Consider the following 477,300-nt stretch of genomic DNA (forward strand, 5'->3'; position numbering starts at 1 on the left):
GTGAGACTTCTCATTATATAAGCATTTTGGTAAATGTTTGGTATTCATAAAGATATTTGTGAATCCAGCATAAATGATATCTAGAATGATAGCTTCATTATCAGTACTGTTACAGTATATTTCTGAAAACTCGAAATCCGTATTAGAATATGTTAGAGCTTCAGAGAAGTGCATAGCCTTTTGATTAGGACCTAGCACGAGATTGCACTAACTGAAAACACTAAAAACTACAAGATGTAACATAAGAAAATGCTGAACGTAACAAGTAGCAGTATGAGCATCTGACAAAAGTTACATGTAGTGCCATGAAGGATAGCACGATCTCACAGGTGGTGAACAGGAAGTTAACCCTCCAGACTCTAGAAGTATCTGGAAGGGAGCACTGGGGACTTTCTAGCAGGTACCATCTTGAAAGACCAACCACACCAGTGCAACTATATCTGTAATAACATATAAAACTTAAATTGCCTGGATAATGATATCAGAAATACCGAATTTGGATAAAGATATATCTCAACTGTGACTAATTGAGAAGAGTAATTAGGGATCGTTTGCTGGGAAGGAGACAAGTGTGGGAAAGAAAGGTACAATGGAGGCCCAAGGAGGTAAAAAAAAAAAAAAAAAAAAAAGGAAAGGGAGAATCAGGTATGCAAATCATGAGAGTGGTACTGCCTGGATTTACCTATCAGGAAGATGTGAGCTTGGTCACTGCAGCTGGAGAAAGACAATAAATCAAGCACACTTCTCTGACTATACCCTGCGAATTAATCCGCTTCCATGTTCAGGAGGACCAAAGAGGTGTTGGTCAGGGTGATTCTCTAGGCCTGCAGCAGAGCACCCAGAAAGATGGATCAAGCATTCATACTACCACATCATTGCTCATTTCAGTTCTTGCAGCATCAGAAATTCTCCACCACCCACAACAGAAAGACTATGTGCAGGTTGCTATTTAAATTACTATAGTTCTCTATATAGGAAAGCCCAAGCAAATGGTGTCAGAGGTAATAGACATATGTCACGTAGAGGAAACAGTAAGAAGCCAAAGCCAAAGATTCACAAAATTAATCTAAAAGGTTTTTTTCTCATTCAATTACTTGCTAAAACAAAACAGGTTGCTTCCTGTAAACTGCATTATTCTACATGTTACTAATTTTCGTATCACTATTATTATTTGTAATGAATATTCAGCTCTAGTTGATTAGCATCTAAGCATTAGAACAGGATTCAGGATAGGCAGAACAGTTTATCTAGTTGCTCAGAGACTTGAACCAGGATCTACTGCAGCAGAGTTTTACTGCAATTCTTACACAAATATAGCTACTTTACTTGAGATTTACATGTCTGTTAAAGGAAGAATATTTTAAACATAATAGTCTAATTTTTATAAGCATAATCTTGTATTTTTCTACTTCAGGATTAAGAACGCATTGAAAACAATATAAAGGAATGGTAAACCCTATATATTTCTAAGGAAGTCTGTCCATACTGTAAAAGGGCATAGTCAATGTTCCTCCCCACAAAGAGGACTGTGTTCTTTCAAACTGTCAACATTCATGGAGGGCCACCATTCACCCCAGCTACGGGAAGCTCTGGTGAAACTGTGTTCTGTGCTGATTGTAATGCAATTGTCTCTCTCTGGAAAAGTAATATGTGACTCTAGTAATAATACCAGGGTAGAGCATCAAGAAAGCAGAAAGAGTAGTAAAAAACTTAGAATGCACTGGAAATTCAGTGTTATTCAGATGCCAGAGAAAGCAATGAGCTCCTGGGAAAAGAAAGTGACTAGTATTGCAAGTCTGCATTCAAACACCTGAGGAAGGCTCCCATTTTCCACCACTCCACCTCTCTCTTTTTCACTCAAATACCACAGTAATGCTTCTTGAGACACTTGACCTTTTTTTTTTTTTTTTTTTTTCCTCAAACACCACCCTTCAGCTTGGAAAGTTGCAGGCAGTGTTACTGAAAAACATGGTCCATATTTAACCTTAAGGTATCACTGTACAGATCTCAAGGGATGGGCTGTAGCAGCAGTAACAACAACAAACAAGAGCTATATTTATGGCTTCCAAAGAGAGAAGCAGTGACAGACTGGATAGAGGAAGGATTGCCATGGCTGGGGCTCTCTGTGCTTGGTAGAATGCAGAAAAACCAAAAAAGGCAGATGCAACAAAGCCCTACCAGCTGTCCACAAAGATGATAATCTGCTAGTACAATATTGTGACAAAAGCAGTTGGAAAGTATGGAGAATTGTTTGACTCCACACCTATAATAATGGTATTGCTTAGCATTTATATAGTACATCTCAGCTGCACAGCTAAAGCTCTTTACAAAAGATAGGGATCATTATCCTAATTTTGCATTTGGGAGATGAATATGTAGAGAGTTTAAGCCAAAATTTTAAGAGCTGGCTCATTTGGGGGTTCTGAAAAAAAAAAAAAAAAACAACAACAAAAAAACCAACAAAAAACAAGGGATCTGATTTTACAGAGGCTCCAAGCATCTGCAACTTCAGTTAGAATGGCTGGTAGCTGCAGGTGCACATCAACAAGAAAATCTTGTTGCAAACACATCAGGTTGAAGACTTCAGACCTCTGTATCCCAAATTAATTGATACTTCTTTGAAAAGTAGACTGGCTGATGTGGCAATTATGACTTGTAATGTTGAACAGGAACAGAATCCAGGTCCCCAGACTCCCATTCTATATAGCACTATAAACTGAACTATAGTGTCTTCACTAAAATAAACTCACTAACATTTTTTTAAAAAATAAAAATAAATTTAGAAGGCTTTACTAAAATAGTAGATTAAATAGCATTTTTTGATTAACTGATAGTATCAAAAGAAAAGATAAAGTGTGAAGCATAAAGGAGACAGAAGTCTTAATTTAGGATGGAATATTTAGTCTACAATTTATAACAGGAAAGATGGTAAACTGTAAGAAAATAGCAATAGCACAGTCAGAATACACAAGCCGAATGACTTAGTATAGCTCTGAAGTGCACAACAGCTACACTAGCAAGCGACTGGCAAGATTTGAAACAGCCTAGCTCAGGTAAAGGACCAAATTAGCGTGGCTATTTTGGCTCCAATACTCAAGCTAGTTTTATAGGAGTTAGATGGGAGTTGGATAAATATCACACATTGTGGCATATAGGTATTGCTTAATGTTTACAGCAATTGCATCACTATCGCCAGACAAAGAGAGAAAGAAAAGGTGACATTTGCCAAAAATTAATGAAGGTGAGTTCAGTAATCCTGTCTTAGATTAGAGACTTCCAAGTATCTAAGGGCTCTGGAAAAAAAAAAAAAAAAAATAGGTGCAATTATTATATAGAAGGCTGGGTCCCAACAAAATTTCCAACCCTATCCCTATAATAATGACTATTAATGCCATTGCTACAGATTGCATCTGTTCCAGTGTGCAACTCACTACAGAAAAAGCTTCCTCTTGAGAACAATCTCATAAGGCAGAAGCAGATGCTCTTGTTCTTCCTCCTCTCCCTCTTCAATTCTTTGGAGTCATGTCACTAAATTGCAAATGATAAGTTTGCTTTATTACTTTAGCTTTCAGTGGAGGTTAGGGACAAGTTGGTAGCAAGTCTTAGACTTCACACTGTAATGCATGAGAGGACAGTCCTGGAGCCAAGGCCCAGCCCTGCTTCCTTCAAACCTTAGAGTTGCTTAACTAATAAAATTAATTTACCTCTTTAAAATTTAAAATAAAGACAAGATGTTTCTATTTTCTCACTAATCTACATTGGCAAAAAGAAAGGGATGTTATTTGTATGCTGATTTGCCTGGTGAAATGCCAAACTGCAGATAGCTTGGCTTGGTGCCAGTCTGAGTTGCTTCATTTCTTCTTTTCCCAAAGCTCAATACAGGCAAGATAGCTACTTTGCACCAGTGACTGGGTCAGAAATTTAAAGAACTGGAAGCATAAGAGAGAAAGTCAATAAAGGACAGACAGAAAAAGAGCCGTCTTGCCATAGTTGCCACACCAGGCCTGACATTAAAGTATATTGTAAACCTCCTATAGTACCAATAATTACCATAATTTTTGTGGTTTTACAACTTCTGATTTTTGCACCTAGAAACAGTTTGTATTTATGTCTGCTACCATTTTTTTTCCAGTTACTTATCAGCAAGAAAAGTGCAGATTTAATAAATCTACATGTCCACAAAATAGCAAATACACAGAACAGATTAATCCTGTAACACACCATCAATACTTAGCTTTACAAATCAGTAACTGGACCAAAAAGCATAGCATCTATGGCAAAAAGTAACACCATAGCTGTAACGTCCTAATCTGATTTTCTAGAAGGTTATGTTAGGGTCTTTTCCACAGAGCTTCAAGGTAGATGTGCCTAGCCAAAGTCTTAAGTGAGCCGCTCAAGAGGTTGAAGGGCTTCAAAGCCACAAAAGAAGGATGTATTTGGATAAAATCTAGAAATTCAATTTTATGAGAAAGATTACAGGAGATGGAAAAGAAAAGTGCTTCTTTCCAGCTCAGTCATTTCAAATTGACACAAGTTCTGCATGATGTCCAGGTTTGTCCTACATCTGCAGTCTCCCTAGAGCCTCCTTGTTGCATTTGGTTGTTTCTCCAGCTCTGTGTTTGAGTTGAGACTTTTAGCTCCTTCTGCAACTTTCTCATTTTCTTTTGTTCATTGAACCCAGTGTTCTGCAAAATCTTCTGTTCCTGAACAGGTTAAATAATTTTTCATGTCAAGACTCCCTGTTTTGCCTTTTATGACTAAGTATCATAACTTAAAAAACAATTAATGCAGGCATTATCCATCCCAAAAAGGCAAACCATGGAGGAGAGATACAAGGCTTAACAGTTTTAGATACAGCCTTTGCCCTTTGGCCACAGAGATTATGTAGGATGTGCTTACATTATTGACTGGTATATAGCACAAGGAGAGAAGGAGTATGATTTGATTTGCTGGATCTGCAGCATTTCCAGAACAGCATATTTAACATAGCCTCTTAACCAGAAGTTAAGTTTGGACCGATATCCTGTCCTTTGTGCACACCATGAAGACATATATGTTAACTGCTGGGGAACCATGTTTCCACATTACAAGTGGGATGTTCTGGGCAGTTCCCTGTCTTCAAGCTTAGTTCCAGCAGGAGAAAAACCGTTTTGATTATACTAAGTGCACTCAGTTGCATAACATAATATAGACAAAAAAGAAAATTTTCACCTAAAAAGATGCATTCTAAAACTAAAATTCACTAGACACAGACATCATCCAAGAGACTAGGCTACAAGATCTCCCTGGTCACAAAAAATGGAAAGAGTGCTGAGTGTGTCATAACCTTGCCTGTTTCTGGACTAGATGGACACCCATCATCAGGAACAAATAGGGTGTATATTGGGTTTGCATGTCAAGGTTTTGGTAGCTGGGGTGCTACAGGGGTGGCTTCTGTGAGAACCTGTTAGAAGTTGGCCCCATGTTCGATAGAGCCAATGCCACCTGGCTCCAAGATGTACTTGCCGGTGGCCAAGGCTGAGCCCATCAATAGCAGTGGTATCACCTCTGTGATAATGTATTTAAGAAGGGAAAAAAAAAAATAAAAACCAAACAAAAAAAACCACAACCAACTGTGCAAGGGCAACTGCATCAAGAGGAGAGGAATGAGAATATGTGAGAGAAACAACTCTACAGACACCAAGGTCAGTGAAGGAGGGGGAAGAGGTGCTCCAGGCACTGGAGTAGAGATTCCACTGCAGCCCATGGTGAAGATTATGGTGAGACAGGCTGTCCACCTGCAGCCCATGATGGTCCATGGCATCTGCCCACCTGCAGCCCTTGGAGGACCTCAAACCCAAGCAAGTGGATGTGTCCAAAGCAGGCTGTGACCCTGTGGGAAGCCCGTGCTGGAGCAGGTTTTCTGACAGGACTTGTGACCCCGTGGGGGACCCATACTGGAGCAGTCTGTTCCTGAAGGACTGCAGCCCATGAAAGGGACCCACACTGGAGCAGTTCATGAAGAACTGCAGCCTGTGGGAAGGACTCATGTTGGAGTTCATAGAGGACTGTCTCCTGTGGGAGAGACCCTATGCTGGAACAAGGGAAGAGCATGAGGAGTCTTTCCCCGAGGAGGAAAAAGTGGCAGAGACATTGTGTAATGAACTGACCACAACCCCCATTCCCCATCCCTCTGCACTGCTGGTGGTAGAGAATTTGGGAATGAAGTTGAGCCTGGGAAGAAGGAAGGGGTCGGGGGGAGGAAATGTTTTAAGATTTTGTTTTATTTCTCATTCTCTTACTCTGATTTTATTTAAAATGAATTTAATTTAGTTTTCCTGAGTCAAGACTGTTTTGCCCATGACAGTAACTACTGAGTGATCTCTCTGTCCTTATCTCAACCCATAAGTCTTTCATTATGTTTCATTATGTCCTGTTGTCCTGGTTTGAGCCCACAGGGAAACTAAACACCACACAGCCATTCAATTATCCCTTCTCCCCCAGTGCTGGGAAGAAGAAAATAAAACAAAAGGCTCAGGCATCAAGATAAGGACAGGGGGGGATGACTCACCCATTGCAGTCATGGACAAAAGACAGGTTCATTAAGGAAAGATGAAGGACTTCGTTTTAATTCAAAACGCTAACAACACCACCACTTAACAAACAGAATGGGACCATAAGAAGTATAACTACATCTTAAAAACACCTTCCCCCACCCCTCCCTTCTTCCTGGGATCAGTTTTGTTCCCAATATCTCTACCTCCATCCCCCCAGCAGTGTGGGGACAGAGAATGGAGGAGTGTTGGTCAGTCTGCTACTCCTTCCTCGAAGGAAGAGGAAAGCACTCTCCTACTTCATGTGGTGTCCATTTCACAGAAGACAGCCCTTCACAAGCTCTCTCTGTCATGAGTCCTCCCCACAGGATGCATTCTTCTTGAGATTCTCCTGCATGCGTCACCCCATCATGCTACAGCAGCGGCTTATTCTTCCTACAGGATTCCAGGAGTCCTCCACAGGCCACAGGTGAATGTCCACTCCTCCAGTGACCTCTCATGGGTGCCGGCAGGGGGTGCCCCTGCCATATCACCATGGGATACAAGGGGGGTGTCTGCTCCGGTGCACCTCCCCACTTCCTCCTCCTTTCTTCCACTTCAGTGTTCTCATAGACCTCCTCTCAACTCTTCCTCATGAGTCCAACTGCCTCTCAGGTTTCCCTTCTTAAACAGATTATCACAAAGTTGCAGCCACCATTGATAAATAGCTCAGCTTTGGCCAGAGGCGGGTCCTACTTGGAGCTGGGAGAGCTTTCAAGTAGCTTCTCACAGAGGGCCACTGCTGTAGCCCCATCCCCCATTACTAAAAACCCCACCACACAAAACCAGCATACCTGTCCAGTTGAGAAGGGGGAGTGATACAGCATCTTGGTGGGCACCTGGTGTCCAGCCAAGGTCAACCCACCACACAGTGTCAAAACAGATCACATTCTTGTTCTTATGTAGTAATGAAAATTATCTGACAGGATGTCCACAAACAAATGTGCTCTTTGTACACCTAAAGATAGATAATAGGCCTTTTTGCTGTGACAGTCGAATCAGATCAGCCCCATTTCCCATCTGCCCATAATTAAAAACCCACACTCAAAAATAAACTTACCAAAACTCTGGTGATTCACTCAAGTATTTGGGTAAAGGTCACCCATTCTCTTTCTTTGCAGGAGAAACAGATCTAAGGCACACACAGTATTCCCCTGAGCTCTTAGAACAGAGCTTCTCAGCAGAATTTCACCCTCAGCATTTCAAGGTCAGAATCTGATTTCCCTGTATAAAACAGAAGATCATTTGCTTGCTCTCTGGAAAGTGGTCAAGCAAGACACATATATTAAACTGTTTTGTCCTAGCAAATCTCAGGGAAGATTTTGAAGAACGAATGGTTCAGCACCCTGTGGAGAGCAACAGATGCTCCGTGGTGCAGCCTCACAAGGGAACAAGGAGATTTCAGCCAGCCATGGATGGAAGTTCAGGGTGGGCAAAATGAGATAACTCAAACACTAAGTAATTAAGAACTTATCCCTCAAGCAGAATTAAGATCTTTAATGTCTACACGTTGCTAAGATACCAGGTCTGGACATAAACTTTCATCCAAAAGGCAACATTTGCAAAAACACATGCCTCGCAAATCCCTGCTGGGTTGGGTGCAATGATACAGATACAGAAGTGGTGTAGTTAAATTGCAGAGACCAGTCAGTCTTTGGAAGCTTTAATACCTAAGCAGCTATTAATTGTGGCCTGGAGCACTATATATGTGTAATGATATGTTTGTTACTATGTAATATAAATCACTTATTTTTTCCTTATGTCTCCTAAGAATTACTTATGATTTACCAAGTAACTGCCACCAATATTTATTAATTTCAATTACAGAACCACATATTTCCAGAGAAAGATGTCATCCATAAATATAAAACTAAATATATTGCTGAGTACAGGAAATGAAGTAGTACATAATTACCAACAATTGCTATAAGTAATTGTCAAGTGCTAGCCACCACTACTACAAATCTCGTGTAAAATGGAAAAATTCATGTGTTGCTGCTAGTAATTTAATTTACTAAAGTTACTCTTTTTCACTCTCCTTAGAAGAGTGAAAATAAATATGACCATTCCTTTACACAATGGAATCTGGGTGAGTGCAATACCTCCAGGCTGCAAAACCAGAATAAATAACACTGCAGCTGAGAATGATAAGTCATATAAAGCTTGAATATGTGCAGTTGAAATCAGAATAGATCTTTGATCAGTTTCACTGATCATTTGAACAGTGAAACTTGTCCTGCAGAAAGCACCGTAAGTTACTACTTAAGGTAACAGTACTAGTTCAACAATTAGTTGAACTATAGTATAGTATATACTATACTAAATATTAGTTCAACAACAAAAATAATATCAGCAAAAATAACAGGAGCAGCCTTTGATTACTTTATGGTACAACATTTCCGTTAGGAGACCAAAAGTCTATGAGTCTATATGAACTTCTTCCTGGTCACCCTGCTGGAGTTTGAAAGCGTACCCCTTTAACTCTGTGAGAAAAGTTTCCATCTACTGTGTTACTAGAAATAATAAATACATACCAAGCTGTGCCACTGATGGGAGAGAAAGTAAATTAATAATAGCCATGTGATTTCACTCAATTTCAAAAGTTCAATTATGTATATTTTCAAAATCTCAGCAGTCAATTACTCCACCAGGTAACACACTACACTTTTATGGGAAGGTCTGTGTTTGCATATCCTCCCAGCCAAACATGCTTTTCATGCATCCATTATGTAATGGACAGAGAAAGCAGATGAAGCTGAGGAGTTAAGGGGAAGACTGTTCACTTTCTTATAAATATTATGACACAAAGGATCTGGAATTTAGGAGAATGCGAAAGACAGGAACCAGACAGAAAGCAATGATGAAATGTAAAGCATTTCTACCTCTACGTCATAGATTCAAAGGCAGACACTCAGTACCAGCGACTCATGAAAGTAAAAGCAATGACTTGTCTTTATTTACAGCATCTCAGGAATGCCACATTCTGAATACCATGACTGGATCCCTCTTGGGAATTTCAAACCTCAAAGGGCTGTGGGAACTATAGGGACCAGACTACTTTACTTCTACAGATAGTTCTTCCAAGCCACCACTGCAGACACCAATCTTGTGATATACATGCATGAACTTTATAGTACATGTTCTTTCACACAAATTTTCCCTCAATGTCCTTATTTACATGATTTTTTAAAGACATTCAAAAAAGCATTTTTCTAGTTATGCTTCTATGGGGTTTTGTGCATCAGCAGATACAGAACATCTGGCTAGATGTTAATGCAAATTCCTTCCACAGAGACAAGGCAGTTTACATAATAGAGTCCGAACTTTGAACTTCATGAACCCAGCAGTCTTATCCGCACCTTTTGAGGTGATAGAATCTACTATGCATATTCAATATCAAATTCCCAAAAATACCCAAACAAATCCAAGCAAAACCAGTTTTCTCTTACACAAGTACAGGAATATCTGCCTCTTTGAGGTGATTTTCATACCAAATTATTGTTTACCAGAATGAACAGCACAGGTGTTTTTAAAGGGAAATAGTCTTCCATAAATTTATATTAAAAATATTTCTTTAGCCTTCTCTTGAATGAAACTGAATGATTAATGATGCTCAGGGGAAAAAAAAAAAATCACCAAGAAGTTAAATAATTGGAAAAAATACCTTACAGGTACAACATTTAAGAAAGAACATAAAAGTGAAACATTGAAATGGAAACATTGTATGGCTGGGGTGTTTTCTGCAGTGAAAGAAATTCAGTTTATGAATAAAGCTCAGTGCCTGCTATGCCTCTCAAAGAGCAACATGTAAATGTCAAACATGTTTCTTTCACTTCCAAGCAAAAGTCACAATACTGTGTTAAACAACACATAATTATTAACAGCATTTGATGTGATGATATAAAATATCCAACCAATTTATGTTCCCTTTTTAAGCCAATCATAGGGCAGTTTTCAGATACAGTGTCCAGGCATGTTTAAGGAAAAGCAAACACAAAACACTTTGTCTCTTTTCTTCTCAGGTGCTGTAAGTTCGAACACTGCAGTCATCTTTCCAGACCTTACATAACCCTTGCTCTCCTCTTGAAGATGAGCAAGAGGGAAGAGTAGTAGGTGATTTCCTAATTTTGGTCAATCACGCTGTATCTTTTTGCTAACACTCTCTTCAACATAAATTCTAAATCCAGAGGCCAATTTCAATTAAAATTTGCAGAAGTAGAGCTCTCAAATATATTAAACCCCTGTGAATTTTATGAAAATAGAATAACTAGAAAGGACAGATACATATATTGCTGTCATCAAAGGACAGAGCACAGAACATTTTTTAACCTTTTTCAACATCAAATAATCTGCCCAGGAGAGCACCACAATGAGTGGTAGCTAGTCTCCAGTGTGCTTGTATCTCATAGCAAACTGACACTCTGGTCAACATAACTGAGGGTTATGACAGGAGCTCAGCTCTCATTAGCCACAGAAGAATCCACAGCAGAGAGCACTGCTGAGCATTTCTTGACTGTGGCAAAATCTTCAGTGATTTCCAGCATTTATCATACCCCAGAGAATATGTGTTCAAGATGTGCTCATGCTGACAGCGTTCATTGTGGTCGAGTCTGTGGCATCTAATAAAGCATCAATGTAGACTGAAGCTCGTTTTCCACAAAGTATTCATAACCTTTCTCTCTCTCATTCTCACAGTCTTTTCCTCCTGTCTTCCAAGTGGAATATCAGATGTTTAATAAAACATCTTGTAATCATGGTATACTTGAGTTAAATTTATCCTTCATATAGAAGAAAAATCCACAAGAATCTTTACCAATTATAGCTGCTTACTCAGGGAAGATGTTTTCAGGGAGCTGAGTATCAAATGTACTCAAATCATTATGTATGAAATAATTTATAACATCCTAACTTTTGTAATGATTGACATGTTACACTCAGAAATCAGAAAGACCTGTGTACAAAATTCCAGTGATTTTACACAAACCCTCCTGAAACTTGTGAAACTGTGAATGGTGGCCAGTCCCAGTTCTTTACAGCACTGGATTTCCTCACAAATGCCAGGTAAGGAGATAAAGAGCTCTTTTGACATAATATAGCAAGGTTTCTGCCAAGTGATTTTTTTTTTTTTTAATATTTTAGACCGAGTTATCAATTTTACTTATTCTGATTTCTGACCTCAAAATCCTTGGTCCTATCATATTTTTTGTTAGCAATATGATGAGTGGCAGAATGAATCCATGAATCATGGTTTCTGCACAAGGACTGTGTAGGAAAGATATGTATTCTTTTCCAAAAAAAAAGGTAATTTCTATGTTAAATGAAGAGCCCAAAATTTCTGAGAAACTGCACTTTCCATCCTTTAAAATATAGCCTGCAAAAAATCCATCCAGTTTATAGGACATTGTTTATTAACTCTATTAATCACTTTTCAGTTGAAGACCTTAGGCAATATGTGGCCTGAATTTCTTCTCACCTCTGTACTCATTTTTATCAGCATAACACCACCAGCAACAATGAAATCACCCAGTCAGAATGAAGGAACAATCAGGTCCATGTGTTCCTAGACTGGTTTGATAGAACACATTATTCATCCACTAATAATCCGATTAACAGTTTGAGATTCCTAAACTTTTTATTGTCAGTTCAGCTGTGTTGACTATAGAGTCATAATGCTTAAGAAACGAAGCCTCATTTTTTTCAGCTGCATATTATGAAATTAATATACATCCTATCAAGGTATGACAAACACTCTCTTGCCAAGCTAACTTTAATTTCTGATAGATATGACAGTACATGCAAAACATTCTGAAACTCTGCCAAAACCTTGAGTTGCAGAGAATGCAACTTTATGCTTTGAAGAATTCCATTAACTTTTGTCTGGCTTGCTTTTTTTCCCATTTGTTTTCAACAGCCACTAATAGCAAAAATTGGAAAACAAAACAGGAAAGACTATTCTCCAAATATGCTTGACATGATTTGCAGCTGGAAAGCACTTTAAATCTTCCAAAACCGCTGAAATTTCCCCAGAAGTCTATGCTTTTATAGAGTAAACCTATAGATAATTCTAAATTGATTTCTGCCTAATTTCAACTGCCATTGGAAAAGCATATATCTTTGCAGAAAAACTGAGAGCAAAAGAGATATTTGAACAATTAGGTGATGCAATTTACAGCTCTTGAAGCAATCTGCAAACTTATGTATTACAAGTTACATCTGTACATCATAACAGGAAAATATTTGCCAAATATGACTTCCACTGTCACTTTTAAAACACACACAGATAAATTGACAGGATAGTGACTTATACTTAGCTTTGTTTCTTCGTTTCTTTCTTGAAGACTGAAATCAAGAGGATAATAAAGATTCACTATGCAGAGTTAGTGGCTGTGGGACAAGTGGTTTGGAATTGGAATTTAAAAACAAAACAAAACAAAAGTAAAATTTAAGGTAAATAGACCAATTGAAATTGCAAATTATTTTCTTAGGTAACACGTTTCCCAAAGGCATTGTTGTGGCACTCCACCACAATACAATGTAGAGGCTCTACTGCCTCCAAGTTGGACTTGATATTTTAGCACAAGTCACAGAAATTCACAACTTAAGACATTCACAGGCTCAGTGTCTGAAAGAAAATTTAGCAGGTATTCTAATTGTGTGTCAGTAGAAGACACTGATTAGTAAACTCTGTACAAATACTAGCCTTGCAAAAGTGCAGGGGTAGGTTTCACAGTGTATCTCTCCTACGTTATTGTAAAACTTAAATGGATTTTAAATCAGAAAGGTTTGTCTTCAATCCTGAGCTGGTAATCCACTGCAGAAGGTAGATCCTAGCACTCTATGCCTTTGTTGTGAAAATGCTTGAGATAAAAACATTTTTGAGTAAGAAGTGTTTCTCTCCTAGAAGAAATTTACTGTATATATCCCCCATAAAAGTACATTGTTTAAAGCTACAGCACTGAACAGTCAACTCTTGTACTGGGCATGACAGCACCAAAGTCAGGGCATAAACCATAAATTCCTACAGGGTGTGTAATCACATGGTAAATATAAGCCCACCCTTCCTACAAACTAAAGGCAATCACCTCACATAAGCAAGGACCCAAGGAGACCCTTTCAGTGTCCTTGATTTGAGGAGGTTTCAGGTATGATTTGTAAACAGCCCAGAACTTAGAAAATGTTCAGAGAAACTCAGGACACATCTATGTAGCATAGTGACCTAACATGAGCTGTTTGTCTGACCCATGCCTTGATCCACTTATGTAATAGGACTTCAGTGGTACCAGGTAGAAGTGCTTTAGAATGTTCTGGACTGCAGTGGAGAGCCCTTCTGCATGGTGGCTCCTGTTATATACTCACCCATGAAAGCAGTAGGGCCAGACCAGGCAAGGAAAACGTATGGACTCCAGCACAAACCTGGTTATCTTTCTGGCCAGGGAAAGGATTAGCCTGATCATCTGGTGTGCCCAAAGAATAACCAGACTGTCACATCATGATGAGGAGCCATATGGGCCAAACAGCTGTCTGTATAGCAATAACAATCCCAAATGTAAAATGTATCACCTCCTGTTCTGAACTAGACTCTTCAGAAGCCTATCTCCTTCCATGTCAAGGAAACCAGCCTTCAGAGTCTGGTGCCCTATGTTACAGAAAAACACACCCACTTCTCATTCAGACAATCCAAATTTGTAGATTACATCCTCTTCCTTTGCCCTTTGTAAAAGACACCACCTACCATAATGCCAAAATTCATACCCAGTTGTATATAAATGCTCCAATTTCTGGAGACTTCCACTCTTTCTTTTTCCTCTGTTTCTGCTTGCAGATGGTATTCTATGCTGACACTGTCTCGAGTTTACACAGCTAGACCTATACAACAATTATATGTATACAAAAGCTCAAGATTAGAAAAGACAGGTTTAACAGTGTTTGCGTGTGAACCATTCAAAACTCTCTCTAGAAAATGAGAATATATATATGTACTTGACAGATTTCTGCCTTTACATCTCATATATGGAAAACGACCAGCTTTTCATTGAAGGCATTCAGAGTGAAACCTGCTAAGGTCTGTTCCATTGATAACAGGATGCATCTTCCTGATAATCTAACTGTACAAATGCTACTCAGTGAAATTTCTTGTTTCCACTGATTCGAGAAAGAATAGGTAGACCTGGATGGTGTAGGACTTTCTAGGAAGAATGTGACTGAATTATTATATGCTGTGATTTTTAAAATCAGTAAGCAAATAAGGAATGATTAACCATGCTGGGAAATCACTATCCTGCATTTAATTTCAGGCAAGTTTTTAATGTCAGATAAAACTAAGGACATGTAAAACCCATGTATCAGAACTGCTGGCATGGCTTTATGAAACCCATATAAACAAGCAAGTTTCTTTTTATATCATTTGAATGTGGATTATAAAAAACAATGAAAAAATGCAAGTCATTAATAAATCTCTTAATGTGTTTCCACAGGGCTAAACGACTCTTTCCAGTATCAAGAACTATCCTCCAAAGGAGAAAAATGGAAAACTGTGTGCAAAACAGATTGTCATAATTCAAATTCAACTATTTTCATACAATTTTTAAAAACAGCTTGACATACCACATAGGGCTTTTCCCACTCTTGTTTGACAGACAATTAAAATCGGCAAATATTCTAGTGAAATAGCAACACAAGACTTTTATTTGACCAGTCTACTCTGCTTGACACTACAGTCAAATCTTAACTGGAAAAAGTAGTCATTTCCATATTTTGCTAAGCTGATATTTACTGATCTTATTTCTGCTGAAAATATTTGATATGGTTAAAACTCATTTAATCTTGCAACATACTCTCTGATGGAAATATTCAAGTTTCAGTCTCTCAGAGCATTTTCTTTTGACATCATAGACTTCCTTTCTTCCCCATGTACTCTGATCCTTGGGATGCATTTTCCAGCAAATAGTTTATATGACAGAAATTAAATCAAGCTTTGAAATCCTATGTGACTTTAGACATCTCCATGGTTTTTTGTGGTTCTAAAATGATAAAAAGAAATTAATTCTGTTCTGAAATGAAAAGGTTTTGGAGAGATTTTTAAAGAAACAACCACAATAACTGATGTAAAATTTTTACTCAGTCTCAAAGAATAGAATATCAGCTATGGCTTTTGTATTTTATAGTCCCCAGATACCTTTTGTGTGTTATTATTAAGTTACCTCGTACCCATATTGTAGTAATAGTAATTGTAATTTATTGTCACACCATGCTTAACATTTTAACAAACTGCAAGCAGTCATTACAGCCCAGTGGTTTTAGAATAGTCTTGAGGGTGTCCTGTATTAACCTGGACAATAGCAAACCCCTGAGCAAGATCAGGAATGAATATAACATTTACTTTTATCCACCTTTATTCCCCATATGTGCTCTGGGTTTGAAGGTGGAAGAATATTGCACCAGAAAATGTGTTTCTGCAGGACTTTAACACATCCCTAGATCTCTTAGCTTATAACAATTCCACTCTAAGTAACTGCCTATGGAAGGATGGACAGAAGCACATTTTACATCAACTGGTAAAGACAAAGCTGGTGTATTTTGCAAAAGCTTTTCATTTTTAATGAGCTATTCAATTTCTGTACTCATTCTATTTAATAGCTTAGCCTTCTAACTCTCTCTTCTCTCTGATAGTGAATTACTTACCAGAAATAATAGGGAATTTTAAGCATCATCATGTTGCTCGTATTGTCACTCGAAAATGTGGGTCGCCATCACCTCATCACCCCATCCTGGTTTGCTCATTAGTGGCACTCTGTATGGAAAACCTCTAAAGATCGTTACCACTGTAGTCTAAAGCCAATGTGCCAGCATAATGAAAAACAATTCAGCAGTTCCCTATGCTCTGTTAGTTGTGTTTGTCATAAATGAGTTGTGGAGATTTGGAGTGAATGATCCATATCATATTGAACTGTCCTTTTTATCGCTGACAATTGAAGGTGACTCAAAAGCTGGGTCAGTGTCAGACTGTATCTAATTGGAAACCTTTCCTCATTAGCGTTCGATGTTGACTTGTATTAGTTGATGAAATTAAGACCACAGCGGAATGGATTTTATTACACAGAACGAGCTAGTTGAGCTCTCTTTCATTTCGATGTTTTTTTAACCCCAACCCTGGCTGCTGAGAAAGGCATCTAGAAGCAATGGAGTTGTGAGTGATGCAGGATTAAGAGGAAATCAAGTAAAAATTTTGGTGCTACTCAGGAAATTGAAACCATGTGCATATTTATGCCACATTTACTTCACAAATCTTTTGTGAAAATACTTCCTCATTGATCATCTGGGGTTATTTTGTGGGTTGTAATCAGAAGTAGAAGAGAGTATTTCCCAGGTAAAAGGGAAATGGCAAACCTGGGGGAAAAAAAAAAAAAAAAAAAAGGTGCTGTTCTTTGAAAAACAGAAATAAGAAAATGTCTTCTCATGGTTCAGATAAGCAGTTTCGTAATAAGAGAAATGTAACATTCTTTTCAAAAGTACCCCTCATCCCGAATAATCCATGTTCTTGTTTATCAGCTGCTATAAGAAGCTGTTAATTGAAGGAAAGCAAGACAAATCTGTAATACTAAAAATGTAAATATAACTGCATAAGCCTACAGAAAATATTCAGGAGTCATGCTATAAAGATAACACACAACGTACTAAATTTTTCATAGACATTTGATGAATTAAAAAAACCCTACAGATTAATTTTAGGAGCAAATTATTGCAGCTAAATTGATCATAGGAGAGTCTGATATAGGATCATGATGCCTATAAACTTTCAGATTGAGGTAAATTGTGTCATGACAGAAGAATAGGGTGGAAAGGATACTTAATACAGTGTCTTGCTATCACAAAAAGTCCATTAAATGATCTTGTCCTCAGATGCACAACTCCTCTTAAATATAGTTTGGAGCTTTATTAATTTCAACAGTAATTAATTAAAATTGAATACACTGGGAATATCATACTCTCAGCCCCTTATAGTGTATCTTAAAGATCATAAGGCATTTCTAATTATGGGCAGAAACACAGAACATACTGAAACTGAGATTTTTAAGATCAGAACAAGGGCTTTCTTTCCAAGCCACTTGTACAAAACGCTCAGAGGTTTTTCACTTCCATCAAACTCATGATTCACTTTTTGTCTCAGAAAGCTTTCCAAAAATCAAAAACATGGAAGTAAACCCAAAATTTCCCTTACTTCTGCATCTCAAAGGCATACCAAAACCACCATGCAAATAGCTTCAAGCCTGTGACCTCAGAAATTCTCATTCCAAACAGTTCCACAAACTTCTTTCAACTCTTAAAAATTGCTCTGTCTCATTCAGACAGGAATCTGAACTGTTTTGTCAATGTCTCCTCTTTCTGGATATAGTCAGACTGACTCATCATCTCTAGGTCTTGCAGCTACACTAATTTGTAATCGTAAACATCGTACTGTAATCAGAGTGCCATATTATAAGAAGATACAGAAAACTGACAGTGTAAATTGAGAAAGAGAGAAATTTATCAATAATAGAGGAATTTCAAAAAATATTTTAATAATGCCACAGTAACAGAGTACTTTGGTATGTTGTTGAAATGTTTATCTTGGTCACATTTTCCTTATATTTATTTTAAAAATGAAGCTGTAAGTTTTGGTACATCTTTGAGTACAGTTATGTTTACATTTTATAAATGTATGGCTTGGGATTTTAGAACGAAACAAAACTTTTATTGGCATTACTGGAGTAAAAGTAATAAGCATTTTTCGTCTGACTCAGCTAAGAAGAAAACCCAGAGACTTGCCCAGTATTGGGAAAAACCCACATTATAAACGAAAAAAACCCTCACTTATTGGAACGACAGTCACATAGGTTATGCCTAGCTACAAGTGGACAGAATAATTTCCACTCATCTTCAATCAAATATATTTTGATTTACATAATACAATCACTTTTAACTCTCTTTTCCTACTCATACATCCTGAGACTTGCTACCATTTACTACTTTGCTTCTAATTCTGATGCTGCTGGGTTTGAATACCTTGTTAGATTTGTATTCTGATGTTCTAAAATTTTCCTCTGATGCTGTAAGAAAGACTTGTCCCAGCTTAGAGAGGACTTCTTTGGCTCAACATAAAAAGACGGAATAAACAATGATACAACTTTAGTCTATACCCCCTAGCAACATCTGGAGAGTGATGAATATCTTACAATATCAAGATAGTGTTTGGAAATAAACCTTGTTACAAAGACATTTTTTAAATCTCTCAACTTCCACAAGATATTTAAAACAATTATGGTGACATTTAAATTCTGATAGAAACAGGCAAAAAAAGGAAGCAGGAGGAAATAAAATAAAAATAAAACCAAATGTAACATGAATGTGTGATGGGAAGATCTGAAATTTCCACAGGTAGGTGAAAAAAAACAACTGGCACAGAAGTAGGAAAGAGAATTTTGTGCTTACAAAATAAGGTGACATCCAAAACAGAAACTCTGGTTTCACTAAGAACACCAATGTTTAATTTACTTATTTAAAAGAATTGCTTTGGAAAACACAGGTACAGACACATCTGTTTTGATTCTTTCTGCCTTTCAAATGATTCCAGCCTTCATTTGGATGGAACTGTGTCTGATGTTTATACACACAGGGTCAGAATGCTTGACTTGCTCAAATCCATTAATAATGTCTCCCTGTTTCACCTCCACTGCATTTATGAACACCAATTACTAAGAAAACATCAGACAGAAACCCAACGATATCCAAACATGGGCAGTTACTGGTTAAACTCATATGGCTTTCTTCCCAAACTGTATTTCAATGACCTTGCTTCTGAGGTTTCAAGTGCTGTTTAAGAAGAGCAGTAGACATTTTGTTGGCACCAGACTTGAAATTCTTAATGGACACATTATTTGGTCACATTATAAAATAGCATCATCCATCTAACAAATGAAAAACTTTTAACGGGTGGACTCTCAATTATAACAATTTGGAAGAGAAAGACATCAGCTGAAACTGAAGTGAGAAGGTCATTCAATGAGATTTCTGACTTTGGAGTCCCTTTTCAAGTTAGTATAGGTAATTGGACTCTATAATGTTAAAGGTCTTTGCCAACCTAAATGATCCTGTGATTCTATGGTTCCAATTCCTACCTACAGTTTCTGTTTTTCTGGGAGGTTATGGCAGATTTTCTTTATTCTGGTATGTAGGCAAAACCAAGAACATGACTAGTTGATGCTTCCCTTGTTTGTTTTTTGGCTTTGTTTGTTGGTTTTTTGTTTTTGGTGTTGGGTTGTTTTTTTTTTTCGGTGGGTTTTTCTTTGTTTGTTTGTAAAAAAAAATATCACGTATCACTTAAAAGTAAAGCATCGCTTGGTCACTAAAGGTCAGGAAAAGGGAGACACACACATGAAAGTTCTACCAATGGATGTTTGCACTTGACCAAACTGGAAGACAGAAAGGATGTGGAGAACGAACAGAAACCAAAATAATTTCAAAGTATCTGTGAGTCAGAAAAACATTTTACATGTGGCTCTACCAGTCTGTTACATTCATAACATCACACAGATTCCAGTAAAGTCACAATAAAATGTGTATTGAACTAATTTATAGCTGTTTTCAGCATAGGGTACACCACTCATTAGTTTTATGAATTTCTCCTGGAGGTACTTTCCTCTTCCTTTTTCTCAGAAAGAAGCTTGGTGCCTTCTTTCTGAGAACCAGTTCTTGCCCAGGGACTGCTACCACCCAAGCTGCTGTGTTCTCCTTCCCCTCTGCAAGAGTTTGTAAGTGGCAAGGCAGGAAACAGCACAAGTATATGTAATAGTTATAAAATATCTGTGCCACACCTGTAGATGTCATAGATAAAACACATAACTGCCAGGGTGGTGAGACACTAACTGCCTTCTGGATTCATTAAGTTACTTGCAGGTCAAACATGTTCAATAGGCTAGACTTCAAGAAAATGGAAACAAATGCACTTACTACCAGAAATTTCTTTATATCAAAGCTGTTGTCACTACCTTTTAAAACATAACTTTGATTAAAGTCTAAGCATAAATCCCATTTTTACCAGGGAGTCTGATCAGCTGTTTGCTCTATGAAAAACAAGATAAATGAATATTCTGTCTCAGCAAAGACAACCTCATAAGATAATAGTACCTTATTACAAGTACATACGTGTGCCCCTAAAATCAAGCTGTCTGTAGGAAAAAGCAGCCCTTTGACACCCAGGAACACCAAAGAACAGTCTGCACAAAGGTGAATGGTGAACAATGTGTATGAGATCAAAACATAATGATAATATGACTGTGACTAAGAAACTACTTGATCAACACAAATAAGTCACCATTTAAACATTAGAGAAAACACTCTGGGTTTCCTGAAGGGTAACATTGTTAACAATATTGGTAACATGTTAACAATAACTTAGCTTTTTACCTTCCTCTTTATGCAGCGCAATTACCTGGAGCATCTTACTGACAAGTTTGAACCACTTTGATGTTGTTACAGTGGCTGATGATTAACTTCAGAAAAATATTACTATAATAACGTTCCTGTGTTGGAAATTGATAAAAATAAATACATAAATAAATAAATAAATAAATAAATAAATTAAAACCCACCCCAAAACCACAAACCATACTGCATTTTTTCTTTGGTTGGTTGTTTTTTCCTTTCTTTAACTGAAATGTTTATTGGACAAACATATGCTGTTGTAGCGATACTGCAATGGAGTGTGGCTTTCTGGTATTTTACTCAGAAATACATACTATGCCCTCACCTGATTGTCCTAATTTTGCAGGAAATGGGACCCTGTCTGTATAGACATTTGTGGCACATAAAGATGCAGCTGCTATAAATCAAAGAAATGGTGACACTACTGAAAAGGGAGAGAGTTGCATGTAGCATTTTTCCTGACCTCTTTGCAAGAGAGTCAAGTTTGGAGTTTAATAAAATTAAATCTCTTTCAGGGGAATCTGAATGAAGCTGCCTCTGGAGCACTGTTCTGGGGAAATTATTTCAGATGGTCTCTGAGAAGATTTACACCTAGGTCTCCAGTGTCAGAAGCTAAGGCATGCTGCATTCACTACCTGGAGACCTTCTTATCACTTCTTATCCTAAAGCCAGGAGCTGCCTCTGAAATTGCTTGGAGTAAAAGTGTTTTAAAGAGAAAAAGATACAAACAAATTAAATAAGAGTCCAAGATCACTATGACTTTCCTATCAATAAAAATGTTATCCTCCCTAGAAATTTCATAACCATAACACAGAAAGAGATTAAAATTGTTATTCACTCAAAAAAGGACCGAAGGATGCAATAAGTTATTTTCTCCTTGTTAATACTACTGATCACTTTTTGAATGAGAACAGTTCTTATACTAGGCAAAACCTTTAGTCAGAAAATTGGTTTTCCTGTAGTAAACTGAGCTAGCAATTGAAATTTGTTTTTCCAATATAGTTTTCCTTATGAACCTGGGAAATTTTCTTCAAACTACTAACTCCATTGTTAAGAGAACAAATTTCAGTAAATAATTTGATTATTATCTAACATCATCCAGTAAAATATTATATTCAAGCTATATTTCTTAATGACTCAACCAACTAAACTACTAAAATTGGAGTTAAAAGGAGTTTTGTATGAATAAACCACTACCCTTTCACCAAGATAAAGAAACAGGTTCTTTCATTACATCTTAACAAATGACAATATTATGCCTAAAATGACAATATTATGCCTAAATTAAATGTTTTGTATTCCGATCTGTTTAATATTAAATAACTGCAACATCACACAGCTGTGTAAACATTTATTTGGTTAGCTGATCTTTAAAAAATCACACATTTTAACTGTGTAATTGAAGCAGGGGGGGGAGGGGGATCAATATTTAGGGTATTCAAGCTTCTGAATACGGTGATTTAAAAGGAAACTACCAAACCTCCTGATCTCTATTAGACAGAATCACCTATTCTTTTGCAGTACTGTAAACGGCCTGAATTCCTCACCAGTGAATACAGGCAGAAAGGTCAACAATTATGCAAAATAAATAATGGGTTTAGAACAATCACCATAACCAGCTGCTGCAAAGTAAGCAGACTCTTAAGTCTGCCTGCCAGGTGCAGGCCTCTTTTCCCCATGGGGATGACCCAGACCTTTCAGAAAATGATGGAGTAAACAATATTGTTAGATGCTTAGGGACAATACCTACCAATATGTTTGAAAACCTAAGGGGCCTAGATGCAGATAATAGAAAAGATGGTTATTTATTTTGGCAGGCCAATTTTATTAACAAACAACTTATTTTTATAAAATACATTTGTATGGATACTACAAAAATTTTAATCCAAAAATAATTACCTGAAAAGTTTCAGGGTTTCTTCTTGTTGGAAGAATGACTCACATTAGGCCCTCGTTTACTATTCAAATGCTCCAGTTTCTTGTCAGTGTTTGCAAGAAGGCAGTTATATAGTTATAAGTACATCTATTAAGAGAATTAAACTCGAACTATGATCACATTAGAAATGTTATTACCCTCTTTGAAGGGGTAAACCTGGTATTGTGTGAATTATGTGTTCAACTTTTTGTATTTTGAGTGATCTTTTTCACAGAAAGCTCTTCATACTGTATCTGCTGCTTTTAAAATTTACCATAAATCTTCATCAAATACTTTTGAACAATATATCCAAAGGAAAATTGGTTCAATTAAGAGTTCATGTAAGCACAAAGTTTTACTAAGTTTATTGGTTAAATTCTATCTCTATAATTTCTGTACAGCAACAGAGCAAACCCTAGAATCTGTACGTACTGTCCCTCCTAATGACTCCCTGAATAATCTTTCCCTCCCTTACTTGATCTTTTTACCTTCCTATACTCAAGACAAATGAGGAACCATGGGCAGAGCCTAACATATGGTACATGAAGCTCTGCCAGTGTTTCTCTTTTCTAATTTGAAATATCCTTCCTGCTGTTTAAATCTTTGGTCAGCTTTAACAGTCCTCAGCAATCCTTAAGAATCAGCTGTAATGCATTAGGAAATGAGTCCTTAAGTACAGTCAAAAGCAGTTTAGACAATCACAATTTACATTATTTTTTATATTTATTTATAGATATCATGAATATAAAGGCAAGAACTAAAAAAGAATAAAGCATACTAAGGCCTTTCTTGAACAAGGAATACAACTTGAGCTGTCTATACTGTTCAAGAGGAACAGAAATACAGCAGCAGGTCTGAAAGGGATGCTTTTGTCTTTCTGAAGCTGCCAAGCATTATTGGGAATGGGAGGTAAAGCTAGAGAAACAGGGAGAATGATGAAAAAATGTTATCCTGATGTTTCATAGCCTCTCCTGTCACTGGGTAAGCAATGAATGAAAGACGAAGAAAGTCAGAACCATGTATCCAAGGTGCTTGAAAATTCAACTTGCTCTGGAATTACGATACTGAGCTCTTACGAGGCAAAAGGAGGAAGACTTAAAGTTGAAATACTGAAGAATACAGATACATAAAAGCCCGAGAAAATCATCCTATTATCATCCTAAAAATTATATTAAAAAAAAAAAAAAAAAAAAAAAAGGAGAAACCACAACAGGCTGAGGCATAAATCTAAGATCTGTTGGATCACCATCTAGATACAAAGAGAAGTAAAAAATTACTTCTAAGCAGAAAGTTACTTAAAATTGTGAAAATGCTATTTAGCCACTGAGAAGTCAGTGCTCTTACATGTTTTGGCTGCATATAAAAGCAAGTTTCTGGTATTGCTTGAGCCTGCTCTGTAAGCACTGGCAATGCACCGGTGTGATAATACGTAGCCTGTCTGAGCCTAGTACAGCAAAAATCAATTTGGCAGGAAATCACTGGAGTGAATTTAGAGGTGCTGAAGGAGTGTAATGAGGACCTCACATGGTTTCTTTGGATGTTAACTGTCTCTGTATTAATCTGTAGCAATTTTTTGTGAACCAAACTCACTGTCACAGTCACTGAAAGTAGTGGTCTGTAGGATTTCCATGAGCCAGGAGGAACGGGCACAAAATTTTCCTGTCATGAAAGACTAATCAAGAGGAACCCTGACTTTTCCCCCTTTAGAGTCAACAAACAATAAAATAAGTCCTAGAAATATAATGGGGGGAAAAAAAACAACCAACCAACCAAACAAACAAACAACAAACAAACCCCTCTCAGATGATATTTTGGCTGTGTGACTTTCCCCTGCTTTCAGCAACAAGTTTAAATCCAGCCAGGTCTATTTTTCCCCTAGCCAGAAAATAAAGGTCCTCAGAGCTAAAATGTCACAATGTTTCTTATTTTCAATTTTCAGGCTGTAGTCAAAAGCTGAGGCTGACATTTTATCTTGAACTCTTGTAGTTGCAAGAACACAAAGGAAAAAAAAAAAAAAAAAAAAAAAAAAGAGGAATTAAGGCCAAAGTATCCCTCAGACATGCTTCCACAGTTTCTGGATTTTGGTTGCTCACGACTACTACTGGGCCTTATGCCACTCAGGTCTTTGGAGTATGTGCTGCCCATGCTGGCTGCAGCCAGCCTCTGCCACAGTGTTTCCCGTGTAAGGAGCACTGCGGGTTCCTGGCCTTTGACCACATGCACAGATGCTTCTAGCTGCTGTGTCAGCTTCTTCTACCACCAAAGTTAGATTTTCTTCTCATCAGAAAGCACTAACACTCTCCTCTAAGTGTCCCCCAGTTATATACTGGGTGTTTCATTAGATTAAATTAAATGCACCTTAGACACTGTGATTATAATAATTTTCACCATCAGTTTTAGAGTATTGCACATGGTGAAGATCCTAATTAAACACTAGTTTGTCTCCCTGAAATAAACAAATACATGTTAAGATTTCTTATAGTTCTGACTTTCTCCCATAGAGACCAATACTAGAGCAAATTTTTTCATAAACAATTACAATTTTGATCAGTACGGGTATTATTTGCCTTTTCTATCCTCAGTAGATTATATTTTGCTCCAGTCTTTAACAGTTCTACCGTTTTGTGACAGTGGAAATGAAGGAGAGAGTTAACTTGTGAATTCAAGCCTCCGGAGCAAGCACAGCGGTAAGTGCCACACTCATGCTGATAATCCAGGAAGTAAGCACAAGCAATTTAGAAAGGGTCAAAGGCATTATTCCTTAATGTTAACAGCCTTCACTTGGAGACTGAGATGAGACATTGTGACAACTATTCCTATTGCTGACTTACACATTTTTGGGGTAAGGATTTTAAACAAGCTGAGATTGCAATAGTACAGATTTATTACTAATTTTACATTTATGTAAATTATTTGCACTTATGTCACTTTTGCTATTTATGCCACTGCAATAGACACCAAAAAAATCTTTGTATGTTTGTAAATGGTTAAGTTCTTCATGTAGTAGCTTTGTACCATTTTTTTGCACAAGATGTCCGTCTGTCCATTAGACACTATTTAGACCCAGTTGATGTTGTATGTTGAATAGGAAATCAAACTATTATGTTAACAGTAGAAGCTTTCTGTCAAATCATTTTCAATACCACTTTATGGGGTTTTTTCGAAAAAATTCTCACTTAAAATACAAAGATTGTAGCTTAGATAGCCAGAGAAACAGGGAAGAAAAAGAAGAGGGAAGCTATTAAAGTTCTGATAAATCAAGATATGAGTGGGCATAAGCAGATAAGCAGACAGATGCAGTGTGCCAGGATATTTGATCATCACTGACCATAAGCTTTTTACAAGGACAATTAACTAGCTGTTACCCATATTGCATGTTCCCAGCCATTTTCCCCCATTTCCCCCCTGCCTCAGTGGTACACACCACATGTGATTTTTCTATTACTCTTCCTCTTTCTTTTCTTTGTTTTTTCTTTTTCCCAATACAGGTTTCAGGATAACATGTAAATCTGACTACTTAACCTTAGAGCAACACAGCACAGAAAACAATGTAGTAAAAGTGATGCATATTTTCTATCATTTGTTTGTCATTGCATTTTGCTATGGAAAAAAGGAGGGTAAAAAGAAGAAATGGAGAAGTGTTGTCAAGGTCATCAGCATTTCTCTGGTGCAGGATTTCCCCAGGTGAAATTATTTTAATTTACAAATTTGCAGAGATAAAAATGGCCCTGCTGTGAAAACCACAATATTCACTGTAGCGTGTGGTGCTGATGAGCTCCACCAGATGATAAAGCAAATTGAAATCTCACATTTCTAAGACCTTTCGTTAGTGGAGGAAGAAAATCATGTGAAGAGTTATAATGTAGTTAATGGTATTGCAGGACTGATCTCACTAATTTTACAATTCTGTTATGTGCATAGGTTATCATACTAATTAGTTTCATCTGGAATATTAGTCATCTTAATAGAGGGCTTTCATGTTTCCTTTTACTTCAGTTCTAAAGCTTGCAGTCTGATGGTTTCAGACTGCAATAAAACTCAAATCTCACAAAATAGATCAAAACTGGATAATTGGATTTTAAACAAACCGTTCTGCAGTAGGCATGCCACCATAGGGAATATAGCACAAGAGAACTATCCAATATTTCTCAATTCTGAGTAAATGGGAGGTACATCCCAAGAATCAGAAGAAAATCTAGCATGTGTCAAACACTCCTTTCCATTTGTTTTTTTCTCAGATTCATCCTGCAGGGTGTTGTGATAACCAGTATCTCTAAACACTTAACCAGATTTGAACTACAGAGGTAGGTTTTACCAAGTCATGCCACCAGCAGTGAGTGCTCTAACAGTAGAACACTAGATTTATTTATTCTCCTCGGTATTAAGACATGCAGGTAGCAACTACTTAACAATGAAAACATGTAACATCTCCACATGTGAAAAACAGATTCCTGAAAAAAATAAAGCACCTACCAAACAACAAAAAAGACCATTTCTCAATTTTTTTAATGACTTTCCTTCTTTTTGGTGGTGTTCCCAGGAATATTCCAGCAGTTCAAAAAAAATCCCACCATTTCAAGAAAAAACTGCAGAATTAACTCTAAAATTCAGGTAGTTTTTATTACTTAAATAAAAAAATATGAATCAGAATCTTATGATATGCTTGAGTACAGCTAGAAGAAATCTGTCTTGAATACCTACACTGATCCATTTGTGGATCATCTGGTTCCAAATCAACTGTGAAAGCAAGAAATGACAGGTCCAGTGAGAAGTTATTCTTTTCTAAACACACTGTCACCACTTAAGAATTCTCTCTTACTTAAGCTTTCATTTGCTCTTAGACCAATGCTTAAAAACTCAAAACCAGAAAGGCAACATTAAATAACAAACACATCATAAATGATGTCGTTACAACTATATAGACTTTAGTGACAGGAAGAATAGTTTAAAAAAAAATTTCTCTACACCAGTGGACAAGATATGTGGTACTTTTTGATAGTCTTTCATTTGACAGAGGACTATCTTTTGTTTTGATGGCTCCATGTTCCATGGGCTCCAAAGAGTTAGAAATGCCTCAACTTCAAGGCAACTTACTTGCTGAGCTATAATATTCATTGAAAAAGAAGTATGAAAATTATTTTGATTTACAGGGTAATCAAAAATGCAACAGAAGCAGTTTTCAGAGCAAGTAGCTTCTAGTTCAGCAGAAGTTTGGAGACAATGTGGAAAATTTTCTTCTGTTTCTATTACTTTATTAATGCCATCATGAGGTATGTTTGAGGGCAAAGGATCCCCAAGGTGTTGTAACCTGAATTATTTTTATGGAAGCAGATATTTTCTGCTAATTATTTTTCCAGGACAAGAGATGGTGATTTTTCAGATCTTTTATATTTTCTTCAGAAGAAGGTGGTGACTTTAGGATCAAATCGACTCTTCCAAATGTGGAATAATTTATATGGGCAAGAAGGCAATACCTTTCTGAAAATATACACTTACTGCTTTAAAATGGTTTAAGAAAGCCTCAGATAGTAACTTTCTGAAAGTTCATGGAAGTTTTTGTAGTTAGTGTCCAGTTTTGTGCAGCTATGTAAATAAGAAAGTAGTCTCTGAGTTAGAGAAAAGACTGAAAGAAACAAAACCTCTGTGATGAATCCCAGTGACCACTCTTTCAGAACTGAAAGGGGCAAATGCCAAATAAGGGCTAAAAAATATTTTCAGCTATATCACTGTAAAATAAAGTATGAGGCAAGGGAAAAATCATAAGCATTTTGATCTTGAGAGTGTTCAAATCCCTAGAAAGGACAGAAAACAGCCAGCCATTTGAAAACAACATTTTCTGGTTGGACCTATGGTATTATTCATTTGTATAAAGGGAAAAGAATCAAAAATAGTGTTGGGTTTGATTTGTCAATGGAGGCTCATAACTGAGCACACTCAGTCTGGAGTATTTGAAGCTCTGATACAGTCAGTAAGACACTATTTCAGTTCACTCATGGGAATCGTTACATTAAAGAAAAGGCCTGCTGTTGTGTTTCATATTCAATGGATATAGCTGTTCTCATCATCACTGGAAATTTTGCATAAAAACATGACTGAAGGACAAAATAATATTTAGCTATGCTACTGTAAAAAGGTGATTTAAGCTTCTTCCAGACTTGGGAGACCATAAACTTAGTATTGTCTTCAGAGTAAGGTATTTGGTCATGTTTATGCCACAAGATGATATATTATTCCTAAAAACAGTGATCTAAAAAAGTGGTTGTAGGAAGTTAATAGTTTCTTCTGAACATACTGTATGCTGTGTAAAGGACTGGTCTTTGTTAGCTGGATTGTTCAAATAAAACTCTGAGTTTTATCCACTAGAAATGGTGTGGAAACAAGACAACAAAAACACAAACAAGGGAGTTAGAATTAAGAACAAGTCAGTGGCAGTTCTCTGTTTAAATGACCTCTGGGTTTTCAGCTATCTATCAATCCCTACTTCAGGAGATTTTGCAGTTTCCTGTGAATAAAATAGAGTGAAGAAAAATGTATAACTCTGACTTTTGGAAGTCCTAGATATTTTTCAGCTCTGTTTAGAGCTGAGAATGCAAAGTTCAGACTTAAAAAGAAAAGAGCTTTAGTTAAGTTAGTAAATCTGTCCCTGTTAAAGTTTGTAAAAGTAGAAATAGGGGACACTGAGGATCCGAATGTTTTTATACAGAGTGGGAAAAGAGAAAATATTTATAAAAGCCAGACAGTTAACCTTTTTTCTCAACCCTGTGAAAGAAGATTCTGTTTGAGTGTGTGAGAGACTGAAATGTCCTATGACTGTCTCAAAGCTGTATTGTGTCTGTGCAAACCTCCAGGAGAAGCTGCTGCAGCCTGTGAACTGGTCTGGGGCTGTCACCCAGGGGAGCGGGAGTGTATTGAAGGATGCACCTCCCCGTTCTGGGCAGTTGCGTTGTCCAGACTCTTTAGACAAGCCTCAAAGGGGCGGAAGTGTGCTGAGCTGGCCCCATGGTGTAGCCATTTGTGGCCCTACTGTGTAGGCCAGACCCCATGCATGCATTGCTAATGAACTCACAAGAGGCAAACGTTCCTGCCCAGAAGTCAGATGCAACAAAACCTGTGGGACCAGAGGAAAAAAACCTAAAGGTGAGTAGATATGCTAATCAGCAGACACTATGAATTTATAAAAGCAGCAGAAAATTATGCTCAGTGTACATCTACCATCGAAGACAGATCTGTGTGCACCCACCACCGAAGAACTGAAGACTGAGGACCAATGGGATGCTGCTGGATCCATGGTGGTGACTATTCTTGCAGCCATATTCAGCATCCTTGCCTTATTTCTGCCTTTTTCCTTCTATTCTGTCCTATCGCTACCCCTCTTCATTTTTTTAATAACGGCATCTTAATATGGCATTGACCTTGTTTGTATCTTAATCTCACTCTTGGGATCGTATCAAAACCTTCCCCAACATTGGATTGGGACAGGGTGCTGGGTAAGATATGCTTTGTATAATCACACTAGTTAAATGTGATCAAGCATAGAAAGATGTCTACCTTTGCAGCAGAAGAGAACTGAAAAATGAGTTTTCTTTTTGTTCAAAAGGCCTAACCTTAAAAGGTACTAAATGTCCTTCGCCCTCAAGGGACTGGCTTAGCACACTGCCGAACCAGCCACTAATTGCTTTGTTAGATTATTTAATTAACCCCGAACAAACTCTCTTAGGGAATGCAGCAAGGGACATTTAACCAATCTCCCTCCGTGTAAAAACCTTGACTGGTGAAAACTGAGAAGAAAAAATAGCCCCACATGAAATTACACTGATGACATACTGCAGAGTGAGACATACTCAACATAGTATTTAATTGGCACAAATGTAATTTCACCCACCTATTTTTAGATGAATTTTAAAAAATTTGGAGTAAAACCTGTTTTCCTTGGGATCCACTTTGGAAAGTGACATTGCTTTCCTGTTCTTACTACCCTGTCTCTTACTACCCCAGTTATTTGTCACATAAATTTCTGTCAGCAAGGAAGGTAACAGCTGAAGGAGAGATGATGCTACATTAACAGGAAATAGATCTGTTTGTTTCAAGTAACTTCTCAGGACAGCAATAGCTGGCATCTTAACTGGCAGAAATCCATTCAGTGATCTCTGAAAATGTGATGCAGCATGAGGTGGTATGACAAAGTGATTCCAGTTCTGACACACAGCAAAGGAAAATAAAGCCCAGTTGAAGTCTATCAAACATAAGGTATTTTCAGGCTGTGTTAAACAACTGCTTTAACTGCAAACATCAACAAACACATCATATACTTAATCACAGTTCAGTTCTGAGTCTTAATATAAACTCCCTCAAAAAAGCTGGTTTAGATTCAAGACTTGGAGAAAAGAAAAAAAACATCCAGGCTAAGAAATGTGGTAGTGTAATTTACCTCATCTGAGCAGCCTCATATTTTGTTGAGGAAAAAGAAAGTGTTCTAAGATTTTCAGTCTAACCTTTGGTGGTTTTGGCAAGGACTTTGGAAACTCTTTCTTACTTTAAGAATGAATAAAATAAATATTATATCATACTACCCATGAAAGCTACTGTAGGATATTTTATTGGACATGGCTAGTCCAGCTGCGGTGAACAGTTACCAAACACTGATGTCCATGCAGGAATGAAGCCCTACGTAATCTGGAAGTTTGCACAGCTGCATCTTTTTGGTAGCTCATGACATATCTGCTAAACTGTAATATCCAGCATAAGGGTCTTATCTGAACATTTTGATTAAGATATTAAGTATACCCACAAGTGGCCAAGGCAACCATGCAATGTGTACTTTGAAATCTTAAGTCCAACACACTGCTTCTTCCTCTGGGTTATCTTTTCTTTCATATTTCACTGCAGAAGCAAAAAAATGACAATATCGCACATATGTGGCATGTACTCGTTGTCATGTGATTTTGAAGGGGATGTGTTCATAATCATATATTTTAAAGACTTTCATAGCACTATGTATAACATCCTCAATGTCTATTAGCCTGAAAACACCTCAAAATTTAGGGATGAAACTCACATTTAGGCAAAAAACTCACAAGAAATATTTCCACAGGTGAATCAACCAACCAATGGCATAGCAAGAAAGCGAGCATTTTGGGCATTACTGAAATATCAGGTCAAGGGCCCTGACCCTAACATCATTTTCTGTTTAAATAGAAAGGGTGACAGCTCAAGGTCCTCAGTTAACCTCAGTTCTTATGACATTTCTCAAAAAAATCTGCTGCTATTAAAACTTAATCACTTCTTTAGGGTTCCAGTGATCAAAATCACTGTCTTAATTGTCTTCCAAAAATATACTGGAAATCAATTTTGATAACTAGATGGAATCCAACAGAGTGATCATACCATCCATTGCGAAATATGTTTATCCTTGCATGAAAATCCTCTTACTGTTGGAGTCAGATGTTGCTGCTCTCCATAAGCATGGAAACAGTTGAATTGTGACTATATGAATCAGTAGGTGGCCAGGCATTGTGATGAATGCCATCCATTCTCTTGTGCATGAAAAAAAGGCAGAAAAAACCCAAAACATGTTATTGAAGCTTTTCTGACGTCCAGCCATGGCTACAGGCTCAAGTAGGCCATGATGAGAACTGTTTGTGAGGAAATCAGATATGTCAGTTCAGCATCAAACCCCTATTTGTATTTTGCCAAGTAGCACAAATTAAAGCATTCTAAAGGTTGCCTTGAATTATACTGGCAGACAAGCTATGGACACAAAGGCCTTTAGGGCCTTTTTATGCTCCCTTTCCCAGCATTCATTTGTGCTTTCCAGCCAAACCCTAGTATCCAACTTATTAAATGTGGAAATGGTGGTGGGTAATGGAAATATTTTTTTGTAATTTGGAATGAGATTTGACAACCTATTCCCTCACTGGAAGATTTCTGGCACACTGCAGTTTATAAGAAAAGTTTGTATTATAAAATAAAATGCTGCTGTGGTAATTGACTGTAGTGTAAATATAATTTCCTAATGTATTCCATGTTTCTGCCAACCTTATTTTTCTAGCTGGTCTTACACTTTATTGGCCATTAGAATAGAATATGGAGAGTGTCCTTTATTACTTCATGCAGAAAGATATTTCAAATTCTGCAGTATAAATCCTATGCTATCCCAGTGCTGTTTCTCTGCTGCAGCTCAGTCATCTGAATAAGAAATAAGCTTATGTCGCTGTTAGGGTTTAACTAGCAATGAATTTCACTTTATTGCAATATTTATGAAAGCTTTTAAAAATGTGGTTAAGCAGAAACCTTCCATGTGGCTTCAGTCAATATTTCTTGAGGAGGAGGACTTTTAAAAGCTGTGGATTTTTACACTCTTTCCTGATACCTCACCTTCCTCTGCCACCTTCTCTGAAGCTATTTCACTCAGTCCTACCTTAGTGTCACAATTGTTACAGAAAGTTGTTTTAGCTCATTCAACAGTTTTTTAGCAAAGATATCTCCATGTTGCATATAAGATAAGCAAGAAGCTTGGAAGCTGAGACCAAGAAGCCCCAGGCACAATTTCTGGGCCATAGGATGTATAAAAATTATTACCAATGGTACAATAGCTGTGAGAGTTGTTATTTGACCTTATACAGTTGCAGCTAAAGCTCTTAAGAACCAGTTTGTAAACAGTTCCTTTGTTGAGGAAAGTTTCCTGGAATTGACAGGAAACTGTGGATCATGAGCAACATTCTCCAAAACACCCCCCTGCCTTTTCACAGGGGGAAATTGAGTGGGAGAAGAGAACAGAAAACATTAGCATGGCAGAAAAATAAACTGTGCTTAATTAATGACTTATAAATGCAGTAGAGGCTGCTGGTTTGGGGCATCTTCTCAGGATTCTTGCACTATCTGAAAACTCCTAAGTATCCAATAAGACTCAAAGGTGTCTTCCAGGGCATGGTCTTTGAAGGTTTAGATTATTTTTGGAGAAGAAAATTTCTAATAATCTAGTATCTGAGGAAAAAAAAAAAAATCTAGTCACGGTCTGGATTAAGTAACTGTTTCCTTTTCCCCCAATAGCTCTCTTCATTGTAGCCCAGTTAGCCCTGAAAAACAAGATGTTTTCCTGATCTCCATCTTCCAAGTGATTTATCCTCATCACTGGATTTTCCATCCTGTTCACTCTTACCTGCTCTCTCTGTGCCCCATATATATTGTACTTCTGCCTGCAGCTGAAGAGATCTGGAAAGCACCAGCCTAGTCTTCCCAGGAGCTGCATGATTAGGAAACTCTCCAGTGAACTATGACCTGTGAATGAGAACCTCTTTGTTCTGAGAAGTATATACAGGATCTCAGTATTTAACCTGTAAAGGGAATAGTTTAGCTGTCTTGTTTATATGCAGGTATGAATTCCTTCCCTAGTTTTGTATGAAAATGAAGTGGCTGTTCTGTTTCATGCTTGACTTGGCAACATCTGCTTTATGAAAGGTGCAGCCTGAAGACAGTTATCATAGCAAGACTGTCAGAGAAGTCCAGTTTAGAGGCTCCTAACACACCAAATCCCAAACAGACTTTGTTGTGACATATTAATCTAGCTTCTGTTGTAAGAAAACTTTAGGTGCCACATAGCTCTAAAAGCTACCCAGACTGCAAGACAGATCACAGGACAAAGTAACCATATCAGCAGGACAGTGTACACCACTAAATGCGCTAATGCAGTCCTTTCAAGGAACAAGCTAGTTCCTTGAAACCACCATTTCAAGGACTGAGATTGCATCGCACTGTACCTTGTAGACTGAACATGCCAGGTCAAATCAGTTTCAGCTCATCTGTGTCTGTACCGCATGTTCCACAGTGTAAGATATACCACAGTTTTATAGGCAGAGTTGCTCTACTTTTTAATCTAGTCTCCTCTAAATACAAGTTCAACAAACTCAATTTCACTTTAGCTCCTTTATCATTAGAAGGCAACTGAAAACCTTGGAAACTATTGTTTTCAGCTAACACACACTTTCACTGTACCATGAATAAACCAAAGAATACTTTACATGCGGCAGTCTGGATGATGGGGAAAAAACTCACAGAATATAGAATTCACTTTGTTTTAGCTTTGTTGCATTTGCAATGTTAATAAAGGTTAAAAGCATGTAGTTGAATGTCATATGTAGGTTTAGATATAACCCTGAACTCATGCTGCTCAGCCAAAGTCTTTGGAGTGCTTTAGAGAATCTAATACATTTCCAAGTGGAAACATAAAGTGATATAAACTGGTAACTGCAGAATATGAAACAGGAAAGAAAAGCAAGAAAGGATCTACAACAACCAGAAACTCTCTTAGAGAAAATAAAAGTTCAAAATAACAGTGATCAAAACAGCTGTAAAATATGAAAACAGCAAGCACAACAGCTAAAGATTTCAGTCATGTTAGGAAAGTGGGGTGTTAGGGCCACTAAGCTTGGAGAAACACTTTGTCTTCTGAATCTTCTCTTCTAAACTCGGTCTTCTCCATAAACATAATCCCAAGGCAGCTGATACTCCACATCAGAGGATTTCACTGCAGGGAATCAGTAATGTCAAGGAAATCTTTGGCAATCTTGTGTAAAAGATACCTGTCCATGTACAGTAAATAATTTTCTGGACTATGAAACAACATAAAACAAATAACAAGAGAGCAGCTACCACCAGCTGATTAGTGAGAGCAGGCACTGAAACTAAAATATTGCATACATGCTTTTCTTCCCTCAGTTCGCTTGGATGCATTGCAGAAAAGTGGGAAAAAAAATGCTTATTGCAATAATATGTTCCCAAAAGAGTAATGATCCTATGTATTTTAAAAGCTATTTCATTCCAAACAATATGTTCCAGTTTTTCCTGCTTTAAGAACACAAGTTAAATATCAGTGACACTTTAAAAAAAAAACATCCAAGGGTTCAGCTTGCTTCCATGGTGCACATTTGTTTTCCGGTTGTTATCAACAGAATTTGGATTGAGCTTTTTCTCGTTTTAAACACTCCTAAATAGGAGAAATACCCTAACTGCAGACAAAGGTGAGGAAAAAACATGTAGTATGTATTTAATTCTATATGCTTCCTAAAATGTTTGGAAAGCAAACAAATAGAAATCTCAACTGAAAGTGCAATAAAATGGAAACAGAGAGATACAGATACATGTTAATGAGCAGTGAAACCATCCAGAATGCCAGTGATGGTTAGAGTATTACAGATAACAGTAAGGAATGAGATAATTGCATAGCTGAAAAGATAGCTGCTATCTCATATCATGAGGATATTATAAAGAGAGCTTCTCTGTGTCTTTTTTTTTTTTTTTTTTTTTTTTTTTTTTTTTCCCCAAAGGAATATGCACAGAAAGTGGAACTCATCCAGTTAAGGACGAAATAATATGCAAGCAAGTACCTTGCCCGACGTTTATAACATCTCCCCCTTGTGGTAATCGTAGTGACTTCACTTTCTAATCCAGTGGGCAATTACCATTATACCAAAACACCACATATTATAACAGAGTCATTGTTAAAGTAATTTTAGTTTAATTCTACAAACGATTCCTAACCATACCCTTGGACCTAGCCTTTAGTAATGTAATCCTTTACAAATATGGCTGCAGCTTAACTGCAATTGATATTCTCCAGTTCCCCTGGTGTGCTTTTCTTTTAATGAATTATACAATTAGTTCATTTCAAAAAAAAAGGCACTAGGTAGACCAAGGCAGGTAGAATGAAATAGTTTGTTATTTAAACACTGCTTTCCAAAAATCTGTGCCTATAGGCACTTGCTGTAACATTACAGTACCCTGAAGCCTAACTGAAGAACACCTGTTGAAGCCATGGGGTCCTTAAAACAATTTATTTCTGTATTCCTAACTAAAACATAATCATAAATACAAGGAGTTTCTGCCTATCATTTAACTAGCCCATAAAGGCACATGCATCCTAGAAGACGAAAGCACCAATGGATCTCAAGCTGTAACAGCATGAAAGCTCCTGGATGAATATGTGTTTGTGCACAAACAGGAAGCGATACTATACATGTGTGACCTACATTAAGAAGAAAAAAGTTTTGTAAGAAAAATATTTGTTGAAATATGGTCTTATAAATGTGGGGGGTGTGTTAAATATCGGGTTTATGGCAAGAAAGTTAGGTACTCAACAGATGTGCTTTGGACAACTAATAAAAAAGTAGAGCAATATCTTACAGAAGTAGATTCTACAATTCAGTAGGCTTAAGAAGGTCTAAAAAAATAATTTTGAAGGGTACAGTGGCTTTCTTTGTGCCTGTTGAAAGTGAGAATGTCATATTTAAATACTGAAAAGACGAAGATGACTTATTGATGAAAGACTATCAGGCGAGACAGTAAAACCAGTATTTAATAAATAAAATTATTATAAAACCATTATTAACTACCTCTCTTATTGAATGGTGGAAGGAGTTAAGCAATTGTGAAAAAATGTTCGAAGCTACATTTAAAACAGCTTCCAAAGCTTATCTTGCCTTAGGTATGTGTGTTTGCAACAAACACAAAAATAGTAGAATGGAAATATAGAGAAGCAGCTGTGATAACAGGACTAGATTGTGAGAAGGGAGCACAATTCTTGTTTGGTGAGCACAGAGTTTCTTAGGTTTTAAAGTGTCTTCTGTTGCAGCTGAGAGGCCCTTATGCACATCCATAGGGTTTTCTTCACAGTATTGTTCATTTGTAAAATACTTTTAACTAGTAAATTCAGTAAAGAGACAAGGGTAAAAATTTCCCTTGAGGACTGGATTAGTTATTCCTACAGCTCAAGAACTGTCTTTTATATTTTCATTTTCTTAGTCTGGGGCCTGGATAAAGAGTGCCAGTGGTGAGAACCTCACTGAAAAAATTGCTTCATTTCAACAAAATAGCACAATTAGTAAATAGTAAGAATGTGTTCTTTGGAAACTCGCCACCTATTTTTTTCATGTGAGTCAAGGAGAATGCGAATCCTCCTTCCTGCTGGCTAAGTCCCTGATTTTTCACTAAGAACAAGTATGCTTGGGCTCCAATGAAGAAGAGAGGCTGCCAGAAAAAGTCTGCGTGGCTTTCTAGATTAGACATAGACTGCAAAAGATAAGTTAAGAAGGGACAGCTTTACCTGAGAGCTGCAGAGGATCAGGTCTCCAGAGCTTTGCTAAACTCTCTCACTGATTCACTCACATCCATGCCCCAGACATGTCATTTCTGCAGCTGACATTCAGGAATGTTGAAAAGGTGCAGTTACCTTCCTCAGATGTCCATCCTCAGAGCATATCCACAGACAAGAGTACTCTGTGTTGCCTAATTAAAGCTTGAGTTGTGCCTTTTAATAGGTTAGAAAAGCAGTCTTAAGCAAACCAAGGAACTTCTCCTTTAGACACCTGTAGTAGAACAGAGCTGTCCATCTCATGAATGTGGATTAACTGGTTTTCATACAGCCTGTTTTATGGTGCACCCTTTTTCTTTTCGAATTCAGAAAATTCCTGCATTTCCTGTAATTTTTCACACATGGATGAAGTACTTTTGTCCCTAATCACAATGTATTTCTAAATGGTAATTTCCAAACAGCAAAATTTCACAGCACACTCTCACTACTTCCTGAATAGCATAATATTGCACTTCAGCTTTCACTTCTAAATACAGAGAGGAACCGATGGAATACCAGTTCTATCTTTGTTCCCATCTAATTCCCCTTTTCAGCTCCTATATTTCACCAGAAAGTTGGAGATGGCTCTCAGTAGTCATCTTCGGTCCTGTTCTGGGTTTACCCAGAGAGATTTGCTACACACCTACGGATGACAAGCACGGAAGCACACACAGATGAGAAACAAAGAACATCTCAAGATCCCTAATGCAAAAAGGAAGATATCACTTCTCTACATTTCTGCCTCAGCATTTAGTAGTTGATTGTCATATATTAGGACCCCCAAAATATCTGTCAGATCTTAAATATTTTCCAGGGATGCAGAAAAAAAGTCTTTTCATCGGCAGTAAAATTTCTTCTTTGGGCAGTGTTTCTTCTGTCATGTAATCCAGTTATTTTGATGTTGTTTTAATTATTAGGGTTGGCAAGCAAATGATCCTGCTAATTATTTAGACAATTATTTAATTTTCTGTTTATTGCTAGTTCTGTTTTTCTGCAAAAATGGAAAAAAAATTCAACCTAATATAGAGCCATTTAGTCTGCACAATAAAGAATGCCTGAAAAACTGAATTATTTAATTGGCTAGAGTGTAAAACAGCAAAATTCACCACTCAGAGCTTATTAGCCTGTTCGTTTAATTAAGATTATGCAAATTCTTTGACAAAAAGTAACATTTTATAATAAAATTGCATTCTCCTATTCAGCCATTCCACTGTTTGAATTGTACTAAAGGATGTTCATTTAGGACAAGCAGCTTTGATCACAAATGTACACTTATTCACGCCCTGCCATGTCTTATTGATTAAACAGGATATTTTCTCTCTTGTTAGAATGAAGTTACAGTTCAAAGGTTTTAGAAAAACATCCACTATAAGAGACTGGAAAAGCGAGTGTGTAGTGCATTTCAACCTCCTGAGAATTGCAGCGTTCCTTCTTCCCAAGCTTCTGTGGGGGTTATTGCTGAAAAACAAGTGTGGGCAATATGTGCTGCAGTTGAAATTTAATAAATATGTGAAATAAAAGTCTGCGAGAAGACAAACATGCATTATGTCAAATACCATGAAATCAGCAGGCAGGTCTCCATCTGTTTATTTATTTAAACATATCGTGATGTATTTCATCCACAACATGCAACTTATAAGTGAAAGCTTTGGCTCATATCTCCTAACAGAACTGTTAACCCTTGCACTATATTAAAGAAAAGCAATCCCAAAAGGTAATAAAAATGACTGAATCCCAGAGACGTGTTACATGAAGTAGGGATCTCTGATGGTTTTTCTGTATAAATTTCAGTAAAGATATCTGTGGGCTTTTTGCAGAAATAATAGAAAAATTTTCTCTGTTTAGATGGAAAGTTTAGGTTATGGGGGGAGCGGGGTCTTTCCACCCCTTCCCCCCGTCCCCCTTTTTTTTATTTTCCTAAAAGGTCTGTGTGATTTAACAGTTCTCTGAAGCACTCAGTAATAATTCCTCTTATGGCAAGTTCTGAAATGGAAGCCAAATGTCTCCTGAGCCTCAGATAGAATGCACTGAATAATAAAACAAGGCTTTGCACTCACACAGCAATCTCTGAGGGTCTCTAAGCATTTCAAAAATAAATTAATTCTCACAGTACCTTAGCAAGGTGACTAGGAACAGGAGATAGTAATGGGATTATTATCCCCATTTTGCTAATATAGATACCAAGATAGGGAAGTTGAATAGCCTGCCAAGATTGTGGTATGTAGTCAAGAGAAAGTAGATCTCCTGACCCCTTATTCTAAATATTTAGGTAGAGCATTGCTAATGGCTAGCCAAAGTTTATTAACTTCCAAACCTTATGAGTTATCTCCTGAGATATTGTATAACAACCAGAAAGCTAGGGCACGATCCAAGATGCATTAATGTTAATGGGAATTTTTCTACTAGAATAAACATACTGAAGTCTGAAGATTTTCCTGAGCTTTAGTCAATCCCAATGCTACAAAACTGAAATAGGTTTTGCTACTTCCTGCCACACTGCCAGGAAGTAATCTAATAACTGTCTCTCTTGCAGGGTTTTGGAATTAGTTTTCTAAGTGTTGGTCGGAGCAAAATAACAGAGTCATCGAGATCATTTCTGTCCTTGTGCCTGGCATGGCCAGCTCAACTCTGGGTACTGTGGGTAAGCAGTTGTTACTCTGAGAGGCTGCAGGCCATGAAAGATGCTTTTTCCTGTATTGTCTTTTAATACAAAGAAGAGCGTTATTCATGTTTTTAATCACAGATGTATTCATATGTTTCACGCTGGCTTCCAACTTATGAAATGGTCACTGAATAACACCTTTCAAAAGAGCTGAGAGTGTCACAATTGAAGAGAAAACCGTAGCTAATTTCAGAATCAGATCAGCACTGCTCTACATCCTTCACTTTTTAATATCTACCTCTTTTTTGTTTGGGCTTTTTTTGTATTCTATCTCTCTGCATAACAATGTTACGTGAATCTAGCTCAGAGGTAAGAGTGCCACCTATTGAGTCCCTGGCAATATTTGTCATCATCTACAAAGGAAACAAAAGCTCACATACTATTTCTTATGATGCATCCACATTTGGCAAAAAACCCACTGTCTTCCCAACTGAACCCGACTATTAAGTATTGAGAGAAAAAAATACACGAGAAAGAAATGATGTCTCCCTCACAAATATATTCTCAAATATTTTTTTTCCTTTAGAAAATAAGGAAAGGGAAAAAATCAAGATACAGAAAAAGGTCAAGTACTTATGATAAAAAACAGTGCTTCTAATAAAAGAGCAGTTTGCTTAAAACAGTTCAGTGATAGTTCAGGGTAAGATTGTCTCCTGACTTGACTCAGCGAGATTTTTTCCCCTCATCATATTGGCTATCATTATACTAATTAAGTACTTTACTAAGCCAGGGTGTGCTAGATGTTACCTTGGAAATGCTTCAAACACTATTGTGTAATATAAAATCTGAATATAAGGCAGCCACATTATGGGGTTATATTACAGAATGAACTAGCTTTTCCTTTTTGGCAGCAAAATTGCAAAGACAGTGCATATTTTTAAAAATTGCTGGAATCTCTAGAAAGTGAGGAAAAACAAAAAGACTTACAAGAACACTGATTACTTTTCCACTTTATTACACTCACATATGAATCTCATTTTCCTGGCATTCTGAGCAATGATGACATATGCGAAACATGTATATTTTTAGAAGAGTGGTATTATTGTTGACTTGGGTGTATATATGGAGTTTAATCAAGAGAAATCCTACCCATATTATATGCTTCACTTAATGGACACTAGCTAGACAAATGAACCATTTCCTGAAATGTGCAGAAAAATAATCAGACAAGAAAACTATCAGAAATTCCAACAGTACATGAACTCTTATCTCCCTATGCCAGGGAATAAATGTATGTACTTCATTTTAACTTTAACTGAAACAGTATTTTGTTCCCTTTCCTTTTCTGAGCCATGGTGCAGTATTACTCTTGCTCCAAAGTAGACTTTGTGGACAGTATGTTGGTGACCTGAGAGAGAGCTCTCATCATTAAGAAATGCAACATGAGGAGAAAAAAACAAATAAATGCATTCAATTTAGCTGCAGAAAAAAATATCTGGAATTAACCATATCCTGACCATTTCTCAGGATCGATCTCTCTCTCAGACCAGTGATGTGTGAGAAATGGCAGAGGGTGAATTCTGGCAGCATTACTGCAGTGTCAGTGTGAGCGTTGCTTCCATGAAACAAATGCAGGAGAGAAAGAAATGCTCTGAGGAAGCGCAGAAGGAGAGATGGAAGCAAATGTACATACAATTATCGCCCCCAAACTACACAGTGATGATTTGAAACCCCCCAAAAAGCAGGCAAACACGAACACCTGTCACAAACTCCAGAATCTGAAATATTATGAGGGGTGGATTCTCCCTCAGTATGCAAATAAGTGCAAGGCAGACAGCTACATTTCCTCAATTCAGGGATGTCTTTTTCTCAATGTTAACTTAAGCTACTCTGCTAGCATTCCTAGGAGATCTGTGAAACTGGCCAGCGAGCTGTGTAGACAAAAATCCCTATACCTTGCCTATGTATGCTTACTTTATTCCCTGACGTTCAGGAGCCAGACTGCCCCAAACTCTCTAGTGGCACAGGGAGATAGCCCTTTCTTGTGCTGTTTTAAAACCAAAGCAGTATTTTTTTCTGTGGATTGATGAGTGAACAAGAAAGTTTAATTCCCTCAGCTTTATTTACTTCTCCGAGAGGTCTGATTGTCCTATACATAGACAAGAAAATCTGACTTCACAGGAATTGCTGAAATCACTCTAAGGAATCTTCATCTACCAGAGGTATGACAACTCCCCACAGCTCCAACTGGAGTGATGTACATAAAGGTTTGAACCCACAGGTATATCCAGGATGGCCAGATCTTGTCTTTCTACACATTTCTAGTTTGTCTTCATCTATCAGCAACATAACTCTGGGAACAAGACATATTTGTCACTTCACACACAACAGAGATTATTCCTAGTCATCCGCACTTCCTGGTCTTCATGCAATTTATAATCTGGACACTGATCTTAACAGGATGGATTGAAGAAAGGTAGGGAATATTTGTTGCACAGGAGAGTAAACTGCCTGTAATGCTACTGAATACCTCCCTTTCCCTTGACTGAGTTTTGAGCTTGGGTTTTGGCATCAATCATGGCAAGGTAAGGATGTAAGGAAAAAAGGAAAGAAAGGGAACATGTCAAGCAAAACATGCTGTTTTAATTTAACACAAAAGTCCTTTTAAGGGCTCAAGGTAAAAATCATACCAAATAAGGATATAAGAAAGAAAAGGGAAGGGAAGGGAAGGGAAGGGAAGGGAAGGGAAGGGAAGGGAAGGGAAGGGAAGGGAAGGGAAGGGAAGGGAAGGGAAGGGAAGGGAAGGGAAGGGAAGGGAAGGGAAGGGAAGGGAAGGGAAGGGAAGGGAAGGGAAGGGAAAAGGAAATATGTCAAACAAAACAGGCTGGTTTATTTTAAAGGAAAGTTCTTTCGAGGGCTCAGAGCCTAAGCGTCTGTTAGGACTGCTACACAGGCTGGATGACTGCCAATATATCAGGTTGCAATAGGCCATTAGAAGGGGCTGAATATGGATAATCTTCCCTAAGGGCTGAGCAGAGTCATACTGCCTTGATTACTTTTTTTAATTTAGATTAAAAATCCCTTTAACAGTTGCAGACTAATTGGAAAAGACTTTAAAAGAGCTTTAGGAAATTAGGTAAGAATAGTTTTTATTATTGTACTGCACAGCAATAGCTGCAAACTTCTTCTTCCTAAAGGATAGGGAGTCAATCACAAGAAATCCTTATCAAAACAAAAAACTAAACCTTTTCCCCTATGGGATTTCATCTTCTGAAAGCTTGTTTTACTGTGACCATTTTATTTCAATTCAACATTTGAGAGCAAAACAATTGTTGTGAAGGCTGGTCTCAGCAGTCTGCACAATTACACAGTGTTGTTAAAAAAACAAGGTAGCTCCACATGTAGGCAACTAGCCTCTGTAATCATGAGCCCAACATTATGATTTGCTGACCTTTGACAGAAAATATATCGGTGTTTCATTTAAAATAGAGAATGTTTCTCATTTAGTTTGAGCATTCTCCCACAGTATTGTAATGCACAGGCCAGCATTCCTAGTTCTTTATCATGCCTGATTAGTGAACCACAGAAATGCTGATTTGTGCTGTGGAACTCAGATGTCAGGTACAGCATTAAAGACCCTGATCATCATCTAATTTCTAGGAAGAAACATAAATATAACAGTCCCATGCAACAGCAGCAACATGTTAATGCACAAAAGTCAAAGTGTGAAACTGAGAAGAATCAAGAGGAAATCTCATCACGAAATATGGTTGAAGGTCCAGGTGTAATCAAAATCCACAGATATAAGAAATAAATCAAACACTGATACAGAAACTGGCTCCCAGCCACTTCTTTCCAAGTAAATTTGCACATGAGTTTTATGACAGCATTGCCTCTGCAATCCCTCTCACTCTCAAGGAGGTACAGGATTTAAGCTCCAACCTACATTGATTTCACATACACACAACCTTAATGAAAGGTTTTCAGAGGGAGTTGCAGCATCCATGTGATTCATTAGATATGCAATCAGATCATTTTGTTCTCAGGGAAATACTATCTGGGGAAACAGATTGATATACTATGATTTGTGTATTCTTAACTTCTAGGGGCAAGTTTTCAAGTGCTCATCCGCCACAGCTGGGGTTACATTTTCAAAAGTTCTGAGTGTTCATTAGCTTTATTGTCATTTCTTTGATCAGATCTTTATATAAATATATATGTATGTATTCTGAATACTAATTATCTTAAGAACCTGGACAGAGCTCTGTATGTTCAGTCTGTGAACCTAAAATTTCTCCATAACTTCCTCTCAACCCGGTATGTTCATTCCATCTTTTTTTTTGTTGTGTCCTGCAAGAGTTTACACCCTTGCATTGCCAAAGAATGTCAAAAGCACTTGGAGCCATATTATAAGAAGAGAGGCTGAAGAAACAGAGAGAGCTCCATGTACGTATCAAGATTGATTCTGAAAAAATGTAAAGGGATTTACTGAGCAAATCAAACTAACAAGGCAAATTCTTTAGACTAACTAGGCTTTCAGAGCAAGTTGGTCCCTGACCCAAGATAGCTATTTACAGTTCTTGGCCCTTGCTGGAGGTGAACGTGTCTCAGCAAATGATGCTCGGTGTCCCCTATAGCTAAGCATCTGGCTCCACTGTAGACTCGTCTACTAACAAATAAACAAATGTTCACAGAACTGGAACACATAATCAAACAGACTCCAGTTAGCTTTAAAATTAAGCAACACTCTCATAATATACACTGCACATATTTGGGAAAATACTGTGTTTCATGACAAATACTGACTATGTCATTTGCCTAAATCCACCAAAGTAGTCTCTTTGTATGTTTTAGGTCACTCTTACATCTCATACCTTATATCAACAAAAATAAATTCACCTATTTGAATAGTAAAATTGCAATCAATTTATAGATTTTTTTTTGAGCTTCTCTGCTGTTAGCTAACTCCTTCACAACAAATACATTTTTAAATTATTATTACTGAATATATAGAATGATAGACAGAAAGATCATCCTGTTTAAATAATGAGTCTTAATACTTAGGGGAGATGTTTTCTAAATAAAATTTTCCATTTCTTTTTCTGTCTTACAGATCAGTCATAACATAAGGAAAAGACTAAGGCTGCAGAAAATTATCAGCACATTTCAGTCTATAATGCCATTATAATGATACAATGGGAGAGGTTACTGAGAAGAGTTGTTTTTTAAACCTATACATTCAAGACAGTCTCCATTAAGTAAAATGAAAGTGCTGCATTTCAGGACTTTTGGCAAGCCAGAAATCTAATTCTCATTTTTATTCTGCTTTGGAAGCATAAAGGACTGTCAAAAAAAAGATATAAATCAGTATGAATTGACACTGGACCCTAGACATTTCTAACCTTTCTGTAGTAGATTTCAATTTTGATGCCTAACCCACAGTTAACTGATTTTAGATATGAAGAGAAAGGTGGATATAACTTAAGAATTAACAAATGTGATTGGAATTTTCTAGAAGTGTAAATGATAGAGAGCTATGAATCATGAAGATTTGTAGTCCAGAATCACTCTCAATTCCTATCCTCCCTGAGAAGTATGGAAGGATTTATACATGGAAAATTTTACTCAAAAGCCAATAACATTCTTCCATGTTTTTATCTATAAATATCTCCTCTAAGAGATCATGTCACAAAGTCTCCAAAAAGGAAACGGTGGAAGGCTTCTACCACTAGCAGTTTTTAAGCTCACTTATTTCTGTGTGCAGATATGAGTTACTGCAAGCAGAAGAATCCAGAAATTCCAGCATATTATGCCCCCCAGTTTCTTTGTCTGCAGTGCTTATTAGGAGGAATGGACTCTCAAGGCAGTCCCATTTCTGAGAGATTTTGATAGTGTCTACAAAGCAGCCTCCAAAGTTGGTTAACTTTACTGCCCCATGGTCTTATGTATTTTGGGCACATTTCTGTCTCCTTCTGTAATCCACTAACATACCACGTAAGTTCTCTCCCCCTTCTTTTCAGTGGTAAAGTAGTTTTCAATATTTTTTTTTTCTTCCTAGTTCCTGCTAGAGGAGGAGTCTGGTTACCTGAGTAACAGAAACACAGAATCAGACATAAAATTTGAATTTGTTAGGCTCCCTGATTAGGCTATTGAAGAACAAGAAATGCCTTGCACATAAACGGGTTTCTGTACAAAAGTCAAGAACTGTGGAATAACATGTGACCAGCTAGCTACATAAATGAAAGCAGAAGAGAATATACAAGTAGTCATGTATCGTCACATCACAGGACATGGTCATACATCCACAGGATAATTCAGACTAGCCTGGATCTCAGGAGGTCTCCTAGCCCTGGTTCAGCTTGCTGCCCACCACAGCCCAGTGCCACCTTCCCAGAGTTGCTCCCCAGTGCCGTTATCCTGTTATCCTAGCCTGCATCCCTGCAGGGCTCTGCCATCCTGGGGCACAGCTTGGCCTCTGCCCATGCTGAATTTTATGGCAACCCTGTCAGACCTTTTCTTCCCTTCTGCATCTCCCCCTGAATGACAGGCCAGCCTTGAGTGAATCAATTAGTCCCCCTTGGTGTCATCTCCCACTCTGATGCATGTATCCTCTATTCTTCTGGATCCTCCTTCTTCTGGATCGCTGATAGAGATGTCAAACAGAACAGCTCCCAGGACAGACCCTGTGGGACCTCAATTGTTACCTACCTCCAGATAGGACATGGCCCATTAACCATGACCCTCTGAGTCCTACCATCTAACTGGGGTTTGTATGGTTTACAGGACAGTATCAACTCTCCAAATGGTGCCAGTTTGGAGGTGGTGCTTAAAGCAAATTATACTGGGGCAAAAATAACACAATACTTCCATCAACATGGTTTCTTAACTTTTCACATCTAGAAACCAAGCAGTTTCCATACTTGAAAGGAGGAGTTCTCCATGGACTTTTATATTTCAAACATTTTCAGTTACTTTCTGAACACACCTCTCCTGATAATAAATCCTATAGTGACATTATGTATTGTGCGGGGGAAAAAAATACCCTGTTTGTTGTAAACATACTGCCAAATAATGTCATTTTCTCCATTCTCATTCTGTTGTGGGAAAGTGTGACTGATCAGTCCCTGTTCACTTTCTCCTCATCATTCTTGGATTTATCTGGTACCTCCAGTCACTTTTCCTCACAGACTAAAGAAGCCTAGTCTGTTTAATCTATCCTCATGTGGAAACAAATGGAACATCATTGTCATCTTTTTCTTTCTCTAGTTTTATTGTGTCCTTTTTGAGATGTTGTAATGAGAGCTGTGTTTAGTATTAATGATATGTGCACATCTTGGTCTTCGGGCATAATAATGTTTTCTGGTTTGTTCTAATTTTCTTTCATAGTAATTCCTAACAGTTGATTTTCCATTTTAACTGTCTCTGGGTATTAAGCTGATGTTTTCATAAAAATAGCCACAATGCCTCTGCAATCTTCCTTCTGAATAGTAATAGTTCATTTAGAGCCTGTCACTGGTTATATATACACAATGTGTACATACAGATAGTGTTTTTTCCCAGATGCATTACTTTCACAGAGTGAAGTTATCTTTCACTTTATTGCCAAGTCACTCAGTATTGTGACATCCTCCTGCAGCACTTTGCAGTCAGCTTTCATTTAACTGATCTGAATAATTTTATATTATCAGCAAACATTTTTACCTCTCTATATATCCATCAGTTTTCTCAGGATTTTGGTGAATATGTGGATGAACACACATCTCAGCACAGACTCTTAATGAAATCCAGTACTGAGGATCATAACACCCTGCAGTTATTTCTTCTTTTTGTTTTTTTTTATGACCGTCCACAATAACTGTGCTTCCTCTTTTGTCCCATGTCAGTTTAGAATCTCTGTGAGTCTGGTAAGAGATCATCAAAAGCACTCTGAAAGCCCAAATATAAAACAACCGCAGGATTTTATTCATCTATATAATCACTGACACCTCAATGGAATTCTAATACATTTTGAGTGCATGACCTCATTTTATAGAAGCCAAACTAAATGTTTCCCACTATGTCATATTTATTAATATATAATACTGTCTCTGTATTATGGCTTATTCCAGTTGGTCCAGTACAGAAATGAAACATACTCACCTGCTGTACCCAGATTTGCTATGAATGCCTTCCTAAGAATCAGTCTCATATCTGCCAGATTTGACCCTTCTGGTATCAGGGTCATTTTAAACAGTAAGTTGTACACCACAGTTCATAAATCAGCGATTTTGTACTGATTGACTTTAGAACTCTTTGTCAAATATAATCTGATGGTGATAATTTTCTGGTTTTCAATATCTTTTCTTGAAATTCTTCCACTGCAGAGCAGTGTCATAGTGGATTTTTAATGTTTCCTTCACTGTGCTTGAAACCTCTTCCATCTTGTTGCCACTGTACCCTTTAGACAAATACTGTCTAGCACATCATCTGCCCTTCAGTTAAAAGCCTGTTGAAAAGAAGAGGCCTACAACCACAACGGATTCCTGATGTACCTCACTTGAAAAGTTTTTCTATATTGATGGGCAGCCATCAGTAACCACTCCCACTATCATAACCATAACTGGGAATCTATAGTCACTTCCTTCAGAAACACAGCCTGTTATCTTCTCTGGTTTTTACTGTTTAAGGATTTGACAATAGCAGTAAAACCTATCCAGAAGGATATAGTATATTTTAGCCTGGCTTCTCTGTTGTGACTCTTAGGCTGCTGTTACTGAAGGGGAAAGAGCTGGAGGAGCAGAGTGCTGCATGTTTGACTGCACTCAGTGACATTTGCTGCATATACACATTTAAGAGAATATCCAGACACAGATTCCCTGCTCTAAATATCTGCCTGTCCTTGTTAGCTCTTCTTTCAGCCTCTGTGGTATTCCTGATGCTCAGTAAATGACTGCCTTCAAATGCCTGCCTTGACAACTAAGCTCTATAAACCAACCACCAGCAGAACTCCAGCTGAATCAAGAGGCTGCTTGAATAATTTATACGAGTGTTACTTTTACAACTTCAACACATTTACAACTAAATCCAATGCACATGAACTATTCTGTAACAGTCTATTCATGGCAAATTGGGCCAGAGAGAGCCTACATGTTCCTGAGATAGATTAAAAAAAAAAAAAAAAAAAAGAAAAATAAAAAAGGGCAGCAACTGAATTCCACTGGAGCTGATTATATATTTTGTACTGATATGTAGCTTCCCACAAAAAATTTAAAAACCACAAATAGTTTATCAAAACAGCAGAAATACAGGTTTGTCCAGGTGCAAGCCTTTAGCTTGCCTCCATTCAGATTTTTTTGCCTGAAATATGCAGTTTACACCCAGAATTACTCAGTTTAAGAACAAGTGTTGACTAAATAACTCTTATATTTGGCCTTTATTAAAGTAGAAATACAAAATATTACGCTTACAGTTCAGCTGGTTCCTGTGAAACCATTCTACCTAAAAGGAGTTAGACACATCATTAGTCTACATATGTAATTTTGTAGTATACACATTCCTTTTAGGGCATCCTAACACAGGAAGGGAAGGGAGGCGAGGGGAGGAAAGAGGGTAGAGGGAAGGGAAGGGAAGGGAAGGGAAGGGAAGGGAAGGGAAGGGAAGGGAAGGGAAGGGAAGGGAAGGGAAGGGAAGGGAAGGGAAGGGAAGGGAAGGGAAGGGAAGGGAAGGGAAGGGAAAGCTGAGATTTTGAAAAAAAAAAAAAAAAAAGCGTTTTGAAAGAAAAGAACAGAATAATGGTATACACACAAACACATCTTAAGTATTCCTCTCTGTCATCTCAACTGTTTTTCTGAAGTTGCTTACAGAGGAAAGCGTATCCTGGGTAGTGACACACAGCTGAGCAGGACATAATATTACCACTTATCTTGAGGGCAGTGTTTTCCTTAATGTAGAATAAATGTCTGAGTGGGGGGCTGTCTTTTTAACCAGGGTTTAAGGTGGTAAGAATTGTGAAAATTGCTAGCTATTTGTGTGATAAAGTGTGGTTAAAGCTGAACCATAACATGTAACTATTCAGTCAAAAGAAAAATTATCTCCTAGTTTTACTGTGTGAGACACTTGCAAAACCTTTGAAGACTCATCTCACTTTAAAACTACTTTCCTTTTCTGGATGAAATGGTGCCATTAATAACACTCACACTACCCCTTACTGGTTATTTTAATTACATCAGTAATATTGCAGTTAAAAGTACAGTTTAGTTTATTATGAAATTTACAGTAACAAAGTCTTACAAGTTTAAGATGAAAGACCCACAATACCTATTTGAGTAGTCACTGTTAAATCACCATAACTCTAACAGTAAGATGTGTTAAGCAATACTCAGACAAACTATTGACTGTATTTCCACATGATCTGGGTGACATGTAGCTTAAGAGTACATCTCAAGTTATGTCTGATGACATACAGACCCAGAGAGCCACAATGTTCATAGGTGCTAGCATGTGAACAGTCACAGAGCCAACCATGACCAACTGTGGGGTATTTTTACTACATGTCTTCACTGTAGTCAGACAATGTGGTTTTCAAAGACGGTACAACACAGAGTGCTTAAACCAGAGGCTTTTTACTACGGGAGTTTGGGAAATGTGTTTTTCTCTTGTCATCTTTGCAAACTTTAAGCAGCTGAAGCATCCAAAAATGTCTCAAATTAAAGAGACTAAAGCAACATAGAAAAGATTTGGGAAAGAAAGGCTTTATTAGTAATTTCTTCAGAATCTAGAAAGAAGCATAACATAGTTCACAAATATTTTCCTAGAATTTAACTGATATCTTTGAAGATAAACACTGTATGTAATAGTGCCACCTGGTGACTGAATGATATTAAACATTTAAATTAATGAAATAACTCTATTAATTTGTTTAACTATTCATAGATAAGGTTCCAGCATCCCCAGAGTAAGTGACATAAGCCCAAACAATAAGCAGTCTATTGTTAATGTGCTATGGTTCAAAGCTTAATTTTAAATTTAACAAATGTCAAATCCAAGCCCTTTCTTAGAGCTGGAAATATATGTAATGCTCAATAACTCAGTGAAGCTGAGGGTACTTAGTGTGTTCAAGATTTGTCACCTAAGTGAGTCAGCAAGATTTTAACTTGATGGGATGCATTTATGACTGAGATGTATGTGTGAAATGTAACTGCTAATATTTGCTCCAGAATAAATTCAGAGTAATTCATTTTTAGATCATAAGCACTGATTTGGACATTTCCATATACTAAGTGACAATCCATCTTGTCTACAGAAGAAACAATCAGACTTTGCTTAGAAGTCTTCAGTAAAAAAAATCAGCTTCTTCCAACTATCTATTCTAAGTATTGTATTTTCAGTTAAGGAGCTTGGAACCAACCATCCACCAAAGTCTTACTAATAATTGTTGCTGATTAACACAAGAACATCAATAAAGAAGAGAATTGAACATTTTTTTTTAATTAAAATAATCAAGTCAAGGAAAACAGTTTATGTGACAGTTTGTGTAAAAATAATTGACTCATTAATCTTAACCATATGAACATGTTCACATTAGCAGGGTCAGCTGCTAGAAAGGATGCAACCATAGCTACATATTCACAGAGGTGTGAAGATGAGGTTAGCCTAATTGCACAGAAACTTTCCTTAGTAACTGAATGGAGGTCTTAGAGAAGATAGTTATTCAGCTTCAAAAACAGAGAAAGTTTCATTGGAACTTTCAAATCATAGCATATGGATTATAAATTATTTAGGCAAAGAAATGTCCTTTCATCATCCTAAATAGAGCAGACAGTACAAAGATGTTTGGATCACTGACTTGGCTCTAACAGTATCGACAAAAATACATCCTTAACCTCCATGGACAGGTTTCTGTTATAACCTTTTGTTGGTGATAAGGCAACTAGACCTTCTAAGCTAAATAGCTTCAGAGCTGAATTGGGTTAATGCAAAAGACTTCACACTTGCAGCAAACATTGATGCCAACACATGAGAATATATGGATATTCAGGAGGAGTTTTCAGCAATGCGGGTATAGTTGAATGAAAATACATTCAGAAATTTATCACTCTGATGATTACACATTATACAGGGTAAATCTTTGTAGCCATGAAACCCCATAATGATGGTGTTGCCACTGCTCATAACAGACCACAGGCTTTGCCTTAAACTGATAATTCAGCACTTATTACCTGAGAAGGTTTGTCTGAATTTCACTTGGCCTCCCTGAAGATTTGTTTTAGTTTGGCAGTAACAGCAATCATCTAATGACCAGGTAACTATTGTTTTATGTTTTGTCCAGTTTTGAAAGTAAATTGTGTTAAAATAGTTATCGCTATTCAGAGGTACACATTTAGTAGCTAAAAGCAGCAATAACAAGTAGTTAATCTATGCAGAATGAGATAGCTGTGACTTAAAACAAATGCAGCGTGGATAAGCAGAGAGCCCAAGCACAGAGCAATACCAGAGACTTTGTGCTACAGGCAGCTAACCAATCACTCCTGTTCACTGAATGAGTGCAACCCTGGGACCCAAAAACAGTCTTAGTGGTAATAAATAGAACAAAGAACAAGTACTCAAACAAGAGCAAAACACACCTTATAGAATGTAACATGGACTTGCAGACCAGTGAAGGAAGAGCAAGGTGCAGAGCATGTTGCTAAGCATAAAATTGGCCACTAGTATATCCTAGGTGTAAATATCAACTTCATCTTTCCCCCCTGCAATGGTTCAGGATACTGGTAACAGACCATACCCCACAGTCCTTGCAGTGAAGCTACTATCCTATCCACCTTAGGGCCCAAGGGGTAGTGCAAGGCTGAACGCCACCAAAGTAAAGGATAGCTTTTAGGAAGTTTGTGTCTATACCTTTTTAACTATGTGTGATTTGATCTGTAAACACCAGTACCACATTATTATCATTGCAACTGGGCTACTAAAATTCTTCAATTAACCTGTTAAGATTTTAATTAGACTAACAATGCATTACTGGCTTTGCACGTAAAGCGTGTGCCTTTTTCCTGTAAAAGGATTTTGAGTGTAACAAGCTGGTAGGAGTTAGAGCAATCTGTTTTGTAACATAGATACTGCAGATGGAAGTACTTTACATTAGTTATGTCATTCAGCACATAGGCTGGCAGAAGAGGATAGTGTGCCTGTCACAAGATGTTGTGGCACGAAGCCTGTACCATTCTGAAGCACCTTTATTCTTTCACTCCTGGTATTTCAGAAGAGAGCACAGAAGTTGCAGCTAGGCAGTTGCAAGTTGCTGCTGACTGGACCCATGTGGGACGTATTTGGTTGTCTCCTATGTTACTTGGCCATGAGATTTCTACACGTGAAAGTCAGCTGCTGTGATTGCACTGTCTGTAATAATGCATTATAATAAAATCATATGCAAATAAGTGCTTGGAGCTCAGCCATCTGCTGTAAATCTCAGCTAAGCTATGAGAACAGCTCCTTGAAACTATCCAGGCTAAAACAATTGATGGCTGTTGAAGATCTGGGTCAGCATGTTACAGAACAAGGAACTGTCTCCACTTTGATTATTTTGAGAATAATTGTGGAGATAAGCTTATTACCTCTGATCTTCTCAAACATCTGCCTTTTCAGTGTCTGTGATTGCCATCTCTTAATTCTCTTTCCATTTTTTAGTTCAGAGAGCATGTTAGCTCATTAAAGCCTACATTATTTTCTTAATATACTGCAGGGTTTCTCTCAGAATCAATATGGGCTATCAGGTAGCATGTCTTTCATTAGAAACTGTAAGTCAAAAGACAACCTTAGCTATCCAAGCACATCTCCTCTAGAACAACATAAATAGCTACTCTTCTCTTTACAGAAGTACAAATAAAATTGGATTGTAGCTTATGTCTTAATCAATGCAAGTTATCAAGTATTTTCATGCCTCCTTGTTAAAAAAATAACATACACATTACAGCTGTGAATAGTGTTTGTATATGACTTTAACCATTTGAAAATAGTATTAATATATTTCTTATTTCTTATTTAGATGAGGTCTTCATAAAAAAATCCATTAAACATGGCTTTTCAGACAGGGTCTTTTAAAATGCTTATTTACATAGACTCCATGCTCCAGGCTCAATGCGAAAACTGCAAAAGTCCAACAGCTTTGGACAGCACAGAATTTAATCACACCAACTGACAACGCTAGATTTCAAAATAATTAACTGGGATCTTTTTTTTTTTTCCTTCCTTCCTTTTCTCATGACCTCCTCCAAATTAAGAAAAGCAATTTACTCCATAATTTTAAACTATCTATAGTTATTAGATAGATTAATTAACCACCTACAACTTTTTATATGAAAATAAATAAAATTAGGGTTTGAGAAATAGATTGAAGGAAAAGCAAATCCACAAAACTAATTTCTGGGGACGATGGGACAGTCACAGTTCAAACACAACCATCAAACACCACAGAAAAAGGAGATTCACTTTTAACTTATATTCAGAAGAAAAAAAAAAAGTTTCCAACTGAGCTTAGAGCAGAAAGAATCACATTTGCCAGTGACTGAGAGATCTGTGGCATGAAGACATCTTATCTGATCCAGAAGGAGGTTTGTAAGGGTTTTTTCACTGTGTTGGGCAGTAACTTAATAGTGCAGCCTTTAACTACAATAATTCTGTAAGAAAGAAATACTGCAAGTATGGGGGAGACATTTTGGTATTTGTCTTGTAAGAAGGCATTAAACAAAGCAAAATAAACAAGAAAAAAATAAAAAACAGAAAAAGAAAGGGCACTTCAATGTGAATTACTAATAGTCTTGTTTATCCAGAATGAAGTATTTTTATTACATTTCAATCACGTACACGTTTTCCTCACTTTTTTCACACATGCTGTAATGAAATTCTTTTTTTTTTGTGTGTGTGTGTGTGTGTGGTGCAGTCATCTTCAGTTTATTCTTTTTCAAATTCACTGATGTCTAAATACAATCAGTGTACTCTTAAAAATAAAACAGTCAGAGCACTAGCTGACAGAGAAGGAACTGTGAGATTCACAGGTGTATTAACCAAACCCGTAGGAAGCTCCCAGAAGACGAAGTTTTACCTTGAAAACTAAATAGAAGGTTAAAACCAAGTATTCAATATATTGTCTTCTGTGAAGATAAGTTGTATCACTAATAAGGTGAACCAAAGTCTGCTGAGGAAGGTCTGAAAAGGGAAAGGGGTGATGGGGGGGTGGGGGGGGTGGGGGTGATGGCAACAGTGTCTAGGCATCTATTTAAAGTTGTCTTTGAGAACTACCCCTAGGATTTCATCCCAAATCTCCAACATTCCCAAATGTAGAGATATTTCCTACAGCTCTTGTAATTTCTTCCAGATTTTTTATAAAAATAAGCATTCCTGAAGCTATTTTTCCACAAAGCTGTCTTTCATTGTTAAGCAAATCGGATTTGCACTCAGCAGAGACAATGCTAAATCTACTTTGACTTCCCAAGATACAAGCCTAGTGACCCTCATCTGCCCTTCCCTGCCCATGGCTCACAGTGGGGTGCCTCACTTCATGGAAGTCTGGAATTGATATGACATCATTTCCTTTTATTCTTGCATCCTCTGAGTTCTGGATGCTGTGGTTGCAGCACAGACTTAAGAAAAAGAAACCTGGAGTTTCAGCTAGTATTCCTAATTTTTCCCCACTAAAAAGAAAGAATAAATTAAAATTCTTTTCCTTGAACCCTCTATGATGTTTGATTTGATCAAATGCCTTCCAGTTCTTAGGTATTTTTACAACAAACCTAGAAAATATAATGTGAACTGTATAAATAAATTCACTCCCTTTTTTCAGGCCGCCCTTTTACTCTTCCTTCCAAAATCTGTGTAATATTGATTCTCGCTAAATTCAGAAGAGATAGTAATGGAAAGCACATATATTTGTGATTAAGTTCTTTTACATTTTGTTTCTGTTACAGTTTTCATGTTCTTTCTCTTACTACCTCTGCTTACTCCTAAAAACTATGTTATCCTCCAGAATAGATAGTTATATCTGGAGTCTGAAGAGAAGAAACAAAAAGAAAGTAAGGAGGGAATGCTCAGTATCTCCTTTCTCTTCTGACTTTTCATGCCACTGCAATATAATTACAAAAAGAAGAACAAAAAAATGAATTCTGAAATTTTTTTATAAACTTTTCAGGCCATCATCAGAGTGATAACAGAAATTGTTTAACAGGACTTCACAGCCAAATAGCTTTGGTGCTCAGAACATTTGATTTGTGTATTCACGTAAATAAAACTTGTGGTGAAGAAGCTACATGGGTCAGGGAAAATCTAAAAGGCAAGTTCCCTAAAATTTTATAAAAATTTAAAAGAAGATCGGTTTTATATAGTTATGTCTCAGAAGTATTTCCTCCTATTTCCTAGCTATTTCATGGCAGTCTTACCTCTTCTTTCAAGTCTGTGAAATCCTCCCTAAACCCATTTAGAAATAAATCATGAGAGGCACTTGATGAAACTAGTAGAAGAACAGGTTAGAACTGGTGAAGAATGCACTTTTCACAACAAACAGTGAACCTCCAGAGCTTGCAACCAAAAAAGGAGGCAGAGACAGGTATAACAACTGTTCGGAGTAATGGCAAACTCATGGACAACAGGTTTAAGAACAGAGTAAAGGGAGGAAGTAAGGAGGTGTCTCACAGCTCTTCTGCTGTAGCTATTGAAGATGCTGGGATAGTACAAGTGACTCAAGTGACTATTGTATGAGGACTAAGTGATTTTATTTAAAACCTTTCTAGGCTCTCTTCTTCCTACTCCAAAGTAAAGAAAACCTAAAAAAAAACAAACAAACAAAACAAAACAAAACAAAACAAAAAACAAACCACCAACTGAAAAAAAAAAAAAAAAAACCAAAAAAAAACACAACCATGCATGCAGAATTTAAAAGGAAAAAATAGTTCAGTCAACAGACCTGCTAATCTGACCTCAAGGAAGGCCAAATGTTTAGATAGTCTTTTGAAAAGTATTTCTATCCATGACAGCGATGAAACAACTCTCCAAAATGCTGGAAAATGTCTACTTAGCTACTTTGAAATGGTTGTTGACAATTTAATGAAGAGGATGATGTAGCAGGTTTACCTACAGTGCCAGAAGGCTGGACCTGATGACCCAGAAAGACACTTTTGACAAGTCTTTCCACTGAAAAAGTTACATTCTGTAATAAAATATCACAAAATCAAACTAGCTGATTTCCCTGTCCTCCTCCTCTCATTTTTCTTCACTGGGGACTCTCCTGCTTTTCTAGAAAAGAAAATAGACATCTGTGTTTGGCAACATGTATGTAACACATTCATCATTGAATAAGTTCTTAGTCCATCTGAAGTCAAGACAACATAAATTCTCAGACAGGCATACGTATTTTCAGGCTCAAGGACACAGTGACTGTTTTTCCCTGTATGCAGCTATGCAAATTTCCCATTCTATTTATGATGTGAGTCCTAAATTACTATCTGAACAACTGTATTAGTAAAAGCACACTAACAGTTTAGTTTGAAAGTCAACACTCCTACACTATTCTGAGATTACTTCAAACCTCTGACTTGCAACAAATGGCAATAAAGGGGAATGAGGGAACTGGTCCTTGTTACTAACACTTGGGGCATAGAAGGACTCTTCCCATCAATGCTCACCCCTAACAGAATCGCTCTTAAAATTAGGGTAGATTACTTCAGAAACAGAGTTACAGAAATCTGGGCTATTATGTGTTGAATCTGTGCTAAACTGAAAGCATAGTTAATGCATAGAAAAAGCAAAGCAAAAAAGAGTTTACTCATTGCAGATTGTTTACAACTGGAGCCTATGCGATCTTATTAATTGGGTAAACAAAATACAGATTTTTTTTTATTCCCCTTTGAGAAAGTTAAAACACAGGCATTTAACAACACATTCTTTATAATGATTCCCTATTGTACCTATGGAGTTAGATGTGGTGATACCTCTAAGAAAAAATAAATAATCTCATTAACAAGCAGACTTCTGCCAAATAGTCTGATGTTTTTTCCTTGAGTAAAGAGTCATCTCAACAGTGGTGGGCCTGCACTGAGCTCTGATAGCAGGGGGAGAATTCAGCTGTAAACTGCCAGGCTGTATCTACGTCACTATATATATATATATATATATATATATATATCTCAACACCCAAGCTGAAGCAGGCAAATTCAAAATGGTTCTTAATCAGAGAGCTTAGGTACTACCTGCTGCACAGCCGTAGCAACACAAACCATGGCACATGCTGCAGAACCCACCTAAGAAGCTGATGAAATGGTGTTTACAAGTCAAATATATCAAACTGATCAGTATACTTTGCTAAGGGTGGCAAGCTCCAAGAAGCAGTAATCCATAAGATCCCTCTCCTCAAAACTGAAGGCAAAGCAGTAGCCTTTACTGCCATCTTTGCTGCTTATTGTTGCATGGAGTGTCAACACTGAGCCAACAAGTATAACCATGCCTTACAAGAAAGTCTGCACATCTGATCTCCTCTTTAGGGGCCAGAAATATACAGCAAAATGCAACATCTTAACTTCGTTATTAGAAGTAAACAGCTCCTGGACACCAACAGTGTTGATATTGTATAATACCTTAAATGAAAACCCCTCATTCAATTTTTCAGACCCAGTACTGGCTTTCTGGAGATGGATGCAGCCTTAAAAATCACATTTATGGTCTGCTGAAGTATCAAATTCAAGGAATAGTTTTAGCTGCCAGTTTTTTATACTATAAGGAATAAATGGTGCCTAGGAGGTTTGTAACTGTTTTTAATTCCAGCAGGTGCTTAGCTATGGTCATATGAAGAAATGCTAGCAGAGAAATCCTTTGACATTGCCTGAGAGTGACTCCTTAAATGCCTAGAAAAGCTTGAAGTTAAAAAACCCTAGTTATGATACCTCATATGCACTTAATTTTATGGGTTAAGATGTGCATGATTAAACCAAAGAAATTGTTATCTTCACTTACATTTGTCACTATAACCTCAAAGTTAAAAAGCAGTCTTCTTTTAAATTACATTGGAATGTTTAATCTCAATCTAATGTTAGGGTTAAAGGGAAATGGGTGCTGGGGGGAGGAATGACTATTACCTAGCAGCTAGTCATTTGAGCAGATTTCATAACTGGTCTCCAAAGAATACCCTCAAAGAGGGAATTACTTGTTTCAGGAATTCAGATGGCGATGAACGCAGTAAGCATTGATACGGATGGTGAATAACAACTAATAGTGCATCTCCATTAGCAACTTAGTTGAAATCAGGAATGCTTTTGTGAAGTGTCTTCAGGTTGTTCTCACTTAGCACACTTCACTTGACATCTCAGAACATCCTCCAAACAAATGAACTAGATTTCTTCTGCATGAAACCCAACTAGAATAGGGACTACTCCATGGTCTCATCTAACATTAATTTTGATTTATTGTCAAGGACATTTTGTTATGATTTAATTTTTATTCATACTTTAATTTTTAAAATTTCATTTTAAAAGTGTATTTTGTTTAATAACACATCAAGCATTTGAAAAATATTGACTAGAAGATTTTTCCTCAAATGTCAGAGTTCCAAACCTACAAAAACCTGAAAGCATAGGAAATCTGTTTCAAATTCACTGAATAAACCAGAAAGCTCTCTCACATAATGCATACCCAGGCCAGGTCACTGTTTCTCAGCTTTTTGCAGGAAAGCTAAATGATATCTTTATTACAGTTTTCAAAGTGTAATGTGAATTTCCTACAGCATTTGAAGGTCTGAGTTGGATAGTACACATCAACCTGAAACTGACCAGCACTTCATAATACATCTACATTTCTTCCTGTTACTGTCTGATCACAGATACCTGGACGTTAATGCTGTCAAGTTATTCTTGTGGTGACCATGTGTTCTGACCTTCTAGCTTGAATAAGGTCAGAATGCTTGAATAGCATGAATAAAATAGCTTGAATAAAACAATGCCTTTCGCAGGGCTGAGGTTTGCTGTTACCTTCGCCCTCTTACTGCTTCTCTACTCTTTATTCATTCCTCCATGGCCACTGCTCTTTTGTCTCCATCCTGAAATACTACAAGGAATGCTTGAAGCCAGTTGGCCCAAGCATGAGACCAAAATCATCTCTTCCTTAAATAGTTAAATTGTTTTTTGATTATTGGAGTACAGACTTCTTAACTAAAGGACCACAGGCTGCAGGACTTCATAGTTTACAGCTCAAAACCCCAGAGACATCCTAGACACAAATCTCCTCAGGGTGGGCTAGCTCAGCTCAATTTAAACATAAGGTAAGTTTAAAGGTAAGATAAACATAAAGTAAACATAGAGGTGGTCTCAGCAGTCAGCCACTTCCATTGATACCAGAAATCAAGAAAAGACTTTGCCAGGATTAAGACAGAATACAGTCCTACCTACAGTCCAATTTCTCTTGTTATGTCTTTCTACCCTTTGCCTTTGCCAGCCCCTGCAGTGCTGCAGAACACACTTCTGTGCCCAGAACCTATCAGCCCACTGTCCTCAGAAGCCCCTATTTCACATATGTCTCTGCTGATCTTGCATGCAACCATTTCAGAAGGGGTCACAGCCATGAGCCCGCTTCTGACGTGCTAAGGAGCTCTGCAACCACCTGAGCCGCCAGCAAGGCTTGAGGTGCAGCTTCAGCAGCAGAGCATGTAAAGGGAGCAGCTGCTTATTCAGCAGCAGCTGCAGAAGCAATAGATATGGAGGAGCCAGTGAAGCTGCAAAAGAAGCTTCTGTTGTTTTAGCAGAAATCTGCAAGTTGATCTTTTCCTGTTTAGTGAGATACATGAGTAGTGATATGGAAAAAGAATATAGACGGAATGGCAAAGAAATCCCTTGAAAAGCTCAAAATGTAGGCTGCTTTCTGTATGTCTGTAATCTAAAACCTCTGATCCTTTTAAAGCTTACTTCTAAATGAAGAACACAGACTGTGTTTCCCATTCTGAATTGAATAAACATAATGCTTTACAGCAAGACTCACACACACTATCCAGAAATATAAGGCAATTTTGAGCATGGTGTCTTCAGACATATTCGTCCTTTTCCTAAACCTAAAGACCCCCAAGTAAATATAAAAATTTAAGTTGCCTGGAGGGTTTACTGATTATCTCTGTAGAACAACTGAAGTACCGTCATCCTTCAATTTCTTAAGACTACATAAATTTCTTTTTAAAAAACACAGAAAAACTCAAACAAAAGCAAACAGCTTGGGGTTACAAGAAAATTTGTCATTCCAAAAGGTGTTGAAGCTTTGTTTCTAGTTTCATTCCACTTTTTTCAGGAAACAAAGTCAAAACCAGATGACTATGGGGGAGGAGATTTTTTTATCACCTGACCTACTGATTTAATTTTTTTTTTTTTTTTAATTAAAAAGATAGAACTTTTTTTCCATGGTCATCCTTACGAACTAACTTCTGTCCATTGAGACAGATTAATGTGTAATCTTTAGGGCTATTTGTAGATTAGACTGTTGTAGAATTTAACTACTGATGAATAATTCAAATCACTATTTTATCCAAACATGCAGTCAAATCAAAATCCACAAATAAATTTTCCTCATTCCTCAGTAGTCTGTGTATTTTATTCTCTCCTTCTTGTTGAGATTATTTTTCTTCAAAGCCAAAAGATATTTATGTATCAGTCATATTACAATGTGTTCAAGTTAGCCAAACAACACAACCTCACATGTCAGTAATTCAGCAGAAAATGAAATCTGCTTGATTCCCAGTGGCAATTCAGATTATAAGGATCTCATCCAAATTTATCACTGTGACTGGGGAAAAAGCAGATGACAAAGCACAGCCAGGATATACCAACGGTGATATTTTCATATCTGGAAGGGCAATTTAATTTGTCTTTCCTTTTTATGAATTGCAAGCATAGATGTATTTGAACAAAAATATGTGGACATCTTAAAGCAATTAATTAAGCATGCAATTTATATGAAAACAATTTATTGTTGGACATTATCTAGGCATCCAAACTGCACATGTGATTTCTGTGCCTTCTAATTTGTGGACATCATTTATTTTGATTGTGCAATTAGGGAAGTAGATTAATTAATTTCTGTCTTACTACAAGAAGCAAGGCAAATTCTGCAGCCAAGATGTCAAAGCTATCAAGAAAAAAAGAAAAAGCAGCACACAGCACTGAAAAGAAAAGCTCCAGGCAAGCAAAGCTTCTACATACCAAAATAGAGAAAATAAGGATCTTGAATTTAGGGAGCAAAAGCTAGGCAAAAATGTGTCACTTAAAGTCTCACTGTGAGAGAAAATACAGTTAATGACAAATCTTAGAAACACGAATGTAAAAATAAAGGAGGAAAGATCATCTAGCTCAGAGCAACCTAATGGTCTCACTGGTTCAGAGATATTTTATGTGGTTCTCATTAGAGCTCACTGGAACATTTACAGCTAAATACATTTTCATTAAAATAAGTATTTCACAGAAGCTGGAACATTTTACAGACGTGTATTGATTTCAATGGAAATCAAAGGAAAGAGCAAGAGACCACAAAAACAAAACCCACAATATTTTCAGTCAAAAGACAAACTTTTCAGCAAAGCACTATATAAGAAAAAAATATTTAAGTCTTGATTTAGCTCCAGTGCATAAATTAAAACTAACTGGAAGCACTAGAAAGTTGCTGAAAACAAAATAATCATCCTTCAACCCACGCTGATCTCCCCTTTGATCCTTTTCCCTGTCATGAAAACCATCTGCATTCCAGTTCGGTTGATGAGACACACACTCATGCCCAGCAACACTGCTGACAATATCTCAGTTGTTATCTTGAACTCGCCTCTATGGCCCTGCTGCAAGGGCTGTGTCAGTCTTATGAATTGTAGGGAAAGACATGTTTGCACGAAGTGCACAGTCAGTTTTGGAAGAATCTATTGCATTGTCCAAAATATGTAGCAGAACAGTGAATGAGTAAAAACTGCATGTCCTCAAGTCCTAAAATATGCAGGTTCTTCAAATAGAAAAGTCTTAGGCACATGCTTTGACAAGGGTATTCACTTTCCCAAGTTCATGCACATATTTTAGTTTACAGTATCCAAACTGTGAACTGTGATAGGTCACAGCTGCTCAGAGCATTCTTAGCTTGTATAGTAAAGATTCAGGTGGAATAACATGATGTTTTGAAACTCCTGAAGATCTTTAAGAAAATATTCTCTATAATGATTCAGTGGGAGTAGATGATCTCTATAGAGACAAGTCCTGTAAGAGCTGCATAGAAAACTTCCCTCCTTCCCTTCCAAGACCTAGTGCCTTTTTGCCAAAGTGGTATTCTTTCACGCTTCCCTGTTAACACTTATGTCAATGCCTCCTGCATGGTAATCCCTCATAGCCTTTGGAGGTTGAATAGCATCCTGTCTTAAACACAAGGATTACTACTTGTGCATGATTGTGTCTGCAGCAGTCCTTAAGATTACCAAGTGATGCCTCTGAGACACATGTCCAATAGTGTATGTTGTTTAAATTATAACATTATAAACTGCTCTATTAATTACATCATTTCTATCTTGAAAATTCTGTGTTGACATGTAAAAAGCACATCTAAACCAGATTTACACTGTTTTTATAAAGGTTGGTCTCTTCAGATGCTTGTTTACTCATGACAGGAACTAAATACATTGCCGTATCTTTTCATTAAAAACCCCATTCAAATTGTCTAAAGAAAAGGTGCCAGCTTCTTACAGTGTGACAAAAAAGCCTAAGACTACAACTGTAAGAAGTTGACTTTCAAAAAATAGATGTTGAACATACAATGTTGGGCTATAAGTCCTCTACTCCAGACTCCTGTACCAAAAACAATCAGTTCATACATCAGAAAAGGAGAAGGTTCAGGTGCCTCAGGTGTTGCTAGAAGATCTGGAAGGAAGGGTCATACTTTCTGACTTTGACCACAGGGTATGGGATCATAAACTATTACATTAGATTCCTAAACAGACTTTTTCTTGTGAATCTCATTTCTGTGCGTTCAGACAGATTGTTAAAGAAGCTATGGTAGTCACTGTATTTTATAGATTTATCATGTTTGGTAGATGCTGTATTTCATGGCTTTTCTTAAACACGAACTGAAAGTGCAACCAACCATGGTACTACCTGAAAGTTTGTGAAAAAGAGTAGATTTCTTTAAAGCACTTTGTATGAGTCTGAAAGGGGTGTTTTGTATGTTTTCAGTGTGGAAAAGTTAGAGACTGACATATTTTCAAAGTGCTTAGCATGAACTTCTGTGCATTTAAGTTTAGATCAAGAGTTCTTACAGTTCAATATGGTGGCCTCAGCACATATAATGACACAATATTATAAAAGGTAATATGAAACAATAAAATGTCATGTCATAATAAAGGGTGCTCTTGTTAGATCTGTTATGCTAAAAAATTTATTTTAAGTGGATAGTTTTGATGTTAAATGACCTAGCATGAAAAAAAATCTTACCACAAGAATAGAATTTTGTTAATTTGTACATCACTATATTTATACTGAAATGTGTGTATCGGTATTAAAAAAAAAAGCTTGCTTATCTATGACTGGTCAAACACCTTGTCTTCATGAGCACTAAGCAGGAGATAAACAGGTAAATAAAGATTTCAGGACCTTTGGAAGTACCTGGGACAGACTTTGGCATATACTGCCTTGGACTGTCTATATAGACTTAGGGTATTTAGGTGTACACAGGAAAATAAAGATGGCTCAAAGATCTTCCCACCCCACCTGGGTTAATCAAATATGAGCCAGCTTGAGTTCAGAAGTTGTTATTCATCCTGTTCTGAGCAGGTCTTATTAGCTGCCAAGCAGAGAACTTCTCTAATATATGGCTTCTATATCAGAGATGTCTGAAGTGGAGCTAATTCAGATCACAAGGAAATGGGTAACGCATTTGTCCTCACCCACCCTCACAAGCACAGCTTTCTATATACTCTTGCAGTTGAAGTGAGACATACAGGTTTTGCTAGTCAGAAGACAGACCTACCTTGGATTTGCTTTAGTACAATCACATCTCTTATTTTTATCATAAATATTATTGTCCTGCAAGGAATCCTGTCAATGTGGCCAGCACTTCAGAAAGACCTAACACCTTAAATTACATAGGCCTAGCACTGGCACTCTCTCTTTTCTATAGGTTTAGGACAGCTCCTTCCTCAGAGCTCACCCTGTATGCTAACTAATGACTGGAAACCTCATTGCTTGGAAAATTTGATCTTTAGAGGAAGATTCAACACCTACAACAGGACATTTAATCCAAAAACCTATAAATTTGACAAGAGAGAGACTTTACAAGGGTTACTTTGCCAACAGCTGTTGGCTGGATCTTGACAGGTATTTAGCAGCATTCAGTAATCCCGTAAATAAAGATACACACAATATCCATATAAAATTAAAGGGGTAACTGACAGGCTGAACAGAGTGATTCAAACTGGCATGTGCCCAGGATAGTGGCTTTGATATTCTTACATTGAATACTGCCAAAGGATAGTTAATGATTGATGATAGGAAGGTTTGGGGTTTGCCCCAAACAGTTAGCACAGTACACAACCTCCCAGTTCCCTACTCCATGACAGGGTTTGAGTTCAGTGCAGACTAAAAGAGAAAGTTGCCAATTACCACATCAAACTGTGAAGTGCTTTGGCAGTAAGTGAGATAATGTTAGCCCTTTAGGACCACAACATGAGTTAATTGTCTCATTTGGAACATTTAGGGCAGGACTGATTCACAGAATCACACTTTTCCTCCAGAAGTATGTGGTCCTCTGAATTGCATCTAGGCCTATCCCAGTGGAAACTATCAACCCAATTGCTCCATTCTCTTCTGTCCTCTTCCTCCCCATCTATCAGCACAATGAAGATGTGGCCCTGCAAAATAAACACAGGACAAATACTCAACACAAAGAAAAAAATCAAATTTTCTCTTCAGCTCCTTTCCAATCTTGCACAGTCTTCCAGGCATTCCGAATACAGAGGTAAGTAAACTGACTCTATTTTCAAGTTAATTCCAGCTCCACTGATTTAATCTTAGTGCTGCTAACAGACCTCAGCTGAACACCTGGCTAACTACTGATACCATTCTTGTGCATCCTGCTGGTGCTATACCACAGCTTTGCTTTTTGGATTAGTTTTTGCAGATGATCCTGATTTATGTCCGACAAAAAGAAGCACAACACTCCTATTTACCATGTGAAACATGTAGTTAGCTCCTTACAGACCTACTTGGAGTCCTCCCATCCACATGCTGAGTGGATGAGAGTCTGACAGACCTAACACTCAGAGTTGGGCAAAGGTGGAAAAATCCAAACTGAAGTAGAGGGAAGAAAGGAATATTTGAGAAAAATATTACCATCTGAACTTCAAAAATTAAATACAATGTATGACATAAATTAAAACATCAAAGTTAGCATTCCAGCTCATACACACAAGTGAGGTAAAAAGATACTATGGAAGTGTTCAACTGTCCTGGTTCAACTACGATAGGGTTAAGTTTCCGCAGCAGAGAGAGAGGGGGAAGGGATCTCCAGCCGGGTTATTAATACCATGCTGACGTCAGGTCCAGGGGCGGGAAACTTTGATTTTACTTTCTCTTTGGCTTTTTGGTGGCAGGACCCCACGCGTCGGCTTTGTTCCCTGACCATTTGTGGTATTTCTCTGTATATCTTTTGCCTTGTTCACTGTTGTTGCTGTTTATTGTTGTTATAATTGCCACTGTTGTTGTTCAGATTGTTTATCACACTGTTGTATTAAATTTCTTCTTATTTTACCCCGGGGTTTGTGCCTCACTTCCAGCCTGACCGGCTGAGAGTGGGGGAGGGACAATGAAAAAGTGCTTTCCAGTCCCAGCAGGGCTTAAACCAGCACAGCCTTAATTGGCGCCCAACGTGGGGCTCGAGGTCTGAAATAAGAATAAAAAGGGACAGAACCTGACCAGAGTGTGATAGAGCAATCTGTTGGGTGTAATTTTTCCGTTTGTATTTGTATTTGTTTGATAAGAAAATGTTTGCAATGCTGGCCCACTTGCTTGCATGGTGGGGCTGGATTAATCCCTATATCCAGTGTATGATCCCTGTGGTGGCATTTATTTTCTGTGGAAAATATATAAATATATCATGTTGTTATACAGGCTATTGAATGCTTACGCTGCCTTTGTATCGCTGTGTGTGGGGGCAGGCCGGTACCTGTTTGCCGTTTGGGGTCTTGTTAGGGGTCTCACCCCATCTGTGGGTGAGCCAGGGGAAGAGATCCTCTCGGCTTTGGGGAGCTTCCGTTATCCTTGGAGCCTGCAGGCCAGAGTGATTGTGGCACAATGCTTTCTGAATGCCTGCCTGATTTCGGTTTTGGCCATGAGGCATTTCTCTAACAATAGCAGTGCCCAGAAACCTGCCCCGAGGTCAGATAATAGTGAGTGGCAAGGGGTGTGGGAAAAGATGGGCAAAGGCCTGAGTCGGTGGGCACCTCCAATGCTTTGGAATTTCACTCCCGAACAAATGCAGAGCCCTGATAAGCTGATGGAGTGCTTAGAAAGGGTGTGTTACCAAGCTGGCAAAACCCGGGAGACACAACTCGCTGCAATGTGTTGGGGACTTGCCCATGCCTACCGTGTCCTCTTTAATACCACCCACTGCCCTCAAGGGGGAGAATAGGATACAGAACCTGAGAGTGAACTCACTGAAACTGCCTGTCCCCCCAGTCCAGATACTGAGCCAGTCTCAGTCGCCTCCACCAGCACAGCGACTGAGCCAGAGAGCCAGCCAGTGCCAGTGTCAGTCACCCCGATACAGAAAACAAAATATACCAGAAAGTCAGTTCGCAAAGTGAGGGATGGGGAAGAGCCAGGCCCAGCACAGGAACAGGAGGAAGAGCCAGAGGTGATCGTCCAATCTCTGTCCCCGACTGAGCTGCGAGATATGCGGAGAGATTTCGGCCACCTGGGAGGCGAGCAGATTTGCACCTGGCTGCTCCGATGCTGGGACAATGGAGCCAGTGCTTTTGAAATAAAGGGGAGAGAAGCCAAGCAGCTGGGATCTTTGGCCAAGGATGCTGGCATTGATAGGGAAATAGGGAAACAGACTCAAACCCTCAGCCTTTGGAAGCGACTCCTGCTCAGTGTAAGGGAGAGGCACCCCTACAAGGATGATATCCTATGTCAGCTAAGCCAATGGACCAGCATTGAGAAAGGCATCCAGAACCTCAGGGAACTGGCTGTGTTTGAGATGATCTATGGTGATCTGAATGATTAGCAGTCACCCGTGGACCCAGATCAGGCCCCTTGCACACACCTGATGTGGCGAAAGTTCCTGAAGAGCGCACCAGAAGCACACTCGAAAGCATTGGCAATAGTGTCCTGGTGGACAGACACCCACACTCTAACAGTGGATGGAGTGGTTGGCAAGCTCCGGCAATAGGAGGGAAATCTCCCTTCATCTCAACATTCCTGGGTCTCAGCTGTGGAGGAACTGTCTCAGAGGGTCCAGAAAGTGGAAGAGGACATGTCCTACATTCCACCTGCACGGGCCAATGTCTCAGCCATTAGAAGTAAACGTTTCCCCACCCAAGAGAAAGGCAGCAGAAGGTGCACACCATGAGGCACCCTGTGGTTTTTCCTCCGTGACCATGGAGAAAACATGAGGAGGTAGGATGGACAGCCCACTGCTGCCCTAGCTGCACGAGTAGAGCAGCTGAAAGGGAAGACCATCAGAAAAGGGGAGTCCTCCAAGAAGAGCACAGCTCCAGTGTCCAGTCAGAGATCCCCCAGGCAGAACAGAATGGTGAACGTTATGTCTGACCCTTTTGAGGGGACCAGTGAATCATTCTTACAAGAAGTGAGTGATGATGAGCAGGATTAGAGGGGCCCTGCCTCCAGCCAGGTGGAGGAAAGGGATAATGGGATTTACTGGACAGTGTGGATCTGATGGCCTGGCACGTCAGACCCACAAGAGTATAAGGCTTTGGTGGACGCTGGCGCACAGTGCACCCTGATGCCATCGAGCTACAGTGGGGTTGAATCCATCTGCATCTCCGGAGTGACAGGGGGATCCCAACAGCTGACCCTACTGGAAGCTGAAGTGAGCCTGACTGGGAAGGACTGGCATAAGCACCCTATTGTGACTGGCCCAGATGCCCCGTGCATCCTGGGCACAGACTATCTCAGGAGAGGGCACTTCAGAGACCCAAAAGGGTACTGGTGGGCTTTTGGTGTAGCTGCCCTGGAGGAGGTTGAACAGTTGCCCACCTTACCCGGCCTCTCAGAGGATCCCTCAGTGGTGGGGCGGCTTAAGGTTGAGGAGCAGCGAGTGCCGATTGCTACCAGGACGGTGCACCAGCGGCAGTACCGCCCCAACTGAGATTCCCTGGTCCCCATCCATCAGCTGATCCGCCAACTAGAAAGCCAGAAGGTGATCAGCAAAACTCACTCACCCTTCAACAGCCCTGTATGGCCAGTGAGAAAGCCTGATGGCGAATGGAGGCTGACTGTGGACTACCGTGGCCTGAATGGAGTTACGCCAGCAATGAGTGCTGCAGTGCCGGACATGCTGGAGCTCCAGTATGAACTGGAGTCGAAGGCAGCCAAGTGGTACGCCACGACTGACATTGCTAACGTGTTCTTCTCCATTCCGATAGCGTCAGAGTGCAGGCCACAGTTTCCGTTCACTTGGAGAGGCATCCAGTACACCTGGAATCGATTGCCCCAGGGGTGGAACCACAGCTCCACCATTTGCCATGGACTGGTCCATACTGCACTGGAGAAAGGTGGGGCTCCAGAACACCTGCAGTACATTGATGACATCATTGTATGGGGGGACACAGCCGAGGAGGTCTTTGAGAAAGGGAAGAAGATAACTGAAATCCTCCTGAAGGCCGGCTTTGCCGTTAAGCAAAAGAAAGTTAAGGGGCCTGCAAGGGAAATTCAATTCCTAGGGATAAAATGGCAAGATGGGCGGCGCCACATCCCAGTGGAGGTGATAAACAAGATAACAGCCATGGCCCCACCAACCTCTAAAAAGGAGACTCAGTCTTTCCTGGGCACTGTGGGGTTCTGGAGGATGCACATCCCGAACTACAGCCTGACTGTGAGCCCTCTCTACCACGTAACCCATAAGAAGAACGATTTTGAATGGGGCCCTGAGCAACAACAATCCTCTGAACAAATTAAGCGGGAGATTGCCCAAGCAGGAGCCCTCGAGCCAGTCCGGGAAGGGCAGGAGGTTAAGAACATGCTCTACACCGTAGCTGGGGAGAATGGCCCTACCTGGAGCCTCTGGCAGAGAGCACCTGGGGAGACCCGAGGCCGACCTCTGGGCTTTTGGAGCCGGGGATACAAAGGCTCTGAAGCTAATTATACACCAACTGAGAAGGAGATACTGGCAGCGTATGAAGGAGTTCGGGCTGCCTCAGAAGTGGTCGGCACTGAAACACAGCTCCTCCTGGCACCCCGACTGCCCGTGCTGGGGTGGATGTTCAAAGGAAAGGCCTCCTCCACACATCATGCAACAGATGCCACGTGGAGTAAATGGGTTGAGTTGATAACACAACGGGCTCGAATAGGGAACCCCAGCCTCCCAGGGATACTAGAGGCGATTACGAACTGGCCGGACAGCAAAGATTCCGGGATGTCACCAGAACAGGAGGTGACACGTGCTAAGGAGGCCCCACCATATAACGAGCTGCCGGATGAGGAGAAGCGATATGCCCTGTTCACTGATGGGTCTTGTCGCATTGTGGGAAAACATCGACAGTGGAAGGCTGCTGTGTGGAGTCCCACATGACGGGTCACTGAAGCTGCTGAGGGACAGGGTGAATCGAGCCAGTTTGCAGAGGTGAAAGCCGTCCAGCTTGCTTAGGATATTGCTGAGCGGGAAAAGTGGCCAAGGATCTACCGCTACACTGACTCGTGGGCAGTGGCGAATACCCTGTGGAAATGGTTGCAGCAATGGAAGCAGAACAACTGGCAACGTAAGGGCAAAACCGTCTGGGCTGCTGAAGTATGGCAGGACATTGCAGCCTGTGTGGAAAACCTCGTTGTGAAGGTGCGTCATGTGGATGCCCATGTACCCAAGAGTCGGGCCACTGATGAACATCGACACAACCAGCAGGCAGACCAAGCTGCTAAGATCAGAGTGGCTCAGGTGGACTTGGACTGGCAGCACAAAGGTGAACTGTTCATAGCCCGGTGGGCCCATGAGACCTCGGGCCACCAAGGTAGGGATGCAACATACAGGTGGGCTCGAGATTGAGGGGTGGACCTTACTATTGACACCATCGCAGAGATCATCCACGGATGTGAGATGTGTGCTGCAATCAAACATGCCAAGTGGGTGAAGCCCCAGCGAAATGGAGAGCGATGGCTGAAATAGAGATATGGGGAGGCCTGGCAGATCGACTACATCACACTGCCACAGACCCGCCACAGGAAGCGCCACATGCTCACAATGGTGGAAGTAACCACTGGATGGCTGGAAGCTTACCCAGTGCCCCACGCCACCGCCCGGAACACCATCCTGGGCCTTGAAACCCAAGTCCTGTGGTGACACGGCACCCCAGAGAGAACTGAGTCAGACAACGGGACCCACTTCCGAAACAACCTCATAAATGCCTGGGCAGAAGAACGCGGCATCGAGGGGGTCTACCATATCCCCTACCACGCACCAGCCTCTGGGAAGATCGAGCGCTACAATGGACTGTTAAAAACCACACTGAAAGCACTGGGAGGTGGGACCTTCAAAGACTGGGACATGCATCTAGCAAAGGCCACCTGGCTAGTCAACACAAGAGGATCTGCCAGTCGAGCTGGCCCAGCTCAGTCAAAACCTCCACGTGCTGTAGATGGGAATAAAGTCCCTGTGGTGTGCATGAGGAATATATTGGGAAAAATGGTCTGGGTTAGTCCTGCGCCAGGCAAAGGTAAAGGCAAACCCATCCACGGGATTGCTTTTGCCCAAGGACCTGGGTGTACCTGGTGGGTGATGCAGGACAATGGAGACGTCTGATGCGTACCACAGGGGGACTTGATTCTGGGTGAGAACATGCCGTAAATTGTGCTGTGCCTTTGTAAATTATTGTTTTGTTATTGTTAACTGCTAAATGGCAGCTGGACATGACACAGATGGTATAGAATAAAGGGGTGGATTATGTCCTGGTTCAGCTAGGATAGGGTTAAGTTTCCGCAGCAGAGAGAGAGGGGGAAGGGATCTCCAGCCGGATTATTAATACCATGCTGACGTCAGGTCCAGGGGCGGGAAACTTTGATTTTACTTTCTCTTTGGCTTTTTGGTGGCAGGACCCCACGCGTTGGCTTTGTTCCCTGACCATTTGTGGTATTTCTCTGTATATCTTTTGTCTTGTTCACTGTTATTGCTGTTTATTGTTGTTATAATTGCCACTGTTGTTGTTCAGATTGTTTATCACACTGTTGTATTAAATTTCTTCTTATTTTACCCCGGGGTTTGTGCCTCACTTCCAGCCCAACCAGCTGAGGGTGGGGGAGTGACAACGGCAATGTGCTCTCTCGTCCCGGCAGGGCTTAAACCAGCACATCAACAAAAGAAAACCACATTCACATATAACCAGAGACAAGTTTGTCAACAAAGAAAGCAAGTTTCAGTGCAGAGAAAAAGTGGACTTGTCTTTCTGGTGAAGAGATAAAGGAGGAGGAGTGGAGGTGAATAATATAAGAAGCAGAAAATTTAGCATAGCATAACCATGAAAATTAATGCTGGAAGCAAAAAGAGGGACAGGAAGGATCTGAAGAAATACTGATAAGGCTCAAGAGGAAGAGTTATAATAGTGTACATGGAGGAGGAGAAAATGAAGGGAAGAGCTATAACAGAGAGAGCTGAACTGGTAAATCTTACAACTTCTGTATGCCACAGGATCTAGGAACAAATCATTTAGGATTCTACCTAACCCTAGAAAAGTAATGTCAAATGACAATCATTATATTTCACCTAAGAGAACACTGACATTAAAAGACACATGTAGACAGAAAAGCAATCTGTAGGAAATTACACGGGTTTTCAACACAAAAGGAATTCTTTGTAGAAGATTTTGTACATAACACAGGGTAATTTCCTAGGGGAAATAAAATTAAGTACAAAAATGGTAACTTGTTCATTTTCTATAAATCTAAGGTTGGTATGGAAGAAGAATGGATTGTGGGCTTGTTCCCCTAGAGTATGTTATCTAAAACCTGAATAATATGGCAAATATTCAGGGCTAACAGAAAGGAAGTATCTTTTCCAAGGCTGCAGAATAACAAGGGAGTGAGACACAGTAGGTTCTTCAGCTCCAGGAAATGGGAAGTGAGATCTAGTTTCTCTACCAGCATGGGACCAGTTTGGCTGGCTAGGGTAATGTAGTGCCAGGTATCCCTGGTGAATAAGAAAGATTTCATACCAAGACTAGACCCCACATTTTCCAAAGTAATGAGATCTCCCTGGTGATTCAAAACTCCCCTGTGTACCATCTGTACCCATACTGAGATTTTTTACTACCAAACAAATTATATATTTGTTACCAAGTTGTTGTGGGGAGACAGGTGAAGTTTTTCTTCTACAAAGTCTAAAAATAATTAATACCTAATGAACTTTATTTATTACTAAGTGTAAGACTGCTGTGTTTAATTATGTTTATAAATACTAGTCCGTTGATTATGAAAGAATGGGTACCACTATGTTCAAAGTCAAAACTATTCTGCAGTTATGAAGATGGATGGTGGTAAGTTATAAATCATAGCCAACTGACTGATGACTCTATGAAGAGTGGAAGTGAGCACTGTCAATCTGGAGTGCTTACACTTCATAGGTATAAAATCTTAAAAGTCATCTATACTCTAACGCAAAAGTGTTATCATCTCAACCGTAAAGACACAGAGTTGAACACTCAGCACACTACCTTGTTTAATTTTAAGGAAGAGAAAAAGATCAGTGGCACACTTTGCAGGTCAGTATTGCATAACCACTACAAAATAGAAGAAAAATCATATGTGCAATAAGGGCACTTTATGCTTGTGACACACTTTTACAGGAAAGTAAAATATGAACGCAGTAGGGCCAAAACCAGAAGATGTGTAGAGTGCATGCTATCTCAGAAAATGGAGCTTCCTAACCTTATGTATTTGTGCAATTTTCTTTCATACTTTTTACTAGACAGGAACAAAAGCCAGTTGCCTCAGATGGACCCATATACAAATTCACTAAACTCATTAAATCCCACTGTATTTTAGGAAAAAAAAAAAAATGTTACTTTATCCTATTATTTTTTTTCCAACAGGGAGTAATAGAAATATTAATAGCATACTCAAAACTACTTAAATTGCTTTTCTACAATAAAGAATATAGTTCATCTTGGATAATTTTAATGAATTTATTTATAATATATTATTATTAGAATTTAGTCATAGGAATTATGGTTTTTGATCAATAACTAGTTAATGGCACATTTCCGTGTTTAAAATTGATAGTACTAGGCACATATATTCAGTTTATAATTGATTCTGCCTACACACATCTTTCTATACAGCCTTTCTTGACTGTTTTTCATCACTCTGCTATTCAGTTTCTTGCATATATTATCATTTGCATGCATGGAAACAGACTCAGCTGCTTAGAAGGCTCCTAAACACAAAAATTTTCAAACTACCTCAAAATGGTAGCATTTTAAGACATTAACAAGATGTCTGAAGAAGAGGCATTTATGTTGTTCTTTATTAAATATGTTTTCTTTGTGTTTTATTATATGGTATCTTAGCGTAGTACTAAAAGGCAGTTATGATGGGCTACAGTAGTTCAGAATATGAGTGACGACAAAATTCTGAAGTCCTTAAAAGTGGATCAAGTGCTCAATTTTTCCATTATGCTCTCATTTTATAGATGGGAATCTGGAGCAGAGACAAAGAAATTACCTTGCCCCAAACCACACAAGAAGTGTGTGGCAGAACCGAGGACCAAGCCCACTGACTGCTCCTTCTTATGCCCCACTGTTATTTTCTTCCTCTATACTGATGTCTCCACTAGAACAAGCCTGGAAATTAGCTGGAAAAGTCTCTGCTACACAGACCAGACTCTGTCTCCTTTCTCACTTTAGGATAAGGTCTTTGATAAAGAAAGTCAGGGATTGGCTCCTCTCTAAGAGATATCTAAGGAACTTCTTTAAAAAGACTCATCAATACTTCAATATTATTTCACTGTTTATATGTTATGGGCTTAAATTCATAAAAACCTATAAAGCCTTTTAATGTGAATAAGGTAGAAACATTGTAACTAGTATTTGTCTTGGGGTTTTGGTTTGTTTTTTTTTTTAACATATCATTAATTCATATATAAAGACTCCAGAATTTTCTCAGTATCAAATTCTAAGCAAATGAGCAAATGTAAAAAAAGCCATTTTCTTGTTTTTTTCATGACAACTCATGACACATCACTTCCCTGGCAATAGTAACCAGAGATTGCTAGAGGGCAAAATTAGGTTACCTTGGTAGATGGCTTAACAGTGAAGCAGACAAGACTAGACCTTCATAGAACTAATCTTAAGATTAAAGGACATAAGTCTAAATCTAAATTGAGATTAAAGTCACACAAAAATGGTTTCCTCCTTTTAAGTTCAATTACAGTAAGTGGCCATGCTATAAACTGCAGTATGACCTTAATTTTCAGACATGGCACACTCAAATAATTAATTGTCTCCTCTTTTTAGGAGAAGACAGTTACCATGCCAGGATATTTGTTTCTCCACCCTTATCAACGAAAAAAATAAGCCATGCTGATCTATTCTAACATACTGCAGTTTATCAACATCACAGCTACATACAGAAAGGTTGTCTTCCCTTACCACACTTGAAACAATTTTAAGGAAATCAGCTGAGAAGAAAACTATAAAGGTTTGTCTTCTTCCTTTGCTTCACCTGAAGGACAATCCTTTCCTGAGTGAGAAGATGAACTTTTGAGCGGAGTGGACTAATTACCTTTTGAGTACACGTTCTGGCGTGAAATACAGATGATGTAAACACATTAAAGGAAGTATCCTAGCTTCAGCGTCCTGCTAGGAAGGCTTGACATGTTTTCTAGGGACATATGAATATTCAGTTTTGACTTCCAAGGTACTTCACAATGGGAAGAAAGGCAGTGGTGGGGAAATAGCAGAGAAGGTCTCTTCAGCATTTCATTTTTCCCTTTTTTTTTTCTTAATTACACAGTTCATAAGGAATACAGAAATTCAGCCTACTTTAGGATGAAAACCATATTTGCAAACCTTTCTTTTTTAGTCAGCCAACTACACACAGAATTGAACTAGTTTGCTGCATTTAGCCTGATGCCAGACTGTAAAAAAAATTTTGATGTTGTCTTTGCCACATGTCAATGTGCTGTTACACTGGCAGACACAGGGAGTACCATTATACTGAATCTGTAAGGGTGATGTTTTTTACTTTAGTTGGTAAGTGAAAAATAGTATTTTGTGCTTTTATTTGTGATGCTTTGCTCTGTTGTAAATTCTTTGCAGGGAAGAACTTTTGCACTAGGAGAGATTGTTCTCTCCCCTCTTATCAGTCATTTTGAGCACAGCAACATCCTTGAAGGGAGACACAAATATTGAGATGAATGCTTTGGAAAGGGCATAATGCTTGTTCACTGCTTTTAGCCACTGTTATCCATAAGCAGGTGAGCATACTGCTGAACAAACAAGGTACTCTAGGAAAATTATCTCTTTTGACAGTATTTTTCCTTTTCCACTCAAGAATTGAGTCTATTTATGCTTCTGAAAGACAAGTAAATTTGTCAATTTGTTTTGTTAGAAAAAAGATTTAATTTCATTCCATAAATATCATCCTGTTCATCTAGAACTCATTGTTGATCCTAAAAATATTTGGAATCCTTTTCCAAGGTGGCAAACAAGAGAGAATGGTGAGGAAATAACTGTTTTGCAGTTTATGCCTGGCCCACAGCAGTAACTAACTAGCTTAAACCCCTACTTGACAGCAGTTGATGTCTTTGAGGTCCTCCATAAAATACGTCTAGAAGATGGTTTCCAATTTCCTTTTATTTGAGTCTGTACGTCAAAAGTTACACCTGAGTGGTTTTTATAATTAAGATCTCTGAAACTCTGATTCATGTTGATCTTTCAGCCCCAGACCCTTCATGCTCCATAATTTCTTTCCTAAAATATGACTCCTAGAATTGAACACGTAGGTTCCAGCTATGTTCCCCCTAATGCTCAGCATTAACCAATTTATAATCCCAGCTCCTCTGAGTCTCTTTTTACTCCTGCCAAAGATTATTCAAATAGCTTTGGTGTATTATTTATGATTAACCCTGTTTCCCAAGGTGATTTTTTTTTTTCCCTACAATTCATGCATTTGTTAGGGTCTTTACTTTCAAGCCTACCAGTGTAACTTTTTGTCTTCAGACAAGTGGATGATCTAATCAGTTCAGATTTACCTTTCTTGCTGTTTTTCCTACCTTTTGCAACTAATGTGACATTCTGGTTAGCATAAAGTACTTTTTTCTTCTTCATTTAGTTATTAGTAAGATTAATTTCCATATTATATATGTTGCATATGTGTATATCAACAATAACACTAGTCAGATTCACTCTGCATAATTTGCAAAAAATATTTGTCAAATAAAAGCTTGGTAAAACTAAAATAAAATATATCTGATGCAGGCTTTCTCTGTTTACACAAGAAAATATTTATACAAGTTAACACTGATAGTTAGCCAATGAGGGATTGGTGGCCAGACATCAAATGAAAATTGATATTCAGAATCTATGAGATTTTGAAAAAAAAAATGAAAGCAGATAAATAGTACTGAAGTTGGGGGACATTATCTCCACAAAACTCCCAAAGAAAGAAAGAGAAGGACATGTTGTTTCAGCAAGATCATGAACTGAAACAGCAGAAATTTCCCCTTAATGTGTCTTTTACAATATAGGATTTGAGACAGAAACCAAATAAAAATATATTTGTCCAGATCTCCACTACATATTTCACACTCAGGCACTAATGCTTTAAAAAAAGGGTGAAACACTTGTGGCTCTTGACCTTAGAAATGGCAAATTGGTATCCAAAGGGATTCCACAAATGCAGACAAAGGTTGGGGTTGAAGTGGGCCTCTGGAGATCATCTCTTCCAAACCCTCCTGTTCAGAGCCAGTCCCCTGGGATTGTGTCCAGGGGACTTTTTAATATCTCCAGGGATGGAGACCACAATCTCTCTGGGAAATCTGTGCCAAGGCTCCATCACTTTCATGGTGAAAAAGTGTTTCTTGATGTTCAGGAGAAACCTCCTGTGTTTCAGTTTGTGCCCAGTGGCAGGACAACAGCTAAGAGTCTGACTCCATCTTCTTTGCACCTCTCACTTCAGGTATTGATATACATTGATAAGATCGCCCCTAAGCCTGCTCTTCTCCAGGCTTACCACTCCCATCTCTCTCAGCCTTTCCTCATGTTACAGATGATTCAGTCTTAGTGGCCCTTCACTGGGCTCTCTCTAGTATGTCTATGTCTCTTTTGTACTGGTGAGTCCAGACCTTGACACAGTACTCCAGATGTGGCCTAGAATAGTCAAAATGATTCAGAAACAAACTTTTCTGAGTATTTAAGCCAGGTGTGCTCTAGTTCATACATGCCTACAACCTATTTGTCTTGGAAATTGTAGGTTTCTAATATCTCTTAAAGCCTTGCTGGCACTTTTAAATAATCTTGACAGAAAACTACATGCTTGCTGTTTCTCTGAATAGATCAAAAGAGCGTATGCTGTGCAATCTTTATCTTAAAATTATTCAGAAGGGAAAATATAATCCTCAATTAAAATCATTAACATGGTCTCTTTTGCTTTATCACAGCTGTGAGATAAAGACCAGATGAGATACAGATTTTGGATACAAAGTTTGGAAAGAAAAAAATAAGTTCAAGAATGTTCAGTTAAGGAGTCAATATGAAATCAGTGTTCAAAGAACATGGAGCCTGGAAAGAAATGAGTGACTGTGTTTCAAAATTTATTCAAGACCCTTCCCTTTTTTTTCTTCATTGAAAGAGATTAAATTATTTTAATAAATTAAAACCTAGTCTCATACCAAAAGTACTCAGGCCATGTAGTCTGAAATTGTTTAATTACAGGTAATACAAGTACAGTTGGGTTTCATTACATTAAGGTCGAAGGCTTTGATTATGCCAATGCATTTCAGACTGCTTCAGGTTTTAGCTATGTGCCTTGGGACAGATAAAAAGAAACCAAGATGCCACTTATACATGATGTGTCTGAAATGGTAGGAAAAACAACAGGTCAAATATGGCTAAGGTTCCTAGCTGGCATAGTTTACATCATAGCAGAAGATGACCGTATACCATGGGTTTGTTACTCTGACTGGGGAAAAGGTCATATCAATGTCTAGCAATCTGTATCTTTAGTGCATATGTCAGACACACTCACCGGGTACCTGGAGAATTGTCTCTGGCACATGACAGCACAAAAACAGAATTCAAGAGATCATCCAGGAGACGCAACTCTGAGAGTGCTCTTGTGTCCTCATAGATAGTCACTTCACCATGAACACTCCTTACAGCTCATCACAAAACAAGCTACAAATGCTCCTGTGTGGGAAAGAGATAGTATCAGACAGCATCAGGTTGAGGTATGTCTGCTTCTTTCCCTCTCTAGAGAGCACTGGTGAGACCACTATTTCAACATTACACTGTTAAGACCAGTTCTCAGCTGCAAGAACAATGTGGAAACCTTTGGGAGAGAACTGTAAGAGAAGGTTAATAACCACAAATAAGCCTTTGAAAGAAACTTGTTCTTTGTGCTGTAAACTGTTGTTTTATTAGTGAGCATTTAAATTAAATGAGTAAATGAGTATATAATAACTGCACTGCATGAAAACATGCCAGTCAGGCACAAAAAAATGTACAAAACTGTAGTCTTCTCCCTTTACAGATTGCATCACTCTGAGATCAAAGTTCCTTCTAGTCTAGAATCCTGTCTTGTTAGGAAATATTTTGAGAAAGGCTACAATAACAGGGGAAGAATACAGTGTGCTTCCCCAGAGTACTTTTCCAGGTGCCAGTGGCTCTATACAACTTCAGACATTTGACTGGCATTTTTCATCTAAAGTAGCAGATGAATAGGCATTGTTCTACAATTTCATAATGATATATCCATGCTATGTCCACTGGGGCATGGACAATACTAATGTATAATCTTAGAGAGAGATTTTTGGTTGAAAGAAGTGTGGGATCTTCATATGATTTATTTAAAAAAAAGTTCTCCTAATTCTGATCTTATAACACCTGAGGAAATAACTAATGTAGATTTTTATATGCATAAACTCAGTTTTAAAGTTTGGCTAGAAGTTGTTGCTTGTTTTTCCCAGCAGAACACAGCTAACAATACCAGTGTTCATCATTTTGTAAATCATATTAACACTTTTTCTGCAGTCCACTTAGAAAATAATACCTCCTTCTTATCAAATAGAGTATTCTTTTTAATTTGAGGAGCAGTCCTGTATACATCTGTTTTGCCAATTATCAGGCCTAGCATAAAGGACACAGCCAGCATAAAAATGAACCAATAACCAAATTGTATTTGATACAAAAGGATCAGTACATGGGTGAGCGCTGGGGGTACAAACAAGTCAGTCAGATTATACATAATCAACATCAATCCCACTGACCCCAACAGCGACACCGCAGGACCAACAAGGGGTGGAATAAATGGTGGAATGCAGTCTCCCATAGAAGGGATGGGAGACAACCGAGTCAACAAGCCAAACACGTAAGACCAAGGAAGCCACACACTGAATCTCTACACAGCCTGCGTTTACAAAGCCAGACCTGACTGGAGCCCAGTCCCAGGGAGGCGGGAGGTCCTTCCCCAACAGGGAACTCTGCACAGGGCATCCCCCTCACAGACAGACACTGCCCTGCCTGCAAGTGGTCCCAGCTTTTATCCCCAAGTGGGACACCGGACCTTTGCTTACTGAATGCAGACACCTGGGGCTCCTTTACCCAATGGCTCTCCCTGCCAGGCCGGCACCACCCTGGAGGGAAGCCTACAGGCAAACTCACCCCCCCTTTGTGAAGGGCTGGGGGAATCACCCCGATGTCAACCTTAATTTGGGGCTTGGGGTTGAAACCCCAGCATTTCAACATCCCATTGTGTCAAACCTCATCATATACCATCATATCCTACGATGTGTACCCAATACTTTGCAACAACCTAAGGCAATCATATTATTTTGGTGCAGCATACATTTGGAGAGAGAAGGGGGGAGGTGATGGGTTTGGTGTGAACTACATGTCAAACGTTTGTTTAAGCAAGCATAAGCTTACATGTTACACAAAAATACAGTTACCAGATGATCTGAAAAATCTCTCTTTTACTGTGACTCATTCAGACCTTTCAATTCCAATTCATATAATGCTCATAAATTAGGAAACTGATACTATAAAATTTGGGAGCTTTCAAGTAAACACTGAATCCAAGTCCAGAATTTTCATTGTATTAATAAATCAGAATTACCTGCTACTGTGTCCAGAGTATCTATCAGAAAAAAATGTTACTCATCTGAGTTTTATTGTAAAAACAGAAATATAATTTTTCCTCAAAAGTGTCTGAAAAAATGCACAATATATACAGCAGTTGTACACACAAAACATGTAGAAACAGAAATCAACTTGTTTTTCCTCAGAGTTGTTAGCTGTTAAGTTTGCAGTCATTAGAATCAATCTCTGTTGTCAGCAGGGGAGTAACATTCATCAAGCTTGTGCCCTCCATGCTGTTAAAAGGGAGTAAACTCCTAAAGCAAAACACCTTTTGCTTGATTCTGGCATCTGCTTCACTGGTACCAACACCAGCACATACGGACAGTTTTCATTTATACTGGTGTACTCCAGAGGAGAACTTGGTGTTCCTGCTTTATGTTTCATTCCCACATAAGAGACAATGAAGACAAAATCTTAAACAGTTTAAATGTAGGTTCCTAGATACAGCACAGTAACTTTCAAAGAGTACACTTACTTCCTGCTGAAGTCAGCTTGCTTTCATCTTTTGCACAGATTTGGCGCCAATATAATACGAATGGCATTACTCTTGAGTCTATTTCATGAATAGAAAGTCATGTTCATTTGTTTTCACCACTAATTCACTTAAAAAATATATTCTAAAAGTGCAGGGTTTTATTTGCATTTTCAAAGACAAAAGAGACAATGAGTACATCAAGCTTGGTAGTTTAATCATGTATTCAGTGAGAGAAGAAAGAAAGGAGAGTAGCAGTAAAGAAAAACTTGATCTAAACACTGAAGTGGCCTCAGGCACTTAATTTGTTCTTCTGGATGAGAGAAAATATCAGCCTGCCTATTGTGCTCTGCTGTTAACACTGAAACTAAATCCCACTGTAAAGCTTTTCCACAGTAACGAATCTCTTGGCTGCAAAGTTATTTTAAGCTTTGTTCACATGACAGATGAATGAATCCCAGTGGAAATACTTTTCTTACATGGTCACTGATATACACATTATTTTCAAAGTGAAGTAAAGCAACACTGTAAAATGAAGCACTAGGAGGTCAGATACCTGTTTGAAGAACAATCTGTAATGTACCTATATAGAATTGTAAAGTTAATCACTTATGTTCTCTCATCTGCTGTTCAAAAAAAAAAAAAGAGGCAAGGAACCACATGTTCAACTACTGATGCCTCTGATGCACTGCTTCCATGAAGCCTTTCAGGCAACTAACTTACTCCTACATTAAAATATTGTGGGTACAGGTTTCCTTGCTGAAGTCTAAAAAGTATCATCCCAAATTCTTTTAAACACTATAGACTTTTGTATAACTTTCTATATCTTTCAACAGACACTGAGAACAAAAGTCTCACTGCATTTTTAACAAGATGCAGGTCTTCAAAATAGGAGGTTTTAATTTGAATGAGTAACTTTGGAAGTAACAGGTAAAAATCATGACAAATTAATTAAAATGTCTTCCTTTGTTTGGGGTGATTAATAATACATAAGGAAACCCAGTTTTACATAATTCATCAATCTGACACAAACTGGCACTCTCCAGTTCCACCAAGTGAAACCCAGCTACTCTGTGACACTTGAAAACAGCTCTGAATTGATGCACTGCATCTTTCTGCCACAGGACTTAAACACATATGGATCCAGCTTGACACATACTAATGAAGTTTCTGGGACTGAGACAATAAGATATAAAAAATTATACTGAATTTAATATAGGGGATTTTTTTTCTTTTTTAAGTGCTAAACTGACAAAACCTAAAGTAACATACTAACATTTAAACATGGAGAAGGACTCAGGTAAGGCAATGTAGCCATACTTTATATGACTGAAGGACTGTTTCCTAAGGAACTTGAAATTTCTAAGTATGTTGTTCACAAGGCAATGTAGCACCAAGTACATCTATATCTATATCTATCTATATATATATATATATATAGAGAGAGAGAGAGAGAGAGATATCTCACAGGGTTCAATCTGAAAGAGCAGGGTGGCAACATTGGGATTGAACCAAAGTGGCATCAGATCCTTCTCCTTTCTGGAGATGCATGGTCATAGCAGGGAGCATTCTCCAGTAAGAAGAGTCAGGCAGCGAAATACTTCCTTAGCAGGATTCCTCTTTCCTGCATAGACAGACCTTGCTGAAGAGTCCAAAAGGAACAAGGAAAATTGTACTGAGCTCCCTTCAGTTCTTAGCTTTGATCAGGCTGTGTTCTTTTACCTTCTTTAATCTTCTTTCATTATGCTCTTGACCCACTGCATGACTTTGTGGCACTTGTAAATCTTTTTGCCCCAATACCTTTCTAAGCACCCTGGCTCCTTCAGTTGTTTCCTCTCTAAAATTTTAATTTATTTGTGATTTGTTTCTACAGTTCATGTTTTTCCTTCTTTTCTCACATCACAACAGAGTATGAGGAAAAGAAGCAGCTTCTAAAAATCTGTCTCCTTTGCTTGATGTGTAATGATAACCTTTCATTTATATCTGTGCACGTTACTGCATCACAATCAAACACGTGTGCCAGGCTCTGCATACCTGAGCTCTGGTACCTGAGGCTGCCTCTAAGCTGTGTGCAGCAACACCAGCACTGTCAGACAACCCCAGCATGCTCAGCTGCCTTTGGTGGTTTTAGGAGTACACATTCTTACTTAGCTTTAAATTTCTGCATCAGGTATCTCTACATAGATACCAAACACTTTTTTTAGTGTTCAGTGAAATCGAGGTATGCAGGCCAAATCGAAGCCTCTGGAGAAATTTCAGATGATTAGCATTATTTTTGAAATAAATATTTGAAAATAAGCATCAAGTTAATTATCAAATGTTTAAATCACGATCAAATTCTTTATTTACAGTGTATATGGAAACCGTATTATATTGATCTTATTTCATTAGCTACCTTAAAGCTCCCAAATCTTTTCTATTGTTGTTCTCTATAAAATATTTGTTACTGAGTGTAATTCAGCTATTGTCTCTGTTGTGATAAATTTAGTACTTATACTGCTGCTCACCTTAGAACATAAATAATTTGATCGACATTTTTGAAGTTAAATGCATAACAATTATTTTTCTTCCAGTTTTCCAACCAGTCATGTTTTGAGTAAAAACATGCCATAGAGTAAACACCGGTAATTAATTTTCTTAACACCTTGCATGTACAGAATTCTTCTATTGGTCTTTCCTTTAAGACAGAGACTTACCTAACATTAATATTTTTTATATTTAAGTATAATATCAAAATCAATGGCAGATTCTATTTGAGTGTGCTTCAATGCACCATCTTTTAAAAGGAGGTTGCTTGCATGAGCACCTCTTCTTCTTCCTTTATTCAATGATAAATTCTCCACATAGCTGTAGCTGGATAATTATTTATGCTTATAAACATTAGTTTCCCGAGTAGTCTTTTATATTTAATTACAGTTTGACCAGCCCTTTTTTTCTTGCAAAAGCCAAATATTCAACACCTCAGCTAATTGAGTCATAAATTTAAGCCTTCTTTTGCTTAATGGATTTTGTTTTTTATTATGTGGTACAACTTTTCTGAATTTTTTCATTTGTAAAATTCTTTCATGCACCCTGTCCTAGTCAATAGCTTTTTTCTGGGATGTAACAAAAGCATTGTTCAGTTTCAAAAACAGTAAAAATTAGGATAACACTTTAAAATACTGCTAAAACACATGCACTATTCTGCTACAGGAGCAGCCATGGACCAGTAGCCAAGACTTAACTGCATATAACCCAATTTATTAGAACTGCTAAAACAAAATACAACATAATGACTGGACAATCCAGAGCTACACTGTTATTACAGTTAATAGCTGTGCAAACCAAATGGAAAGATCCTGGTAACTGTCAGTGAGACACAGATCTATTAGTCAATACTCCTTTTTTTTTTTTTTTCTTTGGGAAATTTGTTTAAAATGGAGAAATACACTTCAAAATCCTGTAGTTATTTTCATCTCACCAAATCACTCCCTGTTTTCCTCCCACAGAAAAAAAAGAATGATTCTATGAACTCTGGACCACATTGCGTAAGTACTTTGCTTTCCAAAGGCCTACTGATCTGTCAAATATCGAAAACACATGGACTACAGCTATTAACAAATAGATTTGAGTTTTGATATCCATCCATATCTTCAATCCTTGAGTCTAACACAGTGTTATGCATCCACCTGACACTGTATTGAAAACATGAAGTAGTTTACAAGTAGACAAGAAAACACAGTGACTTTTTTTTTTTTTTTTTTAAAGATAGCAGTGTTTGTTGCTAGTGTGGTTTAAATTCTAATGTTTATGTTTTTCATGTAGTGCCTTCAGCTTCACTATTAAATAGTGATTTCTGAAGGCATGTTATCAGTCTTTATTTAAGACTTCTTGCAGTAAATAAACAATATTTACCTTAAGGATATCCTACAGAAGTTTTGGAAAAAACAAAGCCTCCTCTCTCAAACAGATGGAGGGTGAAACAAGCTCCCGTGCCACTTAGTTAACCATTACTAGTTTTCCTAATGAAAAAGGAAAAAGCTTTATTGACCTCCATTCATGGTGGAGGGCGGGTTCACGCATGGACTTGAAACATTTATTTTTAATTTTTAAAACAGTTAGAACATTTCCAATTTATTGCTCCTGTCAACTCTCTTCCGGAAAATACAGTATGCCTGTTTGTTAGCCTAAAATTCCTCTGACTTCTAAGAAAAAAAGGTCAGAAATCAAATCAAATTTTGTAAAAATTTAACTCTTTCATTGTCATTGATTTAGCCCCATAATGATGGTGATTTGTCTTTTCTGTAAATCCAAGATTGTAAAGTTGAAAGATTTCCCAGAGTAAAGGCATAACCTGATATACAGAAAGCTTTAGCAACTTCAGCTGACATTTACCAAGGTTGAGAACTTTCTCCCCCGTTCTTTGATTTTAGATCCAATAGACAGCGTCAGAATACAGAATACGAAGTTTATTGCACTTCTCAGATTAGAGTGGCAGAAACTGCTTCCAGTCCTCCATCATCCTCAAATTGACATTGTCAGTGTTGAGTACTGCATGTATCTGCAAACACTGGCGACTGAAAAAGTAATTCCGTCTAATCTAAAATGTAACTGGAACTGCATAGACATTGCTTGCATATTCTCAGAGAAGATACAGAGAATGGGAAATTATTTAAAAATCTATACTTGCTTGAAATAAGGGGATATGTTGGGAGAATTTTTTGCTGTGCTATACATTTCTGAGCAAATATTTTATGTGACAAGGCTAGTATATATATATTTTTTACTATTGTACAGCAGAGATGCGTATTTGTTAAACAAGCGGCATCTGCATATTCAAAGTAAAAAAGATGGGTCCAAGCCAGGACTCTGTATCCAAACAGATGGCAGGTAACAAAAGCTAGTTCAGACAAGAGGGTTGATGGCAAAGAACAAAGGCTTTACTGACAGGATCATACATAAAATACCACCAAGCCTATGCTGAGGTAGTATTACAAACTAAGAGTTTCTGCCTACCATCCTTCCCTTAAACTGCCAAATCCTGCCCCGAGGAGCTATCCATTGCAATACATTATTTTATCAACCCTGAGTTTTCCTGAGTGCTCACAATTTGCAAAAGAACAAAGCACCAAAACCTCTCTGAAAATACCACATATCAGGAAAGCCTTTTAAAGCACAGATTGACAATAAACACCTATCTTCCCAATGTTGAATACATTCATCTTTTAAGAAGTTCCTAAAAAACCTAAACAGTGTTGATCCAGGATTTATTGGATTTAAACTATGCCCCGACTAACAAAACATTGCAAATAACTGGTGCTCCTCTTTTACTAAAAAAGTCAAAATATCCATCAGAAAAAAGGCTTTCACACCCTCCTTCTACATGGCCTGCTGTCACAAGAGAATTTAGAAGTGAGGTAGCTGCAAGAGCAGAGTCACACCAGCCAGAGACACAGTTTTCATTTTCTAAATAACAGGTAATCAGTAGTTGTATCTTTACATTAAGAATGACAAGAAGGCATCAACAGAACAGTTGTTTTGTGAAATTTCTCACTAAAAAAAAAAAAAAAAAAAAAAAAGAGAAAGCTGTCATTGACACTTTTTACCTGTGTTTTCTGCGAGTCTTCGAGGCATTACATGTTTCAGACGGCAACAAATTATGCTAGAGACTTGTCTAGTAATACTGTAATTTGATTATTGAACAAGATGTCTGGTGAAGGAGAAACACCAATAATAAACATTAATAATAATAAATACAGAAAAAAATATGATCTCATGAGTCCCCCTCTGAAAAAGCTATATCTAGGCAATAATATACTCACGGCTCACACTAGTTATCTAGTCAGTAAATAGTCATTGCTGACTGCACACTTGATTTCTAAATTAGAGAAAAGATTCTACAGCACTACAGACTAGTCACGGATTAATTTGCAGACAAGTCTCCTGCACTTCAGAGTCTTGTCAACATATTTAGCACTGGACCAGAGGCAAGTTATGATCTAACCCTTCGTCACTCTCTTAATCTCTCATTGCTTGGCAGTCTTTACATAGACTTTGGAAAAGATAGCAAGGGGTTTCATGGCCGGTTTCAGACTCAGAAAACAGGTGCAGACTGTAAGGTGCATGAGACAGGAACTCTGTCATCTCTGACCTCTGCTTACAATTTATTTACCCATGGCTAGTGATGATCCACAAAGTCATCTGAAATGAGTTAATGGACTGCTTCTCCAATAGCTGCTTGCAGAAATTACATCACAAATGCCACTTCAACATCTAATCTTCAGGAAACTGAAGATCAAAAGAAAAAAGAGACTTTTCTAGGCCTGAGTGAGGAATCCAAATGTCTATATGTCATACTATCTTTGTAGTTCTACTGCCCTTTTAAGTCAGGAAATTATAGGTTTTTTCTTAGTTTGGGGTTTTGGAGACAAAAGAAATCTTAGTGAAAAAAATGGCCTGATCAGAAACAAATACACTGCAGCACATGACCATGCTCTGTATAAGCCAAATGTGCTTTTTAAAAGGAGGGATTTAGGAATAAAGGAGATGGAGATTGTAACTTCACAGGAGTCACCAGGTGATTTTTCACTAGGCAGCAAAACAACTGCTGAAATACTCACACACAAGCAGCAGAACAAACAAGCAAGCAAACAAATAAATGGAAGTCAGGATTTTCTTTTAAATAAACACTAGATTTTGAAAAAATCACATGGATACTGTTCTCCAAATGAACTGAAAAATATATGTTTCTGTTCAACTCTAACTCTAACACATTATTGTTTTAGTGTTTGTCATGGATGAAAGTATTAACATGTTAATGATTTAACATCAAACCAAGATTTATTAATGTCTGGCAGCACTTAATCATTAACCAGTTTAAAGGTTTACAGAATAATTCAGTAAAATATTTTATAATTAAAATAATGACTTAACTACAGACTCAAAGATTATAAGATTCACACCAAGTTACTATGTGATACCTTAAATCAATACATATATACGTGCACAGTCACAAACACAAGGTGTACAAACACACAGACAGAAGTATTTGAATTCAGTGGAGTCAGTATGTACCCACACTCATGAAAATAACTGTGTATACTCAAACGCATCAGTAAGCAGAAAGTGGGTGTAAGAGAAGCTAGCTCAAAGGTAAAATTTCCCTTTTCTCAAGTTGACAGTACTCACCATGCATTGGCTTTTCTCAACTAACAATAATTGAGACTCGAGCAGGTCAGCTTCGCCCTGGCCTCCCATCAAATCTATTGGTGGACAATACCTTGAGGAGTTAACACCTAAGAGGTGTGCCAGCCCATGGAAGATGCTGATCACAGGCTGGCTGTGATCCAGGAATGCTCAAAGGGTCTCACTTGGAGCCACTATTTACAGAGTCCAAGATAACTGAATTTCATTGGGTAATATTCCCTCTGGTCCAGCTTGAACAGTGAGGTACTCTGACGTCTTCCACTAGTTGTACAAAAACTTGATGGATGTGCAGTTCTGGTTTTGGTCTCAGTTGATAGGGAGAGCAGGAGCCAGGCTGCTTGATGCTCTGGTCTATTGTTATCACTGCTTAATTCCTCAGGCTGGTATGTGGCCCAAGATGGGTTTAGAATCAAGCTAATCACTGAACGGCACAGGAGAGGGGGAGGAATTCCACCACCACAGTCTTTTACTCTTGAATAAGATTTGCTTAGACAAAATCTGAAGCGTTAATAGTAGCAAAAATTATAAATAAAGCAAAGAAAAACTATGTTCTAACTCCATCCTTGATGTCATCTCAAAAAGGTTAATGTTTGACTGATTCTTTTACCAAACATGTTTTCTGCTGAAAAACATTTACATTCCACAGTTTTCAGGATACGCATGTAGTTTGCTTTGGCAGTTGCTTCACCTGTTTATTGAGATGTATGGAGATTTTCCAGTTACAAAATTTGTAATACACAAAAGTGGCATGGGGAACCAAAATTAGTAAAGACAAAACTTGTATCATATGTACTGAAAAATAATCACATATAAATGCTCAGAATCACATTCCATAGGAGAGTAGAAAATGTGCAGACAGTACATATAAACATAACATTAATTTGTCATATTGCCATGCTTGAGACTACGCAGATATGAAAAGAAATCTTAGCTACCCAGTTTTTTCTCTATTAAAATGGTATTTAAAAGCTGTGTGAAAAAGATCTCAGCAACACTAAAACAGTCACATGTGCAAAGGTACTTGGTATATAATAAACATAATGTCCTTTGCAATATCAGCTATGGCACTAGCATTTGTTAATCATGGTTTTGTATCATGGCATAAAAGTACATGCTGACAGATATCACTGTTGGGGGAAAAAATGAGTGAATATTTGTCTACTCAGAATCAGTATCTTGATGTGAGATTCCAATTCTCATTCATACTTAATGGATGTTTAAAGACAAAACACCTTTCGGTAGTACCATCAATGAGTTACTGAAAATGGCAATGTAAAAGATGGATTCATGGATCAGAAAGTTCAGAACCTGGACCTCCATGTCTGGAGGTTCTGGAATACCAGTTCATTATTCAAACACGTCTTCAATTTAATTAATCCCATGTCTTTTAACATCAGGGTACTCTGGGGCAAAGTGAAGGATTTCCCAAGTGTTCTCTGGTGAGGACAGAGAAGAAAATGAAAACAATTTTATTTTGAAGTAAAAGCCCAAAAAGAGTTTGCTGAGCCTTTCTGTTTCCCTTTAGATATTTATTTCCTTCTCTGGAAAGAAACTGCTCATACACAAAAAGCATCTCTAAACACTGTGGCAAACAAGCTAATCTGACATTACTTATTCATATGAGCATACCAAGGAATATCACAGAGCAGCATTAGAATATAGTCTTTAATCACATGGGGGGAGTAGTGTGTCGCCTAAGAGAGGAGAAACTCATAGACTTCAAAGAATTATGAACATCTGACCTCCTGCATAGTAGAAAATATGAATGTCATCCAGCAGTTCCTGCATCAACTTCATAATTTCTGCTTCAGTTCCAACATTTGCTTTATGAAGACATACAACTCTTGATTTAGAGATCTCTTGAGCAGTGCCAGAATGCCTGGTAATAGGGACTTAATCAGGACTGAGCGATCAGTCAATAATCATTACTGTCTCAGGGAAGAGCCAAAATAAAATGTCCATGATCTCAAGGAGTACATTTCACCACAGACAAAAGAGAAAAGACTACCCAGTACAGTGACATCTGTTCTTTGGCTGCTTTTAAAGAACACTAGGTACACAAAAGCCTTTGAAATCCAACATACAAGTTCTTTTATGGCAAGTAATAAAGATCTGGTTTTCTTAATCACGGTGTTTAAATTTCTGCCTCTCCTTAGAACAAAGACATCAGAAAGTCCCCCACAATTAGCAGTAACTTAAACTTCTTGGTCTTCCACTGTATCTTGGATTTTATTAAATCATTTCTTAAAAAATTAATGGTCATTCCAACATAGCCTCTATGTTGTTTTAAATATCTCAGCTATCCTCCTCATTAACACTTAACAATGGGAGAAATAACACAATGCATTTAAAAAAGAGTGCCCATACTTTAAGCAAGCCTCAAGATACTTTCCATTGAAGGTCAATACACTGTTAGTGAAAAGACAAATATAATAAGGGAGAGAAAATATCTTTGTTAACTGTTCCCCTCTAGAACCTCTAATCACCAAAATTCCTTCAAAATATGGTGTAGTTCAGTGGCTAATTAATGCCTCAAAAAAGTCAGAACTATAATAGACCTAAGCATGTCTGCTGCTCTAGGTTATATGAAAGTTTCCCCTGTGCTATGAATGTGAGCTATTGGAAGAGACAGCATGGAAAGAATAGTTAAACCAGTGCTTCATCTTCTATAAGACTGATTGAAAACAAGGAAGATAAATTTTAGGAAGAAATGCCTTGTAAAAATCCATAATACTACTGAAGTGCCATGCGAGTTACAGCACAATATAGCTGAAGTGCCACTTCCATTTCAAGATACTGCTCTCAAATCCTTGTAATTTTCATAGAAGGAGGTAGAAAATATGGCTGAAAATTCTATATGTGTTTCAAATTTGTATGCATTTTTTTAAGTCTTCTCTATATTTTCTGGTCTAAGAACATCTATTACAAATTAATCTATAGTTTTAAAGTGCCATAAATGCAGTTCAGAATGCCACAAACATGCTAAGACATACTATATTACAGAAATGTGAGACTATTGTTCAAATAACAACAGGTGGAAATAATACCTCCTTTCTTTCATCCTCTTATAAACTACAATCCTACCAAGTGTCCCTGCTGAGAAGACAGGAGAGAAGAATATCTGTTCTGTGTCATATGCCTCCAGAGTTTTCCTGAAACTGCTTGCAAACTGACCATAGGCAAAGCTTTTGTAACAAAGTGAGGAAAAATTTGCATAGCTCTGGCTTTAATGTTATGATTCCTCAGTGGTCTAAATCCTATTGATCTGAAAAAGTGAATATATGACAGAGGGACAAACAGAATGTTTTTCTTCATGTTTTCAGAAAGATTAGTGGATGTATTGGGTTTATGTGGCAAGGTTTTGGTGATAGGAGGGCTACAGGGGTGACTTCTGTGAGGACATGTCAGATGCTTCCCTCACGTCAGACAGAGCCAGTTCCAGCCATCTCCAAGACAGACACACCACTGTTCAAGACCGACCCCATCAGTGAGAGGGGTAGTGACTCTGTGTTAACATATTTAAGAAGGGGGAAAAGTTGCTTTGCAACAGCAACTGCAGACAGAGATAGGAGTGAGAATATGTGAGAGAAACAACATTGCAGCCACCAAGGTCAGTGAAGAAGAAGGGGCAGGAGGTGCTCCAGGTGCTGGAGCAGAGACTCCACTGCAACCCATGGAGAACCACACTCCAGAGCAGGTAGATGTGCCCAAAGGAGGCCAGAAGCCCACGCTGGAGCAGGCTCCTCTCAGGACCTGTGGACCTATGGATAGAGAAGCCCACACTGGAGCAGGTTTTCTGACAGGACTTGTGGCCCCGTGGGGGACCCGCACTGGAGCAGGTTCCTGAAGGACTGCAGCCCGTGGAAGGGACCCACACTGGAGCAGTTCGTGAAGATCTGCAGACTGTGGGAAGGATTCACGCTGGAGAAGTTTGTGGAGGACTGTCTCCTGTGGGAGGGACCCCATGCTGGAGAGAGGAAATAGTATGAGGAGAGGGGAGCAGAAATAGCACATAATGAGCTGACCACAACCCCCATTCCCCATTCCCCTGCCACTCAGGGGGAGGAGGTAGAGAATTTGGGAGTGAAGTTGAGCCCATGAAGAAGGCAGGTGTGGGGAAACGTGTTTTAAGATTTATTTTCAGTTCTCATTATCCTACTATGACTTTTAATTGGCAATAAATTAAATTAATTTCTCCAAGTCAAGTCTGTTTTGCCCATGATGGTAATTGTCGAGTGATTCCTCTGTCCTTATCTCAACCCGCAGGCCTTTTGTCATGTTTACTCCCCCTGTCCAGTTGAGGAGGGGCAGTGATAGAGAAGCTTGGTGGGCACCTGGTGTCCAGTCGAGGTCAACCCATCACAGAACACTGAAGCACTTTTAAAGGATGACAACCTGTACGGCTTCCATTTAGCAGTCAAAGGCTATAGCTAGTGTTTTCAAGTATATTAATTCAGGACTGGACACCAAACTGCTTGTGTGAGACGTAGCTAGTGCTGTAAAATGGAAAGCACCTGTAGCTTCTGATGCATCTCCTGGCACTGCTGAAGCTCTATACGCCCATCACTGCTAATGGTAATGTTAATCTGGGAGCCTGAGAATTTAACATGCAAGAGCCTGGACTCTGAAGTCACAAAGTAGCTCTTCATACCCGCTTTGAAAACTAGTTTGTACAAACTAAGACTGTACAGTAGGGCTATGAATAATTATCATGTTATAAATCCCTTACACAATTTACTTTACATAAGGTTCTGTAAAGAGGATGTAAATATCTACAAAACACTTTGGTATGTATTTTCCAGACAAGCATGAACAAGTTTTGATCCACCCTAAGCAACACTCCGCAACTGTGGGTGAGGGAATAACAGCATAGCTATTTCACCTGTCTGCATTATCAATGCTTAGTAAAAGTGAAGCTAATGCTCTTAGGTTGTTTAAGAGAAGATAAGTGCAAGTCCCATGCTCCATATTTGTGTTAGCAGAATTCTGTTTTCTACACATACAGGGTAAAACCATTTGAATTTTCACTTCTCTTCCTTCATAAGTCACCCAGTCTATTTTAATTAACATTTTAAGTTACCTGAGCCCTGAAGTAAAGAATTCAAACAGAAATTCAGAGGGAAAGAGCATGCAAGAGGCATGCTGTATTTGTAACTGTACATTCATGAATATAACCAAGTAGGTCACCCACCTTTTTGCATGGCAAGCTAAAAATACACACGTGCTCACAAATCCGAGCAAATAAGGACACAGCTAATGTTACTGCTTCTTCCTTTACCCAAGCACTTGTCAGCATGGCAGTCTACAAACTCTGGTCATGCCAAAAGCAGTCCCAAATTTCTCTGATATCTCTCTCTAGCAATAAAACAGAGATTTATGTGGTTAACCTACAGAAGAAAAAGAAAGAAAATCATCCCAGCTGACTAAATCACAGTTTCTGGTGGGTAGCTTAGTAACTGAACACTTTATCCCCCGAAGAACTACTCAAACCATTAGTTTTCATTTATTTGACATCCTGTCGGTGCAACATAACTGGATGTGCTGCTCTGCTTGCTATTTTCTGGGCTGAAAATGCTGAGGAATCTTAAGAGGTAATGAATAATAAGTTAGAGGAATAGACCCAGTCATGTGATCTCTGAAAAGAACATTTGCTCATAAAACCACTTAAAAACCACAGAAGTCAGTGAAGATCTCAGGAGCTAGACCATTCATGTGGGAGGAAACATATTCATGTTCTCTTTGTGGTCCCTGTGAAAAGATTCAGTTGGTGAAATTTTAGCACTTTTTTGAGGCTAGTGCTTTCAGAAAGAGTGCTTTTTTTCATTCACAGAATAACTGCTCAACTGGTTAATGATTTGCTACTTTTATGTTCTCATTCTCCCTGCATCACCAAAGAGGTGTCATTGTGACAGTATTACAGACCTCAGGAGAAAGCAATAGTATGTGGGACATTGGCAGTGCAGTGGGTTAAAGTATTGCCACCCAGACCTTTCAGTTCAGTCACAGTAAGCTAGAATTTTTGGCTTAAGGAAATAGTGAACACAGGTTCAATGATCTTACCCTAACCTCTAATGGACATTAATCAACATCACAAAACCATCAAACAATTTGTCAGAGTAGTTATACACTTTTTTAAAGACAATCTGAGACTAGTGATTTTTGAGGTTGGTGCTGGACAGGAATGGTTGTTACAGTTCACATGGAGTTTCCACTGTGTTTGATGTCAACACTACTTGCTCCAGACATTGTTATTAGATACCTATTTCATTCACATACCTGTCTGTAAAAATGATAAGAGAATTTTAAAGGGGAATATTGTGAAATTTATGCACATACACAGCAAACTAGGACTTCTTGTATCAACAAGGGCAGACATACAGCCTGTAGCAGCATAACATTAGAGCTACAGTCTCCCAAAGACATTATGAGAATCCTGCTGGAAACAAATTTCTTCTCTGCTTATTTCTTGCTCCCAGAGGATGATAAGTTACTGCTAGCATAAGAATGCTCAATTCCACACTTATACCTTCAACAGTAGTTCTACTACAAGGATCAGAAGAAAAGTGGCTGCACAGAGAGCATTTCCTCATCCATTTTCTAGTCCCTATCCTGGTAAGGGAATAACTGAGTGAAGATCCCAGCTACCTCCAAAGTGACAAGACCAAACAACTTCTCAAAAGATGAAGGGTGGCTATTACATCACATTATGTCTTTGAAAAGAATAAACAGTGCAAAGAAGAATCTAGGATTTAACCTTTTCCTTCTACGTAGTTCTCACTTATGAGAAAAGGACTGGGAAAAAATTATCTTCTTGTTCTCTTCATTTCTAAAAAGTCTGGGTTTTTTGTTTGCTGTCGGTTTTTTTTGTGTTTGTTTGTTTTTTAAAGTACTAAGAGGAAAATGAAAAAAAAAAACAAAGCCAAACTTCTCATACTTATGTTGCTCTCTCAGCACATGAAGTACTACTGTATTTGTCCATCTTTAAAACTCATCACTTCCATGATATCCATAATCTCTTCTACAGCAATTAACTTGCTTTTCACTCTCTGTGTGTGTATTTTATTACTGCCTCTTTCATCCACCTGGTATCATTCACACTACCTGAGGGACAATCCTCTCTTCACATATGTGCTTCAAATATTTCCACCTATTCAGGAGACCTTCTTGGCCTTCCTTGATCACAAATATGAAATAACTATTGTTCAGTCTGGGATTTATGATGAGAACTCGTTATGTAATTGTTCTCAGAGTACTCCACCTACTCATCCTGGAATGCAACAGCAAATACGGTTCAGGAATTACAGAGGATTGTTATAACCTGGTAGGAATGAAGCCATAGCCCATTTCAACAACACAGTTGTGACTGGATTTCTTTTCACATCAAGAAGTTACAAAATATTATGTGTGCGTGTATAAATAAGCACATCCATAGACATTTTTAAGCCCAACTGTGTAAAGTCCCAGTAACCTGAGACTACGCCTGTCTATAGCAATGACCTGTCAGAGTGTGATGGTTTGACTCTGGCTAAATGCCAGGTATCCACCAAGTTGCTCTATCACTTTCCCCCCCCCCCTCCCCCCCCTTTCCCTTTGTTTTCTCAACAGGGTAAAGAGGGGAAAGAAGATAAACTAACCCTTGTTGGTGAAACAAAAGCAGTTTTAATATAAGCAAAGCGAAGCAGAAGTCCGCGCACGGAAGCAAAAGCAAACAGATTTATTCTCTACTTCCCATGGACAGGCGATGTGGGGCCTTCTCAGGAAGCAGGGCTCCAATACGCGCAGTGGTTGCCTCAGAGGACCAAGGGTGACCCCACCCCCTTCCTCCTTTCTCCCAGCTTTATACTGAGCAGACGTCACATGGTTTGGAATATCCCTTTGGTCGGTTCGGGTCAGCTGTCCTGACTGTGTCCCCTCCCAAGATCTTGCCCACCCCGTCCCACTGAGGGGGGAAATGTCAGAAAGAGCCTTGGTGCTGTGTAAGCACTGCTCAGCAGCAGCCACAACACCAGGGTGCTATCAACACCCTGCCAGCTCCCAGCATAAAACACAGCAGCGTGAGGGCTGCTACAGGGGAAAACCGATTCCAGTTCAGCCAGATCCAGTACACAGAGACACAGCAGGGACCCCTGAGAGCACAGGCTGGCAGAGGTCGGAAGGCCCGGGAATGAGATTGTACTAGGAGTCCCAGGGCCAGTCATACAAATGTCCGGTTTCTGACAAACAGCTATTTAACAACCTAAAGAAGCTGCATGTAAATCATAACGCAGGAGGAGCTGCCTTAAAAGTATACGGACTACAACAAAAACAATGAGTTGTGCTGGTGTCACTCTTCAGAAATAAATACGCAGAGCTAATCATCCTAGCACCCTGTACTGCATAGCCAGCTTTGTAAGTATTGTCTTTTCATTGTTCAGGTGAAATCATATTTTAGTATTTCATTTGACATGTTGCTGATTAGCAGGCCTGTCTACCTACCCTTTTGAACCAGTGGTTAAATCTAAATACCACAGGATGCCTCCATCAGGCCATCTGATCTAAAAGAAGCATTATATTTCCAGAAGTACTGTATGTACAACATTGCAAACACTTGCTACAACCATCATTGACAACCAGTGAAGATTAACCCATGTACCTAGTCACGGTTGTCCAATGGGAGGATGCTTGTAGATTTCATATTAGGCACCATAAAGTCTGGTGGGAAAGCCTTAATATCCCGTCATTCATGAGAAAGATAGGGACAGTGGGGGCATCTCTCAGAAAGGCACTTGGATGTCAGACTTGAAAACATGGAATTACTGACACAGACATACCGAAGTACAGGAAGTACTGTCAAGCAGAGAAAGCATCAGTACATCACAAATATTTAAATCAAACCAGACATAGCTGAGGTAGAATATGGACAGCTAGAGGTGCTCTTGTGATTAGTTACTGAGTGGTATCTTCCATGGTTGTGATCTGTAAAGGTCCTAGGATCATAAATTTTAGACTTTCATGACTTCACCAAAAAAAGCTTCCATATTGGTGGATCTGTGCGATACTGGTCAATTAGAGAGTTGAAACGAAGGTAGAATAATTAATCATCAGAAAGGGAAAAGGCCACCAACCTCCTAGAGAAAGAAAAGCAGCAAACTGACCCAAAATTGAATTAGATTGCTTCAGGAATTTATAGGAAATTTTGTTGAAATAAAAATGTGGCAAGTGGAAAAGAGCAGAAGCTCAATGATACACCACTTGGTTGCATACAAGTCTGTGGGACCAGATGGGTTACACCCAAGGGTGCTGAAAGATTTGGCAGATGTGCTTGCCAAGCTGCTTTGCATGATTTTCCTGAAGTCATGGTTTACTGGGGAGGTCCCATTGGACTGGGGGGTGGCAAAGGTGACAGCCATCTACAGGAGAGGCAGGAAGGAGGATCCAGGAAACTATAGACCTGTCAGTCTGACCTTGGTGCCAGGGAAGGTCATGGAGCAGGTCATCTTGAGTGCCATGAAAAGTCATAGAATGGACAACCAGGGGATCAGGCCCAGTCAGCATGGGTTTATGAAAGGCAGGTCCTGCCTGACAAACCTGATCTCCTTCTATGACAGGATGACCTGACTATTGGACAAGGGGAAAAGCTGTGGATATTGTCTACCTGGATTTTCAAAAAGCATTCAACACAGTTCCCCATAGGATTCTCATAGAAAAACTGGCTGCCCATGGCCTGGGTGAGCGAACGGTCTGCTGGGTCAAGCACTGGCTGGATGGATGGACGGTCCCAGAGAGTGGTGGTCAGTGGAGCTAAACCCAGCTGGTGGCTTGTCACAAGTGGTGTTCCTCAGGGCTCGGTGTCGGGACCGTTTCTGTTCAACATCTCTATGATGATCTTGGTAAGGACATAGAGTGTACCATCAGTGAGTTCGCAGATGACACCAAGTTAAGCGGGAGTGTCGATCTGCATGAGGACAGGGAGGCTCTACAGAGAGACTTGGATAGATTGGATCAGTGGGCCAGTGTTAACGGGATGAGCTTCAACAAGGCCAAGTGCCAGTTCCTGCACTTGGGCCACAACAACCCCCTGCATGGCTACAGGCTTGGGGAGGTGTGGCTGGAGCTGTCTGGGAGAGAAGGATCTGGGGGTTCTCATTGACAAGCACCCAAACATGAGCCAGCAGTGTGCCCGGGTGGCCAAGAAAGCCAACAGCATCCTGGCTGGTATCAGAAATAGTGTGACCAGCAGAAGCAGGGAGGTGACAGTCCCCCTGTGCTCTGCACTGGTGAGGCCACACCTGGAGTGTTGTGTCCAGGTTTGGGCACCTCAATACGAGAGAGATCTCGAGGTGCTGGAGCGAGTGCAGAGGAGGGCAACGAAGCTGGTGAAGGGCCTGGAGAACAAATCCTGTGAGGAGCGATTGAAGGAGCTGGAACTGTTCTGTTAGAGAAAGAAAAGGCTGAGGGGAGACCTCATCACTCTCTACAACTACCTGAAAGGACATTGTAGCGAGGCTGGTGCTGGTCTCTTCTCACAGGTAATTAGCAATAGAACAAGAGGGAATGGTTTAAACTGCAACAGGGGAGGTTCAGACTGGACATTAGGAAAAAATTGTTCACAGAAAGGGTGGTCAGGCAGTGGAACAGGTTGCCCAGGGAGGTGGTGTATGTGTTTAAGGGTCGTTTAGATGAGATGTTGGGGGATATGGTGTAGGGGAGAACTTTGTAGAGTCGGGCTGATGGTTGGACTTGATGATCCCAAGGGTCTTTTCCAACCTGAATGATTCTATGATTCTGTGATTCTGTGACAACTCTTTGTTGAAAAATGTCAAGAAGATGTAATTAAGCTCTACATCTTGATGCTTGCAGCACTAGGATTAGCATTAGGATATAACAGAAGCTTGAATTCCTCAGCTTGGGAGGCTCTGTCCCAGGCTTCCCAGATCCTGAGGTCACAGGAACTGTAATGTGTGTATTCATTCAATGGTAGTTTTAACAGGAAAGGCTCTATGCACTAAAGGAGAAGGAATGCTGACCAGTGCACTGATATATCCCAAAGTGTTGTGTGCTTTTTTGATATTGAAGTGGAATATTCAAAACACCACAGGTTTGAGAGATGCCAGGAAAGCAATTTTTCTTCTTATGTTTCATCAAGTTTTTTTTTTCTGACCCTGTTTGGAAACTGCTTGTGGAGGGTTATGGAAACGAAAACTAATATGCAGGCAAAGGGAAATGCTTCATATGTTTTAGAGGGCAAAGAAAGTTTTGCTTCACTTTTTGAGTAATAGTTCGACATGGGTCATATTTTATTCAAATTATGGCATGCCTTCCACTGCAGGTATTACTGGAATGACCCTTGAGTTTGGTGTATTTTAAATATCTCTCTTCCTCTGAAGTAGGACTAGTTATATACATTGTTCCTTTTACTCCCTATGAAAATGTGGCTATTTTCTCCAGCTTTTATCAGTATGGGGCAACACTTCTGCTCTGGTATAATGCTTTAAATTACCAGATCTATTTTGCATTGATTGGCCACTAAATAAACCTAGACAAAAGCCATCTGTACTAGAGCTGGACAATTCAGGACCATTAATCAAAGTGTGTTTTTGTTACCTTTTACTGCCTAACCCTACTATTAACTTGTCACAGCTGGGTTGCTTTTATGTTTTCACACACTGTGATGGATTAAACTAGTTAGCTGGCTAGATAGATTGTATGCATTAACACTTAACAGATTTGCTCAAGCGCTCAGCAAAGCAAAAGGCTTGCCTTATATAAAGCTTTAAAGGATCTGATTTGCTAAGTTTTATTCTGTGTTGATTCTTTTCTCAGGCCATGGCTAAATAATGGAAATAAAGCACTTTTGAACTGAAACACCTGATTGTATATCTCAGGAGGTTTTTATTGAAGTTTAATGGACAGTATCAAAGAATCACAGAATCATTCAGGTTGGAAAAGATCCTTGGGAACATCGAGTCCAACCATCAGCCCGACTCTACAAAGTTCTCCCCTACACCATATCCCCCAACATCTCATCTAAACGACCCTTAAACACATCCAGGGATAGTGACTCCACCACCTCCCTGGGCAGCCTATTCCACTCTCTGACCACTCTTTCTGTGAATAATTTTTTCCTAATGTCCAGTCTGAACCTCCCCTGTTGCAGTTTAAAGCCATTCCCTCTTGTTCTATTGCTAATTACCTGTGAAGAGAGACCAGCACCAACCTCCCTACAATTTCATTTCAGGTAGTTGTAGAGAGTGATGAAGTCTCCCTTTAGCCTTCTTTTCCTCAAACTGAACAGTCCCAGCTCCTTTAATCGCTCCTCACAGGATTTGTTCTCCAGGCCCTTCACCAGCTTCGTTGCCCTCCTCTGCACTCGCTCCAGCACCTCGAGATCTCTCTCGTATTGAGGTGCCCAAAACTGGACACAACACTCCAGGTGTGGCCTCACCAGTGCAGAGCACAGGGGGACTGCCACCTCCCTGCTTCTGCTTGTCACACTATTTCTGATACAAGCCAGGATGCCGTTGGCTTTCTTGGCCACCCGGGCACACTGCTGGCTCATGTTTGGGTGCTTGTCAATGAGAACCCCCAGATCCTTCTCTCCCAGACAGCTCCAGCCACACCTCCCCAAGCCTGTAGCCATGCAGGGGGTTGTTGTGGCCCAAGTGCAGGAACTGGCACTTGGCCTTGTTGAAGCTCATCCCGTTAACACTGGCCCACTGATCCAATCTATCCAAGTCTCTCTGTAGAGCCTCCCTGTCCTCATGCAGATCGACACTCCCGCTTAACTTGGTGTCATCTGCGAACTCACTGATGATACACTCTATGTCCTTATCAAGATCATCATAGAGATGTTGAACAGAAACGGTCCCGACACCGAGCCCTGAGGAACACCACTTGTGACCGGCCGCCAGCTGGATTTAGCTCCACTGACCACCACTCTCTGGGACCGTCCATCCAGCCAGTGCTTGACCCAGCAGACCGTTCGCTCACCCAGGCCATGGGCAGCCAGTTTTTCTATGAGAATCCTATGGGGAACTGTGTTGAATGCTTTTTGAAAATCCAGGTAGACAATATCCACAGCTTTTCCCCTTGTCCAATAGTCAGGTCATCTTGTCATAGAAGGAGATCAGGTTTGTCAGGCAGGACCTGCCTTTCATAAACCCACTCTGACTGGGGCTGATCCTCTGGTTGTCCATTATATGACTTTCCATGGCACTCGAGATGACCTGCTCCATGACCTTCCCTGGCACCAAGGTCAGACTGACAGGTCTATAGTTTCCTGGATCCTCCTTCCTGCCTCTCCTGTAGATGGGTGTCACATTTGCCACCCCCCAGTCCAATGGGACCTCCCCGTAAGCCATGACTTCAGGAAAATCATGCAAAGCAGCTTGGCAAGCACATCTGCCAGCTCTTTCAGCACCCTTGGGTGTAACCCATCCGGTCCCACAGACTTGTGTGCATCCAAGTGATGTAACAGGTTGCTGACCACTTCCTCCAGTGTCCTACCACTCTGCAATATACCTGCAATAGGGTACAGATTATTCCTAATTATGCCTACTGTTGAAACTCTTTGGAAACGTAACTTGTAACTGAACTTGTAACAATGAAAAGTACATTGAAAGATGATAATAAACTACCCCTGAGACACTTTACATTTGCTGAGAAATATGAATGACCCAAGAAAATGTCTTCTACATAGGAGGTAATTTGGAATAAAAACGAGAACCAGCATGGAGAAAGTGAAAACAAATCCTTTTTTATTTTCTCTGCACAGCAAATAACTGCATAGATTCGACTGCTGTATGACAACATAGTGCATGACTTGGTCAAAGCACTTTCCTAGCCTGGAGGATAAACTTAACAGTGAAGTCTGTCTTTCTTGCTTGTGCACATTACCCAGTATAGCAAGCTTTCAATTTGAGGTGTTTGATGATGTGAACCCTTCTCGTCTGCATAGCTGGTCAGGGTGTGGGATTCCACGAATAGGTTGCAGTGGAAAGTGAAAGTGATGAGTGCATCTTAACATTGAGGAGCAATCGCAGTTATCTGCAAGGAACACAACATCCCCTTTCCCTGAACACAGAAGGAATCAAGCAACAGGAGATGGTCACTTCAGTTACAGCTTCAAACTTCCTGCCAGTCATTACACAGCACACCAGGCATTCCCTCTGCTGTAATGCCACTTGCGGTTTCTGTGGGTGTTTATGGCTTACTGCTCATTCTCTCACCCTGCATTGCCACCTTCTCGATTTTCTGTCAGTAAGAATTCATTCTTATCTTTGGTGTAAGTTGTGGTGAAGTGTGCAATGGCTTCATACAAGGAACTTAACACTTCCTAAGCAAGGTGATAGCTAACACTGACTGATGCATGAAACAGTTCAAAACAAGTCTGTAACAAAAGCAAATGCATCAGTGTTTACTTGTGACATCTATTTCACATACATTGTACTAGTCCTACTGCAGTGGCCTGTAACAGGAGTTTCAGGTATATAGACTTGAAACCATAATTTGTTTCTTAACAAATTGTAGATATATGAATTGTTGTTGTTTTGATGATGGCTTTAAGGCAAGCTATTAGCAACAATCTGTAAATAAAAGGTGAAAAATCAAGCTTGGAATATCTGGCAAATTTTTAGCAGAATATCACTACAGCTTAATTGTCAATATAGCAACACAAAACATAGAAAGGCTGTCATGTAAAGTGACAATGTGATATGCCTGTAAGTAGCACAGTACTCCTAAAGAGAACTAAATTGGCCTGTTTAGAGCTATCCATGAGAAACTGCCTGCTGTAGCACTCCTATCAGTAGCAGCTGATACCACAGTATTTCCATCTATCACTTTTGAATGGGAAGCATACCTGTCATCTCATCTAACATAAGGAGACATCTAACTACGTCGAGAAATGAACAGGAGACTTGCTGTGTTAGGAACTGATAGTAAATTGGAGTCAAACATTTTCAAAAAGACTGTGTGAAGGAAGGATATAATTAATACAGTTTTGGATCTACAGAGAAGGGAAGCAATACATCGTCAGTGACTGTTTATAATAGTTGAAAGTTCAAGACTCCTGCTACTTGACAGTGTATTGTGGGCAGCCACATTCAAAGTTACATACTGAGACACCCATGTCCTACAATGTCTAAAGGATAACACTAGCCTACAGCTGCTGCTAATCCTTCAAGAACCTTTTAGAGATAAAAAAGTTCAGCAGGTCAGGCTAACCTAGCCAGCTGTCTCCAAAGGAGACTTAGAAAGTCCTTTGAGATGTGTCAGATTACAAGCAGTGATTTGGAGCATCAACTGCACCAACTGTAAATGCTGCTGGTAATGTCCAAATATATGCTGACACAAACTCACAAAACACCACAAACCTGATTTGATAAATCAGCTTGCAAACCCATATCTCTCAATAGAACATTTCTGAATATTTCCACAAATGAAAACAAGCTCAGACTTCTGGATGTGACCCAGACTGGCTGTTTCTTTACCAGTTTTTAAAAGGTTGGTTTTCTATTTTGGCTGCTATGTGGAGCGGCCAGTCCTCGTGAGAAAAGCACGGTTTCAGTGACTTTCAACAAGGAATGCAAAGTAGCCACAAGGACTGGGGAGAGGAGGTACTAAAAGGACTTCACCATTTTTTTTTTATCAGGCTATTTTGGTCTGGGCGTAATATAATTTATGGTGTCTCAGCAGAGAACAAGTAACACAATGATTATGGTAAATGGCCTCGCTACAGCAGTTCTCAGGCTTTACCTACTAAGTAAGAGTGCCCTCCTATTGAAAGCTTCACAGTAAGGATGGGGCTAATATTTAAGACATTAATTCAGTTTCCAAGCAAAAATTACCACACAGAGTGCCATAAAATGCAGTTATAATCCCTGAAGAAATTAGTTCAAGGGAATTTCAATCATGTTCAAAGCAATGCATGGATTTCAAAAACAGGAGCGCAGTCTAGAAAATATATGCTCTCATTACTGCTTTAATTTTACAATTATTTTTAAAATATGTAACTAAAAGATAAAGATTGCTTTCTTTCCAGACAAAACACTAGGTGAAGAAACATGTTGCTTCTAATTTTCCTTTGAGTGCGTGATAATTACAGGAAATATGCTTGGAAGCATGCTGCAGTTGCAAACATCAGCTCTAAAGCTTTAAGGAGAAGCCTTGCAGGCTTAAAAGAAAGGAAAAAACCCATATGAAAGACAGGAAAAGGGCATGAGTGAGAGAAAAGAAAAATCTTAAGAAAAGCTAAGTCTTCTTTTCAAAGAAAAACTCAAGGTTGAGATTTTCTGAGATAATTTTTTCCTGAAAAGATTTTGTCCTTCTCTTGCACTAATCAGAGGTCTAACATAGTGGTTTGCCAGAGTAATAACCTTTCTAATCAGAAAAATGGAAGCTTTGCTGCAGAGCAAGGATGTAACTGGTTAGTGGAAAAGAACCTATTAGGATGTAATTTTCCTGTATTATTCCTAGTAACCATAAATGAGCTTTATTAAATATATTTGTTTTATGACAAAGAATACTCTTAACTACAAACTCTTGTGAAATTCAAAAATCAGTGAAAACTAACAGACACTAGGCATGTAAAAGAGAATATTAGTCAGTGGTTTTTTTCAGAGAGATGAAGAATGAGAATCTAAGCACTGAAGTGAATAAAACTGGCAAGAAAAGTACAGAAACAAGCAAAAAGAACATCCTCATATTTGATCAAGCAATGAGGAAGGGAAAAGGGTAGGGCAAGAGAAAGGGAAAAACAGAGGAAATATACCTAGCTGAGAGAAAGGACTGTCACTGTGCTGAGATTCATAATTTTTCATACAGAATTTGCCAAGAAATAACAAATCCCAGACTGCCATAAATTAAAGGCCTGCTATAGGGGAGGGTGAGGGCACTGGGGGCAGAGGAATCAGCAGCAGTAAGCTTCCTAAAATAGAATATTTGTATTATGCTTGAGCAATAAGAATTCCATATTACAGTATCTCTCAGTGGCTGGGTTTGCTGGAAGCTTTCAGTCACTATAGTTTGTGAGTTAGTGAGCAAAGGACACCTACCAGGCACTGACAGGATTACAAAGAACTAAAAGGAGCATGGCCTTTCTTTGTTTTCCAGTTGCAGAACCAGCTGATATACTGTCTGTATCAATGAGACCTGACCTTACTTCTACTGTCATAACTTTTTGTTCATCTTGTCCTGAATGATCCTTAGATACGATCCTTACTTAGAAAAATCCTTACTTAGAATTATCCTTGGTCAGGGATCGAGAATTGAGCTAAGACAGAGATTTAAGACAAGCTTGATATCAAAATGATGGTCTAACATGTTGATACAAGGATATGATCACCTACTTTGCAACTTATTTACTCATAGCAACTTTTAATTATTTCTGAATACTGCTTAATAATCCTGCTTGCCCTGGCTGTTCTGTGGAAGCCTACCAAGGACTACTGTGTTCATCAAAACAAAGCAGTTTTCTGTGAAAACTTACCAAGAATTACTGTGTTCCAACAAAAATGTTTCTTGTCATTGGAAAGCAGATGTGCTCTAACAAGTTCAGTCTTTGTAGTGGATAGATAGCCACATATGGGCAGTAGAAACTAATATACTGGTGTACTGGTGTTTTTAGGTAAAACAGAGGTGGTAAACCAGCGGGAACCACTCTTGCTATTCAAGAAATTGGCTAAGAGAATCTTTGCATGCTCCGAGGAAAAGTACAAGGTGAGAAAGACTACGAGCCTTCCTCCCAAAGACCCCCAGAGACGACCACCAGGAGGCAATGCGCAGGCTCAGAGAGAACATAAACTGCTGACACCAGCCTCTAGAACTAACCCAGCCTTACTTATGCGTATGTATGTTTGTGTTATGTAATCCAATGAATATGGATATACACGATGTATAAGTTTCTGGTAAAATGTGCTGTTGGTGTGCAAGATTTGTGGAGAAGTCTCCTTGTACCCCAGCACCAGAGTAAACATACCTGCTGTATAACTCTATCCAAGTTGTAGAGTCTGTTTCTGCGAATCAGTGTTACCATTCCTTTTACTGACAATAAGATAGTTTACAAGCCTAAAATGCAGGTTGTGTCCACTTGCCAGAAAGGATGTAAATATGTTGTTCAGAGGGAAGGGGTAAACAGGCTGGTTCAAACTGGTGACCCATTTTGGCTCATCTAACAATACAAGAAATGTATGCAAAGCCAAACAGTTAAGTCTAAATAGCAATTTATCTAGGAATAGCTCAAAAAACAGAGAGAAATTTCTAAATTCAAGATAATCGAATGTGGTTAATCTTGAGGCTGTTCAGTACCCCTAAATTACTATAGGCTGCTGTTATACACTACAATAGCTTGCTGAGCATTTGTTAACTCCAGCAGAGTATATGTGCAATTATTTTTAATGAACTCCCCAGTCCCTCAGGAAAAAATAAAAGTCCTTTTGAATTGGTTCTACCTGTTGGCTGCCTTAAACTTGGAAACAAAAGCCATACATTTTCAAATCTCCCCATATAACAGGACTCAGAGCAAGATTGGCATGTTTATTTTCAGAAAACCTCCCAAAGCATTTTAGGCATGGCCAGACTAATACATCTCTCCTTGACAGTTGCAGAACTTTTATTTCCTTAGCTAGAGTGTAACAGATTGCTTGCAGTTTAAGTCTCAATGTTTGGGTTGCACTGCAAAATCTGGCTGCCTGCTGGGGTTGTAAAGAGGTCCCATGCAGAGAGGGGAATTCTGGGAACATCTGCCCACAAAAACATTATGCAACCAAAGAGTCAAGGAAAGGAACAGCAATTTGTAGGAAGGTGACAGAAAATAACTTCCCCTCACATATCAGCAACTTTCTACCAATCCACTAAGCCTTAAAAAGTCTGTCTGTTCTTGAAATTCTTGATGGTTTAGCTGACAGAACAATGAAAACAGAAAGATAGGACCCCACCCTAATAAAGACATTGTTTTTTTCTGTTTCAAAACAGCTCTTATTCACATGTGTGTTTCAGGTTTGCTTTTTTGACTTTCCTCTGTATTGCAGTGTAATCGGAAAAATATTGCTTCTCATGAGAGGATTTTAATTTTCATGGCAGATTTACATGAGATTGCCTTTATCTGGGAGATTCTTGAACACCAGTCAAAGCAACAGCTGGTGCACTCTGCTCCAGCTGTATTTGGACATTGGGGAATGTCATGTTATCAAAATGTTTTAAGTGCACCCATCAAAGCTGACATAAACTGGAACCTGCGACATCAGCCAAGCAGACTGCAAGTTTATTGCATGGTTTCACATCACTCTGCAGAAAGTAAATTGTGCATAGGAAGTGAAACACAGAAATTATTCTATTACTAACTTTCTACTTTCCCAGACAATATAACTCAGTTTAGATCCCAGCACTTCTTGTGCTGTTTCTGGTGTTTAAAACGTTTACTTTTCAACAGCCTGTGAATATCTTTCCAAGACCTTCTTTTAAAAATTATGAGGCTTTAAACCACTTGTTCTACCAATATTTCTTTCACAATCATGAATTTATGTAAACAAAACACACCTTAGGATTTCAAGGATCCTGCAAGTGTTGAATGGTGCTCTTTACTGAATTTGCCTAAGAATACTTTAGTCTGTGGATAACCCACATAAAAACATTCACGTGGTGTTAGATAAAAACCATTACTGACACAGAGCTGTAGTCAAATCATAGCAGTGATCTTTGGTGCTTGAAACAAGGGGTTTCCTCATAAGCTCTTAATTACACACAGAGTGTGCTAGATGCATGCAGTATATCAGCAGCTTTAATATTTTCCAATTGCCTTAGCCAGTGTTGAGTTCATTTATTTCATAATACCAAGTCTGAAACTATTATTTTCATGACATGCTATTATTTTCTAGAAGAATAAACAACACACATCACCTAATGACCTACAATGTATAGGATGTGCATGCACTAAGTATTCTTTTCACAGTGGATTTTCCAAATGCTTTATAACTCCTATTTTGGCACAAAATTAGGCCATAAATTGACTGAATGTAGCTCTTAGACTGAGCTAGAGTTCTACAGCCTGAATTTCTGGTTGCCAGTCAGGAAGGCAGAAAGAATTTTAAGTGCAAACAGCTCAGGTGTGCAGGCTTAGATTATAAGCACCAGGTAGAAAGCAATGAATTCACAGGAATTTGATGTTGCAGTAACAAGGATGTTGCTGTGCAGCTGCCAACTTATTCCCAAAGAGGAGGGGACATAGTTGAGCACTTCAGTAACTGAATGCTCTCAAGCATATGTCTTTTCATGAATGTCCATGTTTTGCCCCAGGTACATCCCTTTCTATTCTCTCTTTTTGGAGCTAAGAATGCACACTTGCAAAGAGGCTTGAAGAATACAATACTGGGGACTAAAAATCACCTTTAAGCTTAATGTTCTCATTTGTGGCTCATACATAGCTCAGTGGAGGTGAAAGAATCACAGTCTCGGGAATAAACAGAGAAGGCTGCATTTACTGCTGTCTTGTGACCTTTTCAAGTACCTTAGAATAGTAATCATTTAGAATTTGTAAATAGACATCCCAGATGATGCTTGCTCTGAGTAACTCTACTGCATCCTCCGCTACGGCACTCAGCAGATGTCAAAAACAAATTTTATTAAAATTCACATGGATACAACATAAGTTTGGAATCTCATCCTAGCTGACAGTATGTTCACCCTTGGTGAGCCAAATAAAATACATACTGTAAACTTTGGCATGTATGGGGAAGCTCTGTTCCAAAATAAGGTTTGTGATATGTATCCATATAACGTTACTGCTGCTTTTCAAGAGAAACCTAAACTTTTTTTTTTTTTTTTCTTTAAAAGTAATGGTTAAAATCTATTCAGATATCTTTGATAAGTACATACTGGCAGTATTAAAATGCAATGGATTTCCACATTTTTACACACAAAGTTTTCTAGCAATGTTTTGCTTATTTTTACCTTATTCCCTGTTTATGTGCACTGCTTTGTAGCACCGAGTTCCTGAGCTGATGCTTGGCTGGGCAACAGTCTACCCATGGGAGGTGTTGAGTGATTGTCTTTGCATCACTTGTTCTCTTTTCTTTATTTCTTCTTCCACATCTCCTTAGCCTGTTAAACAGCTTTTATTTCAATCCACAAGTTTTCTTTCTTTTACTCTTCCTTTCTTCTTGCCCTATCCTACTGGGAGTGAGAAGGGTGGAGCAATGAGGAAGTGGCTGTGTGGTACTTAGCTGCCTACCAGTGTTAACTTAGAACACGAAGATAATAAAAATGCACCCAGAGTCTTTGAAACAGAAAATCTATGTCAATAATTAGATAGAATTTTTCAGGGATGTTGGCAGGTTTATTTGTTTTATGGAGTCCATTACATGTGAATAGGAAACATTCACTTCTAGTGTTAAATATCATCTGCCTGTTCTCTTGGAAATAACTTGAGAGAAAGAGAACAAGCATGTTGTTAAATTTCTTCACTGAGAGTGTGATCAGTGAAACAGCCTCCCCAGTCATGGCACCAAGCCTGTCAGAGTTCAAGGACAATTTGGACAACCACTCTTAATCATATGGTTTATTTTAGATAGTCCTGTGAGGAGAAGCAAGTTGGACTTGATCCTTACGGGTCCCTTCCAACTTGAGATATTCTATGATTCTATGAACCAGCAGATAGTTATATATGAGCATCAGAGCAAGACACGTTGGGGAGACTATTAAAGGCACATCTCACAGCTCTTCATGCTGTGAATCATCCTATTTGTCTGTCCTCTCTGAGTGCATGTAAGAAACCGTAGGAAGCAGAGAAACAATTCAATAGGCAGCATTCAATGTTAACCTGCACTCACACTGAAGTGTGGCAAGTTTTCCTGTTTCAGCCTACACTTTCTCTTCATTTAGTCAGATCAATTTACCAAGCACTCTGCACCAAAGAGCTGAGCAGTTCTGCAACATGCATGTCAGGACTTACCATTCCCTTTCTAGTACAGAACTAAAGGATGTGTTTGTTAGGTGGTGTTCATGACAACACAGTCTCGTTTGTCCCCTTGCCTCATTTACAGTGTTATATGGAGCTGCTGAAACTGGCTAAATTCAAAGATAAAAAGGCAGCTAGTCATTCAATTCATTGTTACATATTTTCTTGTCCTGGGTGACTGACCTGTAGAAGAAAACCACAAAACATTTCCATGCCCTACAGGTAGACTTTTAGCCCAAAGAAAAGTCTTTCTGAAGCCAGTGAGCTACCTCACCCAGTACTACCTCTGCTTTTAACATGAACTCACCTTCACAAAAACTAACCTGACGAACAGGCTGAAAGCCAAGTCCAGATGCTGACCAAGGCAAGACCAAACATCTGAGACCTTTGGTCAGGTGGTTTCTGCTTTGGCACTTCAGGGTAAATTTGGTCAAAATCTTTTAGCATCTGACAAAAAACCCAAAACCAACCAACTAACCAACAACAACAACAAAAAAACCCCACACCAAAACCTAACAAAAAGCCCCACCACAACAAAAAAACAACATACACAAAAAAAAAAAAAAAAAAAACACAAAAAAAACCACCCCACCAGAAATTTTACAAAAGCCTGACTTCTTAAACTGAGCTTTGAAATGTGAATGAATCTTCACCTCTAAAATCATAATGAAAGTATAAAAAGCAGAATTCATGAGGGGAAGGACTTCAGGGCACAGAAAATCAGATATAACATAAAATGTCAAGGGTGAAACAAAGGCAGTTATTATTCTGGTTTCTCACAGTTAAAACTGCTAGTGAATAAATTTAAAAGTGCAGAGCTCCATTACATTGTAATCCCAGTCATATCCCTCTGCCACCATGGAGCTGGGCTATTAATGATGTTGCTGTTTCTCAAGTTAGGCCTAAAGTTTTCAGTACTGGAAAAAGAAACTCATAATTAAAATTCACACCTATATTACAGTGTTTGTGCTACATGCAGCCAGCGGTACCTAAAAGGGAAAAAAGGATACCTTCTTCCACCCTTCAGCATCACTGCCTTTTATATAATTTGCCTCAATAGCAGATTTGCTAAGATCAACTTTTCCTCACATTTTATGCCACAGTCTGAGAACTTAGTTTTTTCTTTGCACTCATCAAGCCTGAGTTTGGCCAACAGGAAATTAGCTCTGAAGATATAAAATGCACTGGAACTAGTGACGACAATTGCAGAAGGAACCTCATCACAGAAGAAGAGCAAGCAGCCAACAATTACCTGGCCATGTGAGGCACTTATGTTACACAAATGAAGAAGAGACATTCTGTGAGTACAAATTAATTGTTGAAGGACACAAAAGCAAAAGTTTTTGGATAGTGTGGAAACTTCCTGTGGAGTCTTCATTTACTACCCCATCCTGCCATCACTGTATACCTCTTAAATTCCACAGTAACTTATTTACATACCCTAAATCACAAAATGTCATAAGACCATTATGAATGTAAAAAATTAAAAGAACCAAAGCCAGCTGTGTGATTTGACTGCATTCATTGCTATACCCACTTGCCTCAGTAGAATCCTCTGCAGTTGTTGAGACATTAAAGAACCTCAGGCCAAAAAGTTTTGCAATCCAAGCAGGTACAAAATCAGATTCAACTTTTATTGTGTTCTGCTGCATACAGCCTATTTTGTTCCTTCAGTAGAGTATTTACAGGGTAGATTATGTTTTCACAATCCAGACTTTTCAGAAGGAAATTACACTGTAAAATTATGATCAAGATATAAGACTCACAATCTCATATCTGTGATGAGTATCTAGAGTGCTTAAATGACCATTACAATTATGCTGCATAACTGTATAAAAGTGCACTGGAGAAACAGTTTGGGTTGTAAGAGAAGTCAGATGAAATGGAATGAAACCGTAATCCACTATGGAACTATAAAGTGATAGTGACTTAAAAAAATAAAAATATGTAGATGGATTCAGCTTTTTTTCTTACTTCTTTCTTGAATAATTGTGTGTTACTATACCCTAATCTGTTTACAGAAATATTGAGTATGCATTACACATCAAAATAAATAATTTCCCCATATCTTTGTACTCCAAAATTTGCAGTTAATTAAACTAATTTTTCAGTTTTTGTAAGTTGAAAACTCTTCTGTCATCCTTTCCAATCACTACTTAGTTAAATTTCATCCTTGGCCACTTTCATGAGAATGTTTATCTTCTCCAGAGGTTTGAAAAAGAGAGTAATATACTGCCATACCATTTAATTTATTTCTTAAAGCTGGAAAAATCAAAGCATCAACTGGCCAGTTAGATAACACAATTTTCCATGTAGGTTATTTGCTTACAATAGCTAGGGGCTAATTTAATTCCTGAGCTGCTTATTTAATGGTTCTAAGAGGGATTCCCTACAGTTAAAAATGAACTGTGCATAAAGTTTCTGTGAAAATTGTATGAAAATTTTCTCTCATCAGAGCAGGTTATATGTATTACTGCAGCACACATTTAACACATTTCATTATCTAAACAGAATAATAATTCTCTACTATTTGCAACATTGTTTTTATAGTATTTATCTTGCAGAATGTAGACAGAAAAAAAAATGTTTAATATCAAATGCATATTTCAAAAACATACAGGTCTTTTTGCAGGTGGCTCACTTCAGCCTCACTTCTGATTTCTTTTTTAACTGCTCCTGAAAAGTCTAGCAAAGAGTGAATACAGGTTAAGTCATCTAAAGAAATTTTTAAATGCTTAGTGTGCTTTATAAGCATTTAGTTAATTTCAGCACGCCTTTTGTCAGACAGAGAGTGTGTGCTTCTGGTTTTGGCACCCTAGGAAAAGGCTCATATATGAAAGAGCATTTTTTAAAGTGCCTCTGACTTAAAGAGGGATCCAAACTCTCCAGGTCAGTGAAAATCCTAAGGAACATTTCTCTGTAGACAGAGTAAGGATGTTTGCATGTGCCCTATCTCTGCATTGGAGAACATGTTACTCAGCTAGAACACTGTACAAGGTAAAACTTCCAAGTTTTTTCCATGCACCAGTGTTTTATCATGTTTATTCTTTTGCTGCAGTGTTCCCTACTGTGTACCAAATGTATCTTAAATACATTAAAGACGTTCCTCTTATCTGAGTGTAAGCTTACCAACCTTGCTACCAACAGCAGAGACATGTGTCAAGCATTTCCATTGTTCCCACTTCCTTAGCATATATTTTTACTTAGACTGAATCTATCTGGCAAAGCAAAGAAAAAAGGCTAAGCTCAAGAGAAAAGGACATCAAGAAGTGTTCCACAGCATATCGCACCTGTGCATCAAAATCTCTCGAGTTCATGATAGGGCAGGAAAAAGGAAAGAGAATATGAAGGATTTCACATACCTAATAGCAGCAGCTTCTGATCAACAATAGTAATTCTGCAGTAGAACTGCAAAAGCTGAACTTCCTAATCTCTGATAGCAGAAGTATGTTTTAATCCTCGTCTGCAGTGTCTTTAAGTCATTACTGTCTCTTTGCTTTCAAGAACCTCTACTTTGACTCTTTGTGTCTTTCTCACTCTCCGTTTTCCCTGAGAAGTTAGGCTGGGATATTGAAGGACACAATATATTTTTAGTTCAAGAGGAGTTGAGCTACTTTCTCTCTGGGCATTCACCTGAGGACTTCAGTCTTGACCTTGTGTTCACCCAGCGATTTTATGGTAATAAGCAGTTTTATGATACCATTCTAATAAGACATATTTTACATTATTATCACAGAAAGCACTTTCCCTTATACCTAAACAGAATCTCTATTGCAATGATATTGCTCTTTTTAAGATTCATATGGACACCTTTGCAACCAGCCTTCTGGAAGCTATCTTGCTACTATCCTAGTATATACAGATTCACATTTGTATTTTGTATGCATCTTTCACATTTCCAAGAGTGTCATCTCTCCATTTGAATGCTGGTGAACAGCCAGGACTTATCATTAGTGACATCATGTAGTAGAAAATGCGCAAATATTCCTTAGAGTATTGTGATCCAAACCAACTAACTGATTTACCCTCTCCAAAATCATTAGCAGCTGACTGAGTCTGGCTGGGATGGACCTGATTTTATTTACAGGAATTTGTATGCCACTTTTGGATTTGTGACTACAGCAGCGTTGATAACACACCAGTATTTTGCCTATTGCCAAACAGTGCTTGCACAGCACTGAGCTTTTATCTTTTTTCATTCTGTCCCCTCCAGTGAGTAGGCTGGAGCTGGGCAAGATGCTAGGAGGGGAAACAGCCAGGAGAGTTGACCCAAACTGACCAAGGGGATATTCTCTACTGTATGATATTGTAGTCAACAATAAAAGATGGGGGAAAGGAGCAGGAACTGTGGACACTCATGGTTGTGGCATTTGTTTTCCCAAGCAAGCATTACAGTATGCTGAGGCTTTGCTTTCCAGGAAGAGGCTAAACATCTACCTGCCAAAGAGATGAAAAATTTCTTACTTTGCTTTGATGCTCAGCTTTGTTTCAACTACTAATCTCTCACACCACAAGTCATCCTGCTTTTGCTCTTTCTATTCTCTCCCCTATGCCACCAGGATGGGTTGAGTGAGCAAAAGCCTGTGTGGTGCTTAGCTATTGGACAGGGTCAACCCACAACAAGAGTGAGAGCTTCCAGATGGCTGTAACAAGGGTCATATTACCTGCTGAACTGTGTCTTATAGTACTGTTCTGCCAGTGAGATCCGCAGTATTTTATAGCAACATGTTAACTTTTATCAAACAGATTTTTGCGGTATTTCTTTGTCACTGACCGGCCTTGTAGCCACAGTTGACAGAGTTCAGAGATTATAATTGATGGAAAGAAGGTATTTCACTTTTGAGTGTAAACATACGACCTTACCACTCAGCAACAATAGGTAACTATTAAATGGTAATGGTTAATGGTTTCCTTGTGAAAAACAAAAGTTTCTTGGTTTCATCTTTTGCATCACAAATTTCCTGTACTTATTGTTAGACAAGTGGCAGGGTTGTTGGCCAAGTTAAACCTTAATATTTGGGCTGTCTCAGATGAGAATTTGACTGGTTGTCAAGAGGAAAAAATTGGGCCATATCACCAATCATGAACACAATGTGTTGCTTGATGATGTCAGTTTTATAGCTATCAGATAGTTTTAGATCATCCTAAAGACTCTGGTACCATGAAAGAGGGACAGATGTGAGAGATGGGGTTTTTTATGTAGGTATGCATACATTATGTCTCTGTATTACACTAAGTTTCTCCAGTGCATTCACCCTGACCTAAAGAATATGAATTTTGCACAGTTTTATAGGTATGTATTTTAAAGATCAAATCCTATTGTATCAAGGTGTCATCTAAATAGTAGAATAGGATTTGTTTCTGCTCAGAGTAAATAGAATAGGGACTTTAAAAGAGTAAATTTGAATTAGCAGTTAACAACAGTACAATACATTTTTTTTTCTTCTTAGCACATCACAAGCTCAGAAGCTATTTTCTTGACTGTTATACAGAAAACTTATGCATCTGTAATTTGTGTAAACTATCATCTAATTAAACAATTTAGATTGAATATGCTAATGTAAAGGATCATAAAAAAAGAATAATTACAAAGGGACTTCAAGAGGATAATTACAAATGGGGAATGCTGGATCCAAATAAAATTACTATGTTCTTTAATTACTGAAAACCCATCTAAACAAAGGATTGAGAATATCTTATTTAAGCATCATGCACAATGAATGTCTTTTCAGACCCTTGAAAAATATTAATGCGATCATGTATTTGTTAGATATCACCTAATAGCTTTCAAAGCCCATGAGCTTTAGGAAAAAAAAAGAAGAAAAGAAATTTAAAAAAAAAAAAAAAGGAAAGAAAGATCCAGCAATGCTCCTTTTCTATAGGTCTGTGTTGAGTGTCAACAGTGTTTCTTATCCCAACAGCAGGGCAGCTCATGCCTTCATCAGCATCACATTCCTGAAGTTGTCAGAGAGGGAGTTTCACTTACCCAAGGTGACTTAACACTCCACTATCAGTAAGATTCAAGCTGCTCAGGAATAAACAAAACCAAAACCATTTACTTCCGCAAAGACATGCATGCATTACATATACAGAGCACTGATCCACAAACAGGTCTAACAGCAGGCATTGTTCCACTAATATCCACTTTTCTACAGCTAGTGGATTTGACTAGCTATCTCATACATTTTTCTTCACATGTCTACTTTCTCTTGCAGTGAACTGTTTGACATGCCAATACATGAAAATATTCTTAGCTTTCCTTTATATTTCAGTGTGGTGGTTTGACCTTGGCTAAGTGCCAGGTACCCACCAAGTCACTCTATCACTTCCCCTCCTTCCCCTTTTTTTTCTCAACAGGGCAAAGAGGGGAAAGAAATTAAGGTAGGAAAAAAACCCAACCCTTGTGGGTAAAACAAAAGCAGTTTTAATGTAAGCAAAGCAAAGCAAAGGTCCATGCATCAAAGCAAAAAAAAGCAAAAATATATATTCTCTACTTCCCATGAAGAGGTGATGTCGGCCCTTCTCAAGAAGCAGGGATCTGATATGCGGAGTGATTGCCTCGGAGGACCAAGGGTGACCCCACCCCCTTCCTCCTTTCTCCCAGCTTTATACTCAAGCAGTTGTCACATGGCCTGGAATATCCCTTTGGTCAGTTCGGGTCAGCTGTCCTGGCTGTGTCCCGTCCCAAGATCCTGCCATCCCATCCCACTGGGGCAGGGGGGAATGTCGGGAAGAGCCTTGGTGCTGTGTAAGCACTGCTCAGCTGTAGCCACAACACCAGGGTGCTATCAACACCCTGCCAGCTCCAACATAAACCACAGCACTGTGAGGGCTGCTATAGGGGAAAACCAGCACATTTTAAAACATTTTCACAATCCCACCTTATCACTGTTATTTCATCAATGTCAGTAGCAAGTTTTAAAAATATTGTCATTCAATCTTTGATCCAAAGACTTTATGATTTGCAAGGTCATGTAGTTTAATTACACTAGTAAGGAAGGACATTTAGCAGGAGAAATTACAGTCTCATTACTATATATATTGCATCCCTATAGAAGTCTCAGATCCCATTTATATACACAGATCCTGCAATTTTTCTTTAAAATGCCAAAACAAGTATCAGACACAGGGAGAAGCAGGAGTTCATAACCAGACAGTCTCCTTGATTTGTCCTTGTTTCATGACTCAAGTATTTAGCAAGTATTCTAGAAGCATCCAGTTTCATCTTGAAAGGCTGAGAAACCAGTTGCTTCATTACTCTAAAGAGATTTGCAAGAAATATGGGAAAAATAATATCTGATGAACTCTTTTTCCAAAGAAAAAAAAAATATTTACATTTAAGTTTCTGTTGTATCTACTCATTAGACAGAAAATATTCATTAGATGGAAAGTAAAAAGGACATAAAAGCTTTCCTTCTTTTTTAAACTCATTTTAGATCACCTTGAAGCACAGCTGAACTAGAGGTATATTTCTGAGCAATTTCAGCATAAAAGAAAGACAGTGATCAGAGAAAGAAAACCTGAAAAATATTTGTTCATCACACCACCAGAATATTCAGCCAAATACACAGAGGTTATAGCACCCAAGTTGAGGCCAACAAAAGCTGGACAAGTCTAGTTATAGATAATCTCATACTGTAAAAGAAACTGAAATACATCTTGAAAAGTTAAAAATTTGAATACCAGAACCTGCTCTGTACCCTGGTATGATTTCAGGATATTAAGAATTAAGCCTTTCCTCATAGACAGAACTAAAATAAGATAAATTTATATGTAAATAGGATAATTTTGCATAACTGTGCAAGATGAATTACATTCCAAGGGAAAATATCTTGACTGAGGACAGCTTTGTTTCATATTTCCTTTTGCTGTTTCATTACACGCACAACTCATTTTCAATACATGTATTTCAAGTTTAAGGTGGAGAGCTGCTTGTAGATTCCTGGGTTTCCGAAAGAACATTACTGAGAGCTAATAAGATGTGTGTGGTCATAAGGGACACTATCAAACAAATAATGGCTCTGAGTTGGCTACTAAGTAGGGTATTCAACCTGCTGAACTTGGGTTATATGGAATAAGCAGTTTGTCTTACTGTTGAAATAATTCAGTAGAGATAAATGTTTCTAGAGCAGTGATCTATTCAGTGTAAGTGAGACAATACAATGCACAACTGCAATAAATATCTGAACATCCTGGGTTTGAACCAGAGAGTGAAGTCTATGTTGCACTGCATATTGTACCTGTGAAAAGTCAAGAGATGCAACTTACGTAAACTTCAGTATGTGTGCACACAGCGACAAACACACTGCAGCTGGGATGCCCTCCTTGAACAAGAGGCACAAAATTAGGGAAATCATTAGAAATCTGCAAACCTACCTAGAACCTTACTACAGAAAAAGTAGGTAAAAAAGATGGGAAATTGCTTTTACAGTTATTTCTCAGCAATCATAACTTGCAGGAACAGAGATAAAAAGAAAAAAAGAACCCAGCACCTATGACTGAGTACAAGGCTTGTAATCTTCATCCTTAGGAAATAAGCAATTTCACTCAGCTACCTTAAAATTATCCAGTTCTTTTTATCTTATTTACCTCAGTTGCATAGCTATTAGATACAACATTTTCCCTCACAGAGATTCTTTTCCTCCTTAACAAATGCAGGATTATTGAAAATTGAGTCAATCTTTAAGGCAATTGTGTTGTGATACGATCCTATGTGAGCTGGTGAACAAAGGCTCAGGATGACTCAGATGAGCCTTCATTTGATGGCACCATACTGTTTTCACCTGCCCAATTATCCAGCACTCGAGGGGAAGGCACTGCAGCTCCCTAATTGGTAGAATTTATGGCAATTTTTTTTCCCTTTGAGGAAAGTTGCCCTCTGAGACATTGACTGAAGCAGACTCTTTAGAAGCATCAGCAGCACAACCCTATATAGCTATGTCTCATTCTAGTTTTGCAAACCGTAGGTATGTGTTTTTAATAGATTAGACAATCTTCTTTCTAGGAGCTTCAGTAACTTACTAAAAAATATTTTCACTGGACAATAATTTCTGTTATCAACCTAGTCTCTATTCCTGGCACATCGCTGTTTCATGAATCTAGCTTGCCCCAGCTGGACCTACAAAGTTTTGCTAACACTTTGTGAACTAAGATTTTCTAATGCAGTTTTCACAGGAAACTTCATAGAAGCTCTCTCTGAAATATCAGGAGAAGCGTGAGTGTCCTTTCTAGCAAACCCAGGAATTATTCAGTGCTGCAATTAGTAGTATGAGGAGGAGAAAGTCTAATTAAATTGCAGGGTCTTTGAACTCAGTGTCTTCTGACAAAGTTCATCCTGATCATAGACACGTAGACAAACTATAACATTAGAGTGATGAACAATACCTGCAACATGAGCCAACAGACTACAGCTGGATAAAGAACCAAGAGTCACATATGCAGAAGTTCAGTTGACTGAAACAGACAAGATTTTTGAAACTTCATAGAAACAGATTGTTAAATGGGCTTTTTTTCAGCCTAGCCTGAAGTAACAAAATTAGAATCTGAGGAGACATGACACTTCACAGTCTAGCTGAAGTCTATTACAAATAAAGGTTACCTATTTGGTGCTGCAAAGTAGGTCCTGACTTCTAATAGCACCAACAGGATAGTCAAGAAAATACAGGTATCTTTTAGAAGCAAAACAACTAGAACTTTTAAGGATCGGAATCCCATCTACACTACTTGTATGGCTAACAATTATTTAATTCATCACAATTAGATAAGTATTGTTACCTAACCAATCCTTACCTGAAACCATATAGGCATTAACCTAAGCTCAAAGGGAATAAAAGTATCATTATGTGAGGATACAAACACAGACACATAATCCTTGCCTTCTAGAAATCCAGCTGAGCTAAAATTACACTGACTCAAACATATTTACTCCAGCATAAACAGTATACTACCTACTAGCAGTATTCTGTGTACCAGTTTCTGGACAGGGTTCTCTGTATATATATAGGGAGCAGCCTCACATTCACAAGCACTGGTCCTCATCAACCATCCCTATATCTGTTGGAGGGACAGCACAGAAAGGTACAAGCAATCTGTGAGGTTTCTAGATCTACCTGGTTCCAAGTTGGACCTGCCTTTGTACCACGGACGAGCCAATTAGCAATGGTGGCCATGCATCTGTGTTAACACACTTAAGAAGGAGATCCTGGGAGGAGGAGTTAGAGTTGTGAGGGGGACAGCTGTGTGAGCACTGACATCAGTAGAAGAAAGGAGGAGGAAGGGGGGGGGGAGGTGCACCAGAGCAGAGACCACCTGTCTATCACATGGTGAGAGGGCAGGACCTCCCCCCCTACCACCTATGGAGGTCACTGGTTCAGCAGATGCTCACCTGCAGCCTGTGGAGGACCTCATTCCAGAGCAGGTGACTGCTCCTGGAGAAGGCTGAGAATCTGCTGAAAGAAGACCCTGCTGTTGTAGTTCAGCACTGGGAGGACTGAAACAAATGTGAAGGAACCACACTGGAGTGAGCATCTTGGGAAGAATGCATCTTGTGGGAAGGTCTCACATTGGAGAATTTGTGGAGGACTGTCTTCCATGAAAGGACCCTTCACTGGAGTAGGGGAAGAATGTGAGAAGTCTTCCCCCTGAGGAGAAAGGGTTGATAAACTGATGACACCCCCCATTCCCTTCCCCCTGTACCACTGGTGGGGAGGAGGTAGAGATTTCAGGAGCTAAGCTAAGAAAAAGCTTCTGGAAAGAAGGGAACGGTGGGAGAAGGTGTTTTTAAGATGTGGTAATGCTTCTCACTGTCCTACTCTCTCTGTTAAGTGTTGTTGTTGTTAGTGTTTGAATTAAATTTTTATTCTTTGTTTCCTTTCCCTAACAAGCCTGTCTTTTGCCTGTGACCACAACGGATGAGTCATCCCTCTGTCCTTATCTCAATTCCTCAGCCTATTTCTTTATTTTCTCTTTTCCATTCCTGAGGAAGGAGTGAGTGAGTGGCTGTGTGGTGCTCAGTTGCCCTCTGAGCTCAAACCACAACCAGACCCAACAAGGAGAGGTGTTATGCTGGAGCTTGTTCTCACCAACAAGGAGGGGCTGGTGGAGAGTGTGAAGATCAAGGGCAGCCCTGGCTGCAGTGACCATGAAATGGTGGAGTTCAAGATCCTTAGGGCAGTGAAAAGTGTGCACAGCAAGCTCACTAGGCTGGACTTCAGGAGAGCAGGCTTTGGCCTCTTCGGGGATCTGCTTGACAGTAAAATGGTATAAAGCCCTGGTGGCAAGAGGGGCCCAAGAAACCTGGTTGATATTCAAGGATCACGTCCTCCAAGCTCAGGAGCAATGCATCCCAACAAAGAGGAAGGCAGGTAAGACTGTCAGGAGGCCTGCATGGATGAACACAGAGCTCTGGACAATCTCAAACACAAAAAGGAAGCCTACAGAGGGTGGAAGCAAGGACGGATAACCTTGGAGGAATACAGAGAAACTTTCCAGGTAGCCAAGGCTTAGGTTAGGAAGGCCAAAGCCCTGATAGAATTCAATCTGTCCAGGGACATCAAGGACAAAAAAAAAAAAAAGTTTTACAGGTATGTTGGTGATAAAAGGAAAACTAGGGGAAATGTGGGCCTTCTCCATAAGGAAACAGGAGACTTGGTTACTCAGGATATGAAGAAGGCTGAGGTACTCTGATATTTTGCCTCAGTCTTCACCATCAAGGATTCCAGCCACACCACCCAAAAATCAGACAGTAAAGGCAGGGACTGGGAGAATGAAGAACTGACCACTGTAGGAGAATATCAGGTTCAAGACCATCTAAGGACCTAGACATGCACAAGTCCATGGCACCTGATGAGACACATCCACAGGTCCTGAGGAAACTGATGGATGAAATGGTTAAGCCACTATCCATCATATTCAAGAAGTCATGGCAGTCCAGTGAAGTTCCTGCTGACTGGAAAAGGGAAAACATAACACTCATTTTTAAAAGGGGAAAAAAAGAAGTCCCAGTGATCTATAGGCCAGTCAGTCTCACCTCTGTGCCCGGCCAGATCAAACTGTGCTAGGGCACATGACAAAGAGGTGATTAGTTACAGCCAACATGGCTTCACTAAGGGTGAATCATGCCTGACAAATTTGGTGGCCTTCCATGATGGTGTTTGTGGACAAGGGAAGAGCAACTGACATCATCTATCTGGAATTGTGCAAAACTTTTGACACTGTCCCGCACAACATCCTTGTCTCTAAATTAGAGAGACTTGGATTTGATAGATGGACCGCTCAGTGGATAAGGAATTGACTGAATGGTCACACTCGAAGACCTGCGGTCAAAGGCTTGATGTCCAAGTGGAGACCAGTGACAAGTAGCATTCCTCAGGGGTCAGTACTGGGACCAGTACTGTTTAACATCTTTGTTGGAGACATGGACAGTCGGATTGAGTGCACCCTCACCAAGTTTGCCAACATCACCAAGCTGTGTGGTACGGTCGACACACTGGAGGGAAGAGATGTGCCATCCAGAAGGACCAGGACAGGCTGAAGAGGTGGGCCCATGCAAACCTCATGAAGTTCAACAAGGCCAAGTGCAAGCTCTTGCACATATGTTGGGGCAATCCCAAACACAAATATAGGCTGGGAGATGAGTGGATTGAGAGCAGCCATGAAAAGGACATAGCTGGATGGAAAACTGACTATGAGCCAGCAATGCGTGCTCAAAGCACAGAAAGCCAACAATACCCTGGACTGCATCAAGAGAAGTGTGGCCAGCAGGTCAGGGGAGATTATTCTACCCCTCTACTCTGCTCTCCTGAGACCCCACCTGGAGCCCTGTGTCCAGCTCCAGGACCCCAATATAAGAAGGACAAGGACCTGCTTGAGTGGTTCCAGACGAGGCCACAAAGATGATCAGAGGTCTGAAGCACCTCCCCTGTGAGGACAGGCTGAGAGAGTTGGGGTTGTTCAGCCTGGAGAAGAGAAGGCTCCAGGGAGACCTTATCACAACATTCCAGTACTTAAAGGGGGCCTATGGGAAAGATGGGGAGGGACTTTTTATCAGGGAGTGTAGGGATAGGACAGTAGATGATGGCTTTAAACTGAAAGAGGGTAGATATAATGAATAAATTCTTGTGAGGGTGGTGAGACACTGGAACAGGTCTCCCAGAGAAGCTGTGGCTGCCCCCTCCCTGGCAGTGTTCAAGGCCAGGTTGGACGGGGCTTTGAGCAACCTGGTCTGGTGGAAGGTGTCCCTGTCCATGGCAGGGGGGTTGGAACTAGATGGTATTTAAGGTCCTTTCCCACCCAAACCATTCTGTGAATCTATGATTCCACCTACACATTCCATTCCACATTCATAACTTTACATAAAACAGATAAAGCAAAAACTGACATGGAATATATTAATTCAATCGGTTTTTACTCAGGGTTTCCAGCTGCAATGGGAGCAGGGCTCTTAACAGGTTCTCTGAAAACAGTCCTGCCAGCATTCAGTATCACACATACATCTCAACTCTGTATAGTGTGCCCCCAAAAACTTGCTTTTTGGCAACAGAGGACATTAACACTAATAACAAGGTGTAAAACACACAAACTATGAAACTAGCCTTCAAAACCTTGACATTCTTTAAGCAAAGAGTGCAGAGAAGGAGTTAAAGTAAACTCAGTAATGAGTGCTGAGTTAGAACTGAGAAGCCTCCTGCTATTAAGGTGTGGATCTGAGTACTGATGGGGGAGGCTCCTGACTGAGCAGGCGGTATAATAAAGCTTGTATCTCCTGTTCCATTGTGGGGATCCACAGTCTGTTCCAACTTGGATCAGCTGTTGTTTTGCAATTTCTCTAGGCCACCTGCTATCTGTACTAATTTTGTATCTAGCAAAGCACTCAGAGGATGGGTGGTGTACAAATACTGTACTTCAATCAGAGTGGGAAAAGATCAGAAACTAATACAATTATTAAAGTTAGACTGTGTCTGCACTACTCTTTTCTAGGCATTACTTACAAAAAAATGCAGAGTTTACAAACCAAGTTCAATGCACTACAAACAATTAGTAAATATGATCCTCCAGGGAAGATTCCCTCAGTGTCCTTTCCTTCCAAATATTTCTTAAGCTTAGTAGTAAAATTGAGTATGTCTTACCTCATGCTATTCTACTTTCCTAGTAATGCATGGATGGTTGGTAACGACTACAGGAAATCTTGTTCCTAGATTAACACTGCAGGAGTGTCTATCTGCAATGCAGATCCCTGCTGCTTTCCGTACATGATATCCACAAATGTCAGTAATCTTAGAACAAGGGGGGAAAAAAAAGAAAAAGTTTAAAAAAAGAAAACTTTGCCAATTAGCTGTCACTTCTTTGTCCATAGATCTCACCTGTTTCAAAATCTTAACCATCTAATCAGATTATGCAAATATAAACTCAGAGTAAGCAAACAATTTTTGCATCATATATCACATAAAATGAGAGTGAAGATTACATAGCACAGAAATACTGTAGCTCAGCTGATGGGTAGTAATTCATTAAAGCATGGTAACTCCTACACTTCGAGGCATTTGCCCATGCCCAGAGTGTCTAGAGACTTAATTCTGCTCCTAGTTCTTCTACAGACTCTGCCATTTAACTTCAGGCAGGTTACTTCATCTTCTTGGCTTGCTTTATCATTATCCCAGTCCCCAGGGCTTTACCTATCATATCTCTTTAGACTGCAAATACATCAGGGCAGAGGTGGGGTTAAGACTCTAAGCTGTTATTTAAAAACAGCACAATGAGCCTAGATCTGTTCTGAGCTTTTATTACATAAATTATAATTATTTTTTCTTCTTTCCTTAAGACAAGGGACAGAAAGATTAAGAGAAAATAAAGATTAAGAGAAAATTAATCCTAGAAGTAAAATGACTCCTGTTTTATGTGCTGTCCTTCCATTAATATGTCCTGAAGCCTTATTTTCAACCTGTTGTTTTCCATCTCTAGAGGGACTTTGATATGCTTGAGGATAGACTAGTTCACAACTAAAGAAAAATTGTCCAGAGAGTTATTTATGATTGTTTTTTAAATCACTGTTGTCTATAGTTTAATACTAAGTTTCATGCTAAAGCATGGAAATAAAAGTAATAAATCCATACTGGTTTAGACTCTTCTTTGCCCAACATTGTTTTCTCCATTCAGAAAGCCAGGCCAGGAAGCACGCTGAGTTACTTATGCTTCCTACCAGTCAAGAAAATCACCCACAGTACCACAGTAACATGGCAACACTGGGAAAAACGCTCACTCTTCCTGTCTTCTTCCATGAAGCAAAACAAAAATTGTATGCACATTCAATAGGCACCACCAAGATTTTCTTGCAGTTTCACAGAATACAGCCAGAAGGTAACAATATGACCTTTTTTTATGACACAGGGGCACAGAATTAATTACTGTACGAGCTGGAGCATGTCTGTTACAAGCACAACCAATTTGATGAAAAAATTGTCACAGTTAGGAAATTCAGCACCACTGTTAGCAAGCTCTCTCAATAGCTAATTATTTTTGCTTAATACTTATGTCCCTGAATGATAAAATAGTAAATTTAAAAAGAAATAAAGACTGCTACATGATTAGCACATTAAAGCAGGCCAGTTCTGATACCTAAAACCCCAGAAGCTGTTTCTTTTTATTTGTTGAAGTTCTGTCTTAAGGAAAACTGTTAAAATACTGGAAATACCTATTTGTTGTGGTAAAGCACAATGCAATAATATAGGAAAGCTTCTTGGTAATGATAACATTTATAACTTTCATACAAACTAATGAACAAGTTAAATTAAGGTTCCATTTCTAGAGGCCATACTCAAAGACCCCTTTCCAGTATGTGAAGACCACAAAAAAGCCATGATGGGACTTCCTGGGATGGGCCAGAGGCGAGATCACATTTGACAGTTTTCGTGTGAGATGCGGCTCCTTCACATCTGCTCAGGGTGCAAATGCCCAGATGCTGGCAGTGGGGGCAGCAGGGGTGACTTTTGTGAGGAGAGGCCAGGGGCTGCCACATGTTGAACATAGCTGGCTTCAGCAGACCCACCAGAAGACACAGCTGAGCCCTTCAGACAAGATGGTGACCCCTCTGGTAAAGCAGTTTAAGAAAGGGCAAAAATGATAGACAGTTAAGGAAGGAGGGAACAAAAAAGAGTAAGAAACAGCAGAGGAAACACCAAAGGCAGAGAAGGACGAGGGGGAAGAGGTGCTGCATGATGAAGCAGCTATTTCCCCATGGCTCATGGACAGCCCACAGTGGACTGGGTTTGTCCTGATATAACATAGCCTGAGGAGAGAGCCCACGCTGGAGCAAGGGAAAGGTGTGAGGAGAAAGCACTAGAGGAGAGGAGCTATTGTGGACTGACCACAAATCCCCATTCCCCACACTCCCACTCTCCTCATTGTTGGGAGTAAAGGAGTCAGGAGTGAAGTGGAGCCTGGGAAGATGAGGGAAGGGAAGATGATGTTTTACTTTCGTCTTTGTTTCTCACTACCCAAATCTATGTTAACTGACAATAAATTAAATTAATCTTCCTCAACACAAGCCTGTTTTGCCCATGACAGGAATTGGTAAATGCTTTCCCTGTCTTTGTTTCAATCCACGAGCTGTTTCATTCTGTTTCTCCCTTTGTCTTGTTGAGGCAGGGGACTTATTCAGCAACTGGGTAGGCATTTGCCCAGGGTTGTCCCACCACAACATGCCATAGCAGTGGAGGACAGAAGAGCTGTAGGGAGACTTTTGACATGGAAATATAGTAACATTACAAAGGTAGGAAATAGCAAGATAATAATTGCACATGAACCTGCATATGCATGGCAGATTGTCTCTGGTCAACAGCTAAGCACCACAAAGACACTCTCCCGCTTCCCTGTCACCTCCAGAGGTACAGGAGAGAGACTAAGAAGAGCAAAACCCAGAAAATTCATAGGTTGATATAAAGACAGCTTAACAAGTGAAGGAAAGAAGAAGGGGAAAAAAAAAAAAAACAACCAAAAACACAACAAGTGATGTAAAAGCAAGCATTCACCGTCTCCCACAAGTAGGCCAATGCCCAGCCTGTCTCCAAGCAATGTCTACCTCCCCAAAGAAACCTTCTGCTCTGTTTTTACATAGATTTTATATAGATTGGAGTATCCCTTTGGTCAGTTTGGGTCAGGTATCCTGGCTGTGACTCCACCCAACTTCTTGACAAGTCCCAGCCTACTCCATGGGGGACAGAGTGGGAAAAAGAGATAGTTCTGATGCTGTGCAAGTACTGCTGAGCAATAGCCGAAATGCTGGTATGTTAGCAACATTGTTTTAGTCACAAATCAAAACCACAGCACCATTTGGTCTGTTGTGAAGAAAATCAATGCCATCCCAGCCAGACCCAGTACATTACAGCAGTCTTCATTTGGAAAAAATCATCAGAGCTGAAGAGACAGTGTTTAATAAAGTTAAAATGAACCTTTTTAGATTTGTATTCACCAGGGCTGTCATCTGTGAGGTGATGATGAATTGGGAAGAGAATAGTTATCTGTGCTGATACAGGACAAGAGACAAAGCAGAAAGATTTTGATGCTGTCAAGCTAGGTTCCTATCTCCTGCAGAGAAAAAGATTCCTCCATTTGAATTTTTCATGGAGCTGATATCAAGAAAGTATTGTGAAAATGCTATGAAACCTTTTCCAGAGGGTGGAACAGACAGACATGGTGGAGCAGCAGCAGAGCTTTTGCCTCTACCTTCATTAAATCCCTGCTTTGCAAACAATACAATTTCACTAGATAGCCCATACTGACTTACTTCTGTAGCTCAGCCTTTCCCAGGCTTCCATCTCCACACTCTTTCTTCCAAATGCACCCAAAGACCTTCACTAACTAGCCACCTGTAGAACAGGTCACCTGGGAGAGTATAGCCTGTAACACAAAGCTGCGTTGTGACCCTGATTAACTTTGTATAATTTGGTCTTACATTAATTCTGATTTTCAACATCATGGATGTGTAACTCAAGCAGGCCATACAGCAGTGAAACACCAACTGGTTGTGGTAGTGGCTAGGATTCATAGTATGCCACAAGCATATTCACGCTGCAGGGTCTGTTATTGTCAAAGAGAGGGGCTGAGAGAAAAAACGTAAGTTGGACATCTGGAACATGCAGAGGAACAGAGGTATGTTGACCAAGAGGAGGCTAGCAAGAAAATGGAAAACAGGAAGGTGATGGGCACAGGGAAATGAAAGAAAGTTCATGATCCATGACAAGCAGATGATCACAGAGCATGTAAACCCTTCAGAAACATCTTCTTCCATAGTGCAATAGCTGGTTTTGAATAAACAGCTGGGGGAAGAATATCACTGAGCAAAACTCCTAGCTGGACAGTGTACATTGTTGCCAAATCTATCTGAAGAGAGGATACAGTATTTATAGTTTAATCACTTTCTAATTCTTGCTTAGAATGAAAGTGACTTGGGGAAGAAAGTTGGGTCAGTGTGGGTGTTTCCATCTCCTTTCACCAGGGTTTCCACAGCCCAGACCAGATTTCTGTGTTGTGAGGCATAGTTAGAGTCAGGCTCCTTACCAGTACCATGCTGTGTTTTATCGATGGCAGCTGGAAAATGACATCCCAGAAGAAAATCCTGCCCAGCTGCTGGAAGGAGAAAGGGAGGTGACACAAGCTCTTCTGTGGGAGCCATAGCTCTCCTTCATTACTTCTAAGATGATTCCAGTTTCTTGCTTTTGATTGTGCTTTGCGTCTAGAGTTTGAACACCTTTCCTGACTTCTTTAGTGATAGTTTTAGAGCTATGACTTTTCTGATATATCCTTAAGAGCATTACCTTAGCAAAGGATGTCAGCACTGCTCCAGGGATGTGCATGTAAAGTGGACATGAGTGTGTCACGGTAGAGACAGTCAAGAGACAATCAATAATCAAGTCAGAGGCAAAAGAAGAACTTTATTGTTCTCTACATACTTTACACATCTTTTACAGCTACCGCAAGCTCTAACACAATTGGCTAAACCCATAGCAACGGTACATGATTGGATAGCTTTCTTAAAGTTTTACTTCTGAACATAATTCACACAGTTTCTTGTCTGTGGCCCGCAGTTTCATGTCTCTTGCAGCAAATGTTCCCTGTCCTAGCTTACTCAGTTCTTTGTTCTTGTGTGGTATGCCTTCCTGCACATAGGCCTCTCTAAGGGTACAGGACGATCTGGCCAAGGTCGAACTCCATCTGCTCTCTCAGGCGTTCAGCAGATCCCGCTGCCTATCCCGACATGAGTGGACATGTACTATCCTACAAAATGACAATCCTAGCTGAAGGAGAATGACTCAAAGTTTGCTACAGGCAAACATCTGAGAAGGGATATTACATACAGCAGCCTGGCACAAAAGCAGGTGAGGCACATGGACAAATTGATCAGTTAGTCCTAGTAAGATGCAAAGCACTGTGGGATAACAATTGGAAGTGGGTCAGTTTAATGTGAGGTAGAAACGTGTCCAAGGGAATGTTAGGCCCCATTAACTTAATATGCTGTTAAGTTCACACCCTTTGCACTAAAATATAGGAAACACATTATCTGGCCAGTTAATTCACCTAAAGAGCTGCAGCAAATAGAAGCAGGTATTTTCAACATGAATAAATGAAGTTTGGTGTGTACTAACCCCTGATCACCACCAAGATATTTATTTACATGTACCTGTTGTTCAAACCTGATGAGCTCATTTTGAAATAGATGGAAAAGTATATTATTAGTCCCTTTTTTTGACTACTACATTTTCAAATGGTGTTAAACATAATAATTAGATTGCAAATTGGCATCAGCAGAAAAATGTAGTGAGACTGACTTTTTATGATGTTTTTCCCAGATATTTTTTCCTTTCTTCTTTACAATCAGTTTCCAAGATAATTGTGCCTCCCTTCACTGAAAATGATGACTGTACTTATGTATTGCCCTGTAGAAAGTGAAACTGTATGCCTCAGTGAATTCTATCATCATTTCACCCCCTAATGAGAGAGATTGTTTGCAGGCAGATGAAATTAAATTGTAAGCTCTATTGACTTCAACAACAGGTGCCATTTGTGCAAACCCAAAGGGAACCATTGAATTGTCAAAAAGATTTAACTCTTCCTGACACAGTGGCATCAGATAACATCTTCTTGGTACCTGCACCTCACCTAGTTCCCTCACCCACAATATATGATCTCATCTACAACATCCCTGGCAAAATAGCTAGAAAGAGCTGAACTGACTGCAAATGAAACAGCTACACTTTCTGATTGCTGGGTTGTAACATGCCTGCATAAAGTAAAATAAGGAAGGAAGAGAGAAATTAATCTGGGAAAAAAAAAAAAATCTGGAAAGCAGTAGGGATTCTAGAAATTTTCCAGTTTCTTAAAAGAAATTCACCATGGTTAAAACAAACTCAAAACTGTACTTGGCAAATTTTAGTAGGAAGAATTTCAATTACAAATGTTCCACACCTCCCCCACAGCCCTGGGCTGTGAAAGGTTGCCAATTACTCGATCTGCATTTGCAATTAAATCGAGATGATCACTGATAAACTATGCAAAAGAAATCCATGCAGAAGCAGACCTTTGCCTTTTTTGAAGAGATTAAATTAGTATTAGCTCAATGGCTGTTTCCTGTGCAAGTGTAAAACGTTGGCATTCGTAGTTCCAAAGAGAAAGAATGCCCATATCCCAGTGTTGAACAAAATAAGAGCTGGTGCTCTTTGAGTTACTTCTTTAATGCTGTTTCTTTCCCTGACATAAGAATTCTGTTCTTGTCAGATAGAGAGTCAATCACCGCTATCTAGCAAAAGAATCCTCTCTTTTCTGGATATAATTTGATATTTCAATGATGTGAAGAACAATTAAATACTTAAGCATTACATAACTTCAAAAGTCTCTTTTGAGATGAAAAATATGCAAATGATAATGTCTAATATGGTTATGGTTAAATTCTTTAATTTTGACTTGAAAGCAAAGAGATTTCAAGACAGCATGATATATTTGATCCAACGAAATAATCAAACCAACTTTGTATCACTTTGGTGGCAATTTATCTTCTCTGCCTGAAGCAGAAAGATATTCCTGCTGCAATAATGGATTTATGTAGTTTCTCCCATATCTGTTTCTTTCAGTTTAAGTATTCAAAAATGTGAAGTCCTTTAGTGGGTAATAGCTCCAGGCATGTAACAGATAGGAGACTTCCAGGAGATGAAGGTTAAAACATTCCCTTGTTGAATATGGTTACAGGGCTACAAGTCAGCACTCTTCCTCTGTTAACAGGCCCTCATGCACTCCCTTATTATACCAGTGGAAAAAGGGAAAGAAAGGCTCACGAAACTAATGGCCTGCAATTGCAGAAGCAGCACAGAATGCAGGTTTAAATAGTCAGCCAGCAGGATCCTGGTATTAACAATCGCCATCCCCGGTTTGCAGCAGCAGCAGCAAAATCTGTGTGCAGGTTGCAGCTCTATCTGTGCGAGTTCCTCACCGGTGTCCCCACCGCTGTGCACATTACAAGCGGTGCCTGCTGCCTTCTGGGCACAGTCACCACCACCTAAAGACAGGGAATAGCATGTAAATCCTGCAAGCACCTAGTGAGATAATGCCTGTTTTATTCTGGTAAGAAGTAAAATGTGCTGATAACATCTTTGACATTTAATGATGCTGCTTTCATTTTGAACACATCATTGAACAGATATTGAATCCATTCATTTTGGTAATAGACTCAGAGTTGTGGAGCTTCTCTTTTAATAAATAAATAATTAAATAAATTGAAAAACCCGGACACTTTTCTGTGTGGGATGGAGGGTGGGAACAGTCATAATCCCCCATATTATACCTGTTAGTGTTTAATGAATTTTGCTTTTCTGGGTGCATCTGGATATGTCTCTTTGAAAAACAAATTTCTTTTTCCTATACTTGTCTGCAGCTTTTCCAATTTTGAAATCAAGCTGCATATTATTCTTTGACAGACTGGCTATTACAAAATAAATGCTAAAACTTAGATATGTTAACCATGTTTTCCAGTTTGGCTGTAGAAGGTTTGGTTTAAATATTACTTTTCAGACAAAACTGTAGCTATTTTTCTCATCACACTGATAACATTATGTAATTATATTTCTCTGACTTGTAAAAAAAAAAAAAAAAAAAAAAAGAGGGGAGATTGAAATTAAAACAAATTATTTGTAAAAACTGCATGGAAATTTTCAGGTATTGCTATGGTTTTTTTATAGCTGGCAGAAAACTGCCATGACCATTGGCACATTTATTTCTGCAAATTCAATTCTTTGTGCTTTTATGCAAAGTAATTCAATTAACAGTATTTGGGCAAAACTAGGTATAACTTCAAAGCTGAGGATCACTGTGAGGCTAAACAAGCCAAAATGTATACCAAAATCCAAGTCTGAATTCTCCTCCTATGTTAGGTGGGTGTTTTTGGCCAGTGCAGCACCATCTACTTTTATGAAGTAGCACCACATTTATACCACAAAAATGAACATTAAAATCTGCTCTTTGCTAAGATTTAGACATGTTTGCAAAAAGAAGTTTGATCTGTTACTGCAAATTACTATTTAGGCATGAAAATAATTGCAGATGCCTAACTCATTATATGTTTAGTCAACTTACAAAAATGTACAGTTTACTTAAAACCCCAAGTCCTCCTTTGTACATAAACAGCACCTGTTTTCAACCAGGATTGAGTTAATTTTCATTGGAGTATTTCATACCATGTGATGTCATGTCCAGGTGGGAGTGTGGCTCTCATGTCTGCTCTTTGCTGGGGGAGGGGGGGCGGTTGCCACACTGGGTAAGCCATTGCTGCATTTTGCCCGTTTTCTTTTTTGAACTCACTAGTGTTAGTCTTGTTCTCTTGTTATATTTAGTAAATTCTTTCTTTTTACTCAACCCATGAATTCTCTTCTTTTGTCTCTCCCCTATCTTACCAGCAGGAGGAGGGGGAAGTGAAGGGCCAGACACATGGGCTCTGGCTGCCGACTGAGTTCAAACCTCCACAGTTTTTGGTGCCCAACGTGTGGCATGAAGGCTTTTCTTTTTGTCTGAGATAACAACGAAACAGGTAAATGTGGATTGCTTGGCTCCTTAAGATCTTATCACCTCATGTGCAATACCTGTTTCCCATGCTGTTGCTCACCTTCCATGAGAGTTACGTTAAGGTTCTGTTTCTGTTGTACTGTGTGATGCTAATCTACGATAGCATGCGGTCATCAGTCCTGCGGCTATTTACAGCTGTGTTTGAGAAATTTGGGGAGTTCAAATATCTTTGGAATGTTGACAAAAACATGGTTACCGTGATGTTCAGAGCTTGTGTTTTCCTGCATGTGGTTCAGGTTTTGTTTATGGTTAAGCTGCTATTTAACATGAGCCAAATAACAGAAACTGCAGCCACTACAAGCCCGAGGATGAGCGCTGCAGCTGAACCAGAGAACCAACCCATGACAGTGTCAGTTGCTCCATACAGAAGAAGAAATACACAAGAAAATCCCCTTGCAGTGCACAGGGGGATGATGAACCAGGCCTGTCACAAGAACAGGAGGAGGCAGACCCACTGATAGCCACCCGATCCTTGACCTTGAGTGAGTTGTGAGACATAAGAAAAGGTTTCAGCTGCCATCCAGGTGAGCAGCTTGTTACCTGGCTGGGATAGCAGGGCCGGTAGTTGGAACTAGAGGGCAGGGAGGTGAGGCATCTGGGATCCCTGTCTAGGGGAGGGGGCATTGACAAAGCCATTGGAAAGGAGACACAAAATCTCAGTCTCTGGAGGTGACTTCTGTCAAGTGTGAGGGAGAGGTATCCCTTCAAGGATGACTTGACATGTCAACCAAGTAAGTGGACCACTATGGAGAGAGGCATTCAATACCTGAGGGAGCTAGCTGTGCAGGAGGTAGTTTACTATGACCCAGATAATGCACAGCTACCCACAGATCCAGATGAAGTCCGATGCACCCGGCCCATGGGGAGCACTTCTGTATGAAGCACTCCCTCATCATATGCCAATGCATTAGCACTAATGGACTGGACAGACGAAGAGGGACCAACAGTGAGTGAACTGGTTCGCCAACTACAAAAATATGAAGAAAGTATCTCTTCCCCCGTCATCGCGGCTGTGAAACAATTATCTCAAGATGTCCAGCAACTTAAGGAGAATATGTCCTGCTCCCCACCTGCACGGACCAGAGTCTCAGCTATTAGGAGCAATCATTTCTCTATTGGAGAGAACCAGTACACACCACAGGGGGAGCTGTGGCATTGCCTGTGTGGCTGTGGAAAAGACATGAAGAAATGGGATGGAAAACCTACCTATCTATGTGAGCTGGAAGGAAGGACAACTACAGAACATGGTCCTTTCAGGAGAAATGCTGCTCTGGTTTCCAGTAATCAAGATGAGGCTGAAACCCCTGCACACCACACTAACCCATTTGTCGTTAGCGGGTATTATAACCAACATTAGAGGGGCCCTGCCTCCAGCCAGGTGGAGGACAGGCACAACCGGGTTTACTGGACTGCGTGAATTCGATGGCCTGGCACATCTGACCCCCAGCAGTATAAGGCTCTAGTGGACACTGGTGCTCAATGCTCCCTAATGCCATCAAATTTTAAAGGAGCAGAACCCGTTTGTATTTCAGGAGTGACAGGGGGTCTCAACAGCTGACTGTATTGGAGGCTGAGGTGAGCCTAAGTGGGAAAGAGTGGGAAAAACACCCCACTGTGACTGGCCCAGACGCTCGATGTATTCTTGGCATAGATTATCTCAGAAGAGGGTATTTTAAGGACACAGAAGGGTATCGGTGGGCTTTTGGTATAGCTGCCTTGGAAACAGAAGGAATTAAACAGCTGTCTGTGTTGCCTGGTCTCTCAGAGGATCCTTCTGTTGTGGGATTGCTGAGGGTTGAAGAACAATGGGTGCCAACTGCCACCACAGCCGTGCACCGATGGCAATACCGCACCAACTGAGATGCTGTAACCCCCATCCATAAACTGATTCATCAGCTAGAGAGCCAAGGAGTCATCAGAAAGACGCACTCCGCTTTTAACAGCCCCATAGGGCCAGTGTGAAAGTCTAATGGAGAGTGGAGATTGGCAGTGGACTATCGTGGCCTGAATGAAGTCACACCACCGCTGAGTGCTGCCGTGCCAGGCATGCTGGAACTGCAATATGAACTGGAGTCGAAGGTGGCCAAGTGGTCTGCCATGATTGATTTTGCCATTGAATTTTTCTCCATCCCTCTGGCAGCAGAATGCAGACCACAGTTTGCTTTTACCTGGAGGGGTGTCCAATACACCTGGAATCAACTGCCCCAGGGGTGGAAACACAGCCCCACCATTTGCCATGGACTGATCCATGCTGCACTGGAACAAGGTGAAGCCCCAGAACATTTACAGTACATTGATGACATCATTATATGGGGTAATACAGCAGAAGAGGTTTTTGAGAAAGGGGAGAGAATAATCTGTATCGTGAGAGCCGGTTTTGCCATAAAGCGCAGTAAAGTCAAGGGACCTGCACAAGAGATCCGGTTTTTAGGAGTACAATGGCAAGATGGATGATATCAGATTCCAATGGAGGTGATTAATAAAATAACAGCTCTGTCCCCAGCAACTAACAGAAAGGAGACACAAGCTTTCTTGGGTGCTGTGGGTTTCTGGAGACTGCACATTCCAAATTACAGTGAGATTGTCAGCCCTCTCTGTCAAGTGACTCGGAAAAATAATGATTTTGTGTGGGGCTCAGAGCAGCAACAGGCTTTTGGGCAAATCAAGCAGGAAATAACTCATGGAGTAGACCTCAGGCCAGTTTGGACAGGGCAATGTTAAAAATGTGCTTTACACTGCAGCTGGGAAGAATGGCCCTACCTGGAGTGTCTGGCAGAGAGCACCAGGGGAGACTCAGGGTCGACCCCTGGGATTTGGGGTCAGGGATACAGAGGATCAGAAGACTGCTACACTCCAACTGGAAAGGAGATATTGGCAGCATATGGAGGGGTTCGAGCTGCTTCAGAGGTGATGGGGACTGAAGCACAGCTCCTCCTGGCACCCCGACTGCCAGTGCTGGGCTGAGTGTTCAGAGAGAGAGTCCCCTCTACACACCGTGCAACTGATGCCACATGGAGTAAATGGGTGGCACTTATCACACAATGGGCTCAAATAGGGAGCTCCAGCTGTCCAGGAATATTGGAAGTGATCATAAATTGGCCAGAAAGCAAAGATTTTGGAATGGCACCAGAGGAAGCAGTAGCACATGCTGAAGAGGCCCCACCATATAATAAACTACTGGATAACGAGGAGCGATATGCCCTGTTTACCGACGGGTCCTGTCGCATTGTGGGGAAACATTGAAGGTGTAATGCAGCTGTGTGGAGCCCCACACAGATGGGTTGCTGAAGCTGCTGAAGGAGAAGGTGAATCGGGTCAGTTCGCAGAGGTGAAAGCTGTCCAGCTGGCCTTGGATATCGCTGAGTGAGAGCAGTGGCTGGTGCTCTACCTCTGCCCTGACTCATGGATGGTGGCAAATGCCCTGTGGGGGTGGTTACAGCAGTGGAAACGGAGAAACTGGCAGTGCAGAGGCAAACCCATCTGGGCTGCTGAATTATGGCAAGATATTGCTGCTCGGGTAGAGAATCTGGTTGTGAAAGTACACCATGTAGACACTCATGTACCCAAGAGCCGGGCCACTGAAGAACATCAGGACAACCAACAGGCGGATCAGGCTGCCAAGATTAAGGTGTCACAAGTAGATCTGGACTGGCAACATAAGGGTGAACAATTTCTGTCTCCCTGGACCCATGACTCCTCAGGCCATCAGGGAAGAGATGTGACATACAGATGGACTCGTGACCGAGGGGTGGACTTAACCGTGGATGCTATTGCACAGGTAATCCATGAATGTGAGACATGTGCTACCATCAAGCAAGCCAAACGGTTAAAGCCCATTTGGTATGGAGGATGATGCTTAAAATAGAAATATGAGGAGGCCTGAAAGACCGATTATACCATGGCTCCCACAAACTCAGCAAGGCAAACACTATGTGCTTACAATGGTGGAAGCAGCCACTGGGTGGTTGGAAATTCATGCCGTGTCCCATGACACTGCCCAGAACACCACTGTAGGCCTTGAGGAGAAAGTCCTACAGTGGCATGGCATGCCAGAAAGGATTGGGTCAGATAATGGGACACATTTCTGAAACAACCTCATAGACACCTGGGCCAAAGAACATGGCATGGAGTGGATATATCACATTCCCTACCATGCACCAGCCTCTGGGGAAATTGAGCGATACAATGGATTGCTGAAAACTACACTGAAAGCAATGGGTGGTGGGACTTTCAAACACTGGGACGTGCATTTAGCAAAAGCCACCTGGTTAGTCAATCCCAGAGGATCTGCCAAGTAAACTGGCCCTGCTCAGTCAAACCTCCTACATACCATGGATGGGGATAAAGCCCCTGTACTGTGCATTAAGAATATGCTGGGGAAGACCACTTGGGTTATTCCTGCATTGGGTAAAGGTAAATCCATGCATGGGATTACTTTTGCCCAAGGACCTGTGTACACTTGGTGGGTGATGCAGAAGAATGGAGAGGTCTGATGTGTGCCTCAGGGAGATTTGATTCTAGGTGAGAAGAGCCAATGAACCAGACTGTCAGATAACCCTGTTATTGCATTTAGTGCCTTGTAACATCCCCATGACACATCCACAGCCTCCTGCTCCACCCACTGAGCCAAGTCCACCTCATTCCTCAGCCTTATAGACTGTCATAACAGGTGGAACTCGAAGTTATGGACCAAATGAACTCAGCCAGCAAACATTGTGGAAGGATGGCCCATAGACTAAGGGAATGATATCTGTGACACCTGGGGAAAAAGGAGGGGGTTATGATTCCTTAAGATGTATTTGGAGACCTGAGCATAACATCAATGGTATGGAATAAGGGGTGGAAACTGTACTGGTTTCGACCAGGATGGAGTTAATTTTCATTGGAGTATTTCATACCGTGTGATGTCATGCCCAGGTCGGGGTGTGGCTGTTGCTCGGGCTTGCTCTCTCACATCTCACATACATGCCATCTGCTCGTTGGTCGGTGTTGTTGCTGTGGGGGGCAGTTGCCGTGCTCAGTAAACCACTGTTGCCTTTTACCTGTTTTCTTTCTGAACTCACTATTGTTACTTTTCTTCTCTTGTTACATTTAGTAAATTCTTTCTTTTTATTCAACCTGCAAATTCACTTATTTTGTCCCTTTCCTATTTTACCAGAGGGGGAGGTGAACGGCCAGTCACGTGGTGTCTGGCTGCCTCCTGAGTTTAAACCTCCACAAGCACAAACAATTAAAATAAGATCAATCCCATATGCTTTTGAAGCATGTCCAGAGAGTTACTGTCTCTGGGTCGTTTAGAATCACATGCAAACTGTGCACCCATGTTACCTAATAAAAACATATTGTATCAGTTATAGACATCATCCTGAACTCTGCTTACAATTTTAGCTGATTCCAAACATCCACCAACATTTTCCAAGTCTTATCCTCCTAATCAACTTCAGAGTCCAAAATTAAGTTGGTGTTTTGTGGTTTGTTACATTGTCCTGGAGATCTCAGAATTAGGAGGCAAAGAGAAATGAGAGACATTGGAATAGACAGTACACCATATCTGCTCAACAATCTTTAGAAATATGAAAACTGCACAGGGGGGCTGACATTTCAGATTATTTTTTTTTTAAATTGGACATAACAGGAACAGCATGTTTATTCCTATAGAAATATGTCTTTTTATGAAAGAAAAAGAGATCATTTCCGTTCCTTCTGTGGCTGTGACCACTTGCAATATGTTCTGATATTTATCTGTGTAGCTACCGGTTTCTTTAATTTTTCCTGTCAACATCCAACTTCTTTCTTGTCTTGTTACATTTCCCTTTACTGAACTCCCCCTGTGGAAAAAAAACCCCTACATGATCTCTCACAAAAAAGCTATAATGAAATCACAGATAGGGTATTGTCTTTTGCCAAATTCTGCCTGTGTCTACTTTTTTTGAGTAAACGGTAAGATGCAGAAACAGCACAGCGGATGGTCCAACAGTTTTTTTCCTTGGACATAGGGTAAAACTGTTTCAGCAGGAAGGTAATAAGCTGTTAATGAAGATGTCTGAAGCAAAGCATGCTCCTAAGATGAATAAAAGGATTCTACTGAGTGATACAGATTAAAAGGTAGGATAGAGGTCAACCATGTAATGACACGAGGTTAGCTATTCTGTGTCCCATAAATTGGTTATGACTCTATTTAGGTTCACATACTAAGAGGAAGGGCCGTGCTGCTGTGATTTGCTATTGCAAATCCACAAAAAGAAGACACTGCAGGCATCATTCTGACTCCTTTCTCATGTTTGAACAATCTGAGCTGGGGAGCAGTAAGGAATAAAGTCCTACACTCTTTTAAAACAAAGAATACGGAGAATATTCCTGATATGTTGTAAATGCAGGCATCTAACCTACTCCCTGCTGTTAATTCTACTAGAGGATCCCACAAATGAGTATTTTTCTACAGCCTTCCTTTTCTTCTCAAGAAACTTCAGCATACAACAATGCACAAAATAACCTAATTTAAAGTCATTATCTACGGACCAATGTGGATGTTTATATATGCAAATCTCCTTCATTAAGTCCCACAAAAACTTTCCTGGTGACTTAAGAATTACCTACCCACATACTTTGAGAAGCTCCAGGGCTAAGCAGCAACTACCAATTGCTGACAATGGAAGTGGAAAGTCACTGCTTAAACCCATTATGATCTTTCTTGCTTACAGTCTCTACATTTTTCAGTTTCATAATCTACACAGTGGAAAAATGGGTTCCTACATTGGTTTTCTGAGAGAATAGATAAGTTAGAGATTTAAAACTCAGGTAATCAATCAGCATGTGAATACCATCGAGATGTCAGAAACAATGGTAATTTCTTTCGATCAAGCCATTTAAATCTCCAATCACACAGGACAAAATATTCACAGGGCTAATGAACCACCTGGTAATGAACAATAAAAATGAAGTTCTTATTTCATTTCTCTATCGTTGAAGGCAGCTTTCTGTCTCCTGTCAGTTGGTATCAATGAGCATGTTTCCATCACAGCTGAAACAACACTAGATTTGAAAGATGTACAAACATTGGTATCATCAAACATATTAGCAGCTATGAAAGCCAAACCAAGCTTTTGCAAACAGCTGCAGCTAGTTTCCCCAGTTCAATACAAAGGCTGCAAGTAAACAACAGCTCACATTAAATCGTGGATATGGCAGGAGGCAAATAACAGACAAGATCTCCTAATGCAAACCACCGTCCTTACAGTAGTTCCCATACAGTATATAAACTAGAACTTGAGTTCCAGTCATTTTTTTCAGTGCTTGTACAGTGATCAGTCTGTGTACCAATAACTTTAGAGCCACCTTGCTAGAACAGGTGGGTAAATAGCTATAATAACAGGTGGATATTAAATAGATAAAATTATCTTTTTAAACAAGCAAAATATGGGCAACAGCCCAGCACAAGTCAGCTAGAACTGTATTCCTTGTAATGGGTACAAATTTAATTTCTCATTTTGTTACTACCTGTGTCCATATCAAACAGTTCTCAGTAGTCATTTCTGACATGGCAATAGCTCTGTCTTTTGGAAAGTATGCAATATGAATCAAGTAATAAAACACTCTTGAATGTTTTATATGAGATTAAGTAGTAGTGAAATCTCCATTCTGATTGAAAAAGTACTTTCATGGGAAGTGAAACTTGATCATTACAAAAACAAGATACTATTTTTAAAATAATTTATTATAAAAAGAAAATAAAATTGCAATAACATAAAAATAGCAATCTTAAAATTCTTTGATTGCCTTGGATTCCTTTTTGTTTTTTCAGAGACAGAATTAGACTTTTTGCTAAAATTTTATATGCCTACATCTGATACACTACATTAAAAAAAAAATCTGCATCATATGAAATAATAGTTACATTATGGTAAAATTATTAAAACTACAAATCTAACATGAACTATTCAAAATTTTATGAAATGCAAAATTAAATTTTATAATTTATTTCACAAATTCTTACCCCAAAATTGTGATGTTACACAAATTTTTACTCAAAGAGAATAGAATGCTATTAAAACAACAGATCTTCTGAACACAGGTCATTGTTCACCATTGCTTTGAACTAATAGAGCCAAAAATTTTCTACACTTCATTTTAAACTAATTTCCTTCTTACAAGCTGTAAGTCAAAGACTGTATGCTTCAGTTTCATATTAACAACAAACAACAGTTAACAGAAAAATAAATACATAAAACTTTTACCTCTTTTGCGAGCTCCCACTAAATATGCTTCTGAAATAAAATATTCACATATTTCTACAAAAGTGCTTTGGGACAAATCTAAGGTGAAGTTAAGAACGAATTCTTGGAGCTTTCTGACTGTTATGAGTGTAAAAAATGTATTACACATGAAACGTGTACCGTGGGAGGTTACAACCTGCTCTAAACATTTCTTCACTTGTTTTGATATGTGATGGATAATTTTAAAATAGTTCTCTAGATAGTTACAGAATAACCATTATGAACAGTAGTTTAATAAATGTTTTTAATCCACGTGGGATACAAAAAGGTGTTTTCAGTTGCATGTTTTCTTTCCAAGGGAAAATGATTCTTTACTGTGAAAAGTAATCTACAGGTTTACAACACTACATTTTGATCTGTTCCACAGATGCAAAGCAGCCATTCAGTATCTGGCAAAAACTGCCTCTGTAGAAACAAGCACATATATAATTGACTGTTTGTTGATTTAAGACGAGTACTAGGGAACACATTTTTAACTGATTACCTCTTTTAGGTAAAGCCACATAAATATGCAGATTGATCACGCATTTGAAATTGTTAACTCTCTATGTAAAGTCAGCCTTTAAATGTGTATCCTATAGTTCTGAGAAGCAGCATATCAAAGCATTCAGTTCCCATGACAGTATCATGTTCTGTTGCTGCTGTTCTGCTATAAAAACTGTGGTTTTTGCATGCGGGAGAAATCCAAAACAGTGTGTTAATAATGCATATAAAGAAGGTCCTTGGTCCATCTATAGAGCAGCTCTCCCTTCTGATATGTTTCTCTAAATGTTTTTTTTATCTTTAAGAAATTTTCTGCATCCTGTCAAACAGACTTCAAAAATATGAAGATGCCTACAGCACAAAAGTAATGCCCAAATCCTCAGGCTCTAACATCAGCATGACTCTAAAGAATGGTAAAAATGTTTCATATAGTAAACTGAAAACATACCTCCTGCCTAGCCTACCATGAAAAGAACTGATAATGCAATATGGGTGTTTGTAGTCCAATTACAGAGACAATTTTCTTGGGAAGACATGCTTGGGTATTCAGAAAGATGCCCTAGCATGTGGACTTTTATTTAGCAAAAGGTGCATCCAGAAACTGTGAGGGATCATAGCAGGAAACTACTCTGCTGTAACCCAGTGTTGTTGTTCATATTATTAACTACCTTCTACATGCCACAAGTCTAGTTCTTCCTTTTTATCCTGGTAGATTTTTCGAGCAGGTGCCAATACCAATCTGAAAAGCAGAGACAAAATCCACCTATGAAGACAAATTTAATACTAAGTTAATTTAAAGATATTTGTTCACACACATGCATCTGCCTAGCTAATCAACAGATAGTCTAAGCCTTAGATAGCCTGAAACTCTAGCTCTAAAACAGATTACTATTGAGTTCTCACTGTTCATGGGATTTCTCTTTTCTTCCAAATCTCCTTTGGTAAAAAAACCTGTCTAACAAATTCTAATCCAGGGCTAACAGGGCCAGATTTCCCTCAGCACCAGTTGCACAGTACAGTTCAAAATCTTAAATTTAATATTCATGGCAGTAAGATTATTAATAGCTGGGTGACTTTAGCAGAGTTGGCTTTCAAATCATGTGAGCAGCCTTTCACAAGGGATTTGCTCTGAACCCAGAGGAGCAGCCTCCCTCCTCAGAGGAAGGGACAGCATTGAATTTGGTAGGCCTAGACTCTGAGCAATGTGTTTGTTTTCTTTGTTTTCTTCTGGTTCTGTAGATTCAGATCATAAATTGTAATTCTTCAAGTGCAGGGTTTTTTAAACAAATGCCTTGGTGTTTTCTAGGGAGGAACATCACTGCCAGTAGCTCAGGGCTTATCAGGAGAGACCTTCCATGTCATACTGAGCTGTGCAGCTTGATATAGTTTACTGCACCTGTGCATTTCTAGGCAGGTAAGTAAATGCAGGAGTGCCTATGGATTTGGGGGGTGGTTGCTTTTTGCAAAACCTCTACATTTCCCTCAATGTAAGTTCCCTCCTTCTAAATATTTTTATTCTTTTTCCTCAATATAAAAATGTTATTAAGGATAAAATACAACTTTTTTTAACTATATAAAAAATGCCCAGTAATAATAATCCCATTACTGCTCAATACCTGTTAATCTATTTTTATTAAAAAAAAATGCCCTTGGTTTAAAGACTACAGGAAATTATCTTCAATAATAAAAGTTTATAGTTTGAGAGACATTAATTTTTCTTTTGGGGTACTCATGGAACTTTGCAAGGGTTGCACTTTTGAGTCAGTCTTCTTTTTAAAATACATCACTAAATAGAATTAGTTGCAACTATTATTTAAGAGAAAACTCATTTCATTTTGGAAGTTAGTAAGACTTAGAAACCCAGGAGCAGTGCCTTTTAACCACTTCCCATTTATATCTTTATCTGCCTCCAATTTTTTAGAAAATATATTATCTCTCTCTCTTATTTTTTCTATCTCTCCAATCTTTTTAAAAAAAGTCGAATTTAATAATATTTTACATTCTCGATGATAAAATACTCTTAAACAATTTAAAATTGTTTCAGAACCCTTTTCAAACACATGGTTAGTAATTTAATTTGCTTTGGTTGTCCAAAGTTTTGGGGACATTAAAGTTGTGTCAGTCTAAAGGAGTAACATAATTTGAAATGTTTCATTATTTGCTCACTAGCATCTTTGACAGTAGTTTTTTAGCATTGAAACAGTATTGGGAATTGATTTCTTCAGTGGATTGTATCTACTTTCCCATATCTGCAGCCATAGGGGTAAAAAAATGGAAGAGATATAATCACTGGTTGTCTCTGTTGTTTTGGTTTGGAGGCAGAGTTATGGAAGACAATAAGATCTGATGTCCTGGGCCAAGGGTTTAAAAACCATGAGATTTTATCCAGTGAAGTACAGCTCAACATGTACAGTAGAAAACATCCGATAATTTTCAGAGTTAAATGCAACATCCAGGAGAAACTATCTTGTTATGTTTCATGCACACAGCACTCTGACAGTAACAAATGTTATGGGCATGCATATAAAAAAAGGAGAGTAAGAAACAAGCACATACAAATCCTTGTATGGTAATTATTCAAAATTAATAAAAAAATTAGTATGATAAACTATGCCAAGCTGGCACTGATAAGTCCAGGTAAAATAGTGTCATAAATTGATCTGATATTAAAAAATATAAAAAATACAAATGCACTGATGTATGATAACAAGAGACTGAAGACAAAGAGGAAAAGCCTCAAAAGAGGACAAGCCACAAAAGGTCTGATAGAGAGGACATCATGGTGCCAGCATTATACCCACTGGCAATACAGACCTGGTGGCCCTTGAGACAATAACCATAATAATTTCCTGACCAACAAGTTTTTTCATAAATCTAAACTACAAGCCACTTTACAGCTTTTCCAAGCACCTGAAGCCAGCAGCTTGGGAGAGTTTATGTGTTGTAGGCATAAAATTTTGCTATAAGTTTCATATGAATTTGGACTTGGGGTTGGTGAATGGTATCTCTAATTTAACTGTTCTTTCCACGTTACCCCCTTTTTCACTGACTACCATGACCAGCAAGCAAGAATCTAGTAAAATATAATATGGGCAACATGTGAACATCATGTTGATTTGTCTTTCCACATATCCACCCATTCTGGTTGCAGAGTTCATGTTCTGAGTTACAGATAAAGTCAAAAGTAAAAGGACGACTGACTCCTAGCACAGGTTATGCTATAATGCAGTGGTAATAGCACATTTCATGACACTTGGCTTACAAGAGGGAGACCTTTCTAATAGACTGGTAGAAATTAATATATTGTCTTAGTACACCATCTGTAGTTCAAGCAGTGCAGTCCCTTTGGGTGAATAGAAAAGAGTGAAATACCTTGTAAATACGATTAATTTGTGGAAATTCAGGTAGCTTTCTCAGTCAAATCTAGTCTGACACAGAAAGATAAAACATGTGCTTTTTTTCTCGTTCATTACATGAAAGGACTAGCACAATAAAAATGAACTTCACATCTAAACTGAACCATTTGCTCAGCATGCTACCCTTCAATGTTCCTAGGTGGCTTCTTTAAAGAACTGACATACTATTCAGGGATTTTCTCTGACATGGGGTGAATAAACTAGACTTTCTTTAAATAAGCTATGGGATCCTGTAGCTCCTTTCTTAGAGGATTTAACCTACCTAACTCATTATACACAGACAGATATACTCCTTCCTATTACATTGAACTGATTCATACACTGTGGCACTACATGAACTTTAATTATGTTGTTTTATCAAAGCCACAAAACATAGAGCATTCGGACTTTTTGGAATCATAGAATCACAGAATGGTTTGCATTGGAAGGGACCTGAAAAATCATCTAGTCCAACCCCCCTGCCATGGGCAGGAATACTTTCTATCTGACCAGGTTGCTCAAAGCTCCATCCAACCTGAGCTTGAATACTTTCAGTGAGAGGGCATCCACAGCTTCTATTGGCAACCTTTTCTGGTGCCTCACCACCCTCACAGCCAAGAATTTCTTCCTTGTATCTAATCTAAATCTACAATCTTTCAGTTTAAAGCCATTATCCCTTGTCCTAGCACTACATACCCTTGTAAAAAGTCCCTCAGTATCTTTCCTGTAGGCCCTCTGTCATGGTTTGAACTCAGTCAATAGCAAACCACCACGTGGCCAGCCATTTACTTCCCTCCCTTTCCCCTCCAGTGAAACAGGGGAGGGACAAAAAAAAAAAAAAAAAAAGAAATTTGTAGGTTGAATTAAAAAAAAAAAACCAAACAACAATAAACACACAAAAAAAACCCCAAAACCAAAACAACAATAGTAAGTCCAAATGAGTAATATACAGCAGTTGCTCACCGACCGATGACTGGTACACATCCCACCCCCAGCAGCGATTCTGATCACACCAGAAATCCCGCCGCAAACTGGGAAAACGAAACTGAAATGGAAAATGAGAGAGCATGCATCCCCTTATATACTGAGCATGACGTCACATGATATGGAATATTCCAATGATCGATCTGGGCTGCCCTCTAGCTGTGCTCCCTCTCAGCCCAAGGACAGCTAACTCTGTCCTGGCTGAAACCAGGACAGTCTCCACCCTTATTCCATACCATTTACATTACGCTCAGGTTCCAAATACATTCTAAGGAATCACCACTCCTGTTCCCAGGTCTCACAGATATAATTCCCTCAGACTATGGGTCATCTTTCCAAAATGTTTACTGAGTTCATTTAGTCCATAATTGTCATGATAGTCTTTAAGTCTGGAGTAATGAGGTGGAGTTGGCTCAGTGGGTGGAGCAGGAGGCTGTGGATGTGTCAGAAGGATGTTGCAAGGCACCAATTGCAATAAAAGGGTTATTTGACAGTTCAATTCATTAGCTATTTTCACCTAAAACCAAATGTTCTTGAAGCACACATCAGGTTTCTCTGTCCTGCGTCACCCACAAAGTGTACACAGGTCCTTGGGCAAAAGTAATCCCATGCATGGGTTTACCTTTACCCAATGCAGGAATAACCCAAGTGGTCTTCCCCAGCATATTCTTAATGCACAGTACAGGGGCTTTATCCCCATCCATGGTATGTAGGAGGTTTGACTGAGCAGGGCCAGTTTGCTTGGCAGATCCTCTGGGATTGACTAACCAGGTGGCTTTTGCTAAATGCACGTCCCAGTGTTTGAAAGTCCCACCACCCATTGCTTTCAGTGTAGTTTTCAGCAATCCATTGTATCGCTCAATTTCCCCAGAGGCTGGTGCATGGTAGGGAATGTGATATATCCACTCCATGCCATGTTCTTTGGCCCAGGTGTCTATGAGGTTGTTTCAGAAATGTGTCCCATTATCTGACCCAATCCTTTCTGGCATGCCATGCCACTGTAGGACTTTCTCCTCAAGGCCTACAATGGTGTTCTGGGCAGTGTCATGGGACACGGCATGAGTTTCCAACCATCCAGTGGCTGCTTCCACCATTGTAAGCACATAGTGTTTGCCTTGCTGAGTTTGTGGGAGCCATGGTATAATCGGTCTTTCAGGCCTCCTCATATTTCTATTTTAAGCATCATCCTCCATACCAAATGGGCTTTAACCGTTTGGCTTGCTTGATGGTAGCACATGTCTCACATTCATGGATTACCTGTGCAATAGCATCCACGGTTAAGTTCACCCCTCGGTCACGAGCCCATCTGTATGTTGCATCTCTTCCCTGATGGCCTGAGGATTCATGGGTCCAGGGAGACAGAAATTGCTCACCCTTAGCCCTCTCTTCATCTTTCCAGTCTATTAGTGCTAATGAATTGGCATATGATGGAGTGCTCTGTACAAACTTCCACCACATGGGCCGGGTGCATCGGACTTCATCTGGATCTGTGGGTAGCTGTGCATTATCTGGGTCATAGTAAACTACCTCCCCCACAGCTAGCTCTCTCAAATATTGAATGCCTCTTTCCATAATGGTCCATTTATTTGGATGGCATATAAAATCTTCCTTGAAGGGATACCTCTCCCTCACACTTGACAGAAGTCACCTCCAGAGACTGAGATTTTGTGTCTCCTTTCCAATGGCTTTGTCAATGCCCCCTCCCCTAGACAGGGATCCCAGATGCCTCACCTCCCTGCCCTCTAGTTCCAACTACCAGCCCTGCTATCCCAGCACCGCAGCAGCCAGGTAACGAGCTGCTCACCTGGATGGCAGCTGAAACCTTTTCTTATGTCTCACAACTCACTCAAGGTCAAGGATCGGGTGGCTATCAGTGGGTCTGCCTCCTCCTGTTCTTGTGACGGGCCTGGTTCATCATCCCCCTGTGCACTGCAAGGGGATTTTCTTGTGTATTTCTTCTTCTGTATGGAGCAACTGACACTGTCATGGGTTGGTTCTCGCCTTCAGCTTCAGTGCTGGTCCTTGGGGTTGTTGCAGCTGCAGTCTCTGTTACTTTGTTACCAGGTGCAGAGCCCTTCTCTTCCTCTTGAGGGTGCTGAACGGTGTTTAACAGCACTCGGTAAGTGTGGGCTAGGCCCCAGCATGTTGCAGTGAGCTGTGCCTCTCTGGAATTACCCAGGTGACAACATACTTTTTCCAAATATTTTACTAGTTCTTCAGTATTCTGCACCCATTCGGGAGTGAAGTTCCAATACACTGGAGGTGCCCACTGCTCTAGGTACTTGCCCATGCTACCTTACACCCCCAGCCACTCATAATTCTCCAGCCTTGGGGTAGATTTCCAGGTGATATTCTTCAACAGTTGCTTAACCCTGAACAAAACATGAACCACATGCAGGAACACGCCAGCTCCTAGCAGTAAGATGACCATGTTAATGTCAACATTCCAAGGATATTTGAAATTCCTGAATTTCTCAAAGACAATTGTAAATAGCCCCAGGACTGACAATTGCATCGTGACATAGATCAGCATTACATAGTACAGCATAACCAAAATCTTAACCCAACTATCACAGAGGTGAGTAACAGCATGGAAAATACATATGGCAAGTGAGGTGATAAAATCTTAAGGAGCCAAGCAATAAACATTATGACCCGGTCAGTTGATTTCTCAAGCCTCAAGCCCCACGTTTGGCACCAAAATACTGTTGTGGTTTGAATTCAGCCAATAGCCAGTCACCACGTGGCCAGTTGTTTACTTCCCCCCTTTTCCCCTCTGGTGAAATAGGGAAGGGACAAAGAAAAAGAAATTTTTAGGTTGAATTAAAATATATATATATATATATATATATATATATATATATATATATAAATAGTAACAAAACAACAGTAACAATAGTTAAGTCCAAATATGTAATATATAGCAGCTGATGACCAGTACACAGCCCGCCCTCAGTAGCGATCCCGATCACACCAGAAATCCTGCCACAAACTGGGAAAACGAAATTAAAATGGAAGATGAGAAAGCATGCATCCCCTTATATACTGAGCATGACGTCACATGATATGGAATACTCTAATGATCGATCCGGGCCGCCCTCTAGCTGTGCTCCCTCTCAGCCCAAGGAAAGTTAACTCTGTCCTGGCTGAAGCCAGGACACCCCCTTTGGGTCTCCCCACAGCCTCCTCCTCTTGAGGCTGAACAACCCCAGCTCTCTCAGCCTATCTTCATAGGAGAGGTGCTCCAGCCTCTGATCATCAGGCAGTTTACCCTGGCAGCCATGGCAGATCCCAGGTGTAAAGATCCTCTTCTGCTTTTCATGTCTCACTGTCTTCTCTTGTTGGCATCACAGAGCAAAGCCTTCTAGCAATAAATCAACTTCAGTGACAGAATGAATTTAGAAATGAGCAGACCTATAGCCAGAATGGGGCATCTACTCCCTGGAAATATCCTCTAACTTCATGTCCATGTACAAAAAAGTGAATACCAGGCCTTTTTTGCCCATATCTATGGTGACAAGCTGCCAGCACAATAAATACTTCTGATTTCATGAAACCTATTTTATGATAGATCCTCTTCTTCAAAACAATGAATCTTTTTCCTGCCATAAATGGCAGGCAGAGGTGGATAGGTTAACAGACTCATAGATGTATTGCTAAATGGCAGAGTTAAATCTTTCAAGCAGGAATTTTACTTACCATGGATGTTATAGCAAGTACATTATTTCTCAAAACAAAGAGATACAGTTGAGCTGTCTTGGGAAAAGAAGTAAAATCCTGTTTAATTCCAGAAGAAAGTATACTTTGTAGTTATGTTTAATTATAATAGGAGAGATCCAGAGCCCATGGAAATCAATTGAACTATTTCAACACACTTTTGATCAGATCCATAAATAGAACTGCCTTGTGAATCACTGTATCACCAAATTCAATACAAACTGCTTTGGAGGATTTACTGAACTTCCAGAGCAGATGTGTCAGAATTTTGCAGAAAATAAAGAAAAACTCCCACATGTGACTTGGATTCTTTTGACATCTCCTATTCAGAAGGCCAGAAAAATTAAAAATATGCTTGGTATTATTGCAGGGATTAATTTCCTTGGAACTTCTTTTAAGTAACTCTGCTGCTCCACTGTCAGGAGCCATTAGTAAGAAGTGTATGAATTTTTCTTTAGTGCCATACAGGCTGCCAGGCTGATAGCTCAGATGAAACCACATCAGCCCTAAGTGGGAACCTAACTAAAAGCTTCTGTGTTTACAGACACTTTGCAATTTAGATGGACAGCAGGTGGCTATTATCTACTCAGGGTTTCAGGACCTGCCTTCTGGGTGCTGAACCAAGTGGCAGCTTACCCTGGCAGCCATGGCAGATCCCAGGTGTAAAGGTCCTCTTCTGCTTTTCATGTCTCACTGTCTTCTCCTGTTGGCATCACAGAGCAAAGCCTTCTAGCAATAAATCAACCTCAGTGACAGAATGAACTTAGAAATGAGGAGACCTATAGCCAGAATGGAGCATCTTCTCCTTGGTAATACTTCATAATCTCCCTGAAGACTGAGTATGGATGACAGAGAGGGGAGAGATGCCTAGGTGTCAGGACACTATCAGTTCTTTGCTCTATCAACCTTGAAAGCATGTAACTTCTCTGCCTGTTCCAACAGAAATGTTACCCTCAGCAATCTACATACAGAATAGATCTGCCTAAGGACAATTCAGGTCTATAATATTTATTTCTCATTTGTACACATATTCTATTTATGAATACCTATTCCAGGAAATAGATGCTCAAAAATCAACATAACCAGTCATTTTTTTCCATTTCTTAAGATTTATTCCCTCTGCATCTGGGTATTCTATTGTTCATTCCCTTCATTCCTTGGTTCTGTGCAACACCTCTGAGCACCAGAAAGCAGCTGGGATGGTAGCCTTTCCTCTTTTTTGGCTATATTTGCTGCTTAGATTTGATAGCATCTGGATGGCTATTGAATTAGCCCCATCATATTAGCTACAGATACTGGACTCCATGCTGCAGTATATCCATAAGCAGTGACACAGGGCAAGGATATGTGTGTTCCCCATTTTCTACATTGCTACCCAATCAGGTTCAGGAATCCAGACTGATTTTTTTCATCTTCCCCTTTCCAATTTCATGTATGGATTACCAGGCTAAAAGTGAGTTTCCTCCCTGCCCAAAGCCAATACATGGCAGTCCTTTTTTTGGGCTAGGGTAAGAAACAGCATGGAAAGCAAAGGGTAGTCATATAAAATCAGATACATAAAAAGAATAAACAATCTCAGTGCACTGGCCAAGTACTAGGAAGGTGTCAGAATTATTCATGAAACCAGCTGAAAGAAAGACAACATACTATTATTGCATGCTTGCTTTTTTAACACTTCATATAGTAAGTGGTTCCAAAGTACAACCAACAGTCCATCAAATGAACTAGTGTTATAGCTTCTGAGAGGATGAGATGCTGCAGTCAAAGGAAGGCATGTAAAGATATATCAGGATTAAAAGGAAATCCATGTCACTATATTGAAGGGAATATTTTTCTTTGTTTGTGTGTTTATTGTATTAATGCTGTCTGTGCATGTTTTTCATACTCTTCTATTGACGAGTTTACAAAATATTAAAAAGCAAATGGAGGTCTTTTATCTTTTTTTGTTTCTCTGCCGTACTGATAAGTAAATCTAATGAGGTAAAAGTCAGATAATCTACAAAGCACATATGTATCTATTGCAACTTCAAACATAGACCTATAGCAATGAGTCAAAAATATGGCCAACACCACATCAAACCTGTGGGCTTACCTGTGTTTGGTTATCCATACCCTCCAATCTTCTGCAAAATCCTGTTATGGATCAGAGGGGGACCACACACCATTTTGCTGTGATATTCAGTACACAGAGAGCACTTAGCTCTTTCTCTTTCAAATTCATTTTATAGGGAGAACAACAGTAGCTGCAGCAGCACTAAAATGAAATAGCAATGAGAGTAAGGTTTCTCTGGGAGAACAGTGTTGTTCTCCCCACAGCTAGCAAGTTGCATCATTAAAAAAAGACTTAGTTACTTCCATCTAAAATAAACCAGCACAGCTAGAGGATATATGTACACCAGGAAATTCAGCTGTGAAAGACAAGAAACTTTCAAGCTAATGGCCTGCCTTTCAGGTGTGAACAGAAGACAGAGGCATTACTTAACTGCAAAATGTCTTTATTACTTCTCCCAAGCATGTCCATTGGTACTGTATATGCAACAAAACAAGGAGTATTACTTCATTCTCCTTATCCTGTTCTGACAGTCAGTGTATGTTTAGGAATTCCCTGTTGGGTTTCTCCACTGCTTGATATATCCAACTTTCAGATATATGACTTTCTCAAGATTTAAATTGGAAAACTTTCTGGTTGCTAACATACAGCCCCAGGTCTGGTGCATTGCTCCAATCAATCAGTAAAGAGGGTTAATGAAGTGTTCTCACTGTGTGTGCAAGAATAGAGCAAAGCTCTCTGGCCTCCAGCAAATCAAAGATCAAACCAGTCTGAAGCAGTATGCACAGTTGCATAGCATTGCTCTTGTTGGAGGCTGGTTAGGAAAAGGATCTGATAAATAAGGAAAAAGATACAGAGGGTGTATGATGTGCCAAAATAGAAATTAGAGAGTGAGAGGAGACTTACAGCAGAGTTCAAAAGTAACCTTCTCTTTATGTTTTCCTCTAGATAGGTCTCCCATATATTTCACAGATTTGCAGGCTGGGGAGTGGTGGGGAGGGATGTTCATGACTTGTTTGTAGTTATTAATAATATAAAGGTAACATTTGAAAACTTGGGAAATCATATGGCATCAAATACAGATTCATATTTCAAACACCTATCCTTATTAAATGCAGCCAAGCTCATGCCCCTAAATAGGGAAGAAGAGAGGAATTGTTACGTTGCTACAATTAGACTGGAAAATCTAAATCACATTATGATGAGAGTGGTCAAACACTGGCACATGTTGCCCAGAGTGGTTGTAGATGCCCCCTCCCTGGAAGTATTCAAGGTCAGGCTGGACGGGGCTTTGAGCAACCTGATCTGTTCGAAGATGTCCATGTTCATTACAATGAATGAATGAATGAATGAATGGGGGGTTGAACTACATGACCCTTAAAGGTCCCTTCCAAGCCAAACCATCCTATGTTTCTATGTGAAAACTAAATCACAAAGATATTCTCCACAAAGATGCTCAGGACTGCTCTCTGGGCTCATACATTTATTTCATAACTAGTGTTGTAAGGTTCACTTCTCAAAGTATCAAACAAATCATATTGCCACTGCTTTCATTTATAGTGTGAAGAGATGTTCAGCATTGTACAATTATTAATACTAACTCTTCTCCAGCCTGTCTCCAGTAACAGGCTAGTTTCTTCAGTCTTTCATTTCACTAACTTTGTGATTTGTCCTGCAGTGAGACTGCTTCAGTAAGCAGCATTAAAGAACATCTCCAGCAGCCACTCTCTGGGGTCACTGACTGTCTTTTACATGGGGAGGGGGAAAGAGACAGAAGTAGCTGAGAAGCTCGGGTTGCAGAAAGATCAAGTCAGACACAAGTACCATTGTATTCATTTGTTAAAACATTCATTTGAGATTCTAATTACACCAGGACAACTAATTTTGTTCATTAGAGCTTTTAAATTAATCTGAAATTCAAGATAGTAGCACTGTTGTAGTAGAGCCATGTTAAAAATTAAATATAATTTCCCTTGATTATTTTCCTCTGACAGAATAAAGTTTTCTTCACATGGAATTAAGATACAGGCATCTTCTTTAGCAGGACAATTAAAATTTACAAATAAAATATTGGATATTTTTAATTAGTATCATCATAAACATACTCCACTTGAAGACAAAATGGAAGTCTTTGTGTTTCCAAAAACATCCTTTTTACATCACAAAATTGGGACAGAAAGAAGCACACCTCCTTGCCCAAAACAGGTCTTGCTATCCATGAGCTGTTTTAGACAGATGCTGTCTAAGCTGTCCTTAAGGACCTTCAGAAATGGAGATTTCACAGTACCTATTGCAGCCTTTCTTCCCTTTTACCAGAGCTGCCCCTCCATTGGCAAGGAAAACAAAGGCCTAAGAGTATGCATTTCTGCAGGGTCGTTAATTAACAGTTTGTCTTGATAATCTGTATCATTTCACCTAAAATAATCTCCATTCCTGTTGGTGTCTGTGTTTAGGACCTTATCATGCATTCTACAAATCTTCGTTACTGCTATTAGCACAGGGACTGTCAGCAAAGCCAAGACACAGCTATTAACATCCAGCCACACTGGCTTGGGCAGGACTCTCTCTTGGGAGGTGTTATTCCAGTCACACAATTTGTGATTAACTGCATGGGGTTTTTGTTCACCCAGGGAACATTCATGCTAACTAAGCTAGGAATCTAAATGCAGACTTTTTTCCTTCAGTGAAGGTCACTCCCTCTTTCACCAGTATCTTTTATAGTGCCCTTTTATCCTGTGTAGACAATGATGTGCTGTTGTGTAATAGGAAAAAATTCACTTCATGCCAAAATGCAAATAAACAAAAGGAAACATTAAAAATTGGGGAATAGTTAATTGGAGAATTAACTATTGATAAGGGCTCGGTAATTTCCTACCAATTTCAGAAAAGAAGTTATTCCTGAAAGGCTGGGGGGAGGAAGTAATTACTACCTCAATGACTATTTAAGCTAAAAGTCTGCTTAAAAATTAGTTTTTTAAAGACTTCTTTTTAATGATGAAAAGCTTTTATATAAGGCTATGTTCCTCGTACTTAATTGAAGAATACATCCAATCTTATTAAATCCCAATGAGATTAAGGGGATATCTTGTTCATGTCAGCAACCAAGCAACAATCTAATCACAGAGTGACAACAGGGCATTGGAGGGAAGCCACCTTCAAATTCATCACCAGTACCAGCCATCACATCTTAAGCCTTAAACCCCTTGCCAAGGGAGAAGGTTTAACTTTCTCTTCTATGAGTTTTAAAGGGATATTTTTATTCTATTTTAATTAAGGGTATTGTCAACATTTCATCTGAAGCAACAAATCACTTAAATCGTATGTTACTGTATTGTTTGGAAAAAAAGAAAACAGGAAAAACGGGAATTGGTTTTCATTCAGAATTATAGAGTTAGACGTACATTGATCTGTCACAACAACTTTCGGAATGTTGTTTATTAAGTAGATGGTTTAAATACATTCTTTGTGTCTGTAAGACTTAAGTGAGATTACTCTCACTTTCTCATTTATAAATTTTTTAAACTAAACTTACATGACTAAAAAACTGATGATTGCATCTGTCAGCTAATCTAAGAGGAGAAAACCATTAAGAATTACTTTGTCTTATTCCTTCTTTTCTAGAATGTGCATTTTCAGTCATTTAAGAAAAAATTACTTTGCATTTATGTACTTGAAATGCCCCATTCTACCCCATAAAAACATGATTAGCAGAGATAAGCCTAAGAAGTATATGCAGTCCCTTAGTTTACTTTGCCTCAAAAGCAGATTATCAAGATTAATTTCGCTGAAGAGCAGAGAGGTTTTTATGAGTTTGCAAATTATAAGTAAAATCCAGTGAATACTTTGGTTCCCTTCTCTGATCTATGCATTATTTTATTTCTTTGGGAATGTATGCTTGAGTACAGCATGTGCTGTGCTATAAGCTCACCTCCTGCTTTCTAATTTTGACTGCATTTAGAGCTTGAAAGCGAAAGGAAATACCGTATTTTGCAGGAATCCATCATATTTTACTTCCAAATAGTTTTCTTAATTTCTGCAGCAGCCAGCTCTTTTCATTTAAAAAAAACCCAAAACCCAAAAAACAAAAACCAACAAACAAACACACAAAAACACAAAAACACCACCCCCCCAAAAAAAAAAAAAAAAAAAAAAAGCAGTACTCAGACAGTTGCTTTACATTTTTAGAGTAAAAGTATGCAGGTTCCTGCTGGAGGACGTGTGTTACATCTGATTGAAAATTCAACTACACCAGATACCGAGTCACAGATCAAATATCTTAATTTACTGTATCTCGCATGTAAAGACAAAGAAAAAATTAGAAGTTGCAGTTAAATTACTGCTCTATTTCTGCAAAAGTTTGTCACTAACCATAATTCCTTGCCTTTAAGAACCGCTAACAACATAATCATTATCAAATGGAATACCTTCACAGCTTTTCATTAGCTTTCTGGGGAAGCTGCTAAAAGAATTCCAGTTCAAAAGACTGTACTACTGATGAGTTACTGAAGTCTGAGGTTGATCTGAAAATACGCACTTAGAAGAATATTTACATTCCAAGGCTGCTGCTCCAAATGTCCAGATACAGAATGTGGGCTTTCTTCCGTCACTCTTTTTTTACCAAAATTACGTTTCGGAATGAGGTTCATATATGGATATGTGAAAATAAATTTGGTAAGATTCAGTTCATGAAGTATGGTGACTCAAAGTAATAATGTAATACTTGTTTTTTCTGGATGTATTTCCATAGCAAGCTGGAAAAATCCATGTTGAAAAACTACTTTTAATTATACATGATATTTACAAAATCTTTCAGAAACATGTCTTTAATGTAAAAATCACCAAGCACTTAGTTCTAATGCAGTTATAGGTTGATATTTTTTTGCAATATACTTCCACAGAAAGGCTAAAAGTAGAACAAGAGGGATATTCATGTAGTCTACTGATTTAGGGAGGATTCCTGACATACTTCCACTCTGGCCTGAACTTTAATCCCTGAACTGCCCTCTAACGAATTCTAAAAGATTGAAAGCAAAGAATACAGCATTAAATGTACACTTAAAATTTTAGCTCATTCTACAACAAGACAGGAGAAAATCAAGCTCATGGTGGAAACAAAGCATTACTCTGTCAGTAACACTACAGGAGTATGTACAGAATTGTATAGAATATAAGAATATTTTCAGTCATCCATACCACCTGGCCCTTTGCATGCTAAAACCTGCTGGGGAAGGAAGCACTAGACAGAAAGGGAGAGATGCTAGTAAGGAAATTACATTGGCTAAGGGCTATATACAAAGCATAAAGCACAATATCCAGATGAAAAGAAATGTAGCAAAATGCAAAGCAATGTTTCTGCCATAGGGAATACCACATAATTCACTAGAGAAAATGGATTACATGGCCTGACAACAGTGGGGGGATGCCAGAGACTGTTCTCTGGCTATAATTGATGTATTGTTATAATTTTCATTGGGCCAAAACTTGAAGCTTTCACTGGGCCAGCTCTCACGTTATGTGGTGTTTAGCAAGGGATTTGGGCCTCTATCCTGCATTTGAAAAATCTGGTCTTTCTCTATATGGGCAAATGAAACTCTTGTTTTTCCTGATTTAAATTACTGTCAGATACACCAAACAAATTTCTGCAATAGTATTCACTATGCAGTCAGACCTGTTCTTTCACTAAATCACCAGAGAGGAGTAGAGATATGCATATCTCAGACCTGGCCTGTCATTTCATCCTTGACTGCTAAGCCACAAGACTGGCTTAGGCAAGGAAGGGGAGAAGTTGTGAAACTGCTGAATACACCTGTGGTGTATCCCAGCACATCTGGTAAAGTGTACCAACCCTTTTTGTCACTCCTTCTCCAGCAATCATAGACATGTAGAACTCCACCGACCCAGAAGTAACATCTCCTTTTCAGTTGGAAACCTTTTAACATGTCATGAAGATCGGTGTCTTTCGATCATTTAGAAATTGATTGTGCTGACATACCAGTAGGTTTTCCTCCAGGACCTCCCTCAGTGGCTACTGTGTCCCTTCTTTTAAAACACATTGTGAAATTAATAATTCTGATGGCAAGTAATTACCCTCCTGGGGTTTTTCAATTGGTTTCTTGTGTCTTTTTAAAACATTATTAATTGACATTAATTTTCTCACTACTATCCCTACAGCTAATTTGATGGATGCTTCACAATGAGAGTGTCTACAATAGTGTTTTCTGTTTATTTTTCATAAAGTACCTATTGTTACATAGCTTTAAGGGAGCGCTACAGAACAAAGCGCTAAAACTTGAGAGCAATGCACACTGATCACATGTTTATGGGTAGGAGTTGTGGTCTTTGTGTGCCCCTACAGCATTTGTCAGTATCCCCAGCTGTGGAAGCCCAGTCAACTGGCAGGTGAATTTCCCTGAGACAGAGGCTCTTTTTTGATTATTCCAAAATCTTAGGATGCTTGTAGCACAACACAACTGTATCTCATGCATCCAGCTTCTTTTGGGGACAAAGACCTGGTAAAGCTCAACAGTTGCTTTAAATCACACTTTTTACCTAGTGCTTCAAAAGTTTGGGGAGAAACTTTATGTATGGTCATGTCTTGGTCCTGCTCGTTCTCTAAGCACATGGTGATACTTACACAGGTATCTAACTAGTGTGCTACAGCTCGAAGTTCTCACTGCAAAGATTTACCTACAGTTACAGCAACTCCCTCATGTAGCCTGTTTCACTTCCCCTTGGCAGAAAGCTACTGAAGAGTTTTACTGATGTAGCACTTTGTGTTATGTGACAACATACCACCTATCAGACCTTCCATTTCTAAAATATGCTTACTGAACTAGCTCACATGGTGTCACATTCACTAACTTCTCTAAGCAAAGCCAAAACAGGATGTCTGGAGACCTGCCAAAATCACACAGGAAAGTGGTGTCAAAGTTGTGAGCTCTTGCCACAATATGCTGTGCCATGTTGTTGTGTTTCAGATGTGGATGCCAAGGGTGAAAGTAAGACTATTGAAAAACTCATGTTTTTTTGCTTTTAGTCTATGGCAGTACTTACCACTGTTTCCTGTAGCTATGTGTTTATTCATCAGTCTCCAAATATGCAGCACTGCCAGCATCTCTTAAATTAGCTGGGATAGTAGCACTGCTCCCCATTTACAGACCATACAAACATTGTACATGAACAAGTGACGCAGAACATAATCAGCCTGTCTCAAGCCAAGTCTTAAGATGACAGGTAAATAAAAATTCACAGAGTGAGCATGGAGACACAAGAGTGACAAGGTATCTGCCAGATAATAGTAGGGCATGCTAGGAGCAGACCTCATAAGCTATTTGGCATTATTCCTAGTCAGTCCATCCTGAACTCCAAAAATGGCACAAGATCACAGGGGAAGTACTCTGGGGAACAGTTTCCCTGGGATGTTTCCCTGGGAACTGTGTTCCTGAAGCCCAGAACTGACTGCTTAGATCCCTAGTTCATGTCTCACCTGTGAGAAGTCCTGCCCAGCCCTGTGTAAACATTGAAATTAATTTCTAGCTTTATTTAATGTTTCTTATTATTTTTCAGAAGTCAAATCCTCTTCTGTTTATACACATTTTCTCTGTTACAAAGACACTGTATCAAATAGTTCTAAACACTAGATAAATTGTAGGAAGGAGTCATTACATGTTTCTCTGGGGTACATGATTGATTGAACAGGAAGAGAGGAATGCACTGCATCCCTATAGGACATGGAACTGTGGTCCTTTGATTGTGGGAACTGGGATGCCTGTTCCATGAAAATAAACCTGTGTATCTCATACTACTGTTAGAGTTTGTATGTGTCTTAGATCCCCATAACAATTTTATGGAAAATCTATTTTTTCTTATTTACCCCCTGCCATTCCCAAGTCAGCTTTGTCTTCTCTTTAGTGAATCAAAGACATTTTGGGAATAAATGAGATCTTAAAAATGCTTAATCATGAAGAAGCTTACAACTCCATGTCTTCTTCTTTCAACAAATCAGTGAAGTCAGGTATGTTGCTATCTAATAAATGATAGTCATTTATTCATTTATGATGGATAATATTTTCTATTCAGGAATATATGGTTTCATTGAAAATAAAATATATTAATCTTCTAGTTATTGCTACTGCAAATATTGCCCTTAAATTAAGATCAAGAACCGAACATCTATGACCAAGGGGCAACGTCATTGATTTCAGTGGAACTAGGACTTTACTCCAGATGTCATTGACAGGGATGCTTCAGTGCACGGTTTGAGTCCAGATGGCAACTAAGCACAACACAGCTGCTCACTCACCCCTTCTCCCTCAGGAATAGGAAGGAGAAATTAAAGCAAAATGCTTGGGAATCACGATAAGGACAGGGAGTGATGACTCATCCATTATGGTCAAGGGCAAAAGACAGGCTTGTTAGGGGAAGGAAAAAGAACATATATTTAAATCAGACACTAACAGCAACAACACTTAACAGAGTTGGACAATGAGAAGCATTACCACATCTTAAAAACACATTCCCCCACACCTCCCTTCTTCCTGGCCTCAGCTTTGCTCCCGATTTCTCTCCCTCCTTCCCTCAGCAGCACAAGGGGCAAGGAATGAGTACCATTAGTCCCACCACTTCCTCCTCCTTATGAGGAGGGCTCTTTGCATTCTCTCCCTGCTCCAGTGCAGGGTCCCTCTCACAGGAGACAGTCCTCCACAGACTTTCTCTGACCCGAGTGCTTCCCATGGGCCACAGCATTTCCCTAGCTGCTCTGGTGCGGGTTGCTCCTGCATGTTGCAGTCCTCCCAGTGCTGAACTACACTGTAGTAGCAGGGTCTTCTTTCTACAGATTCCTGGCCTTCTCTGGGCACAGACACGTGCTCCAGCATGGGCTCCTCCATGGGCTGCTGGTGGGCATCTGCTCCACTGTGGACCTCCATGGATGGCAGGAGGGCAGCCTGCCCTCTCACCATGGGATACAGGGGGGTCTCTGCCCTGCACCTCCTCCCAGCTTCCTCCTCCTTTCTTCCACTGACCTCAGTGTTCGCATATGTGTCCACCTCACAACTCCAACTCCTTCTCCCAGGTTCCCCCTCTCAAGGACGATATCACAGAGGAGCAGCCACTATCGCTAACTGGCTTGGCCTTGGCACTGAGGTGAGTCCAACTTGGAGCCGCAGGAGTTTCAAGAAGCTTTTCACAGGGGGCCACTGCTGTAGACCCCTCCCCAATACCAAAAACCTCCTCTACACACAGAAACTCAGCACATTCAGTCATAAAGGATGTTTTCAGCAGAGAACTTCAAATCTGGGGGGTGTGAATAACTAGCTACATGATCAAATTGCTGAACAAGAGACTGTCTTTCAGTACATGGACACTAACTCAGTCAGATATACATACTAAACTAACACACATTAGGCAAGGTTCTTTATGTGTATCAAAATCATATACAGAACTAGAGACACTGAACTGCTTCCCCCACCAGAGGCCTCTGTCCTTTGCATCTTAGCTCCACACAATTGTCAAAGGAAGACAGAAGTTGTCCTTTTTTCTACTTCTGTGCTTGGAGTTGGACAAAAAAAAATGTTAGCTCATTTTCTTCTGCCTTCTGGTGGGAGACTGAAGTGGGAGCTACAAAACTGGATAGGCAGAGCACAGAATGGCTCCAGCGCCTCCTGTGAGAGGACTTAACAGCTAAAATGATGAAAAAAAGAGTTATTCGGTAAAGAAATCTATCTTATTGCTATTTCAATAGGTCAATAGGAAAAGGAAAAATAGTATCTTGTTTTCTGTTCCTTCTTCTTTCCTGCTTAAAAATAATAACACACCCCACCACCACCCCACCACCCCCCCATATCAAATTCTCCGGTTTCTGCTTTCATTCACATAATGGCGCTCTAAGGAAAACAGGGTCATCCAAGTCACCCTTGGTTGCCACATCAGGACTGGACTGAGGTAAGAGCTTTGTTTGTTACTCATGTCCACTGCACATGCTCACAGAGAAAGGGAGAGATGTGGACTGCAGTGGACTGTTTTTAGATATGGAAACTTGTCAAAGATAATTTTGTCCTGTTACAGTGTTCCTTGAGCCTTTTCTCCTCCATAATTCAGTATGATGTTGCCATCGACCGTTAGTACTGTGTCAGAAAATGCTCTTCAGGAATGCAGCACTTCATCTCTATTCTTCCTTTCTTTAACTCCTGTGCAACCCAGAGAGTCATTATGGTGATTCTTTCCCACATTTCCCCTAATAACTAGATCTGTAAGGAACATATAAGGAAGTTTCAAGCATTATGCTTCTTCCGGGAAAATTCTGACATTGGCTGTATATGTAATTTTTCAACCTTTACTCTAGCATAACAGTCTAAACGCATACAAATACACAAGTTTTTTTCTAGTGACCTATCTGAAAAAAAAAGAAAATAAAAAATAATTAAAAGATCATCACATGCAACTGACTTTCCATCTCTACAGCAGGACCAGATCCTCAGGAGAACAAAGATGACTGCAGTAATAGGCATCAGGAACAGCTGTTCCTAAAGGCAACCAGCCAGTTATTTGTTGGTACATTTCACAGCCATTTGCTTATACCAGAAGAAATTTGAGCCTGTCACCCTGGGTTCTGCAGAGGACTGTGAGCAAATCTCTTTTTCAGAATCGGGTCCCCCTATTTCTTCTCCTTACCTGCTTTCAACTCTTTACACCTTTGAACTGAAGTTGGATTTTTTTTTTTCTCCCACTTTTCAACCCTACTGCAGCAACATTAGCAGGGCACTGAGAACAAAGGAGAGCCTGTTTCTGCCCTCCATGTAAGTAACTAGAGCAAACAAGAAAAGGTCCTTCAAGTTTGCAAGCCTGGCAAGCTGAGTGCTGAGCTGACTGTGGTGGCAATGTATGCCCATTTCCCCTCCATCACCACTGAAGGGCACTGAGCGGGAAAAGCACTGCAAGTGGTATAGGTTCTTCCAAGACATCCCAGAGCTCCAGCCACACACCAGTCAGTTTATGACAGCTCAGCCAAATGACAGAATATCTATAGAATCACTAACAAACCTATTTGTAGTACTTAATAGGAATCTCCTTTTCCCCATCCACCAGCAAGTCCCTGTTCTACTCCATAAAGGAATCGCAGAATGGCTGGGAAACTTCAGGACAGAAAGAATGAAGATTTTTCCTTAATCTTCCTCTGCCAAATCCTTCCAAATGAGCAAACAATTTGGAGTTCCCTGACTTTTTTCAGGTACAAACTGACACATAAAAATTTCAACTATATCTAAATTGCCAGTTTTTAGTAATTCTAAATGGGCTCTTACAGATAAAAATTTCGGCAGATACCAGATCTGCCTACAAATCTAGTTATAGTGAACATACATTATTGAGAATAACACCTCAGCAACATCTCAGTCTGATAGTAACAGTGAAGCTATAGCCAAGTAGACAGTATACACAACAGCTCAGATGAACTCCAGTAAAACCTTTATGCCCTACCATAGCATCATACATTTTCTTTTTGCTAGATATGTCAGAGAAAAATGCTATCTAAGCCATTTGGAATTCAAGACTAGAAGCCTCAGAGGTGGCCTTTGAAGTCCAAAGGTCTGTGATAAATTTATCAGATGGTTCTGCAATTTTTAAAAAAGATGGATATGCCTTTTGAGCATATGTACAGGAAAAATTCCTCTTGCTCACCATACATAAGCTTTCTCTGCAGTTGATATGCTAGTGGACACTGGGATGAAACAGTTTAGTTGGTTAACAAGAAACAGAAACACCATTACAAAATTTAGAGACTGAAGGAAAAGTGTTTCATAACAGCAAGTTAAATTATCATTTTGCCTTTATCAAAGTTAACAGTTGTGATTGTGCCACTAAATAGAGATGGCTAAATCAAGCAGAACACGTAGCAAATACAACTATTTGTTATTTAGCCAGATGATTATTCAAGCAATAATAGCTTATCAGTATAATAAGCAGTAATATCTTATCAGTAATTTTTCCTATTATGTCTTCTACACTGGAGAACATCTCACAAAATCAGAAAGGGTGGCACTACATAACAGGGGCAGCTTTTATCCTACTATATTTTGTTTGTATCAGGATAACATTAAATTCTCTATTACAAAGAACTTACATCACAGTTAGAATGTATAAACAAGATTCAAAGCAAAAATATTTTGTAGGAATGTATCTATTACTCTTTCAAACTGAAAATTTTTAACCATTGTAACACAACACATATTGTAGAGCTATTAAGCATCAACAAAATGGCTTTGCTACAGTAGTACAAGAGCAAATAGGATTCAAGAGAAGTAATCTAATTTTTATCTAATTCTAGTAATTTTATTTTATCAGACCTTAGCTATAGCTGTGTAAATCACAGTCATAGTGCTAAAGAATTCTACTTCACAAGCCAGCAAAAACTCAAGTACTTCAGACTCTTCCTTGATATTTTTCAGATAAGTGTGAATATGCTGAAATTTTTTTAATGCATCCTGGTCAAACCACTACTGTGTGTGTACGTTCACAAACACACCCATAGCCTTCAGGATTTTTGAATATACAAACCAAATACTTTGCTCTTGTATGTATAATAGCATAGTTCTTCCTGTCCTTGCTATGGATGTTCAATTTATTTATTTTTTAATCCTAGGAAAACCACCACTGATTCAGTTAGCCCATATTTAAAGGTAACACTTCACTCTTCCTACCTACTTCACTCCTCCTCACACAGACACTGTATGTAAAACAGTCATGAATGCTGACATGCTTTTTTAATCAGAAAAGACACAGCCTGCTCTTTTCCAGTTTGAAGAACCCCAACTCTCCCAATGTCCTCCTCATAAGGAAGAGACTCCAGCTCTCTGAACATCTTTGTGGCCTCCTCCGGACCTGCTCAAGCAGGTCCATGTCTTTCTTATACTGGGGGCCCCAGAACTGAATGCATAATTAGGTTATCAGTTGTATTTAACTCTAGAAGACAGCAGCAATCTTGTATTTAGCAAATCACAGAATCATCAAGGTTGGAAAAGACCTTGAAGATCATCTAGTCCAACCATTAACCTAACACTGACAGCTCCCAACCACACCATATCCCTCAGCGCTATGTCAGCCCAACTCTCAAATACCTCCAAGGATGAGGAATCCACCGCCCTGGGCAGCCCATTCCAATGCCCAACAACCCCTTCTGGAAAGAAATGCTTTCTAATATCCAGTCTAAACCTTCCCTGGTGCAACTTGAGGCCATTCCCTCTTGTCCTGTCACTTTCTACTAGGCTGAAGAGGCTCATCCCCAGCTCTCTGCACCCTCCTTTCAGGGAGCTGTAGAGGGCGATGAGGTCTCCCCTCAGCCTCCTCTTCTCCAGACTAAACACCCCCAGTTCCCTCAGCCGCTCCTCGTACGACCTGTGCTCCAGACCCTGCACCAGCTGCGTTGCCCTTCTCTGGACACGCTCGAGTCATTCAATGTCCTTTTTGGAGTGAGGGGCCCAAAACTGAACACAGGAATCGAGGTGCGGCCTCACCAGTGCCAAGGACAGGGGTAAGATCCCTTCCCTGTCCCTGCTGGCCACGCTATTGCTGACACAAGCCAGGATGCCATTGGCCTTCTTGGCCCCCTGGGCACACTGCTGCCTCCTGTTCAGCCGGCTGTCAATCAACCCCCCCAGGTCCCTCTCTGACTGGCAGCTCTCCAGCCACTCCTCCCCAAGCCTGTAGCGCTGCTGGGGGTTGTTGTGGCCCAAGGGCAGCCCCCGGCATTTGCCCTTATTGACACTCCCCCAGTTGGCCTCAGCCCATGGCTCCAGCCTGTCCAGGTCTCTCTGCAGAGCCTCCCTGCCCTCGAGCAGATCAACACTCCCACCCAACTTGGGGTCATCTGCAAACTGACTGAGGGTGCACTCGATCTCCTCGTCTAGATCATCAACAAAGATGTTAAACAGGAGTGGCCTGTAATGTATTGTTATTTTTTATTTTTCCTTTACAATAATAGAAAGAGCTCTGATATTCCGAAATACGCAATACAGTACCCATCACAATCCACTAGTTCTAGAGAAAGTGTCGATTAGAAATCCATTCCAAATGTCACAGTTAAGTAATTTCTTAGACTAAAGGGATTCTGAGTGATTTCATGGTACAAGAAAAGATAGTCAATGTAACACAGAAAAAAAAATTTGTCAATTGAGGTGTCACATAGTAAATGAAAAGATTTCACTGTCCACTAGGAAAACTAAGAATAATCATGCAAGGGCAATAATGAAACAAAGATCTGTGTGCCTCAGCAAATAAAGGACAGGGTTTATCATGAAAAATTGTTTGGGTCCATGTATTGAGGTTTTTTTGCAAGGAGAACCCTAGAAACAGCAATGCTCAGATTTGAATTGGATTTTGAGAGGGCTCTTTTTCCTGTGGCAGACAGTCAGAAATCCTGCTGATGGTCCAATTTACAAGAAAAAGATGTCATTTTGATAAAGCTCTCTTCTAGTTTCACATATCCAAGTGTTCAGACCAATTCAGGCTTTCTGCTTTCTGTGAAATATCCAGAAAGGTCAAGATACCAAAGACTGAAGGGAAGCAGAAAGACAATAAATGAAAGTACAGTATTTATCAAGTTTTCATTTTAACATCAAGCCATGTGAGCGTCTGTGTGTCTACCCTGTTGTGTTCAGGAAACTACATGCATACTGTATATAGTGAATTTTCTTGATTCCTATAGGTATAAAACAATAGGATTGCAAATCATATCAACAGACAAAATGCTGCAAGTAAAGCTACAGTATTTATTTTAAAACTTTATTACATTGATAGAATATTATTTTAAAAGGAAGACCATAATATATTCATTCAAAACTAGGCTGTTAAGCATATATATTTAAACTCTTTAATTTTCTGTATAAATAATGAAAGAAAACTATATTTGACAAATATCTATTTTTAACAGACCTTATGAAAAACATGTTCAAAAATAATTGCCAAAATCTGCCTCCTTAAATATACAAAACACCCTTGCTGCACTGAAGATTATCTTTTGTAAAAGCCAAAAATATCTAAGTCAACAGTTAAGTCCACATCAAACCCTACTAAAAGCAGTAGTGACATAAAAATGTAAAAGCACTGGACAAAGTACAGCTTTTGTTTATTTTAATACTGGACATATTTTTATTTGTTTTAAAAATGCTTTATAAAAACTCTTGTTACTGAATTTAATATCCCTTCCTGTCTGCAGAAGAAAACAAGCCAGGGAAATTATCTCTCTTTACTAAAATGTTTCATATTCTGAATATGGATCTTTTCTCATAATCCAGGAGGAATTTTACCACTTACTTCAATGCAAGCAAGACTGAAAGTTTTCTTCATCATATGACTGTGTAATCCCTCTCACTCTCACTTGGTTTGCCCCTCAATTTCATAATCTTTAATAGATTAACTGAAGAAATCAGAACTCAAGTACTTCAGTTTATGAGGCTGGTGTATGGATTTGTTCATTGTAAAACTGAGTGTTCAATTAAACCAAAACCAATTGCAAATAATTCTGCATACTTTTTAATCAACATCCCTCTCTCTTGCTTTCTTTATAGCTCCTTCTGGCATTTCTTCTGGAATAATCTTTCCAAGAAGGCACGGCATCCTGGATCATCCACATATTCATTCTTAAAGCGGGAATTCAACACTCTCTGCCTCTTCCCTCCTAAGATATCTTCTCCATAAAATGTGTCTTCAAATCTCATGTCAGAAGCTGTAGACTAAAACCAGACATTAATTCCACATTCAATTTCATACAGACCATCATATTATGACATATTTTAGACAAATTACGTGGAAACACAGGCATTTTTCACTAGATCATATGAAGCTAGCTACTTCACTGAGTTTGCAGTTACAACTGTTTACAGAAAAACATATAAATATTAATTATTTACTTTTCCAGATTTTGCTTGTACTACTCATCATCTAATTCTCTAGATCTGTAGTGTTCCTTAGAAACACGTAACTAACACCAGCTGCTAGTTTTGATTTTATCCAGAGATCACATAATCACTCTAATTCAAGGTAAAAAACAGTAACATGGAAGTGATGTAATTGTTGGGCAGGTTTGATCCTAGCAGTATCAAGTATTATCCACCACCTTGTGCTAGTCAACAAAAGTATTAAATGCAAGGTACTATGGCATGGACCTCTAAAAAGAAACCTGCATACTGCCTAATTCACAAAGAATCAGTCACAAATTCAGTCATTTGTCTGCAAACTTAAAACAGTTGGGAATCAACTGAAACAAACCAGCAGGATAGCTGCCAGCAAGCCATTTTGGAAAAAGCAGTGGCAGAACTTTTTGGATCAGCTCCCACTACTGGAGTCATGGTAAAATCCCCAGGATTAGGAAAAGTGTGATTTATGAGGAATTTGTGTCATTTATTTCAAGAGACAGAAACACTATCATAAACTGCCTTTAACTTGCACTATTTTCAGCATGAGGAGGGGAAGGAGATGTTTGGCACACCTTGAGAACTACACAATCTATTTATAGAATTTGAGGCAATAGTAAAAAATCATGCAAAGGTCTGACCACAGGCTGTGGTTTACTGAACCAATTCAATGTTTTTAACCTATACTTAACTCCCCTCTGAAGCTGATCTATAAAAATTACATTTTAAAATGTGTACCATAAATCCAACTATACTTGTATTACTATCCTTAGTGAAATACAACAGCTTACATTCTACAGAACATGCAGTTAATTATAAAGACTTTTTACAGTCTCTAAAACAAAACATGGTAATGGAATGCTTTCCGAGTATAATGAAAAAGCCCACTGAATATAACCAGATGGTTCATTTAACATTTTCCAAGCTGTCTATCTTAACCCTTGACAGTCAGGGACACTTATCCCACATACACTGATAAAAAGGTGTCTTAGCCAAGATTATTTGACCACTGCACCTCCTATTAGAAAAAACTCTCCTAATCTTACTCTACTCATTCAGTAAAACAGGGCATCCTGTTGGTGAAATTCCTTAGCAGGCTGACCACTCCTTTCACACATGATGCCAATCCTTTCCTTTGACACAATCCTAGCTTCTGAAATAGACAGCATCTATGTTGGGGTTTGCTGAAAAGAACTAGATGAAAGGAAATGATAATAGCAAAGATGGCAGCTCCATATGGCAAGAAGCGTAGAAAAGTTGGGACTGAAACCTTTTTCAGCTACCTTGACATGTAAGTGCTGCATTAGTCCACCAAACTCATATAAGCTGACATATGCCTGAAGAACGACCTCTAAACAACTCCTTGCACCCAGCTTCCAAGAATCAGCTAATTAATGTCACATAATGAATGTGTGAACAGGTACTGTGTAGGAGCCCACCTCCCTACAGCAATGAAAAATATACTGTACACTGCTCTCCCTTTCAAAGCTTTACTGAAAACATTCTTTAAGTAAAAGGGAATTTTTATCCACAATAGTGAATTATTGTTTGTTCTCAATTATGACAAGATTTTTGTTTATGCTTTGGTTTTACATGTTAAGAAAGCTAATGTTTTAACTTGCAATGCAATTTTGAACAAACAGGTCTAAAGTAGAACATGGACATGAGAAGAACATGATACTCTTCTGAATAGTTTTGGTAAAGGACTGAACTGCACAATATTTAGCATTAATGACAAAGACAGGTAATAGCAGTCATCTTGTCTCCTCCAGCAACTGTATGGCAGAACTTTCCCTTTTCAACTTTTAAGTGTCATGCTCTTTGTGAACCTCAACACTTACACATGGCATACATACAAAATGACTAGCTAGTGGATGTTGTTTGAAACTGTAGGAAACTTCAAAAATATAGCAAAGATTCGGTTCTAAAGCAAAGACCAGTGAAATGCTGATGAGTCCTACCAGTGACATTAATGACTCCTGATCAAGCACTTTGTTTCTTAGAACAAGATAATTGCATTTTTATTAAATTCAATTCTTTTAAAATCATAAAGCTCTGAGAACTTGGAAAGTTTAAGCATACTGAAAGAACAGAATGTCTGACAATTTAAATATTTACTGACTTGATATTTCATGATCTGACAGGCGATCAACCAAAATGTCCCTTTTAGGAGAAAATAATTATGTTTGATAACAGCATTTGCCTGCACTGGAAGAACAACTAACCATTCTCACTAGCAAATGGACATTTGAGCTGGCATTTTGAGCATATATATACTTTCATCAGGAAATACTCACTAAACGTGCTTTTACTCTCTTAGGAAGCTCTTCATCTAGCATATAGATCTCTTCTTTCTTCATCACTATTTGAGAACCATCTTCAAACTCAACCTAATTGAACAAAAACAGGTATTACAAAAAAAAAAAAAAAAAAATTTAACTCTTGCAGGAATGTCTCCAGACAAAATTATATGTGCAAATATAGAAGACTGATATACAAATATTTTGCTCTTTTATTTTTGGGAATAGGATATTAGGAAAATTAGGATAAAACATGAAAAATATAATTTCTTAGGAAATGTAACACATTCATAAATTGAAAATAATATCTAAGCAAAGAGACTTCAAAATCAACACTGACACATATACAATAAACTAAACTTTATTAGATTAGGAATGCCAAGCACTAACAGCACAGACATTTTGCAGACATTATTTTGTAGGGGTGACATATTAAAATGTCTTCATGTCATTTTTATTTGCCTCCAATTTTTTTACTTGCTTATAATAAATAAAAAATTAATTTTTACATCCTGTGATTCAAGGTTGAAGAAGACCATGTCCAAAAAAAAGCATGAGTGACAACTAAGGAAATACCAGTTAACAGAATTTTATAGAATCTGATGGAATTTCTTTAAAATGCTCTGTTCAGAAGATGAAAAGCTTTATCATGCTTAGGTTTAGATTTAATCCAACATGAACCCTGTTAGCAGAAAATGAGAAAGGAAATGTAACTAGATGTGGGGAATGTTAAAATGATGAGGCTTTGAAGCATTTAAGCTTTTACAGTAGGTGCCGATATTTTTTTTAATAGTTCATCCAACAATTCTGAATCTCTGCTATTACCCATGACTTCAGGTTTAGTTCCCAGAGAAATTGTACTTTAAAGTTTGGTATAAAATGAAAAGAAGTCCCATTCCACACTTGTAGATCGACTGGGTTTTCTACGTTCAAATTAAAACCTTGCCATGACTGAGGATGTCAGATCAACTGTGAACAGCAGAAAAAACTGCCAGGGTACAGACCTATGAACTACTGACTTCTTTAAAAGCAATTTTTTTAAATTTTTTTTTTTTTTTTTTTATATCAATTAACAGGGATGCACAAATGCGGAATGCATTTCCAGAGCACAGATGGATAAAAAAGTCACAAATGTCATCCTTGCTCCTCTCTATTCTTGCTACTAACCCTGTAAACCTAGTTCGTTACTAGTATGTTAGAGGAATTTAAAGGTCAATTTGGCTTAAGCTTGTTTAATAAAGTTATGGCAATTTAGGTGTTTTTCACAAGGATGCAGGTGCAACCTTTCTGTTTGTCATGACTTGAGCTCAGAGGGCAACTAAGCACCATGCAGCTGCTCACTCACCCCTTCCTCCTCAGGAATGGGAAGGAAAAATTAAAGCAAAATGCTCAGGAATGAAGACAAAGACAGGGAGCGATGACTCATCCATTATGGTCAAGGGCAAAAGACAGGCTTGTTAGGGGAAGGAAAAAGAACATATATTTAAATCAGACACTAACAGCAACAACGCTTGACAGAGTTGGACAATGAGAAGCATTATCACATCTTAAAAACACCTTCCCCCACACCTCCCTTCTTCCAGGGCTCAGCTCTGCTCCTAATTTCTATATCTCCTTCTCCCCAGACACTGCAGGGGGCAGGGAATGGGAGTTGCAATCAGTCCCTCCACTTCTTCCTCCTCAGTGGGAGGACTACTCATATTCTTCCCATGCTCCAGTGCAGGGTCCTTCTGACAGGAGACAGTCCTCCACAAACCGTCTCTGACCTGACTGCTTCCCATGGGCTGCAGCCCTTTCCATGCTGCTCTCCTGTGTATCGCAGTCCTCTCAGCACTGAACCACAACAGGGTCTTTTTCCCACAGAGTCGCAGCCTTCTCCAGCTGCAGCCATCTGCTCTGTCATGGGATTCTCCATGGGCTACAGGTGGTCATCTGTGGATGGCAGCGGGGTCTGACCCTGCCCTCTCACCACGGGCTGCAGGGGTCTCTGCACCGGTGCATGTCCCCCCAGCTTCCTCCTTCTTTCTTTCACTGGCCCCAGTGTTTGCCTACATGTCTTTCTCATAACTCCTCCTCACAACTCCAACTCCTCCTCCCAGATTCCCCTTCTTAAATATGTTACCTCAGAGGCGCAGTCACCATCACTGACTGGCTCAGCCTTAGTGCAAAGGTGGGTCCAACTGGGAGCCAGGGGAACTTCAAGAGGCTTCTCCCAGGGGGCCACTGCTGTAGACCTCTCCCCTGCTACCAAACCCTCCCCACCCCAACCCAGCACACTACTATTCCTGCTCCTCACTGCACAATACATTTGGTAAAATGTTTTGGCATAATACATTGGTGATTTGGATAATACATTGTTGTTTTTTGCAATACTGTGAAAGAACTGAGCAGGAAATTAACTCTGCCAGCTCCATGTGATCAGAAAATCACCTCCTGAATGGGCAATATTTTTGTTTTTACTGCCAGTGTGCAGCAGGAGGCAACTGCTTCATACCACAGAATCTGACATGCTTGCTGTATGAAATATACAGAACATTTACAGTGAAGAGTAACTGGAAGTTCTTCAGCTATAATTCAGCATACCACACAGGAAATAAATCTGCCTACCATTAAAGGCAAACACAAGAGCTCCTCTAAGACTTTCAATAGTATTATGATTCATGCAAAATATAAACCCACCATCTCTAATAGCTCCAATTTAATTCAGACTGCAATTTCAAATCATCAATTTTATCCAGGAAGTTATTTTATTTGGACTTCTGCTGCCGTACTCTCTCTGGGTAAAATCTCTCCATGAGATTTTATCAGGAATAAATTAATTATAAAGTAAAGGCTCAGCTGAAATTGTTAGAAAGCAATTAATAGAGTGACTGAATAATTTAATCTCAAATGCAACTCAAAAATAAATAGTGAATGTCAGTATCAAAAATGATCAAGAAATCAAATGTGGATCACAGTAACAATTTCAGTTGAACACCTGCTTCATGTAGCATGTATAAGCCTGTTTAGGGATTGTGTATGACACTGGGTGGCAAATGTCAAGCTGGATGACAAATTCTGGTGCATTGTGTCCTGCATGGACAACTATGGTCACAATCAGTACAAATATCTCATGAATATGAGGGAAATGCACAGATTTATCCAAGCAGAAGAGACTTGCCTTATTAAATCATAATACTCATTTCAGAGAGTCCTTTTCAGTCTCTCCTTTTGTTGTACCATCTAAAAGGTCACACAGAAGACTTGAATCTCAAAGGTGCAGCATAGCTCTCATAACTCAGAAGAAGAATGGAGTATGTGCATGCATGGGTCCTGGGAGCTTTCAGAGAGGCTGCATAGAAAGACCAGAGGAAGAACTACTCATGTGTCTTGAAGTTAGCCTTGCACCCTCTATGTCATGGACTTTCTGTAACCTGTGCCCATGTTGTAGAAGCCTCCTCTTCCATCCTACAGATTGAAATACTTGTTTGTCTCCAAAATCCTATGCAGTGCAATCTGGACTCCCTTTAATCTTTAATCTTTGTTATTTTCCCCATGAGAGGGGTTGTTACAACCTCCCATGATTGTTGTGCTGAGGAACTCCAAACCTTACTGAACCTCCGCATGCCAATCCATTCCCCTTAAACTAAACTGGTTTCGTCATGTTGTCCAAGAAGTCTGAAATAAGACAAAGAAGTTTGTTTTGACTATGTCAGATTCCTTCAAATATGAAAGATAACAACATTCATCTAATCTATCTCACAGTATTCCTCAGAAGACCAGCTGTTCAGATGACTAAACGATTTGAAGATTAATGTCACTAGAAAACAATAATCTTTATATTTTATAAAGAACTTTTCACCTTCACAACATAATACAGCTTCTAAATATAAAGGAAGACACGAGATTTAGAGACTAGCTCAAGGGATGAGGCATTTGAGGACTTGAGTTCAATTGCAAGTCACTGGCAGAGTGAGAAGGTCAATGCAGCAAGTTATTTGGCTTTCTTGTACCTTAATTCATCTATAGATATAATAGTAAATTTGCCATTTTTGTAGCATAATGTGAGGCCCTGCAATGAAAAGTTACATAAGTGAAAATGATTATATATATATAAATGAAATGTACCTAGATTCCCATTCTTTCAGAAGTGCTATTATTATTGTGATTGTTTTATTGCAGTTTCTACATTCACCTGGGTACTCAAAGCTGCTGACTGATTTTTCTCAAAGGCAAACACATAAAAAAACAATTATTGTGTCTCTGAAATCAGAAGTCAGCTTTTTAGCTTTGCTTTCAGTGTTCAGTTCCCTTTTGCCTTTGCTAAAGATAAAATGCTCCTTAGATTATGTGTAATTAATTCAAAAGTGCCTCAGTCAAATGGAAGTGGGGCTATTTATGATCTTCTTTTTACTGTCCTCCCTTCCACCCTTCTATGAAATATCTATGGTCCATTGTAGTCACACACCAATATTTAATTTTATATTATTAATTGTATAATTACCTGACAACAAATAAAAGTAAATAACCAGGAGAAAATAACAAATGCTGGGTTTCAATCTTAATGTTCCACCTGTTCACCTGAGTTCTTATCAAATAACCCATTCTCTTGATTTTGTAAGAACAGGTAAAACCTCAAGTCCCAAAGAGTGCACAGCACTTGTCAGTGGTTTAGACGGCTTTATTTATCAGTTTAAATGCATTAGCAGTTACAATAAGAATCCACACTCCAGGCTTCTGTAGCTTTGAAGGCACAGCTGGCCACTCCCGTGCTAGAGCTGAATGAGCAATTTGCACTAAAGACATCTGAAAAGCTGAGTACATGGTAATAAATACAGACACTCACCTGATACATGTGAACTGTGTTTGTTCCCATATACTTTGCACCATACAGTTTTCCATCAGGCCATTTCACCTGGACAAGCTCTCCCTTTTCAGGTGGCCCCAGTCTTAGGCAATCTCTGCTCTGTTTACAAAGAAGGGTGGATTCTCAAATCAGTGAGTGAAGCCACTACACTGAAATTACCATTAAACTGCTTTTTACAAGTTTGCAATTGGAGGAGATCTATTAACATTTGTGTTTGAAGTTTTGTAATCCTGCTAACAGGCGAAGAGAAGATACTGTTAGCCTTTATGAAAATGAAATACCGACCAAAGGAACACTCTCTGTACAGCTTGATGCTGCATTGGCAAGGCAACATATGCATACATCAGCTAGCTATCAGCAACTGTGATACAATTCCCCCCAAATTAATTTCCATCACACAATGAAAATAAAGATCACTAAAGTGCAATTGCATATGTGTAATACTTTCTCTTTTACATATTCAGGTAACTCATTTTTTTTAATCACAGCACACTTTTTCTAAATGCTAAATTTGCTGACTGAATCACACCCTGATGGACCAAACTATGAATGGGAGAATGCCAGTGAGTAGTTCTTCACTTAGCTGATGGAGAAACACTGAAAGAATCCAGATGCTTACAAAGAATTAGGTTGGATTTTTTTTTTTTTTTTCCCCCAGAAGACATGAAGCAAAATTTCCCTGTGTTTTGGCCAAATTTTGTGCCTCATTTGTTGAGCATGTCAGAGCATTACAGTTTACATTAGTTGCAACATATCCTTGTCATGGTTTCTGTTGCCCCATATGGCTAAGTATGGCCTAAATGACTCATCTGCAGAGCACACTGACCACACATCCATAACAACAGCTGTCCACATGAAGAAATACACGAAGGACCAGAAAAGGATTCTGTCAGGTCTGTGATCAGCAATTCTTTCAAAGCTATCTCTACCAAATACTCACCCTAACAAAGGTATCTATACCTTGTACGGACTACATCACAAGACTTATCATGTAAATTAGTGCTAATTTAATGGTATTCTCCCAGGTGTGAAAGGACAAACTTAGGTGACCATGTTACCTGAGGTCACATCTAAGAGGTCTAGACTGGGAAGAGAAAAGATAAAGGCAAGGACTCAGGTATGAGGAATCAGTGACAAGGTCCTGCAGGACCTGGTATTATCTCAGGTTGCTGAAATACTGTTTTCATAGTCTCAGATTTAAACAGAATAATTTACAAAAATATTGTATTTTTGAGTTCACTTCCAACAGAGGCCAACAATCATCATGACAAAGAACTCAAACTGTGGAAGTAAAAATGTACCACAGTGATATTTACTGGGATATTACCATGTTACAATATCATGTTAGCCAAATCCAGGCTTAATAAACTGTTTTTAATCACATGTACCTCAACCCATGAATTTGATTCAACACATGAGAAAAGAAGTGAAAAGCTGGATTTTCACAGAAACACACTTTTTTGCATGACAATACCGTCTCTGTCATCCTTCAGGTGCTGTGCCAAGGGGACAGCTTTAAAATATGCCCTGTGTGTTTGTCTGGCAAAGGATGATGTGACAGACACAGAAAGATATATCCTTTCAACTTCACTGTATATTTGGGGTAGTAGCTGGCATTACTGTACTTCCCACCCCACTATTTCCAGGTGAGGTGGGGGGAAAAAGGCAAGGGGAAAGGATGGCTCATGCCAACTTTCCAACAGTGGAATAATTGGCTTCTAAGGGTACAGGAATTGCTAAATGACTATCATAGCTCTAACTATAAATTAAGTAAGACTGTATTTTTAATGCTCTCTCCTCAGTGATGGTTATTGTCATTATCATACTTCTTCCTTTATCTCTTTTTTGCTAAAGTGCAAAAAGGAGTCTTGGTTGAACGTCTTGAACCAAACTTTTAAAATGCATCATGGAAGACAGCAAATTTCCTGAAAACAAACAATCTACCAACAATGTCAAGCCAAACATTAATTTTCCAAGAACAAAAGCCCAGCACGAATTTCTCCCTTTGCACCTTGCACAAGAAAAAAATCTCACAGCTTCTCTAGGATAGCTAATGGAATTGCTCATATGGAAAATTAAAGCTCTCATGCAAATAACTAGACAAATAACAATCCCATTCTTCATGTATCACCACAGTGTCTTAGTCTATGCAACAATGTTTGGGAAACCTGTGCTAAATAGTTTTTGATTATTTCTACCAGAGTTCCTACCTTTTATTTTTATATTACATAACGATTTCAGACATTCTCTTTTTACTGCAAAAATAATTCTCACCATTTTCTTCTGGAGAATGATTACACCCATGACAAAACTGCAAAATTGTAACCTTACTTTTCTTAGTCATATGATGAAAAGTCATACATCAAGATATGACAATAATTCAACATTTCCATACACCAGTTGTAAATAACACATAGTGTGGGCTCTATCTACATTCAGCTTGTAAACCATGTACTTTCCCCATACAGTTACACAGTATATTTTCTTCTTCACACAAATGGACAAAATCATGCCTATCTGTACTGAAAAGCCTATTCATGCAAGTGTTCAATTTCACATCCCAGTTGTTTCACAGCTCAGAGCTCCAGCACAAAGCATGGATAGCCACAGAAGGTTGCTGAGGGACATGTCCAGTTGAGTTGGAGTAGATGAACACCTCACCACTTTGCTGGGCAATTAGGTCAGCATTAGACAAACCTCACAGTGAAAATACCTTTCCTTAAGTGAAGAGAAATTCCACGTTAAGAAATATCCTGTATTTCAGTTCGCATCAGTCTTTCATCCTGTCACTCTGTACCACTGAGAATTGTGTGGCTCCATCTTCTTTACTTCTCCCACCAGGTATTTACACACTTGGATAGGATCCTCAACCCTACTATTCTCTAGGCTGAACAGTCCCAGATCTGTCAGCCTCTCCTCATATGATAGATGCTTCAGTTCCTTCGTCATCTTTGTATCCTTTTGCTCTACTTACTCTCGTATGTACACGTCCTTCTTGTACAGGTGAGCCCATAACTGAACGCAGCACTCCAGGTATGGTCTCATCAGTGCCAGGCTTACAGCCATTCAGAAGTTTTCTTTATGAGCAAAAACCTGTGAATAGCAATAATTCTAAAATTTTGTTGTTTATTACAGGCAGTATTTTCTGGTTTTAGAAACATACGTTTTGGGGTTCATTATATGTATTGAATGAAAACAGTAAGCAATACATTTGCAGCGGATGTTGGGAAACTACGTTGAAATACTGGGTTTGTCTCCTATGCTGTCACTAAGGAATTCTTGTTTACAGCACTACAGATAAAGTAGATAATTTTGCTATTTTTCTCTTCTGATACTCCTTTGTTTTTACCACAGAGGCAGAACAATGCTTTGGTTCATTAAGGCTGGTCAGAGAATTTGCAAGTAGCAAACCCAGTTGCAGTGGCACGGTGGTGATGGTTGACACAGACTAGGAACAAATGCTGAGCAACAGTAATGAAAAAAAGGGAGGAAGTCTGCACCTGAAGCATGTGATTTTTATCCAGGAATTGTGAAATGTTGCAAGATTCCCATAATACGAATACAGCCACTGACATTTGAAGAAAATATATATATTTTTTTTTTTTAAATTAAAAAAAAAATGTTCAAATGCTTCCCTAAATCAAGTCTAAAAAGTATGGATATTCCAGTCTAAGATTAATTTCTGTATTATTGAGACTATTCTCTAAACTGTTAAAAACCCATGTTCCTTGAATACCTACAATTTTATTTTGACAATGTTTTGCCTAGCAATTATGTTAATTCAGCTATTTCAAACTCAATTATTATTTTCAAAATTATAAGAATATAAGAGCCTTTGACTTCTGGGTTTGATCCGAAGGAGTCACACTGAAAACAAGTATCTTTAGTGAATTCAGTGGAAACAGAAAATTCTGTGGTGCAATCCTTTGAGAGACTGAAGCGTCCTATGACTGTCTCAAGGCTTGCTTGTGTCTGTGCAGACCTCCAGGAGAAGCTGCTGCGGCCTGTGGATTGGCCTGGGGAATGTTGCCCAGGGAAGTGGGGGTGTATTGAAGCATGCACCACCTCACTTCTTTGCAGTTGTATTGTTGGACTCTTCATACAAACTTCAAAGGGGCAGACCTGTACTGAGCTGGCCCCGTGGTGTAGCCATTTGTGGCCCTACTGTGTAGGCCAGACCCCACGTATGCATTGGTAATAAACTGACAAGAGGCAAACTTCATGCCAAGAAGTCAGATGCAACAAAACCTGTGGGACCAGAGGAAAAAAAAACCTAAAGGTGAGCAGATATGCTGATCAGCAGATACGATGAATTTAAAAAGGCAACAGAAAACTCTGCTTGGTGTGCATCCACCATTGAAGCCAGATCCGTGTGCACCCACCACCAAACAACTGAAGACTGAGGACCAACGAGACACTGCTGGACCCATGGTGGTGACTATTCTTGCAGCCCTATGCCACATCCTTGCTTTCTTTTTTGTCTTTTCCTTCCATTATGTCCTATTGCTACCCCTCTTCACTTTTTTTTAATAATAAAAACCAGTTTGGGGTATACAGCATTTGACCTTGTTTGTGTCTTAATCTCGCTCTTGGGATCGTATCAAAACCTCCCCCGACATTGGATCAAGACATTAAACTGGTGTCACAGACAGGATCCCTAGAGACAAGAGTGCAATATTGGCTCACTGTGTTAAGTGGGACCTCTCAGGAACATAAGGAGGTGGGTTCGTGTTGTGTTTGGAATTTACATGCTGCCTCCCTGAGAGGACCGCTTCCCTGTTTTATACATGAACAGGGTTCTCAGGGAACAGAAAGCATCTAATGAAGGTGTGACCTCCTAAGAGTGAATAGGAGGAAGAGTGGATACTAATATTAATTTTATTGGTGTTAATTAAGGTGTGGCCTCCTGAGAGAGAAAAGGGGAAATCTGGATATTAATATGTGACCCCCCTTATGTGACCCCCTCAGGACAATAGCCCCTTTGTGTTAAGGAAGGAAAAAAAAAAAAAAAAAGAGGAAAAAAAGAATGGCTAACCAGAAGGCAGCCAATGCTTGTGATTATGTCCCCTTGCCGATCGAAGGGGTAGATAAATTATATGACCTTTTGGAGGTACATCAGTCTTGTCCCTTGCTCCAGGGACAAGACTGGGCAAAAACCTAGTGGTTTCAACCAAAGAGTGTAGTGGATAGCATAAGAGTGTTGCAGAGGAAAGATAAGGTTAGAATGAGGAAAGGAAAAGCTATAATTTGTGCAGTGTTGGGAGTGAGTCTGGCAGTGGCAGTGAAGATAGAAAGCAAAAGTTTTGTCAAGCTGATACTGTAATTGACTCCCTGCAAATGGTAATAAAGACCCTGCAGGAACAGTTGAAAGAAAATAAACAGTTTCTGGATGAGGAAAGGAACCAAAATGTGGTATTATAGGAGGAACTGAGGAATCAACTTTTGAGGGAGGTGGATACCCTGGCAGAGGTAGAGGTGAAGCTTTCAGAGAGGGGGATCTATCCCCAAGGAGATCTGCAGAAGGCAAAGGAAACTGTGGAAAGCCCTCCCATATGTACCTGCTGGTTAAAACAAGAGTATATGTATGAGGATGATAACGACCATCCTCGTGTTGTTACCAAAGAAGTCCCATTTACAGCAAAGGTTTTGCAACAATTGCAATGGAACCAGAGACAAAGTATGTGTGGAGAGTGTCTTTGTAGGGGGCAATGGAATTTTGTTGTCAGAGAAAGAAGTGGAAGGATATTTGGGGTCTGGGTGTGTTTCTAACCAGTGGTAATCATTGGGGCCCACGGTCATTGACTCAGAGGGCTGCCTACTGGGCCAGAGAGCTGACCCCCTTGGAAAGGGGAAATTCCCTTGCAATTATAGGGACTGTTGATCAATTGTTGGAGAGTGTGGAGAAGACAGCTTGTCTGCAGATGAATGTTACTTCCAGCGCACCCTCGTGGATTGAATCATCAGGGACAAATGCTTCCCGAGACTCAGCGGGAAGGTCCTTCGCCCTCTGATGGTGAGTGGGGCGGGGGTAAAAGTCTGGATTTACATTAGATAGCTCATCAAAAACGGCTGGGGTGATTTATTGATCACAGGGGTTGTGGAACCAAAACAAGTCCCAGTTACATTTTTAGTAGATACTGGAGCTCAGATTTTGGCTATTAGAGCTAAAGATGCCCATGGATAGGAGAGCAAAATTAATACAGGGTGGATTATTCCATCTTTCTAATTATAACCCACTTCCAGTTCTCAAAATGAACCAAGAACACTTTCATTTCTTCTTGCAGATAAAATCCCATGGAGAACAACATCCTGAGCCACAATGGGGGTTACTTATGTAGATTTTCATTTTTGTATAGTTCATTGTCTTATTAATATTTCTAGGATGTATTCTCTGTCATCACAGAAACTGCTTTGGGTGACTGTTCTCTCCCTCAGTTCCTAGGGAGGCTTTGGTGCTCTGAGTGCTTACCGAGAGAGAATGGTGGGCCAGCAATTTGAGTACAGTCCATAATGGGACAAGATTATGAGGATGCTGATCACTGGCAACTCCATGTTCCTAGAAAAGGTGTCTACTGCCTTAACCGGACAAAAGAGAGAGGAGTACAAGTCGGGGAGAGTGTTTGTGAATGGGCTTTATCCTCAGGCTTTGATCGTTATGACCCCTATTGCAGACCCTATGATGGTTCTAAATACCAAGGGAGATGGAACCAAACACATGTAAAACTCACTAACAATAGTTGGGTAAAATGTTCATACCAAGAACCTACAGGGGAAGGTTGTAAAGCAGTAATGCGAGACCATTTTTTTGACATGCTGTTTGGAAATTGTCTACATGCCAATAGTACAGATAAAAACTGTATAGTGCAGGTGTTTCAGTAAGCCTGCAACCTGGAACCCCAATGGAGTGATTAGTCTATTGTCTGACAGAAAACTAGACAAAGAGGAAGTCTTAGAAAGGAAATATTGGCATGGTCAAAGTAGAATATATGAGTATATAATGAAAAAAGAAGTTTTCTGTTTGAGGGACTTTTTCCCAATGAGGAAGGCAGCAGTTGAAAAAAAAAAAAATGTCCTAGAGACTGCAATCCATTATTTACTAACACTTTAAAAAAAAGAAGTTCTTTTCAGGATCAATACAGGAAAAGCAAAAAGCTCTCAAAACCACTTCTGAATATTCTGAACACACAAAACCCCCACCATTTCATTCCTCCTGAATCTAGCAGCAGGAAAAGTTTTTCATTAGCTTGCACAATGTTCCGCCTTTCAACAGTCAGCTTACAGCTCAGTGTTTGATCTTTCAGGAGTTTAAATGGAATCATATCCTTCCAAATCTTATTCAGTCTTTGGTGAATATGGAACATGATTGGTGAAGAAGGGATCAATTAAATCTTGTAAGTAATGGTCATAAAGGTTAATATTGTATTTAAAATCATAGTAATAACATTGGTCATTGTATCTCAACAATTTGTTTGAAAAGAGCAAAGTGTGGTCCATACGGCCTCTTTTAGATGAGGTATAAACCCGACAGTAATCAACTATTTAGAACGGCTGTCAGGAAACAATCATATTCAAGTAGGAAAATGCCAGTACTTGTCTATTACAATCAGAGGGCACCTTCATCATATCACTTGGCTCTTGTTAATTGCTTTGATTATGTGATCCTACTCTGACTCAAGAGAGGATAGAAGAATTGATGATGAAGGTCCCCAATTCTATCATACAATTGAAAATCTAGACTAGTACATATTGTCTTACAAGCTGCTTTTGCCCCCCAACTCATACTTTTGCATTAGCATGCTGTGGAACTTCTCCTGTTAGGATGAAGAAAATCAATCTCCATCTTGATCAGATCAGAATATTTTCTGTGGGAGATTACTAAACTCGTTTTCACAGCTGTGCTCCTACAGTGAGCTTAATAGGGAAAAGGAGAATGAAACATTGTGAGGTAAAAGACATTTGCAATCCGTAACAGTCTCAAGACCCTTCTCTAAAGCTAATGAATATTACTGGAGAACAGTTTTCTCTGAACATAACCTTAATACATTCATATATATATATATATATAAAACAATACAATGAAACTTGAGATTTCTTTTTCTGTGCATTAAAAAAATAAGGCAAAAAACTTGAAAAGACATTAAAGAAAAATCAATCTATGTTATACAGTATTAAGAGGGAATATTGTCTGCAAGTGGTTCACTCAAAGTTTACTCTTATTCACCACTAACTCATCTGAATCAGTATAAATTATTCCCTTATAGCTGCACTGTTTTACAAACTTTAGGTGTACATCCATAAACTGGCATCACATAATGTAATTTGTTAGACATGCACAGTAGCCTCTTCCTTTTCTGAACCATTTCATTCTTCTGAAACTTGTTAAATAATTTTCAGATCTGCCATATCCATAATATTCTTCTACCTATTTCCCATAAGGGTGTCTACAAAATCCACAACATGCAGCATCAAGCTGTCATCAAGCATTAACCAAGACAGCAAACATAATCAGGCTGGCAATTCTTTCTTCAGGAGAGTGTCTAACTGAGCAGCCCCTATTCCCATGAACAACACCAGAAACTCCCATTTTATTTTTCTCAACAAGAATAGAAGTGATTATCTGTTTAGCTGGCACACACATCGTTGAGCTCTGTTATTTTTCAAATTGCTACAGTATAGACTGTATTCAAAATAAAATATTTTTGTTTAAATTGTATCCAATTTACAGCATTTTTCTCAATGTCACATAGCAAAAAATTTTCGGCATAACCTTGACATTCCTAAGTTTTACTTGCTGATTTGTTTTGTTTCCAAAACAAAGCACAAAAAGCCTCATTGTTTATTCAAATTCTTGTCAAATACTGTTGATGGTATAATTGACATAATACAGGGCTAAAGTGGTTAAGCCCAGCTCTCAAAACAGGTTTTGTGAGCTAGCACATACTTCTAATCTTATTTTTTTCTGTATGGCTCCGTAATGCAGTGACAGAATGAAATACACGGAAATTGTATACATTATTTTACTTAATGGTAAAGGAATAGCATAAATATACACAGAACCTTACTGGCATTATTCTTCCTTAGATGCTATGGGTTTAAAGACAGTTTCAATGTTCAGTCAAAACTACTATTTGTAACAATTAGTTTAGCTGAATGTATTTTTTTTATCCTTTGAAGTTACTCATTGTTTCTGTCATATGACATCAAAACCCTCTAGGAAGACATATTCCAATCAATCAACAGAAGTGTTGCAGAAAGACCATGTAAGAATACATTTCATTGTGCTGCTGCAGCCTTCTGTATTGAAGGGTTCTTGTGAATCCCACTATGCTGTTGTCATGAAACCTGGCAAGAAGCAATGGCAAAGGCAGAGGTAAGCAGCAGCCTGGCTTCAGCCCTGCAATGTGCCTGGTGATACAGATCCTTTTCATATTGTTCTATCCCTGATGCACAGGGGCCATGGCACGATATTGTAATCCTCCTCCTGGCAGACTGAAAACATAATCTAGCCCTGAGGTTTCAAAGATCAAAGAAAAACAGATACCAAAAAGACAACTACAGCTAGATCAGACTCTGTAATTGCAATAAACCTCGCCTTCCTATCCCGTGTATGTACATATTTTTTTACTATTGCTCATCTTGTGTTTGTTCGTAAATTTATATATATTGTTAAAATCAAACTGCAAAATAGAAACTGTTCATTTTCTGTCATCCCCTGCGTTGCTCAAATCCATAAGAATGGCTCAGGCCTTAGTATTAGTCTAACCACAATTTGCATTGAGAAGCAATACTGACTTACTTGGTCTTTTATCCTAGAAATTCCATGGTTTCTGAAAAATAACTTAAAATTCATGCATGGTCTCCAAAACTGAATAACTAACACCTCTAACCTCTTATTTTGAGGAAAATAAAATTTATTTCACAGCAAATTCAACTCATAGCACATTCATTTCAATTTATAGCAAATGAGCATTCTGGTATTAATCACAAAATTAATGGTTACTTCTCACAACACAGACAAAACACACTAACTACTTCTGATTTTCATGGATAAGACTTCAAGTGGGTTTCTAGTACGCAGATTCACAACATGAAGTAGGAAAAATCCAGGCTTAATTATTGGGCTTTGGCACAGAAATGGTCCTCCCACTGACTACAGTTGAACTGCATCAGTCATTTCTAAATGTTTCCTTTAAATTAGGACCTGAGTTAAATTTATTATCCTGCTTCATTGCTACTAGGGTACCTACCTTGAGCTATTGCTCTCTGGACTCACAGAAATAGCTGAAGATGGCTGGAAGGGGAAGGAGTGCAGAACTAAGCACTGGGTGACCACACTGTCAGAAGGAAGCTTTTGCTGTACAGAACCCAGAGAGAAAAACGATCCTGTGGCAGAGCAGGAAAGCTACCTTTGAACAGTCCTGAGGATGGAGCTTCAATGTCCCCAAGGCCATTCTGCAAAGGCACTTCGTGCAAGATGTCTCCTCTGCCTATGTTACTTCAGCTAATACTAACTTTCAATGTGAGTGTTAGTGATTAAGCTTCCATGGTCATGCTCACCAGTGATTGTTTCATAAGGAGCACAACTAATGTGATTACAACTAACACCTCTGACTTAGAAAAGCTTGTCATACCGACAAATAGCATACCACAGCTGCAAACAGTGAACATATCTACCAACACTGTTAAAGTGGACGTGAAGAAACAGATTGTGGAAGCTCTCTGAAACAACCACTGATCTCAACAGACTGTCAAACTGTGTTTTTCTTCTGGGAGCCGATAGTAGATGGTAGCTAATGCAAATTTTTAGAAACACAAAATTAGGTTTCATATGTTCCAAGATAATTTGAATGAAAAGGAGAGTGGTAGCTAATTTGCCACAGTCAGAATTTTATCTAAACAGGAACAGCAATTTACACAGTGCATTTGCATTTGAAAGAGCAGGCCTGATTCCCAGGAGTGCAATTCTGGTTTTGAACTGGTATAAATTCAGTGAAATCACCAAATTAACACAATAGTTACTGTAATTCAACAAATTTAGCCTTGGATCACATAATGCATAGTATAAAAATACTCTGAATTTATGTATAATATGTTGTCCTTAAAATGCTACTGAATCTTCTCTAACAAACTGAATACATACTTTCACCAAAGGGAAACTGGAAGACAAACTGGATCATGCATTCCTGAATACATCTAAAAATTTCTTACTTTCGATTTAGCTTAGCAAGTTACTATTTCAACTATTACATTGCCTTTCAGCAAAGTATTAATAACACAAATACATGTGTAATGTTAATTGACAGATGCAGAATTGGCCAGAAGGCTACAATTCAAAACCACACTGCAGAATGTGGCTTAGGATGTCCAGGGTGGTACTGGGCATCACAATAAGGTGCAGTACAGATGACACTGAGGAAGCTTTAATTTGGGGTAGAATATAATCTTATGGGACAAAACTCAGTGTTAGCAGTGGGAAGGTGAAGTTGGAAAGGACACCAGAATGTCTGATTGACTAGACTGTACTTACTAGACTACTTTAGTGCAGCAGAGAACCCTTGTTTATGTTTACATTAAAGTTAGATGAGACCCTGAATCCTACAGTACTACCTTGTATCCTGCCCATCTATATATTGGTGAAGGCCTAAAGGTTTAAAGTTCTCAGTAAATCAATTGCAGTCGGATGAGTACAAAGAGCAGTTCATGTTCTGCTCCTGCTCCTGCCCCAGGACATAACACACTTGAAGAAAAATACTCCTTCTACCCCCAACCACCTCCCCGAACACACATGGCAAGTCTGCAGATAATCTACTTCTGAAACACACAACAAATACGGTAAATTACCAGTCCTGAAAATCCTACAATTCCTGGGTTACCTCAGAAAAAAGGCGGGAGCAGAAATAGTGGTCCTCCCCAACTCCCAGCAGTCCCACCTCATCTCAGTGGTTCCTCTGTGATTCTGGGGATTTTGCTGTGCTCCACATGCTTATCACAGCTCGTCCTGGTCCCAGACATGGGAGACACACTCACTTTGCAAACACAAGAAGCACTGTAATATATTTCTGTCTCTCTCCTGCTTCACTGCAAAGTCAGCCATCTTATCATAAACTGCAAAGTAATTGATTATCTTCCATTTTCTTTCTCTTGCTGTGAGGGCATTAGCTTCAACTTTCCTAAAATAATTATCGATTAGGATCCATAAAGTATTCCATTATAAAGTGGAAAGGACATTATACACAGGAAGCCATGTAAAGATAATACTTATATTTGAAGCTTTAATTTGCCTTTAATCTTTCCTATATTCATTTTTTATGCTTACCTATTAAGTTGCCTGTATTTCTACTGTAACAGGAAAAAAAGAAAAAGCAAAAGCCACAGAAAAATCACTTCTGTTCTCCATAATGAAGTGAAAGTAAGTCACTTTAAATCAATACGGTTATAAGGATGTACAACAAGTCGTCAGATGAGAATCAGACTACTGGATGTTTTGACATTTTGGAGCTTCAAGAGTTAAACGATGGAAGAAAAGCCTCCAGTCTGAAGCCCTAGAAATTAATCTTTGCTTTTGAAAAAGTTTGATTCTAACTTATTAAGACCACAGTTTTAAAAACAGAAATTCATTTGTGTTATTATTCAATTATTTGCATGTGCAAGGCATAGCATTCTGTGTATCAGCACTTGCAAATCCAGTTCAGAAGTTCAGAGTTACAAAAATCTGTTAAAATAAACTTCTCAGCTCACACAAACTTGAAGTAAATTCTTCAAAACATATATACATATTTAACTTCTTGGAGTATTTCACAGAACAAGAATGCAAATTTCTACACAATTCTTACAAATCTAACTGGTAAAAGGAACACAACTTTTCTCCTCAGAGACATGTCATGCAGCTCTCACAGTTGCTTTCCAGAATTTTTCAGAATTGTCTGACAGTGGTTACACCATACAAATTGCTGAGTAGTAAGTTCAACTATACAGCAGGTAATTTTACAATGCTGCAAAAAAAATTGTGCCAACTCAACATGAGAAGCACATTATTCAGCTCAGAGACTCAATGTCATCTCAGTTAAGAAATTTAAAAAAGAAGATTGCTAAACCTATTATAATTCATTAGGTCTCTCTTCTCACGTCACACAGCTAGTTCTGAGGACTTTTTGACTAAGTTTATACCAAACACAATCTATCCCCTTGTTACCTTCAGAAGTGTATTGCCTACTTTTCTATTTCGCATTCTCAGAAATCACTGGTAATTGTGGTACTGGAGTGCATCCAAAGTATGTATAGATTGCCAAGAAAGAGTGCAAATTCAACAGTTCTGATTTCCTTAGCCATTATTTAGAGATTTACATGCCAGTATAATAAAACTGAACAATAAGCTATTAATGTCTGTCAGAAGTCTAATGGATCTTTCACAGATACAAGGAGGCAGGTAAGCACTACTACAAAAAGTTTTGATTTGAACAGGTAGATAAGCAGGTGAGAAACCACTGGAAAAATATGGTGAAACTAATCAGTGGTTTAGTCACTTATAATGCCAGACAACTTTGATGGAGGGAAAGTTACATATACCTGGTTTGTAGGACAGATTTTCAAAAAAACACAGCATCCTTTAGAAATGACTAGGGCTAAAATTCAGTCTTCTATTTTTTATATCATTAATGGACTGTCTAGACTTATGTGTTAGCCCAGTACTTCCCCATGTCCATTGTTCAAGCAGTATATTTTTTTCAAAAGCAGAAGCAAAAGTATTAACATACACAGAAATTGAGAAGCTGAATGAGTGTCCACATAGACCTATGCAGACACATATATACTGCAGCAGTGGAAGTCCATAGTCATGGACAAAGTCATTAGGGAGAAGTTCTTGTAAAGAAGTAAGACTTTGTTCTTGAAGCTACATCCACCACTCATGGCCCCCAAAAGTGAGGTACCTTTTCTAACCTGTACCTGCAAAAAGTGCCACGTAATAATGGTACATTATGGTTTTAAACTAATGTTCCCTTTACCCTGCCCGTAGAGGAAATAATTTTTGAAGAACCATCCAGATGAATCCCATTTGTTTTACAGCTCAAAGAAGGATGAAGTAAATCCCTTCGGTCTCTCATTAGTCTAATAACACTATCCTTGGGACAATCTGTACTCAGCCTGACCGCTTTGCCTGTACTTTACCCCAATTAGTTCACCTCATCTTGAGCAACTTCTAAGATTATAAATGCCTATACAACTTCAAACCCCTCCCAGATATCCAGGCCAGGAAGGATCATTCAGAACCTCAGTGAGCCCACAATCATCAAGAGAGATAGGATAATTGGCAAGACTATGCACACAGTATGTGTATACATTAGAGTGTGGGTCATAAGATGTCAAAGCTTTAATTTCAAGATTTTGTAGGGGTCTAAAGTGAGCATTTGTGGGCTGGGACAGTGATAGAGGATTGCAAAGAAGGTCTTGGCCAAGAAAAGTACTATTTTTTCTTTTTAATATCTTCTCAAATTACATTTCTATCATACTGGCAGGTTTTTCTTCAAATACTGGCAACTAAAATGTGCTCAATTTTATTACAAAGAAAGCAGATGATTATAATTTTGGACTTTGAAATTTAGGTGCACACTGTAAGAAGCTGTAGCCTTGGCCATAATCTCAGTGAAGTATTTTGGCTGTCAGAGTTCTCAGTAGCCCTGTTCCTCCCTCCTCCGCCAGTGGTGAATTTGAAGTACTGACAGACACAGAAAGACAGAGCTTAATCTATTCTATTCTCTTCACACTCAGGCTCTCTTGGGTGCACTATTAAAAGAAGGTAGTTGTGTAAGTATCAACATAATTCTGTTAAGGATTACGGGTATCACTGTTGGTATATTAAAAAATCCACTGTTGGGGTTTTTTTTCATGCTTGAATTTTTTTCAGGTAAGGTGGCATCCACTTCAAAAAGACAGTCAGAAAACAGATTAAAAAAAATCAAGCAAGCTGTTGGATGGACCAACAAGACGCAAAAATAATTTCTTGTTCCATCTTTTGAAGTCTGAATGTCTTAATCTGAATAAGATACGCTTTTTCAAGAGTATGTTTTTCAGATTTTATTGGGACCTCTGAAAATTACCACAATGTAGTTCTTCAAAACAAACTCATGAACTCCTGAATATAGCATGCAAGTGTCCTTCCAAACACACCTCACTTCCTCAACTCTTAAGAGGCTCCTGCTTGTAAGGAACATTTACAGAAGCATTCTATAATCTACAATACCACTTAGAATGGCATTCAATTTATAGATTTTAATAAGTAAAGTTCATTTTGGGTTGTGGACATGACAACCCACAGATCAGATTTATCTTCTCAATGGAGAACCCCTACATTTATATACTTAATAGTAAATGAAAACACAGTGTGGGTATGTCGTGGCAGCAAGATTAAGTACACTCATTTTTGTTCACCTAGTTTGCTTGATAACCACAAGGTGAAACCACGACAGCAAAGATTTTGTGTAAACTGGTCACTGAAGGACCAAGGCACTTACTGGGGCAAGTGGCCTGCAAGGATGTCTACCATTTCAGGACAGCTCTTCTATAATCAGACCTCCCCATAGACTCAAAGCATGCTTGACTCCAAAATTTTTGTTTTCTTCCTCTCTTCCTTGTAACCAATGCAATTTGGCAGGACCTTTCTGTCTCTGACCAAGTATACTGCAAGGCCTCCCTGTTTAGCTGGGATCCCAGTAAAGGTAATATGGGAACAACTTCATACTTAGCTCTAATTTCAGGACACATATTTATATATATATACGTACATATGCATATATATTTTAATTATACTTGCTGTTAAGGCATTATTGACAACCACAATATATAGAGAAACAAATAAAACTCCTAGCTAAGTACCCAGAATATTAATTTCTAGTGAACTGCCAAGATATGCCAGTGGAGATATGATCATCAGGTACTAACAGAAAAAAAAAAAAAAAAAAAAAAAAAAAAGGAACTGCAGGACACGTCCCTAAATGAGCAGGATGAAGAACTGAGACATTTCCTAATGCATAATCTGTAAACTGACATCTGGACTGCTGGGCAGGACAGTAGTCGTCCTGGTGCTGAGCTAAGGGATATGTGACAAGTTGCAGAGCACTAATCCTTCAAGAAGTGTCAAGTGGCACACATACATGCTGTCTGTTGGCAGCAGTTAGGACTGCAGCATATGCACTCTCCACTTGTGTGCATGCATCATTACATTAACCGCTAAAGCTGTCATCTCACCTCCTTTAAGACATCACATACTATCCCCCTCACTGCAGTCTTTCGATGAATTACAGAGGACGAAGTCCTGCTATTTTTTGCAGAAAAACACTGTACCCATATACTTTGTTGCACATGCTAGGTTGAGGGAAAGCTGACTGGTTAGCACATCAACAAGCTATTTAATGGCTTTAACGATTGTAATTGAGGAATGATTATTCTTAGAAATTCTGACAAGGTAGAAATCAGGTATAGTGCCCAAGCAATAGCTTGAAATAAAAAAATCTATATAGCTATGCCTATATGTAACACCTACGCTTAAAAAATAAACCCCAACAAAACGGATATATTTAGCAAATGCTAACACAAACCAAGAAAAATACATAGGAGAAGAGAACAATGTATACCCTGCGTTGGTAGTTATTGAATGCTTACATGCAAACAGAGTTTCATGAAGCTTCAAAACTGAAATTTCCCTGCTTTCCATTTTCCTCCTTAAAAATAAATCACTATGTCTGAACATTGGAGTTGTGGTCTATTGTGAGCTGAGCTGAAATTATGTAGTGGATTCAGCACATACTGGAAAAGCAGAAAGCTCCTGCTATCTTCGTGAGCTAGTTGAAAAGTGAAAACAGATTAGAAAAATAAGTTCTTCAATAGGTAGCAATATTGCTTTCACACCAGATTTGATGAATAAGTCCTCCCAGCGGCACTAACACCTGATACGCACATTGCATGGATTAGCAAGTTTTAGTCCAGGCAGAAGAAAAACCATTTTTTTTTTCCCCCTTCCAGTAACTGCTGCAGGTATATTATCTAATGAAAACACAACAAGATTTCTCTAAGGAATATGAAATTCGTTTGGAGTTTCCATCAAACAATTATATGCTGTTCATCCACTATCTGAGAAGCACTGAGGCATATCCAGACCTGATTACATTTATTCTTAGCTCCAGATCAGACTACCCCACTACGGCAGCAAGCAGTTTCTCATCTCTGCCTTACCAGATCCTTGATGCAGGCATACACAAAAGAGGGGTTTCTAATAACAATACAGTCACATTTTCTTAATATCTTGATCATCCTAAATCAGAAAGTCTTTGATCATTAATGGAGCTTTTTGGAGTGTTTCGAATTCAAGGATAAATTTTCAAAGACATGTAAGAGGGATTTGCTGCCTGTCTTCTATTCAGATCAGTGGGAGGTAAACAGCTCAATCCCCATACACTACTCTGAAATGTACCCTTTCTAATACTGTATTTTCAAAAGGCAGCAGACTTTTCAATAACTACGAAGCTTCTAAGAAGAACAGTATAATTTCCACTGATGTATCTGTCAGCTAATGCCACTTCCAGGAAAACATTAGGCCTGCAGAAAACAGAAAAGTTCAAAGACTCTCACGGGAGAAGAATATGGAGTTGTGCCCCTTAAGCTGCAAAGCATGTATTCTTTTGCACCACTGCATATGCCAGACTCTCCCCCTCTATATACAGAACAGGACACATGGGTAAGCAAAAAGTGTTCTTGCACCAAACAGTACTTTTGCATACCAGTGTTCACTGAGGGCTCTAACTTTTCAAAATTATTAGCAGGAGGTGCAGCAAAAATACCAGTTCAGCACAAAAAAGACTTAGAGGAGCATGAAGGTAAACAAGGATTAGAGCCCTATCGTGAGAAAGACTTCAAGCAGCACCTGACGAACATAGTGAAGGTTCACATCCAATGTATTCATTGCAAATGGGGAAAGAAACAGAATCTTTCCCTAACTGCAAATTTTGTTCATGTGTGCTAATAAAGTGCACAATGTGGTCCTTAACAGTTCTGAGAAACGTGGTGGTTTATGCAAGTACATAAGGGAAATCAAAATCTCAACTGCTTTTTGGAAATGCAATAAACTACACAGTCTTCTCCCTGATGATTTTTATCATTAATAATGTAATATCACAAACTAAATATCAGAAGGTGTAAACACGTTATTAGAACAGATTCTTGAGAGCTATTCTTCCCATTACAGCAGGACTTTTCTATTCTGCAAGGAAATTTTATAAGTTATCTCTGAGAGACAGAGAAGGATATATGGAATTGCCTCTCTCATATCCTTTATTAAACACATATTTCTTATTTAATTAAAAGCTTTTCTAAGATTACTTTTGATTCATTTGGTCAAATGGCAAAGACTAATAAGAACAACCAAGGTTTGGAAGCCCATTAGAAAATAATCATTCTCAGCAGCAAAAGTAACAAACATAAACTGAATATTAAGATATTACCTCCTCAAGGTCAAAAGAAGTAGTTTGAGAGGTTCCACCTCTCTAATTTAAAAAACAAAACAAAGCAAAACAAACTCAAACAAACGAAAACCAACCAAACCAGAAAGAACAGGTATCTGAGAAAGTACTTACTACAATGTCTTCAGGAAAAGTATCCAGACTGAAAGAGCCATCATCAAACGTGACTTCATAGAAAAGTTGAGATGTTACTCCCATGACTCTGCAACTATAGTACCGTGTATTTCTATGTTTTGTGATGACTGTCTGCCCAACTGCAATGGCCTTGTCACATGCATTAGGTCTCTTGAAAAAAGAATTTAAAAGAAAAAGTAATTTTAAAATACCATTTTACTCATCAGAAATTTTCCAGTGTCAGAACAGAATTGATAACAGTTCACTATTCAGTATGAAAACTTCAAATGCAAAATTGTTCCTTTCAATCTTGATCAGACAAATTTGTTTTACATACAAAGGTTCTGCATTTTATAACAAAACAAATGGCATCTGAAGAATAACAAATCACAGCAGTTAAAAATGTTTTTGCAGCTGATGCCTTCTAACTATTCTTCATTAGATCCAAAACACACTATTGACAGTATTTGTAAATTTTAATTGTAGAAGAATTTGTAGAATTTTCTTGAAGAGGTAAGTGATGAACCCAGACTATGGTCTTGCATTGTTTGAAATGAGATTTTTAAGTACTGGATTTCAGTAGGATTCTGCATAATTGCTTAGTATTTTGCTGAATGAAATGCAATAACTAAATGCATATCCAGTTATTGTCACAGCTATCTACAGCAGTGTATCTGAGTAACTTGACCCATACTATGCAGAACCTTTCCTTTAAACTTCAGACAATGTTTACTATATAATAACTGCTTGAGTGGTCAATCAGTAACAATATTTTTTTTCATTTTTCACTTTTAATTCCCCAGAGCTAGCTATGTCAATCAGAAAAGCAGTAGAGTTGTTAAATTATGGAAAAATTCTACATCAATAACTGCTTGATGGATTCTATGAAACAAAAAAAGGAACCTTGTAAGTGAGCAAATGCTCAGAGGCTCACATGATGCAGACAGCTGTTACATCTCAGCTCCCAACTAATGTATCCCCACGAACCTTCCACTTAAAAAGCAACCTTCTTCACAAAATCAAGAGCTTCTCATCCTAACAACACAAGGGAGGCACTTCTTTCTTATGATACCTACTGTCTATTCATTATTTCACACAGGTCCATTTGTTTATGCAAAAGTCAGTTATTGTGACTTTTGACGATATCTAAACAGTTGAAGTTTTCTTATAATGGAAGATGCTACTACAAGGGGCAACTACACTGGTATGTACTAAGCATAATTTTTTTTTAAATTAGGAATGTTTATATAAACAGCATGAAAGTATTACATATGCCAAAGTTATTCGTTTCCTAGTACTGCTTTTCAAACCTTCAAAGGCAATGAATTATTCAATCAATATAATAATCTTAAAAAGTGTCTGTGAAAATCTGGAAAATGCTACAGCTGTAGAATTTTTAGCACGAATATCAAAGGGAGGACCAAGGACAGCATCAGTTCTTTTTGTTAGATTCCAAGCATTAATAGTAATGTCAATGCTTTTGGAGAGAAGTAAAATACCATCCTAAACTGGAACACTTCTGGTTTTGCAGAGACTGCAGTCAATATTGTGCCTCTTTCTTGGTCCAATTTCTGTGATTAGGAATTTTTAAAACTCTCTTGTTCATGCAAACTAAGGGCAAACCAAGTACAAATATTCTGTACCATTTCTGAAGACAGTGCACTAAATCTCTTTGTGTCAGAACTCTGTCTGAGAAACACATTCAGAGTATTTAGTTGAGGTCACCTCAGATAGTAAAATCCAATCCAATTATCTTTCTCAAGCATTTTCAAATTTACCTAGAAATAATGTTCTGAGCATACTCATAAATTATTTAACCATTTACAGGTATAAAAAAATTGTTTCTTCCTCATTTTACCGGTCTGTAGCTAGACTATGCAGCAGAACTACCTACATAAATAACAATGTACTGGTATTATGACAGGAGTGATAACATGTCAGTTAGCACTTTTTATCCAATCTTGAAACATATGTAAATATAATTGTTAATTTGCCTTTCAATTCTTGACTTTAGTCTATTCAGTTATTGGGGGGTGGGGAGGGTTCACAAGTGAACTGGAGAATATTCATTGATTTACTTATATAAGAGAAAAGTTTGACATTACAGAAGCCCAAGGACAAATAGCTTAATTGAAAGGTTCAAATGATTTTAAAGCCTGCAGATGGAACTATTCAGAGAAGATGAAAGGCAAAATATAATATTTTAATAGACAATACAGGCTCCTTTAATGATATTTTCAGAGAAGAAATGCCACTGGTCATTAGAATAAATAATAAAAAACAGAAATGCACCCTAGCTCAAGGAGATTATTTTTTAGTATGTTATCTTGGTATGACTCTTGATTTATTTCTCTGAAAAAATATTGACAAGTACACTCTGTAATTGATTGTATGTCCCAGAAAACATTTCCTCTCAGAAAACCTTAAGAATTTATTGATGTTAAGAATGTCATTTTTGATCAGAAAGGACAGTTGTTATGTAAGGGAGTCTATCAGATTAAAGAAACATCTGTGGTAGTTACCAGATTATTGAGAAAGCTGTGGTTTAAAAAGCATGATTTTCTTTAAGAGTACCTATGCCACAGATGAAATAAGATAGTAGCAAAAATACAGAAAACAGCCAGATGCAAAGAAGAAAAAAGTAAATCTCCCATTCTGTATGCAAACCTCAAAAAAGTAAGAGGGAAAATTACTTTCTCCTTAATAGTCTATATGGCAGGACAGAAAAATCTTGTTAAATAAAATATATAAGCTATTTGTATATGAAATCATAATAACTACCACGAAATAGGCATCTGATGTATATCTAAAGATCTAGAAACTTTCTCTGACTATAATTTTTAATGGGAGATCCTCAAAATACTGAGACACTTGATAGAGGAACATAACTCTCATTACATCATCTTACTCCTTGGAACTCCAATTTAGGCATAGAAATGATGCATAACATTTCAAAAATGTGTTGGCCCATGATTTTTGAATACTATGTCCTTCTAAGGCATGCCTTACTCTCTCTGAAATGTTAAGGGGCTGGCAGTAGTTGGCAGACAGTGGCAATCTATGACATTGCATTACTTGGCTATTCAACAGAAAAAGAATCTACAGCTTCCATTTCACCATATCCCTCCATTCCCTGTGTGCTACAGAGGTAAGAACTGGCAAATAACAGCAGAAGATAATTTGAAATAGCTCAAAAAGCAACAACAGTAGGTTTCTGCAACTCCTATCGAGTGGATTTTTGCAACTCCTATTTTTGTCCCTTCTAAAGACAAAATGCATGTAACTGGGGCTGCCTCATCTATCACATATTCCAAGTGAAACATCACCTGTGAGTACATGTTTGCCTCCAGCTGGCTTTCTCTGACCCTCAGCCCTGTCTTTTCTTTTCCTCTGTGTTTTTTTTTTTCCTGTTAGTATAGTTGCATGCAATGTCTTTTTCTCATTTCCTTGTGTACGAAACTTCTTTTAATCAAAACAAATCCATCTGCAGCACCTATTCTCAACCATACATCCAAATGTTCTTGCAGTTTGATGACAAAAAGGTGCGAGGAATATGTTTCATGCCCAGAGACAAGCACAGTCAAAGAGGAAAAATGAAAAAAACATCACCTAGTGTCTGTAAGCAATAAATCTCATAGGCTTCCTTGCATATTGACACTACAATTTACATAACAAAATAATATAGGCTGCAACAGGAATAATCAAAACCATTCTGTATTAACTCTTCTGCTAGCAATTTTTTCTGTTATTTCCAAACCTGTACCTCCAGCAAATACATGCTTAGTTTTGAGTTCATTGACCTCCACAGAACATATTTTTGAAAAGTCGCATCAACATTTAAAAACTCCAGTTCTTAGTATTTGTATATTTACTTCATTTAGCAACACTATATGGATGCAAGGATCATGCTTTCCCTTTTGATTGTCTTTTTGATGATTTTTCATCAGAAGACCTGCCAGTGTTTTTCATGGTTGACATGAAAACAGTATTCCGGGAAAAAATCCTGAAGACAATACAGAATCTTTTGAAAAACACTTGTGAAAGTATATTAATGAATAATTTGGGCACAATTTGGTTGAGATCACAGCCATAAGTAATTCAGATGCATACTTCACCTCATCATTGCAAAAAGCCCTTCCCTGAGGTGAAGAGATACACTAATACCAGTAATAATACACATTTATCTGTATATAGGCAGGTTTTTTGTTGAGCACCCTCATTGATTTATGTATTACAATACCACTATAGGTACATGTCACAATTTTTCTTAGTGCCCAGAAGCTGTCCTTTGGTTGCTGAGATTTGGGTTGTTTGGCATTTTTTTACTCTTGAAGAAAGTATCAATCACACGTATTCACTGAGCATTTAGGCATAGTATCTACAGGCTATATTAGTGAAAAAATAGACAATTTAAATTTTGTTTCCTTAAAATGAGGAGCAGTAAAACTCTCCTTATGCACGGTATTTTCAACTGCTAAATACCAGAAGATATTTTTTTTCTTGCTGACAATTTGTTTTGACTCCTGTAAAAATTTGCACAGTGAGTACAATATATCAGTCTGCATGATTCCCCTGTTCTGCTTTCAAGCAAGGAAGTTAAAAAAACAAACAAACAAAAAAGTTCATTAGAAGTAACATACGTTGCTATGAGTAATGGTGAAGAGTAATGTAATTTCTGCATGAAAGAATAGCTAATAGTCAAGAAAAGCACAAGAAGAAAACCAATGGTGAAAAAACTTCCAAAGGCTTAAAGATGTGATTAGATTAATTATCCACAAGACAGAGTATAAAACCAAGCATACACAAACATATGGCAATCTCCTTTGTCTCAGGAGTAAGTTAAGAATTTCACAGAAAAAGATTCTTTAACAAAGTATCTGATCTTTCCAAGTTTTGTGAAAAAGACAAAAGCATAATTTTTCTTTCTCTTCTGCAAATCTCATAGCTGAGGAAGCGGCCACAATATACATATGAAGTGCTAATAGAAGAAAGTATTAACGCAGAAAGTCCAATTTGATCAGGGAATGATTTCCCAGCTACTGTTGCAATTCCAGCTACAGTATAAGGACTGGTCCCAGACAAATACCAGAAAATATTTGAGAAGAACAGCCCTATTTTTACTGGCCATGATTTTAACCCAGTTATTTTCAACTAATGATAATGTTTTCCAGGAAAGCCAAGAAATGTATCTTAAGTTGCCTCTACAGATAGAACTTTCTTTTTCAAACCATTTTCTTGAAAAATGTCTGAAGAAACCAGAATCACATGAAATGTACCGTTTTCAAATGTTAATTAATTTTGGAAAACAAAAATCTTTAAAAGGATTAACAGTTTGTGAAAGTTTTAAACAGGGACACACAATTTGTTTCCTTTTTTAAGAACCACCAGCAGATTGAACACTCAGGACTGATTACTCTAGTTGGAAGGCATTACATTTTACTACGCTTGAAAGAAAATCTTACTCTTGAGTAGTCTTGTCATTAACACCAAGGATTCACTGACAACCTCTTGAAAGAAAGACATATATTATACAGACATTACCTGGGTTCATTTTTGTCATTTATAAAGGAGATAAAAAGTTTGCACCTTGCAAATTCTTGACTAACTTACTCAGTTATTTGCTGAATAAGACTACATTAAATCCTTCTGGTTTGCTAGGAAACAAAATACAGTTTTAGAAGCCCAAGATAAATGGCAAGTGTTCTCTCTTGACTGAGATAGTAACAATTCATTCAAATAAAAACCATTAAACTAATTCTTCATTTGTCTCATCTAAAATTAAAGGTTCCTCCTCAGTACAGGCTAGAAATACAAAGGCACAGTAAAAACATGAATTTTCATGACATACCAGTGTTACTTTCCCAGATGACAGAATAATTATAATTGGATATTTGCTAGACACCGGCTGTGGAACAAAGAACTTATATATACATTATATCTATTATCTCACAGTATCTGGGAGTATTTGCAAGGTACCGTGATCTGGGTATTTGTAATACACAAAAGAGAAAACGAAAAGATTTGTTCTGGCTGTCAAAACAACACATTCAACAATTACTCTAATGAAAAAATGTGTTAGGCACATCAAGTATCATTTTGCCCAGGTAATGGCAGAAGGAAAAACCTTCAAGATGTAACAGTTTGCTATGTGTGGAAATACGATAGATGGAGCAATTATAATACATAGTGTGGATCCTTTCTTCCGTTTTCTTTGGAATCATACTTTAACTCTGCAATTCCATCTTTTAACAAATAAGGAAACAAATTCCTTACTGCATTTTGGTTGATCTTGTGCCTGAAACACATGATGTAGAGAACATGTGGCCAGTCAACGGGTTCCATCAGCACTCCTGCAGCATGGGCACAGGTAACATGGAAGGAGGCTAGGCAGCGTCCATATGAACACTGAACGCAGGCACCAGAGATTTTCTTAACTCTCTGTCTGCAGAAGATACATTTCTGTAGAAGCAAAATAAACAGAATAATTACCACTCCAACTCCACTGAATTCTGCAAATACCTCAAGGACTGAAAAGTTATTTGTGCTTCACTGATTACATTGCAATATGCATGGCAAAAGAACCAGCATTTATGAATTACAAGGTAATGTAGTAATATAACAATTAATAGATAACATTTTTGCCCTTTTTACATTAATGTGAAGATGATATGAACTGATATATAGATAGCTATTTCAAAGTTTAACTCCGATTTCCATACTCCTCTGAAAATTAATGTGCTCCTCCTAAAAACCATAAATCAAAAAGCCTATACATAATACTGCAAAAAGTAACAGTATGACTCAAAAATAAAGAGAATAGGCCTAAAGAAATGTAGGGCTAGACAGGACTTCCACACATCATTTAACCTAGCCCCCTATTTTGAAGTTGGACTAAATATATACTTAAACTTTGAGAGGTGGCTAATCTATTATGTTCATGAAATGGTTTCTACAACATCCTCAGATAACTTGTTACAGTGGATAAATCTCCTCAAAGTTAGAAATATTTTCTTTATCTCAAGTCTTTGTATAATTCCACAGCTGAAGGCTGCTCCTAAGTCTCTTAATTTTTTCTAGTCTGGTTGTCATTGGTTGTGTATTTAATATAACAGTGATTGAGTAAGCTGTATTTCTCCACTTACTAATAATCATGCCAACAGCCTTGCCAGTGTCAAGACATAACACTTTTTTTTTTTTCCTTTTGCCAAAATGGAGACCACATCAAAATATTGTCACTATTTTCTAAGTGACATGAGCAAGTGGCCTATATGAAACAAATGAAGAGACATGAACTAGGTAATGTAAATCCAGGAAATAAGTTCCATCATACTGAAAAAGACAAAGTACAAGACGACCAGTATCTGGCCACCAAAAGACACTAACACACACTAGATAATTACTTTAGTAACTTCTATGGACAACTGTGTTATATCACACATGAGAACTGTCCTCTGGTAATTCTCACCATGGCTAACAAAAATGCAGATGCTATTGATGATCACAAAATTAGCTATTCTAAAATACAGACATTTTATTTAATGACACTAAACAGTGAATTCAATAATGTGAAAGCATACTGCCAAAACAGTGGTTACTTCCATTTGTTCTAAATTTTCTAATCACTGATTTTGTTAAACGCCCTCTTGTCTACCTATGCTGGGAACATGAATATAAATAATTTATTTTTACTGTATGGTTAATAATTCAAAGTATTTCAAATTAACTCACATCAAATTCTTCTTCACAGTTTACCAGAGAATTTTGTTCTATTGTTTATTAATTTCCATATTCTAAAGAAAATCTACAGACATTTTATTATGTAATTCAGCACTTCTGGCACTCAGTTTGTGACCTGAAATAATGCTTTTTGCATTAGCCCTGTCAAGCTCATTGGTCATACAGGGTTCTAGTTCACCCATCATTCTGAATGTGAAAAACTCTTCAAGTTCTGCTGTCATATCCACCCTCTGAAAGCCAACAGCCTGCATGGCTTTGGCCAAGCAGAAAAAAGAGTAGCATCTTGCCTGTGAAACTTAGTTACAAAATTTACCTATCACTCACTCAAAGGACCGAAACTCAGTTCAGTTGCTGCATCATCAGGTCTGAAAAGCTAGTAAGAGGTAAAGATGATTTCACCAAAAAGAAATGCTCCAGAGACTTCACTGATATTCTGATATCTCGCTGTACATTTGTATTCATGTGCATGAAGCCATTTTCAGGTAAGCCAAGTAACTTTCTCAAGTTCTCAATAGGGCTTAAGCATTTTCTTCTATATACAAATTCAGAACAAAGAAAAAAGGGAATTCCAGAAAGAAAATGCAATTAAAAGCTATTATATGTAATGTCTAGCCATTGAGTTCATGCGAATACACAGCTTCTATTCAATGCTTTTTCACACAGATATACACACAAGTTCACCAGTCAATTTAGCAAAAGAAGAAAGACTAAAGTATGAAACAAGCAAACAAAAAAGGCTGTGTATTCTGACTAAAACACTCCAAAAATGCAATTCAAACTAAATGTAGAGAATGGGGAAAAGGGATAAAAAAGTCGAGTGCAGCTAAACTATCAGTAACTGAAGGAAGTATTTTACATCAGGAAATGCTTATCCCCTTAAATTATTGGCTGCACTTGTGCAAGGGAGGAAACATGCAAACATTACAATGTGGCTGTAACTTTCTTCAGAATCTTACTAAATTATCATGAAAACTTGGGAGATGCAGAAATCTAAAACACTGCATTATATGAGTAATGCTTCAGAAAAAGATGCACTTACAACTATATATATATATGTACAATTGTTCCTCTATTTTAATATTTTAAGTCTTACCACTTTCCAAAGTGGAAAAGCTGAGAAAAATAAAAGCAATATGCAGTGAGAGATGCTGAAAGGGAAGCTGTAAGTGCAGTCAGGAAAACCAAAAATTTGACACATTAAATGGGATGGCCAAATCCACAGAAATCAGAGCAAAACTTCACCCTTCCATGTAAAAGAGACCAATGCCTCTGTTCTCTTCCAGCATAAGTTAACTTAGTAAGAATGTATTAGACAAACTGATGTACTGTAAGAAAAGTTATTTCACACAGGTCCTTTTCACAGTTGCAACTTGAAAGTACTAAAAAAAAATAATTTAAAAAATTGCCATCAAATTACTGTTGACTATATTGTTATTTTTGTCATGATGGTGTAAAATTACAGTAATACTCAAGAAGAGTGAAATTACTTCAGATTTATTCTTGTATAAAAGGATACCTTTTGGCCATATGTAATTGTGTGAATGCAGACTTCAAGTCACACGAAGAAAGTGAAAATACTTCCTATGTTTTAACCATGAATTGAATCCACCTCGCTGCCAGATACAAGGAAAGTACTTGTTATTACATCAGTTAACTCCAAACACATGTTAATCTCTTGTGCTCCACTCGTATACTCTTCAGGTATCAAATATATTAAATCATGGATACGAACAGGGAGGAAAAAAGTTACTGTTCTGCAGGAAAAAAAAATAAATTCCCTGTGATTACAGAGTACCAGAAAAATTCTGAAAATCCATCTTCTTTCAGAAAGCACAAAAAGAATCAAGGTTAACAGATAATGAAATGTTTCCTATTATTTGTAAGATACCAAGTCCTTTGTAGATGTATGAAACTGAAAGGTTATGATGCAGATGTACCTCAGCTTTACAATGAGTCTCACACTTAGGCATGAATTTTTGAAAGTACACATACGCACAAATGAAAGTCATGTGTATAAGCAAATTCGCAGCATGCATAACTGTATCAGGCAGCCTGGTCTCATTCAGAGATACGAGAAAAAGTTCCTTCTTCTTTGAAAACACAAGTCAAACAGTTGATCTGCCGTATTTGATTAATAAAATTAGAATTCACAGTACAAAAGCAGAGCAAAATATAAAAATCTGCTTTGCACAGACTTTCGGAACCTTAGCTGAGCTACTTACCAAGCTGTATATTACCTCTAAGTAGTAAATTGAACCGTGCTGTGATTGACCCATACTGGCAATTCTTTCCCCCCCTAGCTTCTAACTAATCATGTATTCCTCATACTCTCACTCCAGGCTTTACAGCATATGAATTTAAATTAATTTTTTCACCTTTTTTCCCCTTGTTAATATTATTTGCTATAGTATACTGATACATTTTTTAAAAAAATAATATAAATGTAAAAAGAAAAAAAATAAATCCCTGAAAGGGACCAAAGGAAAAAGGCATCAAATTTATGACAGAAGAGAGGGAATTGCCACCTGTGAAGACTGAGGTTTCACTCTTTGCCACCTTTGCCTGAAGTCTGACTTTTATAAGTTTGTAAAATGAAGGAATTGTATAGAATGGAACCAGTCTTGAACCACTCCTGCAGAGGATAGAATCTAAACACCACTCTGTCTGGGGGAACATCATATTTAGGTATTTAAGGCTTCTACTTGTGAAATTAACATGCATGACATACTATGAAAACATTTACTGAAATACAATCATGTTAATTCAATGCAGAACTGTCAGTTTTTCAGTAGCCTGAAACTACAGCTGTTCCTATCAGCTAAAGCAAATTCAACATCCTAGATAGCTAGGAAGAATGCCATTTTGACTTAATGCTTGTTACATATCAGTGCAAAGCAGAGACAAATGGGGAAGCAGTTGAGGATCAATCTTAATCAGAGATTCAGATGCAAAATGAATTGAAGAATAAATTGTTTATATAAATGGAGATTAAGAATATAGGACAGAACAATGCACTGCAATTTTCTAGATGGTGAAATGACCTCCTTTTTCCCCCAAAATGAAAAATATTCTGCTGCAAATGGATTTCATAATCATGGAATAGCTCTTTAATGGCTAAATACATAAACAGAATGGGTTTTAAAGAACAAGTCTGAGGAAACTGGATGCCAGTATTTTGCAGAAGAAAGCCACTGACAGCTTTCATAATAATTTTTATGCATCCTTATATAAAGAATTTGATACTGACTCCCTGAAAAAAAGTAATATTTACAATACAAAATTCCAGTCCCTAACAAGATCATGAATTAAACACCATAACACTGCTTTCTGATGCAAGGATTTATGAAAATAAGCAAAAGCTGAGCTTGCAGCAGAAATCCAGGGCTGGATTTTAGGAAACAATTTGGGAGTATTGATTTCTCTCAAAAGTATTTCTATGCCTTGGCAAGAAGAATGACTTATGTGAAGAAGCTCAGTATAGAAAGGCATTAAAATCTACAAAAAGAAGCTATTTCAAGAGAGCCTCTAAAAATTATTAAATCTTCAAATATTACCAAAAATCAACCCCTACAATCTCTTGTACTGCTGCAGATGGTTACCAACTACTAGCCAGTAACTGAATCGTTTATGCTTATCCTCTTATATATTTGGCATTTTTGGCCTAGGTATCATCGAAAACAAACACTAAGACAGAGACACCATTGTAAAGTTTAGCAAATCAATGAAGAATCATGCATAACTTTTTTTCCCTATATGCTTTATCACCTCTGCATTTCATAATGAATCTGCTTTGCTTCAGAATTTATATTACCAGACAAGCAATATTGCTGTTATGATCACATTCTAGATATGAAATGTTGGTCCTGCTGTAACCAGTAGCAAAATACCCATAGATTTTCACAGAGCAAAGATTTCACCGAGAATATTGGCAGGAGCTTCACCAGCTTATCAGCTGCTATAACTTGAGACATACAGTATAAAATGCACACTGAAACTAATCTTTTCTTTCTCCAGTCCAAAGCCATAACATGGATTAGAAGTGAGAAAAGATTACAGCCTAGTCATACTGCAAGAGTTGGTAGCAAGGTACTGACACAAAGATTTGTTAACGATGCACAACACAATCAGAAGATGCATACTATGAAGACATTCGACACATTATCTGCAGATCAGTGAGCACATGTTGTCTGCACAACCATCTTTCAGAATTCAAAGTCAGCACTTAATTTTGGCAGAGAGCATAGTGTGTTTCTATAGAAACAAGCTCATTACTTTTTTCATTTGACGTTTCCTTTTATTCCTGATTAAGCCAATATTTCAGCTATGAAACTGACAGGGCTTAGAATCAGAACATGTAAAGCAAAAGAGTTTCTTAAGTCATCGATTCCACTTCTTTGTTCAGCATATTTAGAAAATTTTATAAAAAATTAAGAATGTTGTTAGATAAAGTATCAAGAGACTATTTGGCATCCCTCTGGTACTTCAAACATAACAACCAGTACCTCACAGAGGAAAAAAAACAATGCTTGTAGAAAATTTTTTGTAATTTCCTACTACTCAGTAAGTCTGCCTAAAGCATGGTACTATGGCAAATTAAAGATGGCAGGCATTATCCACATGTAGATGAAAATCTGTTAGTAATATATTCCAGCAAAGTAAACATAACACTTACGCATCAGTAGCAATTAGAAACATTAACCTTATTTTCTAATAACTCTGAAACAATACATTTTGGGGTCTACTCTCAATAAATGAACTTGCAAGTCACATTGTTTAATTAAACATGAAAAGATCTTGAAATGGCACCAAATATACGTATTGGTTTAATATACAATTTTAAGAGCTGATAAAATATTATCAGGACTTGCCAAAATTATGTATGAATACAGTAATCATCTCCTATTTCAGTGAACCTGCTAAGGTACCAATAGCTTTTTATTTCATAGGAAAGACAAACACACAGTGTAGAGTTAAAAAAAAACCTTAGCTCTTCTGAAACACAGATTGTGTGACTGTAATGAAAGAGTCGTTACACTCTATGTTAAAAGAGAGAAAAAAAAACAAAAAACAAAACACTTGGTGAAGAAGTTCTTATTTTGGAAAGTGCCTGAAAAACACATATTCCCGTGATACACTCTGTAATCTCCTTAACTGGTAAAAGGTGTATGTTGTGAGGCAAAAAGGAAGAAATGAAAGACCTTGTTAGAGTTCTGACTGTTGCCTGCACAGTGGTAGTCATCACCACTAAACCTATGACTATGCCATACCTAGCAAAGTAAATTGATGTGTATTTATTTTCAGTATTCTTGAAATCCTCAATATTTGTAATTAGATTTCAACATCAAGCACTGAAATTAAGTTGCTTTTTTTTTTTTTTTTTTTCCCAGGCTACAGCAGTACCATTAATGTTCTATGCTCTCAGAGATACCCAGAAAGTACTTAAGAGGTCTGTAATCATATCCTAGAAATCTACTGATAAATATATCTCTACTGTCTTCTCAAAGTCTTATTATCAATAAATTCTAAAAGGAAAATATTGAATCATAAACATCTCCTTTTAAAAAAAAATCACTACATAAGTAATATGCTGCTAGCACATAGTCACTGAACACAAGAATACCGCCTACTTCCTTTCAAATTTATATACACCAGGTGACACTGAGAATTTAGTTATCTTTAGTCTCCTTTTGCCCCTTTCGTACCTACCTCTTTTCTGAAATAATAATATGTGACTGTGAGTGTTCACTTTGTAAGAAGCCTATCATGATTTTCACTTAACTCTAGTTTTAATGTATTCATATATAACTTTATCAAAGGAGTTTTTATTATAGGACAAAATAAATCTTTTTGCCACACAATGCTTCTTCCTCTGTAGCTTTGAAAAGCTGCATGTCTTTTTACTGTGTTTTTTTTCCCCCCATAATTTTCACCTTTAAGCTTCTACATTGTACCATATAAACAATTAAACACACAGCCTTAAAAAGTGTAATTTTGTAGAAGTATCATGCCTGCACTCAGTGCATCTTTCGGGCATCCTGAAATGAACAAGAAATGGTTGATACTGGCATTGGCAGAGCAAAATTCCAGGACAATAAATATGGGAGGTCAGAACAAATCCCCTTTTCTTTGCTCTCCAGAAAGAAAGCATTTTTATTAAAACTTTGCTTCAGATTTGCATAGACTGGTTTGAATAGGTGTGCTATTTACACAAAGGCTAAAATACCTGACAAGGTGTGAAAGGGCATTTAGGCTGAAAAGGTGATGAGGCATCAATTCACTGCCTCTTCCTGCAGCCTCCACCAGATACAGTGGCGAGGGGTCCCAGTATTATGTAGTAACTACACTCTTGCCAGCTGATTCCTATAGGCATTACTGGAAATGTCTGATCTGGTCTGGTAGAAAATGGGGCCCACACTCACAAAAAGGTGTTGGGTTCATTGGCTCATCTCAAGTGCATCTGCACCAATGCCCACAGTATTAACAACAAACAGAGGGAGCTTGAAGCCATGATGCAGCACGAGAGCTATGACACAGTAGCTATCACAGAAACGTGGTGGGATGCCTCACACGACTGGAGTGCTGCCATCGATGGCTACAAGCTCTTCAGGAGGGACAGACAGGGAAGGAGAGGTGGTGGAGTGTCCCTGTATGTTAGCGAATGCTATGAGAACTCAGAAATCAAGTCTAGTGATAATGGGGTTGAGAGTGTTTGGATAAGGTTAAGGCCTGCCAATAAAGCAGATCTTGCTGTGGGAGTCTGCTATAGACCTCCCAACAAAGCAGGGAGGTGGATGAAGATTTCTACAAACACTTGGGAGAAATCTCGCGGTCACTTGCCGTTGTGCTTGTGGGGGACTTAACCTCCCAGGTATCTGCTGGGAACACAACAGAGCAGAGAGGGAACAATGCAGGAGGTTCCTGGAATGTGTGGAGGATAACTTCCTCACACAGCTGGTGAGTGAGCCGACCAGGGAAGGTGCCTCCTGGACCCAGTTCTCTGAACAGGGAAGAGCTTGTGGGGGAAGTAAAGGCTGGAGGCTGTCTAGGGTGCAGTGACCATGAGATGACTGAATTTTTGATCCGTGAAGAAACAAAGAAAGGGGTTAGTAAAACTGCCACCTTAGACTTCCAGAGGGAAAACTCTGACCTGTTCAAAAGACTGATTGAGAAATCCCTTGGGAGGCTGCCCTGAAGGAAACGGGAGTCCAGGCAGGCTGGACATACTTCAGGAGAGAAGTCTTAAAGTCACAGGAGCAGGCTGTTCCCGTGAGCCAGGAAACAGGCAGCTGGGGAAGGAGACCGGCCTGGCTAAACAGGGACCTTTGTCTGGATCTCAAGAACAAAAGGAGAATCTATGAGCTTTGGAAGAGGGGGCAGGTCTCTCATGAAGACTGTAAAGATGTAGTGAAGCTATGCAGGGAGAACGTTAGGAGAGCCAAAGCACAGCTAGAGCTCAACCTGGCTACAGCTGTTAAGGATAACAAAAAATGCTTCTATAAATTTGTTACTAGCAAAAGGAGGATTAGGGAAAATCTCCCTCCTTTACTGGAGCAACAAAAGATGAGGAAAAGGGTGAGGTGTTCAGCATCTACTTTGCCTCAGTCTTTAGCAGTGGGACTGGCTGTTCCCTGGACACCCAGCCTCATGAGCTGGGAGATGGGGAGGGGAAGCAGATTGAGGTCAGCACAGTTAAAGAGGAAGTGGTCAGAGACCTGCTATACCCCTGGGATGCCCACAAATCTGTGGGACCGGATGGGTTACACCCAAGGGTGCTGACAGAGGTGGTAGATGTGCTCGCCAAGCCACTTTCCATGATTTCCCTGAAGTCATGGCTGACTGGGGAGGTCCCATTGGACTGGAGGGTGGCAAATCTGACACCCATCTACAGAAGAGGCAGGAAGGAGGATCCAGGAAACTATAGACCTGTCAGTCTGACCTCGGTGCCAGGGAAGGTCATGGAGCAGGTCATCTTGAGTGCCATGAAAAGTCATAGAATGGACAACCAGGGGATCAGCCCCTGTCAGCATGGCTTTATGAAAGGTAGGTCCTGCCTGACAAACCTGATCTCCTTCTATGACAAAATGACCTGACTATTGGACAAGGGGAAAAGCTGTGGATATTGTCTACCTGGATTTTCAAAAAGCATTCAACATAGTTCCCCATAGGATTCTCACAGAAAAACTGGCTGCCCATGGCCTGGATGAGCGAACGGTCTGCTGGGTCAAGCACTGACTGGTTGGACGGTCCCAGAGAGTGGTGGTCAGTGGAGCTAAATCCAGCTGGCGGCCGGTCACAAGTGGTGTTCCTCAGGGCTCGGTGTCGGGACCGTTTCTGTTCAACATCTTTATTGATGATCTTGATAAGGACATAGAGTGTATCATCAGTGAGTTCGCAAATGACACCAAGTTAAGCGGGAGTGTCGATCTGCATGAGGACAGGGAGGATCTGCAGAGAGACTTGGATAGATTGGATCAGTGGGCCAACATTAATGGGACGGGCTTCAAGAAGGCCAAGTGCCAGGTCCTGCACTTGGGCCACAACAACCCCCTGCATGGCCACAGGCTTGGGGAGGTGTGGCTGGAGCTGTCTGGGAGAGAAGGATCTGGGGGTTCTCATTGACAAGCAGCTGGACATGAGCCAGCAGTGTGCCCGGGTGGCCAAGAAAGCCAACGGCATCCTGGCTGGTATCAGAAATAGTGTGACCAGCAGAAGTAGGGAGGTGACAGTCCCCCTGTGCTCTGCACTGGTGAGGCCACACCTGGAGTGTTGTGTCCAGGTTTGTGCACCTCAATACGAGAGAGATCTCGAGGTGCTGGAGCGAGTGCAGAGGAGGGCAACGAAGCTGGTGAAGGGCCTGGAGAACAGATCCTGTGAGGAGCAACTGAAGGAGCTGGGACTGTTCAGTTTGAGGAGAAGGCTGAGGGGAGACCTCATCACTCTCTGCAACCACCTGAAAGGACATTGTAGAGAGGTTGGTGCTGGTCTCTTCTCACAGGTGATTAGTGACAGAACAAGAGGGAATGGCTTTAAACTGCAACAGGGGAGGTTCAGACTGGACATTAGGAAAAAATTGTTCACAGAAAGAGTGGTCAGGCAGTGGAATAGGCTGCCCAGGGAGGTGGTGGAATCACCATCCCTGGATGTGTTTAAGGGTCGTTTAGATGAGATGTTGGGGGATATGGTGTAGGGGAGAACTTTGTAGAGTTGGGCTGATGGTTGGACTCGATTATCCCAAGGGTCTTTTCCAACCTGAATGATTCTGTGATTCTGTGAAATTAAAGGCAATGGTCATCCTCAAATCCTTTTCTGCACTCAATCATCCAGTCACAATCACATATTTCTTAACCCACATACATAGTGCAGAGACAAAACAACTGTTGCAAAACGAGAGCTAAACTATTTCCATGGAGTCAGAGAATAACAGAGGTTAGACGGGACCTCCAGAGGCCATGTAGTCCAACACCTTGCCAAAGCAGACCGAAATCAGGTGGCACAAGCCCTGTCCAGCTGAGTTTTGAACATCTCCAAAGTCAAACAAAGATCCCTCAACTTTGCTGAGCACCTACTTAAGTGTTTAACCACCAGCTTTCATAGCGAGAAAACCCTTTCTTTACATAACACTGGAAAATTCACCGTGTTCTGATCTGTGTTCTTTGCCTCTCAAGCTACCACCATGCACCTCCAGAAAGCATGTATCTCCATCTTCCCTTTATCCTCTAATTATCTAGCAGTAAGATCTCTGCAAAAGAAATAGCAGTAAAACTCTGCAAAAATATAAATTATAAATGGCAGCAAGATCTCTGCAAAGAGCTGTCTCTTCCCCAGGCTGAACAGACCCTGTTTCTTCAGTCTCTCTGCATATGTCCTGTGCTCCAGCCCTGACAATCTCAACGGTCTTTCACTGGACTTGCTTCCATATGCCTGTAATGAGGAGACCAGGTGCAGTCTTAAAAATTACAAATAAAAGGGAAGAATAGATCAATTACCTGGGCCTGCTGGCTACAGTTTTACAAATCAAGCCCAGGATGCAGTTGGCCCTCTTTGCTGCAAGGACATACTGCTGATTCTTTTTTAACTTCTCCACCATGATCCCCCAGTCCTTTTCTGCAAAGCCAATCAAGATAAATTCTAGTGGAAGACTTTGTATTATTCAGATTTTAAAAGAGACAGATCCCCAACTAAAATAGAGCATTACTACATGAAGTAGTTAGATGAAACATCTAGAATTTCTAACTTGGTCCTTAACAATGAATAGAGAACTTTGAGACTGCATGGTCATTTCAGGCTCCACTCCTTCATAAGTTGTCATCTAACGCAAAGCACTGCTCTGAAAAGTAATACTGTTATTTATACTTGGTACAGAGAAGAATCACTGTTTCTGTATATTTTATAATTGCTTTGTAATACTTCATATGAATACATACAAACACACAGAGAGAATTTAACATTTTAATAATATAGCAGTTCAATTAGAACACTGAGATGAAGCACCGAAAGGATTATAGCCTTAGCCATATCCTGCAAACAATCTACCGAAATGAAAAAATGCAAACAGTCTTTATGTACCACCACCACCTCCTATCTAATAAACTCTCTATCCTCCTGGCAATGGCTAGTTGATAAGGTGATACCAATAAATGAAAAAGGTATTTCCACACACCCCCAAATAAAACAAAATTACGAAGAGACAATCATATAGCATTTAAGACATGCATGTTCAAATGTTTAGAAACAAGAATCTTGTCAAGCTCAAACAGAAACCTCTGATGACAATATAAGCACACATATCAAAATTTCATTTACCTACTAGCATGACAGTAATGTGCTGCTTTGTGTCTTAAAAGATTAGAAAATGGGAATGGATTTCACTGTATATCCTTAGGCCAAGAAGGGGTCATGGTTAATTATGTAGGTGAATGCACTTTGCCTCTGGGAAGGAAAATAGTATACTTGTGAAGTACATTGAATGAGGACACAGCTGCTTCTCAAGTTGTTCTCTGTTGAAGGCAACCTATTGTGGACAGAATACACTACTAGAAAAGAAGGATAAGTAAAACTATTTAGTGTGGTTATGCCACTGGCAGGAACTACCTGGCAATCCTACAGTAAAGTGAGCAAATGTGAATCATGCTATTTCCAGGTGCTAACAATAGCACATAAACAACTGATTAAGTCAAAACTGGATATATGGGGTTATTACAGGGTGGAGGGGTATGGGATATTTTTTGTTTTGGGGTTGCTGGTTGGTTGAAGTTTTGGGTTTTTTTTATTTTAAGAAGGGGTCAAGGCACACAGAATTTAAACATGCTCTGCATCACAGCAAGTTTTTTTTTAGTTCTGAAAAGCTGAGGGGACTGCATAGCTTACAAAGAAAAAATTATTTCTGAAACTTTCAGCCAAAAGCCAAAATCTATTTTTCAGCAGAGCTGATGTTAACATTATACCTAACCAAAAAATAGTGTCATTTGAACAGACATAAGTGATAAGGCAGTACAGAAAGTTATGACATGACATATTAAAATGTATTAAGTATAAGAAGTTTTAAAAATTCCACAATCTAAAATTAATCAGTTTGTAGTATCTCAGAAACAGTAAGTTATTTCTAAATGTTTCCCTCATTTCTAAGTCCTGTACTAACTTTACTAAGTAAATATTTAGAAAAATTTGATCCTACTGCAGAAGAGGGTGAGCAGTGTCTTGGAGCAGTTAGTCATTAAAAAAATTTGCTAAACCATTCCTCCCTCTAAATTTAAACGTATTAGCTATTAATGTATTTACTGGTTAAAATCATTGTAGGCAAAAATGCAGAAGCAAAAATTGCAATTGTAACGTTTAAAATTAGTTGCTTTTTTTCTCCACCTTTTATTTTTTTCCTGTTGCTTTCCCTCAAAAGATAAAATAAAATAAAAGAACATGATGGCTTTATCTTGGACAGGTAGGCAAATGCCCTTTTGCTTAAAAAAACCTGATAAAGTATCATCTTTCTTGCATAAACCCAAAAGTATGTGGATGTCAGAATAGTTGCAAAGCCCCCCAAGTTTGCCATGGAAACAACATTCTTATTTCAAAATAATACAACTGCTCACTGTGGACTACTAGCATGAAAGCTCCCAATCCAAGCTCATTGACAGCTTGTGGAGTGGACAGATGAGGCATGGAAAATATTTTAAATTAGTTCATTTATCTTGCTCAGACATAGGAAGAGACTGAGAATTTTTCATGTTTATAGAAAAAAGCAGAGGGAGAGGAAGAGAAAAGTGGGGGGAAGGGGACAAGGTCAAAAAGGCAGGGGTAGAGGCAAGTAAAAAAGGGGAGGAAAGGAAGAAAAAAAGAGAAAAGGGGAGTAAAAGTAGGAAAGGGAGAGAAGGGAAAAGAGGGGAAAGGAAGAAAGGGAGGGAAAGGGGAGGAAAATTTGGGAAAAGACAGCACCTTTTCATATAAATTACTATCAGTTAAGCTGAATTTCACACACAATGCATTTTTTGTTCATTAAAAACAATACACCCCAACACTAACTAAACTAGCAGATGTTTTTAAGTAGTTGTGATTTTATCCTCATAGCTTTCAGAAAATAAACACTGGGTTTTATTACTGCATTAAACACATTCAGATTTAAATTGTTTTGCCCTAAGGACTCAGATTACAGATATTTTTCAAACATGAGGCACAATTCCCTCACATACCTCAGAAATGACGCCATACACATCCAAGATGAATAAAACAATAGATTAAGTATTTATTTAATGAAGAGTGTCTTACTGTCATGGACGTTATTGGAGGACAAGACATAGCAAGGGATATGGCTCAAAGTACAGAGTAATGTATTGCACATCAGATGGCTAATTTTGTTCCTGAGATTCCAATGTCTCTTAAGAAGATGACTCTGACAAACTTAAACTGAGAGAGGTTTCCTCCTCCTGCTTTGAACTTAAATCATTCTGTGGTTACCCCCAGAAAGGCATCTTAGTACTATATAAAACTCAAATGAGAACCAAATATACCTGGCATGTGCATGTCAAACTTCCATGAGAAGCTTATACAGGAATCTCACCACAAATCATGAAGTGTATGGAAATTTACACAAGAACAAGGAATTCTTTTATATCAGAATAATAAGCAAACATTACAAAGGTCTGTAATTTCTTCTGCTGTATCAGTTCTAATTCCATATACAGAGAGGCTTTGATTCCTATTTACTTATTTGAATGTAAGATATTATTCAAAAAAAAAAAAAAAAAGAAAAAGTGAAATAATGCAGTTCAAAGAGAATCTGAATAAAAAGAAATGTGTGTCCTAGTTATTTTCAACAGAACTACCACCTATGGATAGCATTCGATTACATTCTGAACAACTATTTCCTGTATGCAACTCAAATTTTGCTTCATGTGGAAATACACATTTAATTTGTATATTTTTATTTTATTCAGTATGTCTTCCTCTCTACCCAGCTTTTCAGGCACATTGATTAGGCTTAAAGGAGGTTAGATTTTTCCTCATGTCTTTTTCTTTGAAATGTTTAATTTTCTGATTTCCCACTCTGTGAAATGCTTCACATCCTTGATGGCATGTAATTGATTTCTTTAGTGTTAGTATTTAGCAAGGACTGCTACTGAAGGGCAAGCTGCACTCTCTTTCACAGTGATAGCCAGTCTGATAAAAACATATTACAGAAAGAAAATTTTTTAAACTTTATTTTACCTGTCCAGTGTGTGGACTGACCCATCTACTTGGTCCAAGTGGACCCATTTAGCATGTAAAATGTTTTGTTCAACTTTAAAATACAATTTTCAGCATCTCTGCCACCTGGCTGCATATTTTTCTTTCCCCAAAAGAACCATCTCTCACTGGTAACAGAACTTCATTCAATTATGAAGTCTTGCCCTATGGGCCTAATGGGCCCAGTTGTCCACAGTGTAATCTTAAATTCTTTTCTTCTGTTTTTGTATCACAACCCTTTTCTTTAATGTGGGACTTATTCACAGGGAAATAAACTGCTAACTACAGATTTAATTTTAAATGCCATTTTTTAAAGTTCCCTATCAAACACCATCTCAGCAAGAATATACAGAAAAGTACAAAAGTCCAATATTTAAAAAGTCACACAAAAGGAAGAACACCTAGCACATAGTTTGAATTTTATAACAATTTTCAAAACTTCTTTTTGACTAGTTAGACTTCTGGAAGAAAATCTCTCCACACAGTGCATCCAACTCTTGTGTTAATGGACCATTAAAAGATGCTTCATTGTGTCTTAATGGCATAATACATTATAAAAGTCAGGTGAAGGAAGGAATTACACCTCTCAATCTAAGGACATGTCAGATAAAAACCCATAGCTGCTTTTTCCAGAAAGAAATATAACAACAGTTTGCTAATATAGCACTGCCAAGTAATTGGTGAATTTTTGAAAACTTGGCTACCATATAAAAGATTTTTCAAAACTTGTCCAGAAATCAATTAAACCATTTATTAAACTATAATGACTTGAACTTCTGACACTGATTTGAACATGTCATTCATATATCTAACCATCTTGATAAACTATTGAAGAAAACAAGTATAATATTTCAAAGCATAATTGAGTTGCTTTAACTCCTAAATACCCTTTTAATGACCCAGTAGATCTATGCGTAATCTCTAAAAATTTATAATGCTTATGCAGGAACTGAGATAGCACACAAAAGATTCCCCTATCCCATACATTGTCCATTTGCATACATAACATAGTGCTGCAGCACCAGAGAACTACATGGCTCTAAGTCTCATAGTACAATACAGCTAATACAGTCATACGGAGGCACCATATCCAAGCTTTCTGGGTAACTGTGAATCATTAATCATAGAATCACAGAATGGTTTGGGCTGGAAGGGACTTTTGAGATAATTTAGTCCCAACCTCCCTGCCATGGGCACCTTCGACTAGATCAGGTTGCTCAAAGCCCCATCCAGCCTGGCCTTGAACACTTCCAGAGAGGAGGCAGCCACAACTTGTCTAGGCAACCTGTTCCAATGCCTCACCACCCTCACATTAAAGAATTTGTGCCTTATGTCTAATATAAATCTACCCTCTTTCAGTTTAAAACCCCTACCCCTCATCCTATCACTATGGTCCCTGATAAGAGTCCCTCCCCATCTCTCCAGTAAACCTCCTTTAACTACTGGAAGGTTGCTATAAGGTCTCACCAGAGCCTTCTCTTCTCCAGGCTGAACAACCCCAACTCTCTCAGTCTGTCCTCATAAGAGAGGTGCTCCAGCCCCTGATTACTTCATGGCCTCCTCTGGGCCCACTCAAGCCATTCCCTCTTGTCCTATCGCTTGTTGCTTGGTTCAAGAGGCTCATCCCCAGCTCTCTGCACCCTCCCTTCAGGGAGCTGTAGAGGGCGGTGAGGTCTCCCCTCAGCCTCCTCTTCTCCAGACTAAACCCCCCCAGTTCCCTCAGCCGCTCCCCATACGACCTGTGCTCCAGACCCTGCACCAGCTTCGTTGCCCTTCTCTGGACACGCTCGAGTCATTCAATGTCCTTTTTGGAGTGAGGGGCCCAAAACTGAACACAGGAATCGAGGTGCGGCCTCACCAGTGCCAGTACAGGGGTAAGATCCCTTCCCTGTCCCTGCTGGCCACGCTACTGCTGATACATTTTGTTTAACATACTTCTGAAAGAACACATTTATGGTCATGATGCTCGCTGTGATCATTTCCAGAGATGTTCCTTGGCTAATTTTTATCTGTTTTCATTAACTGAGATCATCTCAATCTGAATCTGTTTCACTCAATCTATGAGCACTGACCTAACACCTTTTAACCTTGAGAAGATCTTTGCTTTCCTTGAAGATTCCTCTCTTGACTGTTACTTTTCCATCAACTATCAACAATATGAGGAAAATTAGTAATCATCTTTTCAATTAAAAATCTCTGTAATTTGTCAGAGACAACAAAAATTTCACAAGTATGTGCTGAAGAAAAAGTGAAGACCTAAGTAAAGCATATCTAGGAACTTTTTAATTCAAAATATGTAATATTTTTCAATGCTACATGATTGTATTTTTAAATAAGCAACATAGTCCTCTCATTTGTCAATACAAAGTACTATGAATATGACTGCATATGTGCAGTGTTCCCTTAGCTACCCTTTATGTGAAAGTTAACAGTTTGAGCAACTTCTTTGTCCTTAGCTGCATTTTTCATAACTGACTTTCTATTCTTTCCTTCAGGTATGCTCCCTAAGATGGTAGGATGCATAATAGAATGCATAAAATATAATTTATTGAAGCTGTGTACTCAATGACTACCATCAAAGGCTACTAAAGTAGTTGTAAATATCCAATCAAGTATTCTCATTTAAACTGGTATATCATACGGTATCCAAAAGCAAGCAATAAAAGACTGTTTAGTATAAGAAACAGTCAGTAGTTAGGGGGGTAGTTAGAAAATATTCTGTATTTCTATGGATACAAAATACATGTATGCTCTGTTTTTGTTTATGCAAAGTTCCGTATAATCTAATAAAATCTGTACTGTCTGTTCTCAGTGTTTAGGTAATTTCTATGCATGGTCAAGTTAGTTCATAAGTCCAATAGTCTTCCCATGCTGTGTGGATTTTGCAGTATTAAATACCAGCAGACCAAGGACAGAGACTCAAAGGTGTAATAAAGAGATTATTGTGGTTCCTATTAGCAAAAAGAAGACAGCCTGTGTTCCAGTGCTTTCACTAAAGCCATTTAAATTTAAATACTGTGGAAATGTCATGTTTAGAATAAATATGGTTCATCGTGCATTGGCTGGGCATTATTTCTACTCCTTGCTGTATGCTGGAGACAAAAGATACTGCTATTACATTATTAGGTATAATTCTTCCACATTAATTTTTGCTGATTTTTCAATTCAGCAAACATGAGGAAAACCTAATACGTAGCAAATACATCCAGTACAACTATATATAATATTTATAGCAGAAATATTCACTGCAAAAAAACAGAAGTAATCAACACTGTTGATTTTAAATACATTTTGAGGTGCTTATCCTCTTATTTTTCCAAGCTGCAGAAGATAGGAAATGCACTGAATTACATACCACTAAGTTTAAACTCAGTATGAAGAATCTCTTCATACTTAGTTTAGCACTCATGCACATTTACTGCAGTGGAATCAAAGTAGTCACTTGGTAGAAGAAAAGTATTTGTTAAATAAAAGACATGTTTTACCAAATATTTCTGAAATATATAGTAGGCACAAGAGAGGTCCCTAAATGCAACTTGAAGAGTTCTTAGTGGCCTACTAGCTCCATCTCAGACAAAGTACAAAGCACAGGTACCCTGTCTGGATATGACAATAAGCAACAAAGCAGCAGGTGCCTTTTAGCAATCTGGCAAGTGTTTGAGCAGGCATGTGAACTGTGAGTCTTGAAACATGACTTCATGCATCCACATTGCCACCTGAATTTTTCAATATGAGTTTTTCAAGGAATTAAGCCAACACATCTGAAAGCTGACCCAGGACACTTGAGTTTGGCACAACACAAAGACCTTTATCAGTGCAGAGTGTCAACCACAATATATATATATATTATTTCACTGCTAAGTTCTCATGAGATTTGTTTTGCTCATACTGACACTGCCTTTACACTAATAACTTATTAGTTTGTAAGGCAAATTATTCCAACTACCATGTAATCAGCATGTACAATCTGAAACACGTATTTTTCAAGTGTTTGCTTTCAATCACATAGCAGGATAAAAGATTTTTAAAAGAATATTTACATACAAGCTTGTTTGAAGTGTGGAGATTCAAACAAGAGCAACCATAGTTATTGCTTTCAAGTGATTGTCAAAATGCAGAAACAACAGCACGATAAATGATGGTTAATGTGACAATGAGTATGGCAAAGAATAACCTTACCTGTGCTTTAAGCTAGGACAAAGCAAAAGATACTGAAAGACAAGATCAAAATTATCATATAAAAATGGATAACTACATCATATTCCTTACAGATGCTTGTAATCAGCAGTACAGACCCCAGAGGTCTTCAGGAAGACCTCCAAGGTAAAAATTCAGTTTTCAGGTCCCTACAGAGATGTGAATTGAAATGAAAAGTATCTCTACATTTTAATCAGTAACTGAAGAGAATGTATAGAGCCACCTACTCATATCACCAAATGTTTGTTAATTAGAGAATCTGAAAATGCACACTCACCTACTTTCTACCTATCTGTTTTTATCTGCAGTATTTCCATATTCTCTGCAAGTCTAATGCAGGACCCCAGGACCCCAGGTGTCCATCTTTAACGCAGCGAGCCAATGCATCTGCTTAAATGCATAATGCTATTTTCTGCCACAGTGAATTTCTAGCAAAACAGTTTTTTGTGAGAACAGAATGCTTTGAACAGAACATTGAAATAAAAGGAACATGCTGCTTTTGCTTTAGCAAGACAGAGTATTTTAAGTAACTACTATATGTTTTCATATGTCTCAATTTGTTGTCTTCATTAATGAATGCAAATGTCATAGACATTTTTTTCCATATTAGAAAAATATTTTAAAACTTTGACTAATGAAATATCCCTGTAAATCTCCACTGAAACAAAAAAAAAAAGATAATAAAAAAGTTTCTACATTGGGTAAAACAGTTTTTGTAGACACATATTCTGTAAATTTTCTATTCCATGAAGAGCAAGTGACTGATTTCACTGATTGATAGATAAAGTTTACTCAGACAGAATGCAGTATCATAGAAATGAATTAATATAACCATATTTTAAAAAGATGGTATAGCTCTTGGGAGATATACCATGGGAAAAAAACACATGACAACTCACCCTATACCCTGTTATCCCAATGATTTAGTACATGGGCCTGGACTGAGGATGTCACAACTCCTCTTGTAGTCCATGTTCATGCAGGCCCTTCCAAAACAACAGAGTAAGGGACGAATCGCACATTCAGTTTTGCTCCAGATGATAAGCAGCTGCAGAGCATACCTGGACACTGAGTTTGGAAGGATGCACCTATTCTCAGGTTTAGACACAATCTGTGACAATTCAATGCTCATTTTATTTATAGAAGCTTAAACACAATTTTCCCAGTAATCACAATTATTTTTATAATATAAAATGGAACCTAAAAATTAGGTTTTGATCTTGCAAACAATTTTAAAAGGCCGGTGTGCAGCTATCCACCTAAGAAACTTTTAATGTTCATTAACAGCTAAGTAAATAGGTAAGGCCTGCAGTGTTTTGTCTTGGGACAACCTACTACTTGGTATGTTTTTCTGTACCATGTGGTATAATCCTTTAGAAAAATGTCTGTTTCAGGTTCAGCCATGCTCGTTTTTACATATCTAAGAATAGGAAATAAAATCACAAAAACATCCAAGTCAGCGTCACTAATTGTCCCTAAAGATGTTTAGATCTTTCCAAAATCTTTCCATTCACTAGGAAGAAATGAAGCTTGTTTTGGCTTTTACTACACCTACACAATCACATGGTAAGTGCTGTTACTGTTGAGCTTTAGATACCTGGGACATTCCTAGCAGGGACACATATTTCTACTTTTGTTCTAGAAGGATTTCTGTCTCTATAGTGTGTTTAGGAGTACAACAAGACTGTGAATTATGGAATACAAATTTGTACTGTTCCTTAGCCCAGAAATCAAGACAATTCCTCCATACTCCTTGTAGGAGGAGGATATAGAACAATGAAAGAAGAGACCATTTATTTGCGAAGAATACTACATGTTATTATTTCCATCTAACACAATTAACACCTTAAGCAATTATGAGTAGTAATCTAGAAAACCTTCAGTTGTGCTTTGCAAAGATAAAGAAATATCTTAGCATTGTGGCAACCAACAAGTTCACCCACATATGTAACAGCTACATACTCCTACAGGTACAAATAATGAGAAATGTCAGTTCAAGGGTCAGTGCTTAGAAGAGGGTTTTTTCTTTTCATGACTGCTCATAAAATTATCAATAAAGGAAAAATATTAAACTACTCCTACCTGTTGATCTGGAGTTGCATTTAGCTTGGCCAGTCAAAAACAGGAAAGGTGGTCTGACTTAGGTAGGGAATAATTTTCTCACCCTGCCTTGAAAGAGTGAGTTTCTAAGTTGCATTTGAGGGCTGTATATGGTTCGACTCTGCTAGAGTTACGACATTTCCTCCAAACAGCATGTTTACCAGCAAGTAGGCACACAGCAGAACAAGGTAAGTTAGAAGTTAACACTTACCTCAGGTTCACTACCTGAGGAGGAAAGGGAAAGGGCCAAGAAAGTGCCTCTCACCAGAAGAACAGTGATGAATCAGCACGGGTTGGTACAGGACACTAGACAGAAAAGGACAGATGGGGTCCTCAGAGGAGCAACTGTGCTACAGCCAGCATGCCACCAAAGAACAGACACTGGGGTGAGAACACTCTAGCCCCTACAATGAAGGGATCTTCAAGCACTTATGCTACAAGGAGGCTAGTTCTCAGTTTTACAGTGTTTCCTGCAGATTAGGCCTGCAAATTCTGGATACATCCCTGCAGTAGTATCTGTGAAAACTTACTTCCATACCTTTCTTATAAAGGTGGGGGTCAGTCCTCTGCTCTGCTGTTATTAGATACTAGTATAACACCCAGCCCAGAGAAGGGAGATTTGCTTTCAAGAATGCAGCTAGATACGGTTACAGAAAAGTCCACAAAAAACTTGGGGCAAATAGGTCCGAGAATGAGGTGATTGGACCCTACTTATAATCCTAAATAGATGCCAACACCCAAGCCCTAAATTACAGACTGCTTTGGTTGGGTTACTGGCTTGAACCCAAATTTAATATGCATTTTAGAGACAGCTACTTCAGCTTCAATTTCAGGGTTAGAGCTAAGATACTCCTATTCTAGTCATCCCTGAGAGACTAGAGGTCTTATTTCCCACCCTATGACAAGCTATTCCAGCACAGCCCCCTTCCTGCTTCCACACTAATTCCTCTCCTTCTCTTCTTCTTCCCTTCAAAAGATTAAAAAGAAGATACACCTACTGTAAATTATGATTTGCAAGAGGCATTAAGTGTTAGACACAACATAAGGTCATACTGACATAACAGATCTTTGGTATAATGAAAATTACTCCCCTATTTGAATGTGCTCCAGTTTGAGAAGCAGTGTTATTCAAAATTGGCTCTTTGTTGATTTGAAGTCTATGCTACTGACTTGCAATGTGAATTTGAGGAAAGCAGATTTGTGCCATTGTGTCCCCTCATAACTTAAGTTTATTTTTCATATTTGGATGGCAAGATACTAGCAAACCTGTTCCTTCATTAGTCATGCAATAGGCTTAAATAGAGAATCTTTCTGCTTTATTGTTATAAAATATATGACATATATTTGACAGAGACGTACAATTCGTCCAGAAATCCAGTGGTATTTTTTCACAGTCCTACCTTTAAAAACAGTATCTTAATTCCATTATAAAATCATACTAATGTAGCACCTCATAGGACATAAAATCCATGTGGCCTAACAGAACTCAGATTTAGTAAATAAGGTAGTGTTTAATTACTAGTGATTTTGATTTCATGCCCAAGTCCCTAATTAACACACTCTAACAGAGCTAAAAGAGAGATATATTTTCAATAACAATGTGATAATGAACGAAAGCAAAATTTATCCATCAATACTTATAACCTTTTTAAAGGATGGCTGTATTTGATGGCTTGTAAAACCAATCCACCTTTTCAGTTTCTTACTAGAAGTATGAAATACAAAAGCTTCTTAAAATACAGGATTTCACTATGGACAGTTTTGAAAAAAAGATCAATGGTAACTGTTAGGAACAACAGCACAATAAAAATTCAGTAAGTGTGTGAATGGAATATAAATCACATATAAAGGGATTCATGATCTCTGAAGTGCTAAATGCTACTGTTTCAAAGACCAAGGCTCCTACAAATTTTAGATAGTACACTTGTACTATCTGCATAAAGAAATAGGGACTGGCAACTCTGAAAGAGAAGAGTCAAGAAGATATGAGACTGCAAGTAGAATAAATGCAATACAGGGTAAATGGAAGACATAAACAAATAAAAAAAACAGAAGGAAAAAAAGGCAAGAAAACAAAAAGCTGCCATGGATAAAACACCAGTTTATCAATACTGGTGCTAGTAAAAATAATTAAAAAAAAAAAAAAAGAATTAAATGGAGTAACTGAAATTCAATATTGAATGCAGTCATCTTTAAAATGTTAGAAAAACAGGGACAGACAACATTTACAAGTGATGATTATGCTATATATTCAGGCATTGACCAGCAACTTGTACACTCTATGATGCAGCTGTCAGTGTCTGCATTGTGGGACACAGGTCACTGTAATTTGGTTCTGCAAGACGTTTCTGGCTCTATGGCATGAAGTTTCCTGCTGCCCTTGTGTTATTTTGTCTGGGGTCCTCGTTTGTGCTGTAATACCGAAAGTATAAGAAACTCATAAAAGTTTAAATGAATAATAGTCCTTTATGCCTTTCCCCCCAGAACACGGCAGCTAAGCCTTTCACAGAGAACATCTAGACTCTGTTCTTCAATACCTGGAATTCCTAATGATGGGCTAATGCTAGTGCACATCCTGGTTTTAAAACCTATAGAGGAAACATGGTTCTGACAAAGGTCTTTTAGCAATGTGCTTACTTCACAAACACCTAGCTTTTTGGCATTTTGAGCTTCCAGGATATGCATGCCTGGTATGCTCATCATGAAGAGGCCTGCAAGCCAAGAATCTGATTTCGCTTGAGGCAAAAGGTTATTCCTAACTGAAGCAAAACCAAATTAATAGTAAAAAAATTATTCCTTCAAAATAACTTTTCCAGAATAATTTTGGTAATGCTCACAGGGCAGAGTGTTGCAAGGTATATTTTGTGTAGCATTTTGAAGGTGAATGCTCTGTGAATAGCGTCAGTATTTTCAGTAACACCAATACTGATAACTGATCTGTGTTTTACTCATGGATTTTCTTTCTTTCTTATCTGATAATATTATTTTCCTGCTTGTTCTCCTTCTATTTTGTTGGTTTACTTTACAAATATAAACAATTAACAATTATGTAAAAATGACAGCACTGTACAAATAATGAAATTCCACAGACTGCACTGTAATACTGAAGTGTGAAATGCAGTTCTGTGACCATTCTAAAATGCTGATCCATTGCAGGAAAAACAGTCCACATAAAACAATGTTTTATTTGAAAAAAAAAGAGCAGCAAATCTTATTTTTCTTAGTAAGTCAAAAATATATTTTTTTTTTAAATGGAATAAAGAACAGTTTGCAAAGCTATCACCTGAGTTTCAAGAGAGTCAGAAGTCAGCAGCCACAGCTGTACAGAATTCAATTAAGCCTTTTGTCCTCATATGCTAATAGAAGCTGCATGACATGATAATTCTCTTGGGGAACCATGAACAGGAGTTACCTACAGTGACTATAACACTTTTTCCTCATAATTCAGAAAGATAGGTTGCACAGATTTTTGAAGCCAAAAACTTCTTCTGCATTATTTATGCAGACTGTATTTTCAATTCCATGGCAAAACCAAGAAAGCTGAGGGATGCTCAAATTCATGATTTCACAAAACGCAAAGAAGCATAAATGTGGCAAGAACATTGAAAATTTCAGCATCATCATACAGATCAAAAAACAGAGAAGTGTTTTAGAATAATTCTGCAACAATTCTTGTAAAGCCAAGAGAGCTATACCACACATCACATTCTGTTTCCTGGTTGGCTGTGAGAGACTGACAGGTTTGCATTTGTGAGAATTCCAGCTCTATCCAGTACTGATTTCTATCATTAAGAATAGTTTATTTTTCTAGACACAAGGCATGAAATTCCTAAGAACCATTGTCTTAATTCCCAGCAAAGGCAACACAGCTATTACTTTACCAAACTATACTTATTAAGTACCATCAAGGTTATCTCCAAGTTGCACAGACATTTCAAACACAGAGAACGGCATACTTCTCCTGTGACAACAACAGTCTGTTCCATAATTGTCCTTTACATATCAGAGGAGATATTTTGTTGGAGTAATTGGCTGAACATGACTGCTGCTTGGGATCACAGTTTACTTCACTGCATATTTCAGTTTCAACTTTGGACTTTCTTTAGTGCTGTTTTGAATAAATTCTGTCTTTAGTGGGTCAGACAATTACACTGAAGCAGTAAGAAGCAATAGGAGATGAACTGTAAAGCAATATATTCAATACTGAGGAACTGATGTCTGTGCACCTTTTGTGGGGCTCTTCTTCAGACTAGCTTGACTACCTCTGTATTTTTTTACTGTTTTCTTACTAAAAACTTGGTTTTGTTACACAATGAAGGTTCTCCCTTATTCTTCCATGGGAGGAATTTTAAGGATTGCAAGAACCTTTCAAATCTGGGAAAATTTTTACTGTGAAAAACTGAAATATTTGAAAACGGCAATCTCCATTTATTAGAATAATAATCACAATTTATGCATAGATGGATATATATGAACTAATGAATTGTAACAATGCTTTATCTTTAGCTTTTTATTCAGTCTCAAGATATAAAACAGTATAATGATACCAGTTTTCAAAAGAGTGAAAGAAATGTAAGAAAAAAGAGTGACAGGAAGCATGTAGGCAACCCAGGAATAGGATCTTCCAATTTAAAGACATATACCTAAAAAATCGAATTACTGCTGAATTTATGTTTTGTGCATGGTAGTTTACTGCTGCCTTAAATAATGTGCATGGTAGTTTGCTGCTGCCTTAAATAATTCATGTTAGCCACAGGAGGTACATTGTCACAGTGTGATGGGTTGATTTTGGCCACCTGCCAGATGCCTATCCAGCCCCTCTTTCATCCCAACTCCTTAAGGGATAGTAAAGAAAATAAGATGGAAAAGCTTGTGGGTCAAGGTAAAGACATGGAAATCATAAACCAATTATCACCATGAGCAAAACAAACTTTGCTTAGAGAAAATGAATTTCATTTATTGTCAATTAAAAATAGAGTACGAAGGTGATAAAGACAAAACTAAAAACACTTCCCACCCATGCCACTTCTGCCCAGGCTCAACTTCACTCCTTCACTGCTGACTGCACTACATAGCCTCTCGCCCACCAAGCAGTGCAGGGGGACCGGGAATTGGGATGTTGAAGTCAACCTATAACAGCTCCTCTCTGCCGCTCCTTTCTCCTCACACTTTTCCCCTGATCCAGCATGGGTTGTCTCCCATGGGAAACAATCTTTCATGAACTGCTCCAGTGACGATTGTCCTCTCCATGGGCTTCAGGAAAAGCCTGCCTCTTTTCCTTTCTCTTCAGAAAGATACTGCTCCAGCATGTGCCCCTTATAGGCTGCAGTTCCTGCCAGAAAACCTGTTCCACGGTGAGCTCCTCTCCATAGGCAGCAGTTCCCTGCAGGAGCCTGCTCCTGCATGGCCTCTCACGAGCTGCAGCTTCCTTAGCACATACCGACCTGCTCTGGCATGGCATCCTTCACAGGCTGCAGTGTGGATATCTGCTCTGGTGTGGTTCTCATACTTTTTTTCTTTTTTCCTCTCTCTCTCTCACAGCTGCTGTGCATTGTTTTTTCCCCTTTCCCAAATCTGTTTTCCTAGAGGCACCACCAGCCTGGCTGATGGGCGCAGCTGTGTTCTGTGGTGGGTCCAGTGGAGCCAGATGGACCCAGCTGTGACCCACACAGGACAGCCCCTGGCCTCACCGAGTTCCCCTGCAGCCCCCCTGCCCACTACCAAAATCTTGACACCTACACCCAATACATGTAGCCATGATGGTCTAAGGATATAAGTGGCATTCAAGAATCTTTAAAAAGATACTTTTTTCTCTAATAGAGCAACATGTTTACTGAATTTTTAATAGTTTACCTTAAATATAATATTGTATTAACAGTATATCACAGTGTTAGCTAAACTACAAAAGTGAATTACAGCCATTCAGGATTTTACTGATAATTTTTAGTAATTTTATTTTCACTGCCAAACCAAAAAACTGATATTGAAATAAACAAAATGTAGTGCATTTCACTTGTGGTTCAATTTCCAGTCCTTTTTAAAGTTTTTTTTAATCACTGGCTTGAAATATTTCATTTATAATACGAACCTAACTAAACTTGTCTCTTAGAAGACTAGTAGATATTCAGTTTTAATCTCAGTATACCTTACACCTTTAATCTGCTAAATTACAAGTACAGATGATACCTCCTATAAGGCTACTCTTGCTGTAAAGAAGCAATGTGCTATATAACCTTCAGTCCCAAAAAAGCATGAATTAATACAGTTTCATAAAGAACAAGCATTTTCATAGATTCTTCAGAAAAGCAACATGAATGAGTATTTTTAAAGATTTTATGCTTGCTTTTACTAGGTATAAGGTCTCTCCAGAAGAGATTTCACAAAAAGCAGGGTAAAATTCTTTTGCCTCACCATATGCAACAAAACAACCACTGTGGCTTTGGAGATGAGATACAACTGAAAATGTGTTGTCTTGATTTAAGAAAGAAATAATAATGGCAGACTCACTATATTTCAGAACACTTAAGAGCTTTTGGCATTAAATATGGGTCAAAAATCACGAAACATATCAACAAGTGACACTCATTAAAATAAATCACACAAAATGGAACTTCTAAGATAACACGTTGTGACAGTACTACTGCTTTCATAAATAAAGAATGAAAATTAAACTTTCATAGTAAAATATTTCACTAGACTAGACCGCAAAGTTTGACATGGTCAATTCATCACTGCAGAAATCAGACAAAGCTCAGTCTGCTGTAGTCAGAAAGCTCATTATTTCATTAAAATTGCACTGTATCTAGGACTGCCAAAATTTCTTCTATTAAAAATAATCACCAAGAAGTTGAATAGTAATTGTCAACCTCCTACACTACAATTTGATTCCCCATGTAAATGAAGGCAGAAAAGCAAAAAGTAGTCGTCACTAAAACTGCATTGGACTCATCACGTATAGAAAGTAGATGGATAGATTCAAGGAGTGGTTTGCAACTTGTTCAGTAATTCAGAGCAGTACAAACGCTCTAGAAAAATCTAAACAACATTTTGCAGCAGATTTTTTTTATAATCAAAACTAAAACTACTAGGTCAGTTTTAATTAATGTTCTGAATTAAAAACGGGATATAAAGCAACTTCCCAGGTTTTTGAGTTCAGTCCTTCATCCTGAGAAGCAATCAGCGTAACAGGTTCACTTTCACAAAGTGTATGAGCTCTAGCGTAACACCACTGGGCTGGTCAGCACACTTTATTCCCATTAGAAGACTGTTCAAGTACTTCATTAAATAGATGGGTAGAAATCTCCTCATGTTTTTAAGTCTTAATTTGCTTACAGGCTATTTATACTGTCACAGTTTTATAGCAGCATTGCTTTTATCATCAATTTAAAGGTTTTATATAGCTAGGGACATAAAATTTTCTTTTAATATTTGTAAATTTTTCTCTGTCCTTGAAAATTCACACTACTGAAACACTGCCTTGTATTAAAAAAGTCAAAAAAGAAGACTCAAAATTTAAATAAATAATTCCAAAATTACTAAGATACAGATTTTGATCTTGGTGATAGGAAATTAGTTCAAAATACCTATTCTTCAGCCAAGAATGTCAATTTCAGACAATGTTTTTTGAAATCTGGAAAGTATTTTGGAGTCAAAAAACTTTATTTCCACACTCTTTTAGTGACAACGCCTCTGAAATACTTCATCAAATCCTACTAAAATAAAAATAAATCATGGAAGAAAAGAAGTATGGATTTTATTTTTTTTTTCCTGATCTACATAGTGTGTCCTGCATTCAATCCAGTCTATACTCCACTGCAGAGCTGAATCTCAGTTTTTCTGTTGGCTGGCTGAAGGCTTCCACAAAGATCAAACCAAATGGCAAAGAGAGATTGAACAGCCTATGAAAGCAACACTCAGAGAACCAGCACAAGGCTCAGACATTCTTATGGACTTTTTGTCATTAGAAATTTGCCACAAATGAGCCGTTGTACAGGGTAATTCTGCTTCATCTAAGCCTAGAGCTCTAAACTTGTATTGATAGCAGGGATTACCCCAACCCTGGTGGAGGACCTTGCACCTGGCCTTGTTGAACCTCATGAGGTTCACATGGGCCCACTTCTCAACCTTGTCCAGGTCTCTCTGAATGGCATTTGTCCCTCAGGTGTGTCAACCGCATCACTCATCTGCAAACTTGCGGAGGGTGCACGCAATCCCACTATGTTGTTGAACAAGATATTAAACAGTATTGGTCCCAATACGGACCCCTGAGGGACACAGCTTGTCACTGATCTCCATGTGGATATTGAGGCATTCATCACTACCCTCTGTATGTGACCATCCAGCCAATTCTTTCTCCACCAAATAGTCCATCCATCAAATCCATCTCTCTCCAACTTAGAGAGAAGGGACTGTGTCAAAGGCCTTACAGAAGTCTAGATAGATGACATCAGTAGCTCTTCACCTGTCCACTGACGTCACTCCCATCATAGAAGGCCACTAGGTAGGTCAGGCAAGACTTGCCCTTTGGGAAGCCATGCTGGCTGTCTTGAATCACCTCCACATCCTCCAGGATGATCTGTTCCATGACCTTCCCAGGCACAGAGGTGAGGCTGACAAGTCGGTAGTTCCCAGAGTCCTCCTTTCTACCCTTTTTAAAAATGGGTGCAATGTTTCCCTTTTTCCAGTCTCCAGGGACTTCACCTGACTGCCATTACTCTTCAAGTATCATGGAGAGTGGCTTGGCAACTACACCAGCCAATTCCTTCAAGACTTTAGGATGCATCTCATCAAGTCCCACAGATTATATACATTCAGGTTCCTCTGGTGGTCTTGAACCAGATCTTACAGTGGGAGGGGATTTTGCTGCCCCAGTCCCTGCCTTGCAGTCCATCCACTTGAGAGGTGTGGGAAGAGAGACTGTCAGTGATGACTGAAGCAAAAATGTTGTCGAATACCTCAGCCTTCTTGACTGTTGTTACCAGGTCGTCAGGCTTCATCAGCAGGGTTACACTTTTTTTGACCTTCCTTTTACGGCTGACATGTCTACAGAAGTTCTTATTATTCTTTGAGTCCCTTGCCAAGTCCAGCTCCAGCTGCACCTTGGCCTTCCTGACTCCATCCCTACATAATTGGGCAACGTCCCTATACTCTTCCCAGGATACCTGTCTCTGCTTCCACTGCCCATGCATTTCCTTCTTGCTCTTTAGTTTGACCAGCAGGTCTTGACTCAGCCACATCAATCTCTTGTCTTCCTTTCCTGACTTCTTACACCTGGGGATTGAGAGCATCATTAAAGATCTGCCAGCTCTGCTCTGCTCCTTTGTCCTGAGGGCAGTTTTCCAGGGGGTCCTATTGACTAACTCCTTGAACAGCTGGAAGCTTGCTTTACTAAAATTCACAGTCCTACTTTTACCCTTTACCTGCTTCTTACCCCTCAGGACTGCAAACTCCACCAGCACATGATCACTGCAGCCTAGGCTGCCTCCAATCTTGACATCTCTAATGAGCTGACCTGCATTGGTATCCAACAGGTCCAGTAACACATCCCTTCTGGTAGGGCTGTCTATTACCTGGCTTAAGAAGTTATCCCTGATGTACTGCTGCATTCCCTGAAGCTCACTGTGCTACTTTTCCAGTACATGTCGAGGTGGCTGAAGTGCCCCAGCAGCATGACAGCCTGCAAGCACGCTGACTCCTGTAGATGGTGTGAAGGTTTCATCAATAGGGTCTCCTTGATCAGCCAGCCTGTAGTAAACAATGACCACAAGGTTCCTTCTGTTGGCTTAGTCTTACCTATAAGCTTTCAACCTGCTTGTGGCTATTCTTCAGAGACAGCTCTTCAAAACTGATCCACTTCTTGACACAGAGGGCAACCTCTCCACCCCTCCCTCCTCGCCTGCCCCTCCCTAACAGCCAGTAGCCATCAACAACCGCACTTCCGTAATGGCAACTAGGTCATACCTTTCTAGCAGCATGGTGGCTTCCAACTCCTCCGGTTTGTTGCCCACGCTGCATACACTGGTGTAGAGGCACTTCAGCTGGGCTGGTGGCTGTGTCACTTTTTTAGAGGAACAAATCTTAATCCCTTTGAGGTATTTCACTGGTGTTGCCCCATTGGCTTCTATTACTTCAGGAACCCCTGGCTCATCTCCATAAGACTTCAAGCATGCTCAAATGTATCTATCAAGTCTCAGAGCAACAGGCTGAGGGCCCTCAGTAGCACACCATCCCTCAAACCCTGGCATGCCATCCCATGGCTTATCATGGGTGAGTCTGATATTATCCCCCTCCCCCTTCAAGTCTAATTTAAAGCTCCATCAATCAGTCCCTCTGCTTCATGAGCAAAGACCTTCTTTCCCCTTTGAAAAATGTGAACCCCATCTGATGCCAGCAGGCCTGGTGCCATGTAAACCATCCCATTACCAAAAACCCCTAATTCTGGCAGTGGTAGCAGCCACAGAACCATGTATTAATAGACTGTGTTTGTCTGTTCCTTACAGTGTCACCTCCCACAACTGGAAGGATAGAGGAAAATATTACCTGTGCTCCAGATTATTCCCTTGCCTACCATCCAAAGGCTCTGAAGTCTCTTTTGATTGCCCTTGGACTACGTGTTGCAGCTTCATCACCACCCAAATGGAAGAGCAATAATGGGTAATAGTCCAAGAGCCACACCAGACTAGGAAGTTTCCTAGGGATTTCCTTAACCTGGGCCCCAGGGAAGCAACAGTTTTCCCTAATAGGAAGGTCTGTCCACCATATTGGACCCTCTGTTCCCCTCAGAAAGGAATCACCTGCAACTATAAACTGTCTTTTTTTCCTCATGGAGGTGGCCTTCATACAGGTCTTTCTTTTCCGACCTTAGCAACACCTCTGGTATAAGATGGACCTACATCATCAACTGACTGACCTTTACATCCAGAGCACAGAAGTACCTGGGAAGGTGAGGTGGGAAAGAATGGGTTTGCCTGCTGTCCTGAACGTAGACTTACCTCCATTCACTCCTTTCCTTTAAGTTACTGCCTTCTGCCTGGTGCAGGGAGGATAGAGGATTCCCTTGAGCTCGTGTTTTTTCTGCTGGATGTTCCTGTTTCTGTCTCAGGGAGGGCAGAGCATGGTTCTGCCAATCTATCTCTTTCTGACTCCCTGATGCTCCTTAACCTTTCTACTTCCTCTCATAGCTCTGTCACCAGTCTGAGGAGATCATTCATTTGGTCACACTTCACAGAGCTGTTCTTACTACTGCCATCCTTTACTAGTGAAAGGCTCTGGCATGCCCAGACTGAGGCCTGGATGGCTGCATGTTTTTGTGGGAGCTCTGTCTGAGGAGCCACACCAGTTATGGTGAGTGCAGAGGGCACAGCATTCTGCTGGGCAGATACCATAGCTAAGCTACTTCTGGGAGGGTGATGACCACCAGATGAAGTCCTTCTGAGCTGGTAGAGTGATGACGCCCTTCCTGCATGCCCTCCCGCACAAACTGCCATGCCATGCCCTGTGCACTCACGCTCCCTAGGCTGCTTTGTATAGGTGTGGAGGTGGCCGTGGTTCCTCTGGCAACATCCACACCTTGTCAGTGTCTCTCATGAGAGCTGCCAACTCGTGGCAGGTCTCTCTGCGGCCCTGGTGTTTCCCTGACTCAGGAAACCCCACTGTGCACCGAAATCTGCTGCTGTGCTGCCGACTGGGCTGGCTCCAGAGCAGAGCCCCTTGATGACTGACTTACCAAACATGGTAATAAGGCTTTTTATCAAAAACCACAAACTACCACTTTTCTTACATAGAGTTTTTCCCTTTTCAAGTTTGCCACTCAAGATTTGCCATTTAGCACATATTTTACAAGTTTGAAGCTTTCTGTTCAAGAAACAAAGAATTCAGATAACTCACCAAAAGCTCTGTGTGCTGCACTCCAAGACTTCCCTAACAAGTTGTACCTGCTATGGAGAATTATACATCCAAATACCTTATTATTTTACAATAAATATCTACCAAGGAATTGCAATATAGAAAATCATGTGCTTTATAACCTTTCCACAATATATATAAGTACTACTGTTTACACCTATAATACACCAGCACCTATAATAAAAGCTGAATTTGAAAAGATTGTTTGCTGCTACTCTACAGAACTTTATATTCACACTGGTGAAATTAGTCTTGATACACTTCCATTTACATATTTTATTATTCAATTATCTCATTCTTAAAATTTGACTATATTAGACTGTCTTGTTGACCAGTGTGAATTCCATCTTCACGGTTAAATATCTGGATCCACGTATCTGCATTTGTTCTATTTAGCAACATTATCTTTTTCAGTTTTTAAAGGATCTCAAGTTTATTCAATGCAGTAATCTGACTTTCCATTCAAATCCTAAACAGAGCAGGGAAATTTTAAATCCATAACAGAAGCTATACCTGAGAAATCTAAACGATATAAAAAGGTTTCTATTAAACAGAAATCAGTGACACAGAAACAGACTAAAAAACATTTCTAGAACAACTTCTCCTCAGTGGCACCTACCATTCTGATATTTTCTAAATGAAATACAACAACCTTCTAATGACAAAAAACCCCAAAACCCAAACCAAACCAGAATTAAAACTTTCTAAATTTCCTAATTTTTTTAAAGCTTCGAAAAGAAATTAAATCAAGTTTTAATTCAAACTAAATATTTTGGTCTGATTTAATGCTTTTTGCATTAATTTTGAAAATAATTCCATATTTTCATGAAGCACTACAATTTTTCATAGTATAAAGCATCTATACATCTCTAAAGAAAATCTCAGACCTCTAATAAATGCTCCTGTTCTCAGTAAAAACATTAATCAAAAAACATTAGGTGAGCTGTTAGTAAGCTCTCAAACATGTCTAAAAGTACACTACGATCATTCCTCCTTCTTTGAACTTGTCCCTACAGAACAAGTACACAAGTTTAAGGTCCTCCCACCCAAAGTACTTCAAGGGTCAGCAGAGGAAAGCATCAGTTGAGCTCAGCTGCATAAACCTAAGCATAGTGGAAATTGCCACAAAGAATTTCATATCACAAAAGACAGCTTTTAGAGGACCAGCTTAAGACTGGAACAAATTCACTCAAAAACTAAGGGTCACCCACTCTCTTAATCACTTTTTACTCACAGGACACAGCATGTACTATCAACATTTCTTCCACAGAATGATTTGATATAAACAAGCCAGAATGCCTGCCCTTAAAAAAAATTATTTAAAAAAAGGAAAAAAATACCCTACAAAAAATTGCTACAACAACATACTCAGAATATGCACCCCTTGGAGAAAAGATTAAATACTGTGGTTATCATTCACATTGTTTCACAATTACTTGAAAGGCTCCCTGATGCCACAATGAGAGACCTGATGAAAGATCTAAAATGAAATACAAGCACTCAGCCTAGTATAAGATTAAATCATCTGACTGATTTGAAAGGAAATGATCTTTGAAATATCTTTGAACTATCTGGAAGATAATGGTTACCATATTTACATGAAATTTAATTGTAGCCCATTAAAATTTTAAAGCAATGGCTACCTCCTATGCTGCATAGGTATAGCTGGCTACCCAAATGAACTACATGGACAGTAATCATTCCTCTAAGTAGCTTTAGGTTATGTATCTTCTTCCTTTTGCTTAGAGATAACGTTCACTTGCACTTTGAAGTTTTCCCTCTGTACTTTCATACAATAATGATTAAGGTAAAAAATATTTAGCCATTAGCTGCTTTGCTTACAAAGCACTCTATAGTTCAAGATTCCGTATTGAGAGATGGCTCAATCCCTGCTTTCTGATCTTCAACAACAACAACAAAAAACCACACAACAACAACAACAACAAAAGGAGAAAATCAGTTTGCAATATCAATCCTCCTTTCATAAAGATGGAATATATTGTAAGTTTACCAAGTCTCATCCATAATTCCATTGACTGCTTTATTCATTTCATCACACTGAAGTTGACAAGAATCTTGATCTTAATTTTCCTCTTTTAATGTAATCTGTTAGGAAGGGATAAATATCTAATACATCTCCCTTATTTCCATGTTGCTTACCTACTCTTGTAATCTCTACAGTTTCATTTTTTTCCACTTATTTTTAAAATCATCATGAAACAGGGCTGTCACATATATTTTGTAATACTTGAACAATTATTTGTAATTTACTAGGGGCTGTCTAGAATGGCACAAAGCTCTGAATTATACAAATGTTTGGTCAGCAAGTACTCCTCTGACACCTGCTTACATGCTAGTCACAATTATTCAACTACATAAACAAGGAAGAAAAGTCTTGAAAAGTAGTTATCTGCAAATATCACCCAATTAATAATCATTTGCAGTATTTATTGCTGCTTTAAAGTAACACATCAAGGATCCTTTCAAAATTTCTATATTCTTTAGCACTGTTACTCAAACTGGCTGAAAGATAGCCCCCAATATATATTTTTAAAATAATATATAATAATATATATATTTTAATAAAACCTATAACCCTGATGAAGAGCAGAAATCCAAAATATATAGAAAATATATGGAATAAATTCTGTGCTGCATATTTATGTTAAAATATATGTTTTATAAATGTATATAAATGTCTATTTATGTTAAAATATATAAAAACAGCTGAGCTTTTAAAAAGCTTTTTGTGCATTCTTCCAGTCAACAGCAAATCTGTGAAAGTGATAGCAAGTGACCAAAGCTCTTCTGCCTTTTAAGAATGGAGAATCTAATTTCTCTGAAATGAAAAAAAAAAAAAAAAAAGTTACAAATCCTGAAGTCAGAGGCTTAAAGTACTTTCATATAAAGTGAGTTTATGATAATAGGCAATGTCATAATTAAAGGATTAAATACAGAATGGAAGGTTAGGACACCTCAAATCAGTAAGCTGATCAGAGAGGGAAAAAAAGGTAAAATCTTGAAATTAAACGGCAGAAGCATGGAAATTAGATAATAGTTACCATAATAAACTCTCTGGAGCAAAAATTCCATATTCTCACTACAGAAAAACAAGAAGTTACATCAAAAAATGACCCTGGATTGTTCAGACATTCAATCTCTGTGTAAAAAGAACAAATGTGTCAAATCTTTCCAGCTCCATATATTCTTCTAAGTCTCAAAAAAAAATTACAAAGACTAGGGTAAATATATATAAAATAGTTACTTCTACCTCTGAGTTGAACAAATGCTTCTACCAAAGTAATTTGATTTTCACAACCTTCCCTTATTCTAAAAGCCAATATTAACTGCATATGTATAGGAATCTGTGTGTGCATGTACATGCATACACACATAAAAGCAATGCAAAAAAGTATGTGTGGGCCTACCTGTGACAAAATGAACACTCAGTAAAACTAAGGGGATAACAGATCTTTTCTGTAACACATTCAGTAAACTTTTAGCTCTTACAAGCATAATTTCCACACTAACTTAACAAGGCACATCCAACAGAGTTGCAAATTTTCCATTTCTATTTAAAAGCTATCTGATTTCTACTTGCAATAGCGAGATAATTTCTACCACGACTAGTTGAAGAAGCAGATGGGATTACTGCAAACAGAAAATTCCTAAGGGTAAAAGCGACTTGTGTGATAGTTCTTTCAAAGGCAACTTTCACAGTGACCACAGTATTTTTCAGATTGATGGGGTGTCTTAAAACTATGGTGCTGAACTGGAAAATGTACATTATAGGCAGCTCTGACTAGGCTAAGTAAGTCTACACTGCATTATAGCAGCAAAATTAATTAGCCATCAAACAGAATTGAGTTATAAAAAGACAAGACCTCTCACAAGGATAGAAATAGTCTTCCATGATGGTGTAAAAGCAAAATTCTCCCAAACAAAGGACATCTGCAATATAACCCATGCCTTATTACTCAAAAGAGATCTGGAAGTTCTCCAAAATTGAAGAAGTGCTGCCTAGCTGCAAGACTCTAGTTCCTCTGTCATTAAGGAATAGATATTTAATATTGCAGAAAACAACCAACAAGCTATGGTACAGATGGTTAGCTGAGCATCATAGAGAGTGAGGAAATATGAATACTTCCATTTGTTCCACTCCCTCCAGCCATCATTTCTATGGCTAACATGTTGCCTTAACATTAAAAGATAAGATAGCTGCAATTCTATTAAAGGGATGGCAAACATGAGACACCATGCAAAAGACTAAAGATTCATCTGTATTAATTCTTCCCCAGGATAAGATCTTTAAAACAAAGATTCTGTTTGCAATGGCTTCTGTATTTACACAAGAACACAGCTGGTACTATCACTCTGATATCCACAAAACAGAAGACTATATAATTTTTCAAATTTAGTCTAGGATATTTTCCACAGTCTCTACTTGTGTTCATATACCCTTATATCTGCCCACTTTCACTAAGCCAAATTTTATTCAGTATGAAGTTAACATATTCATTACTCATTTTATGAACTTAACACCAATTTATGTGTGATTTTGTTAGGCCACCTTTGGACACCCCACCTTCTCTGCTGAAAAAACACAGTTAACACTGGCTGTCCACCAAGAGAACTTATTATCATACAGTGTCAGTCTGTAACATATAGGCTACTGGAGAAATTGGAAGATGATGTAGGCTCCAGTACCATCATTATGATATTGACATCACTTTATGACTTGTATTTGTCAGACCTGGACAGAGCAGTCTCTCAGCTTGCCAAGTGCCCTGCTGTGATAAGGTGCAAGGAATAAGTAAGCTGCTTAAGTTCAGAGCTGACAAGACAGATGTAATGCTTGCTGGTAATGAAAACAACATACAGCCATTCCTGAAGACCACATGGTTAAACATACTGGATGTGCCTAGCAAATGATCTCATACCACTACATATACTGCAGAACATATGCCACTCCTCCAGAGACAAAATGTTGTCTGTCAGTTGGGGTAATTTAAGACAGTCATCTATAGTTCAAGCTGTGGCTATCTAAGAGACCATGCCTTCTTCTGATAACAATGGGATGTAAAACAAAACAGCAGGCTGAAATAAATGAATGTTAAAAGAGACACACTGTAAACAAATGGAGGACAACTCACTAGTCTCCAAAAGAATGTGCCATTTTTCTGATAATAAAACTTATCTAAAACAGATACCTCACCTTTTTTTCTTGGCAACTGCATATGCAGAAAGCTCACAGGAAAGCTACTTCAACTCATGGAAAAAGGTAATCCCTGGCATCAGTTCAGCAATCATTCTTTGCTCTTTAAAGTGAACATTAACTTAAGTTACTTCAAATCTCCAGAATTTGCTGCTCAACTCAACTTACTATTTTCTTCAGCAGCTCCTTACAAATATTATTTGAAATAGCAGTCATCTTCCTAAAGAAAAACTAATATCTTTTCATGTAGACAGGTTCTCAAGCATATAACCTGAGCTGGACCTTTTTCACTTCAGGGAACAGCTCTCACAATAATATTCCAAGAATCACCACAGCAATGCCTTGTGGCACAGAACTTTAAATGAGAAAATGACAGGAAAAAAAGTGGTTTAAAGAACTAAAAATCCAAACTTAACACCTGAAAGCTAAAAAATCTCATTGAACTGAGTTTCCAGCTATTTACATTTATATACAAATAATTAATTTAGCAATTACTCATCATTCTATTCTTAAAATACACCGAATCCATAAAACAGCATATAGCATATAAGAAAAAAGCAGGAAAAGCTGGAAGCGACTGCGCAGCTGAAAAGCCATGATCTAATTGCTATCACTGAAACTTGGTGGGACTAGCCACATGATTGGTACACTGCAATCGATGGCTATAAACTCTTCAGAAGGAAGAGGCAAGGAAGGAGGGGTGGAGGGGTTGTTCTCTATGTAAAAAATGGGTTGACTACATAGAGCTGTCTTTGAAAAACAGCAATGAACGTGTTGAGAGCTTATGGGTAAAAATCAGGGGCCAAGCCAACAAAGGAAACCTCCCGGTTAGTGTTTATTACCAGCCTTCCGACTGAGGGGAGCCTGTTGACAAAGTGTCCTTACTCCAACTGCAGGAAGCATCATGCTTGCAGGCTCTGATCCAGCTGGGGGACTTCAGTCACCCTGACATCTGCTGGAAAAGTAGTACACCAAGCTACAAGCAGCCCAGAAAACTCCTGGAGAGCATCAAGGATAATTTCTTAATCCAGGTGATAAGACAGCCTAATCAGAGGAGAAGCATTACTGCACCTGTTGCTTACCAACAGAGATGAACTAATTACAGACGTGAAGATAGTGGAGCCTGGGCTGCAGTGATCATGCCCTGTTGGAATCCACAGTCTTGAGGGATATAGGCCACATGAAGAGTAAAGTCAAGACCTTGAATTTTAGGAGAGTGAACTTTCAATTTTTTAGGGAATTACAGGATGGGACTCCCTGGGAAACAGCCCTCAGAGATAAAGGAACAGAACAGAGCTGGCAACTCTTTAAGGACATTTTTCTTAAAGCACAAGATCTCTCAATTCCTGTCTGTGTAAGCCATCAGACAAGGAGTGCAGGACATCTTGCTGAGTAAGGACCTCCTGGTCAAACTAAAGCATAAGAAAGAAATGCACAGGCAGTGGAACCAGAGACATGTATCCTGGGAAGAATATCGGGACACTGCTCAGATGTGTATGGATGGGATTGGAAAAGCTAAGGCACAGTTGGAACTGAATTTGGCAAGTGATACAAAGCATAAGAATGTCTTTGTGTTGGTTTAGGCCCTGCCAGAACCAGAGACCACATTGCTGTTGTCCCTCCCCCACCCTTGGACACAAGTAGGGCACAAACCCTGGGTTAAAATGAGAAGAAATTTTATACAACAGTGTGATAAACAATCTGAACAACAACAGTAGCAATTATAACAACAATAAACAGCAATAACAGTAAGCAAGACAAAAGATATAGAGAGAAATACTGCAATGGTTATGGAACAAGCCTGCTGTGAGCTCCCAGTCACCAAAGCCACAAAGGAAAAAGTTCCCGTGCTCCGGTGCCTGGACCTGACATCAGCATGGTATGAATAACCCGGCTGGAGATACCTTCCCCCTCTCTCTCTTAACCCTATCCCAGCTGAACCAGGACAGTCTTCTACAGGTATGTTGGTCAGAAAAGGAAGATTAAAGGTGTACACACACACACACACACACACACACCCCATTCCCAATAAATGTGAAAGAACTAGTGACAACGAACATGGCGGTGGCTGAGGTACTCTGCAACTTCTTTTGTCTGTTTTTCACTGGTAATCTCTCTTCCCACATCTCTCAAGTCCCTGAACTTCAAGGCAGGTACTGGTGGAATGAAGTCCCTCCTACTGTAAGAGATCAAGTTCAAGACTATCTTGAGGAACCTGAACATATACAAACGCATGGGACTCAATGAGAAGCATCCCAGGACCCTCAGGGAATTGGCTGATGTAGTTGCTAAATCACTCTCTGTCACATCTGAAAAGTCATGGCAGACAGGGAAAGCCCCCAGTGACTGGAGGAAAGGGACTATCACACGCTTTCTTTAAAAGGAGCACCCTGGGAATTAGCAGCCAGTCAGCCTCACCTCAGTGCCCAGTGAGACTGTAGAACAGAGACTCCTGAAAGTTATGTTGAAACAGATGGAAAACAGGGCAGTGACAGAGATAGACAATGTGTCTTCACCAAGGGCAAATCAAGTCTGACTAATCAAGTGGCCTTCATTAACAGTGGACTGACTGCATCAGTGGACAAGGGAAGAACTACATATGTTATTTATCTGGATTTCTGTAAGGCCTTTGATACATGTCCCCTGCAACCTTCTTGCTGCTAAATTGGAGAAATATGGAATTGGTGAATGGACTAATACATGGATAAGGACTTGGTTGGATGCCACATCAAAAAAATTATAGTCAATGGCTCAATGTCCAAGTGGAAACCAGTAATGAGAGGTGTCCTTCAAGGGTCCATACTGGGACCAGTACTATTTGATATCTACTCCCATGACAGAGGTAGTGGAATTGAGTGCACTCTCAGCAAATTTGCAGATGACTCCAAGCTGAGTGGTCCAGCTGATACGCTAGAAGGAAGGGATGGCATCCAGAGGGACCTTGACAGACTTGAGAAGTGGGCCCATGTGAACCTCATGAACTTCAACAAGGCCAAGTGCAAGGTCCTGCTCATGGGTCAGTGAAATCCCCAGTATCAGTACAGACTGGGAGATGAATGGATTGAGAGCAACCCTGCAGAGAAAGAGTTGGGAGTACTGGTGGATAAAAAACTGAGCACAAGCCAGTAATGTGTGCTTGCATCCCAGAAAACCAATCATATCACGGACTGCATAAAAAGCAGCATGATCAGCAGGTTGGGGGAGGTGATTCTCCCACTCTACTCTGCTGTCATGAGAGTACTCCCAGCTGGAGTACTGAATCCAGTTCTGGAGTACACAGCACAAGAAAGACTTGTACCTCTTATAGGAAGGCTGGAACACCTGTCCTGTGGACAAAGACTGAGAGTGTTGGGGTGTTCATCCTGGACAAGGCTCCAGGGAGACCATATTGTGACCTTTCAATACTTAAAAGGGTCTTTTAAGAAAGACAGGGTGTGAGAGACGAGAAACGAGCGGGATGTGAATCAGGGAAAGACTTCTTATGAGGGCCTGCAGTGACAGGACAAAGAGCAACATTTTTAAACTGAAGGAGGATAAATTTAGATTGGATATGACAGACACTTTCTACAGTAAGTATGGTGTGATACTGTAACACGTTACCCAGAGAAGTTGTGAATGTCTGAGTGATGGAAGTAGGCAGGGCTTTGAGCAACATCATCTACTGACAGATGTCCCTGCCCACGGCAGGAGGGTTGGACTAGATGATTTTTAAAGGTCCCTTCCAACCCAAACCATTCTATGATTCTAGAGGACATAAAACAGTGGAGACTTTAAAGGAATTAAAGTATAATGGAGTGATATATAAGCACCCACTGATGTTGGTGAGGAGTGTTGGTTTTCTAAAATGTATGTAATGTATATAGAGTCAATAGCACAGCAAAATTCACTCAAAACTGCTTAAGACTTACAGATAATAAAAAGGTACATTTCTAGAATATTCAACAATACATCTTTATGTTACCATATATCAAGCTGGTAGTAATTGCAGTGACGTGCGTTTAAAACAGCTGACCCTGGACACAAAAATGATACAAGATTATGGAAGAATTGTTCTATCTTTTAAATTTACATTTAAAAATACCTTAGTTTGATGTGTATTCAACTCCTATGAAAACAACACAAGCAACAGCAGAAACAAAAACAACAGAACTGCCTCTAAACCTTGGTGCATGTGGTAGTCAGAGAGAAGCTTTCCTAGATCATGCTGTTTCCAAATTATTTTCTTACAGATACAATCCTGGTGTCATTTTTCTTTCTCCCAGTTTTCTAAAACATTACTTAAATTCTGCATATACTGGACACATTTAATCCTTGCTAGTTACCATACTTAAATCGGCAGACATGTTTCTGTCCCTTTCCTGGCTGTTTTAATTCTCACACCTTTTTCTTTTCCCTTATATATATATGATGTATCATTTTTTACATCAAATGTATTTCTACAGAAAACTTTTATATGCAATTAAAGCAAAAAATTAAGGTTAAAAACCCCACAATCTAAATGTTAATTCATATATAAATCCAATGTCCACCAACATCCATTATTAATATTCCTGGGGATGTAAAGTAACTCTTAACAACTTAACAGAACACTGTATTTTCAAAGTCTTACACAGATATTAGGCAATATTCTTCTCATCAACATAGTGACACCAGTATTGACAAACAGAAAGGTAAAGTAAGGACAAGCAACTTATTAAATATTACATTGTGTGCAAAATTCAGATGAATAACCATAGAATGAGATTCTGACAGGATCTGCTACCTTATTCATCCAATTAGAAGATATTTCAAATGATTATCAGTAAAAAATTAAGCTTTGATATCCAATACAATCACAAGTCCTTTAGCTCTTTTAGATACCAAATACTCAAATAATATTTGGAAGTGGACTCTGATCTTTAAAGCATGTAAGCACTTGAAAGCTTTATCAGGAGATAATGTAAGCCAAAATTAAAGTAAATAAATTCATCAGATTTGTAATCTTTTTTCCGATTTAGAATGCTATAAAAACATTTTTTTAACTGATGAAAAGTAAAACCATTTAGATAACTCATAATCCTCATGCTATTCAGTTGATGCTTTCCTGTCATCAAATTATTAGAGCTCAGAGAGTTATTCCATGCTTGACAATGTAAGCTATCTATGAAATGAAATGATTATTCACTCTCAAACTTAATATTCAATTCAAAACTCGGTGTTTAATAGAGATCTTCACTGGTACTCACCTCTGGACCTCTACCTTTTTTATTTATGAGTTACCTTTCTCACACACTTGTTGCATTACTGTCCATTTGTGTGTGGTGACCAAAAAACCACATACATGACCTCACCTATACATGATACATATTGTATAGACAGAGATGAACTTCAAAATTTAGATCTATCAGACCTACATATCTTATTATGAACTATGAATCATTCAGATCTGTAAAAATTTTGAAGGTCTCTTATAAGGAAACTCCATTTCCTTGTACATAAAGTCCTCTCTGCAAGTAAAAAGAAATTCAGAGGACTAGTTAATATTTTAGGCACTCCGCTTTCATTCTTACAGACATGTCCATGTCTTCAGACATTATTTACAGTCACGCATATCTAACATTTTCCATATTTTTCTTAAGACTTGATAGCGTGGTACCACTGCAAGATACAACTTTGACAGTTTGCAGTAGAACCTGCTTATCATAGCAAATTACTCTGTCAGTAAGTACTATATAGCCAGCAGTGTACATTCTTCTAACATACTTATTAAAAATCTATGAACACTGTGACTAAAGCATGTACACTAAATTGTATTTAGTCACTACATTTTTACAAATTATATATTGCAATAATCAGCTATTGCATCATTTTTAGTTTTAGGGTTTTTTTAATCAACGTGTGCTATTTAAAGCTATTTCATTAACAGTTTTAAAACAATTTAGAAATATTTTTAAATCTGTCTTAAGATTTCTGTCTATTTCGCTCCCATTGCCTGTGAATGTGTGCAGTGAGTTAGTTAATGCCTGAATTTATGTATGGTATAGGGATTCTCAATTGTCCTTCCAGCACTATTTTTGGAAACGTGAAAAGTAATCAATACTTCTTTGTATTACCAGAAATGCATATCAACGCTGGTATACATTGCTTCAAGTGTTTCTTTACTCTTTCACAAACACAGCTGCAATAGTTCTATTACCCCACTGTAGTTTAACAAATGAATTTCATTACAAATCATAACTCAGAAGATGAGCAGTGTCCTCAAATGTCTTTAATACATTTTACGTTTCATACGTCATTAAAATAGAATGACAGGCAGGAGAACATTTGCTCATTCGTTTAAAATCTCATACACATTTTCGCTTTGATTCCATTCTTCGGTGGCATACCACAGAGAAACCGCTATATTTTCAGAATTGATGTACCTTTCAAAACTATAATCTTTGGCTTTCAAGCTCACTATTATTTGCCTTCAGGTGCAAATTTTAAAGTGTACAGGCTTCTAAAAAGAACTTTATGGCTCCAGCCAGATACTGAAAGGCTTGTAGATCAGTCATCATCACAGTGTAAATTTCTTTTCAAAATAATGTTCCTTACTCAGAGTACACTTGTGCTTATACTCGGTTCACTTGTCAAATACAAATTTGAGGTCATCAAAAGCTTCAGGGCAGCTTCAGCTATTCCAAAAATCATTTTCTACCTCTATTTTGTGGGAGAAATAGGATTTCAAATGTAAAAATAATAGGAAACTATACAGATAAAGAAACAAAGGCATCTTATGTGCATATTTCAGTACAGCATTGCAGTAACTGCCAGTAAGGACCATCAATCCAGTGCCCAGGCATTTTAGAATATTAAGCATATCAAAAGCAGGTAATGTATTTTAATACTGAGTTGACAGATATTCAAAATGTGATTTGAGTTGACATCTTAATTATATAGGTTTAGGAACAGGTGCTAATGATTATATTTAAATGTTTATTTTGTAACAGATGAAACATTTAAATACTGTCATTTAAAATGGCTACTGTTCATTATAAGTTACATATCTGACAATGGTAAATGACACTAGGCTCAACAGTCCTGTTGGTTTGCTTCCTTTGGCCATAAGTGCTTTAATTTAATTATATTTTCAAGTCATATGTTTTATTAAAACAGAATGACAGACAAGAGAGTACTTATTCTTTTTTTAAAGGCTGAGTTTATGTTTGAGAGGTCAGTCTGATTTTTTCATCTCCAGAGACGACGACTTCTTGCAGCTATAGTTCATATTTATAATTGGAGCTGAGCAATTAACACTCTTTTGAAAGCAGAGACTATCTAGGGACTTGGGGAGAAGCTTTTCCCTTCCCAAAGTAATGAGTTTTACCACTGACTTTGACACACACAGAAATCCACAGTCTGTTTTCTATGACCCAAATCCTCATAAACAGTCAAAGGAAACAGGTTTTAAAAAGCAGTTTATACCCAAGCTTCTCTTGGAGACTTAAGGACAAATGGAATAAGACAAACATGAAATAAATAAATAAATTAAATAATGCTGATCTCAGCTAGAAACCAAAGCTTTATCTGCTTTAGGTAAACAGTTAAATGCTGTTAAACTGTTGGGATGGAAGCTGACACCACAGTCATTTATGGCATAAACTCTCCTCCAAATCACACACTTAATTCCAAACTGTCATCAGCGGAAACTGTATATTTAGACAAATTTAATGTGGTCCCCTCCATACCATCACTTGCCTTCAACTTTGCCTCCCTTTTACCTGCTCCTAACATTTTCACTGTGATTAAACAGTATTTAAATTGGCATTTGTGTATCTCCCATCTTTTCACACTTGCTCATCTGTCTGATGTTAAACTTGGAGAAGATGGAACAGAAACCATCTGAATTAAGTATCCACAAAGCAGCTAGTATACTGTAGTTTATGGAAAATAACGTTTTAAAATGTGTGATATGCTAAGGTATCCCTCCAGGTATTTCGTTTTAGAACCTGTGCATAAACATTTGAATTCAACATATGTTTCCTAGCTTGATAATCACAAATTGTCATTTTACATGGCTATTGGAACTCAAAGTGTCTGATGGGTGTGACCAACCAGGCTGAATCTAAAATAAAGAAAGCAAGCCTGAATGCCTGACAAGAGACCAGGACAGTCTCATTTTTCCATTTACATGTTTCAAAAAAAGAGAAAAGGCATAGGCACAGAGAGGAAAGTGGAGAAACTACAGGTTATAGAATCTCTGTGGGATGTTCTCTACACTGAGGTTGTCTTGAAGGCCTTTTGCTTTCAAACTAAAAGTCATCTAGAGTTCATCAATGTAATGGGTGTACACTCCTAAAATGTAAGTGATGATACAACCTGTTCTATTTCAGCACAGGATATATCACATTCTTTTCTTTCACATTCCTCTATGAAAGACAAGGCATCAAAATCAGTATTGATTTAGACTGGTTTTATCTTCTAGCACTAAGGAATAATTTTCAAGAGAATTAATTCTTAATGAACATTTTACTGTCATGTAAATTTTCTGCAGTGACGGAACATGGCACTTAACCCACTGAAAAAAACTAGGGAAATACGAAAACATTTTGGCATTCTATAAAAATCCACTAATTTACAAACATGAAACAGTTGCATAAAACAATTTTAAAGCTATGAGCTACTTAAGCATAATAAAAATATTGATTTTTCCTCTGGAAGAAATGAGGATATATTGAATATTTAATAATGGAAAGATTGACAGGAAACACTGATTCCAACCCAGAATGTCTAGTGAATTAAAACTATTTAACAGCGATCAGTATACATACTAGCTAAGAATAAAAAACAGCCTACCAATATGTTCATGATTGCACAGATGTTATTTAATTTGTCAAAAATAAAACACTGACTTCCTATTTCCTTTGATATTTCTTGTAAATGCTACATTAAAGAAAATGTCAGCTCAGCCTTTACAGATCTCTGAAAACAATAAATGTTTTTATTTTGGTTTCTTACTATTTCAGAGAGAAATACGAAGAGGGGGAGGAGGAAAGAAGGAGGGAGGAGAGGAAGACTGAATGAAAAATGTTTTATAAACTAGAACTATTTACTCCTACACTGTAAATTTCTAGTTCTGGTATGGCTGCACAATTGAATGTAATATATCGTTTTATATGTTTTCTATTCTTTTTAGCTCATTAAAAAAAATTCACAAAACACAACCCAAATTTTGTAAAGGAGAGATGGCATAGTAGGACACCACACGTTTATTAGCTACTCCACACTTTAACATAAAGAACGTTACAAAAATAGGCTCAAAAATGTATTTTTTAAAAATGTATTGCTTATGAAGGCTCTTATATCAACAAACAATGTACAAAACTTGCCTTTGCTCATAAAGGAACATTCTCCGGCTTTGAATGATGAAGACTGATGAACAAAGATACACTTAACCTAACAAACAGGAAATGGCTGTAGGTATTGGCAATCCCCACAATTTCAAGGGGGAAAACTGTCCTAAATCAATTGCTCACAGATTCCCAGAGCTGATGTCAAAGTGTGAATCACTCAGTAAGCTTTTACAGAAATTAACAGCAAGACAGATGATATAGCTGTCTACTCCAAAGTATAGAGTATATGATAATGGAGAGGAATGAAAGATAAGTTTGGAAGTGGGGCCAAGTGGGGGGAAGAAGGAATGGGAAATCGTAGAGAAAGGAACAGAATTAATGTGGATATTACTGGGGTTTCCCTGAGGCAAAGGACCCAGTGTCAATGGGTATGAGAGCATAATTGTTCTTCTGCACCATCAACAGTCAGGAATTTAAGACTAACGTAAAGATCACACTTGATTTCACAATGATGCGGCAGATATACACAAGGTATTGAAAGCAACCTCTTTAGAGAAGTAGGAAGTCCATATTTCAGGAAACGAGAAATAATTTACAAAAAGTATCTAATGAACACAGGGCTTCAAAGAAAATAGAAAGTATCCATGCAATTCCATCTAATTTATTTCTCAGTTTCTTTAAATACAGAATACTACAATGTTATTCAGGAGACTTAGTTTATCTAGAGTATTCACTGTGAAACAGAGCTGAGTAAAGTCATCAGATACAGCAACTTATTTCCAACAAAAGCCAAAATTTAAAAGCAGACAGATTGCTGATGGTTTTAGAGCAGATTTTTCTCTGCTCAAGGAGCAGCATTTTATTGGTCTATTGACATTAAATCATTATAGGCCCTCTTGAAATGGTCAAACTGCCTACTTCCTTTAAATTAGTACAAGCCTAGCTACTTCATTATATGTCAGAAACTAAATCTTGGATAAGTAAGGTTTAATCAGCCACACCAGGACTATAGTGCTTCCTTTCCTCACAGTAAGACTCTCCACTACCTGCAGCAATACAACATTTATGGCTGATATAAAGTACCCTCTCATTTTCATTGTATTCAGTTGAGTTCCTTCATCACAACATTCATTCCACTCAAATATACAAACTCTTTTACTTTAAAAAACAGCATTAAGGAAAACAAGTACTATATTTCTAAACATTCAGGGACTCACAGGAGACCAAAAGGGTATATATATCTTAATACAATCTGTAGTGCTTCAGTGTCATTTTACATTTACATTGAAGGAGGTTTCAAGAACTGAAAAAGCACTAAGGACTATATGCAGTCTTCTATCAACTGAAGGAAAGAATAGAATAAAAAACTCTCCACTATAAATAACTGATTAACATCACTGTTTCATATTCAACAGAAATTACCTAGGAATCGTAAACCATGTGACTTCACAAATTTTGGCTCCATACCTTCATAATCAATAATTCAGAATTAATTCAAGCCTTCTCCAAAAGGCTGCTGTTATTCTTATACAGTTCAAGTCATAGACAGCCCAGAGAATGAATATCAACATCTGGTAAATCAAACATTCTGTGTTTTCAAACCCTGAATTTCCAAGCAGACACATATCTGTGACTGTTTAGTATCCTCAAAAAATAAGAATGATCATATTAAATTAATTTTCAGTGCTTCCACTGGTTTTATTTTCAGATTAGGAAGAACATTTTTTTTCTAATAATTTATATATAGTCTTTAGAAATGTGGTTTATGTTATTTTTAAAAGGAAATGTGAAAAAAAAATTAAAATTTTGAACAAAAATTTAGAATGGATTACCGTTTGAATAACAGGTTACCAATTTAAACCACTCAAAGGTGCATCACCGTATTTAGAAATAGAGCTATAAAATAAAAAAAAATAATTAATGACTTGAAATGAAAGTGTAATGAAAAACTAATAATTCAAAATGAGCAAGTACAAGGTCTGGAAGAACCACTCTGGAAATACCGTGGGGCAGATCCAGAAAACTGATGGTACCTTTTCCTTACGATCTTGAATGGGCCCCTAATCACTTTCTATCAGATGACATCACAGTGACGCACATTCTGACGAATTAAGTAACTGTCATGTAATACAGGAAAGAAAATACTTCTAATGCACTCATGCAGAACTTCTGCTTGTGTACATCAACCTTCTTGAACGATACTGTTGTTCTAGATGTAACACAGCGTGCCACTGTTAGTAGTCGATGCACTTTATTTATGTCTTTAACCAGCTTTTGAAACTCCTCAGGAAACAGAGCATTTCTTCCACCCGATATAATGTGCAGTCTGTCTTGTACACATTTTTCAACACCCAGATGGTAGAGATACCATGTAACAAACATACTACACATATCTTTTTACCTTCATAAATAGTTCCTTGAGGCAAAAATACCTAATAAAAAGACCTCACGAACATGTACTGTGTGATATTCCCAGTCTGTCTGGGTTTCAACACTTTCATCACCAATACAGTTTCAAAACTGAAACTTTCACAGTTGATACTGGTCAAGCTTGTTATTCTTCTTTTGAGGGAAGGCAGATTTGAACTTCTTTTAATAAAATACCAAAGGCTATTAACAGTGTTAATGAATTTCCATTATATGTCAAAAAGTCCATCTTGATAAAACCCTGGTTATTTAGCTTACCTTAAACATAGTTTAATGCTTTGTACCTGTTAATCATCATCACAATTCAGATTTCTCATACATTTCAAATATTGGAACACCTTAATAGCAAAGAATATATGAAGTATATAGGAATATACTACTCACCAATTTTAATCTTTGCAAAGGTATTCTGCTAGTGTCTATCGGTGCACGTTCTGTGACATTACCAAATCTGACTTCTGGGATGGCAATTGCACATATTACATGTGCCCACCTGTGAAAAGTGGCAAGTCAAGAATACCACCAAAAAACCCCTACAGAAGTAAAAGTGTTTAAGATGTTTAATTACTTCATGTGTGGTTTTTTTTTCCAAAGGCAACCATCTCTAAATACCTATTAGGATTTCTTAAGCTTCTTTGAAACATATTTAACAAGCCTTACAACACTACCACTTTGTGTAAATATAATTTCAGACTGAGGTTTTATTGCAACATTTTTTAAGCATCTTTCATGTTCAATTTATTAAGTGCAAAGGTTTTGTAGTTGTACTATCCACATGCACATATAAAGACCATGCTATTTGATTTGTGTGCAATTTATCACCTACAGCATTTTGGATTAACACTACTCAGACCTGAGTAATTATTCTTAGGCAACACACATGATCATAGTCATACATCTATCAAAATGTAAAACAAAGTATACAATCAAGACCTGTTTATAGACACAAACGCATAGAAGCAACAAACTGATCAGGCTATCACTGTAATGCCCAACATGAACTGGATCCCCTTTAGCAGTGAAAGAACTTGTCAAGTGCCTAGGACTAGTACTACATGTAAGACGTCAGTATAACTTCAGGAAACTTGTCAGATGATGCTATGTTCTTCCTATACTCATCAGAAAGCACTACTATATCCCTGAAATGCTGGTTCAATACATATATCTCAAAATAATAAAGGCTAAATGAAACTAAAAAAAAGTCTCAAATGAATATTGAAAGTGCATATCATATGAAGTAAAAGAGAACCTAATGACATTTTTACTAACCAAGAGTAGCCTTTTGAGACTACTTCTAAAACCTTTTTTTGAGCAGACCACTAGTAAATCTGAAGAAAGGAAAACATTTTCATTCTTTTGACTCATATTCCCTGCCATTCACTCTACATCTTGTCTCATTGCCCCATTTGTTCTTTTTTGTAAGCCCTGAATGCTTGCCTCACTCCACTTTCTGTATATCTCCAAACACACACATTATATCAGCATTTTAGCAGATTAATGAGAATGTAAGATGGAGCTAAAAGAGAGTGATGCAGCAGAACAGAAATAATTTCTCTTTCCTGCAGCAGAATAGTGCCTTTGACAAAAAAACCTTACCATTGACAAAAATATCTGAATATAACACACAGGTACTAACATGTGATGTTGAAGTTGTACTGGTCAAAGTGTGAAATAAGAACTGTATGTAAAGATGACATATCAATTAGCAAGTTATACAGTTCAGCCCAAATAAAACCACATAAAATTTATAGATCTATCATTTTATTATGGTGACAGTTCTGGTTTTGTCCTAACTTTAAAAAGTCTTGCCTTGAGACTTTTAAACTTTTAATAGCACCCTTTTCATTGCTGCCTGCCTACCTGCAAAACTACATTGTCTCACAATCTAAGCTTTTGGGACAGAAATGTTATAAATAAAATGCCTCTTCAGTAAATCTTTACCTAAACCTTTATACTCCGACATTTCTCAGTCTAAGAGGATTCAAAACACCTGCTGTGTTCTACTGAAAAGAAGGAATCTCTGTTCTCTTTTGTAGCAAATTGCTACGCCACCACCATATTTGATTCATTATCTTTTAAATCTAAGTAATGCTCATCCTGTATCTCCAATCAGTATGCAAGAGGGTAAGAAGAAAGGAATGAACATGTTGCATTTCACACTTGTTGGAAAAAAAGACATAATTGAAACATGCTCTTCCAAAAATTCTCACAAGTTTGGAATGGTAGCTAATGCTGAAAGATAGATGAAAGACTCAACAATGTGTAGAACCTGTAAGGTATTATGGAAACAGGAAAACAAGAGTAGAACTACTTTTACAGAACTCTCATTTCATAAAACTGTAACAGACTGATATAATGCAGAACCAAGATTTTAGCTATAGTATGAAGAGAAAGGCACTTTCTGAAAACTTCTATAGATTTTTTTCTAGGAATAAATCTTATGAAACATTTCTAAAACATTTTAATTGGTCTACAAAAAAAATGTTTGTATTTTCAAAGATGTAACAAGCAATTCATCATGTCCTGGTTTCAGCTGGGATAGAGCTGTTTTCTTCTTAGTAGCTAGAATAGTGCTGGTTTTTTGGATTGAGTATGGGATTTGGTATGATAAGTGTTGATAATGCACTAATGTTTTTAGCTGTTGCTAAGAAATCCGGGACTTTCCAACTACCCATGCTAGTGTGCAGGTGCTCAAGAAGCTGGGAGGGAGCACAACCAGAGCAACATGATCATGCTCAGTATATAGATGAGGATTCACTAGGAAGCTTGTCTTTCTCTTCCAGGATTGCAGTTTCAGGACTCTCTCTTCTCTGGGATGACTAGTCAGGAACAGGTTGGGCATCAGTCAGTGTGTCATGAGCAATCACATTCTGTGATACTCATTTGTATTTTCTATTACTACTATTCTCATTATAATTATTATTTTACTTCAATTATTAAATTGTTTTTATCTCAATCTACAAATTTCCTTACCCTTATCCCTCCAATTCTATCCCCATTCTCCATGCAGAGGAGGGTAAGCGAGCGACTGTGTGGTATTTGGCTGTCAGCCAGGTTTAAACCATTACATAGCAGCAAATATCAAAAGGGTGTGCTGAATTCTACCAAGATGACACTTTCATATTGTCCTTTTTTTTTTTTTTTTTCTTTTTTGGTGAGAAAAGCAAGAGGCAAATTTAGGGGAGTTTAAAAACTAAAGTTTAAGAACTAAAAAGCAGCTGAGAATTTTCATGTGTTGGTCAAAATCTCCATTAAAATAGTTACAAAATAAATGCTTTCTGAAGGCAAGATCTGGCCTGTGAGTTTCACATAGAACCTTCTCCTAACTGGATAATTTGCAAGGGTAATGCTACCAATTGCAAATCACTGATAAATAAATTCTTGCCTGGTAAGTGCAAAAGAATGTTGCAGCTAGATCATCTCTTACCACTGCATTCCACAGAGTTAAAGAAAGAGGTCTAAACAATATTGCTAAATTACTAAAATAATTTCATTAATTACAAGAAGATTCAATATGCATAAAACTGGTTTTACTACTGGGCTTGAGAAATTGCTAAGCTCCAGTATTTTCCATTTTATCTTTTAGGGTTACTTGCTATAGTGTTCTGTCATGCAAACAGAAAGAAAAATACTGATTGATGTCAACAGCATGATGTCAGCAACATTATCATTTTTGGCAGTGTATAATAGAAATGTATTTTAAGAAACACTTCAAAATCTAAAATTATTTCAATATGATTCAAATTAATTTTTAAAAATTACTGTTTCTAGAACGTCAAAGGTGTTTTATTAAGTCTGTAATGAAAAGTTTCTAGGTCCAAAGAAGAAAATACACTTTGCTGTTTGATAAGACTTGTCCATGTAAACAATGACAAATGAGGTCTCATTTACTGTCTTCACACAAAAGACAGCAGAATAAAATTTGGAACAAGTAAATGTGTGCAAGTACTAAAACAAATGTACATTTCAGCATCTAACTATTGCACAAAATAGCACCTTTCAATAGGAAAATTTTAATTCTGCAATGATTTAGCTTAAAGGGACACTGTCAAGTAGTGAGGTTTACAAATGTTTTGTACACAGGAATAGATTGGTAGTAAAGTTTAAAACAAGCACATACAATCCTAAAGTACATATTACTTACTTCTTGTCCGTAGTTTGCTTTAATGCACCACCTCTCAAATTGCAGAGACAACATTCCTAAAAATAAAAATAGTGTAGAAAAAAAAGTTAGCTTTATTGACTGGTTAGAAATCAGTTTTATTCAGCTGATCTTAAGGATATGTAAATCGCCAATGTAATTAATTACTAGGTTACAAACTGCCACTTCTAAGCATCACATTTCTTTACAGGAAAAATAGAAGAATACAGTAACAAGAAACAATTCAAATGAGTTAAAGAAAAACAAATTTCAAATATTACTCATAAACAAGTGACAACATTACTTTGAAATCGATACTAAATAAAAAGATGTTTAATCAGTACTGATATAGAAAGGCTGGAATTGCCATTCAAATTACTAAAATAAAACAAAGTAAAATGATGCACAGCCACTTTACTAGAAGTTACTAAGAAACTGACTCAGAAGCCATTAACCCAAGTCAAATATCTGCTTGTTCCTGACAGTTCTCAAATTTATAAATCTACCAGAATATGGGGTACGTTATTCATGTTATCCTTTCTTTTTTTGAAAAATACTTCCCTTTGCTGCAGTACATGTTCACTGCCATGGTCTTCAATACAACTCCATCTGCTTTCATGGCACTCAGTAAGGTATATTTCAGTGGTTCCCAGATACTATGCCAAACACAGCTTTTCCTACTTCTACTTAAAACTGTGCCTTTGAACAGATGATATGCAGGCTTTTCTGCTTTCCAACCCTTCTCTCCCCCTCTTCAGTCTCCTCCTTTTCTGAATCTATATTTTCCCTTTTTTCCCCCTTTTTTCCCTTGTTCCTTTTGGGACAGATGTTTCCAATCTTAGTTATTTTTCTCCCTGTCTTCATTTTTCTGGTCTCTACAAAGAACCAAGTGCACAAAATGAAGTCAAGATATCCTGCGCCTGTATATCTACACTCAGAAAGAGAGCTTGTCTCCAGAACCTCTAAATTTACAGCATCACAGAATTGTCTATGTTGCAAAAGACCTTGCGGATCATCCAGTCCAACCATTAACCTCACACTGACAGTTCCCAACTACACCATACCCCTCAGCGCTATGTCAACCCGACTCTGAAACCCCTCCAGGGATGGGGACTCCACCACTGCCCTGGGCAGCCCATTCCAACGCCCAACAACCCCTTCTGGAAAGAAATGCTTCCTAATATCCCGTCTAAACCTTCCCTGGAGCAACTTGAGGCCATTACCTCTTGTCCTATTGCTTGTTACTTGGTTCAAGAGACTCATCCCCACCTCTCTGCACCCTCCTTTCAGGGAGCTGTAGAGGGCGATGAGGTCTCCCCTCAGCCTCCTCTTCTCCAGACTAAACACCCCCAGTTCCCTCAGCCGCTCCTCGTACGACCTGTGCTCCAGACCCTGCACCAGCTCCGTTGCCCTTCTCTGGACACGCTTGAGTCATTCAATGTCCTTTTTGGAGTGAGGGGCCCAAAACTGAACACAGGAATCGAGGTGCGGCCTCACCAGTGCCAGTACAGGGGTCAGATCCCTTCCCTGTCCCTGCTGGCCACGCTATTGCTGACACAAGCCAGGATGCCATTGGCCTTCTTGGCCCCCTGGGCACACTGCTGGCTCCTGTTCATCGGGCTGTCAATCAACCCCCCCAGGTCCCTCTCTGACTGGCAGCTCTCCAGCCACTCCTCCCCAAGCCTGTAGCGCTGCTGGGGGTTGTTGTGGCCCAAGGGCAGCCCCCGACATTTGCCCTTATTGACACTCCCCCAGTTGGCCTCAGCCCATGGCTCCAGCCTGTCCAGGTCTCTCTGCAGAGCCTCCCTACCCTCGAGCAGATCAACCCTCCCACCCAACTTGGGGTCACCTGCAAACTGACTGAGGGTGCACTCGATCCCCTCCTCTAGATCATCAATAAAGGGGTTAAACAGGAGTGGCCCCAACACCGAGCCCTGGGGGACACCACTCGTGACCGGCCGCCAACCGGATTTAACTCCCTTCACCACAACTCTCTGGGCCCGGCCATCCAGACAGTTTTTTACCCAGCAAAGCGTGTGCCCATCCAAGCCTCGAGAAGCCAGTTTCACCAGGAGAATGCTGTGGGAAACGGTGTCAAAGGCCTTACTGAAGTCAAGGTAGACAACATCCACAGCCTTTCCCTCACCCAATAATCAGGTCGCCCTGTCGTAGAAGGAGATCAGGTTTGTCAGGCTGGACCTGCCTTTCACAAACCCATGCTGACTGGGCCTGACCATCTGGTTGTCCCTCATGTGTTGTGTGACGGTATTCAGGATGAGCAGGGGAAAACAAACAACAAAAACAGAACCCCAAAGAACTATTATGTGATACTCCAGCCTGATCTCAAAATGAGGATTATCAATGTCTGCCAGAAATCTAACTGAATGAATTACTATACTTCCTATGAGAGAGATCCTTCCTTACTAGAAAATATTTCCTTGTCACAACTGAAACTTCTTTGCAATTTAAGCACATCAATTTTTTGCCTTACCTACCAAAGCCATGGAAACAAGTAACCCATCCTCAAAAGAGAGTACCCTTTTAACTATTTAATATTATTGTAGAGTTGTGAAGAACAAGTTGACTTTCATTACTTTAACCACAAGACCCTTGGCACAAGTTTCAGTTCACAGTTCCCTTTACAGTAAACATGAACTAAAAAAACCCCAAAAGCTCAAAATACCCATTTCTTCAGGTATTCAAAGGGGACTGAGCAGGAACAGCTAGTTTCAGCATATAAAGAAGAAAAATGAAATGTCAGGAGGCTGCTATTGCAGCATGGAGTGGGACCTTCAGCACGTATTGTTTCTAGCTTTTGGTAGCTTCTTCAATAGAGAAAACAGCTCAGAAGGGAAAGGGCGTAACTGCATAGGATTTCTCAATTTGGCTGTTGGAGAATAAGTAAAACTGTTTCTTCCAGAACCAACACTTGTATTCAATTAGCTGCATCTTTGTGAGGTTCTCTTGCTGCTTCTTAGGAAACCTGCTCTTGTATCAAGCCCACCACAAGACAAAAGCTCACTGCAGGTGGAGGGGCAGTGCTGAGAACAAGTAGAAGGGAGAACACAGAAAGGAGGAAGGGATGGAGCGAGACAGGGAAAGAGGAAAAATTATTTCTTCTCTTTCTCCCCTAAGTGCCCACAGTCCTGAAGGTAAAGCAAAATGGCAGGAATCAGAATTACTCTTAATACTATTTACTCTTCCATTTCTCTGTCAAAGAGAGATCAAGACAAGAAACTCCATGTCATTCCAGATTCACATGTCAAATTCAGTCTAATGTACTACCTTCTATTTTAATTTCAAATCATTACTCTTTGAGATGCTGTTCAACCACTGTATCACCCCTTTTTTTCCTATACATAATTATTGATATCTTCCAAGTATTTATAGATTTTTTGTGATATCCTAACCTCATGGTGTATTTTTTGCCAAGCTATATAGACTAAATTCCCTTAACTACTCTTCAAGGTGATTCAAATCATCTTCACAATCTCCTTCTGTCTGTTGTCCTTCTTTGGATATCATGATAACAAAAAGCTGTCATCTACACAGGTATACTCTCAAGCTGTGAGAAGAAGCATTACTGTCTTTCTTATCCTGAATATATTTTGGTTTTGACAAAGTATCAGTCAATTGGAAAATTTACTGAACTACATGTGTGAAGACTTTCCTAAACTAGATGCTAAGAAATCATAATATTAAGGCTTTATACACATTAATTCACCATGCTAGAATTGTTCTGAAATAATACAACAAAAATTCCACTAAACAGTTAATGGGCACAGTGCACTGTTTCCAGTAAAGCACCACTATAGTCATGGGTAATTTTCTTATAATTGACATTCAGTTCTCAAAGGCAATGTACATTGCATATTGTATATGAGAACTAGAGCATGAAACAGTCTGCAGATCTTTAAATCTACCAGATCTACCTGGGAATCCTCAGCACTACTACAGAGTAATCCTACAGCACTGCATCCTTTTCAAACTGATTCACCTTAGAATCTTACTTACAAATCAGCAAAGATCTGTTTCTTCAACTCTTTTTTAACATTCATCTCCACAACATTCTAGAATTACAAAAGAAAACTCTCTCTTCCAGTATCTGTATAAAGTAAGACATCTCCATACAATTCACAAGTTTTAGGACACGAACATTCACTTCACCTTTTAGCTTTTTAGTGGAGATGATGCATTTTTTTTCATAAGAATACTGTTCTGGACTAAACACTTCCCCTGGCTTACAGTGAAACTGAATTTTGCAACCAGCATTCCTAATCTGGTTTATTTTTCATTTCTGTTTCAACCAGTGCTAGAAATCACACAAGAAGCCTGAAGTCAATGTGAATTAACCATGCTTCCTTTGGTACATACATCCAAAAGATGGACCATCTTTTTTGGAATGATACGCCACTACTCAGGCATAGCTGCATATTAATTATTGTTGCATGGATAAATACCACACAAAACTCAAGCCTGTTCACAGTCATTTATAATTTAAAATGAATGCATTTGGTTGTCTTTGAGCATATTTTACACTTTGCCAAAATTCCAAGTTATATTGACAGCAATGCTTATAAAAAGCAGTTTTCACACTTCCATATTTGCATACTTACTTTGTCAGCAATAGCATTCTGTATGACACAGGAAGTTGGCTGACACAGCAAGGCAATAGTGTTCAGCCAAGCCATAGCAGAGGGTTATATAGTAAGTCATATAATGATTATTCTTATGGACAACTATGAACATGCCTCACACAATCCCCTTTCTTGTTAACCTGTTGTTTCTCCTTTCCTATAAGAAATTACAAGAGCATCTCCAAATAATTACATTTATCCAGTTAAATGAAATATGTAACTTATGTTGGTGAAGACAGGGTAAAATAAAATGTATGTTATTCCTAATTAATTTTGTCTGACACATTTTCAACTTCCTCATAGAATGTAATAGTCTCCATAATCAACCTAACAATCTCTTCCAGCTCTTTGACATCACTACCATTAGGAAGTTTTTTGTAACAGCTAACCTGATGATTTCCTGCTGTAACTTAAGCCTTTCTACTTTATGCATCATAAATATGAAAAAAAAAGATTGTTCCTTTCCTTTTTGTCATTTTCCACTTACAGCCCCTTAGTCTGTTAAACAATTGCAACTTTTTCACCTACTGTTCTTCATCTGTGGCCATGTTTCCCCTCTGAAATGCAACAAGAGCAAATCCTCAGTGATGTCAGGCAAGGCATGTTCAGTTGCTACATCTTGCATCCCACATCTAGGGAGATGTGTTCACACCGTGTTCTCCTTTGGACCGCAGTGACTTATTAAGCTCACACACTATAACCTTCAGGACTTCTTCTACAGCAGTGGCTGATCCTGCTCCCCATTCCTACGTCTGTATTCTAGCTTCAGTATCTTTCACTCTTCCCTATTTAATTATGTCCTGTTTTCTAGAATACCTTAATAATTTAGCAAGGTCCTGTTCATTTCTTATTAACCTTACTTCACAGACCTCACTAAAAAAAAAAAACCAAAACACCACAACTTGTATTCAGCTAACATCAGCTGCAACACATTCTGCACAGGGGATAACTAAACAGGCTGCAGTTGGTCAGTACAGGAAAGAGAACAGAGTATGATGTTTGAGAAATGTCAGTAAAATCATAAGGGACTTGGAAAAGGGCTTGATTAAGTACTCCAACACAATAACCAGGTGGTTGCTATCAAAGAAAAACAGGAAGCAGCAGATTCAAACCAAACAAACAGAAATGTTCTTCACAGAGTATATAACTTGCTGGATGTGGATGCTAAAATTTTACACCAGATGAAAACGAAGCTGCAGAAGTTCATTAAAGAGAAATCCAACAAAGATTACCTTTTACTTAGAAAATATAAACATACTGCCTTTGGTTAAAGCAGTTTCTACTTTGCATATTGTAGAAGACATAGAACATTAGGGAATGTTTGCCCAAGACTTATATACTTCCCCAGATATTCATTTCTGGCTGTGCTAGGGAGATGATAACAGGCTAGAAAAGACTTCAGTTTAATTCATTATGGCAGATCTTACTATTCTATGTAACCTGTCATATTAAAGCTTTATAAGATACATTTTTAAATGTTTTAGAAAACATACCTAGATAAAATTCTGTTACCTGGCACTGCTAAGTATACGCTACAATATACATGATATATATTATACATTTAATTTTCATGTGTTTGCAAGGTTTGTGATTCTGAAAAACAAAGAATGCATTCACTGAACTTTATTATTATAATAAAGTTATTGTGATAACTTCATTACCACAGCTTTATTTAGCAGTGATACCAGAATTAATAATTTCAAGTATGTATACATTTTGGCTAGTCATTTGAAGCATTGCAAGTACAAGTTGATAATGTCTTCAGCACTAAGTAGCATATTATTCACCCAGTTCACAATGTATTTTCACTTTTTTTTTAATCAACTATTTTCCCTGTGTGTCTAATGACTCTGACTAGTGTCTAAAAGCACTCAAAAATCTAAGAGAAGTGGTTAGGACAGGGTTTTTTATTCAAAATATTTCCAGTAAGAGGTCAGAACAATTGTTTCCAGTTTTGAGAGTCAACTGTTACAAAGCTGTGTCACAATAATGCTGATTCACTAGTCTCATTTTAAAAGTAGCTAATTAAACCAGACATCTAATCTTGAACTCTGCCACAGTTAAGACAAATAGATGCAAACTGTATGGCAAAGTCTGATAAACATCTTTTGTTTTCTTCAAGCCATTCTGGTGGGCTTTTTAGAGAGGAACCTATGCACTGAAAAAAGATACCCTTAGTCTTCCACCTTCTCTCTCAATTGCCTTCTAATGCCCAAGGTCATAATTCCTAATGGTATTAACACAGATGTGCATTTGGACATGGCATTGCTGCCTTTTCAGCTATCTCATTTTCCCAGTTTGTTCATATTTGTGTCTGTATTTATCTTTGTGTAAAGAGAAAAGTGTTGGGTGTTTCTCTTAACACATTTGAAAATGTCATTTTCAGCAATGGTCCACTAATGATTATTTTAACCTTTCTACACCAGGGGAATAATCTTCACTCAGAAAATAGCTTTTGAGATTATTAAACTTCAATTCAGAGACTGTTACTCTAGCCAGTTCAAGTTATTACCTCAAAATTAGCTTTTCAGAGACAAACTTCCATTTTTTTAGAGACAAAATATTTCTAAAAATAACAAATTACATGCAAACTGAGGGCTGTGCAGTAAAAGGATTCACTATACTGTCTGGGAGCACCATTTCTTAACAGAGTTGCTAGATGCTACCATTATAACACACAATCTTCATTTGTATATGAATGCTGTCAAACTTCCACCATGATCTGCCTCAACAAAGTCACGATTTTTAATAATAATGGGAACTCTGAGAAAAGCATTTCACCTTTTTTTTTTTTTAGAAAATATTACAGAAAAATCTTATTCTGTTCAAAAGAATAAACCACCATCAATTGTTTTAGCACTTTGTAGATGCTTAGAGTTTACATTGATTGAGGAGGCTGAGTAATTCCTTGAAAGATAAATAAATCCACCCCAGGATAATATTTATTTAATATGTAGAGACATCTTTGGTTGCAATGTTAAAGCATGTTCTTGAAAATTGAAGGTGGCCATATTCTGCTACAGATGAACATTTTACTCTTTCAGATGCATTCAAATTTGTTGAAGACATCCACCTTTGGGAATTTTAGGTTTACAAATCATCATTTTAGTAGCCTAATCCCACAAATATTCATTATGCCCTGCCCTCGATTCAGGAATGGTCAAAAATTTCCTTGCAATTGCAGCTCTCAGGTCGTGCCAGGTTGAACCAACAGTATACACAACAAGTAGTCTTTTGCTATGCTGCCCATGGCACAGCATTATTGAGCACAGTCATCTGTTAGAATGCAGAAAGCAGGAGAGTTTTGGCTGCAATAAGAAGACTAGGAAAAGGACAGGAAAAAGAGGTGAGATGGGGATTAGGAGCAGGGAGAGAATTCTGCAGCCAGAGACAGAAATGGGAAATGGTGGGGCTGGAACTGAAATAAGAAGCAAACACTCATTACAGGTAACTGGAATAAAAAGTAACTTCTGCACTTGGCAGGGGGACCTATATGTCCTTTCTTACTAGAATGTGTGTATCTTAAGTAAAAAACACATACAAATGGAAACTGTTACATCACTGAATATGAAATGCTTTCTGCAATAGTGATTACTGGTCACTTAGTTTTATAAAATGTTTACAGTAGAGAGACTCTTCCCAAGCATCTGAACAACAAAGATTACAGACAACTTTCCCTTTGAAGAATACTCAAAAGGAATGAGATTAGCTGTTTGTTGGTTTTAAAGCACTGAAAATAGGTACAAAATATAAAACTGATCATTCTTCCTGCAAAATATAACGAGACTGTGAAAATCACCACCAGAGGATAACACTGTGGCTAAACACTTAGCAAACACACAAACAAAAATGGAATGTGGGTATGTCTACTGATAAAAAAATATGTAGGATTATTACCATTATTATACAACAATGTTTGAAAGTGGCAGTAAATATTAGATTTAAACCTGAACATCTTTAGATGAAAATCTGTATCTTCAAGAAAACAGTCTAATACCAGCTGTGCAGAGCAGGATATCCTGCTAACTGGCTATTTCCAGCTTTTTTTCCCCCTCAATGATTTTGTAGCAGTACTCCTGGAGATCAGATATGGTCTTTGAGGACAAATTCAGATTGGACAAGATAAGTGAAGGTTCTCTGGACCAATTCCAGTTCCAAGCAAGGCCAGATTCAAAACTGCATCTGATTGAAATCCTGCTTCCCCCTGCAGGGAATAGGCAACCCCTTCCTTGGAAAAACAGGAATACCTCCATGACTGGAGATGCCCAAAGATATCAAGCCTTTCCACAAGGATATCAGTGGCAATGCCTGACTTGGTGAACTGCAGTGAAGGGAAGCCAAGGTCAAAATAAAGTTTGGTTCTAAGCATTACAGCACTTAACATCAAAAAGGTATTTTAGGTTTAACATTCTTCAGTTTGGTTTCTGTGATAGCAGCAGGGAAACACAGTATTTTATAAGCTTGGTAAAATATGTTGTGTCAAAGACTGTTTTTTTCACAAGCAACACATATCCTGTCACTAGACTGTCATGGTTTAACCACAGCTGGCAACTAAGCAACACGCAGCTGCTCACTCACTCCTCTGCCTGCCCTGGTGGGATGGTGAGGAGAATTGGAAAAAAAAAACAACCTGGTGGGTTAAGATAAGAACAATTTAACAATTAAAATGTTACGCAATGTATTATTATTGTAATGTATTGTAATAATTGTAATGAAAAGGAAGATAATAAAAAGAGAGAAATAAAATCTGAGAAATATAAGTGATGCACAATGCAATTGCTCACCACCTGCAGACTGGTGCCCCAGCAATGATCCACTCCTCCCAGCCAACTCCCCCCACTTTATGTACTGAGCGTGACATCCTATGGTATGGAATATCCCTCTGGATAGTTCGGGTCACCTGTCCTGGCCACGCTCCCTCACAGCTTCTTGTGCACCTGCTCGCTGGCAGAGCATGGGAAACTGAAAAACCCTTGACTTAAGATAAGCACTACTTAGTAACAGCTAAGACATCAGTGTGTTACCAACATTCTTCTCATAGTAAATCTAAAACACAGCATTGGATTAGCTACTAGGAAGAAAATTAATTCTGTCCCAGCTGAAACCAGGACATTGCCTAATACCAATATCAGAAAGAAATATTATGCTACCCATCCCCAAGTCCACACATGGTTACCATCAGCATTTATAAGTAATTCTCACAGTAAGCCAAATTTTTGCAGAGGTTTGGGAAAATCCAGATTTTAAAAATATATAAACACCACAAAAAAAAAATTAAATCAGGCCTTACTTGTCTGAAAAGAAAAAACACAGAAAACTTCAGGTTTTAACCTTTCCTGCTATAGCCAGATTTTCATGACCAATAATTTCTTGTTATTAACAGTATCCAAATGCTTTTAAAGCTTGGTAGCAAGATCAGTCTGAAACTAAAGATGCTGTACACCAACTCACATGTGGTGAGTTAATTCTGGCAGTTATTTGACTCTGAAAACAGCAGTTTACAATGGAAAAGCTGACACTGTATCAGTGAGAACGGCACAACTATATAAAGATTGCTCAAATTCACTATTTTCAGTAGGGTGAAATAGGGCAGTTTCTGAGCTGGAATACTGAAAGCTCTTAGGCGCCATTTTTCTGAAGCCTTGGGAAAAAAAAAATTTTAAATCCCTCAGCTGATGTAACGGGTTGCTCTAATCACAAAATACAAACCAGAAGTCTGAATATCAACAGCAAAATATAAAGCATGAAAAAGCTCATCTACAGAAAAAAAAAAAAAATCTGCTAAACTGTTTAATACTTGCAATTCAACACAGGATCTGTTCTCAACATCAGTGCTAACTGACCAGATTAGGGGCTGGACTATTTCTGTTGGGCTATGGAGGGCTAGAATAACTTGTGAAAAGTCATACAGCTTCCTCGATAGCCTTATTAATAGCCAGCTTACCATGAAGTAAGGCACTGAATTGCATTTATGTGTTTCCTTACTTGCGCTTCTTTCTCTTTCCTGTCCCAAATCCTTTTGCCCTCTAAATAATAAATGTACTTATGTTTTCGTATTATTGCTACTAGGTGACCACATCCTTGCACACTGTACAGTACGTTGTATTCTCTGTAATGCCAGTCATTACTTTTCCTGATTTCACTAGCTTTCTTTAGCTGAAGCATTTAAAATTAATGAGGCATTTGTTCTTTCTTAATCAAGGCACTTTGTATGAATACAGTTACACTTTCAGAAGCCATGCAAATGACTTATTTAATATAATTTTTTATTTGGTTTGGGGGGTTGATTAATGGCTATTTTTTTGTCCATTAGCACAGACAAATTCAGTATGACTTTTCTTTTGTCAATAACCAATAATAACTATTATCAAACAGGACCTACTGCCTAGTAGAATATAAAGATATGAGATATAAGATCATAAAGATATGATATATAAGATATAAGATCATGGATCTAGGTGCATCCTTGGAAGGTGAAAATCTGACAAAAAAATCAAATTGTAAAGCATACTATTTTCAGCTACTTAGAGATGTCGCAACCGCAAGAAAACAGTATGCATCTGAATCTCAAAAGCAGTTTCCTCCGATAATATAAAATGGAACCTCCATCAAAGAACAATCTCGCTTTGTAAATCTGAGTCCACGTAGGCATTTTTTATTTCCATATTTAATTATGTTCATACTTGGGATTCACACATAATACTGTTTCATTTAGCTATTAATATAGCTTTCATTTCTATAGTCCTCTCATAATTCAGTGCTTTGCAAAATCATACTGATATGCAAAAACCTAGTATAGAATCATAGAATGGTTTGGATTGGAAGGGAACTTAAAGATCATTTAGTCCCAACCCCCCTGCCATGGGCAGGGACACCTTCCACTAGCCCAGGTTTCTCAGAGCCCCGTCCAACCTGGCCTTGAACACTGCCAGGGAGGGGGCAGCCACAGCTTCTCTGGGCAACCTGTGCCAGTGTCTCACCACCCTCACAGTGAAGAACTTCTTTATATCTAACCTAAATCTACTCTCTTGCAGTTTAAAGACATTATACTGTGTCCTATCACTGTGTAGCTTTGTGAAAAGTCACTCTCAACTCTTAGCCTCCCTCCATTTTCAGTAGAGACCAATTTTTCTACAAAGTTCACAAACTGCTGGGAGTTTAAGAAAATATTACTTAATAGAACTAAAAACAATACTTAATTGTGTAAGCAAAGGAAGAAGGAGGAACGTTCCTTCCTAACAAATGAATTCTGAACTCTGAACCAATGATTTGTACCAATGTTTCAGAACTTCCATTTTATTCTCCAGTGCACAAGGATTTTCTTCCTGTTTTCCAATCAGCCTTCCTTTCAGGATACAAAGGATTATCCAGAAGGGAATTTCTCAGACAAGTCTTTCTGAGATGAATCTCCTCCTTCTAGGAATCAATGCAAAGAGGAAGGAAAACAATTTCAGACATTTAGGAAGCTGGACTTTCAGAGAATAGATACTTTCTGATAATTAAGTATTCTCATTTTGTACACTTTTCTGATGTAAGAATTGAATTTTTGAAGGCATGTGGATATGTCATTCCTACAGTGAGTCAAATCTTAGCTTCACATCTTCTGGAACAGCTGCAGCTTTTAGCAATGCTTATCCTGCACAAGAATTGAGATTAATATGATTTTTTCATTTCTTTCATATAGAAACCTGAAGTCTGAACAGCGTTAGTTGGAATGTAAAATACCTCACTCTATATTCCCTACAGTAAAAAAAGGTCATGCAAATAAGTAATTTTCTTTCATTACATCTCCCTCTCCAGAGAGACTTATGGTATTACACAGCAATTTAAAATACAATTAAAGTATCATATGTGTAACAACAGATATAGAAAAATTTATACAAATTAAAACACTGATTCATAACAGAAACATGCATATAATTCAAAGGTAGCATAAAACTTTTAGCTGTAGGTTGGCACAACTAACAAATTGCAAATTTTTAAAAGGGAAAGTTGTACTCTGGGCAGCAGTATATTCAATTAAGTTGTCTTTTTTATAGAGGTACAAAAGATTAGTTAAAGAGAACCACATTTATCGTAAGTATAATGCTAAGATTAAAGTATTGTACTATTTTGAAGTGAAAGCTGTTAGGATAATTTAAGATTATCGTCCAAACTCTGAAGAGACAGAAACATGACCCTAAAATGACAAATAGGACCCAAATAAATATTCGCAATTCTTAATCATGCTGATGTCAGCAATGAGGTTCCATACAAGCAAAAATACTCTAACACATTTAAGTTGTATATCAAACTGACAATTTCTTCTCCAAAGAGAACTATAGTCACAATGCTTTGCAATGAATATTATTGTCCAAATAGACAAGAGAGAACCATAGAAGAAAGATCTATTTTATCCTTCTACACCAAGGCACAAGCAAGCCTTCTTCACCTATTCCTGACAAATGTGTGTCTAACATGTTTTTAAAAATTGTGGAGTAGATTCTACAAAATCTCTATATATCCTATTCCTGTAATTCACTGTTTTGAGAAATAAAAATTCACAGTATTGCCCAATATTAACAAAAACTTCTGCTGATGCAGTTTAAAGCTGCTACAAGTCATCTTGTCCCTAAAATGAGAGAATGGCAATTAATTGTGTTCCTATATTTACATGATTCTGTCTTCCCCTGGCTATACTAAGAAGGTTATTATTTTCAATCCTCCGTTATGGAATGGTTGAGGTCTATCAGGAATGATTAAAATAATTTTTGTCTTATTTTTTTGCAATTTCGACTGCACCTCTTGTTTTCTTCCATCCCATTCAGGATTGTGGGTTTTTTTGAACCATGTGTGTTCACTGTTAGACACAGTTCTTCAGCTGGGCTCTCCTCAAAGCTGAAGAAAGCAGAGCAAAAAGATTGTTCCATATGTTTTTCAGGCTTTACTTCCAGTACAAGGCTTAAACATTCTGGTGTGATGTTTCAGGTTCTACAAAACTGATGTTCAGGCTGTGAACAGAATAGTCACAACTCCAGTTGGCAGTAGGAGCTACTGCTGAGGTAGGGACTCCCATCTTATATGTGCATAACTGATAACTCCTCTCTAAGTATTGTACCTATCTCTGTTGAATTCCATATAATTTATTTTACATCACTTCAATACAGTAATAATTATTGTTCTACAAAATAGTAGGATCTAATCCAAAACAGTATTATGGATCCAATCCAATAGCATTCCTAACCCAAATAAGTAAACCTCAGCCTAAAAGATGCCCAAAATACTTGGTACTTATAGAAAATGCATTAGAAATGCTTCTTATTAATCCTTTTCTGTCACTGAAATATTGAAATAACTGAAGAAAATTGCATTTTGAATAATACTTCAAGCACATTTGACAGTTGTGAAAAAGTCTTTGATATATTCTGTAAGTTTAACGCCTTGGTAGCTTCACATAAGGTACACTCCCCCATCTCCTATGCAATCATCTTACAGTAGACCAGTCTAGATTTCCACATATATTCCATAACAACATGAAAAGCAATCAGCAAATGATGCACAGAACTTTATCACTCTTTAAAAGTCTGATGAGAATGATGACTGATGGCCTGAAAGCAGATCCATATTGTTATATGTTTGGCAACTACTGATTTACACCACATCTCTTCTGTCGCTTGAATATCAGAATTTAAAGCACTATCAAAAGCATCTGAAAGTAAGAATGCATGAAATCTTTTGCTTATTCCGTATTCCCATGAGCTGTCACAGCAAGAAATCGGTTGGTTTGTTCATAAATATATATCTCTTTGTACTCTGTTGTTGTCTAGGTGTTCAGAAATTGGTAGATTCATCATTCGTTTAGTATTTCTCTTGGAATCAAGATAGGTTGACTGCTACATAATTCTTGGGTCACCCATTTCCTGCTTTTTTAAAAAGAAACATTAAATTTTCAAGGCTGCTGGCTTCTCACCTAAATTTGGCAAGCTCTCAGAGATAATCACTAGTAATCCTGATATTGCTTCAGCATCTCAAGAGTTTTGAAAGACCCCGATATTAGAAAAGTAAATTGAGTATCATTCGTGTATGAAAAAATGAGCGTTATTTACATCCCTGAAACTGATGGATTTTTGCTATTTAACTTGGGTAGCAGATATCTACTATATCACACCTACATCTTTCAGCTGACAATGAACAGTTCACATTGACATGTGAACGACATGCAATAACAAAGAATACAAGACAGCAGACTAAGGAGGACAAGTTTTAAGTAAATTTAATACTAGTGAGGTCTATTCAACCTTTAACATTCATTAAAACTTCCCAGCCAAATGACAATTTATGACATGAAGAGTGTGAATTTTATTCCACAAACTATCTGAATGAAGAGCTGTCTTGGGGCATAAGACAGTATCACTTCACTTGGGTCACCAAATTGGATCTATAGAAAGATTAAGTTGTTAGCACTAAAGATTTAGCTATACAGTAATTAATACAAATGCACAATCACAGCAATTCAGTTAAATATATAATAAAGATTACATTAAATAAATTGTCCAAGTGGACAACACATACTTTGCACAGTGAAAACGGTGCTCCATTTCATTCCTATCACCTTCCTGATACCTAATACATACAATTTCAGATCAGTCCCTGTAGCATGCTTTTGCAAAAATCTAATACTAAAACCTCTTCACATAAAACTTCCATTCAGCTATTTTCTGTATGTTTTTGGTATCTCTTCCACTGCTTCATCTCATCTCCTCAATTTGGCAAAAAATTACTTTCTCTACAGTTCATATCCTCCTTATTTTCAGAAACTTATACGCATCATAACAGAATAAAACTAAACCTAGTCAGTAAAATGTGCATAATTCTCAAATTAACACTGTGCTTGGTTGCGAATTTTTCCCCTAAAAGTTTGGTCAAAGAAAAATCCCAGTCAAGACAAGCTTTAATCTTCTCCCCAACATTTTTATTTTTCTATCACATTATCCAGTTCCCCCTTCATTGCCCCACAGTGAACATAAATGAGTCAAGTCCATCATTATCTCACTATTTTTGTTCCTATCTTTCACCTGCTTCTGCATGATCTGAATGTCCTCTTCACTTCAAGAATGTTTGTAAAATAACCTTAAAACCCTAGAACAATTTTAGAAGCCTTTCTACAAAACATCATTAACAAATTACAAGACTGAATTTTGTTTTACTATTTTCTGAGTGATTTTTGATGTCAAAAAATAAACTACACAAATAGATTGGTGAAATGTGAATTTAAACTATTTTTAAATGAATGTACATTTAAGGATTCTATTATCTATTAATTGCTTATCTATTTATTCCTTGCTGTATAAAACTATGTTACACTTTTTAAAAAAATAAAATAACATGGGTAATCTTTTTCTGCTCACACAGTGCAGTAAACCTTAAATGCTGTAAAAGAACAATTTCATTCCTGACTGGAATGTATTATTCTCTCTTCCCTTCTCTATTTTCCATCTGCCTATACATACATACCAGAAGTCTAAAATATTTAGACAAATTCTCTTTTTTTCTCTATGTGCATTTAATTTTTCAGTTTTGTCCTTGAACAACTATATGCTGTTAGCCAATCCTTTTCATGAGAGACAAACTTGGAGTAAGTTTATACTATCAAAATGTTATTACATTTTACATTGAAATTTAATCACATTTCACAAATAATTTTTCTTCAGCAAGTGTGTGTTCAGAAAAATTATACAGGCCACATTTCACATGTAACCGTGAATGTGCTTTTTTTTGTTTTTTTCTTAATCCCTAATGTATTAGATAACTAAGCAACATGTGAAACTTACGGCGCTCCAGGCTTCTTTTCTGCATCGAGAACACAACCATTCATTATGGATTTCATGAGGAAAAACACCATAGCAACCTAGAATAAGAGAGCTGGACTGATTAATATATTCTACATTTCTATCTATGATGTCATACAATTCAACTGCATACAAACACAAGTAAAAGACATCTCTGACCAACAATACTTTTTCAATCTAGACTTACTGCTAATTCCATAGTCTACAAAATATACAAATTAGGCACATAGACACTCTTTCCAAAACTCAGACAAAAACCAAAACCACCATTAAACCAAACCAAAAATTGAAACAAACTAAAAAACCCACAATCCCCCCAAAAAAACCCCAGAGAAGTTCTTAATTTCTGTCAGTTCACTAACAAATCACCAAATCTCCCTGCAATCAAAATGTACAATTTGAATTAATGTACTGACATTTATTCTATGCAATTATACCGCACCTTCAAGTAAGAATTTCACATGGACTTGTTAGATTTAACTACTCAGCTCCTAGTATCTGTAGAATATACTGCAGAAAATCCATGCATTCATCAGTCACTCTTGAAGCAAAAAAGAATGCAAGGTGAATAAACTAAAGTCAATATCAATATTCACAAGTCCTCAAATCCAGCAGGATTTCACCGTGCCTACTTAGTGAGAATACACTAACATCACACAGTGGTTTAAAATATGAGAAGTAGAAGAGGAATTTAATAGTTCAGAATTGAAACAAGAATCGGAAGTTTGTGATTACTGAAAGTTTACAGAAAAGTTTGTTCTTCACTGTTTTCATTAGCAAGAAATAGAAAATGTAATATAGTTATTTTTAAAAAATAGCCAGTGTTTGAAGAATTACATACGGGAGCATTCTTCAAGTACTTTTAAAGACATACTAGAAGCCTAGCTATCATTTATCAATAAAACAAAATCTGAAGTTACATTTCTGCCAACTGAACAATTATTTTATTTACTTGCATGAATCCGTATGCAACACTTAGCACAGGAAATCAGAAGACTTGTTCCATCTTCTTCAATTAAGGCATTTGATGGATAGTTTTCAGTGTTTTCTTCACTATAAATAAAACACATCTCTGGAATAAGAGGTTTAGTCTTTTCATTTTCAGCTATCAGTGTTTCTGCTGAGTTTGCTTCCCTGAAAGCAGGACTTCCTTCATCATGATTGTCTGGCTGGAAAATAAACAATATTTATATTTAAGTAAAAGAAAGGACAGATTTACTTACTCTTCCTTCTGACAATGATGAAACAACTTCTCCCCTCCCAGCTCTTGCACTAACAATGTAACAATTTTATGAGAAAATTAACTGCTGCTAGGTATTTATCACAGTCATTCTATAGTTCCCTGATTGTTCAGATAACTGTGAAATCTAGAATAGCATTCAGCCTGCAAACTAGTTTTATGCAGCAGTGTTCAATGATACTGTATCTCTGTCTTCCTTTGAGCCCTTTAACTGGGTCCACTGCAATAAAAGTTTTCTTCCTAGTTCCCATGCTGGGGGGATTCCAGGTTAGCAGCTTCAGAATTAGTACTGTAGCATTACAGCAGCATTTTTAGCTAACATTTGACACAGGAATTCCACAAGCCAGTATCAAACAGTGCTCTGTATTAGGCTGTTTCTGTAGAAATATTATTCCTGACAGGGCCTAAGTACTGTGAAAACACTTACTTCTTCAACACTATAAGAAGCAGACATAGAAAAGGCTCCAATAAAAAGCACTAGAAGATGGACACAGAAGGAAATATCTGAAAGATACAAACCTATGTGGATTCACCACCTTGGAAAGTGTAATTTCAAGGGCAAACACACATACACTAATACGAACCCTACATAAACCCTAATAGAAGGCGTACACTATCTGCAACCAAGAATAAATGCAGGTGAACAGAGTACCAGTTCTAATCTTAACAATAGCGAGTTTATTTACTTCTCATGCAAGTCAAATGCCTAAGTTTATTTTATTTCTAATTTATTGGAAATAAAGCATCTGGGCAGCTATTCCACACTTGACCCCAAGATGAAGCTGTTAGGATCTTGCTTACCTTGTAGTACGGCATGAAAAGAGTGCAAATGGCACAGTGTGGTTCTTTTTGTGCACAAGCTGCATTGTATTCTTTTTCAGCATTGAAATTGGGTATTTTTGTCTGCCAAAGGTGGACCAGAGGCTTGGCCCATATCTCTGTCTCTTGATCTTTCTCTTCAATTAAGGCAGTCTCAGGCAGTTCTTAAAGAAAACAAAAACTGGTTACACTATAGTTCTGGAATGAAGACAAACGACAATGATTTTGTCATGTGTGCTAACTGTGAAGATAAAACAATGCTATAAGAAGTCTGAATACAAATTCACATCTGTATGAACATAAATGCAGAAGTCTAAAAGAATTATGCATCAGGACAAGAACACAAAGAAGTGCTTTGACAGGTGTCATGAGCTGACTGCTCCACATAGAGCATAAGGAAGTACAGCACTAGTTCATCTGTTTACAATTTGTATTCCTATCCACAACATTACATCTCTCTCCCACTCCTTAATTCCTCCAACCTCTACCCCCTACACCTCCACGCACTCTGCCCTAAATTCCTTATGGATGGAATATGCTGCATCCTGCAAAGCAACACCAGACAAATCACTCTGTTCACTCAGAATGACATCTCTCAACTCTTGATGGAAACTGACACTCATTTTCCAAAGGGAAAAAGAGACACATTCTAGACAGTGAGTAATGGGGAGCAATGAGATTTAAGATGTAACTGGACATATATGCTGGATCCCACTATGGGAAAAATTATTTGGTGATATCAGTGATCTGTTCTGGATGTTGTAAGTCTGATTTACTTATTAACAGTGTTTCCATGCAGGACTTCATAAAGCTGACTTTATGAAACTGAAAGCCTCTAGAGAAACTGGGAAATAAAATCAGACAGAAAATCAACAAGAAATAGCTTATTAAATATAAGTAATCTAAAAATGTAGTAATTTGTTATTGAGAAAGATGTGGAAAAACGAAAGCTGTTGAAAAGGAGGCTGGGTGTAAAACCCATGCCCCGGCGAAATCAAGAACATAATTTTTAATGATCCAGTTGTTATCACCAGAATTTCAGCCTAGTCACATGTTTGAGCTGGTTGGAAATCTCAAGGCATCTTCAGAGGCAACCTAGTGATTTTGCCACCTGTAAAATATGCAGACAGAAATGTCTTTTCATTCTAAAAAGGAAAGCGCTGCTGACAGGAGATGTCAACTATATTTTTCCGAATTGGATCCTTATACACTGCTCTGATTAATGATGAGGTCTATAGTTCAGTTCAGTCAAGTGGACAGTGCCTATCAAATCTTTCATGATCAATGAGAAGGCATGTAGGTATCAATTAGAATAATTAAAATAATGTGAATGTGGGAAGTAAAATGTGGGAAGTTTTTGAATAGAACTTTCAGATAACAAAAAAAGGTCTACAGAATACAGTCATTGTCTAATAATGCATTTAAGAAAAAATGTTTGTTTCAGAAGAAGAAACAACAGAGAAATGTTTAATAAAGTACATTAAGCTAAATCATCACATTCCTTCAGCATGTGATTGCCTTCATCCACTTTGTGAAACAGTAGAGGCTTTATGGGTCTCCTCCTATGATAGATTGTGATGCATTGCTACAAAAGCACTATGAAGTTGATAGCACTTTTATCAGCGTTGAATAAAATATAGATTAAAATACGTTTACAAGCAAGCCAAATGTAGCAAAAATAAATAATTATACCCTGCATATGAATTTTATTCCATTTTTTATATTTACTCAAAAGAACTAATATAAAAAATAAATATTTTCCAATAATCCAGGTAGAAAGACAAATACAAAACATCTGCAAAAAATCTGTCACCAAGACAATATTTTACAGCAGAGCTTTATGGTGAATAACATAGCTGCAAAAGAATACCAGTGAAGAACTAGCTGAACACAAGGAAGAGATGAAGATACAAAATTTCAGCATCACTTTTATAGTTTTCTAAATTACTTATTTTTTTCAGTTAAAAGCTTAACTAAGCTTTTAGTTAAAAACATTCTGTCTGATCATATTTTTTGTATTGCTTGCAATTTTCTAGAACTGTAAAATAAATAGCTCTGAAATCTATGCCTCTAATTCCATTTCTATGTATTTAAATTTTCCCTTACACAACAGTCTCACAAGTGGCTTCATTTTTGTTAATTTATTTTCCAAATCCTTTATTTTCTTTCAGAAGCTTATACTGCCAATGTTTTAAATATTTTTATTATAGTTGTGTCCTCACAGAGAATTCAGGGCTTCATTGTGCCTTATGAAGAAAACAAAGAGGAACACAAAATTCGTTGTGAAGGTTTGTAACTTACATCTTCCATATCTATTATCCACTTTGATACTGACATCCTTTCATTGCATCACTCCTTATCACTGCTGAATAATTCTCCCATGTGGGTTGAAGCATTCTCCCTTGAAACTCAGCCTATTATGCTCCTCTCTAGACAAAAATCTATCATGTGATTTCTAGTCCTGGAATCAATTCTAGAACGATAATTCTAGTTCTCTCACATAGAACTCTGGTTTTCCACTGCCTCCAGCATATTGCTGAGTTCATGACAACATTGGTTCTGGTTTTGATGAGAACAATATTTATATCTTAATTACACATAAATTCCACAATTTCAGTTCCCTCTTGTGTGATCTTTACAAATCCTTTCCAGAGTGAGGGAGTGAAAAGAATGCACGAGCCAAGAATAAAGCTGGCAGCACTCTTACAACATTTTGTTGCTTTCAAGAGCTTTGTATTTATTTTCAAACCTCATTTCAAATGAAGCCAGAGACAAAGTGTCATATGCAGATGTACCAGACTGCATCTCCCACAACCTCAAGAAAATGTAATACTTTTAAAATAAATTTATTTTCTCCATTTAGAGCAACTACTTCCAGCTAGCTATTGACTAGAAGCAAACCCCCCTCATTTGCCTCTGATCTCTAATATCTCTAATTATGCATTCTATCTCCTTTGACATACAACTGCCTTCTCAATGCTCCTTACTGCAGTCTCCTAGTCTCTCTGCACGCACCCAAGCTCTCTGACTTGATCCTCCTGCATATTACACCCTGCAATCTCTCACTCTTCTCCAGCATAACACGCCCAGAAGCATAGCCAGGAAAGGAAAAATAGCCATCCTTTCAGAGGGAGACTAGCTAAGCCAGTACTTCTTAAAAGAATGTTACTCTAACGGTATACAAAATTAAGAATAGACAGAATAGATGTTCTTAAGGGATGTAAGATTTGTCTAATCTTCTGTTATCACTACAGCTGTCTCGTGAATTTCAGTTCTCTTCAAGAATTTCTTAGACAACCCTGAGCTCATCCACACACCAAAATAATAAAATATGAGAAAAAAACAATATCAAAAAGTTACACAGTACATGACGCCCATTACAGAATATGACAACAATGTTGCCTGCAACAACTTTGTCACTAGGTAGAATATGCAATCTTCTATGTAAATATTCTACATCAGTTAAACTTGGGCAGTTTCACTTTGTGTGTTTTTAGGTGCACCAGTATTTCCAGTTCAGCCTCTCAGATAGTCCAGGTGGAGTTACCTTCCCGGTTTCCACAAAATCAGAGATGTTATGTATCATGGAAAAAAACTGATAATTTAGTTATCCAGAACAGGCAAGGAAATAAGAAACAGTTCTCCAAGTGTTTGAGAGAGTATATAATTATTTGATGTAACAAACACTGCCATCTTGGCACATTTTGTAGCCTTTCTTCACTTGTGCATTTGATAATTCCAAACCATTATTTATGTTCCAAAAAACACTTGGAAAACTTGAGGGGTTTACAAATTATTTTTTTTCTATTTATCCAGTATTTCTCTCTTCCTCTTACTCACTTTAATGACTCCTTTCATTACTTACTACATAACTGAAGATCAAACAGTGACTTAGCCTAAAATAAATTTGTTTTCCTGACTCACATTGGTATGTGTGGTTTTGGGGTAAACATTCAGGTCCGTCAAGTGAGTTCGGTGTTTTTTGACCAGATACATCTATTTGAAGTACGGAACTGCCCAGCATCTGTATATATGTACACCCAACTGTATGCACCTATGCAATGGTATAAGGGACATAAAACAACTGCAACCTCTAGTTGTCTCCAATTCAAAATCCATCTTAACTGAGGATTCTCAAACTAAGAATAGAGAACAACTTGTGGTGTTCATATTGACTGAAAAATCTCAGAAGCTCCACTGTCATAAGCAGGCATACTTTCTACTTCAACTATGCATGAGTGCCATTTCCCAGTACTCACGCAAAAAACATGGTAGAAGCATCAGTTCCCACAGTGAAAGAGATTCAGACACTGCCCACCAAAAATTACACATCTGCTTTATGTGACAAGTACATAATGTCTCATGAAGCACTATGAACATGATGTTTCACTAAAAATATTGGCATTTTTCTGAAAGAGCCTGAGAATCTTGTCTCAGTTCTGGTAGAACAAGTTTTGATGAAAAGTCACTTATACAACGCTGCCAACCAACAACACTACGGTATGTGCCACTATTCAGGCAAACCTGCTTCATGATAAACTGGCCTCTCTCTAAACGCAGCTACCAATGGCCCAAGACAGACAATTCAAAAGATTCAGGTCAAACACTGCAGTGATATGAAACACAATATATGCCTTTAAAGAGCATTTGTTTTGTACAACACATGGAGCTAGGAAATCTATCTGGACTTCTATGTCTGCTGTAACCTGGATCAAATCACTGACACTTCCTCAGAGCTCACTGCCAGTAAGTGCATGAATAGGAGTAGGACTCTGTACAGGTGTGTAGCAGAATTCCTTGGTGAGAACTCTGATGTGCCATTTGCTTTTTTCAGCTTTTCAGATGAAACTTACATTTCAAATTAATCAAAAGTGAATAATGCATTATTGATATTCTTTGGTAAAGAAATGTCAAATCAACTTAACAGGATACATCTTGCTGTCAAAGAGAATAAGAGAAAATACAGGAGTTGAACCTGTTAGCCATGACAACAAAATTCAATAGACATTTGCAGTTCAGTTGACAGCACTGTTCAAGAGATTGCAAACTCTCATGCATACCACATAGACACACTAACAAATACTCGAAGAACCATCTTTAAAGCCTTCAATTGATCTATTCCTGTTGTTTAATCTCCACGTGAATCATAACGCTTTACTTTAGATATAGTAATTATTCCCATAGCAACAAATATTGTAACAAAAATCGAGGCCATCACTTCAGCTACAAAAATAATCATTTCTTTACCAGAACACCTTCACACACAATACCACATTCAACTGTAAATGTCAGACTTAACCTGAAATACAAGTGCTTCTTATAAGAATTTAGAATTGCTTAACAATGCAACAGAAAAGATTATCTGATTCACTTTCTTACAGTCAAGCTCACTCTTCTTCCTAAGACCATTTGTCTCTGGAGGACTTCAGAGATAAGACACCGTGCTGAGAGGCTGACTATATAAAGATGTATGTGCTCACTCCCTAGTTTGAAGTGAAAGTATGAGAAGCATCCAGCACAATTTCTCAAGATGTATTAAAATTCTGTAACTATAAAAATACCGTATAGAGTTTCTTTAACTGCAAAAATGAAAACGCTCTGGTTATCACATGAAGCCTTTATTATTTGAAAGTGTCATGCCTGAGAAATTATATGAAATAAAAATTAAATAATCTACACTAAAATAAACCATTTTAAAAAGGACTGTCTACACAATAACTTGCACCATGTAAAAACTCAATTAAACTAAATTTTTTAAAGAATATTTTAAAAATAGGACATATAAAAATGTCCTTTAAAAATACTTGTACTTGCACCATTGGAAACATCTACATAGACATGACCCCAAAAACTCATAGCTAAAGCAGAACAATCACAGTTGGGAAACAAAATTAAGTATCATAGAACTTCTACAACCTATCATCCTTCTAAAGTTCAAAACAAGACTGTAAGTATACATTATAAAATAAACTCTTATTTCAAAACATCCCCTACCTTTGCATCTGTAAATTAAACTTCACCTCACCCTTGTGTAATGAATAAAAGCCATAGGGATCTTCTAAGATTTGATTCATTAACAAAGATGTGCTATTCAAAGGAAACAAATGTGAAATTATCATTCAGAGTTTCAAGAATTCCCTGATGCCAGAGAAAGAAACAAAAAACCCAAGAACATCTGACCTTTAAACAACTTAAAGGACCTCCCTGCTCAATTAATATGTTCTAGGACAGAATAAGAAATCGGGCATCCCATATGTGGAAGAGGACCTATTATTAAGCAGACATTCCTTCATTCCGAAAATCTTCTTGATAATGGAGGTATATTTTGTATTTAAATCAGGGCACTATTTCTCTTTACATTTAATTTTCCATGCATTACATGACTGATAAACAAACCCCTGAAACTGAAGAAGGCTCAGAGTACACGTACAGGGGCTCTGTGCTTTTGAATCTCAGGAAGAATCTAGGGAGTGACTGCCCATAGCTGTTACAAAGGAAGTTGACTTTATCTCAACATAAAGGGGAACAGAGGGTGGTTTTTCATCAGCTGTGTGGATTGGCTGCTTGTGTAAATGTTTGTCCCTGAGTCAATGTTAATCAGAAGACTGCAAATTACTTCCTGAACCAGCCAGACTAGAATATGGGAACTGCATGTATGGCTCAATTCAACATAGAGATAAAAACCTGAACATTGAACAAAATTAACTTTGAAGAGAGCAACAAACATTGAGCTGACTTCAATCCATGTGTTCCTTCCCAGCAAATTGTGACATCCAGCATCATGACAGCGAGCATACACAGACCAGTGATGGGAATCACATTCATAATACGATCCAACTGTTTATTACGATTGCTATATTGTGCTTGTATTGTGATTTCGGTACATTGCTGTATCACTCTGCTAATGCAAAATCCTGTGTAATGTCAAATATATTCCAGTAAATTTGGTATTAAATATTAAATACTAATTGTGTGAGACATCTAGAAGAACCCAGCCAGAGATTACAGGACTCTGGCACAAGGAATACAGAATTCAATTCTTTAGTACTGGTACTTAAATTGTCTTTACAAGTAAAAAGACTGACTTGAGTTCTTCTAGTGTTAGGCATTGCAGTTTAGAGCAACCTTCAAATATGGAACACACATTTAAATCAAGTTCAAATACCTTTTAGTGGATACACAAGTATAATGCTTTGTTATAATATTACTTTACCAGATACAATTCATAATGAGGTTAAATATTTTGTTTCCTAAGGGGCTAGAGCAAGTGCTCTTTGCTCCAAAAGAAAAGGAGAAAACTTGATGAGCCAATTAATTACCTTAAATAAATGCAAAGCAGTTGGTATAAACTTTACAGTATCATATAATGATTCAGCCAAAGTGGTACTAATACTCTAAGGTGATTAGTAATGCCAAACTCCATACTAGTTGCTGCTATCATACTTGTACCTGAAACGAATATTTATATAGGATTAATTAATCTCTGTAATGTAACTTTGGATAAGCCAGTTCTCATTAATGTGATTATTTATATTCATCTGTATTCCTTTACATATTTAAGAAACGTGAAATAATTCATTAAAACAAACTGTGTAGACAAAAAAGAAAATTATAGCCTGCAATCTGTTTTAGTACAAAGGAAACTCCTTCTATAACAAAGTACTTATAAAGAATTATTGTGCTGCTTTCCAAGTGGGTGAGTGAATGAAATAAATGTTTTCACAAATGTTATGGGTTTAATAGTTTGTGGCAAACTTGCTCCAACACTCAAAACTACTGCTTTGAATGGGTTTTGCTTACTAAGTTAAACTCAAATTCTCAGACGGAAAACATTTGGGCCATTTGCAGAATGGGCTGTTGCCAGTATTTGCTGATTTAACCCAGCAGATGTGAAAAGCCATGGATGCTAATACAGTACAATTTGCTTTTGCCAATCTCAACAATGATTTTGCTGCTTGGGGTTATGTTCCACTGATGTTTCCTGGCTTTGTACAGCAGCATCCTCTGCTATGAAGAGCATAGCAGCATCTGTTATTTTTCAGGTAGTTGAGCATAATCTCAGCCCTGGGAGGCATTATCTATAGTTTCAAATGTCCTGGAGGAAATAATAATAATTAAAAAAAGAAGTCAGTCAGGGAAAAAGACTTGCAACTTCAAAACTTTACTGCTCCTGCAGTATATCAGCAAACCCAGCTTCAGAAATTGTGTTTCTTTTTTTCAGTAATGAAAGCCATAGGTTTCATACCAAGTATGAAAATGTAAACTTTTTAATTTCTAATACTGTACAAAAAATGTTTCTTGTATATACTGTACAGTAACAGTAGTGCAAAGTATGTACAAATTTTTGATGAGAGTCTAACTGCTGAATTATCAATTAATACTTCAGTTTTCATAAAAATTGTATGCAAAGATAGCCACACTGAATCAGAACTCTAGAGGCTAAGCCTAAAAGCTCCTGGATTAAGTAAGGTTTAGCTCACAAAAGAAACTAATAGGGTGCTTTATTAAAAAAAGTAAAATATCAAAAAAGAGTAACATCAGTTGTAGCAGATCTCAAAATGTTTTGAAAGGTCAGAAATATTCTGAGTTGAACAATTTTTACAAAGACAATTTGACAGAATTGAAAGATGTATTTAGGTACTGGGATTCTCTGAATTTTCTTGAGCATATCATTAGATTCCAGTAATGAAATTCACATTCGTTTTGTGATAGAACTGTACTGCAATTGCTATACCTTGCTAAATGTAATTTGTACTTGTAATGTGATTGAACTGTATATTACAATTGCTACACTCTGCTAAACATAATTTGTACTTTCACTGTGATTTAAGTGCATTGCTGTATCACTCTGCTAAATCGAAATCCCATGTTAACTTCAACTAATCTCAAATAAGAAAATTTTGTTTTTTTCATTAAGCCCTCCACACATGCAGTATCTAAAAGAACCTGGTCAGAGTGTGTTAAATGGCAGAGTTGGCAAGATATTCCTGAGGGTGAGTGGTACTCATTAAAGAAGTAATGATTACTTTGGCAAAAAGTTGCTTTCTGATTTGGTGTTAGTCACAAATAAGAAACTAGTGGAGAAAACCTTCATTGTGATTAAGAACAGGTAGTGAGGAATAAGACTGGGTGCAGACAGGACCACTACCATATAAAAAAGGAGATAGAATTATTGTAAATACTAGAAAAGGCTAGAAAAATCTCACCCGTAATTTTGAAAAGGAGGGATGAGAAAACCATAAACAGGATTTTTCATGGACAGCAGAACAAAGCACTGATCGCACTGATATTAGGATGAATTTGAAAAATTTAAAGGTTCTAACAAGTTGAAGAAAGGAGAGAAAAGCAGGGCTTCGCAGACTGCTGGGTATTTACTTCTCAGTAGCAGTGCAGAAGTTAGAAGAGGAGAAATGAACACATACCATGCTAGAACAAGAAAAAGAAACCATTATAAAAGATAACATAATGCATAAGCAATGTACACAGAATCAAAATACGTTCTTAGACTTAAAGTTGCAGCCTCAAATCATGTATGATGTCCATACACGCAGGGATCATTTACTATGGTCTACTGAAACAGACCTCATGCAAGTGATGGCCACCCCGTACACCAAGAACAATGAATGATCAGAAGATATCCAGTTTCATACTGATCCTTTTCAGGGTGAAGATTCAGGTTACTCCTAAAAATAAAGTATTATGAAAGTGTTTGCTCCCATGGCAAAACAAAATGAACAAAGAAAGTAATGGGCCTGAACCAGCTGCAACCCACATATTCCTTCCCAGAGACTGGAAACATCCAGCTTTATGAGAGTGAGCATATTATTAGACACCAGTAGTGAAATTCACATTTATATTTTGACTGAATTACACATTAAAACCGCTACACTCCCCTAAATGTAGATTGTACTTATAATTGTGATTTGAGTGCACACTGTATCGCACTGCTAAACAAAAACATATCTAACTTGAAATGACTTCAAGTAAGTAAATCTCCTATTATGCACTGAATTTTCCATATGTCAAATATCTAAATGGACCCTGTCAGACTGTACTGGACTCCAACTTCTTCCTCTAACAAATGGCAAAGCAACTAAAATGTACATGATTTACATTGCTATGTTGCTGTTAAACTAAATTTGAGAAAGCTCTGAGGACTCATGTTGTGGAGAATCAGTTTACATTACAAAAATAGTTTTACAGGACTGTAGTGCTGACATTTTTTAAAACTACCATTTTTAGTTTGCTTACTAATTCTTGCCACAAAATCATTCTCTACTTCAATCACTGGACCATAAAAGTACCAAATAAATGTAAGGGATAAATATTAATCTTTCATCAGCTGAATTCCCTAAATAGCGACTTTTTTGTGAATACAGAACTGAGCCCTAATAGTTGAGGTTCAAACTGTCAAAGAGGTCTACTTATTCTGACTACCACTTGAAGCACAAGCAACAAATTCTTACTGATACTAAAAAACATGAACTATCTAGTGACTCCAGAAATACATATTTATCATGTCCAAAAACCAAGCTCAAAGGTCATCCACTAATCAACTATATTTAAAATGTGAACATGAGGGCACAGAAAGGAAGGTGTTCTTATATCTGTAAGAACTGCCAACACAAAACATGTATAGCATATTTGTGATATGATTTCCATTTATATGTATGTACATTAAGGCAATTCCAGAAATTTCACCTGTCTTTACACTGTGTAAGCTTAAAGAATAGCCACTGTATTTACAATTTAGTTCAAAGAGGCATTTCATCAAAATCAAAACAGAAACAAAAGAAAATCTGATGGAATTTACTGCATAGCCTATCAGCAAAATAACAGAGCTGTCAGACTGCAAGCAAAAGACTGGCAGATACCCGGTCTCTTGAAAAGCTTTAATTCAGAGCACCGTAAAAAACATTACCAGCTGCTTTCTCCATTCCATTCCTCCATGAATTTTTTACAATTTTTAATGAACAAAACTTTTACTTTGCAATCGAAATTGCTTGCGGTCACTGTACTCATCAGCTAGATATCTGATCAACAGCTAAAATTAAACTGGAAATTTTAGGAACTGCTATTGCCATCCACATACATCCTTACTGATTTTCTAATGAATCACCATAGTTTGCCATTTAGTTTCAAGAGCTTAGTAAAGCTCATTTAGGCTAACCAATGCCAAATGTAGAGTATGTAATTCAACTTAGAATAATTAAGGATTACTTAAACCTGAAGGTCTGATCATGTATAACTTTATCCCAGTGTTTGGTACGTATGACGTCAACAATGTAAAATTATTCTATCATAGATGATTCAATGAAATCCACACAGTTCCATACAGAAAAGACAATTTTATTTAATTCTTCGTCTTTACTTAAAATTAGTATCTCATGAACATCTGGAAACTTAAGGGATTACCCCTAAAATCAGCTCTAGAGTGGTACCCACTGTTGTCAATTACCTGTTGGAGTTAACAAACATGCATTATATTATCATTGTAAAAATATTAGCATAGTAGGCTTTTTCTTCTCAATTTTCTTTCTGTCTTTTAAGAATGTTCTAAGTTAGCACACAATCTAATATTTACTGTTTTCTAAAACACCACAAAACTCATCCAACCTACTTGTCACTATATGCATCTGTATAGAAGTGGAAAAATACAGAAAATATCCAATCTTCAGACATCTCTTGCCTATTAACAAAAAAAGGGTCACTAAGCTATGACGGAATTCTTTGTTACATCTTCCCTGGACTAGAAATTAAAATGTATCTTGACTGACCATACTGCTATGTACTATACAGCCAAATAAATATCCAAGTACTATGCTGTTAGAGTGTTTTAGAAACATTACAGAGCAGATTTACCAACATACTCTCATTTTATGCTACTCTAGGGATAAAAACAGTACAAAGTGGGGAAAACATATTTTATGTTATTTTATATCTCTAACGTATGTCAATATAGCACTCCAGCATAAGTGCCTCTGGGCAAAACAGAAGTGAAATTTTGGGGAACCAGGTTACTTGAATGCTTACAGTTAACATTGTGCTGAAGTTCTCCATTGAAGCAAGGCTTCAAGAAATTATCTTCATAAATTAAGTATGTAAGATGCAAATCAGAAAGACTCAATCACAAGTCCAAATTCACATGACAAACCAATGCCTGAATTGGAATTATAAATTAATAGCTTCAGGCTACAGTTCCTGCAGATCATTAAAACAAATATCCCATAAACACCCCATACACTAGACAACAGTTGCATTCAAACTCCCTCAAGGATCAATTTTTTAAGTTTACACACTTCTCAGCCAAGAAAAAGCATTTAGTAAAACACCATTGGCATTAAAATCAAGTCACTTCCAATACTGATGTTTCATAAAGCAGCTTCAGATTTTGACAAAAGCAATGATAACTCTATGGACTAGAATTTTTTTACTTTGGAAAAAAAAATTACTACCATGATATCTTGGAACTAGGATAATTCATTAGGCAATCCTCTGTACTCGGGGAACCAATACTTGTTAAATGCAAGTCATACATTTTATGTGTTTCTCTTTGGACTGTAATTACAGAAACAGAAGCTCAATTCCAGAATACAACCTCACAGCAGAGACATCTGTTTCCTTCACAAATGTCATACGAAGTTTGCCTACCAACGCCATAGCTACCCTTGAGAAGGCTACTGAGAGGCTGCACTAATGCAGCATGAAATCCATTTCCATTCTGGCACACTCGATAATGAGAAATTATACATGCCTCTATATCTAAGACTGTAGTTCTATGCACTATTTTAAGAGGTAAAATATATTTTAAAGCTAAGAAAGGTGCACAATTAATGTTGTAACATTCATCTAGAGGACAGTAAGTCTTAATGCTCACTCAATATAACACTGTCCAGCAAATGAGGCATAAATGTTAGAGGAACCAGTCTGTATTTTCCCTCTTGAATCAAAATAATGGCTGCTCTTAGATGCTGGCATTTGCAGGCGTCCACTCTAAGGCAGATAAGCACTGCTTTTGAAAGATGTCAAGGGACAAGGGCTGACAGTGGAAATAATCAGAGTTGTATGTTCTTGCCATTTCTGGAGATCAGCTGCTAGCCCACAATGTTGACAAGAGTACTGGACATTCAGGAAAAGCCTGACCTTTCAACACCTTCCTTTCCTAAATACCTACAGAAGATTCTACCTCAATTTTGTAGTTTTTTGAGTCTTCAGGTTATCACATGCTACATAAATGCTAAAAATTTTTATTGATTATAGTAATCAAATCTTGAAAAGTGAATCTAAATAAATCAGAAAGTGTAGGTACCAGAGGAAAGGAGAGAAAACACATTTTTCTATCATAGTGATACTGTTACAAGTGGCAGATTGTGAAGGTCTCTTCCAATGCTAGATGATCAAGTATGAAAAATACAAATTCTGTACTTGAGTAACACACTCACACAAGAGCGAAGTATTTTTAAGAACATAAAACATTCAAAAAACAGATCAATATAGCATGAGAGTGAAAGCAATACTGCAAATAATAATACTAATGTGGAAAAAAACCCTGTGCCTCTATCAATCAGTTAACAAATTCTTCTCTACTTCTGAAGTAATACCAGAAAAAAAGTTAACATTTATTTCTGAAATAGGTAAGAACGTTCAAGCAGAATCTAGCATTATAAGCTCTGAAGCAAAGGAATCATAATTGCATCATCAAGTGTAAATTTCTTCTATTTCAGCATGCTTAACCCATTTATGACATTACTGAACAAGTCTTATATGGCTTGACTACTAGTATCAGAACAAGGTCATCTCACAGGATGCTGACAGTGAACATAAAAACCGAAGCAGCTTATTTTATGATATAGCAGAAGGAAAACTACAAATGTAAAAGTAGCAATTTTCACTATTCAAACTCTTGTACAAGCCATTCTTTCTATTCACAATATTTTTATCTCTGTTTCCTTATCTTACAAAGTAACAGAAGCAAAATGACTTTGAACTTCTGAATCATATTTAAAACACTCAAAACTGTGTACAAATAAAGCCATACTGAATTCAATCTATATACTATTATTATATCATTTAGGGCAATAGGAAATTTTAGTCAACTTGAATCTAAAAATAGTTTCTAATGTTGCGTGCCCAAATATTGCTGGAAAGAAATCTCTGGGACCAATCAGTGTGCATCCAAAGTCAGTATGCTTTCTCCTTCTGCTGAATTTGCTTTTTTATTGCTTAAGTAAGCAGAAATATAACTGCAATAAGTACAAAAGAATAATATTACCACAAGCCAATATACCACATTGAGCACAAGACCAAGGTTCATTATGTAAAAATTATCAGTTTTTTGACTGTGACATACAGCTCAAACTGTACTGCTGCACTTATTTTTCTAAACTGGCAGCCTGACTATAATTTCTGGGATTGATTCCCCAGTTCCCAGTATTTCTCATTGCTCAGTCCTTTAGGCATTAATTCCACAAAAGCAATCATAAAGGAGACTCAGAAGCCAGACATACATAGGGAAAAGCTTCAGGGAGAATTAAAAAAAAAAAAAAATAACACCAATAGACCATAAAGAAACAATTAACCCAATCATTTTTCTGTAGAAGAAACATTCAGATCATAAAGAAACATCCATATAAAGAAACATATCACTGATAAAAAGAAAACAAAAACTCAATGTCCAAACAACCCTGTACAAAAAAAAAAAAAAATTTCTGCCAAAGGACTCTTTATTAACAGCAGATCCAGAAAGTCTCTGTTAAAATTAAGCATGCTGTCAAATACGATAATACTCTATTTGCAAAATTATGATTTTGAAATGGCTGACAGTGTCAAAGAATGCTGCCTTCATATTAACAGCCTCTGATCACTTCTATTCACAGAAACTTCCTAAAAGAACTCTAGTATCTGAAGGACTTCACATATATTCATTTGACTGTAAATTATCTGTATTAGAAATTACTACCTCGTGGAAAATGACATGATTTGCAGATGAACCATAGAGCCCAAATTTCTTCATTTTTCATAACACCACTAGCCCATATCATCATCTTCTTTCTTCATTTTGTTTACATTTATGATTTTACTGGACCCAGATAAATTAAAATGTAAAGATCAATTAATGTATGAATACACAAGTCCTCTTTTTAAAGGAACAGATCAACTCAAAAATTACAGTACCAAGTGACTATAGTACTATAGCCATTACTGCATCATTTTTGTTCAAAAAACAACAGAAAACAAGAACTAAGTATGCATGATGAATTACATTCCTGGTAACTCTAGAATATGGATGAAGCACCTTCATAAAGAGGAACACAGTCATTAGTACATTGTTACTGATTACTCCCCTGATACCTGTCAAGAAATATTCTTGAGCACAATCAGAAAATTCTCCTCTGATTGGCATTCATCTAGTCAGAGATCTTTAACTTGCATGCCAGCATGTGCCAGGAAAGCTTAATGAGGCTTCAGTTTGCCAGTCTCCCTCAACAATTCTTCAGTCTCTGTCTCAGATGTAAACATTATGCTCACCTCAAATCTATTATTTCTCTTCTGCTGTTCTCACAAAAGCATGCTGGTAAATCAGAGAAACACAGATGAAAACAATATCAAATTCTAGTTCCAGATAGCACATACCAATAACTGCCATGTCCAATAAAACTCTTAGATACTTCCTTCATTCAGTAAGAAGACAGGTGCTTAACAGCTACTTGAAATTACTCTAAGACAATGTTTTCTTTTCCTAGCAAAGCTACACCATTACCTACCACAATGGCAATCATCATGCAAAGAGGAAAGACTGGAATGTATATGCTTGCTGGGATGCTGTTCCTTCACATAAAATTAAGACAACACGAAGCTGATAAACTACTGGATAAAACAGCAAACAACAAGTAGAATCCTTGAGATTAGCAAGCCAGTGCCATCACATCATTATCTAGCCAGATTATATCATACACACTCCATGCTTAAATAGGCATTTTACACTATGTTTTAACTATAATGTTGAAAAAGCGTAAACAGGCAAAAGGAATATAAATCTCTAATTAAAAAGGAGCAATTTCACTGCAACCTACCACGTATTTAAGTCTTTAATTACTTTACTAGATAAATCTTAATATTAGTATCATCCTTTTTGTGTAAATTACCATAACACTTTCTGAAATATGCTCTGTCTAGCCCTCAAGGTATCGAAACATATCCATGCATGATACAGATCATGGGCCTAAGCTGTCTCTAATTTTCAGGAAGATGCTTAACAGCTAATTGCAGTATCGTGCCTGGAAAAACTGCAGCTCTGATAAAAAAGAGAGAGTACAGTTTTCCCAAACTAGTGAGATGGAAGACATAAATCAATGACTTCAGGCCTGGAATAAGGAGGGAGATGTACTGATGAGGGACCAGTTAACAACACCCAGATCAACAATACCTAATCTTATGCTAACTAAAAGAATAATACTCGTTAGTTACAAGAATAACAGTCAATTAACAGGCATGCTGTCTCTCTCTGAAGTCAAGAAAGTTTATCTGTAGCTCTAAGAAACAGCTACTGTTGACTAGAGGTAATAATTGAGGGGGGAAAAAAAAAGATCAGGAAGCCCAGCAAGACCTATCACTTAAAGAATAAAATAAGAGCTCCAAGCAAAATGCAGGTACAAAGTGCAGGTAAACAGTAAAGCATACAGCAATGTTGGAATCAGACCTGTAACGACAGACACATCAGCTCCATTCTGCACTACACAGTGACAAAGTGTCTAAGGGAGTGTGGGGATGAAACTCCAGTTCTGCTTACTGAAGAGATTCTGGAGAACAGCACCTGAAAAATCTGCACTTTACAGTACCAAAATGCTAAGGCAACAGGAAAAAGGAATATATTTGTTTTCCTTTTTGATGGATAGTCTTGATGCACAGTTCGATAAGCTTCACAAGGCAGGTAAGATAGAGTAAAGTAGCTTTATTCATCAGCTTTGGCTGGCTGTATGTGTGATTGCTGGGTAAAGCAGATGTACTTTTTCCACTTATTTCAGAGAAGCAAATCCCTATCTTGGGCAAATTTCTTAGCTTTTGTAGCCTGTATCTGCCCAAGATGGTGGCTCTCTATAGTTAAAGCACTCAAGTAAACTCAAAAAAGAGCATCTGAGAAGTTCTGAGTATTGTGATATCTACACATTACAGAGCACTAAATTCATAGCTGCAGAATAATTTACTTACTTATTTTGTACAGAACTCTGTTCTATATAGCACTGCCGTTTATCATCATTATTTATGGACCTGCTTCTTTTTCTTAGTTTCTACTTTGCTTGAAGCGTCTTAAGGTACCATACAGTATGCAATAACATGCACATCTTCAGTCTATAGTGAAGATCTGGACAAGCATATTCAGAATGATTGTCTAACATTAAGCTTCTTATTTATGCAATTAAGTTAAACAATTGAATTTTGTGGTCACTACTTTGCATTAAAATAAAATTTTAAAAAATTACTTAAAACACCTAAATGTCAAATCAGAAGCCCAGACTTACACATTCCCAGGAAAGCCATTCAACCTGCTTCTAGTTGCTTTGTGCCACTTAAAAGTAAGATGAAAACGCTCTAAGAAAATTTCTCAAGAATTGTTCAGTTGAGGAGATAGAGAGGAAATATTTTGCTACATTCTAGTACACAAAGGTTGTTTGTCTAAACATAAAGGTTGTATGTCTAAAAACAGAACTATTTTTTCCATATCTTTCTATGTTTGTACAGTATGTGCTTTTAACGCCTTGCACATTAATTGCAAACCTGCACACTACTTAGCTACAGAAGCATATACAGAGATATGAGACACTTAGATGACATATGCATCAAAATCAGTTTTTAAATTACTATTTTAAATCCAGAGAGCTGGATTACCAAAACTATGGGAAAAGAGATATTCATTCTTCCCATATGAAACTAAGCAAAAGTTTGGAAAGTAAGACATATGTAAAGACTCTGACAAGTTTTTGATGATACTCAGAAGTCTGTAGCCTTTTTCTTGAATGAGAACTATAGTATCTTAAGACTAACTCCCAAATGTCCAATGTCTATCAAAAAACAGCCAACAAGGAAAAAGTACCTTTAAAACAGTGTAGGGAACTACCGCTTACATTTAAGATTCGTATTCAGAGGATTCTTATGTCACTTTTATCTACGTTTACACAATTAAAACTTGATCTTAAACACCACTGATGTGAATTTGAATAAGGTATATTTGATTGGTGAATATACTTGTTTTAAATGACATCATATTGTTCAGAGCTTTTTGCAAAGACATGTCCAATGTTTTTAGAAAAATCTGAATAAAAAAAGGCAAAAAGTAGCTGAGGATTCAGAGGCCTCGCTATTTACATTTCCTATCCATAAAGAAATTATTTCATTTTTGCTTTGCAAATACTATATATACGGTCTCATAAAGACAGAACAAGATCAGAAAAATATATTAAATAACAGACCCACCTTCATCATTAGTTGCTTGCTGTTTAACCAAAGTCATTGGAGATCTAGTTGGGGGTTTTTTTAGTGGATGATAACAACTCTTAGGTATTTTCTTTCTTTCAACTTCCACTGACTGAAAAGAAAAAAAGCATAACTAATTTAGTAAGTAATTACACAAAGTGAATTTTGATGAACAAAAACATTCTTCTGTAAAGAAGCACTGATGTCAATTCTGTAAATATTATCAGAGTACTTGAAGCACCTTTAGTGTACTGATAAAACATTTGTCTCTAATTCAGAATATATACTTTAATTAAAAAAGAGCAATCCTTGTCAAACACAAATGGCTTGGGGTATAAGTTACTGCTGCCCTTCCCAAATTACATGGCATAAATCCTGGTTTGCTCAGATGAGGTTTGAGAGGAAGAACAGCCCAAATACTTCTGTAGAACTAGAAGTACAATACAGCCACTAACTGTAGAAAATGTAGGAGATGAGGTAGAAATGTAGAAAATGAGGTAGAAACCCACTGATTAAAAGAGGGCAAAATTCCTGAGAAAGTAAAAAAAAGATCTGGAGTTGAGATAAGAAGAGTCCTGATGTACAGTTAACATATTGATTTGGGATATGAGAAAATTTCTTCCTCTCTCAAGCACCCTTATGTACATTCAGCTTGAAGTTATACTTCAAGAATTAAAGCCAATGCCACAAATTCTAGAAGTGCAGCTTTCACAACTCCAGGTTTGAGTGTGAGTAGAGGAATCATGAAGTAAACCAGCTGCTGATGGTATCTTCAGGTTCAGGAGCAGAGGAAAGGCAAGCACACTGGCAGAAAGGTGGGAAGGACAGAGGCTCACGTGATTTCTACAGACCACAGCATTCTGCTCCACAAGGCCCTGAATCTAACCTAGCAGGTTACACACATGCCCCTTGACTGATTTGAAGATTTATAATTACTACTGTAAAATGGAAAGTAAATTACGAAACAACATTGTATCTACTGTGAAAAAAATAGGAAAGATGTGGTTAAAGCACAGGACACGTTTATGATCTAGAAAAAGTTACCAACTAAGTAAAAAAAGAAAGAAGATGGGCCTTTTTAATTGCATTTGTATAATGCTTTTTCACTTACAAGAGAAAGAGTATACAATTATACTGCAGAATATCTGAAACCTCATATATATGTCTGAAAGGCACAGAAAGAGATAAATATAACCTCTAATACATGATGATTAAAACACTGAGTTGTTTATAATGCTCCTTATTATTACAGTGGAAGGGCTGGAGCCAAGACTATTAAAACACAACATAGCAAAAAAATCATTAGTGCACAGTTCATGTCTGTGGAAGGGTCTGCATGATTTTACTTTAGCTTCTAAAATATATTTCCCAGTAAATCTGTCAATCTGGCAGTGCATTTCCTGCTCTCTCTCTGACAAACTGAGATTGAACTCACAACTCAGAAAGCTACTGTGACTACCACCCCATGGCTTAATTTTTCATTATGCTTCCTGAAGTCAAAGCTGCTCACCCTTCACAGCTGCACAGCAAGAGCAAAAAAAAATACTTTAAGTTTGTAGAGGTGCTCCAATGAGAAAACATTATTAAACCTGCTATTTAAAAATTATAAAATATATTCCTTTTATTAGAGTGATCTTTTCCTTCAGGTGTTTCCTTTACACATTTTAGGCCATTTCCAAAATCCAAAACCAGTGAATTTCAAACCCTAAAAATCATAGCCTGTATGATCCTGCTATACCCATGTCTTGAAGATTCTCCTTCTCCAACTTCAATACTATGCATAGTTTCAACTAAAGCAAGCAAGTCTGTAAGATTTCATAAACTGTGTGAGATAATGTAACAGAATGAAAGTAAACTTCGTTTCCACCTAACTCAATGAAGATATGCTCCTCAGCTTTGCTTCATCCACTCTGTCATTTGAGAAAGGCATCAGTCCTAAAATAAATTACCGTGTGCTTCCACACTGATATGTTCTCTCCTTTATCAGTACGTCTCCCAGAATCAACCCATTCTGCTGACATTTACCAGCATACTGTTAACTCTCCTTAAGACTCAGTCAAAACAGCCATTTTTTATAAACACAAATACACGATACCAAATACAACACCCATCTCTAATAATTTCAATTCCATGTCAACATCAATAATTAAAGCTGATAGCCTTGCTCTTACTAGCAGGCAGCAAACATAGAAATAGCTTGAGAATAGTTGCTGACAGTTCAGATTCACAGATGTAAAGTGAAATTACTAGACATCTAAAATTAGAGGGAAAATATGTCAACAAGTATGATCCAGACACATTCTGCTTTTGGATCCAAATTCCCGCTCTTGCCTGAACACTTCAAAACATGTTCAAACTAGCATCTGATTAAAATCATGCATATTCTTAGGTCCTTTAATATGGATATCAGGTGTCATTGGAAACATGTTCATTCACATTTCATTAAATCAGGACTATATTACTATAATGACATAATGAGCTTCACATACACTGGATGTTTCAATGAAATCTTCTTCATCTTTTTTTGCAACATGCACTTCTCCATGTTCCATGCTACTTCCACAGCTTTCCAGGTTGCTGACATCATCCTCTACTGAGACATTTTCCTCTTTATCTGGGTTTTCTCTTTCAGAAGTTTTTCCCTCTGACTTGCAGTATGGTATGGATGAAATTAACTGATTCTTAGATTTCAAACTCTCTTCTTTTCTACAGCTATCAGAAGCAGGCATGTGGACCACAGAATCTTCAAATGTAAAGAGAGGATGACTGGAATCTCTCATGTCCTCATCTTCCATTTTTGTTTTTTCTAGTACAGGAACATGGCTCAAAAATGAGTCTGAATGGTTGCTTCCTATAGATCAAGAATATGCTTTGTTAATAAATCTCACTTTATACTACTGTATTTCATTTCACAACAATTTGAGTTATTCAAATTCAAAGCATGTTTCCTCATTTAGAAATCATACAGAAAAGCATGTGGTAGAAGGACATACACAAATGTGGAATACGGGTTTGACCAAAGAATAAATGAAATGTAAATGTTTTGAGTTTGGAGTGTGAAATATAGCTTCAATCATTTAATCTGTATTTTGTACTTGAATTACAACAGGTCTTCATGTCATTCAAAATAACCAATATTCATGTACCTTGTTTACTCTGACAGCCCACAAGTACTCCGACTATGTTTTTAAGAAAAAAAAATATAAAAATATTGATATACTGAACTTTATAGCCTCCATTTATACCTATTGTGCCTGTTTTAAAACTGAAAATAAACAAATACTAACAGTTTGCAATTAAGAAGACATATTTCAAATAGATATCAAGAATATTTTTAAAACAGCACCAGTCTAAAAATGAAAAGCAATTAGCATAATTTTGTATTTCAACCATAATTTTCTATTTCGATGATGCTGAAGGGCGAAATTTTGTGGATTTTACTTTATTAAAACTCTTAATCTGCTGATGCTTGCATGAACAATGGATTAGGGAGATCACCTATAAAACACGTTCCTGAAGAACTCTATGGCAGACACCACAGTGAATTTTGATTCAGCAGCACACCCAAGGCATTAAAAAAAAGTCTCTGAAAAGTCCCTTTCCATTCTTTCTTTACAATGGTTATTTAAATTTGTTTTTCTGAAAAAGTCCTTTTCAGATCAAATTAACATAAGATTTAGTAATCAACACCAAACCATAATCTGTGGAAGCAAAGAGTACTGCCTTGACTGAGCATAATGGACATACTAGACAGAGATAATGCAGGACAAATGGCCATATCCAACCAGAGCTTCCACCATCATATCTAAAAAGGTTCTTTTCCCTACAGAGGTCCACACACCACCCTTTAACAGCACAAAGGAAAGAGGATAGCACTCAACTCCTCTCTGCTCTTTCTTCCCTTGCCAATGAATACAGAATGGCTGCTAACTAAATACTAGTTTCGCATTGGTCATGAACACTCCAAACCTCTATGAAAAGGTGAGGAAAGCTGTAAAGGAATAGCATCTTTAAAAAAAAAAACAAACCAAACATCATTCGAACAGTCCTGAAAAGGCTCTGATAGACTACCAACTAATTTGTACACAAGGAATTTCTAAGCCCCCATACCGGAACATTCACTTTGTTGTATTTATGTGGCTCAATCTTGGTGTTTACCATCTCCAAACAACCATTAACATAACCATTCATATTCACAATCAGGGAAATTCTATGCACAATTTGCAAGGAAATTTTCAGTATCAATATAAAAGCAAATGGGACTGCTCACAAACTTAGTTAAAATGGCAGGTTTTCTTTCTGAGTAGAAATGTGAAACTACACCTGAACTACAACGAAATGTGAAGGAGAAGTAGTAAAGTCCAGAATAAACCAAGTATATTATTATAAAAATAGTTGTAGGGAAAAAAAAGAACCATCTTTGCTTTGACAAGACCTTTATAACTTGCATAGTCAGACAGCTCAACAGGAAGTTACAGTCTCAGAGAATTTTTGTGCATAAGTATAGTCCACTTCTAATATGCAGCATTCTTCATGTACATACATGTAGTGTACTACAAACATATATGCTCTGTATTGTTCACTTAAGTGTTACGACTTTTTTCACATTAAAAAAAATTAGCTGTAAAAATTTTCAGTCTATTGAAGAAACATAATTTACCTCGTCCTTTCTCTACCTTTAAAAAACACTTCACTAAATAGGCAACATTACCCTCACCTCAGAATATTAATTTTGGCACTTTCTTGTTCTTACTGAATATCAATCTTCCCTGCATAACTTTATGTATATTTCAGTATGCTACTTAGGATAATACTATGCTTTAACATCCACTGATTTGTGGCATTAGAGTATCAACAGCCTACAACTTACATGTGAAACATAATCAGTCCTTATCTCACCTGCAACCTTGACATTATCCAATAAATGTGGATCCAGCTGCATCCTACTACTGTTTTCTTCTTCCCCAGAAGGCACTCCTGTGTTTACCAGTCTCACTTTTTTTCCAGGTTCTTCACTGACCTTGAAGCCATCAGTCGCTGCTTCAGTTGCTATGATTTCTGCACCAGCTACCTCAGCAGATACTCTCTTGTCCTCTGGAGTTTTAAGCTTTTTAGATTGAGATCTGGCGTAATGGAAGCTGTTATAAGAGATATTGCTGTCAGAATGTCTGTCTTGGATAAGATAAAACATCTACCAATATATATGTCCCTTTCACCTGCTTAAAGTGGTAAAAAACTGACAATATTTCACCTTTTTGTGTTGAGATAGTGTTTACAATTTATTAAGTGATAGATTAACAATTGACTGAATTTAATCTTCTAATCTTTTATCACCATTCTATGGTAAAGTTATTACACTGTAAAAGTAAAATAACCTTAGGTAACTATTACTTAACCAGCATTCAAACAAGCTTTTTAATGAATGATACTTTTGAACCTGAAACAGAATAAGCCTTCTAAAAGTAACGAAGACAAAACATTCTCAGCTGCACTAAAATCAGGCGGTATTTCCAAACCTCAGTGATACTAAAACACTAGTCTGAATACCCTTGTAAAATCAGATCTTTTTAGGTTTCTTAGAGAAGTTTTTATAGGCATTTTAATACAAACAACAACCATCTGAAAGAAGGAAAAATTCTCTTCACCAAATATTTTGAATAGCTACAATATTAAGCTATTAAGCATTATAAGAATAGCTACAATATTAAGCAGTACATTTCATAATGCTGTGTAAAAAACTAAATTAAAATTAAAATTTCAGCATAAGTTTTTGTTTCCTCAGAAGTAGAAGGTAAAGGTCAAAGCAGAAGAAATGGCACCCTCTGTCAGAAACTGGTTTGCATTTTATGTGCTTGGGACAAAAAGTAACAGATTAGTTACTTTTAGTAAGAGATTAGTGCAGTTCCAAAATTCAACTATGTGACACAGGAGGAGATGTTTATGTGCTTCATCACACATCAGGTTTCAAAACTCATTAACACACTAGTGATAAATGCTCAAGTATGGCAAGGTAAACCAAGAGTTTTCAAAAGTCTTGAATCCTAGACTACAGACATCTCCAGAAAAAAATTCTGCTACCCCTTACATTCTATCTTATGTCCACCAGTATGTATCATTCAACACCCTCCCTATAAAATAGTAATTTCCAGAAAATTTGCCAAAGTATGAGATACTCATCAGTTCACATTGTAATATAACAGCAAGTGTTATTGTTTACATGCAGCCATTAAATGTTGTATTGTATCAAAGTATTTCAGCCATAAATGTCAGAGTTAAGCTCTCCCTGTCACTATATTCATGACAATTTCCATAGATGGTATTGCTATTTTCACTCTGCTGGAACTTATATTATTCCCGTAATCAAAATGACAACAATTTCAATTGACACATTACACTAGAAATTAAGCTGAATAAACATTTTATCGTCCCTTTGCAATATGCATTGTTACCATGCCTGAACAAAAGCCAACTCAAGAATTAAACAGCACTGAAATTGTGTTTATTAGCTTAGCTAAGTGCATGAAATCAGCCCACATGTTCCTGTGATAAAAAACTTTCAACAGAATTATTATAAAGTCTTTGCTTTTAGTTAAAACTGGCTACCCATAAGGGTACTACCAAATGAATCACTGCTGGTTGAAGTGTGAACTTTGCAGTTACATTGTACAATACAGAAGAGTGAAACTAGCTCAGGGCAAAGTGCCGTTCAAGTAGCTAAACAACATAATTACTCTATCTGTGTGTCCTGGTTAATATTATACATATCTAACAAATTGGCTGTCCAGCTGCTTCACTAGTTGTCTTCAAGAACTAATTCTACCCCACAAATTATTCTTACCCAGAATAAACCCAATGATGTATTTCTCAATTATAATGTTCCACTACAGTGGCAGTTGGTCCTCTTCTTTACGGGTTGACTTCCCTATCATTTTCTTCACAAAATACATTAACTTACAAAGAAAATGAGGAAATACAGTTTAAAAGCAAGTTAAAAAACTAACAATATTGTAAAACATTTGAAAGAGGAAAAAGGTCTTAAAAAAAATCCGTATTATGTTTAAACCAGCAAACTGCACTCTGAAGTAAATAGATACCAATAAAACTGCCTACCCTAGGCTAGAAATTAAGTAGAACTTTATTAGATAATAAAGATGAAAATCCATAAAGATACTGTTAAGTAAGACAGGAAAGCATTAGTGTACAAAAAATGTTTGTGCAATGCAAACAAAAAACATGGTGCACAACAAGAAAACAGATGCCGCTATGAAACAGCTTTAATATGTTAAAGCTTTGACAGCTTCAGTGGCAAGCTGAAACTTTTTTCTCCTAATTTTCTTGGTGGTGTCAGCACCAAGAGTTGAGATTTAGGACTTCCTTATGCCAAATTATAATCTGTGATTGACCTGTGGTAGACACAAAGAGGTATCAGCTGCAGCACTGTGAGAGTCTGACAAATAGGCAGTGACACCTCCTTTGAGTTAGATGTCAGTGAGGACTAAGACTATTGCTAGAGACTTCATACAGCTGTTGGGATTCTGTCACAGCCCCATGATAAATTTTTCCAATTTAACCTTTACCTCAACTCCTAGGAGACTTTTCCCTTGTCATTTGGTTGCAAACATCACTAGAAACAATGGCTATCATCCACACCTTGAAAATTTCCATGGAATAATCTCTACTAAAGAAAGATTCTAAACACCACACTGGAATGCGTTTTGAGGCTCTCTGTGCTGATTAACTGCAGCTATACGCACAAATTGTAAATTGAATTAATTTTTCACAGTCACTCTGAAAAACCCTAAAACTAAATTAATTCAAGTAAAACAGCAAATAAAGCGCAAAAAAGGTAACTAAAAGGAAATTGACATCATATTGAAGACAATTAAATGGAGAGTAAAGAAACATAAATACCAGCTGGGAAAGTTCTTTATTTTCTCTCTTCTCCGTAGCCAGACCTTTACTTCAGGTGTTGATTCAGGAGTTGGTTTTGTATGATCGATGGTGTATAAATCCTTGCCCTGTTTCCACAGCTTGTATCTGCCTGGTTGAAACTTCTTCACAAAGATGTCCATGGATAGCGTCACCATGTCTCTCCTACAAGTGCACTGCAAGAGAAGACAGGAATTTATAAGTGACAAGTAATGGAATATGCTGCAGTTTGCAGTAAAGAAAGTCCAAAATAAAAATTCCACATGTGAAAACTAACTCCTCTTCAATCAAAATTTTCCTTTCCCCTTCTTCCTCACTTCTTCAAGGAATAAGAATCGTTCAAGTGAAGACACTATATGAACAAATGTGACACACTAGGACTCCAGAAAAGTACTTATGGACACTCCAGTGCTTCATTAACTCCTACAGCTTAAGACCAAAACCAAACCATAGCTTTTCTTTTTGGTCTATTAGCTGTTCTTGATAGTTTCAAGCATAATACCATGTTAAATCCAGAGACTGCACATATCTTTAGTGGCAACACAATTTTCTTTTTAAAAATAACTCACATAGTATCCACCTGACCCAAAGGTCTTTACAGGCATATACAGTCCTAGGTTTTAACTCTTCAAAATAAAATGCTGTCCTGGTTTCAGCCAGGACAGCGTTAACTTTCCTTGGGCTGAGAGGGAGCACAGCTGGGAGGCCAGGCCTGGATTGGCCATTGGAGTATTCCATAGCATGTGATGTCATGCTCAGTGTATAAAGGAGGCGGCTTTGGGTTGGCACAGCAGGATCTTTGGTGCAGTTGGGACTGCGGCTGGGGGAGGACTGCATACAGGTCACCAGGTGGTGAGCAACCACACTGTGTATCACCCGTTTGAACTTCCTACTGTTACTGTTGGTTTGTTACTATTATTAAACTGGGGGGTTTTATTCAATTTACAAATTTTCTTTTTTCGTCCCTCCCCTATTTCAAGTGGGCATGGGGGGGGAGGGAAGTGACTGGCTGCAAACTGCTTGGCTACCACCCAAGTTCAAACCACACAAAAGCATACCAGTACCCAGGTTTTTCTGCAAAGCAAGAGAGGAGAATATTATGTTTCAGGTATAGAAGACTGTGTAATCTGACCATCTATACAATGCAGACCCTAAAAATCTCATGGAGGACTTCCCTCAATGTTGTTTGAGTCTCTTAATTTAGTCCAAAATTTTTCCTTTACAAATTATGCATGAGTGGTGCATTTATTTCAAATAAATGATAATGAAAATGCAGAGGAATCTTCACATGGAATACTGTAGACGCTGAGACAATTTTCAGACTAAAGCTACTGTACCTAATGCTTCAAAATGCTTCGTGTCAAGCAACTGCAATAAGTAAGTACATCAATAAGACTACAGCACAAACTATTGTGGTGGGTTAATCTTGGCTGGCTGCTAGGTGTCCACTAACCTGCTCTCTCATTCCCCCTCCTCCGCAGGACAGGGAGAGAAAATAAGATAAAAAAGCTCATGGATTGAGATAAGGACAGGGAGATCACTGACCAATTACTGTCAAAGACCCAGCTTGAGAAAATTAGATTAATTTACTGCCAGTTAAAAACAGATTAGGATAGCAAGAAATCAGAACAAAACTACCTGCTTCCCTCACCTTTTTTCCCAGGCTCAACTTCACTCCCGACTCAGTATCTGCAGGGCTGTTTCTCTCACATTGTTCTCACTCCCTCTCTCACAGCTGCTGCACGTTTTTTACCCTTTCTTAAATATATTATTACAGAGGCACCATCAGAGTCGCTGAAAGGCTCAGGTTTAGGCAGCAGCAGCTTCCTTTTGGAGCCAGGTGGACCTGGCTCGGTCTCATACGTGGGATCTGTCTGATCCCTTCTCACAGAAGCCACTGCTGCAGCCCCCCTATACTACCAAAACCTTGCCATGTAAACCCGGCACAGTTATTCAGATAAGAGCAAACTGACTGGTTAAAACATATAGTCTCAAATGGAATAACTTATAAAAAACTTACTAAATTACTCTGTTCAAGGGCAAAACTGAGAAAGTACTTGCTTTCAGGTAAAGAGAGATAAACAAAAAAACCTGGTAAATGCATGGTCTGGCTTTCTTATTTGCTACAGCTAGTTTTATTGTCAGTTTTAAAGAAAGAGGGTGCTTAAGCACAGGAAAGTTGTAATACACAAAGGACAGAATACAGCTTTTCTACTAGCTACATTTCTGTGTGCTGGATGCAAATTTCTTTATCTGCTGTTTTCACCTATCATTCCTAGGCCACCCTTCTTCCTCTTGAAAATCATAAGATACATAAGGAAAAGAAGGCATCTGAGATGTATTAAAAATGCCTGCAGTCCTTTCAGTATGTCAGCATCAATATGCTGTATATTTGCAATACTGCCCTCTAATGGGAGATGCAATGGGAAAAAAAAAATCAATATAGAAATTTTAAGTTTATGCATTGGTCTTTTAATGATAGTTTTTACCTAAAATATGATCAGACTTTTTGTTATTATTTGTATATACTTACAAATACACAGATTCTGTAAAAGACTTAACCTTATCTGAAATAGTGTGTCTCATTCAGAGAGTCCTTCGTTATTCGCAATGAACACTAACAGAAAAGCAAGTAAGATACTTACCTATACTGGAAAGGTGAATAGATAGTCCATTGTACTATTTTTAACTTTTTAAAACATAGTTTGTAACATAAAGACAATCAATCCTGGGTTTTCTCTCCATTTACACTCAAAATCCTTTCATATTCAAGCCATGTTGCTGGACACCGATTAGAAATGGTTGTTAAAGCAAAAATTTAGAGAATTATTGCTTTTGCTGTTAGACCCCAAGACTTCCGGTGGTTTAGAAGAAAATATTTAAGTCAGCACTGAAGTATCAAAAAAGAAAATACAACAAGAAACAAAATGTATTCTATGATGGAATGATAATAATATATGAAGAGACTCAAAATAAATGATGTCTAAATGGTGTACAGAATTTCTTTCAGCAGTCTTTGATTGGTTTCCACTACATTTTAATAGAACTACTGCAACTAATTTTGAAAAAACAAACAGGTATTAGAAACATATTTTTTTAGAAGTTTTTTAAATTTTTCAAAACATACACTTCTGAGTAAAAAGTAATGGAGAAACATTACGCTCAACAGTATAACTGCTTGCCTGAAAATACAGGAGACAGGCATGGAGGCACTAAAGGGTGGGACTATTTGGAAGTATATCAGACAACAAGGGCAGATATGTTCGTAAAACAATTTATACTCATATTCCCTAAAATAAGACAAGAAAAACTAAATAATCAGTTGCTTTGATAAATAATCTGGAGGATCTCTTGTTGTTTCTTGGTGGTAGTGGTGATAGTTTTCAATGTTTTTTCTTCGTTTTCCATTTGACTGACTTATATCTGACAATTATATGGCTTCCTGCTCCCAGGACACGGGGGTCCGAAGACAAAAGAAAGTTACTGAAAGATTCTTTCTAAAGCAGAACTAAATGTCATTGTGCTGAAGAAGCCTCTAGGGACAGACAGAAAAGGGACATGCCGCTGTCTACTAAAATACTCACAGTGATACCTTAATGAATCAAAATAATTTTGGAAGCATCTTTTAATATTTTTTAAAGTAAATGCAAAATCATTGTATCACCAGGAAAAATACAGCTGATGTTGCCATAGATAAAAATTGCAACCTTTGCATCAGAAAGAAGTATTTTCTATATGAAGCAGAATTAGTCTGACACATATTCTTCAAAGATTAGTATGACAATCAGAATATATAAGGGAACAGAACTCTCAAAATTCTTTGATATTACTATTAACATCATCAGTGTCACTATTACTATTAATATTTATCCTATCATAAAGCTACAGCTTGGAGGTAAGCAATTCAAACATTTATTATTAGCTGCAAATTTTTATAGAAATGAATAGGAAGAAAAATCTTTCAGCAACTGTATCTAATGGGTATAATTAAATCTGAAATGTATTTATAATATGAAAAAATTACCTAGGAGAGATACTCGGACAAAAGAATTTTTCAAATACTGCTATTTCTGAATGGAAAAAAACCAATGATTTACTACTTTAAAAAAAGACAAATTTTTCCCATTTTGGATTGTGATTCAGCAAAATTTAAAGAAATACAAGCTTCTAGACATGCATATTAGATACACACTTAAGCACATTCTAAAATAGGGACTATCTCCTAATTGCTCTCACTTAATAGTCATAAAATTCATGTTTTGATCAGCTGCATACTGGCTTACCAAAATCTATGCTAGTACCTAAGAACAGTTCTTCAAAAACATTTTATAACATTAAGAATTGAGTACATGTCTTAAGGGCTTTTCTAATACTCCATCATTAATATTAAACTCATCAAATAGTATCACTGGATTTTTAAAATTAATATAAAATATTCACTCTGTAGAGAGTATCATATTTTGCAGCGATACGGATTAAACAGACAATTTAATTTCTCCTATGTAGCTAGAAAGAGGAGAGAAGCATTTCTTAGTACTCAGTTCTAAGCACAGAAATTATATCCAGAGTCAAGCCTTTGTGATTTGCATTTTCAGTTCAATGAAGTATACCTGATGATGTACCTTCTAAGATGTGAAATTATGTCTTTATCCACACAAATATCTTCTCAACCTAAAGATCAGTTGTTATACTATAGTGTTATACTATTTAACACACTAAGCTTAAAATATCTGGAGAATTTTGGACATTTTGCATTTAGTATTCGATTTTGTTAATTAAAATGTGCTTTTAACTATATCTGAGATCTATTTTAGTTAAAATTCTTCTGAAGTATTAGTAAGAATAAGATAAAATAAGAACAACAGTAGTACTTAATTGGGCTAAACGTTTGTCCTTCCTTTACATAATCATTACGGGGTGGGAAAAAAAAAAAAAAAAAAAAAAAAAAGAGGCACCTAATTCACATTGCAACTGCACAGTGTAGGTGAAGTTGTTTTCTACACATCCATGGAACAGCATGTATTAGACTTACAGTCAAGAGAAAGTGAGTTTTCTTTGTAAAGAGAGAATAGATTTTTACAAAACATATTACAACCCAACAAATTAGCAGAATGAGTCAAGTATTAGGCTGGTAACCTTCTTTATACACTACATAAGTCCCAGTCTGCAAAGCATACTCTAAAAATCATCCAATCAAGCTATCTTTCAATGATACGCCTTCTTAAGTGCTTATAATGATTAAAGCTTTCTTCATGATACAGTGCATGGACATACTTATCGGAGAGAAACATTTTAAATAATTTAGGTTATTCGTACCAGCTTAACTTCAACTGCACTATTTCACCCACTATATTCCACTCTCCTTGCAATACTTTAAACGAATCATGTACAAACAATGTAAAAAATGTGGTTTGATAAACAATATTTAAAGGTGCTGCAACTGCAAGTGCTTCATGTGGACTACCTGTAGAAGTGCTTGATAGGTACTGTTTCTTAGGAGGACAGGATTTAATAAATTCTGGTACCAATAACTGTTCTTTGCTATGGAATCAGGCAGTGATATATTTTCACACTGACCTTCTGGCAACTTGTAGGCAGTGTTGCAGAAACCTTTGATATCAGTTAGCCATCTGTGCAAGCTTCAATAAAGCAAGCCTTCCTTTGGTAAGTCATAAAGAGTACACTCACTCTTCCCTGACATCCAGTCACACACAATAAAAATAGAAAATTCAAAACATCACTCTTTTTAAGCTTATTTTATACACATTGCACTATGTTTTGGGTAAATAATAGAAAATAAATATTTCTAATAAATTATTTATATTCATATATGCATAAGAAAATAGTCTGCAATATTTTAAAAACAGTCCAATATTTAAACAGTGCTTTACGCAATATCTGTGTTTTTTCTTGATTCCTATTTCCAATTTATTTTACACTTACACCTAATGCCACCTACACATTCCTATACAAAAAACCTCAATTTATATCATGCAGAATTGTTTCCATCAGCATCAAATGCCATTGCAAAAATGTGGCTGTTTATCTCCAATTCCTTTGAAACCTGGGCAGCAAAAACAGTGTGACACAAACACAGATGAAAGAATCCCATCTTTTCTTAAATGTTCCACCTCTCAGCCCTTCTTTCTCTTTATCTTATCTGTCTGTTACACCTTGTTGATTATACTCTTTTTTCATTTACGTGACCCAGAAACCACTGAATTAAGTACAAGTTAGGCGGTCAGGTTGAGAATACTAATGAAAGTCAAAATGGAAGCTAGACATCAGTCTATGACCCAAGGAACTTCCTGGAGACAGGTAAAGATGAGGTCAGAGAGATATTTCTATGCACAGCATGAGGAGAGATGGAGCTTTACACATTTGGTAATTTTACAGGTCTTCCTGAACTCTAAATATGACTTGTCATCCAGAGTAACAGATTAATGCACAGGACAGCATTCTCACTTACCAAGTTTTGACACCTATTCAACCAGCAATTTTGAAGGCGGGAGAGTGGGATGGGGGTGAAGAAAGGCAGGACTGTTGCAATACATGCTGCCACTTTTGATGCAGCACAACTATCATTGCCAACAAAGCTCAACTCTCCTGAGTGTAAATAAAACAGTTACAAAGATAACTCTGATGATGTTTAAAATTCACTGCTGGTTTGGGGGTTGTCCAGGGCTTTTTAGGGTTTGTCTGGGTTGGGGTTTTTTCAACATGAAAATAATTCATGGAGTATCCACAACTATACTCGCCTTGTCTGCCCTATTACCTTAAATCCTTTACTGGTATCTTTCCTAACGCTGCTATCACCCCATGGAAGATTTAATCATTAGCTATTAACTTTTTTCTCTTCATTCTGATTTTACTCTGTATTTCTAGCCCAAATTCTTCTCCTCTGTCACCCACATTCACTTCTCCATCCATCCCTGATGTCTAGACACAGAAACTCTTTGCCTGGAGTCTTTACCTCTCTGCTATGTGTCAGCTGCCCTTGCTCCATTCTTCCCTTAGCTCTACATTGTTTCTTTTCTCAGTACCTTTGGACTGCATTTTCTCAAATCCAGAAAATAAAGGCTTCTGTCTCTTAACTTAAACTGTCTTTTAATTCCTGTATTTTAAAACTGAAGGATTCTGCAGCAGACCAGAATTAACCAATTCTAAAAGATCTCCTGAAGTAAGAAAACACTCTGTGCAACGTGTATATACATCTCATTACAAATAATATCTTGTAACTGTGCAATACGTAATACAGGCCGATTACCATGTCATTCCTCATCTTGAGCACGTGAATTCCACAATCATTTGTTTTTACTTACTACACTAAATCATTTACTTACTTTACTAAATCATTTGATTTACTTACAAAAAGTTTACTACTATCAAGCATAAAAAAGGAATTCACAGATGACCCAAATACAGCAATTCTCAACAATTACATCTATCCTTAGCTCATTAATTACAGCAAAGGGATTGTTGTATGTAACACATCGTAGTTAAGAAGTCAGTATAGCAGAATAACAGGAAACCTAGTAAAGAACTTAAATTCAAGGTGAGATTTAACAATAATTGGAGTTTCACGGTAATATAACCAGATAAGTATAGACACATTTTTTTCCACAAAAATTTGAATTTTTACAGAGCTCCAAACCTAGCTGTCATTATTAAAAATTATGGTTGCATTTACACATGATAATGCTCACAGGCAGATCATTTTGAAATCTAACTACTATTATGACTCATCTAAAGCTTTACAACTGTTGAGCATTCCCCAGTGTTGCTTCTGAAGCACAGCACAGCAAACAGAGTAGCGACTTGCCCTTATATTAATAAAATAATAAATTACTTTTTAAAGTTCAGAAATTAATTTTTTCTAAAAATTTTGAAGATATTCTAAAACGTCATGACACATTTTTCTCAGGTTTTACCTTTCAGCATCTAAAACACTGTATTAAGGGATGTTAAAACCAGCAAATTTATGTTATCAATGGTAAATCACAGTACTTAATGACTTCTACCTGGGGGAGGAAGAAGTAAGCGATAAAATTCCAAACAGAGAGAAAAGATGTGGCCAAGTCTCATGTGAAGCATGTAAATCACCATTATATTCATTAAGTTTAACTAAGGCATATGATACATTCTTGCAAAATTTGGCTCAGTTTTTCTAGACTTAAATGCCCAAAATTCATCACTCATGTACATCCTGTAGCTTCTGTAAATGCTGAGTCAAACAGCAGGCTGAATAAACCATTGTTTTGTTTATGTGTCAATAACCTCACTGCTCCTGTTAAGTGTTATTCTGAACTGAAAATTCACAGAGGATAACTATAAAAATTAACACCTAACAGATTTATTCTAGTTTAACAATCTAATAAATCACTTTTGGCCAATATGACTCTTGAGTTTATGACTCCCAAAGACACTTCATTTGTACTCTTGCTCAGCAAAACAGAACAATATTTAGAAAACCTATATAACGTCCAACAGATAATGAAAAAATCTCTAGTTCTATATACCCTCATTCCAGGAAATTTCAGAATCCTTTGCAAATATTAATGTTTCTTCCTGACAGCACAGAAGAAACCAGATCACAGAAAGACTCGTCTGTGAAGGTCACAAGGCAAGCCACATCCAGAACTGAGACTAGAATATATCTGATTTTCAGTCCCCTGCTCCAGATGTTAGACTTAATTTCTAAACCGAACAAATGAAAAGAGAATGACTTTTCCAGTTCTTAAAATAACTTTTTTTTCCAGTGCTCTCCTACTATTCCAATTCTATTACAGAGGGAAGAAAAAAAAAAGGTAAAGAAAAATATTAGTGAAAAAATAATTATATGGTCCTACCATGTATTTTTAAAGCTGGTAAAACCCCAGAAATTTCAAATAAACTATCTATCAGTTATACAGCTATCTATTTATGTAGCTTACCATTTAACAAAAGATGGAAAGGAAAGAAACTGTAGCTATGCAATGTTCTACCACTATTTAAATCCAAATTTAGTAAGCAATGAAGCATAGTGTTATTAATAAAAACCCAACAAGACACCAACTCTGACCCTCAAAAAAAAAAAAAAAAAACCAAACCAAGCCTGTTAGAAACAATGGGGGAAAAAAAAAAAGTACCCAATTAGAACAAACTTCAGAAGGAAGATTTTCTGTCATTGTCAAGTAAACCATGTGGCTTGGAACAATGCTGTGTTAATACGTTGAGAAGTGAGGCTTTATGACACAGATTGTCTAGGTTTGGGAATGTAGGAGAGGATGAGAAAGTAGAAGAAGTCGTAAGACTGAAACTGCTGAATCCTTTATGACTCTTTCCTCTAATGAGCAAAAGCTGCATGGAAAAATCAACAAAAGTTTACCTGGTCAGGTACTGAACACACTCTTGATACAAAGTATCTTGCAGACCTGCAATCCAAACCCTCAAATCTTCCTACCAGGGTACTGAAGTGGAAAGCTGAGCACAAAACCAGTAGCAACACTAAGAGAATGAAATCTACTGACAACCCAACCTTATGGTTAGTATTTTGGAACACTGAGCTCAACTATTAAAATTATTCAAATGTAGAACTTGAAAAAATATAAATCACAAGAGTGGAACCAGAGCATGATGTATTTCACCTGTAACAAAGAGGAAAGAATAGCTGAACCAAAGGAAAATTCATTGCATGAAGTATGCATTCAAATTAGGGTGAAACTACACCTAGCAATTTTTGGAAGAAATGGAGTAAGTTTCTGTTGACTAAAGCTCTCATACAAAGAAACAGACTCACTGATGCAAAGCAAAGTGCCTTCTAGCAAGCACTGGGTTATCAACAAATACATCATTGTCACTGAAGATCCTGGAAAAACATCTGCCAATAGTCATGGAAAATTGAACTCATTCCTAGAAAATATGAGTTTCCAGCTAACAAATATGACAGACAAACAGAAAGGCTCAGTGTAAACAGAAATTGTATTCAATTTAGACTCCTAATGAAAAAAAATGACAGACCATTCAAAGCAATAGAATTTCCTTCCTCTCAAGCAAAGAAAGAAATGAAGGAATAATGACAATGACAACACAGACCTTTCTGACTTATGTTTTCTAAAAGAATGATAATCAAATGAAGGACTTGACATAAGATGATGACCAACATTCCTCTTAACTCTGATAATTTACCACACCCTAAAGCTGGGGAAGTAAACATTACTTCACTATTCACTGAACAGTGCTGGTGATACTGCTGCAGTGATCACTGTTCCTACACTGACAACTATGGATATAAGGCAGGAACTTTCCTGAAAAAAGATCTAATAATTCCATTCTAGTGGTAGTCAAGCTTTGTAGAGAGCAGTAAAAATAAAACACACTAACTCTGCAGCTATATCAGATACATATACGTAATTTGTTTATACGTTCAACAGCCCATAAAAAAGAATGAGAATTAGAGCAAACTAAGCGTCACCAAGTGTTAAAACAGGTAAGAATGAATATGAAGCTGGTATACAGACTTCAGTGTGGAACATGCAGGCTCATTATTAGATAAGAAATAGAAAACCATTTACTAAGGTACCAGAATTACTTGCCACATATTCGGTTCAACACATTTTATTGAACCAGGCTATAACAGAACTGTTCTCAATCCATTAGTTCTTTAACTTACGAAAACCTAGTGTTAGCTAATACCTCAGAGTATCAGTATTGCTGGGAACAAAAGCATCAACTTGCCATTAGCCTATTCAGAATCAGGTTAGATGGTCAGATTATTGATCCGAGTGATCAGAGAAATATCTGGCAGCATCAAAGACCACACAGAAAATAAAAAATACACATATTTGAAAAATAATTTTTCTAATTTTATTCTGAGATTCACTCAGTGATGCATTAGATACAACGTAGTTTGCTGTCCAAGAAATACAGAATGAAAAGGGTCTGGCATTGCAGAGCATTATTACCACACAGTACTGGTGTACTGGGTCTGGCCGAGCCATAATTGGTTTTCCCCTATAGCAGCCCTCACGCTGCTGTGGTTTATGTTGGAGCTGGCAGGGTGTTGATAGCACCCTGGTGTTGTGGCTACAGCTGAGCAGTGCTTACACAGCACCAAGGCTCTTCCCGACATTCCCCCCTGCCCCAGTGGGATGGGATGGCAGGATCTTGGGATGGGACACAGCCAAGACAGCTGACCCGAACTGACCAAAGGGATATTCCAGGCCATATGACAACTGCTTGAGTATAAAGCTGGGAGAAAGGAGGAAGGGGGTGGGGTCACCCTTGGTCCTCTCAGGCAATCACTTCACATATCGGAGCCCCTCTTCCTAAGAAGGGCTGACAGCGCCTTTTCATGGGAAGTAGAGAATAAATCTGTTTGCTTTTTGCTTTTGCGCATGGACCTTTGCTGTGCTTATATTAAAACTGCTTTTGTTTTACACACAAGGGTTGGGGTTTTTTCCCTATCTTATTTTTTTCCCTCTCTTTGTCCTGTTGAGAAAAAAAGAGGGAAGAGGGGGGAAGTGATAAAGCGACTTGGTGGGTACCTAGCTGTTTTGCCAGTTATCAGGCCTAGCATAAAGGACACAGCCAGCATAAAGATGAACCAATAACCAAATTGTATTTGATACAAAAGGGTCAGTACATGGGTGAGCGCTGGGGGTACAAACAAGTCAGTCAGATTATACATAATCAACATCAATCCCACTGACCCCAACAATGACACTGCAGGACCAACTATGGGTGGAATAAATGGTGAAATGCAGTCTCCCATAGAAGGGTCGGGAGACAACCGAGTCAACAAGCCAAACACATAAGACCAAGGAAGCCACACACTGAATCTCTACACAGCCTGCGTTTACAAAGCCAGACCTGACTGGAGCCCAGTCCCAGGGAGGCGGGAGGTCCTTCCCCAACAGGGAACTCTGCACAGGGCATCCCCCTCACAGACAGACACTGCCCTGCCTGCAAGTGGTCCCAGCTTTTATCCCCAAGTGGGACACCGGACCTTTGCTTACTGAATGCAGACACCTGGGGCTCCTTTACCCAATGGCTCTCCCTGCCAGGCCGGCACCACCCTGGAGGGAAGCCTAACGGCAAACTCACCCCCCCTTTGTGAAGGGCTGGGGGAATCACCCCGATGTCAACCTTAATTTGGGGCTTGGGGTTGAAACCCCAGCATTTCACTAGCCAAGGTCAAACCACTACAACTAGACACTAAAAGAACTTCAGAACCAAAACCTGGACAGCTGTAACAGCCAGTCACATACATCCATGGTCTTTCTCCCACAGTCACATCTACACTGTCCTCTAAAGCTGGCAAGGTGCTACAACCAGAGATCTGTGTGGTTGATAGCATAAAAGTAGCATTACTTTCTTGGCTAGGTAACTGCACTATTAACCAGTTCATGCCAACATACTATACACCACAACTTCTCCTTGGCATTTGGAGATGTGTTCAAAGCAGGTTTGTCATCAGTCATGGGTGGTTCTTGATATGCCAAGTGTGCTTAAACTAAAACCTCTTTACTACGCTGTAGCATTTTAAATCTGCATACAATTAAATGTGTCCTAAACGGCAAGCTTTTTAAAACTCTTCTCTAATATGGATACAGCAAAAGGGTGTATAAGTGAAGACAGAAGACCTACAAACTTCGCTAGCAAGGGTTATGATGCAGTATGCAGAGCCTGCCAAAAATATTACCAAATGCTGATCTTCTGTAGCAAGTAGATTCAAAAGAAATCACACCATTATGACAAATTTCCTGTTATCAAACAGTATGCTTAGGTGGTTTTTTTTCTTTTCCTTTTTTTATTAAACAGAATGCAATAAAGTATATTTGTCATTTTATCATTATTCATTTGGGTGGCTGTAGAAGATAAAAGGATCATTTAAGATCTATATGCCTTCTTTCAATAATTACTTTATAAAGTAATCAGAATTGCCATCAGCCAATTGTTCCTTACGTTTTGATAAAAGATCAGGATTCTGCTTGTGAGAGTGACAGTATGATGTGCTGCTTATTGAATTTTTCTGCCAAATGAATAGGAGACATTTTCCCACAACACTGCAGGGATATAAAGAATTTATGTAGTCATAAAGTCTAATAAAACTAATGAAGCTTCTACAGGCTAAACAAAAATATGGCTAGGTTCCTGTGGATTGGGCCCAAAATTTAGGATAAATAGTTCATGAAGAGTAGCTGTTTGATGTTTTCAAGACAATCAGGCAATCAGATTTACCTCTTCATAATCAGCTTGCCTAGGGTATTAGATATGAATGTTTTTAACTAAGGATCTTGGGTGAGCATAATAAACTAAATAATGCATTTCTGATGCTGTCATATCCTTAAAATATTTGGTTCAATCAGATAGACAAAAGACTTAATGCATGGGGTTCACATTACTGTGGTTCGTTCTTACAATCCATAAAATACACCCTTTTAACTGATTTTTAGTCCATTTTTAAAAAATACTTTCATTCCACATGAAATAACATAAATTGTTATTGAAATTTAAAGGTTTTAATATCATAAAAACATCATTTACATTTCATGCAAAAGAATATTGTGTTACATGCCTTCACCCCCAGGAAGCCCTTACAGGAGATTTGAATTTGGCAGAGAATTGTTAAGACCAAACAAACAGTCCTGTATGATATCCTGGTTGCTTTTAATCTATGAAATTCTATTAATCAGACAGAATATGTCCAAAGAGTGAAAAAGACTTCTGCATCAATTCTGTGTTAACTTCCAATAGCTCCTTACATTTCTATGAAATGTTCTATCCCCACTTGCAGCTAGCCCAAAATCTATCATAAAAAAATCTGGCATCAGTTCCACAGGCTGGCAGGCAGTGAAGACCAATTCAACCTCATTCCAATGAATTGTATCTTCGATTTAAAAAACCCCGTATCTGTATGTTTTATACAGCAACTCAAAAAAAAAGGCTGTAAATATAGATGTATAAAAGGAGATCACTACATGCAGTTCTTTTATTTATGCCTTGAAAAATGCCTTCCTATTGTGATCTACTAACTGTCAAGAATAAAACCTACATAGATATATTCTACATTCATAAATATGTTCTTCAGGGGGGAAAAAAAAAAAAAAAATGTAAACAGCAGTAGCCTTCCATTAAGAAATGCAAAAGCCATTTTTCCTGGCTGTTTAACACAGTAAATTAAAGTGGGAATACTAGGTTTAAAGGAAAATAAAAGATCAATATGAAATAGTATTGACTATCCTAATTCTCCATTAAATACATTTTATATAGATTTTATATAGATTCAGTATTGCAAAACTGAAATAGTGATCAACTAAAGCCTTACTCTGTGCTTAAACATCCACACTGAAAAAGTAAGTTTTCTCTCTGTGTAACCAGATAGTTAAACCATTTCTACCAGAGAACTACTTAATGTAGTACCCAACTTAAAACTCAAGATTCAGAATGTTACCCATTTCTGTAATTTTAATAGATCTTTTCCTTGATTGCTGCATATCTAAAAAGCTACCAATATTTCAATTAAAGAAAACAATAACTTAAATTCTCTAATAGTTCTAATTAAGAATCCCAGTTCTACAGAGTTGAGTTCTATTTCAATGCAGTGTCCAAATGTCTGGATATTTCCATTCCATTTTGGAGAACTGATGGTAGAGGTGAAATCCTTAGTTGCAAAGCCTAAAATAGAAGACCTACCAACTTGATGTTTAGTCATGTGCATTCAGAAATAAAGCGATTCTTCTTTGCAGACCTTCATGAGTTTAGGTAATACAACTCTAAGTTCTGATTTGTAGGAGCTTTTTCTCTAACTTCAGGTCTGGCATTCTGAAAAAAATACACTTCATATTGTCCTCAGAGAATGATCACTCTCATTTGATTCACGCAACAGATAAAATTATGTCCTCATGTTAACATGCCTTTTCCCAAAAGTAAAGACTGATGTTAGATGACATTTCTTGATGGCAGGACCAACAGGAGAAGAAATTAAACTATGCAGAGAATAGAACAGAATATGCAAACATCTTCAGTAAAGGATGGAAATGAACACAGAATTTTTATTTTTCTCCTAACATTTTTTCTTATTCCCTGTTAAACATATGTAAGTGTTTTAAGTCCAAATTCTATAAAATAGCACTTAAAATTTTGTGTCCAGCATGGGTCTCTGAATACTTAATAGGGTTATTTTTTATTTATATTACATGTGATAAGAGCAAATTAGATCATTAAATTTTAACATTCCATGGAGGAATGATAATGACTTTCTGATTATGTCAGAACAGTAAGTATAAAACTTTTGTGTTTACTTTTCCAGTGTGATCAGCATCTTACTTTATTGTGCAGATGTCATTCTACCAAACTATTATCAGATTGTTCCATCTTTAAGTAGATAATTCTATACCATATGTTTGTGCAGGAATTAAGATTCTTGCACTGGAACATACCATATTGTGCTCTCTCACTAAAATACAGTTAAAGAATTAATGCTTAATAGACACATGCAGTGAACACTAAACCTGCTGCTGTGAAGGATGTGGCACAAAAAGGGGAACATTACTTGATGTTTTTTTCAACTGTATCCAACCCTATTGGAAAAGAACTAGTAATTTAAACTCAAGACTTGTACAATCACAAAGTCACAACAGGGAAGACAGAGGGACTGTGAATTATATTCTTTGATAAATTGCCTCTAAGTTTATCTATCTTCTGAGAAAATGCAGTTTCTTCAGCTTCTATTGACTTCAGTGAAACTTATGGATGCACTATGCCTTGCAGAATCAGAAGCTTTGTAATATAAGCAGTTTAAGGAGAAACTAAAGCCAGGCTCCACGAAGACACAAACAGAAGAAACTTTAAGTTAAAAAACAACAAACCCTAAGTCATTCCTGTCATATGCTTTTGCTGTTCTAGTTAATGTCCATAGAATTATACCTATGCCATATGCCTTTTTCCCCACTTGACCTATCAGGTTGCCTGCTCTAATATTAAGAACAGAAAAAATATTTTGTTATGTCTTTCTAAACTATTTTTACAGGACTCCAATCTGGAACTTCACTTCCACCAGGCATAAAAATTTCACTGTGATACTAGCCTAAATATATTCATAGGTTGCATATGTGATTTGTTCATTTTTGTACCGGGGTGAACACTTTCATACTTACAAGGATAATATTTCTAAACCTACCAGGTCTGCAACAGAACCAGAGGATGTGGTTACCCACAACTCAAGTACAATTTGGTGGCCTGGACTCATCCAACAGACATAAAATTTGTGGCTGTGGGAAGAAATGCAGAAAGCTAAAAAGTCATTATATATATGTTGTGGTTTGAACTCAGCTGATAGCTGAAATGCTGGGGTTTCAACCCCAAGCCCCAAATTAAGGTTGACATCGGGGTGATTCCCCCAGCCCTTCACAAAGGGGGGGTGAGTTTGCCTTTAGGCTTCCCTCCAGGGTGGTGCCGGCCTGGCAGGGAGAGCCATTGGGTAAAGGAGCCCCAGGTGTCTGCATTCAGTAAGCAAAGGTCCGGTGTCCCACTTGGGGATAAAAGCTGGGACCACTTGCAGGCAGGGCAGTGTCTGTCTGTGAGGGGGATGCCCTGTGCAGAGTTCCCTGTTGGGGAAGGACCTCCCGCCTCCCTGGGACTGGGCTCCAGTCAGGTCTGGCTTTGTAAACGCAGGCTGTGTAGAGATTCAGTGTGTGGCTTCCTTGGTCTTATGTGTTTGGCTTGTTGACTCGGTTGTCTCCTATCCCTTCTATGGGAGACTGCATTTCACCATTTATTCCACCCCTTGTTAGTCCTGCAGTGTCATTGTTGGGGTCAGTGGGATTGATGCTGATTATGTATAATCTGACTGACTTGTTTGTACCCCCAGCGCTCACCCACGTACTGACCCTTTTGTATCAAATACAACTTGGTTATTGGTTCATCTTTATGCTGGCTGTGTCCTTTATGCTAGGCCTGATAATTGGCAAAACAGTAGCCAATCACCATGTGGCCAGTTGTTTACAGCCCCCACCCCTCCCTGGTGAAATAGGGGACGGACAAAAGAAGAAATTCATAGATTGAATATAAATAAAAATTTAGTAATAGTAACAAAACCAACAGTAACAACAGTAAGTCCAAAACGGGTAAAATGTAATAGTGGCTTACCAAGCGCAGCAACAGGAACACAGCCCACCCTGCGCCACCACCCCCAGCAGCGATCCAACCGCACCAGAAAATCCCTCCACGCTGACCTGAAAACAGGGCTTGAAAGAGCACACGTCTGCCTATAAACTGAGCATGACATCACATGATATGGAATACTCCAATGACCTATCCAGGCCCAGCCCTCTAGCTGTGCTCCCTCTGAGCCCAAGAAAAGTTAACTCTGTCCTGGTTGAAACCAGGACAGCATAAAATTGCTTCTCAATCCCACTTCTGTGCCTGTGCTATCTATCCAACTGTGCTCTACTCAATAAACAATTTTTTAACTTGCTTTCAAATGAAAACCTTCCCTTTTCAACAACTTTTTGAATTAACTTTTCTTGAATGTAAGTGATTTTGCAGTCTTTCAGAAGAGTTTTAGTATGGTCTTCTACAATGGCAGGAATACTTCTGTATCACTAATACAAAAAACATTGAAAAATGTTTTACTGATACTATATACAACTGCATTTCTTTTATTCAGTAACATCCAGTAGGTTTCTCTCAGTTATCAGATAAGTAGACCCAAGGTCTTGGTGGTTCTTCATCATTTTTAAGTGATAAGGTTCCAGCTGCCAGCAGCTGTTCATGTTACTTCCACCCTAGAGGACCATCTTTTTACACCACTTAACAAGCAAATGAAACTGAAGTATTTTATACTGTGGTGGCTAGCATATGTCCACCAGAAGCTGTGTCACAGCACTCTCCTATTTCTGGAACAATCACTAAGGACTAAGAGACATTTTTCTCTGTATTTGAGAAGATGCGCACATGAGGAGTGCAACAGGATTGCACAGTTGGGAGAACAATTTAGTAAAAAGCCTCTCTCAATCTCCCAAGTAAAAGTCTATGATTTCAGCATTTTAAAACAGTTTAAAACATCAAACACAATATAATAATAATAATTTTTAAATATACATGATGTCAAACAGCAACAAATTACCAATCAGGCAGTTCCACTACCACCATTCCACACCCACTTAGGCCCAATTTAATTCACAGCTTGAATACTTGTGCTCAAGGTTTCCCACCCTTCCGCTTGACTTCGTCTGCAATCGTGTTACTCAAAAAATTTTATTTGGTCACGTGGCATTTCCAGGTCTCTAGGAAACAAAACTTTCTCCAAATTTGGAAAAGTGGCAACTATTTTATATTTTAATAAAATGAGAAACAGAGAGTAGATCTGTAATCATTATGGGCAAAGGAATCCGTCTCAGATTTTTCTGCTACACCTAACAGGACTCCTTCTCTGATGCATTCTGAAAGTTCATCATTCCCACAGCCTGCTAGCCAACAGAGAAGACAATGCTTAAATCTGTAACTGGGCTCAAATTATGTGCTATAACTAGTTGGCCTATCTGCAATCCTTTGTTTCAGAATCTGTGACCATTAATTAATACGGCCTTTCACAACTCTTTTAGACCAAAGAAGGTTTTAATCTTAAACGAACAGGTAACTCTGAATGGAAAAAAAAAAAAAAAAAAAAACCACAACCAATGTTTAAAACAACGAAACAATGTCCATGGATATCTGTTTTCCACAAGCTTATCTCAACTGCCTCAGATCACGCATGCAGTCTCAATCTCTGCATCTGCCTGTTTTTCTGCAAATAATTCTCAAACATTTTCCAGACAACAACACTTTTTTAACCATTTCAGTTGTCTGAATTAACCTCTCCAAGCTATTGCAAACAAATACACCATTATGAGCTACGCTTGGAAGAAATGCTTTCTCAATTAAAAATGTGTGCATTTTTTCTTATCCTGACAACTGGGAGATTTCGTTAACCATAATAATAGCCTCATGGTAGCTTCTTTAACATAATTGCTATTGAACTACAATATTGTGTATGCAGCACATTTCCAGCACAGTCATGTGGCAATCTTTTCCTTGCAGCAAGACCAGGTCTCACACGTACCAAGCTGCTCTGTATGTATTACAGGACTCAAGTTCAAACACAAACTAAAGCCACTCCTACTTTCAAACCATGTAGTGTATTCAAAACACTTTCTTCTCTTCTCATATAAAAAGCACAGCAAGGTGCAGGTGCACAACATAAACAGCACTCCCATTAACCAGGTGATACACACTATGAAAGTTATCAGTTACAGGTGACAGGAAGACTTTAACATTTAACTTGTTTCCAGCTCTGGAATGGTTTTTGTATTTTACAACATAATCTTCAATAACACCAATTAGTTTCTGTAATTTTAATACAAAATACTAACTCCTCCACAGACCCATTGTCTCCACATAACTTTCATGGTAATTTTAAAATCAAATCAAGATTTGAAAAAAACAGCGATAAAGGTGATGTGTATTTAATACATTACATTCTCAACAATGTCAAGAATACTTTTTATCTGTCAATGGTCTTTTCTAGTTCACAGCAATTAACCATTAACAGATTAAAAAGATGACAATGTATTTTAATATATTAAAACCAATACAATTTCTTAAAACTCAGCTCAATATCAGATTACTTTAATCCAGGGTCCTATTTATAGAAGAAAATGACAGAACTGGTGTAACTTGCACAAAGAGGTACAATATTACTGAGAATCACTGTGCATCTAACAAGTAATTATTGTATAAAAAAATTTGACAGTATGTAATTTGTACTGAAACAGAACATAAAATAAAAGCGAAATTACAATTCAGTATTTTTAAAAATCATACTCACTTTGGCCTTTTTTTTACAGTAGTTGAGGAAAAACTGCAAAAGAAAATGCTACCACCCCACAGCCAAATTCTTATTGCAGGGATTTTTATTTTCTTTGGCTTTCATGCTCCGCTTTTGAAACTATTAAAAGATGCATGAACCAGTTGAGTATAACTGACTCGGTGACAACTGGCCACAGAATCTTCTGTTAAACACTGTTATCTCCAAAGGTACCCAGCTTGAAAGAACGTATGGCTAGGAACTAGTCTAAACTCCAACTATAAAAATGTTCTTAGCAAATGGAAGACGGACAGATGGAAGACTGATTAAAAAGCATAGTCCAAAGACATTCGTACTTCCTTCTACCCTTGAATGCTCAGACTTATTTAAAGTCACTTAGAAATTGCCAGGTAATATTTTCTGTTCCAGGAAATCATCAGTGCTTATCAGGCCATCATGCAAAGGAAACTAAACACACATAAATGACAAAGTAGCTTCCTCTTCAGTTCGACTGAGGAACATGTCATCATACTTTGACTGCACTGGAAGTGAATGGTGCTGCTCAGAGAGTAATTATTTTTTTAATCACTCCTAATGGTATTTGTAACTGTCATCTGTAATAAGGTAAAATAAACTGATACTATTGAATATATAATAAAAGTTGATCACCTACTCGAACCTGGGAGAATGCCATTCTTCCTAACATCAGTTAGGTTACAGCAATGACATCACTTGTACATATAGTGTGAAATACTGGCAGCAAATAGAGGTAGGGTTATTAGCATGCAGCCTTTGTCTGATCTGCTACATATCACATCTTATACATATACAAATCTTATAATCTACTCACCTAGTTTTATGGTGGCATACCAACACTCTTCATGGACACTGTTAGACAGTCAACACACAGACTGGGAAAATACAACATGGTACATGGCATGCTTTACTGCCCCAGGTTTAAGCCACCTGCCAAAAAGGAACCAAACCCAAACCAAGCACCACTGAAACCAAAAACTACCTCCCCCCCCCCCCCCAATAAATAAAAATAAATTAAAAACCCAAGCAAAACTAAACAAGAAAAACAATCAAACAACAAACCAACACTATTCACTTCACTTTGGAAGACTTTTTTTTTTTTCCAAGTAGAGTATCTTGAACCTTTACTCAAGTAACGTCCTACAGAAAACAGAGGTATCATTAATATTTCAAATGCATAAAATCCAGCTTGTGTTTAAGACTACCACTGAACAGCCACTTTCTTTGTCATTACTGAAAAATATCAATTAACAGACTGCACTGATCAGTGAAAAATACTGTGTAACTCAAAATAGATGATCCTACAGCCATAATCTACTAGCTGAACAAAAATCCAAAATTCTACTGTCAGTAACGGAGTAGGAGATATGTTCTGCTTTGGTCTTCAAGTCTCTATTAAAATAGATAAGCTTTACTTTTCACATAACTGTTCTGTTAACATATTTCCCTTCATAAGGAGTAATGAGGGAAGCTGAGCACAGCACAGACCTCAGACTTCAGGAGAGCATATTTCAGCTTCTTGAATGAACTGGTGATGGAATCCCAAAGGAGGCAGCTCCAAAGGATAAAGGAGTTCAGGAAAGCTAGCATATGTTTAAGGAAAGCATCTTCCAAGTCCATGGATGGTTCATCCTGATACTGGAAAATCAGAATGTTTAAATGGAGCTGGAGCTGGCTTGGCTAAACAAGACTCAAGAATAAGCTCCAAAGCAACAAGGCAGCATACGGAAGTTGGAGGCAGGAGAACTCTCTGAAAGAGGAACTTCATGCTTGTAGGTATGATGTTGGGAGAGCCAAAGATCATCTAGAGTTGTCACTTATAAAGGACAAATGGCAACAAGAGCTTGCCTCTGCTTTAGTAATAAAAGGCTGAGCATATAAATTGTGTACTCACTGCTGAATAAAGAGAGTGATGAAGTGACAGGAGGCTCAAACAAGGCTGAGGTGCTTTCTTTGCTGCAGTTTTCACAAGGTCCCTCCATCTTCCATGTTTAGTGATAGAGTACAAGAAGGAGATGAACTACCAAAAGACGATGAGAGCTGAGTCAAGAATTGCTGCCAAACTCAACCGATCGGCTCCATGCAGCTGATGGTCTGTATCCAAAAAAACGGTCAGTATCACTGAAACTGCATTCTGTCATCTTTGAAATGTTGTGGAGATGACAGGGGAAGGGACTGGTGACCGGAAAACAGCAAACACTGAACATATCTTCAAAAGCAGGCCAAAAGGATCATCCAGAAACTGCAGACCAATTGGCCTTTTTTAGGTCTCAGAGAAAAATCATGAAATGAGTCATCCTGGAATGCATTTCCGGGCACCAAGGATGAATCATGCCTGAACAAGCTCACTGTCTTCTCTAATACAATTACCAGATTTGTGGTTCTCAGTGGATGTCAGCCACCTCAATCCTAGCAAGGCTTTCAACACTGTCCCACATGTCCCACATCGGTCCCAGTCAGCATGGGTTTGTGAAAGGCAGGTCCTGCTTGACAAACCTGATCTCCTTCTACGACAGGGCGACCTGATTATTGGGCGAGGGAAAAGCAGTGGATGTTGTCTACCTTGACTTCAGTAAGGCCTTTGACACCATTTCCCACAGCATTCTCCTGGTGAAACTGGCTGCTCGAGGCTTGGATGGGCACACGCTTTGCTGGGTAAAAAACTGTCAGGATGGCCGGGCCCAAAGAGTTGTGGTGAACGGAGTTAAATCCAGTTGGCGGCCGGTCACGAGTGGTGTCCCCCAGGGCTCGGTGTTGGGGCCACTCCTGTTTAACATCTTTATTGATGATCTAGACGAGGGGATCGAGTGCACCCTCAGTCAGTTTGCAGATGACCCCAAGTTGGGTGGGAGTGTTGATCTGCTCGAGGGTAGGGAGGCTCTGCAGAGAGACCTGGACAGGCTGGAGCCATGGGCTGAGGCCAACTGGGGGAGTGTCAATAAGGGCAAATGCCGGGGGCTGCCCTTGGGCCACAACAACCCCCAGCAGCGCTACAGGCTTGGGGAGGAGTGGCTGGAGAGCTGCCAGTCAGAGAGGGACCTGGGGATGTTGATTGACAGCCCGATGAACAGGAGCTAGCAGTGTGCCCAGGGGGCCAAGAAGGCCAATGGCATCCTGGCTTGTGTCAGCAATAGCGTGGCCAGCAGGCACAGGGAAGGGATCTGACCCCTGTACTGGCACTGGGGAGGCCGCACCTCAATTCCTGTGTTCAGTTTTGGGCCCCTCACTCCAAAAAGGACATTGAATGACTCGAGCGTGTCCAGAGAAGGGCAACGAAGCTGGTGCAGGGTCTGGAGCACAGGTCGTACGAGGAGCGACTGAGGGAACTGGGGGGGTTTAGTCTGGAGAAGAGGAGGCTGAGGGAAGACCTCATCGCCCTCTACAGCTCCCTGAAAGGAGGGTGCAGAGAGCTGGGGATGAGTCTCTTGAACCAAGTAACAAGCAACGGGAAAAGAGGGAATGGCCTCAAGTTGCACCGGGGAAGGTTTAGACTGGATATTAGGAAGCATTTCTTTCCAGAAGGGGTTGTTGGGCATTGGAATGGGCTGCCCAGGGCAGTGGTGGAGTCCCCATCCCTGGAGGTGTTTCAGAGTCGGGTTGACATAGCGCTGAGGGATCTGGTGTAGTTGAGAACTGTCACTGTTAGGTTAATGGTTGGACTGGATGATCTTTAAGGTCTTTTCCAATCTAGATGATTCTGTAATTCTGAGTACTCTTGTATCCAAGTTTCGAGCTTACAGTCTGGGTGGATGGAAAACTAGACAGGTAAAATACGCATCAGATAGACAGGCTAGAAGAGTTGTGGTTAGTGGGTCACAGTCTACCTTGAGACCAGAAATAAGCAGAGTACTGCAAGAGTCCCTCCAGTGATCTGACTAATATTTCTATCACTGACCTGGAAGACGTGATGGAGTACAGTTCAAGCTGGGGGAACGGTTGATATGTAACGGCAGGGCTGATGTTCAGAAAGACATGGGCAGGTGGAAACAATGTGTTGACAAGAGTCTAATAACGTCAGTTTGTCCTCACAAATGTGGAATCCTGTCCCTGGAACGGCAAAGCTCCTGGCAATGACACAGGCTAGGGATGGATGGGCTGGGGAGAAGCTCAGCAGAAAAGACCCTAGGGACCCTTGTGAGCAACGGAGTGCTTGCCAGCCATACTCTCTGGCATCAACAAGGGCCAGCAGCATCGTAATAAAAACCGTACGGCAGCCAGCAGGTTAAGGGAAGTGACTGTCACCTTCTGCTCAGCACTCACCAGACCACACTTAGATACTGTGTCCAGTTCCCTCCCTTTCTGAAAAATGCAGATAGAAAGGAGTGAGTTCAGCAGACGTTCATCAAGGCAGACAGGGAAAAAAGCATGAGGAGCCTGAGTAAGATGAGCTTATTTGGCCTGGAGAATGGTTGAGGTGGTTTCAGGGGAGAACCAACAGCAGGCCCCCAGTACCTGAAAGGTTACCAAGAGAACAGAGCCAGAGTGGTGGATCACAGGAGGGTGAGACAGTGGGCATTACTGAAACACAAGAGGTGCAGGATGGATCTAAGGAGAAAGTTTCTTCCCTATGAGGACAGCCTGGCAGTGGAGTCAGGTCCCTGAATTATTCTATGGTCCTGTGAAACATAAAAATATAGTTGACAACTCCACCTACAAATCTTTGCATTCCAGGCTTATATCAGTGCCTGAAAACAATAAACATACACCAAAAAGGATAACTTCCACAAGGTTTGAAAGCCAGTAAATTTTCCCCATCAGTGATTATGGATGGTGAATTTTAAAACTTCAGTTATGATATGCATTTAATTTTTAAAATGCCACTAGTTAGCAAGAGAGGACAAATGAAAGATATTGGTTGTATTCAGAGGTAAAATACACAAATGATTGCTTAACAAATCCATAAACTTAAAGAGTTACATAATTCTTCTGGAAGGGTGACATAGGAAATACTTTTCCCATAATATTTAAAAAGTGTCAGATCACAAAAATAAATTTAAAAAAAAAAACAAACAAAAAACCACACAACAACAACAAAAAACCCAGATAGCTCAGCAGGCCTGGCTACAATCCTTCACTTGACCTCTGAGCAATAGGACTGAGGATTTCTCCTGAACTAATTTCAAATCTATCAGTGCTGAACATAAGGAAATTTCCGCTGCTTAAATGCCCTGGTTAACATGCATTTGAGTGAAGTTACAGTAAACTAGAAAGCAAACACATATGATCTTTTCTCCTATATGGAATACTTTTAGTGTTATATCTTTATTTTTATATGCAATATTAATGCAATTATAATTTGCTCACATTTTTAATGAGTATTTATTCTGATACTTCACATTCGAATTAAATCTTTAGTCGGACACTATAGCCATGCTGCCTTTTGATAAATTAGTTTTCCCTGATATATTTAAGCTATCTTATTCCTTATTAGACTTCATGACTACTTAGAGCAATGTAGCCCCTTGCTACTTAAAAACTAATGTATTTTTTAATGTAATTTTTTAAAAAACCCCAGGTTTTCTGAAGAAAGGAGCTATCATTAATAGCATCCACATTCAGATAAAAAATTCCATGAAGGGGTGAATAATTCAATGATTCATTATGTGCAACATCTGATAGGGTTACATGCCTGCTCTCAGGGACATCTGAATAAATTGTGGCAGCTGGTGACTGGCTGTATGGCATGCTGTACTTCTGACCTACCTCAGCAATGAGGCAGTAGCATGTTGGCAGAGATGGCACAGCAGATGCCCTTTTTGCATTCACTGTTCAGAGAGAAGCTACGCAAATACACTAGGCTATAAATGGGAAGAAACAATTTAGGGTAAGACAATGCAACTGCAGCTGAGAAGTGAGCGGTAATACAATGGGTTTTAGCAAAAAGACACAGTACAAAACTACTGCATAACTCTCTGTACTATGCTGGGCTAAAGATGTCCCAGGATAACCCAGCTAGCAGTAGAGAGCTTGTACAGACCTCCAGGCAACTTACATTCCTCTCCAACAGCCAAACGAGCCTAAGTAAATTTATTCGTGCATAGGACTTCTACCAACATGACTGAACTGAAACAGAATCATTTTAACCACAGCTGCAGACGCATACCAAGAACAATGGGGATGTTTTGAATTTATTCTTCAGCCCTGCAAGGATGACACAAGGCCCAAAGAGCCATTTGTTGCAATTGTTTCAATCAGAAGTTCAAGTGCAAACACCATCTTCAGGAAATTTGTGAATGGGTTTCTGGAGAATAAACAACTATCATAAAACAGACTTCTCTCACCTAAGAATTCACTGTATATTTCTAAAAAGCATAGGAGCTGAATCTGGGCATCATGTAAGTCAGAGATGTTTTACATGGAAATTCCAGACTCCCTTAAACAATGTTTACCAGCAAAATATACAGAAAAATTATATCTAACATTTTTCCTGTGGCACAAGCTACCTCAGTATCAGCAGTTTTATGCACAGCATTCATAAGTCTTTTTCAATGCAGTGATTTTGAAAGCCAAACCAAACAGACTCAAAGAACAGCATACGGGGGGGGGGGGGGGGGGGCGGAAATACTGTTCCTTCCCTCACCACTGAATCTGAAGACAGCTCACTTGGAAATAATTTATAAAAGGTGTTGCCTAAGATTGCAATTAATACCCAAACACTTACTATTTTCATACAAAAGATTTTTTACTAACATAAATGTGAAACTTTTCTGTGATTATACAGGAAGAAGGCGGCACAATGGTAGGGTATGCTAACATGCCTGTGCTAGCTTGCATGTACAAGCACGGGTTAAAAAAAAAATAAAAAAAAAAGGGGGGGGGAGGGGGGGCAAAACCCCACTAGTTAGAAACCAGCATAGCTATTGACAGTTACCAGAAAACAAGTACTCTTATTGCTTAGACATGTTAAAATTACAGAAACACACTATTACTTAAATAAGTACACATGTCCTAGCACAGGCTATGATTAACTTTCATTTTGCAGTTTGACATGTGCTACAAGCCTAATTTGGCCAAATTTAATGCACTACACACCTCAAACCTCACTAAAGAACAAGTCAGTCCATAAAGAGACACTGGTTTTCCCCACAGAATATGCTGTACCTTAATAATCAACTCTGGTATCTAGAGAATTACAGTTATACTGCATTTTTCCCTATGAACAGAAAGACATATCTTGAATCCTCAGCATAGTAAGACCTAAAGCCAAAAGCAGCACAGCTGTAATATAACATTTTTCAATGTAAATGTGATTGAAGCATTTAAGAAAAGGCAGATTCCAAAATGAAATATAGCAGAAAGATTAGCAAAGCCACTATGATTCAAATAACAGTGAATTCTCCAAGGGTTCAAGCTTATCTGAGTCTCAGCAGCAGCATAATACAGCAAAAGTCCAAATCACAGATGCAGGGATTTTGAAGCACTACAGCAAGTAGATATATACCACTAAATAAATCATCATCATGAAAACGTATTAACAACAATTCCTTGATGATGAACCTTTAAGATTAAAAGTAGAATAAAAGAAAAAGCTGAACACTGTCTAAATAGTATAAAATACTGCACTGTGTGCCCATGGCAAGGTGTTGGTAGGGGGGACCTGCAGGACAGCCTCTATAGGGGAGGTCAGAGGTTGCCCTGTGCTGGACACAGCCCATTCCAGGCAGCTCCAGTGGACCCATGGCAGGGCACAGCAGAGCCCAGCAGCCAAGATAGTGACGCCTCTGCAAAAACATACCTCAGAAAGGGCAAAACCACCAGACAGAGAAAGAGGGAACAAAAAATACAGTGATAAACAGGAGAGGGAACACAAAGGTCAGAGGAGGGAAGGAGGTGCTTCGTGGTGGAGTAGGTATTTCCCTGCAGCCCTTGGAGAGCCCATGCTGGAGCAGTTGAAAGTCTCCTGAAAGAACTTCAGCCTGTGGGGAGAGCCTACATTGGAGCAGGTGAAAAGTGACAGAGGAAAGGAGTGAGAGTGGAAATCCCTATGGACTGACCATACACCCATATCTCCCACCTTGCCCCTCAGGGAAGCAGAGGGTAGAAGAGACAGGATTGAAAAGTGAAGTTGAGCCTCAGAAAGGGGGAAAGAATCTAACCGCTCCCAGGAAACTGGAAAACTTTCCAAGATTGCAGCTGACAGTTTACTATTTTATTCTGCAAAAGATAAAATAGGTGTTTTGGGGGTTGGTTCAAAAACATGTCAACCTATTGCTCATGTGATGTATTTTATTATATGATATTACACTTAATGAAGACAAAACCTTCCACACAGAAATCCATGTTTCACTGATAAAAAAGGCAGTAATGTCTGTATACAGCCAACTCAAGGCAAAAGGATTTATCTTGAATAAATCTCAGTTTTAATCCATAAATCAAATATTCTGCAATATGGTCAAATTAATACTGCTAGAAAATTTGGCATCTGCACTAATTTTTTTTAACACTGTTACTGTTCCATTATGAAATGCTTTGGCCCTTTATTTTATTATCTTATTTGGTTATTTGGATTCTTTCCTTTAAATCTGTAAAATATGTACATCTTAAATAGACTTGCATTTTTTTATAATTGAGTCAATTTCAGTGAATTCCAACTGTAGTTCTCCACAACTAGCCACTTACACATCCTAAAAAGCTACAATATCAAGGTCTCTTTGCTTTTCATTTCCATAAAATCAGTAGTTTTCTGATGATCATTTAAATTGTGATAATTCTACAAGCTCTGATCTCACAAGAGGTGGCATTTTATTAGGCAAAGCACAGGACTTATTTAGCTTCTCACTTAAAGAATGCTTAAAAAAACCCTGACTATATTCTTTTTCTTAAACATGATAGAAAACTTGCTCAACAGAACTCAGCTCACACCTTTTCTGAGAGGTATGGCCTCACTTGTCTCTTCAACTATCTCCTTATCCAATTAAGCACCGTTGAAAGAGCACTGTTTAAAGCTATGAAAGAAGCCATATCCAATCCTTCTTGGCAACCATAACATAGGCCACAGGATTATCACTGGTCTCGCAACAGCTATATATAGCAGAAAACTCATACTGTCTTTACACGAACATTTTATTAAAGAATTTTCCTATTCTTATTACTACAAGCTTGTACATACCAGAAAAGATAAAGTGATGTAAGCATTGACAAAGGCAAACTTCCATTGTACAAATTTTGCTCATAGCAGGTTTAGAAAGCAAAAAGGTGAAGTTGCCAAAACCTTTCAGCAGCCTGTGTATGTTGCAGTTCTCACTGCTCCCACTAGCTGTAATAGAAGTGTTAGCAGTGATAAAAAAAAAAAAAGTTAGCAGTGATAACACTTGATGATTAAGGATACCAAATAAACTCAGACACCAGAGTGAAAAGAGTAGGTGTATTTTACTGGGGATAACCAAATAATGTAACAGTAATACAGAAAACATGTAGTAAGAAAAGACAGAATAATGCACTGAAAGCAAACAAATAGGAAATACAGGGTAATGCATCAAATCATTACTACAAGAGAGAGAATAGTGATCAAGAAAGATCCATCACCACTTGCATGTTACCATCACCCTGCCCCGCAGCGGCTGGGCAGCCCCAGTTACAGCGAGGGTTTGCAGAGCCTGTCCCGGCAAGAGGGATATCCTATGCGGTGCGTAAACCCGTAGGTGAGGCTGCCAAAGTCGCTGCAAGCGGATCCAGGTATATATAGTATTGAATAAACAAGTACACCTAACTATGGTTTGGTAAACATCTGGCTTCACTCTCCAATTAGGTTCCTCTAGAGCCCAGGCAGGGTTAAAGGAGGAAGCCAAGGGAGTTTTCTCTGCTTATCCAATTTATTTATGTTTGTCCTGGTTCAGCTTGCTGACGCCAGGTCCAGGAGGAAAACCCCAGAAGGGTTTCCTTTGGGCTTTTGTCTGGGGAAGCACGCGCGGCGGGCTGGATGTGTTCATTGCGGTATTTCTCTGTATAGCTTTTGTCTTGCTTACTGTTATTACTGTTTATTGTTGTTGTTATTGTTATTGTTGTTGTTCATATTGTTATTTATCACACTGTTATATTAAATTTCTTCTTATTTCAACCCCAGGGGTTTGTGCCTCACTTCCAGCCTGACCGGCCGAGGGTGGGGAAGGGACAACGGCAACGTGCTCTCCGGTCCTGGCAGGGCCTAAACCAACACAATGTTCCTTTCAGAACAAGGCCATATATCTGGTCCCCAAGGCCAGACAGCTGGCTCTATGGCCTTGTTAACTTGCCCATACACAAAGAAGGATAAAGATATATTCAGGATAGACATGTTTTACGATAGCTAAGCTAGACCTTTCATTAATGAGCACAAATATTTCATTAAAGACCACACACATTTCATTAATGACTACATATGAAGTTAGCAGCCTTGGCTCAGGGCCTGTCGTTCAGGCTTCAATACTTCAACACTTTAGCACCTTTTACATCAGCATAGGTGGTTTCTTATAACCTAGCACAACAGTTATCAGTTGTAAAATATACAGGATTCATCTATAGGTCGGCTCTGGCTTGGGCCTGTTGTCCAAGCCTTAGCACTTCAACAATGGTTGGAAATTTTAGAGTAAACACGCCAGCACTGACAAGACTCCGAAGTGAAAATTTGCCTTTGACAAAATAACAACATTAATAAAAAAAGAAACCTAGTAGGCTGGATGTACCATAAAGTGCAGTAAGTTTTGGAGTGATACCTCCTGAGGAAACTCCTGAATGCATTAGGTAGGGCACCATGCTCCAAAGCAACTATGTGCCAGGCAGCTTTCACACATGTGTTTTTGAAGTGTTACAAATAAAGAATAAGTGCCAAAGCCACTATCCTCCCTCCCCTAACAGGCCTGAGCTAAAGAATATCAGGCACATGCAGTTATTGCTCATGTTAATCAGCACTGTTTTAAGATGGAACAGCAAAGTAACAAACCTGTTTGGTACTGAGAAAAATAATTTGACTAATAATTTTTGCCTAACAGTAATGTGCTTAATAAAATGTATGGAACAAGTGTGTAGTCTTTTAGCATCTACCAACCATACTTTGTAATAAGCCTCCTGAACAATATTGGGAGACTATATCATTTTATACCTTGTAATCCATAAATGGAATGTTTCACTCATTTTATTCTGGATGAGCAAATACCATCAGTCCAAACAGATTTTTGTACATTTGGCCATGATAAACAGAAACAGATGGGAATCCACTTTCTATCTGCTATATATATAAAAAAAAATAAAGAACATATGTACGTTTTTTAAAACACAGTAAAAAAAGTTTTTAATCAATGTTGACATTTGCTGTGCACCAGTCTCTCTTTCAAGAATCGGGGTTAGAAAATGTGCTATAACACTTTATTTTCACAGACCAATTTGTTTGGTCTTTCCACAACAATGAAAGCCAAGCTGGATTCTCAGCAAGTGTTCAACAGTCTTAAAGACCATAAAAGTCTGAGCATGGAAGAAAGAACTTGAATATACAGCCAATCCCATTTTGTGAAGCACACACAGAAGTACTGTTAGAAACTGGAACGTTAACACTGAGCAACTCCTGAAAAAAGGCTTTAACAAGTATACCAGAGGTAACACAGAGGAAAAACACAATGTTTACATTTGTGCATGAGATGTGAAAAATAGCCTTAATATACAGACACTAAAACCTCTTCATTTCTGAAAACTGTCCTAAAAGATACTCATATATATATATATATGTATCTGTGACAACCCCGCCCAAAATGATGTTGATGGCAAATATCTCTTGAATCTTTCATAACACCTAAACAAAACAGTTTGAAGCATATGTATTCCATGGCATTTCACAAAAGAACCATAAAAGTAATGGAGTAACAGTCTTTACACTAAATGTAAATTCTTAGGTTGAGTACAGTCATTGTAAATAATGTTTGCAGCCAGTGGCAAACTTGTCAGTATAGTCAATGGAGTTTAGCCTACAATTCATGTCTTGCTTAAAGTCATGCCTAAGGTCTCTTGCTAAAGAAAGTACAATCTGCCAATGCCTATTTCTCTCTGCTGATGTTTCATGAATCTGCAGTGACTAGCTCAGCTGTAACACACCAAGGCGGGCTAAAATCAGTCCAGGTATATTACAGCATTAACCAGACAAAACAATAAGTCCTAAAACAGCAAAACACCCACCCAAAAACAGAGAGAGAACATAAAATTAAAATTGAATCAGAAAAATTGAATTAGAAAGCTAACTTGAAACACAGATTTAAGGGAAAGTGAGTAACAAGAAATCTGAGGATTTCTCACAAGCAGAATTTTAGATATGCTTTTGTCATATGAGAGAAGAGAATGAACAAAACTAGGAAAACAAAAGCACAGGAGAAAGAAAGATGGTAAGTTTGCCTTGTACCAACATTAGAAGTTATTAGTGTAAGTGATAAACAACATTTGACCAGATCCAAGTATTCCGGATTTTCTCACTATTCAGTTTACTTGCTAAATATTGCATATGTTGATAAATACCATCGAAACCAACACTGTACTCTTAAAATACTATTTTCCTTGTCAAACAGGGGAGGAAACAAGCATTTGTAGCAACAGCATTTTGCATTTGTTGTTAAAATCCAGTTCACATTTACCTATTCAACTTCATAAAGCAATACACTTTATTTCTTTAAACAACTAAGATACCAAAGTGATTTTTTTTTTAATGGTTTAATAAATCTACAAATCTATTTGCACCCAAAGGATAGAATAAACATTTTAGAACAATGGAGGGACTGAATAAATACTGCAAATACTGCTTTTGGTATTGAAAGTAAATAATTGCATTAATCCGTTGGTAAGGTAAGAACAGAGACTAATCCAGTCTGCAATATTTTAATTATAACATTTTCAGTATAAGTAAAGAAATAATTTATATTACTCACGTTCAGTATTACTTAATAAGCAAAGACTAACAAATAAACAGAGGAGTGAAGGTCACCAAATTAAGCTGACAAATCCAATTTTTTCTTTCAGTGAAAAAGAGGTTTTTATTATACTTCATAATAAATATGCATTCACTCCTCAAAAATTGCTGAATTGAAGAGAAGGGACTAAAACCACAGCTTGAGCTTCTTAACAAAGGCAAGTTTTTCAGGCTTTTTAAAACTTACATTTAATTTAAAGATGTCAATTAATCTTCTTTACTAAAAGAGCAGAAGGCTGTTCTCTGGTGCTATAAAAAATAGGGCATATTCAACTTTTTCATAATGGTATTCCTTAACTTTGCTGGTACTCCAGTTTAAATCAGGCCTGAGTTTGATCCAGTCTATCTAACTGTTCTTCACTAATTCAGAAAGGCTATCCTCTGCAACTTGTCCTGCTTAACATGGGAACAGATACAGTTAGGGTTGAGATTTTCTTTGTGTGCTTAACTCATAGTTTTAGCTCATTTCTTGTATCCCATAATGTCTATCTTTCCATCTTTGTAACTGACAAATAAGGGTAGTTGGCAATGTTTTGCTTCACCTCATCCGAGATAATTTTCCCAAGCTGGCTAACATGAAGTAACAAAAGAACATTAATCACAATTTGCAATTTCACCAAGTTTTTCTGCCAAAAACGAAAACCTGGATATACAATCATTGGAAAAAATGTATTTGAAATTCTTAAAACAAAGTGCAGAAATAACAGAATCTGATAAATCTCCTATGAATTAGGAGGATTCTGTCTTAGAGACATCTCATAAAGAACTGGGAAGTTTTACAAACTTTGCCGTCAACTTAGTCTATATAATTTTCCAAAACCATAACTTCCCACAAGCACTATACAGAAATTTTACAACTTACACAGATCTCAAAAAACTGCAGCAAGGTTCTGGTCACAAGGGAGGGGCGGGGGGAGAAAGGAAGGGAAGAAAAGGGAAAGCTTAGTGGTAGTCCAAGACACTAAAGACAATGCAACATTTGTAAGGGAGTCTTGTAGAATACCTAAAAGACTACAGCAACCCCTCTTCGTCAAAAGATCACTAGTGGTGTGAATACTTAAAAACCTTTACCTGCTATCCATGTCACAAATTTCTCATGTAGAATTTTCAGTGAAAGTACATGCATTTATATGCACAGGTTTTCCAAATTCCACACACCTTCCTGGTTCCGTAATTCTTAATCTCTTGGAAGGAAATTTCTGAAGGACAAATAAATCCAGACATACTATTTACCAGATCACACAGAATATGTTGTTACTTGCATCTGTTTGAGTAATGGTGTCACACAGAAATGGCTTGCACACAGTAGTAGTAAACAACATTGCAGTTGGATTCTGCATTGAGAAATATTTGTCAGTGATGTGCTAGGTACTACACAAGGTCTCCAAAATACCTAATAATGGATATTTCATTATCAGATAGCCTTCCAGTAAGAAAATGTTTTTTGTAAAAGGTAATGTAAATCATCTTTGAGGCAACAGAAGTATACCCTCTCTTGAATCACTCCGCCTGGACAGAGAGAACAAAGGAATAACATTCTCCTTAAAAGAATGTCTTGATATTATGGCTCAATCTTCTCTTTTTCAGACTAATCAAACCAAATTATTTCATTAATTGTGTAATTCTTACTGCCTACTACTCCCTTTTACTACTCTCTCTTTTCATATTAATACATACTGATGTTTTCTAGACAAATTGGAAAGAGTTCTCCAAAATGAGGCTTCATCAGCTTCAGGTGAAATAGCCAATTCCCGCATTTTCCATTACACTGCTGTTAACGCAAGATGTTAGGAATTCAGCAGAAAGGTGAAAATTTTCATTACTCAGTATCAACAACATGGGTAACTAGAGGAGAATTTGTGTTAAACTCTAAATTACCTTTAAAGATGCAATATGTTTAATACCAGCTGTGTACAGCAAACACAAAAATCAGTGTATTTTAGAAAATGTCAGATGTCAAACTTCCAACTGCATATTGTCACGATAAAGCAGCTGCTGTAGTAAAAATATTATTTTGAGCCTAATTTGCAATAGCAAATAGATATGATGGGGTTTTTATACACAAAATTATTTCCTTTATTTTTTAAATTTTCTTACTATTTCAAAAGTACAACTAGTGCTACCCAGTTTAGAATATTTTCTTCACAAAAAAAAGCGCATGCTGCTGATAATACCATTATTTGAACACAACAGAAAAAAAATCAGTAGTAAATACTATACTGAAATAGCTAACCTTTCTATCACAAAGAATCCTCATAATCATTCCTTGAGAAACTCACAATTTGTGAATGCTCGAAAACTAGGGAACTCCCACTCCTTTGACCCAGAAAATTCTATTCGGTTTTTCTCACTTTTCCTCAGGAAAATTACAGAAGCTCAAAATTACCTTGGCAGCCAATGCCAAAGTCTCACCACTATCTTCACTACTTAACAGTTGAATTTATTGTAGCAATTACAGTAGGGAGTCTGCTACAGGCATTGTCCTTCATCTAATCTCCAAACCCAGCAGCTCATACCAGTAGCCCATTAGCTCCTGCAGTATCAGAACCTGGCAAAGTCCCTCCAACTCACCTGTTGTCAGAAAAGGGAAATATTAGTTCTTAAAGTAATGCCTAAAACCCATCCTCTTCCCTTATGACCCTACTGTGGGAAGGAGATCAACTAATTCCTGAACAGGATTCAAACATAAATCAAAGAGCAGATCAGAAAAGCTGAGCAAATTATGTTATTTTAGGGAACAATGGTTCAGCTACCATTACAAAAAACACAATGTCTTCAGATACCGTGTAATGGCATTAGACCTACAGCTCAGTTTTACCCGTAATGCAACAAGGCAAGGAGCCACACTACTGAAAAATGTAAAGGGATATCTGGTATATCCTAATTTTAAATGTTTCCTTTGCTTACAAAAGAATATTCTTCTAGTAGAGTTACTTTCCATAAATGTAATTTAGGCATATTATGCTTATAATGAAGTCTACTTTATCTTCTAACTGTAGCAATTAGTCTCCAACATAATTTGCTTACAAATCCCATAAATTCCTTATATAATAAAGCTTATGCAAGATCATTTGGCATTCTGTCTAGTAAGACGCTATTCTTTGCATATTATAACACTAAACAGTTAAGTGGAAAAATAATCAGATAATTATGAAGTTTTACGCAGGTAAATATAAACTAGTGCTAATGCAATGGCACAGATTCTACTCTGTGCTTGAAAGATTCAGAGGAAATCAGGAGATAAGGTGGCTTCCAATTATCACTATTTCCTATGCATTTCCCTTTCTCTAGCTGAAGGCCAGCTGCAGAATAATAAAAAACACTGTACCCTTCACGCTGTTTTTCTTGTTACAACACAGCTTCAGAGAGCTGTGGAACCTCCAAAATGGAGATTGTCTGGTCCCTTACCACACTTGTCTTACTGAGTGTGAAACACAGGATCATGAGTCTACTGCAGTGGCTCCACATCATCCAAGGATTCTTTTATGTAAAAAATTTTCAACTGGTGAATTCTCCCAGGCCTCCTTCTAACATGGGAAAGTGGGATGAAACACAGGAGTTTCAGGATATGATCCATAATCTTAATATTGGATATAGCATTGTATCACCAGATTTTATCAACTTTTCCAACTAAAAACTGAGATAATTTGGGGGAAAAAAGATTATAAAAAACAGTTTTCAAAACTAAGGGAAACAAAGAAAGCTTGGGAACAGTTACTACGATAGTATGATTTTACAGACAGACATGTTTAGAGAAAGAAAATTCAAAGCTGGTTAGAGAGAACTTAAGAATATGTATTTTCTCCAGCTTTCCTTGTTGCATCATTCCAAACTCTTGAAAAGCTCTGTTATCTGTCACCAATATATATATTACATCCTCTAAAGCTAAATCTTCCGGATTGACTCCAGCAGCCTAGCAGCTTAAGGATACCACTAACACTGAAACATCAGCTACTTCTGGTGCTACTCAAGCCTATGGGATCTGACAGAAATTTAGATGCTGCAAGGTTCACTGAATAAAAATAAATAATTCTGAACTTCTAGGTACAAATCACAAGACTACTCAAAACTATTCAGATTTAATAGTTTTATTTTTAAATATATACCATTTTAACTACTGTTTACAAAGAAGTGTGTGAACAAGTCCAAGATATTAACATAAACACCTTCCAAGATGCAGTTCAAGTTCAATAACTAGTTTAAATTACTTTTAAACTACTTTAGTTTTAGTAGCATATAAAGCAGCTTGTGTAAGCTTAAAGACAACCATTTGGAACCATTTTGGAACATTCAACAGTGATGTATAAGACTGTTAGAGAAAGAACATTAAAATGCAATTAAGAGTTTGATCCTGTTAAATTCTCAGCAACTCTAGAAGTGCTGAATGCCTTCATGCTCCTTTCTTGGTGTACTGGCACGTCTGAGCTCAGACTGTTCATACAGACACATAAATCTCCAGACCACTTCCAAAAGACCCATGTATTTTCACAAGTTCTACATAAACACTGATGAAAGCACGTTTTGAAAGGATAACAAAGACATCAAAGTCTTAGTATTTCATTAGATTAGCTGATGCACAGAAACAGACTAGGTTTTAGCTTGGTTTGGGGTGGGGGAAGGATGTTGTTCTCTACTTTAATTGAAATAAGCCTGTCATTAGAAATGACAATGTCATAAAAACTCACACATAACCACTGGCAGGATGCAATTGAAATGATCTTGTTTGATTGTCTTCCCTCAAATATTTAAATGAATCCCTTATAATACAAAAGTTACATAAATAAATGCAGTAGAAAAAAACCAAGGTATCCTTCCTATTTATATAGCATAAAACAACAAAACAAAAATGAAAAAAAGTCTTACCTTAATGCACTGTGTGTGAATAATAACATTTTTGTCATTAAATACTGCCACGTGGCACTGAACTTCGCTTTGGATAATAAACATGAAATTACATTTGCTTTAATCATTTTCTTCAACAAATCTAACTTTTAGTAAATAAAAGTGCATTTTGTAAGAGCACTGAAGACATTTACAAGAATGTTACAGCTGTATTTTGGAATGGTAACAATAAAATAAGGTAAAAGTAAGATTGCTTGGCAGCCACTTTAAAGACTGCTTGACAATAACAAATAAAACAAATTCACAGTCAGTAGAACATATACCACTTTATTATCCACAAACAACACAAGGATGAGAACTAGCCCTACTACTATCATTTTAAACTGCACTACAACATTCAAAAATGGTGAAATAGGTTAAACATTGTTTGGCAGTATGTACTAACAAATGTGTATCCTACACCGTTACTCAGAAGCTCAAAAATCCCCAAAGCCCTAGATAAGGCTTTGTTTTTTAGTGCTGACCTTATCACTGCTATGATGATTTAGAGTGCAGAACTACGAAAGATGTTAATACACTGACTTCTCAAAGAAAGACAATGTAGTCTTTAAGATTGAAGTTAATTTATATGAGTCTAATTTCCTCACAGGAAAAATGTTTTATCAATATAGATGCAAGTTCCAAACACAGTCACACCACTGTATCTCAAGCTAATGTAACAACAACATCCATAAAAGACAAAAATCTGCAGTTAATGAGAAGCTTTAAATCTGATGTTCTGAATGCTAAAAAATTCAGAGAAGAAATTTTCTCCTCACATATATTATGCCAGCATCTTGAAAGAAAGAATCCATTATAATGCTTGCTTTAAAGAAACTGTCACAAGAGAACAGTTTTCCAAAGTTTTAACATGGTTAAGTGTTCTGTATTGTGAGTCAATCCTTCCCCTTTTAGGAGAAGAAACAAAATATGAACTCTGGAACTGGGAATAATATTCCATGGAGCTCTGACATCCAGAAAAGACACTGAAGTTACCTGGTATGTAGAAAGGCCTTCAACAACCTCCAAATTCAAGAGAACTGCATGGGGAGTGCTGACAGAATAAGGGCAAGAAATCCAAGCACCTATGGGTGCATGGTTATTGATCATCTCCCTAGAGGCCAGAGTAGGAGATGCCTTCCCAGTGCATTTCTCTACAGCATATTCAGACTCTCTCTGGCACATTTCTAACAGCCTATACTCATGAAGCATGTATCATCTTCCTCTTGCCTTTGACACTTGTTTTTGAAGTCAAAGTACAGATGCATGTTTTAACTTCGCCTTTCACATGCTGTGTTAAAATTAAAAATTTCCAATAGCAAAACAAAGAACAAGGGACACTTTGACCACTCCTGCCATGGGAGGAAGGAGACAGCACTGTCAGGCACAAACTGCGGTCATGTCTCAACAGAGGACAGCTAATGTTTCAATACAGTAGAGGTAATCCTGCTAAAATCTTGATTCCTTTCCGTCCAGATCTGTTCTATTCTGAAACAATCTCTGTATTTAAACAGCCTAAATCCTTGAGAGGAAAGAGAACAATACTTGGAGACCTGTAGACAAAAACATACAACATGGAGTTCAAGGTCTGCTATGCAAACATGAAAGCAAGTTCCTAATCCTCCCCCTTCTTTTCAGGATTCTGCTCTTGAAAATAGAAACATTTTACATCACATTTCTTCAGAAAGTGCAGAACTGTAGAAAGTGCAAACTCTATAGAAGGTCACCTAGTTGAGAGTTCTAATCAAAACAGCAAAATAATGGAGCCATAATTCAAATAGATTAAAAATACAGAGTCAAGTGTGTTTTAAGAAGTCAATAAAAAGTTTTAAAAGCTTGTTCTTTCCTTAGCTGTAGGAAATGTATTTGTAAACTTTTTAAAACTCACTATTTAGAAACAGATAAAGTCTGCCTGAACTAAGCATCTGACCTAGAAATGATTTTCAGAAGTAAACCCCAGCTGAGCTACTGTGTTTACAATCACGATTACGATTGTCTCATTTTCTAAAAGCAAACATAGCCATAGAGTATAAATTTGTCTCTGGTGGGTGTAAGTCCCAACACAGACTGAAGAAATCCTCTCTTATCCAGACAGTTCTCATATCTCATAATGAGTCCTATCACACAATGGAGTAATTAAGAGTTGATTTTATATAGGAGAACAGCACTGGGGTTTACACATGGCACAGGTATAAGGCATCCATAATGAAACACTGCAAGAGAAAAGCTAGGGGGAAAAAAGATTACGTACAGCCTTTATCTCAGACTACAGCAGGCTTTGTTTTTTAATACTATTAACTTACTGGATCTATTTTAAATTACCCGGCATAAAAATTTTCTATTTATGCACAGAAATTCTATTTCCTGTGAATATGATACACTATTTTATTGACTATATTCATGTTATACTATGACTCTTTTTATTTCAGAGGTGTAGATTTGAGATAAGGGGCGTAATGAGCAAGCATACAGTTATGCAATATGCTATAAATATGTCATTATTATCTGTTAATTGAGCAAGTAAATGATGTATCTCCTGAAAACAAGGAAACAAACCTAAAAAACTGGTTAAAACTAGCTTTGTGCTTTGGGCCACAGCCTGAAACCCACTGAGACTGTGCAGAAGATAAAGGTAAATAGTTCAACAATGAGGAAGAGGAGCTACTTCATCCCTGCGACCCCAGCCTACGAGCACCAGAACACACTGCGCAGGTGCAACTAGGAGGAGACTGGGGTGGAACATATGAAAATGACTTTCAGGCTCATTATAATACGAAGCGGGGATAGATCAAGTATATGTATAGGCGTATCATGAACACACAATGCTTTGTAGTATAAAGCTAAGACAAGGTGTCATGAGAGGCGGGCACGTTTGTGGTGGAGCGATCCCCCGTGCACCCAGCGCTGAACAAACATACCTACTTTAAAACCTCACAGGTTTTGGAGTCTATTCTCTGCAGGTCAGTTTTGGCACCCCAGATGGGACGTGCTTTGCTCGCCTGCAGGACAGACTGAGGAGCGAATGTCCTAGGCACACCCTGAGTCCTTTACTCAGAGGAACTCCGCTCCCAGCTACTCACTGCGGGGGCAAACAACAACCATCTACAGCTGCGGACAAACGGTATGTTTAACAAGGGAAGCCAGTAAGTCGTATGCTTGGCTGGGGCTGCTGATAAATCGCACAGAGACATCTGGTGTACAGCACGGTCCCCATAGGGGAGGAGGGTACCCTGTATGGTAAAGGGGATTCGCTGACCGAAAGAGCGGCCACTAGCGATCTTGGAAGTAGATCAAGTGAATCCGAGGTCACCGCTACATCCCAGTTTGGGGAGCCAGGAAGGACCTGCTAATGACTGTGTAAGAAGCAGGAGAAGGGTAAGCGGAACCTCCCAGGTGGTAAAATATTAACAGCTGTTGGAGGGATATTGACTGGAATGTTGTAATTGTGCACATAATTTGTAAAATGTCTAGGAATTTAATGTATGTTTAGGAAACCGTATTACCACTTAAAACGTTTATATGGTGTGCCCGGTACCGAGAGATAACATCAGCTAATTGTGGATCCAAGAGTGGACAACTCAGATCAGTTATAACTGACATTGTATTAAGCTAGCTTTTAAATTAATGAATGAGTATCTGTGTGTGTGTATGAGATGCAGCACCGCTGTGAACCGAGTGTGGAGTTCTGATCCGCGGTTCGTGTTCTCCACAAGGAAAGCGGCCGGGGACGAACAAAGCAAACAAAGTGTATGTCAGATTGTAAAAAGTGTAAAAAGCCTGTGATTAATTTCTAGTGCCCCCATATACAAGCCTGAGGTTTTCTTGTAATCTGATCTTCGTGTTGAATGCCTTTGAAGTATGCAGGAATGAATGAATGAGTAGGAGGAGAAGAAACAGTGAGTCTCTCCTCCGGTGGTTTGGACTGGAGCCCAGTGATCATTTGAATGAGGAGAGTGAGTGGATAAGAAGTGAAAACGGTCTATATCAGTTGGAGGGATTATATGTAACCCCTCTAGCAAGACCTGTAGCATTAGATTGGGAACAACCCTCTGAAATCGCTCTTCCCCTGATTGAAGACAGAATTCCTTGTTTTGTTTGTGGATTAATACCTTATAACTATTATAATAGAGGGGGTTACCATTAAGCCTGGGTATTGCTGGAGTGTAAACTCTGCGAACAAAGGTGGTATTGTGTGTCTGATAGGCGAAGGCCTGAATGCCCTAAACGCTTACCTGAAACGGCACTTCTGAATCCTTATAATTGGGAGAGGGCTAGACAGGAGTCAATAATAAAATTTGTATGTGGTAGTGGCTTAAGTGGCTTAATTCCAGAGCTTTGGGACATGTGGGAAAAGAACTGGGACAGAGTTAAGATACAGCGTAAGAGACATTTTAAGTGGAAATTAAAAAGAAAATAATTCTAAAATGGGAAACACACAAGGGGGGTTTTAAAGAAGAGTGCTCTGGGATGCATATTGGCCCACTGGAAAGATATTGCTGGAACAGGGAGCACAGAAAGCAAAAGAAATCTTGTTAAATATTGTAATCAATAGTGGCCACTATATAAATTAGTGAATGAGGCCAAGTGGTCGTTTAATGGGACTGTTGATTATAACACCCTTTTACAACTAATGCTGTTTTTGAGGAGAGAAGGGGAAGTGGGATGAGCTATCATATGCACACATGGTTTTCACTCTCCGAAATCATCCAGAGTGGCAAAGGGACTGTGGGATTGTACCACCACAGGACCCTTTAGTACTGGCCCTAGAACAAGACAATAAAAAGGAACTTAAAGGCAAACTGAAACGGTGTTGTTCAGCATGCAGTATTGGGCAGAGATGCACTAGAGCAGATAAAATTCATCAGGCACCAGAGCAGGATTTAACCGATTTGTTTAAGCCTCCCCCTCGACCACAGGAACAGGATGAGGACTCGGATGGACCCTCCACTCCCCCGGTTAGTCCAGTATCCTCCCACACCAGGATTAAGGTACCTTTCTCTACTATAAATTGGTCAATATTATATGAGATTAAACAGGGTCCTTCTGAGTCACCATCAGAATTCTTGGATCGACTGAGGGATGTAATGTGTTGTAACACACCATTGGATCCAGGGTCAGAGGTAGGACTACAATGATTAGTTTCTCTGTTTTTAGGACAATCTATGGGGGACATTAGATGCAAGCTCGGGAAGCTGCGTTCCACAAAAAGTAGAAACCTGGAAGTATTACTGGATGAAGCATGGAGAGTGTTCAGAAATAGAGAAGACGACTATAAGTGAGGACAGAGAAGGGTACTGGCAGTAGTTAGGGAGGAAGAGGAAAGGAGACCAAGGCAAGGGACCACCTCAGTTAAGAAAGACCAGTGTGCTATTTGTAGAAGATCTGGTCACTGGAAAAATGAGCATCCTGAAAAGTGGGAAGTTAAGGAGAGGGGACAAAGTAGTCAGAAAGGAAGAACAGTGGCCCATGTGAAAAAGGACTGACAGGGACCTGAGGAATCTACCCTAGCAGATCCATTGGTTATAATAAAGCTAGGGAAAGAACAAAATAAGGTAGAATTTTTAGTAGACACTGGAGCAACATATTCTGTTTTAAACCAGGATCTAATGCCTTTAGAAGATGATTATATTATGGTAAAGGGGTCAACTGGCCAGAGTGAAAAGGCATATTTTTGCAAACCCTTGAGGTATGAATTAGGAAAACAATGGGGCATACACAAATTTTTAGATATGCCTAACTTCCTGAGAGCACTTTTGGAGAGAAATTTATTAGAACAATTGGGTGCAATAATTAAACTCAAAGAAGGAGAGATTACTCTGGAGGTAAATGACCAAGAGTTTAAACAAATAATGAGCTTATCCCTAACTAGTGTTCACACAGAAGGAAGAATCAGCGAAGAAATTATTGACCAGGTATGTCCCGGAGTATGGGCCACCAACATGCATGGGAAGGCAAAGAATGCCCCACCTGTTGGGGTCAAACTTAAAGAAGGGCAACAGCCAGTAAGAATCAAACAATATCCTCTGAAAAGAGAAGATCGGGAAGGGATTCAGCCAGTTATAAATTCCTACAACTAGGATTACTGACAGAATGTGAATCTAATTTTAATCCTCCCATATTGCCTGTTCGTAAACCTGACAGGTCATATCGGGTGGTCCAGGACCTACAGGCAGTAAATAAAATAACTGAAGACCTTCACCCGGTGGTGGCAAATCCATATACTTTGCTGACTGTATTGACACCTGAACTAACCTGGTTTACTATTTTAGACTTCAAGGATGCTTTCTTTTGCCTCTCTCTCCATGAAGCCAGCCAGAAAATATTTGCATTTGAATAGGAAAATCCTACGGGAAGCTGTACGTGGATGACATCCTGATTGCCACCAAGACAAACGATGCTTGCATGACTTGGACAGTAAGCCTGCTAAATTTTGGGGGGCTTCAGGGACACCAAGTGTCTAAGAAAAAGGCCCAAGTAATGCAGCATGAAGTGAGTTATCTGCGTTATGAAATTAGTGTTGGAAAAAGAACTTTAGGACAAGCTCGAAAAGAAGCAATATGCCAGACTCCAAGACCACAAACAGTGAAAAAGTCATGGACTTTCCTGGGAATGACTGGTTGGTGTCGACTATGGATTTACAACCATTGAACGAAAACATCTTCAATGGAACAAGGAAACTATACAGGCCTTTGAGCTACTAAAGAAGGCCCTGATGTCGGCTCTGGCCTTGGGACTCCTAGATGTAAGCAAGCCATTGTTGGGAGATAAGGGACATGTGAGCAATCCTACACACATGCACGCTCGGCAAGGACATAGAACAAAGAACTCAGCAACCAACTCCAGGAGATGGGTTGGGCTGAGATAGACATTTGAGTCATCCAGTCGGGAGAAGGCTTGAAGCACGTGGACAAAGCTAACTGTCCAATCATAAGGATTGCACCACGTACCGTTCACGTGCACAGGAGAAACCTATAAAAGGGCTTGCTTACCTTCAATAAATTGGCATTGCTTGATCATATTGGTCGTGTGCGTGTCCATATCTCCCGCAAGCCATTTTTTCTTTTCTCTCACAAGAAGCAGGGGATTGCCCTGGGAATACTAGCACAAGACCTGGGCCCATATCGTCGAGCAGTTGCCTACTTTTCCAAACAGTTGGATACGACTGCCAAAGGTTGGCCTAGATGCTTGCAAGCAGTCGCAGCTGTGGTATTGAACATCCAAGAAGCCAGAAAATTCACCCTGGGCCAGAAAATGTCTGTGCTAGTATCCTATACAGAGTCTGCAGTGCTGGAGGTGAAAGGTGGACATTGACTTTCCCGACAAAGATTTTGAAATGTCAGGCTGCAACAGTAGAACAAGATGATGTAGAGATTGTGGTTACTAACATTGTCAGTCCAGCTTCTTTCCTCAGTGGGAACACAGGAGAACCAGTACAACATGACTGTCCAGAAACCACTGAGGCAACATATTCAAGCTGCACAGACTTGAGAGACAGCCCTATGGAGAACACATCAAGAACTGGTTCACGGATGGAAGCAGTTATGTCCTAAGTGGTAAGAGACACGCTAGATATGCTGTTACCACCATCCAGGAAATAACAGAATCAGGACATTTGCCCATAAACACCTCGGCACAAAAGGCAGAAATAATTGCCCTGACCCATGCTTCAGAGCTGGCCCAAGGCAAGGCTGTGAACATCTATACAGACTCAAAATATGCTTTTGGAGTCATACACATGCATGGAGCAATTTGGAAAGAGAGAGGATTATTGAATTCACAGGGTAAAAACACCAGACATGCAGAGGAAATTCTGAGACTGTTGGAAACAGTCCAGCTTCCTAAAAAAGTGGCAATCATGCACATCAAGGCACACCAAAAGGTGAATTTGGATTTGGAAAATGGAAATGAGCTGGCGGACAGAGAGGCAAAACAAGCAGCCAAAAGAAAGGTAAAAATAGAAGGAGCTTTAATCCCTGATGGACGAATCACCCTAGAAGGTAAACCTAACTATACTAAAGAAGATCAAAAACTTATAGATCTGGAAGGATCATACAGGGAAGAAGGCTGGGCTCTCACCCCATAAAGGAAGGTAGATGTTATTTAGTATGGTCCTTGGTAAGGGAGGAACACAAGACATTGGGGAGCAGAGACCTTATATAAATACCTAATTAGAGATATTAGAGCTAGAAACCTATATACCACAGTAAGGCAAGTAACTCAACAGTGTGATCTTTGCCTCCAGACTAATCCCAAAAATACCCCCAAATTGGAGATGGGCCAAATTGGAAAAGGTAATGGGCCTGGGCAACAATGGCAAATTGATTTTTCAGAATTGCCAAGAAAAGGAGGGTATCGATACCTATTGGTAATAACAGATACCTTTTCAGGCTGGCCAAAAGCATTCCCTACCAGAACAGCCAAAGCGCTGGAAGTAACCAGAACACTGATACAGGAAATAACAGCACACTTTGGGGTTCCAGCAACAATATCTTCTGACAAGGGGCCACATTTCGTTTCAAAAGTAGTACAACAAATTAGTCACCAGTTGGGTATAGATTAGCAGCTTCATACCCCATACCATCCCCAGTGGAGTGGTCAGGTAGAAAAGATGAATCATTTGATCAAACAACAAACTGTGAAACTTGGACAAGAGACTAATTTGGCTTGGCCTCAATCTCTCCCTATAGCTCTTTTACTAATACGAACCAAGCCAAGAGCAAGATTAAGACAGAAACAAGGTCAGATGCTGTATAACCTTAGAAACTTTATTTTCTATAACAACTAATAAAAGCAATAGGACAAAGAGGAAAAGAAGGAAAAGGTCGGAATCCCTAAGCAAGAACACGGTAGAGGTGCAACTAATTACCACCACCACGACCAGGATCCGGCAATGTTCTGGCAGCTTGATGATGCTCCACGTTCCTGGTTCTGTGTTAGTCTCCACCAAACAGCATCCTCCAACAATCATCTTCTTCAGTTTCCCTCTCTGAGAGGAGCACGGAGTCTGTCCTTTTATGGTCCCCATCCCCAAAATTTGTCCTCCCTGTGGTCCTCCGTACACATATGTCCAGGTGTCCATGGTGGTCGTGCTGGTGAGGGGCTGATCTGTGGCATCCTCAGCCTTGCCATGGTTTCCCCTCCACTTATGCGCAGGTGCAGCTCAATGGGTGCTGGTAAGGCTGCTGTTGTTTTTCACCTTGGGCAGTCGTGGTTTTGTCGGGGACTATTCATCTCCTTCTAGACATACTCCTCCACAACAACAGGGTGCTCTTGCCAGGAAGTGGTATTCGTGGAGGCAGCAATGCTGAGACAAACCTAAAGTCCAAAAAGTCCCTTACACCACCCCGTGGCTCAACATTGCTGCTGTCGTGGTGGTGTGAAAGATAACAGTGCAGAAAGAGAGAGAGAGAAAAGCTAGGAGAAGTGCAATAGCATAACAAGTATTTTTTTTTTTAACAATATTCTTAACAACTATAAACATTTTTATCTAACAAACATATAACCAGGAACAATTTTAACAAATATAACATGTTTTAAACTGATTAACTTTATAAAACAAGAACATCTTATAAACTAACTTTAAGGCCCTGTCAAATCAGCAGAGGGACACAGCAACAGTCTCCAAGGAAAACATTTGCAGGGACAAAACAAAAGTATAAAAATAATAAGCAGAATGATTGCCAACAGGGCAAAAAAGGTAACATGAATTAAAACTATTATTAAAATGTGATCCATTTTTTGCAATTATAAACAAAAAATACACAAGATGGTGGTACCCTGCAAGTCCACGCGGTTGGCTGCTCCAGTCTGCTGGGATTGGGATCAGCATGTGCAGTGGGAAAAAGGCTCTCTGCACCCCCCTTTTTATCCCAAAGTGCATGCGTCATTCGAGTCTAGAAAATTCTATTTTAAATTCAAACCAAAACAAATAAACAATATTACTATTTCTAACAACTATTAAAACTAATTAACTTTATGAAATAAGGACATCTTACAAACTAAACTTGAGATTCACAAAAATTAGCAAAAGAACACGATGGCTGAGGTTCAGGTAAATAAGAACAGGATGGTTGAGGCTCACGCAAAGCAGCAATAGAACATGAAAGCTGTTGAGGCTTGGGTAAAGCAAAAAAAAAATGTTTGGGCGAAGCGGCAGAAGAACACGATAAGTCTCTGGAGACGGGGAGGGGAAGGAGGTGGTTGTTTACATGAAAAGGTGCAACTACAAGACAGTTTACATGGACACTTGCAGGACAAGCATATACATATTGCAAGGGAAAATAGAGCAAAAACCAATAAAGCAACCGCTATAAAATTAAGTATCAAAAGCGTATACATGCTTCTAAGCTGCGGAGCCAAAGATGGTGGTCTGACTCGCCTGGGTTGGGGGTCCAACTACGCAGCAAGAAAAAGGATTTCCACGCCCCCCAGCCCAAAGCACATGTGTTGTTTAGGCCTAAAAGCACCTATCCTAAATAGAAACAGAATACACTTTGCTTCAAAGAACAGGTTCTACTCCCATAGGAATGAATTTGAAAAGGGTGAAGGAAGTGCTACAGCATGAAGATTTACTTTCCATTCTAGAGGAATTAAAAGAAAAAGGGAAGGAGATGTTAGTTGTAGTAAGGCATGATGCATAAAAGATTCATGAGATTTTCACAAAAGTACAGAAGGTAGGGGAACATCATTGGTGAGACACCCTCCTTGGATGGTCAACTACAACAACTGGAATCCTTTAACACTGTCCTTCACCCAGTAGTTGCTCTATTGATGTCTGTGGTGGTTCTGTTAACCCTTAATGTATGGAATTGGAGATTTACAAAATGCTTGCAAGCTATGTACGATGCTCTATATCATAACCCAAGTTTGAAAAGTAGACTTACTAACATATAAGCATAATAAATTTAAGGGACTAACACTGGCATACTAAGGCTATAGAAGTAGATTGTAGGATAGTTTGAAAAGTAAAAGAATTTACCAAAATTTAAGAAAAGGGGGGACTGAGATAAGGGGTGTAATGAGCAAGCATACAGTTATGCAATATGCTATAAATATGTCATTATTATCTGTTAATTGAGCAAGTAAATGATGTATCTCCTGAAAACAAGGAAACAAACCTAAAAAACTGGTTAAAACTAGCTTTGTGCTTTGGGCCACAGCCTGAAACCCACTGAGACTGTGCAGAAAATAAAGGTAAATAGTTCAACAATGAGGAAGAGGAGCTACTTCATCCCTGCGACCCCAGCCCACGAGCACCGGAACACACTGCGCAGGCGCAACTAGGAGGAGACTGGGGTGGAACATATGAAAATGACTTTCAGGCTCATTATAATACGAAGCGGGGATAGATCAAGTATATGTATAGGCGTATCATGAACACACAATGCTTTGTAGTATAAAGCTAAGACAAGGTGTCATGAGAGGCGGGCACGTTTGTGGTGGAGCGATCCCCCATGCACCCAGCGCTGAACAAACATACCTACTTTAAAACCTCACAGGTTTTGGAGTCTGTTCTCTGCAAGTCAGATTAATATATATAATACAAAAATCTAGTAATTAAAACACAAGACAGAAAAAAAGTGTCAGAAAACAGAATTTTTATAGCACACCTCTAAAATGACCCAGTGTAAAAAATTTTTTTTACGTTTAGAGTTTTGCTTGTTCTCAGGGAAGCTCACATGGCAAAAGACTTTTTATATACTGTTGATTCCTAGAACAGAGACATCAGTAATGAAACAATACACCAGTACAGTATGTGTAAGAATATAAAAAGGTGCAGTTCAATCATAGGCAGGAAAGTCACACAATTGAAGCATTTAAAAATGTTCCAGCAAAAAACTGATGTCACTTTTTAACATTAGTATGCAAGTAATACCCTATTTTCCTGAAAGCCACTACTGAAAAACAACATGCCAACTTTTAATTTCACACAGCCTATCCACTGTTATTTCTATATGCTTCAAAATCTGCTTTGCTGAATGGCCAAAAGCACACTCTCCCTACCTGCTCGTAGTTGTGAAATGGTTTCAGCATTTGTTTTAATTAGTTTTCTTTTTAAAAATGTTAAGACAAAAGTCCTGTCTTGTTAGACAAGACCTAAGAATCAGATCACTTGCACCGAGTACCTGTTTTACTAAGCAAAGATGCTGCAAAAACAGTTTTTGCAGTCGTCTTTCTTGTGATTCTCAAAAACAGATTTGGCACATTATTGATACCATGAACATAATGTATATCCTCATAAGCATTTGCAGCAGGAGGAAAACAATGCTCAGGAATCCTGCTTTATAAGATGATACTCACAAGCAAAAGAAAAATTTCAGAAGTTCTTTTAACATTTTACTATAAAATATTATAAACTCAGTTTTAAAGCACAGTAGTTTTTTAATACCATACAGCCTGTACAGTGAAAGTTTAATGATATTAGGAACTTCTGCTTACTCTTACCTTCTTGAAGGGCTTATCACAACATACATTTGTATGTGCTTTTACATGTCTTGGTTTAAAATTCCCACAAGACTCTGAAATTAAAACACTAAACTAATAATTTACTATTAATTCACCTATCTGGTTATTTAATACACTTACTTACTAATTATTTTCACTGACATTTAACTATGTGATACTTTATTACAGGACAAAGGACTTACATATCCATATTTTAAACTACACAATTTTAATTCATAGATCTTTGGTTAGCTGATCACTATCTTTTCATTCTCAGTCACAATCCTCTGTCTTCATGTAATAGAGTTGTGTGATAACTGCTACTGAAAATGTCAGACACATTCAGAAGACAGATTTTTTAACACAATCAGAAATTTCACAAAACTGAGCATCGTATTTTTATAAATATTTGTTATTTGCATCTTTATTTCAGAATTATGTAATTCACACCCTTATTTTTGACCAGCAAATATTTTTAAAGATTTTTTTTAAGTTAAGCCATTATATTTTAATGACTGCTGAAGTTACAAGGTGATTCTGTCAATGTCATTTTAAATTGATCAGTGGACCTGCTTAGAAAAAAAGGGACTTGATATATATAAAGATACCATATTGCCTATTGCCTAAATATATTATCTTGCCATACAATTTGAAGGCAATTTTTAATTTATGTAGAAAACATATTTTTCTGATACCTCCAACATTGTGATCTATCCCCTGATATTAAAATTAAGTAAATATTAAGCTTTTTTAAAAATCACAGCTGTAAACAGGCTTTTTATAGGTAGTCACCATTCAAAATTAAACCCTGTCTATGATGTTATCTTAAAGATATCCTGTGTAGGTATTACAACACCCTCCCACATTTCCAGTAACTAACAAATGTGACGCTTCTGATGTCAGCATATGGACATCACAGTCATGTCTTGGATTTTTAATACAATTCAGAAACTTAGAAGAGGCAGAGACAGTAAATGACTTAGACTTCATTAAAATACTGCTGTTTGCAGAGTTGTGTACTGAAAGCAATAAATACTTCAATCATTTAAAAAAATGCAATTATAAACATAAATACATGCAAATACAATACATAAATAAATACAGGTCTTTCTCCCTCCGACACCTTAATAAGGTCAATTTCTGTTATTCATATAGCAATTTGACAAACTAAAGGAAATAGCTCATTTATATTTTGTAAGTACACTAATAGGCAGCTTTATTAAAAGATCCCATTTCTTTTAAAAAAAACCAAAACAAAACAAAAACAAAAAACAAGTTTCCTTGAATGTTTTAGGGTATATGTTTGTTTTATATTTTAAACCATCATCATTATGTCTCACTTCCTACATCTCAGTATGCATATATGCCAATTGTCACTTCTTTATTTAATGTTATATCTTCCACTCTGGACACAACACTGAACTAAACAGAGGCAATGCTACACTGTTATGCATGCAGTGCAAATGACAGCATGAGTGTATAAAGGCACCAGACAAAACGACAGATGAGGATTTAAAAGAATGGTGCATGTGGAGCAAGTCATAACAAATACAGCAGCTGAAAATCCAAGGAGAAACCCCGATGAAGCAAGAAATAGGCAGGTGTTGAGCGGAGTGCTGACTGCATCCAGGCCATGCCACAGCTAAGGCAGCAGCACAGAAGCAGCAATGGCACCACAGAACTTAATCTGGCCTGAGCAGAGAGTCTGCAGATACCACAGAGAATCGACACTGGTCAAGGAGAAAACGAAATCTGTGATGAAAACCCAAAAGTCAGTGTTCTCTTGTCTACCATATCTCAGCAACTAATCCCAATCAGGCTGTTGGGACACCTCAGGAAAGATGAGTATTTCATTGTGAGAGAATGAGTGTAACAAAGTGAGTGAGTGAAATCTACGAAGAAATGCATATGAATAAAACCAATTCTGTTTTAATTTTTTAAAAATCACCTTCCCCTCCCACAGAGTCTTGCATTGAGCTTTTCGATCATGAGAAAGATTATGAAATACAATTACTTAACATCTACTTTTCCTGTCAGCACTGGATATTATCATCTGAGCAGAACAGGACATTTGACATTTGGCATATCCAGTTCATTTCTGGGTTTTCAGTTTTGCTGCATTCTGTTTTGAATAACATGTCAGCAAAGTCCAGTCTAATTCATCTCTCAGCTCAAGTGATATTTTCACCTAGCCTTACCAAAAAGAACCACAACATGTAAACAAAAGCACCAGTTTTGTTCTGGGCTTGAAGCACCACTAAACTTGTTTTGTAGACAAAGCAAAAATCAGCTAAAGGACTTGTGTTTCAAATTCAGTCTTTCACTCCTCAAACTACTAGAGGGGAGAAGGTGCCCCAGAAAGTATAATTAGTCACATCAAGTTGTGCACTGGGGATGCAAGACCATTTGAAAAAAACTCCTATAAGGTATACAGCTCTCAACACTACTGTAACTGGCTCCAAAGGGATTAGCATCCTAACACTGTTTGAAAAGGTCTTAGCACAGTCTTAATAGGAAGGATTTTTATAAGCGGGAGAATACTGTAGAAGTTTAGGACCCACCAGGATTGTGGGAACTTCCACAAAGAGCAAAATAGCTGATCACAGTCTAGCATAATAAGACCTATTTGAAACTACTGCAAAAAGTTCAGGGAAAATGATATAGCTACATCATCCTGACAGAATCCAATATAAGGATCCTGATAAGAATTTATATTATTTTTAAAAGACTCAGGAGGAAACATAATCTGCAGAAAGTCTGAATTTTCACTAGTTTTACTGATTATTTTTCTTTATATTTATCATATTTTTAATGTAACTATTTTATACTGCTTCAAGCTTTCAAATACCAGCAAAGCATATATGGTCTACTTGTTGGCAACATGGCATGTATTGCATAGAACTACTCCTCAAGATTTATACTAAATGGCTGCATACTTTCAGACACTGCCAGAAACAACAGCACAGCAGAGGAGGACAAAGCTACCTGGACAGAACACAGAACTGGTGGAGGACAGAAGAGCACAGCAGACAGAGAAGCATGCAGCTTCACAAGAGAGTTATAAACGTCAGAAGGAGGGGGAACCATCTGGAAAAGAGATTTTGGATAAAAGCAGAGAGAAGGTAGAAAAATCTGCACTGGAGGAACAAACAGGGAGGGAAATAAGAAAAGACCTCTGAAAACCAGGTACTAGGGAGTTGAGAGAGATGTGAGTGAGAAAGGAGAAATGGGTGGGTGAAGCAGGATGGATGACAGAACACACACAGAGGAGGCCAGTGACAGACTGGTCTGTAACCACCAGAATATTGTGTCCTCAAGACATCAGAAAAGAACATCCAGAATCTACATTCCTCTTTCACCAGAAAAAAAGACTTAATCCAAATGCAGAGTTTATGTCTCATCCCTTCTGATATTAAGATGGAGTGAAACCTGCAATAGCTACCAACCACTGTGCTAGCTCTAAGATAAAAGATACATACTGACAATGTAAAAGTTCAAGTCTTGTTTTAAATCACACAAGAAAACTTCCAATTCTGTTTTTGTTTGGGGTTTTGGGGTTTTTTTTTTTAAATACATTTGAATCCTAAATTAAAGGAAGCATTAAGAAAATAAAAGTTGCAAAGTCAAGAATTCTCACACAGGACAGATAAAACCTTGAACAGAAAAAGAATTTTTTAACTGCTAGTGTTGCATGTCTTTGCAGACAAAGAGTACAGCAAAAGAACACTCTAAGGGAAAAGGCACACCTACCAGGAGAAACTGATTGTCTCCTTTACTTAGTCATGGAGTTTCTGTGTGATGGCAGGCTAACCAGAAGATCCAGTTTTTCATGAGCAGCAGCCAAGAAAATATTGCAAAAGGAAGCTGCAGAAGTGATGAGCTACTATGTCTGCATTTTGAGTCAGCTAAACTGTGGTTCAAAGAGCTAGAAGAAAATGCTAAAATTTAAAATGTAAGTCATTGGCATCTCTACTGAACACTTTAATTCAACAAACTATTTCATCCTTTATACCTCCCAAGCTTAAAGTGACCCAGCTGTAAAACACAGGTAATAATATGAGCTAATTCCCAGCAGTATTGTGAAGTTAAATTAATTTTTATGAAGTTTACTGATGCAAAGATGAAAATATTACCAAAACATCTAGATGGAATTTTCTTTCTTTTTGGTGCCCAGTTTGAATAATGAACAGTATGTCTATACACTATATGCTCCAATAAAGGAATACTGAATAAGTAAATCAGTAAGGTGAAGTAAGGTCCTGTGGAAAAATATGCATCTATTCATAAAATTAAAGTTTACATATTAACATAAGGGGGATGAATTAAAGTTGAACAGATCCCTTAGTTTTGACAGACTCATTTTGCATTACTTAATTTTGTAACATTGCTGTTCTTTTACACCCAAGTTTCTTGATCGGTGTAAGAACAACCTAGCAACCTACTAAGCAGTTCAATTTTAGTCTTCTCTAGACAACAAAAAGCACAGAGCATCTTGCTGCTATGCAGACAAGTTAAAATACATGAACTGTCTGAAAATCTTAGGCTGATATTTTACAAGTACCTGTCTGTAAAACACAGTGTAAAGGTGCATTTGATTTGTTATCAGTATGATAGGTTCTTCATGAAAAGGCCTACTTACAGTAACAACTGGAATAAGAATTCAAATTAAGTTGCTAATCTCACAGTAAAGCACCTCAACAAAAATGTAAGACTAACCTCTTACAACTGCTGAACTTGCTACATTTGCCAAAAGAAAGATTTTGACATATCTTCAACACTTTTGAGTAAGTGTATTAACAGTGACTTTTAAAGAAACTTAACCATTGAGTAAACAACCTTTTTTAAAACCATCTGTAATTACCAAGCTGATTACAGATGTAGTTAAAGCTGATTGAAAAGACTTACTGACTTGACAACAAGCAATATTTTACCCTATTAAATTATTTCAAGCATCTTAATTTTAGTGTGTGGTAAAAATAAAGGAGGTTTTTTTACATTTCTAACTGCAATTTCTCAAACAGAAATGCATGCACCTGTAGTATATCAACAGTGAACATCAAGCTCACAAGGATCACTGACCCCTGATTAGCACACACACACACCATGTGACACCTTCAGGTCATACCAGATTTCCACATACAATTTGCAGCTCTTGCATATGAATTTTGACACTTCCTGGAAGCTTTTAAGTCTACCTAGATAAAACATCTGAATAGAAAAACATAATTTAGGAGACATCATGCTTAAAGATGACAAATCTACTCAAAGAAAACCTCCAAAGTTGTAACTCTCTGAACTGAAGCACCTCAGTCATGTGCAAGAACAGTTTACAACCACAAACAATACACAAAACACAAGGGAAATCCAATTAAAGAATTAAAAAAAGAAAAAAAAAAAAGAAAAAAAAAAAACTCAAACATACCAACCCAAAAAAACTCCAAACAAACAAACACACACACACACACACACACACACACCCCAAAAAAAAAAGAAAAAACAAAACAAAACACAGAACCACAAACCAACACATTTAACTTGGCTGTATTTCTCTGGCATGGTAGAAAGCATGTGACACACTTTCTGGCTCCTGGATAATCAGACAGAGCAGCAAAGTAAATACTGCTCAATCCCTGAGTAAGCTATGACAGAAAGAGTAAATTTTCTTCAAAAATCTCAAGAGATAGGACAGTTTAGGCTCCAGGAGGTTCTTCAATCTTAAATTCATCTGCAATTCTCTACTACTATTCAATATTAAATGGCAGGACTATCAAAGTAGCAAATAACTCATACATTGAGGAAAAAACTGTGCCACGCTTTCTTTTTGCTGGAAGATTACACAGGACTAGTGTTACAAATTTTACTACATAGAAGTAGTTTCAAATACGGTCAACTGGGTAGTCCAAAGATCATAAAAAGCCCTCCCCCCACCCCTATTTTTTAACATCCAACCTTAAAAGCTAACCTTGCCAGCTTTACATATCTCATTTAGGTGACTAAATTAAAAATTTTTGTACCTAAATAATCTAAATTGTATCTCAGAGACATGGTCTACTGACTCTGTAAAGAACTTGGTATTCAGGCACTTCCTTTACAAGTATGGCACTAAGAAACCTTAACTAGTGAGTGCATTTTCAGTCTCAATTTAAAGGAGAGATTTAATATCTTTGCTTTCAAATAATTTTTTCCTCGTGTTTAAGTATTCTTAGCAGCTGGAATGTGTTAAAATACAGGAACACAGTGATTTAAATCTGAATGTACAATCTGAAGTATACATTTTCCTGAAGATTAATTTTAAAAAGTCCTTATACACCTAAATATGTAGACAGGTATGTACTGGAGTTTCTAGAAGTATAGAGGAGCCTAATTCACAAAAGCTCTCCACTGTTATTGGCCAAAACAACATCAAACCTCAACACCCCATCAATAAATATATTTTCCCATAATACAAGAGACTGCATTTTCTTTGCATAGGAGAAGCCAGTAGCTATTTGAAAAATGACTGTGGATTACCATATCAGAGCTTTATAAGAAGTAAACACTGGTTTCCCTAAGGCACCTAAGAAAGACACACTGATAATGTTAAAAATACCACCAAGAAATTTCTAACAATCACAGGCAGGATGATTTTTCCCATCCTACATGGCCTCAAGCACCTTTTTCTTTAGCACTCTGATGATAACAATAAAACTTCTTTTAAAATGCACAGTGAATTTACCCATATTTATACAATTTCCATAAAAACTAATGTAACTCCTATGTTCAATACTATTAGCAAGTTACTGCAAGAGAAAATAAAATATTGTAAACAATTATAAACATCAAAATATCCCCGATTTTAAATTTTCCTTTTCCTTTGCACAACATATTTAACAGCGTTAAAGAGAACATATCCTGCCTAGCAGTCTGCTTTTTCTGATTACATGTATCTCTCAAACAAAATTACAAATTAAGACTGAATATGTAAGTAGTCAGGTGCTGCTACTTTTTCATACCTAAGTTGTTTCACATCAAGCTGAAAGATCAACAGCACTCTTCCCTAAAAAAAAAAAAATTTAAAATAATTGCCCATATCTTTCCTAGAACCTGAGAAACCAAACACAGGATATGGATTTCAAGATAACAATGTTAAAAGTGAAGTATGAAGCTCTTTTAACACTAAATGTCTTCTGAAGTATTAGTGAATCACTTCACATACATTTTTCATTTACAAATAGAACAGCAATTAAATGAAACAGAAATGAATCCAAGAAATCTACTATTCTGAATGAACTCACATTAGACTGCATCTAATCATCTTGGTTAAGTATGGTTGAAACCTTAATTCCCATTTACCATTAATAATTTTATTTGCATTTAGTAAACATTATTCTTGGCCTGATAGAAAGTTAATGTCATCCTTTCCAGAAAAAGACAAAAAAAGCACATTCACTAAACACTATACATTATTTTTATTATCACTATTTAGAGCGCTCCCATTGGATGCATCTATTGGGTAAGTCCTTTCTGTTAAATGTAAAATACAGGCATATTACATCCGATGGCTAAGAAGTTTAACATAGGAAAGATATATTTCCACTTATCAGCATCACTTCTAATTTTGTTTGCCTTCTACCACTTTTTCACATCTCCCTTCTTGGTTCCTGTAACATAATTCCTCAAAACAGCATTTATATCACTAGCAGCACCACTAAACCTTGTCACCATCTTTGTGAGTCTTCTTCAAAAACCACCTCATTCAAAATATTTCTATCAACAAATCAGTAAACGTGTTCTCTTTTTTCTACTAGCACAGATTTCTCTGTGTGGAAATGACAGCTATTAAAATTGCTGTGTAAATTCATACAAGAACATACAAACCCTAAATTTCACTAGTTGTTTCATGATTCACTGAAGACTGTCTTCCACAAAACTTTTTTATACCAACAGGCCTGCAATAAACAAAGTCAACGTATATTCTCAGTGCAGAATCACAGAATCATCTCAGTTGGAAAAGACCTTGAAGATTATCTAGTCCAACCATTAACCTAACACATGTGATACTTAGGATTAAAACACTGAGCTCTCAAAACTTAAGTATGGTTCATCCAGTCTTTTTAGTTGTTACGCATGGTTTCCGTTACTTAAGACTATTTACATGTCAGGAACAGAAAGGCCGTAAGTATTTTCTCACTAAAGTTATGTTAATCTTTCCAGTCTGCACTGGAGGTTTATTTAAGTTTAAGAAACTGATTTTTGTTTATATTTTTTGAAGAGAAAACAGTTCAAAATATTAAGCTTTAGTAGCTATGATAATAGCTGATGTGACAAATTTCAAATAGAACCCATATCTTACTGCCTGGTGACAAATAATGATTTTTGAAAGGGTCTTCCTCACAAGCTCCAGACTCTTGACTGACAGACAAAAATAAGAATGAGCAGGGCAAGTAAAGAAGAGAACACAGTGCCAGAATAAAATAAAAATGCTTTCTAAAGTTCACTGAGACATAACATGTTTTCTTACAATCAAAGAGCAGTCATGGAGAGAACAAAAGAGAAAGACTGTCAAAGACGACTACATAATGAAGTTAAACAAGGTCATGGTCTATGCAGTGCAAAAAGCGAAATGGACAGAGAAAAGAATGCAGAATTCCAGCCAAAGCCACTATCACTGCTGCTATTTAAACAGACGAAAAAATTTATTAAGCATAAGCATTTATTAAAATTGAAGTTTGCATGCATATAATCACTTATGTCATAAAAAGATATAGAATAAAATAAAAATCCCAACCTCCTCTCACACTAGTACATCCTCTTAAAGAACAGATTCTTCCCAGACAATTTTGCCTCTTTTCATTTTCCCTATATTTCCCGCATTTTTCTCATCTTTTTTCCCCCTAAACTTTCCTTCTATGGTTTTCCAATTCTTAAACTCTCTTTCTGTTCTTTTATTTCTTTCTACTGATACTGAAGGTATGTTGCAAAGAAGAGAACACACATAATGTTCCAGCAACTTCGTACAACAAATAAGGCTCTGGGCACAGCTGCATATGAAAATTTTAGTATAATCTTTCCTCTGTGTGCTATTTCTCAACCACAAAACAAATTTACACACACACTGTCAAACTGGGTGGGCACTTTAGAAGACAAACTATGTATTCATACAGCTATCAAACTGGCTGAAAACACCATTCCTACAGTCACATAGATACACACCCCCAGATTCTGTACTGAGCATCTATCACTGCTTGCTGAGTATGGTCAGTCACCACTACCATACAAGCAATCAGCTCCTTTCTCCATGCTGATCTTCACCAGGCTACAAACCCTGAAAAGCACACTTTTTTAAAACCACGGCAGCTCATACTTATAGGCTTAGCCATCCCTAGCAAAAACACACAATGAAGCTGTTACAGACTCATATTCCATACAAAAATGATGGAAAGACTCTTATTTCCAACAATCATAGAACCAGTGTAAGACCCACCAGAACTTAAAGCAAAGATGACAGCGATGTGTGGAAATCAGACAGGCCATGTAAACCAAGCTATTGCTGTCAATAAAGGCTCATGGAGCTGCCCAAGGGGAACAAATAAGAGAAGCTTAAATTAATTAATTAAATGGCTATGCCAAAGTAACCAGAATATTGCTTTTATTCAGTATTTCTGCTCTTCTTGTGAGGGCATCCAAACTTTATGAATACACTTGGTATGAGCTGTGCCATGGGCATTATTTGCTTTACTCAAAAAGAGAGTAAGTGCATTCAGTTGGTTCAGACACAAAACACCTTAAACCACAGACCTTTTTTTCCCCCTGCTTTGAGAGCCTGCCCTGACATTTGACATGTTTAGAGACTGGGTGTTTTCTAACTGAAACAGTACAGTTTCCATAACTTAAACAGTAAAAAAAAAAACAAAACCCACAACTACCATCATGAGCTTTCTACATTTCTAATATGCAAAGGCTAAAAATTAAGTTTATACAAGCTAATTCTAATTTACATTGCAAGGCATTATATTGTGGTTTACAGAGTCTTTGGGAGATGGGTAAGATTTGGTAGCAAATTTTAGTGTCATTTATAAGATTATAAAAAACCATGCTGTCTCGAAATCATTCCCAAGTAGAATATCTACCGTGGTTAGTCTATTTCAGAGAAATTCTAAACTAAAACACAGAATAGCTCAAGACACAAATCATACAGAACTGACTGAACTCTAGCATGATTTCTTTATAAAGGTATCCCACATAAGTTTTATCTAAATACCAAGAATTAAAACTAAAACCAGTATACTCAACCACAGCACCAAGCCAAATTATCCACTTTCCACATATATGCGCACATTGGTTTATACTAAAATTCATGGAGCATGTAGTCAAAATATGCAGATGTTTTCATTGCCAAAATTATTACACCCCACCCCTCAAAAAAAGAAGGGAAAAGAGAATAAACATGAGAAGACAGAAGTGTGACAAACTATGTCAATAATCAGTAGCCGATGTTATTGTTTCACTTTGGAAGAAATAAAGAACCTGGTTCATCTAGCTACCATGTACTTTTATTTTCCCATGAAGTACTTTGCTATTATTGGTCATCAGTTGACATCTCAATTTCACATCAGTTTGAATGAGATTTTGTTCCAAAACATCAAAAATAAACACATTTATAAAATTTATTTTTCATCTGATTAGAATGGATCATGGCTCATTTTTATTTTGAAATCAGGTTTTTTGTAACATTTACTTGTTATCTATTCATAATTTAAAGATTTTTCCACACCTGTTACTATTCCATTACCAGCTGGCATAGCTCAGCAAGTAACAATTTCCAAATCGATTAAATATGCTGACTAGAATACCAATTTTCAAATCTATTCCCACTTAGAATTTTATTATACTAATTACAATTATCAAACTAAAATTAGGATTCATATTATTTTGTTTTATATTACAATTTTGAAATGATTACATGATTATTTTAGAAAGTGTGTCATGCATTACACAAGGTTTAAAATTTTTAAAATGTAAAACATTTTCATTTACTATTTTTAGTTTTCAGAACACCATTATAAATCTCAAACTGATTTTTCTTCTTATGTCATACTCCTAGAATCAGTATTTCAGAAATGTTCCTCTTTTTATCTTTATGCTCATTATTTCATTTCTCTTCACACTCTTGAAAAATTCAGTGCATTTTTGCTGCACTTATATTTCCAATGCTAATCCTGTTAGTTATTTAAAATTAGGAGTATGAAATTTAGATTGCTAAAAGAAAAATAATCAAGATTATTATTTTTCTCTTATAAGACACATGGTCTTACCTGTTTTACAGCTATATGCAGTTGCTTAAATGAAGAACAACACGATGTCTTTCATAACAAGAAAAGTTACTGATGCAAATCACTATTTCATATGAAATTCAAAGATGAAGAGCAAATCAACACCATTCTTCTGCAGCTTGGGGCATGCACTGTAGGAATAACCATACTCCCAGAATGATTTCTGCAAGTGATCAACATTTTGATTTGGAGTGTGAGGAAAAAGTTTAAAACTGCTTGGCATAGAGTTTTCCTTGAAATCTATGTGGAAGGTCTTATATTCTCATAAGCATATTCATTTGTTTTTAAAATATCTTACCTCCAGCAAGACTGTAATCAAATGATACATGTAGTTTCCACCTAGCGAACTATTTCAACCATCATTCACAACTTTATTTTGAATTAAAGAAACAATCAAAGGTATGTAATAGAAATTTCAACCTAAACTTGACTGATACATAATAAGGGTCCTATTTAAAAGAAGAAATACAGGATACTAGGATATCTGCTTTTGACTGATCTTAAACATTGCAATGGGTTAAAGGTCATTGCAATGAAATTATTTTAACAGCCATATTTGTATTCCCTTGCTATAAGAACAGTATTTTAAAGTAATATTGAATAAGTTAAAGACTTATAAATACATCAGTCTGGTTTCAAGGATTATGAAAATTTGTTCAGATTTTTTCCCAGAAATTTTTTTGTTTGCTTCTAATAAATTCACTAATAGGTCTCACCTCTCCTACATATTACATAACAAAATAAAACACCATACATTTTCTGCCAAGTACCTGCTTGGTCTGTAAAAGCAATCATTTGATTCAAAAAAGCCAAGGAACCCAGCAGTGCTGAGATTACTTCCACTATGACAGCAAAACTGAAGGAAAAAAAAAAAAACCAAAACATCTGACTATAGCCTCAGAGAACATGCACCAAATAGGATTTCCTTAACATGCTCGAATAGATTCAGGCAGAGAAGAAAATTTGATTTAGAAATTAATTATCAGCTGTCACAAAACATGGACATCATTAAAATGAAAAAAAATTACAAACATGACACAACCTAATCTTTTTTAAGCTCAAGTCTGAAATAATACCAAATAAACATTCAGCAAACACTTAAAATTATGTCAAAAGTTCAAACAGAATGTATTTTAAATAGTGGCATACAGTTAGAAACATGAAAAAACTTAAGTTCATATTCACTTTTATCTGGCTACTTTCATCAGCTATCAGTCACATTAAATAATTGTTTTTTAAGAGAATACAGAAGAAAAATCGATATATAAAACCCTTTAAAAAAAAAAATAAAAATCCATTGGAAGCCCAAGTCTGAAAACTGGTAGGCCAATGATGCTGTTCAACAGGCAGAAACCGTAGTGGAAACACAAACATGAAATCTCACTACAAAAAAAGATACTGCCTTTCCATGTCTTTAGGAATAGCACATGCCAAATCCATTTAAAATTACTTTCCACAGGACTTGATCCTTTTCCTCATGTGAGACATGATATTTCATTTAAGTTTTAGGAGGCATTTTGTATTATACATCCTTATTCATATCACAGCACCTTGGTACTGCAGACTGATATGAAACTGGTAGTGGACTGCTGTATTCCTCTTCTTAATCACCATCATGTCCCTTTCTGGAAATCTGTGAAATACAGCATCTACACACCAGACCTGAAACCAGCAAGCAATAAGGACAGTAGAATATAACAGGTATCCAGCAACACACCATGCAGAATATACAGCCTTTTGGCAGAGGATCCCCAAGATCAAGGTACTGCAAGAGAACAGATACTTAAGGCCCAAGAAACCCTTCTCTGCAGAAAGTAGGGAAAGGTACTTCCCTCACCCTGGTTCATACAAGCTCCTTTACCCAAACTTTCCCCTCAGCCCTATACAGAGAATTCTACTCTGTTTCAGCTTCCTTTAAGAACAGATTTTATTCAAAATCACTAAAACAGTGAAATCTTCTCCAAATGTGGCATACACATAGTATGTCTCAGCTTGCATTTACTTTCATTAAAGTACTGAAGAAGTACTGATGTTCAAATGACTATACTATTTTAAGTGCAAAGAAATGCAAAGGAAGAAAGACTGTCAATCATGTGAGAAGGAAATGTTAATTTTCTTAAGATTAATTCCTCCAACAGCTTCATTCAGGGGCAAAATGGGAGTATCATTTGGAATGATAACTAAATGGAGGTTTTCAAGCACCTCACCACATCTTGGAAAGCATGTATCTCAAAATGTACATTCTATATCTGAGCACGAAGGCAAAGTGTACGGAAATCTTTTCTCATTTCAGTGTCCAAGAGCTGATCAAGCTGATCAAGTGTTAGGTTCAAATTGCAACCAGGTGGTAAGAGGCAGGTGTTCAACGGCTGTCACCTACATAAGCCATATTCCTAATGTACAGCCTTTTATTTTGCATAATCAAGATAATAAAGCGGATTCAATAATTCTGAGATCAGACAACTAATGTAAGGATAATTTAAAATGCCCTCATCACTCCTTTAAGAAAAACTGTTCTCAATAAAGTCAATGAAAAAATGGGGTATTGGGAGAGGTAAAAAAAGCATTGGAGCAACACACACACACAAAAAAAAAAAACCAACAAATACAACACAAAAAACAAAACACCACAGGACCAGAATCCTTGCTATTTTCTTTAGTACGTGCCAATTATATAAACAAATATACTGTATGTTGGGAATAAATGGTTTTGCCATAATAATCTATGCCATCTCATCATCATACAGAATAGGAGTAGTGATACTTAATATATACCTGCAATATTACCTCAAGTCCCAGAAACCACTACATTGCAATTATTTCTAAATGCAGTTGCCAGGAAAAAAAAAAAAAAAAAAACAAAAAAAAAACTAAAACCAAACAAACAAAAAACCCACAAAACTCCACACGTGTAGCTGTACTCTTCCTTTCTCAAGCACTAAAATTGCATAAATACAAGTTTAATTATGTAAGTAGTTAAAAGGAGTTTGAGACATCAAGTTAAAGACAACAGAAAATCATTTCATAGTTAAAATGTAGCTAGCTTAAATAGAAGTACCTAAGATAAAACATTATGGAAGCACCATCAAAATATATTTCTGACAACAAGCTCGTCATATCATTACTTGGGTCTGGAAGTAGCTTCTAACAGACAACTAAATTGCTACTGATACATTTATTCATGACTAGTTTACCAACTTCCTTCATGAATCATATTCTCCAATACTCTAAAAAGCCTGCTGCAGAGAGGAAATTCAGGCAATATCTGCTGAAAGTTTACTTAGTACATTACTACCCAAGAATATCTTCCCTAAATTAATTAGTCACCAATCACCATGTTAAATAAGCACTGTGGATATTTTATATTTTAATGCAAATGTGCCTAATAAAATATATTATGTCTCAACAGTCCTCAAATTAAAGTTCTTTTATAATTTGTTCAATAACACATATATAATAATTATGAAACAGCGGTGACATACATACTTGGTTATTATGAACATTTTAATAGCAAGGATGATTTAAAGATCAAATTTTTTAGAAAAAAAATCCTTTGTCCTAGAACATGGCACAATGCCAAGTGTCTAAAGATGTGATAGTATGACAGATAATATAGTTAGTAGATTTTAAGAAGTTACCATTTCTCTACCAAGACACAGTAAATGTTTACATACATGTATGGATATAGCACTGAGAATGAGAACGGTTTAGCTCTGCAAGCCATCCAGTTTATTATGCTAGCTTCTTTTTCCTCACTTAACCCTGTTATAATGGATAACATAATCACCAAGTGGAGTGAGACGTCTATAAAACTGTCTTTGTGTTCACTGCAATTCATGGTTTTAAAAAAATGAAACAATCTATTTAGCATAAAGGAAATTATGAGTCTAAGATGCTAGAAAGGTGATTTTTAAACTATTCACCTTATGTACACATTGCTAGTTAAATTTGCATACACATACTATGTTCATTTTGACCATCTAACAATACTATATATAATAAACCATTTGTGTATGTTGTGACATATAACCAGCATTGTATTTGTACCTGAAAGTTCTGGGGGTTTTTTGGGTTTTTTTTAAATAAAAAGCCATAATAATTATTACTTGCATTTATGCTTCCCAGCATAAGACTTCAATACCTGCTGAAGTTGATTTGAAATTGTTCACATTTTGGAACAGAGTGATAGTGTGAAAGACTGAGTGATTTAATAGAATCTTATAATTAGTGGCAGATCGACAGAGTACAAATACCTGTGCAAAAAATTAAATGCAAAAGCTACATTATACCAAATACATACATTCTTCATGATCTGTTCGGCTATTTTTATCTGCAGTCAGTACTCAAAGGAGTTCTACCGCTATTTGCATTTTAAATATTACAATCAAACAGTGGCAAATTAATCTTCCAAACACTTTTCCTAACAGAGGAAGACCAGCATTATCCAATGCATTTGAAACAAAGTAGAAAGATGGATGCAACTGTCTAACATCATTCAGCAAGCCAAGGGCAGAGCTGGAGCTAGAACTCAAAATCTTTTAATCCTAGCACTCATGTTTTAACACTGGTAAATGCTGCCTGTCCCAGGCTGTTAGCAGGAACTGTATTTATGCTCTGACAGTAGACTCTTTGAATGTGTGATGCCCAAAGGAGAAGATGAAAAACAAGAAACCATATGTCTGAAGTCCTTTTGAATATGCCACAAGAGCATCAGAAATAGGAAAGCATATTTAAAAAAATAAAAAATTGCCACACATGAATACCCATTTTAGAATTCCTGATATGTTCTGAAAGAACTAAATGATTTAAATGTCAACATAAAAATCTAAGAACTATCATAACAGATTAGTATTAACATGATGTACACTAAAAGGTTATGGTACACACCTTCCTAAGGACTGTAAAGGACCATTTTACCACGCCAGCCATAAAACAAAACTCTGGTCACAACATACAGAAGAAATGAGTTGTAATGGAGACCTGTATCTACTTTTTCTTAATTATCACAACACAGCTTCTCACTACACTTGACTTACAATGCATGTACTCACAGTCTGCAAAGTACACGTTCTTCATAAGGGATTTAATTCCACAGTAAAACCAAAACAGATATAAAAAGAAATAACAGAAAGCCTCCAAAACTTTGCAGGAGTCTGTTCCAAAATAAGAAAAAAAACAACCAAACAAGAAACCAATATGGAAAGGGTGCATCAGCTAATTCCTAAGGATGCATCAGCTAATCCAGTAAAAAGTAATAGTATGTTTTCCCATCTCCATAAAGTCTGGACATTATCTGTCTGCTTATGAATTTAGAGAATACATCCCATACAGTACAACTACTACGAAGTTCATATAGCCTTCTGAAAGTGCGTAAGAAATACTAATACCACAGCTCATTGCTTTTTTATCATGAGTTCACATATTGTCTCAGTATTTACAAGTAGGTCCTCCTTTAGTTAAAACTAGAAATAAAAAGATCAACAAAATAAATCCTTTCAAGGAAACATATGAAGTTATATTGCCCTCTTCTGATGAACAGCTAAAATTGGACATAAAATCAGAGCTCTTGCTCCAATAAACACTTTGAATAAGGTATGTTCCTGAAATTCAAATATTTGTTTTGCTATAATTCCAACACACCCCAAATGTCATTTCTGTTTTGCAAAGAACTGTCAGCAAACACAGCAATGTAAGAGATCTGAAAAGAAAAAATGCCATTTTAGGTTTTCTCTGCTCCAAGAGTTTGCTAATTTCATTTTACTTTAAGACAAGTTTACCTGCATAATCTCACTTTAAATTACTTATCATATGAAAATGTTTGTTCAGTCAAGTTGCATATTAGTAACACCACTTTTTTCCTTGAAATGAATATAAAATTATATCTTCTTCAGCAAAAAGAAAACAATCTACTCCACACTGATGTTCAAAGGCAATTTTTAAAAGGAACTATAAAGGAGAGGTTAGGAAAGAACCTTATGTCCAGTCCATACAGTCTGATGATGAAAATATACTTAGACAGATTACAAATCAAATAATATGCTCTTATATAGCCTCCAGATCTCATCTTGGTTAAACACTGGATTTACGTTTATAAAGATTTAAAACATTAGTTAGAAGAAATTCTTGCTGCCTTTTAAAACTGTTCTTTCCAAACACTATAGCATACTGTTGGTAATGCTCATGTGTTATTAACACCTGCTGCAGCCAGAGATAACTGCGTGAGCCACCTAATCAGCATCTCGTATTGGAAGGGTTTACCAAAAAATATTTGTCATTTTAGCTTTGTCCTTCTCTAGATTAATATCTTCAATACAGCTACTTCAAATAAACAGCAGCAGTGCAGATACAGTTGAACAGACTTTGAAAGGCTTGACTAGATCAAATTATAGCCTAAATTCACTTCCAGCCTTTTAACTTCTTGGTCCTACATGTGCTAAAACACAAATGCTTTACCTTAACTGCAGTTTTATGATGTGTTAATTGGATCACACTAGGTAATTTCATCTCATATCACATATTTAAACTCTACTCTATATAGGTCTCTGATTTCCTTATACTCTTCTTAGAATATCATTAGCAGCACTCATAGTATAATAATGTCACCTTGGATAAGGCAGTATGTTGTCCCAGTACACAAATAATGATCTTGCATTTTTTCAATAGGAGGTAGTCATAATGCCTTTTTGGGTTTTTTTAAACAACAAGAGTTCAGTCCTGAAATAAAATGGGCAAACAAAAGGAAACAGTACCTATGATGTATTCTAAATAAAGAGGAGTTGTGCTCATCTTAACACAGTTTTCTTCATTCTTTCTGTTTTAAAAACCTCTTTCAATAAAACTCAACATGTTTAAGACAACAGAAAAGAGAACACTCTTTAAATTGTGATTTTCTATAATTTTTGTCTTGCCCACACACGGATGGTATACAATGTGTTAATTTAACCACATATATTTAATTTACAATATTCATACATACCTCAAGGTAACAACAAGAACTAATGAAAAAGAAAGAATAGGAACCATGATAAAATACTAGTACAACTTGGACCTCTGTGAGTAGCAAATAGTTAATTAACTAACCTGTATTGGTGACATGATTAAACAGCAATATTCAGCTGTCAAAAAAGAGACCTGTCAAAGCTGTAAACAGAAATAGGAGTAAACAAGTAACTGGTATAAGACTAGAAAGGTACTGCCACACAAAGTGGAACACCTTTTTATTTCATTTCTACACTTTTGACCACTATTTCTATTTTCAAATTAAAAAAAACAATACCCACATTAACATCTATCCTAAAGTAGTTTCAAGTCTGGTCCTAAAGTCAGGACTTTTCATACAGTATACTTACTTGCACTTCATAGAATCCCAAAATCACACACGTTGAAAAGGATCTCAAAAGATCATCTGGTTCAGCCTTTTACGGGAAAGGTAACTTAGACTTATCTCATTCCAGGGCTTATTTCCCACTCAAAAACATCCCAAACATTGGTTAATCTGAATAACTTTCTTTTGTACTGAGACCTTGTGGATTAGGTCAACACACCAGTGTGTTAAAAAAAAAAAAAAAAATTCCTTGTTTTTTCCCAAATACAAACAAGGCCTATTAAGAGCCTAAACTCTATAGCTGAAGTTTCACAGCACACTTTAGTCTGTTTAGGGTATGATTTCAGTATCTACAGTATGTATGACTGATTATAAATCAACCTAGTTTTCTTTCACATCCACCGAGAACTTTTGTCCAGTATGGCCAACACAGCTGAGGAAAAAGATGACTGGGTACTCCCTCCACCATGCTTACTCATTGACTGTTCTCCTAAATAACTAAGCCTCTGGAATTTCAGGTTGCAAATGGCTTCTAAAACCATGATTCTGAAGAATGTCTTAAAATACTACCACACTTCACATTAAAAACAAACTATTATTAGTACCACCAAGATTCATATTTGCCTCATAGTGGCGTAATTGTTTCCCATAACATATATTCCTCCTTGTCTCTTTGTGTAACCTTCATTTACCTCCTAAACTCATTGCTTAGATTCAGAATTTTTCAGGATGTATCAATGAACCCCCAATAAGCTGCTGAAAAAAAAATAAAAGTATTTGCTGTTGAGGATCCTGACCATCATGAAAAGCTCAAAGCACTTAATTTTGAAAGCAATAAGCAGCTATCCTGATACATATGTACAGCAGCAATCTTCAGCTCACTCATACTCTCATTCACTGTTCAACTACGTTGACACTCAACTACAATGACAAGATCAGAAAAGAGAAGTAGGTATCAGCAAACTAAGAGAAAGGAAAAAAAAAAACAAAACACCACACTTCTGACACATAAAGTGCTTATGTTCTAACATGTTTCTACAAAAAAACCCAACTTTTTCATATTATCCCAACAATTCAAATGTACGAGTCTTCAGACACATGCCTTAAACCTGCAGATACCTGTATTTTTGCCAGTAGATTTTCCAGGTTGCCTGCAGTTTTACTGCTTATGCAATACCCTATCATTTCTGTCTTGAGAAAGGTAAGCAGGTCAATATCTAAGTCAAATTAGGACATCCAAAATAGGTATTATCATGATCAGGACAAGTATATTAAGAATATTCTCCATACATACCTAGCAAAGCTGAGATCCAAGTGAAAGACTGACTTCAGTCATTTTTATTCACGTTTCACCAGAAAAAACTTTTGACCATGTAGAGGCTCCTTGTGACCATCTGACAACAGAGGTGCTGCCATCCTCTTCTATAAAGCGTTTCAGGATTTATAAAGGATGTGAAGATGGAACTTCCTAGAAGACAGAAGTTCTCCATCTTCCTCATCATGTGGGGTCTTCAAGCCTCACCACATCAATGTTCTTCCGAGTAACATTCTAACTCTTTTGGGGGGAGGACACTGAAGCCACATATATAAGCCATGTCAGGCCAGTTATCAAACAATTTGAATTGCTTCTGTTCCAGGTTAAGTAAAGGTGGCCCGTCCACCTATTTGGGAAGGTTTGGCGATACCTAGTGTATCACCGTGACACGACTTGTAACAGTTCAACAAGACCCCCACTGTAAAGCTGCGAACCAGTAGGTACAGCCGTCGACTGTTAGGCTCGCAACTCCATGCCTGGCCGAGGTCTGGTATGACTTGCGGCTCCCTTTTTCCACACCCAACTAGGTTGCAACCAGTGGCAGATCATACCGGGGCAGCCCGCAGAGGTCAGCCCAGTCTTGCCTTCAATGCTTGGCAGAAGCTTGCTCACCAGGACAGTCAGTAAAGGTGAGTTGGGGAGAGGGTGGTCTTAACCCATCAGAGTACCCCCTCAAGGACTGCCGGGCTTTGCCCAACTTACAAAGCCTGTGGATGAGGCTTTTTGGGTGAGAGTGGTCACCACCCCACAGTCTCCCCTTAAAGAAGTGCTGGGGTTGCCCGACTTACCAAGCCAGTGGGCAGGGGCTTTTGGGCGATCGACCTCGGTTGTTGATGCCACTAATTTAAATCACTGAAAAATACTATCAGGCAGCTGGTAAGACTGCTCAATAGGGTGGAAGTAGCCATAATTCCCAGACTGGGGCAAAGGCCAATTTGGTTACCCCGAAGGGCATCCAGCGGGACCACGTGGAGGTATGACCTCTGCAGCTGCGCCCAGTTAGTAACCCTGATCCCGTCTTAAGAGAGTCATAGTTACTCCCGCCAAAAAAAGCAGCACTAGATACCCTCATATTGCCTAAACCCCAAAAATTTAAGAGATTTAGAATTTTCTATTATATATTTATATATAAGTGTTTTTCTGTTTCCTATCATGTAGCATTTTGCATATTGGCACTTTAGGGGGTCCTGACATACTTCTATGAAAACAAAACAATTGGCTCTAGGTAGAAAAATGAACGTTTTTAAGTGTGGCTTCTGGCCATTCTGAACTGATGGCTATGAACAGTTCAAAGTTTTATGGATCTCATGATAAGGAAGCCTGATGTTCTGATTCAGAAATGCTTCCTAAGAACCTAAAAGGTCAGAATGGACTCAGGAAAAAGCAGCTGAAGGCTAAGTCTATCATGGTGGTTTTAGAAACAGAAGCCTTAAAAATATAGGTTATCCTTTTAAATTGAAATGATGATCAGAGAATTGATGTGATTATAGAAGTCCTAGACCAAAGGAGGTGCAAAAGAATTAGTAATGGAAATAATCTTTATTTTAAAGCCCTTCTGAGAAAATACGCAAGGAGCCCAAAGATCGCACGATAAACTAAGATCCTCTAAGATCGAATGAAGCAATTGCTCCCTTAACTTCTCCCATTTATGAATTTGCATTAAGGCTGTTGGCCAGGTGTCGTGGTTTGAACTCAGTGGCAGCCAGACACCATGTGGCCAGTCATTCACCTCCCCTCGCCAGTGAAACAGGGGAGGGACAATAAAGAAGAAAATCTGCAGGCTGAATTAAAACAAAAAAACAAACCAAAAAAAAAAAAAAAAAAAAAAAAAAAAAAAAAACCACACACAACCTGGGCAACAGGTACGCAGCCCACCCCACCCCCCTGTACAGTGATTCCAACTGCACCAGAGAATCGCTCCACAATAACCCAGAAACCAAAAATGGGGCGCACACAAGACAGCCTGTGTACACCTATAATCTGAGCATGATGTCACATGCTATAGAATACTCCAATGACTGATCCAGGCCAGGTCCTCTAGCTGTGCTACCTCTGAGCCCAAGGAAAGTTAACTCTGTCCTGGCCAAAACCAGGACACGCGGCTGTGCTAATTTCACCTGTCACTTAGAATTACCATCTCACTTGTCTTCATAACTGCAAACCACCCACTTTGAAAATTGCTTTTTGGATGTTAACCTTAAGGAAATACATGATACTATAAAATTTTAAACTTGGAATTTCCTGAACTTGTAATTAGGATTTTTCTGTACTTGTTTCCCCAGTAAATGAACTAGGAAATAAGAATGGCCAGGAAGTCATGATCTTTTCTGATATCTAGACCCATTCACAGAATCACAAAATCACAGAATCACCCAGGTTGGAAAAGACCTTGAAGATCATCCAGCCCAATCGTTAACCTAACACTGACAGTTCTCAACTACACCAGATCCCTCAGCGCTATGTCCACACAACTCTTAAACCGAGGATGGGGACTCCACCATTGCCCTGGGCAGCCCATTCCAACACCTAACAACCCATTCTGTAAAGAAATGCTTCCTAATATCTAGTCTGAACTTTCCCTGGCTCAACTTGAGGCCATTCCCTCTTGTCCTGTCGCTTTCTACTAGGCTAAAGAGGTTCATCCCCAGCTCTCTGCAGCTGCCTTTCAGGGAGCTGTAGAGGGCGATGAGGTCTCCCCTCAGCCTCCTCTTCTCCACACTAAACCACCCCAGTTCCCTCAGCTGCTCCTCATAAGACATGTGCTCCAGAAGTGGTAAATAGTGCTAAAAACCTAAGCCTGCCAGAAAAATATTTGAGATTCAATGTTCAGAGAATAAACTCTGCACAAAAGCTTACAAGCTCAAGGATGGAAGATAGGTCTACCAAAGCTCGTATGCAGGAGATAAAATACTTTCAGAATTGAAAAAAAGAATGCAGATTATGGTTAGAATTTGCATTATAGAAAGCCTCTGATTGCTCTTCAGTTTTATCACTCGTTAAAAAGTTATATGCACCTCTTTTATATTGCAGTGACGTAGTGCTGCTGAGTAGTTATTTCAGTGATTAAACAATACTGAATCAATTTCACAATTACAGTAAAGGGCACATATAAACAGTTTCTGTTCTGAGCTGTAAGGAAAGCACAAAAACAGTCAGAGATGTTAAGCAGTAATAATAAGAAAAGAACAACAGAATAAAAATTTTTCACCAACAGACATGGAGCAACAGTTCAGATTATGACAGTTTCCCCCCCAAATCAGTCTACATGAAAGTCATTTATACGAGTGACAGAGTAACTATGACCACAAATTCAACCAGAATGCCAAGTATTGCTAAAAGTACCTGTTAGACTATGTGCCTTTATTGTATGAGATAAAATTAAAACAGTGCAAAAATTAAGAAGTATTAAAAGAAAACTCAACTGGCTAATTGTCAGCATTCTCATTTATGATTTGTATTGAGAAAACACTATAACAATTCTAACTTGCTTTCAAAAAGCCCTATAGTACCAGTACACTTTTTATATCTTATTTCTGTAGATTCGCAATATCAATGCAGTCAACCTGATCATCTGATTACTCCTTCAGTTTTTCTAACATATATTTATGTATTTTCAAGTATTTGCAATGGGAGACAAAACACAACTGAGACAGCAATGCAAAATAGTTTAAACATTATTTCAAGTAATGAACAAATTAATTTATACATTACTTAACAGGAGAAAATAAAGCAAAGCAAATTAAGGAACTTGCATTATGAACTATATTTTTAATATGTACATTTGCAGATCGTTCGTGCAAAAGATCCAAATTCATTATTGTTCAATAAAACATAGCCTTATTAATACTTGAAAATTGTATATAGTGCATCTAAATAACACCTTTTTGTTCTTCATGTCTTGCTGTATTATCTTGATTAGTAGGTCACTCAAAAAAGAGAAAAACAAATAAGTTGAATTATTAGTTTACACTAATGACAGGGAGACCCACTGCACATTATCTGAGGGAAGAGATGAATAAATCTAGTAAATAAGCAAGTATGATGCTTCACAATGCTTTTATACAATATTATTGTTAATTACTTTTAAAATGCTTAGTCATATGTAAACTTGAAAGGGAAGCACAACCACATAACCACAGGCTAGGCAAACACACAAATGTGTACCCACAGACAAAGGCCCTGAAGAAACAATTTGGAAAGGAAGACTTTTACTGTCAACTATTTTTCTAACCTATGCATACATACTGGAATCTTCATAACTGCAGAAAGAACTGATGAGACAATTCACAGAGTTGCTTGCTGCTATGATTTTACCATGAAGAACAATAAAACCTATCAGTCATACAATCATAAATGAATTTAAGATGAAAAACAACGACCAGAAACGAGAGACCCCAGAAAGCACATTCACCTCAAGACATAAACTGCTACTGATTTCTGTCTAGTTTGTCAGCATCCCACATAATTTTGATTCCAGCTGTAACACTAAGGTAGATTAGCTCAGCATTTTCAAGCTGCTGCTCTGGTATAGAATCATAGAATCATTTAAGCTGGAAAAGACCTTTAAGATCATCAAGTCCAACTGTAAACCTAACACTGCCAAATCCACCACTAAATCACGTCCCTAAGAGCAACATCTACATATCTTTTACATACCTCCATGGATGGTGATTCAACCCTTTCCTTGAGCAGCCTGTTCCCATGCTTAACAAACCTTTTGGTAAAGAAATTTCTCCTAATGTGCAATTCAAACCTACCCTGGTGCAGCATGAGACCATTTCACTCTGTTACTGCTTGTTACCTGGGAGAAGAGCCCAACATCCACTTCGCTACAACCTCCTTTCAGGCAGTTATAGAGAGAAATAAGGTCTTCCCTTATGACAGAACGTATAACAGAATTAACATAGTACCACTATGTTACCAGTATCTGAAATAATTATTTCTAAGAAAAATAAACTTTAACTTAGTGAGGCAACAATAGTTAAATATTTATGACTGAATTTAGGTAAACTAAGTGTTAGTCAGAGTTCAAAACCTGGTGCTTGAGGCTATCACTTAGAAAGGTTTCCATCTTGCACAAATATTTGCAAATACCTCTGTGAACTCAGCTAGTTCAGTAACTTCAGCCTTCAAGGCCAGTGTTAAGGTACAGGCATTTGCCAAGCAATTAGCTCTACAGCCCTGCTTTCTGCTCAGCTTCTCTGCCCTTCAATGTTTCCAGTAACCTTCACATGAACAGATGCAAAAATAAATCACGTATTTATCACTGCATACTTATAAATAAATGCATGTATATCACCTGTATTGGCTCAAAATAATCTTAAACTCTGTTTTCAAACTGCTAGTAATATCAACAAGGGGGGGGGGGGGGGGTGGAGGGGGTGGAAATCAAATAATAGCAATAACCCTTACCACAGCATTCATGGTCTCAGTTAATACAGCAAGTGTTTCATTCTGGATTGTTTTCAACATACGCAGTACAATCAGCTGGCAACTTCCTTGCCAGAAAATTATTAAGAGGTCATCCAAGTTTGAGATTGTGCTTCAATACTGCACAGATACCAGCTAATAGGGAGAAGTCACAGACCAAGTTACAGGATGAAGGAGGAAATAACAGGATTATGCTGCACTTCAGTACACCCCAGCAGCTTCAGAAGGTAGGGCTGGCAGCCTCTGAGGCAGTTAGAGCAAAAGCACCACCTGTAGCATTTGAGGACTATATGAGCACAGATTTGCTCAAAAAAAAAAAAAAAAAAAACAAAAAACAAAAAAAACCCACCCAAACAAAATCAGAAATTGGATCCTTGTCCTTGTAAGAAAGGGTATGTTATGTATAACATACTTCTACAAAGAAAAAAACGAACAAAAAAAAAACCCAAACAAACAAAAAATCCCGTATGGCTTGATTTTGATTTAATAAATGTATAAGTGTTAATTTAGTGTTAACATGCATTTTGTTTACAGTCATTTTGTGACTAGCTCTGGAAGGTAAAACAAGATTACTGAATCTTAATTAAAAATAAAAATCCAAATTAGTTGCAGCAGCATAATCAATACAAATTACATTATTTAAATTAAGCAAAATTTAATTAAAGGCATTCACATTAGATTTATTCTCTTTGGATTCAAAGCTTTTCCTGTTTTGTAACAAATTTATAAGCAGCACAGCAGTCAATAAAATTTCACATTATTCTAAATTACCCATTATGTGCTAGACACATCATTTTTATGAAACAAAATACTGATTCTGTCACATGTTGGAGTTTTACCAACAAAGCCAGAGGAAGAAAAATCCACTTCACTCTCCAGGCTGATTCTGTACAAATACACTACACTATCACTGGCCATTTGATTACAGCAACCCATGTTTCAGAAAGTAACTGAATGGTTCTATCACCTCTCTCCTCTTGCAAGACAAGCACTTGGTGAGTACACAGCAAAAGAGCTGTCTCACAGGAAACATGAATCTGCCTACAAAAATACATGTAGCATTTCTCATAAAAGTTGCAGAGCCAGAAAGATACAGGATACCCACTGGCCTAAAACTCTGTCTGAAATTAAATTAAATAATGTTTGCTTTTTAGAGATGCTGAATTTTGCTAGTTGTCAGAAGAACCTGAATATACTCAGCACCTTTCAAAGGTCAGAAATAAAAGTAATTGTGCCCTTGAGTTGTGGTTTGAGCCCAGAGGGCAACCAAGCACCACGCAGCCATTCACTCACCCTTCCCCTCCAGCGCTGGGAAGGAGAAGAATGAATCAAAAGGCTCAGGAATGGAGGTGAGGACAGAGAGGGGTCACTCACCCATTACGGTCGCAGGCAAAAGACAGGCTCATTAGGGGAGAAAAAAAGAGGCATCACTTTAATTCAAACCACTACCAACAGACAGAATGGGACAGGGAGAAGCGTTACCCTACCTTAAATACACCTCCCCCCACCCCCTCCCTTCTTCCCCGCTCAGTTTTGTTCCCGAGATCTCTACCTCCTCCTCCCCCAGCAGCACAGGGGCAGGGGATGGGGGTTGCAAGTCAGTTCGACGCTTCTTCCTGCAAGGGGAGAGCGGGGGAAGCACTCGTCTGCATTCTTCCCCCTGCTCCACATGGCGTCCCTCTCACGGGAGACAGTCCTCCACAGACTTTCTCCACCGTGAGTCTTCCCCACGGGATGCATTCATCTCGAGATGCTCCGGCGTGGGTCACCTCCACGTGTTGCATCCTCCCAGTGCTGAAATACAACAGCGGGGGCTGCTTCTTCCCACAGAGTCCCGGGGTCCTCCACAGGCCACAGGCGAATCTGCTCCACTGTAGACCCCCACGGGTGGCAGGGAGAGCAGCTCTGCCATCTCACCACAGGACACAGGGGGGTCTCTGCTCTGTGCACCTCCTCCCCTTCTCCTCCTTCCTTCCATTGACCTTGGTGTTCCCATGGGTGTCCTTCTCGTAAAACCCTCCCAAATTCCCCTTCTTAAATACGTTATGGCAGAGGTGCAGCCACCATCACTAACTGATTCAGCCTTGGCCAGAGGTGGCTATGACTTGGCACTGGGGGAGCTTTCAAGAAGCTTCTCATGGGTGCCACCACTATAGTCCCCTCCCCACTACCAAAAACCCAGCCACACAAACCCAGCCCACCCACCTAAAGTAAAGAGACCTCATAATTTTGAATATCAGATTCAGTAACTACAACACTTACAGCATCAAGGGGCAGCTTCTTTTAAGACGTCTGACAGCCTAGGTCTACAAGATCAAGTAACTAAGAAACAAGTTTGTCAGGACCACAAAAGAAAATAGGGAAAAGCCCTTCTGAAGTACTGCCGGGATGTTTCAGCCACAGCCACAAGGGGACCATGGAAGATTTTACTCTTCTCCAGGCAGAAGACACTATAATAAGGAAGAAAGAGTGAGGACTTAAGAAAAGACTGACACAATACGAAAAATGTAGAGTGTCATTCTAAGATGGTAAGCAGAAACAAAATAATATATATTTTATAACTCTCCATTATAATAAATAGGAAATGCTCCCCAGGTTCTAACATATACCAACAGTTTAAAAAAAAAAAAAAAAAACACAAAAAAAAAGTTAAAATGTCTGAAATGTGTGCCTCACGGTGTTTCTGATATGCTTCTAAGCTTAAGAAATAAATATTGAGATCATTTTAATTTAAAAATATGTATTTGCATGTGTCACACTGCCAGTGAGTCTGATTGGTTAGAAGTTTGCAGATCTGTTTCCCTCCTGCAACACATGGTGTAGTGTTGTATTTCAGAAGCCAAAGATCTATAGTACATAGTGGCAAAGATTAAAAAACTTTTCTTTGATTCTCCCTTTCTGCAATTTGCCCATCAGCAATATTATTAGTGACCTTCCATCTTTTAATTCTTACAAACCCTGTTTTTGTTGGAATCAAAACAAAGTATGTGAAGGAAAGGGCAGAAATATGGCAAAGCAAACAATCTACCTGTTCTGCTGCTAATACTGAAATTCTTCTAAGCAAAGATGCTTTACTGAAATCCTCAAAGTTACAGATTGTATCTTACCTCTTTGTCCAGATATACTGATTAATGCTGACTCTGATCACTTTGTAAGCAGAGGGAAAAAAAAAAAAATCCAAATATGCAATCATCTCCCAAAAAGACACCAGTGCTCTATACTCTCTTTTACAAGATGCCCTAAACTGTTTTTTTTTAACATGCTGAGGATTTAGAGATCATGAACAGAAAAATGATGAAACTATCCTGTTTCCAAAACACTATCACCACTCAGTCAAGTCATACATGAGTTGTTGTTGATAACTAATCTACCTATATGTGCATGAAACATCTTTACACTAACATATGGCATTTCATTATTTTTCAACAGATAGAGAATTGCTTGATAACAATTACGAATAAACCAATAATTTTGAAAAGAAAGTAATTTTGAAAAGAAGAATTCAATTAGAATGCTCTTGAAGCAATTTATAAACTTTAAATAGTGATGAAAAAGAGTGATACATACAATTTTTAACAACTATGGCAAGGAGAATTATGGGAAGAAAAGCCCTGTAAGAACACCTTTGCTCAGAGTTCCTAAGCCATAGCTACAAAAATCAAACCTGCAAGACTGTATACAATTCAACTGGAAAACTAACTGGCTTGTCCAGAATTTGCTGTTACTTGCTTTGCCCAAAGCAAGAGGACAACTTCAGCATGACAGTTCTGTTTCCTAAAATTGGAGATTACTATAGAAATTGAATTTTCAATTTGGGAAGTCAGTATGTAAAGGAGAAAGAGGAACAGCTGTAGAGCAACAAAAATCTTAAATAAACATTTAAAAGATAAAATGAACTGCATTTGACAGTTAAAAATTTTGCCAGCTTGAACGCAAACAGGGTTAGGATATACCAAACAGAGTAACTTCTGGAAAGTCTACAAATCAGAGATCAGCAAAGAAATCAAAAAGAATTTGATCTATTTCTGATCAGGGATGCATACAAATTCCACACATTCTTTGAACCCATACACATTTTAAAGCTACACTGCCAGCAGCAATTTTTTCAAAAAACAGTAAGAATTTCCAAGCAATTCATTGAATAGAGCAGCTACTTCAGCAATATCAGGGAACACAAACGCAGAATCATGCAAATCCATCCAATGACTTCCCAAAGATACATCGCTGATTTGTCTTTCCAGCCTGCACTACTAAAGGGTCAGATCCTTGAGTCAAACATGGAAACATTTTGCTCAGTGGGATTAGCTGCATGCAGATGAACAGTTTAATATGGATTAGAGGGTGTAGACCTGTGGGAACCAAGTAGTTATGAATAGCAATAAAATAAAGCAATAAATGACCTATATCCAACTACTGCTTTATTAAGATAGAAGGAATTACATTTTATTTAACTATACAGAATACAGACGTTTACAACACAGAGGGGCTTGATTGACAAATTAGTTTCTCCTTTTTATCAAACTCAATGAAAACTTGATTTTAAATGTGCTTGCTACAGCTTTAGAGAAGACCTTAAGAATCTTCCTCTCCAGTTCTGGACCAAAACCAACACAGGCAGATTTTAAAGGTACAGCCACACCAAATGCTCATTGTACTTCTGAACTAAAAAAGCCACCCAATATCTGGTTATTTTACTGAAGTCCAGTCTAAAACTTTAAAATCTTGTTCTTTTACCATATTTTTTTCAACAAAAAAATTTTAATTTTGCACCAACTATTTCACTTTTAACACCATACTTATTTTTGTTCACAGTATTAAAACAACACTTGAGACCACACATAGAAGGTAAAATTCATCATGCAGACAGATACTTCTTTGTTATTAATTAACCTGTTTTCACATAGGTAAAAAAAATATTTATTTGAAAAAATATTTATTTTTTTAAAAAATTATTTATTACAGTGAACAGTAATCAAATAGCAAAAGAGGATTGGAATGGCAAGCACAGAAATTCTATTTGTACCTCTCCCAGTCCCTTAAAGCTCGCTCTCTTCTAGGACCACACTTTCGGTGCCTCAGCACCATTTACTCCATTTACTCTTCACAGACTTCACTTCTCTATTTCACAGGTCCTCATGCATCTTTTCCACAAACACCCTGCATCTATTCTGGTTAGAGGAATGTCTGAAATTGAGTTGAAGATAGCTGCTATTTTACAGATCTAGTCATACTAAGTAACTTAATATTGTCTTATAATTATTAGCAGCTTCTCCATCTTAAGTGGAAGGTATATTCCCTATCTCAAAATCTGAAATTGAGCAAAGCCCACAGTTTAAGTGAGAATAAAAATCTAAAAACAAAATCCTATCATTTTTTCAGGAAATTACTTGAACATGACAGCTTTCAGTTAAATTAGTGTTGCACCAAAGTTAACTCAGACCATAAATGCCTGTATCACATCAAGCAAAAAGAAAATGCTCATCCTCTTACTCCATGCTAGCTGTAGCACATGATGTTTTTTATCTTATTTGCAGCCATATTCCATGCAGTGTGTCCCATTTCAACACTTAAATTTTTTACTGTTCATTATTGTTTACTGTCATCTTGATATCACAACAGCTAAAAATGTAACCAATTCTTTATTTTTCAACTCATTCAAGATTTTTCCAGTCTGACATTTGTCATAATGCTGTTACTATTTATTTTAAGCTTCTTTCATGACAAAAGCATTTTAATAATTCCACCACCTGCAAGCAATTTTCTTTATAATCACAGATACAAGTAGTTCTATGATGTGCAGACCTGAAGTCAGGTATCTGTGTTTGCTACACTGTCATTGTTGAGGATTTACTCTTAATGGCTAGACTTTAACAGAATCACAGAATCATGTAGGTTGGAAAAGACCTTGAAGATCATCTAGTCCAACCATTAACCTCACAATGACAGTTCCCAACTACAGCATATCCCTCAGCGCTATGTCAGCCCGACTCTGAAACCCCTCCAGGGATGGGGACTCCACCACCTCCCTAGGCAGCCCATTCCAACGCTCAACAACCCCTTCTGGAAAGAAATGCTTCCTAATATCCAGTCTAAACCTTCCCTGGTGCAACTTGAGGCCATTCCCTCTTGTCCTGTTGCTTGTTACTTGGTTCAAGAGGCTCAGCCCCAGCTCTCTGCACCCTCCTTTCAGGGAGCTGTAGAGGGCGATGAGGTCTCCCCTCAGCCTCCTCTTCTCCAGACTAAACACCCCCAGTTCCCTCAGCCGCTCCTCCTACGACCTGTGCTCCAGACCCTGCACCAGCTCCGTTGCCCTTCTCTGGACACGCTCGAGTCATTCAATGTCCTTTTTGGAGTGAGGGGCCCAAAACTGAACACAGGAATCGAGGGGCAGCCTCACCAGTGCCAGTACAGGGGTCAGATCCCTTCCCTGTCCCTGCTGGCCACGCTATTGCTGACACAAGCCAGATGCCATTGGCCTTCTTGGCCCCCTGGGCACACTGCTGGCTCCTGTTCAGCCGGCTGTCAATCAACATCCCCAGGTCCCTCTCTGACTGGCAGCTCTCCAGCCACTCCTCCCCAAGCCTGTAGCGCTGCTGGGGGTTGTTGTGGCCCAAGTGCACTTTGACTCACTGAAGTAAACAACAATCTCTCTTCTCTACCCAGCCTGAAACTTGTATAAGATATAGTAACCCTGAGAGCCATTCATTTTTTGTCGACTTTGACTGAAAACGCTATTCCTCTTACATCCAACAACCTCTAGCACATTTTTTTTAACCTTTTTCTATCACCCCTTTGCAACTATATCCACACCTTAGATGGAACTGAAGATGAAGCAAGAACAGATATGAGACTCACTGAATTAAACAGTCTGAGGCAGCACTCTTTACAGCTTCTAAATGTATCTAGTTTCTTCAGCAAAACTTAAACATGAAGCCACATCTAATTAGGTATCTCACCTACACGCAAAAAAAGAAATGTAACTATGAAAACTTTTCCTCTATTTTAAGGTTTCCATATTCAGGAATCATAATTTTAGATTTTATTTAATCAGATTTATCTGTGAAAACTTTTGTCAAAATATGGTATGTGTAGACTCCTTCAAATCCCACTACTCCCTCTGATAGATAACCAACAATGTTCACAGAAAAGCAGCAGCAGCTAGGACATTGTTTCTTATTAGTAATTTTAATTCCTGCATTAAAAGCCCTTTAAAACTGCTTAGTTCAAATATTTCATTCATACACACATCTACAGTACATAGAAACCAACAAGTCACCTGATTTACAATGAAATACTAGAATTATTTTTAACTACAAACATTTGCCAAAGAATTGGCTCACACTCTGCTTTAAAGACATTCAACAGAGATACTAAATGACACCACTCTGGATTGTTTTCTAAAATCTTTTCCTATCTTAGATTCTAAGACAGATTCTTATATCCTGATGAACAAATTAATAAGTGATACACTAGGACAAGTATATCAACACTGTCATCATCTACATAAAAAGGGAGAATAACACAGAAGGAAATTTGGGGGGTTTCTTGATGGTATCTTTTTTTTTTTTGAGTAAATCTTTACATAGTCTCTTTCTTGATTCATTGGAAAGAGAAACTTTAAAAAGGCATAAAAAAATCCACAAAACAAAACTGCAGCCCCTGAACTACATTTCTTCTCTACCTATATCACAGCTTTATCCCCAGAGCACTCAGAATAATGCACCAAAATACTCAGACCTCTCTGTCATTCTTATATACTGAGATTGTTCTCAGCATAGTTCGAAAAGGCCACCAAGACACAGCATTTACTGTCCTCTATTAAGGTGTTCAGAAGTAACTGAAATAAGTTAATTGGAGTAAGTTAGAAAATCCAGACATAAGCACAGTGACACTAAGATAAAATAACTTCTTATTTTTCATTCACAGGTTTGCTGCATATTTCAAACTAGACTGCCCCCTAGAAGCAGACACAGTTCTAGCTCCCTAGAGCAATCCACCTTTTTAATACATTAGATAGGATGGATAGATAGAGATAGATAGATAGATAGATAGATAGATAGATAGATAGATATTTGCAATATAAGCTTCAGGTGAAAAATTCTCCCCCAGAATCCCAAGTATATGCCATGGCAATGGTAAGATCAGGTGATTTTGTTGTTAAGATCTAAAAGTTAGTAATTGATCTGGTGAGGTTGCTGAATATATCAAACCTTATTACATACAGAGAACAAATAGTCTTAACTGAAGTTACTTGGTTATATTGGTTATAAAATTATAAAAGAATGAAGTAACTTACTTGTAATGAACCATACAGAAGTGCGCTTTATCTAAAATATTAATACATCTCTTTCTTTGGTATTAATATTTTAACTGAGTTAAGAGGTGACTATATATATCCTCAGAGAAAGATGACACATTCAAGGTGATTGATTCTACCTTTTCTCCCAACAACTTGAAAGTGGTTAATGCTTCAGGCAGAAAGACAAATGTTAAAAACTGAATAAAACCACACTAGCACTGAGGTCTTAATTCAACTTTTTATGATATAAAACATTTCAGAAAATTATTTCAAGATATACTTCAATAACCTCCTTTACATAAAGGATAACAATATGTTTTATTGTAGGTTTTGTCCTTTCCATAATTTTAAACCTTAAGACTTTCTAACTAGTAGTATATAAACAAGTCCTAATCATTCATGTAGCAAGCACACCGGGGATGCTAAACCTGCAGCTGAGGCATCTTCCCATGTTCAGCTCCTGTTTCATGTAACTGGCAGGCTACATAAACTCATCTGTACTAAAAGTAACACACTTTATTTGCCCTGGTGTAGTTACCTCATGATGTGGGTATACCATTCATTCTTCTTTATTCTCACAAGCCTTCTCTACTGCTCAGACCAAGTAAAGGATTTTGAATTGTGTATTTATATTTACAGTGTTTTTTTCTGGATGAAGGAAGTAAATACGCCATGTGTGTTTCAAATCTATGATACTGCTACTTAACCCTTCTTCGTTTTTACATAATATTCCACAGACTCTCAGAAAAACAGAGGTAAAATTGCAAGTACATGCTTATCTCCACAGTATGTTTGGCCTGAGCCAAACTAGTGAGTAGTACCAACTGCAGGAGTGATTCGCCTCCACTAGAGGTGAATCCTGTAGAAGGTCCCAGTAGAATCCTAACACTTAAGTCATCCTTTTTTCCTATCAGGATAGGTCGTATCCCAGTGTCAAAAAGCTATTCTAGCAAGGCTAGAGAATTGATTTCCTCTTAGAGTAAGGGAATGCAGTTAATTTTTAGGATGAGCTTTAAATATGTAAATAGTATTAGTAAAAAATACAATGACAGACAGCTTACTTCAGTTGCCTGGGCAATTAACACCTGATTCAACTGACACCTGAACCACTTTCTGGTATCTGTTACCTCTGCCTGAGCTCTAAATACTACATTGGATTCATGGAGATTGGTACTCTTCTGGCTAGACAGAGCAAGGCAAAATATGTTAAGCTATCTCAAATGGACATCTGTGTTTCAACAGCTGATTCAATCCCAGACAGTCTTATTGTCAATCTCAAATTTATGAAAATAATTTCTTAGTTCAAATTATTCTTTCCTGAAAAACCTGGAATGAAACCAATGTCTCTTTACAGACTGTGACATTAACGTAGGGACAAAAAGGTATCTAGTGACAATAGTTTTTCCTCATTAAATCAAGGATTATTATAATCTGTATTCTGGTGAAAAGTAAGGAAAGACAAACTGTACTGATTTACACAAAATTTCATATAAATTATATTGTGAAAAGGAAACTTTATTGTAAATTTCTGACTTATTCTATGAAAAGATTCACCTCGTCTGGTGAAAGCTACTATAAGACAAAACCCTCTAAACATCCACCAAGTCTGCCAAGTCAACACATTTATCACTTTGATAAGTGGAACTTCTACAATATCACTTAGAAGAAAAAAAAAATTCCATCATTTCTACTCACTCACAGTTGCCAGAATGTACTAAAACATCTAAAATCTTATTGTAAGGAATTCTCCTCTTCTTACTTATTCAAAACTGCATTTAAAAAAAAAACCCTCACAGTGGTGTTGGTTTGATAAAACAGTACATGCGTAACCTTAGTCACATGTACTGTAGCATCAAAAAAACCTTAGACAAGGTACAGATGGAAAAGATTTATTATAATCTACACAACTGTAAAACCACGGAATACAGTACTCACAGCTAACACTACCTGCACATAGCATAGCACAGACTGTAAAAACATAAAAACACAATCATATGAAGTTTCAGATTATGAAAACTTAAAACCAGTTGCCCCACTAAGATGGGTACAAAAACCAATAAAACATAATTGTCTTTTGCATTTACAGGTAAAAATATTGTGATTGTTATTACTCCTTTCTACTCCTAAAACCATTACAATTCTAAATTCAAGATGTCACAATACTGGAAATCTAGAAGTGTGTAAGTTATTGCCCAGTGGGAGACTGACAATCTCCCCATTAGAGCAATAGATTTTAGGGTGGGAAATGTCAATAGCAGTCATTCTCAGGAAATACTGAGTTTTTGATGTAAGAACCAAAACAGGGGCAGTACATGATGACAAAAATAGAAAGGTGGGCAAAAATAAGAGGAACACATCACGAAAAAATAAATAAACATACAGAAAAAATAAGAGAACATTCCTTGACAACTATAAAGCTGAGTAGCACTACAATTACGTAGTGAAATGTTATACTGCAGAATGCACAGGATTTGCTCTAAAGTTGTGTACTAATATGAGGACCAGAAATGAGGATCAGCATGCCTAGCTCCTGTATGCTTGCAAGATTTTGTTAACAGCCAAGTCAATGATCTAAATTGGCTAATTATGTTTTCTAATGTGTAAAAATATTAATTTGTACATCTTGAATGACGCTGATATCATTGCAGACTGGTATCAAAAGTATCAACATGCAGTGTTTAGAAAAAATATTTCTTTGACAGCAGTACCTAATTCAAACTAATAAAACAAGCTCGTATAAGAATCTTTCACAAGCTTGTGCACATGGCTATTTCTGACATTCAGTACTAAAACACCGCTGTAGGAGTAGTAAGATACTTTTTGAGGCTAGGCCTCTAAATCATTCAGCCGCATTTTAAAAAAAAAGATACAACAGACTGGAAATTTTATTTTTGTTTTTAAGCTGACAACTAATATTTTATTGTGCAAAAGCAACCTAAACCTAATCCTCATTGAAAAAGTTATCTCAATAAATTATGAGAGGTAGAAAAATGCTTTTATGTAGTAAGTATAAATAATCAGAGAAGAAACTAAGTCATACATATTGTCTCTCAATATACTTTTCATAATAAATAGATTGTTTGGATAGCATAAACTGGACCTTGCTATCCTCAAGACAATGACTCTCTTTTACCCAAACAAATCAGTATACTAAATAACTTTTCTTCCCTTTGAAACATTCATAACTGCTTGAGGCTGCTGCAGCATAAAAACAAAATATCTTCACAAAGGTCTCAAAACAGTCAAGCTGAAAATCTAAGCCAAAGTTTCATTTAACAGCCTGTCAGTTTTTTGATGTGAAGCTAATGAATGCAGTGGCAAACAAATCCATCAAAACAACTGCACTTCATCCCACCAAAGGGAAAAATACAACCTGCAGGCCAGCACTTTGATCTAAGCTATCCACAGAAAACAGGTTGCTAAGCAGCTACCACTAAACAATGCATGAGTAATTACTGACTTAATTTTATGAAAGAGAGCAATAATACTTAAGTAGCCTGAGTTTCAAGTAGAAAAGGTTGGCAGACTTCTCTCCTAAGGTTCTACATATCAGCTGAACAAAACAAAAAAAAAAAAGCTTTCCAATACCAACATCTGAAAACAAACCACGTCTTAAAAGGAGCTGCAATACAAAAGAATCATTATAATGACTAGTAAAATCACCTAGTGTGACTCTATCCCTGATAGAAGGCAGTAAAATTTACATATGCTTACACTGAGTGAAAGTTACCAAGTGGTGCAACAAAACAGTCACAGTGAGCAACAAGAGCAGTATTTGGAAATGCTAGTGCCTTCTCTGAAAGCTTTTGAAAGTATGGGTATCGATTTGGCCGAGGGGTGATGGAGAGCTGTAAGAGACCCTCACATGAGGATTTGGAAAAGCAACCGACAGGGGAATGTGGGGACTTTAAATAGTAACAAGAGGAAAATGGAAGGAAAAAACTAAAACAATCACCACTGCATAAAGAAGAAATAGAGAGCCCTGCCCAAACCTGCTCCTCCTGCACAGAACCTCCACCTCAACACAATTCTCTACTCTGTGAGCTACCTTGTCCTATAAAGTTTAGGTGGGACCATGCAGTCCAGAAGCTCTACACAACGTCAAGAATGTGCTTTTTAGGGAATTGCCTGTGATTAGGAACCAATTTGCCAAGTTTTTCAACCTTTAAAAAACAGCAGCAAGAGGAAAAAGGAATTCCAAGGAAGAAAAAAAAAAACCTGCCTGCACACAGAAGTACAGGATCTTATTCAAAATTTAAATCTGCTTCTGATTCTCAGTATAAAATTTGAGTGACTAAAGTTTATTGATACCATCCACCGGAGCTAAAATTTGGACAGGTGAAAATCACAACTGAGAACTCTTTTAGGCACCTGTAAGTGAGAGGTGTTGCACTGTAACCCTTGTATAAGGGCTACATTGGCATTTATTAAAAATAACAATTACAACAGACAAAAATATAAAATTAATAAACATAGATGATGCACAGATTTCAGGATGGGGGCAGACAGTGTCCCACCCTGCAGCTAATAAACATCAGGAATAGAAGATTTTTCTCAGACTAAAGAAGTGTTTGTTATCTAATTGTTTCAGAAGGATTTTTATTTTATTAGTCACAAAAGAATTATGTGTAAATATTTCTATTCACCAGTTCTAATAACTGAACATCATCCCTTGTTCAGCACACAGGATATCTACTCAGCACCAATCAAAGTAGATATTACAAAACATACAAGCTAATTGCCACTGGCTCATCTGCTTTACCAAGATGAACAAAATGCACTGGTCTAAGGAAACTCAAAACGTATTTCATGAAACTACATATTTTCAGCCTACTCAAATGGATGTAGCTCCATTAAAAAATGACAAAATTAACAGAAGCCTGAAGAAATATCGTATCTTCCCCTATTTTAAAAGTACCATTTAAATCTTTTTCAGACATAAATAGCATTCCACAAATGAAAGTTATAGGATTATTATGATTAAGAATACCTAAAGCTTAGAGTGTCTCTCATCCTCAGAGAACATAACAAATACAACTAAAGTACTTGTGAGCAGAGAACCACCAACCTTTGACTTCCCAAGTCCTGCCATTACCGTATATCTGCACTTCACCAACGTCCCTCTGCACCACACCCTTTTGCCAAGTATCTTCAGGAGAGCGTGACTTCTTTATTCCTTTCATGAGTATTTCTCTTCCTGTGTGTTCTTGTCAGTGGAAAAAGTCAGCACAAACTACACTGTTTCTCCCCTTGATTTGGGGGACTTATCTATTATTTCTCCATTTCTGGGTTTTGGGGTTTTTTTTTTTTATTCTGCTTTTTAGTTCTGCTTAATTCTGCCCAATTTAATTCTGCCCAAAATTGAGAACACAGCTCAAAGCAGCAGCCGAGTTGTAGCAAAGAGCTCACTGGAAGTGCCACCTGGTATTACTTTTCATGTGTTGCCTCCTGAGTGTAAGCCTTACACAAACTCTGGAAAACAAGCCAGAGAGCACATCCCTGCTCTCAAGGTTCAACTACTACAAGTGGTTAGAGTACACATAGTGAAACCAAGATCACAAGTTTAGCATTTTTTAAGATAGAAAATTTTTAGAATTGGCATCCATAATCTCTCCTTAACCAGAGTTTCCAATACTGAGGGTCTAAATGATCTCTGATTTAACATTTCCAATCAATTTCACAGAATCTTTAACACCCTCTAATTTAATTCAGGAAAGCAGTATCATCACACAGCCTAAATATTTACTACAACTTTAATAGAAATCTTTTCCTGATTTTTTTTCCCTGAAATTAATGAAGAATGACTATTGACTGTACTTCACATTTTTTTTCTTTTTCGAAGACAGAAGTCCAGCTGTAAGCAATTAGAAACTATTCCGTAAAAATAAAAGTGTTCCTGTACGAAGACAAATAATCATCAGTATACAATATTCTCTAAGGACAGTACAGCAACTGACCTAGATATTGCTGCATTTTGCTGATGCAGGCAATTTTTGCAGTACGATACAGGGGAACTAGGGGATCCAAATTTTTTTTTTCAATTAAAATTCCTGTACATAACACATAAAGAAGGGAAAGAGAAGCCAAACACAACATCAGTACCTTGAATAATGACAAATGGGAATGTAAGGTTGTGTGGTGTTTTTTTTCTTTTAAATGAAATTACCAGAGCTGCAAATAAAACTTAATAAAATATCAGTATTCTTTGGGAATATTGACTTCTTACCTTTTTAATTAATACTTTCAGGAAACTAATCACAGCTATCCTCATATTTTTACAGAGAAACACCATAATCAATAGAGTACCCAATGCAGCAACTCTCTGTGTTTTCAAAGTGTCATATAATTACAGTTTAAGAACAGACAATCAGTTATAATACTTCCTCTGAGTTGTTTACCCTATCTGTATGGCATAAACAACTACTAGTATTATGAACACTTCACTGTCTTTCCATCGGTTTTCCTCTTCTTACACACTTCCATTAAAAATACAAAAAAATCCTACCCTAGAACTTCCTAGCATGTTTTTTGATTTAAAAACAGAAGAAAACGAAACTTTAATCCTCATTCTTGTGGTTATAATTAATAAAAAACTAAGCAAGTAACATTAATCACTTTGGCCATTTGCGAAAGAAACTGCAGTTCACATTTGACAATGGTATCTAAGATTTCTCTACAGCTTCAGCTGCCACTTTGAAACTTTCAGACATTTAAATTCAACTGCAGACACCACAAAACTACGTTAATTTCTTATACTGTATATGCATAATACTGCTTCTATGTGCAATACCCACAGAGCACAGAATTCAGTGTCCTAACATGAAAGTTTTATCCCTATGCTGGAGAATTTTAACTAAATAAAACTGTTTAGAGCACAGATGCCAAGACTTTCTAGCTAAAAATTCAGAATTTCAGAAGCACTTTTGGAGTGGTGTAAAGGAATAAAATTTCAGTAGTTTCAAAAAATTATCTTCTGACTCTGCTGAATTTAAACTTGACATTGAGTTTTTGATATAATCCAATAACTGATAGGCACACTGGAGGCATAAAAGGCATAAAAGAGTTAACAGTTTATACTGGAGCAGCTGCACAACAAAGGGTAGACTATTTCTTTTTTTTTTAAATGTAAGAAATATGAAGCCTGTATACTGAAAGGGATGTAGCTGCAGGTATCACTACCTCAGCTTTGGTACATGTAAAGATAAAGTTTGCCATTCTTGAAGTTCAACTGATCCAATTTTAGAGCTGCAGCACATTCATACCTTTTAAAATCCAGGAGAGTTTTACCTGCCACAATTAATTCGTATGTGTCCATGCCCATATTCCTCTCAACTATGTTTCACTGTACTATCTATAGAAATCCCAAGCTACCAAATACATAGAATTTTTTTTTCTTAACTAACTTTACAGTTAAGACCTTATCTGTTGGCTATTAAAAACACAGCTTTCCCATTAAAGGTAAAGACCGGCCTGAACATATTAGACGCATATTAACATTTTCAGTACTTTCACTATTGGTAGTATATGGACACAGAGCACAAAAAAAAAAAGATTTATTAACTTTTTCCCCTTTGAAGCATATTCAATCTCATTAACAATAATAATCAATAGTATCTAACATCGTAAATTTCCGTTCATTGAGAACTTTCTTATGGTCTTCCAATCCCAAGGGTTTAATGAGAGTCCACTATCATTACCGTTAAACCTGCACATCTGATCTGCCCTTTATTCTGTGTCATCTTATTAGCTAATATATTAAGCAAATCACTACTGAAAAGGGTTTTTCAATAACAAACAAGTCAATGCAGAAAATATCTCTGACTTAAATATTTGGAAAGCATACTAACCAAAGTTTATATACCCCATAAATCTGAGAAAAATCATAGAATACTGATAAACAGTAGCAAACTTCCACTAAACAAACTGCAGACTTTCTTGATTTGTGTATTTATTCCCATCCTGTACATGAAAAGAAGCAAAATCTCAGTCTAAAATATCTTCAGTAAAATGCACCTCATTCTAAAACCTGAAAATATCTGCTCTAAGTTCATAGTTCCTTTGTTATCTTGTACTACAAGATATCTGATGACATTGAAGATGAGAAAACTTGTTTCTTTAAGCTTTAAATAAAGTTTATCTACGTTTCTTTCCAGGTATCAAAATTGCTAGTTGAAATAAAGCACTTCCAAAAACAGTAGAGCTTAGAGGGGGGTTAAAATCAGAAGTCAGTTGTCTTCACATACACTAACCTCAGTATATGTACCTTCAACTTAAAAATATCCATAAATAGAACTGGGTTTGAAAAACAATAAAGCTGCAAACAAAACTCACTACTGAGAGGAATACACATTGCTGGAAGTGTAATACCCACTATAAAAAGAACAACTATAAATAAAATTTCAATGGCACTGTAAGGTACTACCTGATCTAATAGTTCTCCCTTTCTCGTTGGCTTCCATAGATTCTCACAAAGAAATAACCACAGGAAAGATTTACTTATGCATCAATTTTCTGCAGTATGACTTACCAATTTTGCTGCTTTTCCATAATCAATCCATCGTATGGTGGCAAAGTTTGTTGACTCTGCACAGTTAAAACCATGGTTAAATCCTGCATGGTATCCGTATGGGAAAGTGATCATAAATTCTCCTGCCTCTTGTGTAACCTATAGCATAAAACAAAACAAAAAAAACCCTCAGAGTGAACGACATTACAAAAGTAGTTCTGCTCCTGAAGCAATGAAAACCGTATTTGCCTTTGTAACTACGTAGAAATAATTTTTTTCACCTTGCACACAGTTGTGATTAAATTCAAGAAGAAATAATATACTTGAGTAAAGTACATAGCTACATATATTACTTTACAAATCCAGAAAGTACTTGCAAAAAAGCAAATCCTGGAGCAGAGGTTCACTGGTTATAAAACCTGGAAGTACAGTGAACTAGAAAAGACAGTGCAAAGAATATATCAGTCTTCGTGACTGAAAGAAAGCAGAGATAGGCCAGACAAAAGTACCCACAACTATCATCCCTAAATACTAGTACAAATTAATTGAAGAAATTATTCTGTTCAGCACCCTGAAGATGTTTCTCTAGAATGGCACCAGAAGTTCTCTTGGAAAGACTGTAGAGAGATCCTATTCTCACCCTTCTCTCCCATACCCACTCATTTAAAAAAATATGATTTGAAGACCTGTGACTGACAGCTTGATTTGCCTTTTAAGTTACTTAGTGCTGATGATCAAGCATAAAGTAGGAGAAAGTAGCAGTTAACAAGCCTTAGCAGTTAAAGAAAGCATTGTTGTTCATCCCAAAGGAACACACTGGATACATTTGAATCCCCTCAGGCAGTATCTTTAAATTATTTAGGATAGGAAACGAGTAAGAAGAATTAATAACAACTGCCCTGCACCAGTTCTTCAGCCTTACAGCTGTGGCAGTGTGCTTCCCCCCCTGCCCTCACTTAAACTGTAACCACCAATGGGTGTTGTGATGGCTGCATCCAGCTTACACTGGACTTCAGGGAGACAGATGGCAACACAGTAGCCAAGGTCTGTCTCCACAGTGACCCAGATGTCCTGCTGGTATGCAAATGTAAGTCAATCATCTTACTCCATAAACAGTGGACAGCCCAGGGCCCATTGAACTCTCCTGCACAGCAGCAGGCTGCACACCAGGATCTCCCTTTGAGCAGGGGATTGCATCAGATACTTGATAAATGAACTGGAAATAAGTGCTGAATCTTTGAAATCTTAGCTAAGTGATATAAAGCATCGATTACGCATATATAATCCTTTAGACATAAAACATTGACCAAGTCTGGAACTAAGTCTAGATCCAGCCACACCTAGACTCCTCTCTAAAAAGACATTTAGAATGCAAGGGGGCCCCTCTCTGAACCTCATGACTCAACAGGAGGGTCTCCCTGACAGCTTTGTCTGACCCTGTCCTCTATGCAGTAACCAAGTGTATCTTACCATCGAATCTTGTTAAACCACTGTCACATTTATCACTGAACTTTGTTAACTCATCGTTAATAGAGTATATTGCTGCTTCTCTCTTACAACTGAAGTGCATCACTCTCTATCTGTGACAACACCTACTAACACCAAGGGGACTCTTGCATTGGAAATGCCATGCAGAATGTCTCAATGCAAAGCCATTAAAAGACCACATTACAATAAAACAAATTTTAATCTGCCCTTGTCCTTCCTTTCTTTCTCTTTAAGCACAATTTAAGAGTGCAGAAGGACCCTGATGCTACTGATGAAGAGAATTCCAAATACCTAAAGGACAAGTGGCCTAGAAGGAAATTCTCAAAGAGGAAAAGCTCGACTACAGTTAAACTCTGACACTGCTTTAGAGAATGTGCAAGGGTAGTTCCAGAGGACTGCTCTGTTCTTTACAAGCACAGTGAAAAAAAAACCCAAACAAGTGTGCTGAGGCCACTGACTCAACAAGAAATTATAGAAAGCAGGAAAAAATAAAAACAAAACAAAAAACCTAAAAACCCCCACAAAATTAAAACAAAATACTAAAAAACCAAAATTATATTTTGTATAGCCAAAAAGAAACAAAATTCCTAATAGTTATAAAAGACATTTCATATATAAAAGGCTTCTAGAGTAAATTGCAAAATGTGGGGTAAGGTAAACAAATCACTTGGATGGACTGCTGCTCTCCTCTGGATATTGAAGAAAACGAGAGACAGCACTTCTTGTCAGCCACTAATATTCACTCCACTCAGAGACAGCTTTAATATCTTAAAGTCAACCCACTGTATCAAAGACAGGATAGTCATACTAGAGATGGCACACTGTCTTCTGAACTATCTGATGAGTTAATCAATAAACTAGAAGATTCACAAGTAAAGAATTAAAAGAGATTCCCCATACTCTGATACACCATTTTATGTTAAACACACATCAGACAGCAGACCCACTAAAAAGCAAACAGATCAATTTAAATGAAGCAAATAATCTGAGCAATGACTGATGACTGTTCAACAAGATGTATTTGCTGATTACAGGAAAATAAGGAGACTTCCTAGAGATTAAACAGACTGTTTTCATTGTGTGACAATGCTTCATATAAGCAATACAGTAATAAAAATTGGAAAAACAAATATGACTCTTTTTAGGGAAATACACTTATGATTTGAAAAGGGAGTTAAATTTCAAACAATCACCAAAATTAAAAGTCACAACTCCAAACATTTTTTCTTATTAATGTCATGTCTTAAATCTCAGGTTTTTTTCTAGCATAGTTATCTTGCATTCAATTTCTGCTTTTAGAATCCCTCCTTTCTTCTCACCTCATAGTTTCACGAATTCTTTGTGTGCTTTTTTTTTTTCTCAGTGCCAGAATAAATACACAGGGATAGCACTTCAAGATGTGTATTTCCAAGTGTATTATGGGATGATGGAAAAATAAGAAAACAAGAAAAATATACTTAGCTAGCAAAGCTAAAGAATAAAATTGGATCTTATGTTTTGCATTTGCACTCTGCAAGGTTAATTTTTTATGGGTTCATATTTAGTATATACATGCAAATGCACATACAGGTGCATATATTATAACTGCTACTGTAGCACTCCAACAATCGCTGTGGGAATGTTTAAGAAAGATTATTCTCAGTGCTAACAATTCCAAAATTTATCTCAATACACCCTCCCACTGCTGACAGTTTAGCAGGTGTTCTATTGCAACAAGCAGCAGTTCAGCTGCCACCTGGTAGGCGTAGGCTGACTTATCAGCATTCAGCACATTTCCACTTCTATCACTTTGAGCCATGAGACATCACAGTCTGGTTCTCTCTATTCACTTTCTCACTGAATCCCATTAATTACAATTACACTTGGGTACAGTCTGCTTCCTCCCAAGACTAGGTGACAGAACCAAACTTAAATATTTAACTATTTCTAGCATATTTTTTTTTTTAATTAGAATACAGGAATAATCAAGACACTGAAATAAGAACATCAACTCCCTTATCCACCTCAAATGTGTGGTACAGAAAACAAATATGCTGGCATTCTGCAATATGCTACTTTACACACCAACCACTGAAAATTATTCTGTTCAGAGTAATGTTCTGTAAATCCAAAACTATAAATCTGGTTATAAAACCTTCCAGTCTGGAAGGTTTCATCTGACACTTTATGATAAAGCACGAGGCTATGAAGGGAATCAATATTTACCTATATATTACAAAAACTGAGCTCACCAACTACATTTCCATATGATAATACATCATTCAGAAAACAAACTACTTCTTATACAAATAATTTATTCAAAAAAGCTTGCTTTCCAAGGCAGGCAGTATCACTCTAAACACCTACATTTCTTCAATTTTATACACAGATTGATTTAAGCATGAAAAGTGAAGTGATATTCCAAAACGCATGCAACAAATCAGTGGCTTCATCCCACCTGTACTGATTATCCCAGTGTTGATAATACAGGGATCTTTTTCTTACTCCCAAACAGTTCTTACACAGCGTCAAGGCCTTTTTTTGCTTCTTACATCACCCTAACAGCGAGCAACCTGTGGGTGCACAAGCTGGGAGGGGAGATGGATGGAACAGCTGATCCCAGCTGACCAAAGGGATATCCCAGATCATACATGTCGTGCTTAGCAATAGAAGCTGGGGGAAGAAGGAGGAGTGATGGCATTTGTCTTCCTAAGTAACTGTTATGTGTGATGGAGCCCTGCTCTGCTGGAGCTGGCTGAACAACTGCCTGCTGATGGAAAGTGGTGAATTAATTCCTTGTTTTGCTTTGCTTGCATGTGTAGCTTTTGCTTTATCTGTTAAACTGTCTTTATCTCAAACTACAAGTTTCCTCACTTTTACCGTTCTCTCTCTCTTCCTAATGCCACCGGAGGGCAGTGAGCAAGTGACTGTGTGGTACTTAGCTGCCTACTAGAGTTAATCCATGACAATACTACACATGAAAACAATCACTTAAATATTGAGCTACATTTCATACTGGTACAAAAATGTCAACTAAAACAGATTGAAAGCACTGCATTATCCTATAATCTATGCCAGGGAAAATGATAAACTAAGTTTGTACAAACAGGTCCGCACGATATCAATAAAACACCACATACACTAAAACAGAAACCAGAATAGCAAACAAGGAATGGCAAGAACAGTCTACAGGACTATACTGCAGCAGAAATACAGTAGAAAAAGTATATACTGCCTGTTTTTTCTGAACACCTTAAAACAGTCTGAGCAGCAGGTAATCAAGAATCATAACCTGTTAATGATCAAAAGTCTTTTAAGTATAACATAAACAGATGTTCAAGCAGGGGACCTTCTGAATCAAGCTCTACTCTTCTAAATAGGCTTACAAAGTTTCTGAATTTAGAACATCAGAATTTGCAAAGCATTCAGGATACAGAATAAACACACTTAAAGAAAAACAATGCAGTAGAAACATTTTTATTAGCTGGCACCTATAAGAAGTCAAAGTGGAAAACAAGAAGGTACAAAATCTTGTAGGAAAGAACAAGCAGCTGAATACTTCAGATTTTCTGAACTCAGCTGTGTATTAAATTCATCCACAAAGAAGAAAATCAGTTATTCTTCCCACTTTCTGTTTATAATGTTCTTATCAATTGTCGTCTGCCACCACCTAGCAGCACAAAATAATCATTCCCTCTTTTTCTAATATGTTTCAACTTTTAAAATATATTCTAAATTAAGTAACAGTTCTTTTGGTTTTATTCCACCTGAAACTTTTTAGATCATAACACTGATAAAGTTACATTTAACTTTATCATCAGAAAAACAATATACAGACACAGAAATTAAACATTTCTTTTAAAATGTTAGGTATACAACTTAAAGTAAAACAGCTAGTTAAGAAGTGTTTCAGTCAACAGAAAAATCAACATGCAAGCTTGCATGGAAATAAAATAGAAAAAAAAATATATTGGTCAAGCCTTAAAAATCAGATAAACCTTTAGCATAAAGATTATGATGGCTACAAGTATTTTCTGCTAGAAAATTCCAAGCTAAACCATGTAAAAGTCCTAATACTACAAGCATTTATTTTCATCTTTTCATGGAGTCAGTGCCTAAAAAGAAAATAATTTTGCTACAGTTTACCTTTACTATGAACAGTCCTTATAGTAGACAGAGTCTAATTCAGTGCATGAATGCACAGTTTAAAAACAACACAAACATACCTTGTCAAAAGGAATTCCATACTTTTTCAATATTGATGGAGAAATCAGAGTCATTTTGTGGCGAAGAAAAGCATCACATCCTTGACAGATGCTTGGGAAGAACCCTAAGGCAAGAGCAGAAAAAATTGTTATCTTTTAATTAAAACAAAGAGGAAAACTTTGTGGTATTTTACAATATATTATACTGTTTAAATTTGTTTTAGACTTTTTTATCATGTCATTGCTAGGTTCTGAGAGATTTGTATAAAAATCAAGTGCACCTCCTAAGTTTTTCAACTGACTTTCAGGGTGAGGGGTTGCAGGGGTTTGGGATTTTTTTGTTTGTTCTTTGTTAAGTGAAATAAAATAAATTTGGACCTGTAAATTCAGGCACACTTTTCTTACCCTTTACAGAAAAGTTTTATTGTTGGGTTGTTGGTTTTTTCTACTTTAAAGTTAATTTTGCAACCCCTGCACACATGAAAATCAACTGTAGTATATAAACTTAAAAGGACTCCACAAGGACTAGGTTTACTTAGCCCTTTCAGACCATCTATACAGTAAACAAACACAACCTTCTACCTAGAAAAGACCAGAAAGCATGGCTAAGAGATGTCTGGCACAATTGAAAACAGGTGAGGTTTTCTTGCCCCTTTATATCTTGTCTTGATTTCTATGAACAAAGATCGCTTTCCATCTTTCAACTTTCATGATTATTTATGTACCACTCCACAAGCCCTGTTTAGTTCATTAAATAATATAATCTAGTTAATGAGAACATGGAGACAAATGAGGGGGAAAGTGAAAAATAAAAAACAAAGTTTCAGTGTCATTAAATTCTGGCATCTGACCATCTAACATGGTCGCGAACAGCACCTCAGCTACAGTTCGGATAGGCTACCCAATCTCTCCTTCTCTAAAATGAAAACATCCAAGTTCTTTTCCCTTCAACCTAACTATATTACAGTAAGAAACCACTACACTACAAGGAAAATGGGAGAAGATGAGGAGAAAGAGGGGGAAAGTTTCCAGAACATAGCCAGTTTAGTCTTTCCTGACCTCATTTCAGACTCCATTCTAGAAATAGGTAATACCCTCAAAAACTAAAAACACAATTCCTACAAACAATAAAACAATGGAAGAGAAAGGCATAGTAGTTAATGAAAGCAAGAGGCTCCTGAAAATGTCAGATTGAAAAATAGAAGGACTATAGTAAGAGCTGTCTAACCACCTACTTCTTTCTCCAAATACTTGCTCTCAATCCCTCTTCCAGTTAAGTACAGGTGTATTTCTTGCTCTGAGATGAACACGTCTTTTGTTGAAGCCAAGAGGAATACATTTGGCTATTAAAATGCAACATCACAGACGACTCAAAGTTACAGCACTAGCATCAGAACTAGGCTGACAAAGAGTTCATTCCCTAATCAAAGATGAGAAAGTCTTTATTTGTTGTTATTATTATAGAAATAATTATTGCTATTTATCTTCAGTCTTTTTAGTGTTTGCACCAGACGATTTGCACGAATCACTATGAGATGTACTATGAGTAACTGCAACCATACATTTAGCAGTCCTAGATAATACATGATTTTACTGTATCAAGAACATAACATTTGAAAGGAATCCCTTTCTTTGAAGTTCAACTTTACTTACTTCCTTTTGCTTTCTTCTCTATTTTTTTCAATTTACCGAGACTTCTTAACATGAACAGTTTACTGTATTTTGTGTCATTTATTCTCCAGTGATTTCAGATATTTCACAAAGATGGGCAGGCTACTGCTTAAAAAAGTTATTAAAAAAGTAATTGTTTTAAAAATTACTTAATTTTCAGAAAACAGAACTGAGGCATAAAGGAGCTCACTATCTCTAACAGTTCTATAGGAAAAATACCAAGCAAACAAGAAGTCTGGCTCCTTATCTTTGACTCTAGGAGTAAGATCTCACTCCTAGGTATGTAGTTTCATCACAGCCCTCTCTTAAAACATATAGAAGGAAAAGATGAATTCTAAGTTTTTTAACTTGTGCAGCATGACTTAGCTTGACTCTGTTGTAAAAAAAAAAAAAAGAAAGTGTATGATAATGACATTGGGTGAAAAAGCATTCTCCAAAGTTATTTCCATTTGTATCATGAGCCTAGGTAAAATTCATATGATAAGAAAACCCAAATATAAAGCCATCTAAAAATGATTACTTTTTTCCTGGGTGTAAGCAAAACATACATAATCCTATTCTGTTACATAGGAGAACTACCTGAGAAACACTGACAGAAATTAAAGTGAAGCAAACAGTATTTAAGGAGAAAAATAAAAGCTTTCTGTCATCTCTTTACTGGTTTTGCACAAGTTACTGTATCACTGTCATGTAAATGTTAGTTTGTCATTCACAGAAGCAGATCCATTCTTGGAGGAACAAGCTCACTACTCAATTACAAAAAATTTTTTTTAAAAAAATCACTTTCAGTCAATTAACTGTCTAAATATTTTTAATTACTTGAGGAAAAAGAGATGAAATCTCAACAAGTTGCCATAATATGTAATGTAATATCAGATTTAATTTCTTCTTTCTGACGAGTCTTACATTTATGTCCATTAACTACAAGTCGAGAACAATTGTAAGGTGATCACATTATAATTGTTATATTCTTTTTACACTCTTTTCTAGCACACACCACAGTCCTGGAAGAACAAATTCTTTCTAATTTCTCAGATACAAGGTTAAGCAGCACTAAAACAGCAAAGGTGTACTGTACACTCACGTTGATCAGTGTACTAGGAATTCCGTTACGATGACCTGAGATCAAATTTTATACAGATTTATCATTCTTTCTTCTCCTCACCAACAGACACAGAAGTCTTTACTCTCTTTTGGAATGGCAAATAAAGTTATAATGTACGTTTCAAAAAGTAGTACTGGGTAGGTACAGTTTTATCATACATGTTGGGCTTCACTGACTAAAAGACAATTTAAAGAAACTAGGTCACAACTGGTGGACTCCAGCAAATAAATGTCAACTATTTTGGCACAATTAATGCCTATAGCATAATGATAACACTCATAACTTGGAATCTACATCTTATGAGCTTCAAGAGCTCTCAGTCCAGAGCAGCATAGTAATGGAAATATACTGGAAGATACTGTGAAAAATGTGGTTGAAAGTGATATTTGAGACTGAGAAAATAACTGATATGAAAACTAGTCAAAACTTTAATTTCTAAAAGCAGAGAGAGTTTGACTGAGTTGTCTTTACTAAGAAAACACATTTTGTACCAAATTCTGCTACTGCAATATGGTTAATTAGTTAAATAAATGATGACAAAAAGCACATGATGGGCAGATTGTCAAAACTTTAATTGTCTCCCCAAGAGATCAGAAATAGTTGTGACAACTCCAACCAGAAGGCAAGCTTGTTGCTGAATTCTAAGAAAGCTGCAAACAACACAGAACAGCAGAACACAACCTGCTCAAAACCACTGAGAGAAATTCACGGGAGAACATTTGCTGTGGTTACAGAGCCCTCACAGTGAAATCAAAGTGCAGCCTACACATTCTGTACCACTATGAAGTATCTTTGACTCTGTCAAAGTCTACACTTAAACACACTCAAATTTTATAGTCTCTTTCACCTCATTTTCTCAAAACTACTCCCCTTCAATGAACAAGGGAAGAAAGGAAGATAGCATTTCCTCATTATGAGACTCTGTTTATCAGAAAGTCTTTTGCTCTGTCCAGGCTAAAGATAAGGTCACATAAGCTTTTCTTTCAGGAAAGAAAATCCCTGTGAGAAAATTGGTTAGCAGATGTAAAAAATACCTATATTAGAAAAATCACAAGACCCTTAGAAATACATTAAATTCAGACCAATTCAAGACCTGCCGGCAACACACCAGAACCATTCTCAAATACCAATCTGATGTTAAAATTACCAATTTACAGGATTACCAGTTAATCCTGGATATCTAGTGAAATCCCACATCCAAAACAAAAAAATACTGAAATCTATTTAAAATGTAACATTCAGGTTCTATAGTACATCCATGCTTTTATGAGGCATGTAAAATCTTAATGTAATCCATTAACACTAATCCATTAACTCTACATCAGTTCTACAAAAGCAAGTATTTTCTGTGAATTTCCATGCAAGCCTAGTTTCTCAAACGGTCTCGAGAGCGGCAGACCTCTTCTACAACTCTTCTCAATATTTATATTTAGCCATCTGTACCCTGCTTCTTGGAAGTGATACACAAAACAATTCAAAACAACTACTTCATAGGAGACAATGAGAAATAATCAAAGATCAGGGTAAAACAAATTAGGTTACTCATTGATCTATGTCCATGAGAAAAAGACTGTCCAGTTGAAAATTCTGCAGTCCATAATTTAAAGAAACACGTTACATTCTCAACACCTTGAGCAGAATTAGAACAGTCTACAAGGTAAGTATGTGATTCAGCACTTGGTGGCCAAATGTTTGGGTATGAGCACAACCTACAGGTAGACTGCATTTATCCACCAAACTGAAGTCCCACTCAGACTTTTAAAACCTTATCTAGTCAACACAAGCAACAATAATAAAGAATATGTGAAAACATAGGCTTCAGACTGTTACCAAAAACATGCTCTCAGAAGCCTGTACATACATATTCTCACAGATAACATGGCCCAAAATAAGATCATCTTACACAATGCTATTTGTACTACCAAAATAAAACTACTTCTTGAGTTACAGTCTTACCATTGGGCTGGTGAAGACACACCCTCTGTCAACACTATTCCACCTCAACAGACAATGACACTTCCAAACAATTTCTGGTTTTATGTTCCTTACTCTAGATAAAAGTCAAAGCCTTCTCATCTTGTGGGGAAGCTGGGAACAGTGGGCACTAAGCAAATTCCTTGTTGTATCTGAGGAAGACAGGATTCCCACACACAGGACACTACTGCACTAAGAGTCTTTCAATTGTACATTAAAGTTCAGGGATAAAGAACATTTTAAAATAAGTTCAACTCCATAAATTACTAAGGGACAGTGAGCATTGCTATCTGGAAGGCTCATTTTCTTTTTTCACCCCGAGAGTATCATTCCCACGTATCACTCATGGCTCTCATCACATCATGACTATAACTTACGCAAACTGAAGTGGACTGCATTCCATTCCCCAGCTGATTACCATTTTCAAGGTATCTGGAATGCTTACCTATAGTACTGTCTCCATACTGTTCTCAATTAACTGTTCAGCTACAACCATATATGGACAAATTACAATACTGTTCCTGAAAGAGTAATTCTACAACTCCATTGACTTGAACAGGGGAATTGGCTATATATTGTATAATCACAATTTGGCCAATAATAAAGTAATTATTTAAGCCTACACACATAAAATCATGTTCTTAAGGAATTTTAAGATCACATTCTGACCAGTCAATGAATGAGGCTAGGCTTCCTATCTTTTTCTACACTCCCATACTCAAGTCTTCACCTGAAATTTTACAGTAAAGGTGCTGTGGTTTTAGTTTATTAATATTAATTGAAAATATATAAAAATATAGAACTTATAAGAGAGAACACCCTAAACTGCAAATATCTTTAATGTAATTTAACTTTAATGAAAAATAATCCAAATGAACGCAATTGAGCTCAAAGTTATCGTAATTTTTTCCTGATGCAGTTCTTCACTTAAAGGACTTCGAACACACAATATTAATCATAATTCACTGATTGGTACTCTTGGAACACAGAATAAAGGAGGACTGAGTTTTCTAGTAATTTTATTTTTAGATTTTACTTTGATAGGTATAAATACAAACTTCATATAATTTATTTAAATTAATTTGCAGTGATTTGAAGTAATTTGATTTAACTTTCTGTATTGCACATAAAAGAAATTAGGAGGATGAGTTTCCATGATAACAATCCTCACAAAGAAGCAGTGGCAATTTGTATGCTATACAAAGCACAGAGTACAAAAGCCACAAAAGAAGCAAGTGTTGTGAAATATGAGTGTTGTTATGTCCAGATGAATACATTACAGACTCAAGTTTATTATCTCTTAGATGCAACTTTCCTAACTTGGCTGATATAACTATCAATTCAGAAAAAGTTCAATTTTTCAGCTGCTGAAGTTTTCAGATTTGAAACCCTTAGAATTTATGCAAGTTCTACTTTATGTTTCATTTCAACAACTATTTATATTTGTTGTCATAAATAACATGTAATGAATTCTGCATGAAATGAATTAATTAATACTATACAACATACAAAGCTTTTTATAACACCCCTCATACTTACAATATATTAAACTTTAGTTTCTTAACATAATTGAACACCGCAGATAGATAACATCTTGTCTCTAAAACAGTTTCTGCAATTAAATGATCTATTAAAAGATTTGAAAATCCTTCAAATTGCCATTTATGATTTGCCATTCTACTTCTATTCTCTTTATTTTCTCACCCATTTTGTGAAACAAAAAATCTTTAACAATACCATGGTATTACAGATTAACATAACAACAAGTATAAAAATTGCAGTTAAGAGCTCACTTGAGATATTTTTATTACATTTATGTCTACATAAAATTGAAAAAAACCTACATAAATGAGAAAGCAGCTGAAGGGCAAAATCAAACTGTTGTCTTTATTACATGCAAGTCTAATGTTTTTCAAATAAAGTATTTGTAGGTGCCACAGTCAAGCATTCCTGCACAACAGGCATGTGTGATAGCTGTGATGTGCAGACAAGATAATGGAAATTCCTTTAATTCTATGTATCAACTGCTGCCCTGACTTAGACAACATGTAACATTTAATGCATTATTTTATTAATTTTTTAGGAGCATTCAATTAATTTGGCAGGCATCTGGTCATCAGAGCTAACCTTCTTCAATAGACAACTTTTTTTCTTTAGTTGTTGCATTCATGCAAAAATATTAAAATATTTTCAATACACAGATGATTAAGTATAAAGGTATCATTTACACTATGTTTTATTAATGTTTACTATTAAGTGACTTGCAGCCATGCAGTTACTTTACATATTCATCATTTTAAAATACCTTACTATAAAACTCAGACTATAGTAGCAGGCAGCAGTCACAAAGTAGAAGATGACATAAGAAGATTACTCTTAAGAACTACAGCATCATCTTCTACACTCCATTCTAAGGACCAAAAATATAATGAAAACAACCTACTCACAGAAAAACATTGCAGAAGACATTAAAGTCAAATACTAAAAAGTTAGGAAATATCAGAGAAGGTTGTCTGTGAAACTAATTCACCTGTCTTATATTGCTGTTACAATAAAAATCTCTGTATAAGGATATAGTTTTTCTACAGAAATCCAGTTTCATTCACTGAATATAATGGAATAAACAACTACTTGAAATTTTACCTTCATTGTTTAGTACCTGATTCATGTTTTATTTGCTATTTACTATTCAAAACACAGTTCTGAAATAAAAATAATTTTGATCATACACAAGATTCATCATGGAAAGCAGTTTTTCATTCACCACACAGATCTTTATAACTTGTACTCATACATGGAGATAGCAGTAGTAGACAACTTACTTCTATGCAGATGTGCACAGATCAAGGTTGAGTTACTTCCCGAGGCAAGTCCTTTAAATATAGCAAGCAGTAAGGATCAAGGAACTGTGTTCCTGTTCCAGCTGTAGAAAAGCACTTACACATGTGCCGGTGCACCTGAAGCCTTTCTGTTTTACTTTCTTCCAGAAGTTCTGGACCTAAGAACTGTTACACTGCATGAGACTGGAGTCGTAAGTCCCATTTAACTTCCTGCCCAATTCCGATTCTGGTATTCAGACATTAAAAGACACTGTTCCCTCAATATAACCTACCAGCTTCTCAAAAACAGTGATTTTGGAGATTTCCACTTCTCTCACACTTAATGTCCCATTCCTCTTACTGTATATTAGGCCACCATTATCAGCAATAAGAGGCCTAAGCACCTTGAGGCCACAGTTCTCTAACACAATACTTTCTTAAACTATGTAAGTTTATACCAAGTGACTTCAATGCTCCATGTAGCAAAGCATGTATCTCCAGAGTTACCTGCTTCCTGGATTTCTATAGGTTACTCCAATATCTGGGGAAATTAGGGTATGTCAAAGAAAAAACTTAAGTTTGTTTTTAGCCTGCAGCAAACACTGCCATGCCTCAATGCCACTTAATTTTTAGAAACCAGTGAACAATTGTTGTTGAAACTGCCCATTCTCTTCCCTCACTCAAAAATAGAACATTTGAAGCTGAATAGTTTTAAAACACTGCACAGACATAATCAATCAATATGACATCTATAATAAACACCAGAGCACATCAAATGAAGAGTCTATCTACCCAAAGATCTTGGGAGTTCATGCTGTGAAAGGAATCATCTCCTTTGGTTTGTTTTGAACCTTGCTAAGACTCTTCAGTCAGAGTCTCTAGCTGTACTGGAAGACCCAGTGAACCTCTTTAGTCCTCTCTTCCATGCCAGTCATCACAGGTCTTCATCATTCCCCCCTACCTTTATTTGACATTCTTTCAGATTGCAAACTAAGAGCTAACAAAACAAAAATGCCGATTTTTCACCAATCCTAGTGTTCCTCTCTGAACCTTTTTCAATTCTCTCTTCCTTCTATTCCTTGCCCCTTTATATAAACCTTAAAAATAATTACTTAACGATCCTAGTCAGTGTCACTTGCACAGTTTACAACATGTATCGATTTGTTCACTGGTGAAAACCAAAAGCTTCAAGGTATGCATATGGAGAGTTCTATACTTTTCAAGTTGGAAAAAGAATTTGGAAAGCAAAAAAATGAGTGACAACTTTCTTGACTGAAACTATGGAAAAATTTGGGAATAGTAAATGTAGTTATCCAGGTTGAAATCTGTGCTTCTGAGACACGTTTTTAAGACTGCAAGTTCACAGATCTTTACTTTCACATCTCAATGACACATGTCATCTTACTGTTCTTAGCAATAGTTTAAAAATAGTTCAGAAAAAGTCATGCACCTATATGCACATAAAATAGATATGAAAACAAAATGTAGAAAGAAATTTTCAGAATTTGGTCCTGATACATGATATCTAATTATGAACTTCCAATAGCATTCCTTATATAATATGGTTAATAGCAGGCTATAAAACATGCGCTGCCAGGCCAAAAAACATGTCTAACTATTCCCATGTTCACAAATTGCACTCAATCTAGAAACAAAAAGAAAGGTGTAGTGTCACTGAAAACAAATTACTATGTGAGAAGAATTTTCCTATAGACTAGTGGATTTAACCCTTAGATATCAACTTTACAACAATATCATTTGCTCCTCAACAGATGTTCCACACACCTCTGGAAGGCAAAAGCCAGAACATACTTTGGCTAAAGTGAATTTATATGCCTGCAGGCCGCTACCAAATAAGATATAGCACTGGTACATTTTGTCTGCTTCCCCCTTCCTAGAGGTACCAACCAGGTTTCCATCCTCTACACAGGCATTAACTTTAATGAAACTTCTGGAAACTCGTATGTCTTCAGTATTCCTATCTTTGTATCAGATTTGGCTAAGTAAAAATTCAAAAGGTACTTATGAAAAGAAGCTGTGACAAAAAAAAAAAAAAACACAAGGGCACAGAGGAGACAAAGATAGTAGCAATAAAAATCCAATGAACAACAAAATACTAAGCCTCATTTTCATAAGCTTCAACAAGCTAAAAATGCCAGTACAAAAGAAAGTTCTGAGAGGAAAAAAAATTAGTTTGTTTCTTAAGAACTCTCTAGAGTACTAGAACTGTGCCTTGTTTGCAATCATACCATGGACAGATAAAAGACACAACATTAAGTAATAAAAACAGTAGGCAAGTCAAGGACAGTGTTTTTCACTTCACTGGAAGTTTGTCCTTCAGACATCTTATGTATGGAAATACGGAAAATATTACCTTGAGCTAGTCTTTCAAGCCGTCTCCCATGCTCTGGAGGGACAGCATACCTAAAATTCACAGAAAGAAAAGGAAGAAATGCTTAAAAGACATAATTGCTACCAAAATCATGAACCACATGTGATAAATATTTAAAAAAACAGAAGCCAAGAAGATTAAAGACTGAAAAATCATACAGGATAAAACAGCGATTCCTGAGGAAAACACACACAAGATTTTTTCTGAAAAAAAAATTTAGCTTCTTTCTACTTTAAACATTATCACATGTAGTTCAAGAATATTACATTCACTATTTAAAATCACACATGTTGGCAATATTTCATATGATTACACAATCTCAATTAAGAGAAACACATATGCCTTCATTCTCAAAATGAAAACACCTAAGTCTAATATATACAGGTTTAATTTCTTCAAATTTTGCCATGCTTCACAAGATACAAGAGTTCAACAGAAAAATATGAGCATTAAACATCTCTATTTTTTACTATAGCCAATGCTGTGGAATAAGTGTTACTTGTCTTTGTAAAATCATGACAATTAGAGTTAAAAAATTATTTAAGAAGTACACTTTCTTTAAATTGAAGAATTGCACATATCTTGGAATCGCTCTGTTCTTACAACAAATTACTTTCTAAAGATTCCATATGCTATCTGCAACAAGTCAGCAACAATATGAAAGAACTGGAATTAACCTCATGCTATTTTTAATGTTTATTACAGTTAAAAAATTGAAGATCATTGAAAAGCTGTCATTTCATTCAGCTTTTCTGAACACTGCTATTCACATATTTACTGCACTTCATAAATAAACTGTATGTATTAATTAAGCTTTATTATTTACTTTAACTGCTTCAATATGTGATATAATAGGCTTTCATTTGAGTTCAATGTTGCAACAGCATTGGATTGATTCTTCTCTATAAAATATATGGTTCCAAAAAGGAGAAATTCATATTCAGCTGTACAACATAGTCTAAATCCACATTTTCAAGCTAAGTCAACATACAGTTTTTTCCCTTCTGTGAAAACAAAGGAAAACTATGAACACAGGTTTCATTCATCTCCCCTGACAACTCACTCAGAAAAACAAGTGAAGGACCCTAGGTCCCTCATTTTGCACAAGAAATAAACATCCTCCTACCTACACACACAATTTTACTCTATTACAGCTGAAACTGCTGCACAGGGACAAGACCCCTTCCACCACAGAAGTCAGTGCTGTAAGTTGAACTGTAGCAAAACCCATTCTACTAACAACCCACTCAAAAAAGTAGTAATTAAAAAGGGACTTTCAGGTTGACTCTCTCTCTGTTTGCAGTTTTAACCAGAATTTCATTGTCTTATAAAAAATGATTTTGTTTCTCTCCATTTGTACTTCCAAAGCGTCTGTGCCTGTTCTCCACTCTGTATTACATACACACCAGTGCATACACAGTAATCTAAACTATATGTTTGCATCTTTCACACCCCAGCAGAGACAAATGCTATATATAGCATTAAATACTGTACTATATGTCATTAAATACACAACTTCATGAAGTAAAACTTGAACAATGTTTGTCTAAAAAAAAGCCCAACCCAGAAACTTTTCTTTGCCTTACCCATCTTTGACTGAACCAGCATTCTTCTTAAATACTCTTTCAAAAGTACATGTTACTACATTTTTATGATAATATGCAGCCACATGCTTACATTTGTACATGTAAACATGTAAGTACTTCTCAATATTACAAAAATGCAAAACTAGACAGCTCAATAAGTCTTTTGGAAAGATAAGACATGACATAGTTTAACAGGGCTATAGCTATTTAACTAATCTAAAATTACCAAGCAATAATTCATTCAATACAAGTTGGTGGTTTTCATCATCTTCTTAATTTGGGGTCCATGGCAACAACTACTCCTCAATCCTTTATTTCTTCCCACCGTTGTCATTAGTCTTAGCTAAGAAAAGGAGCAAGGAAAGGAGTCCAACTTTGTAGTATCATACATCAGGAGGCCCACAGTCACTCACCCAGCCCTTCAGGGCTGGTTCTTAATGCAATTTATGAGAAAACTGAGCTTTTTTAAACACATATGCACCTGCCTTCGATACCAGCCAAATTACAGTGGCCTAAGTCTTACTGGATTCTTGGTCTACTGTACAAAACATTAAACAAAATAACTCCCAAAATAAGATCACTAAATCAGAGAAAAAAAGTATTCACTCAATCTCAACAGTTAGTACATATGAGAAGTGTTAAGGGGGCTACAGCAGTGTTCCCCTGTGAGAAGCTTCCCAAAGCTCCCCCGGCTCCAAGTCGGACCCACCTCTGACCAATGCCAAGTCAATTAGTGATAGTGGCTGCACCTCTGTGATGATGTATTTAAAAGGTGAACCTTGGAGGAGTCAGTGGAGTTGTGAGGAGGAGTTACAAGGACACCTATGTGAACACTGGAAGAAAGGAAGAGGAAGCTGTGAGGAGGTGCACTGGAGCAAAGACTGCCCCTGTATCCCATGGTGAGAGGGCAGGGCCACCGCCACCCTGCCACCCATGGAGGTCTCCGGTAGAGCAGATGCTGACCTGCAGCCCATGGAGGACCCCATGCTAGAGCGAGTGGCTACACCCAAAGGCTAGGAATCTGTGTGAAAAAAGAAGGCCCCGCTGCTGTAGTTCAGCACTGGAAGACTGCAACACATAGGGGTGACTCACACCAGAGCACCATGGGAAACACTGCAACCAACTCATGTTGGAGAAAGTTTTTGAAGGACCACAGTGAGGGACCACGCTGGAGCAGGGGAGGAATGCCAGAAGCTCTCCCCACACTCAGGAGGAAGAAGCAGCAGAACTGACCATAACCCCTATTCCCTGCCCCCTGTGCTGCTGGGGAGAGGAGGTAGAGGTGTTGGGAGCAAAGCTGAGCCTGAGAAGGGACATGTGGGGGGAGGCGTTTTTAAGATGTGGTAATGCTTCTCACTGTCCTACTCTGTTACATGTTGCTGTTTGTATTTGAATTAAATTTATTTCTTACTAAATTCCTCCTTCCCCTAACAAGCCTGGGTTTTGCCCATGACCGTAACAGTCAAGTCATCCCTTTGTCCTTATCTCGATTCCTGAGCCTTTTGTTTTATTTTCTCCTTCCCAGTGCTGGGGGGGGGAAGGAGGGAAGTGAGTGGCTTCATGGCACTCAGTTGCCCTCTGAGCCCAACCCACAACAAACAGCCACTAACATCTGTTTGACTTGTCATATCTTAAGGCCAAGCCCAGCCCTCTTTAAAAGTAATGGACATTGAATGCTAAATCACTAAGAGGCAAAGAGAATGTTTCTTGGATAACAAGCAGAGAAACAAAAGAAAAATGGAAGGATAAAAAGGGAAATGTTGATGCTTAACTACATTTTGATTTTATTAGTTCAGGAAGATATACTTGTTAAAAATTATGAAAAGACAGATAAAAGCTGAAGAGTCACTGTTCACTGTCATTCTACTTTGTAGTCATACTACCAAGACAGAAAAAATTATTTGTCATGTATTGTTCAAAAAGGTCTTAAGAAATACATATCAATTCAGCAAATCAAGGGTACTTGCAACAAGATAATTACAAGTAGGTAATAAATATTAAATCTAAGCCACTAACTTGTGTTTCTGAAACATTTATATATATATGATTTCAAGATTAATTCTCCTACACTATTTCTCACAATTTCTAAGAACTTCTCTGCCTCTTTTTTTATTGTCAAGAGAATCTCAGTCTTGGGCAATAACATCCACTGCTTTTTCATGAACTAGTAGGTCTTTAGCTCAGAAAACATTGTTGGTGACGATTAGGACAGCTGACTTATGAAATGAAAGAATTTTAGTTCAGTTACTCATAAAATCATTGTATATTAATTGGGATTACATATTTGTAAGAGTGATCCTGAGTAAGTCTGTAACATTAATATGCATAAAAATTTCAAATATTCCCCTCTTTTTAGACTTGCCTACTTGCTAGATTTGACAGTTCCCTATTCAACATGTTTGCTCCAACTTCATTATGAAGCATCTAGTTTCACCCATCTACAGCATGCTGAACCTCAGAGCTTAATTCAGGATTCTGAAATACTTTCTAGGATGAGCAGCCTAGAAGTTAAACATGGCATCACAGTTCATTAATTTAAGGATTTTTGCAGATCTAGGTTTTCACATTCACCTACAGTTGCTTCTCAATTTATAATCATGAACACACTAATTAAGCAATTCTAGCACTGCTTCACAGTATCTTCTTCAGTATCTTCAACATGATAAAAAATAAAGCAGCACCACCACATGTAGTAAACAACTTGTAACTCCCTGAAACAAGGACTGAGAGCAGCTGCCCGAGGGAAGCATGAACAATGGCAAGACACTAAACTTGGTAAAGATGAGGGGGAAGGTCCTCCAAGCCTTTTCAAGGAATGTCTCAAATAATCACAAGTACCCTAAAATGAGACTATAGTCATGGAGTGGATAATATGGGGTCTGGATAATGCAGGAGGAAACTCGCCTAGGTGTCACAAGACACAGCTGGAAGAGGAAGCCCTGTAGAGCAGGACAGTTCTGCTCTGGTGCATCTTGTAAAGTTTCAGGGCCATGTGTTTGGTGAATGACCTTTGCTTTGTTATCTGTGAAAGGCATATTAAAGTTGACATCCCTGCATATGCTAATGAAGATTAGTGTGATTATGCCAGTTATAACATCCCATGAAGCACCTTACTTCTCCCCATATATATGGTATGTCAATATGTAAGTCAACCTGCAGAAAGGACCTAAGGAAAGCATGTATCAATTGTGAAGAGGCAAGGATAACAGTAATGAAGACAACCCATGCATCCTTGAACCCTCATTGGCAGGACCAACACAGGAACCCAGACCGGTGATCTCAATTTCTATTCCCATCTCCACCTCTCTTCTTTTTTTCCCCTTTTCCTTGTTAGCATTAAGTAACACAAGGGATATTATATCACTTGCCATAACTTGTTATACACTTAGTCAATTACCATGTATCCAATTAGTACACTGTGGGAAATTTATAAATGTTTATGTACAGACTTTGAGACTTGTCTCACCATTGTCCATTCCAATGGGGTTTTACAAATCACTTGTCCCCCTCTTCGGAGTGGGCTATAACACCACATCAAATTGATCAGCTGTAATTTCTACAAGCCCAGGAATGAAATTTTTTTTAAACATCATTGAGATATGAGAATTGTCACATTAGAAGCCACCAAACCTTCTCACAAAGATGGGATTGAAACAAAACACTTACAGCCCAGAGCTACCAAGACCTTTAAGAATAATGCAACAAATATTTGTACATCTTTTTTTTACAAATCCCTGTAAAATCAGGAAGGAAATGATCATCAGGGGTTTTTTGCTCTACTTTCTGAAGTGTTCTCCTAGGCTTTATTGAGAAAAATCTCCAAGTACACAGAAAACACGTCACAAACCAATCAGAATTTCCACAATAACTTCACAGTAAATCACCTAAATTCTAATGTTAGTAAAATTAAACAGATGCAACTGTACGAGATTAAAATGTTTTCACATTATGGTGATTGACAATCTGTTGAAAATCATTGCTACTTTTTTTAACAGAATATATTAAATACAAAATCTAATAATTCAGCATTGAAGCGTCTCTTTGTGACCTCAAGTTACAAAACTATACCGCCTTGTTTTTAAGATAGTGATATAAGAATATTTATTTTAGAAAAATTAAATGCAGCATAACATTTAGTATTACAGCTATGCCTTCTGAAACAGAATTTTAGATATTTAAAAATCCTACATAATCTACTATTGTAGCTAAAAATAAATACAGTGATCCTATTTTTCATCTGTATCAGAAGCAGGCCTTTCATTTCTCTTTAATCCACTGCACAGATGACATATACTTATGATTCTCTCTATTCTGCCTTTAATTAAACAGAGAAACATAACTGTACATTTGCTATGACTAGCATCCACTTAGCATTAAGCAGTGCTTAAACAAATTTAAAAAAAATATATATAATCAGAAAACCTTAGCCAACATTCCTACTAATGTGGTTTAAAGCAGCATTGCTTCAGAGTTTCAGAAGTTTTCACCAAGACCTATACAAACTATTAAAATTAAGTGTTCTTTAACCATTAGCATCCATTCTGATTCTAGAAAAAGGTTTTTAATCTCTCACAGTCTATTACCAAGTTAGTTCCAACATGAAAGGATATATTCAAGATGGAAATGAAATTAAAGTCACTCAGGGAAACTGTGTCAGAAGGAGAAAGCACAATTTGTTTTCACTGGCTGCAAAGAATGACAAAAATCATAAATACCCACAACATACTCTGCAAATTGCATAGCTGTCATTGTATAACCACCAAGGATCTCTCTCTAGAATGAGCCATGCTTTTAGTTTAGTCTGTATGTTTCCATAGAAAGTTAATTTTACCTTCACAGCAAAAGCAGTGAAGCTAAATGATAATACTAGCTACATGAATATAAAGATCTCAGAATTGCTTTTCTTTTTCCAAGGACCCCTTAACATCACTCACAAAATGGAAAATCCAGGCTGTAATAGCATCCCAAAATTATGACTATTTGATGACAAGATCTTAGTTCCCAAGAACAGAAAATAAAGCCTGTGTCACAAAAAGTGTGTTTCAGGTTAGCTAGTAAAACAGATTTCCTATGAGTCAGTACAAAATTCTACGAACTTTCAGTCATGTTCTGACTTTCACAGCTGACCTGCCTTGATTTCCTCTAATGTCCGGGATAGAAAAAAGATCAGGGGGGTGGGTAAGACACTGAATACAATTTGATTTGTCCACAACACAGATAAGGTAAAGCAGATCGTTGAAATTAAACTTAAAACAGATGTTTTTGTTTTGATCTGCAATGCATTTAAAATCATTAATAAATTTAATAACCTTAAGATTTTAACATAATAAAAATTAAATTTAAAGCTATGAATAAACATAATGAAATCCCAGTCATCAAGCCTTCACAGTAAAATGTATTAAAGAACACAAAAAACTATACAGTTAAAACAGAACTCTACTAGAACAATCAATAATAGTATAAAAATTTAGTTAGATTTCTTAAATTTTATAGTGATCTTTCTACCTGCACCTCAGGAAGTAATCACACTAATCTGTGCCACATCAATAACATTGTTCTAGACATCAGAGCCAAAGAAGTTATATTTTGTACTACAGAATCATTACTATTGTAGCTCTGCTGAAACTACAAAGCTGAAGTATGAAGTAGTCTGCTCCTTCCATTACTGCAAACATCAAAACCCACAGATCAGAAGACTAGGTAGCTCAGGATATTCGTTGTTACTTTTTAAAAACTTCCTTCTCTAATTTATATACTGCAGTTAGAAAACAAAGACTTTTTCCCTAAGAAATTGTGAAGTAAAATGAGGTAACATCTTCAACATTTCCTTCCCCTCAGAAAAAAATGCAATGGAAAAGTTGCAGTAAAAATTCTGCCTGATAGCAAGTAATTTTAATAGACTCTATTCCCCTTTCCAGCAAATCTTTCCTCACCATATGCCCCTCTCTTCTCCCCTCATATTGTTCTGTTTCAGAGCTTATATGTTTTCTTAATTCCTTTTTCTCCTTCAAATTATCTCCTCTCTTTTGCACTTTTCTGCAAGCACAGAAAAAAAAAAAAATCTATAAAGCTAACATATGTATTACATAAATATACACATACATAAACACACTAACCATTTGCAAAATCAGGACTATGGCTGTTTATCAGACACACTCCTCCCCTGTGTTTCATATAAGGCAGTAATGGAGGAATCAGTATACATAATATAAACTTCTTTGAGTACCTCTTAGAAGTGAAACAGCATAGAGTGTAAGAAGAAATGAAAAATAATCTATGCCTAAACCCTGGGGAAAACTTCACGTTCCATCAAGACTGACAGCAGACACATTTAGCTGCTGCCTACAAGTTCTCATTGTAGGTCTCAGGTGGAAGTGGTTGCTTACTCACAATTCAGAGAAAACACATTGCCTATCATGGTTATTAATAAAGTATTTTGCAGTTCTCCGTAAGACCAATGCAGTTGTCCTGAACTACATGTATAACCTGTAAAACTAACATCATGTCTTACTACTGTACATGCCAGTATTTGATTTCACTAGGGAAGCACTACTCAACTCAGGTTAAGTTTTTTAAGAGCACCCAAGATTCCTTACTATCTGTATGCTAAAAGTGAACTCATCCTCCACTTTTTTTTAATAAAATACTACACTAATATCACATTAATACAAGATTTTACTGATATAGGGACAGTATTAGCGTAAATTATGCCACATTCCTCCAGTAAAAGCACATGGGTTACAACAAACAAATCTTTAACGGTCTTTCATTCAACCTTTTTTTTAGCATTGAATTTCTTAACAATACGGACCAATGTGGTCCAGAAAGTTGTATCCACTGCTATTTCTTCAAAACATGAAGAGGTCAGTGTTTAATGATTTTATTCATTTGAAAGTGTAAACAAGTACTTGTACACTAGAAAAACATTTATCATATCACCATATCAGCTGGACTGGAGCACCTCTCATGTGTAGAGACTGAGAGCGCTGGGGTTGTTCAGCCTGGAGAAGAGAAGGCTCCAGGGAGATCTTACAGCAGCCTTCCAGTACCTAAGAGATGCCTACAGGAAAGTTGGGGAGGGACTTTTTATCAGGGAGTGTAGTGATAGGACAAGAGGTTACAGTTTTAAACTGAAAGAGGGTGTATTTTGATTAGATTAAAGACAGAAATTCTTCCCTGTGAGGGTGATGAGACCCTGGCACAGGTTGCCCAGAGAAGCTGTGGCTGCCCCCTCCCTGGCAGTGTTCAAGGCCAGGCTGGACAGGGCTCTGAGCAACCTGGGCTAGTGGGAGGCATCCCTGCCCATGGCAGGGGGCTTGGGACTAAATGATCTTTATGGCCCCTTCCAACCCAAACCACTCTACGATTTCAGAGGTGCCTTACAGAAAGTCTCTCAAATAGACTCGGGGTTCCCAACTCATTGAACTTCTCGTACTGAATCACTACAGTCTTTTTCTGTTGGACTTAAATAAGCCTTATGTACTTATTAGCGTTTCCTTTAAAATAAAAAGATGCATTACCCCAATGTTCTTTACATCACAAGCCTCACATATTTCATAGCATTCTCAGCTTTACTATCTTAGCTTTTCAGTAAAGCTTACCACTATGAAGCAATTGTACCCCATCTGGTATAGTCAGCTAAAACAGATGAATGAAAACTTATTTCATAAAAATTTAAACTTGCCATGACTTTGGCTCTCCAAAATGGAGATAATTAATACTGTAGAGATCCATGTCTTCAGTGTGCCATGGAAATGTTGTTTTCCACATGCCAAAATATAGATATGGTGTATTTACACCCTCAATAGAAATTCCACACTCTTCTTCTACAACGTCCAATATTGTATTAAGATGGGCAATATTCCATTCCTCAATACCCTGAAAAAGACATATAATAATGGTATTATATAAAGTAATGCAATTTTAGATAACTCAAAAGACATACACTTAATCTAGTCCTTTGAAAGACTGTATAGTAACACAAATTTGTAAGCACTATAGAAGACAAGTTCAAGTTACCCAAAGAAAAATTCTTTATCTTAATAAGATTTACATCAGGTTCTGAGATGTTCAGAGCAGAGAACACAATTAAGTTCATACCTACTTAACAACAGATCAAATCTAACATGGATTGAATCACCATACACAATAGAAATTACAGCTACAGACAAAATTCTTTGATGAGTTGATAGCTGGAAGATGCTAAATTTCACCAGGCCTATCTATGCTTTATAATTACTCACAAAGTAATATTAGCTAGTATGAAAAATTATTTGAAAATTTAATTTACATGTGTAAATCTACCATTTCTCTGAAACGTGTAAGAACTAAAACCATTATATCACTTCAGAGGTATTTCTAACCATAATGAAGTACTGCATAGAAATATACCACAGAAGAAATCTACTGGTTTTGTGTGGTTTTCAGATGGTTCCTTACTATATTGCCTATAAAATTTGTATATTAAAAGCCACTCGGAAAGCCATGCATATAAGTTTTTCTAGTATTTCAAATTCATGCACAAAATGTAATTCTCATTTCAGGTAATACAGCATCTAAGAGTCAGTATAACCAAGATCAAAGCTACAAAACTGAACAGAGATTAGACTTCATTATAACAACAATTATTAGCACCCTCCAGGGAAGACATTAGATGGTACTCAAGCAGTCAGAAAAACAAGAAATATAATCAAAACTATTACAAACTCAATTCTTCAATTCATGGAAGTTTACTGGGAAGACAGACCCTTAACCATGACCTGCTTTGCACCCGCCACCCCACATCACTGAACTCTGTGCAGTTCTGATAATCTTACTCAAATTTGGGAAATAAATTGATGGCAGACTGCAGTCCTGATGCAGCTGATTAAGACTAAAGAAACATGGTGACATTCAATAGTTGGGCAGGTGGTGAAGTAAGAATACAGGTTAAAGCAAGAAGTAATGAATATTTAATACTGTCAGTTTTATTTCCTTGTTTGTTGAGATTTTATGTGAAGTATGTTACATATGCAGTAACTAGAACTGAAACACAAGATGGTAACTTCTATATGAATTTCAACCTCCTCATCGAACAAGACCTTCTGATAGCCTGCTGTGACTACTTCACTTAGTAAGAAAACTATCTTTAAGTTATCTGGGACTTCTATAAAGGAGTGAAATATTTTTACAGAATGAGTGTGTTCCAGACAGCAATTTTTGTTCTTTTTTTGTTTGTTTGTTTCTTTAGATGGAAGCTTTGGCTTTGATGCATTTGTGTGACAAAGGCATTTGAAATTTAAAAATGTTTAAAAAAAATTAAAATGGGGACCATTATCCCAGATAAAAGCCTAAACATCAAAATGAACTCAAATAATAGATGCTAGTAAAATCTGCACATTTCAAATCCAAAAATCATAATCATCAGCAAGATAGTAGAGCTGTAAAATACATTTGTTCTAAGAAACAGTTTTAACTAATTATTCTTCAAATTAATTTATAGATTTTATTATTTTAAATCACATAAAATTTATCTTTGTTCAGAAATTGTGTAATCAATTTGGAGAAACAAGTGAATACAGTGAAATAAGAGCAATGACTCAATCCTGTAGGCACAGAGATACATACAGGGTTGGAAGACAACAGTATACATACCAGATAAAAATCAACTATTAATCTAGGCAGTATACTCTTTCTGACAGTGGCCAAAAGTAGACAAGAAATAGTGAAAGCACAGCAGTACTTCCCCAGAATACCCTTCCAGCCTGCAGCAATTTGCAGATCAAAGGTTTCTCCAGACTGAGGTGTTATCCTTCTACTTAACAGTACCCCCGTTTACTTTTCACCAATTTAGTCATCCAGTCACCTTCTTTAAACCACATAAGCCTTTAGCAACAATAACATTCTGAAGTCTTACTCTTCTTTAAGAATTAAGTGATAGTTAAGAGCATTTTTTTTTTTAACACCACATCTCATCTTTTAACCTTCTGTTAAGTCATAACTAGTCACCAAACAAACTGGCAGTGGTTTGACCCTAATACTAAAAGCAAATTCTCCCACAGAGAACAATCCTAGGAGAAAAAGCTTGCTTCAAAATACCAAACATACCAAATACAGAATCCACAACCTCTGCAATCAAGATGTACGAGTTATTTCCATTTCCTAAAAACTATTTTGGAGAAGTAGTCTTAGCTTAAAAGGGAATGTTCGCTGAAACTGGCTGGAATGTTAAAATCACCCTGATTCATGCCTAGATTGTTACAAGTAATTATTACAAGTCATGATTAAAGCTGTTACTTTCCCTCACAGATATATTTTTTAATATTAAAAAACATTAAGTAAAATGCTTATACAAATTTTTAAGTAAAACACCAACTCTAACTTTTCTAATACTTATATAAGTGTGTTTAAAACTATAATGCACACTAAAAAGATCACAGGAGCTGTAAAAGAACACTTTAACAGATCAATACATGACAATATTTCTCAAAATTAAAGAACACCAGTACACATATTACTTGACCGTGAGGTACAGCTGGCAGTTTCTTACAAATACAAAAACCTACTTAGACATTATAATCTATTCAATGTTAGGAAAATATCAACTATTCATTCTGCCTAGAATATAACAATAATATCAGAATATTATAATAATTTCAAGCGAATGTATAAAGAAAGTATTTCTAATTTATCCACATTTTTGATGGCAAATACTTTAAAGAATACCTGTCATCTCTGACAACTCTACCACACAATCCAGTATCAGGAAAAAAGGTGAAATATCTTTCTTTCTACTATAACACAGAAATACAGGCTTGAAACATTTTACCATCTATAGTCATTGCTACACAGTATCACTTACACTTAGCTTGTATTTCTTCAGAGAAATATTGTAGATGCTTCAAACTTACTGTAAATTATTATCAAGAGTTTTTATGACTTTTAACAGCCTTTGAACTGCTTTTAATGCAACATGGACATAAAATGGGACACTTCACAAGCAACTCACAAGTATCTGAACACTTGCACAGTTTAGAGCCTGACCCATTCTTTTCTCAAAGACACAAAGACAAATGTAGCTTTCAGTATATTTGTAAAAAGTGAAGCTCAAGATTGTAAGCAGTGACTTCTTTCAGATTAAAATAGGCTCCAAATGATTTTTTTTTTTCGTTTCCTTTTTCTAAAGTACTCACAATAGTGACATGATACTATGGTTTGTGCTTTACTTAAATCAGCCTACAGTGTGATGTATTCAATTTTATGAACATTATTTCTGTAGGTACATTAATATACACAATCTTTTTTCAGTCTTTAAATTTTCCTGTGATTATCTCATGGATTTATTTCAGTATTAACCCGGCAAATAAGACATCTTAAAAAACCCCTAAGACTGACTGTAACAGCTCAAATAGTAAAGAGTAAAAAACTAATTAAGAGATAGAGTGAAAAGGAGTAGGAGAAACATAGAGAAAAATTTGTGCTTGGTCACCCCCACTACTTTCTTCACACACCTACTCACTCACACCAATGAATATAATAAAAAACCTGCCAGGTTTTTATTGCTTCTTCAAAGTGCATAAAACACAGACAGAAAAATGCTATGAACAGAATCCCTGCACCATAAACACAGATTAGGAAATACAATTTTCCTCACTTGATCTGTTTTTTCTTCTCAGTATCTTTTTGGATATAACCATTGTTCTGCAGAACCCTTCTGAGGAGTGAGAACAAAACAGAAGCAAATAGATTCTGTTTGGAAATGCACACTAGAACCAAACACAAAATGCTCACATCAATCTCAACTATGAGATCATAGAGAAAGGACATCTCACGTAGAACCACAGAATTATTATCTAGGTTGGAAAAGACCTTGAAGATCATTGAGTCCAACCACGGTCACATCCTTGACAGTGTCTCTAAGCACCACATCCACACATCTTTTTAAAACCTCCAAGGATGATGACTCAACCAATTCCCTGGGCAGCTTGTTCCAACGCCTTATGGAAAGGGTTCCAACCCCTTCTGGAAAGAAATGCTTCCTAATATCCCGTCTAAACCTTCCCTGGAGCAACTTGAGGCCATTACCTCTTGTCCTATCGCTTGTTACTTGGTTCAAGAGACTCATCCCCAGCTCTCTGCACCCTCCTTTCAGGGAGCTGTAGAGGGTGATGAGGTCTCCCCTCAGCCTCCTCTTCTCCAGACTAAACACCCCCAGTTCCCTCAGCCGCTCCTCGTACGACCTGTGCTCCAGACCCTGCACCAGCTCCGTTGCCCTTCTCTGGACACGCTTGAGTCATTCAATGTCCTTTTTGGAGTGAGGGGCCCAAAACTGAACACAGTCATCGAGGTGCGGCCTCACCAGTGCCGAGTACAGGGGTAAGATCCCTTCCCTGTCCCTGCTGGCCACGCTATTGCTGACACAAGCCAGGATGCCATTGGCCTTCTTGGCCCCCTGGGCACACTGCTGGCTCCTGTTCAGCCAGCTGTCGACCAACACCACTGGGCAGCTCTCCAGCCACTCTTCCCCAGACCTGTAGCTTTGTGTGGGGTTGCTGTGATCCAAGTGCAGGACCTGGTACTGAAACTCACACAGTTGGCCTTAGCCCATCGATCCAGCCTGTCTAGATCTCTTTGTAGAGCCTCCCTACCCTCAAACACATCAACACTCCAGCCCAACTTGGTGCCATCTTCAAACTCAGTAAGGGTGCACTTGATCCCCTCATCCAGATCACTAATAAAGACAGCTGGATGCCAGGTATCCAGCAAAGCTGCTCTATCACTCTCCTCCTCAGCTGGAAAGGGGAGAGAAAATATAACAAAAAGCTTGTGGGTCAAGATAAGGACAGGGAGATCACTCAGCACTTACCATCACAGGCAAAACAGACTCAACTTGGGAAAAATTCTTCTATTACCAATCAAATCAGAGTAGGATAATGAGAAATAAAATCAAATCTTAAAACAGTTTCCCATCATCACCCTCTTCTTCCCAGGTTCAACTTTACTTCCAGATTCTCCACCTTCTCCCTACCAGGAGCACAGGGGGATGGGGAAGAGGGGTTGCTGTCAGTTCATCACATGTTGTCTCTGCTGCTCCTTCCTCCTCAGGGGGAGGACTCATACTCTTTCCCTGCTCCAACATGGGGACCCTCCCTCAGGGTGCAGTCCTTCAGGAACAGACTGCTCCAGCATGGGTACCCCACAGGGTCACAAGTCCTGCCAGAAAACCTGCTCCAGGGTGCACTTCTCTCTCCATGGGGTCACAGGTCCTGTCAGGAGCCTGCTCCAGCACAGACTTCCCACAGAATCACAGCCTCCTTTGGGCACATCTCCCTGATCCAGTGAGGGGTCCCCCACAGGTCGAGGTGGATTTCTGCTCCACCACAGAGCTCCATGGGCTGCAAGGCGACAGCCTGCCTCACCATGGGCTGCAGGGGAATCTCTGCTCCAGCACTTGGAGCACCTCCTGCGCCTCCTTCTTCACTGACCTTGGTATCTGCAGAACTCTTTCCCTCACATATTCTAACTCCTCTCTCTGGCTGCAGTTGCTGTTGTACAGCAGGTTTTTTTCCTCTTGTTTAATATGCTATCACAGCAGCACTACCACTGTCGCTCATTGGCTTGGTCTTGGCCAGCAGTGGATCCATCTTTAAGCCAGCTGGCACTTGGTCCATCAGACACAGAGGAAGCTTCTAACAGTTGCTCACAGAAGCCATCCCTGTAGTTCCCCAGCTACCAAAACCTTGCCATGTGAACTCAATACAATACTGTAAAGGATGGCATGCAAGATACATATTCATGGTACGTTGCAAACGACAGGGCTCAATCATCGTCACAGTGAAATGTTTCTTGACGTTCAGGAGAAACCTCTTGTGTTTCCGTTTGTGCCCACCGCCTCTAGTCCTGTCACTGGGCACTGCTGATAAAAGCATGACTCAATCTTTTTTGCACCTGCCCTACAGGTATTCATATACATTGATTAACTCCCCCTGAACTTTCTCTTCCCTAGGCTGAATTGTCACAGCTCTCTCAGTCTTCCCTCACGAGAGGTGCTCCAATGTCTTCATCATCCCTTTCCCGGGCTCTCTCTAATAGCTATGTATTTCTGGGGAGAGATGGGGAGCCCAGAACTGGGCACACCGCTTCAGGTGTGGCCTCAGCAGTGCTGAATAAAAGGGAATGATCATCTCCTTCAAATTCCTGGCAGCATTCCTCCTAAAGCAGCTCAGGATACTGTTAGCCAATTTTGCTGCGTTGGCACACTGCTGGCTCACGTTCAGCTTGGTTTCCCCTAGGGACCACAACGACTTTTCTGGAAAGCAGCTTTCCAGTCTTCAGCATCCAGCAGCTAACCCATATACCTGGGCTTTTTCCTCACCAGGTATCACACTTTGCACTTCCCCTTGTTGAGCTTCAGGAAGTTCCTGTAAGCCTGTTTCTCCAGCCTGTCAGGGGCCCTCTGGGTAGCGGCATGACCTGCTGGCATATCAGCCAATCCTCCCAGTTCTGTATTGTCTGCAAACTCTGCTCCATCATCCAAATCATTAATGATGATGTTAAACAGGACTGAACCCAGTATTAATTCCAGGAATACACTTAGAGAAGTCCTTTTTGTTGCCTTCAACATCTCTCAGATTCAATTCCAAGTAGGCTTTGACATTCCCAATTGCATTTCTGCATACTAGGACAGTGTCTCTGTATTTCTCCCAGGTTACACATCCCTGCTTCTATGTCCTGGGTATTTCCTGTTCATGTTTTTTTGACAGAAGCTCCTTGCTCATCTATGCAGACGCCAGACCTCCTGCTCATTAGGATGGACCACTCCAGCTTTCTTGGGCCCTTCTTCCCTGCAGGGCCTTATCCCACAGGACTCTTTCAACCCTGAAAGCCATGGTTATGGTTCTGCTTGGTGTCTTCACACCTTCTCTTAGGATCTTGAGCCCCACCATCTTATGGTCACTACAGTCAAGGCTGACAGCTGCAATAAGCCCTTCCTTACTTGTGAGTACAAGGTTTTGCAGGCAACTTTGATCAGGAAGTTGTCACTGATGCTCTTCAGGGACTCTAAGATTGCTAATACCTGCTGCTCTCCTGCAGCCCTAGGTTAAACTACAACTCAGATGCTATCCCTAATTCATTTCATGGTCAAATCCAGACTCTACATATAATGTCAAGGTGTTGTTTTAAAATAAAGTTAGGTGCCCTGTCAAGGGATACAGCAGGAAATGTGAGTACATCTGTTGTTAGAGTTAATATTACATTAGAGATGTACTATTTATTTCACAAAAATAACCACTAGCCTACAAGCTCCACTGAACCAATCACTCTTGTATTACTAATCAGATATGCTCCCCACAGCTTAGACATGAGGAAAGGTAGGCATTAGGAGGAATAAACCTAAGAGAAGGAAAAAGGAAGTAAAGTGATACCTTCAAGACAGGAACTGAAGAAGAGTGGTGAGAGGCAAGACAATATTTACACATGCTTCACTGGCTTTCTTCTACTGAATAATAGATGCCATTGACAGCACTTGTCAGATGTATTTTATGACCCATTATGAACATCAAATCAGTCACTTTTCTTTGTAACTTCTTCTGAAACCAGGAAGATTTCCCTAGTTGCTATATTCACCCCCCAGTTGCTAGATCAGTCAATGTAAGGTACATCTTCTCCATCTGTCCATACAAAAATGATTCTGAATTAATTAAAAACAAAAAACAAACAAAAAACAACAAAAAAACCACCCAGGAAACAGTGGAAGTTAATTTGAGCTCCTTGTATCTCATACAACAAGTAAACATCTTAATTTGTGGCCTCAGTGATTGGTGGTTTGATGTAAACAACAGTTGGGATTGGCATGGAAGGCCTAGTGGTAGTTCACCAGAACACAGACTGTACAGAAAAAGCAGGTGAACCACACACTCTTCAGTTTACTCACAGGTAACTTACCAGGTAAGTTAATAAAGTTACGGCATCAGAAACAAAATAACTCTCTTCCCTCCCTGATAGGAACAGTAACTTCTTTCATCTGTTTCACAGGCTAGTCATTCACAGCCTAAGATGGCTCAAATTGGCATTACTTCCATGTTAACTCACAAGGAAGATAGCTCTCTTCAAATAACATAATAAAAAAAAAATCATGTCTCAAACTTCCTAAATAACGTAACTCTTAGTGTTCATAATCAATTCATGAATCAGTTTAACAACTGCAGCTAGTGAGACTGGTGCTTCATTACTGACATTATAAACTCTTTCAGGAATATTAATTTTCCCTCAAGTCCAGATGACCTTATAGCAACAAAAAGACAGAATCTTGGAACATACATTTAATAATGTTCATAATCTTAACATAAATAATGATCCTTACAATCTGAACCTTAGTGCAATGCTTTTTCTTGAGTCACCTACACCGTCATTCTCCTACAAAGCGCTGTAATTAAATGTAACAGCAATTAAAATGCATACAGCACAGAATAATATTTCAAGCAATCATTATCTTAAATTTATTTTTTATAAAGCTCTATACATTGTACAGAACATTTGTTCTCATAGGTTATTTCCTTATTCAGAAAGATTTAATTTGTGTTCAAAACTGTCAAATAACCATAAATCCACAACAGAGATTCTGGAATAATCCAAATATCACAAGGGTAAACTTCGAATCATTGACAGTTTTTGTCAAATTTCAAAGCATGCATTTATAGCTTTACTCCCTTTTTTTCTTTTGTTTTGCTGTTCCATATAACACAGACTGTGTAACTTCACCCTTTCTTCCAAACCCCTCAGAATCTGTCATACTCTGGTCTAAGAAAAGTAAACAATACTACACAATCTATGATCTCTTTGGCACAATGCCAGCAAGGTCCTGGATTCCACAAATAACAATATTGTTTCTTAAATAACCTAAATAGTAAAAATTAAGGCTTCATCATGCTTCAGATACAGATGTCTCAAAGTAAAACTGAAAATAACCATGCAGAAAAGAAGATGTAATTGCTAAACTTTTAAAATAAAGAATAAAGACTTGCAGCAAAGCAGCATTTCTCACCAATTTTGATGGCCCAAGTAGATGTAAACATCACACTTTTACTAAACTGCTGGTGTTTTTCTACCTGGAATTCTGCCAGATATTTACCTTTCTATATTAAACACAACAGCTATAACACATTGTTTTCTATAAAATGCATTTAGTAAGAAGCATTTGATTTTATTTATTGCAAATAGGCTGTTATGTCAAATTAATCCCACCATCCCCTTTTCTGCTGTAAGCTGCCCAAAATGTCAGCTACTTGTATTTGTCTCCTTTCCCCAAATAATGACAATCCTGAAGCAAACAATGAAGACATAAGAACAACCTCTAATTCTGAACAGAATCAAAAAGATCCTTTCTCAGCATTATCTTCAAGCATAAAACATGAGAACTATTAGTTGTGCAAGTACACCATCTACTGGCCAAAAATTAACTTCGACAAAAATATTCTAAAAGAAAACAATTTTCATCAGTGACATCCACAAATTTCTCACCAACAGTTTGGTACCATGTGTTCTTCCTTCTTTTCCTCTAAACCCCACAGGGCTGTACACCATAACATGTCTGTCATATTAACTGCTCAGTCTGTTCACACTCTTTCCTCAGTGTCTATGCCTTTCACTAACATTCCTTCTTTGTTACTTGTTTTTAAATAATATCCATTTAATCATAGCCATTAAGGTTTTCTTATTCTACCTATTACTGTTTTCTTCCCCACTCCTTTATTTACTACTCTCTGCAACTTTTAGTGCTTTCTTTGTCTCCTCTTCATATGCACCTAACATCTGCATTAGGATTGCTGAATGCTGCTCTCCTCACTTTACCCTTTGCTTTTTTGACCCGCTTTTCTCAGCCTTCTAATCTAATGAGAGTGCAGTTCCATGTGAAAGAAATGTCTGGCCTTCTCTCTGACCAGTCAGCATTTCAAAATCAGGTATTACTGTATTCTCTTTTCTTTGGAAATGTTGCTCATGCAACACTAACCTTAAGATACTGAAGGCCAAAGAAAACACAATCAAAACCAAGTGTACATTTGTAAAAAGCTATGCCAGAAGGCAGCAGCTGCCAGCATTAAAGAAAAAAAAAAAATCAGAGAAGAAAAAAGGCAAAGGGAAAGCTTCTAGTTCTTGAAACAAACACTGCTTTCCTGTACCCATAAAGCACCAGCCTTCTAGAATGTCTCTTCACCAAAACACCCCAAATCAGAATCTTCAATTATTTTCTAAATCATTTTTATACAGCTATTTGGATGCACAATAGAATTTGTACTTGCTGCTTTCTCTAAACAATAGACCATTGGACATTTACAGCTATCTTTCAAAGATCACATAACCCAGCGCAAAAACTGAATTGCCTTAAAGCCACCTTGGCTGACCATATTTATCTTTGGACAGTCTTCAAGTAATTTGTCTTCTGTGAAGAAATATGAAACATTAGCAGAGCCTCAGACCATCTGCCACTGGGAAATTCTATTTTTTTTTTTTTTTTTTTACTGATTGGAGAAGGCAGTTACATAGAACATGAAATAATTCAAGAATTCCACACATGGTAGATTCTTTTGGAGAATAGTTTGCCCTGTATTTTTTACATCCTCAAATCTTTTCTGAAATGCTAACATTTCTTCTATTAGTCTCATTACTTTCAAAATCTAGTTCCTGTAGCTACTTATGTAGCCTAATTGATATCAGTGGATATTCTGTAATTCTTTGGATAATGAGATCTGTGTTAAGAGTCTCTTTCTATCTGTGGAGATCTTGGCAAGCAACCAGCAAAATTCATTTCCTTGGGAATTTTCTATTTTGTCTATTTTAATTCAGAGGTACAGAGTAATTGTAAGAGCATTTCCAGGAAAATGCAGGCATTCCAAGCATGTATAAAGTACAGCTATCAGTTTTCCTCAGTGAAAGACAGAAAAATAAAGTATTTAGTATTTTAATTTTACAGTAAAAGTTACTTAAAATATTAGTAAATTTCCACAGAGGTACAAGATAGCATGCAGATAAGAAATGTTAATAAACACATAAATAAACAGGAAGGAATCTCCAAGTCCTGGAGAGTTCAAAGTGAAGAAAGGGAAGAGTCTTATGATCAGAAAGGGTAGCCAGTATCCTACTGTCTAAAAACAGAACTGTCTGACTCTTGCAGATGTAGAGTTAATTTCAACCTTTCTTAAGAGTCCTTAAAGTGAGTAACACAAAGATTTCAAAAGACAGATTCTCAGTCACAAAGCAAGAACGTATCATCTTAGTATCCTTTAAAAAGAGGGCTGGAAGAGATAGACTTTATAAAAAGCCAGGCATACTTCATCATAAATGCTCCCATTGATATCTGCTCCATAAATTGGTGGCACAAAAGTCAAGTTCTTCCAGTATTTACGCTCCAGATCTTCATAATCTACATATCTTGGAGTGCGGTATCTGCAGAAGAAGAAAGAGGCAAAGGTTCAAGCACAGTCTTTCAACCACCAGCTTCACAAGGCACTACTGATGCACTTTGATCCTGCAACCTGAAATCTAAGAGATCACTTTATTTCAAATTCACTGAAATTGAGGAATTATTACTTGTCCTGAATTCTTATATACATGATTCACCATAGCATGTAACCTCCTGACAGCTACAGTAACTGAAGTCATATACCTACCCATACAATATTTTCTTCAGTTTCCAGCAGCTAAACAGCACATCTACTGACTGCCCTCAGTCTGAGGCCGTCCATTTTTTTTTCTTCCTCTTCCATAAAAAAGACACACATGGAAAAGTGACTTAACTGACAATTATTTGTTATTATCCTGTCTCACTACCAGCTCTGCAAAGAGGCAGAGATAGGTCCTGAACAAGCCTGTCAGAACAACTCAAATGTATCATTCTGCCAAGTAGCAGCCCTATTAGGAAAAAATTGTACTTTCTTCTTTTCTTCTTTTCCCAGAAAAATCTTTTGAGAAACAGTGTAATGTTTCAAACAGTTGATATCAAAAATTCTACCACTCAGTGAAAAAAACTATTTAAGGGCATTTTAATTTTTCTTCCTTTAGTGCAGCACAGGGCAACATACTTATATATGCATAAATATACTTATGTATATACTTTTGGAAGGTCACTCAAACTTCATGTAAAATCCTGTGGGAACACAACACAAGCAAACTACAATTGAAAACATGCATCAATAGTTTTTGCCTCAGGACCCTTTGTCAGGCCTCTGTTCTCCCATATTTAGGTCATCAGAAAAGAAAACTTGCTCTCCTGCTACTGTGACTTTAAGAAGTAAAGCTTCACATTAGTACTAACAACTTACTGAAACTGAACTGCCAAAAAGAAAATCCAAACAATATAAGTTTAAATTTACATCATGCAATAACACAGAGACAAGCAAGTTAGCAAAAAAACATTTTAACCAAAGCATTCCCAGAATATAGTTTCTCAATTATTTCTCATGATACAGCTCCAGAAATCATGTTGTATTTCTGCTTGGCACTGAGTAATATGGATACATAAACTCAGTTACCACAACACAAGTATCTTGACTACAGGATGCAGGCATGCCCGTATTTCTGAGAGGTCAAGGTGGAGAAGCACCTTGGTTCAATTGCGAATTGTGAATGCCTAAACAATTAAAAGATGCAATGCATTAGATTGAGCGCACAAAATCCTCTTAAAGGCAACTGTGATTTAATTTAGATATTCATGGCCCTTCTCTCTTTCTCAAAAGAAATGGATAACATCACAATATTCAAGAGAATAGTCTCTAACAGAGAAGTCATCTTCATTAACGAACAAAATTATTTTTATGAGAGAATACAGGGTCTCAGCTACTTAATAGTTTAAGAATAGAATGCATTAAGAATGTTATAGGAGTTTATATAACACATTTACTCAAGAGCAGTGATGAATATTTAGAAAGACCTACAGCTAGTAATAGATAAGAAGCCCTCCCAACTTTTCTTAACTTTACCTACAAAATGAAGTTGTGAACTGATTTCAGTAAAAAACATGAAAACTGAAAACAGAAACACAAAATATCTTCCATAACAAGGAATAAAATAAACTTAATTAACATCATGGTATCTATTAAAACGTTAACAATATTTTTGCATTATCAAACTATTTTAAGAAACCAGTTTCTCATTTTATCATGGGTTAATCACATGTAAGCTTTAAACATATATGAACAGGTACCATACAAAATTACATCAGATACCATACAGGTTTTATATTTTATTATCCCCTCCCCTGAAAAAATAATTTTAAGAACCTCAAAATGGGTTCCTATTCCCACTCAGCAGAGGAGGAAAATTCTAAGTGTGATAACCTCAATCTTTCACAAGTAATATATGGGCAGAAACATACAGATACTTTATAACTGAAAAAAGGAGATCAGTTTCGCCCTTCTACAAAGGCATGGAAATTACTGAAAATTTGCTGAGGAGCCTCTTTAAAAGCTTTTCATGTCTTAGTTTTTCCTGATCTTGATAACAGCTTCTCTTACTTCATAATTTCTTAACTTACAAGTGAAACTTTCCTTCAAACTAGGGCAGTGTTACCTTCCTTCATTATATTCAAATATCTTTTCTCTTTAGGATCCTTTGACTCACCTTCCAAACACTATTTCCAGTCAGTTTTGAGGAAATACTGAAGTAGAATTTATTCTTTTTATGTGGCCTAAAACAATGGGGATGAGCTCCTTCTATCACTTCCCTCTTCTTGGAATGCCCATCAATTTGAAACTTTTTAGTATAGTGTCTAGCCCTTCACAGACTCTTTTTTCCCCTCCCTTAATATCCATCTTGCCATAACCAGAACATAAGACATTTGCTAGGTGCAGCTGAGTTCTCTTAGATTAATGCAAAAACTACTGGGAGTGTTAAAAAATCGTTGGGTGTTTTTTCAGAACTACTTGATGATAAGCCATGTCAGTATGCAGGCCAAAGAACTGAATTATATTTTAAACATTAATAGGTGTACTTAAAATAAAACTCAGATTTTGAAGACTGTCTTCATTATTTTCAACATAAACATCTATTAGAACAGAAAGAAAAAAGGTGGAAAGGAAGCATTATGTTTCGGGTTTTTCAGATGCTTTTTTGCTGCCATGGCACCAGCTGCTTTCAACAGAAACAAGCGAGATTCATACTCTGGTACCCTTCCACAACTTTGGAAACAGGAAAACCTCCACTGAGTAGGTGAAAAATAATCACCAGCTGCCTAATACAATTCAAAGAAGCCACAATATAGGAACAAATAAATATCCTTCTAAGCAAGTCCCCCCATATACATACTTGTCACTGTTGGCCAGCTGCTTGAACTCCTTCACTGTCATTGGCTTTTTCTGAATGTTGTACTGTATGAAGAGCCCTGACTGGCCAGTGACCTTCTGCTGTATTGGAGCAGGAATTACCAAATCTTCAATATCACTGTAATGTTTTCTTGGCTTCCACTCCTTTGGTGGGATAACCTTTAAATTCAGAAATAAAAAACAGAACATCAACAGTTTCAATACCAGTTCAAAAAATTCTGGAAAATCAAAAGAAACAGTCAAATATGCCCACATTATCAAATGAATGTTTGCTTACCACCTGTTTCACAGTAATTAACTGTCCATGTAAGTGCTCCTAAATAACACAGAAACCAATTCAAAATGGGCATAGTATTACCTCAATTCACAAGCGGCAACCCACTAATCACAGCAATTCAATCATGTGCAACTGTGCAAACATACACATGTATAATAACAGAACAAGTATTTTATAATCAGAAAGCCTTGTAATTCACTTTATACTCCACAATATAAAATTGTTATCCTCAATTTAAAAAAAAAACATACAAAAGATTGACAGTCTCCTGTCCAAATGTTATCTGATGTAAACAGTATGAGCAACTTTCTTTCTGAAAAATGAAAATACCGTTAATTCAGAGAGCTTTAGATTTTCATGTCTGTTTCAACTTACTCCTCATAAAACTGCAGGATACAACTCTCTTGCAGTAAATTCGCACTAATCTAGATGTACTAGTTTTAATATTAATGTGATTTAAACCTCATAATTAAAGATTAAATCTATGTGCAAAATTAACAATTTTAAAGTTATCAAGTTTCAGTGTTGTTCGCTTTCAGAGAAAAAGAAATAATCAAATCAACTTGTGATTCCTACTTCTTTCTTTCACACAAATCTTAAATTATATGCACATCAACAAAACACAAAATGTTGGTTTGGAAGCAGAGAAGTCATGCATTTAGAATATATGCATAGAAATCAAATATGTGCACAGAGATTTCCATTTTCATTATTATTAAGCATGAACTTGCAGGTTTGGCTCAAGTATATGAATACTGAAAAGCAAAATTTGCACTACCTTATTTAATTCAAGGTCAGTGTGCTTTAAGCAATAAAAATATTTTTGTGAATAGAGGTTCAAAATACCCCCTTCCCCCTATGGAGCATTTATTATTGTTGTAATTAGAGTAGTGGTTAAAGTGATTTCTGTGAGGATTGATATACTAAATAATATTTTAAAAGAAAGTAAAAATAGAGTCTCTGCCTCACAGAACTTGCATTTTCTGAGAAAGGCCAGGGCAAGGACTGGAGATGTTAAAATATCATGTCCAAAGCAACATACAGTTAGCCAGTATCAGAGCTGGAAATGAAGACTAGGTCTCTTGAGTTTTTACCACTGACCTGTCCCACTGAAGCCTCTTCACATTCCCTTTAGTAAAAATAACCTCTTCAAAGTCTGGCAAGTTAGGTTTATTCCATGGAAGCAACCTAGATCAAATTCATCACTCAAGCTGTTCAATGCTTAAATATAAAAAAGGAAAAACCTAAGGCAAGGTTGTCTCACTTTTAGATAGATAGATAAATACATATCTCAAACATCCTAAGCATATTCTGTCTAGTGTTCTTTAGCATGATGTATATTCAGTTTTAGAGATGTCTATTTTCTATCACTCAGTCTCCTCCATGAAACCTGCACATTAATACAAATGAGGTTATTTCAGAGTGCTATCAATGCATAAATTTCTGTTAAACTCTCTTTCATATACTGGTAATCTCCTGTTCCACATTTGATTCTTAATGGCATGGGCCACTATTTCTATGTATCTAGTCTGCCCCATCTCTTCTGAACATTGTTTTTCTTGTACTTGCCAACATCTATTTTCAGTATCTGAAATGCTGGGGTTTCAACCCCAAGCCCCAAATTAAGGTTGACATCGGGGTGATTCCCCCAGCCCTTCACAAAGGGGGGGTGAGTTTGCCTTTAGGCTTCCCTCCAGGGTGGTGCCGGCCTGGCAGGGAGAGCCATTGGGTAAAGGAGCCCCAGGTGTCTGCATTCAGTAAGCAAAGGTCCGGTGTCCCACTTGGGGATAAAAGCTGGGACCACTTGCAGGCAGGGCAGTGTCTGTCTGTGAGGGGGATGCCCTGTGCAGAGTTCCCTGTTGGGGAAGGACCTCCCGCCTGCCTGGGACTGGGCTCCAGTCAGGTCTGGCTTTGTAAACGCGGGCTGTGTAGAGATTCAGTGTGTGGCTTCCTTGGTCTTACGTGTTTGGCTTGTTGACTCGGTTGTCTCCCATCCCTTCTATGGGAGACTGCATTCCACCATTTATTCCACCCCTTGTTGGTCCTGCGGTGTCGTTGTTGGGGTCAGTGGGATTGATGTTGATTATGTATAATCTGACTTGTTTGTACCCCCAGCGCTCACCCATGTACTGACCCTTTTGTATCAAATACAATTTGGTTATTGGTTCTTCTTTTTGCTGGCTGTGTCCTTTATGCTAGGCCTGATATTTGGCAAAACAGTAACATGTTCCAAAACTACTTGCCAATGCAACTGCAAACTAATTTAACTATTTCACTCTATATAAATGCAGTTTGAGTCTCCAAAACACTTGTTATTCAAGTAAAGAACAAGTAATCTATCAGTGTCTTTTTCATTTGTTCTATTGCTTTCATTCCTTGTTTTCAGTTTTAAGTGTAGCATCCTCTGTAACAGTAAGACTAAAATACATTATCTATGCCTAAAGCTCATTTCAAACTCATATACAAGAGCCTAATAGATTTTTTTTTAGCCAATTTGCTCCAGGATGACACAGTATATTATCTGTTCTAGAACTGGCTTAATGTTGTTTGTCTAGTAGCTTAATCATTTTTTTCAGGCATAGTACTAGGAATCTTTTTTTTTTTTAAACATTTTATTCCCCACACTCCCCTGCCACCCCACAGTATGTGCAAGTCTTATAGTCATTTTATCCTCATTTACATGTTCTTCCACACTGGGGAGAGCCCTTCCACCCTTACACTTTCACATTTAACCTAAAGTGTTGGGAACATCTACTCTGCTTACGACCTCTGTCTAGATGTTAAATTACTGCTTCTGCATAAGCATATAGCTCCACTGGTAGTCTTTATTCTCTTTGCATGCATACTTGAGTCTGTACATCCTAGACTTACTATAAATTAGGTCCTCTGTAATATTAAAGGTATAATATAATCATATTATATGTAATACATATTACTATCAAAATAAGAAAAAATATTTTATTCTTGTTATTTTAAATCTAATTTCCAAAACTCAGAAAACGTCCCTTACACTTCTGAAGTATGATTTATTGACAAGATTTGTTTTAAAAATACTTAGTTGGTTTATTTTCTACACATAATTTTTTTGAGATGTACTGAAAAATAGGACTATCAGAACATAAAAAGTCTCAAGACAACTAAGCAATATGTAGCAACCAACCAATAGGCTGAAAACAGCTAGACATGCTTTAACTGCTTCTAGTATCAAGCATAAGAAGGGGAAAGCAAACCTACACTGTATTGTTAAAAGGCACCTTCCTCAGTCACAGTAGAGCTGAAACACAACACGTTATTAATATTTTTTAAAAGGTTTTGCTATGTTTTCTTGTATCATAGACATTATTCCAGGTGTTCTGTAAACCCAGGTCAGCAGATATACCACATGCATATAAACACAAATATATAAAAATATTTTTTGCACTCCTAAGACTATCACATCTTAAAATTTGTACATGGAGAAAAGCTTGCCAAATTATTTTGAAATGTGATAGATGGAATGGGAATTAAATCCAAGAGTGTGTCCAAAAATGGAGACACACACATTTTCAATCATGAATGGGGATATTAACTTCAAACAAGCCAAATTATACTATACAAAATATCATAAATCCCTGACTACATGGCCAAATTCTGCCCTTACTGGATATATTCAGCTTTAGTGATTTCAACAGTATGAAACTCCAAGTGCTATGCCAGCAGCAACATCCTGTAAATCTCTGTAAATAAAATCTTGGAAATATTTTTAAGAGTCTGCTAATTTCCAGCTTCTCTTAATCACATATATATGTACAATATGAGAGAACAGTAATTTGTAGCCAAATTTTTCCATCCCTTTCACCTGATGAAATTTAATTGAAAGAATATGTTAATGAGACTAAAAAAAAATATCACTTTTTTGAAAAAATTGTATAGTCCAGATAAAACTCCAAAAACAAATAGCTATAGTTTGAAAATGGAACTACACTGAAAGATTCATCCTTAAGGAAGCTGTTCATGATCTTATCAGGAAAGAAAGTGGTTTCACTTTGTATTTAATTATATTTAAAAAAATAAAAAAACCACTGCTTGAAAATTTTAAACTTAGTATAGGTTAAACAGCGTTAACTGGAGATATGCATCTAAAATTCACTACCCACTTCTCATATTAATCTGAAAAGCTGTCATATCTCTGAAGAACTTTGATTATCACTTAAAGTACTAAAATGGACTCCCCAACTCATTTTCAATTCAGTTATGGGATTCTAATCTACATCTTGTAGCATTACACCATGGTGAAGAAAAGACCACAGCCTAACTTCTGTTCTTCTGTTGTCATGATCACCATTTTACAGACTGATTTTTGACTAATATTAAAATAAATTAAATACAGTATATGCCTGCATCCACTCCACAGTCAACATCTGCATGATATTCTTTAAAAACACCTGGTAGATATGTTGCATCTAGTATTTTTAAAAAGTTAGTTTCACTACAGCATTAGTCTATTTTATTGATAACTATGTCATCTTTGTCTTTCAGTAACAAGTGAATATTCAGATCATACACATTTCATATATACAGGAATTAACCTCATGGTTGGTTCCTGCAGAAAATTAGGAATAAGGATATGAAAATGAGTGAAGATGACAACAGTATCAGAGAAATTGAAAATTACACAATAGAGGCAAAACTATTTCACATTCTTCTCGTTCATATACTTTCCTAACATTACTATGTCCATTGCTCTCCTCAATGGCTCTGCTCTTTTTCTCCTACACTGTCTGCACATGGAGGTTTAATTGCGGGATGACAGGAAAGGAACCAGAACAACAATTAAGATAAGGAAGCAAGACAGAATGACAACTGAAGCCATAATCACATCTCAAAAAATGTGAAGAATATTTCCAGGAAGAGTAATTATCTTTTTGCACTTCCTACTGGCTGAAATTTTGCAACCCAAAATGCCAAGACATTAAAAACTCTCCTTTTCCAGATACCCTAAAGTTCATGTATGTACAAATGACTAGTACATTGGCTTAAACCATGACATATTTTAATCCCACAGTTAATCTTAAGTATACCAGCAGCCTCAATCCATGACAGAAGAGAAGCAGCACAAAAAAACCTAATGGAGGGTCAACTGAAGTTATTCTTTACTATGAAAGTCTCAGAAACAAAACCAGAAGTTTGCATAGGCTTTTTAAGGATTGTTGGATCATTTTTTATGACACACCTTCTAAGAAGTATTGAAGAGGTAAATAGATACATAGTTTTAAAAAAGAAATTAAATAATGTACTTCTTTTCCCAAATTAAAAAAACTTCTGATTTTGAATACTATCAAATTAAAAGATTAGTTGTAGTCTAGGACAGACACAGCCATGATAAAGGCATATCACAACAAATATTATTCATTTTAAACAAAAGTAAGTTTATATTTTAGTCTTTTCCCAAACATATTAAACATTAATCCTGGCTGAGGTTCCTCATATAGCCAGAGAAGGGAAGGAGTACAAATTACACATGCCTGTCTTTGTTTTATATATAACATACCAAAGAAAGCAAGCATGTTATATATGAATAAACAAATTTAAATAGAAAAATCAGCATTATCTCAGTGGTCAGTCAAAAGGCACTTTCTATTTCTTTGTCTAGATCCCCACGAAACAGAATTAGAAACTACCAACAGTTGAAATACAGCTATTTATACAAATATGAAAATAAGATTTTTTTTTAACATTGAGCGCATGTACATAATCCACAGAATGATACATAGCTAGGACCTCCTGCTCACGTGCATGTTAATGGCATAAATCTCCTGAGCAACAGATATCACTATGATGAATTTGCTGTTAAGTTTGCTGTTCAAGATGAAAAAACTTGCAATAGTTCATCCCCACACAAATGGGTTCCATACTACAGTTGAGTATGTGAAAAATTCAGCTCAGGCTTTCCTCTGTTGTCTGTTCATCACATTTCTACTCCTGTTTGCAGAGAAGAGTTTGAAAATATGACCTATATGTACTCTACCCTCAGAAATCAAAGCAAACAAACTATAAGGTTTTCAAAGTGTGAGGGGTTCAGTTTTGCTTTGTTTCATAGTAAGTAGGGAGGAGGGAGTTGGCAAAAGGAAACCAAGAACTGCAGGTTTTGTTTCTCTTCTCTCAATTTTTAAATGTCATGACTTCACAGCATTATCTTAAAAAAACAGTGATTAAGACAGCTATTCCCACTGACTACTTACAATAACTAAACTAGGATTTCTAGACTTGCACACTGTATCCCGCTGGTTTGAAAAGTCGCAAAACAGATACAGCATAAATACTTCTGTGATGTAACACTAAATTACATCAGACTCAGTCTCTGACAATCACTCTGTTAAGGGAGCAACATCTGCTCTAAGATCCTGCCTATACCACTGTTCAAAGGGCAATGCAGTGGTAGTTGGCATACCTCCACTTCTCATTAACAAAAAGATAACACAATCACCATCAAAAAGAAAACTACTTCCATTCAAACAGTGCTTCACTATCTTCATGCATACACCAGTTAACTCTAGTGGGATTATTTGCTCCAGTAAAGATATACACAACCCTAAAAGATCAAGTTCAACATTCAGCAGATCAGGACTTTCCAATTTATACGACGAACTCCCTATTTTCTTCTGATTTGACATCAACTACTTTAAATCTGCCTTTAAGAAGAGATCTTCTTTTGCTATTGTAAACGTGAAAACAATCAAAGGTTAGAGAGAAAACAGTATACATCACCTTCATTAGTTTGAATGAAACACCAGAGATACCAAAAAGCACTTTCTTAAAACAGTAACAGATCAGTATCTATTCACTGAAAATCATCTGGAAGAAAATGTTAAATACTAAAAAAGCCAGTTTTGCAATCAGCAAATACTGAGAAGAAACAGACATTAGGAACAATTTTCCTCCTACATTATAGATGTTTACCTTTGCAACTCCAGCTCTATGAGCACCTTGTGATTCCATGTACACTAAATATTTGTTGAAATCCCTGAATTCATCCATCGAAGGCCTAAAAATCATGATTTTGCATCTTGGGTTTGGAGGACCATCCGAGATGACAGCCGCCATTGTGGTTCACTTTCAATCCAGCTTTAAAAAAAACAAAACAGAACACTCACCATAACATACACTGAAGAGAATAATCTATAGAACAAATTCTGAGATTTGACATGCATGTTTCAAACAGAAAACAAACTTCCAAAACCCTCTGCTCATGCTAACATAAAAGGCACAAAACACATTTGCTTTTTCTCCTTACCCCTTTAAGAATACCCAGCCCTTACCCAGCACAAACACTATCATGAGTGACATTTATACAGTCCAGTCCATAGCTCTCTTTTTATTGCACATTTTCCCAAGGAAATCTGATACCAACCTTTTTATCCTAGTTTTGTCTGTGGGTACAAAACATATACAAGCACAGTGACTGCAAGCATTCTGACAGATCTCAGGCTCTCTTCCGTAAGTTTTGGAAAGAAATTTATCTAAGGTGAAGGGGTGTAAGTCTGAAAGATACCTATGTCCTGTATTCCTTATGAAAAGGGGTTAGGAGACAAGAAAAAGCCATACAAGTGGTTCAGCTGAGAAAAACTACAGGATGATTTTGGCCAGTGTCTGATTTCAAGAACACGACAACAAACTAAATATCACATAAATTAGTATGATAAAAACTCCTCTCAACCAAGCCATCTCACCAAAATATATCAGTTATAATACCTGAGCTGCTTCACAACCGAAAAGTTACTAAGCAAACTGAATATACCCTAGCCACAATGAAGGAATTACTTAAGAATTGTTAATCAAACTAACTTTGTGGAATTAAGACTAACTTTCGTGTAGTTGAGAACTGTCAGTGTTAGGTTGAACTAGATGATCTTCAATGTCTTTTCCAACCTTGGTAATTCTGTGAATTCAGGAGTTCTACATAATTTCTCCCACCAATAGCTACTTTTGCTCTTTCTCTCACATCCAAAAATTCAGTTATACCCTACAAAGTCATTAAAACAAGAGAATATAAAAGATAGTCCAGTTTAAGAGATAAAAGGCCTTCAGAAGTTCTTTTACAGATAAGAACATAACTACTAAGATGTCATTCTAAAGTAAAATCCACACTGCAATGGTATTATCACTAATACTAATAATTATCTTCATACTACAGAAGTGGAAACATGAGGTCAGCAAAGTTCAATCATCCACATCTATGTCAGTATGTGGCCTGAGAAACCTAATGAACCTAATTCAAAACATCAAAGCACAACACTAGAAAAGCTCATATACTCACAGCAAGACAAAATCTCATTAATGCTACCAGTATTTACATAATCCTAAAAAAGCCTATCACCAGTTATAAAAACCGGGGACAGTGGTTTTTAAGCAAATCCTGTAATATTTAAACTGCAGAAGTTGCACAAACACAACAAACTTGACACTTTGGTATGTACATTAACTACCAGAGCAAAAAGGTGATGAAGACTACAACAAACTTCTCAGGGGCTGCCAAAGCAAAAGAAAAAAAAAAAAAAAAAGAAAAGAAGAGGAAGAAAGTAAAGAATAACTTTCTGCATGTTGCAAAATTAGTAACTAAGGCCAGATATGGGAAGTCAGTTACCTACATCTACAGAAAAGAATTGTACCATATTACATGGCTGACCACACACTATTCTGCATGATTGTTCAGTACAAAATCTACAGGATTGTTTCTTCTATATCCTAAAAGCAAAGGAAAGGACCCCTATACGCCACTGCAGACAACTGTTTCTCAGCTATCCAAATCAGTACCAGGCAGCTACAATTTCCTGCCTCCCCTGTCAAAACACCAGACTGCTTTTTGTAATGCCTACACCTGACCATATTGTCAAAGCTGTCAGGATACTAAATATAATTCACTGGTGGAAGAGTTACCTGTTAAACACCGTTCTTCCACACAAAATCCTCCATACCCTCACAAAAACACAGAATATATTATCCCCAGAATTGGAAAACAACTTCCAAGTTTCATTTATTTGACAACGAATATAGAAATCCAAACTAGCATTTGTGTTTAATCAAATTACAAGCAAGGCACTGATTTACACAACTGGAAGATACTCTACTAAAACAATGAAACATGAGAGAAAAACAGCATGTCTTAATTTGCAGTTGGTTAAAATGCAGTCTTCACTACGTGACACCAACTTTCAATATTACAGTATTCTCTCTCCATCTTAATACTAAGCTGCCAGATCTCATCTGAAGGTTATCCACTTCTTTTCCCTTCTAGTGTAAAATGAACTAACCAGTACTTTGAGTTCCAGCCCTCATCAGCAATGAACCAAAACTTTCTGGCTTTAAACGACACAAGACTTGACACAGTTGTTCTTCCAAAGATGCCTTGTGGGAAGGGTCTCTTGACTGCCAAACAGTGCCCACTTCAGCCCCTGTTACTGAAAGCACTGCTGAACAAGAAAGGAGAAGCAGCACATCTGCTCGGTTATACACAAAGTCATTGGCTAACAAGGAAAAAGCACTAAAAAAACTATAGACCATTTGTGTTGTACCTGTGTCATAAATGTATTCATATTTTGGAAGATCAGATTATTGTCATATTTGTGTGTTCACTATATAAAATATCAATGTCCACAGCCTTTACTCAACAACCCAAATTCATCAAATGACAAAGCAAGCTCCAATAAATAAGAAAAAGAAAGAAAACAGGAAGAAATAAGAACAAATCTTTGAAGACATCACTTCTCACAGATAAATTAGTTAAAACACACATTTTTCCCTTCTTTTCTGGCAATTTTTCACCCACACTATGGGACAACAAACATTTGAGGAAGAATTAATTCTGAGATTTTTTCTTCAAATAACTAACGAGAAAATAACCTTATCCAGAGAAAGGCACGCACAAAAAGTTTCAACGTTTTGTTGAGGCTGATCTGAAAGAAAACACTAAACTCTCTATTTGAAAAGAGTTTTCAGATACAAAAGTTTTCAATTTACGAAAGCAAGATAGGACATTCACATTATAAAGTACTAATCATTTTTTTAGGAATCATTCAACAACAAAACTTCACTGACAAAACTGAGGAAAACTGATTTTTTTCCACTGATCTTCTATTGTAGAGTCTTTTGGGGAAAAAAAAAGAAGTCGTTTGTAAAACCAGCTTTGAAAGATATGGAAAGGAAACACAAAGCAGAAAACCAGGTCTTAATCTATCATAGTCTAAGCTGCAATTTTATTTACAATGTAAGTAAACACTCCATAAATTCATTATTTTTTTTTTTTTTACAACAGATATGGGTAGATTCAATTCTGCATTTTCCTACATAATTTTTTAAAAGATTTTAGCATAATCTGTAAGTAGATACCATCCAACTCCCTATACTATTTGGTAAAGCAAATTCAAAGATGTAAGTTCCTGCAATAGTGCACAGTCCATGACTAGCTACAGGACTGACTTTCAAGCAATTAGAAACATAAAAGCATAGTTTGCATGCCCAACTATTACTGAGCATACAAATAGTTAAAATTCTCAATGTAATTTGGTTTTGCATACTTATGCTTTAACTGTTTCTTTAAGTAAGTGCACATGCAAATTATGTCTGTCTAGTTTATGCACCTGGCTTAAAAAAAGACCCTATTTATCAGGAATCCCAAATCTGTTAGCTATGTTATTTGATGATTAAATAAATGTATGGGCCATAATGTTTTGTGTGATATGAGACATTTATAAGTCAAATCACATGGTCAGGCATGTATTCATCAGACATCCAGCAGTCATCAGGAAGAATCAATTAAGTTTAAAAATGCTATAAGTATTAAAGTATTTAATTGATTATAAAAATTTAAGAAACCAGGAATCCGGATAGGTAACCATATTCTGAAACTCCTAAAACCATCTCAATTTGACTATAAACCTCTAAGTAGTTTGACAACTTCATTTCACATGTGATGTCTATATTTGATACTACCCTTACAGTAACTATTTCCAAATATATAAAAATTACCTATTTTTAACCCAAAAATATTGAACTGAAAAATGACCTGAATTTATTTCATAAACATTCCTCTCCCATACCAGACTCACAGCATGCAAAAACATCTTGAAATAACTGATCTGAGACAAAGGAAAGGAGAAAAAAAAAAAAAAAAGCTCATTTTTATTTGCAACCTGTGTTTCAAGACTTTTAACTGTCTTTTTAATGAAAACACAGGTATGAGGTCCATAGTCCTGTTGTTCCAAAATCTGGATTCTTGTACCTGGTGTGCAATGAGCTGAAAAACAGAGTCGAGATATTTGTTTAATCCATGTCTGCACAGAGACAGGTGCTCAGAGGTAATTCCACAAAGCTAGAACATCACACACAGGCAAGCAACATGTTTATACACTTCAAACTACACGAATACATGTTTAATGTAATGATCATCGGTTAGTCTCTTACCACTTTGCTTCTCACTGGTTAACAACATGCCTCATCTCAACTTAAAGTTACAGTCTTTTTATTACTCTGCACAAACCGAAAGGGTAGGGGTCTTATCTGAGTAGGGGGCTTCTCATCAAGATGTGTGGTTTTCTGATTATAAAGAGCTAAATTGATCTAAAGGACACAACTTGGGCAGTCTCAGATAGTACCTCTGATCACACTGCCAAGGGAGGTTTCCTTGTTCCTCAATTTGAGGTTCGGTCTGTTCCCATACACTCTTCATTTTGCAAGGCTCTGCTATCATTGAACATCTTACCCGACTCAAGGCCTTGTCCTGTGAAATGTTTCTTTTTGTTTTAATCTTTACTCTTTCATTAGTACAAGCTGGAAGGAAAACAGCCTTCAGGAACAGCACGTCAGACCTATCAAGTTCTCACAGTTGCTAACATCACATATCTAAAAAAACCAGTAACTGTATGGGTAACATGTTTTTACAGAATACCACTTCAGTCTTCAGCAATGTACAGATCAAAGCATCCTTAGACAGAGAAGGTATTACTGCATTTTGGGGACTTTTTTTGCCCATGATTTTGAACCATTGCAGGCTTTTAATACCTAAACCATCTATCTCATGATAAAGCATTCCACAATCAGCAATATGATAGTGATAAATCTCCTTCTGCACATTTTTAATATCTCACATTTTAGTTTCATCTGACATCTCATGTGCACACTGGCAACAGTTATCTATCTGCCCATATCTACTTTCAGTCCACACACGACTTACGGATCTCTTGTCATGGTCTCCCACAGCCACCTCTCCCTTAAGCTTAAGACTCCTAGTCTCCTTGCAGAAAAATTCATCCCATCATCACTGCATCATATTCCTGAAGCTTTACCTGTTCCAGTAAATTACTTTTAGTCAGGGGAAAGGGGTACCAAAGCTGTAAGCACTACTCAAGATGCAAGTAAACCATAAATTCACACAATGGTTTAACAACACTCTCAAATTTGGGTGTAGGCCTCATGGAGACCAGAAAGCAGCTTGGCCTAGACCTCAGTTTTTAAAAAGTTAATTTACAAGCACCTAAAAGTTCAGAAAAATACTTACTGCTAATGCAGCCTGTAACACTTCTGGGGATACAAACAGCAGGTGCTGAATGTGAAATGCTTCCTGATTAAACACTTTTAAATGGTTCTGCCATTTCTGCCCATATGCATTTCTCAAAAAAACTCCCTAACTATAGGGCACATTAACTGCCTTTACAGGTCTCCTCCCAAAAGATACCCTTATACCTTGGCTTTCACAACTCCTTAACATCAAAACACACATATCCTTCTCAGGGATATTCTACAGTAACAGTGATACTACTTCTCACAACCTACCACTATATAGCAAATCCTTTATCAGATACAGAACAAGAACAGGACAAAAAAAAACCCAACCTGTAGAGTCTCTATAACCTGAGAAACAAAACGATGTACTTTCTCCCCTTAAAGCTATTTATGGCACATCTGAAACTATATTTCTGCATTCTGGAATTTGGATCTGCAAACTGTTATGAACACCTTCATTATGTGATTTAATCACACAACAATTACTATCTTCCAAGTATAAAATACTGCAGTTCTTCAAAATATGAGTCTATGAATCTATACAAAAATCAAAAACACGTCACTTTTCCATTCTGATACATGAAAGATTAAGCTATCAAGTGATCATGGAGATTTTTTACAAAATAGGTATTAAAATCTTAACATTTCAGAACATCAGATTTGACCAAAGCTGACACCACTGTATACCCTATTCACATTTTGCTCAGCATCATGCTGATGAAACATATCCCAGCAAAAGACACCTATAGAAAAACCTGAGAATTTCAAAGCGAATTAACTGCAGAACTAAGTAGATCAATCAAGAGCTGTTTAAACTGAGAAAGTCCCAAATCTACTCAACACAATATTTTTTAATAAAGTTAGGCATGAAATCATTTTTTTTAATAATTACTGTGCTTGTTCATATAACTTAGGAAGATTCTAATAATTAGCAACTGACAACATAATTTTCTGATTTGAAGGCATTACTGTGGTAATTGTATATTTAGATTTGGTGCAGAACTGTCTACCTGATTGTGGTGCTCATCAATAACTAAGCACTAAAAATTATAGTACTTCAAGTTTTTTTTTTCCTATTTCATCATCTTTACCTTTAAAAAAAAGAGACCAAGTCAATTTATTTTTTTAAAAACATACACTGACTGAAGGTTTTTCCCTTGCATGCATTGGCTCTAACTCTGCCAACAGCTATTTAAGCCTGTCTGCCTATTTGGATGAGACAGTTTCCTGGGTTAGGCCCTAGAAAGGAAACTGCTCTTACACACATCTGTATCTGCACTCAGCTAAAAGAAAACCATCAGCTGCCAGCAATCTATAATATCAGCGCTGCTCCAAACCGAAGTTGAGAGTAAGATAAGCAGAACTGCCACTGGTTCAGTTTACCCTCATTTTAAGTACTCAAAAGCAAATCATGCTTGTGCTTTCCATTGCCTTGTGTTTGGAAGGTATTTCTTGTCAAGCAATACCATGAGTTAGTTATCACAGTTCAAGCAAAGTAAGGGTAAAGCCTAAGAAATTTTATACCACAGTCATTTTCACATTTTTGGTTCGTTAAAAATGTTAACAAAAAAGCCACTGCAGGGTGACAAAAAATAACCTGCATTAGACTGCTAGTGAGTTTCTTGTGAAAAGTGTTTCATCACAGCACCGCTGTTTTTGTAGCCACCAGGTGACCTCCATTGCTGGTTTTGTTGATGTCTCAGAAAAGAACACAGTTTAATAAATGATAAATACTAGATATGCTCTGAACTAGTACAAATCTTTGAAAAACACATGGACACCTGTGTTTTTCCTAACACAGTTAACTATCAGAAAAAAATATTTTGTACACACTTAGCATTTCAGATTGCTAGTCCTTCTGCAGAAGAGTGAAGGCTCATTAACAGAAGCCTATTAACGCGGCATAAAGCCCCGATCCCGCAAATGGCTCTGAAAACACTGTAAACAAGACAGTTCTGAAACTGGCGCGTAACTATTTTACTCAGAAGTTTGAAGCTTTTTTTCCTAACGCTTTACAACAGTTAACTTTCAGGAACGCCTTAACGACATGCAGAAACTAAAGAGCTGTAACAACGCTGCTACACTTTGTGATGAAAAGAGACCGTTTGGGAAGTCACAGAACTCCTCCAATGCCCAAAAAGACACGGAGACAGGCAACGCTCTTTTACTCAGCGCATCCACTCCGACCACCCGGGGAAACCGCCTGGTCTCCCGGAGAGCTTCCACCGCCTGCCTAGAAGGGCTGGCCAAGAACACACGAGCCGTATTTTTCCGACACCTGCCGGTTTCGCTTCCCCAGCCCCGTCCCAGCCGAAAACCACTCGCTCACAACGCGGAGTCCCCGGACGGATTCCCTCCGGGCCGCGGGGCGCCCCGACCCCTCACGCACCCCAGCGGGGGGCTGACGGCCGGCACGACGGCCGTTCCGCGCCTCGCACCCGACCCCCACGGCGTGCCCTGGAGCGGGCGAGCCCGGCGAGCCGCTGCCCGTCTAACCGACCCGCCGGAGCCCCGCGCTCCGACCCGGCCGGACTCCGGCGTTTTCCCCGGCCCTGCCCCACCGCGCACCGCCGTCAGCCCTTCGCCCGTCCCGGCCTTCCCCTACCCTCCCGCTCGCCCCCGGCCCGCGCACACCCCGCGCCGTCCCTCCGAGCCGGCAGGTCGCCCCACACCTCCTCCCCGCAAACCCGTCGCTGCCCAGCCCGGAGCTCGCCCCTCACCTTTCCGGGACGGGGTTAAGCAGGCAGCAGCCAGAGGAAGCCGAGGAGGCTGGGGGAACAGCGGCAGCGCAGGCCGGCAGCGCCGGCCCGCGGGTCCCCAGAGCTCTCGCCGCCCGCGCCGGCGGGACCCCCGCTCCGCGGCGGATGACAGCCGCTGGCTGCGCAAGCGCGCGCCGCCGGGATGGGACGCGCGGTGGACCAGGGGAGGGAGCACGTGACAGAGGCGCGGCGCCCGCGTCACGCGCGAGAGGCGGGCGGCGCCGCCGCGGGCGGTTCCTGGCGGGACGCGGCTGCGGGCGCCGGGGTCTCGCTCCCGCCCCCGCAGAGCGCGGCGGCCGCTGAGGGGTGCGGAGCCGCGTGGCGGTCACGTGGGGACTCTCGCGCCCTGAGGGTGGTCACCTGGCGCGGGAAGCCCGCGGCGCTGCCGTCGGCGGCTGTCGCCGGGCGTGAGGCGGCCCTGCGGCGGCCCTGCGGCCCGGCTCGGGCACAGGCGTGCGGGCCGCCCGCCTCCAGAGCGAGAGGCTGAGCGGTGTCACTGGGGGAAGCGGTGGCGCTGTGAGTGCCTCCTCCGCCACTCCGGCCCCGCAGTCCCTGCCTGCCTCTTGCCCTAGCCGCCCCCGAGCGGTGCGTGCTCTTGAACCGGGAGCCGGCGTTGCCTTCCACCGGCCGCGGCACCTACCGAGAGACGTGTCAGGAAAGCGCAGCCCCGAGTTTACGAACGAAGTCGGTCGGTTCGCCTCAACAATACTTGGCAGGCGAGACCTGGTCCGTAGGAATGATGTATCTATCAGGGCAAGCTGCTAGGTCGACTCGGTTATCCTCCTCCACTCTCATGTCCCTTACCAACCAGTACTGCTATATGAAAGTGATTATGTTTCCAAAAACGTAGTGTTGATGTTAGTGACTAAGCTCCACAGTGCTGTATGTCATGCATTTACTTTCTGGTGGTGCAGTGTAATGTTGACTGTTCATGTGGCTGCTAAAATAAATCAGTCAGGCTTTTTTTTTAACTGTGTGATATGCTTTGATATGTTTTAGTAATCTCCGATTATCTTTCATTTTAGCTTCTGGTTGCTATGGTCAAAAAAATAGTGAAAAATGACGAAAAGATAACTAAAATCCCTTTTAAATGTGCTTCTTCAAGTGTGCCTATTATGTTGAAAGAAGACTTAGTTTACACTTTAAGTGCCAAAGACTTTTTTCAGTATTAATGTAACCTGAAAACGCAGGATTTTTTTTTTTAAAAGAAACACATCTAATCACTGTAATTTTGCTGTTCTCGGAAACTTTCATGTTGCCTTGTCATGTAAGCACAGGGCTACACATTAAATGATAGTAGTACTGTTTATACTGTACCTTCAGTCCCAAGAAAACTCATGCAGCTCTATCTCTGTAGGACATCACTATGAATAGCAGTGTCTAAAATGACTCATATTCATCTGCCTCATAAAAGAACTTTTGGTTTCACTAATACAAGTAGAAATGGAAGAAGTTGTTTGCCTTCTTCCTCAAGCCTTTGGGGGGATGAAGAAAATGCTTATTAGACGACAGTGCAGTTGAATGCAGTTTCTCACAGCTCATTAGGTTCATTCTTTGCTCATCGAGTCAGTTATAAAGCACAAAAGACTGATGATTTAGGATTGTTTTCTAATACGATCTCTAAGAGTCCTGCTGAGTACTTGTTGAAGAGAAAGCACGGCAGTGACTCTTGAAAGCATTGAGTCAGCACCTCTCCTCATCTGATCTTCTTTCAGGTGACAAGTCTCTGTGAGGTCACTATGTGTCCGGACTGTACTACCATATTGCCAAAGCATACACCTCTCCGTGCAAGTATCAGACTGAGGATGTAGTTGGATATTCTGAGAACATTAACCCTCGCCATGCTGTGGCTATGGAAAACTGCTTTGACATCATTCTCCAGTGCCAGTAGTTTAGCACCTCTGTCTTTCTAGATGGAAGAAAGGACAGTGGCCTTCCTCAGAACAGTTACATGATAACATCACAGTTTTATGTATTTGCTGACATGTTCTAGCTGGCATGAAGAATTTTTTTCTTACTGAGGTTTAAGTAAGCTTTTCTGCATGCACTTCCTGCCTTTCATGTTTTCGGCTATGCTTTTAGGTTAGTGTTGGCTACTAACAAAAACCTTGCTCATGTGACCACAGCTACTATGAAAAAAGGTTGTAACCTCTAATTTCCCTCACCTTTAGTTGCTGATGCAATATCTAGGCACCACAAGCTTCCGACCAATAAATGACCTTTCTGCTGTACAACAGTGTATCTCTTTCACTCCCCTTGGCAGAGGTCAGAAGCCACTCTCATTTCAGTAGTTGATGTCTATTTATGAGTTCACCTTCCATGACACCTCTGGGTCCCTGTACCACTCATGGTGTTTGCTAGTTTGAAAACAAACTAGTGGGAGACACCAAGTCAGAATAACAATTTAATAGGGAAATAAAAAAGGGGGGGAATATATATATATATATATATATATATATATATAAGCAGATAACACTGGGTTAAACTGACAGAGTCAGGGTGATACCCTGTTAATCAGGATGGTGGCTGCAGTTCCCCTGAAGGGGTGATCCTGTAGAAAGAAGATCTGCTCTTCCTCAGAAAAAGTCCACTGGTGGCTAAGTAGCTCCTGTCCTCTGGAAATTCAGTGGAAAAGAGAGTGTCTCTGGTATTCAGAATCTCAGATTATAGCCAGGATGGAATGCTTGGTTTCTCCCTTTGGGTGGAGCATCTCACATGGGATAATGAGTCCTGCTGCATCGCATTGATGGGCCATTAGCAGAAAGATAGTCGCGGGGGGAAGGAAACACTGCATTGATTTCAACAGCTCATGAGGATGGTAATAGAATACACTGCAACCCAAGACATGGTGAAAACTTTTTTTGCTTAATATAATCCGAATTTCCTGTATTGCAGCTCATATGTTTGTCTTGTCCTATCGCTGTGTTTCCAAGGAAGCTCCATCTTTCCTATGCCATCCCACTAGGTGATAATGGACAGCAACAAGATCACCCTGAAGCCTTGTCCTCTTAAGGCTGAATAAACCCAGCTCCCTCAGTTGCTTCTTGCAAGTCATATCCTCCAGCCCCTGACAATCTTGTGCCCTTCCATTGAACTTGTTTAAGTATGTCAATGTCTTTCATTCACTGGGAGACTGAAAACTGGATGATACACTGTGGTATTTCACCCAAACTTGTTTTGAATGAAGGTTACTTCGATATTGTGTAGCCATAATAGTAAGAAATCTTTTCAGAATTTTAGGCAACGTGTTTGCTTAACATGACAGTAGAATAGCTATCTAAAGTAAGGTCACTTCTGAGGCAGAAAAAGTTCTTTTGCAGAATTTCACTGCAGTACTGCCTAAAACACGTGAGATGGCAGCAAACACCAGAAGCAAAGCGAGGCTAGCCCAAGGCAGAGAAGCTGTTAGGAATGAGACAGATTTTGCCAGGTTCCTGATACTATTGTCTAGACTGTGCAGCTTGCTGCAATTTCTGTTATACTGCATTGAGTTATAAATCAGGATTGAGTGCTGGCTGTTCAGATTTAATCCTGACTGAAACTTCCTGCAGCCTGTATATTTAATTAATAGTGTGCTATTTAGCAGTGTTACATAAGATATGTTGTGTAGACTACAGAGAAAACATAACTTTTTTTCAAGTATGTCTATTTTGTCAGTTTTACACCTTTGTTATCATGTCTTCGTCTTAAAAATGTTGATAGCGATATGTAACTTTTATCTCTTAGTGTTCTGGAAATTCTTTCACTTATGGAACTTTGTAGCTGTTAAACATTTCAGTGACTTGAAGATGAAGTTAGACATATTTAAACTGGGAACGACATACAGTAAAATCAGTAACAGTACAAATGGAGAGTTAGTTTACTGAGGGATATAGTCAGCAGGTAGCCTTCTGCCATTAATGTCATTATATCCAGATGAAAAGTATTTTCAGTGCTCTGACTCAGACAGAAGTTATTGGCTTGATGTAGAAATTCCCAGAATATCTCTGCAGCTGTTACAAAGGCCAGACTAGATAATCATAAATACAACTCCTGAGCTGAAAATTCACATTATTTATTTTATTATATTTAAACTTGGCATTCTATATTAGACATAGAGGGAACCTTATTGTATTTAGGTATTGATCACTTTCATTAAAAAGCTTACCTATCCAGACAGTGTTCCTTTCAGCCAATAGCTTTTTTTTCCTCAAAAATTGTCACTATAAAATAGAGAAGTTATGCCATATTGGTTAAAGGATGCCCATGGGCTCTGCAGAACAATAGTGATGGAACAATTCATTTCAAGTCTACTCAAGCATCAAGTCTGAGGCCTAAATTCTGGTCTCCCAGCCAGTTCAGCTCAGCTGCAGAGCAAAGGTTCATTAGCATCTAAAAGCAAACACTAAATAACATCACATTATTCGGTAACACTACTTTTTTGGGGGTCATGTTCTTGCTCTCAGTTTTATGAAAAGTGTAATGCTAATTTCTACTAGTACTGGAAAGATGGTCAAGAATCTTGATTGCACTGTAGTGTGAAAGGGATGAAAAATTAACAATACATAATCAGGTCACTTTGTCTTCCTTCTGCGTCAGTGAAGTTCTGTTTCTTTCAATACAGTTATAATAGTTGTCTGACCTTTAATAGTGTTCTCTGTCAAAGTTTTCACAATATCTGCCCATTTTCTCTGCAGCACCCATGTGACATCACTGAGCTTTGAAAGTTTTATATGCATAAAAGACAATCCCAGGATAATGGCAAGGTGAAGATGAATATTCAAACAGGTATAAAGAATGAAGAATTTTTTCTTTCCCTCCACTTTAAATAAATAAAAGAATGAACCTATGTAAGCTTACCCTAAAAATTATGCTAATATTGTAAGCTTACCCTAAAAAATAAGTACATCTTATAATTAAGTACCTCACACAGGTGCTTTATACCTGCTAGGAATTTGATTTGTTGATGTCAATATCCACCAAAACATAGGAAAGTTTTTCAATTTCTAAATTAGGCATAGAGTCAGGATACATCCTGCTTAGTTATGAAGGTGTATGTGGGAAAGTGACACAGATGGCTGGAGCACTGAACTCGGGACAGCCGGAAGAAGGCTCTTTTAGTACATTAAACAGCCCCAAGAAGAGAAAGTTCTGCCTTATTTGCTTATTCTAGTCTTTGGATTGCCAACGTGTTCTTTTGCTGTATGCAGAAACTGTCTTTTATTTCAGGATGCAATAGGTGGCAGTCTTTATCTTCTGATTGTCTTGTCCACAGGCAGCTAACGTCTTCCACACAAAGAATGACTGATTTGCTTAGACTTCAACAACGGGAAGACAGCTTAAGGCTTGGCTTTGAGTAATCTAACTGTTTGCATTTAAACCATAAATTTAACGTCTGTAAACTGTCCACTGGATCCACCCAGAATCTGACAAAACTTGAGCCTGCAAATAAGTGGCATTTAACCATCACTGTTCTTTTCTGCAGTTGTCTGATTTGGGGTCTGAACTGAGAAAAATTATTTAGGTTCCTTTATAAAGCCCTTATCCAGAAATGCATTCTATCCTTTTTAAGTGAAAAGGTGAATGAGAGAGATTTTTTCACCGTTGTCTTGAAGAGTGTTTCTCTGCCCAAGAAAGGCAACAGAGGAGTCAAGAGGAAACACTAAACACTAACTGGGCAAGTACTGACTTGCAAGATACCATGAAGAGCTAGAAGTCTGTTTTAGCCTGTGTGATTGCTATAAGTGATTTGAAACCATAAAGATAAGTTGGTTTGAATGAACTTCTGCATTTTTTCCCACAAGCAGTGCAGAAACTAACAGTTTGGCAACTTTTGCCAATCAGAAGACATCTGTTGACCTGCTGCAGGGAACAGTCATCAAACTTAGGGTTTTGAATTGAGAAAGCCCCTAAATGTAATGGACCTGTACTCTGCAACAAGTTGACTAACAAGAAAATGCAGCCTGAAGGGAAGTCTAGCACTCCCATGATCATAACTGGAAATCAAGAAAGCTTCTTTAAAACAAACAAAAAAAGCATTGCTTCCTTCACCTGCATTGTTGATTCTAGCTTTTTTAAAAAAAAAAAAAAAAAAAACAACAAACAAACACAAAAACAAAAAAACCCAACCTTTATGTGATAATACAGGAGGTAGCTGAAATTACCTTCAGTTCACTGCACAGAACAAGTATAAAAGAAAAAAATTAACCAAGTGTATACAGCCTGAAGCATTGCCTCAGAATACTATTTTCTAGGATTTGCTTGGGTTTAAAATTCTTGAGAAACTGGAAATTAAATACCATTTGTACTAACCAGGAGTTGCCACACTTCCAATTGTTCACTTAAATTCTGAGTTGTAGAATCTTATAGGGTGACATAAAAGGTTAGCATTTGTAGAAAAAAGAATACAAAGCTGGACACCTGATTTTTGCCTTTTGGGATCTTGTTTCAAATATCAAATAATTCCATTTCAATAGTAAAACTGTTAGCTAACTTCAGCTTACATATGCAGAAACCTTTAGTAAATAAATCGTGATTTGTGAGTAGTCAGAATTAATGTGAAATGGATAATTATTCTTACATTTGAAGTTTCAAAGATTGATCATTTTGAGAGTTATTGTAAAGTAACTAAATACTGAAATAAATTTTTACTTGGTATTCATTTGATACTCCATAATTTGATTGCTTTATTTTCAGTTTAGAAGTCTACACAATTCTTCACAAGGATTTTTTGTTTGTTTGTTTCATTTTAATAACAATCAAATCTCTGACACTGTCCCAGCTCTGAGAAGCAACATGATATCAGAACCCTTCAAGATCTTGGAAGGTATTAACCAAGCAACTCTTGAAGATTAGTATGTTTTTGGCCTCACATGTGATTTCATGTTGCCTTTGTTGTCCTTAGACTTGGCTATAATAAATTAATAGTGCTCTAATAATACCTACAATATTAGACTACCTGAGGAAGTCCAACAGTATTCTTACTAACTTTATCTGGCACTTAGCTGATCTTTTTAATGTTGTTTTTTCTATCTGTAAAACAATGAAGAATAGCATTTGCTGGTATATTTTGACTTTATAAAAAACATACAAAGTGACTTTGTTAAAGGGAAAAGACTAAAATCAGTCATGGAATAAATACTAGTTGCAAGCTGATACATATGATTTACAAGTTATGAAGGGAAACACATCCAATAGGAGGGTATATTGTGAATACTTTTTGTAAAAAAATGAAAACTGAAAATCTTTTGTCTGATCTTTCTGTTCTCATAGCATTTTTAAAAATCAGCTTATGTTGATTGTTTTTAATTACTCTATTTCTGAATATCCATTCCATATCTTACTTTCAATCACATTATTATGCCTTCCCATCTGAACTCCCAATCCTGATATGAGATTATGAACCCTCATGTGCCAATTCAATACTGCAATAGGATAGGTTTCTGTACTGACAATAAACTGGGACAGGGCTTGGAGCTTGGGGTTTTTTGTTGGTTTTCCTCCACTGTGCAATGGTGGAATATATATAGTAATCCAACATTTCCAGAGCAAATTCTTAATTTTTTTTTCTGCCTTGTTTTTTAAGACAGAAAGGGACTGTCAAACATCTCTTCAGGGTAATGGTGACATTTTAAGAGACCTTGTGTAAGGTTTTTAACTTGAATGGCATCAGTGCCAGCTTCAATACAGAGGTCATCCAAAGAAAGATAAGAAAGTGTCAGATGTACCACAAAAAGGAAGGGATTTCATCATCTTAATTCTCTTCCATTTCTACCTTTTCACCCAAACATGCAAAATGTGGCAGAGTACCAGTTTAGCTCTTAATTCCCATTTGCTGCTCAGTGAGCTATGTTCAAAGCAGAAGATAGTCCCTCTGTCATGGATATAAATAAAAATCCAGGCAAAATGTTGAATTACTTCTGGAATTACCCTCTGAGAAGAGATTTTGAGAACAAGAAGTTCTAAGCACAGTATCTGCCCATTTTCTTTGCAGCACCCGTGTGACTTCACTGAGCTTTGAGCATTTTATATGCATGAAAGACAATCCCAGGATAACGACAAGGTGAAGATTAATATTTTAAAAAAATCTAGGAATAGAGATTTATTTTTTTTTAAGTTTGGGACAAACCCATGTTATTGGGTCTTGAACACCTGTCATAGCTTCCAACTTTTTTAACCAGATCAAAATCTTAGGACATCATAGAATTAATTATAGGACCAGAATCTTAAATTAGAACTTCAGTTAAAATGGCTAAGCCAGCTGGCCGTGTAGGGTTTTGAAAGCACACACTGTTAAACTGTGCTCATACCTTTTGTTTGATTTTTAAAAGAAGCAAATTCATCATTTGATCTCAGAGTTTATTGCTACAAGCAATATCATTTTCCAGCTGAGCCACAGCTAACATGTCTTCTTATCCTTTTTTCTTTGTGTCCCTTGTATCAATTCAGTGTGCTCTTCCATGTGTTGCAAAGTACAGATGGTGAAATGCTTTTGGGTCATGCAATGTTGTCTGTTAATTCTTCTGTGAGCTGTGGTGCCAGCTAATCCCCATTTTTCAGTTTCTGATGTGTTCTTGTGCAATCACTTTCCTTCGTTTAAGTCATTATGCCTGAAATAAAGAATGGATCTTAACAGCTGAAAATAAAGGCATTGAGCCAAATTGTTCTTCCACAGATGACCATTCAATTATTGGCTTCACTGATACTAAAAAGAATAGCAAAAAAAAAGAATTTACCCACTGTTTTACATGGTGATAAGGTCTTAATATTAGAAATAAAGATACATCAGACAGCCACAGCATGTACAGAAGAGTGCATGCTCCAAAGAAATGCTCAAATGTGCTTGATGGGACACTTTAGTATAAAGAAAAAAGGGAAGGAAGCAGTGAGTGACAGTGAAGCAAACAATGTTAGTAGGGGTAACAGATGTAGGAAATCATGTATGGTATTGCAGTAAACATCCTAAAATATTTTTTTGGCCCAAGACTAGCAGCATGAAGGGTATTAACCCAGGGGAAGGAGATGAAGAGGGAACTGTGCACATTACTAAATTGTAGCACTGGTGAAGTAACCTGATTAGAATAAAACAATAAGATTACTAAAACCAATGAAGTCCCAATGTTGGGCTGTACCTAAATCCTGTGCTTTCCAAAATGTAGCTTGATAATGAAATGAGATGTTCTATGCACATCAAAGGCATACCCAAACAGAAACTGAGCCTTTTCACAGTGTATATGTCATCTTTTCCAGTCTGCTCCTAAATGTAGGGGGCAGTGGGTGGTGTTTGTGTTGAATATGAATTATTTCTCCCAACATGTCTGAGTAAATCCAATAGCTTGCTCCTAGCGGGATGAGATCACATTTCTTTTATGCCCATACACACACACACACCCCAGACATACTAGCTTCTATCATTTACCTTGCATCAGTTCAGGAGCTTACTAGAACTCAGCAGACTTACTAGCAGACTCAGTTTATTAATCAAGTGATAAAAAAACCCAAAACAATACAAAAACCAAAACCCTGACTGTACTGGGTCTGTCTGAGCTGGAATTGGTTTTCCCCTGTAGCAGCCCTCACGCTGCTGTGTTTTATGTTGGAGCTGGCAGGGTGTTGACAGCACCCTGGTGTTGTGGCTACAGCTGAGCAGTGCTTACACAGCACCAAGGCTCTTTCTGACATTCCCCCCTGCCCCAGTGGGATGGGATGGCAGGATCTTGGGACGGGACACAGCCAGGACAGCTGACCCGAACTGACCAAAGGGATATTCCAGGCCATGTGACAACTGCTTGAGTATAAAGCTGGGAGAAAGGAGGAAGGGGGTGGGGTCACCCTTGGTCCTCTGAGGCAATCACTCCGTGTATTGGAGCCCTGCTCCTGAGAAGGGCCGACATCACCTGTCCATGGGAAGTAGAGAATAAATCTGTTGGGGTTTTTTTTGCTTCCATGCATGGACCTTTGCTTCACTTTGCTTACATTAAAACTGCTTTTGTTTTACCCACAAGGGTTGGTCTGTCTTATTTTCTTTCCCCTCTTTGCCCTGTTGAGAAAACAAGGGGAAAGGGGGGGAAGTGATAGAGCGACTTGGTGGGTACCTGGCATTTAGCCAGAGTCAAACCATCACACTGACAAATTAGGAGATTGAACCTGTACATAGAAGAGGGCTTTCAGTGCACAAAGATGTCACAAGAGCACTAGGGACCTGGTATGAACAGAAGAGTATGTGAGAGCTTTCATTTTCAATAGTTCAAGCCATCACTGATTATGCACTTCTCATTGTCCACTGGTCCTCATCTGCATCCTTTTCTTAGTACAGCTTTTCATCTATTTGTTTCTTAAACTTTTTAAAAATTTTTAAAATAAATTTGAAAATAGTACTTATCTGAATTATTTCTCTTCAATTTAAAGGAGTTAAACTGCCTGAACAACATGGGAGGTACTCTTAAGAAATCTGATTAATGAAAAGAGTACCACTCCCTACAGCTACAACTGGATAAAAAGAAGCCAAGACCTGTCATACTTGTAGGCTGTGTTTCTCTGCTTTTCAGTTTAAAAGGCATTCTGGGACTTTCTACATTCTTTAGAAAAAGTACTGCTAACAGTATCCAGCTGTAGATGGAAATACCTTATTTCACTTCCTTTTTTGGTGTTCTTACTGAGAGAGATGCCACATGAATACACTTTCAATTTATACAGAAATTAAATGAGCTGCTGTGAGCTTCCCATCTTTCCTACCATCCTACAGCTCCAGCATTCTTAGCCTCCCTGTCAAACTGCTGTAAACACTCCTACATAATAACAGTTACTGTACCCTGCAACACTGCTGCTTGTTTGCAGTTGCATCCTCACAAACAACAAGGTAAGCCAGAAGAAAAAGAAGAAGGCAAGCTCACAAGCAGGTGGGACACTGACAAGACACTGTTAAAACATTGAGTATACTTTGTAAGACCTCATAAGACTTAATCAAATTATTCCAGGACCTTGCTCCAGCATTTCCAGAGGGACCATATTCCCTTACTCCAAGGCAAAATGAAATACAGGTTAGGTCTGACAGCTATGGCAACAAGCTCTCATGAGTGCCACTACTGGACACTCATCAGATTAATAATAGTGATCAGCCTACTAATTGGCAATGCAAAAACAAATAGCAAGACGTGGTTTACAGTTTATGAAGCTATGATACAGTCTATACCAGTGTGTTGGCATGAACCTGCTTTATATAGTTCTCTTCCTTTTGAGGTAGGAGGAATGCTACCAAAAAAAAAAAAAAAATCTTGAATGACATTTACTTGTTTTCATATGTCTTGAAAGTAAGAGTTTTCAAGTTAATTTAGAGATGGTTTTACAAAGAATGAGATTCAAGTAACCGAGCACCAGACTTTGGTAAAATGAAAACATCTGTACAATAAAGTACATTTTCCGCACTCTAACCAAAACAAGTGAAAGACACTTCAGGCATTTTAGATTACTACTCTAGGTAAGTTTTTAGTAAATGGAAATCCTAACACTAAGACTGCAATTTCAATAGATAACTGTGAATCTAACAGCTTATTGCTGCTGTATCTGTCTCTATCACTTACTAGACTTTGTTAGCTGAACAAACTCATTAACTAAGCAAAAAACTAATCCAGAAAAAAGAAAGATGATTTCCTGCACAAGTAGCAAGATGAAGGGAGGAGAAAACTCACAAATGAGAACAGAAGAAATGAAAAAAGGAGAAGGAAAGGCAAAATTTCCTCTTTCCTGACAACAGTAAGATACTTCAGGGCTAGGGATAGGACAATTCATGTCTTATCAACAACTTACAGATAACTTTAAAAAAAATGTAATGCTGAATTATGTGTTAATACAGTATTATGGTACAGTAGGACAGTAAAGCTAGTTTTCCCAAATAACAGAGTACTAGTGAAATCTAATACCACAAGTAGCAGAAGAGCAAGACAGTGATCATAACCAATCTTGCTAGGTATTGCTTATTATATGAGGGTCTTTTAAAAAGCAAAGATTATAGCTATTTCTGTAGAGATCCATGTGTGTTAAAATCCATGCCTCTAGTTTTGAAGAAAAGAAGGTGACTTAATCAGTACCATTATTTTGATCCACAGAATTACAATATAAAAATGGGAGCTACTAAGCAGTTTGTATATAAAGATTTATAAAAACAGAAGATGAAATGTAAGTAAAGAGCACATGGTTGTGCTTAGTGAGGTCTCAGACTGGTGTTTCTGCCTATAAGAAGGAAAAAAGATAAATGTGATTAAACAAATGAAATAACAGAACAAGGGGAAAGCTGTTCTAAAAGAAAGCTGTGAAGAAAACAAAAGGGAAATGGGGACAGCAGAGCAGAACCAAGAAACCGAAAGAACCAGAAAAAGGAAAGGTATATAATGGAGAAAAATGAAAGAACTTAGGCAGCAGCTAGACTCTCCAAAATGCACTCATGCATTAATTTTCTCAGCTCAAGCATGGAAAGCAAGTTTTTGAAATAATTTGATTTCTAGCATCCTGCCTGCTCCCGTATGGTGTAGTTGCTGGTTGCAAGCCTGAATGGAGTTTGGAGGATGGAGCACCAATGGAGCACCAATCTGCTATTCCTGAACAAAAACACTAATTACATGGAAAGGCTGCCATCATGGCAAGTAACTTTCTTTCCTGTTTGGCAGAGTTTATGCCAGAAGGAAGAAGGACTTGAAAAATTTTTTCACTATCCTTCCTGTTATCCTGGGCAGAAATGTACAAACATTAAATTCTTTTCTTGCCTGGTTGATTTCTTCACATCTTCTCATTATCTCTTTGTAACTCATGGAAATTGTGAACACTTTTTCTGGCTGTTTATTTTTTGTCATATGAATCTCAACAAACTTCAAAGTATAATAAAGCCCATTTCAAAGATTTTACCAAAAGGTGTGAACACTGGTAGAACAAAATGCCACCCTTAAGAAAAAACTTTAAAGGTTTTACCTTGCATAGTTAAACAACTGTATACTCTGATAGCAACCTCCCTTGAGTTATGAGAAGCTGGAAACACTTTTGTTTCATTGGGCTCTACCACCAACCCTTGGACTGCTTAACTGATCTAGAGGGCTAAAGAGGTAGGACAACATAACCATGTCCATTAAAAAAGAATATAAAGGTATAAAAGCCTGGGAAACAAATTGTGGTTGGCATATAAGACCATCATGGGAAGGGAGATACTCAGCTTCTTATTTTTATTGGGGGGGGGGGGGGGGAGGAATATGTTATTAACTACAAAGAGAAAAATATTCCATACAAAGTAAAAAGCAGTGGTAGTGTGTACAGTATTTTAATTAATACAGCAGTAAAATAGAATATGATTTATTGGAAAAATCATCTGAGCTATGGAAGATAGGATGGTAATGATTTCATTTTCAGAGATTTTTGTGGAGTAGAGAGTTAAAAGAAGGGCACTTTGCTAATAAACAGATGTATTTCTACTCCCTACTAAATACCAGTTCTGTATCTGTCTACCTAAAAATTGGGGTCATTCAACTGTTCTGAATAAACCAAAAGCACAAAATATTGGCCACATTTCAGAACAAAATTCACCACGTTTGAAAGACAGCGTTAGAATAGTGCTTTTCATTGTTGTTCTTTCTAAAAACAGCTATGAAACAAATGTTTCTCACACAGTTTATCGTTATTTTTAAAACTGGCATGGTATCCATTACAGCTCTTGTGAACTATTTGTATATATCTCTGAATCAATGCAAAGTGACAGTCAAATTTAACATTCTGTTCTTTCACAAACGCAGGCACATGCTGGTAATATTTACTTACCCAGGGAAGCTGGCAGATTGCCTCGCACCAAAAGCCCTCCCTCACTCCATCCCAATGGCTTTTCCATGGCCCTTTAGCTCCCAGAAGCCCTCTAAAACTGGCAAAGAGGAAAACTGAGATTTATTGGAAGACAAGGATCGTGAAGAGGGTTAGGATTTATTCAACCTGTAACAAGTATACAGGAAGTAGTTTACAACTGGACAGTGTTCTGCTTCTAAATCTGCTATAAAAACAAGTTCACCAAGCTCTGTAGGGCAGAGGAGCATATAGTGAAATATGGCTGGATCATTGGCAGGGGGAGGGATAGACATGGACACGGGGGACGGGGATGAGGGGGACAGAAGGAAGATTAGATTTCATATTAACTTTTTCTTCTCGCTAAGAGTTTTGTGTTATGTTCTCTGTTAAGAACAATCATATGACTGACAGTATGTTGTCCTTTTTCTTAATCAAATAGATTATGAAGAATCTTAATCATGAGAACTAGAAAAAGAAATACCAGTTTTACATTATTTTGTAGTGAATAATTTACTTCATATTTTATAGGGCAACAAATAAATTTATGCAAATGGCTTAAAGTACCACAGGGAGAGCAGTGAAATATTCTGTGTTCTTAGCAAGGATGTATCTGCATTGACCGAATGGGCCTAAAACCTCAGATGAGTGAAATTAATTTAGAAGGAAACAGAATCCTTAAAGCTGTGATTCTCAGATTTTTACTTAAACAGATTGTTGTAAATTCTCCATTTTTCACTTGAGAAGTATCTATTTTATTAAATATTTAATTACTATGTTCATAAATATTACTATTCATATATGTTTTCATAGATCAATTACTCTTGCTTTGCAGACCATTATACTGCTTTAAAGTCTCAGCTCCATGTAGTTAATTCAGGTCTTTTCATCCATAGTCTATTTCATTTCTGCTATTATTTTCTGCTTAGTAATTACTGAAATGCTCAAACTAGTTTATAAACAAAAGTTCTTAGAGAAATACAAGACATACTACTTGGTATTGATCATAAATTTAAAATGGAAAGTAGTAATTTTTCAGATTCGGCTATCTGCTTCTTAATAATGGGTGACCTTAGTTTAATTCTTTCGTCATTTCATATATGACTACAGGACTTAATGAGATATGACCAGGGAATCAGAAAGAATCTATTCTTTGTATTTCATTGCCACTATTGCATTTTATTACTTTAAGAGCTTCTGCATACTAAGTCCTATTTAACAGTACATATTGCTTACCTTGATTAAAAATTGCTTAGGCAAGAAGGTACAGACTGTATTAGTTAATGCTCCTTGCCCAGTGTTTTCTCTACAAATAAGCCTAGACATATTTCTGTCTTTTAATTATATTCTGGAGTTCATGTTGATCAACAGTGATGAAGTGTTCTGTTGAAGCAGTAAGGAGCATCTTTTTTTTAGTTGTTTCTGGAAGCTCCTTATGATCACATGGCAGAGGTTACTTTGGTGGCACACTTTTTTCAAAGTATTTGTCATTCACATGGGGCAGTGCAGCTGTGCTCTTTCCCTCTGCAAAATTTTCAGAGGCCCTGTTTCTGGTTTATGTTAACCTTAATCAAGTAAAAAGTAGAGGTGAGTTGCTCCTATTATTCATTTCAGCTTGTTAAAAATGATTGCCAAAGACAGAGTTGCAAAATGCCATTTTGCAATTGGTAAACGTAAGCACAGAGAAGATACATTTTAAATATTTGCACTTAGGCAGGATAATATATTGGCACTATTGGAAGATGGTGATCTCTAATGTTCTCATCACTGCAGTAATAAGTTAACAGACTGCTCTTAATTAACTCAGTGTCCACTGGAAAATCAAGAGACACATTTCAGATTAATGCATGAGTAACACGTACAGTGTCCTATAAGAGCAGGTGTAATATGAAACTGTATAATCTTCAGATGGTAGTACTATGGAAATTCCAACTCCCTCTTTCTTCTGTTCATCTACTGGTTAACATTTTGTCATGTCATTCTTCGAGCGAATGGCTGTAATGAGAAAATTATATGAGATAGTGAGTCCTTTCTATGTCATCATTATGTTAAAATACAGTAAAGGAATTGTTAGTAGCATCTGAGATATCTTGGCTTCCCCCATCATTGTATACTGCCATGCTATTTGAATTACAGATTATGACATAGATGCTATATTTTACATCCAATCAAAAATGAAGTACTGAAAATAATGCAATGAAGATTTAGGATTTCCTTTGCAGGTTTAACGTAATCTCTAGACGTATTCATTAGAATATATTTTAGAATATTTAAAGTCATTGTTTTCTCCCTAGGACATACCTTATTTAGCAAATTGGTAGTTATTTGTGTTTGGTTTTTGTTTTCTCAGCCCTAAATTTACTATTATTCCTAACTCCCCCTCAGTTCTTTTCTCTTATTCTTTGCCACTGCTCAGTCCTGTCTCAATCTCTACTCTCACTGGTTGCTTAGTCCATCACCCTCCTTCCACATAAAGCATACTGACCGTGACCAGGATTTCCCATTGACTGTGATCCATAAAGTTAATATCTCAAGCTGCATTTTCTGCCTTTTTAGTTGCTCCCCAAAGTCTGAACATTGTTCCTTCTCTACCTGAATCGGGATTTTGCTTCACCATGGTGCACTAAGTAACACATTTCTGAATTATTTGAAGCTCATTATCAAGTTAGAGTCATGTTAAGAGGTGAACTATGTTAATACAGCACTGCACTGAACCAACATTATTGCATGGCTCTCTGGCCAGAGCTGCAGAACCATGACTGTACAAATCATGTGCAATCCTTGAGGGATTCAGAGAGCATAAGTGAACTGTAAGTCATGGTCAGATCATGCCACCCCAAGGTAAAGCATGTTTACTGTTGCTAGGATTTTTAAAGAAGGTATGAGTTTAAAGAAGTTTGAGTCCTAAGAAGCCTCTAGCAGGTGTATGTGAACTGATCTTTTAAAAAGCTTGTATTTTAGCCACATTTGGTAGGGTTTTTTTCCATTTTTTTAACAGGAACAGCAAAAAGATACCTAATACCAGAACTAGGCCATTGCAACATTTCAAGCTGTTTCTAAGTTATATGTTAACTAAGACATTATGTAACATTAAAGTATTTATTCAGTTTTGATTTCAGAGCCAGATTCTTCAGTGCTGATTCAGTCTTGGTCTATGTTTAAGAGCTCACATTGCTGTGTTCATTAGGAGTTTGTAAAATAACAGATACACTAATCAGTTGCAAATGTAGTTCAAGAAGATAGCTGAACCAACCTTAGCAGCTGCTCGTTGGTTATCAGAAAAAACAGTTCCATTTCTTTTAATCCCCTATCCTGGCTGTGCAGTCCTTCTTCCTGTCTTGTATTGACTGAAATACTCATCTTCTGTAAACCTTTAGCAGGCCAGCTAAAATAATTCAGCCAAGGAAAGCATTCCCCTCTTTAGATTGGACTTGGTATAATGAAATCTTCGATTGATTCAATCAGAAAATTAAGCTTCATCTGCAGTTATATGGGCAAATCTGTGTATAGGTGGGCATAGTCAGACTATGATCAAATAAAATGCCATAAATTATTATAGGCCGCCTAGAACCTGAAAGTACATTTTGATGGAATCACTTGTTTCATTTGCAGAACTGGTTTAAGCAATCTCTTAAAATCATAAATCTGGAAGCAGCAGGCCTCTAAGATGAGGACTCAGAAACTCCCCTAGAAGCTGTAGAGTGTAAGGAACTACAGGATTTCCTCTTCACAAATCTTTTGCTTTGAGCAGCAAAGAGGAAAAAGATATGCCCTTACTGGAGCTTCTGTAATTTATAAAGAGGACTTCATAAACTTTTACCTTAAACAGACCAGAAGAAAATGGCTTTGTAATTGATTTGATATTGCTAAGGGTTCTTGTTCAAACTCTAGAAAAAACAAAAACACTAAAAAATGAGGAGCTGTGACCTGATCTTGCGAAGGGGGGAGGGTTTTTTTTCAATGTTTTTTAAGTTAATGTGTGGTTTCATTAACACCTGTTGACCTGAAAATTCAGACAGACATCTGGGATCTGAGATCTTTTTTTTGAAAGAAAAGTTAAGTTCTTGCTGAAACTGTCATCTTAGCAGTTTGTATTGGTGTGCTAGCTGAAGTACAAACAGAGGTTTCCATTTCTAATGTATAAAGCGAGTCTTCTGAAAATCAGTCTTTTAGAATTCCTGAATTTTTAAATCTGCATACTGTGTTGCATAACGCCTTTAACTCCTAGATAAGAATAAGAGAGGACAGATGTTTATTTCCCAAAGAATATCTCAGTACCTTTTCGTCATGATACACCTGTTAGGGTCAGCAGTATACAGTTCTCTCTCTGCCAGAGAGAACTTTTTTATTGCCTAATAAAACTAGATTGGGCAAGAGAAATTCTTGCAATACAATGTCTATTACATAGGTATTCGTAATAGATAACATCTACTGATATAAAGTATTTGCATAAGCAATGCTTTAATCATATAGCCATATTCAGTATTTAAAAGCCAGTGGACACAAATAACATGATAAGAGGTTTAACGTATCCAGTATTAAGTAACTGAATTTGCATTCAAGGTCTATCAAGCTTACCTTTGAACCAAGTTAAAAAAAGAACAAGTGACAAAAAGAAGGACTAGAAAATCATCCGCTCAGCAGCAAATAATTCTGGCTTTGTAAGAAATCCAGTGTAGATCCTCCTGAGGACAGTGGTAGGGTTTGTAAGGATTGACAGTAGATTTTGACAAATACATCTGTTAGAAATGACAGTGATAACAAAGAAAAAAAAAAAAACCAAAACCAAAAATCCCCAAACACATATTCAGTTGTAATCCTACAGTTTTCAGGAGGGAGAGCTGTTTGCCATGGAGACATGGCAACAGCTGCCCTACTTGACCATATGTCACAGAGATGTCTGTCAGGTGAGTTAGTTGCAGCATGAGGGAGCAAGGTGGCAGATGAAGAACAAATCAGTGATGTTTGGAGTTAATTCCCTTTATCTCCTCTGTGGATATCCCCAGTTCCAAACATCAAAGGAGGTGGAGTAGGAAAAAGGTTTAACTTGTGCTGAAGTGTTAAGAGACTTTTTTGACCAGAGGACTCTAATCATTCAGGAATTTTTAAAATAATCCAAAAGGATGTGGGCAAAGCCATCTTACAGAGAGTCCCTACCCAACCACATGGTTGTTTCAGTTGTTAAAGGGGAAAGTCAGGACCCCAAGTGCACCTGTAGGACCTACTGGTCCTGACTAGCCTAGCCCAGGGCATCCGTACACTGCCTGGGAACCCAGGATCTCCATTTCACCTTAGCTCCAGGCCCTCAGCTATCTTTCCAGAGTGCTGATCTCCAGACTAGTCTGGCTCTGCTGTCTGGATGGACCTCAGACTTATACGGTAGCTAGCTTGTCTCCTGGATGGGTCCCTTGGTTGTCCGTTGTCCACTGTATCTAACCTTGTCTGCAGAATGGACTGCAGATCCACACTAACATCTTGTACGTTAAAAACCTTCAGACACTTGCTGCCTTCAGCCATTTGCCCACACAAGAAATAGGTTTGGAAGGACTTTGCTCCAAGATTAATATTCAAGGACACCTAGATATTCCTATTTCCCACATGTCTCTTCTTCTGAAGTCTCAGGGATTTTTATAACTCCTTTTCCTTCTCCTTTCCTTCCTTTCTTCACAGCTCTGTACTTCCTCATGAGACCTCTCTGTGTCATTCTCCCTTGACAAAAAGATCATACTAGTAATTTATTTGATAAGAAAAATAAACCTATATTGGAATATTTAAACATCAATAGGAAAGGTAGTGGATTGTATATCCATCTGCATCTCTATATGTATGTCAAAGAAATATCTACACAACCTAAATAATTTTGCTTGCTATATTCATTTTGAAGAGAAATGCATATGATTCCATGCAATTGGTTGTACAATTCTTGTCTTATTATTACTTTGAGATATGAAATATACTTTGAAATTTATGATGAGTCATAGAATATTCTAGGTCTGCTCTATTGATTTAGCAAGTGTGGAGCATAGCAGATTTGTTAAGGATTATAATTCCAACACCACAACTAAAATTAAAGTTGCACCCTGAAGATGCTGAAGGTATGGATGTGTATGTGAGTAAAAACACTTCCCTGGGAGGAAGCACCGTTCACTTTCACTGTAACTCCCATTTATCAAATAACCGAAAACAAATATGATTTGAAGTTATATGAAGTGTCACCTCTAATCAAAGTGCAGGGATACTCCTGAATTCAGAACAAAAAAAAAGACTGTATCACTCAGGGACTTTCAGTTAAATAAAGGACTGTCAGTTAAAGAAGATATGCTTAAAAGCTTGAATATATATTAATCTAACGTTAGGATATTTACATAGCAAACAAATTACTGAGGAAGCCGAAAGAAGCAGCGTGGTACTGTGTTATCCTGTGTGATAATGTTACCTAGTCTTTTGTGGAGGATGGCAGCTCTAAACCCAAATCATTATGATCCATGAGAAATCTTATGTACTAACGTATATTTTATTTTATTTTATGATCCAGCTGTGGTCAATGAAAAAAATAGTAGTGGGTAAAGACTGCAAAAATGGCTCCTGACTCTTTGGCAATGGTGGCTGCAGTAAGATCTTGAGGTCTATTATGGATTCAGGAATATATAGCTGACTGGCTATCCGCTCTCAACATAACATTGCCTATCCTGCTGCATATTCTGATACTTGGTTATTCAAAGAACATCTCATGAAGCTATTCTATTAAGTATAGGGACATGAAAACTGTTTTCTGGGTACATATTGCTTGGAATTTGTGGAGATCTTAAATTTTACTGGTGTGAAGAGGTCAAAAAAACAACGTGGCATTTCAGCCCTCACTCACTACATACTGGTATATGCAGATGCACTGATGAGAAGTAATTTTCTCCCCACTAGTAGCAATTGGTAATTGCTTGTGAAAGAAGTATGATGTATTGCTACTTCACTTAAATAGTAAGTTAAGGAATAAAATTAAGTCATTCCTGGCTTGATATATTACGTAAGCATCTGTATTGTTCTTTATGTAATGACAGCCATAGTGCTTTTCAAGTCTTATTTTAAGCTAAGAATCATGTTACAGATCAAACATTTCTTGAAAAGATAAAACAGTGATAAAGATGTCTCAAATTAAAAGGTAACAATGTCACAGTACAACCCCAAAAGCAGGAACTGCACATTTTACCTTTTGTTTTCTAAGGACTAAAATATTTTATTTGATAACAAGCCTATGTATAAATTATGCATAGAAATATTTTTGCAATCTGGTTTCATTTACATATTTAAGAATCGGTGGTGGTAAATCATATACACACTAAAACCCCCTCCAAACCATTACTGATAGAAATTCTGATGATCTTCAGTATTGAGTTAGATACAGTTAAACTGAAAAAGAATCTCTGCACCTCTTGTGCCCCTGTATTTTAAGATTATTTCATGATAAGAAAGGTAAAGTGTTAATAAGGGTGTCTTCTATCTGGATTGACACTTAAAATGAGCCTGACCATTCAGAGACTATTTGGTAGGCATTCCTCACCTGATCTATCAAAGACTTCTGAAAATACTGATGATGTCTAGTAATTTTCATAGAAAAGGTAAAGGAGGTAGTAATTCAAACTGCTAAAACCTTTATTTCTGTTGAGGACCTTCTACAGAAAAAAAATCTTGCATCAGGTCAGAAGTCAGCATATGTTGGAGTTACTCTGTACTGATACCCACATAATTTGGTTTGTTTTACTTGTTACAATGGCCTTAACATTGAGTGCTTTTCATGACTTTAAGGAATAGTATATAGAGAAAGAAAGGATTATAAAGTGACTGCTCTTGAGTAGTAAGCTGTTATATTTATTCCACTAACAGTTTATATGGGTACAGTTGGCAGCTGAACAAATTTGGAGAAAAGTCACATTGAGAACTCCTAAATGCAGAAATCCCAGAATGCAGACTGTTGAAATACTGCAGAGTGGTGTCAGTACATCTTTTTGTCCTAGTCATGTATTTCTCCTTAGGCAGTTGTAATTGGCCAGTGTCAGAAATGGGCTGTTGTTATAGATAACACTGTAGTCTGATCCAGTCTTTTATGTTCTGTGATACAGTGATGCAGAAGCATATCATCTGGACTAGACTTTCAGCTTTGGGTGACAGAGAAAACTGAAGTTAATCTTAAAGAAATACAATACAGTTTTCTTAATGTGAGTTTGTGACTGAGAAGAGGCAAAGAATGGTAGTTCCAAAACCACCCATAAGCCACAATACAGATCATATTAGAGCTGCAATAGTTTTTAACTAAATCACTGTTACAACCAGGACTGAGAGCCCAGGGAGTCACAAAGGTTTCTTGATCCCTTTGGGTCAAATTAAGGTGAAATGACACCAAAAAAATGGTTAAAATGTTTTACTGGTGGTAGAAAGAACTTAAACTTGTAAAAGGACAGTAAACAGTGTGGCCTCTTATTGATAATCTATAAGAAAGAAAAGAAAGGAAGTACAAGGAACGGAAGGGAGAGGAAGAGATTCAAAGAATCTGGATTGCCACCCCAGGTTTCAGCATTGCTTCAGGTCAGGTAACTCTGGATGGTGGGTGCACACCCAGCAGCGTTTTCTGTCCCTTTTAAGTTTGTCTTATTGGCTGAGTTGTATACTAGATAAGGAGAGTCAGGTTTTCCATGAACTCATTAGCATGAGAGATGAGGAAAGACGAAACATGGGTCCTGCACATGCAGTGGGTGGGGATGGGATGCACAAACTGTTTTGTCCATTTGAATCAGTGGTCACAAACTCCCTCTACCACTTTTGCCTTTACCCCAGTTACTGCTGGTTTTCACTGACTTCATTCTTCTTGGGCAGCCATCCAGCCTTTGGTCCTTCTGGGGCAGATGCTCCCCTCTCACCACTCCTCTATCTCTTCTTCAAGTGTACAGTCACCATCAAGGTCTGCATCATTTGTACAAAGTATCAGCCTTACACAATAGAGTCAATGTTTAGCCAGACTCCTTAGATGATCAGTGCAGCAAACAGTTTGATGAATGTTTGAGGAATTAACTCCTTCATTCAGTTCCTCACACCACCCCGTGACTCAAACATTTGGTGAAACTTCAAGGTAGTCATTGTCAGGGGTGGCAGTCTGGATATATTGAACAGAGGGAGAAAGAGAGGAAACAATACAGATCATACATTTCACTATAGCAATCCCTATCATTACTGCAAAAAATATTGACAAAATCATAAATTCAGTGTTTATAAGACACCTTCCCCACTGTCCTCAACACATTTCTTTACACATTCTTTTCAAATTTCACAGCTTTTACAACTGCTCTTTTAATTTGCCTTCCACCAATACTTTCTCCTAATACATACATTCAATTTCATGAGCAACTTGCATTTCTTTCTAGTACCATAATCATTCCTTAAAGTCATAAAAGCATCCACATAGGGTACTTCATCCCATTTTCCTTCATGTTTACGAAACAACATTAATTGTAATATAGTGTATATAGATCCATTTTCAGACCATTTTTCCCCATCATCCAAAAAAAAATTGTGCATCTTTTTATCTTTTCTTCAGAAAGTCAGAGGATCTCCTCCAAACTTCTTCCACTTTTTGAAAATACACGCCAGCGGGGTGCAAAGTGAAGTCATGGTAGAGAATGCCACACCCATCTTTGTTTACCAAATTATATTTTCCTTACCCTTATTGGTTGTTTGATAACAGGATGTGTCTTTATTTAGGCATCCAAAATTAGGATAACCCCAACAGTGCACGTATCTGAAAAAAAGTTCTTAATGATTTACAACTGATTATCCTCACAAGGTAGAGGATTTATTTGTCATGCATTGATTACAAAAAAGGTTTAAGGGACCAAGCACATTCATAGTGGGAACAGTCATGGTGAACATAGTCACCCCATTTATCCAGAATTTGAGTACACCTGTGATTTAACATTTTTAGTTTCAAATGAAAAATTTATGCAAATTTGAAACCTGCTGACGTGGACATAGGAAGATCCACACAAAGACCTTGGCCTGTTGAATTCCTGATTTGGATAAAACCAGTGATCAATTCCCATGTCATGTTGGGTTGGTTATTCAAATTTCCATTTGACTGAGACAAGGTTATACATCCATAAAGTAAGAATATAATCTTCTCGCACCATCTTTCCCCAGTGAAGAACAAAAAGAGGTCTAATAAGATCAGACAAACAATGCAAACAATGACCCACTCAGTAACTGAAAACATTAGTCCCACAGTGGGCTTCTGATCCACCTGCAAACTGCAATGATCACAGGAGTGGTATTGGAGGGAATGTCAGGCAGCGCTGCCTGTGGCTGGGATTGGAAGTGTCCATCTGAGAGGCTTGAGACCCCACCTTCAAGCTGCTCATGCAGATGAAACTTCAAACTCTCTTGACTGGAACAGCTCTGCCTGCAATACACTGAAGCATCAACAAATTTGTAGAATGTGCTCATTGTGTGTGAAAATGCTAAGTTTCAGTTGGACCAGCCAGAGGAACATTGCCTGAACTTCATGGTGAAAGAACCACATCTTAAACAGGTAACAATGATGAAGGAGCTTGAGTATTTTTCTCCATCCCCCATAGTGGAGACTGCACAGATTAAATAGTGACATTGTGCTCCTGTGTGGCATCCCTCCCTTGTCCTGCCTGCAATGTTATCCACTAGCCAAGGGTTACCCCAAGTGCAAACTGGCCTGGGTGCTGCTGCAAGAACTCCAACACTGTTTGTTGACAACCTTCCAGTGTCCCCCCTAGAAACGCTGAGAAGTCAACACAGCATCACTAGTCAGAAATACAAAACCAACAAAGATTATTTCAGCACATATACACAAAAAAACAAGCAGCTATGGTCTTGGCACTATAGTAGAGGATTAAGGCTATATTTTGCATCCTAACTGATATGCTTGCTAGAATCCTGGTAGTGGGTTACAGAATAAAAGAAAATGAGATACAGTACACTGTGTGAACACATCAGAATGTCTTTAATTTAGGACATGAAGGCCCACCTAGAAGGAACAATTTTTTACCTTTTTTTTTCTTATTCTGAAAAGTGGCACCTTGACCCAAAATCCCAAGCTCTTCCCATTTTTCCCCAGAAATACCTCTGTTAGATGTTACACCTTCAAGTCGCTGGTTGTCCCGGTGCTGCAGAAAGCAGTCAGGAGATCCCCAACCAAGCAGGTCAGTGAACACTGGAGTCCAGACCACCAACCCTAGCACTGGGACTGATCAGGCGATCTGGGCAAGGCATTATGGACATCCCACCTCGGTTGCCAAAATGTTATCCCAAAAGGAAGGTTCTTTCACATGGTATGCAAGCCAATACACACAGGGTAAAGGTATTTCTTTTACTCTATGTCTGCACAGAGATGGGTGCTAGGTGGTAATTCCACAAAGCTAGCACATCATACAAAGGAACTACAGCACATTTAGCTTGTTATGTGATTAGTAACCAAATATTCTGTAAATGGTGGCACTTTCACAACTATATCTATCTAAGCTATGCAGCTTTATGGGAAATCAAGGTCAGCCTTGCATTACTTAGCTTAAAGGTTATTTAGAAGAGAATAGAGAGAGGAGAGGTCACCAGTCCTGGATCTAGCACTGGACCTGCCAACAGGGCTGTTCAGTGTGGAGAGTCCCCAGAAAGAGAGTATAAACAGGGATTTATAGCCCCAGATCCTGAACTTCTGGAACCTTCTCTTGCCACATTCTCGGGAGTGGTTGAGACACAGGTCAGTCAAGAGAAATGATACCAGGGTCACTCCCCAAGACTTCCATTTTGTGTCTCTGCACAGGGTGGGGAGGGGGCTCACAGTACAGTGACTTCAGTCACTTGGGGCTCATCCCTTACACCACCCCAGCAGTAAAGTGGCTGCCATTGTCTGATTGAAATGATTGAGGCTTTGATAAGTGAACTCAAATGTGTTTATCCAGTATCTACTAAAAATATAACTGGGTTTTTAAAAAGGCCCAAGGGAAACGTGGTCAACAAGTCTCCTTTAGTATTTTCTGTGAGCCATCTCAAGCAAATGCACTGGATGTTCCACAGCTCACTGTGAACAGTGAGGAGGGTTTCTAAACTCAGGAAATTTCAGGTCAATTAAACCAGTTTCCAGAGGACCAGATGGGGTAACTCTTCCAACCTCTTTAGGTGGGGAAGCATTTTATTTTGAGGCTTAGTAGGAACACACAAAGATGATAAACACAATCATACAGATACTACAAATTATTATCAAGGGTATTAATATATTTATCTAAGGAATCAAAGAAGTTTCTGCAAAAGTGCAAAGTGGATCTGCAAAACACATGAAATCACAGAACATGTTAAAAGGATGGAACAATCCATCTGGTGTTGATTCTGTGTTCTTTCCTGGGGGCATCGGTCGTTCTCCACACTAGAATGAACTTTTCTAAGGCCATAGCAGGCATACCATTCATTAAAACTTGGTGAATCCCCTGCTTGATTTCTTCAGCCCACAATAGGTTTCTCTTTGACCCTAAGACTCATGGGGAGGGGGATTGATTTTCCTGCTGTTTCACTCTATGGATGAGGGCTTAGGTTTACCCGTTTCCCCAGTAAGGCCCATTCTCCAGCCATAATTTATTAATTCTTGAGCTACCTCTCCCCAAGTCTCCCCCCCCCGCCCTATGCAGTACAACTACAAACGATCTTGTACTTGTACTGCATATAGTTTAAAAGAGTCAGACAGGCCCCAGAATCAGGGGAGTTGTCTGTCAGGGTTAGCAATTAATAGCATCAAGGAAGGCTGCTGTGGTATTAAACACCTGTCATGCATTAATTGGAGACAAGCAGCCTTCTGAACAATTTCAGTCAAATGATTTATGGGTGGGGTCTTGATAACTGGATCTCCCCTTTCCAAGGGGTCCAGACTCCCTGCCCAATAGGCAGCTCATGGAGTTAATGACCACAGCTCTCTCCGGTCATCAGTAATTAAGAAAAACCCTGGCCCCCAGTACCCCTGGGCCTCATTTTCTGATAACAAGATTTGATCATCACCAGTTAAGGATACCCTCACCCTCCATACATATTCATTCTCAGTTTCCTGAGCTTGTCTGGTATATTTCTCCTGAATTTTTGCAAGCTCAGTCACTGGATAAGGTATTGTTTGAGTGGTGACCTGTGGAACTCCTTCACTCTGATCATCAGTGGTCTCTGTTTTAATTAATGGTCCCAAGTTTGCCCTCTCAGTTCGGGGTAAAAATTTTCTCAGCTCATTTGTAACTCCTTTGCCAGATGTAAGGATCTATTGGCCAGTTTTGCCAGACTCCTTAGAAGACCAGTGCAGCAAACAGTGCAATGAATATTCGAAGTACTAACTCCTTCAGCTCTTCAGTCACAACTAGAAGCAAGGCTGACTGTAGAAGTTTTGTTCTTCTTATTGTGGCATTCAAATAAAGCTAAACAATATCAGTGTCAAGAAGAGTACGTATATTGTGTCACTTTAAAATATATAGGGTATTCCTCTTAAGAGTTTTGTATTTTATCTAACAAAACTAACATCCCTAGCAGCTACATAGCAAATCACATGATGTCAGTTCACTAGGCCGAGATGTATGCATCTCTGAGCTTTGTGCAAATTGCTTTAATAGCAAGTCACTGGCTTGCATCCTGTTCTCTTCTTCAGGAAACCTCCTAACTTCTACTGATGCACATGCAGAAAAAATATGGGTCTTTTTGGCTATGTATTTTGAAGTGATAGATTTATTTGAAGCTGCAAGATTAGCTAGGCTTTTTTGTTTTGACATCAAAACTTTATTCATATTTGACATCAAATCTTCATTTTCTATTACATCCCTTGTTCAAGTTTCCTATTTTGTTTGTTAAGGCCACAATACTGTTTTCAGGAGGCAGCTAGAGAGCTGGCTAACTGATCAAGCACATAAGCCAGTCTTGTATGCCTGCCACAGTGATCGCACATAGGCCATGCTAAGACAAAGTCTGTGCTGAGGTTCTGAAGGAGGAAGTTTTAGCCATAGAATGGCTTAACAAACCATCCCAGGTGTGGTGCTTTCCAGATGAAATGGGCCAGCCTTGACACTATGTCTTGTTCACTGGCACATCTCTCCGGTCTTCCTCCTCTCAAGCACAGTTTTCAAACTGAACTAAAACTGGGTTTAGTTCTGCAGGAGCCAGAAATGCGGATAGAAAATACATGGTTTGGGATGTTTGGGATGCTTCTGTCTTCCCTCCAGACCTCACTTCTTATAGTACTACAGGCAATAATAAAACTCTGGCCCCACGTTCAAGAAACAATTCTATCAAAGTTACCATTTCAGGTGAGCTGACTGTAATGGCTTATTTTTTGTGAAATATCATATCAGCATTACCTGCCAGTGAAAAGGGATAAACTTGTAACAAACACTTATTATTTGGACAATTCAGCAAGAATATTTGGTCAAAATCTGAAAACCATTTTCAAAAGCTTTGGAAGTGCTTTAAAAATAAATTGGTTTAGGTATAAAATCATAACAGGAATTAATTTGTTATTATCATGGGTTTAATGTATTTTTCTAATATCTCTATGCACTTGTTACAATATCTCAAGTTAAAAGTCATAGGAAAGTTTTAATTTCCTTCATGTTATAATCATATTTATAAAGAAGCTAATTATAGAGGAGAAAAGTAAAATATAATTATCTTTGAATAGCAATCTGTTAAAGCCAGTATTGAATTTATATTACAAACCCTTGTGACACATACCTTTGCTGTTTGAAGTGAGCTTCATCTCAGTTTAGTGTGTAATTGGGGCTCTCTTGTCCTGAATCCAGGGACTTAAGTTACTCACCCCAAATAGAGACTGGTATAAATTGTGGAACACTCTTCCACTAAAACAGAGTAGTTTAGATAACTCAGGTTATGTCAGAGGAGTAATTCCATGTTTACTACAGAAATAGAGAGCTCACAGGAGTCAGTGATCTTTGGTGCAAAG

The 477,300-nt window shown here is 37.9% G+C and overlaps 1 protein-coding gene across 11 annotated transcripts; it reads right to left on the reverse strand.

Annotated features, from left to right (window-relative positions):
• Positions 1-168,292: 168,292 nt before the first annotated feature.
• KDM4C (lysine demethylase 4C) lies at positions 168,293-448,629 on the reverse strand. 11 transcript variants are annotated; one of them, XM_074932067.1, is made up of 23 exons: positions 448,485-448,629; positions 440,167-440,331; positions 432,934-433,109; positions 429,963-430,077; positions 418,340-418,533; positions 409,052-409,101; positions 399,130-399,233; positions 393,458-393,595; positions 301,122-301,315; positions 300,321-300,380; positions 298,110-298,348; positions 295,700-296,061; positions 293,211-293,322; positions 274,722-274,903; positions 273,633-273,849; positions 272,663-272,739; positions 256,219-256,274; positions 252,459-252,567; positions 201,741-201,926; positions 195,468-195,638; positions 176,824-176,943; positions 171,996-172,088; positions 168,293-169,518 (listed from the first exon to the last, which is right to left on the reverse strand). In XM_074932067.1, the coding sequence occupies exons 2-23, from the start codon at positions 440,308-440,310 to the stop codon at positions 169,348-169,350; spliced, it is 3,270 nt and encodes a 1,089-aa protein (XP_074788168.1). In that variant the 5' UTR covers positions 440,311-440,331; positions 448,485-448,629; the 3' UTR covers positions 168,293-169,347. The 11 variants fall into 11 exon arrangements, 9 of the variants coding, with proteins under 9 accessions (XP_074788168.1, XP_074788170.1, XP_074788169.1 ...); XM_074932069.1 differs by lacking the exon at positions 300,321-300,380 and having other exon boundaries at positions 201,744-201,926; XM_074932068.1 differs by lacking the exon at positions 300,321-300,380.
• Between the last annotated feature and the right edge of the window lie 28,671 nt (positions 448,630-477,300).

This window comes from Athene noctua, chromosome Z (assembly GCF_965140245.1).
Source record: "Athene noctua chromosome Z, bAthNoc1.hap1.1, whole genome shotgun sequence".
NCBI lineage: Eukaryota > Metazoa > Chordata > Aves > Strigiformes > Strigidae > Athene > Athene noctua.

What these genes read in the sequence shown, in the direction of transcription:
- KDM4C (XM_074932067.1), bottom strand. Translation starts at nt 440,310, where the DNA reads ATGGCGGCTGTCATCTCGGATGGTCCTCCAAACCCAAGATGCAAAATC. An exon ending in ATGGGAGCATTTATGATGAA is followed by an intron (nt 418,534 to 429,962) that starts GTATGCCTGGCT and finishes TGTCTTTTTCAG; the next exon opens with GGTATTGAGGAATGGAATAT. An exon ending in GAAAAGAAGCCTGGAGCGCC is followed by an intron (nt 256,275 to 272,662) that starts GTAAGTTTCACA and finishes TTTTATTTTTAG; the next exon opens with GAATGTTGTCTCTGCAATTT.